Source organism: Gasterosteus aculeatus, chromosome 2 (genome assembly GCF_964276395.1).
Source record: "Gasterosteus aculeatus chromosome 2, fGasAcu3.hap1.1, whole genome shotgun sequence".
Lineage (NCBI taxonomy): Eukaryota > Metazoa > Chordata > Actinopteri > Perciformes > Gasterosteidae > Gasterosteus > Gasterosteus aculeatus.
Genome location: NC_135689.1, coordinates 9730215 through 10255342, shown reverse-complemented (window position 1 = coordinate 10255342; position 525128 = coordinate 9730215). Strand labels below are relative to the sequence as shown.

At 43.7% G+C, this 525128-nt stretch overlaps 31 protein-coding genes, 3 long non-coding RNA genes and 3 other non-coding genes across 72 annotated transcripts in view; 15 read left to right on the top strand and 22 right to left on the bottom strand.

Moving 5' to 3' along the window:
• Window positions 1-26710: 26710 nt before the first annotated feature.
• Window positions 26711-32509, bottom strand: cbx5 (chromobox homolog 5 (HP1 alpha homolog, Drosophila)). 3 transcript variants are annotated; one of them, XM_078091380.1, is made up of 5 exons: window positions 32377-32509; window positions 31333-31513; window positions 30659-30923; window positions 29831-29931; window positions 26711-28545 (listed from the first exon to the last, which is right to left on the bottom strand). In XM_078091380.1, exons 2-5 carry the CDS (start codon window positions 31461-31463, stop codon window positions 28404-28406), a joined length of 639 nt encoding a protein of 212 aa, XP_077947506.1. In that variant the 5' UTR covers window positions 31464-31513; window positions 32377-32509; the 3' UTR covers window positions 26711-28403. The 3 variants fall into 3 exon arrangements, with proteins under 3 accessions (XP_077947506.1, XP_077947507.1, XP_077947502.1); XM_078091381.1 differs by having other exon boundaries at window positions 32404-32508; XM_078091376.1 differs by lacking the exon at window positions 32377-32509 and adding an exon at window positions 31925-32219.
• Window positions 32495-36413, top strand: hnrnpa1b (heterogeneous nuclear ribonucleoprotein A1b). 3 transcript variants are annotated; one of them, XR_013453116.1, is made up of 12 exons: window positions 32495-32774; window positions 33212-33328; window positions 33445-33591; window positions 33676-33886; window positions 33972-34067; window positions 34147-34200; window positions 34283-34351; window positions 34429-34554; window positions 34634-34768; window positions 34848-34935; window positions 36170-36216; window positions 36289-36413. XR_013453116.1 is itself a non-coding variant. In XM_078091371.1 (11 exons), exons 1-10 carry the CDS (start codon window positions 32763-32765, stop codon window positions 34922-34924), a joined length of 1044 nt encoding a protein of 347 aa, XP_077947497.1. In that variant the 5' UTR covers window positions 32495-32762; the 3' UTR covers window positions 34925-34935; window positions 36170-36413. The 3 variants fall into 3 exon arrangements, 2 of the variants coding, with proteins under 2 accessions (XP_077947497.1, XP_040048616.2); XM_078091371.1 differs by having other exon boundaries at window positions 36170-36413; XM_040192682.2 differs by lacking the exons at window positions 36170-36216; window positions 36289-36413 and adding an exon at window positions 35114-35435.
• On the bottom strand, window positions 35990-41115 carry nfe2 (nuclear factor, erythroid 2). 5 transcript variants are annotated; one of them, XM_040192680.2, is made up of 4 exons: window positions 40375-41115; window positions 38656-38734; window positions 38427-38564; window positions 35990-37867 (listed from the first exon to the last, which is right to left on the bottom strand). In XM_040192680.2, exons 2-4 carry the CDS (start codon window positions 38701-38703, stop codon window positions 36605-36607), a joined length of 1449 nt encoding a protein of 482 aa, XP_040048614.2. In that variant the 5' UTR covers window positions 38704-38734; window positions 40375-41115; the 3' UTR covers window positions 35990-36604. The 5 variants fall into 5 exon arrangements, with proteins under 5 accessions (XP_040048614.2, XP_040048612.2, XP_040048613.2 ...); XM_040192678.2 differs by having other exon boundaries at window positions 38427-38567; window positions 40375-40597; XM_040192679.2 differs by lacking the exon at window positions 40375-41115 and adding an exon at window positions 38876-38894 and having other exon boundaries at window positions 38427-38567.
• Window positions 41116-44702: 3587 nt separating this feature from the next.
• Window positions 44703-49751, top strand: copz1 (COPI coat complex subunit zeta 1). Its single transcript, XM_040192683.2, has 9 exons — window positions 44703-44827; window positions 45282-45350; window positions 46016-46097; window positions 46183-46274; window positions 47232-47287; window positions 47383-47460; window positions 47590-47641; window positions 47724-47762; window positions 49139-49751. Exons 1-9 carry the CDS (start codon window positions 44810-44812, stop codon window positions 49184-49186), a joined length of 534 nt encoding a protein of 177 aa, XP_040048617.1. The 5' UTR covers window positions 44703-44809; the 3' UTR covers window positions 49187-49751.
• An 8971-nt stretch (window positions 49752-58722) lies between these two features.
• On the bottom strand, window positions 58723-65228 carry znf740b (zinc finger protein 740b). 2 transcript variants are annotated; one of them, XM_040193883.2, is made up of 7 exons: window positions 65056-65228; window positions 62896-63047; window positions 62456-62689; window positions 61817-61939; window positions 61607-61736; window positions 61033-61151; window positions 58723-60909 (listed from the first exon to the last, which is right to left on the bottom strand). In XM_040193883.2, exons 2-7 carry the CDS (start codon window positions 62938-62940, stop codon window positions 60760-60762), a joined length of 801 nt encoding a protein of 266 aa, XP_040049817.1. In that variant the 5' UTR covers window positions 62941-63047; window positions 65056-65228; the 3' UTR covers window positions 58723-60759. The 2 variants fall into 2 exon arrangements, with proteins under 2 accessions (XP_040049817.1, XP_040049819.1); XM_040193885.2 differs by lacking the exon at window positions 62896-63047.
• Window positions 65229-66747: 1519 nt separating this feature from the next.
• On the bottom strand, window positions 66748-73084 carry LOC120829444 (cysteine sulfinic acid decarboxylase). 2 transcript variants are annotated; one of them, XM_040193538.2, is made up of 15 exons: window positions 72971-73084; window positions 71771-71867; window positions 71534-71673; window positions 71323-71449; window positions 70179-70269; window positions 69535-69757; window positions 69209-69288; window positions 68636-68690; window positions 68383-68499; window positions 68238-68302; window positions 68060-68141; window positions 67768-67967; window positions 67459-67510; window positions 67281-67370; window positions 66748-67139 (listed from the first exon to the last, which is right to left on the bottom strand). In XM_040193538.2, exons 2-15 carry the CDS (start codon window positions 71793-71795, stop codon window positions 66966-66968), a joined length of 1521 nt encoding a protein of 506 aa, XP_040049472.2. In that variant the 5' UTR covers window positions 71796-71867; window positions 72971-73084; the 3' UTR covers window positions 66748-66965. The 2 variants fall into 2 exon arrangements, with proteins under 2 accessions (XP_040049472.2, XP_040049473.2); XM_040193539.2 differs by having other exon boundaries at window positions 72967-73042.
• Window positions 73085-78535: 5451 nt separating this feature from the next.
• Window positions 78536-84071, bottom strand: LOC120829724 (cysteine sulfinic acid decarboxylase). The gene is made up of 14 exons (XM_078091305.1): window positions 83937-84071; window positions 83706-83845; window positions 83495-83621; window positions 82379-82469; window positions 81813-82035; window positions 81619-81698; window positions 81112-81166; window positions 80859-80975; window positions 80709-80773; window positions 80531-80612; window positions 80241-80440; window positions 79332-79383; window positions 79154-79243; window positions 78536-78947 (listed from the first exon to the last, which is right to left on the bottom strand). The coding sequence occupies exons 1-14, from the start codon at window positions 83959-83961 to the stop codon at window positions 78774-78776; spliced, it is 1521 nt and encodes a 506-aa protein (XP_077947431.1). The 5' UTR covers window positions 83962-84071; the 3' UTR covers window positions 78536-78773.
• Window positions 84072-84099: 28 nt separating this feature from the next.
• Window positions 84100-87292, bottom strand: LOC120829445 (death domain-containing protein CRADD). Of its 2 annotated transcripts, XM_040193544.2 has the most exons (4): window positions 86861-87086; window positions 85324-85651; window positions 85177-85233; window positions 84100-85096 (listed from the first exon to the last, which is right to left on the bottom strand). In XM_040193544.2, the coding sequence occupies exons 2-4, from the start codon at window positions 85637-85639 to the stop codon at window positions 84816-84818; spliced, it is 654 nt and encodes a 217-aa protein (XP_040049478.2). In that variant the 5' UTR covers window positions 85640-85651; window positions 86861-87086; the 3' UTR covers window positions 84100-84815. The 2 variants fall into 2 exon arrangements, with proteins under 2 accessions (XP_040049478.2, XP_040049479.2); XM_040193545.2 differs by lacking the exon at window positions 85177-85233 and having other exon boundaries at window positions 86861-87292.
• Window positions 87293-181750: 94458 nt separating this feature from the next.
• Window positions 181751-235652, bottom strand: LOC120829789 (chemokine-like protein TAFA-2). The gene is made up of 5 exons (XM_040194230.2): window positions 235089-235652; window positions 209078-209178; window positions 189077-189226; window positions 185920-186044; window positions 181751-182691 (listed from the first exon to the last, which is right to left on the bottom strand). Exons 2-5 carry the CDS (start codon window positions 209175-209177, stop codon window positions 182680-182682), a joined length of 387 nt encoding a protein of 128 aa, XP_040050164.1. The 5' UTR covers window position 209178; window positions 235089-235652; the 3' UTR covers window positions 181751-182679.
• Window positions 235653-245509: 9857 nt separating this feature from the next.
• LOC120829263 (rho-related GTP-binding protein RhoA-D) lies at window positions 245510-257570 on the top strand. Its single transcript, XM_040193232.2, has 5 exons — window positions 245510-245674; window positions 253200-253355; window positions 254780-254900; window positions 255466-255596; window positions 255920-257570. Exons 2-5 carry the CDS (start codon window positions 253200-253202, stop codon window positions 256091-256093), a joined length of 582 nt encoding a protein of 193 aa, XP_040049166.1. The 5' UTR covers window positions 245510-245674; the 3' UTR covers window positions 256094-257570.
• A 122-nt stretch (window positions 257571-257692) lies between these two features.
• On the bottom strand, window positions 257693-267287 carry LOC120829262 (putative helicase mov-10-B.2). The gene is made up of 23 exons (XM_040193230.2): window positions 266985-267287; window positions 266791-266893; window positions 265617-265798; window positions 265354-265450; window positions 265088-265229; window positions 264140-264392; window positions 263955-264065; window positions 263045-263222; window positions 262712-262854; window positions 262233-262409; window positions 261785-261897; window positions 261507-261703; window positions 261203-261300; window positions 260935-261032; window positions 260344-260442; window positions 260090-260192; window positions 259900-260017; window positions 259111-259302; window positions 258896-258967; window positions 258656-258781; window positions 258500-258588; window positions 258293-258405; window positions 257693-258194 (listed from the first exon to the last, which is right to left on the bottom strand). The coding sequence occupies exons 1-23, from the start codon at window positions 267116-267118 to the stop codon at window positions 258133-258135; spliced, it is 3000 nt and encodes a 999-aa protein (XP_040049164.2). The 5' UTR covers window positions 267119-267287; the 3' UTR covers window positions 257693-258132.
• An 892-nt stretch (window positions 267288-268179) lies between these two features.
• Window positions 268180-271148, bottom strand: LOC144388842 (putative helicase mov-10-B.2). Its single transcript, XM_078091263.1, has 10 exons — window positions 271022-271148; window positions 270624-270722; window positions 270383-270485; window positions 270088-270205; window positions 269814-270005; window positions 269077-269145; window positions 268868-268993; window positions 268566-268654; window positions 268382-268461; window positions 268180-268296 (listed from the first exon to the last, which is right to left on the bottom strand). Exons 2-10 carry the CDS (start codon window positions 270646-270648, stop codon window positions 268235-268237), a joined length of 864 nt encoding a protein of 287 aa, XP_077947389.1. The 5' UTR covers window positions 270649-270722; window positions 271022-271148; the 3' UTR covers window positions 268180-268234.
• A 114-nt stretch (window positions 271149-271262) lies between these two features.
• Window positions 271263-277846, bottom strand: LOC120828698 (putative helicase mov-10-B.2). The gene is made up of 11 exons (XM_078091257.1): window positions 277657-277846; window positions 276747-276946; window positions 275103-275558; window positions 274586-274802; window positions 274210-274287; window positions 273715-273874; window positions 273423-273574; window positions 272612-272779; window positions 272162-272268; window positions 271855-272054; window positions 271263-271577 (listed from the first exon to the last, which is right to left on the bottom strand). Exons 3-11 carry the CDS (start codon window positions 275314-275316, stop codon window positions 271404-271406), a joined length of 1470 nt encoding a protein of 489 aa, XP_077947383.1. The 5' UTR covers window positions 275317-275558; window positions 276747-276946; window positions 277657-277846; the 3' UTR covers window positions 271263-271403.
• Window positions 277847-286633: 8787 nt separating this feature from the next.
• On the bottom strand, window positions 286634-296200 carry LOC120829842 (protein Wnt-2b-A). 2 transcript variants are annotated; one of them, XM_078091248.1, is made up of 5 exons: window positions 295555-296200; window positions 293198-293430; window positions 290668-290945; window positions 289752-290016; window positions 286634-287834 (listed from the first exon to the last, which is right to left on the bottom strand). In XM_078091248.1, exons 1-5 carry the CDS (start codon window positions 295734-295736, stop codon window positions 287605-287607), a joined length of 1188 nt encoding a protein of 395 aa, XP_077947374.1. In that variant the 5' UTR covers window positions 295737-296200; the 3' UTR covers window positions 286634-287604. The 2 variants fall into 2 exon arrangements, with proteins under 2 accessions (XP_077947374.1, XP_040050292.1); XM_040194358.2 differs by having other exon boundaries at window positions 293210-293430.
• A 14198-nt stretch (window positions 296201-310398) lies between these two features.
• On the top strand, window positions 310399-313042 carry fkbpl (FKBP prolyl isomerase like). Its single transcript, XM_040194168.2, has 4 exons — window positions 310399-310629; window positions 311255-311402; window positions 311509-311792; window positions 312279-313042. Exons 1-4 carry the CDS (start codon window positions 310621-310623, stop codon window positions 312945-312947), a joined length of 1110 nt encoding a protein of 369 aa, XP_040050102.2. The 5' UTR covers window positions 310399-310620; the 3' UTR covers window positions 312948-313042.
• A 541-nt stretch (window positions 313043-313583) lies between these two features.
• On the bottom strand, window positions 313584-313656 carry trnaf-gaa (transfer RNA phenylalanine (anticodon GAA)). Its single transcript has one exon. It is a non-coding gene; the product is annotated as a tRNA-Phe (tRNA).
• A 602-nt stretch (window positions 313657-314258) lies between these two features.
• Window positions 314259-316155, bottom strand: ebp (EBP cholestenol delta-isomerase). Its single transcript, XM_040194171.2, has 5 exons — window positions 315703-316155; window positions 315127-315430; window positions 315010-315046; window positions 314784-314914; window positions 314259-314674 (listed from the first exon to the last, which is right to left on the bottom strand). The coding sequence occupies exons 2-5, from the start codon at window positions 315428-315430 to the stop codon at window positions 314463-314465; spliced, it is 684 nt and encodes a 227-aa protein (XP_040050105.1). The 5' UTR covers window positions 315703-316155; the 3' UTR covers window positions 314259-314462.
• A 218-nt stretch (window positions 316156-316373) lies between these two features.
• On the bottom strand, window positions 316374-316445 carry trnah-gug (transfer RNA histidin (anticodon GUG)). The gene has a single exon. It is a non-coding gene; the product is annotated as a tRNA-His (tRNA).
• A 390-nt stretch (window positions 316446-316835) lies between these two features.
• Window positions 316836-316907, top strand: trnae-uuc (transfer RNA glutamic acid (anticodon UUC)). Its single transcript has one exon. It is a non-coding gene; the product is annotated as a tRNA-Glu (tRNA).
• A 44-nt stretch (window positions 316908-316951) lies between these two features.
• On the top strand, window positions 316952-319184 carry vma22 (vacuolar ATPase assembly factor VMA22). The gene is made up of 5 exons (XM_040192830.2): window positions 316952-317299; window positions 317455-317558; window positions 317664-317776; window positions 317863-318054; window positions 318744-319184. Exons 1-5 carry the CDS (start codon window positions 317180-317182, stop codon window positions 318872-318874), a joined length of 660 nt encoding a protein of 219 aa, XP_040048764.2. The 5' UTR covers window positions 316952-317179; the 3' UTR covers window positions 318875-319184.
• A 542-nt stretch (window positions 319185-319726) lies between these two features.
• Window positions 319727-323708, top strand: LOC120829054 (zinc finger BED domain-containing protein 4). Its single transcript, XM_040192828.2, has 5 exons — window positions 319727-320213; window positions 320461-320706; window positions 320840-321099; window positions 321189-321792; window positions 322104-323708. The coding sequence occupies exons 1-5, from the start codon at window positions 320064-320066 to the stop codon at window positions 322944-322946; spliced, it is 2103 nt and encodes a 700-aa protein (XP_040048762.2). The 5' UTR covers window positions 319727-320063; the 3' UTR covers window positions 322947-323708.
• Window position 323709: 1 nt separating this feature from the next.
• apobec2b (apolipoprotein B mRNA editing enzyme, catalytic polypeptide-like 2b) lies at window positions 323710-328495 on the top strand. The gene is made up of 4 exons (XM_040192829.2): window positions 323710-325887; window positions 326538-326718; window positions 326894-327237; window positions 327360-328495. Exons 1-3 carry the CDS (start codon window positions 325562-325564, stop codon window positions 327233-327235), a joined length of 849 nt encoding a protein of 282 aa, XP_040048763.2. The 5' UTR covers window positions 323710-325561; the 3' UTR covers window positions 327236-327237; window positions 327360-328495.
• LOC120829052 (hemicentin-1) lies at window positions 327489-337211 on the bottom strand. 4 transcript variants are annotated; one of them, XM_078091205.1, is made up of 20 exons: window positions 337050-337211; window positions 336925-336957; window positions 336243-336290; window positions 335405-335710; window positions 335038-335310; window positions 334588-334875; window positions 334047-334310; window positions 333020-333310; window positions 332576-332848; window positions 332153-332446; window positions 331707-331979; window positions 331284-331577; window positions 330114-330386; window positions 329927-330041; window positions 329681-329838; window positions 329500-329601; window positions 329065-329133; window positions 328798-328857; window positions 328615-328683; window positions 327489-328494 (listed from the first exon to the last, which is right to left on the bottom strand). In XM_078091205.1, exons 1-20 carry the CDS (start codon window positions 337078-337080, stop codon window positions 328433-328435), a joined length of 3576 nt encoding a protein of 1191 aa, XP_077947331.1. In that variant the 5' UTR covers window positions 337081-337211; the 3' UTR covers window positions 327489-328432. The 4 variants fall into 4 exon arrangements, with proteins under 4 accessions (XP_077947331.1, XP_077947326.1, XP_077947337.1 ...); XM_078091200.1 differs by having other exon boundaries at window positions 336925-336981; window positions 337050-337173; XM_078091211.1 differs by lacking the exons at window positions 331284-331577; window positions 331707-331979 and having other exon boundaries at window positions 336925-336981; window positions 337050-337173.
• A 1956-nt stretch (window positions 337212-339167) lies between these two features.
• mybpha (myosin binding protein Ha) lies at window positions 339168-351645 on the bottom strand. Its single transcript, XM_040194492.2, has 12 exons — window positions 351318-351645; window positions 350570-350635; window positions 350004-350138; window positions 349389-349556; window positions 345723-345811; window positions 345417-345609; window positions 344896-345035; window positions 344449-344608; window positions 343996-344132; window positions 341915-342101; window positions 341539-341596; window positions 339168-339445 (listed from the first exon to the last, which is right to left on the bottom strand). The coding sequence occupies exons 1-11, from the start codon at window positions 351595-351597 to the stop codon at window positions 341556-341558; spliced, it is 1596 nt and encodes a 531-aa protein (XP_040050426.2). The 5' UTR covers window positions 351598-351645; the 3' UTR covers window positions 339168-339445; window positions 341539-341555.
• A 334-nt stretch (window positions 351646-351979) lies between these two features.
• On the bottom strand, window positions 351980-425013 carry nav1a (neuron navigator 1a). 8 transcript variants are annotated; one of them, XM_040194482.2, is made up of 32 exons: window positions 422776-422805; window positions 421379-422271; window positions 420576-420667; window positions 402851-403675; window positions 392645-392747; window positions 391114-391452; window positions 368870-369008; window positions 366392-366695; window positions 363470-364241; window positions 362854-363375; window positions 362314-362355; window positions 361815-361963; window positions 361520-361690; window positions 361349-361428; window positions 361107-361130; window positions 360797-360874; window positions 359422-359505; window positions 358223-358331; window positions 358027-358148; window positions 357592-357773; window positions 357335-357497; window positions 357066-357243; window positions 356866-356954; window positions 356676-356774; window positions 356414-356585; window positions 355872-356137; window positions 355620-355771; window positions 355455-355526; window positions 355135-355340; window positions 354935-355053; window positions 354655-354843; window positions 351980-354294 (listed from the first exon to the last, which is right to left on the bottom strand). In XM_040194482.2, exons 1-32 carry the CDS (start codon window positions 422788-422790, stop codon window positions 354199-354201), a joined length of 6846 nt encoding a protein of 2281 aa, XP_040050416.2. In that variant the 5' UTR covers window positions 422791-422805; the 3' UTR covers window positions 351980-354198. The 8 variants fall into 8 exon arrangements, with proteins under 8 accessions (XP_040050416.2, XP_040050418.2, XP_040050420.2 ...); XM_040194484.2 differs by lacking the exon at window positions 361107-361130; XM_040194486.2 differs by lacking the exon at window positions 361107-361130 and having other exon boundaries at window positions 361376-361428.
• A 4106-nt stretch (window positions 425014-429119) lies between these two features.
• On the top strand, window positions 429120-432933 carry csrp1a (cysteine and glycine-rich protein 1a). Its single transcript, XM_040194489.2, has 6 exons — window positions 429120-429326; window positions 430801-430910; window positions 431403-431571; window positions 431653-431785; window positions 431872-431968; window positions 432416-432933. Exons 2-6 carry the CDS (start codon window positions 430802-430804, stop codon window positions 432490-432492), a joined length of 585 nt encoding a protein of 194 aa, XP_040050423.1. The 5' UTR covers window positions 429120-429326; window position 430801; the 3' UTR covers window positions 432493-432933.
• Window positions 432934-433763: 830 nt separating this feature from the next.
• phlda3 (pleckstrin homology-like domain, family A, member 3) lies at window positions 433764-436058 on the top strand. Its single transcript, XM_040194491.2, has 2 exons — window positions 433764-434502; window positions 435447-436058. Exon 1 carries the CDS (start codon window positions 434042-434044, stop codon window positions 434468-434470), a length of 429 nt encoding a protein of 142 aa, XP_040050425.2. The 5' UTR covers window positions 433764-434041; the 3' UTR covers window positions 434471-434502; window positions 435447-436058.
• A 4092-nt stretch (window positions 436059-440150) lies between these two features.
• tnni1a (troponin I type 1a (skeletal, slow)) lies at window positions 440151-442301 on the top strand. The gene is made up of 5 exons (XM_078091240.1): window positions 440151-440295; window positions 440503-440634; window positions 440826-440915; window positions 441007-441183; window positions 441736-442301. Exons 1-5 carry the CDS (start codon window positions 440239-440241, stop codon window positions 441838-441840), a joined length of 561 nt encoding a protein of 186 aa, XP_077947366.1. The 5' UTR covers window positions 440151-440238; the 3' UTR covers window positions 441841-442301.
• A 6728-nt stretch (window positions 442302-449029) lies between these two features.
• lad1 (ladinin) lies at window positions 449030-455062 on the top strand. The gene is made up of 14 exons (XM_040194478.2): window positions 449030-449204; window positions 449880-450065; window positions 450559-450850; window positions 451685-451758; window positions 452192-452354; window positions 452616-452708; window positions 453015-453058; window positions 453146-453188; window positions 453331-453374; window positions 453497-453563; window positions 453655-453789; window positions 453893-453982; window positions 454340-454448; window positions 454545-455062. Exons 1-13 carry the CDS (start codon window positions 449167-449169, stop codon window positions 454430-454432), a joined length of 1362 nt encoding a protein of 453 aa, XP_040050412.2. The 5' UTR covers window positions 449030-449166; the 3' UTR covers window positions 454433-454448; window positions 454545-455062.
• A 1166-nt stretch (window positions 455063-456228) lies between these two features.
• On the top strand, window positions 456229-462859 carry tnnt2a (troponin T type 2a (cardiac)). 4 transcript variants are annotated; one of them, XM_040193977.2, is made up of 13 exons: window positions 456229-456274; window positions 456918-456977; window positions 458216-458272; window positions 458828-458857; window positions 459154-459175; window positions 460260-460323; window positions 460430-460546; window positions 460635-460712; window positions 460811-460921; window positions 461013-461122; window positions 461245-461335; window positions 461431-461471; window positions 462273-462859. In XM_040193977.2, exons 1-13 carry the CDS (start codon window positions 456244-456246, stop codon window positions 462304-462306), a joined length of 846 nt encoding a protein of 281 aa, XP_040049911.2. In that variant the 5' UTR covers window positions 456229-456243; the 3' UTR covers window positions 462307-462859. The 4 variants fall into 4 exon arrangements, with proteins under 4 accessions (XP_040049911.2, XP_077947244.1, XP_077947241.1 ...); XM_078091118.1 differs by having other exon boundaries at window positions 456915-456977; XM_078091115.1 differs by having other exon boundaries at window positions 461245-461471.
• Window positions 462860-463643: 784 nt separating this feature from the next.
• Window positions 463644-475374, bottom strand: pkp1a (plakophilin 1a). Its single transcript, XM_040193976.2, has 15 exons — window positions 474962-475374; window positions 473072-473190; window positions 470426-470596; window positions 470083-470273; window positions 469692-469833; window positions 469385-469592; window positions 468939-469107; window positions 468391-468508; window positions 467532-467699; window positions 467243-467416; window positions 466732-466885; window positions 466429-466615; window positions 466051-466135; window positions 465374-465486; window positions 463644-465272 (listed from the first exon to the last, which is right to left on the bottom strand). The coding sequence occupies exons 1-14, from the start codon at window positions 475137-475139 to the stop codon at window positions 465412-465414; spliced, it is 2139 nt and encodes a 712-aa protein (XP_040049910.2). The 5' UTR covers window positions 475140-475374; the 3' UTR covers window positions 463644-465272; window positions 465374-465411.
• Window positions 475375-476498: 1124 nt separating this feature from the next.
• On the bottom strand, window positions 476499-477295 carry LOC144388813 (uncharacterized). 2 transcript variants are annotated; one of them, XR_013453081.1, is made up of 3 exons: window positions 477176-477295; window positions 476753-476824; window positions 476499-476670 (listed from the first exon to the last, which is right to left on the bottom strand). It is a non-coding gene; the product is annotated as an uncharacterized LOC144388813 (long non-coding RNA). The 2 variants fall into 2 exon arrangements; XR_013453082.1 differs by lacking the exon at window positions 476753-476824 and having other exon boundaries at window positions 476499-476694; window positions 477176-477227.
• A 520-nt stretch (window positions 477296-477815) lies between these two features.
• tead3a (TEA domain family member 3 a) lies at window positions 477816-489880 on the bottom strand. Of its 9 annotated transcripts, none has more exons than XM_040193828.2 (14): window positions 489551-489867; window positions 485946-486188; window positions 483448-483512; window positions 483163-483225; window positions 482991-483053; window positions 481920-481931; window positions 481386-481496; window positions 481233-481276; window positions 481057-481118; window positions 480834-480967; window positions 480572-480742; window positions 480080-480220; window positions 479826-479978; window positions 477816-479697 (listed from the first exon to the last, which is right to left on the bottom strand). In XM_040193828.2, the coding sequence occupies exons 2-14, from the start codon at window positions 485950-485952 to the stop codon at window positions 479584-479586; spliced, it is 1140 nt and encodes a 379-aa protein (XP_040049762.2). In that variant the 5' UTR covers window positions 485953-486188; window positions 489551-489867; the 3' UTR covers window positions 477816-479583. The 9 variants fall into 9 exon arrangements, with proteins under 9 accessions (XP_040049762.2, XP_077947212.1, XP_040049763.2 ...); XM_078091086.1 differs by having other exon boundaries at window positions 489392-489582; XM_040193829.2 differs by lacking the exon at window positions 481920-481931.
• A 1388-nt stretch (window positions 489881-491268) lies between these two features.
• On the bottom strand, window positions 491269-495929 carry LOC120829639 (uncharacterized). The gene is made up of 3 exons (XR_013453075.1): window positions 495835-495929; window positions 492221-492237; window positions 491269-491285 (listed from the first exon to the last, which is right to left on the bottom strand). It is a non-coding gene; the product is annotated as an uncharacterized LOC120829639 (long non-coding RNA).
• On the top strand, window positions 495505-503435 carry LOC144388810 (uncharacterized). The gene is made up of 4 exons (XR_013453073.1): window positions 495505-495697; window positions 500770-500830; window positions 500905-501025; window positions 501921-503435. It is a non-coding gene; the product is annotated as an uncharacterized LOC144388810 (long non-coding RNA).
• Window positions 503436-503502: 67 nt separating this feature from the next.
• LOC120829857 (transcription factor Spi-B) lies at window positions 503503-506137 on the bottom strand. Of its 2 annotated transcripts, XM_040194382.2 has the most exons (6): window positions 506013-506137; window positions 505829-505864; window positions 505038-505245; window positions 504841-504959; window positions 504566-504722; window positions 503503-504443 (listed from the first exon to the last, which is right to left on the bottom strand). In XM_040194382.2, exons 2-6 carry the CDS (start codon window positions 505835-505837, stop codon window positions 504136-504138), a joined length of 801 nt encoding a protein of 266 aa, XP_040050316.2. In that variant the 5' UTR covers window positions 505838-505864; window positions 506013-506137; the 3' UTR covers window positions 503503-504135. The 2 variants fall into 2 exon arrangements, with proteins under 2 accessions (XP_040050316.2, XP_077947188.1); XM_078091062.1 differs by lacking the exons at window positions 505829-505864; window positions 506013-506137 and adding an exon at window positions 505381-505523.
• Window positions 506138-517617: 11480 nt separating this feature from the next.
• Window positions 517618-525128, top strand: part of lgr6 (leucine-rich repeat containing G protein-coupled receptor 6) — a 32848-nt gene continuing 25337 nt past the window's right edge. Inside the window, exon 1 of the mRNA XM_040193860.2 lies at window positions 517618-518321. Coding sequence (XP_040049794.2) covers window positions 518098-518321 — 224 coding nt within the window. The 5' untranslated portion in view covers window positions 517618-518097. The remainder of the gene's footprint in view (window positions 518322-525128) is intronic.

Sequence of the window (525128 nt, the reverse complement as noted above, 5' to 3'; positions counted from 1 at the left end):
AACCAAAATAACGTGCAGGGGGGACCTTAGAGAAGCAGTTAACTGAAAATGTGTACTATTACGTTTATTTTTAAGTTTGTGCTTTGCAATCTCTGGCCAGTTTGCTGTTTAAACTAAAACCCCATCAACATTAACACTCAGATGTTTTTGGTCCGTCACTCTGACTGATTCAGATGATATAACCAACCTTTCAGCCAACACCTTGAGGACACCTTGGCAATGGACAAGAAGAAAATAAGAGATTGTAAGGAATAAAGAGTGAGAGGAGGGGGATGAAGGGGCCATCAGGGCTGTTCTTGCCGCTACAAATACAATTTCTTTCGTCAGCCTTTTTATACAAACGGGGACAACCAGGTGCTCAATCAAACCTCACACCGACAGTATTATTTTTCATCTTCGCCGGGGCTTTTCCGCGCAAACCTGTGTGCCTTCCCTTTTCCCTCGCCCCATTCTTCTCCTCTTCTTCCCATTCGTCTTCCCGCCTGCCGCTCCTCTTCCAACTGATATGAGAAAGTGACCCTTGGATCCCCGGGGGTCAAGTGATACAAGGTCATTTTCAGTTCATCTGTGCTGACTGGCTGACCTCTAAAAGGACTTCTGGAAGGAGCCAATCAGATCGTGTTCCTGCACCCCAAGGCAGATCCCCTCCCTTGCTCATCAGCAGCCTGTGTCACATGACCAGGGCAAAGCGTCAGAGGGAGGATGATTAATGATGCTTTTAGTACCTGTTTAGAATGAAGCTGTCCACACCGCGATGTAATTACCCACTCCCAGGCGGCAGCTGCCCAACATAATTGCTTTTTGTTTGTTGACCTGGTTTATTGAGGAGAAAGATGGTTTTGGCTCGGTAAGATGGTACCGTGTACAGTACAAAGAGGTGAGTATGGATGTTTGTTCAATATTAGCGATCCTGTATGAGATCCTTGTATGTTACAAAGGTGTGAGCAAGAAGCTTCAAGCCTGATGCTTCAAATGTATGTCAAACAAGATCAGGGTATGCATCTATACGGCAAATGTCCGTTAGGAAACACTAACACGAGCAACCTTCCTACTTAAGGTGAAAGAGCCACAGACCTCTCGTGCAAGGTTACGGCTCGTCACCGGAATAAACAAGGCACAGTTGAGGAGGAGCTTATTCTGTCATGCATAATTTATGACAACATCTCAAAGGCACAAGCACCGTATTGCTTTGAAAATTCAAAACTAAGTTCAGAAGGTCAATGGAATACCAAACCTGGAGACCCCCCCTCCCCCTCCCTCCCTCCTCCTATTCCCTCCCCTTCTTTGGATATAGGCCGCAGGCAAATATGAACATTTCAGTACCTCCAGCGTACGCCACGAGGACGCTGACAATGAAACCCAGATAAACAGCCCCTCGTTTGACCTATGGAGAGCATAAATTTACCACCCATAAATCCTTGAATGTTTCGGGTCCGTTAGGCGCGTTTGCCGTGCCTCTCTACCCAGACAGAGAGAGGCAAGTGTCGGGTATCAGTGCTGGTGTATGAGCAGCTTTCATCCTGCTCCTGGTTCTCACATAACTCAGTCCTGCAGCCTTTATCACCGCCTCATAAATAACTAGGCTATCGCCTGATAATGTCCACTTAATGCTTAGTCAATAAAGCCCACAGTGAGAGGGGCCTTTTTTAGCCTCTCTCCTGTACATAAATATAAACAGAGCAGTAGATTGATGTGATGGGCCGGCTCTTTCTACACTGGGACAAAAAGAGGCAGCGTGTGGGCACGGGAAGCTGAAGGTGGGCTGTGGGGCTGCAGGTGTTTAGAGGAGATAGTGGGCTGTAATGAGGGGGCTGCAAGAGAAGGACTGAGTGGATAGCCTTGACTGATCACCTGTGAAAGGCACATAGACACAAATGATAGCACGCAGACACTAACGCGCAAAGGCACATGCGCACGTAGGCACACTCATTCCCGCGCACACACACACTAATGCCATCATTAGTTAACCCATTGGTGTCAAGGCTTGCTGCACAAACGCTCACCCTTCCTATTTGAAGGGCATTAGAGCCGTATGATAAAGACACTCTCAAACTGCTTTTATATCTTGTTAGCATCTCTCCCTAATCTATTGACACATTTGCAAAGCAAACAATGCGGCGCTACGCAGCATCCAAAGATGCACGTGTCATTGTCTTGCGATGACACTTGCACATAGCAGGGACAGTTATCGACCATTCACACTAGTCGTCAGACCATCCAATTCCAGCGTGGCGCCAGGGGCAGCTGTAGTCAGTGTGATGGCTGGAATGGGATCAGACTGAGCCCTGGGGAGACAGAGGAGACTGACGGGGATGTTGCTGGGTTGAACGAGGGGGCTGATTGTGATCCATGACAGTCGGTGCAGCAGCACCTGGGCTTGGAGCAGCAGCTGGGAGAGATGGACAGGGTGACACGGAGTGGGTTCAAAATGAGAAGGATCAGCCAATCAGATCATATTGACATACTTGGTTGGGTGCAGTTGGTGGTGGTGTATGAATGTCTGCTCTACATGTATCTCGTCAGGCCAGATAAATCCCAGACGGCTAAATGCTGAAGTCTACTGATTCTGGATTTGTTTTGGGAAGCATCACTTATTTTCTTTGACTTGGGCTTTTTTAATCACAAAAAAAACATAGTGGAATCGAAGGAGACCTTTATTATGACTATGCTTGCCAAAACCACATTGGCTAATGATTAATGATCCAGTTATATTCCAAGATAGCGTGCAGGCTGTGTGTCGTCCATAAAGCAGTCAAGGATAAAAAATAGACCAAACAAATTGACCGTAGCTTTTATTATCTTTGACATTGTTCGGGTGTTTGTTAACGCTGCATATGTTTATTGCTGATGATCAAAATGACTTGAAAGAATAAGAAAAATGACATTGGCGAGCAATCATGATATTGAAGCTGTAACTCTAATATGTGAGAAAGTTTAGCTCAAAACAAAGCATATGCTGCATAATAATAGATCAAAGCGCACAACAAAGAGAAGTTGGTTGTTCAGACTCTCCTTTGGTATATATGGCAGATAATGAAGCGACTGCTCAGACTACAGAAAAAGGTTCATTCTCAGCAGTAACCATGTAAACTACCGGAGTTTATAAAAAGATATTTTACATAATACCGAAAAAGTATCTTTAATAACCAAATACACAACTAGGCCAAACAGCAAAAACAATTAGATCAAGCTGCACCCCGAATCACTCTTGAGGGAAAAATAATGAATTCATAATTAATGCATAACATGTAAGGCCATTTAATTCTAATTAATGGCTGACCACCCAACCTTGAAGTTGCTGGATTATTTCCTCACTTTAGAGTGGTTCTTGTGTAGCCCCTCTCCTGATATTCAGTTCAAAGTAACAGCAATTTTTCAACATAACGCAAATAGATGAGGTTTTTACAAATGGGATTGTCTGAGTATTGTAAGTAATACAATAAACATTTTTTGATAAAATGTTGGGTGTACTTAAAACTATTATACGCAGCGCGTCTGAAAAAGGATCACTGGTAACTACGGAACACTGTGGCTGCGAGGTGCCCTCAAACTTAGAGGCACTGGTCCGAAAACAGCGGCAAATGAATCTCCTGGGTAATGGAGACGGAACTATAGCAAAATTAGGTGAGACATTAACTAGAGTATCAATAAATAAACCTCTAATTAGGAAAAAAGAAGCAGAGCGGTGCAGGAGCAACAGCACAGGGGGAGAATATCAATGGCACCCTCACATCTGTATGCAGGCACAGCTCTCTGGTGAGGGGCCAGGCGTCACAGGGGCTTCGCCAATGGTATCAGCTCACCCATCCATTCACGACCCGCCCCGGCGGGGAGAGCATGCCTACTCTTTGACTGTGCATTGAACCCAGCACGCCCTTCCCCCTCTTCCAAGCCTATACGTCCAAGAGCATGCCCCCCACTTTCTCCACCTCTAGCCGCTTTGCTTCTCTTCTGTTCTCTCCTCCAACCAGCTTATCAGCGCGGTGCCCTGAGTGTGCCGCTGTGCTCTGTGACTCCTCCATGATTGATTGTGGTGTGGGTCCTCCACTCCCTCAGTGAGAGAGAAAATGGAGGACGGAAAACAGGAGAGAGGGAAATGGGCAAAGACGCCTGGAGAGAGAGAGAGAGAGAGAGACTTTGATGAGATGCCGTGTTTGTGTATGTATGTGTCTGCACACATGTGTGGGTCTCCGCCTATTGGTCATGAGCATTCTACGCCAAATGTGTGCATTTTGATAGGAATGACGAAAAACGGTAATCCGTGTATATGTACCCTGCTTTCATGTGCCAGGATTAGTTGGACATCTGGCCAGCACAGGGATGTTGAGGTGTTGGTGGAGGCATAGGGTGGAAAGTGGAGGGTGGAGGGGGGTGCATGGCGCTGACCGCTCCCTGTCCCGCCCCCCACCCCTCTGTTCCCTGGAGGGTAATAAAGACTGATGACAGTGATGCTGTGCCATCCGGCTCCACAGTCTCCACTGCACCACACCATTTGCACCATCATTTATTCCGCTCTCCCCTCCCCGCTCTAATTCTGCTTTAATAACCGCCAGCTCCATTCGTCAGTGTATTGACGGGCATGACAGGCGGTGCGGCACACACCAACTCCCTGCCCTTTACTCGCTCACAGTTGGGGTCAGCGCGAGGTCATACAGTCAATAATCACAACACACCTCACTGTCACCTTGGAGCGACTGCATGCCCTGCATATCTATCCTCACGCATGCCCAAGCTCCTCATTGACTTTACTGCTCAGTACCCAGCGCCGTGCACATTTGTAACGGTCACAGAGGCGATGGGCAGAGTTCAAATCGCACCACAGGAGACACGCAGAGCAGAGGAAGTGTGGATGTTGCTCCACTGGTGATCCAAATATTTGCACTATTTGAATATGCAGGACTCTGGTTTAGTTGGATCATCCCTCTCCTACAATGCCAAAGGATTTGATGCATTTATTATTTCAACACATAAATATAAGTTTATCATACCCAGAACATCACATTTATATCGTCTTTGCTTCCACACTTGTGTTTCGAAGGAGGCGGTTTTAGGGGGGGGCGACAGTCATCTGTTACAGGTGAAGCATCTCCCTCTCTCTCCTTGGGCATTCACCTCTTCGTATGCAAAACATGTCCTGCTGTCCTCAAACTCCAGAACAGTTTGCTGCCGTGACACATTTTTTCTTCATTTCAGCTTGACAGTGACATTTATGTTCATTTGCTCAGTGCAATTGTGAGGCATCTGGAGAGGCTGTTTCCTTTTTTCTCCTCCCTCACCTTTTTCCTTTTTTTTCTCCTGACAAAAATCTGAATGCAGATTGGCATGCCACAGTGACTAAGCCCTTGATGGACCATTGGATTTTTCGGAACACACAGGGGAGAAACACCTGTGCATTTGTACGTGGCAAGGAGACTGAGCGGTGCAATGGATTCTGCTGTTTGCAGAGGGATTACACTGTATGTGGTAGCTTAGAACATAGCCAGGCTCAGTGGCACTGGGAACCTGCACCAGTCCATGAATCTTGTAATGCTGCTGAGTGTGGTGGTACCGTGAGTTGTGGTGCACTGGGGAGCTAGACATGCTGCACACTGTGCCGGGGCAGGTGGTACCCACCCTTCTTCCTCCTCCATGGTCACATGATTTATCCCCGCACTCCATTTCCTGACCTCTTCCGCTCACACATGCACAAAAACATTACGGAGGAAAAACAAGAGTCCCCTTTGAGGAACACACGAATAAAAAAGAAGCAAGCAATTGCATTGCACATTGTACCTTCAAAGACACATATATGCACACAAACGCACACACACGCTCACACACACACACACACACACACACACACACACACACACACACACACACACACACACAACCCTCAACCCCCACAACAGTCCAGCTTTACCTATCCTGGGCGAGCAGCAGGAGCAACCAGGGTGCGGGTGCTAAGGGCTTTAATCCACGGTGCGGGTCCCATCGGCAAGGATCATTGAGCTAATTAATAACATGGCACAGAGAAGGATGGCAGTCATTAAGGAGCCAGGGCTGTGTGTGTTAAGATGCTGTGGGCCTCTGAACATGTGTGTGTGTGTGTGTGTGGGTGGGGTTGGGACGCGTAGGGAGGGGGCACTGCAGAGATTCATTCTGGCATGGAAGCCTAGGATTCACAACCCACATAGGACAAGCAAATTTGAAAGCACACTATCACACAGCCAGACGCACATGAACATATGAACACACACACAAACAGCATTGGTATGAGCGCATGCACGCAATACACACATGCACGCATCAAATAATTTACTGTAAAACATGAAATAGTCTCAGTTGAATTTGTGTAAGGGTCAGCCAGAGTGCAGCTGCAAAGGAGTTCATTTTTGCTTTGTATCAATAAAGCCAACTCTGTATGTTCCTCCAGTTATGTTACACACCAGCTCAGTGTCACAATGCCCCATGCATAAAACACTCCAGTCTACAGCACCAGCGAAGCCTATCATTTCCAGTCTGCAGCCATATGTTAGGAGGCGCTGTATACATCGCCAATATTTACTATAGGCTGGGGGGGACCAGAAGGCTAAGAGCACTTAGTTGTGTGAGGCAGTCCAATAGCTCAGCCTGGGCTAATGAAAGGAAACAACAGGAGCAATTAGCAGTGTAAACAAACAGCTCGCCGAGGCTCCAGTCTCTTGCCTCCCCTCTGACAGCAAAGGGACTGGCAGCCTGGAGTAGAAGGTAATTGGGGGACCTAGGAGCCGAGACAAAATCAATGACAACGCATGCACAGACACAGCACGATTACTCACCACCCTGCATTGCAGCCCCGGGGATTCAAACACGACAGAGTATTGTAGCAGGTTTGACCCTGGCGAGCTTACACTCACCTCAAGAAATGCTGCTTTACTATATCTCAGTGATGTTTAAGTGTGCACACACTCACCACACCATTAAGTTCAGCACATTGACACAAATACTCATGGACAGACACACGGGCTCTCACCCCGACACAGCGTACAAGCATCACACTCTGACCACTGGCCATACGGGGGCCTAACAACCTCTTCTGTCTAATTGATCTCATCTCGGTGCCATTTATGTGTCTGCTTGTGCGCTAATGTATCCTACTCACTCACTCATTGGGAAGCATCAGCGTCTGCAGTGCGACCATGTGGCTGCGGCCTGCAGGGCAGAAGGGCATCACTAATGCATGAGGCTGGCGAGGACTTGGACTCTGCAGGGCACATTCAGCTGGCCTTTGCTGTCTGAGTGCTGGCCAAGACAATAATCAGCGAGAGAGAAACTTTCCTGCCGAGTTTTACAAAGTCTCCCATGCATTGTTTACGGTGTGTTTTTACAAGAACAGGTTTCATCTGAATCAGGACAGAACAAGTTTCATCTGAATCAGGACAGAACAGGTTTCATTTGAATCAGGACTTGTTGGCTCTTGCCTCAGGCGGGACATTTACATAATGGCGGGACCTCGCTAGAGAAATACTGACTTTTTACATACAATTACACATACTTATGGAGGTAACCCCAATGTAAATGAAAGCTCCAAATGTCCTTGCAAAGCTACAAAACTACGTTCAGAGTCTTGGAACCTTGGTGAACCTTCACAGGAGTGGCCCATCTGCCAAAACCACTCCAAGAGCACATCAACGACTCACCCAGGAGGTCATAAAAGGCCGCAAAACTACATTTAAAGAATGCACTTGCCTCAGGATGTATGCAAAAGTTTTTTTTAAAAACAGGAGGGGGGCAAAAACTATTCGGGGTGGTGTCACAAAACAGGACATTTTTAAGTGTCACCTTGGGGTTAAGGAAATGTTTTACTCTGGTTTATGATTAAAAACTATTAGCTGACAGATCAAGGAAATAATCAGCAGATTAATCAATAACCCCAATTTACAGCCTTTACCGACAAAACCACAGAAGTGTGGGACTACGAGTTTGAGCTTCATGTCAATACTCTGCACTACAGCAGTGTCCCTAAGCAGGAACCGCCATCATGTCCAAGTATTGTTTGATCATGTGCTCTGCCAAGTTATACATATTTGTAATAAAAGTTCCTTATTTGTACTTGACTGTGGGTTTCAGAGTATCTTTGCACTTAGAAGTTACTCTATTCAACAGCATCAGCAAAACGCCAAAACTATGAGGAAAACTGAGTGACTCAAGGCGGTAATTCAAAAGAGATTCCACATGGACGTGGATTTTGAACTCACCGTGAAGCCTAATCTGGACCTAAAAGACTTATTCCAACAATTTAAAATTGTGGGGGAACACTACATTAATCACTTACCTCAGCAACATTTCTGATTTAGTGGTTAAATTGATGGATATTGCCACTATTAGTCCTCATTATTATTGTAAATTTTGCTATACTGCCGGGTCGGATTATGGACCATTATGAGCAGAGTGGAGACAGAGATACCTTCTCTATCAGATGCAGAGCAGGAAAAGTGGGGAGGAATGTGACCAGGCTCCTTTTATTGTTAATAGAGGAGACAGAGCACTGATTGGGGTGCATCACAATCCCATTCAGCTATAACAACATCCTCCATAACAGCATCACTCGGTCTGAAGAGCCAAACGTCTGGACGCTGGACGCTGGACGGTACACGTACACACACACACACACACACACACACACACACACACACACACACACACACACACACACACACACACACACACTCACAAACAGTTTGCCCTCTACATACCAGTGCATTATGCCTTGGCGCTCATTGACAGAGCTGCCACTCACCACTGAGATGGATGCTCCTCCGGGGTCGATTCCAAACTTCCTTCATTGACTCATTTGTTTTGCTGATCTAACTACCTTTGAACAGTCCCTCGGCATTGGTAAAACTAGCCCATGAAGCCTGTACAGAATAGGGGGCGCCTGCGAGCGGTCTCTTCTTTCTCTCTAACTTTAAACTACAATTGATCTTTTCCTTCATTAGAATCTTCACAAATAAGTCTTGTTCATCATTTATGCACATTTTCCTCCAGGTTTCTTGATTAAAAACATGTAAATGATTGGTCTCTAGTCCCCAGCCTCCCTGAGCATTATATTAACCCAAACAAGCCTTTAAAATTTGCATTTTCATTCAATTCGAGGAGACTGGGATCCTCCAGCCACGAGCCTCGGTTCCACTTCACACCTCCAGTTAACATCTTCATCTCCTATCAGTCTCCCATTGGAGTGTGTCACGACCACAAGCACCCTGGCAGACAGCCCTGCATTCATCACACGCTCCTGTTCATAGTCACCAGGCGCGGCAGGTTGATTATACATTTGAAGAGTTGCACACCTATAGCAAAGTCATTTTCTTTATCAGTCCGATAAAAGGAAGTGATATGATAGCGGCTCTGCACTGTAAGAGAATCAGCCTCACTCCGCTATTCATCTCACTAAGATCTAACAATGGCAAGGCTCATCCCTCAAGGCAGCCACACGCACGTGTTATCTATGGAATCTAAAGAAGGGTTAATATCTCATAAGACTGTGCTTATGCAAACCTTAATTTCCATAACATTATCAGGAATATCTGACTGCCGTCCTAAAATACGTATCTCTGGATCTGCTTTGTTTCTGGTTCAGGGACAACTAGAGAATAAAGGTGCAAATGTGGTTTGGGCCTATTCCTCTTATGAAGTTGAGCCTTTATAATTGACCCAGACACACTGGCAATTTGATTAGCTCTTCCTGCTGCTTGAGGGCATTTGTCCATAGCAACCTCATGGTGTGTTTCATGTACATAGCTCCACCTATTGGTGAAACGAGGGAACGGCATGCAGAACAGACTGAGCCTGAGTTCACTCACACTGGGATTGGAATTTATACACTAGTCCGAATCCAAGAATATCTAACGAGCCGAGCTAACGCTGTATCACAAACCTAAAAACAAATGAATGATATAATGTCATCTCTGCAGGAGCAAGGCTAAATAATAAATTGGCGACCGATCTAAACTTTTTGTTTTTGTCATTTGTTGCATTATAAAACAATTAACATGAGACACATGTGCACACAACGACTTGCATGCAGATTTGAGGGTGTGGGTGAGAAAATGTGTGTGTCCACAGCCGGTTTGTGTGTTAGTGAGTCTGTGCTAGTAAAAGCAGTTCATCTCGTTATTACAAAGAGAACTGATAAGAACCACTTGAAACACTTGAGATAAATCGCCGCCTTAAGTGCACTGACATAGTCACAAAACATGCAAGGCATGGGAATGAAAGTTGAGAAAGATGGGGGGGAAAACACACACGGTGAAATGTTAGTGTCATTCAAAGCACCGTGAAAAGAATGTGCGCAGAAGCAAAACAGTGTGTCACGAGGAGAAAAAATTACTGTACATCCATTCATCAAGATACATCATTAAAGCTGTCAAACAACAAAGGCTCTCTGATCCAAGCTCATTCTTGACAGGCACCAATAGCTTCATTTGTCATAGTTGCTTCAGCCACGACCAACTGAGGCAAGACAACAAAGAGAACCGAAGAGACCGACGAGTGCATGTAATTCAGATTAAGAAAAGGAACTTAATGCTTGTATAGAAAGTTTTAATTGGAATTAAAAAAACAACAGAAATGAGAAACTGAAACAACGGAAACAGGAAAGGGAAAAACAGATTGGCAGCAGAGTTTAGTAACACCTCTGTCTGTAGTGGGACGCCACCTGGACTGAGCCCCGACCCCTCGGGCTGAAGCATGCGGCTTCAGAGCTGCACACACCTGCAGCTACCAAAAGGTGCACAAAACATTATCTCTACGTCTGTCGTATTATTGGTATCATCTGCATTGCTCACCCTCACCTTTATTTGACCTCGGAAGGCATCCAGCACATCACTCACTTTAGTCCAGATGTATTATCATTCATCATTTTATTAACCTGGGACACATTTGGGGGGGGGGGGTTGTATTGATAATTTCTATCCAAATAATGCTTGTAAGAGGACATTTTTAAAGTTTATGTGGCTTGCGATCAAATGGGTTTTAGATATCCCCAGGCTCTTGTATTCTCCAAATTGCTTCAATAAATAACTTGTACGTCTAATTATGCAGCAATTAATTGCAGCCAACGTGGAATGCCCATCAATCTTGTAACTTGAAAAAGTATTTTCCAGCACAGCCTGACAGTCCAAATAAGAAATTTGATTGGATTTTGCGTGCACGTATGGGATTGTGTGCGTGTCTGCCAGGCTGTCATTATGCATGTATGTGAGCGTGACTGCGTGTGTAGACGTTTGCGAGTGCCCATGGAGGTTACAGCCAGATCACAGAACAGAGAGTTCCATCCCAGCGGCTCTCGGCAGTCTGCTCCCTCTGCCGTCTCGTCCAGTTGCCATGGCAGCGGCAGTGAAGGCTGTATCCATGGCCAGAGGAGGAAGCTGGCATCCCCCAATAACAGACCTTCCACCCCTCCTCTCTCCCCGTCTCCCCCGCCAGGCTCCTGACCCGCTGGTGAACCTGCCCGGGGTCGGGGGTCAATGGCTCGGAGCTGCCGAGTGACAGTGAGAGATGATTAGGGAGAGAATGAGAAAGAGAGGAGTTACACCACAAAGATGGGGAGGAGAGACGAGAAAATGAAAAGATGAGACAAAATTTGATTACTATCAAGGGGTGGGGGTGGCGATTCAACACTTTTAGAAAATGGCTGCTATTCTGCCCATTGTCTTTAAAATGGAGGTGGAAGGCAGATTGTGGTGACTTTTTGGTTGCGCAATTTGAAATTTTTTCCCTGCGTACTGTCTTTTGGCTGCATGCATGGATGCATGCGGAGCCGAGGAGTCTGAGGGGGGACCAGCAAGGAAAGGAGACATCTTCCCCCGTCTCAAGCAAGGGGAAAGATCTCACAATCACAATTTTTGTTTATTGATTGTGTGCATATGTGTTGGGCCCACAAGAGAAAGTGTTTCTATCCTTGACTGCAAAACCCATGGAGAGTAAAGGTATGTGTGAAGGCAGTTATTTGTGTGTTCAGTACAGGATTGATATGGTCAACGGGGGTTCAAGTGAGTTGACCCCTAGCCTCTTTTCCTCTGAGAGGTCAGACAGTCTTGGGTTAGCTCCAAACGAAACTCCCTCACCTTGAAGATTTCTGCGGTGTCATACCTTGGGGCCTTTAAATGTATTCACTGTTCATCAGCGTTTGTCGACGGAAATTTCACAATTCAAAGATTGGACGTCCTTCTACATTTTTCCACTCTAAGGTGAAATGTGGTTTTCATTTGGTGTGTGTTTAATTATTTTCCAACAGTGTTCCACTCCAACGTGCATTAAAGATTTGGTGAAACAATAAACAGAGAAAGAAAAAGGATCAATAGAGGAAAGAGTAAATGACCCCCACTAACAGACGCCCACCACCTGTAGTGTTAGAACCTGTGATAATACACTATCATCAACCCTTCTGCCGAATTGAGACACAAAATCCCCCTCTACTGTCTGAGATCAGCGCCACATTTTCATCGGAGAGCAAAGCAGCTCTATACTGTGAGGATAACAGTACCCCCTAGCGCCGAAAGTCTGCCACTGCACCCTGAAATTCAAGGGTATGAGTGACTGCCAAAATGCAAGCACGCTATCTATCTCCATCCTGAACACATTGCGGTCCGTACAGTAGCTATGGAAGACAGATTCTAACACTGCCTATTCCATCTGATACACAAAATCTGTCAGCACAATCAGATGCGTAATTTCCATCCATCTTTGTCATTGTCATCGGGTAGAGAAGAGTGCAGGAGCCAGTGCTGAAGACCTGAAGCCCACACGCTGCCCGAGAGGGCCTAGCAGAGGGTGTATGTTTGTTCACACATAAACACACACGCTCAGGGCGCTATGCAGACACCGTTACACATCCCTCTCTTTCTGCTGCATATCTCTCTTTTCCTGCCTGCTCTCCAAATGTCGTGTCCTCTTTGTCACCCCGTTCCTCTGCTGCGCTCCGCTCGGTTCCCCCGCCCGGAGACTTGTCACAGCCCCTAACCGCATCAAGAGCACTGCTAGATTGGATATACACGATCTGTCCATCCATCAATGAGGAGAGAGAAAGAGAGAGAATTGGGATGGAGTGCCACAAACAAAGAAAAGAAACAGAATTCAAAATGATGATATTATATTATATATATCATAGTAAAATGGATCTTAAACAACACATGCAAAGATTCACTTGGAAGAAAAATGAATACTCAGTAAGTGTGTTTCTGTAGTTGTCTTTGGTAAGTAATGTGATTACTGAAAATGTACTTCTGGGAGAAGTGGATTGCCCGTGTTGGCCCTGAAAAGCTTCTTCATCTGTGTCGCTGTCCCCCCCGTCATCTGTCTCACACTGAAGGTGAAGCGGATGATGCTGAATCACCTCTATAGTCTCTTTTTTTCCTCCTTGCGTCATCTGAGCTGAATGAGATCACGTGTGTGGTGATCCGTGTAATATTGGGTCTCAACGTGAGCACATATAGTTTAAACCTCTGAGAGCTGAGCTCACAGTTAGCTCAACAAATCTTCCCTGCAGGTGTTTCCAGTCCGGCGAGATGATTCCCTGTTGCAGAACCGTGCTAATCAAGCAAAGAAAAAGATCTGAAATGTGAGACATTTTGGGAAGTTTGTTTCAGAAGTCTGCCCGGAGGTTGCCTCTGCATTTTGCATCTGAGACAACTATTCATGTTTGTCATATCATATGTTGATGATTAAATTGTGACATTATATGCGATAATAGACTATTAAGGATGTCTACCATTAATGCCAAGCTGCATGAGAACAATAATTCTGGAGATACTACCCAGCCATCTGTAAGAGTGTGGTTGGAAATGACCAACATTCTTTTTATTCAGCTGTCAAATAAATGCATCTAAATGCAAAACACAACATCTGACGGCAATAAAAACAGCACTGCTCCACGTATTTCCACAATCTGTCATATATTTGTTTGATGTTGAATATACAGTACAAGGAGGGTTCAATCTGAGGTTGCCCCAGCACTCCATGGTTTTATCTGGTGATATTCATCTATGTCGGCTCCTCTATCTTTTCCATACATTTCCAGGTGATGCGATATCACAAGCACATCTGTACATCTCCTCCTTCTCTCCCCTCCGTTTCCATCTTGCTCTCCTTATTCTCTCCCCCCAATCTCGTCCCCTCTCTCCCCTCCCTCTGTTTTTCCTCCCACCTGCCTTCTTCTATCTTTCCTTCCATTTTCACACTGACGCCCCCACCTCTTCCCCCCACGCCTCTCTCTCCCTCCATCTCTCCCCCATTCCCTCTGTCCACTCTCGGCTCGCGCTCTCTCTCTCTCTCTCCGCCGTGCTCTGATGAATTGCCTTCCCCTCCCAGTGAACTCGACCGATAATCCTGGGGAAGCAGTAAAAGATCATCGATCAGCCCTGCAGACAGGCCCACAAGCCACAGCACATGAACAACACCCTAACAAAAAGCCTCTGCACTTGGCACTGGGTATAGATGTGTGCATGTATATGCACGTGTGTGTGCATGCGTGCTTGTGAGCATGATAGACTGCCTATTTGCACGTTTTATGCATGCATGTAGAAAGTTGGACACAACGCGTGAGTTGGAGAGCGTCTGTCACCGCTGGTCGTGTTTCATTTGCTATGTTTAACTGCATGTGTCACCGGCGTGCTAAGCATACATCCAAGACTTCCCTCGGCTCGTCCTGTTTCTTCACGTGATCCGCCCCCATCGCTGTGTGTCATCTACTTGGAATGTGTAACGTGCATGTTTGTATGAGTTTGTCTCTCGAGTGTGTAGGATTTTCAGCGTGTCTGTAAAGTATTTGTATATGTATGCAGCACACACAGAGGCCATAAATCACCTGGCATTCTCCAGGCTCATCCTGAAGCAGAGGGGTATAGAGAAAGCACACGATCTTGGGCAAAGCTTCATGGCTATGAAATTGACCAATTGATTGATTGAAACAATTAATTTTGCACCATGCTTTTACGGCTGTGAAGCCAAGCAATCATTAGTTTGCTACAACCAAGTGAGGACGGCCGTATTGTTTTATAATTTCCACTGAAACATAGCAAAGCATCAGCTACTGCTCCAGGCTCAGGATAATGATATGCTAATGGTTTAAGTTATATGACATGACATGATAGTTTGGCTGTACAGAGTCATGTATGAAGTACATTCATCTACATCCTCCATTTTGCACACACAAAAAAGGCAGCTTGAGCTGTTCAAGCACATGGCAGCCAATAGTCATTTTTCTATCCCCTTAAATATGACAAATGGACAACTGCTTCTATTGAATCCCATTCTTTACATGCCGTATTACAACGCACTGCTGTTCGCCAGTGTGGAGGGGTTTGACCATAAAAAGCCAGTTGCTTGGAAAATAAATCTCCCCTTGGACATCCAATGAAGTGTATTTCATTGAGGAGGCTCGCCGTTCATATTTATCTCCCGTTTTTATTTGGGAACTGTTTTTGAGTTGTCCTTCACTGCCTTTCTCTCTGCTGCCTTTGTCCCTAATGTACTGGCAAGGCTGACTTCATTAAGCCCTGTATGTGGCAAACGCATTTATGTCCTATTTAGATGTTCCCTATTTCATTTTGCCGTGATACACCACAGCACTGCCACCAAGGCGGAAAATAAAGCGCCCATCATGCTTGGAGCCATTTGCAATTTGTGAGCAAGGTGACACCTTGTGGTCAAAACGAAGGACTGCTGCCTCCTCTGAGATCCAGCAGACACCAAAGGAGGGCCGGCGGAAACACTGTCTCAACCATATCCTGCAATTATCGGATATTTCAAACTGGGACTAGGAACCCTGCGCGGAACAACATCATACGTCTCAAAAGACACCTGCAACCGGCATCTGAGGCATTTCCAGGCCGTGATTCTTCTAATACTTGGGTTAATGTGAGGGTGTGTGTGTGTGTGCAGGTACCTGTGTCACTGTGTGGGGTTGTTTTGTGTTTTTTTTTAGCATGAAACACCATCACGGACATTGACAGATCACAGGGGAATGTTCAATTGCAGGTTGCTGCGTCCTGCTGTCATAGGGTCCATCTGTCACGAGGCAAGGCTAGCTGGAAGGCAGGAGGGGGCAGGACTGAGGGGCGTCACTTCCCCCCATAGATGATGATCACACCGGGGCTACTGCCAAGCCGGTTGCTGGCCCTGTCTTGCTCCTGCGGTTCCTTGGAATTCTTGTCTTTCTCACTCAGTTTACAGCTTTGATCAAGTACGCTGCAGACACCAGTGGAGCAGGGATTTTCCCACTCGACTGCAGAACAGTGTCTATGTCTCGATCTTTTGGCCACGTTGTTGTGTTGGCTACGCCCAATCTTTGTTCAGATTTATTTAGCGGGTCAAGGGGTTATTTTGGTTGTGGAGACATGTCAAGCCCCAAATACCACAGACACAGATGAGTCAGTGCAGTGATCTCAACAGGTTTTGCCTTTCAATTGTTGACTTCCTCATGCTTCCTCTCTGCTTTGTGTCCCCCCCCCCACTGTGAAAATCTGCTGTTGTCACGATGACACAAGGCCGCACTTTCACAAGTGCGCCCTCTACAGTCGAGGCTGGGAAGTGCCCTTGTTGTTACATGAGAAAACAAACAGGAAAACAAACAGGAAGGCAGATTACAGCCCAGCAGTCATCTATCTGTCAAACATTTGACAGGAACATAGCACAGCCAAATATATGACTCCTCCATAAATCACAGCATCTCACTCTAACTAGCCTGTCTGGTGTGAGTAATTAGTAGTATCATGCAGAAGCATTTTCAGCATCCCGAAATACCATTAGATCATTTTACTCTTGATTTTCAGTCACTTTTCCCTAAAACCCACACACTCAAATAGCCAAATGTTCCTTAAAATTATCTGCATAAAACTGATTTAGGGGGCACTCAGGAAATCGATCATGCAACAGAATCGTTTAATGTTTCAGGAAGAGCATTATGATTTGTGGATGTTGAAACAGAGTTCATATTCCACATTTACAGCTTAGAAAGAGAACGTTGTATTTTCACGGTGAGCTCTAACTGCCTTCTACCCCCTTGCAGCAGTCCCACCCCGAGAGCTGCATTGCTATTGCAGATGCTTTATGACGGGCAATTTAGCTTCAGCTGCTATCTGAGCCATCTCAGGAATGGACGCGCTTAGAATCAAGTGCAATAAAGCAGAGAGGGAGTTGGCGAAAAAAGAAAGGGAGGGTGCGTGTGTGTGCGTGTGTGTGTGTGTGTGTGTGTGTGAGGGTGTTGGGGGGGGGTAAAGATAGACAACAAGCTTGTCTGGACAGCCCTTCTGGACAAAAGGTTTGGGGGCAGGGTCCCCTCCCACATACACAAATACAAACAGTGGTTTCCCAGGCACTCGGCTAGACAAGAAAGAAGAAGCATACCTGTTTATTTTCACAGGAACTTCCAAACAACGGCAGGCGGGCGAGTGAACGTGCGCGCATGCTGCCCTTTTATTTGTAAATGTATAATCTAAAAGTCTACATTTGCGTGTGAGTGAGAGAGAAACGCTCGGTCCTCCGCCGTGGCCGAGGCTTTGTTGAGTCTGCTGAGCTCCAGGAAATCTCCTGAGGCGGGGAGACAGATTTACACCCTTCCCCCTGAGAGGGCTTTACAGCCTGGGACCCAGCGGAGCAATGCAAGGGCCAAGAGCGCCGAGCGAAGAGCAGGGTGATGAGACAGAGAGGGAGAGAGGAGAGGAGAAGAGACCAGGGAAGGATAAAAGGAGAGGGGAGACGGCGGGTGAAATACGGCAGAGATTCAGATGGATGGTCGGGGGGGACGAGGATATCGATGGAATGCAAAATGGCCGCGTTTTCGTTTGACGCCTCTCGCCTCCACTCACATGCACTCTTCTCTTGTATCTCGTGTCTCTCGCTCTCAATTTATCCCTACTGCTCCGACACACACATGCGTACACACACATGCACAAAGAGAGGCCATAAATCTGTCACTGAGTGCTGCTGGGATAAAGACACCTAAGACAGGCCTTTGCTGTGTTTGGAGAGAATGCAGATGTACCTGCCTCCAGCACATCATCCTCTGTCCCTCTTCCTCTCTCTCATTCTCCTCTTCTCCGCCCCTTAGTTTTATCCTTCCGATCTCCCTCCAGAGTTTTCTGTCTCATGTTCTTAACCCCTTTCAACCTTAACTCGTCTCATCTCTCCTCCACTCCCTTATCCCTCGGTCTCACTTTAAGGATTGACACTGTTCCTCTTGGGGGTGGGGGGGTGGGGGGACAAATCGTCAGCCCATTCCCATGCCATTGTTTTGTGTCAAGGCCATGCTAGAGGATGCACAATGGTGCAAAACAGAAGCGGAGACGTGGTTAAACTAAGGCGGCACCTTGTAGGGGAATAATGGTAACCAATACAGGGTCTATTCAACCTGTTTGCTGCAGTTCTTATGTCTACAAGTCCGTATCTGTCATCCAGTGACAGCTCTAACTACCTGCTGAGTGGTATCTGATGTTCTCAGACGGGCCACATCGCAGCTATCCACTTCTACATGATATGTCTGAGATAAAGACAGAAAAGGGGGCATCACAAATGAAGCTGAAAAAGTCTTGAGTAGGTGTCATGTTTGCTCATAGTGTAGAACGGCGACGGCAGGTGTAGGTTTTGAGGGGGTCTATGAAAAAGGACTTTGTTTGTCAGAGAGCATAATAACTATAACTAGAGCTAATGTTTCAACCCATTATGGCCTCTGGCAAAAACCGACCTACGAACACACACGTTTACCCTCGCGTTTGTGGAAAAGACGCAGTAACACGTCAGGACATTATCACAACCTGGCCTTGTGTAGTCCCCCAGAAAAACAAGGCCTCAAACACAGGCACACACGCATAAACACACACCACCCAAACAGACGTGGCCTGCATGACCTGATTTACAGCGAAGTAAACGGCTTAAGCCGCACATCTCACTCCAACACCTAAACACCTGACAGGCCTCTCATAAATAAGGCTGGCCAGCGACTCCTACATAATTTACACCTTGGCTATCTCCTACGCTAACATGTAACAGGTCTCCACTCCATATTTCACTACTCGGAGCTCACCACTCACTGGGAAAGATAGAAGGGGGCCGGGGAACTTCAAAAGGCTGAGAGGACGGTTCGGATTTGGGTATGTGTTGGGATGGGATTGAAGTTTTCTGTGTGAGATGTGTGCGCGTTTATTATTGTGCGCGCACGTGCGAGCGTGCACGTGAGTGACCCTGGCCCGGGGCGTAGCCCGGCCCGGGCCAGCCACAGCCCAGCTCAGATCAAGGCCCGCAGCCAAGAGTTCCACTTCTACGTCTGCCATAAATTGTCCCGCCTTTGTCTGTTCTCTCTTTCACTGGCTGAAACTCATCCTCTTCCATTAAGAGTGATGGATCAGCGCCTCTCTGGGCGTAGGAGACTCTGAGGTTACAGGTCCTTGTGGAAGATTGTGCTTTACATTGCAAATGTGAAAGAAATATACACACAGACATACTTCCACATACACCCCTAAACCAAACACGCAACATGAGACATGAAATACATTTCAAGGCTGGGACGGGAGTTGTTGAGGTTGTTTGATGCTAAAAAGATTTCATGGTAACTGATATGTATCTGCAATGGTAATTGTTTGTAGAATTGGTACGTACGTTGATGTATCTCTCTAATGTTTATAGTTGCAGCTTTGTGGGTCTTAAGTGTTGGATTTAGTAGCATCTGTGCTCCCTCTTGTGGCTGCTCCCCACCATGACCAGTTAAACCTTTTAAGTGTGTTTCATTTGTTCTTAGAATAAACACTAATAATTCCAAATATCTTTCTGGAATAATTTTTTGTCAATCATTCATGTTTAATAATATTACAAATGTAAATATTCAAAGTAAGCAATCATTGGTGTAAATTATAATTGTTGAAAAATTGTTATTCTTTACTGTTAAATTGAAATATATTTTAGCCCCATTTAGATATTTAAGTTATGTGCTGAAAGGCGGCGGTTGAAAATAATTATGTTTTTTATTATTGGCCTTGCTGATTTAAAATATAAAAAAAGAAATGTAGGTTATAAACTCCCGAATTGCCGAACTAGAAAAGAGGGTTATACAAAATGCATTAAATCAAATTGATGGAAGATCCGGGGACTGCAATAGCCTTTCCCTTTAGCTCAATCTGCAATCAACGCAATGTTACATACATCGGGCATAAACTATATTCTAAGATGACGATATTGTTTGCGCACTGGGTGCTGTTGCTTGAGGCTGCAGCTGCAGGACATCTGCGTGATGTTGCCCCCCGGTGGTGAGACTGGAAACCAATGACAATGAATGTGAAGTACATGAACAAAATAAAGGATCCACGAGCGCTACTTTCATGTGGTCCCCTGAAAAAGCACCACGGTCATTTTTGACTGAACCGGTATTTTTGATTTAGAATGTAAGTGCCTGGTGCCTGGTGTGCTGTGGCGGTGCGCATGCGCAGTGCTTGGGGGAGCGATGGCCTTTGTCCAGGAATGCTGGCTACATGAGCTCGCGCATAAAGCCACATAAAGCCTGGTAAATAGCAGCGGGGCAATAAAATGGCACTAAAATGACAACAACAATGCATTAATCCATCACCAGGGTGCGCTGAAGGTACTGTAAAGGACTCGGGCTGAAGTCGGGAATGATTTCCAGGGTTTATCAGCTCAGTGGCTTCAGCTCCTTCCCAAAGATGCCAGGGGGCAGTAGTGAGCTGGGGAGGGCTGAGACTGTCCTCCCCCCTGTGGACAAGGTTTATATTAGCCTAATCTCACCCAGGTAGGAAATAGTAATAAAAAGATGCAAGTTTATATTGAATGCTCCACCTTCTTTTAATTAGAAGACAGAATTAATAAAACGACGGAGCTTTGAATTAGCAGGGGCCTGATGGAAATCTCCAGCTCCCTGAGCCCTTTTTGCTTGGCCTTATTTGGAGCAGTGTTTTCCATAACGTGGTCTCAGAAGGAGGCAGAGTCTCTTTTATAGCAGTACAGCCCCCTCTAGCTTGCAGCCTCCCCTCCGGCTCCCCGCTGCTCCTTAAGAAAGACGGCTTTATTCAGGAGCACCTGGGTTTATGTGGGGTAACCAGAAGCAGCAGGTGATGGAAACTGCTGGCCCAGTAGGCTGGCCGTGGCCGGGGGGTTCTGGCAAGAGGGTAAGTAGACCCAGTTGGTTGCACTGCCATTTCCTGTTTCTCTACCCTTTTATTCTCTTTTTACCGTCCTTCCATCCCAGCCTGCCTTCCTGCCAGAATCACTTCCTCCAATAAGAAACAGATGAGTAGCTCCAATCCGAGGTGGCCGGGCTTTGCCCTGCAAGTCATCAACGCAACACATCTGACATACATTTTCACATAGTTGGGCTTAAAATATTCCTTTAAAGATGTCATTTTGAAGTAATGCAGCCCGCTAACAAAAAAAATCAAAGGTTATTTTTCTTGGCCTGTTAACATCTACATGAAACTTTCCTTTTTAACAAGGTCGTCGCCTTCAGGGTTCCACTTGGATCCTGACTGGTTGCTTGACTCTGCAGTCTTCTGCCGGCGTTTCCGTGTAGCCACCTTCGCTACTGACAGGACAACACATCTCACAACACTCGCAGAACAACCTTTTCAGAAGATCTGCGGTGTTCACATGAAAACCTCCACGCAGATAAAACTGCTGCTTTGCCGTCAGCGACTTCACAGAAACATGGTTCTAAACTGAACCAGGTGTGTACATGCCGCAGAGGTCAAAAGTGGAAACACATGATCCGGCCTTCTTCTCCTTCATCCTGCTCTTCTTCCTCTAATAACCGATCTGCACTAAAAGCAGGGGAATAAAAGTAAGTCTATGTTTTGAAAAGACATCTGCTTTTGCCCGACCTGCCTTGCAGATTCTCTCACGTTTACTGGACCCCTGTCACATTGCTATTCCTGAGTTTATTTCTGGCCCACATTTGAGATGAAGGACTCCGTGTTTAGACGTGAGCTGTTTGGATGAATGGCTTTGTATGCCTTACTGATCCTTTAAGTAAAGCCCTGCATCACTCCCTCACCCTCAGAAGTATGACACATAAGACACTTTATATTTCCCCAAGATTCTGCAATGAATCAGCGCGCAGACCATCATCCTCTATTTCTCTAAGTTTTATTACAAATGTGTTTACTGCTAATCAGGGTAATGGACTCGACTGTGAGCACTTGAATGTGTGTTTAACGTATATATCCTGAAGGCCTCGAGAGATGACAGGGCCCTTACAAGCATAGTGGCTGTAATATTGAATTATAAAACCTATTCAAGAACCTGTCAAGAGCCCCTATATCCAGCGTTGATTAACATATAAGGCTGCTTTTATGTGTAAGATTTGTTGTGCAATGTAGCTTTATAAAGTATTTATTAAGGTTTTATAAGCCATTAAAATTATAACCAGTCCAGGAGCCACCTCCGGCAGTCTGCTGCCCGTGTTGTGAAAAGCTCTCTGTTCTAAGGGCCACGGCAAGCTGTGCAGCATGTTGCGTTCTGCCAGAGCTATTCCCTGTGCGATCACTTAGTGGGACCCGCAACATCTCCTGTGGAAATAGATTCCACCACAGAAAATCCTGTGGATTTCACGGCCTCTCTGAACGGTAATCCTTGACGGAAATGGGAACGACTGAAACTTGATGTTCATTCGACATAATACGATTTCAAATGCAAAACGGGTCAAGTTCTGTTGGCAGATGTGAGTCAATCCAAAAAAAAAGAGGCTGTGGCAGCTGGACCCTTTTCATTGTTGTACGCCTCGCATATTGGACCTCAAACGTATAGCGCTTCATGTCCATGTACAGTGTAACATTAGATATTTTATGGAGCTGTATTAGGTTGAGGCCGGCGACGGCTTGCAGGAGGGCAGGAGAGCGCTGTGGTCAGCGGCCGGTCAAAGACTCGGGGCTTAGGGCTGGCAGAAGGCCCGGCTCCGGACGTGTCTACTCTCGACTCTCAATGGATTATGGCTCACCACACATGCAGCCAGACCGCGTAACTCAAGATGCCTTTTAACGTGAAAGGGCCGACAATAAGTCGCCAGCGTGAATTGTCCGGGCGTGTTTGCTCCGGGACGCTCGGGCTGTGTGGTGGAGAAAGGTGGAGGGGAGGGGGGCAGGTGGTCTCTGCGTAGGCTGACCTTGCCTCCACGGCCGCACGAGATTTGATCAGAGTGCGCTGGCAGCTGCAGCCTCGCCTAAAAAACACCCGGAGTATCGAGTACATGAACGCCTTCCCCCGTCGACAGGCTACTGTTCTATTCTTACTGGAACGTCACGCTCCCTTTATACTGTAGTCTGTGTACGGTGCTTTAAACTCAGATCCTGCTGATTTAGCATATCCATTTAGCCCGCGTATTGTTTCTCTCAATTGCTTTAACGAGTAGCTTAGGCTTGTCTAATGTGAATTGCCACATGGCGAAGAGAGCAGCGGCGGCGGCGGCGGCGGTGGTGCTCAGCCACGGCGCAGCGACAGCCCCCATCGCTGTGTGTAATTTAGCAGCAGGGGACAAAGAGATGATCTCGCAGGAGAGCATATACTCCCAATTCAAAATCAATCAAGATGTTTCTTTAGGACCTCCACTTTGGCTGTGCTGTAAATAAGAGCTGGGTTTGAAGTGTACTATTGTTGTCTGCCTGCACGCGGGGTCATTTTAAACTCACTGATGGATTCACAGCACATATCACTGTAAAGTTTCACACATATTTTGACACTAATATGCCCCATTTTTCCTAATTATTTTGCTGCTGTGCTGCAAGTCATTAGGTATAATTATGTCAGCCGATGATTTCTAGCCATTTATTGAAGAACTGACTTACAAGCAATCATTCAGAGATGCACGGTTTTAAATACTTAAAAGAAAAACAAGTGACACATGCAGGGCCAGAAAGTTTATGGTTTTCGAATTTGTAATCCAATTATCTTATTCTAGTGAATAAGAAACTGCGCTCTGCTTGGGCTCCTATGATTTTCTGTCTCCAACCATCGAGGATTTACTTAATGCCTTCAATCTTTCCCGCTCACTCTCCTCTCTGCAAATTAATTTATGGTCTAATTACAGGACAAGCCTCCAGAGACGAAGGAACACAAATCACTGGTCCTTACCAGATGCCAGAAAAATGGCACCGGATAATTGAAAATCTAGAAGTGGATCAATATTTAGAAGCCTAAGGTTACAAGAAGTATGACAATACTATTAACATGTAAATATGATGCATTACGTCCACAGGAAAATTAGGGTTATTTTGCCGGCTTCTCAATAACAGAGTTACCATACCAGCGTGATTGCAGGTTAACCGCTCTCACACGGATTATCTGAAAATGTACATTACGTTCTGCCTTTGTGTCCACGCACTGGAGTGCACGCACACCGCCGGTCAGTGGTGTGTGGATCCGGTGTGGAGGTCTTCTTTCCATCCGAATGTACCGTGAAGGCTCAGAACCCCGCCCTCCGCCAGCATTTACCCCTGGCCTGTTAAAAATGATATCAGCTCATGGAGGGCAAGCATTAGCATTTGCATTTTATTGGAAGCACAGAGATTTAGAGCAGAGGATATATCAGCTCTGAGCAGACAGAATTAGTTAACAATGCATTACCTGCCTTTTATGGCAGCTATAACTCTTTCTCCTGGTGGGGAGAGGAGATGAAGGAAGGAGTGGGGGGTGGAGGGGGAAAACGCAGCCAGTGGAGGGTTGGGTGGTGCGGTGGGGGGCGGCATTTGGAAAGAAGAAACTTTGTCTTATGGGGCTTTACTGCACATGAAGTGCGATAGCCACCCAAATTAGAGCGTTGCATCGCGATCATCTTCGCACAGATCGCCGCACATTATGCAGCAGTCAACACTGCCGACTATTCATCTGCTTGCAACAAGAATTTGTAGGCACAGCTGCCCAACAGCTGTGCCTACATGATCCCAGCAGGGGGGAAAGGCCACGTCAAATTACATCGGCCTCTGTGATAATGACCTACGAGGCTTTTAAAGACATTTTTCACAGTTTCTCTGGGACACTAACTGAGGAATACAAATCTTTTTTCTCTCACATGTAGGGCGATACGCTGTGCTCTCGTGTCATCTGTGCGAGCGCCCGTGTATTTGTTTGGTGTTTTAGTGGCACCCTTGAACAAGCTGTGTAACACTGATGAGGCCCTCTGCAGCAGTCCTTTTCCCCTCCACAGCTCCCTCGACGCTCGTACGGTGTAATGTGCTGCAGGGCGACCCGCCTCTGCCGTGGGGAGGCCCCCGAGGAGCTCATTTGCACTAGGAGTTACTGGTTCAGGAGGGACCGGGTTCCAAGTGCGGCGAAGCAAATTAACGAATAAATGTACGCAAAAAAATATGTACTTATGTTTGTACTTATAATCCCTATTGGGCCACAGAACATGGTGAACAGCCACAACTCGCTAGAAAAGTGTTTCTAGTGTTTCTAATTAAGAAAAATGCCACGGTGTTAAGTATTTTTTCAAAATATCCATTAATTCTTGAGCGCACAAGCCTTTCGATGTGTACTTAAGAAAAACACTGGCATGGCTAAACAAAGAACAAAGGCAGCTCCTTATTGACTCTGCCAGACATAAAGTACACACACACGTACAGTACGAGGCTTCCACTTGATTTGACTCATTTTGATTTTCCGTTTCGGCGAGAGTGTCCCTCTGCACGCCAGCCGACCGCGCACCGGAACCTACTCCCCATCGGAGGTTGCCGCTCACATCACAGGCCGGGCTCCCACGGGTGCCACTGTGGCTTTCGCCGACCAAACCTACCGGCCTGGGTTTGTCAGCGCGCAGCTCCAGGCTCCATAAAACAGCCCGCTGCTCGCTCCCTTTGCCCAGCTTAATGGTCCCAGGGGCTGGGAATTTACTAGTGACCTTTGCATTCCATTTGGAGAGTAAAAGCCTTTTTGCTAGGAAATTCCATCACTTTAGTGAGCTGCACTTTGTGTGTGAAAGGCAGTGAGACAGAAAAAAAAAAGAGGGTGGCGAGAGAAGAACAAGGATTAGATTCAACCTTTACCGCAGTTTGTGGCTGATGTTGCAGATGACATTACTGCGACCCTATTCTGTTTATGAGACACAATTCATTTTCCGTTTCTACATGGTGGCCAGATTGGGACAAAATGGTGGCACTTCCTTACATTTCGAGGTCCAGCATTAGAGCTTTTTTTTTTTACCTCCTTGTTGTAATCAAATTTAAGTCACTAGTCACTTTTATTCCATAGTGGAGGAACCAACAACCAGGGAAAAAGAGGGGGACACTTGTTAGGAAATCCAACAGGAAGCCAAGTGAATGTTGTATAAACGCTGGTTAGAAAAGATTAATAAAAGAGTTGTTTGTGTTTTTATTTTAAACTGTAACAAACTCGACATTCAAATTATATTGCTGTGGTTGCAATTGAATTGCTGTTGTCCAATAGCGCCATCTACAGGATGAGAGCTTCTCATGCGCCTCAAACATTTTCTTCAACAAAGAAAACGGAAAAATGTCTAACTTTGACGGAGGCCATTGATCGGCTTTGGTGTCGTATTTGTTTTTATTTTCCACCCAGTGCATAAAAGGCCTCCTGATATTTGGAATGGTCCTGATGTGGCGCCACAGTTTGGACTTGTGTATTTCATTTTCCAAACAATTAACATTAATCAGCTATTTTGACCTTTGCTTTGGATTTGCCTGTCAATTTTTCTCCCTGCAGAAATTCCTTTCACATTTTAAAACAAGTCAACTGACAGCGATTTAAATAGTGGAAATGTTTATTAAAAGAGTGCTACTGTACACATTTGTAAAATTTAATTGGAGAAAAAAAATGGTTTAGTTTTAAAAACAATCTCATCCCGAAAGAAACTGAGGACAGAGCTCAGGGGGGGGTGAAAGGACAAAATACTTCAAATGAGAGAAAGTTACACCCAAATCATCATCAGTGATATTGAGGGTATCAATGTTTGTATGAAAGGATGGGTCAAAGCTTTTAACAACGTGGATTAAACACTAAAATGTTGTTCCAAAGACACTTTAGAGCCCAGAAAATCACCTTTCAACAATGATCTGGTCATGATCAGAAGTTTGGACCTCCGATATCCGACAGCCACAAAGTCCATCTACTTTGATGCTTACGGCAAAGAATAAATCAAATAACTCATCACAAGCAAAGGCAGAATATGCATTGACCAATTAGAAACTGGTTTTAATGTTTCAAATTAACAATACAAAAAGATAAACAACAAAATACTGTAATTGCATGAGATTTCTTTTTACCGTTTAACTGTTAAAAAAAAAACCCAACTTTAAATAAAAGTCAAAGTATCACTTACTAACAACATCCATTACATCATTTAAAACCGTGGGTTTGTCTTCAGACAGATCAGTCACTTGGTCAAAAAGATATTCACCATGTAGCCACAAGGTGGCAGCCCCCCGTCCCCCGTCTCCCCCGATGGCGGGGGACTGATGCTGGTCTCACTTCATGTGGAGACAGTGAGTCTGACCTGTGAAGATGAGACTGGTGCAAAGATAACAAAGGAGAAATATTAAACTAAACGAAAAACGTTTAGGAGTGAGCAAAAATTTAATTTTTCGTTTCTTGATCTAGTGATAGGGTAACGAAATATAAAAAACACCACACCACGTTTACATGTTAAAAATGTTGAAATAACAGATACAAATGACAATTTCTTTAAAAAAAAAATGAACACTGATATCCTTCAAAAATTATGACTTAATTGGCCGGTGGCTTCCGCAACTTTGCAAATTTTGTAGTTATGTACCAGTGTACCAAACTGAAAGTTCTAGGAGGTACGGTTTTTCAAAAAGGAAGTGATATGCAGTCAGGAGAGCGCCGCGGTGGCTTCTTCCTGAATCTTTAATACAGTTTTATCCTCAAAAAAAGGTGTTGGGAGGGTTCAAGCAAAAAGATGCACCGACTAAACAGACTAAATGATCCGGGCCGCGAAATACGCTCGGCTGACAAAGAATTCCCAGTTTCAACAGATGGCCACATGTGCTTGAGGACGCAACATTCCAACGCCGCATTCCTTCAGCACGAAAACATGACGTGTAAAAGACATTGAAGAAAAAAAAAGGACGAATGAAGGTGAAGAATACAAAAGACAGAACAGCAGAGCCCCAGTAGCACGTCACCCACAACCGCTGCAGCTTCCCCTCCTGTCCGATGGATCCTGCTCAGCAGTCTGGGGCCGTTGTGCTCCAATGAGAGGGTGCGGGTGGAGGGAGATGGGGGGGGGGGGGGGGCAGATAGATGGCGATAACGCGGCCGTGTTCACCGTCTTTGTTGTGACGCGGTGACGACGAGCAAAGACGGGAGGTTCGGTTGTGAAGAATGTCTGACTCAAGGCTGTCCCTGCGGTGGAGGGGGAGGGCGCGCGTTCTTCTTCCTCCCGGGGGGGGGGGGGGGGGGGGGGGGGGACGCACTCATGCTGTGACCGCGTCCTTCTCCTTCTTGTCGCTGTCTTCGTGCCAGGTGAGACGCTCCTCATAAAAGGCTATGACGATCTGCGGGCACTTATGATTGGCCTCCTTGGCGAGCACGAGATCGGCCTCATCGGAGTCTTTCCTGCAAGAGTTGGAGGACAGAAGGGCGACTTTAAAATATGTTCATCGTTGCACGTCTCTTTAGTTGTTCATGCATGTGGCATTTCTGTTTTTGAACTTTTCATTAGACGGCAAATTTGTTTGTAGACGGCATCGTGTTCGCATTGGGCCATTAAACTTACATGAAACAAACACTAACAAGTAAGTTAATTATCTTTTGGGAATAGTATTGTACGTGTAATTTAGTATTTGCATACCCATAATAATTTGAGTCGCATAATGTATCAAAACCTAAACGGTTACAAATCATTATAACAGGGAATGTAGGCAGATGGAGCTTGTGAATCCGTTTACGATTTACTTTCCCTTTTATATTCCTAGAGATTTTTTACACATTCATTAAAAAAAAAAAAAAAAAAGATAATGACCAAATGAGCTACGGTGCAACTTCTGCCTCGACACCGAGCACGCTGCCCTGTCGGGCGTGAGTGACGAGGTGCCGCACATGTATCCATCTAGCTAATATGTAATGACATTACAGTTTATGGAGTGGCTTTCTGTTTGTATACCAGTGGACAGAGAGGCTATTAGGGCTGCTAATGGGTAGTTTGTCAGTGGCAATCTGGCACATTCCGAGCTGCCGTTTAAACGGATCGTGCCACGACAGGTCACCGGCAGCAGTACAGATAGAAACATCAGCCGCCATGACACACCAGCCGCATGCCAGTTTATCAGAGCAAATATGAACATGACACGGACCGGATTAAGTGGAAAGACTAAGGCAAAGTACTTATGAGCTATCTATATAATACAATCAATCTTGAGGTGAAAACAACCACAGAGATTCTCACAAATTAAACCTTCCTCATCCAGAAAACTATACTAGCCACCTGAAGCAACTTGCTTTCATCTAATCATCGGTGTGGTTTTTCAAAAACATGCAGTAGCATGTTCAGAACCCCCCCACACGCATGTCACAAATATCTTGTACTTGACACGGTAATTGCTGCTGCAGAATACTATGAAAGTGCGTCTATATCGGTTACAACGCTGAAGGAAACGTCGTTGCTCATCTACTCGAACACAAACATTGAGAAAAGAGCAGCGTGTCCGAGTACAGATAAGCCTCAGAACCACAGATCTTTAATAATGCTCGCTTGAAAAATATGTCTTCTTTTTTTTGTGCCAACTGGAAAGCGTTGGAATCAGGTACCGCCCTTGATTTAATGTCAAATACCACGTCAACATCAGACTATGTTTCCAAAACACATGCAAATACTAGAGAGGAACATGTAAAGCACACCTACCACTTCATAAGAAACATTAGGTCTCCACATGAGTCAGTTGCTCCGATGATCTTCTCCGGCTCCAGTCCTCTCTCAAAGCCACGTGCAACTAGAATGTCGTCCTGCAGGACAATAAAAACAGGGTGTGTTTTCATAGGAAACAAACAAATACCTTAGTTTGTAACAGTCATTTCAGAGTCAAGTGCACAACGGCCTGGAACACAAACGGGGGCGAGCCGCTCTCCAAACGCCGCCGTGGACCTTTAGCTCGGCGTCGGTGCTGCTGGAGATCCGCGTGTGACCCGAGCGCTGCAGCGGACCCACGTGCATCCGCGCAAACGTGTTCAGGCAAAACATCCCCACTGTGAATGACTTCAGCGAGTAAAATGATGTCAAAATAGTGATCTGTATCTGCAATTAGGATCAATAATAACTGATCAGAGTTAGATTTGCTCTCCTTTTCCCTTTGTTGCCGATCCAATCTGGGAGTTTTATGATCCGTGGCAGCAGTAGTGGACGTATACTTCCCAAAACAAAAAGACAAACCCAGTATTTAGAGACTAAATGCCGACGGCGTTTTGGTTCAGTAACGATTGACGGTCATTTTTGCTTTTCTGGACTAAAACGAAACAATATTGAGAGCAAAAGGCGGTTAAAGCGGTCTGGCGACATCGAGTAAGATGTCGTTCTGTTGTCTCTGGTGAGACACTTTATTGACGGGCCGGGACTGTAGCGACAGCTCGGTATGAGGCAACTTTACATTTGCAATGGATCTATAAATAAAAAAAAAAGGAGGCAAAAAACGAGAAACCCCTTTTATTAAAGATACAACAGCAACACATCACATACCTCTTTCTTCTTTTTGGGCTTACTGCCACCCTCTTCCTCTTCCTCCTCGTCGTCGTCAGAGCTTCTCTTCTTCGAGCTACTGGAGTCTTTGGAGCGACCCGAGGAGGCTGTGACCGATTTGCTGCCCCCGCTGCTCGGCGTGGAGCTTCCGCCGCCGCCGCCGCCTCCGCTGCTGCTGCTGCTGCTCTTCTTGTAAGTCTTCATGAATTCGGAAATAAGCTCAGGACAGCCCAGATTCTTCTCTGGCTCCCAGGTGTTGTGTTTTCTGAAGAAGACCACATCATGACGTTTAGCAAACCTGATACATCATCTGCTTCATTGTGCAGTACGGCCGACCAGTCCAGGGTGCAGCCCGAGGGTCATTTAATCACACATCTGGATACACAGTTACGCCGCCGGCTAAATTGATAATGAAGAGCACACAACTGATCACATCCAACTCGCGTCTTGATCTGACAATTCTATATTTGGGCGCTTGCATGCACGTCTTATCACGTGTGAATGTCAGTAAGAAGGCAGTGAATGTCCCTCCAGGCTTGGCTGATGATGATGATGATGATGATATCCAAATTGCCTGATCTTTTGCCCAAACATCACAATAATTCACCCTATGAAAGAATCAGACCATTGTGATACAGTTTGATTAACGTCAGCAAGAAGGAAAGACAACTTACTCTGAATATCCTTTCCACTTCAGGAAGAACTCGACCCTGCCTTTCACAACTCTCCTGTCCAGCACCTTCTCCACAACATACTCTTCCTCATCCGATGATGAGGAGTCTTCTTCGCGAGACTTTTTGCCCATAGCAGAGTTTGTTGGTGAGCGCCTGGCTGTCCCGGCTCAATGGCACTTTCCTGCACAAAGGGAGAAGCTGATGTTTTTAAAAATCATCCTTTCCAGCATTCGGTCAAACAACGCGTAGCTACTTGGCTCGCGTTTGGTTCCGCGACCGGCTGAAAACCCCCCAAAAAGCATAATTTCATTGTCAATCCATTCTGCAACAGGGCGCGACGCATGCACGAAACGTTACGCTCAGCAGGCTGATGATACAACGCTAGTCAGAACACGCAAAGCGTGCACACGGAGGTTAAGACGCGACCACCAAAACCAAACCAATGGGCACGAAAGGCAAACTTCAACCTGCACCGCTAGCACGCGAGCTAACGCCTCAGCGGCGGCTACTAGCTAACACTGACACCCGAGTCGACATCACACACGCCGAGGCGTGATGCGGCGTGTTTTTCTGCGCGTGGGCCGATTCATACCCGTGGGACGCGTGGATAGTCGTCGGCGCCGGTTAACCTCGTCGGTAACGCGCGTCTTTTGTGGGCGCTGCGGGTCTCTGGAGCCGACGCCGGAGCTACGAGCTACGTTAGCAAACAGCCTGGATCACATAAAGGTGCTGCGCGCCGGCCTGTGCGTAAAAAGCGCGCGGTGAGGGCGCACAATAAAGATACCCGCCCCTCCTCCTCCTCCTCCTCCAGGTCAGCTGATGACCTACATCCGTAGCTAAGCGACAAATGCTAATGCTACAAAGACAATCACAAGCGGCTTTGCCGCGTCGCTCGCGACGCGTTTATTATGATGTGTACCGATGCAGAACGTGAGATATAAACATCTGTGTGTTTGAGGCGGCGAAGATGCAGATGTGTCTTCACCGAGAAAAAAAGGCGCAGCGCGCACCTGCGACCAGGTGTCAAAAGTCGGGTATAATTACGGATTTGGTGTTTTCTGGTGCCTTTACTCGGTAAATTCGTGGCCCAAGATCACATTTGGCTCGAGGTATATTACGCCATGAATCCTCTCATCAATTTAGGCTTTAAACAACATCCATTTTTTTTTATTATCGTCGTGATTTCGAAAGGCACCGCCCACCGCCACGCCATTGGTCACAGGCCGTGATTGACGGAATGTGGACCAATCGGAATTCAACCGAAGCGGACGACAGACCACAGCGGGAACAACGGGCCAATTGCTCAGAGAAAGAGGTGTTTCCTTTGCGGTTTATTCCACTGTGGGGAAGCAGGCGAGGACAGTCCGTCTGACGCAGGTCGCTTCTCTCCGCTCAGTCCGCAAGGAGTCTTCAACGTTTCGCCTGCAAACATGTCGAAAGATGTGAGTATCGCGTTGAGAAATCCCTCCCGACGAGTCTCGTGCAACATAAAAAAAAAACATGCATTCGATGCTTTGTGTTTGATATCAAGCGCCGCAAATCCGCCATTTTACAACAGCTGGGCCTCGTGGCCTTTTGTTCTTGCTTCAAACCACGCAAGCGATTACGCTTTTTTTTCTTCCTCGATATTCAATATTACTGCTCGAGACGCAAACGCGCGACATTTTAACGGGCAACAAAGTGTTTGTGTGTCCGTTCCGCTGCTACCGGGGACGCGTTTCATTTTAAACAAGGCCGGGCTGCTCGCGTTAATGGCGGCCGCCCCGACAGACCGAGTGCCTTCACCGTCACCTCCTCCGCGTTGTTCATTCTGACGCGGTTCTTAATCGCCCCTTTTTAAACGTTGTTTGTTTTATTTTGTCTTCATGTGCATCGTCAGGTCCCGCGTGAGCCGGAGCAGCTCCGCAAGCTGTTCATCGGAGGTCTGAGCTTCGAGACCACAGACGAAAGCCTGCGGGCTCATTTCGAGCAATGGGGCAGCCTCACAGACTGCGTGGTAAGCTCCCAAAATCAGCCCCACCTGGCGGGCTTTTTACATACCTGGATGGTGCGATGCGTTGACCCCCCCCCTGCAAAAACAATGCGTAATGGACATCTCCCTTTCTCTTTAAGGTGATGAGGGATCCCAACACGAAGAGATCCAGAGGCTTTGGCTTTGTGACGTACTCGTCGGTCGATGAAGTCGACGCCGCCATGTCCGCTCGCCCCCACAAGGTCGACGGAAGAGTTGTCGAGCCCAAGCGAGCCGTGTCCAGGGAGGTGCGTCGGATTCGACACGGTCCACCAGTCTTGCGTGAGCCTTGTGTGAAGGGCGCCGCGTAACCGCGTGCTAATGTCTCACAGGACTCGAACCGGCCGGGTGCCCACGTCACCGTGAAGAAGATCTTTGTTGGGGGCATCAAGGAAGACACGGAGGAGTCCCACCTGCGCGACTACTTCACGCAGTTTGGCAAGATCGAGGTCATCGACATCATGACCGACCGCGGCTCCGGGAAGAAGAGGGGCTTTGCCTTCGTGACCTTCGACGACCACGATTCGGTCGATAGGATCGTCAGTAAGTGCGATTGCCCGCCGTCCTTCTACCGCTCGGCCCTCCTGTCTCGCGTGTCCACTAACCGCACTTTCACCCCCACCCACAGTCCAGAAGTACCACACAATCAACTCTCACAACTGCGAGGTGAGGAAGGCGCTTTCCAGGCAGGAAATGCAGACTACAGGCATGGGGGGAATGTCGGGTAAGGTGCTTTTATTGTTGTTGATCCACAATGCAGTTAAGAGACGATCCCGGTGTTGATGGTCGTGTTTGTGGTTTAGGCCGCAGCAGTGGAGGTGGAAGGCCCTACGACTATGACCGAGGCTTCAACCAGGGTAAGACTACATATCATGACATTTAGTCGCACCGTTGGTACAGTGAATCGGAAGATTAACTTCGAGTGTTTTCCGCTTTCAGGCGGCAGGGGAAGATACGGAGACGGTCCGTACAATTGCAATGGAGGAGATGGCGGTAATGGCGGCGGCGGTAAGTAGGCAATTACGCCCAACATAGTGGATCTGTGTCAACAGTTGGTGTTTGGCACTAAAGTATTTATGTTGCAGGCTATGGAGGTGGTCCTGGTGGATACAACAACGGTGGCAACCGAGGATATAACCAAGGGTACAACCAGGGTGGTGGAGGCGGCGGCTATGGAGGTGGAGGAAATGGCTACGACAGCAATGGCTATGGTGAGTGATTTGGCACGGCTAACTGTTCTTTCTGAAAGGTGTGATTTACTCATGCTGTCCTGCTTGCAAATGGTCGCAGGTAACTGCGGTGGGGGAGGCAGCAGCGGTGGCGGAAATAACTACAACAACATGGGCCACTACGACTCCCAGGCCTCCAATTTTGGCCCGATGAAGAACAATTTTGGCGGCGGCGGCGGAGTTGGCAGGAACTTTGGTACGATGGGGCAGGCCAGCGCATGAACGTCCGCGGCGTGAGGAAGTTTCTGTAAGCTAAGTCTTCCATTTGCTCCCAGGTGGTGGAGGAGGAGGCGGCGGCGGCTATGGAGGTGGCTCAAACAATGGCGGATATGGCCGTTCAGGACGTTTTTAAAATGTGACGCGGTAAGTGCTCACTAACATGTCTGAACTCCCGTTTTTTATAATCTTTTTATAAACCAGAGTTTGTAGTTGCAGGGACTCGTTAAGTGTAGATAAACATTTTTAAAAAAAAATCACTCTGGATGTCAGGTCGTATGAAGTCAGTGCACAGTTAACAATGTTGTTCCGTATTGTTCAACAGGGCTGAGTACTTAGGAGAGGAGAGCGAGGAGAGCAAGCGAATTGACAGGGCAGCTGCAGGTTTACCTCCTAAATCTGCTCAGCCAAACAGTTGTGGCAGGTTACGGCTGCTGCAAGAAGAGATGTACAGTAGATAAATCATGGAGGGTCTTCATTTAAACGTTTTGTGCTTCTTGTTTTGTTTTTTTCATCAAATGTTTTTTTTGGGAAAGCAAGCATTCCAATGAGGTTTTGTGTAGATTGTTTTTCTGCAAAGTCTGGTTTTTATTTGTATCTGCATCGAATCAAGCTGAAATAAACACACTTTCAGTTTTTTTTACAAAGTCTTGTTAGCCTCTTGAGTGGTTTGGGAAAGGGAGGGTTCATTATTCGGTGCTACACACCTGTGGGGTGAGGGACATGTTCCACGTGACGCGAGCGAGCAGCCGAAAAATCCGTTGCTGAGAATGATGCGTGAGAAGCCCGTGTGCTGTTCACCATGTACATCATAAAGCAAGTGGAGTTGCAATACTGGTTGAGGAATGAAAAGTGGTGCACAAGTACTTCCACCACAAAGAGCCCACCACTTGGTACAGAATACCCTGAGTTCTGCAAAGGTCCAACTGGAGGATGCTAGCTTACATGCAAAGTCTTTGAGGCCAGTCATGGAAGCCAGCTGAGGGAGAGAAGTAGCAAAACCATCGCCAGGATCATTGAAGCAGGGAAGAGTGAGAACAGAAGCCTGAGGCTAGCAGGCAGCAGCTTCCAAAAGGCTTATGTGCTTTCTGTAGGTAAGACCAGACTTCTCAACTACTGATAGTATGTCTTGCTATTTTTTTTTTTTCTTCCCCCCAAATGTAGCTGGTAGTGAGTTGTGTAGCCCAGTAATGACATGACGTTTGTGCAAACAAGTTTTATTATGACGTACACCCATGTTGTCTGTTAGACTCGGCCTCCTAATTGTGCATAGAGGCGCTACAACATATTGCATGCAGTCAACAAAATGTGTGTGTGGGCGGGGGTTGTAAAAAAAAAAAGTTAAAAAGCACTTTACTTATTTGGTGTCTCTGCTTTCCAGGTAACTGCTCTTCAAACCTGGCATTTCTGTGACAATGGCTAAATCAGGTAAAATCATTAAACTATTACATTCTTTTCAACATTTTCCTCATTTAACACTTAATTTATTTATATATACAGGTTCCCGGAAAAGTGATGGTGGTACTTTTTCCCTCTTTTTTTATATAAATATTTTTGAATCAGGCTGCCGTGCAGTGTGTATTTTATATATATATTTTTAATAAAGTATTTTTTTTATAACTGGATTTGGTCAATTTTTAAAGTTTGTGTTGACTGATGCGTGTCGAGTTCTACACCAGGCTGAATTTCCCCACCGTGGTACTAATAAAGGATTGTCTCAGGTCACACCACGTGAAATTACTCAAGTTCATATACTTTAAATTGGCACAATTCAGCATGAAGCCTTTCGTACGGGTTTTGTATCACCATTCGATTATCAACATTGCTCTCTCTTTTGCATAGTTGCGTTAGGAACCAAATAAATTTTACCATCCGACGTCTGTTGAAGGGCATACTCATCGATTGAGAATGGTTGTCCTTCCTCATCTCTCAGGTGAGAGAATACTTGTGAATATAGATCTGTAAGGTGACATTTAATAAAGGTCAAGCTGCGCTGGAACTCGACTCTCTCCTTGGCCAGGTGCTCTCTTTGGGCCTGCAGCTGGTTCAGTTCTTTTTCCAGATGAATTATGCTCTCGAGCTTCCTTTTCCTGCAGTTCTGAGCAGCCACCTTGTTTTTCCCCCTCCGCCTGATGTCCCTGACTAGTGCCAATTGATGATCCGTCAGAGTATATTGTGTCAGGAGCTCATTGAAGTCATCCACCGGTAGATTAACAATCTTCTCCATCGGAAAGGGGATCTTCAAAGACATCGCTCGCCGCTCATCTCTGCTGAGAGGAGCCGGAGTGGAGATACTTCCTTGTGGCTTTGCGTACACGTTGTATTGGGAGCTCCCTCTGCTGGACGCCCCCATGTCAATGTTCAGGTGGCCCAGGGCACAGTTCTGACCCGGCGGTTTCACTGGCCGAGACAGAGCGATGGGTGCAGGATGAGATAAAGTTGGTTCTGTGGAATAAGATGGATGTCCACCTGGGTGTAAATATGAGTACGATTGACTCTGGTAGTCCATGGAGTAATGGGCGCTTGCTCTTCTAGCGTGTTCAGCCATGCTGTCCGGTTCTCCGTCGCTATATGTCACGCCTACGTCTACGCTCTGGTATCCTGGAGCACCACCAACGGGGTTGTCTGGGGAGGCCAAAGGGGGACTTGAACCCAGAGAGAGACCAGAGTCTGACTCGATCTCATCTGCTGGGAGGACGTGCGCGCCGTGTCCGTGTGTGGTCCAAAGCATGTGCCGACGTGGGTCCTGAGACAGACCGGCGTGGGCCCTCCGGTGCCCTTGGCCGGCGCCGGAGGCGTTCATCTGTTCCCTGAGAGCCATGTGCGAGGGCTGCGCGTGACCGCTGGTGGGGAGCATTCTTTGAAAGTGCTGAGAGTCGGCGTGTCCGTACATCGCCCCTGCGTTGTCGCCCAGACGGTGGAAACACCCGTCGTATGCGTCTGCAGTGCTGAGCGCGCAGGCAGCCGGCAGGGCCTCCGGGTGGGACTGAGCCAACTCGTATCCTCCCACGGGGACCATGGGCTCCATGGTTTGGTACTGCGCCGTCTCATAGGAGCCGGCGCTGGAGACTTCAAACTCCTGCAACGGAAACCAAAGTTATTAACGGCCGGTTCATCGGCATACATGTCGTGCTAAACGCATCAAAAAGATTGAAGGCAATGCAAATAACTTGCAAGAATTTCAAATTAATTAGTGGAACTCTTTTTTTTTTCTCTTCCTCATTTCATCTGGCTAACCATAGAACACAGTTTGCGCCCACTTCAGCATGCCACCCATAGCCTATGAAGGGGTCTCATAGAAGCGATCAGGTTTCCCCTGGAAACAGACGTCTTTTGTGCTGTGCAGGGGGCCGCTAGCAACATGCAGCACTTGCCCCCTCTAGCAATCTCTTCATCTCGCCATCGTTCAAACGGGCCATTGTTGCTTTCCTCAGCCGAGTATTAGTTTTTCAACAGTTAGCAAGACGTGAAAAGAGGAAGTATTTATTCGAGTAGAATGAAACGTAATAGATTTAGTAATTATTTTTAGTACAAAAATAAACCGCATGTCTATGATAATGCTGCTTGAGATATTGCGATAACATTTGCCTGTTTGGGGGGGAAAGACACAACCTGGGAAATCCGTAAGTAAGAGTTACCTGCAGCTCTGGGATGGCCATCAGCTCCTGCCAAGCCACATCCATCTCTGTGTCCTGAGGAGCTCCATGAGGCCTGGCTCCTGGGTAATTACTTGACATGGACACTCCGCCACACTGCCTGCCTGGAAAAGCTAATACCTTCTGAAAGTAAAGACAAATTATAACCGCCATAAGTATATATTTCAGGCCTGATTATCTTTGTTTTTGCCCCGTTCATGCAAAGACTTACCTCGCAGGTCCTCCTCAGAGGGAGAGCATAGTTGACCGTGGAACACATTCAGGACGAGCTTTTGTTGCACAAGATCAACCTGGCAAAGACACCCTGCAGAGTTAGTATTACCTACACGCCATCTGAACTCTTGATACACCAGAAAAAGAAAGAAAAACTCATAGTATCTGCAAGCCACAAAGTTACACAATGCGTCCCAACACCCATTTCTAATACATACAGCACAGATCGGTCGACCTGCCGCTGCTAAATAAATGACTGGGTGCTCTTTTGGAGAGCGTGAGGGGTTCAGTTCAGTTGATTTAACTCCTCCCAACAGATGTCCCGGGCGCAGCCATGCCGACTCCTGATAACACAATCTGCGGGAAAACAGCGCTAGCTTCGAGACACACCGGGGCCTGATGGCTGCGTGGAGAATTTGGTGTGAGGCTTGCATGTTGGCAGAACTCTCTCAAATGATTTGGTTGAGCTGTCAGTTATTTTTAAAGAAATCCCCCCGCTTGTATTGCATCTCTTAGAAATATTCCAATTGAGTTAAAAACACAATTTAAACAGCTGCCTAAAAACCAAAAGGGAATGAACACAATTTACAACACACACGATGCACAAAAACGTCCATCTGTTTGGTTGATGATTAAAACTTAATTGAGTTAATACACTTAAAAGAAACCATGAATGAGGCTGCGAATGATCTTCTGCTATGTACCTGTTGCACTGCTTCGCCCTATGACACTGTTCAAACTGAATAAACAGTAAGTGACTTATACATTTGAAAGGTGACTTTTCTAACTTGAATGTGACTTTTGTAGCAACAGGATAATTCAATAAATGTGTTTGATAAACGGGAGTGTTCCCTTCAATAAATGAGGTGTCCACAAGGTGCAGCTTTAAGCTTCTCCACTGACGGTGATGCAGTAACTGCTTCGTGCGTATGACACGCTGATGTGGGCAATAGTACCTTTGTAGTGGGAATTATCTGAAATTCAATAGGTTATTAAAAACAAGTAATCAAAGTCAGGCTAATTGGACCGCAGTGTCACACAGGTGTCACATTACAGTCCAAGTTCAATGAGTTGAACTGTACGAGTAATTGTTTCCACTTGTTAATTGTTTAATCCGCATAAAAATGTTTTTAATTTATGTATCTTAGATTTTAAATACTCTCTAATATACTCTTGACCTTCAAAATAAACCGAACAAAATGTGTAGTATCTAAATTGCACCGGCCTTTGAGGCTATTTGCTGTCCCCTGTCATGTGTGAATTATTTTGCCGTTTTGAAAAATAAGGTTGTAACTATCATATCCTGCTATAACCAGAGTGCCGCTTGTGGTCAGTTTCTTACGGCTGTTTCCTTCACTGTAAGAGATCGTAATTCACTCTCAACTCTTGAAGGCCATTGTTTTAGACAATGAAAAAGAAGTTCAAATTCTGAATAGTCAAATGACTCACCAAGATAAAACTTCTAATAAGTCATTTGTGGAGATGTATTCAACTGTGTTATTACTTAAAAAATATTACTATTATTTACAACATAAAAACCTTCAAGTGTTTGCAAAAGTCTAATTGCGTTGTTTAATAGATTACTTGGCTACGAAATTACGTGTATTACAAAAATTACAAGATTTCATTTGAATAGCGACACTATAATCGCTCAGTCTGCAGTAGCTTTGCAACAGATGAGATAAATTGAAAGAAAGGATCAGGTGAGTAAACATACCTGGACACCATTCTCTGCTCCTTCAAAATGTGTAAAAAAAAAAAGAAACAGATGTGAACCACAATCCTGGTGGTAAGAAAATAACAAAAAATGATCAAAAGAAGAATCCGTTCTTTGTCACAGATGATGTCAAGTCAAGTACACAAGGCCCTTTGCTCTCGCTCTTCTTAAACTGTCTGTCCCTCTGTCGGTTCAACTAGTCATACAGCCACCGGCGTAAAATGGGATGGCTCTGTGCGGACAAACACAATCTTCCTGTAAAGCACCCACACCACTTTTTTTTCTCTCTTCTATCCCCAATAGCACACTTGCACTCCAACCTCCAAATTTCCCTTTTGCCCACATGACAAACCACAAACCAACAGCCTGCCAAACAACACGGCAATCATTGTCCGTCCACACTGAGGTGGGCAGATGTTTACACAAAGAAATAAAAAAATACCTTGCGCAATTTTGATTTAAATTCTCATTGTGAGATTAAAAAAAAGAAGAAAAAAGTCATAGAAAAGTAGCCTGCTGGTTGTCTCTTTGCGGGCAAAAACCGTACAAGAGCGGCGTCCTTTCAAATCCTCCAGGAGGCGAGGTATGAGGCGTGTGATGCGGAGCACCTGGAGCTGGCATCGCAGGCAGGGCCCTGTGCAAGCGGGAGTGGGTCGCAGGTAAGATCGCGACTCAGCTTAGTAGAGATGGAATGTACGGCCTCCGACAGGTAAGAAAGGCCACATTGTTCCTCTATCTGGCAGAGCAACCGCCGAGGGAGCGAGAGGAGCAGGGGGAGAATGGAGGGGAGCGTGTCTTACATAGCAAGTAACCATTAAAATCCCTCACCCCCCCCCCAAAAAAAAAATCCCCCTGATCTGAAGCACTGTGAGCAGTGAACTCACAGAGGCCGCGTGTTGTGTGGAACTCTATTGTGCAACAGATTTCCAGACAATTACTGGAGGAGACGTAGCTATTGCTTAATAGAGCATTTCGTCGTTATGCACAGTGATAGATTGCTGCCTTTCAACAACCATTTTGGAACGTGAAATATAAGAGGTTCAATTCCTCGTAAAATCGCCTCTGCTGTGCGAAATGAATGGATTTCAAGTGTTTGATGATTAAATCACCTGATTGACATACAGATGTACGTCCTTTAACTTTGCTTCTGTGACTACAACAAATGCAAAAGCCTTTGAAAGAAATGTTACATTTTTGTAAAACAAGCAGAATTACTCGCAAACAAGGGAGCCACCGTCTGTTATTTGCTCATGAGACAACCTTGGTGTGCAACACAGGAAAGCAGTTTATGTACATAATCATTGCACTACTTTCAATTAATTTACTCATGAACTGATGGGGTACATGCATGTACAGGGGGATTCACAATTTATGCGATTCACAATAAGCATTCTTAACATTAAACATAAAGCAGATCTTTATGTCTTTACACTTTATAATTCAACTCAACTTTTTTAGTTGACAGAAACAGAACATGTTTGTTGACAAATACAATGAAGTCACTTAATGAGAATTTTCACTCTCAATACAAAGTGGACCATAAACATTTTTTTTGCGAAATAATGTGCCTTTCAGGGCTTTCAATGACAAAAGTTGAGTTATATGGCCCTGTATATTCCAAAACCATGAGGATATGTCGCGTTTGGTCTGATCCCACAAAGACAGAAATCTCAATGTTTCCTTTGTCATTGTTCTAAGATGGAAAGAGTAGGTGGCTGACAGAGTCAAGAAAGGTGAATGTCTACCAGGAATCAAAAAAAGGGACTTCCCAAGCCCAGTTCCTAGCACCAAGCCCCTGCCTCAACCACTGGCCCAGCATGCCAGAGAGCGCCCTGTTATTACTGCGACCACAATGGTTGAGAATCTGGACACAGTTCCCGCGTCTACGCCTACTTTCCCTGTTTGTGTTTGTTTGCTTCAATTAGTCGTTAACATCTCTGCTCTCCAGCTTGCGTGTTCCTCTTAAGACCGCCAGCCTTTTTTTTTTTTTTTTTGTGCTGACCACGTCGATGCTACGAACAGCTCTGCTTAAAACATACATGTTACATATTGGCTGGGAACTGCTCACATAATTTGGTCTCTTTGGTTGTTCCCCACCTATTGGTGTCCCGGTGTTTCTGTAGCATTTCATTTGTTTATTAAAGATGAAGAAATGGGGCATCGTTGGTTTTGTTTTAACTCTAGAAAAGCTGTAACAGACATTAACTGAAAAACCGCCTCCTGCTAAACAAAATGAATGTGAGCTTTGAGTTGTGGTATCATAAAGGAAATATTTTTGGAGTCAGCTTCTGGGAAAGGAAAAAAAAAAGAAAGGGCAGATAGAGTATTATTTCTTTACTTAATGATAAACTATATGACTAATAGTGACATTTTACTTTTGTATAATGTTATTTGACGTCTTTAATAAACACATAAAAATAATAATATAAAGTGGTAACATTTGCAAATGTTTATCAGGGAAGTCAACGAGACAGTTTTTTTTAAATTTGGGCCAGTATGAAGCTGCTTATACCCAATTAGGGTGTTTATTTCAATTTGTACATTTCTGATGTTTTGCAAATAAGCAGGATGCAAAATGCTTTAATGGACATGTTCCTCCGTGCAACTGAAGTGGATGGGATTTAGAGATAACCTTTCCATTCTTGTTCCTTCAGAGGCCGATCATGATAGTCATCTCTACCTGAAACCAAAAGAGGAACCTGAAGATGCTGCATCATTTTACCGAATGTCTCAATAAGACATGCGCTTATCTCAAGATGAATAGATTAAAATGTTTTGTAACATCAGTGGTGTATTTCAAAATTATTTTGTGATTATTTCGACCCTTCCTTTCTGAAATAGCCCATTTCTAGATTTTAATACTGGTGTTGGAAAGTCATGATAAGAACATGTAATTGTTTGCGTGGTGGTCATTGCATACATGCGTATTCAATGAATGTCAAGTCTGGTGTGTAGCGCGGACACAGAGAGGGAAGGTAAGGAAAGGAGGATGTTGGTTGGCGGAAGCTCTGCTAAATGCTGATAAAAGTAGCACTTGGTTCTTCGGAAGGGAACTGCTAACTGCTGTGGTTGCTGGCATAAAGCTGAGATGAGGGGAGCAACACATTACTTCATTCTCTATCTATTGCAGTTATTCATTTCCACTTTTTTAATCGTTGTGAGTATTAGACAGAACCAGTAATAAATGAACAAATGCTTCTCCCTTTATGCGTTTAAGATGTGTCTTCAAGGTCCTTCAACCATGACATGCACACATCTTATTTTGAATTCTTTAATTCCGTTACTAAGCAACCACCGTGTTCATTTATCATAAATGTTGATTCATCGTTCAACTTTCATTCATCCCCATCTCCAACCCTTCCAGCATGATCATAACAGATTTTCTAACACATATTTGTATGAACGGGAATTCATTTTAATTATTGTCATGAGAATATTTTTCTCGTGTAACATGTGAGCAAGTTCAAGGCAGCACACTTGTTTCCTTTCCTGTCGGGTACATTTTGAAATCTTAGTGGCTGAATTGTGTAAACATAGGGCAGTATTGCAACACTTTATGGTTGTCCGCAATGTTGGTGTTAAGAATGAATGGCAAACATCGTTTGTAGCATTTCCCCACACACCCATTTGCAGTTTAAAAAATAGCCGTGCACCACTTACTTTCTAAACTTTAGGCCCACATATTCCTGTGTCATTTCAAACTCAAGCCTAAAAATATCTTACAGTAAGGCCAAACAGCTGATGTAATTCATGGTGTGATACAGGGAAATCCCCATCAGCCCGGGTTTCCAAGTGCTTCCCAGAAGTGGCAGCTATGATGATTTGGGTCGGTTAGATGTAGGAGGATCCCGAAAAAAAGATGTTGATGGGTACAAGAAAGCCAGCCTTGTAAATTAACAGTTAGAAAAAAATGATGATTGATGTGGACCTTGGTAGAGATTGGAACTCTGACAACAACTTCAATGGCCTAACGTCGTTGATGAAAATATTTAGAAAGCGACTGACATTGGCACCGTTGGTCGGGATCTAGATCGTGGAAATACACAATACATTTTCATAAAACGAAAAAGAAAAGTAGTAAGTAAATGGGTGGGTGCACAGTTGTAAACTTAATCTACAATACGCCAGCAGAACACAGAATAACACACATATATAGTTTGTGGAGAAGAACCCACGACATTGGACTTTACTTGAAAGACGTGAGATTATCAAGTTTCAACTTTTCCATAATGCGTTGCAGGTACTGGTGAGTTTAACTGGAATACATTTAATGAGTGTTGTTTCCGGGTTGTGCTCTCGAGCAGCTCTTTGCCCCACTGAACAAAACGCAGGCTTTGTATCAGCCAATGAGAAGGAGCTTTATTCACCAAAGCCGTGACGTGGCCGCGGCGCAGCAGTTGTCTGCTAGCTAGCTAGTTTGCTAACGAGAGAGAAGATGCATTCTCCAATACTGGTAATGTTATCGCCTGAATTCATTTGGTACATTACATGTGTCATTCAAGCTTTTAATTATAACTTATTTGTATTACTACATGTGGTTGCTCCTCGACATTTAATGGAATATGATTATCTAGTTATTGAGTTAATTCGAGAGCTAACTAAAGTAAACGGGTCCACTGTGTTGGCTAACCAGCTAGCTTGCCCTCAGAGCGGTTAGCTTCGTGTGTTTGTCGATGATGTGGAAGTGTCATGTCTTCCTTATGACATCGCGATTGAGCAGTTGTTATGGCTATTTGTAATATATATTGAGGTTTTGCGTTTTCATCCACTTAATGTTGGTGCACCCAGCGCGGTCCTGACGAAGTTTGATGACATGCTAACTTTTCATTTACATTTGTTGTTGACATTTCTACGTTTGATCAGTAATGCTCTGGGGAATTGAGTCGGTGCTTACATTGTCTTAACAGGGACCGTCCTTGTACACCGTCAAAGCAGTTCTGATTCTGGACAACGATGGAGACAGGCTGTATGCCAAGGTAAGATATAACATTAGATAATAGTACAACCACATTACCATCATTAACTTGGTTAAACTTGTCTTCAGCATTTGCTCCTGAGCCAACTGCTTTAAAGGATCCGCCTGGGGAGAATTTATGTTTTTCTTTTCAACCAATTCACCTAAACGCAAAAACCAACACCTTTTTTTTTTTACATTAGCATTCCATTTACCCTTTTCCAACCCTCATTCCCACTAAAAGTCTCACAGGGTTCATATGTAACTAAAGTAACTATACTTATGTTTTATTTACTATACTTTTGTTCTACGCTCTTTTCATATTTGTACATGCATTATTCATGTGTGCAGTGCAATGTGGCTTATTTACTGGGGTAAAATACACATTAAAACAGTTGTTTATAATGTAGAATAGTAGAATGGGGGTTATCGGCACACGACGTGGTAAATGCGTGTTTGTTATAGCTTAATCTGCTCCGTGTCAAACACACCGATTGGGGAAGTTGGAAAGTATTTAACAATTGAGTCATGCGCTTATGGTATTTGTATTACATTTGTTGAAAATGTTTAATATTTCAAGACTTTTTCTTTTAATCCAAATGGAAACCTATTAATTTAAAGTTTGCCTTCAGTCATAAGTTAAGATGGCAACATGTAATAACGTCTTCACTTTGACTTCATCCACAGTATTATGGTGATGGATACCCATCGGTGAAAGAGCAGAAGGCGTTGGAGAAGAACATATTCAACAAAACCCACAGGACGGACAGTAAGACACATTTATTAAAGATGATCATTTTCCGGCCTCCGTACATCTTATGACATCCGTTGGTTTGATTTTTGTGTGTCCTTAGGTGAGATCGCTTTACTCGAAGGCCTCACTGTTGTCTACAAGAGCAACATTGACCTTTTCTTTTATGTAATCGGAAGTTCTCATGAAAATGAGGTAAGCCTAATTTTGGGATTTTATCATGATCTATTATCAAGCAAGACTTGTAAACCAATTCTTGTAAAATCCCACCATGTCTCTTGCAAATGCTGTTATGGTTTGAATCGTATCAGCTAAAACTGTAATTTGTGACGGTTGATAGTTTCCCCAATTCAATGATCTTTTAACACTTAAAACATTTAAAAATATTTACTGACTCGTGCAGTCTCTTTATAGGGTATATTTGTTTTGAGTAGCCCATTTTACATCTTAAAGTGATTATATTAATTCTACCTTACCAACTGTGGTTTATTGTCAAAATGAAATGTTATCAGCTGTGGTTTCTCATCTGGACTTGTTTCAAACTTCTATGTAATATGGCTGGTGGTGGATTTATTATGTTGTTTTCTCTAATTCAGCATGACATTGATTGCTGTAGTTATTAGATGATAAATAAATACAAATAAGTAATTGACCAATCAAACAGATTATTTTTGTGAAAATGTTCTCAATTGCATAATTACCCGATTAAGTTGATCAGAGATGCTTTGACCTAACTGGCAAATGTATTCACCTTTTTGGTGTTAAACAGTGTTTCTTCGAGGCTCAGCTTTTGGGATTATTTGGATAACCAGTATTGTGGAATACACGGATGTAGTTATATTTCTATGTTTTACAAGTAATAAAACGAACTTCATCCATTGTGAAATAGGGTGTCATTTAATCTGCTGATTAATCTCCTGATGTGACTTTTATTTAGAAAGATACTAATTAAGAGTCTGTACAGACGGAGAGCTTCGGCTTAGGTAGAGAACTCAATAAATGATGTGCCTTAAGGTCCAAATGCATATTGTGAAAACCATAACAAGCAATTACACATGTTATTTCCATAATGATTTTCTCCCACATGAAAGACAAACGATGTGGGCTCAACAGACCTGAACCGAGTCTAATATTTTCTTTTTTTCTCAACAGCTTATGCTCATGGCAGTTCTAAACTGCCTTTTTGATTCGCTCAGTCAGATGTTGAGGTAAGTTTTGACAGCTGTGTTTCTGTAAAACTTCAATAAAACAATATTTGATTTTTTTTGATAGTTTACATGTATGTTTTTTTCTTACTCTGTAGGAAGAACGTAGAGAGAAGGGCTTTGTTGGAGAATATGGAGGGGCTCTTCTTGGCTGTGGATGAAATTGTAGATGGAGGGTATGCACAAACTGCACATTCAGCACCATAAAGGTTTAATTGAATTAATGTGAAAAATAGCAAATCTAAGTACAGCATCTTACTGTGGGATTAATAATTGCTGCTCTGTCGCTTTGCTGCCTACTGCAGGGTGATTCTGGAGAGTGACCCACAGCAAGTTGTGCACCGCGTGGCTCTCAGAGTAAGCAGCTCTCTCTTTTCACATGCCTTTACATTTCATGTTGGTTATGTCTCATATAAACATAACATAATTGCTCCTGCAGGGGGATGATGTGCCTTTGACAGAGCAGACAGTCACCCAGGTGAGAAAATCCATCCTTGCATCTCTCTCTGCTATAAAGTTTGAAAGCTCCATTACATTATTGACTGTTAAAGCTCATTAATTCAGAACCTATGACTACAAGGGCATTGTTATAGCATCCTCCTCCTCTGCTCCTACTCTACTACTACTCCTACTCTCTCTGTCATGCAAGTCCAAGTTGTCATAGATTCGGGGGCGGGATTCTTGTACCGAGGGTGGGGGCAAAGTTATTACAGGCACAAAATCCTCGAAGGGCTTGAGTCCGATTACTCTACGTAAAGGAGAACTAAACACAATCACACTTTCCCTCAATTCTGACACAACATGACACGACGAGATGGATGGCCGAACTTAAACTATCAATTAAATAAAATATTGATTCTAAATACAAAGCTGTTCACGAGGCAGGTGGTGGCCTGACTATTCTATAAGACACTTCATTCTTTCCTACTTTTGGTACACTTTGTCTCCCTGAATGTATACTTCAACACTAAAGCACACATATATATATATATATATATATATATATATATATATATATTAAAGTTTCAGGAATAACTGAATCTGAATATCAGAATATGCAGATCTATGTGATTTAACACAGTTATTTTTATATAGATATATATAAATTTAATAAACTTTAATAAACTTACCCATGGTATGATACTGAACAAGAGCTTTTGACTTTTGTTTTTATAATCACCATGGCAAAATAAACATTGTAAAATAAAACATGTTGCCTTACAGAGTGTGAAATAGAGTGCATTTGATACGATTTTTAAAGGTGTCATCCATCTGCCTAAATTAATAATATGTGAATAACACAGCATTTAAACAATGTTTAAGATGTTTCCAAAGGGATATTGATTATCCAACAATAATACCCAAGACATATCTCTGAAGAGGTCCAATATTACTTTCTGAAAAAGTGCAGTAGACTAAAGTAGTAGATTAAAGTACGCCCTTCAATGTATTACAATACGTTCTATGACTAACTGTGCACACGATTAAAGGTTTTCCTTTAGAAATGAGTTGGAAGCCAACAGTGGATCTTTTACTTCTTACATGAGTCTTGTCAGAGCTCCTCGTGATTAATTTAGTCATTTAAGAGGCCTGAGACGGGCCACCTCCATCCTTCATCTAGCTGTGATTAATGCCTGTCCCAAGTCCCCATTCTTAATGGTTATGATTATCCTTTTCATTTAATGAGTTAAGATGATTAATTAGATGTTGCAGTGTGAGTTTCTCTATTTTTTATTGTTAGCTTTATTAGCAGCTAGCAGTCGTCTTAGCCTCTGTCGCAGTGAGAAATGCTTTGAATCTGGAGGTTTTGTCATTTGAGTGATCTGCTCGGTCAAACCTTGTTGCCATCCGCAGGTTCTTCAGTCTGCCAAAGAACAGATCAAGTGGTCGCTCCTGCGATAAAGTCCTGTCCGCACCAGTCTACCAGTGGGTCGCAGTTCAGCCCAGTCCTCGTGGCACTGATCCGCATACTCCATTTCCTCTGATTTCCACTCCTTCAATTAAAGCTGTGAGGAGTACGGCTGGCTGATACAGTCACCGCTTGACAACGTTTTTTTAATTTCCAATATTTGTTTTTTTTGTGTGTATGATGATGATGATGATGATGATGTCGTACATTCCATCACTGCCTTATTGGTTGGTTCTTTTCATTAAGGCCTCTGGGTGTTAATTAAGCCAGTGAATTGGTCTCACGTCTAAACGTCATCGAAGCCTGTTGCCACATTCCTTGTGTATCCTTGAGCAAAGTGTATCCCATTTGACAGCATCGTCATCTTACTTTACAAAGTATTGAAGCACTGTCTGTCTTTCAATTACATGATTGTTGTGATTTAAATAAGGAGAACAACTTGTACTGTAGTCATACCAATAATAACAAAGGTGTGTTGTCAATATATTTTGGATCTTTTACATTTATACTCGGATAAATGATAAAGATACTTATAATAAATATTTGTTGACACCAAAATGTGAACAGCTGTGATATGTGAAGCTCTACCTGCCGTGTGATGAACATCGAAGACTTCAGCATTCATTTTAGAATTGCGTTGTTGACGTGAAGCCTCGACCTTTTGGGTATTAGAAACATTGTGCTGTGATCTGTAAATGCGGCGGGTTTGTCAGAGCTGCCATGCCGTTCTTTGTTCTTCAGGATGTCCCCTACAACCAGAGACTCTTGAGCAAGTGCTCCATCTCCTGGCGTCTGCAGCAAACTGCGAGGCCGAGGCACATAAATACTGTCGACAAGAAGGAAAAGAGGGGGAGGAGACTCATTCACACCGCGGCGATCGGAAACTTACGCTCTACTGTGTTTCTACGACGTGCGGATGAGTTTTATGGAGTCTTACATGATGGATTTCTGCTCTGTACAGAGCCACATGAGTTGTGGGCTTCGTTGTGTGCACCTCCGCCATTGAGCACCAACCTCTCACTCATTGTGATGCAAATGAAGGGTACAGTGTTGAGAGAAATGGATGCGAGAGAGAGGCCACTACATCATGTTGGTACCTGATGCATATAACAGGACTAGAAATGTAGCTAGCTGTGCTCTCATGATGATCACTTGAAGGTACTTTTGATGGGAGAGCTTTATGTGTACTGTACAGACCCAACCACGCTTCATTTTAAGTAGGAATTAAAGATGTCTCCTCCCTTTTCTGGACAATGATGATGCTTTGGCGCGTCTATTGGCCTGAGTAAAAGATCAGTAAGCTACTGTAGATATCTTTACAAAATGGCATAAATAATACATTTCCCTTTATCCTTTTTCTTCCTCTTTATATCTGAATGAGTCACTTGGCATCAAAGTGAGAAGTGAACTTACTTGATTTATTTGTTTTTGGTAGCGTGTGGAAAAGATCACACAGTGGGATTTTGAGAATAAGGAATGTAAATCAAAGTATCGCACCCTCATGTTCGGCAGACCGGAGATTTCACACTTCTACTGTCAAATAATCAGTTACAGCCTCCAGTGAAAGTGGACGGGGCTCCTTATCTCAAACATGAAAAGATAAAGATAAAAAGTATTTCATAGGAAAACAGTCCAGCTATTCAAGGCATCCAATTTAATCTGCTACTTCTGTTGGGTTTGTGAAGCGTTTAAAAATAAATAAAAGTAAATTACATTGTAGTTACTCTTAGCCGGGTGAACAGCGCTTTACACGTTGTGTATCAATGCCAGTTAAATGACAACAGCTCATAACAAAAAGGCAACAAAATGTGTGTATTTGTGCTTGGATGCATGCGCGTGGGTTCATGTCTTTATGTAACAGAGAGGAAGCAATGTCACGTCAATGAAAAGCCAATGAAAGTGTTATTAACTCTGACCTGTGGACCTGTTGTCTTGGCTTTGCTTCTCGTTGATTCGGCCCCTGAATCTGTGGCCCTTTATTGCTGCAGAGACCGCGTGAATGGAGGCCATGTTGATACTTCCAAAGTGTTTTACTGGAGAGGGAGCAGAAAGAAAGGGAAAGGTAATCATTATAAATGGACTCAATTATTGCGCCGGTTTACTGTTATCGCACTAGTTTTGGCGGCGTAACGAGGAGCTTATGTCTCCGTGTGTGGTTACAGTGAGGCAGAGGGAAACATGAAGGTTAACAGGACGAGTTTAGCAGAAGTAGACGACAATAAACGTGATTAGGTGACATCCGGGCGACGGCCCTGTGGGAGCAGGGAGGCTGTTAAACCGGATCCCATCCAGGGTGCCTGTCCGGAGCCTCGCTTTTCGTCTAGAAGGTTCTGCACCGCCGTCGGGGGGCGCAGTGACTTCCTGTTCATCCGCTAATTACAGTTGCTCCATCCTAAAGAAAAAACAGCGAGGTAATTTATAATAATTATACAGGCATGAGTATAACAGCTTGGAACGCCGTGGCTCGACATGCTGTACATAACACGCAGTAAAATTGTCATAGACGTGTGTGCTGGAGCTTGTAATTGATGGATGCATACAGTGAAACGCTCGTTCTCTTGCGTGTATGTGTGTGAGTGGATTGTGTGAATTAGAGTCAATAAATCGTCATCATCAGTAAGCTTACAGAGTCTTTATGTCAAAGTCAATGGGCCTGAGCACCCGTCCAATGGCTTCCCCTGATAGAGAGTAACATTACCGGCGGGAACCAATGACAGAATGTTGGATGCGGCACAGTAAACATTTTAAAGGAAGCGTCATTATATTGTCCGAGCAGGTCAAAGGCCAAGACCAACATGATGTTTAATGACCTAGTGTATTAAAATTAACTAGGCCGTTTCACATGTACTGCTTTCTCACTCCCCGTCAAGTAGATTATGCTTAGATTTAACGCGATGATATTAACATAATGTTTGGAAAACAATGTGCGGCCATCCCGCCCATTGCTCTTCGCTGAGCTGCATTTACTAGATTTTTCAAAATTAAGTCGACCCCCCACCATTCACCACGGAGTCCTCCGTCTGTCTGTGAGGATGGAGTGCGTCTCAGATCTCATATGCGTGCGCGCAGGGAGGAGGTGTGGGCCCGGTCCTGCTCCTCTCGCCCCGGCAGCATCTTGGCGGTGTGACGTGCTTTATGGCTCCAGTTTGGCCTCTCTGGCTCGGTTTATGGGTCGCCATAGAGAATCATGACCACTACAGGAAGAGCCGGCCAAAAACAACACCTCCACCAATGCACCGTTGCCTGCCTTTGCAATAACTCAACGCAATGTTTATGTTTCTGAAGAGAAATAAAAAAAAAAAAGCATTCATAGTAATGACATAAGATGACTGTAAATTCTGATGTTAATGTTTAGGTTTTTTTGTGGTTGTTGTAGGATAAAAATGTCACCAGAAACGTGGCTGCTTTATTGTATGTCGTTAGCGGTTGGTGAAACAAGAGATCGTGGGCTTTGTTAAGGAAAATACTTTCTCTGCCCGCTTTGGACGAGCGTTGCCGTTCCTCCACCAGTTACTTCATGATACCCGTAAGATTTAGCACATGAAAATGTTCAACTTTGATAACGAAAGCGCACCACCAAGGGCATCGTTAATCGGGGGGGAGATATTCTACCTGATGTGTTTTCCCTCTGCTGTGCATTACTCTTTACCCTACGCGTGCTTTGGAAGAGGGATGGTGGATGGGGAAATATTCTGTGGTTAAAGGCGGTGCAGGTTAGGTGCAGCATGAACATGTTTTTTTTGCGCTCAGATTGCAAAACGGTGGCTGCTTCGGGGCTTTGCTTTGTGCCGAAGGGGCAGCTCCATCATCCTGCACAAGCTGCACAACTGGGGCACATCTGGTTTCCGGATGTGCTTGACTTGTCTCTTCCTGCAATCCAGAGGGCAGCGTGCAGATGCTGGCGGTGTGCTGTGTCGTAACAGCCCAAGGTTACTTGGGTTATCAAACGGTCAGCACGGGGGGTTTTGGTCTCAAAGTGATGCACTGCGTACAGTCAACGGCAAAAGCTTCATGAGTGTTTCTGCCTCTGTGTCCATTAGGAAAACACGTCTGTTTTTTTCCTTTTTTTAATGGTCACATTTGGTCTTGTTTTGCTGGGGGTAAAAAAAAATCCTCTGTAAATGCTTTACTGTTTTTTTTGCAAATGAACAGAAGAATGTAGATAAAAGCATTTTCTGCTGCGCAGCTCTGAACCCTTCGTTTGTTCTCTCCTTCCTCTCCCATCTACTCTTCCTCACTTTCTCCCCTCCCTCCCCGTGGATTCCCCAACCACACCACAACACCGTTAACAGACGCGCCCTTGACAGATTTACTGCCATCGTCTTTCCATTGGCCGCCAGCTTGACAGCGGAGATTTAATGCCTCCTTCTCATTGGCCAAGAGCAGACAGGTTAATTTATGGGTGCACTGTGATTTGATGCCTCCTGCCTTTGAAGTGAATTACAGCTTTGTCGCTTATAGGACACAGAAACGGTGTCAGGTTGCAATCGTAAAATCTCATCCCTGTAGGGAGGTGCGCTGTAGTATAGTGGTCCTGATGTCGTCAGAGGAGAAGAAACCTTCTTGTGTGAAGAGAGAAACGTGTGATAGTATAAAATGCTGGATGTCTATTGCCAACATGCTTTTAATAGCAACACAAACTATTCTGCTAATGCCAAAGAGATCAATTGCGTTGCAGAGAGAGAGAAATGGAAAATGCCTGTGACTGCGCAAGTCTGCACCCAGCTACTCCCATCGCTGCTCTTGCCACCGGAATGTGCATTTGTCTCATGCTCTTCTCTCATTCCGCGGGTTTTTGCTTGACGTTCGGGGTCAGAAGATCTTGAGCGACAGAGTAAATCACATATATACATCATGGCCGATCATCAGCGGCGGCACACCGCCCCGGAGTCACTTTGGCGTCTGACTACTGTATCTGATCACTGCGGCTCCAGCGTTCGTGCAGCGGCATCATCTGTCTGCAGCCTATCTCTCCATCGGCCTGACAGTTTGTGCTGACAAGATCAAGAGGAGCGGGGCCCTGTTATCAGCCTTAACCCATGGAAACCTCTGGAGGTGAAAAGCATTCGGCCTCGGTCCCATCACCCCTAGTGAATTCATGCCCCCTTTCGCTTGGATTTTAAATCCCTCTCTTTGCTCTTTCACTTCACACTTGAGGACGTCTGCTCGGATGGAAAATTGTCAGAAAATACAGCGGGAGAGAGGAAATCCCAGGACTTTCCCTGTCAAGTGAGATTGCATAATTTAGCCCGAGACCTTTGGCTGAACCTGATAACCTGGGGTTACACACATGCCATCTGACAATGTGCCATGTAAGATATGGAAAACAGGTTTTTCATCTCTAACAGACGCGATCCCTCTAAACCCAGAGGAATGACGGATAGTTCTGCGGTGTGTTTGAAGAGGTTGAGGCAGACGTACCTGTGTGGAGTTAACCATTTCGCTGAGGTCTATGTGGGCTCCGCGCTTTCCATTACAGCTTTTATGGGAACTCTTTTTTGGGCTGGCAGAATTACATTGTTAGTAAAAGCTTCTTGTAAATCTACACCTTTAAAGGAATGAATAGCTTCCCAGATAAAAATGTCGTTCCCCAGGAGAGTGAGCATTGAGCGCCTATAAAGCTCAAATATGGACTCTTGTTGTGGCTGGTTGGTTGTTCCCCAGCTCGGTGCGAAGGTGTCCCGAAGAGCTCCGGATTAATAGGGAGGCGTAAGGCCGGACCTGTCGAGGCTTACGACACCTCTGTTGAAAAGATACTTTTACTCAGTCTGCAATGTTCCAGGACGTCCATCCTGCTGAGGGAATGTGGATTACTGTTTATGTGGCCCAATAAATGTGCGCAACAAGGTCCCGCACCACTGAACGATATATTTCTAAATAAATCTGCCGATCATAAGTACAGTTTCACATGGTAGAGCAGGAGGCCGTCACACAGTATCCGGGGCTCCCGTCTGTGTATTAGGACAGTTTTTGAACGGATGCAGAGGTTTATGAACTGATGACTGGCAGTCCAGTGCCGTATTGCACATTGGACATCCACGACAAAGTGTGTCCAAACCAAACTGACTCTACTGTAAATTGAATTCATTTATTATTTATATATATGTATATATTCGGTTCCTCATCTTCCCCGTCCTCTCTAATCGCAAATCTCTCCGGCTTCATGCCATAAAGGCACGACTGAGCCAAATTGCAAATAGCTGATTCCGAAGATTCAGGTTCAAGTTCTGACTTTTATGGAGATTAGTTGTACATTAGAACCTATGAATATTCCTGATTTGAATATATTAAAACGCACAAGTAGGCCGAACTTGACTTTTCCCTTGTTAGCAGTCACTCGGGGGACGGCTCTCGCTTCTCTTCCTCTGTGTGATAAACATGAAGCGACATGCGGAGGCTAATTAATGTAGCTGAGCTACACTGATTAGAAAGGTAGGATCTGTGAATATGGGACAGTTAGAAGCGTGAGGCTGATGATGAAGATGTTTTTTGTGAGTCAGGTGTCTCAGTCCGTAATTTCCATACATTTATTAGACTTTGGCAACCAAAATACTGTAGTACACCAACTTTGTACACTTTGGAGGCCATTTATTCCATTTCAGATTTCATTTAGTGTGAAATGGTCGCCGTTAGCTAACACACCCCCCCCCTCAGTTGACCCGGCTAATCTTTAACTTAATATCGCTAGAGTTCTCTTAGTTAAAAGGCAGACCAAGATTCAGCCTCATCATTTATTTCTGAATAATCGCCCCCAGTATAAGAGAATATTACAATATTTGGAAATCATTAATAAGTAATGCTTTCACACATTAACTGCTCATTGTATGACGAGAACTTTAGATTTATGGCCAATTCTTTAATATAATATCAAATAGTTACGGAGCAAGTGCGATAAGTCAAATTGATGTTTTATATCAATGCGGACTCAGTTGGGTTAACGTTTAAACATACGTGTGTGTGTGTGTTTACAATTCTTTAACATCAATTGGATTCTACTCATTTGTCTCAATTGCCTCTTGCAGCAAACACCCGACCTGTTCCTCTCGCTGAACGTTTGGGGTCGTGTTCACTGAGGTGTCCAGGAAAATGGGAGTAACCCATACGGATGAATTTGAATTTTAATGATGAGGAGCTCCAGCACGCTGGCGGCCATGGAACACCTCAGACGGCTGAAATATAAACGCTAATTAACACAGAGCGGTGGGCTGTCGCAGGCCTGATGGATGTCGAGGCGGAGGTGGGTGGTGGGGGAGGTGTGTGTGGGTGGGGGGGGTGAAGATCACTGCTTTCAGCCAAACCGACGATCCTCTTATTAATCAAAGCGGTGAGATGAAAAGGCTCCCCCACACCTCGGGGAGAGGGAGATAGCGGCAGACATTGTCGGGAGGGTTTCAATCATTTGCCGGGAGCTCGGTGCTTTATTTGATCAGGGGGCGTCCAAACATTTGCAGGAGACGGAACGTTTCTGCTCCCGAGCGCTTGTTTTCGTGGACCTGTGAGCGACCCGCGTGCCTTCGAGCATGCGGCGTGCACAGTCCACTCAGATTTACTGCCCGTTGGGCCAAATGTCTGTTTGCAGGGCCTGTTTTTCTCTCTCTCATCCCTCCAACAGCAGAGGTGAGCCGGTGGACAGTCGGCGATCCCTCTTAAGCAGAGCTGTCGTCCTCCCTGATGGGGGGGTGAGACGAACGCTCCCACGCGTTGACTTCGGGGCCCCCGCGACCGGTCGGATTCTGATCCGAGATGATTTCTGCACTTTGTGTATGGAGATGGAGTGTTATCTCCCCCTCTCTGGTCGCCTCCCCATCTACCTCACTTAAAGAGGTCCATTGTTAAGTGCCAGGGGCCTGTGGGTGCTGTAAATCAGGCGGCAGAGGGAGGGGATGTCTCCCACGGGGGAAGGCGCACACTCCCAGCAGCCTGGATGCTGATCTCATCCCGCCTTATCTTAATGCTTTAATCACTAGTCAAAAGCAAGGAGGAAGGTGCTAATGGGTGTGACCCGCCCAGCGTACGACGGATGTACGCGCAGAAAGAGCGACGGCGCAATGTACAGCACACCAAGTCATTCTTCCCCTTTTTATTAAAGATTGTGATGTCGGCATGCGGGCACTTACAGCTGAGTGTGTAGGTGTAGACTGGGGAACCTGGCGGAGGACATCCTGAGAAAGGTCATGGGATGAGAGTTGTCCTGGACATGTGACAATTTGCTAACATTGTACAAACTGGGGACAGGAGGTCCCTAGAAAGGAGGGTGACCAAGGAAAAACAGGCTCAATATCAACCACGTTTGCTGTTTTTATCGCCTCTAATTGGGACAAAGTAAACATCTGGCAGGAGGCTGAGGTCCATCAGGACTAAGACCTCACGCCACACCAACAGTTTCTTCCCGTCGGCAGTCGGGCTCATCAACAGAGCCGGTCCCCCACTGACTGACTCTAACACTCCACCGGTCACTCCTCTTCACACTGCACATGCCACTTTAACTGTCATTTATCACTTTGTCGTCACTCGTCACTTTGTCACTTGTTCACTAGTGCACTTTATGCTTAATATTTTTTTACTTTTTTAATATTTAAAATTTTTAACGTTAACTTTATTCTCTTGTTTTATACTAACCCATAGCCTTATTCTACTAACCCATTGCATTAGCATTTCATTTTACTTTATTTTATTACTTGTGCACTGCTGTCTTGTTGTCTATTGTTACACTGTCTACTGTCACGCACCAACCGCCAAGACAAATTCCTTGTATGTCTGACATATTTTGGCAATAAATGTTTCCTGATTCCTGATCTGTTGAGTAGTTTAACATAAGATTGTTGGATTTGGTTGAATTGAAAACAAAAACAGTGGCTGAGTAACAAAGAAATGAACACAAGGCTTAAACTTGAAAGTTTAGAGACTGGAATGAAACTTACCAAACATGAACGAGGTGTGTTGGTCACCTCCATTTTAGCGGTGACAAAAGACCCACGTGTCTTTGCACAGTAACGGTTCTTTGTTACTGTCAAGGAAGGAAGGCGGTGAACATACAGTTTTTGGGGGGACAGCTCCCTCTTGTGGTCTGACCAACAACCAACACGATGCGACTGTACAGCAATCTTTAGTGGCGCTTTCATATCGATTGAGCCATTAAAAAGGGATTTCATCATCCTCAGTTTTAATGAGAAATGTATTATTTTAATACCAAAAAACAGTGTTAGCAATTAAAATGTGAGGATTAAGTTCACGAATACAAAAAGGGGTTGGTTTTGAATTATCAGGAAATAACATCCATACTTTTAAAGGAAGGAAATAAGAGCATGTCATGTAAAGTCCTTGTTAATAATTGGCAGCATTGGAGAACATTTTGTTGTCTTTTAACATCGTGCTACATAATATTCCCCCTCGTGTCGTCATTGCTGCCATCTTGTGACAAGAGTGGCGCATTACATATTTCTAGTTCAAAAGATTCTGTTATTTAATTTCTCATTTAATGTGTGTAGCAGAGGGCAGCTGGAACGTCTCACAATGATCTGAACAAACATTTGTTTAAAAAGTGTAACAGCTTTATTGAGACTTGGGGCCCTAAAACTCCACTCACTACAGAATGATTGACTGAGTCAAAATATAATTCACTTCACCCCAGAAATGACAAAACGGTGGGGCTCACATAAGAAAAAAAAAAAAAAAAAAGACTCCTTACCGAAACAAAATAGTATAGAAGATCCTCCAACAAATACATGCAAAATTAAAAAAATACACTAATCATGACTGCTATACTAACAAAAGCAAGGATGGAAGCTTTTATAATATTATATTCCTAATAGCAAGTTGAAAAATGACTTCCCATTTTCAGTTGTCACAAGAAATCATCAGACTAAGGAATATAACTTTGTAAATACTTTGATTTTCCTTTGAAGTGTAGGTCCCATACATACTATTTTCTAACCCTAATACAATTCAAATATATATATATATATATATTAACTTCATAAAAAGTCAATACAGTGGTAGGCCTCAAACTCCATTCACAAAATCTAAAAGTCTGATAGCAACAGAAGCACCAGTCTACAATACAACCCTCTACCATTGAGCTAACATCTCCAGTCCAGTGTTTAAAGTCGGATTTCCTCATATAGAGGCCTGAAAATGTGGGTTATCACTTTACGAAACACCACGTGGAGCTTATAGTCCTCTTATCCGTAGCTCATCATCTTCACTGAAGACTCTCAGGGTTAAACTGGAGATGAAATGACACTGAGGAGGATGTGGATGAACCCAATAATACTTTCAAACACCCACATCGATCTGGGACCTGAATCTGACTAATCTGCATCACGTCTCCCAAATTACTTTTAGGGCTGGCTTTACTTCAATTGTGTGTCAACGGACGTAAATCTATAAATGCTGAGCAGGAAAAAAAAAAAAAAAATTGATAGTGGTTTCTGGGAACAGAAAGACAGTAAACACAATTCATTTATATTGAAAGGGTTGTTACAGAGGCACCGTCATTTCTAATTTCTTCAACACACAGTCGGTTTCTACATCCAGTCATTAAAATGAATAAAGAAGCCCAGTAACGTTTTTTTTTTTTCAAGGGCATCAAAAAAAATTCCCGGCTCTTCCTACAAAAATTTGAACAGAGTAACATATAGACAGTCAGGACAAACCCCTTTAAAACAAGGTAGAACAGTGAGGAGGAAAGCCAACAGCCGCTACACAACATAACTAATGCCAACATTAGTTGAACATTTTACATTTCAGGAGCATCTAGTTAACTTTAGTGTGTTTGTACACATCAACAACAACAGGGTTGCATCTGTGATCCAGTTTTTACAGCCACCGAAAAGCATTTAACAAATAATTTGAAATCCATTTCTTAAAAAGGTGATCTTCTACATGAAGCAAAAATTAAATGCCGCTTGCATTTGACCCAACAATAAGCATGATTCATCTTTAAATTTCCTGTTGTAAAAAAATGACATTAAATTTGATTTCAGATGTGATCACACACACACACACCTTTAGTATTGAATAGGACCACGACTCTGCTGGGACCTTTCTCTCATTAGTAGCTGGTACAGAATTAGTAGCACAAAATGAGAAGAACTCGAATGCCGAAAAGCTACACAGTTCTGTATGCGTGTCCTTCAGTGAACTGTCCGTACGGAGTAGAGGCCAGCACTGCGCTTGTTTGCGGGTCAACGGGATTGACGGCCAACAGTCAAAAATATTTCCCTCTGCAGCAATACCCCAAAAAAAAAATACCTGCGACCTTTCAGATAAAAAGAGACGTGTGCATTTTTAATTCAGTTATTGCCATAGTACCAAGACCTGTTGTCCAAAATCGTGAATTAGTCCTTCCCCTTTTGTCTGGGTTCGTAAATGGTACAGTAGATTAAAAAAATATAAAAATCCATTATCGAGCTCTGGTGACGAGCTGGCGAGAGCAAAATAAAGTTTGGTTGTGATTAAGCAACGCTGTTTTCAGCCGACAGTACTGTTGAGCTCTAACGTGTGACATTACTGAGCTGCAGGCTGCTGTTTTCTCGTCCGTAGGGTCTCCGTGGGGAGCGCGGGGTCAGACGGTCAGGCGGTTGTTGGAAGGCTGTAGGGGGCTCCAGGAAGCCGGGTGGTTGGATGCGTCCTGGGAGAACTGGCTATCGTCTTTGCTCGTCCCCACCGTACATAGGCGGCGGTGTCTCAGCAGCCGGTCCGTCCGCGAGAAGTTCTGGAGGCAAACAAAAGACGCGCGTTTCAGTGACGGGAACGGACAGATCCGCTGATGCTGCAGGAAACCCGAAAGTACAAAATGGGGACGGAAAGCGCGGTGCGGAAACAGCGGCCCGCTCACCTGATGGCAGCGATCGCACTGGTACGGCTTCTCCCCGCTGTGCACCCGCTTGTGTCGGTCCAGGTGGTAGCGCTGAATAAAACGCATGTCGCACGCATCACAAGCAAATGGCTTCTCCCCTGTGAACAAGACCGGGAGACCGTTTAGCGCGTGATACATATATACAGTATATAAATATATACACACACACACATGGCCAAAAGCTGCACACACATGCAGAAAACCCAACATTGCTCCTCTGAAACTGTGACTACTGTGTGTGACTGGTTTGAATGATAGCTGATGATGGGCAGCTGTCTGTGGCTCCTGTCAGCGTTTTATATGAATAGGAGAACGACAACACGTAGTTTTAAAGCGCTTTGACAGGTCTGAAGACTAGAAAGAAGCTGTACAAGCACAGTCCATTTACTATATAACGAATTACAAACATGCATACTATATAGTACTTGAGTTCTTGATATCATTGAAGGAGGTTTAAGACTTTTTTTGTAGTTCAACCAAAGTAGATGGAAGTGGAGTGACTGGCTGACATGTGAACTCCCTACTCATGAAAACTACATAAGTCGATTCTCACCTGTATGAGTAAGAATGTGTCGCTTGAGGTGGTAACTACTCCGGAAAGCTCCGTAGCAGTGGTCACAGATGAAGTTCTTCTGGATTTTCAAAGAACTGTCATCGCTCATGTCGATTTGTGGAATTAAATGCTGAGGACAATAGAAAGAATTAGTTGAAAGAGCACGGATAAGGATCACTGCACTGTAAGCATGCTTACAACTATCTTTACCTCCACTTTCACTTTGCTGGATGATTTCTTGTGCTTCTTCTTGGGTTGCATATTCTGGTTTGCCTGCATGTCCTTCCCATCCATCATTCTTGATGAGTGATAATCGCCGTCTTTTCGTATCAGCTTTTGAAGATATAAATGATAGTAAGTTACGTATATTGCCCCTAGCTTGTAACTCAGCGGCAAACAAACGATTACATACAGCATAATACTTCAACTCCTTTTAGAAACTGAGACTAACCGGTTCCTAGCGCTCTATAGCGGAGTTGTGAGCAAATATGATAGTATTTGTCATTAACTGTAACTTGATGTAAAAACAGATCATTCAAGGGAGAAATGACAATTGTTAAAAAACATTATATATATATATATATATATATATATATATATATATACACACATTTAATATTGACATGTTAGTGTGTTATTACATATTCATTACGTGTTTTGAAAGTACTTATGAATGCTAAAAAAATTATGTAGGTTAAATTCATATAGTTGAGTCCAACCACAGAACTGAAGCTACTTTCCTTAAGTCTGAGTTTTAGGTTTATAACTTTTTTTGTTCATAAAAACAAAAGAATTAACAGAGTTAAAAATAACAGCATTAACAAGCGTATTGATCCTTCGCTGTCATACCAGGGGTGGACAGCTCCCGGCTGAAGGGTGGCCCATGTTGCTGTGGTGGGGTTGACCGTGGTGCACCTGGTGTCCGTGGTGGTTGTGGCTGTGCTGCGAGTGGGTTTGGTGGCTGTCGGGACTGGACCTGTGCCCTTGACCCAACTGTGACATCATCCTCTTCTGGCCTGGGATGTTGTTGGCTTGCATCAGGGCCATGCTGGACAGCACCGCCTCGCAGCCCAGCAACCCGGCCTGGCAACACAAACACCATGTCAGAGCAGAACGAGTGTGTGGGGGTGTTGGAGGGGGGCGCAGGACTCCTCACAGAGACAAGGAGTCACGGGAATGAGAGGCAGTCGAGTAATGGGAGTTTAGTAATGGAAGTAACAGGGAAATGCACTGGCATTAGGATTGGGAATACAAACTAAAAACATGATGGTGAAGAGACTTCCACTGACCCATTTCATATGGTCTCGAACAGAGTTGTTAGAATGGTGTGTCATCGTCGTGGTTTGAATGCGTGTGTGTTTGTGGGAACAGAAGGGGGCTTCACTTAGGATGAGGGGTAACAGAAGAGACCACACCCACCCAAATCATCTGGGGCCAAAGCCTGAAAGTAGAGGCATGACAAGATAAGCCTAACATTCTTACATGCTGCAATGAGGAGCTGGACATCCAGACTGCTTTAATAAATCTCACCCATCTCCAAATCTGGATGTATGAGCACAAATTTGGGTCCAGCGGTCATTTTTGCAGTTTTCAGGCAAGAAAGCCCAAATGGTTGGGTGCATGCATGTTTCCATGGTTGACAGAAAGCAAAAGAAACGGATTGAGGAAAGCTATGACATCCAATGGGAAGAGGGAAACAGTGAAAAAGGAAATGTAGAAATTAAGTCAAAACTGAAATATATAAAAGAAGCTGTAGTTTGAATGCGCAACACAATTTGATCTACCTTATTGGAAATTATCGCCATTTTAAAATGAAACACAGGCAATGATCTAATGTGTTTTCTGTATTGTCGGGGAATGAATGTGCATTTATTTTGACTGATATTGCAATTGCCCTATGACTCTGTAGCACGACCATTTCTGATTTGAAATGGTATTTAAACATACGGTCATGCTCAAACTAATCCTCCCGCAATAACAAAAACAGCCAAAAGTCCATACAACGATTGTGATGAATAGAAATAAATCACTCAATGACCTGTGGTGCAATTCAAAAGCATTGTCTATTAATGGTGAAATACCAGAAGTGGATATTATAACGTTAAAAAAAATAAGAGGAAGACATTGTGAGAATATTTGTAAAACACAATAAACATTCGTACGGATTTTTTTCTCATTATCCATATTTTACCTCTTATTCTGAAGTAAAAAAAGTTCCATGACATCCAGTAGGTTGCCATTTATGTTGGACTTTACTTATTTAAACAGCCAGAGGACTATATGAATAAAGTACCTTAGAAAGAGAGACTAAACGAGGGAATAAAACATATTCATTACTTGCTGCATACTTGAGTATGTGGGACAGCAATTGTAATGCTGCTTTAGCAAACTTTAGATGTGGAAAAATAACAGCTATAAACGTTTCTAGCCAAAATGTGGAACTTGTGGTTCGATGCGAGAAGAAAACTACAGTAGAAAACCATTAAAACATCAAGCACATAAAAGAACTAAAATGGCAAGAAGCGTTTTGGCCTTTAAAGTTAAAAGAGAATTGCCATTAACACGGCGGGGAATAGTAAAGTAATTTCCACTGGGGAGCTCTAGATTTTAAATATGAGTTCACAATTAACAGAAAACCAATGCTCATAGACTAATGTGCCATGAGGTGCTTTTTAATTGTTGTATTAAAATGTACGTCACGTGCGTTGCGAATGAAGATGTAGCAGATGAACATCTGCAGTCCATCCACAAAACCGTTAATAGTAAACAAACACCACCGGCCTGGTACGTACTGCGCGGCGACATTTTTTCTCTTTAACCGAGTTAAATCCGTAAGTAGAACACGTTTCGGTGGAGAGTAATTCTCGTTTGTAACAGTGTGGTTTACGGTCACGCTGGGGGGAAAAAAACAAAAACACACGATGGCCGTTTGTATAAAATGGTGCATTTGTGCTCAAGTGAGCTAACTTAGCTAGCGACTTAAGCCCTAAAAACGTTGGATCCTTCGAGTTTTTGTTGGGGGGGGGAGCGGTTCCTCTGAACAAACGAGCCGTAATAATGAAGCGGGACGACGCGGGGAGCACGCTGGGGAAGGCGGCGGTAAGACAATGGGCTGAAAACGGCGAAGCGTGCGAGGAGCCCCCGCTGAATGGAACGGGAAAGGGCTAACCTGCTAGCTAGCCGGGAGTTGGGTTTCGGTACAACTCTTGTGCGACTGAACCCCGCACCCGCGCACCGGGCAACACAACAACAGCCAGCCAGCCAGCCAGCCAGCCAGCCGGGCAGGCGGGCGGGCAGGCAGGGCGTGCGGTGCAGGCTCAACGCCGACCGCCAAATAACACCTCCGTCAACGGCCACGGCGGTTAGAAAACAAGACGCGTAGCCGATCATCAGATGTTGCGGCGAACCGGGGAGGTATGCTTTTTGGGGGGGGGGAAGCGAACACTTACCTTTGGATTTTTGGAGTTTTGTAGATTATTATTTTTTTGTCGCACTTCCAATTTTTCCTCAGTTTACAAACACTGACAGGAAACGCCACCGGAAGTGCTCCCCGGAGCGCGCGGGGATTGGCCACAGGCCCTGTCACGTGACCGAAGCTCTACGACACACATATGCGGCCATAGCTGTGAGGGAGCGAGCCCGTGGGTGAAATGAGTGATGGCGAAACGTCATGATTTATGGCTTTCCTTTGGGGCCGGGGACATAAACTCTTGTTGTAGCAAACAAAGGGTTTTCTTCTACAACGTTAGTGTTTGGAGTCTTATTAAAAATCAATAGTTGTGTTGCTATCCAAGTGAAATGACTATTTACCACATACTTCACTACATTTGTTGGTCCAGTCACATTATAAAGTCGTGTTAAAATCAGATGTTATACTACAGTATATTTGGTACTTTTGTTTTGTAAACTACCATACATATAACTTTAAATAGATGCTACAAGTTTGTATGAGGCTTAAAGCTCTATGTCCACAGTGGATCATCTCCTGATGAATTTACACCTTCAGTGAGGCGGGTGAGGGCTCTTAAACATTAAATCCCTGATGTTGTACCAATGCCACATTGAACCTGTAATGTTTTGAATGTGAAGAGAGGAGAGAATGGACTGGGATGAATTAAACCGTGGGCATAATGGGATAATGGGGGACTTAAGGAAGGCAGGTGTGTGTGTTTATATGGCTAATCTGGGTTATGCAACTATGCACAGACTACAGTATGCCATCTGTTGGTTTGGACAGAAGGGATCTGGTTGCTGAGGTTTCTATATAAATAATATTTAAACCTACCTTTCTGTTTATTTAACACAGCGGACATCTTTACACAAGTACTTTCACTTTCATTGTGGCTATCCAGTTCAAAACATTAGTGCTCACCTACCATGCTGTGAATGGATCGGGTCCTGTCTACATACAGGACATGGTCAAACCCTACATCCCGACCTGCACTCTCCGCTCTGCATCTGCCAAACTGATTGTTCCTCCCTCACTGAGAGCAAAACACTCGACTAGATCACGACTCTTTGCTGTCCCCGCTCCGAAATGGTGGAACAAGCTTTCTGATGACATCAGGACCGCAGAGAGTCCTCACATCTTCCGTCGCAAACTAAAGACACACCTCTTCAGATTGTACCTCGACTAAAAGACTAACAAATTGTAGCACATGAAATTGTTCTTGTAGTGGCTCTTATCTATAGCAATTGTTGTAAATAGGCTTATTTAATGAAATTGCACGTTGTTTCTTGTTCTTGAGTTTGTATCCTTATGGTTGAAATGCACTTATTGTAAGTCGCTTTGGATAAAAGAGTCAGCTAAATGACATGTAATGGTATTTTTATTCATGTAAAATACTCTATTCCTCTTTCCACCTCGCCGTACATTATTGTTAAGAGAATATCTTTGAGGAGTATAAGACTGTTGTTTAGACAAACTAAAACATTTCAAGACACCACACTAAGTGGAAAAACAATATTCTTGTTTTTTTTACTTATTTAGGACACAGAACATCCATAAAAATAATTGGCCGTTTCAGGCAAAGAGCTGTAGCAGCAAATAAGGTTTTTCCCAAAAAGTTTTAAAGTCTCAAAACACTTTTCCAACCAAGTACACAAATAAGTTGAATTCAGCTCAAATAAAGTCCCGAATGTTTGTTTCTTGATTGATTCTTGTTTATTCATACATTCTGTTTCATGAACAAGATTTCTGGATGTAGTACCTCTCCCTATATCATTATTACATTGATCAAATCCTACAAGTTGAATACAGTTTGGATGCTTAAAACAATTTTAGTAACTATTAAGATAAACTTTGTGCTTAACCTTGCGTTCTAGATAAGGATCCAGATCTTGTAGGTTAGGGTTTCGTTCACAGATCATTTCCCAGTCTTTCAATTTCATCAATGACGAAGTCCATGTCTTTCTGGGAAAGCACTGGAGAGAAAACAACCAGGCGGAAAAAGTTGACCTTGTTTCCCAAAGGTTGGTAGCCCACCATCATAGTGCCTTGCTTCATCATGCGCTCCTTGATGACTGGAGCTACCTTTTATCAAGAAAAACGCATACACACACTTAACAGCGTTTAACAAGTAGAAAGCATGCAGATTACAAATGCATACGAATATGAGTGTGTGCGGCTGCAAATCCAAATTGCTTAGGTCCACAGCTGTAAAACAATACTTACTTTAGCCAGCCTGTCCTGGTAATCTGCATTTCCTTCCTTCCCTCTCAAACTTGGTGGTATGTACCAGAAGCAGATATTCACAAAGTCCGGCTGTCAATGGAGACAAACAAACACAGGTGCTTGACATTTCAAGGACAAAACAACTTTCTCTTTCAGTATTGTTGAGATATTTGCGTACCTCTTGCAAAAGACAAAACCCCTCTCTTTTCTTGATTTGGTCCACCAGATATCTGCAGGAGATAAGTTATAATGCTTTTTCAGTTTCAAGATGAGGAAAATGGGTTATTAGATGTTTAAAAAAGTGTAGAAGTATCTTAACCTACACTGCAACATAAACCCAATTTATCCTTATTTGTAAGTGTTATATGAAGTAAATTACAACTCTTTGAAAAATCTTTTTTAAAAAGGTACATGCAAGCTTATGCCTCGTATGGGTGACATTGGTTTGAGTTTATGGGCTCGTGTTGTGCTACAGCTGCATGCCTACCCTGCATGGCTAAAAGCTTTGTCCACGCGATCAGCAAAGCCATTGGAGCCGACAGCTTTCCACATCAACCAGAATTTCAGGCAGTCAACCTTGCGGCTGCACTGCACCGACTTATCTCCAACATCAAACTTCACATCATAGAATTTATCTTGCTGGAAGAGGTATGTGGCGTTGGCACTGTGGCAATTCCTCAGCAAGTTCTGAGGACAAGCAGAATGATTGATTATCAGAGATTTTTTTTTTTAAACATAGACCTTTATTTTGAGTGTCAGATAATGCTGGCGCCTCGAACCATGGTATCCTGTAGTAGTAGGGCAGAACACTGGAGGCCGGTGGCCAGCATCTTGTGTGGATTCCAGGCTACTGAATTTGCTCTGATCACAGACACATACCCAACTGTCTAGGTCTTATCATGTACAGGCAAAATGTTGCCTTCCTCATTATGGAACAATCATTTGTCATGCATATACCTGTTAACCCCTTTCATCAGATGTGCGTGTTGCTTGGAAAAGAGCACGCTCCCTCCCCAGGCCGCCTGAAACAAACAACAAAACAGGACTCTGTGTGTTCATAAACACACATATGAACATATTCATCTTTGAGTGGATGACTCACGTCCACGTGCATCCAGAGCTTGTGCTTCTCACAGACATCCGCTATGAGGTCCAGTGGGTCAAACGCACCTCGCACCGTGGTTCCACATGTGCAGCTTACCAGGAATGGCACTGCACCCTGGGAGACAAGACGATCATGAACAAACCGTTCATGCACTGCTTTCTTTCTGAGTCTTATGCGACAACTGGATGATCACATCCAACACAAGTGGCCGTGAAACACGTCATTAGTTACTAAACTTCAGTGAATTTACCTGAGATTTTGCAAGTTTTATCTTTTCATCCAGGTCGACTGGATCCATACGGCCTCTGAAGTGAACATGGAGAAGTCAGTATTTTGACAGTAAATAATCACAAGATTCAGAATGAAGAGGGCTGCTAGTAACAATTATCATTGAGCATAGATTTATGAATAACCATCATGGATTAGGGAGCGTTTATATTGCTTACAGCTCAAAACATGTTGTTTCGCTGAGCCAGCGGCTTGCAGATTATGGTACAAGCAGTAAAAGAAACAGGCGCTAGCTGGTTGCCGTCAACATGGCTGTTAATAACGATGGGCTGAGAAATGTACATGCAGGTTGAAATTCAACTTTGTGGATAGGAGATGGAAATTGGAGGTGCAATATATATTATTATGCATCAATGGTTGGGCTTTCAAATTATGGACTTGTAAATATCAAGTGAAGATTCACAAATATATCGTCTGTATATTTAAAAATAGCTAAGAGTTTTTTGTTGCTATATTGCCGTTTAAAACACTTTATTATAGTAGATCAATGGATAGATTTTTATTTTTAAATGTATCTTTTAAAAAAACACATTACCCATCATCCACTTTGACGAAGATGACATTGTCCGTCCCAATTCCAAGAAAGGCAGCCGCTTTCTTCACAGAGTAATGGCTCTAAAAAAAAAAAGAAACATTTTTTGATGATGTTCCTCGCTCCTCACACTTGAGACCTGGAAATGCCTAAACTACATCTTGATGAGAGGAGGCTTGGTGGCAGGAGGTACAGTATGAAAGGAGTGGAAAATAATCAAGGCTGTACAAACTGAGGAATTAGAAAGTCCTATAAACTACAGTGCGGTCATCAATAAACATCCGACACGTCGGCAACCCCACAGACACGGTGTGATGACCGTTCCTCACCTCTGAAGATGTAAAGACATTTAATCTTGGGAGACCAAACAGCCCCTGGCGTTTGACGTCTGGTAACAGTTGGTAACGTGCGAGGTTCATGGCGTACATATTGGAGACAGAACCCCCTGGACAGAAAATACCGTCACCTTCTGTCCAGCCAACCAGCTGCCGCATTCCTCTCAGAACCTCATTCTCCATCAGCACAAACACTGGGGCCACCTCATAGGTGTAGCTGCCATTGACACAGAAATGGTATGTTTTATTATATACTACTGCATTATATATTCTGCATTATATAATCACAAGCAAACACACACACACACCTGAAGCAGGAAGTAATTTAGTACATTTCCTCAAGCATTACATTTATTCCTGTGAATCCAAGGAATCGGTGTCTGTCTGCAGGCCCTTTGGATGTCATGAGTACTATCTGAGGGTGCATATGTCGTTTTTATTTGGTCAGAGTTGTTGAGCTTGGGGGGGGGGGGGTTCTCCTGGTTCTGTGACAGGTTATTGTTGCATTTAATTGTTCCTTCAAAGTCTAGTACAGTGAATGTACTGTATGGCATAGTTTGTCTAACATTTAACAGACTTTTTCATCCACAACAATGATGAGCTTAAACACTTTAGTTGTACATCGCGTTGATTCTTACAGGTTAGTGTTGAGAGCCTCAGTGAGGAATCGGCCAGCAAGCGCATGATAGTCCACTCCTGCAAACAGCTGATTAAAGAAACGTGGGTGACCTGAAGAGAAACACAGCAATCTTATCATGAAGGTCATAATGCGATACATTGATAAGTGACTGTCGATCTGCAGTACAAAGTGTCTACGGCTACACCCACACACCTACGTTGAGTACCTATGTTTTCATAAGCGTCCACATTACGCCGGCGTTTGAGCACCGAAGACGGATCAGTTTGTAACGCAGGGATTAATCTTTTGAGGGGACGTCTCAGAAACGGGATACATTTAGAAATGATCACGTCGGCCCACTCCCAATCTCCACCCTAAACCCTGAACCCTCAGGGACTAAACGGAAGACACCTGGTAAGTGGTTGAGTGTGACAGTCTGTGAGGGCTTTTAGTTGTGTAAATGTCAATGGGACACTTTTGCAGCCACACGTCAGCTCACCCAGACGACATAAAAAAAATGATGATTTACATTTCAGGGTATTTATTCAATACTGTTTACTCTGTGTGATTTGAACATCTTTCACACTCTTTCCTCACAAAATGTTTGTCTAAATTAGGTTTTATGAATAGACGAATATTGTCTGATATCATGTGTTTTTTCCTTTCGTCATCTCCGGAAAGGGTTCATAAAGGGCTAAAAATGTCTGCCTGAAAAGCACTCAAACACTCAACTATTTGTCAATGGGACCTAAACTAATCCCTGTCGGAGTCAGCGGGAGCGTGCCTCAAAGTCCATGAGTTCATAAGGCTGCGGATCGGGAGTGGGCGGTCCACATCCACGTTCCCTACTTGATTGGTTCTTAGCGGTCATGACGTGTACGTCCCTGATTGGTCACAATCCTATCGCATGATTGCGTCGAGGAAGAAAAAAAGTAGCCAGGATTAGCTACTAGTGATTCATTTCAACATGGATAACGCATGTGAAGCGTTATTTGTTTTGCTGTCTACACTAGCGGCTGTTGTGTAGTTGAACTCAGCATTTTACTCATTATATAATCGACGAGTTTACCAATACACAGCACATACAAATACATATAGTACATCATCTTCTTCTGGTGTACACCGTAAAACACAACGGGGGGGTATTGTGGATGCAGCCTTACTTGTCTTGATGCTGTACTTAGCAACATCTTTAACCCTCTGCAGGAGCCGTTCTTGTGGCTCCCCCGTTGCCCTCAGCTCCAGATCCAGCAGCAGAGAGAGCTCCTCCGGCTCTTTCCACTCACACACCTGCCAGAAGAACCCAGGAGTTATGCATTCTGCTGAGTACTCCCTGTAAACCGCACACCGATGTGATTTTAGACACCACGAAACCTTTTGCTTGATGTCTGTTCCCTTGCAGAGCACCTCCTCCATAATAATTTTAAAGGCATCGTTCAAGAAGAGTTGGCCCTCTGCGTGGTCAACAAGAGGTTCATTCAGGTCCCGGAGAATGCGAGATTCCTGTCCTTCAACTGTTGTAGAGTTAGATAGTAGAGTTAAACGCATGAACAAACACTTATAATCAAAAGTTATAATCAAAAATAGACAACTGAAGCACACGGTACTTACATGAGTCTGGGAACATGTTTGCCATCTTGTCACCCGAAGTGCTGTGCAGAGAAAGCTTAGGATGGTTGAGTTTTTGTAGTAGGGGGAAGGAGTTGACCTTAGACCCCAATGAGGTGGAAAAAAAGAGGAGGAGGAATGTAATCGAGGAACAAAGTCACTGAGTTGCTATCCCAAGACAGACCTGAGTTTAAATCAATAATTTTAATTTGGGTGCATTTAAAAGGCCCATATTTTACATTTGGCACATGACACCTGAACTCTTTGTCTGACTTCTAAACATGTGCACCATTCACAGAAAGCTGCATATCCCATTACACACTTAGGCCTGTGAAACGCAATGACACCGGACACAACACTATCTTCAGCGGTCTTTATTTTTAGACTCTGCTGCGTCCATACCAAAAGCGAAGCGAATTAATTGCACGACTAGATTCCACGCAAAGTGCACGCTGCTGGTCCGCCTGAAGCAGCGCTGGAAGCGGCGGTCATCCGGGCGCACTTCCATGGAGTCGCCGCTGACATTGTGCGGCGACGGATGATGTCATGAACCCAAACACAAGGCCGTTTGCGGATCCGACGTGTTGTGTAATTCACACAACAAATAAAAAAGGGCCGAAATAGTGGTTATTTATTTCCAGCAGAAATGATTATAACGGCGGGGGACAAGTAACGGGGATAAGCCACGCCCCCTTCCAGGAGAGAATGAAGGCGAATTAACTACAACTTTTAGTGTGAACGCAGCGAGTATTAAAGTAATTTGCGTGTGTTCAATGTTCAATTTTATGATTTGATTGTGCATTCAAGAAAAGTACGTGCACATTCACTTACTTCACAAATACTTAAAATATTTCACAAAGTAACGGTTCGATAAGTTTAGAAAACTTATTAAGTGCATACTGTCAGTAAACAATCAACTTCAGTGGCAACTCTCCTGCCAATGCGAAAAAGAACAGAAAACAGTCAACTCTTGAATTAAAACCACGAAAGATGACCGAATGCATTCAGATAGGATCTCAAAATGTCGAACGTCATCAGCCCTGAACGCTCTGCACACGATACCATCTACAAACATCGGACCAACCAAACAACACCGGCACGTTCAGCGTCAAACTAATGACTTTTCGACTTTTCTACATACATTTAAATGTACATCTTTAAATATTATTGTATAGAATTGACATTCCTAATGTACATACTCACGGAAAACTACAGCTCCACAGGTCAGTCACGTGAAAAGAAGGAACGTCCCTTCCGGTTTCCATCTTCGCACTACGCGAGCTGTCTCAGGAGCACAGCGCCCTTCAGAGGCTTTAGTGGTAGACATTATTTATCCCACCAGCTACGCATACATCAAATGGTCCGTTAAAAAAAGAAAGGAATGGGATTCATCCTCCTCTTCGAATGCACTAGTGAATAATCTTAAAAAGAAGTGCACTGCTCAGTGGTTTCCTTGAAGGAGACGAATCAGCAGTGACACTAACAGAGAATAAAATAACTTATTTTCAAAACAAAGTGATAATACTAATAATGGAACTGTCAAGCTCTATCCTAGTCATTAACGTATGAACAATCAGGACGACGACCTACATACTCTATACATGAGGAACCTTGAGCTAACCTGTGAATTGAGACGGACACTCAAGGTGAAGTTCTGCACGGTGCTTTGAAGGGGAATAGTTTTGAATGTAGTGTGACCCACTTTTCTCGCAGATCTGTTCTTGAAATTTGTGTTCCAAAGACAACACATTATTTTTAACATGGGAAACTACCTGAATCACATAACAAGATTACTGAAACGACTGAACAGGCGTCGGCCAACTTGTAGACAGTGTGTTTATTTGCACACCTTTAAGAAAGCGAAGCATTGGGAAGGTTTCCTGCAGTGCCGGTCGCTTCAGCAGTTCCAGCAGATCCCGTGCTGCTCCAGGACCCCTCTGGATGATATGATCCAGCCGCTATCAGACCGCAAAAAGAAAGTGTGCATCTGCACTTAGAATACCAGCTTCGCCTTCTGGCTTCTAATGATAAATGATTTTAATGCAAGCGCAGATCAAATAGGAATTTACTGTCAAACCTAATCAATTGAACGTCAATCAATCTGTTCAACAGAACCGTTATCTTTAGTCCTCAAGTCAGTTAGGTATTTAGGTTCCCACAATGAGATCGTGGTGTACCACTTTAAGCAATGGAACCTTAACCTCAGTGATGTGAATGATGACAGGTCACCTTCATTGTATCTAGGGTAGCAAAGGGGCACAGGGTTTCCTGTAAATTTCCAGAAAGTTTCCATGGGAAGTTAAGCTGTGGAATATGGGAAATTTGGACCTTTTTATAGCAAAAGTTATAGTAGTTGGAAACTTTTTCTTTTATACATCATTTTGTATAATATTATTCAGATGCAAGATCCAATGCAAGACAAGAAGAGAGAAAGGAAATGGGGAGATCAAGCAACAATAAAAAACATAAATAAACAAGATACAGAGTTCACCCATTTATATATGTACATGTATTTGTGTTGCCCGGTAGAATAACTACATGTTAGAGATTCCCACACCTCCTCCTTCTTTGATTTTCTGTGGTTTATCTATTTTCACATTTTTTCCCCGCCAGATGAATTGTGTGAAGATTTTATCTAAGTCAATAAAGAAGCTGTTCGGAATTGAGTTTGGCAGCATCTGCCTTGGCAGTATATTCATTTTGAAATGAATTATTTTAATGCAAGGGCAGATTAAATAGGAATTTACTGTAAAACCAAATCAATTGAATCTATTCAACAGAAGCATTATCTTTATCCCTCAAGTCAGTTAGGTATTCAGGTTCCCACAATGTGAGCATGGTGTAATTCTTGGAAGCAATGGAACCTTGACCTCAGTGATGTGAATGATGACAGGTTATCTTTATTGTATCTACAGCATTTTGTTGCCCAATAATGAATATCAACCCTTGTTGTTGTTAAATATTACATATTGTTTGCAGTGGAAAATTTTCATAGGGCCATCAAATCGATTTCAGCAAAAATCCCAAGTTGATTTAATGTAAAACAATGCAAGGTATTTCAATATTGTTTTGCAGTTAAATATTTAATATTCAACCCAACATCTTTGTCACCCGCACAGGCAATTCAGTTTAATATAATACAGTATATATCCAATAATATTCTGTGTGATATAATATGTATTTTATATATGTCAGTTGTGTTGTCTGCCCGATTGGCAATATAATCCATGCTCTTTACTTTTTCCTAAATGTCCTTCGCCTGTCCATACCAGCCTTGAAGAGAACACGCAAATTACAGTGCGGTCACACAATAAACATCTGACACGTCACCAACTCCACAGACACTGTGTGATACCTGTTCCTCACCTCTGAAGATGTAAAGGCGTTTAATCTTCGGAGACCAAACATCCCCTAGCGTTTGACGTCTGGTAAAAGGTTCACGGCGTACATATTGGAGATATTAAAATACCGTCATCTTCTGACCAGCCAACCAGCTGCCGCATTGCTCTCAGAACCTCAGTCTCCATGAGCACAAACACTTGGGGCCACCTCATAGGTGAAGCTGCCATTGACACAGAAATAGAGTCAATAGTTTTATTTCACACGGCATTATTTGTTACTATTGCATTTATTTTGCATGTTACAACCACAAGCAAACAGACATCAGAAGCAGAGAGTAATTTAGTACATTTCCTCAAGCATTGTACTTAGTCCTATGAATCCAAGGAATCTGTGTCTGCAGGCCCTTTGAATATCTTGAGTACTGTGGATCCAACCTTTTTTTACTTACTGGCTCCTGTCAGAAAACTGTTTGGGTTGCACGAGTACTCTCATGTGGCCTTTCGAAGTGTATAATGGGGTAGCAACATTTCAGGGACTAATGCAGGTAACGATGAGTGACTTGGTTCTGAAAATCATGCTTGTATTTGGATGATATCTTGGTGTATTCACAATCTGTTGAAGACCATCACGGAAGGGGAAGGGGGGGTTCTACAGACGCTGAAGGAGACAGGGCTCAAAGTCAAGGTAGAGAAGTGTCACGTATGTTTCCTTGTCACCAGATATCAGCCGAGGGCATTAGGACCAACCCAGAGAAGATAGCTGAAGTGCAACTGTGGAAAGTTCCCAACATCGTAAAGGACTTAAGATCACTCTTGGGCTTCTGTAGTTTTTATGGCAGGGTCATAAAGGGGTTCTCTAATTTGACAGGCCCACTACACAACGTGGTTGATGCATGCCTCAGAAACAACAGTTCATCCAGGTCTAAACAGCTGTTTGGAAGTTTATGAAGTGCAGTGTCAGGAAGCTTTTGAGCTGTTGAAAGAGAATCTCACCAGTCCCCCTTTGTTAGGTTACACAGATTTCTCTCTTCCCTTCACTTGTTGAGACAGATCCCAGTAGTTTGGGATTAGGTACAATAACTACAGTAGTATGAAACTTGCAACTGTTTGCCCTTAAGTGGGCGATGATCGGTGTTCATGTGGGTGAATGTCACCAGCTCCTGTTACCCAACTGTTTGAGAGAACCAGTCCTTGAGAGTGTGCATGATCAGATGGGGCATCAAGGAGTGAAAAGAACACAAAGTCTTCTGAGAGGGAGGTGTTTCTGAGTGGGAATGTATGAAAAGGTCGAACAATGGGTCAAAAAATGTCAGGGATGTGTCCTTACCAAGATGCCTCAGCTCAGGAAACAACAACACACCTCATCATCGGCATGGATCGGCATTTTGAGACCATCGTGAATATTATGTATTCTGTTATCTTTCATTCATGGTTTGGCTTTCAGAGTTAACTGTGTGGTATTGTTTGTTTTCTTTACCAGTGAACCCATTTGTGTACTGACAATATGCACTTAGTTGATTTCTAATACTGCTCTCTCCTTGAAAGTATTCAAGAAATAAAGACCCCTCATTAAATAAAGCGTTGTGTCCGGTGTCATTAAATCTCCCCCGCCCGCATACAAGTGAATGCTCTAATAAAGTTTTTTTTCCACAAAAGCTCAAATTAAGTGTCCTCTTCCTCACATCCGAGGGTGCAGATATTTCTCTTATTTGTTTAGACCTGTTGATAGTTTCAGCACCCATATTTAAAATTAAGCCAAGTGGACCAATGATTATCCTGAGTATTCAAGTTAAGACTGAAAGAGAGACATTTGTTATTTAGATTCTAATGTGATCCTGGATAGTTTAATGAATTATTGTGCATTTTATTGTTATGATATATTTTGTGAGTACATTATGAATCTGCAATTTTACCAGTAACATTTTTCTGTCAGGTAAATGTAGCCCTTCCTCCAAAGCCTAGTTGCATTATCTTCTGTATGGCATTGTTTGTATAACAACAACTTTTCCATCCACAATAATGATGAGTTGATATTCTTTAGTTGTACATCGCGTTGTTTCTTACAGGTTAGTGTTGAGAGCCTCAGTGAGGAATCGGCCAGCAAGCGCATGATAGTCCACTCCTGCAAACTGATTAAAGAAACATGGGTGACTTAAAAGAAACCAGAGCAATCTTATCATGAAAGTCATAATGTGATATATTGATAAGTTACTGTCGCGCAAGGTCTAAGGGTACACTCGCACAACTACATTTTCTTTTAAAACGCATGTTTTTCTACATTTTAAGTTATCACACCATGCCGGCGTTTTTAGTAGTTAAGATGCGACGGGAGACGCATGTTAGTGACGTCTGTGTGCAGCGGTGAAACTACATTTTCTCAGAAGATGGACTAAAAAGAAGCTCTTCTCAGATGCCCTTGTCCATGTCTTGTTACATTGCTGTGTCACACAGACAACATAAAACAACAAAGTTCAAAGTATTACTTTATTTTCAAGGTTGCAACATAAATTAGTTGCTAACGGTTACTGACATGAGTTTCTTGGTCGTGACCCTTATGATCGAGCACCCAGAGCATGTCTTTGTTATGTGGGAGGAAGCCGGAGTACACAGAGGAAACCCAGGCAGGCACACGGACGACATGCAGACTCCTCACAGAAAGGCTGCTGGGTGGAATCGAGCACATGACCTTCTTGCTGTGAGGCGACAGTGCTCACAATGATAAGAACTTTGGCCTTCAGAACTGCTTTAATTCTTCGTGCCATGTGGTGACTGTGGAAGCCATTGGAGTACAGCGAACCCATTGTCATGTTCAAGAAACCAGTGTAAGATGATGTGAGCTTTGTGACATGGTGCATTATCCTGCTGGAAGTAGCTTTACAGAAGACGGTGGTCATAAAGGGATGGACATGGTCAGCAACAATACTCTGCAGCATTTGAACGACGCTCAATTGGTACTAAGTGGCCCAAAGTGTGCAGAGAAAATATCCCCCACGCCATCACACCACCACCACCATCCCGAGTCGTTGATACAGGGCAGGATGCCTCAAAGCTTTTATGTTATTTACACCAAATTCAGACCCTTACATTTGAATGTTGCAGCTGTTGTTATGTTATCAGACCGTTCTGATGCTCGGTTTGAACTTGAGCAAGTTGTCTTGACCACGTATATGTACCTAAATGCATTGAGTTGCGGCCATGTGATAACAAGCAATTGAACGGGTGTACCTAATCAAGTGGCTGGTCAGTGTTTAAATATCTATATATCTATATATTCTTTTATTAATATTTTTTACTGATCATCATCAAAACATAAATAATTGGTACTTGCAGGCAAAAAAAACTATAGAATAAAGGTTTTCCAAAAAAGTTTTAAAGTTTCAAAACACTTTTACAACAAAGTCCACAAATAAGTTGAATTCAGCTCAAATTAAGTCCTGATAATTTTATTCTTGACATTTATGAAGCTAAATGACCCTGTCTTTGTTTATTCATACATTCTTTGTTTCATGAACCAGATTTCTGGATAAAGTACCTCTCCTTATATCGTCACAGCTGTGTTACATCGATCAAATCCTACAAGTTGAATACAGTTTGAATGCTTTATACAATTTGAGTAACTATTGCATTCTAGATAAGGATCCAGATCTTGTAGGTTAGGGTTTCGTTCACAGATCATTTCCCAGTCTTTCAATTTCATCAATGACGAAGTCCATGTCTTTCTGGGAAAGCACCGGAGAGAAAACAACCAGGCGGAAAAAGTTGACCTTGTTTCCCAAAGGTTGGTAGCCCACCATCATAGTGCCTTGCTTCATCATGCGCTCCTTGATGACTGGAGCTACCTTTTATCAAGAAATAAAAAAAGGAGGACACACACTTAACAGCATTTAGTACCAAGCATGCAGATTATAAATGGATGCAAAGAATTTGAGTGTGTGCAGCTGAAAACAAAGAGGTCCATATATATACATATATATATATATATATATATATATATATATATATATATATATATATATATATAAATAAATAAATAAATAATACTTACTTTAGCCAGCCTGTCCTGGTAATCTGCGTTTCCTTCCTTCCCCCTCAAACTTGGTGGTATGAACCAGAAGCAGATATTCACAAACTCTGGCTGTCCATGGAGACAAACAAACACAGGCGCGTGACATTTTTCAAGGACAAAACAACTTACTCTCAGTATTGTTGAGATATTTGCTTACCTCCTGCAAAAGACAAAACCCCTCTCTTTTCTTCATTTGATCGACCAGATATCTGCAGGATATATGTTATGATGCTTTTTCATTTTCTGCTGGCTTGTATTGTAACTCAATGGTAAGTTATCCTTATTTGTATTTGTTATGCAAAGTGAAAAACATCTCGATTAATGGCGATTAATGAATGTCGTTGTTGTTTATAATGAATGAAGTAATCACTTCAGAAAGTGTGTATTTAAGACACGGTTCTTTCATTGTTAATGTCATTTTAAACACAAAAATACACACATTTGATCATTTTAGAGGCAGAATTCCAATGGGTCGAACATGTTGCACTAGCAACTCTTCCTGCTGTCCTTGTGCACTTTGCTCTCAACTTAACGGCTGTGTTTGAAGTGCCAACAATCTCCCCAAATTTAGCCAAAACTTTTTCAAACCACCGTCTTTTAGGGACACAGTGGTGGTCCTCTGCAGACTGTGTGCCGCGCAGGGTAACGTTAGATGTTGGGATGGAAGTAGCATAGCAGCTAGCCAAGCATAGCGGTGTTTAAGTGGTCCGTTTGACACTCATCCCCCTTCTGTTTGACAGGTGGAGTAATTCCTCTGCACAGTTCTCTGCTGTATGTCGCACCACTGTTTGTTTTACTAAAGCAAAAAGCTCTCCATCTTGATCTAACTTGACAGGCCGTTTCGTTTCTGCGGTCAACTTCCGGTTTACTTTGGAAGTAAACAAACGAACGTCAACTACGTTGAAATATTTTGTTGCATTAATCGAGGTCACATTAATCGCACAGATTAATGTGTTTACGTTGACAACCCGAAAAAAGGTATATGCTTTTAAACTAGCTTATGCCTCGTATGGGTGACATTGGTTTGAGTTTATGGGCTCGTGTTGTGCTACAGCTGCATGCCTACCCTGCATGGCTAAAAGCTTTGTCCACGCGATCAGCAAAGCCATTGGAGCCGACCGCTTTCCACATCAACCAGAATTTCAGGCAGTCAACCTTGCGGCTGCACTGCACCGACTTATCTCCAACATCAAACTTCACATCATAGAATTTATCTTGCTGGAAGAGGTATGTGGCGTTGGCACTGTGGCAATTCCTCAGCAAGTTCTGAGGACAAGCAGAATGATTGATTATCAGAGATTTTTTTTTAAACATAGACCTTTATTTTGAGTGTCAGATAATGCTGGCGCCTCGAACCATGGTATCCTGTAGTAGCAGGGCAGAACACTGGAGGCCGGTGGCCAGCATCTTGTGTGGATTCCAGGCTACTGAATTTGCTCTGATCACAGACACATACCCAACTGTCTAGGTCTTATCATGTACAGGCAAAATGTTGCCTTCCTCATTATGGAACAATCATTTGTCATGCATATACCTGTTAACCCCTTTCATCAGATGTGCGTGTTGCTTGGAAAAGAGCACGCTCCCTCCCCAGGCCGCCTGAAACAAACAACAAAACAGGACTGTGTGTGTTCTTAAATTCAACACACATATGAACATATTCATCTTTGAGTGGATGACTCACGTCCACGTGCATCCAGAGCTTGTGCTTCTCACAGACATCCGCTATGAGGTCCAGTGGGTCAAACGCACCTCGCACCGTGGTTCCACATGTGCAGCTTACCAGGAATGGCACTGCACCCTGGGAGACAAGACGATCATGAACAAACCGTTCATGCACTGCTTTCTTTCTGAGTCTTATGCGACAACTGGATGATCACATCCAACACAAGTGGCCGTGAAACACGTCATTAGTTACTTAACTTCAGTGAATTTACCTGAGATTTTGCAAGTTTTATCTTTTCATCCAGGTCGACTGGATCCATACGGCCTCTAAAGTGAACATGGAGAAGTCAGTATTTTGACAGTAAATAATCACAAGATTCAGAATGAAGAGGGCTGCTAGTAACAATTATCATTGAGCATAGATTTATGAATAACCATCATGGATTAGGGAGCATTTATATTGCTTACAGCTCAAAACATGTTGTTTCGCTGAGCCAGCGGTTTGCAGATTATGGTACAAGCAGTAATTGAAGCAAGCTAGCTGGTTTCCCTCAACATGGCTGTTAATAACGATGGGCTGAGAAATGTGCATGCAGGTTGAAATTCAACTTTGTGGATAGGAGATGGAAATTAGAGATACACACACATATCGTCCACTGTATAGTGAAATAGCCAATAGTTCTTTGATTACACCGTTTAAAACACTTCAGTATAGTAGATCAATGGATATATTTAAAAAATAGAAGAAAAAAAATTGGTCTTTTAAAAAAACACATTACCCATCATCCACTTTGACGAAGATGACATTGTCCGTCCCAATTCCAAGAAAGGCAGCCGCTTTCTTCACAGAGTAATGGCTCTAAAAACAAAATAATAATTTCTTGATTATCCTCCTATAAACTACAGTGCGGTCATCAATAAACATCCGACACGTCGGCAACCCCACAGACACGGTGTGATGACCGTTCCTCACCTCTGAAGATGTAAAGACGTTTAATCTTGGGAGACCAAACAGCCCCTGGCGTTTGACGTCTGGTAACAGTTGGTAACGTGCGAGGTTCATGGCGTACATATTGGAGACAGAACCCCCTGGACAGAAAATACCGTCACCTTCTGTCCAGCCAACCAGCTGCCGCATTCCTCTCAGAACCTCATTCTCCATCAGCACAAACACTGGGGCCACCTCATAGGTGAAGCTGCCATTGACACACAAATGGTATGTTTTATTATTTACTACTGCATTATATATTCTGCATTATATAATCACAAGCAAACACACACACCAGAAGCAGGAAGTAATTTAGTGCATCCAAGGAATCTGTTTCTGTCTGCAGGCCCTTTGGATGTCATGAGTACTTTAAATCCAATCTTTTTTTCTTACTCAAGTCTTTCTTACTGCAAGTGAATGTTCTGACAAAGATCCTTTGTCCCAAAATAAAAGTGTACTCTTTCTGCATATGTCTCTTTTATTTGATTAGACTCGTTGATAGTTTCAGCACCCACATTCAATATTAAGCCAAGTGATGCGTTGATTCTTACAGGTTAGTGTTGAGCGCCTCAGTGAGGAATCGGCCAGCAAGCGCATGATAGTCCACTCCTGCAAACAGCTGATTAAAGAAACGTGGGTGACCTGAAGAGAAACCACAGCCATCTTATCATGAAGGTCATAGTCACTTATCAATGTATCACATTGTCGATCTGCAGTACAAAGTGTCTACGGCTAAACCCACACACCTACGTTGAGTACCTATGTTTTCATAAGCGTCCACATTACGCCGGCGTTTGAGCACCGAAGACCGATCAGTTTGTAACGCAGGGATGAATGTTTGGAGTGGACGATTCGGAAACGGGAAACATTTAGAAATGATCACGTCGGCCCAATCCCAATCTCCACCGTAAACCCTGAACCCTCAGGGACTAAACGGAAGACACCTGGTAAGTGGTTGAGTGTGACAGTCTGTTTATTCTGTGTGAATTGAACATCTTTCCGGCTCTTTCCTAACAAAATGAGGCAATTTTAAAAGTGTTTTACGTTTTTTTGTCAAAATTATATTTCATGAAAAGATGAATGAATGAATGTATACATTTAAATGCATGTACACATCTTTGTTTACCCGTCTTTATGGTCACATCGCAATGACTTGTGGATAATTCCCTTAGGCTAAATCAGCATCCATTGCTTTTATCCATTGCTAACTTACGGGACCATAAAGGGCTCACAATGTCTGCCTGAAAGCCCCCAAACACCCAGCGAACTGACAATGGGACAGAACTAATCGGCGTCAGCGGGAGCGCGCCTCACAGTCCGTGAGTGCGTAAAGGTGCGGATCGGGAATGGGCGGTCCATGCCCACGTTCGCTACTTGATTGGTTCTTAGCAGTCATGACGTAAACGTCCCCGATTCGTCCAATCCGGTCACCTGATTGCTTACAGGGGAACTAGCCGGGGCTAGCTACCAGCGACTCATTTCAACATGGATAACGAATGTCAAGCGTTATTTGTTTTGCTGTCTACACTAACAGCTGTGGTGTAGTTAAAGTCAGCATTTTACTTCTTGTATATCGATGAGTTTACCAATACGCATCACATACGTATCATCTTCTTCCGGTGTACACAGTCACAAGCAAGCCCAGTGTACGGTGGATGCAGCCTTACTTGTCTTGATGCTGTACTTAGCAACATCTTTAACCCTCTGCAGGAGCCGTTCTCGTGGCTCCCCCGTTGCCCTCAGCTCCAGATCCAGCAGCAGAGAGAGCTCCTCCGGCTCTTTCCACTCACACACCTGCCAGAAGAACCCAGGAGTTATGCATTCTGCTGAGTACTCCCTGTAAACCGCACACCGATGTGATTTTAGACACCACGAAACCTTTTGCTTGATGTCTGTTCCCTTGCAGAGCACCTCCTCCATAATAATTTTAAAGGCATCGTTCAAGAAGAGTTGGCCCTCTGCGTGGTCAACAAGGGGTTCATTCAGGTCCCGGAGAATGCGAGATTCCTGTCCTTCAACTGTTGTCAGAAGAGTTAAACGCATGAACAAACTCTTCCAGACGTCAAGAGTTATAATCAAAAATAGACAACTGAAGCACACAGTACTTACATGAGTCTGGGAACATGTTTGCCATCTTGTCACCCCAAGTGCTGTGCAGAGAAAGCTTAGGATGGTTGAGTTTTTGTAGTAGGGGGAAGGAGTTGACCTTTGTCCCCAATGAGGTGGAAAAAAAAGAGGAGGAGGAATGTAGTCAAGGAACAAAGCCACCGAGTTGCTATCCCAAGACAGACCTGAGTTTAATCAAACAAGTTAATTTGGGTACATTTAAAGGCACATATTTAGATCAATATGGCACAAGGCAGAAACTTCTAAACATCTGCCCATTCACAGAAAGCTACATATCCCATCACAAACTCTACCTATACATCAAATGATCCGGTAAAAAAAGAAAACCTAAAAAAGAAAGCAATAGGATTCATCCTCCTCTTCAAAGGCACTAGTGTACCATCTTAAAAAATGTGCTTTGCTCAGTTGTTTCCTTGACTGGAAGGAGACTAATCAGCAGTGACGGAATAAAATAACTGTTCTCTCAGCAAAGAACTTTTGTTAAAACAAAACTCTGTATTATTGCAACATGAAAAAAAGCTAAATATAAAACTGTTTGAGAAAAGTAGAAAAGGAAGCTCATTGACCGGAACCGAATATCTGAGCGCAAAGGCGTCACAATTGGCCAGACAAGCTCTATTCTAGTCACATGATTTGGTCTAGTGAAATTACAGTTTAAACATCAGGCTGAAAACATTTTATACATATTCTATACACAAGGAACCTTGAGCTAAAGGCCTCAGTGGTACCAAATTACACTGGGTTTATTCCATTCCAGTACAAACGTCTTCAAGTGTTGTTTTTCCTGATATGAGACCAGAGATACACACTCATTCGCAGGTAAGATATGGTTGCATTCTCAAGTACTAGAAAGTGAAGCCGTCAGTCACCCTCCAACAGTGGGGTAATGCTTTCGGGTGGCAGTCCACAGTGTTCCTGACTGAGCAGCCTGTGCAGGTGAGCAGCGGTGGCGTTCATCTTCTGGCGCGTTCTCCAGAAGAGCAGCATTTGAAACACTCTGTCGATATGTTGCGTCTGGTCTATTTCAATCTGTTCCAGCTTCAAAGCGGGGATTTCCAGAGCGAGTATGCCGATCTTCTTCCAAGAGTTGCCGATGGCACAAGCAACCTCCATCAGCTGCCTCTCCTTAACTAAGCCAGGGCCTGTGAAATGAGACGGACACACGAGGTGAAGTTCTGCATGGTGCTTTAAAGGGAATAGTTTTGAATGTAATTGGACTCACTTTTCTCGCAGATCTGTTTGGATGGAACGGTATCTTCTGAGTTAGGAAGTCGTACACCTTCCAAAGACAACACATTATTTTCAACATGGGAAACTACCTGAATCACATAACAAGATTACTGAAAGTGCTGAACACGCGTCGGCCAACCTGTAGACGGTGTGTTTATCTTCCCATCCTTAAGAAAGCGAAGCATTGGGAAGGTTTCCTGCAGTGCCGGTCCCTTCAGCAGTTCCAGCAGACCCCGTGCTTCTTCAGGACCCCTCTGGATGATGTGATCCAGCAGGTCTGTCACTTTCTCACGAGGAACAGTGCGAGCTCTCACCTGCTGGTAGCCGCTATTGGACAGCAATGAGGAAGAGTCTGCATGCTGGAGGACGAAATCGGCATCTGCACTCAGAATTTCTATCAGCCTGGCCTTCAGGCTTCGGAGTAGTTGGATTTCGGCGGCTGGTTCCCCCGCCATGGCTGAATGTCACTTAAATAGAAAAATAAATTAATGATGAATTATTTTAATGCAAGTGCAGATCAAATAGGAATTTACTGTAAAACCAAAAGCAATTGAATCTATTCAACAGAACCGTTATCTTTAGTCCTCAGTTAGGTATTTGGGTTCCCACAATGAGATCATGGTGTACTTTAAGCAATGGAACCTTAACCTCAGTGGTGTGAATGATGACAGGTCATCTTTATTGTAAAGGGGAAAAGAGTTTCTGGTAAATTTCCAGAAAGTAAAGCTCTGGAACTTATTTTGCAAAAGCATATAACAGGTGACTTAAACGTTGAAAACAAGACTATGCAAACCTTGCTCAGCTGGACCCTGAATGCAGCAAGAAACGCGAACATAAAACGTTGTGTTGTTTTCGAGCGTCTTTGTCATTACTGAGCATATTGATAACTTGGTAGACTGAAGCAAAGTTCCTTTTAATACAAAGTTTACTTGTATACAATTACTTTTTACAGCAGTGAAAGTAGGATGTATACATGTCCACACAACAGTACACCATCACCTCCCTTAACATTCAACAGCGGTTTGAAAACGGGGCGATCATAGGGAATCCGCTATTTCATTCAACGTTCATGTTTTTGTTCTACTCACGAATGGATCAAGTCAAAAAGTCATTTTAAAATTGTGTATTAGAAATGTATGCATGCATGTCTGCTCATGACAAAATGTTATCTGGTTTGTCATATATGACAAGGTAAATGCAGCTAAATTACCCCGAAACCTGCAGTTAATTCCTGTATACTCCCATGGATAGTTGCCAACTCTGAATATTACCGGAATGTTGCAACCCTAATTCTATCTATTGCATTTTGTTGCCCAATAATGTGTATGTCCCCCCCCCCTGTACATAGTACAGATGGTTTGTAAAAGTAAGTAACCCTGGTGATGACAAAGTTAAAAAATAAAAAACGTTACCGTATTTCTCATTTAAGTTAATGTATGGATAATAAAACTAATAGCGCATATACACAATTCTGAGAAAGAAAAGAAAAAATGTTTTGTATGTCAACGCAGTATTACGCAGGTAGTGAAAGTACATTACAACCCCTTAACGCGGCATTATTCCCGCGTCTGGACTTCCTGGTTTGCCGCGAGCTCCGCGCGCGAAGCTTCTTCCGACACCAGATGCGCTTCACGCTGACTCACACAAACCACATCCAGTCACATTCAGACTCTTACCACGTAGCAACAGCCGGAGTAAGGCGCTTTTTTCGGGGGCAAACAGACGGGCGGGCAACCGTTTCTCTCCGCCTGCCTGACCGCTTCAAACGCGTTCTCTTCTTTGCCTGTTTCCTTCCTTCCTGTGCATCGCTTCGCGTTAATGTCACCGTGCTTCCATCCAGCGGATGAACGAGTTCACTGCTGTTACAATCTGCAGCGGCTCCGAGGGATTAGGGACATCTGGTGGAATTGATCGCGCTTTGCAAACGCTACCGAGAAAGGCCCTCACATATCTTAATCTTATTTTAATATATTTTCAGGACAAAATTCACACAATCTTTTGATAAAGATAATGAAGATGTATGTATGTATGTATGTATGTATGTATGTATGTATGTATGTATGTATGTATGTATGTATGTATGTATGTATGTATCTATCTATCTATCTATCTATCTATCTATCTATCTATCTATCTATCTATCTATCTATCTATCTATCTATCTAATCTAATCTATTCCATCTATGTGTAATGTTGTTGATTTGGAATTAAATCACATTCCTGAGACAAAAACTCCCTTTTGCTGTTAATACCGATTTAAATTCCACTAAACTAACTGGCTTCTCTCCCTTTCAGAAATTCATGTTCATTCCAAGAAATCTGTTGTTGATCATACTCTGTTAGCAGAATGCTGTCAAATAAAATTAAAAAAACATTTGATTAATTTGTTTGAGCAGAAAAGATTCACTGAATGACAATGAAACAGATGCGTGCGTGTTTACCGGAACGTGCACGTCCACGTGAATGATGAAGGACACACAGCACATGTGGGTTTATTGTAACATTTCCTCCCAAGGCCTCTGACTGTTACCGGTCAACAATTATCAGCCACCACCGGTCACACGTGGGCTTAGCGTGTTTATTCAGCTTCAGTTCTGGGAAATGAGAAATCAATATCTTATTCCTGGACAGATATTTGCTTTGCGTGAGAGGAAAAGCCTCTGAAGCCCATTTCATCCACACACTGTATGCACTCTGAGTCACCGTGTGTATTAGTTGTCTGAATAAATTCAGTTTTCTCTCTTTTCCTATAGAGGGTGGAAAGAGTAAAGAGAAGCATCATTTGTTCTTATTGTTTATTCTCACCAGGTGACACTGTTAAAGAGGAATGCACCATCCATCCTTTATGTACTTTATAACAACTTTATTATGTGATAAATTTGCCTTATTTTCATACGTGAACTTGAGAAGATACATCATAAAGACAACACTGAAAGCTCAGGTGATCTACTGATCGAAGAAAATATACATGTATATATACTCCAAATGATGTATAATGTGCCTGTGAAATGTGCATTTAGTCATTTGACATTCAATCACCGCAGCAACAGTGGAGCATATTCTGTCCGGGATGGGAAAATGAACTCACTCTGCCACTGATCGAGTGCAATACCACTCATACCCTTGAGCTTTTCAGGCCTCGTCTCACTCTATGTCAAGTGGTAAACTCTATTTGTATGTGCATGCTGGTGCTGGATGGTATAATAGCGTGGACACTCCACAGTGCTGATGGAGTGTAGTGCTGTTTCCTCATGAGTGGCTCTGGATCTATTCTGCAGACCTCTGCACCTGGAAAATTGTACACAAAACGGGTACATAACTGAGGAGCAAGCCAGCGCAGCAGCTTATCCCTCCGTGCCTCGAGCGAGAAATTGGATTTATATGTAAAGTAACAGGAAAGGGAAATCAAACCTATTTGGTTCCACGTTTCTCTCGATAGCATCAAGCATTACTTTAACAATACACGTGTATGTGTATACAAAGAAAAAAAAAGTGCACATGAATTGAACTCCTTTCCAACATAAGAGAGACTTTTCTCCTTTGAATAAGTATCCACTCTACAAATCGCTTCAGAAGCAGCTGCTTGGTTATACTTCCTTGCCAATTAGAGATTGTCCATAACTATGTGATTTTTACAAATATACTCTCTTACGTACAGTACGTGCACGTATATTTGCTGTAATATTTGATGTGAACCCCAACTCTCCGGGTCAATGGAGCAGCAGCGCAGGGACGATATGCATTTGAGTGACTCTGACATGGCTGTTTGTTTTACATGCATTATATATGAAGGACTAGAGTGAAAGGAGGGAAGAGCATGGCAGCAGAGCAGAGAGAGACCGGCACTGCAAGGAGACAGCCACTGGGAGGGCAAAGGGAAGCAGCTATTTACAGTGGAGTGGAAATGCACTGTGGATTGCTTCAGTTTCCTGCAGTGGAAGCTACATGTTGTACTATGAAGGAAGACAAAGATAAAAAAGAGATATCAGGAAGGCTCAACTCACAGCGCCTAAGTAATTCCATTGCCGAATATATTATCCTTACTTTTTGTGCAATTAAAGTTGTAACGTATAGTACGAAGGCATGATGGCCACCGATAACCACTCAGTATGTCATGTGCATTCGCTCAAATGAAATGTATAAGACGCTGTTGCTCATTATGGCAAAGGAAACAGTTTGCAGAGGACTTATAGATTGAGCCTGCAATATAATAGGACCGCTGGTAGATATAAATAATGTTAGTGTGTGTGAGTGAATGTGCTTTTTGTTGAAAAAACAGAGTCTGACTGAAAGACACATTCTCTGCATTAAAGAGCAGAGCAGCTGCAGGTGAAAATGGATGAGTGCAGGAGAAAAGGAAGACTTTACCTGTGTGTGTGTGTGTGTGTGTGTGTTTTGGTAGATAAGCAGGAGACTGTGTGAGATCATCACAGTTGGAGTGAAAAGAGAAAAGTTGTGGGTGTGTGAGATCATCATGTTGTACCTGCTGTAATTCAATAGCGTTGCCAGTCGGCGTTGTGTCGAGACCATTTTTAGAGGATGGAGGATCAAATCTCTGCAAAAGGGGGATTCGGGATGATCACATGGAATGCAAAAGAACAAAGAGAACGTTAGAGGGGATGGAGCAGACTGACGATGATCTACTGCAGCACGAGTCAACCCCTAGAGGGAGCTCCTATCATTCCAAACCATTCTTTAGTGCTTTCAGCTGGTTCCCTCTCTCAGCTCCTCATACGTTTCATAACTTCGGCCATAAAGTTTATACCTATGGAATCTCCGTTTTTGGTCGTGAGACAACTACGTCAAAACTCAGGTTTTGTGAGCTCCAGAAAGAAATCCCACGGCAGAGTTAACCCCACCTTTGCAGGCTTTGGCTTTGATTTTGGTCTGGACTCTTCTAAACTCTGTTGCCTCTATGTGAGAACTAAGGGGACTCTGCAAAAACACGGTTTTAGGTTTTCTGAGGACATCACACCTACTCGTCACACCTACTCGCTTCAACTGAGCGCTGTTACTCCGGCTGAACATGAACGGACAGGGACATTTATGGTCCTTGTGGATTTGCACCAATGTGAACAATAATGACAACACTGGCATGCTTGAAATTTATTTAAAATATATATATATATTTTAAAAATGTCTTCCCACAGCTGTTCTTTTCTAATGAGACATTTTGGTAAACAAGTGTTACACAAGTCGATGGTGAATCCATCTTTTTTAACAGTTAAACCAAATTACAACTAATCCCTCTATAATCCCTTCTTTCTCTCGGGTTGCCCGTCAGTTTACAGCTCATTGCATCAACAACATTATCCCACACATCTATATGGTGAATGGTGGTTATGCATGCACGGCGTTAGCTAAGGCTATAGAATAGAATGAAAACGTTCACAGAACTATTCATTTGATTTGTAGATGAAATGTTCTCATAAAAAACTGTTTGGAGGCAAAGTGCAGGAAATGGTTATATGTGATAAGAGCGATTATTGAATCAACTGCTTGCATTTCCTTCAGCTTCCTCCTGTTCCATCAAGCGAATATGCCAATAATACGTTTTTATAATAATTACCATAAAATGAAAGATAACTGTCAAGTTCATTGATCTAATCAATTCAAGGAAAAGCAGATGTTCACAGGCCTAAAAATGATATCATCAAACTAGTTGTCTTTCAATCTTTCCAGTTTGTTCCACCACAATTACCTTCAAACGCTCATTTCTGTACCACTCAAAATAACCTAATTTCTCCACCAGTGCTGGAAACAGCTAATTCCAAAAAGTACTGTATGTGGGATATATTTGGTGTCTTGCTTATGCTTATTTATCCAATATAATCAAAACACTAGAAGACACGGGAAATGACTTTGAGACTCAGTTGTGTGTGTGTGTGTGTGTGTTGTTGTGAAGTGTCTGTGCATAAATCCGAAGCTTCCAGGTGGTGTCTCCGCCGCTGCGATTGTAAGTGTTTGTAACAGCCGTCATTCTCCTGCTGTGTTTTCACAGCATATTGGTGTGAATATGTGTATGTGTGCCTTGGTCTATGTGTGTGCATAATAATTGGTGACATTCGGTTATGGCAGCGATTCACATTTGAGAGTTGCATCACATCCACTCACCGCAGCAGCAAGTCTCCCAATTCACAAACAAAAAAGGTTTGCTAGAAAGCGTAAAAGCGAGAAAAAAAGAGCTTTAACATATTATTTCTAATCATTATTGTTTCCATATTTGTTTTGAATGATGATTGATTGTTGACAGTGGATTCTGATGCAGATATTTTAGGATCAAGTTGCTGATTGCTGTTATTTAGATATAAGGTACTAGTTGGCAACGACAATGAATGGGTAACCAATTAAATGAAGAAATCCAAGTAAACAGCTGTTTGTCACAATGGTCACGAGGGGTCAATCTGAAAAACTTTAATAGAATTTCTCATTTTATGACAGTTGGATTTTCTTTGGCATTAGAGTTTTCCCATTACGTATTTTACTGTGAAACGGCATCCCGGCCATCCCAACAGATCTAAATGCTATAACCAGGCAGCACTTAGTGCCTGGCTGTGGCCTGCAACCCACAGATTGTACTATTCCTCCCTTGGCCACAGGAATGGGGTATTATGCAACGAGCGGCCTACCTCGGGTCATTAAGATGCCCTCACTCAGCAAAACTGGCACATCTGCGCATGCTGATCAACCCTGTGGTAGGTGGAGGGATGGTAACTGCACGCTAATTAAAAAGCCATTCATTGGAGTGAAAGGCCAATTAAAGGCCTAATATTTGATAAGGCTCTCAGTTCACTGAGCTGCGAGCCCACCTGGGAAGTATTTATTAAATGTTAATGGAGAATGTAATTAATATCCAGGGCGGATTAATGTGCAACTGAATATCATTCACATTCACAGAGGGGGGAGGAGGAGACAGGGACAGAGGGAACAAGTACAAATTAAAAGTGCAAGCATTTTCGCGACCCTCACAAGCTGCTCGCTTGCAAGGAGTGCAAGTTTAGACTGTATTTCCTGTGTGTACGAGCGCGATTGCAAACTGGAGTTTTCCAATTAGGCTCTCAAAACATCTTGCTTTATATTTATATTTTCAATTAAGTCTGTTTTTTTTTAACCTTTTCGATGAGTTCAGTTTTTGGAATGCAGTATTTGTAGAATCTTGCCGCCATGGTTGTCATTGGGTGGAGCCATGCATGTGATGATAGTTTTCTCGAGCCATCATCATGGTTTTTCTTCTCATTGGGATGATCTGTTTCAGTTTTCACTTTTGACCTTGTTCATATTCCTTCCACGAGCCATTAGAAACTATGTAGCACGTCGTCATTACAGACGGCTGCTCTATTGGCCAAGACTAATAGACGTGGTCGTAGAGGATGGATAGCAGTAAATATACTAAAAGTAACGACCCATTGGATTGGTAGCAGGACTAAGGTTGGGGTTAAAGGTTTAGGTTAGACAGCGACAATCTAATATTGATGAATAGCTGTGTACGTTTGAGGTGTTTGGTGACACCTATCCACAGAAACGTGTCAAAAGGCTAATGTCAGTTCTTTAACGGGGCCAAAAATGAGGTAATATAAATAAGCAGACAGACTGACACCCACCACTAGATTTATTTATAATCCAGTTGTTAATTGACTCCCAATCGGTGCATCCTTTTTACATCAACATGTGCATTTACTTGTTTGTGTGTGTGCAGCTCTCGACGACATTGGCAGGATACACATGCTTCAACCTGTTTCACCTAAATGCTCCATTAGTAATAGAGACACAAGTGCACCTTCATATCTGTTTACATATAAGTGTAATTATACTGTGTGTGTGTGTGTGTGAGCATACAAATGGTTTGTGGTTTGTGTTAGAAAGTCTGATTGGAGCCAGTCCTAGACATCGGACGTTGAGTGTGGGTAAAGGCCTACCATTGGTTTGAAGACATGCGGGTTACCAGGGTTACTTTTTATAACCCAACAGCTATTAATGAATCAAATGCTTTTGCAGGATCAAGCCCATTTTTCAGTGAATCTTGCATATTCTCAAGATTACCACATTGCTTTTAAAGGAATTCAAACATACCATGGAGCTTTTTGCCGCTCTACCTGAAGGATAGTGTGGATCCAGACCTTACTTTAGAGGTGTGCGCTGTGCAGGTCTGGCAATGGGGAACAAGATTAAAACTTCTTTTAATTAGAGGGCAATCCGCAGCTGTATTGCCTTTTACCTGCCAATCACTGAAAAGACGGTCTGTTTATTGTAAATCTGCAAACACCAGACTCTCCAGTCAAAGGATGCCAAAGGATGGTGAATTATGATTTTGTGTGTGTGTGTTGTTTAAAGGAAATGCATGGTGCGCCAACGGCAGGAATAAAGCAGATGAGTATTGGTCTTAAAATACTGCGGGCCTGGGCTTGAATGTCAATTTATTATTTTCTGTGGTCAGTTAATTGTATGTGCATGAGTGTCAGGCCACACTATCCAGTAACAGTCAGACACAGCAGACAAAGTGCTGTGTTAAACCTTCACTGTAGAGCAACTACATAGCTAAGAGGGATTGATGAGGGAGGGGGGCATATAAAGTAAGAAAGGGAGGGGTAGCAAACGAGAGGAAATCTGCAGGAAATGTCTGTTGAACGGCACTCAGATCAATACTAATAACCGCACACAGAGAATGACTTCCTCTCATCCCTAATAACTCACACAGACGAGGAGAGGAGGAGGAGAGATGGACGCACGCAATAAGAAAAGAGCAGTGAGAACATGGAGGCTGAGGCAAGTTGGAGGAAAAATTTCATATTTGTCTGTTTTGCAATCTCAATTGGTCCGTTTCCTTTCTCGTTATCTTTCTTTCTGCTTAATAAGAAGGCCGGGGAAACAGACGGCGATGTTTGAGGTGCCTCTTTATCAATGCGAAAACGCGGTGCCACCCATCTCCTCCTCCTGCAGCACTGAGCTCATAGAGCTACATTCATCTTGGGAGGATTAGAGGGACTGTGTGTGTGTGTGTGTGCGTGTGTGGAGTCTTGGAGTGCCACACAATTGGTGGTGAATTAGATTTTTCTAAAAGCATCTCTCAATAAGAGGCGGCTGAATGTGTTTGCCCTAATGGCCTGCCATTTTATATTTCTTTAATGAAGTTATAGAAGAAGAGGAAATGGTCGACCCGCAGTGCTCCTTCATGCACACACACCCTCCCTTTTTTTTAGGCTGGAGTGCAGACATTAACCTCGGCTAATTCTGTGTGCGGAGAGAAACTAAAGCTGCATTATGCTCACCTCCTCACACTTCAGTACGCAGGGAAACTCAGTTCTGTGTGCGTTTCTTTTCTGTGTGTGTGAACATATTTTTGCACACAGACGCTGTCAGCTGAACTTACGAACACTGTATCAAAGCATAATAATGTGATCCCAGCTTACTTTGGAATGACTCACCCATTTGAGACTTCACAGCTTTAATGAAATTTCGACACCTTGCTCACAACGCAAACATATTCACGCCAGACGAGGTGAGATTCCCCCATGAGAGTGTGAGTGAGAGATAGAGGGGCAACAATAAAGAAAGGGGTTTGTCTGTTGTTGGAGGAGAAAATCACACACACGCACACACACACATGCAGATACTTTAATATGCACATAACATTGTGAAAAAGGAACAAATTTTCTTCTTTTTGGGGCCAAATATTAAAAAAAGACAAAGGCAACATATCTGCCCTCGCCAGTATGTTGCACTAGTGTTTCAAGAACCTCTCCATATAATTTCCAGAGAAGTGATTTCCGGATGGCAGACGGCTCATTGTCTGGTGCTGCTTACACAGAGCTAAATTTTAGGACAGAGCTTTCATAAGCCGGTCATTATGGTGGAACTCAGCAGCAGATGGCTCTCCCTAAAGCCCTGCCTGGAATTTGCTTTCTACACCCACCACTAGCACATATTTTCAGTAATATTTCTATGCATTACTTTGGAAGGTAATGACCCTCGGGTATGGAAAAGGGATTACATTAATCTTCATTTAAAAAGCAATAGATTGCAATTAATTTAAGTAGTGTATATTATCTGCTGAGCCATACTAACAAAATTTGAAACAAAGATCCTGGGTCAAACTCTACACTAGACACTATAATTTGCAGCAAAAAGAGACGCGCTCAGGCAGAGCTTCCCAGGTGTACTATGAGCTATATGACTAGACAGCTTAAACACATACACCTCTTCCACGTAGGTGATTAAGTAATTCATCAAACTAAAGGGGGCATATGAGGATTCCGTATTGACTTAATGAACATTTTACTGACCGACATGTTGTTGTCATCACAGCTTCGGTAAGATATGTGCTAATCAATAGTCTACTCTTTCCTGCAGTAAAGATTTTTTCTCCAGGGCTATCTTCAGATGGTGCTATAGCTTATCATACAACAACGATGCATATCCCCATCGACCCATCCTAATCGATTATTCAACCACCAGATGTATTTTACTGCCCCTAATGGCCACACTATTCCTTCCGTGCGCTGCCGTCCGATGTTGACTGTTTTGCGACCTGTTTGCCCGGTGGGGGGGAGTTGCGTCGTGGAGTCCGGGGGGGGGGGGTAGGGCGGTGTTCTTCAAGTGGGTCAACACCAGTTTCCCCAAAGGATTTAATGGCTGCGGACGCTAGAGCGACGGGTTTGTAGCAATGACATTAACTGTCCCTCAGTTCCATCAATTGTTCCTGTCCAGGGTGCCGGTGAGGCGACGTCCACCACTCAGGGCCCTCCAGCAGGCTCACTGCATACAGTCACCGGGAATGTAATTCATTACTTGTGCTTTTCCTTCCGGGCAAATGAAAAGGTCTCCCTGGGGAAAAGGTTGATGTGGATGCAGACGTCTATTACAAAGGGATTGCATCAGCTTCAACGTTTGTGATGAACACTTTTGTTTCCCTTTTATCTTCATAAAATCTAATTATTACATTTTCAAGGGATTCTTTCACACAAAATAATGCGAAAAGTCACCGGGGGGGGTCGTTTTTTTACACTGTATTGTGTGTGTATACATGTAGGCAGACCAAATATACAATTTAGCTGTATAGTGTGGTTCGTTGCGTGCGTTTGTGTGTGTGTCACATGTGTGAAGTGGGTGTGGACAAGGGAACTAATGGTGACTTATTAACATCATAATTCAGCCGGGCAGGACAACTAATCACTGAGACCTCAGATAGACCAGCCACAGGGGGTGATGGATGAAGCCCGTGTGTGTGTATACGTGCTGTTGTGCATGCGTGTGTGTGTGCGCGGGACATTGCGTGTGTGCGTATGTGATAGATGGGTTGAGTGGGGGGCCTTTCACACTGAGATATCTCCCAATCAGTCTTAATGATTAGGCTCCATTAATGAGAGTGGGATTGTGGGTGTTGCAGGGAGCGGCAACAAAACTCTCCGAAAAGAGGAAATGCACCAATCTGATATTCTTTCTACTTCAGGATTTGAAGAAGGATTGTTTAACTCCGAGCAACGAGCCTCTGCGTCCCCCCCTGCTTGTGCGCGTGTGTCTGCATTCGTGCCACTCATTAGTGTGTCTGTGTTTTACTATGTGTTGGGTCTGCTGTCTGGCTTCAGCTGGTGGAGGGCTGACCATTTATCACATGCAACTCTATGAAGAGGAGCGCGTGGGAGTCCCTTCTTCCGTCTTCTCCGGCTCCGTTTGTGTCTCCATCCGTCTCGTGGCCCCCCCTCCCTCGACAGTGGCACTCATCTGTCTCTGCAGCCGTCAGTGCTGTTTACACTCATTTAGCTCCGACTGAGGTGCGGCGAGGGCAGCATTGAGCTATTTATAACAGCGGGGGGAATAAGAGAGTAAACAGGAAGCAGGGGAATAGCAGGTGCAGAAAATAGGGTTGATGTCATTTGCGCTCTTTTTAAAACGATTACTACGTCTATTAAGGAACACGTCTAAGGCAAAGACAACAACCTTTTCGAGTCCAAAGCCTCGGCAACGACCAAGAGCCGCAGATAGATGACAAAAAATTTCCCCGGCTTTTTCTCTCTTAAGCGTCCGGTTATTGTAACCCATACAAGCAATGAAATTACGCAGCAGAGATGATTTAGCACACGTCTGATAGGAGTAATTCTTAATAAGGACATTTCCCCTCCCTTCCTCTTTGTCTCTCTCTCTCCGTTCCTCAGCGAGCAGCGAGGGGCCAGCGGAACAGAGGAAGAGACAAACTGAATTAGTGTTCTTTTCATCATCCGTGACCAGCGAGCCGTCTGATAACCCTGATCTCATTGTGAACGCTAATTGTTAAGTTCCCCCTCCGCCCATCCGCTCCTCATCGTCGTATACACACATTTAGGACTAGAGGCCCATCTCAAAGCCTCTCTCTCTCTCTCTCTCTCTCTGTGTGTCTAAGTATTTACTTCCTGCCCGCTAATGGCACCAACTTGTGGGAGAGGTCCAATATCCTCTTTTAGCATAATCATTCTGATCATGGAAAGCCGCATGAGAGATTTATGCTCTGCTGAATACAGTTTGCCACATTTCATCTGTCCGCTTCGCCCAACCAGCATTCACTTTGGTTTGTTGGTACAGTATGTCATCCTCAAACAAGAGCAAAGTCAGATTTCCTCTAGTTGTCCCTTTCGATACTTTGTTGAGGACAAACAAGACATCTAATGTCCTTGGTTCGACTGGCTGAAGCCCTGAAGATGGGACAAGGGAGAATCACCCCTCTTTTGATTATTGGTTTCCTCTATGTTTCTGCTGTGAGTAATGAGCACAACTTTTAATGGAGGTCTTACCAGCGTCCTGCTATTAATTAAAGCTTGATTGGAAGAATAAATTAATCTAGCTGTGGTCTGGCCGATCAATAAGCCATATGAGGGCTCCATTAAGCACCAAGGGCTGAGCACTCAGCATGTGATGTGGTTGTGTGTGGAAAGAGTGAGTGGAGTCAAATGGGCCTCTGCAAGTTCTTCACCTGCATTAAACATACCAGCCTCATCAAGTCATAGGAGGTTTGTGATTGTCCATCCATGAAGTGGCATCTTTTCATTTTATGCTACGATTTTTTTTTTCATGAATTGATTTTGGAGTTCTTTGTGTGAAGAGTGAAGTTATTCCACACATACGTCGGGTATTTTACTTCAATTGGTGAAAATCTCTGCTTTAAACATTGAAAATGGCGTTTGGAGGTAAAGTTCACTCTAATGAAATGCTAATCCAGAATCCAGAGTCATTTTTAATATGCAGGCCCATTTTTGGCATAATTATTTTGCTGAGGAGCCTTATAAAGGTGACACACACCATGGACTCTCAAACCGGTGAGAGAGTTATGTTTGAAGTGATATCGTTTGCAGGCTTTGATGCTCTATAATTCTTTCGAATCGAAAAACACACAGATATGTGCCACACTTTTCCATGATAATGACAATAATAACCACAACAGGAATAACAATAATGAATGAATCCCTAAGAATACCCAATTTGACACATCAACTAACTTTAAGGGAAGCCCATGTGGTGGTCTAATCTAAAAAAGATGTAGTCCCATGAGAAAATACATTTGTTTTGAAAGGTTAGTCTGCTAAAATTACCATGAAATATATTACCCTCTACACATGTTGACATTTTGGCAGCGGATGGCAGTTAATGTCCAAAATGGAAAAAGCTTCACCCTCAGGAAACTTCATTTGGCATCCCCGCAAAATATATATTTTTTTACACAAATACCAGTAGTTTTCAAGAAAGCGTGTCACCTAAGACTCAGGTGTGCTGTTGGATGATGAGCAAATGTTAGCATGCTACGCTGAGATGGTGCACGTTACAGACACCACACCAGCAGCAGAATTTAATAAGCTACATCCTTCCATATATCACCAAACCTTTTAGAAAAGTGCATATCTGCAGGTGAAATATGATAATATATGTGTACGAAGGTGAGAACTGTTAATTGGTGTCCCTTTTCTCCATTTAATGAGCAATGTTTTTATTATCATATCAACAAACATTAATTCAATATCTCATCAAATCCACTGTCATTCATTTGCTGCTTGGACAGTTTTAACTCAAAAGATGCAAATACTTCCTCCGGAAACTTAATTTAGGTCAGTTGAGTGAACCCTTGGCAGTACTTTGATTAAGCTCATCATGTCATGTTTATTGGTTCTGAAATAGTCCCAAAACAACCATTTGTGATGAAACGAGGTTCAGTCCTCTGTGTTGCATCATGTACTTCTTATTCGGATATTCATCGGACTGTTGAAGCAGGAGAGCTCGTACACAGTCAGACAGGGAACTGCGTTATTGTAGTAAATTCCCTATTCACCGTTCTAGCTAATGATTCATTTGTTGTTGGAGATGTTTTCTTTGCAGCCCGAAAAGACCGATAATCAAAATGCCGACTCTAATTTCACTGCAGCTTCTTAAAAACGCCTCACACTGTTTCCTGATGCAAACAGAGATGGCCTCTATCTTGGTTTTTCTCTTTCGCTCTGAACTGAATTCCATTTCAGAATAAATAAACCAACTCCATGCATAAATAAATTTCTAACGTAAAGATGTCAAACAAAGTATTCCTCATCTGTACTTTCCCAATTTACTTTCCATCTTCCTCGGTGCCTTTTCTATTTTCTGGGAATGTGTGTGTATGTGCGTGTTTGAACAATCTTTGAGAACACCTACGCTATTGTGTGGCCTTCCGTTTTTAATGGGGAACCTTGCTCGGTTTCCTCTACCTCATTTTTTGATGGACCAGATGAGAAATAGATTCATGATTACGATTAATAACGTTAGCGAGGGTTCATTGTTTCCGCCACTCAGCCGAACAACTTCATATCAGTCCCCCTAATGCGTTTGAAACACCAGCGCTGTGTGCTTAATAATACCCCTCTTTGAAAAGCCATTCGTTCTCATTTGAGCAGCAAGTCTCATTTGGTTGGAGTCGCTCTCCGCCTCACCAATCCTGCAGGGGCTGTGGGGAATTCCAGGGAAATGAAGGGTAGAAATAGCATATTCGGCTCCTTTTCCGTAATATAAGACTGTAGTATGTTAAAAATAATATATTACAAACTTCATGGAAAACAGATAATACTAATATGAGTGTGCACGTTTTATGAGATTAGTTACTCGCTTGCAGGCCCAAAGTTTTTCTTGCTGAGGTCATGTTTTAGGAGACCATGGGCCTCCGATACATCTGTGAACACAGGCGCACTTTATCAATAAATGAATGTGGCAGCAAAGGAGCTAATCGGCCAAACAGTGCTGATCACAACGGGACACCAGCAGCCCTTGATCATCAAGCTGCAGCAAATTAATTACCACAATCATCTAGCTATGGCAAATTAATTATCACAATCAATCACCACAAATTAAACTGGGCCTTAAAATAGCACCCGTGGTCAACTGGCAATCAGCACCTCTGGCCCGCAGGACGGGACGTACACATGCAATCAAAACCACCTACACACCTCACGATTTGTGCACGCGTGCTCGCTCACACCCACATGTATATGCACATGCTGTACTAAATCACAAACACACACCTATGAATCCAATGGGGGAAAAAAGGACATGAGACCAATTTAACATTAAGTGTGTTGTAGACAGCCTACTTAATTAGAGCTGCAGAGCCGGGACAGGGAGAGCGACAGGGAAGTGAGCAGGGGTGGAAAACGTGTAATAAGAGAATAAGGGAGCACAGGATATAAGCATCAGGTCAACTTAACCCCCCCCAAAAAAAAGCAACTGCAGTGAGCAAAAATACAGTTTCTCATAATTAATTAACACAATCCATTAGCACCTTGGAGCAGAGGACACATGTTGAGTCTGTGCGGGGCATGTGAGCTGCAGGAGGTGTTTGTGTGGGAGTGAAACCTGAAGGCAAAGCGGGTTTGTGGGATTACCGGTGAATTATACGTGATAATGACAATATGCCTCCAACTTCCTCCGCACAAACACATAGCCAATGAGGCTCTTCACAGTTTCTTTGAAAAACGTTTGCCGAATGTAAATTTAACTTCAACATACCAAAAAAGCTTTTCCACTTTTTCAGCATTTCTTGTTAGTGGATGATTCAATTCGCCACATAAAGCAGTTAAACTGCAGCAAACAGCTATTTGCTTTGGAAAGATGCTACTCCATCAGTTGAAATGAAATTTCTCTCCCTCTGTGGGAGCTTTGATCAAAACGCATATGCCCACGCCGCTTCATACGACGGTTACCGTTGCAGAAGTGCAGCGGCCGCCTCTGGTTTCTCCCCAGTTAAACACTGGTCATCTCTGTCAGCCCTTTTGCCATAGTTTGCACTTTTAACGCTGTTAGCTGATCTCCGTGTTGAGAGAATGTTTATTCAGTACATAATCGTTAAAGCCGAGTGGGTCAGTCAGAGCTATTGACACAGTTAGTGCACTCATTTTATTAAGTTGATCATAGATTCAATTAAACTTGTGTGCAACTCTGCAGGTGACTGTCCATGTCGTGCTGGTATGATTGTATTTTACACTGAATGAAAAGTTTATTAAAATTCCTAATGTAGGATTGGTACAAGTTGATGTGTCTAATTGGTGTAATGTTTAAAGGAAATATTTAATCTCACCCAGGCTGTTTTTCTGCATTAACAAAGGATTTTTCATTATTACACACAGTACATAAAGCCAGATCTATTTTCTGTCCCTACTTGTATGTAAAAATCAGTTGCTTTTCAGGTAGGCTGGTTATAAATGCCCCATTGCGGTCTCTTACATCAATGCAGCCGTTTTCCAATGCACAGTATTAGAAGCCAGTGAACTGTGAAACAGCAAGTAAATAGCAGCAAGCAGGCTAAATGAATGGAATATACTCCGACAGCTCATGCTGGTGAGATGTGCGAGCATCGTTGCTCTGGGTGAAAAAAAACATATTTTCACCACTGCAGGTTGACAGCACCTCTAAAGCGCTGCTGCTGGTCCAACTTAACTTAGAATGAAATTCAGGGCCCTCTTCATGGCAGGTATGAAGAGAGGCCGTCCAAATTCTGTTCAAACCTTCCTGCCATAGAAATCTCATATTGACGGTTTTCTCTTTTATAACAGAAATCTACACATACAAAAATAAATAATTAAAGAATTACATGTCATTAAATCTGTAAAGTTTTATTAATACTGATCTATATGGATTTCTACTACCTTTAGAGGTGAAACTCTCCATCACGTCTAAATCTTCAGTGATATTAAAGACAGACAAGCTGCCGTTAAATGTTTGGTTTCGATGTGATGGATGGCATGTTTAATATGTCGTATAGGATCCTCTTGGATTTACTGCTCTGGTGCGTTGCACCATAATGAAAGATGAATCATTCTCTGACAGAGCTGAAGAAACCAAGACTCAATTATCCAGTAGACTCCTCCTCACGATCCCAAGAGATTCCCATGACTGCGTACAGGAGACCCCTCGCTTTTCCTCCTCTCTGTGTCCACTGAGCCTTCCTCTCCGTCTGTTTGGATAACTCTCTCTCCGTCTGTCCCTCTTTCTTCTCCCCGTCATTCTCTGTGTCCCTGTAACCGTCCTCTACCCTTCCTGCTCTCTGCCTGCCTCTGCCGATCTCTTGGACACACTGAGCAGACACTCTTCAGTTCCTGTGGGATCGGAGCTTAGCCATATTGTGTGACACACGGATGGCGCCTGAAGGCAACTGAGCACACACACACACACACACACACACACACACACACACACACACACACACACACACACACACACACACACACACACATACACACACATACACACACACACACACACACACACACACACACACATACATACACAAACACAGGTACACACTTGTCTGCGATCCACATACATACACAAGCAGTGTTAATGCATTTACATTTAAAACCACTGGTGGTCAATTTTAGTGATCGATGACTTTGCATGTTTCTGTGCTTTTTTGTGTGCATTATATGTAACTTTTGCCGTGAATGTACTCCTGTGTATGTGTGTGTCTGTGCATGTGTGGGTTTAGGATTAAAAGGAGCTCCTCACTGTGTGGGGGGGTCCCTTGATGGCCTTCAGCCCTCATCTGGACATGCTCCAATATCACAGTCTGATTGGTCTCAAACTGCCCTGACAGGAAATCCATCTGTGTGTGCGTGTGCCGAGTGGGATGCATCTGGATGACAGCTAAATTGAATGCCAGGACCAACAAGGCCACCGGATCACAATGAGAGAGATGAGGACAACGCTGCGCACACAGCAACTGGGAGAGACACGCTGGCATTAAGCCCAGGCATGACAGAGAGACGGTTGTTGGGAGGTTCGTGTTCGTGTGGGTTTGTAATTGATTGAGTTTTAATGTGGTCCCCGATGAAGAGTCACTGACATCAGGGGGGAGGAGAAAAAGAGGAAGGAAGGAGAGGATCAGATGGGAAAACAATGTCTTCTTCAAAGGTAAATTTAAAAAAAGGATCATGCCCACTGCTGGATCTATTTTTAGCTATTGACCTGAGGGTTGCTTTTACGATGCATCTGACCCTCAAAACTTTCCAGCAAAACTGTGTGTTTCCTATGTGTTTGTCTTCTTGCTAATGTGGATAGTGTATTTTCTTTTTTAATACGGGTCGATGAAATCCAGCATTCTGATTGGTTGAGAGGCCATGAGGGTACATTATTGGGCGATAACGTACAGTTGCTGTTCACATTAACCCGAGCGTTCCGTATTACTGCGCACTTAAAGTAGCAGGTTATTTTTCAGGTTAGTTGACATTTTACCTTTTAGCTCGGTGGCGATCGCCGAAAAAAGACCCGATTATCCTACACATGATCAGTTTCGGGTGATGCGAGCCTTTGCAACAGGACAATTAAGGTGGACGTCATCAGCGATGTGAATGAATGAGATGGAGCGGGACCCAATGCTGCTTACGTACACGTACGGGGACTATTTCTTCTCTAGACTACTGAAATGAGATACACAACGTTTGGAGAGACTCGGTCCGATTTATTACACATGTATAACATCGAAATAGTGCACAATCTTTGGCGATTGGACATCCTAATCCGGAATAATCAGGGGGCTGTGATCTGTTGGTCGTACCTCTGTTGGTCGTATACACCTGGCTCTGCCAATCTCCGCTGATTGGATCATTCTGGGAGACGAGCTGAGGCATATCTGAGTTACGCGTAGCATTGGAAGAGAGACTTCCATCCAGAACTACCGCTTGAGCTCCATTTTGTGCAGAAAGGCATCTACTCACTATTTATAATGTCGCTGGTAACCGTATTATAAAAGCAATAAGGTACTTGAGGCAGTACTTTATCTTGAATAACAGTTCGGGGGAGTTTACGCTAACACGTGTATTAACCATCTCATCGGCTGAAGCTCCACACAGAGTCCGACGTCGACCCTGCTGGTTGGTACAGTTCATCAGAACGCCTCTCAGCAAGCGAAGAGCCAACGATAATCTGATCTACGAAGCTCATGGTAATGTGTGTTATTAAATACAAAGTCTGGACATTGTCGCAATTTAGATTCTGAAGTCATTATTAAATAACCCAGAATATGATTATTGTTCCTCTTGAACACGGGTATTCATTCATTAAGCTCCATGTTTTGGGTGAAATTGGAATGAGATTTCTCATCAAACTCGACACTCAGGAATGATCAGCCTCACACCACTGAATAGAGATAATGATGATGTAAAAAGAGTTTTGACTGATAGACTCTGCAGCTCACTGTGACTATTTTTATAATTATAAAAGTTTTGGGAGGAAATAACCGATCAAGGAAAGACAATTCACTCCAAAAAAAATGATGATAGCGTGAAACTGGAGAATAATCTTGGATCTGTCTTCCCTCTGGTGTGCAACTTCAGGGATGTTGAGAAAAAACAGATCAGATGGCTCCTCAGACGTCCCACAGAGCTTTTGGATGCCCGTCAATATGATGGTGAGGAAGAACTAAGCAAGGACCAAGAAGTGAGGAATTGACAAAAAAAGAAACTTGGGATGTGGCGAGAGTGTGTGTGTGTGTTGGTGTTGCTCTCGGTAACGCACCGATGGGAAGAAGCAGCGTGCTAACCAATTAAGCCATAACATAGAGGCGTTGTTTTCCATATTCATTTTGCTCAAGCGCTTTGGAAAAAGTTCTGAATTGATGGTTGGGGGAGAACCAACTGCTCTCATATTTAGGCTAATTTCCCAGCATTCCGTATTTTATAGTTTTTATACTGTTATTTTATAGCTCTCCTAAAAATTTGCGGATACGTCCGAATTTTCTGATCTTGGAAGCCGTGCTTAGTATTCCTGCACACGAGTGATCTCTCTCCTTCACTTTTGCCTTTTCATCGTCTCTTTTTCTTCTTCCTCTCCCCCTTTCTCCTGTGTTCTGTGTCCAAGGTCAACCGCGCCGCTGTCGAGCTGAGCTTTGGTACCGACACAGCCCTCCGAGGCTATCAAAGAGAGAGAGAGAGAGAGAGAGAGAGAGAGAGAGAGAGGGGGGGGGGGGGGGGGGGGAAGAGGGAGGCAGAATCTGAAAAGGATGGATCTTGGGCAATGGGGGTTTGTAAGTATTTTCTGAAAAACTTTTTTTTCATTTAACAAAGGGAATCTTCAAACATACATTCATGGCTTTTGATACAACGGGCTTGTTTGGACTGACCAGTAGCTGATGACTTTAGATAGATGTCTCCATGGTGCCAACCTCGGTGATCTAATTCCTCTGTTATCCTGCAACTGCCACTCGTTGCCGTCTGCAGTCACAGAAGAATGCAAATGAGTGAAACACCCTTTCAAAGAGAACATCCACAAATCATCATAATTAGCAAATTCTGTGCACTGATAACCAGAGGAACGGTAATTGAGAGTAAAAGAGTAATTGGAGGTGAACTGAAGAGGTAGACATAACAAGAGAGCAGCCTGGACGGAGAACTGGAGAGCTGAAAACAAAAGTGGAAGAAAGATGTGAGGAACAAAGGCCTACAGAAAGTGAGAAAAATGCAAGCAGGAATGGCAAGTCATAAAAAAAAGAATGTAGCCACCGTGGGTGAGAGAGAGAGAGATGGGTCGTATGGTGAGGCTGTGGGTGAAGCTGCCGCCCATTAGGACGTATTACCCTGTGGCTGATGTATAGACTGTTGTCAGGGATATGAGGTTTAGATAGGCCGCAGTCTGGGTTAGATAGAGTTTGTGTAATGGAATCCGGTCCCATATCACTTGCTGTGGGCCAGAAAGGGTGGAGGTAATTCAATTGCCCCTTTCCACACCTCAGACAATGGTGTGAGGCCCGGGGATAAAGGATGGACTCTTTTACAGGTGACTGCACGGGGCAAATCTATCAGTCAATCCAAATGCTGTTTTCATTCTGATCAGTTGTGATTCGGTGCAGTGCAATCGCCGTCTTTAATGATACAGCAATCGATTTCCTACGTGCGAGACCTTCAGAGGACCCCATAATGACTCTATTCTAAAAAGATCTTTGCATTTCATACAGTATTCCATTCCTCTGCTGGTTATTTCTATTTTCTTGTACTCATTTTCATTTGCTGTACCAGCAGAACATTGCAGAGAGATAGTGGCTACGTTTGCTGTGACTGCAGTCTTCGGAATAATCAATAAGTATACATTTTGTTGATGTAAAAACAAGATCACAATCGTTCCGTAGCGGTGACATCAGGGCACCAGTAGAATTTAGAAGAGGAACCACATTTTGCGGTGGGAACTTTTCAGCCTTAGTGAACATGAGGGGATATTAAGTAGAGCTCACGGCGATGAACACTTCTAAAAATGTCTGATCAACTGCTTCTCTACAGGATAAACACACGCAGGATTATTTTTATACAGTAGTGCAGAGTTTCCCTTATTTTTTATTATTCTTTGAATTGGGACACGATTTGAAAGTTGGCGTAAATTATGCTTAGATCGTTGCTGCAAGCAGCATTAGTTGGAACATTCACATAATAATACATACAAGTTGTATGTGAGGATGCAGAAAACCATCAAATCTACTAAATGATGCTGGTTGTTGTGTGTGCCGATTTTGAAAGAGAGGATGATAGAAAGAAATGTCTTTTAGAATTGCTGCCACGTTAGCATCTTCTCTGCAATGTGTTTTGCCTCTGTTCTTACAGCCTATTGACTTGCGTAGACCCCAGCTGTCCCCTCCTTATCGTCATATTGATCGGCTCCCCTGCACTCCTCTCCCTCCTCTCCCCAGGACAAACCACCGTCGTTGACCTCCATCTTCATCTTGTCCTTCTACTCCGCTGCTCTTCGTCCTGCTCTCACACTACTTTGTAATATTCAGTGTCCCCTTCAAATCAGCTCAGCTTTCTGTCCTCATCAGCTCAGTGAAGGAGAAATCAGTTTATGACGAGGGCTGGGGGGACGGTCTGCTTTCACAATGAATAGACTTTATTGTAAGTCCAATAAAACTCTAAGAAAATTGGTTGTGGATAATATACAGTGCAGCACAATGCAGCTTTCTCTACATTTCCCCGCTGGCTTGTGCACGTGTACACGTGTGCTCTGCATGTGTGAATGAGGCTGCTACTGTGGATGCTAATAAAACAACTGAGGAAGAATGCAAAGGCAAAGATGCAACAGAGAGATGCAGTGCAGCTCGAGGGAGAAGGGGACCATCAAACATGAACCCACCCTGTCTCCCTCCCTTTTGCCCTCCAATCACTCTTTCCTCTCTCCAATCAATGGAAATTTGCTGGACCATTGGATCCTTAACGGAGCCGGTAGGACAAGCAGACTTACACACACTCACACACTCACACACACACACACACACACACACACACACACACACACACACACACACACACACACACACACACACACACACACACACACACACGCATGTACACAGATCCAACTCAATCCAACTAAATGCCATCTGACTTTGTAATGGCATATTGGCAGACAGCATAGTTACAGAGCTTTAAAGGTATATTCTTGCACATTTGAACTCCTTTCATGGTCGGTACATTGCTGAAATGCAGTGATCCCGTGATCCACTCAAACTCTGAGGGCCAGTCTCTGGTGGGCGCTTTCCGGTATATTTTATTTATATATATTCTTTTATTTTATCATTCAAGCAAAAGGGCAACCAGTCATCACAGAAACATCTAACAGTGGTTGGCGTATTTGTGTGTAGTATTTATGCATGTATTTATGTATGTGCGTGAGAGAGAGAGAGAGACAGACAGAGAGACAGAAAGAATGACAATGCACATGAGAGAGAGAGAGAGAGAGAGAGAGAGAGAGAAAGAGTGAGCGAGCGCCGCATTGCATCCTTGGCCTGTTTTCCAAAACATAATCTGACAGCGTGTCCTCTTGAGCTACGTTTCCCTGTGCAGGAGACAACCAAACAGACTCATGGAGGTGTACCGCGCGCAGACAGCAAGTCTCCCTGGATCAGATCCATCAGCTCGTTGACTTCAAAGAGGGAGGGAGACACACCTTGGCTACCGTCGGCTCATCTACCACCACGCACACTCTACGCCGGAAAAGAACAGGTCAAAGCTGCTGATGTTACCACAGGGAGCAGAGACACTAATCTGATTGGATGCAGAGCAGAGAGATGTTAATTTGAATAGACAACAAGACAGCGGGTTGGGAGAGAATATGGAGATTCAGTGTAAGCTTTGAGCATTTCACAGGCCCCTCAACAGAATGAATTCAGCACACCAGTGTGCGAGCATGACATGTGGATAATGAAATAACTCTGCAGGAAAGCTGGAGTGACTCTGAAGAAATGCTTTGAATACGACTATTATCACTAACAGTAAATGTCTTTAAACAGAAGAAAATGACTCATCAAACTCATCATAAACCCAAAATACAGATGATTACAATGATCAGTCAAGACGTTTGAATCCCATTTTATCAGCTGAATTACTGCACTTTATACGCGTAGTAATATAAACAAATAATGCAATAATATTGTCTCTAGAAAAATAACCACTTAAATAAGAAATAGCGAAGGGTTGCGTAATGCAGAAAAGTGCTGAATGTTATTGGGTGAATGGACAGGTAATGCCGCCTGTACTGTGCATCACTGAAAAGTTTCTTTTATAGTGAGTGCTGTGTGACTGATGGAACATACTGTGGTTGGTTAGTGTGTGTGTGTGTGTTTGTGCGTGTTTTGGCTGCATGTGTGTTTGTTATGATGGTACCGACACCCCTGGAAGACATTGACCAAGCAATTGACTTATAGGCCGTTTATACCCCTTTCATGTCTGAAGCCATTAGTGCTGGTGACACACAATCTGCAGGGGTGTGGGTGAGTCAAAAGAGTGTGTGCTTCTGAACTCTGGGACGGGGTTGGTATGGGTCACTGCGTGATAGCCGCTGGGGGGGGGGGGGGGGGGGGGGGGCGCAGGCATAGAGAGATGAACTGCTGTGAGGGACCTGAAATAACCTGACAGGGCTGCAACCAAGCACCGCGTTTATAACCGTGAGGCATTTGGGATTTACAGCAGTGCTTATTTTAAGAACCTTACACATACGTTAGCTCTAATACATCTATGTAGCCATTTCCTGGATTAAACATTTTATAAAGAGTTGTTTTGGCAAAATGACTACTGTTAGATTAGTCTAAAATGTTCAAATTCTGTTGGCTCTCATATACTGTATAATCACCGCTATTGTCGCCGTTGAACATCAGCTGTTCATCCACCTTTTATTTCAGTATGAGCAAATGAAGTAGGAGGGGCCGACGTTTACAAAACAAAGTGATAAACAAGTACAGGCAACTCAGGGTGAATTATAATTTGAGGCTAATAACAGGAAGCCATGCATGCAGATACGTACAGTAAGTCTGTGTCTGTTCCTATATGTGGTTCTCAGCAAAGATAAGTGGAATTAACTGCGCTATAACTCCCAATTACATACAAAAAGCACATGAGTTCATACAATGTTTCATTGGGTTAAGCAGGATGGATAACAAATTATAAGAAAGTACTTTCTAGTTTCCAAAGAATCCCCTATCCCCATTTTTATCATCATCTTTGATACTCTGCTTAAGTATGTACAAGGTTAGAAAAAGATTATGCAACCGATACAAATATTACGGTCATCATTGACTGTAATACGGCCTCATATTTAGGTCAGTGGTCAACAGTTTTTTAAGGCTGCTCCTGTGGTAAATAAAAAACGTATAAATGACAACTATTTTGCAGACGTGAACTGCCTGAATCCCCCAAAACCAAATATGTCCCCGTTTAGTGATGTGGTGTGGACGGGGAAACCATGCGGGACGCGTACGAGGGCGTCCTGTGGGAGTTGAAGAGGTTGAAGTGAGTCCTTGCATCCTCATGATTTTTCAAGAGGCATGCAAAGCAATTATTCATTTGAACCACATTTAAAGCTTGTGTAAGTTTAAAACACTGTGGCCTAAAGTAAAGATTTAGGAGCCTACTACTGCCAGCTTCCCTATCTTTGTTAGGCTGAGACAGACCAGGAGCGAAACGGAGATGGATGGGCTCCAGACAGCTCTCGACACATGCAGATGCAGCACGAACACGCAAGCGCACGCTGACACGCTAATCTGCCCTCTCCCAACCACTCGGTATTGTTGTAAAGCCCGAATGCCTTCCATACAGAGAGCGTGTGTGGGCAGAGGCAACATGCCAATTCTTTGTTTTTCCTCTTCCATGCAAATATGTCAATCCTTGGTTCTAAAGACAGATTCCCTATGTATGGTATGTGAGTGAATGTTAAAACGAGGGGGGTTAAATGTCAGATCCCAAGATTGCATCACACTGCCAAGTGTCTCCCAGAGCCCCGGGTAAAACGTGCACACAAAGTGCAAATTATCTCCCACATCCACTGTGTGCATCCCAACCAGTGCAGTGCATTGGCAACAAGGGGTTAACTATGACGAGACGACGAGATGGGCCACTGTTTCAGAAATTGTTTTCTGTAACCGGCATCAAAGCTCGATGAATCAGTAAGCTAACTAGTGGACGGCGGGCTACTTAGCTGGTTCCGGAAAATTATCCGAAAAAAGTAATTTATCTGGTGACTGCACTGTGCTCAGTGACAGGAACGTCTGCATGAAGCATTATGCTGTTTGATTTGATTTATTTTCCGGGGTTAACTAAAGTGTTTAGAGAATATAGTATAGTATTTTACTTTATAGTATCATTTGAAGTCGGTTCTAAATCTTATTTTAAACAAACTTAAATCCGTGCATACACTGCAACTTGAAAAGCAACAGTTGTCTTGTCGTATTAAGCCAGTTTAACAGGTATTTAGTCCGTCGGTTATCCTCAAGTGTGAGGATCACTGTTGTACACTGTTAAGGCCATCTGATCGATAGGAGTCTGAAGCAGACGCTTAAACATTCATTAATACGCTCACTGTAATATTGATTTTCTTTCCCTCGGAGCTGAAAATGTCCCTAAAGCCACGGACTTGTAGACTCTACACAGTACGTCAACCACAAAAAAGATGATAATTTAAGTATGAAATATCACAATTTGAACACAAATGCATTATGTGTAGTCCCCCTTGAAGTGAAACCGCTGTCAAAGTCTGTGCAAGATACACGATTTATTGCAAACCAAAAAAGCGCTCCAGACGATTACAGTGGAGGATATGATTTATGCCTCCTTCATTGAGGCAATCAGCATAATTCCCCTCAGTGTGACACAATCGCACAAATGAATATTCAAACCGGCGCATGCGCTTCAGCACTTCCACAGCAGGCACACAGAGCAGTCGCTGTAAAGGTGTTTCACTTTGAGACCGGGTCCAATCCCATCAGGCCATTACTCTCCTCTGTGCAGAGCTCCTTAAATATGTACCCAGCACCTGAGGCTCCAACAGGTAAACACCAAACACCAAACACCAAACACACACACACACACACACACACACACACACAGGCACTCCGTACAAATGCTGAATAGAAAATATTGTTTCAAATATTTTAAGAATCTGATTTTGTTGATTTAACGGTTCATCTAGTGATTTCATACTTGCTCGTTAATGCTGGACTCACAGGTTTACTTTCAACTGTTTGATTACAATTGGAACCGTTTTACAAGAAGTATTCTCTCGCCAGGAGACTTTATTTGTTTGTTGGTTTCCCAGAAGAATGAATCTTAACCCAGTTTCAACCTCAAACAAGATTTGCAGTTCCCTACGATCTTAAATAGCCACCACAGTGTTTTCTCTGCTTGATAAGTGCCCTCCTTCTTTTTTGAACCAGGCGTGACCTCTATTTCTAATATGTTTTCAGTATTAAGCAAACTTTTCATGCTTCCTGGAGAATTGGTGACCTAACAAAAGCTCTGCAACTTTGATCCTTGGTGTTTTATCTCCTGTCCTACTTACTATGTAGGAAACTTCTGGTTATTTAACTTTTCTTATTGTATTCTAATTTGAAAGTGTAAATTGGCATTTTCAATCATGTATATGGACTGGATTATTATTATTATTATGCATTTGTAGTTTGCTCAATGCTCAAACTGACTTTCCTGGGGTTTGGGTTATTTAACCACAGACAGACCACATCCCTCAATCACCTCCCGCAAAATTAGCTTGTTTTTTTCATTCGATGTTTGTTAATGTTTTCTTTTTCGATAGAGATTTAGAAAGGATTATATTCTTAATTTTCTGGCGGCGAGGCGGGATGTGGGATCCAGCCGTCCATCGCCTCCATGTGAGGATAGAGAAAATCCTGCAGTAGGAGAACATTGCTTTCCACATATGTCATCTTTGAAAGGGGGTTGTCACCAGCTTGACTACCGAAAAAACAAACAGACACACACACGCACGCACGCACACACACACACACACACACACACACACACACACACACACACACACACACACACACACACACACACACACACACACACACACACACACACACACATTCTTTTCGTCTTTCCAGCTCGGTTGTTTAGATTTATCGCCGTGGCCTTCAGATGTGGTTGAAGGGAATCTGCAGTTAAGTGCTTAGCGCAGCACTATCAGGAATGAAGATTTGACTGATGCTCTTAATGAGATACTCTGTTTTGGCTAAATGGTCAAAGCTTTTATTTCCCCGGAGTGCCATTGAACCTGTTTGTCCATGGCTGCAGTATTTCATGATTTTATAGGGGTAAAATTATACTGGTATTTCATTGAGGCGGCCCACCCTCAAGATCAATCATCCCATCATCCCGGTACAGTCGCACAGTGCAGACACACACACACACACACACACACACACACACACACACACACACACACACATGCGCAGAGACATACCACACCATACACCCGCCATAAGTCATCCCAACGTGTTTATGGAAACAGTTGGATCAATAGGCAGCCAGCCTGTGGCCATCAGGAATCAATACTGCAGCACACAGTGAGGACACGAGGTAAGAACAAAGCTACACCACAGTGCGCTCAGGCACACGCGCTGCATGCACAGCGGTGCGGTGCAATCACACACACGCACACAGACACACACTCTACTGCCATGACTAGTGAATGATTGCTGTTGTGCCGGGAACCGTGTGATAAGGGATCCATTTGGGGCTGAACTCAGTCTTTGCCCCCAGTGATGCCGGCACATGTGAAGGGGAGAGTAAACTGCAATGCATCGCCTCCGTTTATTGTTCATACAGAGAACACGTTCAAAGATGTAGTTTGCATTGATATGAAAGCATATCATTATTCCTGAAATAAAATTGAAAAATGGAGAAAATGGAGAAAATGGTATTAAAGCGTTCTGTCTTTCTGGACGCACTCGGCTCGAGGGTGTGTCGGTCAGGGATCAATGCCTTCACTGGCATTATCAGCCTCACTCTATCCACATTAAATACATTTGCACAACTTTTCATCCCTCCTCATTGTAATTGCAATTTGTTTGTAACCCCTCTTTGCTTTGATAATACAATCACATCCATTTGAGATTATATTCACCTTCATATATCAATAGCATATTTACTGATACATCTATTGTGTGTGCTTGTGCATGCTTCAATATGTAATGTTTTCCATCCTCATACGGATGTCATTATTTGTTAGGTAACAATTTGGCGTCAGAGCTGTGGAGTTTACTGTGAAGTCAGGTTGAGTTCGGTCTGAAGCGACTTCGTGCCACCGCTCTCTGTTGGCTTATAAATAGCACAACAAACCCCGGCAAAATATTTGCCTGACTCTAAATGAGAACCGATTCGTCTTCTGCAAACTAACTGCGCTGTTATGTAGAAGAGGGCAGGAGGTTTTGTTGGCAGCGAGGGAGGGGAGGTAAATATACTGGTAAAAAAAAAGCCATTCAGGAGATAGAGAGGCAAAAGAATAAAAAAAAATCTATTTTGGTCAATTTCAAACAAGCTTTTCACAACAGTGTCAGGGACTCTAGTTGTCTACACACACACACACACACACACACACACACACACACACACACACACACACACACACACACACACACACACACACACACACACACACACACACACACACACACACACACACACACACACACACACACACACACACACACACACGTCAGTCTGGGCCAGCTTCTGTGACAGTAGTATCAGTCTGCACCCCACAGGCTGTAACCCCTCGCAAACCTTCTCAAAACGCTTTAATTAAAACGTCTCCCACAATTACAGCAGATCCTGAAGCGTTGACCTTCACACCTTCCATGAATACTGTGTCATACTATGTATCTCTCTCTGTCTCTTTCACACACACACACACACACACACACACACACACACACACACACACACACACACACACACACACACACACACACACACACACACACACACACACACACACACACACTCCTCCACTGTCAAGTCAGAAGTGAGCAGTTTTGTTTATGAAAATGGATGTTGTTTTGATAATTATTTCACACTAGACCATTTTAAATTGCTTTTCAGCTCAACATGACTCCCAAACATTTTTGTTTGAATGTTTCCACTGCACAAACAATCAAGTGGGTCAATGTGATAAAGAATCCGAAATTCCATGAAGTAGGCTGAGAATATATTTAAAGGATAAGCGTAGAGAAGTTTGTTCACCACAATTCGGGTTTGTTATTTTCACAGACGTCAAGGGATGAGATTGCAGAACTTCATGCAAGTTTGTAAACGAAATCTCGCTACGACAATGAGGCAAAACGAGCAGTAAGATGATCCAACATGCTTTTAAACATGCAGACATTTGGCCAGATTCAGATTTTTGGGACAGATCGCTGCCCCTGACACTGAATTAATCCTTTAATTATTGTGTAGCGTTATTCATTTTACCATTTCGTAAAAAAGATGGAGTGTCAAAATGAAGAGATGAGAACAACGGGACGTCCTCTTTGACTACTAGGATTGTGGTTGCATTTTTCAAAAGTTTGCAAAAGTTAAGTTGAACAATGTGTTTTGCCTGCTCAGTGCAGTTTCACAACATCACCAGGACTATCACATAACACTAATACACATATATGAAGAGACACACGAAAAACGCACACACACAGAGGGAAGGCAGTTTATATCTTGCTGTGGGGGAAAATGGACCCGAGGTCCTTGGGACTTATCCAAAATGGGGAATGATGATGCCGACCAAGGCCCATGATTGGTTATCCCATTTAGACCAAAGCCTGTGATTGGTTGTTTTATCGGACCGGCTTCCATCATGCATCACACAGATTCATCTGTTCCTCCGGGTCTCCTCAAGTAGGATCAATCCATCTCCCCCTCCATCCGTCCCAGGATCTGTCCCTCTGCTTACACCGCTGCATCCATCTCATTGGCCTCACTGTACCACCCGTCCTTCCCCGGCTGCATGTATCTATCTCACCACCGCGCATTCGGCTGCTTGTGCTCATACCCCTCGATCTCTCGCCATTCTGCTGTTGGCCGTCCTCATTTACTTACTTTTCTGCCTGTCCATCCCGTGCTCAGTGCACCTTTACCGTGATCTTTCAACCATGTGCCTCGCCCCCCCATCTCTTCTTTTTCTTCTTCTTGGTCTTCGCTGCAACCGCACCATCCGTGCACAACTCATTTTCCCTCTGCATGCTGATAAAGGGAAGACTTGTGTGGTGCCATTTATCAGGGGGGTGTTCAACCAGCAGCAGACACCACAGCTGGGATAAAACGGGCAGATATATGATTAGAATAAATATAAGAAATATCGTGGTGATAAAGTGTTAAGAAACTGTAAAGTGCACTTATTTTATTTCACTTTTTCCCTGTGAGTGAAACCATCTCACTTTGCAGTCAGATTTCTTTCAGTCAACAAAACATCAGTCACTTATTCTTCTTTTCTCTTCTACTTCTGCTTTAAACAATAAATATTTACCTAATTTTATACAGTAGCTTTTTTTTCAACTTGAGAAGGATGCAGCAGGACACTTAGTTTGGATAAAGCTTTGTGTTTTGGTGAGTCCACAGCCTTCCTCTCTCCCTCCAGCTGTACGTTTTTGGGGCTGCCTGTGGTTGTGTGTATCGAGGGCCTATCAATCTTTTCCTTCCTTCCTTCCTTCCTTCCTCGCTCTCTTCTGTCTTCCTATCTGTTTCTTTCCCCATTCCTTCCTCAATATTGTTGCTTTCCCTGTATCTCCCATCCCAGCGTTGCTTCACAGATCCATCTCTCCGCAGCACGGCCGGTCTACGAAATTATCTTTTTTGCTGTTCTAGTTTTGCTATCTCCGTGAGCCAGAGGTGTTTTACACGCATGTTCCTCCCGCTCTTTCTGTGTCTTTCCTTGTTTCCATCACGCCACACCCCCTTGTCTTTCTCTTCCTCTCTTAGAAGTGTTGTTATCAAAAGCTACAGTTCACTTGCTGAAAATAATAAGCAGCTTCTTTTGGAAGTCTGCAATGGCTGTTTGACGTCTCTGTGGTGTTTAATGCAGATATGGCCTCCATTTGTGACGGGGATAAACAAAAGATTAGACTAAGTTTTAGGTCAGTGTGTGTGTGTGTCTGTCTGTGTGTGTGTGTGTGTGTGTGTGTGTGTTTGTGGTAAATAAACCCCTGAGGGGCCACAGTGTCCCCCTGTCACCATGCCAATCATATCAGTTAGGTGTGTTGTGATAACCTTATCTCTGCCTGAGTTCTGCATGGCCACAGGGTTGCCCCCACAACACACACACACACACACACACACACACACACACACACACACACAGACTTTTACACATAGCAAATGAAAGAGGCTAGAGAGCAGATAGGGATCGATGCCGCTAAATCAAGGACATGCCCTACGCAGCTTCTCTCTGTCTCACTGTGGCTCTTATCTATAATGGAAAAGCCATACATTCACAGCTCTCTGCCTACCTTGTGGTCACGCTCAATCACAACATGAAATACCGCCGCAAAGTGTTCCTGCCGGGAAAAAACTGAGCGTGCTGTGAGAATTTTTCCCACCTGACAGTGTCAGAGTAATTAAAAAGCATTATAGTTTAAATACAACATAGTTATTACCTGTGGTACCCAACCCAAATAGTCATTTAGTATTGGTCTGTTACCTATCCTATTGAGTAGCTGCAGTTGGCATGCTAAAAAGGCCTTTAAAACATGAAAAACATGGTTAAATGAAACACTGAATCAAAAAGTTTAGTTATTTTATGGTTTATTTGTTGGCTGTCCTGGTGTCCTCCCAGGACTGTGCCAGTGCTGTCCTAAGAAAACTATAGACAGCCTTACTGATTAGAAGTTGACTGAGTGATGTCCTGTGCAATATGACCTAAGGGTCATCCCAGTAGGATTTCTAGGGCCTGTCCTCAGTATCAGGTCTATTTGAAGCCTTTCATCATGCAGATTTATTTAAAGCAACTACACGTAACTTTCATTTTCTCTGGATTTTGATGTTGTGGGTGAAAGCTTCAGGGTTTCGAAACATAAAGGATCCCTCTCAGTCCTCGGTACTTCTCAGAAAACCTGCCAGTTGAGTGCTGCAGTAGTTTCGGCAGTCTGCTCTACTCTGTCCTGTCTCCCTCCTTCCCAACACGCCCTGGGTGTCAGCAGCACGGTGTCGGTGTTTTCTCTCTGCAAAATCTGACAGAGTGCCGACAGGAAAATAATTATTCTTAAATGGTTCTTTGGATACAGTGTGGTCCCACAAATGGCAATCACCTACCAAAGGGCCGTTGTGTCATTTGGATGGATATCAATAATGAACACATACTACACATTATTTCATCTATAAACAAGCCAGAGTGTAAAACAAGGTCTTACAAGGTTTAGCGTGCAGACATGAGCGCGGTATCAGTATTTGGGTGTAGCTTAACCCTCAGTAAAGAAGCTAAGGCCAACACTTAGTATTGCACACCAACAACACTCACAATGGACAATACAAAACGGTGTTGAAATCTATGTAGCAGAAACAGAGATTTTGAACATAGTTCTGACATTTTTACTTGCCATATCGCTGTGTAACTTTCACTGCTCGATCTGGAGAAGCTGCTGTTGCTTTAAAGCTTGTTCTTTAGCCGCTGCCAATGCATTTCACGAAACTGAAAAAGGGTCGAGAAAAATGACTCAACTGCCTTTTCTGGTGGTCATATGATATAATATCTTCTGTAGGTATTAATCAAGCAAATTTCAACCTAAATATCAGCTGTTATGCTCCTGACGTCAGCATGTTTGAAGCGCTCACTTTCATGTGGGCATGAAGAGAAAGAGGGACGAGGCACAGGAGGAGTGTGGGTGGAGAAAGAGTAGAGGTTAATGTGCATGGAGCATCTCAAAGCTTTCTTGGCTTGACTCCTGGATCGCTGAGATCAGACAGAATGGTAGATTGCAGGTTTTACCCTCAGCTATTAGGATCGCTCCCTCTCTTCTCCTGCACTCTTTCTTTCTCTCTCCACAGGTTCTCTCCCGCCATCATTACCTCTTTTTCAGTCTTTTCTTTTTCACATGCACACCGGGTTTCACTAACACTTTCTTGCTCTCAGTAACACCATGTCTAGTTTTCTCCCCCGCTTGCTGTTTGTCTGGCTCCCTCTCTCGTGCCCATTACTTCAGCTGTAGTGAAAAGTCTGCGCTTCAGCAGTCCTCCCTTGCTGCTGCACACCGTCTTTGTGTGGCCACGTCATATTTGGTGAGAAAGGTAGGGGGTGGAGAGACGCAGCTAATATCTCTCCTGAGGTCTCTCTCATAGCTCATTCTTTCTATCCTATTTATCGTCTGTGTGTGTGTGTGTGTGTGTGTGTGTGTGTGTGTGTGTGTATGTGTGTGTGGAAGAAGGAGAACGCATGTATATGTGTGCCTGAGGCCATGATGATCCATCAGACACGTACACACTCTCAGGGCATAACCATTTTCCACCCTCTCATTGCGGGAAACATATTTTAGAGACTATCTTGCAGGTGTGCCATTGCTTACTATTTATTGTTGGAATGTGCAATCAGGGGGGAAGAGGAAACTTTTGCCAGATTGCTGACACAAACAAATAACCGACCTACCATACTGCACATGTATTGGCCTTTTTTATCTAGAGGAATTGTTTTTTTTCTTCGACAAACTGTGAAACAGCATCAAATAAATTTCAACTTTCATCACTCTTTTTGTTGTTCACTTCTGTCTGTTCAAGTGAAAATAAATGGACACATTTTTTTGCTGCTCCACCGCAAAAAAAGCACTGAACCACAACTCTTAAACCAGGAACCAGGAACCAAATTGTGACTTCTGCACAATGCATTAATGCAATGCCACATGGTGTTGATGCTGCTGAACGAGATGCAGCAACACGTCAACCGTTCTGCTGGGATAAGTCGCCAAGCAATCCACAATAGGATCGGACTATGTACTAACCCTAACCCTTAGGGTGCCAGCGGGGGGGTTGAATAGGGGGGGCAAGAGAGCGCTGCTCCTTGGAGTGACGGCAGGATCAAACTCAAACTTTTACGGACAATAATAATAACGAGCAGTAGCGGCAACCAAACGGAACAACAACGCTGCATACCGTGAGCGCAAAACGAATCGATATGAAAAATAGAAAAGCTCACGTCACATCTGTCAGAAGCGAGGGAACCGTCACAACCATTCAACCCATTCTTGGTCGTCATTACTCTGATAACTCGCACTGATTGCAGTCAGCCTGGGTTGCTTTTGAATGAAGTAAGCCAGGAACCCTGATTAGCACCGCCAGGTTTCAGCTCCCGCAGTTTTTTTCTCCAATGGCAGGCGGTTTACTAGCAGACCTATCTGCACCGCATGCGCTCACTTGCTGAGTGCGACCCCCCAGTGTGGTTCTATAATTCTCACAATAGCAGACCCGCGGGCCTGAAGTCTAACACCCATGTTTTAGATGCTCATATTATTTCCATCCTTTTTGTGTGATTCTTTTTCTTTACTGTATGTTGTTTTCACTGTTCAGTTCGGTAAGTTGACTTGTTTATTCAGTCTTTATCTTTATGCAGCGTTTCACTTACTTATACAGAAAAAACAACCCAATATGCCTCACTAAAAATAACAAACTCTCAGTCATTATCTGAAAATTGCCCAGAGATAGTTGGTTGAAACAAAGGGAAAAATACATCCATCAGGCAATCAGCCAAACAATTCATGCAGGGATGAGGCAACAAAACGAGGCTGAGAGAATCCGGCAATCTAAGCAGTTGACATAAAAACAGAAACATTAACACAAGGAAATTGCTCCATTGGTTGACACAAGGGACAAAGATAATCCGGCACAGAGACAACCCTCAATGGTCTTTTGCATGTGATGAGAGAGGAAAGGAGGAAACACGTTATTTTCCCTTTGCAACTTCCCTTAAAGCGGCGTCTGTTTCCGATGAGGCCGGCCTCTGATCACAGCTGGATCTGTCGGTCGACTTTAACAGCTGGAGAGACCTTTGACAGAGTTAGTGTCCGGAAAGATGATCACTTTCAAAATACTAATAAAGAAACACGGCATTTGCACGGTCCAACTTGCTTCTCAAAGAGGGTTTTATTTGTGATATCAACTAAATTGTGACTTTTGTCATCGATGTAAGTTATGATGCACGATTGACAACCACTGACGCTGTTACTTCAACACATCACATTGTGGTTTCAGTCACTGAGTGTTGGGCCTGTAACGTCCTCCTGCTGTAACAGCTGAATGTGAAAGCAGGTGGATCCAGTGATTCCCTGAATATCCTCCTGAACTAATTAGCTGTCACCCAAGACAAAGAGATACGGACACTATAGAGTAATTATGTACACTCACACACACGTAGACACACACTTACTCCCAAACAGGTGTGTTTATGGTGAGACCTGAGAGGTCAATAAGCCAATGAGCTTATCTCCCATCATGCTTCTCTTCACTGCTCTGCTCTTTATTGATTGCTTCCATAATTATTCACTTTATTTGCTGGAATAAGCCACCATATACGTAGCTTCCAGCCAAAAACCCTGACTCAATTTATTTAAAAGCTCATACTATTATTACACGGCCAGACTCCAACCAAATGTTTTGCTGATCTAAAAGTGTTTAATACTTTTAATACACATTCTTAGCTAGAAAAGGTACGGACAAACACGCTTGAAAAATAAATTATTATGTGCTATTATATATTCCTTCCCCATGCACGTCTTTATTGTGGGTACCAATTGCTTTTAACTTCATGTATTCTGTGATACAAACATACACAATCATGTGGCCTGCACTCCGTGCCTCCTGTAATACATTCCATGGAATTCAACAGATGTAACTGGATTATCTAACAAAAATACACTTTTTAAATTCATTTTCCAATGGTATTATTCAACCTCAAGCCCCAGTGTGTCAATGTGTCTCAAGATGTATATATCCTGCTCACCTGTTAGAATTTGGTTCTTTGCAGACTATGTTTACTGTCTAGCTGTAATTAGCTATTATTCGTATTAGCCGTATTCACAAAACATGTTTGAGCACAACAGATACATTCAGCTACCAAGAACACTAATACCCCAAATTAAACAAGAGGTTGAAATATTGAAAACACCATCTGTATTCAAAAAAGTAATTATTTAAATACTTGAGTACATTTGCATGGCTCTAATTCATTATTACTATCCACTTGCAAAATGTTTAGAATGAAATGAAATGTCATGTCAATGTCATTTAATTTCTTTGGCCTTTCGCCCACAGACTCAGCCAACCCTTTCAGTCCCTCTGCTTAATTAGACACAAATTTAATAATTAAGGTGTCTCTCTACAACTCTGTGAAAGCATCACTTGAGGATCATGACAGTTTGCTAATTAGTTCTGGTGAAAACAAAAAGTGTGTTGCATGTGTTTTCTTTTTTGCTCTTCCCTCTGATGGAAACCGTGCTTAAACAGCCTAATCCATCAGGGCACTAGGTTATGTGCCAATAAACAAGCTCTTTCAGGCTGCCGTCAACATTATTGATCCACTTATCAATAGCTGACACAGTGGAGTTCGTATGCTCCCATTGGGTCCATCAATGGCCGATCAGTCAATTTGACACTCAAGCAAATAACCGCGGTAATGTGCTGTTAACACACATAGTTACGTATACATAAATACACGGAGAAAGGCACAAACAACACACACTTATGGCCACACTGAACGATGAATGGGACAGCTTGGTGTGTTGTTGTAGAGAGTAAACCTACCGACTCCAATCAATCAATATTAGCGTATTGCTAATACTTGCAACAATATTCTGTGTCAGAAATGCTTTTTAAAGTGGTAACAAGCTAAAGTGCATATTTACAGGGGGGCAACACACGTACCTGCCACTCAACATGCACTGTGTTGTGACTACCTAATATTAACTTATTATCTCTCCCTTTCCATTTTTCTGTCAGTTTTTCCAGTGTGTTCAATCAATTCCCTCCATTTCACATCAAGACGCACTCATTCCTCGCTCTCTGCGTTTTATCAACCATCTGTCTCTTTTGACGGCTCTCTGCTCTGCTGGAGGAAAAAACTGAAAATGTAGTCCTTTAATGGTTGCTTTATGGGCTTTCCACTTTTTCTCAACCTATCATATCAATGTTGTATCTTGAAAAATACGGGCTTAATAAAAAAGTACCGGCGGCACGTATGCACCCAGCGGGGCGCAAGTTCCTCCCGCCAGTTTTAGAGGATGCAGACTTTGAGTCTGATGACTGAGGGTGGTTCGTCTCGATGGCATTATTAATCACACCTACCTTAACGTGGACTATAATAAGCCTTTCATTGATCTGATCATGACGAAGTACAGCCCCTTTCATCATTGCACAGGGAAGATATGGAGATTTGGTAATCGGTGCCTCACAAGGAAGATGACCTGTGAGCCACGGGACTCGCAAGCTGCTGGAGGGATTTGATCATCTGGCTCACTTTTTCTAAAATGGAGAGAGGAAAGATGAAGAGGGGGACATCTTATATGTGCTGCGCAATAAGGGATTCACACTTATTTACAGGCCAAAACAAAACGTCACAAACTCACATGGGTTTGTGTCTGTTGAGATCTGAACAGAGAAATTAGACGTTGGTCCTTTTAACAGTTTTTGTCAGGCTGGACTGGAAGTGGGGTCATGCTATCTTCTAAAAGTATGCTGTCTAGTGAAGTAAGAGTGTGACGGGGCCGATTAAAGGCTTTTGCCAGACCCAGACCGGAATATAATAGCAGAAACCGCATATTTAACTTACTGTGTGAGCCACCTGCAGAGTGCTTAGAGGAAATGTTGTTTGTGTTCCCCTGAAGGCTTTGGTGGTACAGACACAAGCAACTAAAAGAAGACTGTAAATGATCCCACGTTCATTCAAAACTAAGTTTAAGAAGCAGGAGGAGGGGCAGGAGCCTAGTATTGAGATTGAGACGCTTTATTCTTTTTGATGGGCTGCACTTGATGGTATCGAGTTCAGGCTCAGTACGTGTGGATTACTTTTAAAAGCTTTAAGTTTTTCATAGAATCAGTTGCATTAACAACTGCCTTTTGAATTACTCTAATTCTAGGTACACTCCTTATATTGTTCTTATTGGTGCAGTGTGCTTGTCTACCGGTATAGCAGCCAGGGGGCGTGGCTATGCACTGGGCATGGCTATTAATTCTGCTTGATTGGCAGGCCGAGGCCCTCTGATGACGCTACGTGTAGCGCCGTCTGCTACTTGGTAAAGATATATATCTATATTATATATAGATATGTATATACAGCTAACCTCATGAAATGGGTGTTTATAAAGCGTCACCTTCTTTCTGGAATTTAACTTTCACTTTTGATGTTTCTTTTATTTCAGTGGTTGACATCAGAGAGACATCCTGGGTGGATGAGGGTGTCCGACAGATATGAAAGATCTAGTAAAGACAGAAGATATTGTGAGAAAATGGAGCTCCTCTGGGGACTCTACTGCCCCTCTGACATTGACAAAGATATGCTGATAGAGAATGAATGGATGGAATGAGAAATCCATTTACAGATGAATGGATAAGGCTGGATAAAAAAAGACAGGAACAAAAGATAATGTAAGTGGAGGAAAGGAATTAGGGAAGACGCGAGAGGAGCAGTTAAAAAAACATTCATTACATACATTTTTTTACTCTTCCCTTCTCTTCCCTTTTGAGGAGATGATGAAAAATACATGCAGTTGGCAGATGAGACGGGAGCAGAAGAGGGCAGAGAGGAAAAGAGCAGTATATGGTAAAAAAAAAAGAAGAGGTGCAAAGAAAACAGACAGATAGCGTCAGATAAGAAAGAGGTGGAAGAAGAACAGAGTAGCGGGCAGGGAGGGGTGTGGAGTAGAGTGGAAAGGTGACATTTGGGGACCAGGGGCTATTTGTGGTGACATTTTCACACCTCTGCTCCTCTCTAATGCCGGGACAATGTGCTCTTGGCCGTTTGTCACCCGCCTTCCTAACAAGCTTGTCACCGCTGCTGCTGCAGCGCCTAATGTGTTGCTTTGTGTGTCTGTGTGCGTGGAGCTTCGGATTTTCTGCATCTCGCATTCAAAATGTTGGACCTTTTTATTATTAAAAGTTAAGTTTAGTCCTCAATATTAGTTCAGGAAATATGACAAATATGACATTACCTGCCCAGACTTTTCTAAATGCCTATTCCTAATTGTTGAAACACAGACTGGAACAAAAAAAGAGCAAAGAAACCAAAATATGTGATATTAACTAAGGATTTGCCTTTATTCCTACGTCTATTCTGTATTATGTATTAAGTGTTATTTTCAGACTTGTTAAGCCCTACAAAAAGGTTGTACATCAACAGTGGAGTATGAACGCCCAGGACACACAGTACAAACACCGGGGGGTAAGCATGCATACGTTTACCCAGTGTGTGAGAGAGAGAGAGCATGTACAGTTTGCTGGGTAAAATACTGTGTTTGCTGAACAAGCCTGAATACAGGCACTAGCTAATCAACAGTTTTCTCCTTTCAACTTTTGATCAGTGACGATGATGAACTGTGAGAGCTGCGCGGCCACTTTGTAAAGTGATGAAATCTCGTATCATAGTGTTTCCTTTTAGGGCATGACACTGCTCATTAGTTTGAATTGCTCCTGTCTAAGTTGGTCCAGGAGTTTTTGTGAAGGGATGACTCTAGGGATGCTCTGAGAAGGAAATGCTGTCATTTCCAGTCTTACCTAAAGCGTCTGAATATCGATGGAAAGCTTTTAGGGCCAATTAGTCATTTCCTGAAATTACAAATAAGTATGGAGCTTTTCCTACAAATGGAAAATAAGCAAGTATCAAATGGTGTTATTTGGAAGGAGGCCTTTGCAGAAAGGTTACCGGTGCATTGGTTCCTATTTAATGACGTGCTATTATTATTGCACTTATTGTAAGCCGCTTTGGATAAAAGTGTCAGCTAAATGATAAAAGTAAATGCAGTCAATCTGAGAGTGACAGTAGGTCTTTCGGGAAGTTGCAGAAGTTGCATTCACAACACAGGCTGTGGCTTTATTGTTCTTGACATGTTTGTACAGGTGAAAGTAGTTGGAAGTGAAAGTAGGTTTGTGCGATATACAGAGGTGAGCCCAGCCTGGACTTTACTCTGCTGCAACTTAAGATATAAGGTACAATAGGGGCTGTGAAATGTACTGTTTATGCTTTTGAGTTATAGGTTGTGTTAAAACGGCACCTCGGTTGCCGTCAAGTAAGCGGCTTTTAAGTGTCAATTTTGATGTGAAATAAATACATTTGAGTTGAGAGCCAGATGAAGTCACACTGTGAACAGACTGATTTCAGTCCTGCATGAACTCCTTCACTTCAATGAGACCACTGCTCCGCATTCCCAGGTAAATTACTCTAAAATACAAAAGATGTGAGTCTACCTGGCGACTGTTGCAACAGAAGATGAAATGATTGTTGGATTTGTTACCCGCTAACTGCCAACATGCTCACGACCAACACAACATGCATCTGCATTTCTTTTTCAGCGCACGCCCGCTTTCAGAACGCCTGGTCAGGACTGTGCAGGGTTTCATAAAGGACACACATTCACACACACACACTGCATAGAACAAACTAATGAATGTCAGGGGGGATACTATGTTTTGCCTGATGCCTTATTAAAGCAGAAAGTGCCATTAATGCAGGCCCAGGCCCACATTAACCACTTCAGCAATTACGCTCCTCGCCAGCATTTGAACACGTGCTTTGAATTAGTTGGGTGAAGAACACTAGTTCATCTCTGCTGCATCCCTTTACAGCATATTCTCTATTTCAAATCAAACTTAAAATGCAAAAACTGCACATATTGACTAATGACGCGAGGCCTGTTTCTCTACCATGATCTCTCTCATTCCAGCCTTGAGCCTTGATTTTTCCCTCCCTCCTTTTCCTTTCGTCATTCCATCACAGCGTGTGCATCTGGTTATTTCAGTACCTACAATACCACCTGTGCCCCTCTAGTCCTCCCTCCTACTGAGAGAAACCTGAACCAACACAATGGCTTAACAGAGGCGGTCGTTGCCTGTACAACCTGAGGTTGTCTGTCGGTCTGCAAAATCTGCATATACCCTCATTTTGCACATCAAATTTCTCTCTGAGCCTTGAGCCACAGACGTCAACAGCTAAAGCTTATTTACATGTTTAGGGCGATTAAACAAATCTATCTAATCCACGGAGAGAACATCATTTACCATTCAGTATTTGGACATCGGTGCCAAAGCGATTTACTAATTCGTTGAAGTACAGAGGCGTTACGCAACCAAATTTACTTTTAAACCAAATGTAATTTGGTTCTATGTATTAACTTGTCAAGTGGAATAAAATGCATCAAAACTGAGAAAAGAGGAAGGAAACGCGCTGTTTCTACACAATATATTATGTAATGTGATGAGTTTACGTTGTGTCACTATCATCAGTCTGTATTTATAAAGCTTTAACAGGAAGAGGAGAAATCTTTATTTTGACAATTCTAATTTCACTTTACACTCTTGTGATGTATTTCAATTTGACCACATGAATAATAATCACTTCACTGGATCATTTACATTACAGGCCATTTAGCTGACGCTTTTATCCAAAGCGACTTACGCCATGGCTATCCCATGGCTTTTTACATTTTTGCCCTGGGAGCAAAAGGTTAGGCGTCTTGCTCAAGAAGACTTTGACATGGGACATGCTGTCCCAGTCATCGTACGTAACTTTTCACAGTAAGTGTCAACGCACTGGAACGTTTGTATGCTAGAAATCCGTCTGCGATGCCAGCGGTCACCAGCCTAACAAGAAAAGTTAATTGATGAATATGAATAAATAATCCTGGTCCGATGGAATGTGTACTGTGCAACAGCAGTTGACTACATGCAGTTGCATTTTTATTCATCCATGTACACAGTGATACTCATCAGTTCACCGTTTGATAATGTAGGTAATAATATATTTAAAATACGTTTTTAATCCCTTGATTCTACCATCAAATTAAAAATCAGATCTACCAAAACATTGTTCAAAATCAACATACCAATCAACAAGGCCAGTAATTAGTTCCAGTGCTAATTATAATACCGACATGAACATGGAAACATTAACCTAAAAAAAACATTGAGCTCATCCTCCTTTATTGTTTTTAAAGAATTGCTGGTCAATTTGTCTGACAGACAGACACACACACACACACACAAACAAACACACACACGACTGGGAGCTGTAATGAGTCCTGTCATAACAATGGGGGGAGGAGGGTGGATCTAATTTTCTCTCCTTTTCAAGAGGGGGAGAGAAAGGGGAGCATCGTACCACTCCAGTGAGAGGTAATTCATTTTCAATAAAGACATTAATTAAATTGATTCTCTCACTGAGCTCTTTTTTTTTTTTTGCACTCGTCTCTGCTGCAGGAACGTCAAACACAAAAACACGCGTAGCCCTCTATCTCAAGGTCTGTATGATATAAAACATACAAACATCATAGCAGCACTCACAAATAACTGAAATGGAGCAGGGAGCATGAGGTGACACCTGAAAAGAGCAGACAGATTGCATCGCCAGAGAAAAGCTGCACCACAATACAGTGAGCCGCTGCGATGCTGAACTTTAAATTGATATCACTGTCCTAGGGGCGAAATATCTGTCTCATGCTCCTCTCTGTATTCTCTCTCCATCGCTCCCTCGGTTTTCTCTCTTTCGCTCTCCCCACCTACAGCTGTCGCTCTGGTAAAAGCATTAGGAAAGTTGACCCAGCCATGCAGGAGGATTTCACAGAGAGGAGTGGTGCGGCTTTTGTACACTGCCCTGCTCCTTAGGGCTGATGAAGATAACAGCACACAACAACATGGAGACCTGGAATAGGCTGTGTGTGTGTGTGTGTGTGTGTGTGTGTGTGTGACTAGGGGAGAGATTCAGATGATCAAATGAAGTGACCTTGCCTAAAGAGCCGCATGTCCCTTTAGTGTGGCTTGATGGAGAGGTTGCGCGGGGTCCCGCTGTGTTTGTGTCGGTCTGTGAGCGGTTTGAGTGTTTGATGTGTGTTTTCACCCTCTGTTTGTGCACTTAACAGATACCCATTTTCTCGCGTCTGTGAGCATTCGTCATATGTATAGTCGGGAGTGAAAGCAAATTCATCCACCAGGGAGGGAAAGCACAAAACATGCAGCACATTGACTTTCTAAAAATACTCACTTCCTCTCCAAATGCTCTTCCAAAGCAGGAGGCGAGTTCAAGGAGACGTGAGACGAAAGCATTGGCTCATAGCCAGCGTAAGTTGGCTTTCTGCGTAGCATGTGGGATTTTGCTTGCGTTTCCGCACGTGCGCTCGCACCTTTGTGCCTGCTGCATAAGCGTAGCACATGCTCAGACCTGTGTGCTTATGATCAGTATTAACAACTGATCTGAGACGACTTGCCTCCCCACTGAGTGTGCAGATACCAGCTGGAGGAACAAGGCTTTATTGCTTCATCGAAATGTCAGCACTCAGCGTGTGGTAGAACTTAATAATATATCGTGTCATCGTCTCTCTCAGGTGGACCACCTTTTTAACATTTAAGTCATCAGAAAGCAAAACCCAGCACGTTCTGTTGATGGGTTTCCGCACACGGTGTGTGTTTCTGTATTTGCGGTTGCGGAGGGGCCTTCGCTTGTGCGTCAGTGCATTACAGCACTCTCGGGTTTGTTTCTCTGTTGTTCATCATTCTTTATCTCACAAATGTCGCAGTACGCTCCGCATCGGCCTCGTTGTTGCACTGCGATGGGCCACAGCAGGCCACTAGCGTGCATCACGATGAATCACAATGGAAAAGATGTCAACTGGCGAGCAGCTGTGAGTGTGACGGGAAGCCTCAACCAGTGGTGACATACGGACATATGCGGGTACATAGGCGGGTACATATGCAGGTACATAGGCAGGTACGTATGCGGGTACGTAGGCAGGTACATATGCAGGTACGTATGCAGGTACATAGGCAGGTACGTATGCGGGTACGTAGGCAGGTACATATGCAGGTACGTATGCAGGTACATAGGCAGGTACGTATGCGGGTACGTAGGCAGGTACATATGCAGGTACGTATGCAGGTACGTAAGCAGGTACATATGCAGGTACGTATGCAGGTACATAGGCAGGTACATATGGAGGTACGTAGGCAGGTACATATGCGGGTACATATGCGGGTACGTATGCAGGTACGTATGCAGGTACGTATAAGGTTCATATGCACACAGCAAACGTTTACAAGCCCACAAAGCAACCCTGTCTACCAAAGCATATTTCATTTACTGTCATTAGGAAATACACAACTCAATAGTTATATTGAACAAAATGTACTCAGCGTTCACTGTTGACATATTGGGATTCGTTTTCCCTGCAATATCGACTCCTGATAATTGAAGCTTAAAGAATGTTTCTCAAAGTAATTAGTTAAGGTTTGGGGAACATATGTAGATATTGAACAATACGGCTCTGTGAGGCTGTAATCAAAGCAGTGTTTTGAGATAAATGCTAATATTTGCTTTGTAATCATCAAAGTTGCAATTCTAACACATTTTTACATATTTGTTTTTAAGCAGATAATGTTTACCCTGTAGTCCATCTTAAGGAAAAACACAAGATGCAACTGAAATCTGTTATTTTATTCATGATGAAATGTTGTACATTCTCGCTACACAGACATAGTAAATATAGTAAAAATATATATATGACATATACATGTATATATATATATATACTACTCATCATGTTTAAAGCTCACGGCATGACAACGTAGTGGGTGACTCCAGCTGGCAATCCTGTTCCAAGGAAGCTGTACTCGGACAAGGAACTGGGCTTTTGTGAGAAGTCGATCGATAAATGTTGTACTAGTGTACGAGTAAATTGATGGGATGGCACTTTGGCTGTGATGTTGGTCTCGTAAGGCAGCTGACTGTCTGGAGTCATGTTGTAGGTTTCGCAAGGAGGAAGGTGGAGGAAGGGATTGTTAATAAAGAGGTCTTACACAGGAAGTAAACGCCACGAGGGAACAGCAAATGTTTACCAAAGACTCGAGGGGAACCAGCTGCCGAGTGTACGTCCTCCAGGGAAGAAGACATACACCATTTAACCCGAATGACAGGGCGGAAAAAAGATGGGAACGTTTGAACGGCACAAGGATGCATCCGCGCATGAAGCACGATGAGTGATGACAGATCTGAAGTGTTTTGGCATAAAGAACAAAACAAAAAAGCAGACGAAAGGCCGAGCCATTGGAGAGGTCCTGTGTTGTGGAAAAGGCAACGTCTCCCTCAGCTGCGAGCTACAGCCCTCTCAGCAGGGGGCCGACCGTAAGCAGCAGAGACCCCGAGACGTGCTTGTTGCAGTAAACGGGAGCGGGCCCTTTTGGCTCACGGCCTGCAGGGTGGGAAGACGAGGGGCGAGGAAGAAGTTGCTCTGGGCTCAGCTCAGCAGAGTCCCTGTGTGACGTCCAGGAGTGCAGTCTTCATGAAATGAGGCCGCCCGAAGCCAGACTACCCTGAAGCACTTGAAGCACAAGTCTTTATGCAAATAAGTCGTAGTCAATTAAAACCAATAGTAACTAAAAGCCAAAGATGGTGAATACAGTACATCCATCCTCTTTCTTTGTCTTCATACCTGTGCTCCTCCGAGCTTCGGATTTAATACCTCTGCTCTGTCTTAGTCAATTAGGCAACTGATCTGTCGTAAGGGAATTAGTTGGTCTGTTAACCTTTTTTACGGTCTTTTTGTCATGAATGAGCTATTAGTGGAAAATGAAAGTCACATTTAGGGTTTCTCAATAGTATAATAATGTGCTCTGGTCTTTATTAACGTTTTATTTTTACAGTAGGAATAACAGCATTCGGTCATGACTGGAGGAGCTATTTATTACATTTGTGAGAAAAATCACATGAATATTTTGTTGGCTGAAAATCTCTTTCACTGAGACGGCGTTGCATTTTACCACCTTACAAGAGCGTCATTTCTACTGTGATGCCTCATTACTTGAGTTTGGGTATCGCATGTTTTATATGGCTGCTAATGAAGAATGATAAAAAAAAAGGCCAAATCTGTGCTGTGCAGGCCGTTTGCGTGGCGTCAGCATGTGGGAAAGTTCCTACATGTATGGATTCCTGAGGGTATAATGAGGAATCACTGTCTATGTATGCCTGTCCATTTGTGTCTGTGTGTGTTTCAGACCTACTTAAGAAGCGTTTATGAACAGGGTCTGCTAGCTGAGGTCTGCCCTTATGGCTGCCAGCTGGAGATAAGCCATTAATAGGGATGTTATTGGAGGTCATTGGGGCTCTCCACACACCACATTACATGCTATAGGCTGCACATTACCAGCAGCTTACTGAGGTCCACAGGTTAATACCATGAAATAGAGACTCAAATTTAAAGGCAGTTCACTGGATGCACACTAATGTGTTAACCCCTACGAAGTGGGGGAATTACATAGCCTAATTACATAGCCCCATTATATACAGTTATCCTCATTTTGCCAAAGTCAAAGAATGGAGGAAAAACATGTATGTATGAGTAAGGCATCGGAGATCTGTATGGATCAATCAACCTTCACAAATGTTGTTCTATTAGCATAGTTTTGTGTTTTCACTCACACATAAACTGGAATTAACTGGTATAAAAATATCAGCAAGAAAGTGTATGAAGCCTTCTCATGTTTGTATTTGAGGTTTGATTCCACAATAAATGGCAGTAATGTAGTATTTAGCTCTATGCATGGCATTATGCCAGTTATATGCCACATACCACTAAACTGTTAGCATAAGATAACTCTTTCTCTTTTCTGTTTATTCAATCCAGGAAATCCTTTGAAAGGTTTTGATAATTGGTTCAACGGAAAATGATTGGCTTCAAATTACAATTTTGTGCGTCATATGGCAAGTATCAATTATTTCAATTATTACTATTATATAGCATTTAGTTATTCCTCTTTTTTTAATGCAAACTGCATGTAAACATTATTAAATAAAAATCTTAAAACTATTTTAAATATTCATTCTCTAGGTTTCTTGCAGATGGGTGCTGATGTTCACTTATGCTATTAATACACATAAACCACAGATAAAGGCTCTTCACCTTCTCTTTTTAACACAATATAATACTATACAATAAACGTTGTATATTGTTTGTTTGGCCTGTCTCTGTTCTTCCCGCCTTGCCTGACTCCCGGTAAACCCGCCACTCCTCCGATCCCGACTCTAATCCCGAGTAACTCTGCCTGCTGTTCTGAAGGTTTGCAAATAAAAGGCAAAGATCCTCTAAATCTCAATGTTGCATTTGAATTAAGATGGAGGAATTCCTCCAGTTTAATTGGAAAACTGACAATAAATTTGGCCATATTATTCATTTCAACTTTCTTTAGTTGATACACCGATTAGGCTACTTCTAAATATGTATGGTACTAAGTACTGCAGTAAATACTGCAAGTTGGATATTTTTTAGATGTTCTAAACTTTTTGTATGAACACATTTTAACTCTTAAGGTTTGTTTTATTCAAAAAACAATGGGGAAGGAGGGGGGGATCTAATCAAAATGATTAAATGTATTAAATATTTAAAAGGGACAGATTTGCCGCATACTGTATGCTCACTAATCAGCAATTTCTACCAATAGCCTCTGCAACAACAGAGACAAATTATTTATTGATTTTAGGTCCATTGCCACTTTTAAAACTCATGAGCAACAACCATTTTACGGCTCTGGAAACATTTCTCCTGGGAGAGCAGCACTCAGACCTTAGTAGAAGCTTAGCCACTTAAATCTATATCTTAGATGATGCCCTTGGTTGAAATTATTACCTGCCTACAGCAACAGCATGCTGCCAGTTGGTCCCTTGTATCAAATCAAGGAGTGTGTGTGTGTGTGTATTTGTGCATGTGTCAAGTAGCTACTGTATTCCCCCACAATCCTCCACCAGCAGCAGCACACGGGATAGATCGCTTGTTTTTAATTAACTTCAAGGTTGAACGTGTGAAATTTAATATGGAAAATTAAAAGATGTTAATTTCCTGATTTTGAGCCAGTGTGCTAGCGCGAATAAACTATATTAAATCAGATGTGCAGGTCTCAGAGCTTAACGCTCCTGAGATGCGGAGCTGTTGGAGCTCATGAAACAGCGGCGGTGGGAAGTAAAGCTGCTGATTTTAAGTAAAAGTTTAAAATCAGGAGCTGGGTTGGACTCCCGGTAAACATGTATTGTTATGTAGGCAGGGCAGCAAATCAGAATCAGAGGAAAATATGGTGAATCTTCTCAGAAACACCATATTTCATGTACAGTATAGTCTGTTTGATTATATGCTGTCTTCAGTATGTGCCGGTGCATTTTTTCCCTTAATTATCTATGCTTGAGAAATTACACTTCTTCCACCTATAGAACGTTGTTGCAGATACGGGAAGGTGAAATTTCCCTGTTACACTATCATTAGGGAAAGTCTCCATAGTTGCTATCTGATAAAACAGCCGCAGCGCTGTCCCAATTCCTCTAATTGGATGCCACTATAATAACAATCAAGAGTAATATACACTAGCACAGTGCATATTACAGACTGAACTCCCCTGAGACTTTATTAGGGATCCAATATGAGTTGTCACGGTGACAGTTGGCTTCTCACAGTAAAGAATGGTTTCTAATCAACTAACAGTCATCTGTAAGGTACTGGTCTGCCACAGATTCTACAATACCGTGTGATTACACCTCCTTCCCTGTCAAGGCGATGAACAAACTTCATCAGCCCCAGTAAATGATCTAAACAGCGGTAGATGGCCTGTTTATCGTGTGTAATCATGTCTTCATAGTACTGTTTAATACATGTGGTAGACGTTGGGGCCAGTGCTCGTGTGCACCTCCGACAGATCAACACGTCCTTCATTTTGAGGTTTATCTGTACCGTGAGGGCCTAACTGAGGCCATTGATACCGTATTGGTGTTTCCTTGTACGCCCACTGTGTGTGTAGCATGGCTAAACACACGATGGTGCAAAACAGCAGTAGGCGCAGTTATGCGGAAGGTTTAATATCATGTCATTCGCTGCTGTTCTACAAGATGGATGTAAGCTCTGCCTACACAGTCCTACATCATGGTGACAGGGTGTAGCTCGTAACCCTCCACCGCCTGAAGACTGTCCTACTTGACAGAAAAGGGGCAACCGATGAGTGAGAGCCGCGGACAAAGCATTATTCATGTGCGAATAACGCAGCTTTGCCGAGATAAATAGATGTAAACATAGTTGAGCAAGTTAATCAAATTTTGTATGCCCCTCATGTAGCCTGCAGTGTGGTCCTGTGTGAATTGATCTGTTCCGCTCGAGCATTTGTTTGAACGCACTAGTTCTCTGTTCACGGGAGATTCTACGTTGTGTGTTTGTGATTTCCCTATGGGGGACTTTGGCCTTTTTTTGCAACCGCTGTTGGAGGCCTTTCCCTTGAGACGTTGCATTCACAGCATTGTTCCGTCTTAGAGGATGCTAGTGAAAAAATGCCCACAATAGAGGAGTAGAAACACACATTTGTCTTTTTTTGTGCAGCTGATTCATCCCCTAGGAGAGCAAAATTGAGTTTAACATTGGAAAATGTCCTGCTTAGTAAATTTCCAGGTTTCAATTTTTGAATTTGAACAAATCCATACAGGATGTTTTATTAAAATGTTGAATTGCTATTTGACCATATGATTTTATCCGGCTTTATTAAACACCTGAATGACAATAAAATGTAAAATATTTGCCTATGGAGGAGTGGATCTGATCTCTGCTTCTTTTGTCGAGGCTAAAAGAAGTAATACAGTTTGCTGCGTTGGTGCAGAAGACATCGGTGGTGTTTAAGTTCAGATGCAACCTCTTCCACACAACGTGAAAAACAACAAAAACTCAAGAATAATGCTACATTTTTTGCTATATTTGCATTCTAGGTGTAAGTATTCATTTAACAGAGGCTTGAAAAACACACCCGGTGTGTAAATGCCTCAAGGTAGACTTTGTTTTATTAATGTCTTCATGCAAATGATTCCCAGCATGTACCTGTTTGAGTGCCCGTAGAGATAAACTCAATTTATACTTATGCATCTATGCATGTAAATGTAAACATATCTATAATGTGTAGAGGGTTCACATATGTGCTTCCCCAATTAATGTTGAGGTTGAGGTCAAGTCCCACTACTTGCATTTTTGAGAACCATTGCTGTGCCATTTCCCATTCATTAGGCATCCCCCTCCAGCTATTCCTGCTGAAGAAGATGGTACCACACATTCATGAATTTTCTGCAGGCGGACGTAATGATGTAAAGCATCTAATTCCTCCATTCCTCGCTCTGTGCATTTACCAGCCATAAGTCAGCTATGAAACATGCTTCAAGCCTTCTGTGAAATAGCTCAAGGTGTGATGCACTCAACTCGCTAGTGCCTTATTATTTCCCAAACCATCTGAAAACCCAATGCAACTACTTCTGCTGTTGCTCTTTTGTGAACAAACCCCATCCCACTACACCACTGTGCATTTTAATAAACTCTAATTACTGTATATTTATCTTTCTCCTTCATTCATGCTCTTTCAATTTTGATTGGACTGGAGTCTAACATGCACCCACAGGGCAGGCTGCCTCTGTGTTTTGTTGATTTTCAGCAGGCCAAACGTAGCATTTTTCACTCTGTAAACCTGGGAAGTTTGTCTACATCGAGCACTCATTACACCACTGACTGGAAGGCATAGCGGTTAGTGTGAAGATGTGCGTCTTTCTAAATGATTGAGCAGACACATTGTAGGCCGTGATGGTGTGATGGAAGTTAAAGCAGGAGTTCAGGTAGAACATCCGTTGTTATGCACGCTGATGCTGAAATGAAGAGGACATGGTTCGATATGGTTTTGTCTCGAGTGGTTTTTCCAAGGTTCAGTGTTTATTTGCAATTGCTACTAACCCTGCTCAATTTAACATGGAGAAGTACACAGAGTATAGATTTCTCAATTTTTCCGCTATCTCTGATCTTAAAAGTTTAATCAGATTGGAGGGTACGGACTGTGTGTCTTGATGAACATTTTTATGTGTGTGTTTTTTCAGTAAAATTTATTGAAAGCCTGCAATTCGCAAGGAATGGAAAGCAATACAGCATAGCAAACATATTTCATAGGAATGAGATTAGTGCTCCAACTACTGATATTTCATTGTTGATCATATTTTACTGTCTGTACTGACACATTTACAGACAGTCCTCCCACAGGTCCCTGGCTTTTTATTCAAAGAGCCAGCAAGAAAGATTTGGTTTGCATTAGTTAACTGCAGCTGATATCCATAATCCATCTTCACCACAAGGCTAATTCACAAGTCACGTTCCATAACTGTTATATCTGGGGAACCACTGGACTTTGGTCAATTATTTTCATGCGATTCAAACCTACTCTCTCTCTGCTGTCCGAAGGGCTTTTCACACCAGTTTCTTTTCTTGCGTGACTCATTTAAATGACTATTTATTTCCGAATGCAAACGAAACCTTGCAAAAAAGGGGATTCATTCCAGAGCAAAGCATATATCCTTTTCGGGTGGTTTTGCACCCTGTTGACACGTTCAAAGTGTAATTCATTGTGTACAACAACAGCAAGGCTGAAATGTGTTTTTGGGAGCTCAAACTAACAGGAGTAATACAGATTTTGCACAAAGAAAAAGTATGAAAGTATGTTACGTGAGCACAATCCGTTCCTGGTATTATGTCAAATAACACTGAAAACTCTTTGCCTAGAATAAGAAGCACATTCAGGTTCACTACTAGAAGCTGAAAGAAGCTCATTGGCTGCGTTAAACAGATCACTCCGCCCATCGGCAGGCGTGACCGCTGGAGACTCATCCACCCTGGTGGCTGTCAGTGAGGTTCTCAGCTGAATGGACATCCTGTCAAAGATGTTATTATGCAACTTCATTTATTTTTTGGTGCACAAGCATTTTTTTGGTATTAATCACTTAATGTATTAGTCAGCACAAAACAATATAGGACTCTTAGGAGCCTGTTAATTACGAGAGAAACACTGAGTATTGGATCTGTTTTGTATTCATCGAGATTGGACTTTTACCGCTATTGCTATTGTGCAATATTAAACAATTGTAATACCACATCTTGGAGCATCTCTTCTCCACATAACATATTTTTCTCACTGTGCCACTGCTTCCTGCTTTTAAAACATGCCTATTCACAACAGTGAAAATACAAAATGTCTTTGGTGATTGATTATTCGCTAATGAAAACATAGATGTGTTTTTTGTGGATGCGTGTTTGTGTTCATATGTTGAAGGGAAAAGTAAGATGTGAGCAGATGTGATCTTAAAAGATAGCGAGTTACAGATGGCAGGAGAACAAAGAAGATTGGGAACTAGAAAGGAGGAGGTTGCAGTGAGGAATAGAGAATGCTGGTTGAGTCAATATCCAGTCTCCCCCATGGCTAAAGACCTTCTCTAAGCATCTCACCCCGGTTTGGCCTCCCTCCGGTTTCCTTTGTAAATCTTCTCCTTCTCCCCCAAAGAACAAATAAAGCGATGATACTGCTGTGATAGACAGGAAAAGTCTTAGATGTTACAATTGTTTGTAAGTTATAACACACAAAATAATGTGTTAGTTGTCCCACATTCCCAGAGTCCATGGTGATGTTTTCAAATATCTTTTGCTTTTTGACCAAGCAGGTTTAGTCTGACTTTGACCAAATCAGACTAAACCTCAAGATTAAAGTCCGTTCAAAATGATTTTAAACGTATTATAGGAAATGTGTAGTCCGATGTAGTGTAGTGCATCTTCCACAGTCGGGCGCACTGATCTCTTACTATCTACTTCGCCTCACTGCAATGCAGTGTGTCCAACCTTTGACAAAGTCGACAACACATTGTTGATCCCCAAGCTTCCACCAACAGGAAGCACACAGGTAACAGGGTGGTGCCGCACCAAGACAGGTTTCCACCAACGCTTCTGTTTGCCACCGTATCTGCCTCTCACCTCGTCCCATATTTAGATTTAGGCAAACACAGAGACGTGGGCCTGCAGACGCGTACCGTCTCCCGGTGCTGTGAGGAGATCTAATTCGCAGAGGAGTTTAGAAAAGGTCAGTCTGCACTCCTGTGAGAGGCATTGGCCGACATGCGCAAACAAAATGTCTGCTGCAAGAAAGTCTTTGACTATTTTCTCTTCCTTTGGAAGGATGATGTCCCTCGTTGCCCTTTGCAAAAGCAAAGGATTTAGCATAAAGTTCTTAAAATCCAATCCAATATATGGAAAATGAATCATTTGGTTATTGAATATCCAACATTATATTAAACTGAAATGATTCAATAAAATACGTAACATGTATTTTATATGTACAATATTTGAACAAAACAACAACAACATGTACATGTTTTCTATATCGTTATAATTCAAATGCAATAGCTCTGTTTTTATTTCATGTACGGTAACAAAAAATGTACATCTAAAACAAATGGATTGAACAAACACAAATCTGAAGAAAGAACGAGATCTGCTCAAAACTCTCAGAATTGGAAGTTGCTCCGGTCTCACACAAATCTTTTCAGGGAATAATCTTCAAGATTTATGGTGTGCACTCTGTACTCAGGTGATGCTTCACCTTATAATCCCGTGAAGTGGCATTGAGATCAGGGGCTAACGTTTAGTTCTGCAGATTAGATCAGGATTGGCAATGGAATACCTCAAGAAATACCCCCACAGTTTAACCCTCTGTTGTACATGTATAACTCCCTATGAAGATTCATTTAACTGTTCTAGTCATGTGACAGCCTCCAAACCCTTTGAAAATAGGCACATTCTAGTATACAAGAAGTGGCCAGTGAACCATTTATATTGTCTTATTCGTTTTGCCTGTTGAACTACACTTTTTACGCCTTTTAAGATTAAATGACAATTTGATTGGTTGCAAGAGATGATTAAATGGACAGTGATTGGACAGAACAGGAGAAGCAAGGGCCAGCGATCTGTCAGTCCATTGTAATTAATAAGAATTTCTAAATTTAAAATCTAATGTATTTGGATTTACATTTTTATTATTTGAAGATTCGTGATGAATTTAATCATGACTACCATCCTAACACTGTGTGTGTTTTATAAAGGCAAGAATATTCATCTGGTCATTGAATACGAATGATTTGTGTTCAGTCTTCATGGGGAAAACTGTGTGTGTGCATATTGTGCTGCCAATTCCGTTTATTTAATTCAATGAAAAATTACAATTATTTTCCAATGTACTGCAAATGCTCCCATTAGCTCTAAATAGATACTTAATGCAAATAATATGAACCGCAAGTTGTTATTTAGGCTTAGCGAGATTACAGTAATTTACAGATATCTACTGTCTTTATATTGAGATGTTCACAAAAATGTAAAACATTTGACTAAATGACAGATCTGCTTTTCAATAGAAAATTATCAGGGTGTAATTTAAAAGGCATATTTGCCCTGCGAGGCCGCTGCTCATGTGCTGTGCGCGCCATTCTGTTGCACACACGGACGGACTCTGCACAATTAGAAAGACCAACACTCAGGAGATAAACGTTCACCACCACAGCAACCCTTTCACTGCGGTCCAACTGCAGAATGGAAGGGCGGTTTGTGCACAGCTGAACTGTCAGCAACACAAATGGAGGTCGGATTAATAGTAGATGCATCGGAGCTGCAGGGATGGGAAATTATTGAGCTCTGCCTCACTTTAAGGCATCCATTATGTTTGCCACCATTGACTTTTCGTTTCAGTTGATAATTGAGCTCTAAAGTATTAATTACTGTGAATAATTACAATAGTCAGTGATGTGTCCTAATCACAAAGGTTGATTGATTGTACTTTACTGAGAGTCCTAATCATAGTATGTTCCAAAAAAGTTTCACCTAAGATTACATCATTGCTTTTCTGGAACACTGGTCCGTACTTTAGTGCACACCAGATCCCTTTGTCTGTTGTTGTGAGACGGTTTCATTGTCGCTGTAAATATGAATATTGGCATTGCTGTTATAATGCCATTGTTTTTTTTAGATATTAACAAAATAGTTCTCTGGACTCAATGGGACTCAATAACAGGTTGTGTAATAACACATTATGTCATAGCGTTATGAAGAGAAGTTGCTTCGTCATTAAGATGTAATACTACTATTATGTTTCACTATCCAAAATATGTGTGGGTTGATCCAATAATTTATTGGCCTAAAATTACTAGATTGTAGTTGGTTATCAATTAAAGATGCCTGTATTATTACATTTTTATAAAAACTGTGACTTCCACATTTTTAAATCATTACAATATCTTATTTTCATTTTGAAAATTGGTGAAACATTAAATATTGCGTCAAACATTTGTTACATTTTGTCAATCTACTGTTCAACACAATCATTGCTGTGTTAGATACAATATATAACAGAGAAAAAAAGTCTGTCAAGTGATGGAGAAAATGTCTCAAATCAGTTCAATGTTGTTTCATTACATAAGTTGACTATTGTCTCTCAGAGGGAGCCAGTGTTCTCACTGCCCTCCGGAGAAAATTACACAACTCCTTTGTTGTGACTTGATTAAAGACGTTTCTTCCAGCAGCAGCCTTTTCTTGGTTCTTTGTTCAATTTCTCTCATGCATACAAATCACACACACACACACACACACACACACACATGCTGTTCTGCTGAACAGTTCAAGTAAAACTCAAGGCTCAACCACCGATCCAGCTTGCTGAACTCTCTGCTCTATCGACACTTCTGCTGAGATTAAATAAAGCCCGGCTCCTTCCCCCCCCCCCCCCCTCTTTATTTCCAGTCCCCTCCTCTCGACCCTCATACCTATTTTCCATACTACTGCTCGCGTGCCCTTTCATATGCATTCAGGATTATTACTAAAGTGGAAGTCTGTTTGTGTGTATGCATGACATCATGCGTGCGCGTGCGTGTGCTTATTCATGAGCGTGCAATGTGTGCGACTGCCCACTGAGAATACCATTTATCTCTCTACTGATCACATCCGTGCCGAGGAATCCAGCCTGAGAGAGGAGGTACAAAAGATGATGCCAGCAGTGGTTACATGAGCTTGCTCACCTCTCACTTTATTGCTTCTCCTTTCTCCATCACCAACCTCTCCTCAGCACTAGCTGGTCTTCCTCACAAGAAGAAGATTTAACGGAAGGATTGCTGACATCCCCTTTTGATTTTCGGTTGACTTTTTCTTCGGAAAACCAGGATATTGTGCTTGATTACTTGCAACGGAATATGTTCGTATGTATTAAATGGGATGATTGGATGTGAGGAAATCAAGCAATTCGCACCAGCAGTTGTGGGAAGTGCAAAACAAGAGTCGGGAACCCTTACTTAGAGACATTTTTCCCCTTTTTCCAAAATCTGTCTGGAGCCACAACAGCTATTTGATATGCCAGCTTCTAAAGTGTTTCCTATCGTTATATTATTTATATAAAAACTACAGTTTGTGCTTTTATGAAACTACAGAAAAAGAATAAACACAGTTATGTACACGTTGTGCATGTCAATTAAACACACAGCTATACAGGCTTTATACAGGCGTTATTTTTAGAAAATGAATTAACTCACTGAAATGAATGTAACCGCTGAACCATAATATCTTGAAAAGAGTAAACACAAAAAATAGGCCATTTTATATTTATGTAAAAATAAAGCACATTTCAATGCCAATTCCTTAACCGTTATTTGTTTCGATGTTGTTTTTTTGCCCAAGCCCTCAGAGAGCCACAACAAAGGCAAAAAAGAGCTGCATGTGGATCCAGAGCCGCGGTTGGCCGACCCCTGGTCTAGTGAATAAAAATTTAACACAAATAGGGTCGAATAAGTTTAATGTTAATGAAATACACGTGGCTCAACAATGGCCGATCAGTTTGTCATGATTGTCTGCAGGGACTAGTTTCCCTGAAACCAAGGCCACCTCCACCGCTATCTTAACTATCTTAACTTTGATTGATCATGTGACAAGATGCAGGATCAGGAGGCTGAAGCTAAACAGTTGCATGGGGGAAACCCTGATTGTGCTCTCTAAAGAATAAACATTGAATATCTGCCAATGTAATACGATTTTCTTTCCTTTGTTGCTTCTCCTGAGATAGTGATACAATAATGAATGCATTTTCAAAGATAGCAAAGTACAAATATGCATGACACTCTGTTTTCTGCTTAAATGACAAGCTCTCCGTAGCCTGAAGAGTGTGTAAGTGGTGGACGTTGTCAACGGGACATCAATCATTGGTTTGTAGATTGATATCCTAAGTGTTTCTGGCGTTTTGGATTTCAAGGGCCTAGCTACAAAAAGCCGCTTAATAAGAACATTTTAGTTGACAAAAATACTACATCAACATTGATGAATGGAAGAGCTAAAGTTCTGAGATAAAAACACAGACTAAACCCTGAGCGTTCTGTCAATCATAAGGCAGCCCCACCCCTTTTTACTCTATATGGGACCATGATATACTAAATGCACATCATGCTGTATTGAAGAAGTTTTGAACTTAATATGGTATCAAATTCACTGGAAAGTAGTGCAATTTTCACGTAAACGACCACAGGAGTCCCCCCCCCCCCCCGAGGGCATATAGAGGGAATGCGAGTTTTAGCTCTCTAACTAACTACGTGGTTTATTTAGAGTAATCCTGTTAAGTAACTTTAAGGCATGTAACATTTATTTGATCGCATGAAGGGGACAAATAGGGGACAGCGGTCCTCTGGACATGAACTTTATGATGACGTCGACACATTGCTACTTTTTTGCACACACAATTTTGGACATGAAATAATTCCTGTCTGCACTGCTTTTCCTTCCCTCTATTTCCAGTTTCTGAGAAGGACGTCCAAGAGTTGCAGACGGAATAAGTAAATATTCAATACACCTTCAAGTAAATTAATTTTGTAGAACACTACTGTAGGCGGCGCGGTGGCGTGGTGGTTAGCACTGTCGCCTCACAGCAAGAAGGTCCTGGGTTCGATTCCGCCCAGTGGCCTTTCTGTGTGGAGTCTGCATGTTCTCCCCGTGTCTGCGTGGGTTCTCTCCGGGTTCTCCGGCTTCCTCCCACAGTCCAAAGACATGCTCTGGGGATCAGGTTGATTGGGGACTTTAAATTGCCCGTAGTTGTGTGAATGTGAGTGTGAATGGTTGTATGTCTCTGTGTAGCCCTGCGATTGGCTGGCGACCAATCCAGGATGTACCCTGTCTATCGCCCGAAGTTGGCTGGGATGGACTCCAGCCCCCCCGCAACCCTGTGTGCAGGATAAGCGGTTTGACAATGGATGGATGGATGGATGGAACACTACTGTTTACCCCGTGGCTCTGGTCTTAAGAGTGGCCAGTGTTGACGAGGGTTGCCGGATATGAGATGAAGTGTGAAAACGAAAGCAAAAAATGCCGCTTTATCACAGCTGACACTCCACTTATGTCTCCTCACGCCTTATCGCAGTCACTTTGCAATGATTTACTGAAACTCCAAGCTGCCTCAGATGTGCAATAAAAATGAAAACACAAAGCCTCCATATGCACTATTGTGAAAATGCTCCTTATGAGGTGATCACATAAAAAATATAGCAACAGTTTTATTTTACTAGGTATTAGACTTGGCTATCAGCTTTGTATCTTGTTAATTGACACAAAACAGGTTCTTAAAACCCGTAACTGTATCAGCTGAGGTCAAAGAGGTGTCATCTCCACCTCTTTGTTCATTCTTTTCCTCTTTTCTGAGCCCACTCGTCTCTGCTGTAATAAAGACTTCTGTCTGAGCTGGTTTAGAGGAGGGTGAAAGTCTGTGGGCTCAAAGTAAGCACAGGGAGGATTTCCTGCTCTCTCTGTCAAGCTGCAGGGTTATGTAGGGTTATGGGAGTATTTGGGAGGGGAGAAAAGGACCTAGCAATGGAGGCTACCAATAGTTCTCTTCATAAAATATTGAAGTGGAGGAAAGACGAAATTAAGATGCGAATCAACAAATGAGGTCACGGGAAAAAAAAAACCGAGAGAAAGGAAAGCCCAGGGTGGTTTGTGATTTCCCCCCAGAATGGCTCTGACACCATTATTTGCAGTATATTGTAAAATGTTCTTTTAATTAATCATTTCCGCACGATTGGCTTTAATAAAGAAATTATATAGGTAATGTGATTAAAATAAACACGTCCATGTGACTCCAACATGCTACATATGTGCGTGGGTTCTGGTTTGTATGTTTTCTGTCTCTTCAAATTGCAATCCAATAGCCTACACTTGCACTACATATTTAGATTGTACATATTAATACATGTTTATGCTTAGATTTGTGTTCTATTTGGTTGTCTCCATGTGTTTTTATATATTTTTTTATATATGTCTGTTGTTCATTTGTATATTTATGTATGACTGAAGAGCAATGTGTAATTGTCTAATGTAGACAAATTCCATGTATGTGCTGTGCAAACATGCATGGCCAATAAAGCCGATTCTGATCATAGTTAACGCGAAGTCTCCCGGCACTAGGACTTTCTCAATCTGCCGAGTAACGTCTCTCGTCTCCGACAGCCTGATCAACAACGTTAGCCAACAAGGAATTCAACTAACGTTGGTAAGTAACTAATGTTAGTAAGTAAATTATGCACGGTGTAAGTGACTTGTAAGTACAGGTAGTTACACAATGTGGCTTTCTGTAGTTGTTAATGACTTGTTTTGCTTCACTTGAGGGAAATGAAAGAGAACATTGTAGTAGGCTACGCTAAGCTAGCTAGCTAACGTTAGCAATTTTGTTAAAAGCTTTCACCAGTGTGAACAAATTCGAAATACAATAAATAACTCTTAACATCTCTGTATTCTTTCTAATAATATCTCTTTAGTGTTTAGAAAACATCATTTTCATGCCCTATAAAATAGGCTGTGGTTTATAATCAGCTAATGCTAGTGAAAATAAAATGTCGTATAGTGTCCCTCATAATGCTTTTGTAACCGGTATATCATCCAATTCATTGACCAGATGGATATAAGGGGATTCTTTAGGAGAGTCAGATGAGAGAGAGAAGCAGGAGACGGACAGGGCCGAAAGAGCCGGTGTGATGGAGGTTAGTGGTCTAAAGGTCTAGAAGGAAACCAGTGGAGTTTTTTTTTTTTATTCTACCATAGTAGACATGTATAGGCCTTATAGGTTGTCACGCCTGGGCTACCCCAAGGGTCAGCTTAAACTATATTATTTCATCATATTTTTACATTGTCAAAGTTCATATCTCTGTACATCCGAAATTCTGTCCCTTACGTTATCATACGCTGAATGCAAGCAAAACTACTGAGCAAAATCTCAAAACTGAAACAATGGATACCAGCGGCCCCATACAGGCCCCCGAAAAAAATTGCATACGACTCCCAATGGGGCCAAGCTCGTGAGGTGCTCTTGGATTCCCCGGCCTGGTCCGCTCATTGTGCTCACCTCCAGCATGTGAAAAAAAGCGTGAAATGAAATCTTTCCCGTGTGCTTTGGAAACCTCTCATCGAGTGAATACCGCGCTTTTGCTGGGTAGCCGTGCGTCTTCAAGCAGACCGTTTGCAAAAGAGCAAAGCGGTGGAAGCCTTTCCAGCCTCCCTGAAAGGCTGAGCAATCGTGTGGAAAAAGAGCTGCGTCTGTTAGACTTCCGCTGCTTCGCTAAGTGGCCGCATAATAATCTGTGTGCGTGGCTTTGCCCTGGCATTAAATTCCACCTTGAAAACCTTGTTTAGACTAATGTTACCACACAAAGCGTTTTCTATTGCCACAAGCAGAAGTGATCTCTAGAAGCAAAGACCTGTATTTCCACAGCTTGAGAGAACGTTCCCAATGAGTGTCATGTTTACACCTAAAATACTCCATTGTAGTGTTTCCTTACATCTCTTTAGAGTTTAGTTCGGTTCCTTTAGATTGAGGAAATGTAAGCTCAGTATCCAGCTTGGTTTACCAAAGGACAGCGTGCGCACATTATAATTCACGCTGTTTTAAAAGCAGTTTAACTCTTCTTCAGACTTCAGACTTGTGTATATTCCCCTCAACTACTCTCCAAACTATCGGCCTCGGAAATACCTCTGCAGAGAGTATTTCCTTGCTACAGCTATTGTTAAGTAGCACCCTGTAGATAGCGTCTCCGTTTAATGGACCGAGTTAACATTTTCGCGGTCCCCTCACTGGGCCGCGGTGGCCTGTAAAGTTGACCAGTTGTACGATGCAGGAGAGGGAGGAATGCATTTCCACTGTGACTTGGCGGAGCGTGGTGAGCTACAGGGATGTGCGCAGGCTAACAGCTCTCCTGCTGCACAAGCAAATGCTTCCTCAGTTCACCCTCAGTTTAGATCAGGTCCCTGGCTCCCCATTAAGTCTGTTTACTTACTGTGTTTGTGTGCTCGCGCTTGTCTGTGTGTCTGGGACAGTGTATCTGTTTGCTAGCCCATTCGATGCATTGTACTTAACCATCAGATTCATGTGTGTCTCCGATTCTCAATTGACTTTTCACAAAGTTTTCCAGTCTGTTACTTTTTGGACGCTGGGCAATTCTGCTGCTCTTAGTTTTCTTTACACTGAAGTAAGAGCAGCAAATAATGCGATGAGGAAAACAGCTGATGGGAAGTCAAGACTGCTACATTTTAATTGCAGAGAAGTTAGCATGCAATGACGAGCTAACAAAGAAATTTGAGTCGGGCAGTATGTCAGTATCTCAGGCCAATATCCAGAAGGAGTTAAATGATTTTATTTAACTCTACTCACAGACTCCACCTGCATATCGTATACGTTTAGCCTCTATATCCGTGAGTGTGCGTGTGCACTGACAGATTAGAGTAAGCATATTTACAAAAAGATGACTGTACTGTCACAATCAGGATATTTTTGTCATAAAATAGGATCGAATAAAGCTTGGCCAGGATGTTGCTGGCATCAATATTTGCTTTTTTGGGGATTGAGGGGCATGCTTTTTATTTTGAATATCAAAGAACAGCAACTGATATTCAGGATATAGTGAAATATCTACCTGTGATGCCTGGAAGACAGGGATTCTTGATTCAGTCTATACTCGGACGGCTGCTTCCTCAATATCTCTGTTTTGATCTTTTTCTCGCTCTCTTTTTTTGTATGTGTGCCCCCCCACCTCATTTTAGTTGAAAATAATATATATATATATATATATATATATATATATATATTTAATAGTGTGTCATCACCCTTTTTGTTGTACGTCCTTGCAGGCCTGTGAAATGATACCGATCTTTAGTTAAATTGGCATTGGTTGAATGTTTTGTAGTTTGTACAAAGGATTAGGAGAGCAGCGTGCGGCAGTGACAGCCCTCGCTGTGCGCTGCATCGGATTACCTCAGAGGGACACATCTGACTTACTGAACAGATGTTGATCTAAACAGACATGTGCACGCAATGACTGATCATACCTTCAACTTAATCGGAAGTTCTAAATATAAACTAGTTGCATTTTGGGGCTTGTATTGTTCTATTCTGTTAACCACAGTCAGTCTCAGCCCGTATATGCAGGACTGAGATTTTGCCTTGGAGGGATGTCACTTATTTTCCATTTTGAATTTTGTTAAATCCAACACAAACGCACCAATCCCTCTTCTTTGTAGCCTGTATTAAACTGCTGTATCACGTTCCACTCCTATGGAACATCTGTAGACACACGGAGCCACACGGCCATAGCTTTGATATAAGTTCGACATGAGTTCTTGCCTATACATAACTCGAACATCTGCCAAGGCGTTACTTTGTTACAGCCTATTTGTAGACACACTATTGATTCAAACTGATTCCTAATATGCGCCGGGCGGGAGCCTGTGCTGGTCTTGCATAGTGGAAACATCTGCCTAATGTTTTTTGTGCTCATTCGTGACCGTTAAGTCAAGCACCTCTCGCGTTTTTTTTTATTGACTGCTTACTCTTCAACAGGCCAGTAGTGATCACCGACTGCCTCAGTGCCAAAAGACATTTCTTGCAATTTGCTCCGCTGAAAGCAGGGCTTACCAGAGAGGCCATAGAGGCCACATTATGAGCCGTGTCATTCCTCAAACTCCACACACCCATTAGAGTTAGAGCTCATTTTCAACAGAATGGCAGATTAAATCTATACAAGATGCATTATTGTCCATTACAATTCGGCACGATATCAGATGAATGAACTTCTTTTGTTTTTTTATATTTTTATCTTTGCGGCCATCTTGTCTATAAGGGAGCTTGAAGGGACAACTGAGTGATTCTGCTCTTTTGTTTGAAGCGAGAGAGGGAGACACATGCGGAAGAGATCTGCTCTCTACTGAGAGACCTTTTTTGTTGTAAATGTTTATCTTTTTCCTTCTTAAGTTTAACTTACCATTCACCTCAATATAAGTTTTAACCTTAGAAGCACCCACAGATTTAATAGTCAGCCTTTATAATATAAAAAGCATGCAGAGTTGGAGTTGTGAAACAAAATGGAGAGTCTGGAGTCTGCGTGGTGGTGGCATATTGGTTTAAAAGCGTTAACTAACGAGGAACAAGCACGGCTGATGAAAGAAGTAAAAAGCCTTTTGTTCAATTATGCCTACGCAGTTTTCCTGTGCACGTTTATCTCCTCCCTGCAACAAGCACATGAACACGCACACACACACACACAAATGAAAGGAGAGCGTGAATAATTTAGTCCTAATGGAGGATAAATAATCTCCTCATTTGCATCGGGGGTAATTGATTCACGGAAATAGTTGTCCCCCTCACCTCGGTCTTCCATACATTGACACCTCTCCCCCACCTTCATCCTCGCCATCCTTCTCATCATCATTCCCACATTCTGTCCATCCACAGACTGTTTTCTCCCCCGGGGGGTTTGTGTGTTCCATTACGGCTCACCCTGCCCATGACAGCTACTATTAACCTTGGACGTGTGCCTGCGTTTAAGAGTGTTTCTCAATGTGTGTGTGCGTGCGTGTGTGTGTACACGGGAGAGTGCGCTTGAGCAGGAGATAGTGTGTGTTTCTGTGTGCACGTGCATATGCATTGGTTTTTCAGTGCACGGTTCTGTGTGTTGACGCTTTTTTATTTTTTGTGTGTGAGGCATATTGTTTGGAGAAATGTCTTTGCGTGTGGTTTGCGTTTGCGCACTCTGTGTCTGTGTGTAAACAGGTGAGGCAAATGAAACCAGCCGTAGGCATTTGAATTGACTGTTGCTCTGCCAATAAGAAGAGCACGACGTGGACAACAACTTTCATTTCCCCCGGACCACACCCCCACCTTTAATGTCCCCCCCGTCCACCGCTCTGTTTTCCCTCTTGTTTCACAACGCACACAATTTCCAACTCGTTCACCCTTCTCACCTGGTTCCTTTAATACGTCACTCTCTTTCTGTATGCCCCCCCCCCGCCGACCCTCCCTCACTCTATTCCACCTTCCACTGGAGCCAACTCTCCATAATGAAACTCTAATGGTCTGCCATTCATTTCCGCTCGTTGCTTAGTGAGGTGATGCAGCAAGGGGTAATGGGCCTATTTGTGTGTGTGTGTGTGTGTGTGTGTGTGTGTGTGTGTGTGTACACAGATAGGGAGACAGTGGTATCATCTGCCTATGGGGCCTGTAACATTTTGCTGCTGTGGCCAGGTCCCCCCGTAACTCTAACTAATGCCTCGATACCATCCTATTTACTGCTGTGAGGTAAATGTAAGTGTTAGTGCGGTATTGAGTGTGTGCTTGTGTGTATAGGTGTGGGTGTTTGTGTTTGTGTTGCCAGGAGAGAGAGATAATCCTTCGGGAGAGCAGATAGATGGAAGCATGCATGTTTTGAATATTATTACTATGCAGAATGGGGATGGAATTTTGGGAGGTATTCAAGCAGCGATTGGACTGAAAATGTGGTAATGGCAAAAGTGTCTGGGACTGGACGAACAGACACACACACACGCACACACATACACACACGTACACACACACACACGCGCACACAAACGCATTCATAGTGTTGGGCCCACCAATAGAAACATGGACACACCCTTTTTATGAGCGCTAAAGAGGGCTCAGATTAATGATGTGTAATTTTCTTCAAAGTCTTGTTTGTGTTCTGTCATTTGATGATCAAGCATTGTACACCTTCCCATCCACATCTGCACTGATGTGTGCGTGCCTGCTCGAGTAAATGTGTAACCCATCACACTGGGTTTGATTATCAATGATAAGCATATGTAATGTAATGAGTTGCTATAACATCTGATTAATTTCAATCTGGGCAAGAAACTGTCGCCAGATGCTCTCTGCCGGCATATACATCCCTCTCCCACCCACATACTGACACACACAATGACACACACGTACAGAAACACACACATAGGGCCCTTATGCTGCCAGCAGAGGTAGGGAAGATGTATGCTCCTTTGTCTCAGTACATTTCCAGTGGATATTCATACCTGAGTCAGCCGTTGTGATCGTAAACTGCATTCCTATGACAGATCAATACTTTCCCTCGTTCTCCTCCTGCACACACACACACACACACACACACACACACACACACACACTTGTGTGAGGAAGATACTGGCTTACCAATATGTACATTCTTAAATTAAAAGCTGCTCAATGTACCATGTTGAAGTGTCCCTGAGCAGGACACCTAACCCCTAATTGCTCCCCGGACAAAAATGTAAAAAGCCGTGGGTTAAAAATGCAATGTAAATCGCTTTAGATAAAAGCGTCAGCTAACCTGTAATCTAAAAAAGCCTAATCCAGGCTAATCTAAAGTCGTCCTGTTCATTGTAATTCTAATTCGATCCCATTTTTTTTATCCGTCAATTGTCTATAGGTCCGGTCCGTCCGTCACTTCTTTATATTCAAAAGGCCTTGTTGGCAGGAATGAAATCAAGGAAGAAAAAATACAGTGAATAACAACAACAACAACAACAAAATATTGTGTTTCTGTCTGCTTGCTTGTGAGGTCCTCTCAGTATGCTGTGGTGTAGTATGGACTAAATGAAGCAAAAGGTCAATTGCTGTTGTCATGTAAACCCTTATCTGGATTTATGACAATTGTCTGGCAGAGAAGAGACAAGCAAAGAGGAGAGGGCCTCATTCTGACATATTACGTCCTTATATTATGTCCAATTTTAACTACACACATTAGCGTTCCCACATACAAACTTGCACACACATCCGTACATGCAGAGCTCACGTTCTCTTTCTCTGGGTCTCTTCAGGCCTTTTGTATCTCTCACATACACAACCCTGTCTAATTAATGCAGGAGGCTGCTGGCAACTGAGAGCTGACCTGAAAGGAGCTCTCCTCTTTTCCATTTTCTTTACCCTTTCTGTCGGCTCTTTCCCTGATCTGAACTTTTTTGGCATTGTTTAAAATATTGGTTGACAGAAAGTGCAACGACCTGCAACCTGAGCCATCAAATCTGGATATTGCATATACTGTGAGCCAAAAATTAGTTTTTGCAGCTGGTGTTCATCAAGCCGAAGGACCATCCATTAATTGTTTGCATGCTGTTTGTTTTGTGTGGACGTGTTCTTTTCTGCATGTTTGTATTTGAGTAAGTGTGTATTCCTACTCGTACTCCTGTACTGCACAAGCACTCCTCTGGCAGCCCCAGCAGTCTCCGTTCTGCAGAATACATTATTGAGCTAGAAATGCTTGTTATTATATGGGCAGACAACCCACCTTCATCTTCATCCTCTATTTATCACATTTCCAAGTCTGCATTAATGCCTGTTTGCGTGCTTGTTTAATTTGGGGGCACTTGATCGCGTACGCGTATTAGTCATGAAATAATTATTTCAAAAGTTAATTTCAGGATAATCATACCCCCGCATCCTAGTTTTGAATGCATGTATGTGTGTCGCTAATATGATAGAAAATATGGGGAAAATGAATTTATTTGAAATTATACACAGCTGTCGTATCATAATGCTTATGATAGGCTACATCATAACGCATTTGCTCATCATAAATATCAATTGAAAAGTAAATATTTATCAATAGAAAATGGATGTTGAATGTTGATGAAGTATAAAGTACAATATTTGCCTCTGGATTATGGTGGACGAGAACAAAACTAGAACAAATAATTAGCAGAAAATGCCAAAGTATAGTACAAGTATCCCAAATAGAACTTCAGTTCAGAACTGAAGTAAATGTTCTTAGTTACAGTGTACAACTGCTTGAAAAAGGTGTGTATGAAGTTGAAGTTGACTGCGCCTGTTTCAACGTCGGCAAAAATTATGTGATCCAATGGCCAGAAGATCTCCCTCACCACAAACGTGCACAGTAATTAAAAAACCTCAGATTATGAAAATACCCCCCCCCGCTCGCCCCCTCTCCGCCTTTTTCTCCCTCGCCCCCTCTGCCACCGACACATCAGGTTGAATGGGAAAAACTGGAGGGCCCCGATTTCTCCGCTCAGTTTCGTACAAGGGCCGCGGGAGTACCCTCCGGTTAAAGATAGCCGGCAAACACATCACAATTCAATCGGGACGAGTAGATGCTGCACTTGGACTTCCCGAAAGTTATTGAAGATCTCCTCTGACTGACGCTTTCACTCACTTCAGTTTGGCAAGATGAAGAAGGAAGTAAACGATTACTGAGCTGGAGTTCTCGGGAATAAAAAAGGGTGAACAGACAACTTTAGGAGCTCACTCACTGATGTCAGTTATGAGGGATAAACATTTCTAAATGCTTATTCCGTCTTCAGAATTCTGTTTTATTTTGCCCTGCAACTCAAAATTATTTTCACATGCTTTAGCAGAGCCATTCCACTGCGCATACAAGTAAATAGGTTCTGTTTGAATTGTAGAAATAGATGCATACTGATAAATGGCAGCTGATTTACATTTGATAGGGTTAGGGTTTTCTTAATTTTATTTTAAAAAGGTAAAATTATTGAAAACAACATTTAACAGATGAGCGATGTTGAAACGATGGAGGTTAAGGTTCCATCCTACTGAATTTGTCATGTCAACAGGTACAGTATACAGTATTTAACTTAATTGATAATATACCTTAGTTTATTTTTATCATATATATTGGTTTTATAGTTTACTGTACGGTTTTATCAGGGTTTAACTCTTATCTTGCCTTTCTTGCTTTGTTTGGACTCACTGTTCTTGATCTTCCGGCTGTCTGATTTCCTTGCTTTTGCTGCTTTGTCTTTCAGAGAGAGGAAAAGGTTTTATTCTTATTATTGAGAAAGTTTAGTGTTTTGAATAACTTGGAAATAGGTGAAATTAGGATTAAAAGCCTTTTAAATTCGTAACCTCAAGTAAATACCTCTTGCCAATAATAGCCAAAGATTCATCCAGATTGCCATTTATTAATAGCCTACTAAATGATAACTGTTAGCATAAAGGTAGTATTGTTGTTACAATAAATGGAAGTCATTTGTTTTCAACTGGAAACACCCATGGTAGGATGATTTTATATTTTATGTAAGTGAGGATTGCTTGAAGGGCTTGGGAGGTATGGCTAAAATATCGTATTTTGTACGATTCTGACGATATCACGGTATATTTTTTCCGTTGGCCAACTCGCTCGCAACTGGCCGGCACGTTAGCGTGTTAGCGTTTGTGACTGCTAGTGCTGCCACCAGAGGCAACACCGGCGACTCGACGAAATCGGCAATGTATCGTTTGCGTATCAAACTCATGTGGGATTTTTCAAAACCAAGAACCTCCAAACAGCACACAGCTCCTCTCCTGGGCACAAGGTGTGTTAGTGCATCTCTGGTCTCTCGTTGTTCCTCCCGCATCGCTCTTTGTGTCACAAACTGTTGTGGTTAATTGTTTGGAGTCCAGTCAGATGACCCACTCACACCATTATGTAAAGCTCAAAGCTGTTATTAGCGTTTTCCCCACTTAAATGTGTCTCAGAGCCACACGCGTGTTGCCGGTGGACTGTGCTCTGCACGCTGTTAACGCCCAGCTGATGATTACGGTAACTGGCTAATGGTGGAGAGAGCATTGCCTAATCAGTCTTTTCATTTCATGGGATTGGAAGCGGTACCGAGGTGACATTCAGCTACATCGTGTCCATCCGCTTCGTCAATTAGCCACCCAAGTGAAAGGGATGGGAACACAGGGTGCGTTACTAATGTCTGTAGAGCAATGGGAAACACATTTTGACCAACAAGAACATTGGTTCTTCATATTTGTACAGGTGTGAAATATGTTACGTTCTCACTCAATTTTTTTGTATTTTCTTCCTCTGTTGAAATACTGTAGTTTATTTGTCATTGCCAGTCTTTCCAGCAAACACAGGAGAAGCTCGGCAGCCTTCGGCAGCTAGAATAGTGAAAGCTTGCCTTCGTTATTTTTATGGATCCTTCTGGATACGGGGGGAGCATAGAGAGGAACTGAGCTTTATATTATAATAGCTTGTGGTTGTATATGTCTCTTTGATGTTGACCCAGGGGACATAGATTTATGACTCTTCTCTCCACATCTCCACAATCACTTTTTGTATCAAAACCCTGTTGAGCAGCAAACAAAAAAGACAGCATGTCCGTGGCAGAGCAGGCAGGAGGCTCTCGCTGTCCTCTCGTCTTAAGGATTATACATGCACATAACATATTGAGCTGTGCCTAATGCACCCAAATTGCGATAGCTTCAATGAATAATGTATGAAAACAAAGTGACGGTTATGCTAGCGACTACCTAGAGTGATTGGATGGCTTCCTCTGTGTAGTCTTTGCAGTATTTCACAATTAATAATTGCATTCTGCAATTCTGAGTATTTTTAGAGTATTGCTTATTTATTTTCCTTGGATCTCATGATTGAATTCCATCCCCGTCCCATTGAAATGCTTTTACAGACTTATTAATTTATTTGGTACTACAGGCTAAAACTAATGCTGTCTTATGTAACAGTTATAACTGCAATACATCCTGCTTTCATGAAGGATTACCATTCCCAACGTAATGAGTGCCTAAACATAACAATGGCTAGTAAGACAATAAGAACGGACATTTGTGTGGAAAGAAATTGATTCTAATCATAACAGGAGTCCGACATAAATGGCAGTGAAGCAGGCAGAGGCGATTGGTACGTAGTAACAGTTTTTAGTAAAACGACATACAGATACAAAAACGACAGATAATCAAACTTATTTCCACAGCGCGTTCAGAAAACTAAATCCAGAATCAGACCATGTCGCTAACCGACTTACTTCGCCCTGGCGCTCTAACGGCCCCCACACTGATCATGTCCCTCCCCTGCCATCGTCCCTGCTTGTCCGTAGCCACCCCTTGATGAGGAGATGAGGTCCAGGTGTGTCTCTTGGCACACCTGATGTCACTTCCCCTGATGGGCTGGAACTATATACTCCTTCCACTATTCTGCCCTTTAGCCCCTCACACAATTTAACATTTTAATGTTAGGTATAGTTTCAGCATCACATTGTAAAGTAAAAAATCATCTGTTACCATGAAAATGAGCTGCCCTTCCTTTGTTAGAGGAAGGGTTGAAAGCTGCTTGTACAGTCAGCTCCAGTAGTGTGATTTTTGTACGTTGCGAATGCGTTTTTAAAACACAGGCCTTGCAACTCAGTGGGCTGCACAGGCAGGGCATGCAGCTCGGTTCCACGTGCGCTTTCCCACCGACGCCAAACATAAATGAATGAATCAAGTTGAAAATGTCAAAGCAGGTCCCAGATCGCTCTGCTGTGTCTCAGCTGTGAAGTTCTGTCAGCACCGGGCGGCTCACTGATGGTAAGAGACCACATGCACATTACACACACACACACACACACACACACACACACACACACACACACACTCTCTCTCTCTGCCAACTATATCTCTTGTTATAAGAAAGGTCATTGTTGTCTCTTGTCCCCTGTCTTGCTTCAGTGGGTGGTCAAATCTCAACACCCAAGTATGTATCCAGGAGTGATTACTGCCTCTGTTGTTAGTGGTACAGAGTATGTGCCTACTATCTACTTCTATCTTCTCCCAAGATACCCCCGAGTCCTCCTCCCCCCTCGCCCTTCTATATATGTATATATGAAAATGTCCATCCTGCAAACAGGTTCTTTTAGATAACTATCAGTGTTTAGTTCCAACGCAGATCTATCAGAAACACTTTGTTCAGCGAGCCATTAATAGACAGCAGGTGTTTGATTCATGTACGTGTGTCCTGTCATCACACAGCCGCGTTGAGGGCAGGAGTGATAATTCTTCTCCTCTTCACACTCTTCTTCTTTTTATCCACCTCATCTGTATTTGCCTTTCATCGCTCTCTTCTCCTCTGCGGGTGCCCGCAGTAATATGTGATTGATAAGGAGAGTACAAACAGCACGACACTGAGAAGGGTTTATTGAGGACGTCATGTGCTAAGCCTTCTCTGCTGGCCTAAACACAAAGTTATAGCGGTTTTATAATTGAACTTTTTACATAGCCACTGTGTTGTTATTGAGTAAATCACATTTATTTGAATATATGCCTTGTCCGTTAACTTCGCAGCTTCCTGTCATGCGTATTCAGTTAGTGTATTTGTAGGTGTGGAGCCTCAAGAAACATTTTATTTCACTTTAAATGTTAGTGTTATGTAAATATGAGGTGTTAACAAAAAACGAATAACTTGCAACTGTGGCGTCAGAATACAATACTGCTGAAATCATTCAGAGGCACACGATCAAACCCACAAAGAACACTAAGACTGTAATTATAAGTTGGTTTAATAGCATATTATAGATCCCTGCTTTCCATTTGTTTGCATTGTATCATTTCTGATAATGTGTGGCATGAAGTGATTCATTATAAGCACCTAATCCCAAACCAACCACTGCCCAGTATTTGGCAGTAACTCAAAGAAAGCACAAGACACACTTCCCCACTCTAATACACACACACATACCAGAGGTTTAATTAAACATGCTTAGACGCAACGTAACCTCTTAACGCTCTCGCACACTGACTGCGGGTGGTTGAAGTGTCACTTAGATGTAACGACTCGGGCACATCTGTCCGTGGTGATGTCGCTAATGAAGCTTGCTGATATAAGTCATGCAGACAGACAAGCAGCACTCGATTATCTCCAAGACATCGTTTAGAGCTGAAACACAGTAAGCAGCTCTGTTTTACACATGTCTCCTTGTGTTTGTGTCCTATATCCGTTCTACCTTCACGAGTTTATGGATGCAACGCAAACACTTGAGAGTAAAAGACATTTCAAACACGTACAAAGCGGCGCGTCCATATTTGAACTTCAAAACTGTTTTAATGTGTTTCCTTACTCCAGTTTATGTATTGGGGCATTTTCATGATAAAAACTCGACTTACCCGACTTTGGGTAGATGAGAAAGTAAAGGTAAAAACATTAAACATCATTGTGATTGAACCCCCAGGGACGTCCCACAAAGCCGCAGTATTTACATCTGACTTGGGAGACATTTCACTTTTCGCTAGTGCTCATGAGGCACTATTCGGTTAATCAGTCTTGTATGTTACCTTTAAATACAGGCATTTGGGATACAGACCCTTTTCTCTAAAGAGATCCGTTGGAAGCAATCAGAGAGGACAAAAGGGTTTGTTATGTTATGTTATCTGCGTATGTACCCAAGATGGCTATGAGAGCTCTGCAGTAACATATTCCTGTCTGACTTGTTTTACATTTGTTCTCATGCAATTTGTTCTTTCCCCTCTCTTGATAACTGAGACCAATAGCTGCATTCCCAGTACCGAAGATTCTACCGAAGTGTCTTTCTAGTTGCAGGGAGCTGTACAGTATGTGCAGCGTCTGTCGCGGATTGGAAGGAACTGGCAAAAGTGTTAAGTCAACGTAAACTGCAGTTTGTTCCCCTTTTTTTTCCCCCTCGGCGTCAGGAACAGAAGCGCTTCAAATGCTTCCTATCGAATGTGGTCCGTCTGCCACAAACGACCCACACACTGTACATATTTTACCCTCTGCTTCACTTAATATGTCTCCCTGAGCTGTGACTCAGTGGTGACAACCTGGTCCCTGACTGTGGGGGAGCATGACTGTACCCAGTGCCAGAGGCGATGGTCATTTACCTCTGCTAGTCCCTTTTATAATAGACACTTTTTTTTTAACTACACAGAGTGCTTTTAAAATTTATGAAGTCAACGTACCGTTGTGGAGGCTTTGGTTACAGTTCAGCATCTGCTCCGCCTCTTCAAATGAAACCAACCAAGCATGCATCAAGATTGAACAAATAAAGGAAAATAAAGCAATCTAAATTCATTTAAATGTTAGCATTGCATGGCCTTTCGCTAGATCCACACATAATTTGCAAGCATCAAATCACATATGCAGTCCACACACCTCCACTCTGAGGCAAAGGACTACATGCTTTTCAAGTATGTTATGATCTCAGCTTTAAGTGAAAAATGACCTTCCTGTGTTATTTCTCTCCTTCTGTCTTGTTTTATAATATTGTATAGGGTGCCTAGATTCAACACCAGACAGACAGACCGGTTGAGAGCCATGACTAACGGTATTATGCAGCAGAGTACAAACACACTTAATTTCTACAGTGAATAAAAGATATTTGAGATATTGGGTTCCAGACAATTTGTAGGTTTGACTTTCTTTATACATATTATTACTATTGATAAAGCAAAACCTGCTATAGCTGAACAATTGTTTTATTATTTATAGAACTTCAAATCTGGAAATGTTTGTACATTTTTATTTTTTAAATCAAAAGACAACATACAGAAGTTTTTTTAATAGTTTTATTAATGAGATCTTTTCCCAAATAAATGACGACTCTTATCTGTGTTTTGTTTAGTCAACTACGCCTCCACATTGTTTTTATATTGATACAGAAATACTGCAGAGGCTTCGTTATGAATGGCCCCAAGGACCTGATAGTCCGCAATCACTCAGCTTTCATTTCGGCTTCGATTTTCAAAGTACCTTTCCCTAATTTTTATCTTACAAGCTACCAGCTTGTGCAAATTTCCATTGAGCTCAAAGACAATATGCAGAGGTGACCAGAATTCCATTCCTGTTCCTGTTTTCTTGTTTTTGCCTCTGGTGGAAGGAAGACTGACACATTTGTTCAAATAAATCTTTTTAATGGCGAAAGAGACCTTTTCAAATCCCCCCCAGAGTTGTGGCTGATAACAGGGTGCTAAAACGCCGGCCCAATAGAGAGTTGGTTATCTACGGCCAACAGATGACTTGCAGAAACAATGCTGATGGCTTGAAGAAATGCACACGCGTGCTCACAAACCGCTGGCTCGAGGTTTTGTGCTTTGCACACTAGGGGAAAACAATTCTTAACATTTTTTGCATTAAACCAGGGAGGCGACTGTCATGACTCACTAGAGACAAACACAGACTGAATGCTCTGTGATTGTTGCACTTGGGTAAAGCAGCTTTATTTAGCACCGTTGTGTTGAACCAAAATGTAGCATTCTGGACCTTTTGTGCTAAACCTTTAATGACCTCATAAGTCTTTGCGACACACGTTTACTGTGATGTCTCTGAGAACGTTTGCAAGTGTGTTCCTCTGTCCACCTGATGGTCACTGCTTTTATGAGGCTTTTGAGTTACAGGTTTAATAAGATGGCGTTGTGGGAATTTTGTTTGTCTTGACTCTTTTCTAGAATTATAAGCCCACCCTCAGAGGTCAAGCCATAAAGTTGAATATTACCCATCCAGAGACAATTTACTCCCTTATATATGTGTGTGTTTGTGTGGGTCTCTCTCTTGTTCAGCTATTTGCCGTACATTTACTTTGGGTATACAGTCATTCCGTAAACATTGTTTATTATTTTTTTAACCCTCTGGATCATAACATTTTAAAAGTGAATCTGCTTTTGCTTTCCTCACCTGCGAATGAAGCAGGAACAGATGCTCTACTGCAGCCTCCATCATCCACTTTGTTTCCCCACATTTGCACCATTCTGCCCAGAGACTTCTCCTCATGTTTCAGGTTCAACCCCGTCTCCTCCCTGGATGGCTGGACTGCCCGATAGTGGTGAAACACTGCCGGTGATGGACATTCACTGCCTTAAAGCAGAGTGTGTGTGCGTGTGGTCCCACAAACTAAATATTTTATGGGGAGCGCAGTGAGGTGGTCTAAAGAGTTAGTTAACCCCAAGCTGAGGAGTCTCTCCACTGCATTTAGATCAGAGTTTTGGTGAAAATAATTAGATGAATAATAATAATAATAATAAATAAATAATAATGCCCACAGTGTGATACAGCCAAGTCCACCCTGGCTTGTAGTGGTGACTTCTTACTAATGGGCCATCCAACACCTAATAGTGTTGACGTGTAGATGGAGTTTGACTAAAATTTGCCCCGACAGTGTGTATAAATGGAGTGTGGGGGGGGGGCGGTAGGGAGGGAGGGGAGGGGGCTTTTAACAAGAGAGGAAAGGTGGAAGATCAGACTGATCTTCGAGTGAGGTCCAGGTTTTGCTTATTGCACCGCTGTGTTATGTAATGTGTAATGCTTTTTCTATAAAACGGTCTGAGCTTCTCACCAACGCTTTGAAACTCAAATATTCCTCGTCAGCATCTATATTTTCTGAGACCCGTTTCTAAAAACAATTATTGGATGGCAGAAACTAATGATTAATTCCAAGACTGAAACGTTTAATCTTAACAAATTTCTCTATAAAGTCAATGAATTACAGCACATGGAAGGCCGATGTTCAACAACAACACTTGAACACGGCAACAGCTGGAAGACAACAAGAAAATCTGATTAGTAGGAAAACACAATCTGTTCTCTGCCTGGCGCTTCAGCACGTTATTAGATGTTGTTATGAATTAGTAGACGACTGAAGCAAAAAGAAATGCATCATTCATCGCACAGCAGGAGGTTTGAAGGATATTTTGAAAACAGAGAAATACAGGACGTACCCACCTATTTTAAGTAAACTGTAATCGTATTTAGGCGTATCAATTTAAATACCACTCTTGACTTCTGACATCAGATACCACAACCGCAATGCAGATCTACTTACTGTTAACATGTATCACCTGTCACATTAACTGGAATCCTTCTCTATACACTCCACCTAACCAGATGCTAATATATGTCAATCCCCTTTGAATTTAAACGCTGATTTTAGCCAGTAAGCTCAGCTAGAACAAAAGGATAGAGGTAACTTCTCATCACTCAGCCGGCGCAGCTCAGGATAAAAGTATTTTCAGAGGAGAAGATATGCACCGAGACACATCCAGCCTACAAAACCGCTCCCGCTGTGCACGTTTGATTATTCCAACACAGCTAAGAAATCTGTAAAAGTGAGTCAGTCCTCAGTGAGATTTCAAAGCAGGTTAAGAGTGAGTACATTCGTATATCTGTGTGCATTTCAATCGCACTTCAACTAACAAGAGAACCCTCTGAAAATCTCCCACGGACGTACTTTTCCTCCATCCACATTTCATTTGTTTGTAGCACGTGTTCCTGCACCACTCGAGTTCGTTGTTGCCCTTTTTTTCTTGAGTAGTGAGGCTGAGTGCGAAAAAGCTCGGTTAACCTCAGTCAGGCCCTTGGGGTTGTGCGGTGTGGGGAGGGGGGTACTCGTGCTGTATGCTGCATGTCAGAGGCTTAACGATGGCTCACAGTCAACTCCAGCTCAACTCCGCCTGCACAGCATGAATGTGCATGCGGTCTCACATGTGTGCGTGGGCATGTGTGTGGTGATACAGCCCAATGTGCCTCTGTGTGTGTTTTTGAGATCAAGGGTTAACTACATAGGGCTTGATGTCAAAGGCGGGGATTTGGTCAGTAAAATCCGGCTCCCCTCAGCTGTTACCATGGAGACAGCGCTGCTAATTCTCGACAGCTTTGCCACTGTTATCGATGTTATCTACATTGATTTGGTCTCTTTGTAGATTGGTGTTCAAGGAAAAGCCTTAAACAGCAATTTAAGTGTCAATATACTTGTTTTTTTGTACATTGTGGGCCAACCATGGAATTGCCACTTCTTGGTATCGTCACGTGCTGTCATTTGATAAAGTGGATAAAGTTTCAAATATAAGCTTCTCAGAGACATTGGCTGGTTTAAATCAAAAAGAAAGTCAGCTCAAATGTCTGATTATTTTTCTCTCTACCAAGAGTACTGCTATTCTTATAATCAAATTAAAATCTATCACTGGAAGTAGCACTCCATTAAAATGAGTTGACTAGAGAAGCTATCGAAATCACCCAAATATTTTCTTATCTAAATTGAGGCACTCAAAGCTTAGCATGACATGCTTTTACATATTATAGCTGTGAAATGACACTCAGATTTTTTTATTTGATTTGTAAGCAAGTTTTTTTTACTCCGATCTTTAATTCTATCAAAGGACTGAATACCCGCAATAGTTTAGATCCAAGGATTTGGTTATCTAAAACCAGTTTGAGTAAAACAATTGGATATTGGCAAATCAGTAAGACTGGAGAAGCTAATGCCGGTCCCAGGGGCCCCGCTGTCTATGGTGGTACGCCGCAAGCTGATTGGAGGCGGAGGCAACGTTTCCGTAAACCAATCGAGTCAGTGCTGTTTAACGTTAAAAGCTGTTCTCCTCTCTGTTGCTGTCAGTTGTCATTTCAGCACCTCCAAGGGGAATCTGGCGTATCACAATATTAGAGCAACTTATTCTCTCACCACCACCAGTATGTGGACTCCCAAAGGGGGGATATGCCTCATCTCATCTCGCCATCCCGGCCTCTGGCCGATCCTACGGCTGGATGGAATCCAAGCCCCAACAAACGTTGCACTTTTAATACTTATGCTTGTTTTAATAAATCATTGTTAAAGTCTCTCCTGATTGAATTGAGAGTTCAACCACTGAGGGAACAATAAGTTTACAACCTGTATTTGCTCAGATTGTGCCATTGGCACTTTGTTTTTTTATATGGATGTAAAGGAGCACTGGATTAACACAAAGCCAAAAGACGTGACTAATAACCTGCAAAAAAGTTTCCAAATGTTTAGGGGTGAGTTTGAGTGGTTGTGTACTGTAGGTTCGAATTACAGTGTTTTTCAACTTTCTGCAGGACCGAATATCTATTCCACTCTCCGAGGCCCCAACGTAGCATTCGCAAACTCACAAACGTGCCCAAACTATTGCACAAAAGCCAACAATTGTATTTGCCTTCCCCTAAAACACAGCTTCATTCGCAAAGGGGAAGAGATCATTCCCTCTATTTCCAGGGAAATGGATTTTATATCAGTTCTTTGTTTGTGAATCAGACCCCTTTCCAAGAAAGCAGGGCGTATTACTGTCATCTCCTTGACTTTATTTGTAAATGCTCAACATTATAGGTTACAACTTCTCAGATTTCCCATTTGCCTACCTTTGGGAACATGATTTTCCTGTTTAATCTTCAATGAAATAAATCATTTGAAGTGCAAAAAAAAGAGAAAAGATAATGGTGAACATGTTTCCTGCCACTTTGGAAAGTAATATTCATTACTAACCTGGTTTCCAGATTGTTGATGGTGCATGCGTTATCTTTCTTTGAACCCAATTCTCCAACACAAAGTGGGAAATACTTAAGAAATTCCATATCATTTACATTTAGATTGGCAAGAGATCAGATATTCCCATGCTGACTAAATTAAATATTCCAGATTTTTACTTGTTGTAAACTTGGATAGTTGATCCCATAAAATCAGATAAAATATCTTGGCTGGCTCGAATGTCGTTTATCCCAATTCCTGTGCACCCACTGGGCCCATCAACCATTTTTTTTGTCCATCATAGACATGCAATATATCCTACCGACAGGAGGGAAGAGAAATCTGCAGAGAGCGAGAGCAATCGCAGATGGAAATCGATGAAGATGACGAAGATTTAGATAGTCTGATTGAAATCTGCAGGGCTTAAGTCATTTATGAGATCTGCAAAACCAAATGTGATTACCCATACCTCCCTGGACCCCCCACCCCATCCCCCTATTCCTTCTCTCTTTCCATTCTCCACTGGATCTGTCACTCAGCCCTGAAATATTCATGGCCCGGCTCTGAAAAATGGATGCGTCTGCCGAAAGGAGCAGAACTTAAAGAGGGAAGTTAGTCATTTCGATAGATACTCTCCCATGATGAAAGTGACGGAGGGCTCTTAGTCAAGCAGGTGCTTCAGGAAACATGGCTGACGTGACGGCTGGCTGTGGCAGCGTGTCATCGCTTGTGTATGTTTTCTTGATGGAAGTGTATGTGCGTCATGTCTGCGTGAGATGCAAAAAAATCAATGCAAATGGCATTTTAAGTTGAGCAGACAAAAAAAAGTTGACAAGAGCCACTGTGACCTTCTAGGAGAGTGAATGAACAATTTAATTAAAAAGGGTTGATGGTTAAGCTAAAGGTTGGCGGTTTGATCCCCTTCTCCTCCTGTCCATAAGAGCAAGACACTGTACTCACAGCATCTCCCCTGGTGCCTCTCAGCACTGATTAATGAAAGATTACTTCTACTTTATTTGACCTCAGGATCCTAGTTTGGAAAATCCCAAACATTAATGACGGGGTGAAATTGGACGAATTTGGCTTGGTTCATTGTACGTAATGAAAATCTCTCTCTCTGTCTGGCTGTGTCTCTCTCTTTATCTGTTTCTCTCTCTCTCTCTCTCTCTCTGCTTCCTCCCCTGTGATCTTTCTATTTAATTGGCTGCAGAGTTTCTTGGCTCTCCGTCTCTACAAAGTACATTTCATATTGATCCTCACTTTCTGTGGCTTCACAGACCCTGCTTCCCATAGTTATCCCATCCACTGTTGGTGTCTCTATTAGCTGTTCTCTTACATTCATGCACGCGCACACACACACACACACACACACACACACACACACCCTGGAGAAGACAAACTGTTAAATAGTGCCTCTTTAAGAAGTCTTACGTGAAGCCTTAGGAAATCAAATTGGGCAGAGTTTGTCCATCTCTAAGACATGTTTTCTCCTAATCACTCCACTTTGCAATTATCTTTGTTGTGATATCTTTGTAAAGTAAAATACTGAAGCCAAAAGTATGTATGTATTTAGTTTAGTGGGCACATTAGTTGAGTGGCAAACCAATAATGTGGTCTACCAGCCAATAGCATGACTATGGAAGGTGCATGTTTGAAAATAAACTGAATTAAATAATCTTTTTTTGAGAAATAATCTAAATTGTTATACTTGGTGCAGTACACACATTTTCCTTGGAAACGCTTAATATCTGTCAAAAATCAGACCAGTGTGCTCCAAAACACTGGCTTTTAAAACTGGATGCTGAGAAGCTGATTAATGTCATTTTCTTCCATCATTTGTAACTGTGATTTATCCGGTGAGATTTCCAAAAGATTTTGACCTAAGAATAATACACAGCAATAAAGATTTGCCAGATTGTAATTATGGACGTGGCAAGGAATAAATCCGCTTGAGGCTGACGCGTGGGTTTGTGAGGTGTGAGGGCCGGCCTGAGCCAGAGGTCTTGTCAGGAAGGGCTCACCAGAGTGCCACGCCAATCTAAACCTCCCAGAGGCAATTAAAAGGGAGGAGAAGGAACAAATGCAATCCCAGGATTTAGGAAGAGGGACGAGGGAATTTGTCTACATAATAATATTATTTTTCGTTCTCTTTCCCATAATTTTAGGAATGATACATGGAGCTTTATTTATTCATTTTTCATGACACAACTGTCAGTGCATCTTGCTACTTCTACCCAGAATACAATGATCCGAGTGTCACACCACATACGTGTGCTTCAGTTACCAGCAACTCTTTGAGAATAAATGCTAATATTTTCACTGTAACTGTGTGCGGTTGTTAGCACTAATCTTTCTGAATTGGACTGTTTTTATGACGAGGTCAACAGCTGTTGAATCTTTCATTTTAAATGTGCCCTTCCTTGTAGAATTCCAGTGTGGCATTGGCAAATCTACATTTGATATTATATGGTGCCTTGCGAAAGCATTCATCTCTCTGTTGGTGTTGCATTACAACCTGGAATTAATGGGGATTTATGTTTGATAACTGTTTATTTATTCACCCCCTTTGCTGTGAAACCCTTAAATAATACTCAGGTCGCGCAGGGAGCTCATTAATCAGACAGGCAACACGCTGAAGGAGTCCACATTGGAGGTCCGAGTATCTTTCCCTTGTCTGCTGTTTTTTTTTGTTGTTACTTAGCCGGTGTTGGACCTGCTGTATTTTGGGGTTTTTAAGTCGACAAAATCGAACATAAATACTCTACGGATGTTTACTTTGTCCCAATTAGAAGCAATATTAACAGAAAATGTGGTTAATATTGGGGAGCTCAGGCCTGTTTTTCCTCATCGCTCCCACCATGGTCACCCTTCTCTCTAGGAGCTCCTGTCCCAGCTTGTACGATGTAAAGAAATTGTGACGTCGCGTCCACTGAGTCCCTGAGCCGTGTCCAGGACAACTCTCATCCCTCCTCCCATCCTCCATCAGGTCTCCCAGTGTAGACCCGTAAGACTGAAGGTACCATGTATGACATATAAATGTGAAGGGGGGGGTTACGGTGTGCGGTCGATAAAAACGTGGTCTGATTTATGTTCTTTGCAGAAAATGAGCCATGGCCAATAAGTCTGAGTTTGAAAAAAATGATTAATTGTATTATTTTTGTTTTGGACCATCGAGGGTGAAGCCGTTCATCCATCCCTCTTCACCAGCGTAGACTATTTCGGTGACTAAGTCCATTACCGAGAACTGCGATAAAAATCTATTTAAATTCCAGGTTTTAATGCAACAAAAAAGGAAAAACGCCACGTCTTGCTCCTGCAAGGCGCTGTAGTAAAGGAAATGTTAATTTAGGGAACTCAGCAGATCAAACAACTATATGTGCACAACACAGAGCAACACAGACACACAAACCACCTTTGCACAAACCTACTTGCAACCTCAATGCGATTGAAATGCACGCTGTTTCACACTCATACGCCGAAATACACAGGACGCTGTATGGGGGCATCCCACAGGTAGCTAATACAGAACAACATTGTTTCCAGCACGCTGGGCTATTAATCATGGATGAACTCCTGCATCACTGACAAATCAGCCTAATCTCACAAGGGAGGGTGTGAGTGTGTATACGCAGACACACACACACACACACACACACACAGACATTTGCATGCATGCACAGAGAAGAGTGTGTGGATTCACACATGCATTTTATCAGTCTAATCTCATAGGAAAGAGCATGCTCTGACTGGCAAACAGAGAATTAATGCAGAGCAGGGGGTTCTCCTTCCCTCTCCTTCCTCCTGTCTCAATTTTTACTTATCTGTCTCCCTCATGTCCTTTTGCGTCACCTCACGTCTTTTCTTTCTCCTTTCCTCTTGTTTCTTTTTGAGGCGAAACAACAGCGTCTACACGCTGTCTACAGACAGGCTGGTGAAACACAGCAAGCAGACTGATGGTTTCAACGATAATTCCGGGATGATTCCAGAATTGCTATCAAAGAGCAAATCTCTCCCGTGTAATAACTCACTAGACTATCAGGGAGGGGAACAGGTGCTTTTCCATTCAGCACACACACACACAGACACGTGAAGACACAGCCGCATTGATTGACGAAGCAGACTGATTGGTTGGAAGAACCCACTGGAAGGAGAAGCACACTGCAGCTCCACTGTGCACAAGGCGTGTGTGTGTGTGTGTGTGTTTTTACAAGGGTGTGCGTGGTGGAGGGAGAGAGAACAAATGAAAGATGTCTGAACTGAGAGCACATGTTTGGCTAAATAAATAAAATGGTGCAGGCTGAGCAAATCTGTTCATAAAATAGGGGGAGTGAGTGGGAATAAGGTTGGGCAGAAGAGGGTGATGCAACGCGCTGAAGAGGTAGACGTGTTTACATTCGAGTCGGCATGTGTGTACGCGTGTGCTGTGTGAGCGTATTGTACGTCGCCGATGATGGAAACGCAAATGCCTGCTTATACGAATCACAAACGGCGTTTGACTTGTAAAGCCTCCTTCAGCTGTGGGTTAAACACTTGCATATCTCGCAGCCCCGTTGGAACGCACAATGACATCCTGTCCCCTCAACGCCCACCTCTGTTCCATTCCCGTTGCCCACTGACTGGCTGCTTTGTACCCTGACAGATACACAGCTCCTGGCTGCCCTACAGGACTCTGGGGAAATGAGATACAAATGCCACAGTATCTGCGGTATCACTGCCCAGAAGCGAGGCTGTAGCCCGTGGCGATGAAACAGCAGCTAGGACACCCAACACCACAATGGTTGGGAGGAAACAACACAATACACCACAAGCCAGGATGTTTCTGGACGCGCAGCACAACTGGATGTCGCTCAGGCCCACCGTGTTTCTAACCCTCTCGTTTAGCCTGGTGAAATGTATTTAACTTTTTCTGGCCCCGAGGCTGATCTGCAAATCGACGTCTATGATGTAATTAAGGGGTTAAGCTTCAAAGTACGTAAGTCATTACGAATTCAGGACATGTCTTCTTTTTATTGCTCGTTGTGTAGCGTTAATACATAAAAAGCTTTTGATCTGTGATCCGAACATGGAAGGCACACAAATGTTCTTGCGTCCCTGTATATCTAACACAGTGTATCTATGTGTCCTTTAATTTGCCCGGCTAATGCAGCACTCTAGCATAGTGATAAGAGAGTGTAATCTCTTTAGGTGTGGCGAAAGCTTAATCAATATTAACATATTCCTCAGCTCCCTCTCCATTGAATAATTGATATCCCCACACAGTCTTGCTGAGAATGAAATAAGATGTAGGAGTATTAAAATAACTTCCCCGAGATAAAAGAAAATTGATTAAAAAAAGATGGCTGAAAATTAAAGAGAAGGAAAGGGAGCCTAAGGAATTGGACTTTGCATACAAATGAAGAAACGGGGTGAGGAGGGTTGGAGAAAAAAGGAAGGAACTTTTGGGAAGTTATGAGCCCATTTATCTAACACAAGTCATTGCACACTGGGCCGGCCGGGCTTTTTTTTCTTCTAAGCGGTTCATCTGAGTGATCCACTGTAGCCTCACCAATCTCTGACCTCCTTGTAAAACATGTAGTTATTAATCAGTAATTACTCATCTGTAATTTCCGCATGATTACCTCTTCATTAGAACTTACAGCGGCAGCATATCGGAGTTCACTTGACAGGCTCACCTCCCTGTTCCCCGGCTGTAACATCCTCTTTGGGGCCTAACAGGCCGCGCCTGCAGCCACAGCCAACCCGGCCAATAATGTACCAGCAGGAAGGATAATTCGAAATAATTGATGTTTTTAAAACTTATTTCCAAAAGGTCCTGCAGTTCAAACTGCATCATTTAAAGTTTAAAGTTATGCCGTCCCCGCACAAATGACTCAAAAGTAAAAACAAAAAAGGAAAGGAAATTCTAATGCATTTAAGCCCGTGGCCTGGAGACTAAATGGACAGAATGAAAGGACTGGACGGGGAAGGATTTTCAAGTCGGATGCAGCGAGAGGGTGAGGCTTAAGGGGAATCATTCATCTGGACCACCTCAGCTCCATCAGATCCCTGCTGACACCTCGCCTACCAGCCTCAGGGTTCCAGCACAGACTCCGGCGCTGAGAGGGAGACGGCAGGCAGGTGCTGGTGGGTTTGTGTTGGGTGAGCGCGTTGGCGGGAACAGTCGTTGTGCGTGTTTTGTGAGAGGGAGCAAGAAGGGCGTCAAGTTCTCTGGCTGTCAGTCGACGGGCACGCTTTCAGCCGCCGTCTCAAGGTTGCCGCGCTCACATTGGCAACGCGTGAAGGGACGAATGTTGGCGCGAAGCGCTGAGCGGCACGCCTGACAGCTGCGTTCAATCAGCGAGAGGAAACCTGAGGGCCGAGAATGAGACGTCAACAAGATGGGGACGAGGCCGCTAGGGAACAAAGATAAAGGCAACAGCCACATATTTTTTTGATGGTTTTACACAATATGAATTCACAGGCGGTGAACCGCAGTGTTTTTTTATGGAATATAATTACGTGTGAGAAATTACTTGGGAGTGAAATGATACAAATAGCTGCAAGAGGTGTGCATGAGCCGACGTCCGCCTGTCTCTCGAGGCTTGGTGTGTGTGTGTGTGTGTGTGTGTGTGTGTGTGTGTGTGTGTGTGTGTGTGTGTGTGGATTGGGCTGTGTGCGTTCAAATGGTCCCTCGTTCATTCAACACGACACGCTCCGTCTCCATTTGACAGGCAGCTGACGTGCACCGAGGTGAGATAGCTGCTCCGATCAATGTCTTCGATCTACACACACTGACACTTACTAACACACTCAAAGACCAATCCTTCATGGTTAACTGCTGTTTTTTTACACAAAGGAAGAAAAAAAATACAATTAAGCTCATACTGTCCTCCTCACTTTCCTAAACTGAATCAACCATCCGTCAAAATGAACGGCTTGATGATTCACTCTAAGCACATCCAGCAATTCTTAAAAAGCTATGGTACTCATTATGATAGCTTATGACAATGCAATTAAAAATGACTAAAACCTTTTTCATAGCTTGTTTTAGTGGGATTCTTCTAATAAATGGCATTAAAATGTCTCGTGCTTCCGACTAATCACACTCCAGCACCTTCACTGTCTGCTGTAATTACGCTGCATAAATACACAGAGCACGGTTGTGCTCGGTTAGAAGGAAAAAGCTATAACGGGGAAATTCCACATTGCTACTCACATTTGTGTCACATTTGTGTCACATTTGTCACATCCCGTTTGCACCAATAATGGGTTTCCTCCAAAGTGTGTACGTTGTGTGATGCGGGTGAAATCCTCCCATCCTTTTCTCACTTCCGCTCCGTCCTCTCTTTCCACTTTCTATCCTTTTTCTTTTTCTCATTTCTGTCCTTGCTGCCTGTGGCTCGTGTCAGGTGAATCAAATAGCCGTGTCTCCATCAGCCCGAGCACTGGGCATGTGTCCGTCCGGTTGCAGAGCGCAGATATTGGTCGAGGTCGTTTCCAGTCAATAACAACTAAAATTCCCTTTTTTTTTTACCTGCAATATTTAAAATTTAAATCCATGCAGCTCGGTCAGGATGTTGTGCTAGTAGCGGTTAATATACTGAGGAGATGAAGCTTAGTTACTGTGTTTTCAGTCTCACATTCACTTTGTGTTACGAACAAATTGGAAAGATTTGTCTTGTTTTTAATTTTATCAGACTATTCTGTGTTTTTGCCATTTTTCCATCGTTCCCTTCGCTATGATCGAGAGCAGGGGTCTTTGAAGCTAACAGTTCTGTAATCAGAGGTTCATTGACTCCTAAATCTGTCGAAGCAATTTCTGAGGTAGGTGTAAATTACGGCTGTGTTTTTGTAAACGTCTCACAATACAGTAAATGCATTGATACTATATAGGCGCAGAAATATCGCTACAGGCGATATAGCCCTGAAGTAAATTTGAAAGAAAAACTATTTCATTCTGCTGAACTGTGTGGCGTCTGTTCGGACAGTTATCAAACCTCCAGTATATCTGAGTTTCTTTTCAAACTTCAGAAAAATTCCACTTGTGAACAACAAGAATGTTCCTGTCAACGCGTGAGCCAGACCCCGTTTCCTGCCAAACCCGGACGTGGCTTGCTTTGCCTTCTGTCCTCACACGTGAAGCGACAGTGGGTCGGACATCTTTGTTCACAGTCCCAGTTTCTCACTATCTCGTAATATTCTTTGTTTTATGCTGCTTGACTGAAGCACCCAGCATTGATGACTGGATATGAGTGGATCAAGGGCCTCCAAGGTGTAATCGTTTTCAAGATTGACTGATACTTCAATTATCCAATTGATTGACTGTATAGTAGAAAAAAGTACTAATTTAGTCATGTGTAAAATGAGTCATTCAAATGACTTACAAATGTCAAACCCATGTTTGCTGATGTCACTGCTATTTTCTACTCCCTCTATTTGACGTGCATTGGAACTGACTATTTACATTCACGAAAACGTGAAAAGAGAACCTAGTCCACATCATCTGGTCCATCGGAGGGAGACATTTTTAAAAGCCCAGGAAACTTTTTTTCTCATTGTTAGACTACACATCATCATCTCCAACGTCACTCTGTGCCCTCCGAACGCTCACACTAAAACATTTATACTGCCCATGCTTCTGCCTGTGAATTATTTACCGGTGGAAATGCAGGAACAGTCTAATTGAAGTGAAGGGAACCACGTTGTTGATAACAGTAATTCATTTCTCTTATAAGATAAATGCTTCAGTTGATGCGGTCAAAATCTGTTTCTGTTGTCTTCGTCGTCATGTGTTTTCAAAACTTGCTTTCTGCAGCTGTCTGCAATTTACCACAACGCTAATGGCTTCCCCTCTGTGAGTAACACGCTGGAATGGTACCCTGGAAGTTGTACGGCGGTTGCAGTTTGCATCGCTAATGCAGTCTGAAACAGTTTGAGGCAAATGTTGTCTCAATTACCTTTTGTCCAATTAACACTTGGGCCTTCGAGAGGATGAAGTAAAAGATGTATTGATTTCTATTTTCACACCTTTCAAAGTCTTTTTTTTTTTTAAGTTGGAGAGCAAGCTGCCAAAAATATTTGAAACAAACCTGCTTTTTGAAGGAAAGTCTAGAAGTTAATACAAATCATATCTCTTTTAACATATTTAATTCAATCTCTACAATAGCAACTACATTTTTAACCATGAGAAAAAATGGCATAGAAATGTGTCCAAAAAGCCCCTTCATGTTGTGGTCGAGTCCATATGATGCAAAAAAGGCTGGTCCAAATAGTGTTTGAATGAACATGCCCAAAAGGCAACGAGAGCTTGTTTTTTCTATTTTATTTCTGGCATGGATGCTGGTTCACCGCTCTGCTGCCATTTATAGGAGAGCGCAACAATTAACAAGCACATCGTGCACATGGAACACAAACATGCGTTACATAAACACAAATGCTAAATCGTGGTAGAATGCAGCAGCGCGCTGTACAGGCCAACGGTTACCTCTGATACGTTGATTTCTAAAGGGCCCAAATATGCCTTTGGTCAAACATTCTTGCAGGAAATCCCACTTTTGAGCAAAGCCCTTGATGCTTCCAGCCCATTTCTAGATTAAGAAAAAAGAAAAGAAAGAAAGAACTGTTTGCACACAGTGCGGATGAACACGGGGTTGGGACATGTAGCTGTTGTGTGCCTGATGATGAGATTCCCTGCACCAAGCAAGAAAAAGTTCTCACTCACATTGTGTTGCACATGTACACACTCTCACAGCTACTCGCACAGGCAGCGCCCCCCCCACCCCTCGTGGAGGTGCTGCATCACTGGACTGTAATGGAATTCTCCAGCTAACTGCTGACTGGAGGCTTTGGAGGGGGATGGATGGAGGGAAGAAGGAGGTGGAAAGGTGGGAAAAAATGATTGACGGAAAAAGGGTTTACTAGTTTTATGTTCATCTATTTGAGGATTTGCGCCCCCTGCTTCCACAGGGTTTAGCGTGTGTGTGTGCGTGGGAATACTCCTGTGTGTGCTACTATCAATGTTAAGTGTGACACTGACGTTCAAAGGTTAATTTTCTTCTAATGTCAGTTTTAAGAAACTATCTTGCTCACAACTTCAAAAAGGCTCATCAGGACGTAAGTGTATTTAAAAGCTCCCACCCTCCTTCCCTTGTGTCTCTTCAGCTGTTGTAACAGGGGACAAGAGGGTACTGTAAATTAGCTTCAGATTCATCTTCTTTAATTATGCAATAGACTTCATTATTTGTGGAACGCAAACGTTAGTAGGTGTGTAGTGCTGTAATGGCGTTCATTGAGGCATAGTCACGTTTGTACAAATTTGGATTCTCCCTTTTTTATAGGTGCAAATGTACAACACACCTGTGTGTGTGTGTGTGTGTGTGTGTGTGTGTGTGTGTGTGTGTGTGTGTGTGTGTGTGTTAACCGTTCTTTCTTCTTCATGTCAATTAATTCTTTAACAAAAGTTTGTATTTTTAGGTTTCATCATCCATGAATTAATTGTGTGGAAGGGGTATGATTATTATCAGGATTAGATGATGATGAGATTATTATGATTTGATTGGATCTCTCAGAAGTGGAGGTAACTTACAACGCAACACAGAGAACATTTTAGCTGTGGAGGACGAGCCGTCCACACTCACATGAGGAATTGCATAAGGATCTGAAATGTAATAAATAATATTACATCTTTAGCACATTCTTTAGAAAGATGAACAGTTTTAACTAATACCCAATCCATTTGTTGAGGGGGGGGGGGGGTGGGGTTAAGCTTTGGTTAAACTCTGCTATGCGGCACATCAGCCCTGCAATGCTGCAACCAGCTAATGCTCACACATCTTTACTCATTTCCCATTAAACGTCTATCAGTGAGAAACACAGGCGAGCTATTTGATTGAGCCTAAAGTGATCACAGACTTTCTTCACTTTTGTACTCACAATAAGCTGTATGTAACTGTAATCAAGCAACAAAAAAAGGTAATTAACTTAATAAGCACAGCCTCTAAACAACAACACAGCGTCTTCTGTTTCTCTATCCATTTCCCTCCTCCCCCCTCCCCTCCTTTAGCCCATTCAAATTTAACACACGTGTTTTTCAGTCTTGGTGATGAGCGTCTCTTAGTTTGAGAGAAGCGTATGAAGTCGACAGAAGAAAGCATTCGCACTGTTTCGATAGCTGCATAAACAGCTGACGGTGCAGCGCGGGAGCTGAATGGGCTTAATGAGTGAAACTACGGCAGCGTGACCCTGATCTTCTTCAGAGGCTGTCACCAGACTGCCTGCAAAACCCAGACTGACAATACCAGTCAGCCACAACAAGTCCTGATATTACAGTTGCGACACTCATAGTGTCCATTCTCAACATTGACACAAACAAACTGTCTGTTTGTGTGCGTGTGTGTGTGTGTGTGTGTGTGTGTGTGTGTGTGTGTGCGTGACATCTCTCATTGTTGTCTCTGTAGCCTCTCTATCTTTCCCATGTTTTGTAAGGCTCTTATTTAACTTGGCATCCTCCCACCCTCACATCCTCTGTGCTCCACACTAAATGTCAACAACTGAATATTTATCACAGCGGTGACACCCCTCCCTCTGTTTCTCCAAATCTCTGCTAGACACACACATGCTCTCTCTCTCTCTCTCTCTCCACAGACTGATTAGCAGCCAGTTTGAATTACCAATATTAGAACAGTAATTTGAGCAATATTATTCTTCTCCACCCTCCTTATTATTCGAAAAGCTAATTTCTTGCTTTGCTTTTTTCTTATTAACCTAATTTAAGGAAGAAATGCTTATTTTCTGTCTGTACAGCTTTTTATAATTTCTTAGTTTCAATTCTTTGACTTACTATGTATAAAACTAGGCTGCCACATTGTGTACTGTATATTAAACGCATACATATGGACATGTGCTGAACCAGTCCACTAGTGGTAACATCATTAGGTATCACATACGCTGACGCAACAAAGCTCAGCAGGGAATTCAGTGGTGTACTGTTCACTACTATCAGCACAAGGGCCTTTTAGCCGGACTCCAGCAGGTCCCAAACTCTTTTGGTTACAATCCTTAAATTATTTTTAAATGCAAATAGATATATTTAAATCATGTACTGTCTAATAAATGTAGTTACGCGTCTAAATGGGGGTTGTCACCATCCTCAAATTATTCTTCTTTTTCTGGTTACCAAAGAGCCTTTATAATTCCTAAATAGGACATAGCAGCAGGGCTGCTGAGTTTATTGGAAAGTCTTTTCATTATTACTTGCAGTCACTCAGAGGGAAGGGTGGTTGATTGGACCGCTGGCACATAATGAACTGCTCCACGGTGGTAGTTCTGTGATTGATTTATTGATGGACAGTTGTCGCGATACCATTAGTTGAAATTGTTTGGCAATAGCTAATCGAGGCACACTTCATATTTTTTTCCTTTGCAGTAAGAAGATTTTATTTTATTTATACAATATCTTTGAAAAATATTTGGTTAAATTGGTGAACAATGGGTCTCCAAGCCCCTGTATGACGGATAAGTGGTTTGAAGATGGATGGATGGATGGTGGACAATGGGGACATGTGCTAAAACGGGTAAAGAGGAGAAATATGCATTAAAGACTAGATGTAATAAATGAATATTCACAAGGCTCCAGGGAGATGAGGGATGCAGTTTATATAGAATAATTAGCTCATTTTGTTCTGCTATAAAATCTGAAACGTGTTTACAGAGAATAGCTTGAACCTCAAAGCTGCGTTGCCTACTTCTCTCTGCTTTATCTTAGCATTAATAAAAAACTATTTGGTGGATAATTATGGAGGAATTTTGTTGTATACCAATCACACCCCAGTGGAAGGTGCATTATGCAAGTCGCGGTTGGGTTCGTCCTGACGTCTCAGTGAAAGAGAGGGCTTGCCCGTCATCAATTGTTGGCTGTGACAGCAATAGATGACACAAGGTGATGGTGGCCTGTCCCTCCTGAAGGCCTCCTGAGCCTTGCCTGACCACAATAAACAAAATGTGCTGGTCGGCTGTGTTTGTCTGTGGTGACAGAATGTGTCAACAGCCTAAAGTGAGTCTAGACGTCATGAGAGTGAATACTACAACACCCACGTTCACGCACATTACGCAGCGCCACGAGCGGGCATCTGATCTGTGTGAGTCATCAGTACGGCCTTAATCACCGTGACTCATATTTAATGCTCATTGAGGATCGACTCGGAGGGGAAGCGTACACCTCATTTCAGGCTTCCCTTGACATGACTGACACGCTCGGGGGGCCGGGGCTATCTGCCTTTGTGTGGCTGCATGCGTGGATAGCGTGAGGTGTTTGAGGAAAGTGACAGTTTGAGACGGCGATGGAAGGAACCCTTTGGGCCCGTGCTGCTTATCAGTCCCACACACATTCTTTCTTTACTTCTCGTGTGCTTTCCACCTTGCACACACAGACACACACACATATGCACGCACTCTCTCAGCTGAATTTCATGTCACAGCGATCCGTTGAGTTAATTTGTAACCTGCTCAGCTTCGCTGTGTTGTCCAAGTCTCACGACAGAAGCCGTATTATTTTTAGGCCGTCACTTCTCACTAACATCACAAGACTCCCCCAAACATTACTTGTCTTCCCACTTCCACTTTGCGCTTCCTCTGCATCCTCTCATGTCTTTATCTACGTGTCAGAATCAGACGATAGAAGGGTTATAGCTGTCTGCATGCGTACTACACTAACTGGATGGCGCCTTGAAAACATGTATGTGTGTATATATATATATATTTGTTTGTTTTTTAGGATACAAGGCATATACGCCTGTGGGGCACCTTCGCTGTCTGGTTCTAGGGGTGTAAGCGACTGTGGGTAATGTTGTGTGCATGGAATGAATATCAACCATGATATATTTCTCTAGTTCTCCTAAACTTTATAAAATTACTGTCAAGTGTGAGTGTTTTATGTTGTAGCGCAGCAGGATACAGGATGCCGTTTTTGTACTTAAATCCAATGTGCAGTTTCCAAGTATCGATACAATCGATTATGTACCATTTCAATCGATTTGTAATCGATATATGTCGTCCGGAATGCCGATTTGCGGCGCACAGATCGATTCAGTTGGATCGCAGGAATCTAAATCGATTAATCGATTCAGTGAATGAATCGTTACACACCTAGTAACAACCAATTCTGGTACCAGCCTCTAGACATGAATCCAAATCAAATGTTACTTTGGGTAGCTACGTTTTTCTCGTAGCCGTGAAAAGAATGATTTCTCCAAGAGAGTGATCAGTTGAGAAGGCTGGTACATTTTGTCTATTTGCACTCACCAATTCAGACATGACTATGCTGTTTATCTGACTAACTTGAGTGACTGCGTCAATCCCAGAAATCTCTCTGAACCACAACTAGCACTAAGATAAACAAACTATTGCTTGTACCTGCTCTGACATCTGTACTCTTCATTTCTTTCCATGTTGTCGTGGAGGTAACGAGGAGGCGGTTCTATTATTATATACATATTGGACAAGAATAATTACAGCTGTTCATGTGCTACTGGCGCTGTGTTGCATGCTGTGAATGGCAACTCTGCAGCACATGACGCATCCCACTTGTTCTAAACCATTGGTGTTAATATTCATGCATGTCAAACGATTCAAGTTATCACAACGAATCTTTATTAAATACGGACTTGCCTTTTCTTTTAATCATCAACAAATTAAGGAGTTTAGTGACTTCAGTATGACTGTAATGATAATTAAATATTGTATAATAACCTTCTTAATTATGACTTAATTTGCCAAGTGAAGTTTAATTAGCCACCGAACTGGAAAGGGAGCCACTGTTGATGAATCAAAATGTCCTCATTTGGGAAGATCAATGAAAGTTGTATAGATATAAATATAAAAAAATATATAAAATTTCAACAAAAGGATAATAGTTTTATGTTTGGTTTTGGTTTATTGAATTGAGTATAATAAAGTACACACTGTAAAATAAGTCCAGTGAGGTCAGAGAATAAAAAGGCCATGAGAAGCTTGGAGTGAGCACCGAGTGGGTTTGAGTGTTTCGATTGGGCCGGAGTGTTTGTGAAGGTGGATGAGGCAGCATAGGCGATGCAGGAGGCCTAGTTCCTCCAAACAAGCCGGAGGAGGAGAGCAGCATAAATATTTGAAAGCACAGAGAACCCAATCTAATCGTAGAAATACATGGTTAGTCCACTTTACCTCTGGATTAGGGCTAAGAAGATCCTGAAAGCTGGGTGCTAAACTAAATGAGTTGAGTTATTAATTAGCCTCACCTGCCTCCAAATTTGTTTACTTTAGAAAATGCAATTGTCAAAATAATGTCTTTATTGTGCAGTCTTTTTGCAGCTTTTACATTTTGATTCTGGCAGGTGAGCTCTCGCAGCTCCGGCAGCGATGAAAAAGAAAACGGTCTTGTGTTCTGTCGATTTCAGGTTTGCTCTTCGAAAAGGATTTCATCCTCACCAGGATTTAAGTGAATGTATTGTGGAGTACAAATTCTGCCTCACTTCAAAGAAAAAAAATTGCGTCTCAAAGAACGGCCTCTCATACCTCTGTTGTGAGCCCGCGTAATCACAACAAACTGGTTATCGTGGCAGTTGCACAGAGCCAAAGTCCTCACATACTCATGTCGTTGTATCTTGGTTTCTGTCTGAAAATCTTTCAATGAAAGAACAGGAAGGTTGTGTGAAACCCCGTCAGGGTAGTGAAAGGTGAATGGTTGAAGAATGTGGCAGCAGAGGGTCATCAGTAGAGCTCATCAGCAACTCACGGGCCCCGTGTGCCAATACACCCCTTAAGGAAATACTAAAAATACTTCACCTGATACCTAGTTTCTGTACCAGTGGTATATATCATTCCTGAATCTCATATGGTTTCATGATTGAGAAACGCTGTGCGAAAAGATAACAATTATACATTAAAAAAATTGAGGCTGTCATATTCTGACTCTTTCATACATTTTTTTCTGTGTAATCAAAGCGGTCTGTTCCATGCTCAGCTTTCAGCTTCTCGCCTCATGCGCGTGTAAATGTGAGAATCAGTATGAGGGTTTATTCTGTATAATCTTTTAATGACATGCACTAACGACGCGTTGAGGCTCAGAAAGAGCCCCGGCCATGAAACACACACAGAATGACTGAGGCTCAGTGGAAGCATCTACTGGGAGATTAGCCAAATCAGAAAAGCCTTTTAGAGAAAGGCAGCTTTAATGTCTCCGTGTGTCATGGAGAGAAAAGATAGATGCCCACACCGAACATCATGCGTGCAACTTTCTTAGTCTGAGCGCTCTTACATCTCCTTCATCAAGGTTGCAACCCGGGATCCTGCTACTCAGCATCAACATCTATGACTGGCAGCTACATGCTTAAAGTACAATTCGTCCTGCTGTTCTGGATACATTTTCCAATCTCTACTGACTGAATTGTTCTTTATTTAAACCTATTTAGACCTCATCTAATCTACAATACTTAAAGTTAGTTCTTATCTCCTGGGTGGGGACTGAGTAGAGCTTCACATCTATTTGTCAAAAGATAATGACTTGCAGAAACAGAATTGGGAAATGGCAAAACCCTTACCCTGTGATGGGAACTACAGTACTGGTACTAATTTTCTCTTGAGTCATCATACTTTTCCCAATGGTCTCAACCCGGTCCGGTTGAAGAGAATGTGAGGATTTCTTTTCTCACAAGCATCCATACAGCGTTGTGCTGTGTGTGTTGGTGATGTGATGCCTACAATTATTAACATTACCTCCAAGTAAGCTATGGGCTTGTTGTAGACATTTTACCTATTCATTATTTTAAAATATGCAATGAGACTGCAACGAGACAGAAATGAAAGGAAAATAAACACTCTCACCTTCTGCTGAGTAAAGTAATGGTAATAACAAAGTCTTAAACTTCAAAACCAAGAGCAGGTTCAGCACATCTTCTAGTGATTACTTTTCCACCTACGCCTACTTGGCTTGAAAGGCACCTCAGTGCAGCTCCCCAGAAGCCGGCTGCAGCACCACGGACAGAGATGGAGTCGATGGTAAACAACAGGACTGGAAAACCCTCCAGCTTCCCCGGATTCCCCCGCGAGGCAATATTTGACCTTCATGTGTAATATGTAAATAGCAAAGATGTTGGGACCAGAAATAGTAAAGCTTTTCATCTAGTGGCCTTTCTATTTTTGTTTTTAACTATTTCAAATTGACAGGGGGAAAAATGATTGATATTACGTTTTAAATAAATCACCTAAATTAGACCATTTGGGCAAAGTGTTATACAGTACACGCTTGCTCCCATGTGGCCTTTTAAAAGAAAAATAGAAAACTTAAATGACTGATTTTCTGTTTAACAACAACTAGTTCTGTCACAATTCTCCTAATTGACCAGTCGTTTTCAATTTAGATTTAGTTTTTTATTTATTTATTATTTATCCTTAACCTCTAAGCATCCATTTGTTAAACATACATTTTCAGGAATAAAAAAAGAGATTTATATTTTCTTTTGAAAGGTTTTATTCATTTCATATAATACTGACACATGTACTCAATAGCGGTTAACAGGCGTTTGAAAACACAAATATTAAAACCATTAGAGCGTCATTTTATTTTTAGCCCTGTTGATTCCATGGAGCATTTTTTACACGTTTACATGGTTCAATATTTCATAACATCTACTTGGTATTAGTCTAATCCCACCCGGAAAGGATTTTGTCCTTTGTCAAAAAAAAAAGAAGAAAGAAATAAAAAGAAGACTGACGAACTGTCTCCCCATTTTAAAAAATGGCATGTGGTAAGCCACAAATGATTCAAGGTAAAATATTATTTTGGAGATGAGATCTTAAAAAAGAAAAATTATTTAGTTTCAGATCTGACAGCATCAGGTGTGTCATATGTGGCACAGTTAAATTTAAAGTTGTCATCTCGACATCATGAAACAGCCATTCTGGATGCAACCCCCCCCCCACACACACATTTTTTGTAGTGACATTTATAATGTTGGATAGCTGTCAAAAGTCCTGATCCCATTTCTTCCCAGTATGCGTATGGAACACAACTAAGCCATAGAAGAGAGATGAAGAACACAGATCGTCGTAAAGAAAGTTAATTTTTTTTAATATAATCAAGTGCTGTTTAGATCATAGCTCACTTGGTAGAAGTTGCTGTTTGTAGAAGCAGTAAAGGATTGTGGGTGATGCGGTCCTGTGCGGTAAAGGACCAAGAAATCTCTGTTTTCTTTAAGTTGACCCAAGACGGTGTAAGAGTCCTGTCTCCTCCGCCTCCACCTCTTGAATATCCTCAGAAAATGCAATAATGACTGGCTCCTCGTAGCTGTCTGTCTGAGCGGGCTTCCTCACCACTGATGGGTCCATTGTGCTATTTAAGTAACTCCAACGCCACCTCTGCCCTGATCGAAACGGGCAGGACTATCGGGTCACCTGAAACAGGAAGAAAAAGACAGTGGGTCACTCAAAATAGTCCTTAAAAAACACATCATGAAGCCTAAAACAAGCAACCCATTTTGGTAGAACATATGAAAGTATGCAGCGCCGTGCTGCACGCTCTGAAGTTAATCATGGTTGAGCACCAACATCAGGGCAAGAGAACCAACTAGGCAGCTTGAATTATGCCCACAATGTTTCACTCTCAGCACCTGGACTACCGCCATGTCACTTTGTTTGTTGAGACGACTGCTCTAATCACATGCCCTATTTATCTCTTCTTATCCACCTTTCCATTTTCTTTGCTCATGGACTCACTTCTGGTTTATTTATCGAGCTATTAGGGGACATTCTCAACCGGCCAATGACCAAACGGACACCAATACTCCACTCCAAACTACAGGAGTGCTTGTGCATGTATTACACCAGTCTCCCCGAGTTTGATACTGTTCTCTCTGCATGTCCATTGTTCCTCCTCGTGTTTCTCCGTGACCTCCCCTCTCAGCTCCAACACCTGCTATCCCCTCTGTACATCCATGGTGAGGGACTGGGTCTTTTGTCCGAACCTGGCGCCAGCTAACAGAGTGTGAAGGCCAGCAATCACCGAGAGAGCTCAGAGGAGCGTTATCTCCAAGCCGGTGTGGCTGAAACTGTTCTCCTGTATCTGCCTCTGATGGCTCCCGGCCACCTTTCCTGGGCCCGATCCCATTGCCCTCAGGCATCCACCCCTGTCCCTCATCAAAGAGGCTGCAAGTGTGTGTAGTCACGCCAGTTTACGATGTGCACGCACCTCTCTGTGGCTTCCATGCTTTACGGTGTTTCCAAGTGCCTTTAGGTGTTCAGCCCCTTGCCTGTTCAATTATGCCTGTAGGTGGCGTTTCTGTACCCTATTGGAAAGCGGATGTAGGTAGTTGGATCTCAAATTTGCTCTATAGGTCCTTCCAGGCCCACGAGTGCCAGTTTCTCCAACCTATTTCACAACTTTTACATGCATGTCTACATGGCTACGGATGTCTATTCAGTGACCTGCTCAGATCCACTACAGTCCTACTGTGTCCTCTTTGTGACTCGCTTAGTCACAGAACGGTGGATTATTATCCGTTATTTAAAGTTGTGTGTTCATTAATAATCTAATAGCTGCATATAATTACTCTACACAGATATCGATTCAGTGTTAGTATTGTTTGCTATCGAAGGCGCTTGACGATTATGTTGCCTGAAGTTTTCTATATAGTAGGTGAAACATACAGCGTGTCATTTCTTTGTTGATGTGTCACTGCGTGTGCGTTTACTGCCCGCTAGTACACCCACACACACACCCACACACACACACACCCATATGCCTATGGCAGCTCAGTGGCTTGGCAGCACGACAGTGTCCGTCTGCATCCATATGACATTATTTGGCATTGATCGAGCTGTCTGCCATCCCCTCCCACTCTCCTCCCTCTGCCCTCCTCCACTCCTCCTTTGCTCTGCTCCCCGCCAGCAATGGATGGAGGAGGCCAAACCTTCTTTTGTGGTCTCGCCTGCTCTGTGTACACAAGCATAAGCTCCCTGTCAGCGGACCAAGTTCATTCATCTTCCCTTCACACCGCCCATGTGTTATTTTTTCTTTTCTAAAATATGTCTCTTGCCTCTTTCTTGCTCTCTGTCTCTCGTCCTGTTCTCCCTCACTGTATCGTCAATTTCAATTTACGAGCAAGTCTTAATGGGTCTATATCAGCGCGATCGATGTTATTGATCTGGATGCCTGCGTATCCTGATCTAAACGTACCACCACGGGAATAAAAAAAACCCTCTTTTCATCATCAGGCAAACACACCAAATCACACACACAGATTGTTGATCAAGGCCCTGAATGGAAGAGACAGCAAATATTTGTAGTCTTTCAAACCACGACAAAGTCGATGAAAAAGTAATGCTTGGCTCAATCTAGTTTGCTTTGATCTCGTTTAGGAAATTATGAATGTGCACTTTGGGTTTGATAAAACTGAGCGCTTCAGATCAGATATATAAATCGACTTCAAAACGGCACGGACATATTCAGAAATTACATCATCCTCATATCTGATAAACCCATGTGTGCCTCTTTCTTCAGTCGAGCCCGTTGCAAACTCTAAGACCACGCTGTCTTTCTCTATTTCCATCTCTCTGTCTCTTTATCTCCCTGTGATTTGAAAAGTGAATCTGGAAAGTTCGGAAACAACGAGCCTAACACAAATTTGAGCTTTGGGCCAGCACAGCAGAAAAGTATTTGAGAGTGTGGGGGGGGCTTTGCGAGGTGAGGAGGGAAAAAGCAGAGAAGGAATTCTTAATCGACCCGGTGTATAGGAAAGAAATCTCTGAGTGTTTTAGAAAATAAAAGAGAGAGGTGCCTGCTCGTGTCTTGTCCGTCGCTTTCTCCCAAGAGATGCACTCTCCCTCCACGGACCACGCCTTCAATCAATTATTTAGGCAGAAAACAAAGGTCTGTGCCCGCCATGAATAATGGAAGATTAGGACGCAGACAGAAGGATGGAGGTTAGAAACAGAAGCATACAGTGACACGAGGTGGGTCTGCAGAGGGGGCTCGGGTCAAGTCACTGAAGATAAGGCAACAGGTATATACGTTATCAGGTACATCCCCACCTAAACACACACACGCCTACAAACAGACACACATATAGAAGCCAACTGAAAATGGACACATTCATAAACTGCACATAATGTGTTATGAGCAAACAGGAGCGGAAAAAACATCCAAGGACAATTATCACTCTGGTGTATCTGCTTGTTGCGGTTTCTTTGCAGCGAGTCAGATGCCAGTCAGACACCGGTAAGCAGGGCAAGTTAGAATGAAGGGAATTGTGATGTTCTTTGCGTGTCTGTGTGCGTGTACATGCATGCATGGGGATGCACGTGTGCTATTTTTCTTGTTCCTGTTGGCCCTGTTTTTTGGGGCTTTTTTTGGAGACTCTGATGTTAGATCCAAGATGGGCAGGATGAGACGGTAAAGCGGGATGAATTGGGTCTGAAACCAAATGGAATGGAGGGAAGGAAAAGGGGATAGAACAGTAGGGAGTAGAGGCAAGATTCACATGAACATGTAGAAGTGGGTCACTTGGTGTTGGGTCTCACCTTGTAATGAATGCACGTGTGGGAGAGGGGTGAGAAGAGTGTTTTTGTGTGTGTGAGAGAGAGAACTTGCGATATTACAGACAGAAAGATTGTGTGAACACCAACCTTGGTGGTCTTGACTTTGTTGCCTGTGCTGCAGCTCCATCCTGTGAGGTCTGGGAGAACCTTACACTCCTCACCGTCCATGCACGGGTGCATCTGACACCACCACTTCTGAGCTACAATGGAGGCTGGGGGGAGAGAGAAGAGGGCAGAACATATTTAGTTAGGAACCGACGCGACTTGATGTTTCTGGTTTTCATTTAGTGCGTTTTGTATGTTTCAACATCTTGTATTTGAGAGTTTCAACACAATGTGAATTCATTTGTGGGTTGTAGGAGTTTGGCACATCAAGATAAGTAGTTGTTGTTAGAGCTCTAATCATCGAATATCTTGATTTACTTCAGTTTGATATAAACCATCTGGAGAGTGATACCTGGGCTGATTCAGAGTACCTATCGTATACCATTGTTTAATAAATTAGCCGCATGCTCCACTCCGTGGGTGAGACCAGCAGTATTCCTGTGTAAGGAAACATCAGGCTTGATTTAATTATGTTGTTAAAATATGCCTATGCAATACCAGATGTGCATACTGTCCCTGACACTCAATCCAGCTCTATACCATTATTATAAAGATATCAATGAGCATCAGTTATGCATGTCTTGTTTAGTTTGGTACAAAACAAGCAGGACATCTCCTATTTAAAAGGTTGGTTTTAAAACTACTTGGTAAAATGATTGGAAGTTACTTCTCTGTCAATCTACTAATCAATTAGACAAATAATTGTTGCATCTCTAGTTGGAAGTACTAATTCTCCAGTTTGGCACCAATACAAAAGGAATGGGCTGCAGCGGGATCAAGTGATTAAAAGGCCGCCATTAAAAACCCCAAAATATGAAAACGAGGTGAAGAACTTGATGGTGATATGACGTCTCTGTCTTCATCTGCAAACTTTTTTGTTTCTTCAGTAGAGCGGCCGCTTCAGTTAAAATCACACGCTCGATGAACGTCATGATTTATTTTGCCTCATACTGCGTAGTTATTACTGCATGCATGAGCACACAAGTTCTTGTGGGTTTGACTGGCACGGAAGGGACCTTTTATCAGCTGGGATATGATGTTATATTTCAGGGAGCTCATTTGTACACAAGGAATTCATATCAAAATACATATTTTCGTTTTCTTTATCATAGACGGGTGAGGGGAAAGTGGCCACAGTTAGTTACCAGCTAATACTGCTTATGAAATAATGTCATAATTGTCACTCCAACTAAGAAACTAAATATTGCAGCAAAAAACAGCCAGTGACGTTATTCCCAAGAAATTAGAGACACTCTGAGATACTTTTCTTAGTCCAACTTTGCGTTATGAGAATATTCAGGGGATTTCTTAGTAATGAGATTTTGCAGATAACTGCTTTGAGCAGAGATGTGCGAGTATACGAAGCCCAGGCCAACTTTAATCAAGTCATCATTATGTGGTCTGTCAGAATTTGAGTCAGCTCAACGTTGATGTAATATCCTCAGGCCAGCTTTACGGTTTGTAAACTCTTTTAAGTGGATAGGGTTGTGAGCACTTACAACGTATTCAAGTTCTATGTTGTAAGAAATGATTCCTCACACTCAATTTATCTAATCGTTACTTTTCAGATGAAGATTTTGCAAACAAAACACGAGTGTGTATAATATGACGCAGTGTAATAGATCAAAATATATAAAAAATTTTGCTGCTGGAAAAAATATAATGATAAACCACAGATGTAGCACCAATTTTAGACTTCGACAAAGTTAAGAGTTTTTGCATGAATGTAAAAGGCTGGCAGTCTGGTTTGTGAGGGCTACTCTTACAGCTGCGGAAACTGATTTTGTGGACAAAGAAACAGAAGCCATGTGTTCTTTTTACGCCCAGAATAATTGTCAGCACTACTGTGAAACAGCTCATTTCTGTGTAAAATCACAAGTACACATTTGGGTGTGCAGGATCAACCTTTTATTTATTGTCAGCTCCAGAAGGATAAGAGCTCGTAAAGATCCTAAGATTTCTTCGGCATTTTTTTGGGAGTCTATTCATTAAATAGCCGGATCACCTGAACTCCTCCTCATGGAGCATTTTCCTTACTCTGCCTCTCAGTTAAGAAGTCATTTTGTTTCATTAGAACTTGTTATATTTAATTTGGTGTCACTGGTCACTGGTGGTATTTGCTTTGTTCTAAAGTAGAGCTTACTTGAACTGTTCAGAATAGATTTCTTCAGTTGTGTGGCAGAAGCACGGCCCGCTCCCAGACTGATGGCGATCTGTCATTCCCGAGGTAGCTACGCCCTGCAGCATACCTCGCTTTATGGTCTATTTTACTCTAAATGGGGCCATAGTTCAATAAATGAACATCATGCTGAAGAGGAAATTAAACTAGCGATTGAGACCAGCAACCAATGTTTATAATACTACGGAGGTAATAAATCAACTCAGAATTAGGGTCATTTTCTCAGTAATTGTAGAAGACTCGGCCATTTGAAATAATACAAATTGGTTTCACTTTTTAGATGCAGCAGTTGCCATCTGGCTCCAATACTGCTAAGACAGCGCTGTGGATTCACTATCAAACCAAAATCTTCTCTATAAATGATAATTTATCAATTTTCATTTTAGGTTTCAGAGGGGAGCAGCACACACACACAGCAGATGTTTTTAAATGAAATGGTATGCAATATGACGTTATGAAATATTTCTAAGTCAAGTGACACTTTGAGTGCCACATTGGTGATGACTATTCGGCCCGAATCTGCCAGACAGTATAAGTGATATTACAGTCAGGGACTTGTATGACAGAATTGACCATATATAGCAAACTGTGTGATATTAGATTTGTCAGCAGGCCGAAATAATCAGATTATAATTGTCATGCTATACTCAAATGAATGAGATTTGCAGGTTTTTGCTGCTAATTTCTATACCTGGATTAAGGTCATCCTTATTGTGTGAGCCCATGTCCCTTCAAAACGGTCTATCACTGCTCAAGGGTTTGTCAGATAGGTAAAAACAGTTTGCATTGGATCTAGAATAACGGTTCACTGTTACAATCCTGAGCAGGCGCCGGTAAGTAATCCAACGGGAAAAGCTACAAACCAAGTGACAGTATCCATTCAAGAGGAATTTATCACACTACTAAAACCAGGTGTGTTTCTGATGCTGTAGTAGTTAGTAAGTAGTAAGTAGTACTTACCATCGACACAGGAGGGCATGGCCCGGGTGGTGCCAGCTACCTGTCCGGGGAAGCAGGAACATTTGACAGTTTGAGATCTCTCCTCGATCTTGTTCTTGTTGCAGCAGCGATGGGCAGCGATCACCTCACACGTCCCTGCCTTCACATGCACTGGAATTTAGAGAGAGAGAGAGCGAGAGTTCAAAAAAACAGGCTAATATACACTGGTGTTTAATCCAACAAATGAAACGTCATTAAGTGTGAAAAAGTTATTAACCGTGATGCAGCTGCACACGTTGTAATGATCACACCTTTTATAAATAATAACACTTCAGTAGGTTTGACATGACGGATGTGAAATTCAACGCCAACAGACTCCGACAGAACAACCAATTATTTTGTCAAACAAAGAACGGCAACATGAACATGATGTCAGACTGAATAATGAGACAGAATGAAAGAGCAGGTCATGATTCTGACTCTATTATTAGATATAAGCCACAAAAGACCAATTTATGATTAGAACTATCCAATTATCCAATTTAAATAGTTAAACAAAGCACCCATGAGAATACACATTTGGCTTACAGACACTCACACATTGCAACATACAAATAAAGCAATCTGGAAGCTCCAGTTTCTTAGCATGCATTTTTATACAGATCCTCCTGAGTCTCCTGTGGCCCTTCTGTAATAACACAAGGAATAAAATGGTATCTCTGTAATTGGATGAAAGAAAAACAACCAATGTTTGCATCGAATATGTTCATTTGATCGTACAACACAATAATTCCAGGAGAGTCATCATTAATATTATGAAGATATAGGAGGCCCATTCCCCTTCTCTATAGGTACATCCTTGTGTGCACGATTCATAAACACACACTTCAATCACACAGGCCTGTGCTTCATTAACTACAGTCCACCCCGGGCACAGAAGTCCCTTGAGTCGACTAAGAGAGAAGGAACAGAGAAATCACTTTTGAAGATGATGTCAACACGTGGCCCTTTCATACCAGCCTTTCATCAAATTCTTTAAAATGTCAAGAACAAACACAAAAATGTGTGCAAGAATCCTCCGTGTGTGCGTGTGTGTGTGGGGGGGGGGTGTGCCTACCCATTCATTTTGGATGTAGCTCCCATGTATACTGTAGTATATATGCATAATCTCGTTTGCATGTGTGCAACATTGGGTACGTTGTTCTATCCGTGTTCTCTGTGTTTGTGAGCATTTAGTCGTATGGTTGCGAGAGTCAAAGTCTGGTGTGTGTGTGTGTGTGTGTGTGTGTGTGTTGTTGTTTTTGCACAGAAGTTAGGGCTGTTTCCATTACGAAAGAGTCTGCCAATATTACAACAAAAGGTGCAGACTGCGTGGCGATGAAAACCGAGGCACAAAACGACGACTCTGCTCAGAGCAAAGAGTGTTTAAAAGTGAGGCAAGCCAGCCAAACATAAAGAGTATGAATACGTTAAGCAGGCTAACAGAGAGTCGTAAAGTTCCTAATTTCATCTTTAATGAGAAAAAGACAAAGCAGCAATTCTGCAAAGCCCAGTCCAGTTAAGATCTCAGGGAAAAGTACAGTCCAAAATCTCACCCACTGTGTGTCTGAATCATCGAGCTGTTAGCAGTGGATTAATGATGCTTGATAGATCTGAAATCTGAAACTGTGGTGATTTTGGTGCCTTAGCGATCGACCTGCTTAACCCAACCGACCTACCGAGCCCCTTTCTAGGCACAACACCTGCAATAGTAATTGGCTCAGCATTAGTAAGAGCAGCGGTGCGCTCAGCTGAGCAGAGAAGAATACATGTGTGAGGACTTAAAAGTTCATGTATGCTTTATTGAGTAAATTAATATTAATAGAAGGCAGTGGATCATGGACCACTCGGAGAACTTAATATGAGCTGGATCGATATGACGGAATGCTTGAATGATTATTTCAGCACAGCTTCATTTGTTAACGCTTTTAACTGCTGTGTTTTATTCAACACATGATCTAATTCATTTCTATAATTGATCTGATTGCTGCTATTCATGTTTTTTACAAAGTGCACAGCTGTACTGCAATCAACCTGTCTGAGGTCTGGTTGTGTTTTTTATTGGTCCAAATCAACCTTTTAAATATGAAAATCTTGAAAAACACATTCCGGAGACGATGGATTTATAAGAAAAACAATGCATTAGTTAACGTGTCAAAAAGGCATTTTTTAACAGTAGTGATTTGCTAAAATGCAAACTGGCAGCATTTGCTCTTGTGTGAGGTCATCAATCTGCCTCAACATCCATCTCAATACGTGCTATTTTACAACAATTCAGACAGTACTGTGGCGGATGTATATACATATTTATATATAAAATGTATATATAATGGAGGCAATAATGTAGACAGCACTTTCATATTAGAATGACATTTTACTTCTTGGATTGACATGTTCCCACTACATAGTCAAGTATAAGTGGGACATCGGGAGTTTAAAAGTTACCAGACAAAAGCAGAAAACATAGACTCGAGCAGCGTTGACGAGCACTTACGTACTTCATCATTCTCACTTTGAGAGAAGGCTGAAAAATGGGTATGAAATGTTTACCAGCATCACAGTTCAAAATGTGAGACACTCAGCCTCCTGCAGAGAGAGAGAGAGAGAATTGACTAAACTACACTTAAAAAAACATCCATTCTCAATAGGGGGCAACTGCAACCCTCTTTCTATTTCATTAATGGCGCTGATCTTATTCTGCAATCTCTCTTACACTTAATCTCAGCACTCGTTTTTTCTCCACCTTCTCATCTTCTCCGTCCATCTCACCAAATCATAAATTACTCCTCCTCTTTCCATCTCTCTTAGCCACTCCAGCCCCCCATTTTCCCCTCGACTCTCACCCACTAGCTCCGCACGGCAAAGTCATTAGCAAACAATTGTCCTCAGTCACAAACCCTAAATCAGAGAATTTGAACCCTGTCTATGTGTTGTCCCTCTCTCGTGTCTCATCCTCACACTGTTTGTGTCTTTCCGCCTCTCTAAGCTCCCTCCCATCTCCCTGCATGGCATGGGGACTTGTTATCTCTGCCTCTCCTTACACAGCCACTGCTGTGTTAGGAGAAGGACAGATTGCCTTGTGTGTGTTTGTGTGTGTGCGTGTGTGTCTGCAAAACCACTCACACACACACACACACACACACACACACACACACACACACACACACACACGCAGCTCAGAGATTTCTCTCTGGGTCCCAGCAGGGTATTTCTTTTAAGTGTCATTCCCACCACTGGGGGGCCTGTTTCTCTCTCACTCACACACACACACACACACACACACACACACACACACACACACACCTTTTTTGCTCCGTCCACTTTTACTATTTATAACCCTCATCAGCCAAATCAGAAGCATCACCACTAGAGCGTTACTCTTCATATGCTCTTCATAAGTGGCCACCAGCAATAAGCAAGAAGAGGCCTACGAATTCTGCTGTACTACTTTCTGCGGTTGCTGGTAGTTTAAATGTTCCTCATGTCGAGAGATGAGGTTTTTGCCACACAAATCTGTGCTGTCAAACTAAGAAGAACATCTCCCGAGCATCACAAGCATCTAGAAATCACTCTATAATCTCAGAATATGTTTTAAGACCACAAAGAGTCCAACTCGGATTACGCTCTCTTCCTTCGTTTTTGTGTGACTCATGTCAATGCGCCTGGGACGCATGTCCCCGTGTCAGAGGCGGGTGATCATCAGCATCATCAGCAGCTTTTATGACGATGAATGAGCCGTCATGTTTGGATTCCTCATCATTGGCATCCATTGTAGTCTGTCCATCCCGGGAGTGGGATCCCTCCTCTGACGTTCTCCCTGAGGTTTCGTCCCCTTTTTCCCTCTTGGGTTTTTTCATTTTTTGGGGAGTTTTTCCTGTGCCGATGTGTGGGTTTCGGGACAGAGGATGTCCTATGTGTGCAGACTGTAAAGCCCTCTGAGGCAAATTTGTAATTTGCGATTTTGGGCTATACAAAATAAAATGAATTGAATTGAATCATTCAATTCATTGCTTTATTATGTTGGGTTCACAAAGCAGCCGCCACCTCCTGTGGAAACACGAGCAGCTATTGTGGAGGTGACGGCGTGACGGAATTGCAGACAATGAAGGGATTTGGTTCTCATTGTACAAAGTCTTCACAGTTTAGTTTGGCTTTTATAAAATAAATAGAAGACAGTAAATAATTGTAGGTAAACACTCAACGCAAGGACTGTATATATTTATTGGGTCTGTGTATCACCATAAGGTCTGAATGGGCTTCTTGTCAGTGAGATAAATGCGTCCCATGTTTTGCATTAGATTGTACAAATATTTTAAAAATATGCTTGTGTTTTGGGCATTTGAGAAATGACCTAAACTTGTCCCAGCCCGTAGTAAACGAATAAGTAAAAAATGATGCTCTAAATTTCCCCAAAGCCTGTCATGTTCCTTTCACAAAGAGCATATTTTGAAATGAAAATTCACTTCAAACTGCAAAATGAATTACATTACAATGTAGAATTCTCAGTGCATGTGTGTGTGCGTGTGCTTATCAGTGCACATAGGCCCATGTATTTGTGTTAATAATCAGATCACATTGGCTTCTGCGTTGGCACCATTCGTTATGAATCGTAAACACAGAGCAAATTAAAATGCTGTTTCATGAGCCTGCCCAGAAAATGAGCGTTGAGAGAAAGTGACGCACACACACTCGTCCACTGCTCCCTTTTATTACTAAACCCTGTTTTTTATTCTCCCTGAAAGCTTTCTACATCTTTTACAGCAACATCCCACCTCTCTCCTACTGCTACACTATTTGTACATATGACTTCTTTCACGGTTATAGATGCATAACAAATAAAGTGGAAAAATATCTATTTCTTTAATGAGATCCAACCAATTATTAATGTTTTTATTTATTTACACCATCAATTACTTTAGGGTGTGGACTAATTTTGACACTATACGCCTGATGCCTTATATTGTGTGTGTGTGTGTGTGTGTGTGTGTGTGTTTGAACGACTGATCAAAATCAACCCGTGGAGAAGCTTGACTCCTCTCACACACTAATGTCCCTCTCTGTAATTATAACCCCTGAGACCAGCAGCACAAAAACACAAGAAGAAGTGGAAGTGGAAGAGTCCATGTGGTACTCGTCCAGAGCCACGACACACTTATTTAAGGCTTCAATCCAAGTCCAATGCAGCTAACAATCTGCTGCAATATGCCTTCATCTTTCAAGCTTATTTTTCTCGGCTTCACAAAAGAGTCTTGTAATTGGAACAATACTTTAACCAATCAGCATTTCTATTATTTAATTGTATCAATAGTATCAATTAGGAGAAACAAAACTACTGCAGATCTATAAATTCTCCATTTGTGTAGTGAACTGTTACAAATCACTGTTGAAACCATTAAAGCAGCATTTTTTCTTCTTTTCTTCTCAAACGTGTTCCTGTTATGCCATGCCAATGGGGGTGTAACGATTCATTTTGACAACGATTCGAATCGCGATTCATGGTTGTCGATTCGATTCATGGACGATCTGGGTTAATTTAGAACGATTCGATTCGATTCAGTGACTTGAAATCGATTCAGTAACTTTACTGGACAGTGCAGGCAAAGTTTCCGAGATCCCTGTTGTTTCTTGTAAGGAAAACAGGGAAATTAATTACAACAAATTAATTATGGATATTATAAACAAGCAAACAACAATTAATGGCAAATATATGTACCTTTTATTTCAATCAAGTGCCATTTTCAATGTGAACATTACACAATAATTACACAATGTTTGGATCAATTCACAGAACCCCGGATTTTCAACCACATTGTAGGGTCGCATGTCTTTACAGATAAACTTGGAAATTGTTACTGTGATGTTGGGTTTGGTGCTGGCGAGGCCTGAGGTGTCTGCAGAGCTGGAGTTACCTGCTGCTGCTGCTGCAGCGGTAACGCCGCTAGAGGTCCTGACTGTCGGCGTTGTTTAATCGCACGGCGTCTTAGTAGATGGCCGGAAAGATTTGTCGTGTTTCCGTGGTTTATATTTGGCTTCTACATATTCTACAAACAGCGGCCGACTTATTTAGAACACCTCCGTGTTTGCAAAAGCCAAAATGTTTCCACACGCTGGATCGATAAGTTGGTTTGTAAATGTCTTGCTCGCAGTCGTCTCCTCCACGCTGTGTTTTGTTGTTGTTCAGAGTTTCGCGCGGCTGCCGCTGCGTACTGATGACGTCGCAGACAGGCAGACTGAATCGAGTAACGTTTAATGTGTCTAAAGTGCTAAAAAACAAACAAACAAACACGCATCCGTGCCGTTTTTGTACTTAAATCCAATGTGCAGTTTCCAAGTATCGATACAATCGATTATGTACCATTTCAATCGATTTGTAATCGATATATGTCGCCCGGAATGCCGATTTGCGGAGCACAGATCGATTCAGTTGGATCGCAGGAATATAAATCGATTAATCGATTCAGTGAATGAACCGTTACACCCCTACATGCCAATGTAGCATATTTATTTGAATTGGGAATATTTAAAGGATTTATACAACCCAAAATAACAACAAAACTCAATGATAATCACTTTCAATGGCAGGCTGACTGACAACAAAACAATTAACTCAACACAGCTCGTCAAATGGCCTTTTCTCCATATTTCTTTTTTTTTATTTCTGAGAAAAATTCTTTATTATATTTTAATGATAAAGAATAACCTGTCCGATCTTGAACTCAAATAGTAAAGATGCGGCCAGAAATCAAAATCTCGTAAAGCCAACGGGAGCTGCAGCTTTTATTACTAATTCTCTTTCGCGTGTATAATGTGAGATCAGGTTTGGGTAGTCACGCTCAAAAGAGGAGGAAACTGGACGTGAACACTGGTCTCCAGTTCCAAAGTATGATGGAGGTCAATAAATTACCACAAAAAGAATTGGGACAATTGTGTTATCGATCAAAATTTCATAGATATGAGTGAAAGATGAAGTAGCTGAATAATGTAATATCCAGCATTTGTGCACCAAAAGAACCAAAACTAAAACATCAGCCACAGAAGATTCTCTGCTTAGAAATAGTTGCGGCAAGTAGAGGCCGCTGCACACAGCACATTCCAACACGCACATTATGCCCAGCGACCCACAATGCATGACCACAATGGAAAAGTGTTTCGTCGCTGTGCTGCTTCCTGACACAAATAGGGAGAGAAACAACTGGTATCTGGCTCATTGGAATTTAGCTGTAAAAATTAAATCCCTTGCCAGAAATGACCCAAACCCATTCAGACACACTGGTCTCTTTGCACAGAAAACAAAATCAGCCTCAAACACCTCATCTTTCTAATTAAATTTGCTCGCCTGTCACTGTTCCTGCCTTCCTTTCACCTCAGCAAAGGGACAATCGTGGCCAGCTGCCTGCCGAACCGCTCCGTGTGCAAAGCGCTCCATCCACCACCTCCCACCCGTCCCTGTGCTAATCGTCTTCACTGATACCACACCAGATTGTCTCCTGCTGCCCAAACCCACGTCACTGATTTCCATACCACCACCACCGTCCTCCTGCTACACCCTACCTATGACAGGTCAGGACATAGCAGAAGCCCCCCCACCAACACCGCTACCCCCTCACCGAGGACGGTTTGCACTAATCTGTGCTTCAGGCGAGATATTGCGGCGGTGAATTGGGTATGAATTTTTAATATGCTCAGATGTAATAACACAGCATTAACCTGTGTGTGTGTGTGTGTGTGTGTGTGTGTGTGTGTGTGTGTGTGTGTGAGAGAGAGATCGTGCACGAGGCCCTCGTGTTTTGATCCGTGTTGATTGTCAACTGCGGACTGGAGGTGACTTTTCACAAGCCAATGGGGGACGTCCAGGTCATTTCGGTCTCCCTTTTTCTCCCCTCCCACGCGCTCTCTGAATTCAAAAAAGCCCATTCAGCCGGGGGGAGTGTTTACATCTTCTATCCCCTCCTACAGTTTCTACAGTGAATAGTTGTGGGGGAGATGAGCCTCCCTGCGTTTCTCCGACTAAGGCTGCCGCCTCTCCTGCTTTTTCTTTCTCTGCCTTTCATTCCGGCAAACCAGTATAGACACAGAAACACAATGATTGAGTTCAGTCCAAACAACCCCCCCCCCCTCCTCCCTGCTTCCTCTTTGTCAGTCAGTGGAGGAGAGATCTATAGCACCGCAGCCATGTTGATGATGATTTCTGTCCTTCTGAATTCTTTGCCTGTCAAAGGAATGAGGACGGACACTTGTAAACGTCGAGTTCTGTGTATCTCCCTTTAGCAGGTTGCCGGGTGCTTGTGTGCTTGAGTGTGTCCTGTAGGTGTGCGTGCGTGTGCCAGAGTCCTGGTTCTCCATTATGCCGCTCGGTTGAAGAGGTGTTGTTTCACGGATGGAGATAAACGGCTCGCCTGTTTACTCTCTGTGAGACACTGCACAGTCCCACAAGACGGCTTTCTTACCGCTGTGTCCTTTTCTTATATAATATAACATTTATTTTAAGGTAAATTCTATGGCAAGCATGTCACCTAAAATAATATAACTCCCTCAATTACCTCTTTTAGGAGAATATTTAGTTATTTGCCTAAAGTAAAACGTGTTTTGTTCCTGGTTAGTTATATTTGCAGTATGACAGTAACGGGCATTTATTCAACGCCTTAACAATCAATTGCCCATTTCTGTCAATGTTTAATCAGACTAAAGATTGAGCATATTTAATGGCATTAGTAAACCTAACGTAAGCTTTCACTTTAGATACCAGACATAATTTATTATCCTCCTAAAAAACACAAGTTCAAACAACTGAATGCTTATTCTTAATATTGCTTGATTTTAATGAGTTTCTTTGATAAATATGCTTTGTTTATTATGAAAATAGCTTTACTGGCCATTGAACTTTGACAGGTTGATCTAATGAGCTCTGCGTGTGATTGTTGCATTAAGCCCATCCTTGCTAAAGGCCTCTCTTCCAGTGCGTCAGCACTTTCTCTATAACTGCATTCATCAGGACAGATCATTACATCCTTCCTCTCTCTCTCTCTCTCTCTCTCTCTCTCTCTCTCTCTCTCTCTCATCCTTCCTGACCAAACGAAAGGAACACCCTGGTGTGTGTGTGTGTGTGTGTGTGTGTGTGTGTGTGTGTGTGTGTGTGTGTGTGTGTGTGTGTGAGAGGCCGGCTGGCATCAGCGGAGTCGGAGGTGGGGAGACGCAAAGAGAAAGGGAGCGAAGATGAGGGCAAAGAGATGGAATGAGGAAAAAAGAGAGCAAGACGGGAAACAACATCGCCTGCTCAGACTGTAAATGGTGAGGAGAGTGCGTGTTGCAGGGATGATTCGGGTCTGATAGAGCTCAGTGGGAAGGAAACCGAATAACCACCATTGTGAAGCTAATAGGACGCGGCAGGATAAAACCTGAGCTCTAACTCTGTCTGCTGCCATATTCAAAACTACCCCCGAAACAGTGAGTCCAGAGAAGCACCTACTGAGCATCTGTACCGCTTTGCAAAATCCAGTTCAGCATCTGTGCTCTGCATGTTGCATGTACATATGTATTTATTTCCATAAAATCTGTTGTTTCAACACATTTCCGGGTCACAAATCTATGATTTATTAATATTTTAAGTAGGTCATTGCTAATGATAAATCTGGTCTCCTCTCAACAAATTCAGTGTTTGGATATTTTTGTTCCCCGCACAGCCCTTTTTGCGCATACATTTTAATTGTCATTGGTGGAAAGGTACAGGTGATCAAATTAAAAAGGCCACATTCCAGTTAGGTGAACCAGTTTAAGGGTCTTGGTGCTGTGTGTGTAATTGCTCGGTGGTCTGTGGACCCCGAGGGTTCCCCTGAGGGCTCTCCAGTAGGTCCCCAGCAAAAGAGGAACTCATTTGCCTTCATTATTACACCCAAAGGTTCAGTAATGTCAGAATCTATGGACATTTCGGTCATGGATTCAGAGCAAAAGGCTGAAGCACGCTTAAGTACAAAGATACACACAAAGAAGCCACACAGAAAATGTAAAAAGTCTAAGAGGAATCCCAGTTATTTACGGAACGTCCCTCTTGTAGATGAAAAATAGAAGAATTTCTATTAATCTGAACCAAAATAGGAATAAAACGCTCAGCGAGGGATTGAGTGATTTGTGCTTTATTGCAGCCCACAGAGTATTTACAGCGGTGTTCTGCAAGGATTAGTTGTGTGAGAGGATTAGTGAAGCTGCATTACTGCTCTTTTATTTAACTCACAACAGCAAAAGACTAAAAATAAAAGCTTCTTAACCACATTTAGGCAACATGAGAGGCCAAGTCGGACAGTTAGACAAACATGTTTGTGTCATTTAAAGACCTCTGCTGGAAAGGGATGTGAGCACTCACTAAACTGCCTGTGCTTAATCTTTAATAGTAATCTACTCAAAGTTGCCCTGTGCAGCGTATGCTACTCAAAGAAACACCGTACCATATCAGTTAAGGCGATGATGCTGGTGAGAATGCAGCATATGCAGATACTGCCGGGATCAACAGAGTGGGAAACTCACCGAGAGGATTAATAGAAAACGACTGGCAGAGAGGGAGACGGTCAAAGAGAGATTTGCAGAAGCAGCACATTACCTCTCTCTCTCGTTGGCTGCCTGTCTGTCCCACACTCTCTTCCCTTGCATTAGCATTGATCACAGTACATCAGTAAAGTAAAGAGCCCCCCCATCCATCAGTGCATGGCTCGGGTGCTGCTGTAAGGAATACTAAGGCTGCTCTCCCCCTGTACATGCACACAGAAGCACAATCCTATGCAGAGTAATGTGTGCTATATCAACATAAGCAGTAAACCCGCCACAATACTGCAAATCCAGTAAACTCCTCCTAGATTGGAGGCCACACTCGGACTGTTCACAATGCCTCGCTGAATGCCAACATCCCAAATCCTCATTTTATCACGACCGGTGCCAATTTTACATTAAACTTTATGTCCGTCCTTTGGCTCATATTTAGTATGTATTGTATTCTCTCGCTTTTATTTTTCACACATATTTTAGAAATAGACAAACCAGACAAATAAAATAGTGACGGTCCATTATCTCTTCATGAACCTAATGGAGACACTACTTAAGGGTCTGCTGCTAATGGATTGTTTTGAAAAATGAAGGTATGAGCATTTACGGATACAGTACATTCGTCCTGGCGGCATACTGTATATAGATGCAGTGCCTGTATAGGATGATATGTTGCATTATTCACACAGCGCCAAGTGTGCCAGCTCTCCTGGGAAAACCCTGAATCAGACAATTCTGCTTTAGATCGAGCAACAGGAGACACTTGGAATCTCTTGCTGGGTAATGATACACACTTTTATTGCACTAATCCGTCCAAATTATTGTTGTGAACAAATATAGTCTTGGCCAAGAAAGAAAACGCTTTGGATGGATTTCTGCCTCTCCTCAAAGCCTGTATAAAATATCTTAAATGGTTCAAAAGGTAACGTCCAGCCGTTTGTTTCCCTGCCAAACATCTGGTCATTTGCAGGATCTCCTGAGGCTGTGAAAAGGAAATAGGGAAGGAAATAGGAGGGAAACAGGGTCAAATGGCCCCGAAGGACTCGCAGCAAAAAGGCTTTGATGTCCCTCGAACTGTTTGCAAATTGTACAAGAACATTCAGGAAGTAATGTTTTTCTATGCACATTTCTGCTATATAAATACTAAACATTAACTGACTCAATGAAATATACACCGTTACAAATCCTCTTTTTAGAATTTATATTATTATAATTATTATTGCATTATTATAAAATTGCATGTGAGCATAAATCTGTGCTCAATATTGCAATGTACAGTTTCCTTCTGGTGCTGTACTGCAAATATGAAGCAATTTTAGATTCATATGAGGCTGTCTAAAACCTCCCACCACTTTAAACAAGCAAGACATCAGTAAACTGGCCTCGTCGGGCTCATCAACAGAGCCCGGTCCCCCACTGCCTGACTATAACACTCCACCGGTCACTCCCCCTCATACTGCACATGCCACTTTAACTGCAATTCATCACTTTGTCACTTGTCACTTTGTCTCTTGTCTGTTACTTGTTTGTTAGTGCACTTTATGCTTAATATTTTTCTTTTTAACTTTTTAATATTTAAATTTTTTTAACTTTATTCCCTTGTTTTATACTAACCCATAGGCTTAGCCTTATTCTACTAACCCATTGCATTAGCATTTCATCCCACTTTATTTTATTACTTGTGCACTGTTGTCTTGTCTGTCTACTGTCGCGCACTAACCGCCAAGACAAATTCCTTGTATGTTTGACATATTTTGGCTAATAAATGTTTCCTGATTCCTGATTCCTGAAAACTATGACGCAGTAACTTTACAAGGAAGCAAAATGGGTTCAAGTCAGAACAGCACAGAAGCATTTAAAGTTTAGGTGAAATACAGAATAAACTAAATCCACCTGTTGTCTACCCTGCAGCTAGGAACGTGTAGTCCGTGGAAGTTTGAGCTCAACAATGTAGTTTTCCGTCTGAGAGGTGGGATGAACCAACAACCTTCAAGTCCCAAAGTAAAGTCCTCTCGATTCACTCCTTGAATAAAAAGAAATGGTATGTATTGGTTATACATATTTCAGAGCATCTCCCCTTTCTTTACAAGAGCTTAGTTGAAAGAGCGATTCCAACCTCAATGTGACTTTCATGTAAAGTTTTTTTTTTTTAAAGCGCAGACAGCGAATTGAATATTCAAATGGGTGCATCCGTAAGACTGTGTTACTATGAATACCAAAGGCGATCATTGTACAAACAAAACTGCTGCGCCACCCACCAGGCAAATTCCTCTGGAGGACAAATTGAAAATTGAATCATCAACTATAAAGAGCCAAGGTTGAGTTCAGCTGCAGAAGAAAAGAGAGTTGAGATGGGGGAGAAAAGAAAAAAAGGCTGCATTAAGTAAAAGTTCACTCCTTCTCTCCTGCCCCTGCAGAAATTCATGCTGTGCTACCTGATGGAAATTTCCTGGTTTAATAGCTGTGAAATAAAGTACAAGTTGGGAAGCGGAGGAAACAGGAAATATGAAACAGAGGGCAAAAAGAACGGGGCGGTAGCGGAACGACAATGAATGGGGATACTTTGAAACTCAAAGACCATGGATTTGATGGAAAGTAAATTACTTTATGACTTATAAAAACTGCAATTAAAAGCTAATTAGTCATTACCGTTTTAGATGGGTCTCACACAGTTCGGCCAAAATGTGAATCCACACTACTGCTGTACTCTTTATAGTCATATGTAGAGGCTGAACTAAAGGCATTAGATGCAATAAAAGCTTACGCTTTACTTAAGAAAACACTGAGATACCAGTCCGTGTGTATTCTGGGTTTGCTGGTGGGCTAACGATTAGCACTAATGAATGCAATGAGAGGGCCCCATCGAGGTAATCTCACTGTGCAGGAAAGGAGGAGGAAACTCTCCATTTACAAAAGTCAATGCACGTAATCACAGTTGCCATAGCACCCACATACTGTAACTGGTTTATTGTCAACCCCAAAGGGTTTGGTGATGGAGCATAGCGCGAATCCCTTCCTCTGCACATTCCCCACGATCTTACTCAAGCTCTCCGTTGTTGTGTTTGTCATTCACACTAATTTATAATGGCGGGCTTCTGGCTGCGATCTGTTCTTTTATTGTTTGCTATAATTGTAGCTTTACCAAATCGCCTGTTCCTTAGCAACGCCATACGACCGTGCAGAAGGGCATGTTTGGGTTGAAGCGTGTCAACGGATTGCTTGTGAAGTTTGGTGCACAGATAAATGCACCTCACAGGAGCTGTTCCAACCTGCTGCCTAGTCAAAGTCAAGTCAAAGTTTTCCCTCTTCATACGGGAAATATCTAACATCCATGAGATGGATTGCCATGAAATGTGATTCACGAGAACCATTAATGTATCCTGCAAACGTTCCCTTGACTTTTCTTTCCGGTGCTTTTATCATCAGCTCAATAGATTTCTTTATTCATGGCTAAATAGTTAAAAAAAAACATTCCCAGCTCTTGTTATCAATGTATGAATGGGTGTGAATAGATGAATGATATCATGTAGTGTTAAAGCGCTTTGAGTGGTCGGAAGACTAGAAAAGCACTATACAAGTACAGTCCATTTAGCATTTAACCTCAACCATTTACTTTGTGGTTTGTGCTAATTAGCAAACATGAGCATACTAAAATCACACAGTAAGATTAGAAATGTAAAAATTGTTACAATCATTATACCAGCTAAACTTGTAGTGGATCATTGTCAATGGAAAAAATAAGTTATATCATCATGGATTTGTCATGTTTCCATTAGTTGATGTACTATTGTTATATTATTGATCCTTTATTCATGTATCATCTGCAATCACAGACCTAACCGTTGGGCACACTCGCTCCACACATCCGCTCTTCAATATATTCACAGCAGAAAGCTGGTCCTTAGTAACACAATCACACCCTCGCGGCCCGCTTTTGTTTATCTCTCGACATGGTTCTCAGGGCATTAGCCATGAATCCTACTGACTCCGAGCTAAGAGCCTCTCGCTGTCTGGCGTCACCGTTCCACTTTCATAGATATTCATTTTCTGCAATTGGTGGAAAATAACGGCTATGAACACCATCCCCCTCTGGTAGAGACACCAATTTGGCTGCTTTGTGATCCTCTCGTTCAATATTTTAGCAAACTTTGCAATCTGCTTGACAGACAGTAGAATAAATGTATTTTATATTACAGTCTTTTAATATGCGATACAGGCATGACTGACTGAATAAACACCAAATATTATGTTGTGATAGACTACAAGATGCCAAAGTTGTTGTAGTCTGTTATTAAATACACTCCAGGCACCTTGATAACTGAATACATGGTGGTTAAAACCGTTACCAAGGACACACTGATTGGAGAAGGTGAGTTTGTGAAAATTTAGTTCCTTGGAATTTGTCAACACCATTTGAAGTAGATCGATGGAGTAAAGAAGGAGGAGGGAGAGAGCCGGCTGCTGAGTACCAAACGTAATCAAGAACAAAAGGGCGGATCATAATTAACATGTTCCGTGGTTGCTGTAAAGCAATGACACAAAGATCACGACTATTTTGTTTAAACCAGTGATAAAATAATAAAATGTAACTTTTGATATCAAGCACAGATTTGCTTTTATTGACCTTTAATATTCATCCAGTCAGGTCAATTTTATTTATACAGCCTAATTGCGACGACTCAAAGAAACTGCAGCAAGTGTAAGTTCCAGTTTTATTCTGTTGACCACACGCTTATTTCTCAAGAATCACTTTACTTCCTGTCTCTGTTTAGCTTCCCGCCCCTTTTGCCCCCACACCTGAATTCAGTTAACCATCACCCGCCTCTACTCAAGCCCCAATCAGTCACTCCATCCATGTCAGGTTATGCACTGTCCGACCCTGATTTTCCAGCAGAGTTCAGTGTTTTTTTTGTGTTCCTGTTTTTGTTGCGTTCCTGTTTTTGTTTTCTCCTTCTCCAGCGTGTCGATTTTGCTTGTGCTGCTTTTGAGTTGCTTTGTAAAGTCGAGTTCTTTTATTTGTTGCCAGTAAAGATTGGAGTGAAGTATTTTTCTGTTGTTTTGTGCCTGAGTCTCGGCCCTGATCCCTCACACTAATACCACAATTCACAAATTTACCTCAATGGGCTCAACAATCTGAACAGCATACGGTGTCCTTAGAACCTCAATTTTAAAAAAGAAAAATCTTTTACCGCAGTCAAATATAACGATGTACATTTAAATGTTAAAGGAACATTGTGTAGTATTTAGGGATATAGCAGATGTTTAATATAATGTAAAAAACGTTGTTTGAATCAGAATATAATCATATTAAACTAATCTTAAACTTAAACTAATTTGTAATGTTTTCCTTTCATATATTTGTAGGGAGGCTCATCTCCCATTGAATGGATCGTCTTGTACTGCCATGTATCTACAGAAGCCCTTTACCGTTTAGTAATTTAGTAAGTAATCTGAAGGTAAGGATATGTTCCGATACCTGGTCTTAAACAGGTCCTCGTGCTAAATTACTAAAGATCTTAGTATGGTTGAGTCCATATTTTATCCTTGTTCATGGTCTTTTTTTATTTAGTACTGTTTGAGGTATTTTTATTATTCATCTTTACTTCTCTCATGGCTCAGAAAGCCGCCATAAACAGAGAATACATATATTCAAAATCTTCTTCAAATTTTAACTTTGATTTTATTTATTTTATTGACAACTATATTTGTTTCCAGTGAAATATTATGACTTAATATAGGACGACTTTGCTCTTATCAACATTACATTACTGAAATAATATTCAGTTATATTACAAAGTACAAATACATTCAAATCTCGATCTACATTAATTTGTTTTCGATATTTTATGTATGTTCTTTTTTAATTTAAAACATTGTTTTGCCCCAATTAAAATATTCTTGATTTCTATAATTTAGCTTCTCCTCTTTTACATACATGTAGCTAAACAAACTTTGTCTCCCGAGAAGGGAACTAGAAGTAGAAAAATTGCTGGATTATATGTCATTTCCATCTAGAATTTTTCACGTGCACATGTGGTGCTGTGTTGTAGACTGAGCATGCAGCTTTACTGTGCAGCAGCCTTTAAGGAGGGCAGACAGCCTGTCTCCACTCATCACATTACAGAGCCTCTTCGAGGGTGCATACATGTAAGCGGGTTTGCATGTGTCTGCATGTGTATTTTCCATGTGCATTAACCGCAGGCATGCACACATGCCTGCAGTTAATGCACATCTGAGTTTGTGTGGGAGTGGTTTAGCACATGCATCCTACACAATTTGTCCTTCCCTATTTCCCCTTCTTGGCAGTGAGAATATATTTCAGGGTAAGTTAAAATCTCATCACCCTCTAATGAGTGGCAACGGATGGAGATTGCAGCCTATAGAGTGAGAATCAATGACTTGACAGTGTTTGGGTGGAGTGATCAGCACTGTGTTCCACTTTACTTCAAAATCCAAGCCAAGCTGTTTCTCCAAACAAGCCACTGAGACGATTAACCAAGACCTACCAATAAGATACCTTCATTTCTGGGGATCTGTAGTCCTCTAAGAGTGCTAGAGCTATGTGGTTTGAGTTTAAAGCCTGTCATTTCCACACAGGTCTGCTATGATATGTTTAATAAAACATGTGAATATAAGAAAAGGACAGATGGATGGATGGATTAAAACCTGGAGAGGCACCAATGGCAAAAGGGAGGCATCTTTTTCTGTTCTGGCCTGGCTTAGTCTTCCACTTCTCAGCCCACTTGACTTTCCTCCTGAGGTTGCTGTAACTGTCTTCTCAGCACATGCCTCTTAGGATGGTGGCAAGTACACAAATATGCACCTGCTGGCAGGGCGATAAGGCAAAAATTAAATGTCGCAACGTGTTTTTTTTCCTAAGCTTGGTGGCAATTCACAATTTCTTTGTCATGTCATGTTTAAAACATGACGTGTTTTAACAAGCTCGTTTGAAAGGCAGTTTAACAAGAAGAAAGACTTGAGCCGCCTTCCAGATTGGTTGCAGCACAGTTATAGACTGAAAGTCATCACACTAATTTAATTGCCCTTTCCGTTTGCCTGATATCAGCAGACAACTGTCTGGCTAATGTTACATAAAGCTGACACGCGAACCCACGGCTTCACCCTTTGGTACCGAGACTTAATGCCTCGTAAACAAGCACAAACTGAGCTCGGATCTCTGAGGGAATGTTGTGAATCAGCGGTTTCCAACAATAACTTGTCAACTAAGTAAGTAAACGGATCTGAAAAATGTATTTTTCAACATAAGGACAGTTTACATCCTGTTTTTGGTGTAACATAAGACAGAAAATAGATGTTATATACGGTACATATAGGGGGATGTAATTACAGCTCTTCTTCCGCTTTACATGCCTGCATGTGCGTGTGGGAGAAGGAGAAAGAGTCCGTTTGCCCCGTAGGTGTGAGAGTGTCAACCTTGGAGTGACCTCCGGGTTTGTATTCAGTAATTATCTGATTACACGCCTGTTTCTCCCCACTCAGACAACCTGCAACTGGATAACACTGTAAGTCCCTGATTACAACTTACTCTACAATCAATCACCCATTAACGGCAGCACGCAGGCGGTACAAATGCCCACTCACAGACAAACACACACACACACACACACACACAAACCTGTCCAGCCGTGTAAGACTAAAATACCCACACTACCATTACTGCCACGCTATCAGAGGGTGGAATGATGAAACACCTACGACAGAATCTTCAAAGACGAAACTGATGAACCCTTTCTTATCTTGTGACTTTTGCGTTCATGTCTTTCATGGTGGTTTCTGTGTTTTTGCTGCTTTTTGCCGATCTCAGCAGTTCACTGAAAGCCCGGTGATGCACCACAATAACACAGCGTCTCCGTCCTCTAGCTCTTTTCACCATCCTTCCACTTATGAAAATGCTTTCCCTTGAAATGTCAAAAGATGAGGAGACTGAGGAGGATGATACCCAGCAGGGTCAATCTCAAAAAATACAGAAACAACAAACAAAGCCGTGGTTGTAGTCACTTGCGTTACAGCAAAGGGCACACAGGTACTGCATACACAGACATGCACACAACAAGACAACATTGAAATTTCCACAAAGGCGGCCAAAGGACTGTCTAAGACGCTGCACCCTTTTAAAAGAGACTCATAAATAAATCACAACCATTTTTTCCCTTTCTTTCATCTGCTAATGGAACATCCGTACAAGGCAGATGTTGAGACACACAATACACGGTGCAGTGCATGTCTTTGGCCTCAGTGACGTTAGACACGCGGTAACAGTGCAGCAAAGACAACCAGTTCAGATAGCGGGCATCTGATGCACGCCATCACGACAGGAAAGCCAAAGGCAGGCCTTAATATTTCAAGCCATCCCCACCTTCCATATGAAGTCAAGCCAGAGACAATATTCACTATCATCACTTCTTGCCGGTATTATTAGGTCTCTTTGTTATAGTTCATTGCTGAGATAGTCACATCCATGGGTCTGCCTTCCGTTGAAACTTGTCTTGGTGTCCCTGGTGCGACAGATCTGCGTCTTTGTTGACGTCACCAACATTCAGACTTTGGGAGGACTGCTTGGCTCCAGGTGCCAATGTGGGCCTACAGCATATACAATATGCTGGCTTTAGTTTTCATTGATTGATTGATCTTATCCAACCATTCTTGACATAACATGTAGTAACCACTATTTCCACTATAACCAATTTAATTAATAATCCTCTACATTTGCAACCACAATTAATGTTGAAATATCAAAATGGAGTTTCACCTGTTTCTCATATTTTCCACTGATTCTAAATCTTCAAAGCTACACAAAGAAGTCTATATTATATCATCATATTTCCACCCCCACATGAAAAGCCGTTATAAGCTCTCACTTATTGGTAGCAGCTATGTCATGCTCTCAATTGAAGGTGATCATTGGCAGAGAGGCCAAGATACCTTCAACATGAGAAATTCACTGGAAAGCATTGAGAGGCCTCTGTGCTGAATCATTCTATAGCGACTCAGCGACTTGGCTCGCATGTGAGGGGCATCGCGCAGCCAGGGATTTCTAACCCGAGCCTCATTGCTGACCACGTGTGCTGTAACCTACAGGCGTTTTGGACAGACACCTCGCTCTGATGGGGCCTTGAACTGAGAATACCTTTTTTGTCCAAATACCCGTGTTCCCCTTCCCTTCATTATAGAAGGTTTTTGAAGTCTTCCTGGCAACAATCCTCTTTGGCCTCGTATTTCACTGTAAATCAAACCTCTGCATCCCCTCGGGTGGCACACGGCCTATTCAATTCAACTTCTCCGTGAAAGAATAACTCTGCTGTAGAGGCTGCCTGCAGGGGCAAACCCCTGATACATCCAAATGTATGCTGCACACTGACGCTGACCAAGGGACAGGACTATGTTCTGTACAGCAACACACACACACACATGATTGGGCATACATGTACCTACCCGTGTGGCTCCTGTGTGCCTGTGTGAGGGAGGCCAGACAGAGGGACAGCAGCAGGCTCCACACGCCCACTCCGCAAATGCAAGGACCTCGTTCCCGCATTCTGCCATAGAGAACACATACACATGCTCCGTTAGACAACACATAAACAAATACAACACTGCGCATTGCGTATGTAACACTTCAACTTCAAGGATTGGGACAACATTTTGAGCAGACGTTCATGATTTCAAAAGATGTCTTATAATAATGTTGGCCGCCCTTAACTTTTTCGATAGGGCCCATTTCAGCTTGACATTTGTGGTCAATTTTAGGCATCCGCTAAATTTAGAGCGACATCATCCGGTCCAAATTTTCAATTTCAAAATGTCCACGGTTTGTTTAGTTTAAAATGTCTAACATGTAAACTGTATGTTAGCCACATTGTCACATGTGGGTATCTTGGCCTTTAGCTAATGTAGCTTTTTAAATAACAAGTGCTTAAAAATCATTTGGAGAATGTTCTAAGATAACTGTAAAACGCTCACAAACAATGTACAGTAACAAATATTGACACATTGGAACTGAATGGTTCCTCCAAATATTCAAGATTCAGACAGAAAGAGTGAAGGAGACGAGTAGAGAGAAATAAAGGAAGGAAGGACAGAAGTTGAAAAAAATATTTTCATGTGCAGATTTGCAAACAAGAGAACAACATCGATGACAGTCCTGTTCATGCTGTCCATATTGTTTCTGTCAACAACATCCAGTGATTAACTAATGAGATGGTTGCAAATAGATGCCATGTGTTGTGCTAAAAGTACTGTATCCCACAGCAAAGCAGTGCAAAGCTTCTTTCTCCTTTGACAAATCACGGTACGATGCACACGGAAACTCACAGACCCTAAAAAACATGAACATTCTCTTTTACAAAAAGAAACTGTTTTACTATGAGAAAGAGCTCGTAGACTGAATAGGAGAACTCTTAGGAGACATTTTTGTATAATAAAAATCTATCTTATCTAACACAACATACTGATACTTAGATGTTCTGACTGAAGTCACAGAAAACAATCACTGCTGCAAAACTTGAAATCCAACATTTACTCATATTCAAATATTTATTTTATATTAGTCAATTTTCCAAAGTGTGTGCATATTTGACACAAGTGAAAACATACAAGCGCAGATTTTTGTTCTACAAATTCCCACATTGTATTGTAACACTTTTAATGTTGAGTTTACGAGCTCTTGCATTTTAAAATATCTCATATCATCTTCACGCTTGCGAAACAAAAGCAAACACGATACAACGTTGGAGAAACTTTGAAACCCATCTAGGGGAAGATCGAGACAATGCAGGTTTAGCACCACTACTACTTTTGATATCTTTCGATGTTGATCTTTATTTGTATAGATAGGGAGCTTTTGACCAGACTAGAGTAAATCTCTTCTGTTTTCTTTGCATCATGGGCACATGACATTTTCTGGAAAAGAATCCAGTATCTCTGGCTGTGCAGGAACTCGTCCAATCCTTTCATTTGGCCCAAGATGAAGTGGTTGGCAACTTGAGTTAAGCAGAGATTTGGATGCACTGGACTTGGTTTTTCAGTTGGATCATTTTTGAAAATCGTTTCTCACCATTTTCAAACCTTGCTTCAAGTCACTCTCCAAATACTTAATGGTGGTTGATTTACCTTTCTAGGAAACAAATGTGTGGCCAAAAACAGAAAAAAAGAATGTAAAATACTGAGCAGATATGTAAAAACAAACCAAACTTTCCAGGTTTGTGTGACAGTCTGTGCAGATTACCTCAGCGACGGTCTGTTGATGTGCTTGTTTGTGCGCGTGTATTTGGGCATCTATCAGCCTGCATGTGTGTGTGAGCACTTTCGCCATGAGGAAGTGTGTGTGTGTGTGTGTGTGTGTGTGTGTGTGTGTGTGTGTGTGTGTGTGTGTGTGTGTGTGTGTGTGTTAAGCCCTGGCTTGTATTCTAAGCTGGGTGTGTGAGTCATCTGACTGTGCGGCCATGCATTTCTAGAGCTCGGAGAAGCTGCAAAGCCAGACAGGCTGAGCCAAGGCTTTCTCTGGTTAGAGGGCATCGCACACACACACACACACACACACACACACCCGGATATGCTTTATTTTCCCTTTTTGTCTTTTTTTTAATTTATTCGCCTTCCTATATCATATTCACTCTTGTACACACCTCAGTTCTGTAGTTAATAATTTACACAACAGAGACCCGGCGTGCTTCCTCTTCAGCTAATTTAGACACACAGCGGTGTTTGCGATGCAGTGCCACTTCATCTTGGCTGGTTGTTTGGTCTGTCTGCCTCAGACATGAGTGGGTGTGTGTGCTATAAAAATGGATTCAGAAAAGTTGCAGAGAGACGGTGGAGGAGAATGCCTGCGTCACACTGTGTGTCCCCAGGTAACCCTCTAACATTAGAATAGGAAGGGACTGGGGCACAGTGTCAATGCACTCTGTATACATTCATATTCCATTTTTAAAATAAGGGAACAAAACCACTTAGTTAGGGTTAGGAAAAGAAAACGGTGACAAAATGAGTTAACTTTGACTTTTAAATTCACACAGAACACGAACATCCTGGGTGAAAGTCTGTTTTTTTTAAATTATATACTAGTCCTATTCATGAGTCTGTGTTTGCCATGCATATATGTTAGGAAAATGTCCAGGTAGAGTAGACGTCAGGTAGATCATATCTGCCTGTGTAAATGTTGGCCGGAAAACCATATTTGGATCCTATAATCGTGGGTGCTGTAGCTTTCGGCAGTGGAACACAGTGGAGCAAGAGAGAAAGCAAAGCGAGGGGAGAAGGAGATGGTTGGAAAAGGGAGTGATGGTCCCAAATGAGTTGTGCGGTCTGTTCCATCCCTTTAATTAGTCCCATTGGAATGCCTTTCCAGCTCCATGTGGCTGATCAGCTCTTCCCCCCCATATCTCCAGTGTGTATTGCGTGTGCATTTGCACGTGGGCATGCGTGTGCTCGTATGCCTCCTAGCTAAAGCCGGACAGACATCTCACAGGCATCTAAGCTCCGGTTTTATCTCCCAACGGCCAATGAGAAAAATGTACTGCGACGGCATTAATATTCAAGGAGATTCTATTCCCTATGATAAGTGCCATTTGGAAAGTGGGGTGCCTGTTCTCTCCTAATCAGTTACTGTGGCAAGTGACATCAAGTGATTCTGCTTTTAAGATAAGATGAAGACATACGGTGTCAACACATCCTTGTCAAGAAAACTTGAATCTGTGGTTATTGATGTTGAAATAATTAAGTAAATTCATTAAAGGCAGCAGGTTGTGACGCTAAAGCATAAACCACCTCAAAAGTGCCGTTAATTTGGTCTGCGAGAAAACTGTCACTCAAAATCTACATCCAAGCAGAACCATAGCAGCGAACTCAAAGTGCTTTACGTTTACGGTCTGATTGGAAACAGACTAAATAAATAGTTGATTTTAGTATTACTTCAAAAGTTACTACTGTTTCAATCTGCATAAACAATATACAGTATATTTATACGGCTGGTAAACATGGTAAGACAGGCAGGATTCTTCCAGCAGTGTGTTGAGTGTTATCTTCATGTTTATATCTTATATTGTCCAGAGGGAGCAGAGATGATTGGAAGGACACACACGAAAGAAAAGGACATTTATGGAAACGTGCATACGGAGGAGGTGAGGAGCCGAAGAAGCCTGTGAAGGGATGGATGGATCCGAGGTGAAGGTAACACAGAGGGAACTCACGACATTTGGGAACAGTCTCTGTACCAAAGCAGATACTTGGTTTTAACTTATTTGATAAGATTTTCAAAACATTAAGTCTCCTTAGCAATTTGCACTCCTTTACCTGCTTGAATATGAAGCATACTTAACTCACAGGTTAAATGAATTGCTTTGTAATACATTTACATTAAATGTAAAATTGCAATGAAATGCTAATTTTAAGGGAAAAGTCTTTTCCTCGTCAATATTATACGATGTGGATGTAATTGAGCGAGTGACTCGTCAACTCGCTGGTAAGTTTGAACCAGGGTAAAATACTGTGGACAAACTGACTATTTCTAAGAGTTTAAATTTTCCCATCCATACTGCTATAACTGGACAAGGCAAACACACACATTGGAATGACATAACTAGCTGTGTCACACAAACAAAACATTATTGCTTTATTAAGGGAAATGCCATGAACGGTTGCAGGTGGGCTTGGTGCATGCTAGTGGTTAATGTGGGAAAGTTAGCACAAAGCAGTGGATGAATGTAAGGATTAGTCAGAGGAAACCTGTGTATTCTTGTGACTTAACTAATGGGTTTGTTTTCAAGCAAGACCCGGACTGTGGCTCTGCAATCCTAATTACAACCTCTGGAGGTTTAAGCTTGATTAGGCTTTCTTCATCCTGCCAGGAACTTATGTGTGTGTATGTGTGTGTGTGTGTGTGTGCGATTACAGTGTGTGTTTTATTAATGAAATCCAGTTTGGCCTTTGTGGATAAATTCACTCCATGTGACCTGTGGAGAAAACCAGAGTCTCCAAATTAAGCCTCCAATTTAACAAGCATTCTGGAAACTCAATACTGTGTGTGTGTGTGTGTGTGTGTGTGTGTGTGTGTGTGTGTGTGTGTGTGTGTGTGTGTGTGTGTGTGTGTGTGTGTGTGTGTGTGTGTGTGTGTGTGGTGGGTTTGTGTGTTGAAGGGGGGGTAGGACATGAGGAGCGGGAGGCTTTTGGTCCTCAGAGGTTGATAGTTAATCACTAGTTAACTGGATTCTATGAATCACAGACCTGACATACGCATCTTTCAAATGACGCTTTCCCCCTCTCACTCCATGTGTGTCCCCAACACATCCCTAAAGCTTTATTCAGCCCAAGATGGTCTCGCTCTAACTAGCTCCCCCCCTCCCTCCCTCCCTCCCTCCCTGCATGTGTCTGCTGCTCGCTGTGCAATCCCAAAGAACTCACTGCACCGCAAGGTAAAAATCCCGATGTCACTACAAATCCATCATCCACTCACGATACAGCCACCGCCGAAAGATCCTCCGGTCAAACACACTCACACAAGACACGCAAGCACACACACACACACAAGTACAGAAAACTACACACAGCTGCATAGTTAGTCTGCAATGCAGATCCAGGTGCGAATGTTGTCTGAGCTTTTTCATCACCCACAATTCCAAGAATATCACTGACACTGTAGCTAGAAACTGCAATAAATCACATCTCATCAACAGTCCCTTCTGCCGTAGAAAACACAGGGTGCCACTTTTAAATGTATCATCCACATATTGACTACACTTCAAAGGTTTTTCAGCAATACTAGAAAAAAAACCCAATTTGAACTAATTAAATAAATGCAAAGTAGGGAGCTTTTGTAGCTTTGGAGTTTAGGAAATACATGAAAGCAACATGCAAATGCACTCCACTGTGTGGCCCCTCATGTGGACTGGGATGGTACCGTCAGGCATGGGAGCGCATGCAGGACAAAATAATCCAGGGGGGGAAGAAACAGTTTCTTCAATTTGATTTCAATCCAGGTTTAGCCTCTTGGCTGGGATTATCTAACTGTTGGATGGATATACAGTGAGCCTTCGTTGGCGAATCTAACAGTTGTTCTGCAGAGGAAGCGCAATCATTAAAAAACACTTTTTTTTCCTTTTATTTTGCTGAAGAAGCAACATTAAGAATTGAGGCAGTTCAGCAAGAGTCTCATGAAAGAATCTGCTGCATGACAGATAAGGACCTACTGAGGATAACGATCTGGACTGTGAAGGGAAAAGGCTGCAGCTTTCCCCGTGTTTGTGAACTCAGATGAAGAATGTAGGTTGTACTTTCCTCTGCACTTTAACAAGATTCTGATTTCATCCGTCCGTCTGCCGGACAGACAGGTGAAAGCGACCGGCAGTAAAAGCATTTCACTCTCTCTCTCTCTCTCTCTCTCTCTCTCATATCAACTCCTCTCTCCTTCTTTCTCTAGTCTCCTCTTTTTCATCACATTGTTCTGAGGACCGCAGCTTTTTCTCCTCTCCACCGCCCTCAGCTGGTATATTTAGACCTCTCTCCTTCCTTCCATTTCTGTCTCTCCGTCTTCATCATTGACATGAATTATTTGCGGTTCACTTCAGACCCACTATGTCTGATTATATTAGCATTATGATTGGTTATTTGTTGATTGATTTCATTGATTATATAACTAACTATTTTCATAATCCACCTTTCAAGCAAAAACACCAAAACATTCAAGATCGTTCTGTTAGTCCTTGTTTTATTTTTTTATTTTGTTAATTAAATATCCTTAAATTCTTTTTAAATTCATGGTTGGACGTTGGGCTTTTGTAAATGTTGGTTGTCAGCTCAGCTGTGATTTACAGAATGTGAATTTCAAAAGCTAAAGAAACAAACCGGATAATATGCTGCTGAACCATTGACTCAGTATACGGGCTACTTTGTGAGCACTACTGTGCAAATGTTCCATTTGTTTTTCATCAGTAATGGGTATCTTTGGGGACTCAATAATTACTATTTGCATTTCAATTTCTGTTAATTAAGAAGCAATGTAATGTTTAATGAAATTACTGCAGTTGGTTGTGAAAAACGCGGCCCGCTTTGAAGAATTTGCTCATGTTGCTCACTGGAGATTATGGATTGAAACGGCCTATGAAGGCTACACACAGACACACACACACAGACACACACACACACACACACACATTGAGAGGTCGTCCCGGTAGGACAGCACTCTAAGACACTCTGAAACCAACACCTGCTGGAGGAAACACCCACACGCACACACTTAAAAGCACACAGTGAGCACTCAGTGTGGCGAACTCGCAGGCAATATTTTGCTCAAAATCAGTCGTGTCAGGTTATAAGAGGAGCCGCTGCCAGGAACCTCCAAAATGTTCAATTTAAGCGTGAAGAACTCCATCCAAAACTGTAATCATCCATGTGTGTCAGTGGAGGAGTGCCAACGCTGCCGGTTATAGTTTATGTATATAAATGTAGTGGAGACAGGGAAAGCAATGAAACAGGTTGAAAGTATACATTGGTGGAGTGTTGTTTTTTTCCATCTTAGTGAGAAGTAGATGATGATCAATGATGTTAGTAAATGAAGGCAGGTGGCAACGGTCAGTGTCCAAGCAGCTCTGCCCCAAAACCTCTGCCTCAGTTTAATGAACCCTGCGAGAGAGGAAAATAACTGAACAGTGAAATACCTTCAGTGAATCTGTCTCTCCTTCTCTGACGGATTAAAATACAGTGCAGGATTTTCAAAAAATGTGGCGATCACAACGGGCGTGTCGACCTCAGTCCTCTCTGGTCTCATTCTCGCCTAAACTCCCCGGTTCAGACCTATTTATCTGCCCTAAATGCATAATTTTGTAAATGAAGCATCTGCCTGTGTGGTCCCAGTAGGCCCATGTGTATCAGGCTGAAGCTGACACACACCATCACTCAGAAATAGATTTGCTAACAGTCCTTAGAAATATGTGGCATCCAGAAAGTATACTTGGAATGACGTCTATGTCTTCATACGTTAGTGTTTCAGTTTGCTAAATGTTACTGGAGCAACAAGAAGAAGCAGTGCAGTGTGTGCAAGACATATTACAACATGAATATGTGAACGCAGATACTGATCACCCCACAGGCAATGAATCATGACACTAAGAAGGTGGATTTTTATTTAGGTTTTTTGAAGTTAGAATAAACTTTTTATCAAGAGCATATTTATTCTGTGTTTAGTGCCGACGCCACACAGATGAAGCAATACACTGGAAGCTTCTAGACTAATGAAGTGCTGGGAATACTGCAAAGAAAAGCCCAAAATGAGCTGTCAATATGTCAGTCTTTGAAAATAAATCACTGAAACACTGATGTCAGTGTTTCTATGGCTCATTGTGGTGACTTTAGTTGTCGTACGACTTTTTTTCACCCAACTACTAAACTGTACTATTAACTATTATCAGCCAGCGAGCAGTTTATGGTTTGTGTTAAGCTAAGTCTAGCACTCATTTGGTGTAGCATGTTTGGCCGGGCAGCACATAGGGGGCTGGCGAGTGAGCACAACACAAATCCCCCCCCCCCTTTCTTTTGTTTGTCTCTGCTCTCCAGACTCATCGCCTTCCTATTTCACCTTGCAGCCTGGTGCACATAGTTATGCATGCTGTTTCATACAGGTTGCCGTGATCTGGCGTCTGCCTGCGAGTTTGTTCATATGTGTGTGTATTTGCGCATGTGTATGTGTGTTAAACTAGTAGCCGTAGACCGCAGCAAGGCAATAACGCTGTATAACTCATCCTAATGATGCACAGCGAAGCAGCGGGTAAGGTCAACACAAGAGACTGTGGTGGAAGGTGAACTGCCTGGACGCACGGACAGACGTATCAATCAATCCATCCGCAACAAACACCTCCAGGCCCATAAACATGTACCCTGCCAATCTCTACATCATTGGCTCTCCCATATTTGCCTGCAACCCATTTATTTGTTTTGCCTCCCCGTTTTCTTGTCTCCATTTCACCATCGCTGCACCTGCCTTCCCTCGGCCGCTCATCTCCCCTCTTCCAGCCTCTCCCTCCATCCTCTGTCTCGTGGTGATATTGTTGGAGGTCAGTCGACGCCACGAGGAAGAGGCCTGATGAATAGACCGTGATCACCGGCCGTAATTACAGTGTCAAATGAACTGTTTGCTGTCCAGCATGTGCAGGTCCAGCGTGTATTTGTGTGAGTGTGCGTGTGTGTGTGTGTGTGTGTGTGTGTGTGTGTGTGTGTGTGTGTGTTCTCTTCTAATGTGATAGTCAGCTTCCCACAGATGCAGCTGCTATATCAGCATACACAACAACAGATGGGCTCCAGTTACACACACACACACACACACACACACACACATACAAAACTACTTTCTTGCGTATTCATTCTCAGAGTCTGAAATATGAAACATTAAAGTAGCTGTTCAATTAGAATATGTATAGCAGTATGTGTGTTTGTGTTTGTGAAAAAGGAGCGCGGGGCCTTTGTCTCCATCCCGATTTACATTTCTGGACAGGCTCTTACAGGAGCAGACAGGTGTGAATCTAAATACCTCCTGTCCTTGCAGATTATACTCAGCAGGACCTTTAAGTGGCTGGCAGATGTAAAGTTTTGGCAGACACAATCACACACACACACACACACACTAAAACAACAACGTTATTACTCAGAGATCAGGGGCAGCTATTGACTACCACACACATCTTTCCACCAGACATGATAATGGAGAGCTGAAGCCACTGGGGCAGCAGACCAGCAGCTGGCCTGGCTAGATTCTTCAGTAGACAGACGGACAAACAGAGTTTTTCTGATTGTGCCTTTTTTCTTTTTCTCTCACTCATGGAATGATAGAAAATATGTTCTTACGGTTCTTGTTTATAATTTTAGTTGTAAAACTACTAGTAATACTTGTATCCATTAATGCATTCTTTCTTAAACATGCAGTAACTCATCACCATCTTTTAAAGGTTGTTTATCCAATGTTCTCTTTTGACTTTTTTATCTTTACCAATTCCTTTGGAAAATATCTGTGTCTTTAGCTTCTAAGCGCTCCACCTTGTTCACCGCCGACTATCTGCTGTTTGCCGCTGAGCAGGAAATATACCAAAGGATTTCACTTACAATGACGTTGTGCAAACAACAACGAGGGAATCAAACATTAAATATATGAACAATGTGCTGAAGCTTAATTTAAGCCTCAGGTTCATTACAGGGAGCAACTGCTTTCACATTAATACGGATATATTATTTCTATAAAAGTATAGTGATCATATTTGCTTTATTATCTGCTCTGAGCCAATGAGTGTGCATCAGAGTCACAAACAAGACGCCACAGAACGAGTGGGATTGTTTTCTGCATCCGAGTTTATGCATGATTTGGTTTTCGGCATCCTGTTAATCTGGGTGGACGTTTTCCTGTGCTGTCACTGTAATATGAGTGAATCCCTTATCCTGCCTGGCCTCGTGCATCAGTGTGCCCGCGAAACCCACACACTCGCATCCGCATGCCTGCCGATGTTTCCGAGGACGCGTTACATGCGCGGCAAGGAAATATTTACAACACCGAGGCAAGTCACCTAATCAAATTCAAGGTCTGCGTCTAGAGGAAGAGGAAACATGAATACGCATTCACCGCCACGTGTGTGTGTGTGTCTGCGCCTTTTGGTGTGTGTGTGTGTGTGTGTCCGTCTGTAGTTGTGTATGTCAGAGAGGAAGACAGAGAGAGCGCCTGTGTGTGTCTAGTTGGTATTCCGGGGTGGCTTGTTGTGAGTGTGGTTTCCCGCAACTCTTATCAGAATTGTGATCACAGAAAACTGGTCTCCTCAGATGGAACACATCCCTTCGTCAGGGATGTGTTCCATTTGCAGGGATGCACACACACAATCGCACACAAGGCAGACAAAAAGTTAAACCCCTATGTTTTCCTGTCAGTGACTGCATTCCTCGAGTGTGCTTCAATCTTCAGTTTGTAATCTGTGGCAGAAACACGCGCAGCCAGGAACATGGGTGCAATTTGGTGTGTAAGTCTTATGAATTTGTTTGCTTTTTTTTCTTTGGATGTCCTGCCCGGAAGCAGGTTGACAGATACAACTACTGCTGGCTTTAAAAATGTGAAGAAAAAAAAATGCTTTGCCATATTCCAGGGAACAGGACGAGGAAGCCATGTAATATTTAGTGGGGAAAGTGAAGAATTCGATATTTTGAGTACTGGTGGGGGGAAAAAAAGGCAAATGGCTGCCAGGTTGTACTACAGCTATTGCTTGCACCTTGCACTCCACTTATTGACATTAAAACACAATATATTGTCTAATTGGCAGCGCAATAAGTAGTCAAAGCAACGCGGCTCTTCAGTAGTGCGCCATCGAATTTATGATATACTGAGTAACGCATCACAGATTTCACGCAGAGGTAAAAAAATAGTGACAAAACCACTGAGATCCTGTTCAGAATCTGGCTTTGCTTCATTCTGGGAAACGTGTCCCAGTTCTGCTGCTTAGTGCGCACACACTCACATGCGCACACACCAACACGTTCCATTGCTGCTAACGAACAGGCTGCTCACTCAATTGGGATTTCTCTCCCTATACGTTGCTTTCAATCTACCTTCACTACACCCCCCCACCCGCCCCCTCTGCATTCCCATGACAGATTCTACTCCCCGGGGTCTAGACACCTGATGTGTGTAACTCAAACCAGCTCAGACTGGGAAGTCTGAACCCTCACAAACAGATGCATTAATAATATGCAAAATTACAGTGTTTTTTTCTTACCCATGACAATTCAATGGTAAGAGGATACACTTTGTGCTTGATCCTAAATAGGCACACACACACACACATACAGTTGTGTTAGGTAATCTTGAGTCACTGAATACATTAACACGTGTCAGTATCACACCTCTTGTAAGTGACTGAGCTGTCACCTCTGCATCTGCAAATTGGATGAACAGATAAATCTCTAATTCTCAAACATCCCAGGCTATTTGAAATGCGCTAATCCCCACATCCGAAATGTATTCATGTTATCCGTCTTCAGGCCTGACATACACAACCCCTCTTATTTAAATATTTGTTTTCAGATCCTTTTAATCAAATTTGCATGGATTGATATGCAGAATGTTTAAACCATTGAATCTCTCGCCTATAGATAGCTCAGCAGTTCGCTTGAAGACTGAAAGACTGAAAGATAGACTTGCTTCTTGGTTAACACATTGTTGTGACATGTGTGGTAATTCAAGCAACTAGTTATTTCTCAGCCCGTGTTGCAGGTTACAGTAGCGTTTCATCAGAGGCGTGCAGTGTAGGCAGTGCCCTACATTTAAAGCCCTACATTTTAAATCAGACTTCAAACATGATTTTTTTTTAAGTCAATCATATAAGCTGTTTTAGGCAGAGGGGAAAGAGGTCGAATTGTTCAACCCGCGTTAAAAAACCTTTGAAAGGGATCAGTGGCATACAGAAGTGTGTGACAGAAATGATCAGAAGTTATTTTTAGGACAGTGTTTCAACAACAAAAAAAGCTCCAACAGAAAGATATACACGTTGAATACAACATAGAAAATCAATCTCAAAATCTTTTTCCGAAAATTGTAATTTGGAGTGTGACACTGAAATGTCATGAATAGACGGATCCAAACACTGGAGAAAGATTTCAACATGAAAAGTCATGAGCGCGAGTCATGCACATGCAATGCGTATCAGCAATCGTGCAGTAACGGGCATTTCACATTCATGTGTGGCTGATACATGAAGCAACCAATGCATCAATGGACTATTTATAGAGCTCTAAAAGGTTCCTAAATATTATTGCAATCTGACAATCAAAAATAGTCCATTCATTCTGTACCAGGCAGCCACTTACCTAAAGGGGAGGCGGCTAATGGGTTAGAGAGAGAAGCCTTGTTTTTTTCTCCAACAACATACGTTATGTTGGTGCCTAAGGACCCACGTTGGACACCAGACTCCTAAAGGAATTCCCTGTGGTGCCAATAAATGATAATGTTGCTTTTGCCCCTCCACTGGTTTTACTATCCAGCAGCTGTAGTTAGCTGCAGGGTTCCATCTAACAGACAAGGCCGCTTCAAAAACAACGGCGGACAAATAACAAACAATTACGTCTTCATAGAAGCGCGTGTGTGTGTGCTTGTGTTGGTGTGAGTGTGTGTGTGTGAGTGGGTGACTGGATGGGTCCGTAAATAAACCTCAACTTTCTCCACATTTGCACATATAGTACCAGCACACATTCCCACATTCGCACCACCTGATTACGCCTGATTACAGACTGCTGTCTTCTGGGTGTGACAACAATTCAGATGTACGGCTCGGCACACACACACACACACACACACACACACAGCGTCCCATCGACCCTGGCAGCATATTTCCCAAATGAACAGCATCAGTCCTGTCAACACAGACATCTCTCACTGCGAGTGAAAGACATACACCTGGCGGTAGGACACACTTAAACAATGATAGATTTATGTACACACACACACACACACACACACACACACACACACACACACTTCATAAACACATCTGGCAATCAGAGATATGCAGAAACCCACAGCAGGGAGAAGGAGATCAGTGGGATATTGATTATTACAAACACACATTCACACACCTGCACTCTCCATCTCAATCCCTCTCAACCCCCCCCCCCCACCCCCCCACACACACACACACACACACACACACACACACACGCGCACACACTCCACCGCTGACAGAGAGACAGACTTACTGAGGGGCTGGAGGACAAATCATTTACTGGCAGCCATCGTCTCCTCGCCTGCTAATCCAGGCTGTGTGAGGCGGACGGTGTTGACATCTGAGACCAGTGTGTGGGCCCCTTTCATATCTGACCTTTAACACGGCCAGACCAGAGCAGGTAAAGGTCCCCAACTCCCCAGTGACTTCGCATAGATGTGATGCTGCACTCCAGAGCAAAAGCAAGCGAGAGGGCCAGATAGGGAAGAGAGAGAGAGCACTGGGATAGATTATTAAACCTTGAAAAAAAGGTATTAGTTATTTCCTTTCAAGATCACTCATTCAGATCGAGGGGTTTTTTTTGTGCTCAAGAGACAATATTATTCAGACCTTGAAATGGTGTAATACAAGATGAATATATTTATTTATGAGTATTGGGTGGATTTCTGGTTTTAATTTACAAACACGTAGTAGGACCCTCAGTGGGTTGAACAGGTGGCCTTACTTTAACACAGCATCACAGTATAAAATATCTCTATGAATTATGTTCAAAATGGACAATTAGCCAGTTTTTCCTTAATGATTTGTCATCGGGGCGCCAGCGAATGGTGGTCGGATTCCGTGCATTGAGCACACCGGCGTGCATCCGCCCCGGATCCTCGGTCCTGCAGTCGCCACCTCCGGGAGGAGAAAGAGAGCTTATTGCCAGACACACGCGTCTCTTCTCCCACCCAGAAGCACAGCTTTGTCTGCTGGAGTCAAACAGCAAACACTAACACTTTTGCCCAGAGTGACTTCCCAAATCAAATCAAAATGAAAGTTCCTTGAAGTAATATACTGTACAATAATGAACAAATTACATCTAATGCCAACGTTTAAAAACGTAAACATATTTCTTACTGAGGGGTTAGAATGCGATTGGATACCAGGAGAAGAAGCTTGATACCACTCTTGTATCCTTCCTTTAAGAACGATGCTTAGGCTGATGTAGAGTGTTTTTTTGTGAGTATTGTTGTTACTGTGACATCGTAGCCAAGAGTCCACAAAGTTACTGCGTCCAGCCAACAAACAGTCCGGGACAAAACCACCCCCATATACCACAAGTTGTCCTTTTTTACACCGGTGAATTAGTGACCTATAGAGATTTCATTATCCTTGGAGGGAGACGGGCTGTTTCCCCCGTTTTACAGTCTTTGTGCTAAACCGAGCTGACTGCTTACTGTGAAGACATTATAATAGCACCAATCTCTTTGTCTAACTCTGCAAACCTTCCCTCGGATTATACCTTAACCCTACTATGTTTGTAGATATTGTAGAAATTAAGTAATACTACATATTCATATGAAATAATAATTAAAAACAAAATCCAGTATTATGCCAAATGATCCAATATCCTTAAATCTTTAAATAGGACTGCGATGCAACTTTAGTTAAGGGAGGTTGCTCTAACGTGGTCATGGCATGATGGCAAGTGTTAATCCTCATTATCACCAAACGACCTCCAACATCCACAGCTCTGCCCGGCCGGGAGGAGGGAGATAAGTGCAGTTTTTCACTCGCCGACCCGTAGCCCACGAGACCTGCCACATGGGTCAATCGGCCAGGGGTGCCGCGTCTGTTAGGGCCAGGATGAGCCGGATAGCTGGTCACCAAAGCAGTTTAATCTTCAACAGATTCCCACCACCTGGCCCTGTTGGCGACCCACCAAGCCCTTCAGCCCTCCGATCTGGCAACTCCCAGTGTCGTGTTGCACAGGGGTTCACTGGCAAAATCAACTGGAAAGCAAAGCCAGGCACATAATATATTTGAACCTCCGTTTCTTAAAACGAGGTGGTGTTGAGCGCGTCATCCGCTGAACTCCCATGAACAGTCCCGCTGTGTGTTGGGTACTGTTGGAGCCACGGGTGGCCCGCAGGCTATTCTGCTTTATAAGTGTGTGTGACAACATGAATGTTTGCCTAAGGGGAGGATTTGCTCTGAGGTCTTTGATTACCAGTTTGCAGGCAGGCTTTTCAAAGTGACAAATTCTTATATTCCCCTTTCAGCAACGTAGCATGTGGCTTGTACTTAAATCTCTCGTTTGCTGGATGAGGATTTATTGCATTGGCTTGGCTGTCCACATCTTTGTTGGAAGTGTGCGCTGCTGAATTGTCTTACGCCTCTGAATGCAGTGCGAGGTTAACCGTGCGCGGCTTAACTCCAAAAGAAAGCTAAAGAAAATCCAAGAAAATGCCTTTTTTGTGGTTTTACAGAGTAATCAAGAGGGTCGTACAGTGTTTCGCATCGGAGGTATAACTGGCTGTACTAGATTGTATAACCAACGAGAATTTGTGACACAATTTGGACACAGCAGATTAATTTCCCTATCCTCCAAATCCGCCGCTCAGCACATTATCAGCCTTTCTGCACTCCAAAAAAACAACAAACACATGCACACAGACCCACACGTTGCCCCCATTAAACAACATCTCACTTTGCAAGAGATTTAACTAAATCTTGTTTTCGTCTCATTAACTTGTTTTTCTGTATGAATGTATGGATCCCACTTTATGCAACATTTGTTCGGTCGTAATACCGAATAAACTTTTACAATCTACCGTTAAGACCTCAATGGTATTAAATTCACAATGTTGTGAAGCTGAAAAGAGCCATAAACAGCAAACATTTAGTATTTTTTATTCAAAAGTTTAAAAAAATGGTTTAGTGTTCACAATTTAATTTTTCATACATCTGTAATTGCAATCTCATTTTAAAGCTTGGAAACACTCTAGAAATAACAGTCCAATCCAATTCAGCTAAACTAAAGTGCGTTGATTAAAATGAAGACATGTGCTGTGCAGGAAAAACAGGGGCAGGAATCTCTTTTAACACCCAGACACATTTGGATGACTAATAATAGTCCGGACTGTTCAATGAATCATGGTTATTAGGCACAGTAAGAGAAAAATATTTTCACTTCAGTCCCCTGGCTGTTTTTTTTCGTTTGGACACACAGACACTGCCTCACTCACAAGACCAAATAAAGAGTTATATATATTTGTGCTGCACTCAGCTTCCACTTGAAAACAGAGGGTCAGAGTCTAAGAAATGGAGCACCCGGATTGAAATAGATGAGTGTAAAGGCTGGAAAAGAGGCTGAGAGGCACCGGGAGATGGAGAGAGGAGCGCAGACTGAGAAAGAGAGAGGAATGGCTTGTAGGTGGGGACCTTGAAGAGCTTTTGTTCTCTGAACACACAGAGTTAGTGAGGCATCACTTGGCAGTTGGTTCAAAGCAACAAACTCTAAATCAATCTTTTACAGCTTGTCCAAACACACTCACACAGACACGCACACACTGAACACAAAGAAAAGGACGCACACACGTAGCAGCACCCGCAAACAAGCAGACACTTTGTAGAAGACCTGTGTTGAGGAATAAAACCGTTTTCACTTCAACTTCAGAAGCGTGATGGGCGATGAAATAGGAGAGTCTGGCTGTGTGTGTGTGTGTGTGTGGTGTGTGTAAGTGTGCCCATGCTTTGTTTCTTTAATGAGCTCGGTTTACACACTTCGTTAATTGGCTGGCACAGCAAAGGCCCGTCCAAGATCTACAGGCCAGTCTGCAACACACACACACACATATACAGATGCACATCTCCATTTCACTGTGCTTATTTATTCATGTATTAGTTAGTTTGTTCCACTAGGTTCACTTTCAGGCTGCTCTAGTAATTGCCACTATATTCCCTGCATTGATTTCCACTCCAACACTTTGTGCCATACACACGAGCGCACTCAAATGCATACACAGTCGCCGACTCCCTGTGCAAATCTGCCCTCGCAAGAAACAAAGCAACGGCAAATTGTATTCTCGCTCAATTTATCCATCCATTTATCCATTTAAGTGTAGCTATCTCCCTAACATGTACACATTTTGTGGAAACAAAGAGACAGGTGAGACAGCAAGAACTGCAGCTATTCTAATTAAAGTATCGGGGAAGCGAAGGGAGCCGAGCTTTTCTTTCAGCCCACACCTCATCACTCTGGCTGTAAAAATAGCATCAGCCCCACAATCCGAGGCAATGTTCTCTCTGCTTGCAGCTCAGGGATGCTTTCTGGTGAGCGACAGCAGGTACAGTGGAGAGATTTAGCGGTGGCTGTACAGCAAATACAGTGCAGCCAGACTTCGTCCACATAGGCGTTCTGTTCAAGCAGTGTGTGATTTGTGGCTATGTGTGTGAGAGAGGCATGCAAAGCATGATTACAGAGGGGAAGGGTGGATGTGTGTGTGTGTGTGTGGGGGGGGGGGCAGGCGGGACAGGAGGCCTGCTGGGAGAGATAACTTCTCAAATCTGTCCTCTTCTTCTCACTCACACCCTTCTGCCCAGACCTCTAAAAGCTTACCCCTCTTAGGCTTACCCCTGCACACACACACACACACACACACACACACACACACACACACCGGATCCTCGTATCAACCCTATCCCCAACTCCCATTTCAGTCGTCACAGTTCTCTGAAGTCCATTGGAGCTGTGGCTGATTTGGGTAAGATGGGCATGGAAAGAGACAAGACACAGGGATGTACAACAAGTGCATTAGCGCAGGTCTGTCCAGCTGGGGTTATTAACTATTAATGAGGACATGTGAATTTATGCACATATGCACTTACACTAGCAAACACGCATTCACAGAGGGAGAGAAAAAGTTGGAGAGGGGTCGTTTAATATTTGAACAGGATGTTTTAAAGTCTAAATTCAATTAGGGTGACACAAGGAGGCCCTGTGTTACCCCCCCCAAACAACTATTAAAATGTAATGTATTCATGTGTATATCATTCTGCCAGTCTTTTTGTTTATCATCCATGTGCTCGCTTGCTAGAACTGCTTTTGTGTTTTTAAGCAGCCATCTCCTCTTTGTCCCCATAAACAACTACACCTCCTTCATCGCTTTAACTCCTCTTCTCTAAACACCTCTGGGAGTGAGCGGACAGCCCAGGAGGATCCGGTTATGTCAAAGAGATTCCTTAGACCTCAGCTTTGAATAAATCTGTCCCCAAACCAGCAGAGTAACCCCACCTCAGACAGCACAGGCCGTCATCACGCGGAGGAGCCACCACGGACAGCTCCCTCATTGGATCCCTCTGCTCTGCTCCGCACCACAGAAAGCTCCACGCTGCAGCCTGGATGACACATGAGGTCCTTTAAAAGACTTGTTGGTGAAGTCAGGCGTATGCGGATTGTGCAGAATTTTGTGCAGACTGCTCAGTCTTCCACTAATTACGTGTACAACAGAGATGGGGACATTGTTACCTGGCGATGTTGCATGTTCGCGGTGGCATTGACATAATGAAAACTTGCACAGGATTTCAACTGCTTCCTCAGTTTTCTGTAAAGTGCATATCACTATCTGTCTATATTTGTCCTTGCTGCTCAGATGGAAAACAACAACATGCAGAGGCACAATCAAATTAATCTTTAAACAAAACAAAGCTCTAAACAAGTACTTAAGCGAGGTGGCACTTTGAGCTAAATCCTAATGCCACCATGCTGACAATAACAATGCTGATCTTTAGCTGGCGTAATGGTTGTTCAACAACTTAGTGTAGCTATTTGTCCTGTTCTCTCTGTGGTGGACTAACAGACCAACGTTGCCATCTGGAAACCCGCACTGCTATCATGGCTACAAATGGAACATGCTGCTGCCTGATTTTCAAATTATATTTAGAACATTCTCAACAAGCCAAAGCCAAATCATTTCTCGTTGAGATAAGAGCAACCAAACGTGTCAAATGACATATTGACTAAAAATAATGGACAATGTAATTCCTTGTGACCAAAAGCCCTAAAGCCATCGGCATCACAAATAAAGCTCCTATTTGTGCCCCTTTCTGCCACAGCTGCAGTCCGGGGGAGGACACAAGGCGGGCTTAGCCTCAGCAGATAAAGGCAGGCGGAATGCTAATAAAGTTGGATTCAATCAAATTGAAAGCAGTCTTTTGGCATTTCATGGCTTTAAAATTAGAATTTTCATTCTGCTCTCTACTATTCCCACAGAGTGATTCTTATTCTCACACACACACACACACACACACACACTGTGAGCCTAGCGAGCCTCGCCTGCTCTCCTCAATGGAAACACGTCACGCAGAGGAACACTGCCTGCTGTTTCTCATTCCCCGGCTCCGACGTGCGTTTTTTCATCTTTTCCATTGCAGTGTTGGTTTGAAACGTATCTCGTAGAAAAACTAAAATGCTGCAGCTCTGTTGGAAGGTTGATTTGTAAAGATTAGAAGAACGACTCTCGCGCTCCCTGACAAGGTGTTACTGACGCGACTTGAATGTAAGTGTCCTCGGGCAAGATGCTGAGCCCCAAACGGCTCCCAAAGGCTGTGCCATCGTTGTGTGCGTCATTGTGTATGAGTTTATGGAGCAGAGAGAAAAGTTACATCAGCCACTGGTTGATACGTGGACACAAACGTATACAAATGTGTACGTATGTATTTCTCCATCTCATTCTTCATCTCTGCCATTGGTTGGCTCCAAGCAATGGACCAGCTGAACCACGCTAACACACAAACGGCAACAGCAACTGCTGTGTGTTGTGCTGCAGCTTAAACATATCAATCCACGGCATACAAACTTCAGACTGAATTCATAATTGCGTAATTAGATATAATTGCATGTGCTGTGGGCTGGCCTAACAACCTAATGAGGCAGCCATAACGCTACTGATTCCACTTATAAGAGCATAATGCTACAAGATAAAGGGGCGCACACAGACAAACATAGGCAGCCAGCGGGTGCAGGGCCCCGAGCTGAAAACAGGTAACAACAAAGAAAATAAAAATACTAAAGTGACTGAATCGGTACACGACTCTCATTATTCCCTGTCAACAGCAGCGCAGTTCTTCCCTGACTGTGAGTGTCTGTGTGGTTCCCACGTCGCAGCCTCGCCGGGCGTCATTTGCTCCCAACCGAGGAAATGACCAAGACGAGACTCACACAGACTCATGTTTAGGAGAGCAGAGATCTCACACACACACACACACACACACTTTGCTCTCCTAATAACCACAGTGATCGCTGTGTCGTCGTTGTTGTTGTTGTTGATGTAGAAAGCTGCCGCAGCCAGAGGGTTGTGTGTGTGTGTGTGTGTGTGTGTGTGTGTGTATGTGTGGCGTCGTTCTGACTTCTGCTTAACAGCTCCTCAGCCGTAATGACTCAGCCGCGATGCCGCGAAGGCTGGAGCATCTGTGTCGGTCGGTTTATTACCGCTGCTGAAGGTGACACCACATCTACGCATCTACAGCCCACACACTGTCACTGCAGACTCATTACCAAAAGCTAGAGCAATAATCACAAATAATATGGATTTCTTAATAGGTTGCAACGTGTCACAGCAGATTTGGCTGCTGCGAAATAAACAATATTTGTTGCACACCAACATTTGAGCCACCGTGGTAACACAACATATACCGCAATATGCTCATAAATATTGTTAACTAAGCCTCAAGGAGCCTGCAAGTACTGCAAAATTGAAATGTGTAAATCAAACGTACTTAAAAAGCAATCGCCATTCTATATTAAGAAACTGCATATTACATTTTATAGAGATAAGCTTTTTCTTTTATTCATCTTGGGTTTTGTAATACTTGCACTATAATGCTCCTAAGCTGCTTTAGTAGAAATGTACTTTTTGATAACAGCCATATAAAGAAAAACTTACCACAGGGGTGTTCAGTACATACAAACAAATGTTTCGTACCCAATCGTTAGGGTGAATGATCATTTTGAGTGACTGAATTAGTGAACTAGTACCTTAACTCCTGGTGAAAATAAGGGATACATTAACTCACTGGTGCACACACTGAAGTGCAGTCGATTGCTTAGTTTAGGGAAAAAGTCAACAAACGTCGTAGTTAGTTGAACTGAACTAGTCGATCAGAATGTCCTCCTCTATTTTGAAATGAAAAGTTGAGTTTGAGAGTGGCAGAGAGGCAGCACGGCACAGAGTTTGGTCATTGGCCATTAACAGTGTAAATGGAGGACAACATTTAATGACAGGACCCTGGAGTCACTGATGAGGGTGATGAATGGCTTTCAACTCAAATATATGGCAGGTCATCACTCACCGCAGATTTAAGCACAAGCGTACTATGCATTTTTTTGCACAAAGAATCACACACTCACTCCCGCTCTCTCTCGTTCTCTCCCTTATTAACCTTCTGCTCATCCACTTATGCTGCCTCGCACGTGCTATTCAGCATTGTATTGTTGGCCCTGTAATTACATCAATAGCTGTGGAAAACACTCATGTATGCACCTGTAACAAGCACACACACACACACACTGTTATTAACAAATTAGTATGTTATGGCCGTAACTGGAAAAAATTACTTTTTGGTCGATGGATAATTATTAACTTAAAGTTACTTAACGTTTTTTTTTGTGAATTTTTTTTTTTTAGCTTTAGTTCAGTATAATGGGTTCAAATCTTTAAATTGGCTGTTAATTTACAACACATTTTCTAATACTATGAAAGAAAAAAAAACATTATATTTAAGATTCTATAAACAGATTTATTTTGGCAGCTTGTGTTGACAGGAACTCCAAATATTGTTAATTTGTCCAATCATGTCATTTAAATACACATTTAAACAATATGGCAGTAACGGGAAGAAGTTTATTTGTATTTGAAGGAAAAGAATTTATTCAAATTGTCCAAAACACAAAGGTATAAAATGTGTAGAAAAACGTAATTTCTTCACACTTGAGAAGAAAGAACCACAAATAAAGCATTAATGACCAATGATCCATTGTTTTAAACACGGACCCTTTGCCTTATTTTCTGCTCTGCTTTGTTTTGTCTTGGTGCCCTATTCAGCCCTTTGGCACCTCATGTTAACTTCCTTGTTTGCGCTGCTAAAACGTTAAATTTGGCACAATTGTTTCACTCCGTTATCCAAAGTACTAACAGTAATTTCTCTAATCATCAAGTAGCTAATTGTTTAATTAAGTTCCACTCATATGACTAATTTCAGACAGAATCAAACAACAAACTGTCTCTCAAACACCGAAAGAAAGACTCAATGTTTTTTCCACAGATGCAACTTCTCTCTTCCTTCTGGCCTTCACCACTTCCTTGCTCTGCAGTCAAGGGAGTCAGTGTGTGGGGCACAGAGGTGCTGGGTAAACAGTGGTTCTGCAAAGTGCTTTTTCCTAGCCTCTGTATACCAGGGTGGTAGAGGCAGTAATGGAGTTTGCTCAGGCTAAGGTAATCCTGAAGCTGTGACCACAGCATCTGCTGCTGTTTCCCTCTGACGCCGTCCTGTTCCACAGGAGGTACCGAAGCTGTTGTAGCTGTCACCGGTACTGTCCCACACGGGCCGCTTGAGAGCAAAGCAATGTGTTTGTGTGAAAAGGTATTTTCTGCAACAAAAAAAGTGTGTCAAAAAATATGTTTTTCTGTGTGTGTGCATCCTGAGTAAAAATTGCATGCAGATAAAGGGATGGCTTGCTCAAAGATGTGTGTCTGTGGGGGAGGGAAGCTGGGTGTGTGTGTTTGGTGGAAAACTCTGGATTTGTGTGAACTGTATATGCGTGCAAAGAGAAAGAATCTAAAAAATATATGTTCGGATGTGATAGCTCACCTTTGGGAGGCGGGATAAGAACAGGGCTGCCGGCTAGGAATGAATTTACAGGGCCTGATCTCCTAGAAACAATTTCTCCATGTGGGTTACACACATTTAGAGTGGCTGCTCGGCCCCCCTGGGCCTCGGCACACCACACACAGCTACTGGAGGTGGCCAATGAAATACAGGACACCTTTTATAGGACACATGCTTTTTATTTATTTGATTTATCCCCTGTAGATTTCTTCACTTCCCCTCTGCCTCTCCCCCTCTCTGTGTGGGTCTGTTTTGGTCTCTGCCTCACTTGCTCCGACTTCTCATTCTTTTTCTTTCGTTATGAATTATCCCCTATTCGTCACGCATCATGCACAGCTACGGGAGGTGGTTGGACAAGAACAAGATCACTTTTTACTAGGGCTGTCAATAGATTAAAAAAAAACTAATTAATCGCACATTTTGAAATTCATCTCGATTAATGGCGATTAATTAATGTTTTAAAATTTAGTTTTTCTTCTAAAGACTGAATCTTAAATGAGTAATCACTCTAGAAAGTGTGTATTTTAGACACTGTTGTTTAATTGTTAATGTTATTTTAAACACAAAACTACACGCGATTGATCATCTTGGAGGCAGAATTCCACCTGGTGGAACATGTTGAACTAGCGACTCTTCCTGCTGCTCTCGTGCACTTTGCTCTCAATTCTCCGTCATTCAACGGCTGTGTTTGAAGTGCCAACAATCTCCCCACATTTAGCCAGGACATTTTCAAACTACCGTCTTTTAGGGACACAGTGGTGGTCTTCTGCAGACTGTGTGCCCCGCAGTGTAACGTTAGATGTTGAGATGGAAGTAGCATAGCAGCAAGCTTAGCCTAGCAGCTATCATAGCAGTGCTTTAAGTGGTCTGTTTGCCACTCACCCCCCTTCTGTTTGACACATGGAGTAATTCCTCTGCACAGTTCTCTGCTGTTTGTCGCACCACTGTTTTAGTTTACTTCCAAGGCAAAGTTGCTTTCCGTGTCCTTGTCATTCTCTCCATCTATCTTGAGAGCAGCTTTGACAGTATTCCCGTTACCCATAGGGCTTATTGGTAGAAGAGAGAGACATGTAAGAAGAATATTTGCTCAAAGTGCAAGTGAGAGACATACTGTAAGGAAATTGTGGATTACGGAAACAGGAATACTTGCTGTATTTTAAGGATAGCTCATGTTAGCTTTTGATCATGTTGCCATGAGGAGGCGGGATAAAATGGTCCAATTTGAACAAGTCCTGCGGACTCTGCTGATTTGCAAATCAGTGTATCCTCTACATCACGCTTCAAACACAGCTTTTGGTTTTCCAGAAGTAAACATGCACCGGGGCGTCCCTGCGGCACAGCGATTAGGACGCCCACTCTGACCTTTGTTGGATCTCTCTCCCTTATTTCCTGTCACCTTTTCACTGACACCAATGTAGATCCAGCTGTCACAGAAAACAGGCTGTGATTACTTAATGTGTATTAAATGACATGGCTCAAAAGACGATACAGGTCGCATGAATGCATGTCAATTTGTTAAAACATGAAACTCTAATATATTATGTTCACTTGAAAGTAACTTCTTCTTCTTTCCTCTGTCCTCCTCCATCTTTTCATCCATTCTCTCTTTTTCATTTAATGAAACATGTAGCAGAACAAAGTCTACAGACTAGCCCCTTTTCCACCTGACAGTAAAGGAGGTGGGGCACGAAAACATTTTAACATTTCATGAAGGAATTCATCAGCCTGTTTAAAAGTATATTTGAGAACATTTTAGGAGCTTGTGACCCCTTGTGTGTTTCCTTTAGTGCATTCTTGTATTTTCCATACATACCTCAGCACCCTATCTTGGTACCCAAAATCTGACATCCCACTGCATTGCTGCTGTCCTGTCAATCAAGTCTCACGGTTAGTTCTGCTTTTTTTGTAACTCCCTCGCTCAATTTTCTCTTATTTTCTCCCTTGCTCCATTTTCTCTTCTATGTTCCTTGCAGGGGCTCGTGAGAGTGGGAGACAGAGACAGATGGAACTGAAAGATGTCAAAAATATGGCCACACGTGGGATGACCGCCTTTATTTCAATGAAATCACCTTTTAGCCACAAACACTGGGTTTATAAACATGTCACGGTCCTTAAAAGGCCAAGAAAAGCCAAAAAGCATGATTAGGAACGACACATGCTACATGCAGGCTGTTCTCACACTGATGGTGGAGTCACCAAACAGATCTCGTTTGGAACCAGAAGGAACCGTAACCTACAAACCTAAATAATGCCATTTTAACCCAAAACACATTATTTTTTTCTCAAGCACTTGTCTTGCCTAAATAAAGGGTTTGCACATGAGTTGCAATGATTGCTCGCGTTGATTCATGTTCGGTTGGAAAGCTCACAAAAAATAATTGGATAACTTGTGTAAGAGGACAGCTATTGCTCCTAAAGACATTACCTCTAACAGGAGATCACATCCAGAGCTAAAAGAAGTCAGTGTAACAACTTACAGCCTCCACCCGGCCACCAAACTGAAGCACTGTCGCCAATAATGGTCACCTTAAGAATTACCATCTACATGAGGTGAGCCATGGGGCTGCTGCACAAGAGCCCACCACTGCGTTCAGGCTGATGAGTTACATGTTCCTGTCATGCTGTTGATTGCAGCAATATAGCTTTTCACTTGAATGGACGGGAATTCACAAAGCAGTAGTCGAAACGAGGTGAGCTCTGCGTGACACAGACCGCGCTGGACCCGGTGCCACATGCCCGTTTACGCACAGCTCGGACCAACCCTGTGTTGTGCGCGTTAGAAAGAGGGGAGGTGCAACACCTGAAAGCCACAACAATTTGTTTTGCTATAAAATCCCTATATCGATAATAAATCTCATACCATGTCAGGGTACGCTGATGGGATATTTCCTCTTTTTTTCTAAATTCTAATGCCTTTATAAAATCTCCAAATTGGAACGGATGAACGAAGTGTTCTCTATTATGTCCATCAGTTATTCGGAGACAAAAAAAACGACCAGGTTGTCATCAAACATATTAATCTCGCCTGACAGGTGTTTCACTATTTCACTTTGTCTACAGCACGCTGCAAACAATCCACAGACCAGGCAGTTGTCTGCAGGCACCACGCCGGGGACCCGTACCTGTCGGTGAGGTGTGACCGTGTTCTGTTAGCCCAGCAGGTGATCCTCTCTCCTCATAGCGGCTCCGCGATCCGAGACGGGGGAGAGGCTGGCATCCCCTCTCCGGTACCATAAAACGGTTACTCCCTCACACCGGGCCGCGCGGGTTCGACTGGAGCCGCAAAAGTTACACCATAGCCTCCGACTCCACAGCCGGGCAAGAGAGCAAACGAAGCCCGTGGCGGATACGACCCTCCTGGGTTAAAAGCAGCGGTTACTCCGGTGCAAGAAAAAAAAAAAAAAAAAAGGTCCTCCTCAAAGTTCCGCTCCTTTGCCCCGCTTCTACCCAACGGTTCAGACGGGAAACTTAGTTATTAAGACAGAGCAACATGGTAGAAACATCCAACTTAGAACGTCCTCCAACAGCCTGTTGTTGTGTTGTGTTTTTTTGCACCGCGGGACCCCTTGTTTATCCTCCTGATGTGGGAGCGACGAGAACGTAGCGGAGTGTGACTGGACGGAGGTGCGATGCTGTCCGGTCGGGGGAGTCGGGCCGACTGTCGGCGCGCTGCCGCCTGCGCGCCTGCGAGACACCGGAGCGCGGCTGCGCCTGTGAAGCGGAGCAGCGCCCCCTAGCGGCCCGAAGAGGCGACCAGCTGAGGGGAGAAGGAGCATGCGATGCATGCAGATGACACGCGTGCAAGTGATGTGAAGGAGAATATGCGTGTTGCTGTTGGAGATGTGATAATTGTCATGGATTGGCAGACAAATAGAAAAAGGCATGGGCCATTGTAGGCCCCTTCAGCAACCACAAACACACACCAGCCAGCACCAGCCGTCATGTGTCAGCAATTGCTCTCTTGGGGATGGACATTGGGAAAGCCTGAAATGTTTGTGTCACTTCAAGAAGGACAAAACCATTTGGACCCCCCCCCTCCCTCGCCTCTCTCCCTCTCGCGGCTGTGTGAAGTTCAAATTAAATTGAACTCACGTCAGCTGAGCTATGGGCCTTTCCCCGTAGACTAGACCAACAGGCGCAGAGGGGTGATCGACACCGTGCCCGGCCAAATTGACCCGTGTGTTAGTGTTTGTGTGGGTGTGTGTATGTGTGGTCTTCCACTGCTTGGAACAACCTGAGCTGTTCAAGGAAGTTTACTCACAACAAATGACTTTGTCCAGACTCTGTGACTCTGCAGTCCATTTGAGGAAGCAGCCCCGCGGGCTCTAGGGTGTAACTGTGTGTGTGACTGTGCGTGTGTGTGTGTGTTTGTGTGTGTGTAGGTGGGTGCCCCCACCAATGTGTTTTTGTGTCTTGTCTGTGTGCTTGAGAAACAAGTAATAGATATTATCTGTTTCTCTAGCAGATGAACAAGGCCACAGAAACCAGGCAGTTCAGAGTCTGTGTGTCTGTGAGGCGTGATGGAGGTGACGGTGTGCGGTTGCACACGTGGGTGATTCATAGTGAGGGCGTGATTGTGCGCGTGTGCATGTGAGAAGGCTTGGTGCCAGTCATACATCATTTCACCCAGTGAGCTAATCTGTCACTCTGACAAAGAATTCGGATTACTGAATTCCCCTCTTCGTTTTGCCTCACTCTTTCTCACACTGTTTTATTTCTCATTCTTTGATTCCTTTGTATTATCTTCTTAATATAGCAAAACATTCTCCATCTCTGTCTGTCTCTCCACTGCTCTTTCTCTCTCCGCTCTAGTGAGATGGGGGAATTACGGATAGCCACGCCTTCGGATTCGTCTTCTATGCGGCTCTGGCAGCAAAGTTCAGGATGTGGATTCCAAGATGACAAACAGAAACGCACATGCAGGCCGGATCAATGGGCTACTAACTTGTAACACCTCAAAATCAACCTCATTCCTTTGGGATCTGTGACATTTGCACAAGTCCATCCTCACCCGCGCACATGAATACGCACACGCATGCACGCACGCCAGCTGGTGAACTCCCAATCACACAGGGCGGGATTTAACATGTACCAATCAGAGTGCCTGGTGGATTTCTGTCACAGAATAAATAGTTAATTCCCACTGAGAGAAGAGCTTTACGGATCACATGACAGCCCTTGGGAGTCGTGTTTTTGCGCACATAGAGAGGCACATGCTAACACACATTCACACAGCTACGTGGGCATGTTCATAAAGCAGCTCCAAATAATCTTATCACGTTTGCTTGTTCCCTTGAATCACTGAAGGGAAATCAGCTCAACCAAACAACTGAAATGGAGAAATATGCTGGCGGACGATGAGATAATCCTTAAAGGCAGGAGAAGATGCCACCTGGCCTTTCATATAGCATCTAATGAGTTCGGACAATCTACCACGGAGCAGAGGCCACACTCAAAACCTCCCAGAGAACATGTGAAAAAAACAATATTTCATCATTTCAAAGGTTGTTCCTCTCAGCCAGCCCATCAGTGTGTAAGAAAGTCGATTTTTATAGCTACTGTAGCCAAAGGATGAGCAGTACACCATAGTATGTCAGGCATTTGAAACATTTGATTGTCACCTGAAAACGTCAGAGTAAAGATGAAGGCTTTTTTACACGGTATTATGTGTACAATTGTGCTTTTGTTTAAAAGCCTCGCCAGAGGACTCTTATTAGAAAAACCACGTGGCTCTGAGTGCTGCGTGCATCTCTTCATTTGGAATACACACCCAGAAACGCACACCTTGTGTTCCGTGTTGCATTGGCAGGCAGTAATACCGCCATTAGCATATGAAAGACGGCAGCTGGAAGGTGTAGCCGTCACCGTTGTTGTTCCTTGTTGCTCGTTGTGTTACCCATTTGGAGGGCAGCTCCTCTGTTCTCGCTGGCCCTCGGGGCTGTTTCACTCCCCCCCGTCTTTCTGTGTGTCTCCTTCTGTCTGTCGGCCTCCACCGCCCCACTCCCTCCATGTAGAATATCCCCAGAAGAAAGGGACTAAACAGGCGTTGACATACGTTGACTCCATGGAAAACTTAAAGTAGCAAAAAAGGTATCCTGAAAGTATCCACTTGCAGAGAATTCTCTGAGAAATTCATTTATAAACTCGAAAGAGATGAATAAGCAATTTCTTTTTATGTAAATTGTGCTTTTTAGACGAATTTGATCTACGGCTTTAAAAGAAAGTTGCGGCAGATCACTCATCACAGACCGTTAGTGGAGTTGAAAGACCGAGCTGCCCTCGTCAAAGAACCCTTTTCCCGAAATAGCAGCAGGGCGCACCGTAGCATTTGAACTCTATCCCATGTTCTCTGTTTCTTTCCCTGAAAGATGTAAATGTTCAAACAGACTAATTCCTTCAAAGCCTCGATGAGCACGAGAGATCAGTCTCTGCCCTCATTGCTAATTGATGGTCTTGCATCGCAGCATGAAAGCTCCATGAGTCTTGCTTGAGACTCTCATTAGCATCAACTACGCTAGAGTTAGCCGCATTAAGATTACATGACAGACGTACCAGACACACCGTATGCGGATCTGCTTTCTGCCGCGTTAAATGTCATTTACGGTACACAGGGATGAGCTGAATGATCCCAGTGCCAAAAGCATGAGGCGGGATAGCCCGCTGTTATTCAGATGGTCGAACCAATGTTGCTCTCTTCCTCACCTGCCTTTGTGACGGGTCAAGCCACAAGGTACATGCTTCCTTCCCAGCGTGCGCTTTTCCCCTGAGGAGGCCGGCGTGGTGTGTGAACTTCAGACAGGAGAGCAACATGACAGATTGACTGGCATCATTTTCCAGCTGGCATGGCAGCACCTGTAAATCCTCCAGGGGGAGCTGGGAGGATGCTGACTTTAGAAAGATACTCTGCTTGGCCTGTTGCCACGGCACCATTCACATGGAAGAGCAAACAGAGGAACGAATGTAGCTTTGTAGCTTTTGTGAGGTTAATGGATCCTCTTTTAATGCGGTAATTATTATTTCAAGCTTTAACGCCACTGTTGTCGCATCTTGACTCCAATAGGCTGTATTGAAAAACATGTTAACAAAAACACATCAAATCATTTTACACATCAAGCAGACACTTGGAAAATTCCATTTACAATATTCACTCTTTTTTTGCTCTATTTTCTGTCTTTAGCTGCTAAAGTGTCCACTGCGTTCACCTGCTGATCGCTAACTGTGCCTGATAATTGGTGCTGTGCAGCAGGTGTTTTTTTGAAAAAGCAGCCCGATGTGGCTGAGAAAGAGGTCAGTGATTGAGGAGAATGTGGATGTAAGTGCAGGCAGCGCAAAGACAGCTGAGGGGAACTGTAAATGTGGGTTCTAATTCTCTAGTCGGATTGCCATGAAGAGCCGGCCCTCTCACACATTGTTACAGTAAGAATAGTGATATGAAGCTTTCAAGGAACAGTGTGTATCATTTAGAGTCATTGGTAGAAAGATAATATAATACCCATAAATATGTTTGAATCAGTGTATGACCACTTGCCTGTTTGAAAAGTTTCATTGTCATTGATCGTTAAGCTCCGCAGCACATCTCTCTAACTAAATTTTAAATGTGCTTCCTGATATTAATGATTTCATATGACAACATTACTTTTGCTGCACTAGAAACAAGATATATTTATATTTGAAATATAAATTAAAGTTCTATATTGTTTTGTAAAGCAATTATCTAGTCATAAAGAAGATTATAGTATTGATAAAAGTTGCTCCTAGTTTTAATACAATTGTATGATAATTATTTGTGCCAGGGTTGCAAAGGGAGGCGTGAGCGAAGGGGTAACTCGTTGGTTGCACCCTAACCCTAACATATGCCCCTACATTTTAAACATTGTTCCTTTAAACTTGCCTTGTACTGAACGTACAATAAGGTACACCATAATTCATACAATAATGTAATCAATTCCCTTATTTTCATGCCAAAAGTCATGAGTTGCAGGAACTCCACCGACCCTTTGCCAAAAGAACTCAATGGTCCAATGGTCAAACGCCTACGGGCCTGAGGACTCGCTGTACTGCAGCTTCCTCACATCCTGCTGAGTTTGATCAACACACGCACACACCTAACGCGTTCCTCAGGGCCTTTACAGTATGAACGAGTGTATGTGGATGTTTTCAAATCATTTATGCATTTATTTGGCAAGGACATAAGTAGCTCAGAAAGGCTCACGGGCTTTGTCACAGAAGAAGAGGGCAGATCTAGATTATCTCTTTTAACTCATCAGATGCCCATCTGTGGTGGGAGTCAGTTAACCCATACATGGAGAATGATATGCGCACCACCTTTTTTAAATATTCAGAGGTGAAGTGGTGAAGATGATGTCACAGCTTCGCAGTGCAAATACAAGCCGTATTTCCTTAAAGTGCAATAGAGATTAACAGGGAAAAAGGTCTTAGTACCTAAGAGACAAAAGAGGGATAGAAATGTTTTTGTTTTTCATTTTCAAACTCGATTCCTTTGCTAGTGTCTTGACCTCTGCGCTCCATTCATCTGAGCAGCAGGATTATGAGGTCCTGTTAGATAATCTCCAGGGCACCATCAGATAAAGGCGCTATAATGCCACTCATAATCCAAAATGTGAGATTATGTTGTTCTGCATTACCGGCTCAGGCCCAAGAATATTTATCGCTTCTTCCATCTTTCTTTTTTTAATCCTCTCTCTCTCTCTCTCTCTCTCTTGCTCTCCCTTTCTTTCCCTCTCTCAAGCTTGAGAACGGCTTTCGTGGGATGGAATCAGACAGACACGGGTCCATTTGGAGACTCGAGAGCAAAGATGCACGGTCAAATACATTTTTGGCTTTGTGTTGTACTTTATGAGAGAGGCAGAGGGTGTATTGATTTTTATTAGGCTTTAGAGACAGTTGTACGTCTTGCATTGGAAAGTATTAGTAGATATTGTTCCTTTAGCTCATCCCTGCTTCCACCAGCGTGCTACTCTGTGGCTCAATGTAAGCACACTGGTAAGCACACATAAGGTCCGTCACAAGTACTGATGCACGCTTTTAGCTGTACATACTAGAACAGCATTTGCATGTCTTTCCCATCCCCATAAAACCTGAGAAGAAGGAGGCAATTGTTAGTGAACTTGTTCTACTAAACAAAAGTCTGCACAGCGTGGATTCGTATCTACACAGGTTTAAAATGCCTGATTGTCAAACAACATCCCATCCATACAGATGTGTGTCCATAACCCCATAGAGGCGTCCCTGTGCAAAGCACAGCCACTGAAAGCAATTCAGTCTGTTTGTGAATGCTGCCAGGGGGACCACACTGCATTCATTCATCCGCCGCCCCCCACCCTCGCCACTTCTATCCCACCTGCTTCCCCTCTTCTCCCCTCGTTCTTCTTTCCTGACCTCCTCATTTTCGGCTGATGACAGCACCTACACTTGATTAACGGTAATCCATGCAGGCCAAGTGGGAGCGTTTTATATGAGGCAGCGGGGATGATTTCCACTCACTCTTTCTCTGCTCCCAGTTGCGTCTTTTACTCAACTGTCTCCAGCTTCCTGAGGAAAAAGACACCAGAGGGAGCCACGATGAAAGACGCAGCCCAAATTCCATGCTACTAATAGCGCTATTTTGAAGAAAAATCTGCTCCGAGCATAAGTAGGAGGCAGACAAGGTCGCTAGTTGTAAAATGTTGTTTTGTGGAGAAACATGTTGGGTTTGTTTTTATTTGGTTTTGGCCTTTGTTAAAACGTCAATGTTGCAGTTGAAGGGGGATCGAGCATGAACAGAAGGCAGCGATGGTTCATGAAATGTCAATACGAAAATTGTCTCTCAGAATAGCTCGTGTAAATAAAATGACTCATTTTTTAACCGTAAATATTGTCACTATTTATGTGATTTTAGGGCCCTCTAGTGGTCCAATCTGTCGTATGCTGATGGACCAGCAAGTAAAAATGTGCAGATATGGCTTGTTTTTCTTAAATGTCATTGACATGTTAAGACGCAGATACACTATGAGACTCAACATTTTCAGATCTTCCCAAAAATGCCCGTTCCAAAGTTTCTATCGCCCACATTCCCTGACACATAGTTTTTTGTCTTCGACAGTAACACTATCAACAGTACAAAATATTGTACGAAAATATTCCGTTTACGTTAAAGAGTAACTTCCTTTTCTTCTATTTTCATTGTTATAAAACCCATTTATACATATATTTTCTCTTTTGGGTCTTTTTTTTTTATTAAATGTGTTAATTCAGGTGTCCGGCATTTGTTTTCACAGCCTATAGCATTTTATCTTATATACATACAGCATGTTTTGTTTCCTGTGAATTTGATGGCTGAGGAAGGCCCATGGCTCAAACATTGTGTCGACATAAATTCTATGAGACGGAGTATGAAGGCCTCTCCTTCCGAAGCATGAAAGCAGAGTCCAGATCTCCAATCTATTAACCAAACAAGGTTAATGAGGGTGATGTCATGCGCCTTCCTCAGTGCAAACAGTGGTATGCATGCAGCTTGTACTGTGTGTGTTGCACCACTAAGGGCCACTGCATCCTCAGATTTTAACTGGGTAAATGCTGTAAGGGTGAAGTGAGGACATTTATTCCACCTAACCCTCCTGAGCAGACTTCCTGGGCGACTGTGGGTGAGTGGGGAGCACGGTTGTCCTCCAATCAGAGGGTTGTGGGTTCGATCCCAGGCCTGGTTAACCCGCATGTCGATGTGTCCTTGGGCAAGACACTTAACCCAACAGTGCTCCTGTAGCTGTGACTACAGCGTATGAATGGTAGTTATTGATGGGCAGGTGTCACTGTGTATGGTTCTCCTGTCATCAGTGTATGAATAGGTGTGAATGGGTGAATGATGTCATGTATTGTTAAAGCACTTTGAGCGGTTGGAAGACTAGAAAAGTGCCATACAAGTACAGGCCATTTACCATTATCATTTACTAGTTGTTCTCTTGTTTTCTGTGTTCACTGACCCTAAATGGCCAGTGTGAGAAAAAGATGAGGAAAGGGTTTCCACAGAGATGTCGTTGATATTTTGGGGTTGTGTCCATGCTGGATTTTATAAGCTCCAATAAATAAATAAAAGGCTAATAAATCAATAAAAGGTGCAACTTTAGACACACAAGCCAGCCTCTCTAAAGGTGTATGCCACTCTGGATACAATATCAGCATAGTCTGTGATACTATAATTCATTTTCTCACAACAAAGGCCCATGAAAGGGTTTATCTTCTCGATTGTTAAACTACCATCTGAATTGTAGTCGTCTAAGAATAAAAGTGCAGACTTTGAACCCAGCAGAACACTGTGTAATGGTGACCTGTTGACCTGTACTATACAACACAATAATTCATTTTTGGTTGATAACACATAATTGTAAGACACATTTCACCAGGCCTGTAAACATGTTGCCAGTGTGCATACAGTTTTCCGCAGCATTTTGGATTGGTCTATCTTTTGGATAGACTTATTTGGTTTATTTTACCGTGTGACTCTATACATTTGCACTTACAGAGTGTAAATAACCTAATAGATAGATACTCTGAATTAATGTGTAAAAATGTTGCTATGTTGTTACAATGTGAGAGTTTCCCCTCGGGGCAATATAAACGTATTTTACGGTCTCTTCCATCGACTTTAATAGCTGGATAGTGACGTACACGTCTGTACTTTGTTAAGCAGTTAGCAATGATGATAGATGCTAATGATGTGGCTATATTGACTAAAATAGTCCTTTTATTCTCCTAATCTTTCTAGAACTATGACAGGAAACGCAGAGGCGCCTCTAAATTTAGAAGGAATTATGCAATTTTAGGTGGAGCTGTAAACTTGAAGGTTGTGTAGTGGCTCTAGGTTGACGACTGTTAAACCACTTAATGCTTCAACTCTTTTAGATTGGATAATGCTAATAGCCATCTCTGCATATTGGACTAGGTCTCTGTGTTTACTCAAAAGCAGTGAGGTTACAAGGTTTTAATATAATTTATACTATACAAGATGACTCAAGAGTCTACTAAACCTACTATAGAAGTCCCCGACACAATAAATGTCTCCAAACAATTAAACAACATCAATATACATATATGCGTTCGATGAAAGTGGGCAGCATCAGGCCCGAACCTGAAATGAGTTTGACACCCCTGTTGCAAGCTTTCTGATTTGCAGCTGCATTGCAAAGGCTGATCCTCGTCTGCTCTGCACACATCAGCCAGCAGCTCCACAGAAATACCATCTGCATTCTATGGCACTGCGAGGTGCCACTGTGCACTGTTTTATTTTAAACTACAGTATGTGGGTATTACCATGGAAACGACAGAAAGATGTCCAAATTACTCTCAAAGAGCCACGATACAGAGAAGTAAGATATATTCAGTATGTTGTGGTTCAAGCCTCTCAACAACTAAGTCTTTGTTTTGTTGGTCCACGTGAGAGGCATTACCGACGTACGAGAACATTGCCACTGGTGTTTTTCTTTGGGTACAATACAACTTCCCAATGAACTTTAAAACAACTGATGCTGATAAGCACGTGAGAGGTTATAATAGGCTACTGTCTGTTAATAGTAGGCCTTTTGTATGCCATGCAATGTGTCTTGTTACCTCTGATCTGCTTTGTTTTTACAGTACACTGCACTCTAGGGCAAATTATCGCACAACCCCCCAAAAGCTCAAATCCCTGTATGTGATCTCCTGTGAACGATACAGTCAAAGTCCTTTTTCATACACAACAAGAAATTATAACACTGATAATGATTCAAAGAATTTGAGTGAGTGAAGCTGGAGTTGGATTCAAAGAAGCATTATACTAATAACATTCTAATTCTGATGTACTATAATCAATGGAGATAAAATAAGATGAATATTAAAATCAACAAGGACGAAAGTATTCCTCTCAGATTTCACAAAATGCTGAAAACGTTGAAAAAGTGCTACTGAGATAATTTAAAAAACAACTAATGGTGACAATTAAACGATATGCAAGGTCCTTCTTTAAAATGATGTTAAATCTAACCGTAAAGGGGAGGGGACCTTACGACGGTTAGATTCTTTCAGCCAATAGCGTGCAGACACTGGAATCTTAAACAGTGGAGACGTTATGCTGCATTCAGGTGCAGTTGTAAAGAACATGATATGTATCTCGCGCCCGACCTAAGTAGTCCAATTCTGTGTTTTTCAGTGTGGCTGTGTAAAATAATAATTCTTAAACTGCAGTAGTGATGGACTGTTTCGGTCAAAAACTGCGAAATAATTTATAAATATTCATTTAAAAAACACTCTTGGCTGAATACACACATAAAATCCCATTTGAAACTGGCAGGACATGAGCCAAAGGTAGTTAGGACACAAAGTAGAATGCATCTTTTTTCCCTCCGGAAAATTCAAGTCAATTTAAGAAAATAAGAAATATATAAGATAATGTAAAACATGTAAATGTACACCACAATCCACATAACTGTTGGTCTTAATCGTTTTCATTTGTACGTGCCAATGTCGCTCTATTTTTTCGAGCCTGACAATGAAAGCTATGAATTCCTGTTTCCGAGTTGGTCCCTGAACGCGTAGCTATGGGCGGGTCTTCATGGTGTCGCTTCGGTCGCTTCTTCCTCCGCCTGTTCTTCAACTCTGCAGCTGCTTCGCGGTCAGAAGACGCTCGGTGGGGGGGACACGGAGGTCTCTTAATATTTGAAAGCGCACTCTGGTAAAGGTAAGCAGACGTCCATGTTCACTTATTTCATCTCGCCCGCCCCGAAACGCGCTTTGAGTGAGTGACGCTGGAGTTGGAGGTGAAAAAGGAAAAGTGACTAAGGTTGTGAAAGACGCGTCAATTAGGCGAGAAACTACCAGCAGCTGCTCGGCGAGTTGAAACCTGTTACTTCTTTAAGAAGCCCCCCCACCACCTCGCGAAATCGCTTACGTGTCTCGACGGCTAGTTACTGTAAACCCAAATAAAAAGTACAGTCATTTGGGACACACCTGCTTTTTATGTTATCTCCAATCGGAGATCTGTATCATAACGCACAAAGCCCCGTATCTACTCGGGCTGTGTCTTGATTACGTCATTTAATGACATCGGTATCAGCTGTGGAAGAAGGCAGAGCTCAACTCGACTTGTTGTCGCGACGGAACGTATCGCCTCTGGGAACCCGTTTGGCCACTAAATGAAAGTTCGTGGTATCGGAGTCTCTCCCCTCCCTCCCCTTCCCTGCCCCCGCACAGGAATTATAAAGCAAGACAAAAAAAAACAATAATAATACTCATACGCGACCGAGTGATTGTGCTGTTTTTGTGTCCTCCAAAAAGTCTCGTTCTTTGCCATTTCTAACCAGCGTTAAAACATCGGTCCGTCCCGAGGACATTCCTGCTCGCAGTCACCACACCCTTGTTGTGCTGCTCGCCTCGCTGACCCTCGCGTCTCACACGGGCTGGTTCCCTCATGATAAAGAGGCTTTCCCCGGTGCTGCCGTTCACTGACTACTCACCTTTTCTGTGTGTTCTTATAGCGTCACGCAGCAGGTTAAGCGAAAGACACACAAAGAGGACAATGAGAGAATGGTGCTTAAGAATGATCTTCCTGGCATTAAATGTGTGCATGCCTTTATGTCAAATGTTTGTGCGGCTACTATAGGATAAAGTATGATGTCATTGTAGCTGACCAGGCTGTTTGCAGGTAGTGGTTCGAAGTGTTTCGAAGTGTTTCCCCGGTTTGTGTATTTTAAGGCTGTGGTGCTTATCTGTCGAGCTGCTCAAACACAATGTTCCACCCGGTCTTGTGTTGGATTTGTCAGGACGACTTTCCATCGGCAGTATTTTCTGAGGAGACTAGTATCACACTGCACGTCAATTTCAGGGCAGTTTCTCACCAGAACACAGGGAAAATGCTGAGTTTAAGCTTATCTGTGTCTGTTTTCCAGTCATCTGACTGAGACTCGCAAACATGTCCTCATGGATAATTGTCTGTAGGCTGCTGGTTGGGGTCTAGTTTGCAGGAAAGCCAAACATTTGTTTTGAGTAACATCAGCAGCAGAGCTCTGGGGGAGGCCAACTGGTTTAATTCATCCCTCCACACTTTTTCATTAACCAAGAGTAGTGAAAATCATATTGGCGGCAGGCCTCGTTTTTTAATATTAAACTGTTATTGTGATAAACATCCCGATCAGGTTTTGGTGTTTATTCTCTTCAACTACAGCGGAAAGAAAAGATTTGTCTGTTCTCTGGTGAGTCTGCGCTCTGCAGCTGGTGTCTGTGTGGAACCAAAGACTGTCTGTTAAACAACGCGTCACTGCTGGCCGTAGGTGGACTGAGTGTTGTTGACTAGAGATCAACAGAGCGCTCCACCAAAACAACGCATGCTGTCAATAATTTGAGTCACCAAAACAACGCATGCTGTCCATAATTTGACAGTAGTCTGGTGGACCCAGTAGTTCTGTGATGGGAGCATCGGTACTTGTGAAAAGTAGGCTCAAGCTACAGTGTCTGAATGTTGTTGGTGCAGGCTGTGAACACTTAACACTGTCGTGTTTCAGCCTTCTCAGCCAAGCAAAGGTGATCGAACTCCTCTGGGGTGCTGCTGTTTTAACATGTGTTGAACGGTTGACCTCCATAAGATCCACAATTTGAAATGATTGGCCAAACAACATTGAATTAGAATTGAAATGCTATTAAACATCAGCGTTGCGACACTACACATCGCTGTAAGGCACAGATGGGCTGGGCGGACGAGGCAAACTGTCGTGGTGTCGGGTGGGTGCGGTTCCATCCACCCTGCGTCTGTGTGTGGCTCCCATTTTCTGTGCATGTGAGAGTCGACTGGGAGGAATGCAGCACCCTAAGGATACGGAACATTAGCTCCCTGATGGTGACATCACACTGCAACACAGGAAGAGGGGGAGGGAGGGGGAACAGGAGAGTGGAGGGGGATGAGTCGGAGGGAGGAACAGGAAGACGGAGAGAGTAGGAAGCCGGGCTACGAACACGGAAACGGCCCTGATTCACTCTGACTGATTCCCCCATTTATTTACTTTACGAGTGGAATAAAACAAAGACGCTGGCGTGTCTTGCCGTTCTCCATATCTGTTGCTTGGTTACAATATGCTAATGTTTCCGACCACCACACCTCCTGTCCTCCATCTTTCTGACTTTTCTGCCTGGCTGCTGGCAAGCAAGACTGAGAGGCGGATAAAAGGATAATTCTGTGTTCCATTTCTCCCTCGCTCCTCCGCTCTGTGGTGAATTGGGTCGGGTTAGTCTCGATGGCTCTGTCCTATTTTGGGCTCCAGCCCGGTTCTGCCTGCTTCCCCCGACCTGGATCCCGAGCAGCCACTTCTGGTCTGATTCAACCTTCGGAATTGGAGCTCTGTTTCAGTGTATCTTCAAGGTTTTCTCTAATCCAACTGCAGACAAAGCTGTGGGTTTAAAGGGGGGAGGGGAGGACAACTTTGTTTGGAGGTACACAACAACTACAAAAAGCATTACTTCGTTTCTATGCATTTTATGGCAAAAGAGGTGCTGTAGTCTGATAAATTGCCCCAGTTTGATCACTGGATCAGATGATACATCCATTCTGAAAAGTTTGGGCGCCGACAGCTCCTCCGTCTCTGGCATGTTCACAACATGCAACAATAACATACGGTTTGTTATAGTGTTAAAAGTTGGAGTTTGGCGCCGTGTCTTCATGTACAGGAGTGGTATCAGCGGACGGGGGGGGGGGGTGTTGTGTGTTTAGAAGAAAGGGGTGAGTGGTGTTGAAAGTGGGTGAGACATTCCTCAAAGCTTATGTCCTCCCACCTTTCTACACATTGAGACAGAGTTTGATTGTGAGCTCTGTGATCCGTTATGGATCCTCATAACGGGAATGGTTTCTCCTGGTGTCGGTCGGCCAATACCTGAACCTAAACGCAGTGCGTTTATTTGTCTGTTAACTCAAACTCTAGGTTTAAACATCGTTTTTTGTGGTGTTTTGACTGGGGGTATCCTGGCACATTCCAAGGAGACTAAAAGCTTCCTGTAATTCTACTAGGGGTGGGAATCTCTTGGCACCTCACGATTGGATTCCGATTCAGAGGTCAACGATTCGATTCTAAACCGATTATTGATTCTAAACTGATAAAACGATTATCGATGCATCTCGATTTTCTCAAATCTGAGTTTGCTACTCAGAGGTTGCTAATCACTTCCTACTTTATTTGATAATTAAATAAAATCAACAGATTAATTACCTCCTCATTTTTTATAAGAGAAAAAATCTTTCACAAATATGAGTTTTTATCAACAATGCAAGAACCAATGCAGCTTGCATTTCAACACAATATGAAAGTAGCCTATGTAAAACAAATATTAACTTTTAAATGAAGAAAAAGCTGCTCTTAGTCTCAGACCGGTCCGTATTTGTAAAATACCGGAAAAAAAGTCCAAATCTGTGAATATCTTGCCAAATTTCAATACAGATAGACTTTTTGGGAAATCGAAATAATGAGGTAAGATATGCGCAGGCTCCTTCATAGTTCGGTAAAGTTATTGGATATTCACAGATTCAGACTGACCGGTCTGCGAGCTGGACGCATTGCTCTTAATGTGCCGGTAATGATGGTAAATGATGGTTGTAGCTGGTTGTCACCTACGGTCCACTACAATTACAGAAGGGGGGCGTTTGTTTTTTGACAACGTTTTATCATCATTTTTATCCCCTTACATTAGTGTGGAAATGGGCTTCTATAGTTGTGTGACTGCATGACTCCAGCCAATCCAAAGACGGGGTTTGTAACCAATCAGGTGTAGACCATGGTGACTGGCTCCGCCCCCTTACTGTCAAAAAGAAAAACAGCGAGCGCGTAGAAAACACCTTTGAGCGCGAGCAGAGACTAACCTCGCGAGCGAGCAAATATCTCACGCGAGATGGACTTTTTTTTTCTTTTTTAAATTCCGATTAACTTTTCTGAATCGAGAGAAATCGAAGAATCAAGTTTTTTTTTTTTCCTCCACCCCTAAATTCTACAAATGTATATTCTATAGGTCCGATATGGTGCATCTATTACGTTTCTGTGGCCAAAGCCTCCGTCAGTACAGAACAGAAGCCGCCACTTAAGTTCATTTCATTTGTCCTTCTCTGTCAAACTGGATCAGAAGGTGAAGCGACACCTTCAGGTCTCCACTTGGCCAAATGAGGGCCTGTTTGACTTCTATTCCTCGTGTCCTCTCGACGTCCATCACAAGACGTGAAATACGATCCAACGAGCGTCGCTAACTGGCCCCGAGTTTCAAGGCTTCTCAGAGGCCGAAATGCAGCACAAGCTTATTCTGCTCTCTGACAGGATTTTACATATTCATCACGAGGTGCAAAGTAGAAATATGCCGGTGTATAGTAATCCACCAGGAATTTGCGCCTGTATGTGTTTAATTGGTCACACAGAGCAGCCCTGTCAGACTGCATCAGGTTGTGCTGCAGCAAAGGTTGAGCCGGATTCTACTTTTCCTGTAGGTCGAGCCTGCTGTTTTACAGAAATGGTCTCGCTGAAAAGCACCAGAGGCTGTACTTGTTTTCCACGCAGAGCTTGTTTTTGTCCTGAATGTGGCCATGTACGGGTGAGGGGCGTTGTGTGATGACCCGATGTTTCATTCAGGTCAAACGTGCATTCACCACCATGTTTTGTATGGTGTCCTGATGCAGGGGATCCCCGTGAAGGGAGGAGTGTCTCTCGTCGTATGTGGCACATAGTTGGACAGCTTCAAGCGCGAGGACAAAATGCTGACGCGCAGATGTCAACAATTGGCAGAATTTGTAAGGAGTGGCTCTCATGCAACATTCCACCGAAACAGAGTTATCATTGTACACCAAGCAGCTCTGATTGTGTTGGTTTCTGGTCCAAGTACCTGCCCCCATTTCTATCGAGCAAGATGGGCTAATATGTTAGGTATGGCATTGGAGCCCCCCCACCTTCCCGCTAGAAATAAGCGTCTGTTCCGCATGTGTGAGGAACGAGAACTTTGTCCTTTGCCACCGCGCACAGGGACGAGCATTACGCAAGGCAGAAGAACTTCTAAAGCCAACGCGACCTTTCTCTGTGACGCCGGGGCGTGTTCGGGCAGGTAGTGTGTGTTTGTTTGTGTATTATGGCTCATGCTCGCAACCTGTGGGAATAATGCACCTGTATTATCACGAGGTGGGCCTGCTGTACTCCACTCACTGCCAGTTGTACATGCGATTTCAACACAACACAGATCTTTGTTTTGATTATTAAGTATATTTGAACGTTTTTGTTTTTTCATCCTAAAACATCTTTTCCTTGAGCTCTGAAGTCTACTTAAGGCCACCCTTAATTATTGATTGTTGAGTACATGAGCAACTCCATCATAAAGTTCTTTGTTAGGACTTACTTTGTTCTAATGAGTATATTTATCGCTGTAATATAATTTAAACATCCAGGGATCATGTTTAGATTTAATGAAACATCAGTTAGTTTTGACTTGCTATACATTATATTAACTGTCATATGTGTGTCTTGTCTCCATAAGACCTCATTGTGCTAATAAAGCTCATTTGAACTGAGGGGAGGAGTTTGACCAGAAAGAATGAGGGAAAAAGATTTCTTTGTCTTTCTTTTGGCTCATATTCTCTCCTCCCTCTACTGTTCGTCATCCCAGGAAATCACTTAAAGAAAGAAAGGAAGTAAGGAGGGAAAGTGAGGACACTAATGTCGTGGGAAAAATCCACAAAGCACATAATGCGCCTGCAGGTGTTTTCTGACAAACGGAAGGAATGTTCTTTCAAAACTGAGCTTCTGGCAGCAAGAGCATGAAGACGGATAGTTTATGAGTTACTAATACAGCACCACCATAACACTGAATAAGAAATAATGTCACTGGTTGCCAACTTAACAGCTGACTCTTCACTGCTATGCTGCAATGCAGAGGTTGACAAATATGTTATTGAATGTACATGATTCATTAAATTGACAATATCTGCTTTTTTCTACCATATATTTGCATTAGCATCCCCACTTAGTGCATTTTTCAATACTTTACGTGTTCTTAACGTTGGTTTGGTTATTTATGTTGTAGAAAAATAGTCCAGGTAATTTTCTAAGTCGCCTGAACATCTGCGCTCATTTATTCTTTGGAGTGTCTGCTCCCGTTATGTGCTGCCACTTTTTGCACACACACACTAGTGCAAAGGTACGGGGCCGTTACCCTCACTGAGCACCCTGCGTGGCCCTTGAACCGCCGGCAGCACGCTGGGAGAGCCACCGTCCGCAATAAGGTGTGTGCGTGTGTCCTCCTTTAGGTAGTGACAGTATGATGAATGGAGAAACCGCGGTCTGCTATCACTTGGAACAGGCGGCTCTCTCCAGAGACAAACTGGCCTGATTTAATGTGCGGGAGGGAAAGACATTCTAAAATCTCTTGATTCCTGTGGTAGTGGAGATGAAGCTAAATAAAATCAGTGGTGATGCGCTTTACACATTTTGGTCCCTCTATGTAGAGGAGCCGTCCTGTTCCCATTAATACACATAAAAACGGAGGTTTATTAAATTATTTGGTATCAAGCGGACCTTTCCTGCCCACCCACTGACAACCTTTTGAGGAAACAACTGTTGATACACTGAACTGTTTACCTTCCCCACCGCAGGGTTGCAGTTTGACATTACATTGGGGATCTGATGATGTAGACGTTTTGCTTTCCTGGGTTATGTCTTGTTTTCTTGAAGCCGCAAAAGATCATTTGTTGGCCACATGTGTTCACAAGCAGTAAACACCACACTGAATTAGCAGCTGTTAAGTTTATACGGCAAAGTTCTGCGCAAGGAGTTGCTTATTTACACACCCAGTAAATACTTAACATTCATTATGAGTCGTTTACAGCTAAATTATCTCCTTTTTTTAGGCCCGTCTCCCCTGACTGGCTCTCTACCTGCCAAATGCTCCACTTTGTCCTCCAGCTAAGCTAAAAACAGGGTCTTAAAAACACTAACCTGAAAAATGCTAAAAAGCTGAGGAGTCCACATAAAAGTGTGTGTGTGTGTGTGTGTGTGTGTGTACGTACGTACGTAGTTTACTCACAACAAATGGCTTTGTCCAGACTGTGACTCTAGTCCATTAGAGGAAGCAGCTTGTTTTCCTCCTATTTCCAGTTGGATTGTTTCACCTCCCTCCTGTCTTTGAAGACCTTTGCTTCTCCCCAGTTTACTGTCTGTTTTATTATGATAAATGCCGCCCACGCTGTGTTCTGTTTGTAGATGGCAGCCATCAGGAAGAAGTTGGTGATCGTTGGGGACGGTGCGTGCGGGAAGACCTGTCTGCTCATAGTCTTCAGCAAGGACCAGTTCCCGGAGGTCTACGTGCCCACCGTGTTCGAGAACTACATCGCCGACATCGAAGTTGATGGCAAACAGGTACTTAATATTTAAAGTTTACATATTCATTTATTTTGGGTAGATGAGTATGAATATTAAACGGTGGTTAAATACATTTATTAGTGTAATTAGACTTGTTGCTTAACCCCAACCCCCAAAAAACCCAACATGCTTATTTAATATAACTTAGTGAAAACTACGAACTGTAGTTTTGATTACTTGTCAGATGTCAGAGATGAAATAAATACCAACTCAAAATCACACAAATGGGATTCAGCAGTTTGAGGCCAAAAAAGGTCAAAAGAAGCAAAGATCTTTTATGAGGTGAAATACAGATTGATCTTCTGTCCAAAAAAATGGAGTATTTAACTTGTATTGGAGCACTTTTACATGAGTAAAGGATGAGTACTTCTTCCACCGTTGATGATCCAAGCCATTCCTGAGAACAGGCAGGTTTATGTGTCAGTAAAACTGCTGGCGCAGCGATAAAGATGTGGCCATGCTGCCTAAGAAGCATGTGCCGTGAAGGCCGATTGGGATACGTGCTTATTGTAAGCAAATCCTTGGGTCTTTGTTATAAAACCGCAAACCTCCTGCAACAACAGGAAATGGATCAGTGGCACCTTCCTGCCCAGAGCTGAGACCAGTCTCTTCATGACTAATCTCCCATTTCCTGTTGTTATTTGCTCTTACAAAGCTGACTGTAGTCAGATTTATAATAATGTTTTAAGTGGAATGAAATAGTTTTCTCAGTCTTTCGTGTCAAAGTTCAACGCACTGACCTCTACTTTTTCATTCTTTGACTAAGTTTATTGTGGTTAGAAAAACTAAAATGAGTGCTCAACGAGAAGTTCACACAGGAAGCCTCCTGGTAAAATACATGGATGAGTCAGACCCCTGGGAGACATCTAGTGGTAAAATAATCCCAGAGCAGCAGTAAACCGTGGTGGAGGCCAGATCGGTGCGGCCACTCAAGATTCGGCAGAACGTGACTGCAGAAGTGAAACGTCCAGAGCCGCTGATACCGCGCTGTAGTTGCCCCCTTGTTTTTCTCCCAGTCCTCTGGTTCATGCCGTGAACCGTGTCGTCTGCTGTGTAGAACACATTCTTACGTGGGGGCTTTGGGTGCCTTGGAGCATGTGCTACAGACCTTGATGATCAAGTGTTTTTTGCTGGCAATTTGTCTTATCTAGAGCAGGTTTGATTAACAGCCTAAGATCGTCCTGGGGGAACAATCTCAACCTTGGGAGAATTGCTTTTTAGGAACGAAATGCATTAATGGTTTTAATTGCTATTTTCCCTTCATCTTTCCATTTTATTCTGCCTCTATTTCCGTTCGCCATATTCTCCTCGCTCATAATCTGTTCCACCACACTCACCCTGCTGAAGCCGTAGTGGTGCCTAAACTGGGCTCTCTGCTAGAAGCCTCACTTTGTTTCTTCTCGTTCTCTCCTCTTCCGCAGGTGGAGTTGGCGTTGTGGGACACAGCAGGTCAGGAGGACTATGACCGACTGAGGCCTCTCTCTTACCCCGACACGGACGTCATCCTCATGTGCTTCTCCATAGACAGCCCGGACAGTTTAGGTGAGGCTGCACACAAATCGTTTACACACTTAGAAATATGAGTGTTGTCTCCGATTCAAGTAATGATAAAACTCTCATCGCTGTTTGCTTTTAGTGACCCAAGAGATTGACCTGATTTAAAATAATGTCATAATTTTATCTTTGTTAAGCTACCTCAGTGAGTCAAGGCCGCTGGTTACTTTTTTCAGTCATTAACACAGAATTTGATTAGCTTTTAAACAGGACAGAATCTAGAGAAAGTGAATGTATGTTAGTGCAGTAAAATCCAGTGGTTACAGCTGAGAACGCTGTCACAGCATCCACCCCCGCATTTTAATTCGTTTCCACATTAAAAGATGAGCAAGCACATTTTGTCCCACCGTGTTATTGTTGTTCTGGACGCCTCATCCCATCACAGTAGGGCATCTCCTTCTAGACAACGGCGACTTCTAGCTGGCATGCTCGAGCTGGTATCAGCGCAGTCAGGGACCCGTGATGGTTATATTTGTAACAAGTGCAAGAGGCCGACTGTCCTTGTATGGAAATGAGTTGGGAGTTTTTTTTAAAATGTATTTGGTCCTTGCAGAGAACATTCCCGAGAAATGGACGCCTGAAGTGAAGCACTTTTGTCCCAACGTCCCAATCATTCTGGTGGGGAACAAGAAGGACCTGAGGAACGACGAGCACACGCGCAGGGAGCTGGCCAAGATGAAACAGGTGTGTTTTTGACAGTGGAACAAAGGGATATCGCTGACGCGAAAGTACACAAGTATTATGAGTACATTTTCTTTAAAAAGTAAAAACATTGTGCAGTATAATATTTTGACTGTAGTGGCTGTAAAGTACACTATTTACCTCTGATGTAGTTGATAAGTATAAAGTTGCATGAGGGAAATACTCAAAGTAGTTGTACTTAGCCTTTGTAATCGGGTACAGTACTTATGTACTTAATGCATTCTAGTACTCTGCAAAATCACTCCTTGTTAAATGAGCAGAGTCAGCGTGATTTTTAACCCGCCGTCTTTACGTGAAACCTCCAGGAGCCCGTTAAGTCCGAGGAGGGCAGAGACATGGCCAACCGCATCAGTGCGTTCGGTTACCTGGAGTGTTCCGCCAAGACCAAGGACGGCGTGCGGGAGGTGTTTGAAATGGCCACCAGAGCGGCACTGCAGGTCCGCAAGCGCAAGAAGAGGGGCGGCTGCCAGCTTCTGTGACGAGTCTGTCGGCCAATCGGCACCCGAGGAAGGCTGCCCCCTCGCGCACAGGGCAAACCCAGAGAAATCTTAGACCAATGGCCTCTGTGGACTATACTTACTTCACAGATGCAGATATGCCACCGGGGAATATGAAAGACTGACACAGCTGTTGTAAAGCAAAACAAAATCAACCTCTTGTTTTGTTTTTTACTATTTTCTCTGCTACTCACACACCTTTCAGTTTGTTTTGTTCTTTTCCCCCACCAGCACACCAGTCTATTAGTGTGAAGGACCTGTCCTGCCCTTATATGAATGTATGTTTGTTTTTATATGTGCATATACTTTACAAACCTATCACATCTGTATGTTTACAGAGAAGAGAAAAGATCAAATGCTCCCTCAAGTTTTAAAATTTGCTTAAATATTAGGGAACCCCTGCTTCTCTTCAAAATGTACGTACCACTGTCTGCTTATACATCAGCTTAGGTCACGATCAACCTGTACGACGCACCACTATTCATTTTACTCGCGTTATGTGTGGCGTCATCAGAACTCCATTTTCCTCGTCTTTCTCTTGTTGCAGTAACGACTAAATTTCGAGCCTGTTGACTCTGCATGCATCCGCTGAACGCTACCTAAACAGACGCAGCCGTGAGTGTTTGTGTGGAGAGGTTTTGGACTTCACCGGGCTTTGTCTTTTCTTCCACGGCACTGGACGCACAGACACGATACTCGGACACAATACTCAGCCGCGCTCACGCCGGCTCCGAGTCGGACAGACTTCCCTCTCCGGCGACATCGACGCCTTCCCCAGACGAGCCCTCTGGTCTGAGCTCTGCGCCGTTACACGAGATCCAGTAAGCCGTCATTGCGCGTCGCTGTGCGCCGGATCTACAGGTGTCTGGTGTCTGCACGCAATGGACGAACATTGTATCATTCACAATTCAGACAGGTTATAGGTATGTTGCGTATAAGAGTTTCAATAAAATTTCCAGCTTAAATGTTGTCTTTAGCAATGTGAAAGTATTTGGCTTTGCTGTGTAATAGACGTTTTATTTGACATAACTTGAACTGTGATTGAAATAACGCGCGTGTCCGGTCTGAAACTGTCTCGAGTAGTCGTCATTGACCAAGGGCCAGCTGATAAATAGAATATCAGAAGACAACGGGGCTCAGAGCAGCTCCGCTTCATCAAAGTGCCGTTCACACCACAAAAATGTAGTTGAAAATTCTGACAACTAAGTAAAGCGCTTCATGCAGTGCGTCTTGCATAGTCATGAAGGAACGCTATTCTATACCGATGCCATAAGCTCCCCTTGTGATCTGTTCATCCGGTACGTTCAGATGCACGTAGATAAGAACGGGCTGATCTGTTATACTAAACCTACTTAGAGAATTGTTGCTTGTGATGACGCTTTACAAACAGGAGTGGGATGTGTTGAATGTCTGGATGAGACCAACATGCTATTAAAGTATTTTTAAAATGCTGCAAAAAGTTTGCAAATAAGGTTCAAGTCTTTTGTGACCATTTACATATTGCAGCATTGTCCAGCTTCACTGTGACAAGGTTTTGTTTTGAAATCGCTTTCATTTTGCATAAAATTAAAAACCGTACAATATGGTCATAAAAATTTTAATAGTCATTCATTCAAGGGTGGTTGAGTTCACACATAGACATTCATGCCACATAATTCTGAAAAGTAATAGAGCAGAATCACCAAAAAAAAAACCCCTGAGAATGACATTTCGGTCAAGATAAATTTAAAGTACATCAAAAAAGTAAGAATCCAGTCAAAATTTCCCGTGACTAAGCAGGTAAAGAGGAGCATTTGCAGCTGTTTTGACATCAAGGGCCGTTTGTGCCGTCCAATGAGGTAGCTGAAGACAAACCGCTCTAAAAATCGGCTGCCTCTCGTACTCTTTGGTCAAGTTCATATAATTAAACATTAAAACGATGATTGTAATATTTTCTTTGTTGGGAAAGTGCCATTCAGCATTATTCTGAAGAATTTCTGTAAACATCTTCAATGGAAAAGGGCAGAGGGTTCTCAATTCCCTCACAGGTCGCTCCTCCACTCGGGGTCCAGATGCTGCTGAACAGCGCTCTCTGCAGTCTCCACTGGCAACAAGATTCACAGAGCGAAAGCAAGGTCAACAGATCTCCCATTTATTCAGGGGCGATACTGATGAAAACAAACGTACGTGTGTGTGTGTTACCTTGAATCTCGATGTTGCTGAAGAGGACGGCGAGTCTCTGCACCACGTCCTTATCCTCCTCCACCTGCTCATAACCGTCGTAGCCTCCTTCATCTCGACAGTACTGGATGAATCTGCACGCCAGCGGGGGGGGGGGGGGGGCACGACATATTGAAGTTGGGACTTTCAAACTCCAGCTGAAATTAGAAGCAATCCTGTGGCACATACCGGGCCCAGGTATCGTCTGCCTTCAGCACTCTGGGGTTTCCCACCACGATTAGCAGGGCTTTGGCTCGAGTCACAGCCACGTTGAATCTCTGGTAGAGAAGAAAGCGTCAGAATAACGTTCTGTCCGTACACACACAGTGCGTTTGCTCTGCGTACCTTCTCGTTCTTGACAAAGCCCAGGTGGAACTTTTTGTCTATCTCCAAGTAATTGGGGCTGCTCCGAACTGTAGACACCAAGATCACTCTCCTCTCCTGACCTTGGAACTCCTCCACCGAACCAACCTGACACACACACACACACACACACACACACGCACACACACTCGTGTACTCAGACACTTCCTCTGCTGTGATTGTTTCCCACATTGCTTAAGTGTGAAATTTGAAATGAGTTACCTTTAGTTTGCTCATGTCCTTAAATTTGAAGTCTTTCTCTACTTTAGTCAGGGCCTTGCGGATTTTCTGCACCTAAGAGGGGGGGGGGGGATAAAACACCAGCTCCAGCTTGTAATCAACATATAATCACGTTGTCGCATTTTATCCTGTGTTCACCTGCATGTGGACCAAGGTGATCTGCAACACGAATACCGCTTTGTCGAATTACTTCCCACCTGCTTCCTGTAGGGAGCGATGATGCCTATGTCTCTGGGGGAGATGGTGGCCACTCCCTTCTTGCCATCTGTCTGCAGCAGTTTCCTGACGTAGTCCATGAGCACCTCCGCCTCCGCGATGTTAAAGAATGAAGGACTGCTCTTCTCCTGGTCGTCAATGCCGGTCACGCCGTGGAAGATCACCGGGAAGCCCTGCGATGTGTGTGTGACGTGTAAGTTACATTTCATTATATGAACAACAAAATGAAAAAAGTGGTACTGAGCAGAGAGTTGACCGGCTGCACAATCGCTGATGGAATGGAAATCGTTTGGAAATCTGAAGACAGTATTTTATTTGTATTAAATATTCTTTAAAATCATTAAATTATAATGAGATGAGGAATTGATTTTCCACCAATGATGATTACATTACATTACATGTCATTTAGCTGACGCTTTTATCCAAAGCGACGTACAGTAAGTGCATTCAACCATAGGGTACAAACTCAGGAGAACAAGAAGCAAGAAAGTGCAATTTCCTCAAATAATGATAATGATGATCCCCCCATCAAAAGGTAAAAAACAGCATCGTTTTGAACAGTTATTAAATATTAGTGTTTTGTCTGCTCATAACTTAATTGTTAATTTAAATAGTTTAGTCTTATAAATATACTATCAAAATAATATTTTATTAGAACCCAATTTCTCACCTTAAAACTGCTTGTTTTTTTCCAACTGTCAGTTAAATTAGTTTTAAACTTACAATGACAGTACGATATTAGTGTGCCACAATAAAAGAAGAAGTCCGACCTGCTTCTTGAGGTGTTCCCAGTGACAGTAGGAGCTGCGCAACATTTCATCAGCACAATACTGCAGCTCGTTATCATAGAAGAGCTCGTTGGGGATCTTCAGAATGGCCGGATGGGACCTGATCAGGAGAAACAAAATCAAAATCCAGCACTTTCTGTATGAGCGCCTTTAACGGACCGCTGGACCGAACCTGTAGTTGCGCAGCAGTTTGGTGACGAATCGATTGTCGACCGCGCCGTCCACCTTCCGGTACAGAGAGAAATCAGTCATCAGGCGCTCCAGCAGGGAGACCCCTGCACATGGAACAGTGTTTGGGTCAACATTACTGAATGTAAATATGCGTGTTAGTGGACAGAAACGGTGCTGCAGAAGTATCCTAATTGATTCAAGCTGCAGTTTTATTAATGAGGCGGTGTGTGTGCAGGTGTGTGTGTGTGTGCTTACCCATGCCGTATTTCAGTGCAAAGGGCGATCTGAGAATGGGTCCGAGCTGCTTGGGGTCTCCAGCCAGAACAACCTGACCCGACTCTGCATCCAGCAGCCCTTTGTGCAAAAAAAACAATGTTGGAAATTATGCTGCAACATAATTGGTCACAAACGGTGAACAAAGGAGGTATTATTCTACTTTTATTATACTGACACTTTTTTAATTGACAGTCATTTTAAGTGACTTAATGCGGTTGGCAAAATTATACATCGGTCCATATAAAATAAATGGGACAAAACTTCTTCAAAACAAAAAATATTTGTTTATATTTGTCCAATATAATTAATTATGTTGAATAAAGATTAACAATTGATATGCTTGCATAAAAGTTTTCAAAGTTAATGAATTTTGTGTTGATTCCAAACCAACAAGTTTAAGAACATTTAACAATGGTCAATGTTTTCAGCTTCTGTAGATGAAGGAGATGATAGATAAAAACAAAAGGAATGTCGCCTTAAAGTAATCACTTTGTTATCAGACAGATTATTGAGCAGCCCTTTGTTGTACGGATAACAAAACCAATCGAAACATTAAGCCAGTGTTTGTACCTGCCAATGGGACCAAACATTCAGTCTCCACAGCGTGTCCTGCCTCGTCCACAAACACGTGGGTGAAATGACCAGCAGGGATGGCTCCTGAGACCAGTCTGCAAGGATCAGAGAACGTATGTGGTAGAAATCTCTCCCCACAGAAGTTAATCTGTGGATTTGACCGTTATTTTGGATGACAGAGACTATAAACAGAATGTAAATATGGTGAAACGCAACCTGTTGTGTCATGCAATGTGAGCAGACTGCACTGTCAGTCATTAACTACCTTCCAGCGGTTAACAGGGTGGTGACCACGACCCTGTACGCCATCAGCATCTCTTTAGCAGGATACAGGTAACACTCCCCTACCAGGTTAGAGCACGCCTGTGAAGGTACCACAATGTCCGTGTACACAAAAGATTACGACAGTAATCAGTCCGGGTAGCAGTATTCTATGCAGCATAGAGTTCACTGGTAATTCCATCATCTTTCTGTGACCAATCGAATGACTGAGTGAATGTCAGCTACTTTCTGAATCCAAGAGATGCTTCGCATCAAAAACAACATGCTTGAAATTCTTTTACACTGACTTTTAGTTCCTCAGGGACGACATTTGGGTCGCGGCTGCTGGCGTACATGCGGAACACTTTATGCTCGTCCACGTGATCCAGGATCTTCCTGCAGAGCAGATCGGCAGCGCTGTTGGAGGGGGCGCAGGCCAGGATGTGGCAGGAGACCTGGGTCTTCTCTATCTGCTTGATGGCCTCCACCACAGTCACAGTTTTGCCTGAACAGACAGGACACCCTAAATTTGATAGAACAGTCAAGCTGGAACAAAGACCCGGTGTTACACTGGTACCCGCTGTACCTGTCCCAGGTGGGCCAAACACCAGGTAAGGGGCCGGTTTGGATGAGCCAGCTACAATGTGTTGTACAGCCTGATACTGCTCGGGGTTTTTTTCCAGGTTCCGGTCAAAAAGCCTTTTGAGAGAAAGAGAGATGATCAGAGCAGTGAAATGTGTTGAGTCAGCCATCATGTTTAAACAGCGAATCACATACTCCTATTAGGTAACAGAAGGACCAGCGCTGTTAGAATAACAGGGTTTATCTTGTGACAATGAGAAAACTGTTTAAAATGTCTTTATTAATATTATATTGAATGCAGTACTTTTGCTATAAACTCATTTTTTTCTACGGGGGTCTTAATTTCCCCCTCCATGTTTGAAGTTGTGGCATGATTATTTTGCAGCTTTGTCTCTTACAATATTTATTCATATGCAGAACGTCACCAATGTGCAACATGTATGGTGCCTAACCGGAGTTGTGGAAGCTCGGTGTGCTGGGAGGAGGGAGCGGGAGCAGCAGGGAACAAGACCGTCCCCATTCTGGATTTAGGCGCCAGCTCCGCTGCTCGTTGCTGAATGCGGACAGGCAGGGGGTTGACGGTGAACTCCACGTTGAACTTCATGCCATCTAAAAATAACTCCAACAATCTGCAAACAAATGTACAAAAAACGGTATTTAAATAGCATATCAACAATGTTTGAGTGGATGCTGCAACATAATTGGTCACAAACGGTAAACAAAAGGCCCCTTTTAAAAAGGCCCCGTTTAAAAGTAACATTTTTAGTGACTTAATGTAGACAAAACAACGGCAAAGTGCAGGACATACAATGACAGAAAGCCAAATAGTAAGTCGGAGGTAAATTGTAAGGAACGACAGATACAACTAGAAAAACAACAATGCCCAAAAGGGGTCAACCGATTATATGTAACCGAAGTGTCTTGACCTTACTTTGGCCCAAAGCCGAGTTTGACACTGTCCAGCTGCACGCTGTGGACGTAGCCGCGGTACTTCACCCCTCTTTCCCCGACCGGATACACCAGCAGCGAATCCCCTCGTAGAACGGACGGGCGGTTCTCAGACACACCGGGCACCTGAACAAAAACCAGGAAACACACCAGAATGAAGTTTTGTATTTGCACTGTGTTCATTAAAAACATACTTGTTTTATGTATTCCCACTCGACAGACACTACAGATACGATTTAGGTAGCTGGCTAAAGTTAGATTGCTAATCTTAAAAGAAATAATTAAAAGGGGACAGTGAAGCTGTGAACATCATCACCTCCAGAATGAGAAGTTTCTTGTTTTGCGGATCTCTAGTCATGACGACGTCTTCCTTGTCGCTGTTGGGGATGTTGTATCTCTTGATGTCCACCTCCATTTGCTGCTGCTCCAGATACAGCAGCAGCTGAAACTTCTCAGCGTACCTCTCCCAGCACAGGGGACTTTCCAGCAAGGCCCTTCCCAACAGACCAAATGGAAAGAAACCATCAACAACGTTCGCCAACCTCTATCAGGCTTCAGGCCGCTTTCCTGTGAGGCCGAAAAATTCACGGGCTTTTAAATGATAAATATGACATAATAAGATGATACAACTGGCATTAAAAGCAAATATTAAGTCCATAAAGAGATAGTTACATCTAATGAGGAGCGTGTTGCTCATATCCAGTCTAGATTAGGTCTAAGTTGTTGTCTCAAACCTATTTTTAAGATTATTGTTTTTTTTAGCTAGCTCGTGTGCTTTGTGGTCTAGCGTCATTATACGTGTCAAGAGGCACAATCTGATGTAATTGGTGGAGAATCCTGTAATAACAGAAGTAAAACATCTTTATACTCTATAACACCAATTTCCCTCTGCAGGGTCTAAATGACCACAAGGTTTCATAAAGTTGTAGTTAACTGCAAGTGGATATTGTATTGCAAGATTGAATATTTTAGTGGATGACAAAAGAAAAACAATTATCAATTAAAATTTCACTGATGAAATACGATCAACATTATTGCAACTGGCCTGAAACAGCAATAATCAATAATTCCTCATTATATTGATAGAAAACAAACTGGCCTGTTTTCTTTTTCTTAAAAAAGGTATTTGCTGTTGATAGTTTGCTATATGTGAACTTATTTGGGCTACACTTGTAAAAACGCATCAGACTAACACATCACTACATCAGCGTTTCTACTGAGTTTACCTTTTATCGGAGTACGTAGAATGCTTCAGTGCCTGGATGAGCGCGTTCACGTATGGTGGCATCGGATACCGTTTTAGCTCGATCACATACACCAGCTGCATCACTGACAGCCTGCTCGGAGGAGACAGAGGTTGGACACATCACAAGGAGACTCGCTGAGTGTTTATCGGTGTCAACGCTCATACCCTTCAGGTCGCTGTCCATCCACAATGGAGCAATCAGCCTCGGGGGTCCATGCGGGCAGGGAGCGGGGTCTGTAGGGGGCTTCAGGGGCCAGCTCCCGCCCCAAGGCCGTTATACACTGAGCCTCAATGTAGCGCAAGATGTGGAACGCAGCGGCGGAGGTCTGCAGGTCGGGTTTGAATTCGAATGCCAGTGTCGCTGGATAGAAGCCAACAGACCTGCAGCAGAGTTTGACCTGGACTTCGTATGAGTCACCTGAAATAAATACACAAGTGTTAATAATGTTTAGTGCCCTCATAACGCTTTATCGTGTTGTGGTGGAAGATTTGCACAGACAATCGTTAAGTAAGAAACAAAGGCTCTGAGTCAAGTATGTCCTTTCTCCGTTTATTTCCTTGCAAGGGAAAAAGGGTCACAACAGCTACGTGGTCAGTAGACTGTCAAGAACCTCCTTCTGCCCCCAACATGTCGAGGCAGTTTTTATACCTAAGTTTAGATATCGGTGCCGTCAACGGAAACCGTGACCATCTTGTTGAGTATCTACAGCCAGGGTACTGGGAACATCTTATCCATGTAAGACACGTCAGTTCTTTGACCGTGTCCTTGCTCTCCCAACATGCTAAAACAAATGTGGTCATACACATAACAAACACTTTGTTCCATCTCTACAGCTATGACGCTGGAAACATCTAATCCAAGTGGGAGACGTCAGTTTGTATGTCAGGGCCTTTGTCATCTAAGCACTTGCAATTAATAAACTGGTTATACAAATGAAGCATTTAAAAGGGTTACATATCATTTTTCCATTACAGTGTCAATAGATCCTCTTTCAGCGGGGCAAAATTCAAATGTATGGCTCAGTCTTCACTGAGGTGCTAGACGTACCAAAGAGGTCAAACTAATTAAAGAGAGATCTTCAATCCTTTAAAGTGAACTAAGTAATGCATTACCTGGTTGTAAACACAGAGGGTTTTTCCTGGTCACATTGTGCTCATCCTTCAGGTGGAAATCCCTGAGCCAGTGCAGCGGGGTGTAGTAGGTGAAATACACCGGTTTTGTTCCAGTGTTCTTCACCTTCAGACTGACCAAACACTGTTTAAAACAGAGCACATCTATGCAATGTAGCTTCACATTGGCACCGCCACCAGCAGCGCGCGGAAGCGTCCTGGCGGGTGATTATCAGAGAACGTGGCAGTCCTCGCGTTACACCACATACCTCATATGAGCATTCGACGCGCAGGCAAAGTTTCCCGTTCTCAAACTGGTGGTCCGAGTCAATGCAGACACCATTTTTGTCAGAGATGAACTGAACCCTGTGGAGGGAAAAATGCACTGTGTTAAAGGCGGAAGAGTTGGTGTGACAGTTTGAAGACGGCGGGGACGCATTTTAAATTGTCTTTAGCGTATATTATATTTACTGCTGCATGGAAAGAAGTGAAGGTAGTGAATGCAAAGGCGACTGGCTTCATCCCTGTTTACCTGTCCGTCTCCAGCCTGTTCATCAGAAGGCTCGCCAGCTTCCGTCGGGCTCGAACTCCCGTCTCTGCCACATCTGCGGAGGTGTACGTCTGCACGGTCCCGGGACCGGCTGCTTCACGCTGGACTGGTTCTGGCCGACATCTCGTTGCCGAATGCCACTGGTCTAGAAAAAGGGTCGTGACCTGTGCAGAGATTCACTTCGAGTCAATTTGGCCTTCAGATCAATTCCTAAAACCTCCTCTATCACGTAACTAAGTTTCCTCTGTTGGTTCTGTGAGATGCATGTAGTGGTAAAACATGTTGTAAACATTTGTCTGGTGCTAAAAGCCAGGTCTCAAGTGTTTGACCCTGATGTGCAGAGACAGAAGGATTTAGGGTTTGCAGCTGTGTCTGGAGAAGGGGGTTAACTTGCTCTCACAGACCCTCGATCAAATGAGCATTGTGTGTTACCCTCAGTTCTTATCTCAACTTGATTTGTGGCTTCTCGTAACTGGCACTGAGGACGGTCTTTATGTGTATAAAAACTAAGCGTCTTTACGCCATTACACGGAACGCTGGAATACGTGCTGGTGTGTTTGACCTCCTGCTTGCAAGCAATAGATAGAGACAGATATCTGCGGCGCATTGCTCATGAAATCTCTTTCTCTTCTAAATAAATGTTAACTTTTTGATCAACGTGCTTGATCCTTCTCATCAACCAACTCAGTTCATATGTTTCCGTCATATTAAATCATTAACACTAACTGTTAAAATCACGCTGTCCTAGAACCGGTAGTTAAATAGTACAAAATGAACAAATGTGTACTCTTTATAAATGTATGCATTATACTCTGCATAGAAGGACGCTCTGTGGCGCAAAGGGACGTCACGTGACCTACTAGTTACTACCGTTGGCTCACAGGTGCAGATATACTGTGACCGGTCAAGTGGAGAAATAAAACGTTAACCTATAATAAAAATATACATACTGTACTTAAAAGTGTGTAACAGTGTGTACTAACTAAGTTGATTCTAAACCCAATGAGGCAGAAAGTACAGATGAAGATGCCACTTGTATTTACACTCCTGTTTGAGATCGATCCTGATTAAACAGCTGATAAGAAAACAAACTATTAATTTGTTTGCTTTGAATAAGAACATCTCAGTGCCAAAAGCATAACGCGGAAGAACAAACCGTGGAGTTGAAGCGAATATTGTCCCTTCGTCTCGTTACTTTGTTGGACATCTTCAGGCCCCAGAGGACTGACCCGAAGTTCGGATCTTTGGTCCCCGCGTTCCTAAAGAGAACATAAACACATGGAGGCGTTCAGGGTCCAGTGGGGGTCAAACATCCGTCCAGGTCCTCCGACGTGCAGCACAACTACTCGCCTGCTCCTGAACTCCGCGTTGTAAATGTCCCTCAGCTCAATTCTGTCCGTGATGGACTCTCGGTTGCTCTCCTTCAGGAACTCAAAGAACTCGATTCCAATTTGGCAAAGAACGGAGCGTCCCATTTTAACCATGATCGAATACTGATACGAGGAGACGCTTGTTGAATTAAAACCGGAGCGCGGACCGCGTAACGCTCATCGACGTGCAGCTTCTATTCGCGTCTCAGGGGAAATACCGGGGCAGGGACTCCTTTTTTTAATTCCCCGCACAGGCCACGGGGGCGGTGTTCCTCTGGTTCTCGTGTTAAATCACGGGGATGGTACGGCGGCGTGCGGCGATAACTAAAACGGGTGCACCCTGAACGTCACAGTCAGCCCGGAGAAACGAAACTTAAGCGAATAAGCAAAACAAAACTGCTGACACATCGAATCAAATATATTCTATATAATATGTGCTCACATTGCTGCCGAGAACCAATACCAACAATGGAAATAATAAAGATCTTTGAATTATGAATGCTGGTCCACATGTTTTATACATAAATCATTGTTTCCTTACGGCACCATAAGTGATTTACACGAGAATGAAAAAAGCATTATTATTAGGAGGAAAATATAGCGATTATAAGTGATTGAAATGGAGTAAACATAGTCGGGTTGTTAAATCCACAGAGGGTTTCAGTCTGTTTTCCCTGTCCATTTATTCCTTGAGACAGATAAATAAATAATGCCAACAGCGGCAACTGTGTGTTTTTATTTAGTCTAAATTCCCCAAACAACGGCATTAAAACTGTTCAAACTGGTTTAAAAAGTGAAACTTGAAACCTAATTGTTCAGATTAAAATAGATTACAGCTTCCTCGAATCTATTGTTGGCATAAACCAGCACCACTTCTTGTTACACAACATTTCTTTCACAACCCATAAAGTGAGTCAATATTTAGTTTGTTTGCAGCAGGTGATAATTAGATTAGCTTGCCATTACATTTTTTACCTTAGTAAAAACTCAAGTATTATTTCAGAACGTTCAGATGTAGGCAGTGATTCAGGGTTAGGGTTAGGCAGTGATTCAGAAGTCTAAAAACAGACTATAGACTGAGTGGCAAAGCTGTTTGACATTGAATTGGCTTGAAACTTGTACACTAATCCTGTACACTAAACACTAATTTAAACACCATTAAAATACACACCTAGTTTCCGGCGTCTAAACCAGTTTTTTATTCTTAGTTTTTCGTGTAATGCTGGAGCCTCAGATGATCGTGTTGGGTCTGGTGGTGCAGCAGGTTTCACCTGTCGCTGCTCCACCCTCCACTGTTGGTTATAGAATTAAAGATCAACGCAAACGTCAAAGAAGAGATTATGAAGTGTGTGGGTTATGACTCATCCTGCATGTTACCGGAGGCTCGGTGATCTTCCTCTGCATCGGAGACTGTGATGCCACGGTAACACCCATTAGTGGCGCAGTAATGGATGAATCTGCAAAGAGGAGTCAGTCCATGAGGCATTAGTTATGTATTCGTCCAACCAGTCCTCCCTCACAGAAATCGATTTAGGCCGGTGAGCCCCCCCCGGAGACTTACGTGTTCCAGTTATGGTCAGTTTTCAAGACTCTCGGGTCTCCAACCACAATCAGCAAAGCTTGTGCGCGGGTCATTGCCACGTTGAACCTCTGGGAAGTGTAAGACAGTGTGCACGTCTCACTCAGTGTGAATGGAAATGCTGGTTCTACTACTGTGGACACTAATTAGTTTGATTAAGTTCATCAACATAGAAATGTGTCCCCAGCGAGCTGTCTGCAGGAGCATCTCATTTTTCACAGCGATCTCGCACACAAACATTGTACAGTGCTTGAATTATTGTGCGTTTGTGTAACGTTTCTCACCCTCTCATTATCAACAAAGCCTAGAGTGAACTTTTGATTTGCTGCCGTGAGTTTGGTCATGCTGCGCACTGTTGACACCAGAGTCACATTGAACTCTTTACCCTGGAACTGCTCCACTGAACCCACCTGTGAAGAATATATAGATGCAAGCTTTATTAAAGCAGTTCTCTCAAATGCGTTTTGCAACAAATTACATTCTGTCTCTTTACCAAAACGTTTTCCAAGTTTTCCTTCCTGAGATCTTTGTCCACCTGAAAGGCTTTGTTGATTTTCTCCACCTGTCAGGACACAAAAATAGGACAGATGTGGTGATCATTACAATGTTTGATCAAACTCAAATGTATATCTAATGCGACTATCGGTGTAACAATATTCTATTGCTAAAGTGGTGCCAAAGATTGCATGGGGAGATATTTTAGGGGGAACTATGGGAACCAGGATTGTTCCAAAATCGTTAACAAATGATGAACAAAAAAAGTCTTGTCCCTTGAGATCATGAAAATAAAACAGCTTTTTTAGTTTTTCACACATAAAGGTTTTATACACAAAAATAAGCAATCATCAATAATTTATTATAATTACTTGCCATTTTTGAACAGTTTCTTCCTTATGATGACAGTCAGTGGGGAAAATGTTCTTTTAAAAAAATCATATTTGTGTTACATAGTGATTGGTTCGAGGGAATAAAGACATGAAAGCTGGCTAACAGTCACTGCTGTTTTAGTGCATGGGCTTCCCGGAGTTTTAAGCATGTTGTTTTTTAAACTCCCAACACAACACTTTTAGGGTGAAAATGCCTTTTTGTTAGTGCTGCATAACTGACTGAAATTTGTTTCCCTTACTGACGGAGCGAGTGAAGGTGAGACATTGAAACTGGCTACATGGACTCTCTCTTCCTCCGTCATACACCCAGCGTGTCCACGGATGATTTTAATAACACACTCACTTGCTTTCTGTATGGGACAATGATGCCGATGTTGTTGGGCTCAATTTTGTTCACACCCTTTTTGTGAAAATGAGCCACGAGGGCTTTTAGGTATTCCTTCAACACGTCCACCTCAGCCATATTGTAAACAGAGGGATCGTTGCTGTCACGTTCATTAGTTCCTGCCACTCCATGGAAGATCAGAGGGAAACCCTGAGAAGACGAGCGAGAGATGGCAAAGCGGACAGAGGAACAGGCAAGACGTGGCAGATTTGTGTTTGTGTTTCTGCATTACCTTCCTGGGCAACTGTTCCCATCTGCAGAATGAACTTGTTGTCTTTGTATCAGCATACGATTGAAGTTCTCCATCATAAAAGAGCTCATTGGGAACTTTTAGAATAGCCGGATGGGACCTGAGAAACAGGAAAAGAAAACCATTCAAAAGTGTAAGCAAGAGATTTAATTATTTAAACCTTTATTTAAGCTTGGGCATGTGGACAGACGTGTCAAAGAGTGTATTCAAAGTAACATTGCAAGATGACAAATCAACAACTTTAATTTGATGTAGAGAAACCTCGTCCTTCTCACACCTGTAGTTCCTCAGTAATTTGGATATGAAGCGGTTGTTGTACCCATATGTCTCGTGTCGCTTGTAAAGGTCGATGTTCATCAGACGCTCCAACATGGATACACCTGCACAGAGAACACGTCCGTGAACTTCCTCACGCTCAGGCAACAATAAACAGTGAAAGTTCAAGATCTGTTCAGTTAGTTCCATCAAATGAACGTGGACCTAGAACCGAACCCGTGTGTTTGTAACAGAGTTCTCACCCAGGCCGTGTGTCTCCGCCAACATGGACGAGATGATGGGGCCCAACTGTTTCGGGTCTCCAGCCAGAACGACCTGGCATTTGTGTGGTTTCAGCAGACCTTTTGGAACAAACCCAGAAAGGGCACACCAATCAACAATCGCACGCAGCATTAATCGTCCAGCATCCAAACAGGAAGTCAGTGGAGAAGTTGTAAAGCGCGCCTGTTGCTTGTTTATGACTGGCTGCCTCGTTTAGACATCAAGGCTCCGGCTCCGAAACGTTGAAAATATATGAACCTTTATGTGCGTCTCGTAACCACGCGGTAAAAAACGGTTTCTCCGGGCAGCGCGTTTTTAACGACACGTCTCGGTTTGATCGTCCCCATACAGAGTATGTTAGAGCTTGCAGTCTCGTCACCTGCCAAAGGGATGAGACACTCGGTTTCTGCTGAATAGCTCGCTTCATCTACAAACAGATAACTGTAATGTGCTGAAGGAATCCCTTTCGAAACCAGCCTGAGGAAAGACAGGGAGAGAAAGACATGGCGGATCTGTAACCTTCTGTCAATTTGTTTGTATGTTAAAACATTTTCTTTTTTCCTCATTATGTTTTGCTTGAAAGTGGCTACGGCTCAGGGCTCAGCTTGTGTTATCCAGGAGATCAAAACAGGGAACACTGTAATCTGAACTGATCATAACTAATTATATGAACAGTGGATTTTCCCAGTAAGCCACTATAGTAAACCAGCATGCATGTAACCACAATACCTGTAACTTGCACACCTAAATTCAACCAATAATTATATTATTAATTGCACCTGCTGTGAAATGTCAAAATAGGCATTAGTTGTTGAAAAGAAAGTACTGTACCGTGATGCGGTTTGTAGGCTGGTGACCATGATCTTATGACTCATCAGCTCTGCTTTCAAAGGAATTTTAAATCTCTTGGTTTTTTGGTTCAAGTTGCAGCAAGACTAGAAAACCACAAAGCGAATACGTACACATAATATACATATATTTGCAGAGGTCACTAAAGTTTGTCAGGGATTATTTGAAACTTTCAAAAAAACGATCAAAGAGTGAGAAATATCTGATTGATATAATGTAACTCTTTATATGTGTTGTCTTTGTGGATTTTCCTCAACAATCCCCATATGAGATTGTGGTGTATGTGACTTCTAGCTGAAGTCTATTGTAGAGGTTTGTTTATTTTTGTGGGAATATGAGAAAAGAATATGATGAAATCCAGACCTTTATCATTTCGGGGATTTTTGTCACAGAGCAGCTCAGGGCGTACAAGCGGTACACACTTGGCTTGGCTATCTTGTCTTGCAGAATCTTCTCACACAGATTATCAGTTGCACTGTTAGAAGGAGCGCAAGCCAGGATGTTGCATGAGGGTCGCGTCTTTACTATCCGCTTGATGGCTTCCACCAAGGTCACTGTTTTGCCTAACCAATACATGTGAAAAAATACATTGTTCTGTATGTAAATACATACTCAAAGCAATGACATTCGGGCACCAGGAGGCCTTCACACACACATCCGTGCAGCATACCTGTGCCAGGTGGACCAAAAACCAGGTACGGAGCAGGCTTCGCCGAAGCAGCTACAATGTGTTCAACGGCCTTGCGCTGCTCCGGATTGTTCTCAAGCTCAAACGCCCTGATGACAGCGACACGGATATGCAAATAAATGATATCAGAGGTGAGGTTAGGAATCAGGAATCATTTATTGCCAAAATATGTCAAACATACAAGGAATTTGTCTTGGCGGTTGGTGCGTGGCAGTAGACAGTGTAACAATAGACAAGACAGCAGTGCACAAGTAATAAAATAAAATAAAATGAAATGCTAAAGTCAAAGGAGGCCATGCTCACATGCAGGCATGTTTACATGTAAGGGGAAAACTGCATTTTAGGGACAGATGGGATACAACAGTACTCATGTGTGACCTCGACTGTGTCACGTGTTCTGGATGTTTTGTCTGGAGCTTGAGGTTGTCTGACCTGTGCAGATGTACCCGGTGGGAAGACGACTGTCCAGTAGGAAACAGAACCTCCCGCAGTCTGCATTTGTACACCAGTTCTGCTGCTCGATGCTGGTTGCGCAGGGGCATGCGGTTGATGGCAAAGCTTATGTGGAACCTCATGCCCTCCTTGAAGCAGCTCAGGAACCTGCACTCAAAATTCACACGTGTGGTGCTATGGACCGAAAGACTTAACCAACTCAATTGGTGAGCACGGTGTAAGGAAAGAAAACGACAACTTAAAACAATGCAGGAAACAAGAAGCACTTTTAGTGTATAACAGGACTACTTTCTCCACTCTCCTCCAAGGCATTGATCATTGGTGTCATCGGCATTTGTATCAGCCTTCTCCCAACATTTCTCAGAGAAACAGAATCAAAACCAGAGGAAATTTGGAACTTATTTCAGTCCGGCCGTGTTCCAGAAAAGCTTCGAACTGTAATTTTCAGCCATCGCAGTAGTGAAAAGGGGTTTTCAGACAACTGATGGAAAACCGTGTCAATGTGTTTTTAATGCTGGTTTCTCTGTGCTTAATCATAGAACAGCGTAACCATTTAGATTGCTTGTTCCAGAAACAAATATCCCTTTGTTCAATTGGTGATTTTAAACAATCATAATTTTTATCACGCGGCCATTCAAGCACTTCAAGCAGCATGCAGTTATCTGTAGTTGATTCTATTTCGGAGCAATTCAAAAACAAGTGTCCGGATTTAATTGAAATAAACAAACACACCACCAAACAATTAAATAATCCATGTCCCATTTTCGTTTAGGAAATTGTCTGTTCTTACCCATCATTTAATTCCAGGTAGACTTTCTCTGCATCCACATGACGGACCCAGCTTATGTAGATTTTTCGAGGGAAAGCTTTCTGGTCTAAAGGAGTCAACCAAACCTGTAACCCGGACAGAAGCGATGGTGACATCCTAGAGATCCCTGCAACCTGGTGACACAGCATGTGAATACGTAACAAAGGATTTAAATCTGGAAAGCAATAGCAGTTGTGTCTATATATCTTGATGTGTGTGTGTGTGTGTGTGTATGAGTGTGTGTGTGTGTTTATATGCGTGTTAGGCACATCACCTGCAGAAATACTAGGTCTGTATGGCTTTTGTGACTGAACATGGACACATCCTGACTTAATTTCTCAATCTCTGTCCTCTTCTGGAGCTCCTCTATATGCAGCAGTAATTTGAACCTCTGCCAGTAGTTTATCCAGTTCAGAGGCATATTCTCCAGGTGCCTAAATAAGTAGCAAAGAAAAATGGTATCACTTGTACAGGCATGGCACACGCGTTTTTTGCATGAACATCCATGGCTCATTATATAAAAATGTGCTGTTGCATTACATTTAAAGACTGTCTACGTCAGAGAATATATTCTTAGATGTGTTCTACAAACCGGTATCTTATTACATAATCTCAAATATTATTGCCACATTTATCAAGGGGGGATGATATAATGAGTCGCTAGAGAAATATTGGTTCGTCCTAATCCAATAAACTAAATTTAACACAAAAAATGTGCACCTTCTCGTGTAGAGTCTGTGTGTGTGTTTGTGCCAGTCAAAATACATACATGTTGCATTGGTTGAGGTCTTTGACACAGTGGGGCATCGCATACAACTTCAAAGGCACCAGTATTTCATTTCTGCTTCTACAACAGGAGTGGGAAACCAAAGACGGGACAGAACAGGACAGGACCAACTCGTGTGACAATTACAAACAATCTGCTGTATTTAGATTCGTATGGGTGACAGAGGGAAACCAGAAAACAGTTCAAAAACAAAATCTGTTCACAGGCTTCCCTGTAAATTTGTATTTATTTAAAAGTCCACGTGATAAGATAATGAGGTATAATTAATCATTTTAATAAATATTGGGGAATTTGATGAATAATGTTCTACAGCATAATGATACAATATCAACGATAACATGACATTGAGTCGACATACCGTCCATCATCTTTTGGTACTGCAGTTTGGAGATCACACAGGTTTGTGGCTGTGGGGAGGGGCTCTTCACTGAAAAATGTTTGACGTATGACTTCCAAGAGGCGCATAATCATTTTATCTGAGGCCTGAGGGTGTGTTTTGAATTTAAAGACCAGTAAATGTTCGTAGAAGCCGGCATGCTCAGAGCAGAAATGGACCTTGAGTTTGTATTCTGCTCCTACAAAGAGCATCACAGAAAAAAAGGGTAGGATATTAGGATACATACATGCAATGACATGGACATAATGAAATGTGGATAAAAAGTAGAATATATGTAGAAGTATTTTTTTAAATGCTACTTTTATCATTTATTGTAAAATAATAAATATGTTGTAAACTACACAAAATCAAAATACATTGAAATTGTTTTTTGGCCTATTGGTAATTTATGTTCTATTCACAATATTGTTGTTGTTTTCCGTCACATCACTTCCAGCGCTGTTTTTGTTTCTAAATGGGACATTAGGAATTGTAATACCTGGTCCAAGAGGGAGATCCTTCAAAGTCTTGATATTGTTTCCATTACAGTCCGTGACAGTGAATATGTCCTTGACGAGCTCCGATTCACAAAAATTTAAATGAACTGTTGTGACACCACAATTTTTCACGGCAAGCGACACAACTTTCTGTTGGGCAGGAAATACATTTCTAAAATGGTCTATATTATCATTGCAATTACGATTAAAATACATATCCACAAGTCACACAAACACACACACAGCACACTTTTTTGCTTAAAATGTTGACTAAATGCCATGTTTTTAATTATGTAATCATCATTATAATATCTCTCAGCTTGATTATGAAAAAATATGACCTATTAGACCACCTCAGTCTCACCCTGTCGTTGCAAACAGTGAGGCAGATCTTCTCTTCCACCGAGAGAGGGTCTGATGTTACGGTCACACTGTGTTGATCGGGGATCAGCTGCGCTCTGTGTTGTTGGACAACAAGTGATACCGCGAGGCGTATTTTAAATTATACCCGCTGAAGATGAGCAGACGCACACAATGTCTAGAGTAATAAACCATTTGGGGCAGCCGCTGTCATCGCACGATTGAAAGAAGGTTTGAGGGCTTCGAAGAATTTTACTTTATGGGTGTGTTTATCAGGGCACTGGTTTTTCTATAGACACAAATGTCTATTTAGAAAATAACTCCTATTTGCTTAGCAACAAGAAATAGTTCCCACGTTGCAGCAGTCACGTTATAAATGGACCACAGAATTACTGCAGTTGTCTTCTTGGACAAAGCAGTTCTGTTAAAATGACGATACCAGTGGTATCAAGAGCGGCTCCCTGTCAACGTCTCCGGCTCGTTCTGTTATGTCTTGTTGTTGAATTGATTCCTCTCGTCTCTCGTCCTTGGTAGATGGAGCCGATTGGTGAGGCGGGTGAAGTGAAATTGTTTGGAAATGAACTGTTTTAATAGTTCTGATTTGTTGAGACTAATTCCAACCGGCCAAGAAAAGCTGCATGTAATCTCAACAAAACAATTGTCAATATTGAGGGTACGTGCAGTTGAAAGCCACAGTCTCCTGAATCATTCAACTGCTCTGCCCAACTGGTGGAGGGCCGCTGACAAACACCTCGGTTCCAGGAGCTGAGTTTTGTCAATAGCTCACTCGTTTCAGTACCTTATCTTAGCATTGTGTTATGTTGCTGTTTAAAGATCAGGATAACAAGGTATCTTTTGTCCCCTTGAAAAAGGTATGGTAGCCCTCTGTCTCCTTCATTATTTAAAGCCATACTGATATAATCCATCATCGGCTGTGAAAAGCCTTAAAAATATGGAATTTCAGTGTAATAATGTGACGAAAGCTGAGAGCAAGCGACTGCAGAGCTCATCTTCGTATTATTATATTATTTCATTATCCTTCATGAGGGCATTTGTTAAGTTTAGGACAAGGAATAGGAAAAGTTTTTAAAATCCATATCACACCATTCAGGTTTCAGCTTTGCAATGAGTCACATAAGTCAAATGCATTTAGAAAAGGATCATGTGAACAAAACCTAATTTATCTGTGACTTTTAACACCAGTCATGTAATGATTAAGTTAAGACACCAGCATTGTATGGCACATTTGGTCTAAGCTTTGTAATTACAATTGAAAGCTTTCTTACGTGTATTGCTGAAATAACTTTGCTATTTTCTGACGAGCTTCAATCTTTTGACAGGCCACCTCAGACGTCTGTACTTCACATTTGGGTGTGTATTGTGATGTTCCTGGTACTGCATTCTGGATGGACTCCACTGCAGGCGATGCTGCATGTAGCGGCTCCCCTTGGTGCTGGACGAATACACTCATAATGGTCCTGATGTACTAAAAAAAGACCCAGAAAATATCATTAACACACTGTCTGCAGTATAAGTTATAAGTTATCCCAGGAGTTGTGATTGCATTCAAATTGTAATAACCATGTGAACCTTTAGATTCTGGCTTGTGTTAAATCTTTCAAGTGTCATTATAACACCTGATCAGAGGCTAACATAGATCCCCGAAAATAAGGCCTACGCTCAATGATGCACCCTGACCTCGAGGTCAGTGACACTTGAAACAAAAACACAAAATACACAAATGTGTCTTATAACGTTAGTCAATTAAGTTAGCTAGGGAGCGTTAGCAGCTAATGCCAACTAGCTAGCTAAAGGTAATTAGCTAGTTGGCATTAGCTAATTAACAGCTAACTAAATAGCTATCGTTAGCTGCTAACTCACATGTATCAGTGGAACGCAGCCAACGTTAGCAAACGTAGAGCTAACGTTGCATTAAATGGTGCGACGTTTGAGCTTGTCACGGATTAAGGCAGCAAAGCAAAGAGTTGACGTTAATTACATTTAATGAACTCTGTGCATCGGTTAGTAACATGATAACTGACGGGTTTTCAACACGTTCATAGTCATACATAGATAGCATGTTACCTTTGACAAATAGCACTAAAGTTAACTAAACGGCTTCGATCACAAACAAAGCAAATCACAGGGATATAAATGTTACACATTTAACAAACAATGAAAGTTATAGTAACTTACTTTGTATGCAGACAACAAGTATTAACTTGCAGCACTGGCGACTGGGGGCGAATTAAATTGAAAGATCAGTTTTGATTTGAAAATAAATAAGTGCATCTTAGCAATTGCTGGTAATGCGCCTTTTAAAATGTAAACAGGTGTGCTGGAGTGTTTGATATCCAACTTCAGTCTGTTTTAGTTTGACTGACCACTAGGGGGCAACGCAGACTAATTCTTAGTGTTTGTGTTTAAACAGGCACTGTTCGATGTATTTCTTTGATATAAATGTCTTCAATTTTAGCAAGTTGCACAAATTGTAAGCCATCACTATCCATTTTGTGACTTCATTTTGTGGTTATTTGTTTACGCTCTTGAAAGTGCGATATAAATTAAGATGAATTTGAATTGTGTGTGGCCTTTTTTACGCTTCATTCACTTTAATAACAGAATTATAACCTTGTAAGTATTTCACTGATTTGGTGTAATTTATTATAATGATCACATTTTGTTTTATTGCCATTAAGCAAAGTAAGAGCACACTAACTGTTGCTGCACACAAATGAAATGAAATAATAATAAGTATGGACAGGGACTATATGTACGTATGTATGTAACACAAATGACTATATGTATGTATGTTATTTATATGTACAATAATTACCCGCAATAATAGAGGGTAATAATAGAGTCTCTTTGTTGTTGCGAGTTACAGGATTTAGATAAATCTCCCCCTTGATAGCAATGTGCATGTGTAACTGTTTATCTGACAAAATTGTCGATGCATTTGTGTGTCAATGACCCACAGAGACAGCGGAGCAAAGAAATTACTTAAACGGCCGCAGCTGCATATCCATGGCAACAGGGCGTTTCAATGGAGGGACATTATGGGCTAGAGAGCAGGGTAATGACTGCTCCGGCCGTCGGAATGCCTTGATCTTATCGCCACGGCAAGAGGGGATGCTCCTACTTTCTGATAGTCTAATAGCCCTTGCTCTAATAGACAGGCGGCCTGGGCCACCGGGGTCACTCAGAAACACAGGACCGCCCCTCCCACATACAGACTCACACACACACACACACACACACACACACACACACACACACACACACACACATTGGCACAAACTCAATGCCATAGGGCTGCATTGTCACAGACGCATAAGCACACAACTCTGTTCAGCTGTCTGACGATGTGCTGTTATAACTCTGACTTTGTGACTATTTAACCCAATACATTTGGGAGGGGAACGTAATCAAAGGACATTTTCTTTTAGGACGAAGAGAGAGCAGAAGATAAGAGTTTGTTGAAAACCTGTTGGCAGAAGAATCGCCTGTCACTTTTTTGGCACCCATTAGACACTTTAGTACTTGCATACCCTTGCAAATCTCACACAGCACGGCGCAGTGTATACATGACCAAATCCTATAAGTCCACTTGAATACTACAACAGACGTCTTCTAATCTGTTTGTTTGAAATTTGTGATGAATCTTCAGTTTTCAGCAGACCCAGTGCAAGCCTTATCCACACCTATTTGTCCATGTTAAGGGTAAAGTTATTTCTCAACACGATTTGGTGAATGCCAATGAAGGAGTGTGTGTGTGTGTGTGTGTGTGTGTGTGTGTGTGTGTAAATGTTCCTCTTTATCTCACTCAATGAGTGAGTGGAGGTTGGCTGTAAGGCTATCTGTCCCTCTCAGACACCCAATCTGTCTCTGTCACTGTGCCTGCAGCCTGTGAACACACACACACACACACACACACACACACACACACATACACACACACACACGCTCAAACAGACATATCATTGATTAATTGCCATTGGCAACATTACCTTTGTTGGATGCTAATATTGCATCAGTGTCCCCTTATTGTGTATTTGGCGTACAAAGCGACCAAAAATGTAATGCCTTTTGTAATGAATGACTGGAGTTGATTGTAATCAAATTAAGAATCTGAAAGTTTAACTGTATTAAACTCCCTCTCTGTCTCCGTTAAGGCAGGTGAGAGCTGCGCCTGCACTGAAGTGTCCCATCGAGTTTCCTGAAGTGGACTTATCTCCCACCATCCCTTCTCACGTCTCACTCCTGGGCTGAATCCCACACTCATGTCTCTCGTCTGTGCTCGTTCTTACACTAAGACCCCCCTCAACCACACAACCCCCTTACAGTTGGCAGAGTGCTGCAGGATACTCGAGGTAATGATCGGGTGTGTGAAAACCGGACGGTTAATGGAGACAGCGAGGATGTAGAGAAATATTGTTGGCTCTGACCAAAAAAATCCAGCTGATTCTCAGTGCACAGAAAAAAAGGAAGGAATCTCAGGAAGGAATCTTTAAGGTTTGCAGTTATGGCAACAAAAATCCTCATAATTATGTTTTTTCTATTGATTTAGGACACGATAGTAGCAAGTTGAAAAGCAATGAGGAATGCCACATTCTTTTGTGTAATCAGATATGTATTAGACCATGTGCACATGCTCAATGGTGAAGGATGGAGATGAGGAGGGAGTCATATTTAAATGAACCCCCTTGGTGTGAGGTCGGAATTGACCAAGACACACAAACAGTGTTGACATTGAAGACATAGGTGCAAGAGCCGTCCAATGTGGAATGCAAGAGTTTGTCATTCCACATTTGTTGATGCTTGCGGTTTTCTTCCTATGGGACACGTTGCAGTGTATCATCTATTTACACGGAGTGTAAATGGTTACCAAACAAACACGTTGCAGCGTATCATCTATACACACGGAGCTGCTTGAAGTTATGTTTATGTGGCGCCTGTAACGGATCCCTCGTTTTTATTTTACAATGGTTTTAGTAATTCATCCACAAAACGTCTCTTACTTGAATTATCTTTGGAAGGCGACAATGATTTGTAATAACTTTATTAACAGATCGTCTGTTACAATCTGGGGGTTGCGGCCTTTGCTGGATCTGTTGTGCTTGGTTGCGTATGACCCGTATGTACCTGTATAATCACGTTGACTTATCATTTCTTTAGGTCTTCCTGCATATCTGCATCCACTTTAACCTGGTGAGGTCCCTATTGTTGTGAAGCGGAACCTTATTTATTTTACTTTTTTTTAGGCTTTTCAAGCAGCTTTCATTCTTCCTCCTTCACTCTCCCTCTTCTACTCTGTACTCTGTATGGTGAAGCAGATGTTGCAACAGGTGGATTCACCACTTCCAGGGTGGCCATATTCACCAACTAACCCCAGACACTGGTGGCCTTCGACATCGCCTTCAGTGTGTTATGTTCCCTGTGCTCTTGTTGTTGTATGCGGCTTGGCTCTCCATGTGTTAAACAGCTGTTGGTGTGTGCTTCAGTGTCTGATAAACACATTAGACCGTTGTTTACTCCGCGCTAAACTATCGCAGCTCAAACCCTCGAATAGAGACGGAGCTCCAAGCCGATGAAGAGTATCGTTATAGTACTCAGGCTGCACGGGCACCCACACAAACACTTGACGACCTAGTATGAGTGTTTGTATACAGCGTGTCTATGTGCATATCAGAGTATAATTTCCATGCACAAGATGTAGACGCGGCATGGCGTTACCAGCACATGGTGTGGTGTGTCCCGGCAATTGTGGTCGACGAAATATCCCAATTCCTTTAGAAACCAACGTGACGCGTCTCTGCTCTGCTGAGCGTTGGTCTGAAAACAGTCCCGTGTTAAAAAAAGTCCAGATATGCACAGCAACAGTAAAACATCATCCATTGATTGGAAATATAATAAAATACTAGATATATGAGGTCAGACTCCAGCTCCGGGTGATGTAGCATTAGTATCAACGCTCGGTTTAATCCTGTGTGAAAGCTCGATTATACTTGATTGAATTATCTCCTTGCGGAGAGTGGGAGGCCGCGGCATAAACAAGTCACTCCGGACGGGGAGAGGGACGGATGAGTTTCCTCCTGTTGTTTTTGTTACACCAGCACTTTATTGTAAAACTGAAATGATATTGTTCCCGTGGCAGCTCTGTGTAAATGTTTTGTGCGCAGTATTCCTCCATTTCATGCCGAGCGCCTGCTCTGTTTACCACTGTTTACTGAGCGACTGAGGCTACTGTACTGTGTCCTTGGTCTCGGTGCTGGTGGAAGGTGAACCCCAGACGTTGGTAGGAGGGAGACTCTTTTTTTTTTTTTATTGCTGCTCTGGCTTTCAGACACCAACAGACAACCACATAAAGTTAAAGATCACTGGGCCAAATCTAACTGGAAAGGAAAGTTGAACATTGGCAGAAAACTGCAACTCAAAACACAAACAAACACATTCCACAAGGAGAGTGTTAGTTTGTGTAGTGTGAGTTTGAGATGCGTCGTACCACTGAATTTGTGTGTGGTTTGTGTTTCTAAAGGTGAGGAGTGTGGGAGACTGGGAGTGGGACGCTGGCTCCAGTTATTTGATAAACACATCGTCTTCGCTCTAAGCAACAATAAACACACAGTTGTGAACATGTTTGCGTACAGGTAGACACTCCAGTAGTTGTGTTAACATTTCCCCAATCTTCCACTTTAAGAAGCGTGGGCTTTGGCTATATTTTGACTCCTTCCCTTTGGCAGAGGTTTGAGGTGACGGAGCCTAGTAGAAGTCACAGGGATGAGATGGTTTGATAGTGTGTGTGTGTGTGTACGTGTGTGTGTGTACGTGTGTGTGTGTGTGTATGTGTGTGTGCGCATGCTTGGATGGCTTACCGCTATCTGTCAATGTCACTCAGGTAGCCATGGTATCACTGTTAGTGTCAGCATCGGTGTGTCAGCTGGTATCGCTCACTGGTATCTATGTCTGTGAGGCCTACATAATTTGACCCTGACCCTGTATCTCTCCTGTTTCCCACACCTCGGTCTCTCTTTGTATGTGTGTGTGTGTGTGTGTGTGTGTGCGTGTGAGAGAGAGATTCAGTGTGTTTTGTCGGCCCGGACCCCCAGATTCCTTGGTATGTTGGTGGAATTTCGACTATTTTACCAGGTCACTGTTGTTTGTGCCTTGCGAGGTGTGTCCGTAAATTCCCACACAGGGAGGTAGATAAACGCGCTCACGCTGTCACGCGTGTTTGCAAACCTCGTCACGTGGCCGCCCTCACCTTGTAGTTCAAGAATTCCCTGTGACCGACGGTCTTAAAATGTCAGGGTCAGCACCGGCGCAGTGTCGTTGTCCTTTAACCCTCATGGCGGCTGCCTGTACGGCAGACCTGCAGTCTGCTATCAAGCACTAAGCCCACCGGCAGGTCAGTTATATCAGAAATAAATTGGGGATGACAATTAGGCGCTGTGTGTGAGAAAATTCAGGTCAACATATGATATATGTGTTAACAGTTGGGGCAGTTGTAGAAGCATCAAAACTGTTTTACCTGCATTGTTGAGTGACTTCTGACATTCCTGTTTTACCAATGAAGGAGAACTGTTGGGAAAACTCCTGCTTACTAATTCTGGTTACCAAATAAACAATTGATGCAAGGTGGCACTAGTGTTTTTTACTTTGAAAATAAATCTATGATTGTTGCTGATATGTTATAGTGATGAAAATGAGTTGCTGTGAACCATTATGGGAAATGTTTGAGTAAACTGGCAGTTTTTATGTAGGTCTCTAGAGATAAGTGTTTTGTATCATAATGCTCTTTTCCCCTCATACCTATACTCTCCCTCTGTCCGTCTCTACACCACTCGGTACCTGGCAGGTCACGTAAATATTAGTCTGAGCTCCCTAATAAATCTGCTACTCCTGCTGCTCCCACAACCTCCCAACCCAAAGCTATTGGCTGCCACGATCCCTGTAAGATCCAGCAGAGTGAAAGCACGAGAGAGGGAAGAGTCGACACCGCGCTGCAATCCGCCGTGGGCTATTTTAATCCAGCCGAGCAGGTGCTCGTTTGAATGCATTCACTCCGGGGAAGAGCTTAGCCACACGAGCAAGCCGTTAATGTTTAGAAGGATGTCAACAGGCAATGGATCAGTGGCGGTCGTTCACAGTGCCGAAAGTTCTCTGTTGATACGCCTAAACTTGATGACCCCCCCCGACCTCAAACAGACTCTCCCTCCACCTCCGGGGAAAAAATGACCTGAGTTCCACTGCCCTGGAGGTCGACACACACACACACACACACACACACACACACACACACACACACACACACACACACACACGCACACACACACAGACACACTTGTAAGTTTGGAAGCACTTTCTGATCACACACATTAAGTGACTGAGTAGAAAGGCTCGCCAACATACCGAGGACTCTACCAGACAGGTGAGAGCTGAGCTCAGGGGGGCACTGAAGGGGTCTCATCCTGCCCTGCAGGTATGTACATGTGAATATGTGTGCAAAACAGATCGCATGGCCGACACCTAGACCACCCCGGGGGCAGTGTTATAGAGCAATTGTTTGTAGGGTCTCCGGCTATATTCCCACCAAGAGAGACCTGCATCAGTGGCAAGGAGCAGGAGAGAGGTGGATGGGGGGGGGGCGGGGTCCGAGGGATGTGGCAGGTGGGGCAAATAATGATGATGAATTGTTGGGAACGCGGAATCTTTTGGCTCAGATTAAAATCTGCTGATAAACATGCCCGCCAGGTCTCCAGGTAACCCTATACCCCCCCATCCTTTCTTCCCACTGTCTCACACCTCTTTCTTTTCTCCATCGCTCAGTCCAAGATGGATTTTAGAGGTTAAGTCTGGTCACTGTCTTGGTGGTGGGCTCTGTTCTGTCGTTGTACCTCCGGGCTCTCTGTTTGTTTGTTTGTTTGTGTGATGTGTGTGTCCGAGGTTGCATGCATGTTTGTGTACGTAATCGGAGTGTAGTTTATGCTCTATTGTCAGTGTAGTTGACGTGCATTACAGGCTGGACGTCAGCCTGAACTTTCACCACCGAGGCCCAAGGGGGCGTCGGGATTGAGAGAGAATGTGGAGGTGTTAAAAAAAGTTTGAGGACAACTGTGATGAGGTTAAGAAAAGGGTTGGAGCTGTATGCTCGACACTGCAGCGACGTGTGTGTGTCAGTGTCAGTGTAAAGGTACAGACGCATAACGTTTCCATTCTACCACATTTCCAAACAGAAAAAGCACACAACTTCACGGCTAGGATGCAGGTGATATATAAACATTGATCATAGAGACGGGACCTAGTAGTAACTTGTCCTTTGTCAAACATTGTGCTGGTTTCTGATCGAGCACATCCTGTGAAAATGCCGCAGCCAGCTGGAGGTCGCACTGAAACAGGAAACGTATGTTTAAATTTGACTGTCGTACCTGCTTCAATGCAACTGAGTGGGAGATGGAGCGTGTTGCAGGAGACCGTAACAAACGTTTAACACAATAACGGCAGCGTCCTACTACCTGGGAGGCAACCGTTACATTTCATTTCAACAAGACATATTTAAGTTCAGCTGGGCTACAGTCGGAACCGAATTGCTTGTGCCAGCGATTTGGTCCCGGTCATATTTCTTGGCTTAGTTGTGTTATTGGCTGAGAATTGCGGTTCATTACAACAAGGGCCTTGGGTCTTACTCAGAAAGTGAGTATTAGATCAATAACCAGGGATGACGTTGCTGCAATGGGGCAATAAATACAAGCAGTCAAGATCCATTATAAACAAACCAACACGTCCATAATAATCCCCCTCGACACAGGAAAACGGTGTACGCCCAACTGACACAACCAAAAAGTCATCTGTTCAACTGCAATGGATGGTCACAAAGGTTAGGTGATCATTTTAATGGTTGCCATCATTTTCTCTTCCAAATAACTTTGGCGCTCCAGGGGTTTGTTTTAAAAACTGTCGGATCATCTTTTTAGTGAAAACACTTGGGTTCCCAGATCTCTTTGAACTTGGCGAGTGCCATTTTTTCTCAGCCAATAACAACAATGCAATCCATTCTATTGACCTAAAAAACGTACGTGTCGATAACGTTAGGTTTGCTGCAACAGGAATGTCCTCTGGGACACAGATATACTTTGCCACAGGAAGCTGAATTGAATTGCTCGATAATATTACCGTCCATATTACCAATAAAGCTTATGTAATCTAACGACACGGGCGTCTTGTGTCTATTAAAATACAGAGGTTGACGGCTCTGTTTGGGGAAGATGGTAGATTTAAAGGTGAGTCGTAATCGAAAACTTTGATTACAAAGCAGCAACACGTGAGGATATTGTATTGATCGAAGAGACACAGAAGAGTAACTTGTGTAAAGTGTTTTCATCTCAGCCGATGTATGTGCGCAAGACAATTTGACGACAGAGGTCTTGCATTTCGTGTGTCATGGCTTTGGTGTGTGTAATCAGGCCCGAACATGGCTGCGTCCGGTCCCAAGTCCGGGGAGAGACAATCTTACCACTGTAACACATACATATACGGAAGAAAATATTGTTTACATGATACTTGTCTCTTAAATCTGTGGCTGTGTGCAATATCCCTTGGAATTCACGTTAACAAGAGTCTGTGGGCTCTTAACGTAACACACACTGAACTTTACTGAGAGTCTGGATAGCAGAGGGGGTTGAGACAGAGAAGATTGCAGGAAAGTATTCCCTTTGATAAGCCGGCCAAGAAGCCTTTGATTAAATGTGGTCCCAGCAGGAGACCACACTAGGTCCTCTGTGGCACGACCATGTCCAATCACCAGCTATCAACAGCCCCGGGTAATTATAGCCATCTAGTCATTAGCCTGTTACCCACCTGGAATTCCACAGAGCGAGGGGTGAGATGAGGCCAGCAGGGGTTGGGGTTTAGGTCGGGCTTCTAGTCCAACACTCCCACACCACACCCCGACTCACACAGAATCCACCTTTGTTACCGACATAGATTGTATTATGATTACTGCCCCAGTGCCTCCCGACGTAGGCTTGTGAGGAGTAGTGGTAAGTGTGTGTGTCTGCGTGTGTTTGCAGGTTATGACAGCGGTACAACGGGAACTTAACTCCGTCACACTGATTAGTTCGGCTCGGTCTGCATCTAGTTTGCCTGTGTGAAAAAAACAATCATTCCAGTGTCATAATAATGCACCATATATTTCATATGAACATCTGTTTTGATAAGGCAATATACACAATGTTATACAAGCAAGCTGGAGAGTAGAGAAGTGAAACTTGGCTGATGTTGTGGTGGCAGTCGTCTTACACGCTGAAAACTAGAGTACACTGTATAATCATAATAATTGTGCTCTTCTCTCTCCTCGTGTCAGCCAATGTAGTGCAGTCACATCCACGAATGAGAAATGAAACAACACTTTTTAAATAAATCACTTTAAACAGCTCGTCTTGTCTTTGTTTTTACTGTTGCATTTACTGTCCCAATGACGCACCCGTCCATTTATTCATCTAGTGTCCTTCTCCCTGTCCTCTGGTAGTCCTCTGCCCGGACTTGTGTTTGGCTACACAGCGCCAAACTCACACTTAGACGTCCACTTCTCAAAGTGCACTAGTCAAGCTACTTCCCGACCAAGTCCAACCTATAACCCCCCCCCCCAGAAAAGAACATTATGTGAGTATAGGATTTTGTTGTAATAATACTAGATATGTTTTAAGGCTCAGTTAATGTAAAACTGTGTTTTTAAGCATCGGGAAAGCAGCAATCCATCTTAGCCCAGTACCACACACAGGAAGAAAGGCCTACTGGACTGAGTCTTATAAAAGCAGGAGTCAATATAAAAGTCCAGTCCACCCAAACCCAAAAAGTGTTCACTGGTTTCACCGTTCCGCTGTGCTAGCAGTTGGGTCGCAGGGCCGTTCACAAACAGGGATTAATGGGTGTTAATTCATATTGATGGGTACTGAACTATAGTGCTTTCACAGAGACGGGTATAAAAGCCATGCAATGATGAACCAAGGAGGTGGCAGGGGCAGGGCAGAGACGCAGAGCACTTTCGGACAAACTTTCCCAGAATGCCATGTTCCACAGGCTGTCCCGTAACGGGGAAAGGGGTGGGGTTGCATTACAGGGGGCGGAGGGGGGGGCGGCGCGTCCTCAGGTCTGGTCCAACCATTCTGCACGCTTGGGCGCTTTGCACGTGTGTATGTCCACAGCTTCCTCGCAGTCCTTACACTCCACGGCGCAGCACCATTTGAACTTGCACTCGCACTTAGTGATTTGCTTGACTCTCGTGGTGTCATAGCCCCGCCCACAGCACATGACCTCACAGCCATCTGTGCCGCGTGATGTCTTATTGCAGACACGCCCGGCCGTGCCCAGGGAGCCTGCACGGAGCACAAAAGAGACATTTTAGCTTCAGGAAATGGTTATGGACACTTTAAAAAAAAAAAAAGACGTGACTTGTTTACGAGGCGCTAACCTACAAACTGGGGCGCCGAAATAATGCAGCAGCAGCCTGTATATAAACACGGTATGAACAACGTTCATCGCGTGCTGTATGTCGGTGAGCTAAAACCCAAACCCATTTGTAGGTTTATCGTGTTAGATTGTTTTGCAAGATCCAGGTAGTGGCCAAACGTGACATCAGGGATGTAACCGGTGTACTACCTAAACTTTGTTTGAAACCATGTGATTTTAAATTCAGCACAAAAAAAAGTAAAAGCCTGCCCAATAGAAACAAAAGAAATGACCTAATTGATTCTAATAGTGTTAATATTGGAATTACATTTGTTGACAGGGCTAGGGTTAAACAATTTTAGAAAATATAATCAAATTTTCATCATCATCACATGGAAAAGCCTTAAAGTGCTTGTGTTGTCATCCCATATTGCCATTTTGACACAATTTCTATTAATTGTTCAATCCTACTTTGCAGCCTTTTGTTCAACCTTCTGCAGTTCCTTTTACCAAACGAGAGATATCAGATATCTTCCCCTCAGAATTATAACTAGGCTACTCAATAGATGAAAGGATCCCATTTAGACAGCTTTAGATTTGTTGTTAAAGGCAACTAAAAACATAGATTCTTCACAAAACAACATACTGTTTTTAAAAAAAACCCACAAAACTAATCATCTCTATCTAGAAAAATTTTGTTACGCATACTAAAATAGCAGCCTGGAACATAAATTTGTTTACAGGAGGATTTATGTTCCAGGCTGCTCTTTTAGTAATTGCAATATTAAAAACATTTCCTTTAGCTCTGCAGTGGCGTTGCTGAGTGTATTTTATAGTGTTTAGGATTACCTAATATAGGGGCATATCGTCTGTCTTATGTGAATGTCATCCCCACAGAGATTAGTGCTGGTGTTTTGTGTGAGAAGCTCCCTGTTTGAACTGCTACCTATCACAACAAGCGACCCGTAGAACAACAGACCCACACACACAACTATGCCGTGTTGGTAGAGCGGCCTATAGTTACACTGCCTTTCCCAAGCCACTGCTCCCTTTGAAACCACTCTCTGCATGTGCATGTGTGTGTGTGTGTGTGCGCCCGCATGTGGGTGTGAGGGTTAAATGGACAGTGGAGCGTGACAGACAGACAGGCTCTCACACTCTGAGGCCCACTCTGCCCTCAAGCTACGCTTAGTTCAGACAGACGGAGAGGGAGAGACTGTGACAGACAGACAGAGGGGACTTTTTTTGGGGGGGGGAATTAGCTGCTTGTGTCCCTAGGCAGTAGATTCCGATGGGGAAGGTGAGAAAGAGGGGGAGGATGGACGGAGGGGACGAAGGGAGAGGGCAGACAAAGGCACAGAGGAAGAACTGGACAGAGCTTCTGAGTGATGGAGGTCTCCATGTAGACTATTGTAAAAGTTGGTTTGACGGTGTTTCATCAATCAGAAAGAGCCATAACTAATTGGACGTATTGTGCAACACTTCCTGTGACCACAGGGTTGTGTGGAATGTGTGCATATGTGCGTATGTATGTATGTGTGTATTTGTGTGCGTGTGTGTTGACAGAGACTGATAGAGGTCAGGTGGTCACAGAACATCCCCAGGGTACGAAGATATTAGCTTCCACTGACATCACACCGGAGTCCTGCTGTGTTATCTGAGTACCATTACACACACACACACACACACAAACACACTAGTCATGCATGAACATACACACAACATACACTTAACACCCCTAAAACATAACACAGTTGAGACAATCCATCAACGACTATGGGAAACGGCCTTTCTTCCTCTTTCAATCCAGTCAATCTTCTGTTTCCCTCTTTCTGCCGTCTTACCTGCTGTTTTGTCTTGCAGGCAGTAATCCGGAGAGTTCTCAAAGTAGACCAGGTCGTTCTTGGTGGCCTTCCTGAAGGCCTTGTTTGCCACGGCGAAGCCTGTCCCGTCCTGGTTCATCGTCACCTCAATGGCCCCGTTGTATTTTCTCCTCAGGTAGTCGCCGGTCTTCCTGAAGTCCGACATGGCCATCCAACATGTCCGCAGCGTGCACGAGCCGCTCACACCGTGACACTTACACTCCAGCTTCATGAACCGCTTCACTGCCTAAAAACAGAGCGCAGAGGGGATTGTGTGAATGCATTTGGCCATCTTAATGTTTGGTTTGACATGTTCTGTGAGTGCAGCATTAAGCATTCAGTGCAGAACTTCACCTAATTTCATGAAAACATATTTCTCACCTAATGCTCTAGTGGTATCTGGTCTTGTATACATTTTATTTGGTTTCATCTGCCACGGTTTCAAGATATCTATCCACCTCTGACATGTATGCCTCCACTGCAAGACAATGGCAAGCATTGCAAGAATTTACCTTGGACAATCCGCAAATCAGAATGAGGTTTTATCTCAACTAGTAATAATCCCTAAAGTCACTGGGTTATCTAGAGATATGGAGACTTTCTGGAAAGATACCCTTTCACCGACATTGGGCTGTTAGCAAAAAGCTCAGAGCCTATTTAAGCTTTGAGTTATGGTCTCTAACTGTAAATTCTATCCGTATACGGACACATCCAGTCAAAGGGTGTATGCAAGTTTTTCCCCTTCATCGAAAGAAATCTAGTTCTCAATTAAACAAATCTGAATGCAACCCTAGGAAGCTTATCTTATCCCCTGCCAATGTTTTGTAGGAACCCCTTGCAGATTTATCAAATCCCCTGCAAACAAAACAATTTTGTAAAGTTGTAATTGCGCACTTACAGTTCTGCCGCAGCGGTTGTTGTGCAGGTTCATGAGTGCTCGTGCATCTCGGACTGTCCTCTCTTTGGCATCGATGAAGGCTTTGGCAAACTTGATCCCATAGTTGATATTATCACTACAGCCGCCCCAGTCAAACTCTCCTCTCTTGTCGCTAGCCCGTCCCCGCTTGTGTGGGTCACAGTTACATGTTTTCAGCTCCCCCTGGCTGCAGGCGCGAGTAAGCGCGTACACCACTCCTGCTGAGGAGATGGCGTAGACAAATGCTGCTTCTCGACTGCCTGAGGAAGAGCGAGAAATCAACCTTGAGCATAGGCTTATTCAATAAAGAAATTGTTGTAACGGATATCATGCAATACAATGGATTTAAGTACGGCCTAAAGACAAGAGAAAAAAAAACAGAAAGAGAGTATTGGCTTATTAAACTGTGCAAGCCACATGCAGACACAGACAATGCCACGGGCAGGCCTGGGTGTGAGCCATCAGAACGTGGGGGTGCAGCTGACAGGGGGCATATCAGGCCTGATGTGGAGTATAGGACAGCTTTGTTTAAATATTATCATGGAAATAATTCCAGCTGCGGGGCTCTCCTCTGCTCACGTAAATTGTTTAAATACAGACACTGTGATACCCCATTAATCAGCACCAGGGTGATGTCATGGCAGCAGTTTCTACCATTACTGTGCTTTTCTGGTCTTCCAGTTATTTAGAATGTGAGTCATCTGTTGTGCGGCCAAAGACACGTTGAGAATTAGATCAAGTTGTTTAGCCGCAGTGGTCTTTTGTAATCGGCAGCTTGCTGTGAAGACATTCAGCTCACGAGAGGATTGACCTTTGTTGGACCGTGTCAACATTGAATGCCCTTCAGTCGGGATTTTCTGACATCCACCTCACGCGCATTCGACCGGCCCAAAGTTTCAATCAAAATATAGTTTTAAGGTCACAACTGTGATTTCTACCTCAATCAATTCAGGTGTCAATACAGGGCTCTTAACGGCTGCTTTTTTACTGGAGCTACACACACACACACACACACAAACACACACACACACACACACACACACACACACACACACACACACACACACACACACACACAGCATGATGCAAAGAGATGAGTGCTCCCAAAACATGCTTGACCATTTTAACCTCTTTAACACTTAACCTTTTACTCACAACTGTACAATCGCAACCACATGATTGCTGTTTCGCTCATTTGAATTTACAATGGACGGCAAAGTAAGACATTAATACATTAAGTGAGGAAATTGGGAATTATTGGAGTAACAGCACTTATAAAATCTGAAAAAAAGGCCGTTATAGTACTGCTAATAGTGTGAATGAATAACGGAGGGGAACCAGCTGAGGCTAGATGAGTTTGTGTGGTCCAAACTACTTGCTCTGTATTCCCTGGAATGTCCCGTTTCATCTCCAGGGTGTGGAGAAGGGGTCAGTGGGTACTGTTGAGGTGCCGTGTGTGGGGGAGGACGGAGGAAGGTATTGCTGGTCATCATTCAAATCTGTGCTGTTTGTCTGACAGTGAAATATCTCCCTAAATATTTACATCTACATTACTGTTTATTCCCGTCCTCCACACATGCAGCCTGTATCTCCACATCTCCTCTTTTTGTTCATGCACTTTTGAATCCTCAAACAAGCTTAGTCCGGCTGGCTAGAAGAGGAATAGTAGCCCGACTAGCACCTACAGTTTAAAAATCCCTACAATGAACTACAGCACATTAGGCGTTAACCTTTGTGCCAGCTACAAAGCTACAAACTCGAGAGAAAGTATAAACCGAACCATTACCACAAAGAAAGTAGCATCAGAGAGCCATTCATGCAACAGTGACTTACAGGTGCATCACTGCGTACACGCCCTGCATTCAGAATGCAGCTGTAATGACATTTAATGCAGAATGCACTATTGTTGCTAAATCATGTGTGATGGACAACTAACACAACTGTCACCATTTAATATTTCATGCAAAATAGCTGGCTGGTTAGGACACGAATGCTATCAGGTGTTTTCACTGAATAGCACCTGTTACTATTATTCACCATATTAATGGTTCAAAGAGTGTGCAGTTATAAAACCCTCCATAAGGAGGAAATATACATGCGCTGTCTACAAAGAGGGTTGGAAATGTATATTGTAACATGCATGTGTGCCGGCATGCATTTGTGCAAAGGCACAAATCTGTCGCACAGCTCAGAGGTTTGGCAGGAGTGGAAAAACAAAAGGACGACAAGCCTGCGTCTGGAAGCCTGTGTTTTTATTGACGAGGCGTACGGGCATTACAACAGTCCATTAGCATCTATAAACATGGAGCACCGGCATCCGCGAGAGGGGAAAGATCGGAGAAAGAACAGAGTGAGCGGAGATCGACGGAGAGGAGAAGGGACAGGCAGTAAAAATTGAGGAAGAAAGATGGGGAGTGCGATAGTGGCAGATGGTGTTCAGGTTTCAGACTCTGTGCGCATCTCTGTTATTTGGCCGCGATCAACTATTAGACAGGAAGATATGTAGACACACCCATTGACTTACTCCGTAGCAAGACACGTCCAAACACGGTGTGGTCGCGGTCCAGCGTGCTGCAGTTCCAGCGGTGGTGTCTGAATTGATGTTGGCACTCTCTGATCCACTCTTTGGTGCCCTCACCGATGGCCTGCATGATGTCTGGGTGGCGCTGACAGAGTTGCCGCTGCTTATTCACCAAGCCTGGGATGTTGTTGCAGATCACACGGGCCCCCAAGGCACCAATGTACCTGAAGACGCAATGGACACAAGATAAACTGCACCAACCTCCTTCAAAAGGATTCACGGGTATTGATGGTAAATTGGAATTAGTTAGCATAGGAGCCCTCGTGTGGTAGGGATTTACGCATGTGGACACACACACACACACACGCTTGAATGCGTTTAGTGGCGTGAACGAGAGCCGCGGTAACAGTCCTCTGTGAGTCAGAGTTCACTACACTTAACAGTTTAAGGTTTGCGAGCGGGAGGGGAGTGGAAACCATTTACTCTGCTCTTCAAATAAATAAGCACTTAACCTCTCCCCACAAGACCTGCGTGTGTATGTGTTTTCAAATGTTTCCCAAAGGAATTGTAGAAATCACGTCGTCACAAATCAGAGCTCGATGTCTAGGGGCCTCCAATAACCCTGTCAAACTAAGTCCCCGTTTATTCACCGCTCCTCTCTGCCTTCTGTCGGTTGGCTCTCATGCTCACACGCGCTTGTCTTTCATGCCTCGAGCCCCCTCCCCCCCCCGGCCAGATAAAAGTTGCTCCTGCGGTGCCCCATCGAGATAGATGCTGCATTGAGATTCCCCAGAAAATATGACCTGAAGTCAAGTTGTGTGTGCACCAGACGTTTTTTGCAGCTCGGTGGCTGCGGAGTTGTGACGGGCCAGCGAGTGGAGGTCAGGGAGCGTGTGGCTGTGTGGTCGTGTTTTACGAGGTCGGCCGATGGGAAGGAGACCGGAGGCTCTCTGCTCCCCAGAGTGGGATTAGAGAGGAGGAATAAGAACAGAGTGCTCATCAAAGGGACGAGCCAGAGCAGCAATTCACACTTCATTTTCTCTCTGTGAGTCAGGAGGACTTGCGGATTTTATAGGATAGTAAATCCTTATCCACAGGTCTAAAATAACATGCTGCAAAGCGCTGCGACTACACTGTGAATCGTGGAGGAGAGATAAGTGGGAACCGATTTCAAAATGTACTGACCGCTGGTATTACCGCCTTCTGCCGCGTCATATTCTCAAGCCCTTATTGAATCAGGAAACACGAATAATCTCTTCTCTCGAATATTATTAGTAACTTTTAACCCTTTAAAAAAATACTTTGAAGAGAATTTGTGTATAATGAAGTTGTTTTATTACACGCTCATATATCAAATATCTCCAACATCCCACCATCATTTCCCCGGATGTGTCCATGTCATCACTTATTCTACACCCACATGCATTTGATTAACACTTAGAGACTGCTTCCTGAGCACACGTGAAACCTATAGTCCAAACCCACACACACCGAAGTCCAACTACTCCCCATAACTAGTTTTAATCTACACAATATTAAGCATTCCATACCCGCCCACAGACACTTCTCTCATAAACACACTCACACATGGATGCATGATTGCGCAGGCAATGAGATATTTTGTTCACCCCTCACCATATATACTCTAGATGGCTGCTTTTGGGGTATTTTAGTGAAGTAATTTGTGCGCGTGCATTAATGCTCTGCCTTGTTTTGCTGAATACGCGCTCAGCCAATAGCGCCGACATCAATTACATTTATTGCTTTTTATTATTGCACAATGTGGCAGGACAACAGACTGACATGAAGACAAACCGCATTTCAGCAACTAAATCCTAAACATGATTGAATAATTCGAATAAATCGTAAAAAGCAGCTTATTTTAATTTCTTTTTTTTTTTTCAGGAGCAAATCATTTTGAATTAAATGAACTCTTTGCAGTTGTTTCCTCTTAAAAAACACCGAGGCGGCGTCATTCGGGGCTTTATGAACAATGCGTTTAGATTGTTTGCTCCAAATTTCAAATACGTTTAAAATATTACAACATTGATGAGAAAAACCCTGTTGGCACATCTTGCTACAACAAGAGATCAAACCCTGTAAGTCGTGGGTTTGAATTAATTGAGTGTTTTTCGATGCCAATTCGTTGGCAAAAATACAACAGGCTGAAATCTCAGCTTCATTTCAAACGATTTAGAAAAACGACGAATGTTCAAGCAGTGTTCTATTTGCTTCAGTAATTATCACCATCATTTAGGATAAGCGGTGTCTTCCCCAAAAAATCTAATTGTGATCCCCTGAATGTGGCGGTCCGGCAGGTCGGCCTGTAGGTGTGACATTGTACTCACCACCATGACGAGTCCACCCGAGGCGTCACCAGCAGCAGCAGCAGCAGACACGCACAGTAAATCCTCGAACTGGCACCGGGGTTTTGGCATGAAGAAGACCGGGTTGGGAGTTTGGCTCCCGGCGAACCACAGCTCCGAACCCGGGCAGCCCGGAGGCTCAGAATCCGGTTCACACCCAGCATGACTGCGCTTTTTTCTTTCTTTCTTTTTTAACCACGAAAAGTTCCCCACCCCAAAAATATAAAGCTTTACGTTGGGACGTAAACAATTAATACGTAAGGTTTGATGTGAAGTATGTCAAGCACCCATTCAAAAGACGGGCCTCGTTATCCAGTGTGTAGCTCCATATCAACAGCGCGACTGTCAGGAGTGCGAGGAGCGCGTTTTCTGTGCCATGTGCGCACCGGGCTCTCCACGGAGCGCCGCTGGCTTCCGACTGGAGGTTTACCTGACCAGGCGGAAAAACAAGTGCCGTATTCTTTTTTTTTTTTGTTCACCCCTCCAGTCAGGTCCCCGACACGTATCCTCCGGATCACGGCTGGAGCGAGAGGTCGCGGGAGTTGCGCGACTCGCAGCAGTTGTGTGGACTTGGTGACTCTGCGGTGGGTCGGATGCCTGCACCGGACCTCTGCTTTATCAGCGCGCTGCGGGCAGACTCGTGGCTGAGAGAGAGAGAGAGAGAGAGAGAGATGAGGAAGGGAGGGAGGGAGAGAGGGAGGAGGTGGGTGGGGGGGCTCATCGCTCCCATTGGGCAGACAGAAGGGTTACAGAGTTTGGCTATAGGAAGGAGATATTAAAGAGGGATGGCTGGAGAAAACTGTGTGGGGGGGGGGGGGGGGGGGGGGGGGGTGATGATGCTGTTGAGGTCGAGAAGGTCCAAATGTGCGAAGTCAATCTGTAACCAAATTGTTATAATTGAGGATGGCGCCTTCATTTTACAACCCAGTAAAACTGCGTAATTAAATCACACGGAAAATGTGTTCTTTCATATTTTAAATGGGTATTTTCCATTCTTGATTTATGATGCAATGATTGTTCGCCAAAGAATAACCAGAGACCAATATGCCCCTTTTACACCAATATTTTGGGAAAGACTTTGTTAATTCCAGTCACAGATTTATCTTAAATATGTATTCTCCCTGAAAGTCTTTTGTTATTGTCTATTCATTAGAATCAACATAATCATATTCAGTGGATATATATATATATATATATATATATATATATATATATATATATATATATATATATGATTGTATTACTTCTTACACAGTTCTACAGCTTTGACAATAGAAAGTTAATGCAAATATCAAACATGGGGTTGCAGGTAAGTCTTTAGGCTAAATGTGGCGTATTTCCATCGTATCCAAATCAAGTGCTGTCCCTGCAGTATGACACCTGTGACGTAGGTCATTATTCTGGGTGTTTTTTACAAATAATAATAATTTAACTATTTGTAATGCCTGCACCACCTAGCAGAAATAAGAATAGAAAAGCAAAGGGAATGTTGGACTCAGAGAGCAGAGCCAAATGATCCAGTGGAACGGCACTATGCTTAAATATGAACCACATGTGAGAGTGCTGAGACAGCGCTGAATAAAGCACACACACGCACAAACACACACACGCACACACGCGCACACTGGAGAGAAACCATCCTTACCTTTTCCCCCCATGCGTGTGTGTATCTTGAGGCTATCATCCATTATCAAATGTCCACAAATGTCTCTTTATTCTTGAATTACTCCTAAGAAGTGAAAATCCTAATTTTGGGAATCCAAAAATGATGAACTGAAAAACTGAAAAAAACCCCTAAAAATACACTTTTTCTCACCGTTCCTGTCTGTGTAGACTTGACCTTCTCCGGGGTGTTTGTGGTCTTGTATTAAAAATACCTCAGTTGATTCAGCTGACCCGGTAATGCTAACACACAAACAAATTAGGAAAATCCCTGCTGGAATTGAAACAAATTAGCTATAGCTGTCGCAAACTGCTATTTCATCGGAAGCTTGAGAGAACGGCTCAAGTGTTTACGCCAAAGCTGCTGTTAAAGCTAAGCTCCTTTTACAGACATTTGTATTTCTGCTTAGAGCTCGGCGAGCAGGCTGCTGGCCGAATGTGAAACACACACTTTTCAGAGACGGCCACATTCACAAACACTCAGGCTAGAGTGGGTACAAGTTTGTGCGCTGCAGCTTAGCTCACAATTTTCTGCTAAATCAAAAGGAATTAGGGAAGCACAAACATGACTGAGTTATGCTTTGTCTCCCATGGGGCCGGAGCTGGAACAGACTCTCTCTCTCTCTCTCTCTCTCTCTCTTGACCCCGGCTTTCTCCCCATAAACAATAACAGTGTCAAACGCCTTCCTCTCGGTTGGAGGAAAAGTTTGCCCTGATGTACGTGGTCTAATCTGGCAACCACCTCCTCAGAGGAAAAGTACCAAGTACTGATAAGGGACTTGCAGGGAGGAAAGACAACGGGCTGAGTGAACCGGGGGTGGACGAGCCAGCGGCGTGCACCACGGAGGACAAATAGCCCAGTGATGTGCCCCCTGTGGGGATTATGCTGCGGGCTCTCACTATTCAGGCCGTCCACAGATGAGCTCAGGGTGTATTCCCATCCCCTGGCAGGCTGCAGCGGGGAGCCCAGCCTGTCGTCACACCTGGCGGAGACATTTAGATGGTTTTGATGTGAGTGGTCTAATTGGGGAGATGTTAGCTGTGGAGGTACCCGCCTCATCTCTAACTCTTCTGTCCCCTGTGGGGATAGAAGTTCACTTACAACAGAAGGTGGAAGAATTGACACGTGTTGCTGAACACCCCAAAAAGGTTACGTTATTTCATTTCAACTTTTTGTCAGCAGTCGAACATTGTACAATCTAAATATTGAACTCCAAGGATGATTCCCCGTAGATGGATGTTAGACCGTCACAATGTCTGCATTACGTCGACGTGAGGTTTGAATAATCAGGCCTGAGTAGCTGTTTGGAGAATAATCAGCTGAGAATCTGGTAGCATTATCTATAAAGCGAACGAAAGGTCAGAATACAACGCAGACCCTAAAAATACACCGTCCTCCAGCGACAGAGTAACCGCTGTGCGTGTGAGTGTGCCGCAGAGACAGATCTGTGATAATTTATTGTCCTGTAAATTTAGATCTGCTGACAGAGATGAACTGCCCTGAACAAACGCAAGGGTCTGGAACTTGGATATTCTTCAAAGGCTTTGTACGTTTGTCCCTGCACAGATGCAAAACAAAATGCTCACACAGCCACATCCATAACCGCCGTCACGGTACGCGCCCATCGTGCTCGGCCTTTAAAGGGTTAAGCGCTGAATCTTTATGACCTGTTCTTACTTTATCCACAACGCGGTCTGGCATTAATAGATTTTATAGCTCCTGTGAACACAATAAGTGTATCTAGATGTGATGGTGATAACTCTGTAATAGAATGTTTATTAGGTTGCTGGAGGATGGCGTCATGCTGGACAAATTGGGAGCATGCATACTCATGAACACACACACGCACACACACACACACACACACACACTAGCTGTAGGGCAGGTGATACAGCTAAAATTAAAGGAATATTTTAAGACACTTCTTATGGAGGAAACAGGCACGCTCCTCTGACATCACATAGACCGGGACCGAATTGTATATATAAGGATTTAAATGTACCTTTCTAGATGCTGGTTAATCTGACAGCACATTGTCTCCCTGCTCTCTGGTCGTGGAACACTTTGTGCTGAGTGGTTTCCTGTTTTAAGAGGGAACTGTCCGTGTGACATCATGGGCAGCTGGTCACATGGCTTGCTGAGGCAACACGGTTGTAACACGACAAGAAATCAATCAATTACGTTGTGAAACAGTGTTTTTTATTATTTCACATGGGATAAGGAGTGAGTCACTATGTAAACAACCGGCTTAAATCATCGATAGAACACGTAGCCATCTTTTTATTGGTAGCAGGTCGGGATTTTAACTTGTTTGTGCCGGAGTTGAGCAACAAGTGCAATGAAAGCATTATAATGAATCAGGGCCATCGTTCTTGGTAAAAAAGCAGATCCCCACGAGGTCAAGATGTATTTCAGGATTATGACACAGGATGAGGATCTCGTGGATGCACTTTTGTGTTCATGAGTGTGTGCACATGCAAGCAGAAATGTGACTTATTTTGGTCAGGGTGACTCTTGATATTCCGGTCAGCAAAATACTGAGAAAAAATAGACAGTTCGCGTTTTTCGAGCCTTTTCTTATTCAAACTCAAAATAGTTAAATATTCCTTTATTGTTGTGCTGTGGCACAGAGGGAGCTCGTGGGGATGGACCTGCAAAGAATCACGATCCAACTGAAGTTTGCCTCTCAACATCATTTTTTTTCCACAGTTATGGTTTCACAGCCTGCGACTCTCATTTGTTTTGGTTTTGTGTCGCAGCTCGGAGAGAAAATAGACCCACCGAACACCTGCATGTGGGATGGACAAAGTTACAGATTATGTGGTGAACAAAGTGTGCTTTTACAGTGGCACCCAGAGAGACATATATGTCCCTCGGGGGTTGGTAGACATCGCGAAAAGGAGAGGCGGTTGGATTTCCGTTCAGCAGGTGACGAGAAATATGACTCAAAATGAATGTAAATGTTCCTCCGTTTCTGCGAACAACAACTACTGTGATGAAATCAGAGAGAACATTCATGGTGAAGGGTCAGTAATTGTATCGCGCTTATCTAGTCTTCAAACCACGGAAAACTTTAACACAACATGTCCGGAATTCACACTTACACTTACTGATCTCTGATTTGGGGTCAAGTGTCCAAGGAGACACGAACAAGCAGAGCGAAGAAGGACGCTGCTTCAACGCACAGTGGCCGAAATAAAGTTCGTCCACTTATTCAGTAGCTCTTCAGATTCGTAATGTTTCATTGACTGTCTCTGTTACCATTTATATTAGCAGCTGCGTGAAACCAGAGTTCAGATTGCGTTATGTTGGTCATGCGAGCCATTTGTGACCTTTGACGGAACTGTCAAAAAGCTTTTGTTGGGCGGCTGCAGGAACCGTGCTTTCGGTGCTGTGTGTGTTCATGTTATACAGAACTGGATGTGACTCACAATGTGCGATTGACATCCAGTTCTGTAGTAAAAGTTGTACGGGCTCGTGTTTTAGGTTGCACTTTTGAGTGCGGTCCACCTCTTTGGCAAAAAGGCTCCGTGATGAAGGCCCTAAATCGTAGAAAAGGTCCCTCCACGCCCTGAGTGATGAGAGCGGAGCTTAACCGACTGCAGGTGCGCTCAAGAGGCCGGGGAGGCCCTTTGAAGTGGAAGCCAACTGGGACCGGGGCCCATCTCTGACCAGCAGCCAGCGCGGACACATTCGCTTTCAATTAACACTCTCCCTTCTTTCCCGATCGGGGCTCTTTCACCTTTCAGCTCTCTCTTCCAAAACCATTTGTGTATTTTTCAGAAGTCTTGTTGTATTTTTTTCCGATTTAATAACCATTCATTTTGATTTAGTAATTGTCTGATATTTGTCCGGGGTTGCATGAGAGTGAGCTCAGATCTTACTTCACCTCTCACTTCTTGTTCTGGTTCATCCCGTATAGAAAACTCCATGTCCTCAGTGCTTTGCATCTTTATGTGATGAAATATGGAATCTCCTCGCTCTCACAATGTGTCTTTGACACTGCGTGTTTCGGCAGGTAAGACATACCAGCTTTATTACCTGAGAAATATACAAAATGCTGCCTGTGGCTTATTGGCTTGTATGTATGTATGTATGTATGTAAGCATGCACACGTCTCATTAAAGGGAGTGAAAAATAATAATATATGGCGTTTTCGGTAAGCTCCCTTGAGGCAGCTACATCTGTCTCCTGTTAGCCACAAGCGTATAAAAATCAATGCGGTTTAGTCACACACACACACACACACACACACACACACACACACACACACACACACACACACACACACACACACACACACGGGCGCGCTTGCACACTCTGGGCGGTTGGACTCCAGCATGGTGGTCACCCCCAGCAGTCCCAGTCTCTCCAGTACCGGCCCTCAGCAGACATCAAGGGGCTCAGACATGGACTGGTGCTCCCGGCACGTATCGTAACAACAACCCAAACACCGCCTCTATACAAAATATGAAACCCCTGAAACCCTGTTGATACCCGTCTGCCGGGCCTCCGCTAATATGTCTGTGGGAGTGAGGGTGGTGTCAACAAAAAGAAAACTTTAAACTCGTAGTTCTGTAGGTGGTGACATTCCTTCGTCGGACAAGCAGGAACAACAAGATCGTTTACAACAAAATATTTTGCATGCAAATGTGAAATTGAGCCTGATATTTTTTGTTCTTTCATTTTTATTTTGGGTACCTTAAAAGTTTGACCCTCGTAGAATGAAAATAATTCACTTAGGGTTATATGTTTGTGAATTCAGAAAATGGATTTAAATGAATGCATCCTAAATAGATGAATAGATGAAATAGTTATCTGATTTATTGTGTCACTTTGTAGACTGATAGCAAAATAACTAGAAACTATTTTGATGATCGTATATATTTATCTTTCCATCTCATCTCTCATATCAAAGGATAAATATATCCCTACCAAAGCTGATCTTCAGATACATCGTGATAACCCCCACTACTATTAATAGAGATGGAAAACATTCTCTGTTTCCACCTTCTTCACAGTGAGGATTTTATTTCTTTTTTTAACATGACAGCACAATCAATATGCTCAATCGGATAAAAACAGTCTTTGAAGCAATGTTAAAGCACTCTACAAAACAACGATGCTAAGATGTGTTCAACCACAGGATGTAAGATGGACTCATACAAGATGAAACATAAACAGATATTCATTGACAAAAGTAATCAAACTAGATCCACACCACAGACCTCTAAACAATATGTGCACACTCTGTGAACTATGACCCAAACCCTAATCAAACACTCATAATATTTATCGTTAACACGTATTGCTTGTGTTTTGGTGTCTGTGTGAATTATGAATATGTAACGGTGGTTGGCAACATCATTAGAAAGAAACTGTTTGCGATATTCAGGCCAGCAAACTGAGAAGTAAGTTCATTTCTAATCCACAATCACACTTCTGAACTCAACAGACACTGAAGTTCACTGTAATTTTCTGGTCTTCATGTCTTCATGCCACTGAGTTCATAGGCGCCTCATCCTGTGTGCTCCTCCAAGCCCAGCATGCAAAATCTGCCGACCTGCCCGTCTGTTTCTGGCCTTCGATTTCCTACCATGATAAATCTTGGACAGATGAGCAATCTTGATTTCAGCTTGGGAGGTATGTGCAGCTCTTCCAGAACTTCTGCGGGATCGCTATTCCCATGTAATGCCAGTGTTGTTGCTTTGGTCTTGAATGTTTGTGCACTGGCACAATCTAGAGCCTTTGTCGCACACACTGCCTCCGTGTAAAATAGTGACAGCGGTTCACAGACCAAATATGAAAGTCTTTGTGATCGCTAAGCTCTCGTTGAAGCCCGTGTCGACAGCTCTCAGATCCCACGGCATGTTTCAACCACAGTTGTGTTGCGGCGTACCGAAGCAGCCCAGTAGAAAGCTGGCATTCCACATGTCCTGGCCAGGGAAATGCTGTCAGCTCTCAGAAGAGTCCACTGCCTCTGTCTGTGATGGACAGGCCCTCTCCTGGCCTCTGGAGATCTAACTCATGCTGAGATCAGCCTCTGGACTGCTTTCCAAAGCCTGAAGGCATCTCCTGCTGTTGCTGCCAGGCTTCAGCATGGGGAGAGTGAGTGAGTGAGAGATGGTGAGAGTCAACAGGTTTTTGTCACGTTGCGATGGTGGAAGTACATAATTAAAAAAAAGAAGCGTGTTAATGTTTTTTTATGTAATCCAGTCCAGTTTTTCCTCATCGTCCTCATCTCCAGGGTCAGTCTACTTCAGGAGGGAAAATTTCAGTATTTCCCTCAAAAGTAAAAGAACCTCAAAATCGTAGGCCCCCCCGTGAGTCTCCTAAAGCACATTTGACCTTCCCCACCAGCCCTGCTCATCACACAGAAATGTTGCAATGTCCAGACCTCACCATATGCTTCTAATCCAACTCCAGGGTCCTCTTTGCTGGTGTGTCTCTATTCTCCTAGATCTCTCACACAAAGTCCTTCAGCATCCGACTCTTTTAATTTACCCCCCCCCCCCCCCCCCTATGATCCCAAAACTGTCTTGTTCATCCCACTGTAACCCGAAATAACAAAGCTAACGGAGGATCCAGTTGAATACTGGCTGTTATTATTTTTTCCCCATAATGACTGAAAAGAGGAAGGAAGGTGATCCAAAGGAACCCTTCTGAGAGTGCATGTCTGTATGTTGAGGATAAACCCTGGAAACAGCTGTAGCAAAGGCTGCAATTAAAACCTATTGCAATTATTGATTAATCAAAGTCACATAACGTGAAGACCCACAATTTTTCAAGGCAAAGATGGCAGTGATTTCACCCATCTACTGACATAATGTGCATGGCATTGCGTGAGCAACGAATGAATGGATCCAGCTGAACCTGCCTGCAGCCTGTGAGATTTGAAACAGACTTTTGCTTTCTTGTTTGGTGCGATTAAGCCCTTTAGCAAAATGTTAGCAGGGGAAACATATGTCCACATCAAGCAGTTTCACTGATCAAGCAGATACCGCGGAAGACGAAAGACAAGAGCGGGGGGCTCGTGCCCGCTGCACCACTTCCCAGTGTTGCTGCCTCAAGGCCGACAGCAACAAGTCTGCTCATGTCAGCATTGGAGCTATAGATGTGTCACTTCAACAGAATAAAATGCAAAGGAAAGAACTCCGGCGGAGGAGAAGTCCTTGATTTGAACATGGGATCTTTGTGCAGCACATGATAGGAATTCAGTTTTTAACGTGAGGAATTTGACCACAAGTTTTTGTAAATGTCTCCGGAATGAGAGCAATGAACAGGCAAGAAAAGGGAAGGAGGAGAGCAAGCTAGTGACTGATTACAGGGCGTCCGACCAAATGGGAACCAGAGACTGTGAGATGTCAGAAAGGTCGTAGATTTATACTTTACCTGCTCCCCTGAGACCTGCCACACATACGCCCCCTTCAAGCAGAACAAAAGAGCCGGGGGGGGGATATGAAACAGAATGGGCACCAAGTTATTGGTCAAACAGCGTGACAGGGTGAGTAAAAGAAGCCCACAAAGATGAGTTAGGGATGGAGGACCGGAGAGCGAGTTGGCGGGGTTTGAGGGGGAAAGCAGAACCATCAGGAGAAAACATCAGCTGGGTCTTATTTAGATCACCCGTTTGTAACCGTTGAAAGGAGCGTGCCCGTCTGTACATCTGCCCTCCGCATGTTGAACAGCAATGGGTGGGCTGCCCTTCTCTGCTTTAGCCTCTGCTTCCTATGTCTTTGGTCAGCCGAAAATGAAATTTTAGTTTCAAGGAATGCATTGATTCGGAAATGAGTAGACTTAGTTGCTTGGGGGTAACGCAGCCTATTTTGCCCATCCAGGGGAAAACATTGTGCTTTCTTGATAAATTTGATCGAGCATATATGGTCCTGTGACTGGCCCTGAACATCAGGAAGATGCAAATTGTCCTTTTCCCCTTCAAGCAATCCATGCCATACCATGGCAGAAACCTTCTCCTCCAGAAATGATATTGAGAAATACCACCTCACATCAGCGGTGCCAGTGGAATCTTTGGAGGAGAATCTTTTGAGAACCGGGAGTTACGCGTCGGGCCCTAACTATGTGTTTACAAGGCTACTTCACACTCTGCTCGAGCTGGGCCTCCTATAGTAGACACATCTATGCGCCGGAACACTACCACAAGAAATGGTGACTGTATGTTTGGGAAATGTAAATCAGGCTCCGCAAAAGAATTTACCGGCTTTCTAACTCAATAAGCACTAATTATATAAGCTTGCTCAATAGATCCTTCATCCGGTCATAGTGGACAGAATTTGTGGTCAATATCCACATTATATATTAATAAAAGACAGTATTGTGTCTGGCTGAGGTCTCTCAGCCAGACACAATACAATATCGAGGTCTCTCTCGCGCTTCAAGAAGAGACGCGAGTGTAACTCACCTGTGCAGAGTTAACTCATACATTGTTCAGGTATGCCTGCAGGCCTCGCAGACTCTCCTAAACACAGATGTAAAGTCTTTATGATCGACCAAACTTTAACATCAAAATGCTAAAAGGCTGTTTCAGCTGAGTGAAGCTGTAGAGAGATAGCGTGCTTAATATTTTTCTGATAATCTGCAGATTCCAGAAACGAGAGAGCACAGATGTATCATCTATGGGAAACATGCATGTAATGGCTGCAAGTAAGTTTGACATGACATGAGCAAGTGTGTGTGTGTGTGTGTGTGTGTGTGTGTGTTTGTACATGAAGCAGTCACTCATTGGTGGTGGTACGGCCCAGTCTCACTGGATTTATCTAAATGTGCTTGGGTAGTATCGAAAGGTCAGATGGGCTGCCAGGCCGTGTGTAGGTATGACTGCTCGACGGGAAGCATATCCAGATGTGAGCTAGTATGCGTGCGTGCGGAGGCTTAATGGTCCACTGTGACTTTCTCTGATCACGGAACACACACAGCACGGCAAAAGAAAAAGGCTCCGTCAAGAGAAACCCCTCAGGCTCCCTCACAGGAAGACCCCATTACAGCGCGTGCAGCGATAAAAGCGGTCCCCCCTCCTGCCCTGTGGCTCACGATAGCCATCTCCTCCCCTCAGCGGGTTCCTACTCAGGCTGCACCGGTCTCACTGTGTAAACGGCCCCCCAGAGAAACAACAGAATGGAGTTAAGGGCTGTGTTTATGGTCCAGATAATACAAATGTACCCTTACTTAATGCCAGATTCCTCATTATGCCAACAGGCACACACACATATACGCATGCGGCGTATTGAGAAAGTAGTGGCCATCTTTGTGTCCACCTGTGTGGATTTATTCACTTCATTTGGAAACACCGTGTATTTAGTGGAATTTTTTCTCGGTATTTGTGATGGAATGTTTTTCATGCAATTTCCAAAATATCTTTTCAAGATAAATGTGTGCTCTACACAGTACATACAAAGAAATAAATCCAGAATAAATGGAACTGGAAGATACACATGAGCAGGAATGAGACAATTGCATGACTAAAACTTTTTTATTAAAATAAAAGAACAATACAATAGTCTCCTTGACAGTGTCCAGCAGTGACACAACGGATTGGACAGACTCATGGCCACGTTGGGAGTTGGATGGAGAGCCTGTTTTTTCAATGACCGTTGAAGCAATCTCATCATGACATTATAATGTAGATGAATGGCCCCGTCCTGGCAGACTCTGCTGCATCGTAGCTAATGGAAGTAAAGTCATACTTCACTGCTTGTGCAACTCGGCTTGTAAATCAGCCTGAATTACACGGCTGTGAAGTAAGACAGGCTTTGTTTATGCTGCTGATCGGTCTAAAAGAAAATGCGGAGATCGATACCTTGTGCAATACTTCTTGGTGAAGCGAGGGGTAAACGAGGCCTCTATTAATGTTCCCCCTTAGATCTATCTCTCTTGACCCCTATCGTTTCAGTAGCTCTGATCAGCCTGTAGATCAGCCTTAATCCCCACTTGACCTGGAAACTCAATGAATGTAAACTCCTGTGGACTGCTGATTGGTACAGTAGTACAGCATTACACCAGAAAGTGGTGGGAAAATGTCAGTTAAAAGATGTCAGTCACCTCCTTTGAGGTTTTGGTTTGATTTTGACATTTAATTTGCTATGATAAATGTTTAGATTTTGCTACTTTATCTAATATACTGATCCTGAAAGTGAGACCAGCTTCGTATCACTGAGATTACATTGTGAGGTCTGTGTCAGTATCTCTCACTAAAAACAACAAACAGCCCAGAGGGAGTAAAACTAGCAGAGTTAAAGTGCTCGACAAACTCACACCTACATGCACGGACCATATTACGTGCGTCCGTCGCGCTCGCTGTGAGGGATAAACACCCGTCGTGTGGCCTGATCTGTTTATGAGTTAGCCTCTGGCCGGCCAGGGTCGTGGAGGTGGTGTGTGTTTATACATGCATGTGTGTGTGAGTGTATATACATATATATTTGTGTGTGCGTGTGTGTGTGCACGTGTGTGTTAGTGTGTCTAGGTGTGTGTGTGTGTGTGTGTGTGTGTGTGTGCGTCTCTACAAGTGTTTCGGAATGTGTGATGGAGGGATTACAGGCGAGCTGGCCTCTGCTTTCACAGGGAAAAACATAAAAACACAGGCAAAATGTTAGACAAGCTCCAGTGCTCAGTGCTTGTGCTGGAGTCACAGGTTTGTCTTCAAAGTAACCTGCTGTCTGTTCTCGGGTTACCATATCACTGATGAAAAGGGAAAGGCCGTCGGTTCATCCCCTTCTCCCTCGTTCTCTCTCTCAGCCAGTAAATTGTGTTGATAGTCTCCGCGGTGGGATTGACATTCTCGGTTAGTTCCGCTGTTGGATCCTACTGGTGGTCGGTCCATCTTTATCCACGTGGGAAAAGTCCCCACCCAATTCCACATCCATCCATCCATCCAAATGATCTATCCGTCCATCTATCTGCTCTGGTCTTTTATCTCCTCTTCTGCTATCTGGACCAATTCCCTGTTTTGTTCACCTGTCATGCTCCACCCTTTCCCTGAATGACGCATGTTGGACTACCGGCAGGGTGCGACGGCCTTCTGGCGAGCGTTGAGCCGCCCGTGAGCCGTGGGATACATGCTTCTGAACTCACCCACTGGGATGTTTCACAATAGGCCCGGCTGGGAGACTGGGAAGTGAGGAGGCACACAGATGCACACTTCATTTTGTATGTGTGCATCTGTGTGCCTGCATCCGTGTAAGTTGAATTTGGAAGTATTTAATGATCTATAGAACCTTGATTTAAAAATAAATTGAGGCTGAATTGAGGTACAATTAGAGAATATAAGCACTTTTAGAAATGTGAAAATTATGATTACTATTACTGTATGAAGCACCTGTAGCAGACAACATATATTTGACACTAAAACTATTCATCAGTACGGACCATTGAGTACATCTACATTAAATAAAGCTATTATAATTACTGCAATTAGAATATGAAAGCTTGACAAATTCTCCTCCATCAATCCAGATTTTTCCACATATTAACTTTGTCCTGAAACGTCCAAAAGTTGAAATGCAAAATCAAATTTTTAACATTGATTTTTTGCAGAGGCCGCTGAGGCCTTATACGCTCCCTTATTCACTTTTTGACGACATTTGGCTGCAGCCGAGCGTCCTCACAGGACATTTGAGAGTGTTTGCTGCAAAACGTTAGGATACGCATGCTGCAAATCAGTTAGAGTTTATGGACATTTCAAATTCCACTTGCTAAATAACTGAAATTGGGAACCCAGAGAACCCAAGCTCTGTTCTCGCATTTAATTCTAAATTCTAAATAAATATATATATATATATATATATATATATATATATATATATATATATATATATATATATATACAACAACATTTCTACTCACTCTGAACTATAGACACATCCAATATAATATTTTGGAGGTCAATGCTTATTAATTTAATAGAATTGAACAAATCTGATAACTACAGGGGATATACTGAAATACTGAACAGATTACACAGGAAAAAAGTTAACAATAAACTACTACGAAGAAGGAAAAATTGCACAGGGTACATACCTACGTACCTCAAAGTAATTTTTCAATGATCACACTAGGTTTTTTTTTTTTTTTTAGCACCGCTTTGCTTGATGAGTTAGAGCAACGACCTTAGATCAAGGCTAAATACTGCCACCTACTGAGATAAAGTGCCACAACACGATATGAAATGGAATGGTGATATCAATGTGGTCACAAATAGTTTTTTGTTCTATAAAACCAACAGAAAAACTTGAAATGAAAAATTAATAATTTCCTCACAAATTGTATAAAAACGATGGCAACATTTTTTAGCTCTATAAAAATGTAATATTTCTGAACCATCGTGGTGTCCTTAACTATTGATCTTCATTTGGCTTTTCTGACCTACAAAGCCATTAACCATATGCCATGTATTTTACAAACAAATTTTCTTATATCACGGTGGTTGTTATTGTAAGAATTATTAATTTACTCCATTGCTTCTTGATAAGTAATCACCACATGTGAAGCCTTCCATAAGATTTCCTTTTGTAAATAGAAGACATGGCAGTGGCCCGGTGTGGTATTCTTCTGATAGAACTAATGGTATCTAGTGTTTAAAAGAAAGATAGCCCTAACTCATAGTAAAAGGGCAGATTAAGACAACAGGTCAGAGGTCAATATACTGATAGAGGTGGAAACTGTGTGTGTTTTGGTTGTGAGTTTACATGTGGTTGAGTGTCAAAGCTCCCTAAACCATCTTCTAAATCTTGTGTTTCAATCTAAACGGATAAGATACGTACATATTTTAGTGAAAAATTGATTGAATGAGGCTGCACACCTTTTTTTGCCCATAACTCACCAAGTATTAAAAGAAAGACCTAAACATCATTTTAAGCATTATGTTTGAAGGTTGAGGATAAACTGTAGAATGTGTTGTTATGAGATGAGATCATTAAACACGCACACAAAATGTTAACATGTTCCTGCACTACCGCGGGCCAGAAATTAGAGGACAAAAATGTATCTGAGCAAGATCACAATAGTTTTGCGAAAGAAGTTTACTTAATTGATATAAGTTAATAACAGCAACAAAGCCTCTGGTTCAGGCTGTTTTCAAGTCATCCTGAAGTTTAAACACCTCTTTTGCTGACACGCACAATAAAGAGAAAGGGGTTAATTTCATGGATATTTAGGATTTGTCTTTACTCTCCAGGACGGTGGAGGGCGCCAATTCAAACAGACGTCGCGCCCGTCATTTCACACGAAGAAGAAAGCCTCCAAAGCAGAAGAAGAAGAAGAGAAAGGAGGATGCGAAAAGTCCATCTCGTTTGTATTATTAGTTATATTCTCACCATCTGACAGTTTATTAGTTTCGTATTGAGGGATTATTTTAACTTCGTATCCGCATTATGTGTGAGGTAATGTACACGTTTTTTTAATGTTGCACTTAACACAAGCTAACGTCATCCTGTCTGAGCTTCCTCTACTTGGTGAAACGTGCTGCTGTTTCCTACATTACGTTTTAGCAGTAATGATTAAATCACAGACCTCTACGCCCCAGTACATTTACTGGACTTGACTTTTCTTTGTGTCCGTGAATCATTTATTTAAAAAAATAGCCAACATTGCCGTTGAAATGTGTGAAGAACGCGGACTAAGCTAAAGGGTACATGTCTGTAACTTCGGGTGCTCGCTTGGTTTAATACGTTGCAATACTGATTGTAAATAATGTTTACAACGAACATGTAGCTTTCTTGACTAAAGTTAACTACAACACTAATTAACAGACATTCCTTTATGTTTAGATGTTGCCGTTGTAGCTGCGAGGTAGGTCGGTATTAAACCCGTCACGTGTCATTTCTTCAGCCCACTTCCTGTCCCAGCTTGTTCCCCAGTGTCTGTACCCCACAGGGGGGGGGGGGGGGGGGGGGTGAGATTTCATTTGATTCTATTCCAAACGCTGATTTCATGGAGCAATTTATTAAGATGTCTGAACAAAGGATATGATCATCATTTATCTTTTAATACTTTCATGAAATGCAGATGGATTCTGGTCGCCTTTGTGGAACCCTGCACGGCGATGACGTCACGTCTTGGGTGTCCGTCTGTCCCAGAGGCCTCTGGAAAGTCCAGCAAAAGCAGCCACATAAATGGAGTCAACAGACCGATTCAAATTCTGGAGATGGAGCATGTATGATGCTTTTCTATCAGTTTCTTCTTTTAAAAAAAACAACTTTTTAAATCCACTGTTATTGAGTAACTTGTATTCTAGCACTCAAACGTTCTCTTTGTCTCAGCATGTTCATCCAGTGACTTTCCACGGTTGGGTTCGCTGTGTGAAGTCCGAGTGCGGCTGAAAGCGATTTCCGATGAAGCACAGAGTTTAGTTTCGGAAAAGGGAAACGAGTGGCAGTCAGTCCAACCCGACCGATGTGTCACAGAGGCCACAGCCTTCCCAAGATGCCAGGACTCTGTGCTACAGGTCCCACTGGGTGACTGGACAACATTGAGGCTGGGAGAGGGTCAGTGTGACATCACAGAAGCATGTGTGGAAGGGATGCGAGCCGGAGAGAAGTGTGAGGTAAGAGTGTAATGAGAACTGGCATTATAATACAATGTCACTGTTTTTTTCGCTTTTAGTGACACAAATTCGATGCAAATTGAAAGAAAAAGCTGACAAAAATCCATCACATGATCCTAATGTTTTCATTCATATATATTACAGAAGTGTATACGTTTGTAATATATACTACTTCCTCTGAGTAGTACTTGCTTGGTGCATGTGATCTGGGTTGCACTTGGACTGGGCGTTATAATGACGCCATGATTGATGCCATCAGGTCACCCTGAAATGTCTGAAAATAAAAAAATGGAACCTAATATTTCAACGAGGTGTGACAAAAAAGCTATTTTGAATACTGTGAGACTCAACATGTACTCAACATTTTGAGTAAGCGATTTTGCTTTGATAAAACCGTTATAAATAATCCTCGTTGTGTTTTTTAATGTTAAATGCAAAAGATGTGGTGTAGACCAGCCACTCTAATCATTGGATTTCACTTTTCAGATAATTATTTCTCCATTGGAAAAAGGACCAGATGTCTCTGTCCCCGATCCCCCTTTATGGGCCACAGTTGAACTCAAAGCTTTTACACCAGGCAAGGAATCGTGGGCAATGTCTCCTGTCGAAAAGTGTCAGTGGCTGAAGGCCCACAAAGAGAGGGGCGGAGTGAGATTCCGGCGCAGTGATGTTTGGGGAGCAGCAGACAGCTACAGCCGGGCTCTCAAGATTCTCATCACTCTCCATGGCCTTGGCTATGCCTATGCCACAGAGGGTGGGAAGAAAGGACAAGAGCAAGGAGCAGAGGAGCAGAGAGACACAAACGCCAGTGACGAAACGCAGCAACTTCCTTCAGCTTATGAATTGAAAATCATTAAAGCAGAGCTCCACTCAAACATGTCGTTGTGCCAGCTGAAATTGAACCAACCCCAGCAGGCAAAGGCCAGTGCGACTAAAGCTACTCATCTGCAGCCGGGTGGGGCTAAAGCCTGGTATCGGCTGGGCCAAGCTTGCCAGATGTTGAATGAGCTGGAGGAGGCCAGGCAGGCCTTTATGAAACTGTTGGAGCTACAGCCAGAATCCCCCGCTGGTCTGAAGGCACTTAAAGGCGTAGCAAGTAGAGAGAAAGAGAAAAATGCTCAAATGGGGCTGAGACTGAGCAAAATGTTCAGCTGATATATTTTACATTTATTGTCAATGTTATCTGTATGTTATGGGTATTTTTCTTCTCATTAATTCACTGTTAAATGAAAGTATATGTACAACAACCACATCAGCTAAAAAGTCAAATGGAATGAATGGACCTTTTTCTCCCAATCCATTATATACCAAGGTTTTAAATTGTGTAAATATAAGTGGCCCATCACTTTGCTGCCACGTGTCACGTCACTCAGACAAAAAACATTTACAAATGAGTGTATTTATTTAATACTTTTTATACCACCAAAAACGTCACTAGGCTACGTTCATATGCTGGGACGCGAGGCGCATGTCAGTGACGTCAGTCTGGAGCTGCGAAATTAAAATACTGCCACCGCAAGGAATTATTTCGTAGAGTATGGCCGAGTGGTTCTTATGCTGAAGGAACTAAGCGGAGAAGCATTAAAGCTCCTTTCCTTCGCATTTAGAGAGATCGAGCAGCTCTTATCATGGCGGCCACTCCCACTACTTCCAGGCAATTCCACAGTTACAAATCTTCCTAAACACGATTGACTATTCGTCCACCATGATGGTTGATTGGTGGTATTTTGTGAGAGCAATAAATTATGTAACATCTATATTTGTTACGTTCAAAATGACAATTAGCCAAAATGCCGAAACCCGGGATCGAACCAGGGACCTTTAGATCTTCAGTCTAACGCTCTCCCAACTGAGCTATTTCGGCGCCGCACATGCGCTCAACGGTCTAATAAAACTTATCGAGAATGTGTAAAAACAACTTTTAACGTTCGTAATTTCTAAAAGTGTAACGTCTACATGGTTTGCCACCTGAATATATGAAAACTGTTTTCTTTGTCTCCGTTTTGTAAAACGAAACACACTTCAACTTATTTATGTATCCACTACCTTGTTTTTAAGTATGAATCGCATTAGCATTAAAAGTTCATTTTTCTTATTAAATCACTGCAGTAGATGAATTATCTCAAAGCCCGCCACTGAAATAGCCACCGTTATGACGTAAATTAAACAAAGGCATTGTGAATATTAAAGTATAAACATAAGGTATTGCGAATAGTTCGAATCCTTTCAAACATTATACTAGGTCAAACAAAACAAGAACAGAAGGTCAATCATTCATGTTACCAGTGCCATCTCTGTGCTATGGTGGACTTTAAATCCTGAGTGAAAGTCGTCAAATAAACTTATGTACAAAGTCACACAATAGATTAGTGACCGCTTTGTCAAGGGTCTTGGAAGGTTAGAAATTGACAGTCGTGGGTTTTTTAAGACATTTAATTATAACTAATTGAAGGACTTAGAACAGCATAAAATAACTACTTAGGCTTTATTGTTGTAGACACAAGGAATAAATTGCACTTTAAAAAATACGTTTACAGACACAACATGACACACCATAGGTTCAACGGTTTAATGTTCCATCTTTGAACGTAGTGCTTTTCAAAGTTGACTTTTGCCCAAGCGCTTCATGTAGTAATTGTCCTACAGTCCCACAGTCGGTTCTTTCTGCTGTCAGTGCCTCTTAGACTTCTTGTTGTCAGCGTGTGTCTGGGCTGCTGAAAGGTGTCTCCATGCATCCACAATGAGCGCAAGCGGTATGACGATCCACAGCACGTTCATGAACACAAAGTAGAACCAGAAATAGACCGGGTGTCCCAACTCACTGTGAGCGTAACCATCTCTGTGCTCTGTGTAGAAGTAAAGCACTGCTCCATACAGCTGACCTGGAATCAGATTATGTGATGAGACCCGTGCATAAAAAAACAAGTAATCTGATTCAAAGTTGCTTAAATGTCAAGTGATGAGTTTTATTTGTAATTTAAACCCTCTTACCTAATGAAATGATGAGTTGCAGAACAAACCTGTAGGACTTCTGAGTTAAGAAGGCATACACAGCCCAAAAGCTGAAAGGTCCCCATAACCATGCAGTCACCGTCTCCATACAGACAGTGAAGTTATCCGCTCTAGAAATATGCAAGGTATGCAGCCAATTAGCTAATGCTCTATTCCTTTTCTTTCAAAAACGTTCAACATAGTTCTGTGCAAAGGATGAACTCACATTACATAGCGACTGTCTCCTTTGGAGTACTCTTTCCCTGTGAGAGAAAATAGAAAAACACATATTGACTCATGCAGTTCATGCACTTTTCTTAACACCTTTCTTGTTTGCACTCACACAGCTGTGACAGGAAGCTCTGGTCTCCTGGAATGACATCATAATACAGCGAGAACCATCCCTCAATGACGCCGTGGATGAAACCACAAACGGCGAACCAGCACACGGCCAGACGCCTCCACGTCCCCAGCCTGCCGGTGGTCCCGTTCTGCCCGCTGATCAGCCAGGTCACAAGCAGAAACACCCCGGACACAGAAAACAGGAACACCAGAATCTCTGACATGGATCGGTCATTGGCCACATAGGTGGGAATCAAGAGGTCCCGTGGCCAGTAGGGATGAAGAACTCCAGTGGCGTCCATCATCTGTTTCAAGACAGGATAGCAAACAGCTGTTCATCCAAAGTATAGGCTTGAAATAGACTGATTTCAATATTTTGGTATTAAAGAGTATGCACATACATAAGGTAAGTTTAATGTAAAAATGGTGACTCTCTTCTTTGTAGCTCACTAAACTGCACTGAATCTATAAACGTCAGGTCTTCCCCACAAATGTACAAACTATACAATTAGAGTAAAATCTTTAGGGGAAAGAGACTGACAGAATAAATAAAGCATGTGCAACTCTTTCCTCTTACCTGTGATACTATTAAAATGGCTGTCCAGTTTTTCCACTGTATTAAAATAGTGTTCAGTGAAGAGATCAGTCAAAAAATGTAAATATCTCGGAGATCCAATAGACCAAATCTGTCTAACTACATGATGTATCAACGAATATACACTCAAACGCGGAAGTCTCGCGAGCCGGGGAGTGGACTTTGATTACAAAGACCAATCGCACGGCTGTATTCATAGAGCTACTAGCACATGCGATCTGCTCGTCATTTGATTGGCTTATCACCTCGGAACATGGACTTTGCCATTCACAACAGCCAATCAAGAACGATCGTTTACGCCAAAATGCCGCCCCCTCTCTTTACGACAAGAGGTTTGTACCATTTCACCACCGTAAAGAAAGTCTTGCATTTGAAAATAAAAACGTTTGCTGTTAACTTTCTCCAAGCAACGTTATTTCCCCGATGGTGCTGTTCGAGGCAACGGATGATTTCTGCTCAACTGAAATTGTCCAAACCGCCTGGAAATGGCAACTCTAGTCCCTGAATGAAATTACACAGGCACCTCACTCACAAAAGTTTTTACCTGTCGACATTAGCTCTATTTTGTGGCCTGCCTTGAATGATATTATATAAGAGATCTAGAATGAACATACAAAATGTAATCCTCCCAAGCCGTGTCAGGGTTTCATCCCTGCCGTGACCCGGATTCGAACCGGGGTTGCTGCGGCCACAACGCAGAGTACTAACCACTATACGATCACGGCGAGCTACGGGGAGTTGTGGTGGAGGCCCCTTCAATACGCTTTTTGAACACGGGAGAGATGCTGCGGTGTTGACTTTACGCTTCAAGCGATAAACAGAATTAAAAAACAGTAACAATGTAACTTATATAACATCAAATGGTAGAGTTCAGTACAATTAGCAAACATATTTAATATTATTACATCAAGTAAGATAATTGTGGCCCAACTACGCATTGCATCCTAATAACGTTACTATACGTCTTCTATGATGTTGCATAGTTTCCTCGCTGGATTATATGTCGTAGGACACTAGGTTGCTGCTGCTTTGTTCGATAATGACCCTCCGCACCATATACTGCAACACCGATTTCACCCACATTTTTATTTCTAACACACTGCTTCAATATAGTTTCCCATATGGTCTAGCGGTTAGGATTCCTGGTTTTCACCCAGGCGGCCCGGGTTCGACTCCCGGTATGGGAACAACATTTTTGTATCTTATGATTGTAAATATCAATAAATGACTCATACTATCACAATACAATACAATCAAAACTGTTGTGATTCTACGGCAACATAATTGTGTTGCACTGTGTGTAGACTTGAATGAGATTTGTATCACGTGAGGCTATGTGTCACATGACGCTACACGGAAGCAATTCGTCCTCGGTCTTTATAAACGACAAATTCTTAGAGGAAGCGACCGTGGTAAAGACAGTACGAGAAATACACTTGAAATACAACAAAATATCAACATGGGGGTTTCAGAATCTGAGGGATCTTCTACGTTATTGGACGAAAAACTGCTCCGTTTCATGGAGCAGCTTGAGTTACTGGAGGAGAAACGAGCCTCTCTCAACTCTCTCATCGAGCAGGTAACGTTACACACAGAGGACACCGCGTAGCAGGAGTCCACACTTGTGTGTCAATGAACGTAGAAAAAAACAATGTTTTACATTGAGCCCGTTGGAATGAGATGAATGCTTTGGTCTCCACACACGATTAACGTACCATCTCATATTGCCTACAGGGATGGTTTTCAATGTCCAAGGCTCGATATTCTATGGGAAACAAACACGTCTCTCCACTGCAGTATCCGATTGAGATGGAGCCACTGGTCCTTGTTCATGCCAAGTGAGGAATTAGTTTCACAAGTTTCACGGAAATGAATGATTCCAATCCGTTTTTGACTATCAATATATGTTTTATTTTTTAATTTTTTTCATTTATGTGTTACAGAACACTGGACAGTGGTGAGTTGGATTTTTCCACAGAACGGTTCGAACAAAAGTGTTGCAAGGAGGTCGGAGCAGATAACCGCTCAATAGAGGAAATTGGACCTCAAGAAGAAGGTGAGTCGGCCTTATGTCCTGTGGGTTCAAAAAGTGGATGTTTTTATACCAAAAAGATTGATTTCTTAAATGATTTGGTTGTGTAGGTGTCAGAAGAAGAATCAGACCAAAAGAGGATATTACAAAGAAAGCGGTGAATGAAGAGACGAGCAGTGAGAATGCTCCTGAAGTAACTCCAGTAACAAAAAGCGACCAGAATCTCCAGCAAGATCCACTCAAATGGTTTGGGATTCTAGTGCCCCAGTCCCTCAAACATGCACAGTTGTCATTTAAGCAAGGTATGTTTTTTTTTTTTTTTTTTCCAACAGATTATGTCCTCCTTTGGTTTTCTATATAAAGCTGTCAAGCATTTGATGTGCTAATGTAATTTCTTTAAAATACAGCAAACATTGAGTCATCATTTGGATTTGTGCGTGCTAGCTAAGTTAAGAAAAAAACTGCTTCACAAATTCAACATTTACATTTTACAAATATGCTGGTATGAAGAAAAACACCGGCAACTTCATACAGAAACCAAATAAAGAAACTCAATTCGGTTGATACCCGTATATTGTTAAATAGTGATGTAATGACGTCACTATTCATATGAGTTTTAAGAATCGCTGCAGTCTTATCAATACATTTCGGATAAAGGGTAGAGTAGTTGAAGATCTTACCCTTTTGCCATAGATTAAGTAATTTCAAAGTCTAAACTTCTTACTAAGACGTTTCATTAAAAAAAAAATCATTTTATTTCTGAATACAAAATTGTCAATGTATTGATAGAAATCACCCACCTTGCAAATTTATATGACTCCTAATTAGGTGCATAGAAAAATTATTGTAATTGTATCTGTGATAAGTATTTTTATGAATGTGTGCAAGATGAAACCTCTGAAACAGTTGCTCTACTGCAAACTATTTATTCATTTGATTTATTTTCATCATTCTTCATCTACTCTCCTCTTTTTTTTCTGTTACTCTACAGTTCTGGAGCTGTCTGCTGAAATTGCAACCCTTCAGACTGCAGTTCTAAGCACCAGACAGGAGCTGAAGCACAGCAAGAAGCACAAACACGAGGAAGCTTCAGCAACCCAGTTGGACAGCGTGGCAGACTGAACAACTCTGAGTCACATCTGGAGATGGTCTGAGACCGTGACAGTGGTCTGAGTCGCTAGATGATGCGCAAGGGCCAATTGAATTTGACAGCAATCTCCCACGGTGAATAACGAAGTGGAGATTGCAGAGGATTGTTCAGTTACTCCATGTCTAAATAGTAATCGGTTATGTTTTACCCTGTGCGTTCGTATTGTCTCACTCATCAGTGTGTGGCTCGCTTGAGATGGATCTGTTTGTGAATGCTGTCTTTTAGTGTTTTTAATAAATTGTATGTTGTAGACTGCAATATCTATTTATGAACATAAACAGACTTGTTTGATTCTTTTCAATTAATGGCATCCTTTTTAAAGGCGTTGTCAATTGCATTATCAGTCTTATTTATTGATGATTTGCTAATATTTACTAGATAAAATCTGAGAAATTAATACAAACTCATTGTTGATTGCTTGACAAAAAAAATCATTTAAATAGGGTTACAAATATTTTTAAATTTAGTAATAATGTAGTAATTTTTTTTTTTCGTAGAAAATGGTTAACGACTTAACCATTATTTTTAAAGAGTTGCACCAAATTGTCTTTAGTTTAATATTTGGGTTCCATATTCCCATAATCATTTTTTTTTAAAGTCTTCAATTCACTGGAATGTTTAATTCATTTTTTTAAATCTCATTGGCAATACAGAAATCCAAATCTTAATTTAAGATTTGAATTGCAATTATTCCATCGGAGAATAATGGCCCCCCTCTTCTCGGGGGATCACCCGAACATTACCGGAAACTACCGAAACGAGACTCTCGTTATCTCGCGTACTTCCTGGTCCTCTTCTACTGGCTGTGCGCCGCGCTGCGCCTCCTCCCCGCTCGCGTCCTAGCGGCGGATGGGAGCGCAGGAACCGCGCGCACCACTGTTCTGCGCATCGATGTCTCCAGACACCCGCCGCCGGCCCGTTTGGTGAGACCGTGGCCGATTTCGGACGCGCAAAGCCACGCAAGTCCTGCCCTGAATTCACATTTGTTTTCCTCTTATTTTGCCCAGCGCAACTCGCATGCGCATTTTCGATGTGCGAGCAGGAATTGGGAAGTAAACACGCCGGCCTGCGCTCATGATCCCTGGTAGAGGGGTGGGGGGAGATTGATACCTCGCACTGGGGATTTTTCTCCGATCGCAAGTTGAGTGGCCGTGTGCTCCAATGGCGTCAGTTTCGAAGGTGTCTATCCTGGATTACTTTAATATTGTGTTCGAAGGTGAAAATGGCAAAATCGAGTCCAACTGCAAGGCTTGCGGCACGAGGATCCAGGCGAAGCGCAGCGTCACGTCCAACTTCGTAACGCATCTCAAGGTAATCCTTTAGAATGAAATGTCTTTATTCTTCCCATCGTATTTCTGTGCAGGAAGGAGCAGCTGGCCTCACACGGTGGTTCAGCTGCATCCACCCGACTGCTCCTCTAGCCATGCTGCATCCTCTTGCACAGATGTTAGAACAAGGCAATGTGGGACTAGAGATATTGGCTACTCATCTACTGTTCTAACTGCTGACCAATAACAACCCCCCCCTCTTCCCTCCCTCTGTGTGTCTCCCTCTTCAGCGGAAGCACCAGGCCATGTATGATGACTTTGTGAAAAGGAAGGATATGAAGAGAGAGGGCTTCTCCTCCGGTTCTGCGCACAATTTCCCCACAAACGGGGGGAACACCCGCTACACCCTCCCCATCAGCACTCGCGTGGGAGTTGGAGGAGGAGGAGGTGCTGGAGGAGTGGGAACTCTAGAGGGTGCAGCAGGAGGCGGCTCTGGCGGAGGGGTGACCAAGTTTGACAGACACGACCCCCGTCAGGTGCTTATTATAATCCATCATGAGTTGATATTCAAAGGACCCTATAGCTGCTGTCCATGACATCCATCGGCTGCTGACAGCATCCTTATTAATTACCGTGTGATTGTTGCAACGTTTCTTTTTGTCCCCACAGGTCCTGATCTCCGAGGCCATAGCGAAGATGATTGTGCGTGATCTGCAGCCAGTGTCCATAGTGGAAAACCAAGGCTTCAGAGAGCTGCTTCAGCTCCTGGAGCCGCGTTACACCCCGGAGCCGCAGCACTACATCAACAGCCAGCTCCTCCCGGCCTACGTCTACCAGGCGCAGCTGGCAACCCGACAGGCTCTGGCCTCGGCGCACGCCCTCAGTCTCAGCCTGGATCTCTGGAGGGGCTTAGCTGGAGCCACTTCAGGGTAAGGAGGTAAAATCAGCCAAGAGACCACATGATTCCTTCTCCGTCTGATTCCCTAACTGATGAGTCTCTCTCTCTCTGCGTGCGCAGGTACGTCGGTGTCACCTGTCACTTTCTCACGTCCGATTGGCAGATGCACTCCGCTCTGCTGGCGTGCCTTCCCCTGACCGGAGGCAGCTCTGGGAATCGCGTGCTCTCCGATTTTGATGAAGTGTGTCACTCGCACGGCGTGTCGGGGAGAGCGTTCCGGGTGGTCGCGGACTATTTCCTGGCAGCGGCAACGACAACAGCGGCAAAGCCGTGTTGTTTACCCGGTTTCCTGGTTGAACCCTCTCTTGCTAACGGGCAAAACGAAGAGGGCGGGGAAGAAGTGGACAATGGTACCAACGTGGAGGGAGGGATCCGGAATGGTGATGGACGAGAGGAAGAAGAGTGGGAGGACCTTTGGGCCCAGGGCCTGGGTGTCTGTCGCGTGGACTGTTTCTCTCGATCTCTTGAACAGTGTGTCAGAGAGGGGTTACGCTCCTGTCCGCAGATTACCGCCACGCTGTCCAAGGCGGCCTGTTTCTACAACTACATCACCTCCGCCGTCCCACCTGAGAAACTCAGCCAAGTGTTTGATGGTCCTGGGTTGAGCACGAGGGCACCAGGAAACTCCCCTCCTGTAGCAAGAGACTGGGCTGCTCAGCTCAAGGTGTGTGCCGTACAGACGCAGGGCTTTACATTATCTACCACACAACACATGAGAACATGTGCACTAATAGGACACTGTTGGTTTTTAATGCATGTAAACTATTTTATTAAGTTTTTTGTACTCCTTATACAATATGCCAGAGAGAGGTTATTATCTAGTGTGACCAGTGTGCGTGTGTGTCCATAATAACATACATTTCATTGCATGGTTATGTAGCTGAGTCCGCTGGGCTCTTGATTTTGTCATCGTATTGTATGTTTTGGTAGTTTTAAACAGAAGAGGTGCATTTTTTGGTGTCATTGTCGATGCAGGTGCTGCGTCGGCTGCTGGACTCGGTGGAGTTCCTGGAGGAGGTGAGCGGTCCAGGAGAGGCGGCGCTGGGTGCTTCGGAGAGAGGCCTGCTGAGGGACCTCACCGACACGCTGGAACCCTTCACTGAGGCCTGGGACATGGTGCATGGGGACAGACAGGCAGAGACACACACGGACCGACACGTGTCCATCAGCCTGGCCCTGCCTTGTGTTCTCGGCCTTCGTAAGCACCTCTCTGAGACCTCGACCCCGCACTGCCCCTCTCTCCTGGTGGGCCTCAGCCAGGCCGTAGAGCGCCGCTTGGCGCCTGTCCTGGAGGACCCTCTCTACATTACCGCCACCACGCTGGACCCCCAGTTCAAGCTCACTTGGAGCAGCAACCCCGACTGGCACAGACAAGTTCTCGTAGAGGAGTTGTCCAAACATTCCGCAGGCTCCGGCCCCACAGAGCCCCACACAAACCTCCACCCTCAATCCCAGACCCCTCCTGCCGCAGCTCCCTCACCGGCCTCCTCGCTTTCCCGGCCCTGCAAGCTGTTCTCTTTCATCAAGCAGAGACCCACAACACAGGCCAAGAGCCTGGAGCAGGAGTTGGCCGTCTACCTACGAGAGGAACCCACGGACGAGGAGGCTCTGCACTACTGGCAGCGTAAAGCAATCGACTTTCCTTTGCTCGCCCACGTGGCCAAGAGGGCGTTCACCATACCTGCTTGCGGCACCGCGATCGAGAGCATTTTTACGGCCGCAGAGCGCTGCCTGCGGCCGGAGATAGGCCGCGTCTTGCCAAAAAACCTGGAGACGCTCATCTACCTCAAGGCAAACTACAGATTATTATGGACTTAAAGCTAGGGAGCGGAGCTTTTCTTTTACCTAAATAGCAACTGAAGACTTTATAAACACAGGAAATGTTACTTATTGGATACTAACCTCTTCAAGGTTTCCTCTCGAAGGAAACTGGGCCAGCAGCATAGCGTGGTACTCATGCTACACATCGTTCAATGTGAAATGGAATGATCTATCCATGTTATCCAGAATTTCAGTTGTCCTTCTAAAGAGACAGTGCGGATTTCTGTCTGTTAACCATGTAGCCTGAATACGGGCTTTACTACTACATTCTGCAGGCCAGGAGGACTGGGAGCAGATCAACACCATGTCGAAGTGTCCCTGAGCAAGACACCTAACCCCTAATTGCTCCCTGGGCAAAAAATATGAAAAAGCCATGGGTTAAAAGTGTAATGTACGTCGCTTTGGATAAAAGCGTCTGCTAAATGACCTGTAATGTAATGTAATGTAATGTAATTTACTTTGGCATTATTTCTCCTTATAAAGGTCTTAAGATAACCCCAAGACCACCAAGCCTCGGCTCTCTTTAAGTCTCAAACAGAGCTTGTGTTGTGTGCACAAGCATCGCGCCGAGAATAACCAAATAGTACGTCTTTGCATATTGTAGCAGCTGATATGTTCTAACTGATATATAATAACCCGAGATGTCTGAACCGTCGGCTGCAAAACAGTATATTGGTGCATCATCCACTTAATCTTTTCTCTTTCTGTATGTATGCCTCATCACCTCATCATAATAAACAACTTTCACTTGCTAACGCACAGGTGCACTCATGCATATATGTTGCATGTTTTTTTATATTGCGAATGGAGAAAATCAAAAAATCGGCATTGAGTATAATTACGTTATTTTACCGTAATTAATATTTTCTTTATAACTCTGCGTTTGCCCCGTTAGAGTGGAGGTCAATTTAATTTTATTCATTAGTATATTTTATTCAATGTCCATTTTCTACTTCTGAGCTTTCAGAAATTGAAACCTGAATTGGTTTGAGCCTTGGAACGGAGGCTGTGTGGACGTGGCAGAACGTTTGCTTTGTCAGACCTCAATGACATATTTTGAAATCTCTCTGCAGGGCTTCACTCGGAGGGAGAAACAGTGAACATTGGAGTGTGCGTTCGCCTTCATTCAGGCAGTCTTGGCCCTGACAGTGGGGAGGCAGCCCGGGTAATTGCATGTAATTCCATTTACAGTTAAATCTGAGTCAGCGGGCAGTCAGCAGTCACGTCCTACGCGGTCCTTCTCTCCAGTCCAAAACCATCTCGCTTAGAAATAGATGGCCACCAATTGGTGGCCATTCAGTTGTAATGCTGCATCAGGAGGCACACACGTGTTCAATTCATTGATGGTTTGTGAGGAAAATCAATGCGAAGATGAGTGGCTGTGGAGGAATTGTAATTGATCTCATCACGATGATTACGCATCTTTTGTCGCGCGCCGCAGAACAGCTTCATCTCAGTGTGGCTGTTTTGGACGTTGTTTGAAAACCGCTGCTGATGAAGTGTGTTAATCAGTGCAAAGAGCTTTCCGCCGTAGCTCATAATTGTCAAAGATCGCTGCAATTCGAAACATTATCGCTGCGGGATGTCCCTCGATATCAGCGTGTGTTAACTTTGAAAAGTGTTTTTGCTTGTGTTGTCACAAACAGTGAATGTGTGTGGAGCTGCTTGAAGTGTCCCCCCCGTCCCCCTCCCCGGCTGTGACAGCTCATCCATTGGAGTTAGCTGAGCAGGCTGCCCATGCGGTCCTATTCCTAATGGCCTCTGAAATGAATGACTTGACAGAGAGTGAGACTGAGGGAAGTAAGGAAATTGTAATTGAACTGCCCCCCTCCCCCCCCCCCCCCTTCTCCCTTAAAAGTTATTACATCTGCAGTCGCAAAGCCGCTCTCTATACGCACACATGCAAATCCACACAAAGCAATTTTCCTTACACAAAGGCCGCGGCACAGGATTGATTGTTTATAGCCACAGGCGCACACTGTGGCACTCGCGTGTCTCCGTCCTGTGAGTAGTGTATCTACACGTGTGGGGTTCGTGTGTACGGCTTCCTCCCCCACTCGCTGGCCTTTGTGTATTAGTTACGTCTAGCGGGCCGGCAGGACTTTTGAGTTGGCACAAACAAGTGTGCCGTTAAGTATCAAGAGACCCCTGGTTACCTTATACACAGAGACAAACGCAGCCAAGCGCCTTTATTAATAACCTGGGCTGCTGCTGGCCTGTTGACAGTAAAAGCCTTTTGGATTAAAGAGACGCCACTTGTTTTGTTTTGAGGTTGTACTTTTATACACAGAGTATCTTGGTTCTCTTTCTTTTTGTTACTGGCCATCTGTGTGAAATGCCCTAGAAATGTGTTCTGTCTGTCTCCTTTATTCCATCGTGCTAATCCTCACTCCTGTGTTGTTCTTTGGCCTTTACAGCCGGGTCATGGAAAGAGGGGGGGGTGTTAACCTACCGACTACCCCGACCAGACAGGCACACGCTGATACTCCAAACCCCCGACGCACAATAGGATCTATTTCTGTAAATGCACTCGGGTTATCACTCTACTTGCCCCGAGCTATTTCTCTCCCTCTCCCTCGTCCTCCTTCCCTCTCACTTGCTCCCTCACAGCCATGGCCGACAGAAACAGCAGGGTCACCGTTAAGAGGAAGGAGAAGAAGTCAGAGAACAAGACAAACGATGAGAAGGAAAAAGAAAAGACCAAGGGGAAGGAAAAAGAAAAAGTGAAGGAGAAAGGAAAGGATAAGGGGAAGGAAAAAAAAGTGAATAACTCCGACGCACCTTTGATGAAGGCGGAGAAACCCGCCGAGCAGCCCGAGACGGATGAAGAGAAGAGGAACGGGGAAGGCGGAGGCGCAACGGGAGCAGAGGCGACAAACAGCGAAGAAAATGGAGAGTTTGAGCCAATTGAACTGCCCCCGTTTGAGATTGTAACTGGGTGAGTAAGATTTAATACGTAGACCACAAGGGTCAGCTATTCCACTTACACATCTGTTTTGTTCTGTAACAATCCACTTTTGGGATTAGTTTCGGCTTTATTTTCTAAATGAAGTCGTTTTTTATGTCTAACTGATTCACATTTAGCACCGCTGAGTCACACTTCCCAAAGTTGATGTCCTTTACGTGGCTGTTTGATATGAGATCTGATTGCAAAATCCATCTGGCCTTTGATACACAGTATGACAATAGATAAAAAAAGAAAGCCACGACGGGTATGCGTCTTGTATAGTTGACTCATGTAGGTGCCTGACTCATCTACAGATCATCGGATGATGTGAAAGCCAAAAATATTTATAGAAACAACAGTTTACTCAGCGGGGGCCTCATTAATATTCTATTCACGCTGCCACTACAGACTATTTCACAGACCCACAATCATCACTCTTTTTTTTTTTTTTTTTTTTGTGTCTTCTGCCGTTGAGAAATACCTCACAAAATGTGCACCTTGTCAGACGAGCAAGTGAATGATTAAAGGTAACAAATCACGTTGAAAGCACTGCCGGTAGAGAAGTTGTGCTCTGTCTTGCTACGTCAACCTTCATGAAGCTTTACAGTTTTATGAGAACTTTTTCATTCAATCTCCACCAGGGAACAGATGAGCCCGTTCTACTTCAAGTTTCAGTTCAGGAATGTGGAGTACTCCTCGGGGAGGAACAAGACCCTGCTGTGTTTCAGGGTTGATACACCAGGAGGCAGTACAGAGCCTCTGAAGGGTTATATGGAGGATGAACATGCCACAGCTCACGCTGAAGAGGCCTTCTTTCAACAGGTAACAAATGGTCACATGTAACAAATATGTAAACCCCAATGGAGGTCTGATTTTCATTAGTTTACGATTCCGCTTTCCTATTTTTTTCCATATATATATATATATATATATATATATACATATATACATATACATATATTTGATCTCCTTTATGCCTCTACTGTGTTCTTTCCAGGTGCTCCCTAACACTTCCCAAGAGTATGAAGTCACATGGTATCTTTCATCCAGTCCCTGTGTGGCTTGTGCAGCCAAGCTGGCTCACATCCTCCAGCAGCGCAAGAAGGTCCGTCTCCGCATGTTCTGCTCCCGTCTCTTCGAGTGGGAGGAGCCGGAGATAGTGGAAGGGCTCCGGGCTTTGGTGAGCGCCGGTTGCAAACTGCGAATGATGAAGCCGTCTGACTTCGTTCATGTTTGGGAAACGTATGTCGAGAAGGAGGACCAGAACTTCGAAGCCTGGGAGGACTGTCAGGAGAACTACGACTACTATGTAGAGAAACTGACTGATATCCTCAAGTAGATGTGAGTTGGGAAGGTTCCCGTTTGTTCTATATGGGCTCTATACTTCTTTCTGAGCAAAAAAACCACCTACCTTTGATTTTGAATGTCTAATGACAATCTTTTCTGTCTGTCTTTGGCTGTAGTTACACATGATGGAGAGGATCTTCCCATTGACTGAACCACAAACTGGCCTATTTGTTAAATCCACATTGGTCGAACTTGTGTTTCCTGCAGTTGCATATCAGTGTCAGCTAGAATGAACACTCATTGCATCATTTTGTATTTTTTATTCCGATAACTTCATAGGGAGACACAAAATGCTTGAATATCATATTTGTAGAATCACTCACTTTAGATAAATGTAATGAAACATGTAATACGATTAATTGCTGAAACCTTTACTGTTAAATATGAGACTAACTTACATTTACTGACAACGGGGGCCAGATGAGTCAACAATATCCACTCATGCAACTAATTCACCACATGTACCTGTGAATCACAGTAATATCTGTCATCATTATCACCGGCGACACGGCCTTAACAAAAATAATCAATAAACCAATATTACTAAATTAATAGTTTAAAATTTAGCTGCTACATGTGTAAACTTCAAACATGTTTGATTGAAGTCTTACAGAAGGCTGTGCAGAACAACAAATGATAACACAATCTTTAATTGTGTGAGTGGGACAAACGACGTACACGTTTTTTTGGTGAGTCCACATCGTTTAAATATCTGGCCCCCGATATTCGATAAATGATCCTGCAGAGCAGCACATACTGTACGCACAGTGCTTTTGATAATTGAGAAACAAAATAAGCTAGAAAATGTATATGATTCGTTCTTATCACATAAATAACAATGCATATTTTAACTGCCTTTAACCATTTTAAATATGTACAACAATACAAACTAATATCATGCTATCAGGTAATACAGAGTGCATCAAAAAGCAATGCACATTTATATGGCATATGTCTGTTGGTAGAGGGTGCAATTTGTCATATTGAATGCCATTAATCCCATTAAATTTTACAGTCCCTAAAGGGCATATCTTGTCAAATTTCCGTTTATCGATCACCGCTGACAAGTCAACCTGCTGCCCTGCTAGTGGTAAGCATCGCACAATAGCAACATTCTCTCAACACTTGTCCATTAAATTCTGATAAATGCAGCTAAATCTGCTAAAATGGCAACAAGAAGAGCTGATCTTTATTTAAAGGAAATCAGCCCGCCGTTCTTTTCTGTCACATCTTCAGTCTCACTCGTCACAACTAGAAAGACATGAAGGGAACAAATTATAAATAAATTTAGTCACAGTTAAAAAGAGCTCGGTATTTTCATGACAGAGTATATGAAATTGGAAAAGTGCACATGTTTTATTTGACTATTACCGTGCTCATCTTGTGAGGTTATTGGTATCTCAGTTGTCTCACTGCAAATTGTTCCATTCTCGTCAGCTTCTGCAGGTCCGATTGTTTAAAGAAAAAAGCAATTTGTGTGGGTGAGGGAACGTTCAGAACACTTGCATAATAATACAGCTTTTGTATTGCTTTCCTTATCTGGTGGTCCATTACCTTTAGATGGAGCATTCAGTTCCGCATCTGTTATGTACTGAACCATTGGACAGGTTGCATCTGCAGGAGTGAGCAAGGAACTGTCACACAAAGGCACTTACAGCTACAGGCAAACTAAGGAAGTCAGACTGGCTGTAAAATGTCAGTCGATAGTTCAGTGGTAATTTCTAAAATGGCTCCGTGATGAATCACTATTTGGGCTCTGTTCGCAGCATATCCGGAAACTGTAACTAAAACCACAAGCAATGAGAGCTGGCGTCAACGTACCATCACGTTCCCTCAGCTGAGCCATGGTGAGAAACAGCTCATTCTCCGCCGGCTTGTCTTCACTATCATCTATGTTGAAAAAGAAGAAAAACAAAGTGTCACCTCATTGTGGTTTTTGTTTGTTAGTTTAAAACAACATGTTCATTTCTTAGGTGTCATATTAAACCCCCAGTAATAATGGCTTACGGAGCTTTTTCTTTTGCTTGAAACAACTCATTGCTGAAAAACGGAACTATGCGAGCTGTGTCAATCAAAACCGTAACGTACAAGAATCAGATCAACAACGAGCTGAACTCGCTTGAGAATCCTCCACAAAGCTGAGGGTGGCTCCAGATTTGGGTTTCAATTCTATTCTAACATATTGATTATGACTGATTTGAGGAAGATCTTTAAAATCCATGCACACAAGGAAGTCCAAAAAAAACAAAGCAAAACCTGATTTGCGAAAGACTCTGAGGAGGATGCATCCAAGGAAGACGGCAGCGATGCCAAAGACGATGCAGCCAGAGATCGAAAGAAGCACCCTCCTCTTCAGAACTGAAACAAAAAAAAGTTAAGGGAGACGGAACACTTGCCGGGTAAAAACTCATAGCTTGAAAACCTCAGTTATACTCACGAAGGTTCTTAGTTTGGAGAGAATCGCTCCTTCTTGAATAAGATGGTCTACCGGTACTAATACCGCGGCAGGTGTACTGGCTCTGCTCGGGGTCATTCTGGGGTGTGACTGTGTGCTTCTTAGAGGGCAGAAGATTGATGAGTTGATCTGCTTTGTACCTGCAAGAAGGTGAGTGTTCACACAGTGCAAATGCATTTTGAGAATGTTCCCCTGTACCTTAACCCGTTGTTTTTTTATGTGTATTACCATGTGTAGTTCCACATGTCCTGACTTCCGTGCACCTCGCAGTTGAGCACCAAGCTGTCCGTGGAGAAGACCTCGGACCAGCCAGTTAACAGGGTTATACCGGCCTGCGGGCGCTCTGTAAAAAAGGAATAGAAGCTGTGATGAAAACATTAAAACACACGGTGGTGGGAAGTTTACAAAATCTTACCCTTAACGTCAAGTCTCACAGCCGGACTCTGGTCCGAGCTGAAGACGGCACCTCTTCCTCTTTTAGCTTGGCATTGATATGAGCCAGTGTTTTTTGTCTCTACAGATTCGATGGTGTGATTTTTTCCAGATTCGGGGAGTAATGTTCTATCTTTGAGCCACAGGTACTCCCATCCAGAAGAGACATTAATGTGACAGCTAAAAGAGACTGACTCTTCAGTGTGCATCACATTGTGTATGGGGTTCTGCATCAGTGTGACTCTGGGTTTTGCATCTGTGGGAAAATATTGACACATAATATGAGTATGACAGTATTTAAATGCATATCACACTGCACAACATATATGAGCAGATGGCCTTTAACTATATGCTTTAAATTACTTTTTCCATATGCTAATAATGCTATGCCTTATCACAAGAAAGAAAAGAACGAAATGAAGCTGTCATGGTTATTGAAGCTTAGCATATAGACTGGAAGCAGGCGCAACCAGCTAGCGTGGCTTTGTCTAAACTGGGCACATGCAGACATCTTTACGTTAAATTGATACATTTAATACATTTTAAATGTCTGACACTGATCAGGGTTTTATAGTTGGTTGGTTCATTAAAAGTCATATTGACATTCATTTTACCAACTTAAATGTATTTATTACCTTTTGCAAGACTTACTGGTGTGTTACTTTTTAATTATAATTGTATGACATACTATGACATTTTTGCATCACGTTTTATGCAACAATTTATTATTTATTTATTATTAACAACTTTTAACCAATATGTATGACATAAATACTGACTTTGTTAAAAAATTATGTGAAGACTTCTTTTGAGATTTCTTTTGATGTGTAAGGTTTTTTTCTTGACGTACTAAATGATAAATGGCAGTATGTCAAAAATTCATAATATATCAAAAAAAGTAATAAAGAAGTCACAGTATAGTATTTTGCTAAATGTATTCATAAATTATCGGAAAAGAAAAGAATCATGAATAAGTCATAGTACTAGTCAAGTATTTTTTAAAAGGTCTTAGTAATAAAGGTTTATATTTTATGTTTATATTTTGTCATAAAAAAGTCAGACAGGACAGATAGAAGAGTAGAATTATCTAACTTTTGGTAAGAAAGTGAAAGGAGAATTTCACTCAACATATGAAGGAAAAATAAATCCTCACCATAAACACTGAGAGTTAGTTCAGGACTGGAGGTGCTGATGACAGAAGGCCGGCTCTTGAGTTTTCCTAAACAGCTGTATTGTCCACCATGTGAGGCTGAAGCAGACCTGATGGAGAGAGTAGCTGCACCTACATCAAAGGATGTAGTAGGATGTGGCCGGACCAGCTGTTTGTCTTTGAACCACGAAAATGTCCAGTCGGCGCCACCGGCCATCGCACAGCTCAACTTCACGCTCTCACCGGGGAACACGTCCAACCACGGTGTGACGGACTTCAACGACGGAACCGGGATTTCTGGAGGGAAACAGACATTTTTATGCTCCTCCTCACTGATTTTTTACTTTTAACAATTTTAAGCATGAAAGTTGTTGATGCAAGTTAAGGTGAGATTACTTCAACACAAAGTAATTACTTTGAGCTCACCAGATACATGTATGGTCCGTCGATCACCGTGGCTTGTATTGTACATTGTTTTGTCTCTCATGGCGCTACACTCATAAGTCCCATTATTCAAAGAATTGGCGTGACTGATGTTAAAACTGCTGCTGTTGTTGTTTGGGAGTTGTTTTCCATCTTTGGACCACTGATACCTCCAACCAGAGGAGAGTTGAACTTTACATTTGAAGGACACCGACTCTCCAGTGTACACCATTTTAACATCTGGCACTTGAGTCATTAAGGGCTTAGGCTGGTTTCCTAAGAAAAGACGGAATAGTAATAGGATTTTGAAAAAAAGGTTTTAGTGATAAATGTAGATGACTCATAAAAAAGTCAGTCAGGACAGATAGAAGAGTGGAATTATCTAACTTTTGGTAAGAAAGTGAAAATAGGATTTCACTCAACATATGAAGGAAAAAATAAATCCTCACCATAAACACTGAGAGTTAGTTCAGGACTGGAGGTGCTGATGACAGAAGGCCGGCTCTTGAGATTTCCAGAACAGCTGTATTGTCCACCATGTGAGGCTGAAGCAGAACTGATGGAGAGAGTAGCTGCACCTACATCAAAGGATGTAGTAGGATGTGGCCGGACCGGCTGTTTGTCTTTGAACCACAAAAGTGTCCAGTCGGCGCCACCGGCCATCGCACAGCACAACTTCACGCTCTCACCGGGGAACACGTCCAACCACGGTGTGACGGACTTCAACGACGGAACCGGGATTTCTGGAGGGAAACAGACATTTTTATGCTCCTCCTCACTGATTTTTTACTTTCAACAATTTTAAGCATGAAATTTGTTGATGCAAGTGAAGTTGAGATTACTTCAACACAAAGTAATTACTTTGAGCTCACCAGATACATGTATGGTCCGTCCATCACTGTGGCTTGTATTGTACATTGTTTTGTCTCTCATGGCGCTACACTCATAAGTCCCATTATTCAAAGAAGTGGCGTGACTGATGTTAAACCTGCTGCTGTTGTTGTTTGGGAGTTGTTTTCCATCTTTGGACCACTGATACCTCCAACCAGAGGAGAGTTGAACTTTACATTCGAAGGACACCGACTCTCCAGTGTACACCATTTTAACATCTGGCACTTGAGTCATTAAGGGCTTAGGCTGGTTTCCTAAGAAAAGACGGAATAGTAATAGGATTTTGAAAAAAGGTGTTAGTGATAAATGTAGATAACTCATTAAAAAGTCAGTCAGGACAGATAGAAGAGTGGAACTATCTAACTTTTGGTAAGAAAGTGAAAATAGGATTTCACTCAACATATGAAGGAAAAATAAATTCTCACCATAAACACTGAGAGTTAGTTCAGGACTGGAGGTGCTGGTGACAGAAGGCCGGCTCTTGAGTTTTCCTAAACAGCTGTATTGTCCACCATGTGAGGCTGAAGCAGACCTGATGGAGAGAGTAGCTGCACCTACATCAAAGGATGTAGTAGGATGTGGCCTGACCGGCTGTTTGTCTTTGAACCACGAAAATGTCCAGTCGGCGCCACCGGCCATCGCACAGCTCAACTTCACGCTCTCACCGGGGAACACGTCCAACGGCGTGGCTGACTTCGACGACGGAACGGGGATTTCTTAAGAGAAAGAGGAAAACACGTCAGAAAACGTTCATATCGTTAGAGATGACATTATTTAGATGATGATCAAACAGAGCCTCATTGAATTTGCCTCATGAATAATGCCTGATCAACCGTAATGACAGCAACAGGTAACATACGAGCAGGCCATGTGGATACTAAATAAAATTAGAATATTAAAACTTAGATGTGTGAAGACAGACCGGGCAAACTTAGCATCCAAGGTAGAATGATGTGGATGATGTTGACTGAAACCGCAATACTCACATGGTTAAGACTAGAAGTTACAAAAGGCAATGACTAAATCAAGTATAACATGAGTCTCTTAAAGAATTGCAAAACAAAAATGCCCTAAATTATAGAATTCTGGACTGAGTTTATAATCAGGTTAGTAAACAAAATGATGACAACTGTTAAAACAGGTTATTCATACAGGTGGTTCATTACTGCAGTAGCAGACAATGCACCCCTTAAATGGTCCTTTCTCACCAAAAGTGCTATTCTACCACTAATACACTTTATTTTTATATACAGTACATCTTTCTGAGTCGTTGACGAATGCCTCGTGCTACACCACAACATCCTGTTTCAACAGAGATGGCAAAAACAAAAAACGGAAACCGGATGCTCTTATTGTTTGAAATATTGTTTCACAAATAGCATCAAGGTATTGAGTCAAAGCTGTTTCTAACAAAAATGCTTTAAATAATATGATATTTCTGGCTTCACCTACCAAGTACATCTTGTTTGATTTCTTCACTGAACTCCGTTGATATTATTTCACCTCGGGCGGCACGGCACTGGTACTTTCCACGATCAGAAAGAGAAAGCTTGATGCTGTTGGTTTCCTTCGTCGTTTGCTGCTCAATTCCATTTTTGTACCACTGATACTTCCAGCCGGAAGACAAATTCACTTCGCATTTTAAGTTCACGGTTTCTCCAACATACATCGGGTTAAAATCAGGAACCCTTGTCAACGCTGGTATAGGAGTGTGATCTGAAACAGACAATTGACAACATATTTACAGTTTGGGTTTTGTGGGCAGGTTGTGTGAGCTTTGGGGAAGAGGAGGCTGCGCTCGGCTAAGCTAACTGCACGTTGGTGGTATCTTCATATTTATAAAGCATGCAGTTATGAGAAAGGTATCAATCTGCAAAAAAAGCTAATTTTCTTCGAAAGATAATAAAGATAAATATCTCAGTGTCCAAAACCTTTTCTTTTAGAAAGCTGAAATAATTTTAAGCTAATGCTAAACAGAGTCATGAAGGCTTACCATAAACTGTGATGTTGACTGTGTTGCTGAATCCAGAGCTGACTCCCCTTGATTTGAGGTGAGCTTTGCAGGTGTAGCCACCTTCATAGGCGTCATGTATCCCGGTGAGGTTGAGAAATGGGCCCTCTGCATTCTGGATCTCGTCTAGCTCGTACCCGGGCTCGTTTCCACCTTTGTTCCATGAGATCGTCCAGTCAGGGCTGTGGACTTCACAGCGGAACTCCACTGTCTCATTTTCAAACACATCTGGCCATGGACTCAGCAGTTTCAGTGATGGTTTAGGTGGGTCTGAAAAGTTGCGTACAAAGTTGTTGTTTTTTTTAAATCTCACAAAATATTTAGTGCATCATTAGTTATCTAAGCTTCCAAGTCCTGTGGCCATGTGCATAGAAAGTAATGAAGCGGTTTGATTGGTGGCAAACTGAAGACACACTTCTCAGGTAAACTTACCAGAGACATGCAGAGCCGTTGTGTCACTCTCTTCTGTGTGGAAGGGACCGTTGGCTCTTTTGGCTTGGCAGTGGTATTTTCCACTATGGGGGTGATCTATAGATGCTATGGTGTAAGTACCAATACTAGAAGCTTGAACTTGTGTTTCATAATGGTACCAAAGATAAACCCATCCATCGGACACATCGACCTTGCATGTGAAGGTGACCGACTCTCCGGGGAACATCTTGTCAAAGTTTGAACTTCTGGTCAAAGTGGGTTTGGGTTTGTTTGCTAATGAGAAGGGAGGAAGAAAAAAGTAACATTCAAATTTTTGTGTATTACACGCCGGCTCGCATTGTGCTTGGATAAGGGTGATTAAACTTACCATGAACTGTGATTTTGATGGAATTACTTATTTTAGTGGTAACAGCCGTTGTTGATGTAGAAGTGTGAGCTTTACAGGAATACATTCCAGAGTAGCTTTGAGTGGCTGCTGTGATGATAAGATTTGAGCCATCTGGCGACAAGGCCACATTTGGATCCGTATTTTGTACTTGTTGCGTGTCTCTGTACCAGCTGAAGGTCCAGGCAGCGCTGCTTGGGACACTACAGCTTAGCTCCACTTTCTCAGAAGGGAACACATCTGACCTCTCTGAACGTCGCTGCAGAGACGGTACAGGAGGCTCTGTAACTGTATTACAAACAATATTGATAACATTATTAAGAAATAGCATATTACTGAAACAGCCATGTGCATTTAGGTGTGGAATATGGAGCCTAACTATCAAGGATTTAGTTCACAATAAGTTCAAAATGATGAGATGATATTCTAAATAATTGCTACAGTTGATATACGTGGAATGCCATCTCTTACCAACTTGTTATCTAAAAATACACACTATAACAGATTGCAGGTAAATTATTTTAGAACATGTTTACAAATTACATTTGAATAGAATAATACTGAATAATATTATACATTCATTTATCAGATAAGCGGTTTAGTTTCCAACTTAAATTGACTTCTTCTAAAAGGTGGAGAGACCGATTGCGGTGATGATGTCATGAAGTTATAAACCATCCGAAACAGGAAGAGAAATGAATAAGTGCTTGAGCGACGGCCATGGTGGTTTCACGAGGCTTACTGACGATGAGAGACAAAAATTTGGACACACTTGGTTACTCTTAATAGATTTGCATTTCAATAGAGGTTAGAATCTCACCATAGACGGGTGTAGACAAAGGAAAACTGGATTCAGCCGTGGTGTGGTCTGGTGGATGAAAAGAGAGATGTGGAGAACAGAATTTAGATCAGAACAGTGAACTGAGAGCTGCAACAATTATTCAATCAATCAGCAGAAAATGATTCTACAACTACTTCAATAATTGATTAATAATTTCAGTCATTTTTCGAGCAGAAATGCCAGACATCCACTGGATTCAGCTTCTCAAGTGTACGTTGGTCGACAACAAAAGAAAAGGGACACAAAAGAACGGACAAAAACAGAACACAGTACCTCACAGTCAAACGGAGTTAAATGAAACACAACAGACATAATCGATTTCTCAGCGACACCACACATGTGCAGGTGATTCTAACAGTTTAATGGCAGTTGTTATACTATTGGATGACACAAGAACCGGAACATTAGATCGATGATAGAGTTTAAAAAACACAACGGTGTAAAAGCATAAAGTTGGAAACTACACAATACTAAAAACGTCAGCTTGCACCCACGGGTGTCCAATTGAAGGAAGTGCCAAGACCCGTGAGAACAAAGTACTTCATGTTCCATTTAGTAACTTCTCTGTTTTACTTCCCAAACATTGTTTTTCATTCTGCCTCAGAAAGGCAATCAAAAAAGCATAACAGACCATTTAGTTCATACTGTGTCGGTTTCTTACCATCAGAGTTCTGAGCTGCACAGGCAGTGAAATCTGTCAAAACCAATGACAATGAATCTTCAAAGGGAATCACATATTTATTTTATAACATAAATCACCAAAATCATTGCTTAAAAAAAACTTACATATGACACTGAGGACTTTGACAAGCATCATTTTCCATCCACCTGCAGATGTAGCCGAGTTGACTCATTTGTCTGCGCTGTAATCTTCACAAGGAAATAGACCAAACCCTAAATGGGCGTTCGCACAACAAATTCATTTCTAAACTCACCTCAGGACTGCAGGTTTCCTGTGTCTGACGCCCGCCCTTCTTTTTTGTTGAAGCAACAGGAAATGTGTTGGTTAACCACATTCAGATGTTTGTGTTCTCGAAACATACATTGAAATTGTGCATTTTTGCTGAAAAGTGACGGGGAAGGTTTTAGGGAAATAAAAATAAAGAGCGAGAATGCAACTGTGTTGAATGGCCTCCCAAAAGGACACTAATGTGTAAAGTTTTTTGTGTGTCTGTTGAGGAAGTGAAACGTCTGAATAATTTGTAACACTTTTTATAGAAACACTATATTGTCAGAACAACGCATTTGGGCCAGTGACCTTCATTGGGGTCGAAGAGTCAAGAAACAAGTCAAAATATTTTATCAAATTTAAACAAATTATTTTTATTTTGGACTAAAGACTAAAGCTGAACAGACACCGTGTGAAGAATGTGCAGAGAACACCTCCTGCAACCGGTGGGTGTGACGTGATTCATGGAAAATGTGGGGAAGTTATATGTATATTTTTTTAGACTTCCGTGAACCCGCCCTGCTGAACCTTCACAGCCACATGTTCCTCTCTGCAGCTCAAAGTCTAGCGAGTGCGACTTCCCGTAAAGATACAACGTCATATACATTCACCAAACGTGTAAATCACCACCGGTCGGGCCTAGTCGGGCGAACGAGTGGTGGCGGAAACACAGTCAGCGCAAAAACGAGTGGATATAAAAATAAAAGCAACCGTCAGAAGGAGGGAACCGTCCCATCCATTCCACGCCTTCTTGGTCTTTACCTTACTCCTTACTACACTGTCAGTCAGCCTGGGTTGCTTTTGAATTAAATTAAATGCGTCCAGTTTTCCGTTAACTCCTGCGGTCGACCGCGCATGCGTGACATGACATTATTGTTTTTTAATTAATGGCAGGCGATGTACTGGTGATGCCTTTGATCGACCTATTGGACTCCCCTGCATTAAACTATAACATTTTTTTTAACGTATAGATGTGCATATGTCTGTAACAAGCTCAGTAGCCGTACATCCACACATAAAACAAAACCGCAATTCCTTTTACCTTTTCAAAATAAAAGTCCTACAAAACGCCTCCCTGCTTTTCCGTCATTGTTGTGTCTTCACAGTACTCACCATTAGGTGTCAGTATAACAGAAGATGTGATTGTCTACAATCACAGCGCTCATCAAGTGCCCCCTGCCTACTTCATATCTGGCAAAAAACATATCAAATATTCTCATAAAATCTAAGAATGAAAAGAGTTAATAGACTGTCATCGATAGCAACATGGACAGATCTGTAATAAATCATAGATGATTGATTTTAGTGAAGAAGAAACTTTTTAAGCCTAAAAAGCCGAGGAGCATTGAAACTGTGGTTTCCAAACTGGGGGTCGGGTTGCTAACCCAAGGGGGTTGTGGTGGGCCAACAGGAAGGTTGCGGCTTCATCACTAAACGAAAGCAAAACTGACATAAGTTGCTTTATTTTTAAACACGCCCCACCCCCCTCCCCCCCCCCACCCAAGAGAGCCTAACCCAAACCCTAACCCCCAAGAGGCAGAGCGATAGCGGGGGAGAGAGAGAGAGAGAGAGAGAGAGAGAGAGAGAGAGAGAGAGAGAGAGAGAGAGAGAGACGCGCAGCATTAACAATCGAAACATCGAAAAAGACACAGTGCTGCACAGAAAGAATGGTTTGAAAAACCTCCTGTTAAATGTGATGATGTAACTTTTGCACTGTTTGCCACTTCAATTATAATATTTTAAGTAAATTTACTTAAAAATATGTTTACAAAATGACTGAAAACTTAAAAAATATATATAAAGTGATGTATATATATAAAAAACTATAACAGTTTTATAATGAAATTAATTGAAAACAACAGAAAAGTTTGGAAACCACAGCATTAAAGGGTCCGTTCACCCATACAGTAAAGTAAATACACATCATATGTAATAAAACACTATCCATACAGTCATTACCATGTCTCATGATTCACTGTTTTATTGTGAGGTACATATGTAAATATTTATATGGACAATGCCAGACTTTTTAATATATATCCTTACATACATGTCACCAAATTAAACAATATACAACATATGACAAACTGGGATGGGTAGGGCTGAATGGGTATTCTGTGCATTCTGAGTTGGAGTTGTGATGGAAATAGATATGGAGATGTTGGTTCGTTGCTCTTTTCCTTTTCTTCTTTATGTAAACCCCATTGCACAGACTCTCGCCTGTTCTAACACTCTGGAAAAGATAGGAGACACATATAGAAAGTGTTGGAAGGATGAATAATGTACACACACACACACACACACACACATTTGGGGACATTGTGTGGCTTTACATTCATTTCATTCAGATTCACACTTACCATAACTGCCTTAACCAGACCCTAACCTAAATCAATATGTAAATTAACCTTAAACCAATTCTTTGGCCTAATATAATGACTTAAGCTTTGGGGACTTACATTTTGTTGTCCATAAGGAAGGTGAGCCCCCCACAATGTTACAATGTTTCCCCACACACACAAATTTCCCTGAACATGAGACCTGGATTTCTCACGGATGGAAAAATAATTTAAATCAAAATAGAGAGAGAGAGAGAGTTTAATGGAGCCATGAGCAGTTGTGCTTTTAGAAGCTGTGGGTTGCTGCATCGACATCCCTGTGCCTTATGGGATAGCATCCTAAAACTCACATGCAAGATAACGTCATCTAAACGGCGCAATTTACACCTGGCATGAAAATGCCTCCGCTTTGGTAATGTGATCACAAGTGAACGGCTGTAAATACAGGCGTGAATGCAGTCAAGCACATTGAGGGTGCATTAAGATGGGATCACTTGAGCCACCCTGGGGGCGTTGGTCAGGCAGGCATGTGACCCAATTTGCTGTACGGTGTGAACACACACTTGTCCCTAATGCGTAGTGAAGGACAGTTTCGTTGCCTCCATGTAACATAACAAATGCCTCTTTTTGCGATTTGCTAAAGTCTACCAATTCACACGACACATTTTGGCACAATATTCAAGGATAAATTAAAGGAGTACTTCACTCACAAAATGACCATTTGTATTTGTATGTCCTTGAATTCTTGCTTTGGAGCTTTGGAGGTACATAAAACTGGATAAATGACTTTGATTATATAACGTGAATTGTGTGAGTTTGTAAACAAATGCTTTAATAAAGTTTTGGTTTTGTTATACACGGCCCACATTCATTTTTCTTCAACATAGAGGCATGTGAGAAAAACCTTTCGTCAATAGTTCAAGGTAACGGGGGGAGTAATTGGTTTCCTTGTTGTACAAAATGACAACACAAACTTAGGTCCATACTTGTATTTTGCTTTACTGCTAGAACATACTTGCATTCTGGTGCAAAATACAAGAATTGGGAGCATTTTAATAGCCTCTACACTGCTCTCCACAAGCTAACGGTCACGTTGCTAACAGCATTAGCGGTACAAACTGGAGCACATGTTCAGTTGCCATGCTTCTGCGACAGCACTGTGTTCCCTTTTAATGCAGTGTAGGCCAACACAGCTTCTAGTCAAGACCAATTTATGCTAAGAAGGTGGTTAGTAAGTAGAGAAAGGAGATTTGGAGGGTAAGAGAGTTCTAAATAGAATAGGCCCCTTGCTCCCGCTTTGAACGTAGCAGGATGAAAGGGATTGTGTTTCACAGTGCTGTAAAAAAAAGAAGTGGTAAGTCTTTTCACAAGATATCATTCTCTGTAACACTTTACAACCTTCAGCTATTCTACACATCTCATTACCAACAACATGTGAATTTGTCCCATCATTCTTCCTAGCTTAAATGGGTCCATCTGTTTGTCCCTTTTTTCAAAATCGCGCTACCTTCTCTTGTCGGTTCACTCATTTTTAAAAATGCTTTAATGCGGCTTATCTTGTCACCAGTTGGAATCCCACTGTGCATAAATCCTACTAGCTCTCCGTGAAAGAAAACACCACTCGAGCTTTTGAAAAGCTTATACGAAAGTAACAATGACTAAATGCGGCTGCCTAATTGTGAGGGTATAAATAGAAATGTTAATGTTGTAAAAAGGGCAAAGTTGGCATATCTTTTTGACTGACTGATTAGTTTTTGCTACGTTACCACATCCAAAAGTAGGAATGAGGATGGGAGCGGTAATGTGGGCTGCACAGATTAGTAGAAAACCGGCAAGAGGGAAGGAAAGATGAGCCATTATTGTTTTTTTGCTTTGAGTTTGAAAACACTGCAATGCAAAGCTGGTGAGCTGCCACATGAATATTCAATGTGTGCTCCCACTGGTGACACAATGAACATCTCAGGCTTCGACCGTGGGTGTTTCTTACCTTTGGAGGTGGGGGGGTTATTTTCCCTTCTCATTGTCAGCCACAGGAAGAATAACCTCTGTCAGGAGAGGAATCAACACTTTAAATGTTTTTTCACATGCACTTCTGGTACAAGTTAAAAAAGACTTTGAAGCCGTAATCATCAAACGGGACCAATAAACGGTTCAAATGTAAATTGTTAGTTTAGCATTTAGCAAAGGCCTTTATTTGTTTTCTTGATAAGAGGTCATCTAGAAATGGATACTCTCCTGTCTCTATGAGGTCAATCAACAGTCAACAGCTACTTAGCTTAGCATACAGACTGTAAAGAGTGGGAAACAATCCACATGTATCTGTCTTTTGACAACTTCACCCTCCGTTTGCTTCAGACACGTACGTTTGACTTGCAGCTTGCAGGAGACCGCGGCCTCTCCCTGCTCGTTCTTGGCTCTGCAGGTGTACACGCCGCCATCGAAGCAGCAGGGTTTACGGATCTCGAGGGAGCAGATACCCTGGGTGGAGTTCTGACGATACTTGGGGTCGTCTCCGATGATCACTTTATTCTTCAACCACTCGATCTTAGGCTAAGATGACAAAACATCAGCAGTGATGAGTGAGGTTTTGAGTTTTAAGTTCTCAGCTTCAAACTATTTATTTTTTAAAGAGTTTTAGGTTTGGTGTATTTCACTTCTTTCTATTTGTTTCTACCACAAGATTGAGTTTCAGTCTTTACTGTTTCACATTGGACATCAAAATGACTTGTCCTCCTGTGAGCTTTGACCGTCTTTGCAGAGCTTGACATTTGGGTCGAATGGGAGTAATACAAGTCTCTTCAGGTATGTGCCGCTCTGGGCTAAGATGACCATCTCCCTGCAGGGATTTCCTCATGCAAGATGATTCCAGTCGTTGGATTTCAGCTCCGCCGATACGTTTTAGAAGGGTTTGTATAACGCCTCCTCACTGACGTATGTTGTTGCTTTCAACAAGCTTTCTAAATTCAGTCATTCGACTGTAGACGGTAAAAAAGGTAAAAGAAGCTCAATGGACTTGCAAGGTCCAACAGCTAAACTTACTTGATTTCACTGTTTGACTTACATTTTGTTTTTAACTTTAGATGTGGGAAAACACTTTTAAGTGTAATCTAATGTCATCTGTTGAATCCATTCCTGTCCCATCACATTTCCGTCTTTGGTCGTCCATGTGTGGGGAAGTCACAGGGATACTTAGTCACACCGATAACTTTGCTGCCGCCTGGACAGAGCTGGCAAATATAGTACCTTCTGTGTTACAGCCTCGACTCCACTTGTCGCCATGACAGGACAGCAGACCTAGAGCTCTTATCATTTTCTCTCCTTTGTCTTGCCTGCTTATCTTGCCAGCCTCTCCAACGGCTCTTTATCAGAGACAGCAGGACAACTTATCACACTAAAGGCTTTTCTGCTGGACGTCACTCAGCAGTCCAGAGTGACTCTGAACACACGCCACGCACCAACACAAATGCCTAGCGTGACAGAATTTCAATGATAGAAGACGTGAGGAAGAGCATGCACAGCTGTGCAATGTAGACACAGGCAGTGTTGGAGAGAAAAAATGAAATAGTATTTTATGTAGTTTGACTGTTTGTAATGATTTAGAATTGTGTGGCCTATAGAGATATAGATATAGAGCTACATATAAGTGTATGCAAATGGTTATAGAGGGATTAACCAGTGGCAGCAGTTTCATATACGAGCACACATTCACAGAATATCTGTGGCCCTCTATGCATTATTAGTGGATGTGTTTTTACACACAGCTGTTACGACTTCAGTTGCCTGCCCGTCCGCCTCAAGACTCAATCAGACCGAGTGGGACTTCTTCACTCAGACGTCTGGGATGATCCAGGGTTTGTCGGTATGAACCATAAACATTCAGTTGCCACAGTTCCGGGAAAAGCCCCACATCTACTGGTACCGGAGCCCCACGTTAGTTTCTGTTTGATTTGACTCCAGCACACTGGCATGTGCGGACTGTGGACTCCACCGCTGCGGTCTTTGCAGAGTCGTCAAGGACAACGGGGACACATAATCAGTTCCATCGCGTGGCCTCCTAAGCCGCCTGCGACAGCCAGACAACCGTAAAGATATGTTTAACCAGAGCAGCAGCCGACCAGAACGGTGGAAGACATACTGAAACATCACATAGAAATTCCAGTGCAAACCCCGCCCCACTGCAACAGTGGATGCTTATAGCAGTGACATTAATACCTCATTTTGAAGCAATGTGTCACAAGCTCAAATGGTTTATTGTGGGTCCCTGGGCAAAACAAAAGTGAGCATATGAGCCTATTGCGATCTTGGACACAATACAGCGATAAAATGTACTATGGGTGGCGAGAACATGAGTACAAACTGCATATTAACATCAAAACATGAAACTATATAATGCTCTCTGAGCAAAGTGCTCTTGGGTTGGAGTGTATAGTGAGGAGTTTCTGACCGTGGGGCATCCACGGACAGAGCACAGCAGCTTGGTGGTGTATCCCACAGTGGCAGCGCGGTCAGCGAGGGGTGTTGTGAACCTCGGTGCCTCGCTGTAGTCCCGCTCCGGGTACTCTGGAGGCTTGTAGACAATGCCTGTTAACACATGGAACGAGATGCTGTAGTCATCTCTTTCATTCAGAATTGTGTCCTGAGCTTACTCTTTCACTGGTCAATTACAGTGGGGAGTGACTGAGTAAGTGGGAGGGTTCCAGAAATCATTCACACAGCCGCCCCGCTGTGCACCCAAGAGAGATACCCACTTAAGATGTTAGCACTTCCAAAAGCCACTTCCACCCCTCAAGTCTTCATGCAGCTCATTGAAATATAAGTAGTACACTTGTCGTGCAGCCCTTTTAATAAATCAACACATTGACCATAGAAGAGTTAAGAATGAATCAAGAATGTTCACCCGTCTTCTGGATGGTGGCCACCCCCTTGGTGACAGCGCTGGTCTCACTGACTCCCACTTGGTTCTCAGCGAAAACCCTGAAGGAGTACGAGTTGCCCATGATGAGGTCTGTGATGGTGGCAGTCAGCCGGTGGTAGTTCTCCAGCACCGAGAACCATACCTGCCAGGAGAGACACGATGGCTGAGATGCTTGGAATGCTCGTTTTAGGTTAATTCTCTCTACTCATTACACATATACATTACACAATATATATATATATATTGAAAAGAAGATAAATCAGACACTGAACTACATCAAAACCTACTCCATAGGTATCTACGGGTGAACTCCTGTTAATCATTTGTCGAGTGTGAACCTGGTATGTCTGCACAAAGTCTAATGTGATTTGTGATTATGACTATGTGACTATATGACTATGTGATAGGCCTGGTATATGTCTGCCGTACCCCGGTCTTTCTGTCGGCCTTCTGGATGGTGTATCCAGTGATCTCTGTGTTGCCGTTATCCTTGGGAGGGGTCCATTCAAGAGCAGCGTTGAAGCCCCAGGTGTCCACCAGCTTCACATCGGCAGGACTGCCGGGTCGGTCTGAGGAGACACATAAGTGTAAGTATTTATAAAGGATTAAAATCCTAACCAGAGTTCCCATGGCAGCATAAATGGGTGTCTGCTCCCATGTTCAGGACAGAACGTTGTATGGTAATGCCTCTAACACGAGGCCAAACATTTTAACAGCAGCAGCTGACGGCAGGGTCATAGGTCATCATTGTTAGAGGTGTGATGTACGTTAGCTCGTGCTTTGAATTTCTGCTGGATCAAGACAAGAGCCCCAAAACCAACAAGCCAACAGCAGAACCATGTAGAGCAGATTCGACCGAGGGGTCTGAAATAAGGACACGTTCGCACTACACGCACACATGTGCACCAAAGTGTGTTGCTGTCGTGTAGGCACAAGCATGTGGGCCTCACCCACAATTTGAAGGGCGATGGTGGCTTTGTCCTCAAAGCTGTCCACTTTAACTGTCATTTCATAAATACCAGAGTCCTCCCTTTGAGCACTGCGGATGAATATGATGCTGTCCTTGTGACTGTTCCTTATATTGACCCTCGTATCCACAGACTGACCGTCCTTCAGCCAGGACACCACAGGTTTGGGTTTTCCCTGAGGAGTCGCAAAGAGAGAGATTAGAGATTAGAGATTAGGAAGACGCAAGAAGAAGCGTGATGTCTGCTGTTATTCAAGGACTATACAGAGTATATCTTCGTGCAGTTTACCAGAAAAGGGATGACCAGATTGATCTGCTCTCCAACCTGCTTGATAAAGCAGGATTTGAGGTGGCGAGGAACGCGGATCTTTGGACGCTCTGAAAAAAATCCAGTAAAGTCAGCCATTTCTATTTTCTATCTTAACTATTTGTTTTTATGAACAAAACCTGGACAACTACCAAAATAAAATTCCCCTCTTGACAATTTGTGTCAGCATTACAAGCCAACAGTGTACAAATTGTGTCAAACTCCTCGTTTGTATCTTCAAAGTGGGGTTATGAATGCTCAATAGGGCAGGTCAACAAGACCAAAATAGACCTCCCGCTTGCAAAGCTGACAAGAGAACATGACTTCAGGAGCTATATTTAATATCCAAAAATATCCAGTGTCCATGAATATATATAATATATATATATATAAATAACAATATTTGACATTGTCATACAAGTATCAAATTTGGTAGAAATTCTCTTCAAGACCTATATTTTCGAAAAAACCTGATATCCACGATGGGAAAAAATATGGCCTTTTCTCTTAATGGTTTCAAGTGGTTTGTTGCAAAAGAATTGTTCCCCTTCGCAACATTTTCCAGACACAATTTTGTCAGCCGTACACTGAAAAAGTTCACTCCTGCATAAGACTTCTGTCCCTCTGCGTCTGCCTCCTCTGCCTCGTTTTGACCTTGTTTCAGCCTTCAGACCAGAATTCAATGTCTGTTCCTCCTAAATTAGCCTATATCTTTAGAACAACATTAGAAAGCATTTTCTTGAAATGTTTTTTATATCTTAGGGGACAAAGAACAAACAACAGAAACCTGTGGCTTCATATTTTGGTTTGTTTGGTAGTACAATTCATATCCCATTATATAGAAAGCTGATATTGTTCTAAAAATTCGGATATATATCATAGGAGTATGTAACATTTATTCAATGGCATAAGAGGTGAATTTATGAAGACATGTAAAAATCGAGAGAATGCCCACAGACTTCAGAGAGTTAATAAACAGAATGTTACCTCATGTTGATCATTAAAAACATTTTAATTTGGAACAAAAAGAAAACTTGGGATTTGGACTGATACTTCATCCATCAGAAACTTTATATCTGATCAAAGAACGCTAAAAAGTATGAGTATAAAATGGGCATTATCTTGAAAAATAGCAGCTATGTTGAATTTGTATCGGCACCATTGAATTTTCTCGTGCCAAAATACATACATTTTGATGTCTAGGTAGAGAAATATGTCAAGCCATTCAAGCTATTTTCGGTGACAGCCATCTTGAAAAATGGTCGCCTTTAGGCATTATTCATGCCAAATTTGGTGCTTGTATCACCAAGTGAACAATTATCGTGGAATAGATTGTGTGGTTATCAAAATAAATTAAAAAATCCACATTAGTCGTGTAAATGTTTATCAGTAGTGATACATAGGAAGCCTAGCTAAGAAAAGAGGAACAGTAGAGTATCTGAGAAGAGAGGCAAAACAGGAAGACCTTAAAAATAGCTTTGGTGATGAGATACTGCGATAAACGCCGGCATATGTTCTCTCTGTAATGCACAAAGATCCATCTGAAGTTGTCACCACTTTTTAACTAATTGGTCAAACATCACATGTAGAAACTATGACGTGCAACCGATTGGAAACTGAATACACCCAATTCAATAGTGATAACTGCTTGTATATTTAAGCTGTGGATAAAAAGATATGGATACACTGCATTTGTCTTTTAATTAACTACTATGTAGGAAGGCCGGGCGCTAAATGTCAGGAGCAGCATCCTTTGCATCTTTCTGCATGAGCATCAAATGTCTGAAAAGCTCATTGGGCTTACAAGAAACATCCAACCCGCTGCCCTTCATCACCTCTCTCCCCTTGCAGCTGCCTCTGTTTCTCCTTCTCCACTCCGAACGTCATATCATTTAACTCCTCACTGACCTTCTGTATATTACATTACATCACATGTCATTTAGCTGACGCTTTTATCCAAAGCGACTTACAATAAGTGCATTCAACCATAGGGATACGAACTCAGAGGAACAAGAAAGTGCAATTTCATTTTGCTCCGCTTCTAACCACGTTTCTTGCCCAGTCATCCTTACATTTGTCACTATATCATTGCCACAGAGGCTGTTACAATGAAAACCTGGAACCAACCCTCTCTGTGAGGATAAGGTCTGCCTCCAGATTTGGCTCAAACAGTAATCTCTGCTAAGCATCAGCACCGTTCCCGGCAACGCCCGGAAGTGTTGCGGGCATTTCAGCAGCCGGCAAGTCCACCTGCAAACCAGTTATAATGTGTCGCTGCCTCGGGATGAAGTGTCTTTGTGAGAAGCTCGAATGTAGCTGGGTGACTCAGAGTGTGACTGACACAGCTGAATTTACGCCTCAGCAAGCCGCCCAGAATCCACCAATTAGGCTCACGTGTCACTCCCCTCGTCAGCGCTTCTTGGGGGATCACTGCATTTCTCAACTTCCTTCCTTCCTGTTTGAGACATTAAGCTGGCCTCCTCAAAGGGGATAACAGGGGCATTTCAGCTCAGGTCTTCACCACGTCAATGTGACTCGCCGTGAGCACTGATGGAAACTCACAGCTTCAGTAACGAAGCCAACTCCAGTTTAACAGAGCAAATCAGGGGCACTTTTAAGCCATTTGCTGCACTTTTAAAAATAAATCAACAAAGAGGAATAGTGGCTATTATTTATACCCACATAAAAGGGACTGAAGTGAATTTGAAATGGGCATAATGAAGACATAATATAATATGGACTGTTTATTTATTGCAAGACGTTAAGCGTTACCGGACGGAAGACAGGAATGCTACAGAGCCACCGTAATAAATCGAAGTGAGAAAGTGGCAGCGAGGTCACACTGACATGGTTGAAGTCAGTAAAAAAAATATGGCAGCCAGATGGCTCATTAGCTAAATGTTTTCCTTTGCCTGATTCATTCCCCAATAAATCATCTCGAAGACGGATGCAGCAGAAGCCACTTTAGTGCCGCTGCAGTACATTTGAAAGTTTATGTTGCTGAATACTAAAACAGGAGAGTTTTATGGTCCAAGTATGTTTCTTAACTTCAAATGGTTCCGACACTTAAACATTTTAACTGTCAATAAATGGTCAACCGGTCAGGTCATGGTTCGGTACTAAAACAAAGTATGTAAATTAGTATATATATACCCTGGCTTGCATGCTTGTCTTTTCTTAGTGTCTGCGTTATGTTTATGTTGTTCATTTCATTAAAAATAACATTTTATTTAAAGTAAAACAATGTGTGTGTGCTTCACCTTTGTATTTGAAGGACTGAAGACATGTGGACAAGTGTAAGCATGATTTACAGCTAATGAAAGGTCTTGTCTGCACATGTAGGATTTATGTGCATACATCTGTGCAGTCCGTCTTACCCGCTTGGCAGTTAATACCTTCTCTTCACGACACAAGCATTTTTCAGATAGGTCACAAGTTACAGTACAACCACCAGCGGAGGGTGTTGCAATAACATCTTTGAAAAAATTCATTTGCAGGGACATTTTGTTTAGACTTTAGGAACACTGGCAAAGAAATGGACATGTTGCACACTTTTGAACATGTTACACTTGAGTGGATGGATCAAAGGTCACAATTGCTGCTTGGGATTTTTAGACTTTCACAAAAAAAAAAGTGGCTGCTACTCACCACCGATCTCCCGGATGAGCACCGGCTCAGCGAGGGAACCGGGTTCGCTGCGGCCGCCGCGGTTTACAGCCACCACGCGTACGTGCAGCACGTCACAGGAGGTGAGATTCTTGATGCAGTACAGGTTGTTTTGGCTCAGCTCCTCTTGAGCAACAACCCAGTCTGTTGCTGCAGGAAGTACCGTTTTGGGGTTATTAAAATATGTTAGTCTCAGGGCAGTTTTTAACTTTAAAGCATATGTGTCATAATAGCTTGTAAGGCTGCAAACATCTTTTTTTTTATACCTATACACATTCCTCCTGAAATCTTTTTTTCCATTTCCGAAAGTACGGAACATCCTTTAATGGGAGATGATAAATGGTTTATTGCCTGTCGCCAGCTTTACAAACATCCAAGCCGTTAAAAGTACGCTTTGGCCTCGATGAGGAAACCTCAGAAGGAATGATGTCATCTGAGCAAACGAGCACTTCTAAAAGTGTCGTGAGGAGATACAGCACAGGGACAGCCGGTGAAATGTTGCCTGTCGTACACGGCCTGGATACAGCTATGAGTCCATCTGCCCTGTGACACTCTGAGGACAGGTGCAGCCTCACATACGTACGCACACAGACTCACTTCCATCCTTGCGGTACTCAACGAGGTATCCGTCCAATCCGGAGTCTCCGATGGTCTCGGGCGTTTTCCATTTAACGGTGAGGCTGGAGTCGTTCACATCCTCCACGGAAACGTCCAGAGGAGCGCTGGTGGGGACTTCAAGCAGAGCGGATTAGTAAAGGATTGAAGTAAACATCAAGAGGGGCTGAAATGAAACGGAAAATGGCGATATAGCCTTGATAAACAAAATCCATTTCTAAGACACTCTACAATTGAAACAATTAACAAATTAACTTGGATATTTTTGCTTGCAAAATGACAGATGGAATTACGGATGTTGGATGGTTAATGTCTCATCTTTGGCAATCGACTAATCAGTAATTCAGAATTCTTATCAAATAAAATGATGTGGTACAATTCTGCACAACCATTTTCATAATAGCTTGTAAATAGCTTAAAATAGTTGATACTTTTAAAAAGGGGAGGATTTGATAGTAAAAGTTTTAATTTTCACTGTGTCCTTTTCATAACCTTAAACGTGGTTTAACAGGACCGAGCCAACAGCAGAGTGTAAATGTTGGTCTCACCTGCAGGAGGTGGAGGTGTGGGAGCCTTTGGCGGCTCTTCCATTAAAGCAGCTTCTGCCGGAACAGCTAAAACCAAAAAGGTTAATGTTTTAAAATCTCCAGAGCGTCTTTTCTATAAAGTTACATGTCAACCTTCCTCATCATTTAACTGGAAAGGAGATTTAACGTTGTAACGAAGTTAGAATGCCATTAGGAAAGCCAATTACCCCTCGGTGCAATCAGTTGGAGTTAAGGGTTAAATGTTGAGGTCAACATGCAAAACCTTAGCAGTCACTGCCTTCATCCAGTCTCATTCATTTTTGCCTCCTTTCACACAGAATAGTTCTGACAGAATAAAAATCACTGTAAACATTCTGGAAAGATGTACGTTAGATGTTTGAAAGACTCAAAAGATCTACAGTGGACTTATGGGTACTACAAATGTCAGTCTTCTAAATTGTCCTAATTTATAATCGCTGATTACCAGCATCAAGAACCTGAGAAGTTCAGGGTATGAAACTAATTGGTATCCCACTGACAGGGGTTTAACATTTAACCTATTGTTTAATTCATTTGTTCTAGCAATTACACTGGCAACAGAAAGTGCTTACTAAGCTCAAGTGTTGTTTAATTAAAAAGGTAGCAGTGCCTGAGATCAATACAGTTATACCTCCGAGGAGAACCTGTCCACGATGTAGCCCCGGTTAGTTCAACAGTTAGCACTGCAAGTCATGTCGGGCAGAGTATTTCGTGGTTAATCCCAGGATACCTGGGGTGACTCCTTCAGCAGTGAGGAGGTCCATTGCTGGGGCTGCTAGTCCCTCGGCAGCGGGGGCTGCTTCTCCCTCAGCCGGACCGGCTTCCACAGGGCCAGTTTCTGCAGGTGGTGCATCCGCAGGTGCAGCTTCCGCAGGTGGAGCATCTGCAGGTGGAGCGTCCACAGGTGCAGCTTCTACGGGGGGCGGCTCAGATTCCGGGGCCGGTTCGGGCTTCTTGTTGGCAGCCTTCTTGGCCGGGGACTTCTTGATGGGCGCAGGTTTGCCTGGCATTGTGCTGATAGACGTCCAGTCCTCTGGATGAACGAGCCAAGAGGGATCTTAGGGAATATATATATATATATATATGGCACGAGGGCGGCTGGACTGTCTCCACCCATCGGCCGTTATCAACCCCTCCCTGTTTCAGCTACATCCTTATCCATGTTAGGAGTACCTGTGAGAGGCAGGGAAACCCGGGCTTGTAATGGAAATGAACACAGTAATAACTTATACAACAAACCCAGTAATATTGAAGTAATTCCAAAGAACATTTCGGTCTGACAAAAACCACCACATTCAATAAAATGTTCACAGAGCCTACTGAATGATCTTAAACAGGAGCATTAGCGCCCCCTGATGGATAACTGAAGGTAAATACAGCCAAGACAGGGAGTGATGTAAAGAATGGCATGACTTTATTGTGTCCATTGCGCAATGTTAAGACATATGGGATTTGATGTATTAATAGATACATGCCATACAACCATTAGCCCCCCCCCCCCCCCCGTTCAAGCAAAGCCCTCTTTCCCGCTGGAGAAAGACAATAGAACCACCAAAGACGCCCGTCTTCTGCATACAGAAGACCTTTGATCCCTACACATTTTAGTGATTGTTGTCGCAGATGCACTAACTATTTACAGTGTATACAATAGTGATGTCATGTACAAAAGAGAGAGAAACCTTTACAAATATTTGCATAATAAAAACAAATGTCTGCTCTTGATAAAAACAACTTGAAAAGAGGAAGATACCCAGTTAATAAAAATCCCTCCCGTGGTAGGGTTAAGTGTGGTAGGTCCAATGAAACAAAACTTTGGGTACACAGCAGGGATACATGCATCTACATTACACCTCCAGGCTAACATCCGTTCTTACACTGTCTCTGACGCTCAGGCAACGCAACAAAAGATGTCAAGTCTTTCACACAATTAAAAGCGTGTCAAATCGCGCACAGATTTGATTCGGCCATTGATACGCATCATCGTCTGTTGCAGAGTCACATGGCAAACACACCATCTTATCTCACAGCGTATCACCGTGACCACCAGTCGCCCAACCCACTCTCCAACTAAATCTGGGCATCAAGGTGATAACATTAAAGTGACATCAGAGTAGGTGAGAGGAAGTGATGACGTTTCCTCCAATCGAGGCCTCTGCGTGGAAGATTAAAGCAGCTCAAAAGAAGCTCCAGGCCAATTGTTTTTCAGGCACAGGTAGACTTAGGCATCATGTCTCTACTTTACTTTACACCAGCACCCTGTTTTGGACAGTAGAGCAACATCTGGACAGAATTACGGCAGTCTGAGGTACTTTAGAATAAGAGTACCTCAGACTGCCGTCTCTTCTTGCTTCATTCTGTCATCATTAGGACAGTCAAGATGTGAGCAATAAATACATATATTATGTGCAAAGAAATAAAGGAAAGAAATAGGAGGAGGCCACTTATTTCAACCTACTTAGTCCCCAAAACCTCTTACAGTCACGTCAAGTGAGAAAGAGCAAATGCAATGAGGAGGAAAATGCTTTTATGTACTAATTATTATCACTTAATGGAAGTTTATTTAATAATGTTTTCCACTTGAGTGAACGCATAATGACTTAGACAGCAAAGAAAGAAGTGTTTCCTGCAGCTGTCGATAATGATATAGGCATACATAGGTGATAGCTGCTGTATACAGATGATCGCTGAAGATGACTCCGTATAAAATCCTACAAAATCAAGATTTTCCTCATCAATCACAGGAGAATTTTGTGTTTTGAAACTGATATCTAAATACAGAATACACGCACGCACAGTCTGAAAGGATGAGCCGTGTGGGCAGATTTCAAAAACAAGCAGTTCGTCCTCTGTTTTTACACTACAGTGTGTTGAATAGGTTCAATTTGAACGGAGAAAACCGGTGTCCACAGATTAAGACATTTTCTTTACAAACCAACCTGAACGATTTCCATTCATTTTTCACCCATGGGTGCTACTCTTACAGCTTTGTTGTTCTGATATTGAAGTCATGAATTACACAATTGCTGAACTGAAGAGAAGAAAAACATTCAAGGCCAATTTCCATGGCTCTGCTATAAAGTGTGTGTTACACTCTACAGAGCATCTCTGACAAGTGGATGCTGCCATCGTGGGGTATTACTAATGAACTGCATGATTCCACAAGTTACACAGTCACTGACACAGCCTCCTAAAATCCAATTACCACAAGTAGAAAATAAAGTGCATCTTTGGCTGTCGTCAAGTGATGGACCTACTTTTTAGGGAATTGGTGAATTCCATTATGAAATTTGTTGTGAAAGTTGTGGCAGCCAAGAAAACAAAACAAAACAATGGGCTTTGATGAATGGGATTATAGGTTATATTTTGCGTCATACTATTCCGGATACCATGCACTTGCAGATTTAAGAACAACCCATCTGGAACACATGTCTTTCCTTTACATGATCATCACAGCATCCTATGCGAGCAGTTGAATTGTCTTTCTGGTAGCAGGGCAGGGCAAACCTTTGAAGCTGCTCACTGAGCACACAGTCAAGTCATAGAGTCTTTGATGTCTCATTGGGACTGCACCCGCTGTGTCAGTATGAGTGAAGAGTTTCATAGATCCGTTCTCAAAGTGTGGTCTGCAGAGAGGGATCGAGACATCCTTCGCGCTCTGGAGACTCTATGTAGTTGGCCGACTCTTGGAGCTTCAGCAGCATGGCCATCTGGGTAGCAGGAAAAGACAGAGACAGAGATTAACAGTCTTGTGTTACAAGGTTAAATCTAGTGTGGCAAATATGGACAATTTCTTGAACCCATAGAGCCCCAAGTCAAAAGTAGTTTTGGCCTCCAAACAATGACAACAAGTAACATGGTAAATCATTACATTGGAGGGTCTGTTACCTGTCAATTAGTATTAATGACACCAAAACCTCTGTGGAGTATTTTTTTTTAAATATCCTCTTAGTCTATGATCAAAAGATCGTTAATTAATGATGTGATGATAGACAGATTTATCTGACAATGCCTGATACCTGCATGCCTCACTAGCCTGAACCAGTTCCCGATCTCAACAAAAACCTCACCAAGGGATCTGACTCCATTGCGCTGGGTGGCGGTGTATCTTTGGGGGGCTTCTTCTCCTCATTGAGTAGACATACGCTCGGGGGAGGTAGGTGAAAGAGCCTGGACTGGTCCTGCTGTGCGTTGGGCCACGGAAGAGTCCCCCTGACCCACTCCACTGGATCTTCCCATACTGCCTTCTGCCCGTGTACCTGAGAGAAAGAATAGACAAAGAGGTAATGGACTGAATGTCTTGCTGTTACCACCAACGTCCCACGATAGAGGACGTGTGTGTGTGCTCACCTTGATGCCGTCTTTGGCTCCCTCTTGGAGGTACGGGATTATGGAGTGGTTCCACAGGTCAATAAACCACTGGCTGAACTCTGCCAATGACACAGGGCACGACAGGAAGAAGCATGGACCTGAAAAGAGGCAAAATCTCATGTTAACCAATCCCAATTATCCCCCGTGTTCCGCTTCAAGCCCTGCCAACTATCACATACCTATGAGGAAGTCGGAAGTGCCGTGTTTCTCCAGGAACGTGTGCAGGTGGTACCAGAGCTGAGGGATCCAGTCCAACACTCTGAGAAGAGCCTGGTGTTGTGCGGAGTCCTGCTCCTTATCCTGGTAGGCTTCCACCTCTTTACGGTGCAGGTACCTCACCAGGAACCCGTTAGCCGGCTCCACGTTGTTGGAGAACATCACCATCCTGTCGTCATGAGCGAAAAAAACTTTAGTTTTACTCTATATGAAAGCTTCATTTTGTATTTAATTGTGTATCAAATTAAGAGGAGGCAAAGTAAATATTCTTATTTGTACTCACCTGAAGCTAAGATGTAGACCGTGGTTGGATGACATTTTCACAGGTTGATTGGTTGTGCCAATGATATAAGGGCTGAAACATCAACAGAGGATATTATGTACTTTCATGAAAGCTTATTCAAATTTTCAGTGAAATACTGTGCAGCAACTGTTCGAAGAGACTCACCATTTGTGATACTTGCAGGTTAATGCTCCATTAACAAGCTCTGTGATGGCTGCTGGATCACTGATGTCATCAATAATAACAACCAGTGGCAGTTCCCCCCCAGTCTCTCTGTCAATCTGATTCGCCAGATCCGAGAGATACAACTGCAACTCCTGTTGAAGAAAGGACACGGGTTGAATTCACATGTTCTGCGTGGAGAGATTCCCACATTCGTGTGGGAAAAGGACTGCAAGAAAAAAAACGTCTTGCTACCTTCTGGGTTTGACGATGCATGTTGAAGGTGACGGCAGCGCTGCGGCCGAGGACACAGGTCTCATGGTCGCCCTCGGGCGAGTCGGTCCGGCTGCGCTGGAGGAGAAAGTGGGCTAGGCGCTGAGCCAGGTAGGTCTTTCCGGTCCCGCTCGGCCCGGACAGAACCAAACGCCGGTGCTTCAGCAGCAAGCTGATGTAGTGCAGCATCATCGGCTTAGGAATCAGAGTCTCAAACACCAGTGAGTCAACACACTTTTCTCTGAGACCTGGAGAGAAGCAGGCAGAGGGGAGAGAGGGAGAGAGCTGAGAAGCGATTGGTTTTACGTAATATATATTAAATAGTTGTGAACACAGTACATAAAAAAAATGTAAATAGTATGTACACAAATTGAGCAATTGTTTTAGATTGGCAGTCAAAGTTCAGTAATCATTACAAGGCCGTACAGTGTTGAGCGGCAAAGGACTGATCTGAATGTCCATCTGTGATTATAGTTCTTCATCTTAAATAAACTGCACATTAAGTTAGTGGTTTGGACGCTAACCTTTTAAAGTGACGTGTATTTCAGCTGGACCGCCGCTGATACAACGATAAGGCGAAGCTAGAGGTTTGTCCCCTCCCATCACCCTCTGCACTCCCGAGGACAGCTGCAACGTGTGCAGCGAATCACAAGTCAGACCCAGGCTGGCAGTCGGGTCCACGTGAGTTAGATAGTCCTGGAGAAAAACAAAGAAAGACGAGGACAAGTAAGGACCAGCAGGTCACGATTCGTTAGAACCACCGATGTAGTGAGAGAGGAAACTCACCGTGAAGGTCTTTGATATCATGGAGTCCAGACAGGACCAGCCTGTTCCCGCACTGACCGATACTGAGCCGAGGTAGAACTCCTGCGGCTGTTTACTGTCCTACAAACGCAGAGAGAGGGAATGAGTGCGCGGCTCTCCAAGCCGCTGGGTTGAAAGCATCGCGTGTATGAAGAAGGTGTCCCGCGCTTACCTCTAGTTGATCTCCAATGCGGACGAGCACGCGTGCACATTCCTCGTCCCGCTGAGAACACACGCTCAACGTGTCAACTGAAGACACCTCTGAAAGGATTCAAGGTCAAAATGGGTGAAAAAAAAAGTATAGAAATATATTTGATGTACTGTGCGTGTGCGTGCACCAAAAATAGGTGGGATTCCAGGCGTGTCTCTTACCTGGATCTTTACAGTCACTCAGACTGAGACTGAAGGACTTGGTGAGGGACATGCTCATGGGCTGCCTCAGGGAGGGCCCCAGGAGAGAGGCCAGGCCGGCAGGGTGGGAAGTGGAGGAGGTGGGACTGGAGCCCGTTTTTAGATGGTCATTCTCTGCCTTCAGGTCCTCAACCGTAGACTAAGCCACGGGGCGGTACAACATTTAACGTTATCATGTATGCTCCTCGGGTATTGACTCAACTAAATACGCACATGCAGGCGAAACCAACCTGCATGCTGTTCATGGCTTCCCGGAGCTGCTCCAGCTGATGTGCAGAGCTTAAGGCCTCCAGTCGGATGTCGGTCAGTTCTCTCTCCTTCACCCAGAGTTCTGAGCGCAAGTCTGTCACCGCTGTTTCTTCATTGTCTCCCTCTTCTGTGGTTTCCATGATCCTGGAGGAGAACGATGCACTCATCAGGGCATGAAATATAAACGGGGTATCTCGCTATTGGCCTAAGAAGTGGAGATGGGCATTTGTGCACTTACATGGAAGAGGTAGCAGAGGCTGATGTTTTGAGGGACGAGGGCTGGTTTTCTAGTTCTGTCCCCTCATGGAGCATCTTTGGGGAGTTTGGGGCAGACGAGTCGGGGGTGGCAATTTCCTCAATGTCCGAGTATGTTTTGACGCCTTTTTTAATGCTGAATGCCTTGGTGAAGGAGCTCCTCAGCTACAGAGTTATAGAGGATGAGAGAGAGAGAGATTAAACCAATATTCAGCAGGTTACAGCATTAAGGCCCTGAGAGGCTTTACAGGGACAGAATGACTGCACTCATCTCAAAGACCTAAAACAGAAGAAAATAACACCACCCAGTGGAGGGAGAAGCTGGTCACACTTTTCCCTCTGGAGAGTGAACTAAATATAGACCAACACCACGTTGCAGGAGTAAAATATTGCCTCACATGCAAGTTTGCGTTCTTACCCAGTTCTTTTTCTTCTTCTTTTTGGCATCTTGGTCCTTAAAGCTTCCAACGCTGGACATACTGGTCAAGCTGTTGAGACTGGAGATGCTCTCACATGAATTCTGACGTCGAATCCGCATGTCTGACGAAGAAGAAAAAGTCAACGTCAAAAGAGCCAAATGTGTGCAGAGAAGATCAAGTGGTCCATCGGCAAACCTTTCATGTTATCCGGCGTGTTTAAGGCTCCATGTATGACGGCCTGGGCCTCGTCATTCCTGACCTTCAGAGCCTCGATGGTCTCCCTCAGATCCAAGAGCTCTGTATCCTACACAAACAAATTCAAACGATGTCAGCAAGGAGCGTTGGGATGAATTACTGCATTATTTCCAGTCTTTCAGGATGGAAAAGCTCAGGGAAAGCTTTTGGTAATAGACGGTGAAGAAACAGTAAATAATAATAATCAAACTATAAATAAGGTAATAGTACTTTACTCAGCATTACCTCATTCATACCCACATCAATTCAGTTCTTTTTATATTATTTTACCATTAATCACAATTTAAAATGTACATTTATATAACACTAAAATATTTATGCAGTATTAAACATTCATTAAATGATACAAAACAAATAACAATGTGAAATTCAAAAATAATTAAGGGTTTGGTACGTTTTCTAATGTCTAAAATAAAACATTTGCGGTAGTGGCATTCTCTGATGTTTTAGTTAAGAACTACGACTCCACAAACGCACAGCACCAGCTCCTTCACGACATCGTGGAGCGGGATGAAGCCAACAGTTCAAAAGTACAAAGAGTTCAGAACAGCGGAGCCTCTCTGTGCCGCTTACTCTGTGCGTCCATGTGAGTCGATCCCACTCTGCTCTGAATAGGAGTCGCCCGGTCGATCTACTCGAGGTTAAAGAGCCGGCGCTCCAGGGCGAGCTGCACAGGTCAATGCGCTGGCTCAAACAACAAAGGCTTTTCTGGAGTGGTCTAGACGGACCTTTCAGTGAGAGCAGCAAGGCATGAAGTGCGGGGAGAGACTCCTCACGTTAATGCCCAACACTGAGCGCTGAACGCTGCCTCCGGCAGAGCAAAAGCAGATCCAAAAGCCAGAGAATGCAGGAATGTTCGGTGCGAGTACGTGTGCATGCGGCTGCCGTGCACATTTCACTCAGCCTAAAGCGACGTTGTTTTCCATTGATCGTCTGTCCTCCTCCCACAGCAAGTCACCCTGTGGCTCTGCAGCTTTGCCCTCTAACCTACATTCAGCTCTTCACCGCAGGCTGGGATAAGAGACCACTCCATGTTAGCAGAATGCTGCCTGCTCTTTGCAGACTGCTCATCAGACTGCAAGGCAGCAGGAATTCAGGTCTGTGATTGTTTGTGTTTGAAAGTGTGGATGTCGCGTTACCTTCTGCTCCTGGGTTATTGACAGACTCTGCAGCCGGGTAGTCATCAGTTGCAAACTTTGCTCAAAGGCAGCCACCAGATTTGCCTGTTGTTTGGGGGAAAAAAAGAATACAGAAGCAATATTTCAGGTTTTCAAGTAGCAAACTAACAGGAAAGTATTATTCATGTATAATATTTATGTAAGTAATATTATGAAATCACAGGAACAGCTTCCATAGGTTTCCACTGCCCATTTATCACTCATTTGGGAGATGATAAGAGGATGAATAACACACAAAAGCTGACCAGAATGTCCTCTGTGGGACATTCTCTGCCTCCCTAATCTCTCACACACCTGAGCAGAAACGGAAAGCAGCTTTTTGCCCTTTTCATGCAACGTAAAATATAGTCTGATTCTTCATATTTCAGGATGATACTTTATGATACTATACTGTATTTTAGTCATTAATGGAGCACATAAACATGCTTCACATACATCGCATGCATAATAAAGTCAAAGAGTACACACACACACAAGCGAAACATCTCATTTACGTGTACTTCATGAAACCATGAATAATTGGTGAGCTGTACTGTTCACTTGGACTAATAGAAGCGCTGACACGGTGGTCGTATGGAAACAACCTTGTAGACTGGAGAGAAAAGGCACGATTTCTACTGTGTGTCTGTGTGTGTGAGTGTGTGTGTGTGTGTGTGTGTGTGTGTGTGTGTGAGAGAGAGTGCCAAAGCTAAGTGGCTCGGTAAGAGGTTCAGGAGAAGGTTATTATTATTCAGGCCCCACATGGATGAGAAATGTGCTGATACGGCACAGAATTGATCTATGGTTGATATTCCGTGGCTTAGATTTTAAATCTCTCTCCATGCGTCTACTATTTCATCTCAAGGTTACAAATCTTGGCTTGTGTGAGAAATAAAGCGTTTGTGAAGGACAGCTGAGTGAGGGGTGTATTGACTGGCACACAAACATAATATGAATATGTGTAATGTGTCAGGCAATTCAGTTTTTACATGTATTAGGATGAAATGAAATAATAAACAGTTTAGGGCTCTTATTCATTGGCACACATGATGTCTATACTAGGTTTGTCTTTTATAAGTATCAACTACAAATGTGCAGCCTGAAGGTGAAAGGCTGCACATTGTAGTTTTAATTATGGCAAAAGCATTCAAACCGATTCGATTTGGTTGGAAAAACCTTTCTCATTCAACTGTTTTTCAGATTTTTCTGAAATGTTCCTTTTTAAACGGTTGGAAGCCGTTTGATTTTGTTATTTAAAATATACTTATCGTGCGGAAAATATAAGACATTCAAAATGTTCTTAAAAAACTGCTTATGATGCTTAATAGACAAATAAAAACAGAAAACCACTACATACGTTTGCTGTCAGCTGCGTCGTCAGATTAGACACTTTCTCCTGCGACGATTCCAGCTCCCTCCTCAGTTTACGGATTTGCTGTGAGGAAAAACAAAAAAAAATGTTACACCCGAAATCAAACAAGTTACGTAAGTAAGTTAGCTTACTTAAGCTGACAATGGCTGACATGAAACAAATGACTTAGATCGGATGTTGCTCATGAAATAAATGACTTGGCTTTTCCTCCTACGGACAGCAGAGATGGTGGTGGTGGATGGAAGGTGGGAAACAGAGACAGGACGGAAGAAAGAGCAGGAAAGAATACACTTACCTCTCCCTGAATCCTCTCCTCAGCCTTTGGAAGCAGCAGGAATACAAGTGAAGATGTTAGATAAGACAAAGGGAGAGGAGTAGAGAGAAGAAGAGGCTCACACGATACCGTGTATCGGGAATACTTTGGGAGAAAGTCTTGTCTCTTTTTAGAGTTTGAAATGAGAGTAAAGCACAACTGTGCAGACACACATTTACATCCACTCAAACACAAATGCACCACATGACACACAGTGTAGCTACCTGAGTCTGCATGCTGCCCACACTCACCGAGGAGTAGCTTGATGACGCGTTAGACGCCAGAGAAAGAACAGACCCATGAACTGAAAAGAGAAAAGATGTTGCAACTAAGTTACACAACAGAACATCCATACGAATTATATTGAAATACTCCGGGGGGGCGGGGGGGCTCACCCTCGTCGGGCTCCCTGTCCCTGAACGACCCGGAGCGAATCATCCCCATGCTGCGAGGGCGCTCCGACAACGACAGCGTGCTGCCCACCGGAGACAACTCGAGAGAGGCATCGTGCGTTGGGATGCTGTTGGAGCGAGTCATCCGCGGAGGGCCGCCGATGGGGCTGCGTACTGGTGAGCGAGCAGAGAAGGAGAGGTTGGGGGTCACAGGAGGGAGGGAGAGAGATGTCATCCACGAAATACATCATTAGCTTAGTGCTGTGTCACAAGTGCGTGGCCGTGGGTTTGAGCTCACCCATACTGGCTTTAGAGGTGCGGGGTAAGGAGGTTGGTGAGGACAGCAGGGGAAGAGTGAGTGAATCTGTCATACTAAGAATAGTGTGAGAGTGTCTCCTGTCTCCTTTCTCCTTCCCTTCCTCCTCGACCGGGCAGGCCCCACTGAAGCTGCACAAACACACAGCAAAGCCAGGGCGGTTAATAGTAAACAAATACATTCACAGTCACTATAGATATGTTGTGTTAAAGGTCATGTACAGGGAAATGTTGTTGGTACATTTAACATCATGTGAAATGATATTCCACAAAAGTCGAATTAAACCATTATAAAAAGATTTTTTTTTGGTTTTGAAGAAGAATTTGTTTGTCACCTGAGGACATCTTAAACAGAAATTGTTATTGCAAGGTAGACTATTTTCAACAGATTATCTCATCCTCTCTAGTAATACATCTGTGTTTAGAACATGTAAAGTATAAGAACAAGAAGTGTGTGTGGAGCTGGACGTGTTTCCACTTACCTTAAACCTTTTCTTGGCAGTGTGTTTCTGTCTCTCTGAGAACTGTGGAGATTAAACAATTACATTTAGATTTAACCAGGGCTGCAAGGAGTTATTAAAGAACAGCCGGCACAGTATACCCTTTAAAACTCAGACATCTCCTTCGGACTGTGCTTTCATTTTTGGGAGAATATTATCTCGTCTTCTAAGTTCTGAATAGTTCATGTGCTATCAAAAAAAGTGTCTGTCTGCGCTAAACAAATGGTTCAATACCTTCTCCATACCAATCAAATCCCCTTTCCATGCCCCCACTCAATAATGGGAGGTAAAGGCATGATTGTAGCATAGAACAGAGTGAATTATATATCAAAGGATTTCCCTGATCACTCCTTCCTTCCCTGAACAACGAATAATGAGTTGCAGTCCATTAGCATACCAGTAGGTGGAGTCACATAGCAGTGTTACAAAACGTGAACGTGGAAACATCTGTTTTAGATGTGTAGATCAGGGTGATGTGATTGGGTTTAAATAAACAAAAAGTGGAGGGTTATTGAATCTCACCTGTCCGCGTGAGAAAAGGAGACTTTACTGCCAGAGCTCCAGCTGGTGGGAGGCCCTCTGTCTTCCTGTCTTTCTTTGTGGCGAGACTCTAAGGTGGTGTAGCCCCTCACCAAGGTCTCCCTCTCCCTCGCCTTCTCCCTCTCTTGGGGCTCCGGGGCGAGACTCATCTGGAGCGGCAGCGACTCCATGCTGCGATGCAGCCCGGACAGACGAGGGTAGAGGAGGGGAGAGCTGCTTCCGCGGCTTCCCTGCCCCTCCAGAGAAGAGACCTGCCCGGGTCCCAAACCGCTCCCTGAGCTGGAGAAGCAGGCCGAAGAGTTGACATTGAGCAAAGGCGCAGGGCTTGGGGTCAGGCCGGGGCCACTGGAGCTGCAGGCCGAGCTGGCCAGGTCCTGGAGCTTAGAGTAGGGAGGTATCTTGGGTGGCAGGGAGTTCTGAACTCCCACCTCTAGGCTGTTTGAGTTCAGCTTGTTGAGCTGGGCCATGGACGGAGGTTTTGCAAGGCTGCGCATTCCTGTTAACCTAAAGAGAAGAACAATGTTGGGTCAAATACATTTCAATGCATTGTTTTGTTTGTGAAAAGCACTGTAACGTATTTTCCTGGTGGTATTTGTACCTGGGTGTGTTGCTGGAGTGCAGATCCACGCCCTTGGCACTGCTGGGAGGTCTCAGCCCCTGCAGCTTCCCTCCGTTCTCTGAAGGGGTCTGAGCAGGGCTGCCCTTCAGGGGCCCACCTCCACACTCAGAGTCAGACACCACAGCTTTGGCTTTGGCCCTCTCCTTCTCTTTCTCTCTGTCTGTCTGATTGACCGGACTGGGACTTGGGATCCCACGACCGCCTGCCTTACTCAGCCCAGAACCGAGGCCTGAGGCGGGCTCTCGGAGTCTACCCTGCGGTGGTTTGGTATGCCCCAAGCCAGAGTCCATGGTACTGCTCACCGGGCGAGCTGAGCTCGGTCGGGTCAGAGTCAGGGTGCTCGTCTTTGCCGGGCGAGGCAGAGAGCGGTACTGAAGGGAGGTCCTGGCATTTGGAGACAGAAAACCACTCTGGTCGCTGGTTGAAACGTCAAGACTAGTCTTCCGTCCGCCGCCGCCAGCCGCTGGTTTGACAGGAATGCCGGAGGTTTTGGGAATCTTCCCTACAGTTGCAGAGCCGGGTACGGGCGTACCTGCATTGTTTGTGCCATTATTGGTGGCTGTGGCAGGCTTCTTGAAGCCAAAGTTTCCACCAGTCGAGGGCCTGACGAGGCCGGACGGAGGTTTGCGCTCACCAGCGCCGCCGTCATTTCTCAGCTCTTTACCGGCATCGGAGGAGGAGCGCTGGAGGCCAGAGGCCTTCACTGCTAACCGAGACTTATCCACTGGCTTGCCATCTGACTTTACGGTACCTAGAGAGGCACAGAGGAGGGGGGGGGGGGGGTGACTGATGAGTACCTTGAACAGTTTCTGTGGGACTAACCAAGCCCTATTAGGACACGATATCTTATCTGACCACCTACAAGGTCTGACTGTCTGCTGATAAAGACAAATCCCTGTCTGAGCAGACGGTGTGTAGACCAGACTCTCAGCTTCATCGTCATGCACACTGTTATCATGCGGTTGCTCCTCTTTTCCATCCGGATGAAGTAAAATCAGCCTTTCCAGTGAGTACCCAGTGCTTAGACTAACATGTGCGGAATGACTCGTGGAAAACTGGTGTATAAGTATAAGTGAGTTTATCCCCTCTTGAAACCTCTCAGGGCAAAGAGCGCAGAGTGAGAGATGAATGAGGATTGAAGGTAAACCAAGTTTGGTACCATCTGTGCATTTAACTGCAAATGAACCGGACTTGTTCGAAAGTTATTATGAGAACAAAAAACGGTTGGACACATGTGGACTGTATGCACCACCCACACAAGTGCGAGCCCACACTACCCACACTTTTAATTTTTATCTAATGGGAGTTGTTATGTGAGGTTTATATACGAGGCATTAACAGACTGAATGAACTGCTGTTGAATGGGACCCACCGGCGTGCTGCCTCGGGACATCTGGAGTCACTTAAGAGTATCGAAAAAGCCCGCAAAAGACACACACTTTGGGCCAGGCACATATATATATATATATACACATGTACCACACACTCAGTTCTCAGTGATTGGATCTTATTGGAATGTGACACTGACAACACATTATGCTCGTAGTTCTTTTGTAAATGTGAAAATTGGGTTTACTTGTCAAGTCATAAAGTCAGTCCATTGTAAAACCGCAACATTGCACATTTCAAGAACATTAAGCAGCAGACACACACACACACACACACTGACACAGCAATGAACGGGGAACACACATACATCGACAGGATCCAGACGTGCGGAGTCACTTTGACATACATAAAAAAAAGGCTGATTTACTGACACCGGCTGTTGAGACAGTAGAGCTCACAGCTTGACACGGTGGCAAGATGTCTGAAGAGATGGACGTCTGAAAACACACAGGAAGGCAGGGAAGGCCTTTCCGCGAAGGAGGGGCTCATTTGTATTCCCCTTCCACAAGTATTTTTCTATTTAAGGCCTTCTGTGGTATTGAGAATTATGGAATGATCCACATATATCTTCAGCAATCAACTGTTCTCCAGCGAGAACGACAGAGACCATCCAACTGCCCAAGAATGTCTGATTCTTGTGGTGAAATTCATGAGCTTCCTCCCCACTGCTGATCATTTCATTGGTCTCAAACACTGTGGCAAACTTTATAGACCTAATAGCAAATTCATACCGCTCGTATCAATAACAATAACTGCCCGGCACAGAGGTCACAGGCTTGTTCAACATGCTTGTTTGGCGTATCTGTCATTTCAACAGCTGTCCATGCAAACAGACACAGGGGTGTTTGCACAGACACAACCAATATGCTTTTGTTTTGGTTGTCCATATATGTCTGTATGCCCGTGTGTGTGTGAGTGCGTACGTAAATGGCACACTGATGGTGTGCTTATAAAGCAGCTGCACAATTGCCACTATTGTGGTCATTGTGTGGAAGTGTGTGTGTGTGCTTAAGTGTGATGGGTAACACTATGAAAGGCTGGCACAATCTCAAACGCGTCCGCACTCCATTGCAAACACAGTCTCTGCTCCAGTTGTTTTGGGTACAAGGCCTTTATTTAAGGGGCTATAAATTCTCTCTGTCCGGCACAAAAATAAAGCTTGCATAGGAAAGGCTGAACCAATAGGAAGAAAAAAAACAACACTGTTACTCAGTGTCTGTACGTGTGTGTGTGTGTGTGTGTGTGTGTGTGTGTGGTTGGCTGGCAGGAAGGGAGTGGGTGGCGATGGGCGTTTGATACATGGCACCACTTTCTAAAGGCGCAGAGGGTGGGCTGCAGCTGTGGATGAATGTGTGGGACAAAGACAGAGATTGTGTCTGTGGGTGGGTGTGAGGCCGTCCCAGAGAGAGAATATTAAGTTAATGTGTCAGTCTGCTCAGGTTATGAAACCAACTCAAGTGTGGATAAATATTACACCTCACTGTGTGTGTGTGTGTGTGTGTTTCCTCTCACCTGCCACTCTCAGCCCACTCTGAGAGGTGTGTGTTATCGGCGAGGTGACTCCAACAGGTGGGTTCCTTCCTTTTTTCAACACGTTCCCTTGACCCAGGGTCTGAGGCTTCTTCAGCTCGCCTTTCCCGCCCTCCAGCCTCCCCGCCTGCGTTCGCGTCTTTTTCCATTTATTGGCCGATTCGGACTTGAGACTTCCTGTATCGTAGACACCACCGCCCTGGCTCTTTCGGACGGGTTTGGTCTCCTCATTCTCCCATGACAGACCACTCTCCACCAGAGATCTCTTCTCGGCGTCCGTACGCATCTAAAAGGAGAAAGAACAACAAAAGCTTAGAAAGGCTGTTAGGAAAATGTAGGAAAAAGGGTGTGAGATCTGATTTCAAGAAACTATTTTCACGTCTATAGTACGTTGTTTGCTTTCTAGGCATGGTTTTACATGGTTATCTAAATCTGAGGACATGCATCTAAGTATGTTTTGGCTGCATAAAAGGCAAAGAACATTTTAAAAAACTAAAAGAGAAAGCATCATGTCAGTAAAGTACTGCTAATAGGTAATAAGAGAGAAACAAAGCTTTTGTGTGTTTTATGTTAATAAAAAAAGAAATAAAAAAACTCCAAAAAATAAAAGAAACTGCCGAATGCACAAATGTGAGGTTATCACCTAGACATGGTCTTCTATGTATTCTATGTCTCTCCCGTGGGACACTGACACTGACAGAACCAGGTGCTGTGTGAAGGTGTGTGTGTGTGCGTGCGTGTGTGTGTGTGGGACATTGCACCCAGCGATTCTCATGAGGACTCCAATGCTGAATTCCTCTTTTTATTAAAAAGAATAGACCCCATGTGCAGGTTCACATCCCATGAGGGGGAGGTACGGGTGAGTTTATGTGCGTGTGACCAGATAAAACATTGTAATATCCTCACAGATTCCCTGATTATTGAAATAGGCGGTGAAGAGATGCACATCTGTCCAGATAGCCGTGACAAAACATAATAACACGAAAATACAGGGACATACGTACACACACGCACCCACACACACAAACTTGCAAAACCAAGGTGGATTTTCTTAATTATTAGCTTCACCTCCATGTGGAAATGGAAATCTGGGGGTTTGTACCACCTACACACACACACACACACACACACACACACACACACACACACACACACACACACACACACACACACACACACACACACACACACACACACACACACACACACACACACACCTCATTCTTGCTTTGATTCTCTCTTTCTCTCAACCATGTCTTCTTTGTGCCCCCATCAGTCCTCCACCCTCACATCCATATTGAGTATATTATGCAATACGTGGGAGAGATAAGGAAGCATGTAAAATCAGAGCTGCCTTTGAGGGAATTAAAATCAACAGGAGTGAAGGGAGTCAGTGGAGTGGCTTCATGATACAAAAACAAAGACAAACCAATAAAGGAAAAGCATTGATTAAGAATGCTGGGAGGAGGGAGCCATGTGTATTAGGTGGTATGATGAAGTGATGGTTGGTTGCCATGGTAATGATGCCATGGGGGCGGCGGGGGGGTGGGGGGTAATGGTTGCTATGACTCCTGCAACTACAGGCGTGGAGGGAGGGGCCCCCGTTCTTTGCGGCTCGCTGGCCCGGATGCAGGACTGCAGATGGCTGTGTGTGTGTGTGTGTGTGTGTGTGTGTGTGTGTGTGTGCAGATGGCTGTTCTAGACCTGTCCTTCAATATACAGGCGAAGACAAAGACTAGCACTCTCAGCATCCCTGCTCTTTGGTTGCCATGGTTACGCTGATTCCCTCTTTCTCTCTCTCTCTCGCTAACTCCCTGCATCTCTCGTTGGCTCTCTTTCTCTGGTAGCCCACTACATTCGCCGCCTTAACCACATTACGGAGGTGTGACCTACATCACACTTTCTGGGAAAATACCAACATACACACACTGTCTATAGCCCATGCAGCTAAATATGGACCTCAAGCAGAACTGCAGACAAGATTTTGGGAGCACGGAGGTCATACGTTTCAAATGCTCCCATGCCCACAGAAAATGATAAAGACCACACATTCAGTGCACTCCAATCGGATCGGATATGTCGGGGAAGGGAAGTCCTGGTCCGGGAAGCGCTTCTGACTCAATCAGAGCCTGAACTGAAAAGTCCAATACCTTTGAAGCAGCAACAATAAAACTGTTGTTTGTATGGATTGGTGTAGATCATTGAAGAACAACGATTTCTATTATTTTTTTTAAAATAAACCCGATTACTATTAACAGTTCAGCTATTATTTTTAAAAAGCATGCAGCAGCATGCACTGTGTGTGTGTCTGAGAGTGAACGTGTGGGTGTGTGTTATATGGACCATCGACAGCTTTAGATGGAATACACATCATGGGTGTGCATAGAATACTTAATCAGGCTTTGTCTCTGAGGCCCACGTCCTGCTGCCTGTTGCGTGTAATTTGTGTGCGTTACTTACCACAATGGCTGAATTTCTGCGGGAGCCGATGGGTGTGGTCGGAAGGGAGTTGAGAGTGGGACTCGTGTTGAACTCTTCAGAGCTGAGGTTGTCTGAGCCGTCGCTCAAACCACTGCTGATGGAACTGCTCTCGTCCCAACTAAAAAGCAAAATGACAGAAATGGTTGTGTTGGTTATGTGCATTCAGCAGGCAGCTTCTGCATTTAAGGGGGACATACAGTGGAGTAGAATACATTTACCACAGAATGTAATGTCCTGACTAACAAATGTGCTATCATCTGTAATCAAAAGTGTAATTTCATAGCCTACATCAGTGTGTTGTGACTGTTTGTGTACAGCATTAATTAGGTTAAATCCAGACAGATGGTTGAGCTGTGGCCCGATTTGCGGGTTCAACAATTTCGGCCAGGTGGTCGAGGTTGCCAGTTGGTCCACTCGAGTTTAAGCCCCATTTGCCATTGAGCAACCACCTTTCTGAAAGTCTCCGTTATCCAGACACTGAATCCTTTCACTCCCCAAGGGTGGACAGAAGCTAATTCTCTTTCTCTGCAAATATGAACAAGTATCACATAACACCTCATGCTCGCTGACCCAAGAAAAATTTGACAAAAACGAAACAATCGGTGATAATTAAATGCATATCTCCTCGAGGATACACACCGCATGAGCTATGAAAGCTGCACCAGCTCAGTTCCATCAGCGGTTGTCTCACTTGGCGCCATGTCATTTGTCTTTTGATTAAATATTCATAGACATAGACCTCATTCTGAAACTCCCTGCTCTACATTAACTTTCACACTGCATGCGATGCTAACACTTGGCCAACCGAAATCTGGAGCGCTCTCGACATCACCTTAACCCACACATACACACAGAAATAGCACTGAAGAACACACACACTGATGCATACGCCCCCGCGTGCATGCAGTCTGTGCCAGGACTGCGAAGTCTTTCCACTTGGCACAATTCTCCTACTCGCCAATTCCCTTTTCCCCCCCCAAAGAGCAATTGTCATTAAAATCCTCATTTAATTAACCGGTTGGCAACGTTTCTACTGTGGTTACCTCTGAAAAACCGAAGAAAAGAGTGTCGATACACACGGTACTTAAAGCAAAATCCCGCTGAGACCGTCCGCAAACTATCGTGTTCCAAGCGTCTCAATAACTGCTTCATGTTACAGTGTTACAATGTTACCCATCATTGCTCCATCATCACCGCCGCCCTGTCATTTCACAGCCAGAGATCAAACAGCACATGGCATCGTGTTGGCTGGATCGGACCACGGTCATGTTCTCGTGTGGTCTACCCAGGAACTCACAGCTGGAATCAAACCCACGACCACAAGAGATCACATTACTCCAGTTCGGGGTCTTTCGAAGGGTATTGGTACACTTGAGGATTTTTTTTAATCAATCCAGTCTAATCTGGCTTTTCATTACGTTTCTGTTTTTGGGAGCGGTCCTGAGGAAGCTTTTACTTCCCGAGCTTGGCGCAGGACCTCTGCTGGGCCTTTTGCCTGCTGCTGTCGATGCTGAAGGCACTTTCAACAGTCAGTTGGATGGTTTTCCTGATTTCTGAGTGATTTTGACCTTTTGTCTTGTGGATAATTATCCATGTATCTGCTGTCTATTGTCAGTGGAGAATATGTTACTTTTGACTTTTTACCAATAGATGTATCTGTTATCTGTACATTTGTTGAATGGCACCATTCAAGAGATGCAATTGGAGATTTAAGTTGAACCAAATAACTGCAGTGTGCAACTGTTTGTGTATGTTGGGGAACATTTGAACGTTTGAACACGTTAAGTAGGTCATGCTTAGGATGTTGGGGGGGGGTTGTGCTTTTTATCTTATTAGGGTCAATAGGTTGGACGGATATCGTACTATACTGTAAATCAAGTTAGAGGGAGGGGCGGGTCTAATGAGGCCATGTGCACATTGGAGGACAGCGCCGAGCCTTCCGGTCGGGTGCCTGTATGGGTCACGCTGCACCCTGCGGGTATTGAGGGTGGGGATCAGGGGCGAAGGGGAAGACCTCCCTGTCTGGCTTTTGGATATGTGGACAAGAGCAGACAAGATACAGCGTCTGAAGTTGCTGTCACGCTGCCATGTCGGATTAAGGGTAAAGGGCAAATTTAAGAGTGGGTCAGACATCCAAAGACTTTCTTGAGCAAGGATGTTATACTTCCTCCCAAGCTGGTTTATTTTCATTTACTATGCTGTTATTTGTTATTCGGAAAACAATGACAACACAAAAAAAACCCTGTTTCCGTTGATTTTCAACTAATGCTTAAATAAAGCTCAATTCCGTAGGAAGGATGTTGGTCTTCCATTCAAGCAGATGTTGGATTCCTGTTTTGAACCAGATCTCTACTTACTCTTTGGGACAGAAAATGCACAAAGGAACTAAGGAACTTTGAACTGATCCAGAACGGATCCATTTGAGCACAATACTTATTGTTAATTTCTCATAGAAAGAAAAAAATAACTTATTTCTGGGAGAGAAACCTCTTCAAAACAGCTGTGGTTATATATCTGCGCCTCCCTGAAGCAACACCGTTATCTTCATATCCTAGCTTTGACTTCAAAGCTATCTGGAGCTTTGCGAATGATAACGCTCTGCCTGACGAATAATTCACACCTGATAGGAAACAGAACAAACGCAGTGCTGCTGAATCCTTTCACACCCCAAGGGTGGACAGAAGCTAAAGCTAAGATACACAAATGAAAAGGAAATGTGAGAAGTATCAGATTGAAAATGTTAAATCCACCAGACGAGAGGGAGACCATTAAAGGCTGATGTTTGATCAGACTTCCATTGCAGATGCTTCTCAGATCTGAGAGTAGGAAGTTTCATACTCTCTGATCTAAAACTTGAATTTCATACCGTCCGTCCAAGCGAGTCCAAAGGTTTGCTGGCTGAAAAGAAATAATGTTTTTCCAAGCTAAAACCTAATATCCTCAATCTGACATTATACAACTGCACCAAATCCACTGCCATAAAGGAAAGCTTGAAAAGAGGGAGAGGAAACACAAGGACTAAGAAGAAAAGTGGGCAAAGTGTTGTGTGGTGAGAGAAGAAAGAACTGAAATGTCAAGCATGAAAAAGAGAGAGCTGCCGATGGCACGTAGAAAACTAGATGAATTCTCTCAAGAGGATTCTCTCAACTCTTCAAAACTTCCAACCTCAATCAGCTTTTGAAATCTCATGTTATGATCTAACCACACTCTGCCTCGTCTCACTCGCCCCTAAGCAGCTTCTGCAGAGGCCGAGGGGAGATATTCGCACCCAATTCATCTACGTCCCCCTTTCATAGATTAGCAAGTGTCTCACTGCAAGCACCGCTTAAGTAAATCCACTTATCCGTCACATTCTTCTCATTTTAATCAGTCAAACCTGTATTATACTTTCTTCTGGAAGAAAAAAAACTGTAGCCTATTTGAACACTTTCCTCAGGACAGAGAGCAAATAAACCACATCTGTATTCCCTCTGGATGACAGATCTAAATGGTTATTTGTGACTTTAGACCTGGTCACAAGCTAAAGAACACAGCTGGAGGGAAAGGACGACGACACAGATAGATGGAAGATCGTAACTGTAACAATGTGAGCGAAATGAATATCAATGTTGATTCAATTCAGACTGCAATAAATGTCAATTAATCTGAGTGGTGCCTGATTAAACTCATTCTTCACCTCCACCTGACCGGTGATGTCTTTTTGTGCACGGCGTCGTTTACGCAGCCTGCCTGCTCAGTGGAGAACACGCCGCATGGACACACTGTATTCTGTATTAATCATCTCTAACCACGTTTCCAGCTAACAGAAGCCCCAAGTGTAAAATACGTCATCTTTCAGAAAAGGAGAATGTTTAATGCAGGCTGCAGAATTTTTAAAATGCTTTGAATGGTTAATATTTTATTTTGCAGATTAATAAAGGTCACGGTGGTCGACACAAACAATGCCCTCCTTTCACATGAGACATAATTTCTTTGTTCTCTGTAGATGGCAGAAAGTACACCCACACAAACACTGTGCCGCACAAACCATTCATTAACACTCTTCTGTGTTCCTCTACTTTTCAGACTATGGAGCTAATTGCTCTGATCTTAGCATGAATGGCCTTTTTTTTTGCTGCTCATTATGAGAGCTCTGCACTCCCGTCTCCCGCTTTCCCCCCACCGCTCTGAGAGGGAGAAAGAAAGTGAGAGGATCACACTCCAAAAAGGAGTCACACAAGCCACAGCAGAGACAAAGCAGCTTTGCCTGTGGTTTGTGGGAGCAGTGCTTGCTGGGAGTTGGAGTCTTGCCAGCCTCAGAAAGAGCAGACTTAAAAGTATTGGTTGATAAGCTGTTCCATCTAAATAAACATTCGTTTAAACTGCAGGGGGGCAGTTAGAGGAATGCGATGCTGCAGCTCTCGTGTGGGAAAAGTTTTGACTTTGCTGCATGATCAGACAATGGGTAGTTGAATTTGGACAGACTCAATGTCCTAAACCAACGTTATGAATAAAAAAACAATTAAGCTATTACCTGATCAATACTCACATTATAGATTTGGTAATGCACTTAAGTGAACAACAGATCAATAACACGGAGGAGCCAAACGCCATTATCAATCCTGATATCTGATTATTGCGCACTTTGCATGCAACAACGTCAGAATATTCCAGCGTACCAGCAAGGTGAAACGATGTGAGTACGGGTTCGACTCTCTTTACCCTCATGGGGTTAATCTAATCCTATACAGGGTGATATTTGGGCACGGCCACTCTAATTTGTGTAAAAGCATGGAAAGTGTTCCAGCGGTCCCACAATAGACAGGAACTTTCCATCCCTATTAAAATCCACAGTGTCACATGGCAGAACCCAAAATGGCTAAATCAGACGGGTTCCTGGTTAAAAGTGATGCCTTTTCAGGCAAATGGAAAGTAGGGGCCTGCCAGACTGGCACGGGGCAGTCGGCTCAGAAACCGCATGAAGGGGCTGCTGAAACCATTATATCGAATGACATTTAATGAAAATTTGTTGAGATGGATTGTCATGCTTATGTATCTGTAGAACAAGTCAGTATCTGCGGATAGATCTGAGATCCACTGGAAGACGATCGTTCTCATGTGAGAGACCCCGAGAGGACACCTCTGCCTATGCACTGGAAATCAACCAACTGAAATACACTCCTCAAACCTCACACCCAAAATAATACAGCAAGTGTATTAATAATGAGATGTTATTCAGACAGTCTTAAGGAAAAATAGGGGGGGAAAAGATGACCCATAAAATAACTTCAGTGTCTGGTTCAACAGACGGAATTCACAAGCACATGATGTTACAGCCATGACGGTTTTCTCCAAATACCCACAATGACACTAGTGTGAGCACACGTCCGCACTCACAAAACTAAATAAGTCATTTGTAGGGGGGAGAAGCATGACTGTCACACGCATCATCATGCACGGCTCCTTCTTTCCAACATTCATGGCTGCACTGACCATCTGGGAAACTGAGACTTAACAAGAATGCAGAAGAAGTGATTTAGAAGTGCAGAAATGCAATAATCCATAACCCATAAACCTGCATTAAAATATGAGTGGAGAGGCCTTCACCTGATCGAATGGAAAGAGAGGGTGAATGGGATTTATGTGCACAGATGGCTGACAATATGAGTCCCTGGACCAGTTCATCACCAGGAAAAAACACATAGCATATGGTCAAACAAAATAGACATCTTCCAATCAAACGGAGAGTAGAAACAGGAGTAGTTGAGATGTTATTGAAATATTTGTACTGGCTGCATGACCATCTTTGACGTTCGACGGGTTTGATTGGTTAAAATGCGTAGATTTGCTGCACCATATAGGGCCATAAAAACAATTCCCTCTGCACGCCAAGCCCTTATTATGTCTTGAAAGCCTCCAACTCTGACAACACAAGGTAAAGTTAAGACTGCAGACAGTGAAACTATGTCTGCGACGATCGTGTTTTAGCTATATGTGATTGTACTTCAGATGCAAGCCGATGGCTTAAGATGTCGGGTCAGCTGCTGGTTTCCATAAAGCATCAGCCCTCCGCTTGGCTGGAGTCACGGTATGTTGTTGTAAGAGAAACACTGCTGTACACGCTGTGCTGATTCTTGGCTTCACTCACAAATTACCCCTTTTTAATGATGACGTGTTGCTGCCCGGGCACTAGTATTTAGCAACAGAACAACTGTTAATAATGGGTTTTAATTAGCCACCCAATAGAGATTCTCTGCTGAGTTGCATTGTGGGACGCGCAGAGTAAATCATTGACAAGACCCAATTAAAAAATAGATTGTGCAAGCGGGCGAGCCATTTGGGTAAACACTGAACAGAGAAATGAACTTCCTCTCCAGTGTGTGTTTTAAAAAAAAAAAAAAAGTTTTTCCTCCCCGTCCCAAATCTACAACGTGGAATGGAACAATGTGTCATGGCTACTTGGACAGTCCTTTGTGCGCACGCATGTGCACACGCGCAGCAGTGTTTGGACATTATAAGGGGATTACAGAAAAGGGCTGGAATTAATGAGCTCGTAATTACTGCTAATTCCATCTGCCAATGGGATCAGAGCGGAGCAGGGGCACCTCAGCTCGCCGGCCCCGTAAGTGTGTATACGTTTTTGTGTGTGTGTGTGTGTTGTGCGTCTGAGTGTGAGTCCAAGGAGAGAAATACGAGGTCACATCCCTAAATGGCCATCACAAAGGAGAAACGCTCTGACAGGCATATATCCCTGACAGCTATGGCCGGGCCGGGTTCCAGTCAGGCTTCATATCACTGACTTTAGGGTGAGGTTCTGCGTGCAGGAGAATACTGAGGTGCGTTATTCTTCCTCTGTGTCCTTGCAAAGGCAGGGACACATTCTGCAAATGCTTGGGGCTTTCTGTTTGGAACGTTAAAGCACAGACGCATCAGGAATCCTGGTCAGTGAAACCTTTTTTGTGTGTGTGTGTGTGTGTGTGTGTGTGTGGGGGGGGGGGAGAAAGAAATTGCTCGAGCATTTATCTCCGAATCTCGACTCTCCTCCTGATCTCTCTCCAGGGTGGACGGACAAAGTTTGCTCAGAGTTCAACACGTCACGGCTCCGAGCTGACTTGGCTCCGCACTTCATCCACGTGAAATGAAACAGGACGGCTCCGAGCTTCATATAAGGACCCCGAAGTGTTGAAATACACTTGGAGCCAAAACAGAGTGACTGTTAAAGACGCCCTGTGGGTCATCGTGATCTTCTATTATAAACCCCCAAAAGGCAAACAGTAGTAGCTTGGAGAGGTGTGCAGAAGATTCGTCTTGGTGTTGTCTTCTTCTTACTCAGCTTAAATAAGGTCAAAGTTCAAATCGGATGCAGGGCTTTGAATGCTACGACAATACAAACAATGACTTTTAAACTGAATTTGGATACATGAAGGCACCAATAGATTCTCCCCACACGTCACTCTCCAAGTGATGAGAGCTCAGGTAAAAGCATCTGAGATCTCAGAAGACCATAAAATGTCTCCGCGTGTTAGTTGGTGACCAGCGGAGCTCTTATATGACCCAATAACCCGTGGCCCCCCAAAGTACCCTGAGCCAAGGTCCTTTTCTTCCCTTCAAGAGAGCAGGAAGCAAAAAGAGGGACAGCACTCCTGGGACGAGGTGGAACAGCCTTTTAAATCACATCCATAAGTAGTTCAGCCTGCGATGCCGTGTCAAGGACTTACAACTCAAGGGCCAAGAACCGAGGAGGCGCTAACGGGGGGGACCCCGGCAAGCAGAGGCCCAGGGCAGGGGCTTGATCCCGAGGTAGAATTTCCTCTGGGCTCCCTTCAGACAAGTCAACGACAACAACGCAGGGTGAAATACGACACAACTAACCTGTTGGGTTTTTGGGGGCGGGGGGGAGAATGTTGAAAAATTTGTATTATATTATATTAACTGAAAAATTATATTTTAAAATGGTTTTAATTTCATTTCTAGTAATAGAGATACTGTAAATGTTTGCAGCACTATCAAACTCATCACACTAGGGAACTATTTAAAGTCACGAATTTTCTTTAAAATCCTGCTATTGCTATTTATAAAGCGCTGAATGCTTTAGGGCTGAATAGTAGTTATCTACCCTTTTTTTAAATGTCCTTTGTTCCTTTGTCCTTTGCCTTATCTTGTTGATGCTTTTAATGGTTTTAGGTGAAGCATTCTGAATGACCTTGTTGAAATGTACTATAGCGTATAACTTGCCTTGCCTTTCTGTCACCAACACACCCTGATGCACACGTATGCATTCACATATAGCAGATCGGGGAACGGCGATGTCAGCTGCGTTCAACATGGTTCCCAAATGCTTCAATTACAACAACTGGTACAGCTTTGTGAATAACTGACATTTCATGGAGTCATCCTCTCCTGACAAATAATTATATTTCCCTCCTCGGCCTTCTATGGTCAGTGCTGTATCTTCTAATGACAACAGCTCCCCAACGCATGCTACCACCTCATTCCATTTCAATCTCACAGATTAGTACAGACGTCTGCAGCAATGTTTCACAAAAAACATGTGAATTAAATGTGATCGCATACCTTTAAAAAAAAAAAAATGCAATCAAATAAGCTAAAAATCGGAGTAGAATACCACTAACCACCTGCCAAAGGTTGTCCAAAAAAAAAAACACCTGAGAAAAATTATAGCATAGATACTCTTTCACTTCTTCTGGCTGAGATAAAGCAGACAACTATAAAAACACACACATTACTCCCATGCTGTGTAGTGGTGGTGGGGGGGGCTGGGATGTTTTGGTGGGCATTCATGAACACATGTGGTGGTGACCGACAAGCCCAGGGGGGGCGCACCCATCACCTGCTGTCACTCATAACACACGCACCCTGGTCATGCCACTTAAAGTGGTTACGCTGAGTTTGAGAGACATTCTTTGGCCTCGGGCCGCTCAAAACACACACACTCCACATTCCGGCGAGTGTATTCTGGGGTCCCACTCCCTAATCCTCCGGCATATGCAGACGCACGTGCATACCACCGCGTGAGTGCACAAACGCGCAGAAATAAAATGACTGATCCAGAGGTTCTAATAAAAACACAATCTACGGCCTCGAGCGCGTCGCTCGATACCTTCACTTTCAAATGAACTTTCAAAAGTTTCAATGGAGTCATTGTCTGGAGTGTTTTTTACTCACTCTACATTTCCTAACTACTTCACTCTCAGGTCCGAATAACATCCAGAGGTTTTCATTCACGTTCGGGGCCTCCAGCTCTCCCTTCTCTCCCGTCCCCAGCGAGCCTGTTAAGGTGCACTGTTGTCTGGCTGCGGGTCCTTTCGCCGGCTTTGATGTCGCAGAGAAACTCACTAAGCGACGGGGGCACCACCTCATGAAAACATGAGCGCTGTTTGTGAACACAGGCTCCTGTGTGTAAACAGGGTGCGTGTGTCTTACAAGCACAGGTCACAAGCATCTGTTGTTTCGCTTTCAGGTGTTTTTAATGACCTTGAAGGCAGCAGGCAAGTTAAACTTGTTCCCTTTATTGCAAAACGTCGAGAGTCAGTGCCGATACGAAACTACTTCAGCAATGTGTTTTTTGCTGTTTTGGCCTTCTGTCCACGTGCACCTGACCTTTAGGCCGCCAAAAATGAAGCCATTTTTTAATAAATCTTTTGTGAAGATTACAGACCAAAATGCCCAATGGAAGGGATTTCAATTGTCTTGATTACTCAACAGGATATATGGTTCTGTTGGTAAAAAGGCTTTCAACACCTAATTCAAATGTACCTGCATGTGTTTGTGTGCTTAGGTTTAACAAACCCGTTCATGAATCATGAGGGTGTGACAGAAATCTCAACCAGCCACTGACCCTTCCTACTTACCCAGTGTGTGAGATAGCAATGTGTGTTTCCAAAATAACTTCTATCTTATAAACGCAAGCCCTTTAGTTAAGCACACTTGTGTGTTTGTGTGTGTAAATCGCAAAAAACATGTATTTACTAAAATGCAAAAGGTTTAAGAGGCTGACAGGTGCCGACTGAAAAACCCAATAGACATTTCTCAATAGCGTGATGAATGTGCAGTTTCACCCCACTCCATCATACCGATGGGTATAATTATGATGTATTAATTAAAACCATTATGGATTTCAGCTTTAATTACCATGCTGGGTCTCCAGTGAAGCAGTTGACGGCAGGAAGCTTTTCCGAGGAATCAAAAAAAAAATCAGAGCTGCCGTGACCAACACTTCCCGGGGACAATGACATCAGCTACAACGCGAGCCTGGTCTGCATCACATTTACCAGTGCACCATTTGTATTTAATCTAAATAAACCGATAGGATAACGAGTGATGTCACCATATTCCAAATCAGCTATTTGGACGGAGGTTGTGTTGTTAATCAGGAGTGGATCAAGGTAGGGGTGGGCCGTGATGAGCAAGCTATTTGTGTATTCTGGAACTGGTTAGCTGATAATGGATGTTTAAGGGTTAGGGTTACACATGTTGCACACACTTACTAGTACCCACCATCATACAGTTTATCTGTTTTTTTAACGGGGGATCCAACTAAAACACACATAGATGTATACAGCCTGGTTCGTCCTCTGGGACTCAAACTGAAAATGTGTGTGTGCGTGTGTGTGTGTGTTTGTCAGTGGCTTAGCTGGTGAAAGTGTTTTTGACTGTTGGTCGTGCATCTCATGCCCGGATACCAAACCACTCTTGCCTAATGGGTTTAAAGAGTCAATGGATGCTAGAGGGGTTAGTCGACCAATGAGAACAAAGCTGACCCCAAAACCCTGAAAATCCCCCTAGACACACACACACACACACACACACACACACACACACACACACACACACACACACACACACACACAGAATATATGTATATATATATATGAACTGTCAACGATATAGATCATGTCTCAATATGTTTTCACGTCATATAAAGTATTGTATGTAGATCATTAGATAATTCTCCCACGGCGTGGGTACGTGCCACGGGGGCTTGCCTCCGTTCATCCAATCCAATCGCAATGCCAGCAGAAGGCGACGTTGAGGATGTAGGTCGGCCGTTCACGCTGCGGTTCTGGTTCTGCAGTGGATCAATGCGAACACACCCACTCGCATGCACGCATACCTGCCTCTGCCCTCCGAACGCCGCCAGCAAACCAAAAGTGTCATCGCAAGCAGCTGAACACAATGGGCACGTCAGCCGACTATGAATCACGGAAAGACTTAATGCGCGCAGACACACAATGCGCCTACACATCCTCATGCAGCATTCCAAAGATTATCAAGAACTCAGATGCTTTTTTGGGGCACGATCCTTCCGTATAGAAGCTGTTTAAATGGTCTGTACTAACCCGACGTAAAAAAAGACAGTGCTGATTCAACATATGGCTTTGCGCATTGAGCTCCGAGACCACAGCTCCATCTATATGCGAGCCAAAATGCCTCCTCCTTACTCCGTCCGTCTAGACTATAGATGCATTATCGCATAGGACCGCACGCCTGTCACAATAAGGAAACTTGCCCCCATGCAGCTGTTGGGAGTCGTATCAATGAGACGTGCTGCTGCTGCTGCTGCTGCTGCTTTTTACGCACTGGCTTTATACAACCCATTCACCCCCTTATCCGACACCGCGCGTTTCCACCGCGTCGAGACCCTCTAAAAGCGTTGTCACCTGTGTGTCAATTCGCTTTCCCACCCGGCGTGCCGGGTCACACGCGGGTTCTTGTGTGTCATCTATTACCTTGACAGAAAGTGCATTGTCCTCCCCGCGCGCTGCTGAGCCGGGAGCTGCAGCATTTTGCCGTTCAGTACGCGCCCGCTCATCCTACAACCGGCCAGCTGTCACGCCGCTTTGTTCCCGTTTGGGCATATCCCGGGCCCGGAAGCGAGAGGGTGCGCGGATTCGCCGGTGCTTTCCTCGGGCTGGTCACCGGGGAACCGCCTGTGAGAGTCGGCAGCGTTGACTGAGCGACCCAGCGCCTCTCCGCTCTGACGGACACGCACACTCGCTGACGGAGGGAGGGAGGGAGGGAGGCGATGAGCAAGGGAGGGAGGCACGGATAGAAAGGCAACACCCAGAATTCCTCCTCCTCCTCTTCCTCCGGCCCCCGTTTCACTGATCGCGACCAGCTGTGCCTTTTTCAAAAAAGGCGAGACTTTAGCGCGCATCCAACCGCAGGATGAGAAACGCAGTCATCGTTTTTCTAAAAGAAGGCAACACGACATTTTCACACTATTGAATCCGGAATCAACACTCAATCAAACCTCTGATAGCAAGAGGTGTCGTTCATTCATTCACTTTGTTTTACATGAATAATGGTGGGAGAAGTGAGTAGATGATTTACCTGAAATTACGAATAACATGAAACTGTTTAACTAGTACAGGCCTCAGCTTCTAAAGAGAAAAACATGGACGAATGAAGCTTAAGCTTCACACTCTGGAATCTGGAATCAAGAGCTTAATACGTTCATATCCTCAATATTCAGGGTGGCCCATTTCTGAATTGATTCTGATTGAGATGTTATGACATGTTATGCATTGGTGTATAATATGCCACCACTTTTCAATCAGGCACCTTATAGTGAATATTGCTTCACCGATGGTTAATAATCCCTTCATGAGTTGTATCCATGATAAGAAAACCGTTCAGGTTGCCAGGTTGGGAAAGATGCTTTTTGGCTGAGATACACATCCTCCTGATCTTGCTTTTCCTTTTTCTGCTCTTTAATCCATAACTTTTTAAAAGCCAAAGAGTATTATTACAACCTGATAATCAGAGGTGAGTAAATAGTAAATATTACTCTGTTTAATGCTGTATTGGAAGTATCTCTTATGGTTGGGCTGTGACATCATATGTTTGAATCTGGTCATCCGTTTCAGATATAAAACCATAAAAACCTTAAGTATAACAAAGGATTTCAGATGTGAGATACAGTCGAGTACAAAGTACAAGAAGTGCCCGTGGAAGCCAAAATATAAGGTCGCTGTAACGGATATATACTGTAAAATCTCACTAAAGTAACCGAGTAAATACAAACTTCCAACTTTTGTCATAACAAATGATAAATGGGCTTTATGGGGGAAATGCTGCTAAAAGCCCAATGGAATGAACAGGATCAGGATGTAATGAAGCAGGGGGGGTAGATGACCAGTGTTTCCATTGTATCACAGTGTGTATTGGAGACTTGCTGAGAAATGGAGAGGGTATCGTATGTCCACTCCCCCTTTGGTTCTTCCCCCTCACCACCAGTGGTCTCTAAACACTTTAACCACAGAGTGGACCCCGGTGAATAGATCTGTTCAATAAGCGAATGAAGGGTGAGAAAGACGGAGACAGACAGGGGAGGTGGGGGGGGGAGTAAGAGGGGGGTGATTAACACTGTCTTCCAGTAAGTAAAACGGTGTGAGTGGTCTAGGAAGATCTGGAGAAAGTAGTTAGGAGAAGAAAAAAAAAGAGATAATTAAAATGCGGAGACGGGGTTCTCCAGGCTACCGCTCACCCGCTGCACGCAGGACCAGGTGGGCACACGGTGTGTGTGTGTGTGTGTGTGTGTGTATGTTTGGAGGTCTGATTGGCTCTGTGGCTTGCTGGACTGCAGTTGTGCCGAGCTCCTGTCATCATTGTTGCCTAGCATCACTAATAAAGCGAAAGGAAAACAGTTTATGTGCATCTGCAAGCACATAAACTCTCACACGCACACTTTTTTAAAAAAAATGTCTACTCATCTTAGTTTTAGGAAAGGGTGTCCGGACAGCGCTGCGTCTGTCTGGCCAGCACTTACTTTGACCACTGACTCATGTCCAGACTTGCCCGCCGTCTCTTCATCAAAGAGCGTCTCTTTTTTCACGGCCACGGGCCTTTTTACTCAGTACCTTAAGACCACTGTCTTCAATGTCTGTTTTTTTTTTTTTTTTTTTTTGCGGTAGGCCAGTTTAATTAGGTGGTGATGTAACTTTGTAATGACAGTATACAGGCAGGGTCACCACACGACCCTGGGAACCTGTCACTGCTCTACTGATGAAAGAGACAAGTGACTGGGAAAGCTCATCCCCCTTATCAGACCAGGAACACACACACACACACACACACACACACACACACACACACACACACACACACACACACACAGAGGCACATTCAACACCTGCTATGCCACAAACTGGTTTCAAAACAAACATAATACACCCCCACACGCGTACCTAGTTATCAGACAGATACTCTTCATAAACAAACAAATAATTCAACTTAGAATTGTCTCTTCATTCGGCCCCATCATTCAGAAACCTTTACACTCCAATACTTGTTTTCCTGACTCTCTACCTGTCCATACGAGCGCACACACACACGCGCACACACATCCTGAAGAGATCTGTCAACACATACATTCTTTCGTCTGATTTCCTGGCAAATAGCCAGAGTCAAATCCTAGTTTGTATACCAGCCTGCATGTTCCGTCTAGTAGCTCACTAACATAACAACAGACGAAGGTTTCGGGAACCTGAATGCACGACCTCACAGTGACACAGTCGGGGTTTAACAGGAAAGTGTGCGTCCCTCGTCTGAAAAGGTGCTCTTGTGCTTAATGGACGGACCCTCCATGTCTGGCCCACCAAACGCATCTAATTAAGCTCCGGTTGGAGCGGTGTTCTCAAGGTTTGCCGCGGACGAAAGTCCAACTGCTCAGAAAACCTGACTTCAAGGTTGGAACCAGAAACGAACAAGAGGAACAAAAACCAAACCACTTGCAGAAAAATGCCAAACAGTTCAAATACACAGTAGCTCAACAGGTTCCTGCAACCAGTTTGGCACACACGTCCCGGCAATATAATGAGGATATGTTCACTGTTGGGTGCACCGGTGCATTCAGGGAGGGCTGAGGGTAAGAATCGGGTTAATGAGTAGAATAGGAAGGGACAATGATGGTGGAAGAAAGAAAGGTGTGTGACTAATGTCGAAACAACTCCAGAGAATAACACCCCGGGAGTCAATGGGAGGAAGGCAGAGTTCATTCTGATGCGCATTAGAAACCCCCATCACACCCCACTGTTAACCCTCTGAAAGGCTTAGCTATGGTGTGCATGTTCTGTGTGTGTGTGTGTGTGTGTGTGTGTGTGTGTGTGTGCGTGTGTGTGAGTGGGGAAAAGATTTGAGGCGGCTTCCATGCAAAAGCTTGTCCTCAACCATCCAGTTTAATTTACCCCCCACAGAGGAAGCAAGCATGTACTTTAAAGGCGCTATGGGTGTAGAGGGAGGGCATGAATGAGTGAGAGCAAGGTGAGGGGGAGTGTGTGTGTGTGTGTGTGTGTGTGTGTGTGTGGGGGGGGGGGGGAGGGAGTCTTACTGTGGGAACCAATCTTCAAGAATGAACCTATTCATTTCCTGGAATACCTTAAACAAGAAAGATACTTAAAAGTATTTATATACTATATACATTTAAGCAAGTTATACTGTGTATAGTATAGTTGAATATATACAAGGCAACAAAAACATGAGTAAAGATGGTAAAAGTAGTTGAAATGGTATAAGTAGTTCAGACCAGGCTTTGGTTCATACACCAGTAACGTATTAAATACAACGGCTTTATTACTAAAGTGATAAAAGCAGAAGTTGGTTGACTAAAGGATGTCAGTCTCTATGGTTTATATATATATGCCTGTTGTTTCAGCATCAAGTTCACCATCGGGTGCTTTCATGTCATTTCCTCCTTTTCATGTCTTTTATAGGTCAGGTGTGATTATATATGATAACAAGATGAAATGAAGGGAATTCAGTGAGGTCTCCAGGAAGAGAGCGACTGGTCTCTTTCCTGAAGGCAAACATGCTGAAATTCATTCATCAGGCACAAGTTGTGACATTTTAACCTCTGTAAATTAATAAAAGTCTATCCGCACACACTGTTTATTTCCTTTGCGCGCTCGTATTGTTGTCATTGTAACACATCGCTCTGAACTATGTGGGAGTCCATCACACACACACACACAAACCGTGGCCCCCACAGCCCTCCATACTCATGCCTCCTTGTCCTTGCAGTCTGCTGACCAAGTCCCTAAATTCTCCTATTCTTTTCCAACTCTGCCATAAGAGGAAGCCAGAGATTAGTGGGGATTATGCCATAGCGTCTCCACAGAGATTTACCAGCCCTAAGGACGGGACGGGACGGGGGGGTCGGGGCCTGGGGGGGTTGACAGTATCTTTGGCTAAGTTGAATGATACGGCCTTGAAATGAGACAGTATTGTCAAATTGGAGATATTAGATAGATGTTGTAGAAGTCCAAGGTAAAGACAGCGAGGAAATTGAGAAAAGATTTATTTCGTTCACTTTCCCAGACCTGTCTTTTGTTCCAAGGCAGAATGTGGGAAAACCGGTCTGAAGGATGTTAAGTTTAGTTCCCAAGCTCCATTCCAGCACACGTGTTGGTTGCTCAACACCAGTATGTTTCACAATGCTAAAATGGCCCGTAGTCAAACTAAACATCTCCATGTAGAGTTACAGGAAGCATTCCTTTAACAATTAACTGCAGTAAGCTCGGACCGTGACACGAGTGTTTGGGCAGACAGAGGAACACATGCACAGAAAAAGAGAGGGAGGAATATAAGTACACATTTTCTTCAGCAACAGTGCGATATCCCGCAGGTCTAACCGACAGTTAGGAAACAATATTACTTCCTGCTTTGGTGCCATGTGCGTTGGAAATGAAGCAAACTATGTACTGTAACAGAAGTGAATTATGAAACCGTTTTGCTCAAACAAACCCGTCACACACAAGAGAATGAAAAAGGAATAGAAGGATTTCGATGAAAAGGGAGGTGTCACAGGGTTTCTAGCACAGCAAATCCCCCGAACCCCATATGTTCGTCAATGTTAAATCTTTTAATGTGTTTGGGAATTAGTATTAGTGTATTTGTGCCACTTAAGCACACGGGCAGATTAATATCATAATTGTTTGTCAGCAGCATCCTGCTGTTACAGTTGAAGCCGACTGCATCCTCCTTAAGCAAAATGGCCCAGCACAAACGTATTATATTCAAACACAACCTCAGCTAAAAGATATAAAATAAACGTTTCCTATATGACTGATATTCTTTGCTAACTCAAAATTAAACTGATGCATATTGTCAAATAAGCTCCCTGCGACTGCTGGTGGTGATTGTCTCTCACTGGGAAATGCAGCGTGTGCGCGAGCTTCTCCCCGCTTTGCCCACACGTGCTGGAACAAAAGAGGGAGCGCACGCCTCCTCTCAGCCAACCTCCCCCCGTAATGACAGGAAATGTAATCGATTACACGCGGCACCGAGCAGAGAGGGGCAAAAGGAGCATCGCACTGAGGCGGAGAGGCCCCCGAGAGGAGCAGGTAGGGGATGACAAGAACAACACGCCCGTCTCCCTCCTCAGCGGCCCCCCGGTCTGCTTCCATTGACCGCTTCTGACAAACAAGGTCAATGGAGGAGAGAGAGAGCGGAAGACTTGAAGCAGAGATTTTAATCTACACGTTTGTGAAAATATTGAGCGAGAACATTTATCTTAAAAGGACCAGATCTGTGTTTTGGGGGCTTTTACTGGACGTTGTTAGAATACGGCTGAACATTTACAACCCATCCCCCATTTCGCTAAATTCAGCTGTGAGCCCGTCGGCCTTGCCGGCAGGGGCTGCGATGTGGAGGACCACTCGCAGCGTCGGCTCAATAGAGTTGTTTTTTTAATATGCCTTTTTTGTACTTTTTGGGTTACTAATAATTACTATAAAATGAATTGGGGCGATTGAGTTGTACAATCCTCCACGGCAAATTTTAAGTCCTCCTTAATGTCTTAATGTGCTTTTCAAGTCTATTCTGATGTCAGTTCACTTGGGACGGAGTTGAGGTCGGAGGGGCAACCGGTGTTTGGGAGGTGGTCTGTAACTGCTCCACCTAATGAGTCACAGTGTAAAGATCTGGTTCTTAGCAGGAGGGAAGCCCTTGGTGTGTCCTCTGAGGGTCACATCAGTGTGTTTTTACGTGTGTGCGTGTATGAGGGTGAAGGAAAGGGAACGTGAGAGTGAGCAAGTGAGTAAGTGAGAAAGCAGATCCATCACCTGCAACATAAATCAGATCCAGATGTGGGAAAAGGAATTCATTTTTCAGACGTGTCAGGCAGCATGACATTGTGCGTGTGTGTGTGTGAGACGTTCTACTTTTTGGCCAGTAGGTGGGGTCAGAGTACAGCAAGATTGAGCTATTACTGAGAACTAACACTACTCTCTACATCCAAACACACACACACACACACACACACACACACACACAAGCAGGGTTGTGTGTGTAGCTGCCCTGCCCCACTGGAGATGAGGTTTACAGGCAGTGAGAAGGTCCAGGAGTTGGACCTAAGAGCTCAGATAGGCATCACTCAGGGGACAGATAAGGACCTTCAGTGTTTGATTAACACAAACATTTAGTGGCAAGTGACCACTAGTGACATCAAATCTTATTCCAGGCATCTTGTGCGTTCCAAACAGGTCACTTCTCTACTAAGAGTTCCTCTTTCTGTTTCAGTTCCCTGTACTCTGTTGGATTGACACTAAGAGCAACCAGCTCACTTCTGCTTTTCTTGACAGCAGACAGCGCTAAACGAAAACACTTAAAGCCGCTGACTCTGAAAAAGCTTCAGGGAGCTTAGAGTGAGTGTGTGTGTGTGTGTGTGTGTGTGTGTGTGTGTGTGTGTGTGTGTCTGTGTGTGTGTACGTCCTGCTCCAAACTAATGTTTTCATAATTCAGACGCTTAGTGTAGTGAACCAGCTTGTCTCGCGGCGTAACCATGGAGATCTCATTGTCCGCACATTTGTGTGTGTGAATGTTGAGCTCATTACAACGACTCCAGCGACGACAACAGCAATCAACACCAACTCTCAAGCACACGCGTGTGAAACATTCACACACACACACACACACACACACACACACACACACACACACACACACACACACACACACACACACACACACACACACACACACACACACACACACACACACACACACACACACACATACACACACATACACGCGCGTATAGAGACATTATTCTCCTATTCTGAGATGACAAAACATTTTCCCTGCTTTGCTTTGTGGTGCTTCTCCATCATGAAAATGTGATATTCAGATTTGTTTCAGTTCACAGGCTGTGATGCAGACGAGGTGATGCGGGTTATTATTAGAGACGACAATGACAGCGAGAAAAGCACCACATTTGTGAAAACAATTTGTATTTGTTAACGTAACGGGGTAGAACAATGGTAAGTTGAATAATGGAACGTAAACCCCTCGAAGGAGACTTTTGGGTCAGTGTTCTTAGCTTACCGGTGTCAGCTAACAGCCCCGAACCCCCTGAAGCTGGACAGGTAGCATTATTGGCTTAGAGTTAGAGCTAGAGAGCTAGAATCAGGGTGCAGGAAAGACTGAATGACATCATCGCCATACTTGTTGGTTCATTACTGCCAGCAACGTCTTCAACACTAAACATCACTGTTGATAAATGAAAATGTATTTGTAATTAAAAAAGTGAAGCCGTTTAAGTCGTCCCACACCGGACCACACCTAATTTTTTCTTTACACGCAACTGAGCTTTACATTATACGTCCCCCCGTCTCGCTGTCTCGAGAATGACATGTGTGATGACGAGTGTAAAGGGGGGACTGGGAGGGGTCTGGTTCCAGATGTGAGTGGAACTCGACAGACAAGAAGGGGCCCGAGCTAGAAAAGGTCAGGAAATGGGGTTCTGACTCAGTGTGTGTGTGTGTGTGTCTGTGTGTGTGTGTGAGAGAGAGTGTACTGTACAGGGTCTGTGTGTCAGGCAGGTCGCCGTACAGTCATGGTAAACTTACCTATGTATAGTATGTGAGTCATGCGGACACAGTGAGTCATAGTAAGACCCCCGATGAGTCAAATTCCCCTCACCCCAAAAGTGTTTATGGCAAACTCTTCTTTTAGGACCCTGTTTCCTCCCGGTTTAACAGAACAAAGAGATGACTACAACATGACCCAAACAAAGAACGTGTGCGTTAGTGATACATCATTTATGAGGGGGAATCCTATGTATAATGTATGCTGGGATGAGATATGATAATGCGGCGTGACCCCTATACGACAGGGGAAGTGCCTCTATGTATAATGGATGAGTATACGTAATAAATCATGAGAAAAGGGAACCAGCAGGGTGCTGCCGCAGGTTGACTGGGTGGGGAAGAGCAAGGACTCAGGGGACAGCGGAGCATAAGCCTGCCCTCTGGTGTACAGAACCAGCCATTAGAAGCTGCCGAAGGTACCAGACTACAGCCTGCCGACCCCAAACAATCGAACAATTAATGAGGGCAACAATAAAATTGAAATCTCCTTAAAATGCGTTTTTCATGTTAATTGTTAATCATGATAATTGTTTTGATACGTGTCACACTGAAGTGCCAAACATTCCCTGGTTATAGTCACTATAGAGAGATATTTAGTCACAGCCATAAAATAAATGTCTACCCAACACAATCTCAACAGGAGTTGAACAGTACAAACTTTACAAGTCAAGGATGCATTAAATATCATTTGTTTGGGGTTACATTCATTTCTACAGATTATTCCACCCCTTGTCTGACTAACCGATTCCCAATTTTATCATAAAACTTCCCTACACAATATTCACATCATCATTATAGCAGTAAACAACAATTTGCAATGTAAAGGTATAGAGGAGTAATGTTGAGCTGAGCAGAGAGAAAGAAAGTTGTTCTCCTTTTGTGTGTAGTGTCCGACTTCTCTGTGCTTAGTTTACATGGCCGTCGTCATATTGAGAGCTTTGGAGAGGCCAGATATGCTCGGATTTTCTAGTTTAATTTTTGGGGGGGTTTGAAATGTTAAATCTCTTTTTCGCAATCTCTTAACTTTAGCTCTTTGTTTTGAATCCTGACACAAAACTTTAATAAATCTAGAACCACTAAGTGGAGGCCTTGACCAGATACAAACAACTCCAGAGGGAGCTGAATTGTGTTGTGATTGATTTCCTGGGGACTGGGGGTGCATTTTTGTGGGCACCATAGAGATGTCGAGAGGTGGCCAGTAAAGGAGTATTTTTTGGACCAGTTCTGCAGCGTTTGCACCCACACGCTGCCAGAATCCTGGTTTGCAGTGAGATAATGTGTTTTTCTTAGCTGTGTTGGGAGTTGGTCAGTGGAACGTGATGCTGTTTGTGTAACTGAATTAAACGGTTGCGTCATACCTCTTGATGAGAGTCCAAAACTAACACCAAATGTCAAGGAAAACAATTCAGTCTAATTCTGAAATCCTCCAAACAAATCCTCTAAACTGAATTCTATTGTGTGGACTTGAATTAATTAACGTCATTCTTCTCGATTGGTCATCAAGTCACAAGGCAACGTGTTTTCAGACTCAGGGAGCCGAGCAACAATATGAAAACAAACAGCATGCGCTCTCTTATGTTCGGTGAGTGAAGAGAAACACTGTTCACAAAGACACAACTCACAACAGTTTCAGACCGACACCCAAACGCATTCACATTTTCATTACTCGTTACAGCAGATTTTTAAAAAAAACGAAGGCCAGAGACATTTTTTCCGGTACCCCGCTCAGTGTGTGCTGACCGTGCAAGTGGAAAGCTGTGACATTTCGAAGGTATCACCTATGTGACAACTACTACACAACAGCAGGATTTTCCGAAGCATGCCGATGAACTTCTCTGACAAAGTAACCTGAGTTCACGTGCTGTTTGTTCGATGTGATCTGAACATTAACCCCTTCTTTCCAAAGACACACCTGCCTTCCAGCTCCTGCCGGGGGGGGGGGGGGGGGGGGGGGGGGCCCTATTGAGCCGACGCTGCGAGTGGTCCTCCACATCGCAGCCCCTGCCGGCAAGGCCGACGGGCTCACAGCTGAATTTAGCGAAATTATCTCTGCGAGGGGTGACGGTGACGTCGCCCCCCCCCGGCTGTGCCAGAGTGCAGCCTTCTGACCGGGGCAGAACCAGCTGCCGGTGTCAGGGGCAGACGCTGTAAGCTCAGCATGTGATGCATTACAGCAGGCGTTGATCAAGGCTCCGCTGTGCTGGTAAACCAATAACTACAGGCCAGACTGCAGCTGTAACAGGTGGCCGCAGTCACATCACACGGAACGCTCACTAATGACGCATGCAGCCGGCGTCATGAAGATGAATGAAGCAACTTCAAATGGAACAACAACAACAACAACAAAAAACGTACCCATTTCCAAGATCATTGATGTCATCCTCATCGTCGTCGTCGTCCTCCTCCTCCTCGTTTGGGCTCCTACAGCCGCGGTCGCTGTTGCCGAGGTAATCTCCCTTCAGAAGGGACGGGTTCGAGTCGTCCAGCGCTTCGATTAGTTGGATGCGAGCGGTGTGGCTGATGCGGAGGGGGACGTCCAACTGGCTGTTACCTGTGGACGGAGCTTCCCCGGCCTGCAGTCGGGGGCTGGCTTGGCCCTGGCGCCACGACAACGGCGAGGAGCGATTCGATAGACTGGAAATTGAGAAGGCGGCGGCTTCATCGCTTTCGTAGCACATGTTGCCCTCCGCACAGCTGTGGGAGGAAAAAGAGGGCACGTTTTAGGAATTGAATAAATAATGCATTGATAATGTGCATTGATGTTACATAGATGTCAGCAAACATGCCTTGTTCCTCTGTGCCAAATGCCAGCATCACTAACATTACAACATCAAGCATTCCCTGTGCTAAAGCAGCACCGCTCATTTTCAGCATTAACATGGCAGAACATGCATCGCCTGCGACGTTGACAGGAGGATTGTGTGAGGGATGCACAAATAAAATCAATGGAAACATTTTGCAATGAAATGCTGAAACACAAACACAAAACATCCAGGTCTAGAGAGAAGATGCTACTTCTCTTGTTAGAACTGATTTTTGTTATCCAAACGGTATATAGCAGCGAAAGAAAGAATTTGTTTGCTCAAAAATCCATTTGCAAATCTGACATTCTAAACACTCATTTTTCACCGGAAATATGACTTCTTGTTTGCAAAGGAAACTCCCACCGACAGGCCTTAAGCCTCAAAGCAGAATATGTCTTCAGGGACAGCGGGAAATGAGTCAAGGTTATTACACTGTGATAAAAGTATGAATGGCAAAGGAAATGTATTCCAGCAGGGAACCATCTGCTGATTTGATCTTCACGTAGGGAGCTCCCACCGAGGGACAGAGAGAGGGCACATGGCAGAAGACGCACGGACAGGCAGAGAGAGGGGAAGCTCTCAAGGACAAAACCCACGAAGACTCGCTGAATGCAATGACAGTCAGTCCGTCAATGAAAGACAGGAAACGGAGGGGGGGGGGGGGTGACACGCGAACGCTCGCTTACACTTAATCGCAGAATTACTGGATGCGCGGTTGTGTGTCTGAGTACGAGTCGTGAGCGTGCATCGGCGGGTTCGGCTTTGAAGTCAGCTTTGCAGCCTTCTCAGCTAATCCTGCTTCGTATTAAGCAACACGGAGGGAAAGCAGGCAGAGCACACAGAGAAAGGCCGACTAATGGCTACTGGTCCATCAGGAATACTGATATCGATCTGAAAGCCCCCAGGCAGTTAACCGCCACACCCCGACGCAACGTTTGCAATGTCAATAAGGATCTGCCGACTCCACTGATGTGCTCTTTCACTTGTTTTCTTAGTTGGCCCGTGTCTTTTTGTTCCTATTTTACAATGCCACGCACACCTGTTTGAGTGTGTGTGTGTGTGTGTGTGTGTGTGTGGCTGACCTGTGGCTGAGCTGAACGCCTCTCAAGCTGGTCATGGTTTCCTCCAGGTTCTGTCGAAGGTCCAGAACATTTTGCACGGTCCTTTTCCTCTGGGACTCCGGGTCTGCAGGAGAGTGTACACACACACACACAGGGATGGTGTTACATATGCCATGCTCCATGATTACTGGATGGAAATAAAAACACTGTCTACGCTTTTCATACAGCATGCACGTGGTGTTAACAATCATTACACTGTGAAATATGACCATATATGAGTTTATAATTGCAGACTGATCATTAGTCATATTAGTATCAGAGACCCAATCTCGGATAACAGCAAATCATCTAAATAAAAGAAAGAAACATAAATTTACAACAGGGGAGAATAATGACTGTAGAAAGCTAAACAAGGAAAAGACGAGACAGAGTAGATAGTGGCACGCACAGTTGTTTTTCCAGATGGCAGTGAAGCAAACTAAATTAAATACGATGGCTGTCAGACGGACAAAACAACAAGGAAGACCTTTAAGACCAGATGGGTCTCACAGTCCGGTCCGTCCAGGCAGTGCACAGTCACATCTGTCAGTATCCATCTTTCCCTCCTCTCCAAGCCCCCTCAGCCACAATGCCCTGGTGCCCCGTTCACTGGACCTTTTGCCCCTTTTGCCCTTTGCTATCAAAAAACAAAACAATTCTCATTTCAACCCACCGGGGAACATGTTGGCATTTGTCTCCCCTGCTGTTGTAATCTGCTCAAATTGAGCTATATGGATTCATGTTGGGCTGCAGACAGACTGCCGGTTCATACATGTGTGTGTGTTTGTATATGGGGATGAGTGTATCATTAAGTTGCTGAACCACTTAAATCAAACACACACTATGTTTCCATCTGCAGAAAAAAAGATTTACATTTTCTTTCTCCCAAACTGGTCAATCTGAGAGAGTGATAGAATACAATATTCTAACAATAGACTGACAATCAGGAGGAAACTGAATGTACTCAATCATATATATTCTCACATAGCCAGTTAACCAATCAGGACACCTAAGCTGCATCACGTGACCTTGACCCTTGCTCTCTCTGCCTCCGTCTCAGTGTATTTGTGTGTGATAGGGGGATGGTAATACAAGAGTTATAGCAGTAAGATATTGGAGAGCCTGTTTATCCCAGAGGTTCCGGTCAATAGACCATTAGAACTGGCCAGCTGACTCCCACATGAGCACAGCAAAATTGTTTACTAGAACTGAAGTACAAAAATGTCAATAACACACCAGTGTACTTTTTCTATCACAAAAAGGGTTACGAATTTGTTTTCAGTTCAATTCAGTCAATCATTTATTTTTATGACGAAACAAAGTGATTCGACTCAGTAAACAAGTGAACAGCAGCAACAAAATACATTTTCTCAGCAGATAATATCAAATTCAACATAAGCAAAATGTAGTCCATCAACTTTGACTATGTTCAATCCTCATGATGTAAACACGTCCTGCACGGCCGCTTAAATATAGGCTATACACCTTTTCAGATTAACACACAATGCTCATTAGCTAATTATACCTTTATAGAACATACGAATTGTAAAATGGTAAGCATAATTCCAGCAGTACATGTCGGCGTGTTATCATGCTGGTATTTGCATTTAACTCAATGCACAGTTGTACCTAAAACAGGCTGATAGAGAAGCTGGCTGTAGACTTTGTTCTATATTCTGAAGCATTTATCCTGACACACAACGCCCGATAGGACTGAAACTCCTCCCTCCATCAATTACTCCATTCACAACCACCCCTCCTATAAGTAGTCCAGCTGGCTAGAGGAGAGGTAAAGAGGGGAACGTCATTCTAATGAGGGAGGAGGGCAGATTCTGAGCTGCCAGAGGTGTCAATCTCAACAACAGCTGCAGACTAAACTGTTCTTGCATACACACATACATGGTGGGGCTCCTCACATGCACACACTTGCATCACACTCGATTTCCAAAAGCTAGATTGATTTCTCCTGAAGTGAATGGCCAAATAGACAATTGATTAGACACCCCTGGGGACAGGCCGCTCAGCGGAGAGACGGAGGAGCCATTGTGATTCAACCTTATGCTGTTCACACTCACATTGACTAGACACACATATTAACTCACAGAGCGAGTACTGCTTAACAAAAAATAATCTGCAGACTACTTTGTTCTGCTGGCACTGCTCACATGAAAGCCAGTCGAGCACAGAATGGAAATTCAAGATATGAAGAGCCACATATAGGCTTAAGATGTTAAAGTTTTGTAATTGGTTTAATGGAAACAAAGAAACTCATCAACATGCAAACGCAGACAGAACGCACACACATGCAGGCTCCAATTGGGCGATTTTAATTACCCTAAACGTGAGCTTTGTTTAACATCAGCGTCAAATTGATTAGATATGGTCTGCGAGATTGCACATACGCCCGTGTGTGCGTGTGTGTGTGTGTGTGTGTGCGGAAGACTCTGTCCTGACCCCGGTGGGCCCAGCTGGCATGCTGGGGTGGGGCGGTGCAGAGGTGGTGGTGATGGGTGAATTAGGGATGCAAATATCCCTGTCAGCTCCCGAGGGGTGGAGATGAATTACACTGATCTGTTTTAAACTGAGTGTGTGTGTGTGTGTGTGTGTGTGTGTGTGTGTGTGTGTGTGTGTGTGTGTGTGTGTGGCACACTACAGTCCAACGTCTTTTGTTCATTGTTTTTTTGCTTGTTTTGTCATCTCGCTATACTTGTGAACACACACTCGAACTCTGAAAAGGGTGTATAAGGAGCTGAGGAACCTGTCATAATTTCAGATTAATAAAATGATTTTTATTTTATCCAACATGATTAAATGTATTTTTTAGGACTATTTCCACCAGATTAATAGACATTTAGTGCAAGAAAAAGGACACGGGTTCAATAAAGAAGGAACAAGTAACAACGTGAGCTATGGATTTTTTACCTAATACCTTAATAACATATGAAAGGAAGTCTTCTTCTTAAAAGTAGAGGAAGATTCATGATGTGGATGCCTGACTGTTACTTGGCAGGCAGCAAATGAAAAAATAAGAGTGAAACTGTTGTCTCCTGGGTTACCGCTGTTGGGTCACTCTCCATTAGAAACAGAACAAAAACCTCCCCAAAGACACACTAATGGCTCTGTCCTTGCAGGACTACTTGGCCATTATGTGTTTGTGCAGCAACACGGCATCCTTTTGACAGTGCGTCTCTGTGCGGTGCGCCTTCATGCGTCTCTTCACACATGAGCGTGTGTCTTTACCAGTATGAGGTGCACTTATGCAGAATATCTACGAATATAGGTTTGAATAATGGCTCCTGATTCCTTCCTTCCTTTCCTCCTGAGTCCATTTGTCCCTGTCCCGTCCACACGCGTGCACATATGTTAGTGTCACCCTAACGCTCCCCGGGCCACGGTGCCCTTATCGCATGATAGATGCGTGTGCTTGTGCCTCGCTGCTAATGCACCATCGAAGGGCCGCGCATCCAGCGATGTGTTCAAGTCTTTACAATAGTTATAGGTTTAAGTGTTTTTACAGCATTCCTGACAAGAATCACACAAACAGGATGCCGGTAAAACCTTTGTGGTTCTGGTCATTGTTTTGTCATCTCTTTTGGAGTGTACATACAGATAGACACCTGTCACAATGTGAACATTAACCTGCTGAGCTACTAGAATGGTTCCTCATTTTGTATCTTGTTACCATTTAGTAAAACCCTCCCTGTCTCCTCGCTTTCTGTCCTCTGTTTCTACTCAGAGAAGCATCACAGCCATCTGCTGACCTAAGAAAATAAGCAAAACAGGAAACATTACAACATCCAGCCATTCCTGCACATCTGGACAAGGCGGACACACGCAAATGTGCATCCGCGCGTACACACACACACACACACACACACACAGACACACATGCACTAGAATTCATCTGCTTCCGCCTTGATGTCGCAACAGGATATTAGACCCTTGAAGATCATATTTGATATGTGGCATGAATGCCTAATGAGCCTATCGGAGCACAATACTGCATCTGTGCACACACAAACTCTGGAAAGTTGTTGGTTCAAGGGCAAAGATTGAACACATGATGAGCGCGTCGATGCAGAGAGAAGAGAGAAGACAGTCCGCGGTGGTTTGGAGCAGCTGACGGTGTTGTAATCCATTTAAAATTGGAAAACCTTATGATGGAGGAGATGAATAGATACTTTATTAATCCTGCAAGGGGGAGGAGATTTCTCTGCAGACACAGAGAGGCTGAGCAACACATGGAGTGTCTAAGAAACATTGATAAGTTAATAGACGGATTAAATTATAACTACTTTGATTCCTCTGCAGCAATCTCCTTCTCTTTCTTATGCTCTCAGTCTCTGAACATTGGCCTAAACACAAACACACACACACACACACACACACACACACAAACACTCTCCATAGCTCTTCAACCACAGCCCTATCTGCATAGAAGTCAGAGCGCTATGCTCTTAGAAGGTTTATTTCTCTGAAAAGGAAGTAGAGACTTCACCATGGTAACACCAAAAGGACATTTAGACTCTGACTAAGGTTCAAATCACACAGAGGATAAACTGTGTGTATTCCTTTGTGCAATGCTGCACTGCAGAAGATTAGACGTGCGCGAGGTGCCTTGAGAGTAAAAACAATAAAGCGAGGCACAATCTAAAAACACACAAACGTAAACACATGTGGTATGCAGATGTGGCTGTCAAATATCACCTGTAGGGGAAAAGAATGTGTGTGTGTGTGTGTTGTTTATTTGAGATGCATCGTGGAGTTTAAATATCTAGAGCTTCCAGCGGGATCTCTTGGGCTTCCTGTCTTTGCCTGAAAACTCTAAATACAAACATTTGCCGCACAAACATTCACACCCAGCCACACACTTACTACATAGCGGCGAAGGGCCAAAGCAGACCATAATGTGGGGCAACGTTTGGGTGTATTTTTGTTCAAGAGGGTTGTTTCCGGTGAAACTGTATTTTACGATGTGCTTAAATCCAGCTGCAGCTCCGCTCTCACATGTCAGACGCACAGTCTGCACTCCGTTAATAAGGTGGAGGGTAAGACGGTAGAACCGATGACAGCAAGGAAGCTTGGCAGCTACTTTCTTTAAGCCTTTTGGTCAAGAAAACGTCAGAGAAAAAAGCTCAGGGTTGACCGGGAAATCAAATACCTGTTTTTTAAAGACCTCATTACATTGATAGAAACATCTCGTTTGGAATTGAAGGTGGTCACATAAAAACAGAGCTGTTGAAAGGATAGCTGACTTGATATGCATGGTATGGCCAAATCTCCCATCAAACTGTATTTTTGCATAAAAATGCAATGCATAAAAGATGGCTGTTATGTGTATGCTACCGTTTTTGTTCACAAGTCACTTCTAACTCATTTTTCTGCTGCAACGTTGCAGCGATATTGTACACAGTCGTTGCAAAACTTCAAAATTTGTAAAAATATCCACTGTGTTCGTACATTTCTAGTTAGCAAATGAGGAGATGTTCATAGGTGATGTTTCTGATTGCTTCTTGTTGTCGGTTTTAGCTTTGGCCCAAAAACACTGACACTGCATTAACACAAATGTAATCCTCACATGCATGTGTGTGCGCGGCTACAACACGCACATAGCTACATCAATAACAAAAGGCACTTTTATCTGACGCCTTTCATAACAGGAAAACACAAATAGAACAGAAACAGATGAATACTGAACATTCCTCACCACAAAGCGGCCTAGATAACTTATTGAGTCCTCATCTCTCTCGCCCTCTCTCTCTCCCTCGCTCGCTTTTGCTGATCCAGCAGCCAATATTTTAGCATAAAATCTCTCCCCTCATGTCAGATCTGCAGTAACTAGAAAGGCACTTCCTTAGCAAACTGTTCTATGAAGTCTATACGTCTATTGGTTGATCTGCTTGGTAACGGTTTGCTGTATCCTTTTCCTGTTTTGAAGATGTTGTTTTTTTTGTGATTTGCTTGACTGGCATTACTGTAAAAAACGGTGTATCCTGTTTTAAAAAAGAGTCACTTACCAAATCTCCCCGTCCTCTCAACAAAACATTTGCATTTTGATTTAACTGTGAACAATATACCAGGCCAGTGGTATTGGTTTGAAACAGTAGTGAACACACACTCACATACATGTTGTTGTTTTTTTGTGGTAAGCAGCATGTGAGTATCGGCTTGTGTTTTACGTAAACGCTGATGAGACAAAAACACAGCGTGTTCTAATATGATTTAGGAAGAGGATGTCAGGAAGCAGACAGCACTAATGCAGCAGCTCCTGCATTAAGTCCTTAAGAGACTGACTGCGATGCATTGTGAACACACACGCACACTAAAAAAAAAAAAAACATGCAACTGACTCTCGACTCCTGGTGACAAAAAACCCCCGTTTGTCCAAAGATTGTCCTTCTGTCCTCCGGAAACACACCACCAGAAATATCCTTTCCACTGCTACCCGTCAACTCAAATCAGATATGAAAGAGAGGAAGAGAGAGAGAGAGAGAGAGAGAGAGAGAGAGAGAGGGAGAAGGAATCAGAGGGATGCTTCATTCCTCACTTTCCTTTGGTTGCATTCATTTGGCTTGTCACCACCTTCTCGATGGGAGTACGACTGCCCCGAATCCCTCAGTCAGCGAGGCCCCGGGTGGAACCGGCCGCCTGGGCCGCACCCGCACCCCATCAGCAGCACTGAGCGACTAAGAATGAAAAGTACCCCTCTCACTGCCAAAAAGATGAATGCAGAGAAGGAGACAGGAGAGGATGTCAGTGACTGAATGTAGCGCGCGTTGAATTTGTGTGTGTGAGCTTTGGAGGGTTTTTTTAAGCTGCAGCTGCTTTGTTATTTCCTGCAGCGCTGTTAAGTTCTCTTGAACAGGATTGTGTCTGCGTGTATGCGTGTGTGTGTGTGTGTGTGTGTGTGCGCGCGCCTGTGCTTTCCTCCGCGTGTGTCTTCTTTTTTTAGGCTTTGTCAATGTCTCCATTGTCCCGTAGACAGCCGACTAGGATGCATCGTCTCCCACGAGGAGCCATCAACCACACGAACAACACAAGGTCTCTTTAAAATAACCTGCCGGTTGGTAGTCGAGTCGGTTGATGTGTCACCAAGTGTTATTTACTTCTCCTCTGCCGAGCCTCAGTGGTCACATGTAAGTAACACAGACAGCTCCTACCAGCAACTCAGCAAAACACCAAAACCACGCAGCATCTCCAATCCGCTAAACTAAATCTATTTTCTCTATCTGATCCTTGATAAAAAGGAGAATTCCCTCCTAATACCTAAATCTCCATCCAAACAGATGTCCCTTCCTTTAATCTGTAATTTATTTCATCCTTGATAGCTGGTCTTTTCCAGGGTGATAGATGATGTGTGATTAGTGGAATCAAGGCTGAGTCTCCGGGTTATTTCTTTGCGAGGTCTAATCCGGAGGCTTGCTGGTGTCTTTAGACGGCACCTCTCTAAAACCAGCCCACCCCATGCTGGAAAAAGGCCACTGATTTAGGGAGCTTACCCCTCGTGCATACACGTCTTTGTGGGTGCCTCGTGGGATAGGGAGGTGTCATTAGTGGCACACATCTGAGGTTCACTGTTTCACACGGTGCCATCAACGTTGGTGCATTTCATCGGTAGAGTTTACAGAGTTCATCATTCGCTGAGTCCAGAGCTGCTGTCTGTTGACCAACAAGTAATTCCCTAAATCCAATTAATGAAAAGCTCTTCATCTCTCAGTAGTAAAACATGTATGTCCGATTAAAGAAAAACTCATTATACTGAAACTAATCCTAAATCACCCTGCGAGATAAACCTAAAAGGCCGAACTTTGAATTATCCTGGAGTCTTTTCTCTTCTCCATTTTGTGGTTTGTGTGAGGTCGGCTATCCCTTAAGTACGTAGCTAGTGGTCTTGGGCTATAGATCCCAATGATTAGACTTGAGAGGCATTCTCCATTATCTTTTCACTATCACAGGACAGCATTGTGGCGCATTCTGGTAGCTGTCACATTCAAGATACAAGAGGCCCATATTTCACTCCCTGCAGCTAACAGCTGACGTGAAGCTTCCATAACAACACGCTAGGACAGAGTTAAGGTCAATCTTTCATGATATTATACAGTACATTCCAAGGACACCTTGCTTTCCTCTATGAAGGAAGCGGACGGGAAGAAGGTGGGATCGCTCAGAGGAAGTGAAGGAGTGGATCACTAGGAATGATCCATTGAACATTCATAATCTATCTTACTATGACAGAGCACACAGAGCAGAAACCAATTAGCAGAGCGTCCCATCGGAAATGGAGAAGCCGATGCTATAAAAGATGAGCCCACAGCCGCAAGCTACAGGGCAAGTTACAATTAACCTCCTCGTAACACACACACACACACACACAACGTAGCTACTTATTCACACACACACACACCACTATGTACACACCAAATGTGTTATTAATGATACAACTCAGGCTGTGGTAGGCTGTCAGGACCCAAAGCCACGCTCGGTCTTCTTGGACGTCAGGTGGAAATTCAGATCATTAGCTACCATGAATAAATTCATTTTTATCCTCTACCTTCCCCTTCCTGCAACCACGTCTCCCTCCTCATACCTGGTGTAGGTGTGGCCAGCGACCGTTACAAACAAGGATGGGAAAAGAGTCCACGGACACAGATGCACGGCGCACGCACAGAGCATGTACAGAACAGAAACAGATGCACGCACACACACACACACACACACACACACACAGCGGAATGCGTGTGCAAGGTCATACAGGCTGTGATGTGGGGCAGTGCAGCAGGAGGCGAGCTGGTGAAGAGAAAAAGAGGAAATGAGGAGCGAGGAGGAAGACAAAGAGACGTTTGATGATGGACAGATATAACCGCTCTCCATATCTGCCCCACTCTCTGGTGTCGTCCTGACAAGGGGGGAGATGGAGAGAGAATGAGCAATAGATAGAAAAAAAGAAACCAGTGGGTGGGTGGAGGAATGAATTATGGATGTTAGTGCCGATGTAGAATTCTGCTTTGACCTGTTAGTCACAAACTCAGTCATCGTCCTAAACTTTGCGAAAACTTTGGATGACCCCCCCCAGTGTGTGACAGTGTGTACTCATGTGAGTATGTGTGGGTATGTGTGCGAGTTTATGTGAATGTTAGCACGCAAACTATACCTGCCCACGCCGCCACCCCCTCACCATTCCCCTCCCTGCCTCCACGCGTTGCCCCCGGTAACAAGAGGAAGAGAAGGGTGTGTGTGTGTGTGGGGGGGGGTGGATGGTGACCATCTGTCAGTGGCCGGGAGATCAATGGAACCGGAGGGGAGGTGGGAGGGAGGGGTGAAGGGGACGAGTGTTGCAAGGCTAAATATGAGGCCCGCTGTGTCCAGGGCCTGACTCAATATGCAGCCGTTTTATTCAGCGACTGACAGCACACTCCCCGCCAGTTCCCCTCGCACGGCCTTTATTAACGGGTGGCTGATTTCGTCGCGAGCCAAGAGATGCTGCGGCTGCGGCATCGACATGAAACATACATTTCTTTTCTCTTAATACCGCAGGGATAGATGAATGCAAGCATGGACTGCTCTCAAATTAAAAAAAAAAGGTTCCCCTGTCAAAAGGGTGGTAGGGTTAGAGGCATAAAACCTGTGAGAAGGAGATGTATTAAGATTGGGAGACGTGAGGCGTTTGATAGGTTAACGTACTGTACATCTGGCTCACTGTGGCAGTGGGTCAGATGAGACATGGACAAATCATTCCAGGGCTACGTAATAAATCAACAAGAAAAAACAATGTAAGCCCTCTAGAAGTGTTTACTTCAGCTGTTTCATGTGAGCACGCAGAGATATTATACACATTACAACAACAACATAAACACTTTTTACACATATAAAGAAAGACAATGGCGTCTACAGTGGTGAAAACATTAGGATTTCCCACACCCACAGAGGGATGGCTATCACGATTGTATAGGGGAAAGCACTTGACATTATGCTCTGCCGCAATGGAAGCCGGACTCGTTTAAAATTCACTGGTGATGCTGGAGTTGCAGCCGTGGCCGGAGGGAACAGTGTGGTGGGTTTAGGGAGGAGAGGAGTTGATGTTTACCTAGTATACACTGCAGGCTACCTACTGAATCCATAAGTAACCGTTTGTAGTACAGGAACCTGTGTGTTTTCATGCAGCATATAGGGATAAAACAGCAGACTCACCAAGCATCTGGCTGAAGAGCAGCTGCTCCAGGTCTCCCAGAACCGTCACCACTAACTCTGGGTCCACCTTCAGAAAGCTCTTATCCTCCTCTCCCTCCATCCCCTTCGTGTCTGTCGTTTCCTCTGTTGACAGAGACCCACATCTCTCCCTCTCCCCTATTTTCTTGCCATTGGTCCCAGCGTTCCCAGCGCCATTGGAGTTAGCCTTAGTTGGTTGGTCTTCAGGGTCCGTGTCTGCATTCTGGCCCGCTACAGGGGCCTTGCTAATGGGCTTGATCTCGGCATACGGTCCTCGCGGTTTACCGGGGGCAGGTATTCGGCTCGGCTTGTTCCCGTAAGGAGTAACCGATGGGGGGCAAAGAGCTTTTGGCTTACCCTGGAAGAGGGACTGTTCCGACTTGGAAAGGGTTCGACAAAGTGGCGTCCTGCCACCGCCGGCCTGAACTTTCTTAAGCTGGCTTGGCTTGTTGCCGTCTGTGCCGGGCCGGATCGCGTCGTCGTTCCAGCGGGGAGATTGATACAGGTGCAGCTTCTTCTCAGCATCCGTGAGCACACACAAGTTATTAAGCGACCTCTGCTTGCGGAGCCTGGACGGATTGGGAGCGGGCACGGGGATAGATCCAGAGGAGGGCCGGTAGACCTTGAGCTCTGACCCAGAGGCACGCGAGTGTCCCAGGGGAAGAGCGGAAGGCTTGGCCGGAGGCTTCTTAGAGGCCATGGCCTGGGCCGAGGTTTCCTGGCAAGAGACGGCAGCAGACCTCAAGTCCAGCTCGCTGGGCTTGGCCGTCATGCTAATGTTAGCCACATTAGCCTCCAGCATCCCTCCTGCAGAGAGCCAAGCAACAGCATCAGTGACACACTCTGAGCTACAAACAGGCAGACTGAAACAAATGGAGGGAGGAAAAGCAGGTAGCGCGGTTTGCCCTTCCTCTCTGCCTCCCTGTCTCCAGTGGGTCCAGACCCCCCCCCCGCCCAACACCCCCGTGTCAAGACTGTGGGTTCCCCTTCCGTTGAAAGCTGACGAGTGGATTAGTAGAGTGGCAGTAGCAGTCAACCTCACTCACTGCCGGTGATCCATGGATCTGAGGTTCTGTCACCCAGCGGCAGAATCCACTTCCTCAGAAGGCGTCCGCGGCACCCGGTGCCACAATAGGACGGAGCGCGGCAGCGAGCAGCCTCTTCCTCCGGGTCCCTCTCTGCTTCTCTCAAGCTCTGCACTCCCTCCGAGCAGCAGCCGACTGACAGGAGACACAGTCGCAACAGCAGCAGGCAACATCCCCCCCTCCTCCTCCTCTTTCTCTCCTCCCTCTACCTCCACCCTCACTCGCTGGTTTGCTCACTCTACCACCACCCCCCGCTGGCTCATTCACCCTCCCTCCACTATTTCTTACTCCTCTATCCTTCCCTCCTTCTTTCTTGTTGTCTCTCGCTCTCTCTCCACCCACTGGCTGATTCACCGACCAATCCGCTCTCTCTCTCTCTATCGCAAACACGCATCACAGATTCAGCGCTTGTGAAGCAAGGGAGGGGAGGGGAGGGGGGGGGGGGGGGGGGGGTAGAAGTAAGACGATTAGAAAGTACATCAAAGGAAGTGAAAAAATATATCCAAACAAATACATTTTATTCAGCTGTGCGTGACACAAACAATGCCTCCCAGCGCACACGCATGCATGTCCAATCAACTGTAATGATAATCACATTAATGGCTCCATTCATCCATTCATATTCAGATGTTTTTATGTGCCACAATCACGAGAGCCCCCCCCCCCCCCCCCCCCATAATTAGGCTGATTCCAAACCGTGGATGCAGCATCAGCTTAAAAGAGAGGAACCGGACACACATTTACCAGTCCCTAATCCACAAGCGCATAGGTTAGTCACTAATTATCCCTCAATTAGTAGCCAACAGACTTCCAATGAGCATCAGACCTGCACCACATTACCTCTCCATGCTCTTTTCTCATTTCCTCAACTTCCTTTCCTTCCTTCCTCCAGACCAATATTATGTCACCCATCCCCCTCTTCCAGTTACTATGCAAAGACCCTTAAGTTGTGCGAGGTGTATATTGATAACAATCTCCTCCATCAGCCGAACCATCACATACCTCAGAGGTAAAGAAGCACCATTTACACGTGTGGGGTGGATGGATGAGTATCGGTGTCACTATATATTTGTGCTTCCTCCCCTGCATGTGCATGTGCGTGTGCATGTGTGTGCATGTGTGTGTGTGTGTGTGTGAGGCTGTCTCTACGAGTGTGTCACATCGATAAGACAAGGCTCAGAGAGGCCAACTCTCCCATCCAGAGACTCATTTAGCTCTGGCTCGTTCAACTACGCCATCTCATTGCTCTGGACATCCCATCGCAATCAACACAGGACAGGAGGAACCCTTCCTCATCCTCTTTGCCATTCGCTTCTTTTACCCCATCATCATCTCCAATTCATCTCTTACTGTAACTCCTCATTACAGAGTTGGGTGGATAAGAGGGGGACATTAATATAGACAGAAAAATACTATAATAGTTTTATTTCGAGTACAGGTAACCATGATGACAGTGCATAAAACAAAATGTCTTTTTGTGCTTTAATGCATCTTGTCTGCGTACGGGTATTGTAGCTGGTGGCGTCTTAGTGCTCTGGATGCATTATCATTAATGCATTCCTCTTATATGCAGCAATGCCTGCAGCTCTGATGTTATCAGGTCTCAAACTGTAGTATTCAAACAAGCAGGCTGTTGGGCCTATATGCGCATTTACCATGGAATTTGCATAAATCGGTTGACACCCAACCAGAGAGAAAAACAAACATCGTCCTGTTCGCTGCTCACATTCTACACTCAATTTTAGATTACTTTAAAAACAGCTAATTTTCCAACAGCAGTCAAACTGGCGCCTATTGAGCCTAAAAATGAGTCCATCCACTGGGCCTTGAATGAGTGCGTGCAATACAGGAGCTCAGCAGCAGACGAGACGCAGACGTACATTGGCCGTTTTATCGTGTACATGTTAAAGCCATTCATTAGAAGCAGCTAGCGTTGATAAAGGGCCAATGTTGAGGTGGTTATGTCACACCAAGGCAGGAGCTGTGCGGTGACAGTTATGGGGGCTCTGGGGTCTGCTACCAGCGCAGTAGGGGGGGGTAAGGGACATAATTTAAGGCTAATCGGTGCTGCGCGTCAGTTCTTATACCTCCCTGATGAGGGATTACAGTTAGTCAAATGAGAGTGGCCGCGTACAAGGCCGGTCTGTGTGGCGCACAGATGCTCGCGGGGCCCGAGACGCGTGCTCTTGAAAGCTCGTAATACACACACGGGTAAAGTGTGTGTTGGCAGCAAACAGCTTCTTGTTTGTTCCAGTGCTCGTCTCTCTGGCTCCACACTCTAATCACTTTAATATATGGCTGATGTAAACATATATTCTCTCTCTCTCTAACACACCCACACAGAGCGCGCTGTCAGTGCAGAGTGTCTGACTGACCTGAGCAATCTGGCCTGACATCAGAGAAGCTGGCAAAGTGTGACGAGTGCCAGTGCTCACAGCACACTCACATATTCAGGACGAAACAGAAGAGTGTGTGTGTGTGCGTGTGTGTGTGTGTGTGTGTGTGTGAGGGAGCAAGTGAGAGTAGGTGTGTGTGTGTGTGTGTGTGTTTGCGTGAAGGTGTTTGTGGGTTGACCACATTGACGGGCAAACAGTTCTAGACACACATGAGACTTTTAAGCAAAGACGGGGGACACACACACGGGTATGAATGGGCGGATAAATTGCAGGGTGAACTGGAGAGAGTGAAAGCGACAGACGGACAGACACAGAGCGGCAGGGTGTTTCTGTGCTTTGCATGAGTAAATTTGCCCTCGCATCTTTAAACAGTTACATGAACAGTTTCGCCAGTATACTTCTACAGAGGGAAGCAGCCAGCAAGACACACAAACACAGACGCTGTGTGGCCCATTATAGGTCTCCAGCTTTGAAAGGAAAAGTACTGCGAGGAGCACAGTAATGCTGCTTTGGGTGTAATTCATTGTATCACACTGATGTAGCACCCGTATCACCACTCTGTGAGTCACTCACGTGAGAATGGGGGGTGCTTGGGTTCGATGTGTCGTAAAACCTTTTAGCAAGAAGCTATTTAAAAAATAAATGAGACCCAGAGATGGATGTTCTTTTAACAAAAGTAAAATAAATAGGGCAACGCCCTTGTTTATTTAAATACAATAATTAATTTTCCCCAAAACCCAATATTACCAAATAGAGAAAAATAAATAACCAAAACTTCCCCAAAACATAAATAATAAACTCCAAATTCAGTGATACAAACCCAATAGTATCAAGGACGTTACATCAAAATATATGTTCGAAATGTTCCCGTTCCTCAACTCGGAGAATACCAGAGTTCAACAATAACAACAAAAACTTTCCCCTCCAAGTGTCATGAAACAAGTATCAGCCGATGCGGTGTTGGGCCCAATCACCACACACAGCCACACATGTTCCAGTTACTCACGGCAACGATATGTACGGAAAGAAAACACGTTGCAGACCTGTTTGGTCTGGCAAAACATTGAGAGCGCCGAAATCACTTTCAAAACATTGAGAGCGTGGAAACTCGGATCCGCGATGCGAGTCACCGACACGTCCGCCCGGCCACGCCCACCGTGGCTAGCAAGCTCGGCTCCCTCGATGGCGACCTCCGCTGCTTCTTCCCCGCTCCGTCCGACGGGGTTTCAGCTTTGGTTTCTCCTCCGTTTCCAGGCTCACAAACACACCGAGTCCGCGGTCCACTCCTTCCAGCCTCCCGCGCCGGTTTATTCTGCCTTCTTGACTCCTGCCAGCGTCTTTTTCTCTTCCCCAAAAACGCCGGCGTCCCGTCTCTTCTCGACTTCTTCTCTCTTCCTCGAACCCCCAAAAAAACTTCCAGAACTTTCCAGTCACGTGTCTTCCCCGTTGTTTTCCCAACCAATCACCATTGGCTATACAGCGCGAATACACCACTGACCAATAATACGATAACAAACAGTAAGTACTAAAAGACTAACGGCCTAAAGCCTCTGGAGATAGTATTTAACTAAACATGAACTTAACATTAGTATTCATCACTATAACAAACATTACTCCATGCACAACAAATAAACATCTCCCCACTTAGAAATCAGGTTTCCCCTATTATGTATTTAATGTAAAATAAACATTTACTTTTTCTTTTTATAGGCAGGCACCTAGTTTTGAAAGTATGACTATAGTCCTAAGGTCACCAGGGGACTACACTCTCCCCCTTCTGGACAATTTTGATGCCCTCATCAAAATAAACCTTAGAGAACTCTAATAGTCTACCAGCCAACACTAGGGACCGGATTAAAACAAGTGTAACACAACGCCATGGGGTGGCACCAGAGAGTTTGACATACACCGCTCCTGGAGTCTCCATAGAGTCCACTTCCCACCAACACGCCATGGCTTAGGACTGTCACAGGGTGGTCACAAGGCTTGCCCAGTTCATCGTAGCTCAGCTTGACCACTGGACGAATTACTCGTTTTGAATGCTCAGCTTGTCCACTCTCAGCTTGAGTGTCCGGATAGGGATTGACGTCTGCTCCCCCCTCTAGAACGTCGACTTCTGGATCAGCGTTGGGAGGCTTGTTGGTCAGATTATTGACCGCTGGCTCTATTTCAACCGGGTCGTGAACTTGTCTTTCAGGTTCGGTGACAATTGGCTCGGATTGCTCCCGGGACAGTTCTGAACATGTCAGCAACTTGTCCCAGTCTAACTCAAGGGGGCTTGGCAGGTATACTTCGTCATACTCTAATTCTGAGGACACGTCGTCATCTTGGTTGGTTGTCGGTCCTCGTTCTTTTGTCTGTTGATGCAATGCTCGGGTCACAGGTCTGTGTTGTGCCCCCACTTCACCTTCGTCGACAGGGATTCTCACCAGGTAACCAATGGGTAACAGGTGGTTACGATGAATAGTTTTTTCGGCTCCCATGCCCCTCTCTGGCTTGATCTTGTAGACAGGTAAGTTGGGTAGCTTCTCCATAACAATATATGGTGAGGGTAACCACTTGCATTTCAATTTGTGCTTGCCTGTGACCCCAAGGTTTCTCAGCAACACCCGGTCGCCTTTGTCAAGGACTTGTTCTTTGACGTGCTTGTCGTGTGCTTTTTTATTTCTTTGGTGATTACTGTCCGACGCTTCAGTTGCAAGACGGTAGGCTCTTTGGAGATCTTTCTTTAGCTTAGCAACATACTGATGGTAGGACTTGGTCTTTTGATCGTCCTCGGCCACGCCAAAACAGATGTCTACCGGTAAGCGAGCTTCTCTGCCAAACATTAGCAGGTAGGGCGAATACCCAGTTGCGTCGTTTTGAGAACAGTTGTAGGCATGGACTAACTGACTGATCTTTTGACTCCATCTTTGTTTTTGCTTTGGATCAAGTGTGCCCAGCATTGACAAGAGCGTACGGTTAAATCGTTCTGGTTGCGGATCTCCTTGAGGGTGGTAAGGCGTTGTTCTTGACTTACGAATACCCAACATCCTCAGTAAATCTTGGATCAGGTTGCTCTCAAAATCGCGGCCTTGATCCGAATGTATGCGGGCAGGGAGTCCGTAGTGTACAAAGTAGCGCTCACACAGTATCTTGGCAACGGTGACCGCCTTCTGGTCTTTGGCTGGAAAAGCTTGGGCATATCGAGTAAAGTGGTCAGTCACTACAAGGATGTTGGTGAAACCTTGAGAGTCTGACTCAAGTGACAGAAAATCAATACAGACTAGGTCTAGAGGGCCTTGGCTGGTAATCTGTTTTAAGGGAGCAGCTCTCTGAGGAAGGGCTTTGCGAGTGATGCATCTGCCGCAGTTTTTGATGTACTGCTCCACTTCAACTCCCATTTTCGGCCAATAGAACCGGTTTCTGATGAACTCAATGGTCTTGTCCATTCCCAAGTGGCCTGACTCATCATGCAAAGATCTCAGGACCATCGGAACATACTCTCTTGGCAGTACCAGCTGCTTTACCTCCGTCCCATTTTTCTCAACCTTTCTGTAGAGCAGATGGTTTTGAATGAACAGCTTGCTTACTTCTTTGTTCAACAGGACAGAAATTGGATTATCGGGGCTGATGAATGATGAACCACCACAAAGCGACTGCTTGACTGGAGCGATAGTAGGATCAACATCTTGAGCGGTGACCAGGTCTTTGTAACTGAGCTGACTCAAAGAACCGAGATCCAACCAAACTGGGGAGGCAAAACACTCTGGTATACCATCAGGTGACACTCCAAGGGACTCGGCCATCGTTGTGGACTCTGTTGGAGTTTCACAGCACTTGATCTGCTTGCACAGGGCTTGAACACTTTCAGTCAATACAGTTTGCCAACCTTCTTCTGTGTTCGGACAAGGGTTGCGTGACAGGGCATCGGCGTCGATGTTGCTGCTGCCAGGCCTGTATTGCAGGGTGAAATTGTACGTGGCGAGTGCCGAGAGCCAGCGGTGACCTGTCGCATTGAGTTTGGCAGTCGTGAGAACATAAGTTAGGGGGTTGTTATCAGTCCTCACGGTAAACTGTGCTCCATACAAGTAGTCGTGGAACTTGTCCACCACTGCCCACTTAAGTGCCAAAAACTCAAGCTGGTGCACAGGATAGTTCTTCTCAGAGGCACTCAGCTTGCGGCTTGCAAAAGCAACAGGTCTCAAGCCCTCAGGGTACTCTTGGTTGAGGACAGCTCCAAGCCCTTGGAAACTGGCATCTATGTGAAGTATATAAGGCTTGAGAGGGTCGGCGAATGCCAGCACGGGTGCATTTGTGAGGCAGTGGATGATCTTTTTGAATGCCTCGGAACATGCCTGGTCCCACCGGTCCCCAAAAGGCTCATTGACTTTGTAGTAAGTCTTATCTGATGCTGAGGTAGACTTGTGTTTCTTTTGGGTGGGAGGATACCCTTTGCACAGCTCTGTTAGTGGTCGGACGATGATGGAAAAGTTTTTTATAAACCTGCGGTAGTAGCCGCAGAACCCCAAGAACGACTGCAGAGAAGGAAGGTCGGTTGGCGTCTTCCACCGCGTCACTGCGTCAACTTTGCTCGGGTCTGTGGCGATACCGTGCTCAGAGACTATATGCCCGACATATGTGACTCTTGAGCGACAGAACTGGCATTTATCGAGGGACAACTTTAGTCCAGCCTCTTCAAGACGAGCGAGAACTTTGAGGAGTCTTTGCTCATGCTCCTCCAGAGTTGTGCCGAAGACAATGAGGTCATCTAGATAGACAATGACTTCAAGCATGTGCATATCGCCGACTGCCTTTTCCATAAGCCGTTGAAATGTCGCAGGGGCCCCTGTAATTCCCTGCGGCATCCGCTCGAATTGGAAAAATCCTAGGGGACAGATGAAAGCGGTTTTGTCTTTGTCCTCCTCAGCCATTGGGATTTGGTAATAGCCACTGCGCAGATCCAACACCGAAAACCACTTACTGCCTGACAAACAATCGAGAGCGTCGTCGATTCGGGGTACAGTGTACTGGTCTGGGATAGTTCTCCGGTTTAGGGTGCGGTAGTCGATGCACATACGAAGTTGCCCATTCTTTTTACGTGCAAGAACAATTGGTGAAGCATATGGACTTCTTGATTCTTTTATGATCCCAGCCGCCAATAAACCTTGCAAGTGACGTCGAAGGTCATCCAAATCCGCTGGGGCAATACGTCGAGATCTCTCTCTGAAGGGAGTGTTATCATTCAGGCGGATGTGATGTTCTACCCCTTTAGCCAGACCGACATCCCACTCTTCAACAGAGAACACCGGGGAATGTCTGGAAATCTTTTGACTCAGCCTCTTTTTCCACTCTTTGCTTATGGGTGACTCACTGAAGTCAAACAAAGAAGGATCCATAGCTGGAACAGATTCCACATTAGGGTTCGATGCATCGGTCACAACGTCAGCGACGTGAAGGTGAGCGATCACAGTGCCCATTGGAATGGCAGTTTGCTTCAGAGACTCATTACGCAGTAGCACCAGGAAGTTGTTTGAATCGAGCATCTTGGAGAACAACACAGTTGGCTGGACAAGTACACTTGAAGGAAGGGTAGGTGAGCGGGCTCGCTCAATGATGAGTATGCTGTCTCTGATGACTTGTGTTTCTTTAACTTTGCAGATAGCAATGTATTCAGTGCCAGGGGGAATTCTGAGAGGACCAGGCCCAGCCCATTTAACTTCAGCCACAGGCAGGTCTTTGTTGCCTTTTATGGTCATCCCTGCAGGAATGGGTAAATGGTTTTTCTCTTGCACGTGGATGTTGAGTGACTTTATGTTCTCCAGGTCCTCTTTTGTTGTTCTGGACTCGAAAGGCTGAACTCCCCTAACGTTTGTGCCGATAAGGACAGGTATAGTCTCGGAGCAACGTGGATCAGGGCACACCAAGGCCAAGACAGAAACAGACTGGACCTTGTGGGACTTCGATTTTTTTGGCAACTCCAACTCGATCTGGATGTACCCTTTGTACGGGTAGCTGCTCTCTGACTCACTTAGGCCCCATATGGCTAGACCTGTCACAGAATTTAACTGAATGTGTGATAGGTGTTTAGTATACCAGCTGTCGAAAATGATGGTAACTTGCGACCCACTGTCCATCAACGCGGTGCAGGGGTTGCCATTGATCCTGACCTGAGCAGTGGAGGGCGGTCCCACGAGTCCCTCGGGCAAACTGTTGGTCTGTACATTTACCGCGCTTCTCCTGACACTGGCATTTGTCGTCTTGGTTCTTGTTTCGTTTTCAGATGTGCGGTTCTGTTTGGACTTTCTTTGCGCTTGCAACAACTTCTGAATAACTTTGGGATAGTTCTCAGGAGAGACACACTTGGTGGCAAAGTGCCCGTCTTCCCCGCAGCGATAGCAGAAAAAATCAGTGGGGTCTCTGGCTGTAGAAGGTCTTTGCTGCCAGGGTTTTGGCTGGGTCTCTTGTGGGCAGGGCTCCGTAGCAAGACCATACTTGGGCTTGACTGACATGACTGAGACTTGTTTTCGGAGCTTTACTACTTCTTTCTTTAAAGCTTGAACGCTCTTGTCGTCAGAGTTCTCTGCCGCCGGAGTGACTGAGAGCATTGTGCTCGTAGAAAGGTGACTTGGCATGGCGGCGGGGAAAGAGAGTTCACTTACTTGGTCTCTGAGTTGGTGTATTTCAGCTCTCAGATCTTTCAACTCTGTGTCGACGGTCACAGTAGCGCTTTTGGCGTAGACGGCTTTGGGATTATGGAGTCTGCGACGTGAAGCTTCATGCTCCTCCTCCTGTCGTACCTCATTCAACAGCTCAAGAAAAGTGGGAGGATTGTTTCTGCGCTCTCTCAATCCGAGATTTAGCATCATAATATCAGATCTGATAGCCCCTTTAATGAATTGGTCAAGACGTGCTTTGTCTGCCTCCGATGACTGGAGTCCACCCTTTTTGACAACTTTATTTAGGATTCTCTCAAGACGTCTCAGGAACTCCGAGAGCTTCTCATTGGGGTACTGACACAACATTCGGAAAGCAAAGTAAAGTTCCTCACCGCTCTCTGGGTTGCCAAAAGTAGTCTCTAGAATGTCAATGTACTCCATAGAGGTTGCAGATGGGTTGTTGAAACGGACAGCTTGGAGGATCTCCAGTGCGGGACCCTTTACACTTTCCATTATTCTCATTTTCTTTTCTCTTTCCGGGCGATCGTATTCTTCAATTAAAAGTCTAGCTTGCTCAACCCAGTTTTCCAACTGTTCCTCTCCTGGGGGTGTGGGCATGACCCCTGAGAAGATGCGCAGTCTTCTGTAAAGATTGTGGTCACTATGTGGGGGCTGGCTGGCCCTTTGCAGGACATCACCAACTGCTCGAATGATAGCTTCAGGAGTTGAGGCTTGCAGTGGGGAAAAAGGACTGGAATCTGGCAGCGGCACATTTTGAGCATCACCAGCTGCCTGAGCTTGGGTTTCTCCCTCCTGCTGAGAAGGTCCAACGATCATCCAGGCCTCAGCAGACCCCTCAGGAAAAATATCAAGAGGAATGGCGTCGGTGTCCACATTCTCCCTGCACTCACATAGCACAGTTAGACTTTCCGACGTTGGGTCATACATTCTTCCTCTCACCCTGACTCTCCCGAGTGCTTTGACAGTCTGCATCGTTTCCTCGATGAAACCAATTTCAGTGTCCGGAGGTACATCTTTAACCAGCAAGGCTTTCACCGGGTCTATTCCTTCTCCAACACACCAGTTCTTCAACTGAGCCATCCCCACGGGTTGTGCACTTACTGTGACCACTTGTCAGAACTAAATTTGGTAGGTTTTACTTGTAGGTTAAAAGCTAACCAGCTATTGGTTTTAAACTACTTTTTAAACAAACTGTTTAAATCTCTGGGTCATACTAAAGTTAGAGCTAATTTAAACTACTGTTATAAACTAAATTAACAATCCCAGCGGTGCCTCCATTTTATGTAGCACCCGTATCACCACTCTGTGAGTCACTCACGTGAGAATGGGGGGTGCTTGGGTTCGATGTGTCGTAAAACCTTTTAGCAAGAAGCTATTTAAAAAATAAATGAGACCCAGAGATGGATGTTCTTTTAACAAAAGTAAAATAAATAGGGCAACGCCCTTGTTTATTTAAATACAATAATTAATTTTCCCCAAAACCCAATATTACCAAATAGAGAAAAATAAATAACCAAAACTTCCCCAAAACATAAATAATAAACTCCAAATTCAGTGATACAAACCCAATAGTATCAAGGACGTTACATCAAAATATATGTTCGAAATGTTCCCGTTCCTCAACTCGGAGAATACCAGAGTTCAACAATAACAACAAAAACTTTCCCCTCCAAGTGTCATGAAACAAGTATCAGCCGATGCGGTGTTGGGCCCAATCACCACACACAGCCACACATGTTCCAGTTACTCACGGCAACGATATGTACGGAAAGAAAACACGTTGCAGACCTGTTTGGTCTGGCAAAACATTGAGAGCGCCGAAATCACTTTCAAAACATTGAGAGCGTGGAAACTCGGATCCGCGATGCGAGTCACCGACACGTCCGCCCGGCCACGCCCACCGTGGCTAGCAAGCTCGGCTCCCTCGATGGCGACCTCCGCTGCTTCTTCCCCGCTCCGTCCGACGGGGTTTCAGCTTTGGTTTCTCCTCCGTTTCCAGGCTCACAAACACACCGAGTCCGCGGTCCACTCCTTCCAGCCTCCCGCGCCGGTTTATTCTGCCTTCTTGACTCCTGCCAGCGTCTTTTTCTCTTCCCCAAAAACGCCGGCGTCCCGTCTCTTCTCGACTTCTTCTCTCTTCCTCGAACCCCCAAAAAAACTTCCAGAACTTTCCAGTCACGTGTCTTCCCCGTTGTTTTCCCAACCAATCACCATTGGCTATACAGCGCGAATACACCACTGACCAATAATACGATAACAAACAGTAAGTACTAAAAGACTAACGGCCTAAAGCCTCTGGAGATAGTATTTAACTAAACATGAACTTAACATTAGTATTCATCACTATAACAAACATTACTCCATGCACAACAAATAAACATCTCCCCACTTAGAAATCAGGTTTCCCCTATTATGTATTTAATGTAAAATAAACATTTACTTTTTCTTTTTATAGGCAGGCACCTAGTTTTGAAAGTATGACTATAGTCCTAAGGTCACCAGGGGACTACACTGACTTTGCTTTAAGAGTAACAATTCCCACTCAACTAAGCACATTTGTTCTCTCACTTTGTAGTAGTAAAATAAAAAAGGAGGTGTTCTAAAAATGAACAAAGCGTGAACAGGTTGGAATACTGAGAATAAAAGTGTGTGACTGAGAGTGGAAGTGGAGCAGGGCAGAACAGGAAGAAGCCAACTGACTGCCTTTGGTTGACGATGTGAAACTGTAATGTAGAAAACAACGCAAAGAGGAAAGTTAGAGGATGAGGAGGAGGATGGGGGGACGAGGAAGGATCTCTATATGTGTGCTAGAGGAGCAGAGGAAGCCTGCAAGACAGAGAGAGGATATCCTGCCTCGCCGCCTCGCCACTCCCGCTACGTTCGCTTATGTCCGCTAACACGCTAACGCACAAGGTCCTCGGGACGCGGGGACGAATACCAGGCCGTGACACAACAGCACCAACACAATAACATGTTTCTTAATGTCCTGTTTACAGACAAAATACTCCGGCGACAATGTGATGCACACAATGAGTGGTGAATCAGTATGAATGAGAGAGGGAGGTCCGACTCTCTGGCAGCCTCGCTTCATTGCCGATGATGCACAGCATGAGTCACTGGCTGAAGCATTCGGACAATTCAGCCACTTAAAGCTAGCCATGGTAATGGTGCGAGCGTATCATTCACACCAACTCCTCACTCCGGAGGCACAAACGTTAATCCAACAAAAACACCAGGCTCGCACGGAGCCCGTGTGACACACTGGCGGTGAGTCACACACAGCTGAGAGCAGGAACCACGTCAGCTGGCAATCTGGACAATGTTAAAGAGGAACATTTTCACTACTCTTTGTAGATGCTCCTTAAGAGTTGACAGCACGCCTCCCGGGGGAGGGTGTGGGGGGGGCTGCAGAGGCTGGTTGCCTGGTTACGGCGTGGTGCCGGTGCATCCGTGAGTATCATCAGCAACAGCACGTGTGACTGTCTGCACAAAAAAAACCTGCCGTTACTAGAGTAAGATTTAAAGTAGTATGCAAATTTAAACCTACATTGTGGGGGCATGAGTGTAGGATTCAATTCAAATCAGGAATGTTGATACTAGTAGTTATGTGCTCACATTGGAGTTTGCGTTTTAACCTCCATGGGTCATTCATTGAACAGATAAGATGTCTTCTCCTCTTGTGCGTGTGTGTGGTCCCGAAGAGACACAGAGAGGTTACACACATGAGTGACTCCAACTCGACTCCCTGGGTTGGGAGTCACCACACAGGGCAAAAAGGTTCTTGAGTGCGTGCACGCACCTCACCCATTTCTCCATTCATCCTCCTCCCTCCTTCATCTCTCGCTCTATCTAACGCGGACATAGGAAGGAAGGAAATGTCCCCGGGGGCAGAGAGGAGGAGGAGGAGGAGGTGATAGCTCTGTCTTAGCCCCCTTTTGCCATACAGTGGGTGGATGCCTAAGTGTGTCAGACGAATAGGAGAATGAGGAGCTTCTATGTGCGACTCCTTTCACTTCATACATATATTATTTGTGTGCCTTTCTGATCACTATGGATTATGTGCCTCCACATACACTCACAGTAATTATGTCTTTCCCATCAAACTCACCCCCCCTGACCCAAACATGAAAAAAATGGGACATCGCTCCAGCTTTACTACAAGTTAGAGTCAAATATAAAGTAATGAATGCAAACCCTATATAGTGATTACTACAGAGCCCGGTGATGAGCGAGGACATAATCTGGTCCATGCTTTTGTCTGATCATCTTCCCAAAGCCACTAAACCACTCATCACTATCCAACGGCAACTCGGCATATGCCTCTCTGATTAGATTGGCCAAAGAGGATTACACACGGTCTAAGAGTGGATGCAGGCGGGGTTATCAAAGCTCCATCCATTAGACTGTCCAAGGCCATTAAAGAGGTGGCAGGCGTAACATTTACACACTGCCAGCTGATTTCCTGCCTTCATTACTTAAGATTTGCTGACTTCTACTACCCTAAAAGTGATTGCTAAAAGCGGGTTTCTAACTGTACTTAGAGTATGTGAGGACTCTACACAGTGGAGTGCCTTGCAAGTGGATGATAGGAAAACAAAATGTATGTTCTTAATCAGTGTCTTGACTTTTTAGCTAAGCATTATGATGATGACCACCGGAATGAAGCCAACGGCCAAGCGGCACAAAGTGTAGTTCCTTATTGAGTGAATTGATCGCTGTAGCTCCCCATGCACATCACCAAAACATTTTGGTTGGCTGATGGCCATTTAGCCATTTTTGCGTCACCTTGGGAAAAATCATTGAAATCTCAGCTCAAGTTGTGTGCCGGTTTCAAGGTAATACATGCCCATTTGTTTCAAATAACATGTCAATCACAAACCTGTAAAATACAGTTATTTTGTTATACATTTGTCATAAGAGAGTGAGTGTGCGATGCAGTGTTATATGTATCCATATCCAGATGTACACATGAGCTTTGTCTGTACAGTGTCTCTGTGTGTGTGTGTGTGTGTGTGTGTGTGTGTGTGTGTGTGTGTGTGTGTGTGTGTGTGTGTGTAAGACAGACAGAGAGAGTGAGACAGCTGAGTGTGTCCATAGGGAACATCCGGCCATACCCTCACTGGGACATGAAAAATGATACACAGTCCACACATCACATTTATCTTCTAAACACCATCTGTGTACTGTCACACACGCACACATACACACACAGGCTCAGACACAAACGCATGCTCAAAAACACCTCTCCAGAGAGCCACAAGGTCAGTAGGTCGGCGGTCCAATTGAAACACCACATGATGCAACAGCCACATTAATAGTTCAGGTCTTCATTAGGGGCTCCAGAAGAAGATGTGAGAGCTGATTATGTTACAGATGATTCAATCCAACCCAATGTAAGCGTGTGGAAAAAAAAATGGAATCTGTGGGAAACTACTCTTTTAGCACAGTCCCGCGAGACATCCGTAACCAAATCACAAATCATGAGTACCCCTTGATGTGTTTGTGCAACCAGAGTCCTCAGCCTTGAAATATCCAACATTCAATGTGTCTTCTTTAACACTGTGCACACCTTTGTGCTTTGTTCTCCTCCATCAACCCGCTGCCCTTATCAGGTCTCCTCTTTACCTTCTGTAAGCCCTCTCACTCGTTCTCTTTTCCTTCCCGCCAAACTTTTCCTTCCTCGCTGTTCCCCTCCTTTGCCCTGCTCCCCAAATTACAGTCATTACGGTGTCAGCCCACCCTCAATGTAAATGCAGCTTCGCGGGAGCCTGAGACACTGGTTCTGTTTCTAACGCCTTCAAGGGACCAATTACAAGGCAGAAACCATAGTCCCAAGACAGCCAGAGGCCTTCAAAGCCAAGGGCTGGGCTGCCATGAGGTCCCACCCCCACTTTCCACAAACAGCTGGTGAGTAACCTTCAATAAGCTTTTAAAAGCTTTTTATTTGCTAATGGCTTTATTCTCCTGGCTGCAATTTTAACAGGCAAAATGAATAGCTATAGAGAGCTTTAAATTCTAGGCATGTTTTGGATATCATTTAACAAAACGCGATTTCTAAATATGCTTAATATATGTGCATTGTAGGACAATTGACACATTTGCATTGTGAAGGGCAGGGCTGTACACCGTGTAAATGTTTCCCTGGAGGTCCGCTGGCCATGTGGAATGTGCAGAGAAAGTGCTGTCAGGTTATCCCTTTAAGAGCAGTATATAGTCATATTTTAAAATGAGGCATTTATATGCTTCCGATCTCAGATGTAGCCCCACGTAGTTCTTTGAGACCTTAAATTACTATGTCATTGATTTAAATGCTATTTTATTATCCATTTATTTAATAATTTACAATCAGGAACAGGCGGGGATCCGCCAGATTCAGCACATTTTACAGGTGAGGCCGACTACATCTGAGCCTTAAAAGAAATGTCCATATCTTTGACAAGCATTGTAGTAGTGTGGCAAAAAAAATTGTTCCTACATCAGCAATAGATTAACGTAGTGGAAATTATATGCCTTTCTGCACTTATTAGTACACTCTTACATTCTTAAAACTGAAAATCTGCACTTTTAATCCATTGTGTCATTTCAAGTCCAACGTCAAGGCTTAATGCTGACAGACACACATTAACTCTGGACAGCACATTTCAAAGCAAGGCAGTGAATCCTATCCTCTCCAAGTGACCCTGCATCACAAAGAATGGTTCACTAAGCCACTGATTAAGTCCCATCTCCAAAGCACGTCCGAATCCCTCGACTCACCACTACAGAGCATGACCGTGGCTGTGGGTACAGAGCAAGCTATTACTTAATAGGACATGGAGAGGGTCATGCTGGGACGGTGGCTTTTTAGGTCAGTGATGCTGGCAAGGAGGAACTGCAAAGAGGGAGGGATGATTAAAAGAACGAGAGAGGAAGGGTACAACATCTCCAGCAGCTAAAGGATGTAGCAGAGAAGGATGTGCATTTAATAAGACTTTCTGGCAGCGGATCTAGAAGTGCCCCATTTCGTCCAATCAGTAACTTGCATCACCCATGTCATCTTCCGTCAGTTCTAACATCCCAAGTCCATCTTTCTTTTTAATATCTTCCTCTAGAGTAGGAACCGATGAAGTCAGCAGAGCTACAGGCTGAGACGCACACAAAATCACACGACCTGACATGGTTCCCCGGGCCTTCTGAGTGGGAGAGCGACAGAAAGAGACTCCTTTAATGAGTCTTTTTACGTTCCACAATGTAACCCAAAGGTCGGAAAAGTGATGCGAGTTAATCTATGGGATTAATATGGCCGAGATTATGCTAATTTTATCTCAACAACTACCCAACGCGGCACACGCGGCGCAGAGGACCATCACTGTGTTCCTAAAAGGCCGTGGTTTTAAAACATCCTGGCTAAATGTGGGGAGATTGTTGGCACTTCAAATTAATGGAGAATTGAGAGCGATTAATCGCAATTAAAAGTTGATGACTTTCAAAATGTGCAATTAATTAGTTCATTTTGTTTATCATCTATTGACAGCCCTATTTTTTATGCATACTTGTGTGTGTGTGTGTGTGTGTGTGTGCGTCTGACCTAGTGTTAGGTCGTCACAGCAGACTTCTATGGATCCAGATGAGCAGTCACTCAGTTCATCCACTGAAAAAACGTTGTCCTGTGAATGCAGCCTGTTAACACATAATTTAAACAATCGTAACACGTCTGTTACAGTACATGCAAATCACTGTTAATGTTGCTGATTATAATCAAACACGTACGCTAACGTGTATGGCAAATCGGTGTGTCACATTGATCCGTAATGCCAATTATAGACAGAAAATCTCATAAAATGCACTATGCACTGGACATAATTTCATCATTATCACAATGAAATAGCGTAACAATTAAAGATCTTGTCTTAATTTTTTTCTTCTTCGTTATTTTATAAAGTATTTTACAGAATGCAAATAATCAAAAATAGTTTTTTCCAAGACGGATTCATTAATCCTGTATTTAATCACTTAACCAGACCCCCCCCCCCCCCCCCCCCCACAAAACTACTCCAGCACACACGTAGGACACAGTGGCATTACTTTTTTTCAAATACCAAATTAGATTCAGTCGTTTTCTTTCCCTCTATTATTTCACATTACAAAAAGGAGTGTGTGAAAGAACAGTGAGTCAGCCCAGTGGCTGTCAAGGGGACACTTTGACAATCAACTATTCCCCAGAAAACAAGTGTGTGTGCAAATAACAGCCACAGGCAGACACACACGTATGAGAAGAGAGGGCGCTCATACCGTGCTATGGGCACATAGCGTGATCATGATAGTTTTAGCATGGGTATCAGTAATTGGGGACTTGTGATGTTGTATCATTTGTGTGCGAGTGTGCGTTACCGGTAGCTGAAGGGAGCCACAGTAGCCATGTTGACTCTGGGTGTGTGTGTCGCTGCGGACGCAGCCTCCTTATCCAGGCTTCGATCCAACGTATCGACAGCAATCTCGGACATCATTGGCATGTTGAATGTGATCGGTGGCGGAAGAAGGGGACAAGGAGAGGAGGCCGGACTGCTGTCTTCAGGAGAGCCCATCTCCTCGTCTGATTGGCTGGCGGAGTCCCCGCGAACTCTGATAGCATGCTCATTGCCCATCCGATCGAGAGAGGGACGGAGAAAAACGTTGTTTGACGTTGGGGACTGGGCCGGGGGGTAATCCGGAGGCTCTTTTTCTCTCTGTGCCATGAGCTCACTGGAGCAGGAGTTATCTCTTCTTCTGAACTGAAGCGGCGGACGCAGGTTGCTGGTACCGCACGTTTGGTTGTTGTTGGCGGGCGTGTTCCTGTTGTGATTGCCGTCATGTGGATGCTGGGAGGGGATGTGGGACGTGTTGGGTCTTCCCAGATCCAGTGTGTCTTTAGAGTAAGGCTGCGGTACCTTGCGTTGGGTTAGCGGGCTGCTGTAGGCGGAGCGCGACCCTGGTGGAACAGGTAGAGCCCCCATCCGCTGTAAGAGCGGACTCCTCAGGCCCGAGTCTCTCCTCGGGTCCGCGGAGGACCGCCCGGCCACGCTGGAGCTGCGTGGGCAAAGCGAAGGAGAGTGTCTGGGCGTGTGTGTGGGACTGCGTGTGGGTGTCTGTCTCGAGGCATGCGTTGACGGCCTGGGCAGGTCACCGGCCCGGCGGCGGGTGTCTGCTTTGGGGGAGGATGGCAACAGGCTGTGCGGAAGGGGGATTCCTGACGAGAGAGGGGCCCGGAGGGGCGATTTCACATTGACTCCCCCACTCATGCTGACCTTAAATGAGAAGAGCAGGGAGAGAGACACACCTATTATGAGCCGAGACGTTGGACACAGCAGTAATAGGTAGAACAATCATCACTAAAGACCGCCCAAAATGTTTGCTCATCCATTAACTGCGTTACAATCTGATCTAAATTTCAATCCAATAAAGAACCCAGAATTTGTTCTTGATACAGAGATGGTTAGAATTCCATGGCGTGTGAGCATGTGAATCAAGCACTTTTAGTCATGGTGAACCACGAGTTGAGCTTATTTTAAGCAAGGCACGGAGCGCCTGCACAATCTGGCCTGCTCGGAATTCCAAAAACAGCTTCACGCGGAGGCACATGCTCACAGCAACATCAACCAGCTGCTTTTAGAGTGTTACGTTCTCAAATAACTGATTTATTCCACATAATGAATTCAGAAACACACTCACACAGACTCCCACAGACACATATCATTTACCAAGCTTACAGCTGTCGTACATATGAAGATGAGGTTTGAGATCATTCTCACCTGATTTGCTTTCATTCCAGATATACAGAGTTTCTGCTCCGCTCTCAGGGAAATAACCGAGGGCTCTAAAAGTCAGCTTGGCATTCTTTGTGCCCTTCTGCTCTACACAAACCGCGATGACCGTCGGTCGAGTGAAACATTTCATGTGATGCCGTACAATTACCTCGTGCCGCTCTACTGGGAGGACGGGAGGCTGTGAGGTGGGAGGAAAGGCAGCGAGGGAGGGGATCACTGAGAAACAGATAAATGAATGTACTGTCCCTTCACAGATTCTCAGATTAGTCTTTGGTCTACTCTAACTAATTATAACATGTTGACAATATTTCAAATAAAGATTTTTTGTGTTTGTTCTGACTTTTTATTTGTCACATTTCATCTGATTAGCTCTTATTATCCGTATCATTAAGTGTAGTTGGATAATTCTGTTTTGAATATGACATAAGTCGGTGTAATAACAAATTACCATGTTGTACATGCAATGAACGGTATTGACTTATTGCTCAGTAAATAGGGGACTAAACATATAAATACATATACATATATAAATACATATTTTATATATGTATACATTATATATAATACATATTGGGGAGATTTAATCTCCCCAATAGTAAACAAATCAGCGCTATTGGTCAGCAGATGTACATACAGTAAATGCATGTTGTACATTTCAGGAAACAATGCAGCAGAAAGAAGTTGACAGCTACAGCTCAGAAGACCAAGCATCTCTGAGTCTACTTATAATGTGAGAAATACTGACACCGATAATGGATATTTGGGTATTTCGCAGAAGGACTGGTGCTCGATCATTGTTGACTCATAAAGCTTATGAAGACCTGCACAGCGGCATACAGAAGCAGCGATGGAGCAGTAGGTCTATAGAGACAGATGTGATCGTCCATCCTGGTTTCACCTCATTTCTCTTCATAAATTCCTCTTCCTCCCCTTTTGCCTCATCTCTTGTTTTCTCTTGCTGTGACTCCTGGGAGGTGAAGTCACTAGAAGCATCAGAATTTCTGTCTGTCTGGTACAATTCCTGCATGGGCACAGGTGCGGTCTGGCTCTGTGCCTATCTGTATGGAAATTGGCTCGTCTCTGGGGATACACAGCGGTCACAGCACTGCTACTGCAGCCCACGTATGGAGATACCGAGGCTTAGCTTTTGTCTGTGTGTATATCCACAGAAAGACACGTAAATACTTTCCTGCCAACTAAAAGATGCGGTAAAAGGGTAATTTCCTGACACTCAAACCAGTGTTTGACAGCGTGAGCTTGTTATATGAAGACTGTTTGCTCTCTGTTTCCTGTATAAATGTAACAACACTGGGTTACATTAGTGCATTTTCCAATGGTTAAATTGTTAGTTAGTTGACGCAGTGGGTCACAGAGGGTCAATGCAAATATAAAACAATATAAAATAAATTCTAAAACACTAGGAAGTGGATTGAAACTCATTTCTGTTCGAAAGAAATACTACAAAAATACACTGGATTTGAAAGAATACAGAGCTTTTTTATGTTCCTCAACTATTCTCCAAGGATGGCACTGACATCTGCTGGACACCGTGTGAAACAGAAAAAGGGACTTCTCCTTTATTGATCTTTTAATTCTCTAGCGATGTCCCAGATAAAAAGAGGAAGGATAGTGTGGCAGCTGTCAATGAATGTCATAGTCATATTACAGCATTCCTTGCTTCTCTGTCCCATGAAAAGCCTGAATCCAGTTAAGGTGCCTCTGATCAAAGAAACAAGCTTCTCTTATCTCTCACACACATACGCGCCCTTGTTATGAAAACCCTCTGACTCATCACCAAAATCAATGACCAAGGGGGTAACACAGGCCTCTCTGTCTGTGCACTGAAGGACATGAGCAGTCCCTGTGGTTCTGTCTGTGTCACCCAGTGTTAATAGAAAGGTACAACGACAATGACAACAACCAAAACAACAAGAATGTGCCGTGATTAATAAGCTCACAATATTCTAGTGACACACAATGGTGCAAAAATGCTCCGATGTGCCGTTAGGGTTCTTTGAAAGACATTTTGACAAGTTAATAAATGGCTTTTTGTGCCACATCTGCTGTCTCTGCAGTGTCTTACCTCTCAGCGGCGTACCGGCTCCGTAAGTGTGCAGACAGGCAGAGCAGCTAAAGCGAGCAGAAGAAGTGGTCACACTCCTCCAACGTCCCGGGAACAATGGGCTTTTTTTTTTTCCTGGATCACTGTTGCATCCTCACCACTTCCCTCCCATTGGTCCACAATGCGTCCCTATTCACAGAAACAGGAAGCTGTGACGAACAGGAATTACTTTCCTAGCCAATCAGAGGGCCCCCCACTGAGGTGACTCCTTTTCAAAGTCCCTTTCTTCGATGAGATCAGTGCTTCCATTTTTGTTTTTTTTGTAGAAAAACATAATTTCTTTAGTTTAGACTGTTTAGACTCGTTACCATGAGTCAGTAACCCAAAAGGAAATGTACTCGGCCTACAGTGACTTGTGACAATGACACATCGTCTGTCATCTTCAAAAAGGCCACAACCTAGGCAGCTGACCAATTTGTCAGCTGCCCAGGAAGATGTTGTTTTTTTAAGTTCATCCCAATATGATCATCATGATTTCAAGGTGTTTCTTTCCCAGAGGATATAAGCGCTTGACTGAAGTAAATCTTGATTTGTGACATGATTTTCAACACAGCCATGTACATCCAAGTGAAGAAGTCATCAGTTCAGGGGTTTCACAAGATAGCTACAAGTCTAACACACACACACACACACACACACACACACACACACACACGCACACACACACGTCGACTCCAGTCGCACTCAGTTTAGAAGCATAGGGAGACAAACACAAGCACCCACAAAAAATAAACAGAAGAGCCTAATCAGACTACTAACCGCATAAACATCACCATGTGTGCGCAGTTTCCCTCCATTCTGATTCAATACAACAAACTCCTCACAATATCCAACGCTCTCAACAGATATCGGACACGCATTGTAGTATGTGCAATGCACGCAGCCCAAACGCTGACTCAGGCAGATCACATCACGTCACCCCTGGTTACAGAATACCCCCCTATACCCCCCCACCCGCCTCTCTTCATCCCACATAAGCTCTGCTTTTCTTTCTTTTAACCTTTCTCTTCTACTCCATCGGCATTTCGCTGTTACGCTGCTGACTGTGAACATGGACGTCCTTTAAAACATTGTGTTTCTATACATTCACAGTGACGTTTAGACATACAAGATTTACCAAAACAATCAAGGAGAAATATATCGTATTGACCAACGCGACGAACATAAATCCTAAATATTAAACAAGGCTGCACTCACCCTTTGCGAGTATCAGGATAGAAAGCAGCATGTGACTTTGTCTCCAATCTGTATGCCGCCTTTTCCTGCGTCCACTTTTGCCTGAAAGGCCTCTGGGATGCGTGCATGTGCATATGTGTGTGTGTGTGTGTGTGTGTGTCTCTCTGTCTGTCATTTTACCCCTCTATCACGTCACGGCGCTCGGCCGCTGCCGCAGTACGCCTGCAGCCGTATCCCCGCCCCTCTCTTTACTTCCCCCTCCCCTCATCACAATCCAGAGCGCTGGCTCTCTGTGTAATGGACCTGTTGGCTGCGCTCCCTCCCTCTCTGAGGTGAAATATAAGCCCAGCAGAAGCAGATACAGGCTGGTCCATTAGCTGGATGAGTGTGGATAGTGTGTGTGTGTGTGTGTGTGTGTGTGTGTGGCGGGGGGGGTAGTAGTGAGAGAGTCTGTACAGAGTGAGTAACAATACATGGTATTTAAGCAGATGTAACCACGAATGTGAAAAGCTGCACCCAATCATCAGGCTTTTAAGTCTAATTGGTGGTTGTTGGAAGCCGGATGAAATAAGACGGTAAAAGAAATCTGGCATTGTAAAAACATCGAACGAGTCGTCTGCGTCTGCACTAAGCGCGCATGTCTGCATGAGGGAGCACTGCGAAGGAGGAACAGCCCATCCGTCACTCCTCTAAATTGGCCCGCACATCTAATGAGAGGCTGAATGAGAATGAGAGAGGAGACGTGACCAAAACGTTCCATTGCCGTCTTTTCCCAGGTGACAAAAGGAAATATACGATATAGGAAATACGTCCCAGACCCGACCTTGAATTAAGCTTCCGTCCATCCGTCCTCGTAAATCTTCATCACATGAAGCCGGTCCACTTGAAACATCTGATTTTGGTTTACAAGAAAAGTGTTTTTGAAGCTGAGACACACACGTCATGCCAGGGTGACAGGACGCTATCAGACTGCAACAATCATGGTAATCACATGGAAATTGTAATTGCTATTCCTGGATCACATTTTTCCCACGTGTGTTCACAATGTGTTTGTTTTGAGTTAACAGAAAATAACCCGTTTACTCTGAGACGTATTGCTTGCTTCCCAATCCTTGTTGTCTCTGCAGGCCTTTTTCTGTCTACCTCAGTATCTCAGTCTCTCACTCCCTCTGCATCCATTCTGCCCTCTCATATTTCCGCTGCGCTGGCTTACAGTTTGACACGGTGACACAAGGGACTGCGCTGAATATTTAATGAAACCTGTGATGCGCAAAAGGACCAGAACCCCCCCCAAAAATGTGTCTGTGATTCTCCTCGATTTTACAGCGTACATTCAGCAGTTTATTTCCGACATGTTGTTTGTCTCCAATCGATCATTCGCTCTGCGAGGGTCTTTGACGTCTTCGTTACGCCTGAGAGCTCTCTGGCTGATCACATATTGATCAGGGCATTGGCTGGCTGTGCTTACACTTGACATGATCTATGATGAAGAGATACATATAGTAAAATGTGTCAATAGGAAAACAAATACATCGACTGATGCGTTGAACAAACCCTATTCGCAGTCATTGCCCAACGAGCACAGCACCCCCCCCCCCTCTTCTCCACTGGACCCGTCATGCCGTAGGCCTCAATCACTTAAGTGCTCATCTCTAAAATACTCACATTAATGCCAACGCCGCCCTTCGGTTTTTCGCCTCCCTTGACGGAATCCAAACGTGCGAGAACTCAGTCCAAAGTCAGCCAGAAGCAGAGAAAACACACTCACATGATGTGTTGCTTTGTCTCGGTGGCTCATGAAACGGGAAGTGACTCGAAAACAGAAGGATTATGGGTTGGAGCGTGCGAGCGTCCGTGTGTGTGTGTGTGTGTGTGTGTTTTATGCAGCGGGGGGTTAATGTCGTAGCTAATCTACTGATGTCCTCCGAAGCATGTCCCCCCCCCCCGAGAGACGCTGTTGTGACAATAGGACACTTGTGTCACTGTCACCCCTAGGGGCATCTGGAGGGTGTAAGGGGGGGGGGGCTACTCTGACATGTCGACTGTCTGGAACATGAGGCCTCAGACATGTAGTTTCAATGAGATGAGGAGAGAAGCAAGAGGAGGAACACAGAAGTGAGTAAAGAAGCACCGAGAAAGAACAAACCCCAAAAACAGAACAGGTCAACGCAGCTTAGTTGTTGGTTCCCTGTGAAAGTTTGGTCACTGACACTTCACACTTAACACTAGGTGTCAGTAAAGGGCTCATACTCACACAGAACTGCTACTGTGTTGTTTTACAGTAGGGATTAAGCCAACAGAGGGCAGATCTACACCTATTATCCATCCACCCGTCAGTGTAGTATCTGGAGCGCTCATCTTATTGAAGGTTGCAGAGCGGTGGGGGGCCGGGGGACCCGGGGGATGACGATCCCAGCTAACAATGGAGGGATGCGGGGAGAGCACACTGTTGCGCAGACTGTTGGCATCATTATGTAAATCACATTCAATATAATTTAGCAGACTGGTTCTAACGCGTCATTCTCATGCAGGCTGTTCCGAGGAATTCTGATGATACACTTTCATCACTCAATTTGTTGATTTCTGATAAAATACTTACCACAAAAGTGAGGGACACATCACACACACGTTAGAGCGTTCTGCCATAACAATGTTGTAGGTTGCTTTTTTTTATCTGCATGGTCTCTTAGACTTACTGTGCAATGCCTTTCTTTCAATTCAGAGGGAACAGTTTAATCATCAGTGTAATCATGAGTGACAGCTTAACAAAGAAGGCTAAAAACAGTCCTCAGCCGCCTTGCCTTCAGGAAACACCACGACACTTTTGAATCACTTTCCAACTCATGTAGTTGTATAAAAGTCCAACGGCTTTCATGTTTCCAGAACACGACCCTTCAAGCAGAGACGTGCACAAAGAAAAAGGTATGAAATACCTCCATGGCGCAAATACTTCTACATACAGCTTTTCATTCAGGTTCCCTCCCAACTCACCTCCCTCTCCCTCCCCCTCTCTCTCTCCCCCTCCCTCTCTCTCTCACCCTCTCTCGCCTGCTCTGGCTCAGCCAGTCAGTCAGAAACTCCCCTGTTGCTCAACACGCCCAAACTTTTGCCGACTCGAGCAGCAGCAACAGGAACGCATCTGCAACACAAACCAACAACTCTGAATCTATTTGTATCGACGGGACAGAGTCCGCCTTCAACCTGTCCATCACTGACTGACAGCACAGACTACCTGCGGGTGAGCAATGTTAATATGTTACAGCCTGCTGGCTTCCTGCTTGCCTCTCACTGCGTCTAATTTCCTCCTTTTTGTGCCGATGCATGATGGGAAAAAATAACTGTCACAGTGCTTTTCTGTGTAAGTCGGGGGCAGACATCATAGTGTGCAAAGTGGTCTCAAAAGCGTGCACTTAAAACACATTGTGAAACACGCACGTACGAGAAACCCAAATACAGCGAGGTAAGCTTGTGTGTGTCTCTTTCACTGTACTTTATTTAAACATTCCAGCAAGAGTCGGTGTCCCCACATGTCCAGACCTGCGGAGCCCCAATTAGAAACACACATTACCAAGCAGAATTGATATTCAAGATAATACCAAATAATTTAGCAAATCCTAACAGAGTCATTAACTAATGGGACCATAATTTGACCTGTATGTAACCATTTCTTATTGGCTTAATATTAATTTAGTAATATATATTAATTGGTTTCCAGTCAAACAATTGTATGTGATAGAAATAAATTATTTTTATATTAGCGTGATTATTTATTGTTGCATTGTACTAAAGTACTATATCTGTAACATTTAATACATGAATATTGAATGTACATCCCCAGTTCTCCACTGTGGTTTCAGCAGTGAGAAACTTCTGTTTCATTTTCAGGGTTGGTTTTGTATTTTCCTAGAATAGAGTAGTAGAGAGTGAGGTAATCTGGTGTAAATGTGTGCATGGGGGATGGGAAAATACACTTGCATGTTTTGCTCTGTTTCTCTGGCCAAAATTAGATGAACTGTTACTTCAAAATATGTCCTGCCTAATAGAACAAACCTATAATTCAGATATAGAGGTTTGCAGAGGTGATGCAGAATGAGACAGACAGGCAGGGAGTGGATGGTGGGAGGCAGGGGGAAGGAACTGGGAGGGTTTGCATGGTTAGGAATGTGAATGCGGATACACAAGTCAGGAATGGGAGGTTCATGCTGGGAAAAAGATTGGCAGACAGGATGCCAAGATCCTTCACATTCCACCAGCTACAGCTGCTCGTGGAAGTTGCATTTCACATTACTTCCACACGGACAACATTGGTTTTCAAAAGAGAGCAAAATATGAGAAAAAATAATTATTCTGGTATTTTTTCTTCTGATTTGCTGTTGCTTTACAAAAGAATCAGAGAATGGCCCGAATGAAATGGCCTCTGGCCTTGAATTTACAAATCCAAAATTACAGAACCCAAAATCCGAATGTTTACAAGGTTTCTGGAAACAGAAACTTTGGTAGATTTGTTTGCTTGATGGTTGTTTAAAGATACTTACAACTTAAAGGCTTTTTATTTGTAATTTAGTATTTAGTATGTTCTTGGTCACGTCGATTTGAAAACTTGACAATGTTGATTTTATTCCCTCACTGCCGTCTCTTTGTTGAGGTTCTGTATCTTCATGTCCGATCAGAAAGCTGTGTGTTTATGTTCACGCTTCATGCAATCCCCAAAGGATGCCTTTAGGAGGAGGAAACAAGTGCGGCCGCTGTCAGAAGACAGTCTACTTTGCAGAAGAGGTGCTCTGTGATCGGCAGAGCTTCCACAAGTCCTGCTTCCTGTGCAGTGAGTAAACTCTTCAAGGTGGAAACTGCCAACTTCTGACTCTTGTCACTGCAGTCAGAAGTAATACTAACCTAATGTGAACTGTCGACCATCTACTCCCAAAGAAAAATATATAAAGCATAGGAGACATGAGTTACTAAACAAAATGCTGTTTTGCTATCATGCATAGTGGCTGAAAAGTGGCTAAAAAAAAGGCAGAATAATTCTGAATAATGTTACTACATAATAGCAGTGATGTGTCACTTAATCTTCTATGGCAGATATCCTCCTGTCACGGAAACACTGACAGTGTTTCTCTTACTCAACTTGACAAAAATGTAGGTTTGTGGGATTGTGAGAGGTATTTATGTTATTACGTCCTAACCAAACATTCCAGTGGTGGACTTCAGATGAAAATATGTTTATCCAGTAGAACTGTTCCTTAAAAGGAAACTTTAGGAGATGAATGCACTAAACGTAAGGGTATTTGTGTGCACGCCATTGTTTTTGCAGTGGTGTGCAGGAAGAACTTGGACAGCACAACGGTCGCCGTTCGTATGGATGAAGTCTACTGCAAGGCGTGCTACGGCAAGAAGTACGGGCCAAAAGGTTACGGTTATGGCCAGGGAGCCGGGACACTCAGCATGGACAAGGGAGAGTCCCTGGGTATCACACATGAAGAGTGAGTAACACACAAACACACTTGGCGATCGCTAAGTAAGAAGAGGCCTTTTCATTCACGGTGTGTCGCCGTCTCCATCAGACCGGCCCCCCATCGTCCCACCAGCAGCAACCCAAACCCACCCAGGATGGCTCAGAAGTTTGGAGGGTCAGACAAGTGCCCTCGATGTGGCAAGGCTGTCTACGCCGCTGAGAAAGTGATTGGAGCTGGGAGTGTAAGAAAAAACGCTTGTTCACTGTAAAAATACAACTATTCTGAAAATGGATCTGCTATTTACTTATTTACTGTTTGTCTCTGTAGGCATGGCACAAGATTGGATGTTTCACGTGTGCCACATGTAATAAGAGCCTTGAGTCAACCACACTCGCGGATAAGGATGGAGAAATCTACTGCAAAGGTAAAACATTAGGCCTAGGTTTGACCTGTATTCTGCTAACATGATAAAACATTGAACCAGATCTGATATGGTCTCTTCACTTAATAACAAACATTGTGTTGAAGTCCACTCTGAGATTGTTGTGTTGTATGTGATACACTACACAACACAACCGCACGATATGTGTGACTATTAAAGATGTCACATTTCGAAGTAGGTGGGAATGATTGTATGCAATAAACAAATGTCAATAAACAAAGCATCAATGGCTTAAATTCAAGAAATTAAACTGCTGTTATAATGGCGGTTGAATAAACAACAATGCAGTAGAGGGCCTGGTAATACACAAATACTGCTCAACCTCAAGTCTACATTGTTCCACAAAAACAACTTGCTGTAAACTGAAGGACATAATGTTTCTGGCATATTTTTTACATTCAATTTGTTTTTTTTTCCTCTTTCAAACAGGTTGTTATGGCAAACAGTTTGGTCCCAAGGGATTTGGGTATGGACTGGGAGCGGGGGCGCTGGTGAATACCCAGTAAACACCAGACCAATGACGTCTTGGTTTGCCATGTTTGCAGAAAGCTTGCGCCAGCTGTTTTCTGACTGCAGAGGGCAGACTGCAGCAAGTCGTCCTCCACCGAAAGGTTTCATATACACAGCATGTCATGTGGGTATGCGAGAAGAATCCACGGACGCGATTGATAAAGAGCTGCATTTTATGATTCAACAGCGAGAAATGTAACGCCATCTTTGACTGATGTAGGACAAAGACAATTACTTACAGAATATCATGATACATAAACCAAACTTAATATTAAACGTCTGTTTAATGTTGCATTGAGGATTTGCACCTTTTCGGTTTTTCGGTTTTTCCTTCTTTAAAAATGAGTTGCGAGTTTATCAATAATATTCAAGGAAATATTGCGTTTTTGTACTTTGCTTTCCAAACATGATGATAATAAATGCTGATTTTAGTGCATGTGTTTCTTCACAATTGGGTCAGAAAATGCACATGGATGAGTGTGTGTGTGTGTGTGTGTGTGTGGGTGTGTGTGTGTGTCTGTTTGGGAACATATGAGGGCAGGTGTGTGTACAGGTAAGGTCACACGCTCATTGAATCCATTCTTTGCATAACGCTGCACTGACACATCACGGTGTTGGGGAACTACAGCTTCACTCTCCCCATGAAGGCTCATCTGTCACATCACAGCGATGCAGCCATCAGGGACTTTTTCAGGTGCCATAATAAAGATTTACCTCCATTGAGATCAGAGACACTTCAGAAGAATCAGCAGGCTTTGAAGTGAGTTAACCAGTTCCCCCACCTAATTTACTCAACCGTTCAGTTGGTTGTCATTGGTTTCAAACATTCCTTGCCATTTCAGGAGGTGAAGTCAATAGCCAGTAAAACACAAATCTAAAATAATTTATCAGAACTACGATTGCTCAAGTGGAACCCGATGAACTGGAAATAGTTTCTAAAAAATGATTAATAGACTGACTAGTCATCTCCTCTTGAGTAAAGACATTTATTTCTTACATTTTTTCTTTCTCACGCTCACATATTGCAACATCTGACTTACTCCCTTCCACCCACTCGCATTCCAGCTCACAAAAACACGACATGCAGCTAAAGTGAGACTTAAATAAAGGTTTTTAATTTGACTTGAAACTCTTTTTTTACTGTACATATAATCTACAACGTGATAGTGGTAATACGTGGTAAAACTCAGTAGTGTATTTAAATGAAATAACACACAGTCTCCATGCGCTCACAGACAAAGGAACGCGCGCACACGCGCATGCACACTGAACAACCCGGATCTTCTCCTTCCCTCACCAGGAGGAGGCGTGGAAGGTCCTCAAGAGGAGCCGGGCATGTCCTAACACATCCAGGCGGACCAGCCTACCAAACCTCTTTAGGACGGAATAAATGAGACGCGTTGTCTCGGCTGTCGTTATTTATGACGCAGCCGGCGCGTCGTCCCGCACGCTAACTCACGAGACGCGTCTGCTTAATGCATCACATCGCGGCATCACCGCCGACATCCCGCGGCTCTGTCTGAGGACCTTGGGCTCAGTGTCGCCATGTCCTTCCCGGCCAAAGTGATGCGCGACGGGCAGCTGGAGAAGCGCAGCAGCGGACTCCTCCAGCTGTGGAAGAAGAAGCGCTGCGCGCTCACCGAGGACGGACTCCGCCTGCGCGACTGCAAAGGCGGCGGTGATGCTGCTGCTGCTTCGACCTTTGCTTGGAGCTCCAAAGCCAAGGAGCTCCGCTTCGAGCGCATGGCCACTGTGGATTGCGTGGAGTACAAGCGGGGGCTGGTGTATTTCACCGTGGTCATGGCTACGGGGAAGGAGATCGACTTTCGGTGTCCGCAGGAGGGCACGGCGTGGAACGCGGAGATCGCCTTGGCGCTGGTGCGCTATAAGAACCTGCAGGCCGTGCAGACGGGACGGAACAGGCGCCTGTCCGGCGCACACCTGGGCAGCACAGGAGAGGATGAGGAGCTCTGAGCTGCTGCTGCTGCTGCTGCTGCTGGATGGAGGTGAATTGAAAAAGGGCTGTCATAAACATTTCGATTCACAAATGTATTTTGAGTGGGGGGGCAGCGTGGCACCACAGACCCTCATATATCAGGTTCACAGGAGCAGCTTTGTGTCATTGAGCATCACTCAGAAACATCCAGGTTGAATGTATACCTTTTTATAAATTAACAAAACGCTTAGGTTCTTATAGTCTGCAATGAGTTCGGACAGTAATTCCACTCATGTGGTCAAAGTGGAGACAGGGTGCAGTGATTGCATGGAATGAAAACATAGAGGCTCTTGGGAAATGAGTTGTGCAGCACTCAGGCTAAAGTTGATCTACAAGCAGTTCCGGTGTTTGTGTGTAGATCAATGTCGGCTTTGGTGTGGAAGTCGTGTCAGCTTTCATCACGATGGTCGTCGACCTTAAATGCACCTCAGCGGTCTTAGGACACAAACACCATCTCGCTTGGGGACATAATTAAGACGCAATGTGAGCTTCCAAAATAACATCTGCCTGCCTCTCCCTTGCTAGTATTTTTAAAACACATACACACACACACACACACACACACACACACACACACACACACTGCTTTTTCTCTCTAGCCGCCATATTGACAATTGGAGATAGCCACCCCCGTTTACTTTTTCAGCCTTTCCACATTTAGACCACAATCAGTGGTGGCATCACATGACAAAACAACACGTGTTATTGACTGAAACTGGTCACCGACATGTCAAATGTGGAGTCTGAACTATGAGCTCATAGTCCAGGAATTCACAGCGAGGCTTCCTTAAGAGAGCAGCAGTAGTCAAGTGCCCAAATTAACTCAGTAGCTGTGGTAACAGTGTGACAACTCCCTACAAATGCCCTCTGTAGATCACTGTCAGCCGCCCCGCTGTCCAGTGGCCGAAGAAAGGATTGAATATTACAAGTCTGCTCTTTCTTTTTTCTCTCTAGGTTTTCTACTTTTGGGGAGGTGAACCAATCAATCAGAAAGGGGGAGGAGCTGGAGAACACCGGACCCATCGGCTCGATTCTGTCGCGCGCGGCCTGATGGGATTTACAGAACGGACTGAAGGGGCCGCGAACAAGGGTCCCGGACACTCGTCTAGTCTTCCTCCATGAGCCTACTCACGCTGTCTTACGAAGCCTTTCTGCATCTGACGTGCTGCATACGCAGCATGGATATATGCATTTCTCTGTGGTCATGGTGGAGAGCTCCTTTGTAATGGGGGGAAAAAAAGAAGGCGTTGTTTTGACAGAGACAATGGAGCTGGGACGTTGTTTAACCCTTGTGCCTTGAGGCTTGAAACATATCTTTCATTGATCTTCAACGTTTTATAACGTGCTGAAATAGGAGTCACTTTATATTCAGTCACTGTTTGACTGGCTTTAAAAAAAAAAAAAAAATAGTGAAAGACTGGACACATCTGCATGCTTTTGCTAAAGTTCAACATAAAGAAGTATTATTTTACTTATATTCAATGCACATTTTAATTCTATACGTTTGCTGAAAACATGTACAGTATTACACTCTTTAAACGATTAAATGCTTTTTTTTGTCTGTAATCCTTAAATGTTTCTATTTTAAAACAATGCTTCAGTTGTCTGGGACGTGTACGCTCTCTTAGTCAGCTGCAATTTATTTTAGGCTCCACCCATTAATTGCCGAGCTCATCTGTTTCTAGTTGTGGTGTAACCTTGTTGTTATAGCCTCTGGAAAATATACACATATCCGCAGACACACACACACACACACGCGTACACACTGTGGCACACACTCCGGCTCTTGCGTGTGTACTGAAGTCAGGACACCTTTTTGTTCTGCGCCATGTGGAGGACTAATGAGAGGCACAGTGAGGCCTGCGGCCCGCTAACACACACACACACACACACACACACACACACGCAGAGTCACTTACAGAAGCCTTCCGGACGTAGGCGGCATCAGCTGACCGTCGTTTGCTGGGGCCTATATATATATTGTTCATTCAACCATGTTGTGTGTGTGAGAGTGTATCAAGAACATAGCAGTGTGTGTGTGTGTGTGTGTGTGAACTCAGTACAGGTCAGGAATAAAGGGTTTATTGTGTAGCCACGTCTCCAAGTTATTGTGGAAAACCCCAAAGCCAAGCTACACCGCATGAGTCAGCGAGGGACCGGGAGCCCCACAAGGAGCGGTTACACCCAGCATCGGTCTAACAACTACTTGGTTACACTGACAAAATGTTCGAGAGGTACTTTGATAAGTTATATATCCATGCGAAAGGCATTTCCACCAGAGATCTGTGGAGAAGTCAAAGGCAGTGTTTGAGACACTCATAATGTTGTATAATAGTTTCACGCTTTCACCATTTGAGTGGTAACTTAGCCAAACACAATGTTTTTATTGGGTATTTTCAACTAGAAAAACTGAAATGAATCTGCAGGTTTCCAGCTTTCAGATGATGTGCACCACTCGTATGTGGCATCTCCTGCCAAAACGTGTCCATGGTGCGATGGGTGGAGTATAAGCTCCGGTCCTTGCCGGCGTGTATGTTCACACTACTCTGAGGAATGCCCTATCCAAACATCATAACCGGGTTTTCTCAGCAGATAAACACATATAAACAGTGACCTGCAGCACTTCATAAACCAACACGGGACAGGAGCTGATCTGCATAATATCTGTCCTGTCAAAACAGGACAGATATTATGCCCACATGGGATTAGTGTCAGTGCTTGTAGGTGAAGTATAAAAAGTAAATGCCTGTGTGTGCCCACTTCTTTGATACAGACTGTGAATGCGCTGCAGAAATGTTTTACGTCTGTTATTCTCCGGCCTCTGGAAATGGAGCGTCAGTCTGCTGTGTGGGTGGTGAACCACTAGAGGGCCCCCTCGCCCCCGTTAAGTGAAGAGAGGTTCTCGGTTCACTGTTGTTTGGTTATTTATGTGTAACATAGATTTGACTGTGTGTTTCCTATTTAGTTTTGTGTGTGAGCGCATAAAACTTTTGCTTTCTATTCCTTCCTCCGCCTTCGCCTGCTTTTTGCGACAGCATTCCAATTCCAGCACTGTTCATTGGTGGATGTTAAGATGTTATCAGCCATAATATGCTCATATGTTCGAATGTGCAAAAGCATTTACTTACGACAACACAGCTGTTATACCATCAGAAGACATGATAGCGGGAATAAGAGAAACTGACAAACAATTTGGAATTATTAGCAGGCGTCAATTGTGTGTTTCGCCGGTGGGGCTTCACTTTTGCTTTCCTTTGAGTTACAGACGATGCCGAGACGTATCAAAGTATCTGTCAATTGGAAGGCTTGTTAGGCCATGACAATCCCAGAGGCCTTTGTGCAAGCAATTTTTGGAATTTTGATCTGCCCTGCACCAGACACTCATGGGATCACCACTGACCTCACAATTAATCTAAAGGGGGACATCTGTGTACCATATAACATAGTGTGGCTGGATTACTGAATAACAACACAGACGACTCCTCATTGCATGGAACAGCTGTTCCTGTCCCTCTCTTCAAGTACCTCTTACTGATTTACTTAAAAGTGTCTTTTACAGGCAATCTTTGACCAGAATAAACAGGACATCTCCCGCCTATAGTTTCCTTCATCATCCAGCATCGCATAAAGGTCAAATCTCTAGGCTCCAACTGCTGGCCCCTTATGATGGCTCTGCGAGAGACAGATGGGCACGGTGGGATTAGTCAGTAAGAGAGATGGGGATGACTAATTATAGCCTCCACTAACAAAAGAGAAGGAGCCAGCGCAACAATAGGGTGGGGAAGGGGCTGCAGTTAAATAGAGGGGCATCAGTTCGTTGGCCTCATCTCTGATCTGCCTCTGCTGTTGTCACATCTTTCTCTCTCCTGCTTCTGACACAGGTAGGGTGCCTTTGTGGTCTGTAGAGTGGTTCCAGTTCAGTGTCATTTTCTTCCCATATGCATGTATGACAGACCAGATGGATTTGAATCTATAAATGTGTCTTGTTAAATCTTTTAGCTGCTGCAAACTTGTGGTATTTTTCCAAGTTCAAGAATTATTTTAAAAGGAGAATCACTGCAGTTTATTTGATGCCGATGCAGTAAACATGGATACAAGTAGACTGACTGTTAACTGTTGATTTGACAATAGCAGGGGTCGCGTTCATCCTCGGGGCTGTGGCCGTACACGACCCCTTACTGCATCCGCCAGAACAGGATTTGATCGTCTTGAATAATACAAGCTGCTTGGTTTACCACAGCATTTCTGTTCAAATCCGAGATTGACGTGAACTTTCCAAAGCACCGTGGGCTGTTTTTTTTCAGTGCCAAATTGGCGGCACCACAGAGGCCCATTGGGCATCATAAGCATCCATATGAGTTCCTGCTGGTAAACCCCTGATCCAGGCCGGGAACCCTAGCGCACAATCAACCTCCACAGCTGTCTATCAGATGTCCCCCTGGTCTATTTGGGGAGACAGGCCACTCTAAATTCCTCTTCCCCAGATAATCCCAAAGAAAAAGATGGGAATGAGAGATGGGAGGGATGGATTGAGGGATGGCTATCAGTCTGGAATTTTCCTAATCCGTTGGAGCTGCTTGAAACCCCATCGGGCTGCGAGGTCTTAGCCGCGTCATTCTTAACTGGTATCAACAAGAAAAATAAAAAGAGGGACATTAAAGGATAAAGGGGGAGAGGAGGTGGAGGCAGAGATGGGTTGAGTGCTGTCTATTGTCGATTTGACGAAGGCCAGAAGGCCACGAGGGTCTGGAGAGGAGGGGTTGGATCCTTTAAAAAATACAACACTATGAGCCGACAAGACCACCTAAAAGGCAGTCTCACCGCATGCCTTGTTGTAACGTCTTTTATGATGTTTTTCATTAGGTAAACAAGAGTTTCTCCAGTGAAGTCTGAGAATAAATATGAAAAACCGGGACATTCTTGATTCATGTTTGTGTTTCTGATGTACACAGAGAAAATGCTTTTCTCCTCAATTGCACTGGGGGAGGATCAAGCATCAGCAGCAGCCTAACCTTACTACTAGACTGAAGGTTTCCTTACAGTGGTTCCCTGTAGGGTCACATGAACCGCCACCTTTAATTTGAACCGTTCATTTGACCTCACAATTTCAATCATTTACTCATCCTTTTTGTTTAATATTTCAACCGTTTAAATTGTGTTACTTTAACTGCTTGAATTGTTTATATGTTAATTTAATCCCCACACCCCTTCCCTCGCTCCTCTCTAAATCGTATTGCTCATAGGATCTTTTGCTCTCACGAGCGATCCAAAAACGACTATTTGTTCTACAACATGCAGGAATTAGTGTTCAGGGACCTGATTGGCCTGCTGACAACTTACAATCATTGAAACACAGAAGGAGAGCGTGCTCACGGAGAAGAGTGGATAGATGATCTTCCCCTGCAGAGGCATCTTAAACAAACAAGGACAACTGTACTATGTGTGTTTGTGTGTGTGTGTGTGTGTGTGTTTCTAACCTCTTCCGTCTCTCCTCCAGTGAGATCTCATCAGCAGGATGCCCGAGCACATGTGAGTGATCAGGCTTTGTGGTCTTATTTTGGATAATTTACTCACTGACAAACAAAAACACTTGAAAATTGCTTCGGAATCCTTTCGGTGTTTCCTTTCCATTAAATATTTTCTCTTTCTTTTTTATAGGCCAGAGGTAAGGTCATTTTTATAACTTACTATAGTATTTCTAAATATAAAATTCAATGTGTATGTTTTAAATGCTCTGTCATGAATTATGTTCTCCATCCAGAGGAAGCCAAAGATCTCAGCTTCAAGGAAGCTGATGTTGAAGGTAAAAGAATCGTGGACCAAACTAAAAATGTAGTACATGTGTTTGACCACAGAGGGGCAGCAGTGCTTATCTTCTGGAGAAAATATATATATATATATATGCACCATAACCAAGAGAACTGTAATGATCTGATATGGCTTTTTGGTTAAGATTTTTGGTTAAGCTCAAGTGTTACGTTGCATTGTGTGGCGATTCATATTTGTGTAGAGTCTGATGGTAGCGAAAGCCAAGGAAGAATTGGAGCAGGAGGTTGTGGTTAAAGAGGAGGAGAAACACAACTACCTGTCAGAGAGAGCTCCTGCACTAAACATCAGCAGCCTGAGCCTTGCACAGCTACAGGTAACTTGTTCTCAAATTCTCAAAAGCAATACTCTGCTTTTTTTTTCTTTTTCTGCTGCAGCTCCTTTATATATAAGGATTTATAAGGGTGATGCTCTGCATATGAAAGTTTTCCAGATGCACACATTTGGGAATGCTTCCAAAATGATTGATAACATTTTTTTACTTTTGTGTTTTCTGTCTCCATGAAGGACCTCTGCAGAGAGCTCCACTCTAAGATCGACGTGGTAGACGAGGAGCGCTACGACATTGAAGCTAAAGTCATGCTCAACACACGTGAGGTATACACTTCCTCGAGCCATTTCCTTGTGGGAAATGTAAATATCAGATGACCAGTTGCAGTCTCACAACCACCCCCGCCCTTTTGTCCAGATTAAAGACCTGAACATTAAAGTGTTGGACCTCAGGGGGAAATTCAAGAGACCCAGTCTCCGTCGCGTCCGCGTGTCTGCCGACGCCATCCTCCGCTCGCTGCTGGGCTCCAAGCACAAAGTCTCAATGGACCTCAGGGCCAACCTCAAGTCTGTCAAGAAAGAGGACACTGAGAAGGTGTGTGTGCAGAGGGAAATAACAGGCCAGATACAGTCAGGCGTGCTCGTTCATGACGAAAGCATAAAAGCGCAAGCGAGATGTGTCCCTCGGGGCAAGAGAGCAATGCAGCCACCGTGACCCTTCAGATACACACATGGCGTCAGCACTTTGAGTGCCATGAAACACCTGAAAAGTGTGTGTGTGTGTGTGTGTTTGTTTGAGATTCCGAGCGGTAGGCCGGTGCAGGGTGCGACCTGCGAGCGTGTGTGTGTGTGTGTGTGAGAGAGAGGAAGTGCGGCAAGACAATGAGCCCATTGTACGGAGAAGACTAGCTTTTGTGAGCGGATCTGCTCCATGGTCGATGTGTGCCTGAATGCATATGTGTGTGTCTCAAAGTGTATTACTGTAAACCAGTTCTACTGGCACGCCCACAAAGCGCTATCACGGGGGATTCCCAGTTAACAACCGCGGGCCTCAGAGGCTGAGACACAACAAAATGACCTCTAGTCACTTTAAAAACAAAAAGCAAGGCTTTCACACCATCTCGTCCTCCACTGTGTGCGTCCGCAGAAGCGGCCGGTCGAAGACAGCGACTGGAGGAAGAATGTGGAGGCCATGTCAGGGATGGAGGGAAGGAAGAAGATGTTCGACGCTGCCAAGGGTCCCACCCAGTGAGAGCCCAGGAGGCGGCGCGTGAGCGGCGTCACGTGTCCTGCGGCTTCTGTGGCTTTTACCGTTTCGGGTTTAATGTCGTCATTCTTGTTTTATGCTCGGGACGCGTCCTCACGCTCCCTGGTGGTCTTCTCCACTTTCCCCAGGAAGTGGTCTGTTTGCAGTTGATATGAGTTTTTCTGTGTGGCATTTTCTAGTATTTGTATCATTCTCATAAGTGGGATTTAGGCTTATTTCTGTACGGCAATGTTATAAAACAAAGGCAGCTTGTATTGTCAGAAGGCAATTGTAGACAGTGTTGTGACTGGCCAAAGGATATTACATTAAATATGAATATGAATGAATCCCAGCCAATCTTGATGGGTTATAAACTGTAAACACAAGGTTTTGTGAACTGTAACAAAAAGTGTGCAGTTCATCAGCCGAACAACAACAATTAAACAAACCAAATGTATTATTCTTTATTACTTTTGTCAGGCAGGAAGGAGGAGGACTCGGACGCAGAGGGTTCAGCTGATATTGCTTTTTATTACTAACAAGAAAAAACTGAAAATCTCTTAACGAGGAAACAAAGGTCGCGATCAAAGTTCAAAAGGAAAAAACTCAAAATCTCTCTTAATGAGGAAAAAGGTTGAGATCAAAATTCAAAAGGCAAAAACTCAAAATCTCTCTTAAACGAGGAAATGTAACAGGGATCAAAAGGACGTGACAAACGTTATCGGACTTGACGTAACTCGTGACGTGAGGGCTGGTGTGCAGGGCAAAACAACAAGACACACTGGCACAGGACAAGGGGCGACGCAGACTATAAGTACCCATGAGGGAGTTGTGGGAACAGGTGGACACAATCAGGAATCAGGGGAGACAATCAGACTGGTGACACATGAGGAAGGGCAAGGGACCTGAAACGAGAGGGAGTTAGTTTCCAAAATAAAACAGGAAGTCAAAAAACAACTGGAGACAGGACAAAAACGCAACTTGACATACAGGTGTGACATTACCCCCCCCTCAAGGCCGAATACCAGGCGGCCTTGGAATGTCCGGGTGTGCTCTATAAAAATCTCGAATGAGATCCGGGTCCACTATGAAGCTAGACGAGACCCATTGTCGTTCCTCTGGGCCGTAGCCCTCCCAGTCCACGAGGAACTGCCTGCCCCGTCCCCGCTTACGTACCGCCAGCAGTTTCCTCACCGTGTAGACCGGCCCCCCCTCGACCATTCGAGGGGGTGGGGGTGGCTTGGGGTTTGGCACCATTGCGCTCTCCTTCGCTGGTTTGATTTTGCTGACATGAAAAGTTGGGTGTACCCTCAGGGACCGGGGCAGACGGAGGCGCACAGCTGCTGGATTGATAATCCTCGAGATGGGGAACGGGCCGACAAAGCGAGGGGCCAGCTTTCGTGATTCGACCTGCAAGGGTAGGTCCTTGGCTGAGAGCCATACTCGCTGGCCGGGCTGGTACACTGGGGCCGGTCTCCTCCTGCGGTCCGCTGCTTTCTTCACTCTGTCCCCTTGTCTGATCAGCGTCTGGCGTGCCGCTGCCCAGATGCGGCGGCAGCGGCGGACCAAGGCCTGGGCGGAGGGCACAGACACCTCTGGTTCGGACTCGGAAAACACAGGGGGTTGGTAACCAAAAACGCAATGGAAGGGAGACATGCCAGTGGCGGAGGTGGGAAGGGAGTTATGGGCGTACTCTACCCACGTCAGGTGTTCGCTCCATGACGCAGGGCTCTGGGCCACCAGGCACCGGAGGCTGGTTTCCAGTTGTTGATTGAGGCGCTCCGTCTGTCCGTTGGCCTCGGGATGGTACCCCGATGTGAGGCTAGCTGTGGCTCCGATGAGCTTACAGAACTCCTGCCAGAACCGCGAGACAAACTGGGGCCCCCTATCGGACACAATGTCTCTGGGGAACCCGTGGATCCTAAACACGTTGTTCATCATGCAGATAGCGGTCTCTTTAGCGGTGGGCAGCTTGGGTAGGGCTAGGAAGTGTGCCATCTTTGAAAATCTATCCACCACGGTCAACACCGTGGTGTTCCCCTTGGAGGTCGGTAGCCCCGTGACAAAATCCATCGAGATCTCTGCCCACGGCCGGGACGGGATGGGCAGCGGCTGTAGCAAGCCTGCGCGGGCTCTGGAGGAGTTCTTGTTCCTGGCGCAGACGGAGCATGCCTCAACGTACTCCCTGACCTCCGGCTCCATGGACGGCCACCAGAACCTCTGCGTGATGGCGAACATGGTCCGACGTACGCCCGGATGGCAGGTGAGCAAAGACGAGTGAGCCCAGTGGATCACCTGTGGGCGCAGATTAATAGGGACAAACAGACGATTATCTGGGCACCCACGAGGTGGGGGGGTCTCACCGTTGGCCTGCTTCACCTTGGTTTCTATAGGCCAGGTAACCGCTCCAACCACACAGTGTAGTGGGAGGATGGGCTCAGGTTCCCTGGCCACGGGCTCCGGGCTGAAAAGACGGGATAAGGCGTCAGGCTTGGTATTTCTTGATCCCGGTCTGTAGGAAAGGGAAAAATCAAAACGGTTAAAAAACAAGGACCAGCGGGCTTGACGGGAATTCAAACGCTTGGCCTTCTTGATGTACTGCAGGTTCTTGTGGTCTGTCCAAACCAAAAAAGGGTGCTGTGCCCCCTCGAGCCAGTGCCGCCACTCCTCCAGCGCCGCCTTCACTGCCAGCAGCTCACGATCTCCCACGTCGTAGTTCCGCTCCGCTGCAGTCAGTCGTCGCGACAGGAAGGCACAAGGATGAAGCTTGTTGTCAGACTCTGCTCGCTGGGAGAGAATGGCCCCGATCCCATTATTGGAGGCGTCCACCTCCACCACAAACTGGCGAGCCGGATCAGGGAGCGTGAGGATGGGTGCTGTAGTGAAGCGCCGCTTAAGCTCCTGGAAGGCTGCGTCTGCCTCGGCGGACCAGTGAAACGCCACCTGCGGGGAGGTAAGAGCATGGAGCGGGGCTGCTGTCGCGCTGAAGCCTCTGATAAACCGCCTGTAAAAGTTAGCAAAACCGAGAAATTGCTGTACCTTCTTGCGGCTATCAGGAGTTGGCCACTCTACTACCGCGCTTACTTTAGCCGGATCCATCTGAACCCTCCCAGGGGCTACGATAAAGCCCAGGAAGGAGACAGTATCGGCATGAAATTCACTCTTTTCCGCCTTCACATATAACCCGTTGTCTAAGAGACGTTGCAGGACGAGTTCAACATGGTTCCTATGGGTGTTTAGGTCGGGGGAATAAATCAGAATGTCATCTAAATACACATACACAAACTGGTCTAAAAAGTCTCTTAACACATCGTTTATCATCGCTTGAAAAACTGCTGGGGCGTTTGTGAGACCAAAGGGCATGACCAGGTATTCATAATGTCCAGACGGCGTGTTGAATGCCGTTTTCCACTCATCCCCTTCCCTAATGCGAACCAGGTGATAGGCGTTGCGTAAGTCCAGTTTGGTAAAAATCTGCGCCTGTTGAAGCTGGTCGAATACTGAGGTCATGAGAGGTAGAGGGTATCTGTTCTTAACGGTTATGTCGTTAAGCGGGCTGTAGTCAATGCAGGGGCGAAGGGTTCCATCCTTCTTTCCCACAAAGAAAAAACCTGCCCCTGCTGGGGACGAGGAAGGTCGGATCAACCCCGCCCTCAGGGAGGATTCGATGTAGTCCTTCATGGCCTGCCTCTCGGGCCCGGAAACAGAGTAAAGACGGCCCTTCGGGATGGTGGAGCCGGGCAGAAGGTCAATGGCGCAGTCGAACGGGCGATGAGGTGGTAGAGCTGTGGCCTTGCTCTTACTAAAAACCTCAGCGAGGTGGTGGTAGCAGCTTGGAACTTGGGTCAGATTGGTGATCTCCGAGTCTGTGACAGGGTGAGTGACGACACGGTTTAGCGTGGGGTTCTTCCCTTGGGGGCATGATTCCCGACATTGGGTCCTACAACCCTCCCCCCATACCATAATGTCCCCGGTGCGCCAGTTTATGTGTGGGTTGTGATGAATTAACCATGGGAACCCGAGGATGAGATGGTGCAGAGGTGAGTGTATTAAATACAGCTGTATGCGCTCCCAGTGATTGGTGATGCGAAGCTCCACCGGTTCTGTAACATGGGTTATAGTGAACAATGCACTTCCATTAAGTGCGCTCGCTTTAACCGGTTTACTCAATGGGTCAACCCGAAGCCCCAGTCTTTGTGCTAACCCCCAGTCGATTAGGCTCTCATCTGCCCCTGAGTCAATCAATACCCCCAGCTCTAGGTTCTTATCCCGGTGCTTAATCCTCACTGTGGTCAATCGGCGTGGAGTAGGAGTTACTTCGGCGACTTGACTCACCGACTGGTTGGCCTTTACTGGACAGGCGGTGATGAGGTGGCCACGCTCGCCGCAGTAAAAGCATCTGCCCTCCTGGTAGCGTCGCTGTCGTTCCTCTTGAGAGAGCCGGGCCCTCCCCATCTGCATGGGCTCCTCCTCGCCTCCGGCACGGGTTCTTGAGAGTCGCTCAGGGGAGGTTTGACGCGATGCGGCGCCCCAGAGCGTCGGGGAAGAGCCAGGTGCGGCGGGTGTCCCTCTGGGCCCACGCTGCCGCCTCCGTTCCTGTAGGCGGTTGTCGGTGCGGATGGCGAGGGCGATGAGGGAATCGAGGTCCAGAGGCAGGTCCAATGGGACCAAGAGGTCCTGGATCTGGTCGGAGAGCCCTCTCAGAAAAACATCGTAGAGGGACGTGGTGTTCCACCCACTCTCCATCGCCAGGGTGCGAAAACGTATGGCGTATTCACAAACGGACTGTCCACCTTGCTTTATCTGACTGAGCTCACGAGCCCTTTCTCGGTCTGTTGCCACAGGGTCAAAAACAAGTCTGAGAGCGTCGGCAAACTTCTTTGGTGAAGAGCAAACTGCCGAACTCCTAGCCCACTCAGCGGTGGCCCATGCCTTGGCCCTTCCCGTGAGATGGGACATCATGAAGGCAACCTTGGACCGTTCTGTGGGAAAGTGCATCGGAGAGTGCTCGAAGTGCATTTCACATTCAATGATGAAGGACCTACTTTGTCCGATGGTTCCGGAGTATCGTTCCGGAGGTGCCAGCCTCGTGCACGCATCTGCTGGTGTGGCTACGGGAGGGGGCTCAGACGGCGTGGGGGGTTGTTCGGGAGAAGCCGCGGGGTTCCTGGAGAGCAAGGTGAGAATTTGTTCTACCTGACTGTTTAGGAGTCCCACCTGCGTGGTCATGGCAGTCTTAAACCCCTCCTGGCTTTGAGCAAGTCCCCGAACCCCTCGATCGAGGTCAGCAACAAGGTCTTCATGCTGCGCCAGTCTTGATGCTTGAGCGCGCAGCGCCTCCGTCAGCTGGTCCTTCTCTGCCGAGTCCATTCTGGCCAGTGTGTACTGTCAGGCAGGAAGGAGGAGGACTCGGACGCAGAGGGTTCAGCTGATATTGCTTTTTATTACTAACAAGAAAAAACTGAAAATCTCTCTTAACGAGGAAACAAAGGTCGCGATCAAAGTTCAAAAGGAAAAAACTCAAAATCTCTCTTAATGAGGAAAAAGGTTGAGATCAAAATTCAAAAGGCAAAAACTCAAAATCTCTCTTAAACGAGGAAATGTAACAGGGATCAAAAGGACGTGACAAACGTTATCGGACTTGACGTAACTCGTGACGTGAGGGCTGGTGTGCAGGGCAAAACAACAAGACACACTGGCACAGGACAAGGGGCGACGCAGACTATAAGTACCCATGAGGGAGTTGTGGGAACAGGTGGACACAATCAGGAATCAGGGGAGACAATCAGACTGGTGACACATGAGGAAGGGCAAGGGACCTGAAACGAGAGGGAGTTAGTTTCCAAAATAAAACAGGAAGTCAAAAAACAACTGGAGACAGGACAAAAACGCAACTTGACATACAGGTGTGACGACTTTGTTGCTTTTCTCTATATGAATGTGTGTGAAATGAAGAATTGTGTTCTTTAAATAAATCCAAAAATGAGAACGATGGTAATCAATGTTTCTCGTCAGCGCTTTTCCCTCGTAAGTGGTGCAAACTTACCATCATACATTTATGGCAAAAAATATGCCGTCCTCATGAGCCTCAGATCAATCAATTCATTTGAATATATCCACATATAACATGCAAAACTACTATGGTGAACAAAGTGACGATTAAATGTGCTCGACGTCATCAGTAGAGTTTCACCATCGTGACACAAAGCCCAATGAGCAAGTGGCATTTTAAATTAGAAGCACAACGACAAATAGGAACTCATGACTGCAAGATATGCTACATGTACAAAGAGGCGTTCTGCTAGAGAGGACATTTGTGCTGATGCATTTACCTGCATTCTGGCTGCCATCTATTTTGCATGTTCATGAAGCCGACTCTGACAAGTACTTCCGTAATGGCGCTTTGCTCATTATTGACTTAATCCCGCGGAATGCACCTGCAGCAGTCAGAGTCACTAAAAAACAAAAAAGTTCAGTGCAGCAACACCAAACTCAAGACACACAAAACGCAGTCTTTGTGCGTCTAATCCCTGGTTTGCTTCTTTGGCTGGGGAGTGACGTGACAAGCCTTAAGCTCCAAATGCTTCCGCCCATTCACACAAAAAGACATGAGCTGCATGAGCATCAATGAGCTACAGCCGACCTTGTGACCGCAGCTCATCCTGTTTATTGTGGCCTAACTGGCCTCTCGTTCTGCACTCTGCACAGACCGAGAGGAACGGGTACGGGTTTGGTAGTAAAGCCAGGTGAGGTGAAGGTGTGTGTGCGCGTCTGGCTGAGCCCGGGTCAGAGTCCGAGGAAAGGACGGGCGCGGCCTCTCAGAGCACTGCAAACATTCTGAATCACACTGTAAAGACGCACTGCCCAAAGCAAGACAGCTACAGAGTGACCTTCCATCCAGATCAATTACAAATTACTAGCCAGGAGGAGAATATGGTGTCTTTATTTGTATTTAAAATAGTATATCTATATCTATTAGGGGTTTGATATTTTGTGCTTAATTGCTTTGCAACCTTTCCAAAAATGACATACAAGGAGTGATACACAACCCTTTTCTGCTTTGAACAATCAAACTGGCTGAGCCGCTGAACAGATCACTTCCCATATTCCTATTTTACAACACACTCTCTCTCTCTCTCTCTCTCTCTCGCTCTCTCTCGCTTGCTCTCGCTTGCTCTCTCTGGTCACGTGACACCTCGGTGAGCTGCATCAGGGTAAAGGTGGACTGCTTTGTGCCGCACTGACTATAATTTGACTGCCACAAAAGCGAGTAGACGGTTTTCTGTCTGAGAGCAAAGGGCTCCTGGGAACTATATATTTTTTGGTGCAACAATGTCCATCAGTCGGAAGAACTGGTCGGCTCTGTCCAGGTAAGGTGTCACATCTGGCGTTTTAAAAAAGGCAAATGAATTAAACGTGTGTGTTTCAGAGCAGCTGCTCCTGCTTTTAGACAGTAGATGTTAAAGAGTTTGACTTCATTCACAGAACTAGCATGAATTGGTTCTCCTTGACTGCAAGAGTGAACCAAAGTGAGTTTTTAATATCGATTTGACAATGGACATTATGGTATCTGTAGTCAGCAGCGTTGTTAAGTCCACAGTAGCATAAGGAGACGTCTGGGGTGATTAATCATACAGGTACTTCTGTTGCTGCTGGTATAAAGTCACAGATTTCCAGCTAAAGTCTAGAGATGACTGGTCTTAGCCTTGGATTGAAGTTTTCCTTAAGCGGGAACATCCGGTCGACTGCCACCGGCAGCACCTCTCCACTAATAAAGGACACATCCCTGCATAATAATAATAATAGACAATAGTGTTTGGTTTAATTGATGTTGTTTGGACAAGCAACCAACTGTTACTCTACCGATAACCAGTTGACGGACCAGTAAAGCAGGTTCTGTGCAACCGTTACAATTTCTGCCATCTCTCTTCCAACGCAATTTGATTAATGTCTGTAGATTCCGTGATAACTTCAATATAGAGTTTCTTCTTTTTTGTGTGTTTCTCTGTATCACTTTTCCCACGTTGCGACGCGTTGGTCCTCAGCCTCGCTCGCCAGTGGACGGTGGAGGATGAGGAGGAGGTGGAGAGAGAGAGGAGGAGGAAGGTGAAGAGTACGAGCTGCGGCGGCGACGGCGACGGCGACTTCAGCCCGACAACCGGAGACGTGTCTCCCAGGGACAGCGCCTTCGGGACGGACTCCACGAGTGAGACGTCCCAGGGCCTCGGCAGGTTACTACTAAAGAACTTCATACATACATTTGAACTTGTCAAAGCGTGATTTATAGATATCTGAACCCGACTCTGCTCGTTTCAGTGTTTTGTGTCGCTCCTCCTGTTTGCACATCGCTACTCTCGGCCTTCTTCTCTCTTTCTGTTTAATCCATCTCGCCCGTTGGGGAGGACCATAGAGTCCGATGCATTCATCCACTTTGATGTCATGCAGATGGATTTCAGAGGCAGGGGCAGATTCTTACACTTCTGCCCCATGGGAGTGTGTCATCATTATACTTTTCATGCATATGAATCCTGATACCCGGTGTGGGAAGTATGAAAAGCAATCAAAACACCACCAGAAGCAGTCTTCAAAGTAAAGAGACCCTGCGGCGGCTTTCATTAGAGAAACCTGATCGCACACACACTCCTTTCCATTATTAGAGACCATCCATCTTATATTATATATATATATCGACCATTTACATGTCTGCATCTACTATTTGTCCAGTATGGATCAGATCCAGCTGGACTTTGTGGAGATGCTGCGTGTCCGAGATGAGAGGCGGAGGATGAGGCACGTGGAGACGCTGAGGCAGCAGAAGGAAGAAGGGGAGGCTGAAGGGGAGGCCTGCACAGGAGGAGGCAGGGTGGAGCTGCTGGGGGACTTGGAGGAACATCAGGCCAGTGTGTTGCCCTCTGTGAAAGCCCCACCCAGACCACCCGCCCCCCAAAACACATCCTCCTACAGCCGCTCCAACAGCAGCGGCAGCAAAACCAGCACGCACACCACAAACAAACAAGTAAGATCCGAGACTTGTTGTTGCCTTTCAGCAGAATGAAAGAAATGTATTTGTTCCATCGTGGTTAATATATTACAACCTCAGCGGTTCTAAAGCTACGCCAGCTGTTCCGTAAGCGTTGGGCTTTATTTCACTTGGCCCGGAATCAGAATCAACATCAATATTGGGATTCATCAATGAATGTCTGAGCAAAGTTTAAGCGACCGACACAAATTCTCATCACTGAAAACACTTCCTTCACTGAGAAACCACTAATGCTTCTCAGAGTTACAGCACAGTGGTACTAATAGTGCCGCCCTGCAGTGTGGTGATCACAGTTAACTGTTACCCCACACGGAGAGAGACGTGTTAATCATTTTCTAGATTCAAGAAGAACAACCACTTTCTTTTCGCTCAAAGCAAACCGATGTCCTGTTAAGATGGAAAGACTCGGCGTGCATTACCAACAAAGCCAGACAGCCGCAGTGTGAGATGCTCACACATTCGCTATTTGCTAATTATCAACAACTTTGGTTTACTTTCTTTTAGCATAAAAGGCATCAGAAAATAAAAAGGTAAATAGTGAATACTTGTCTTGTCACTGGACTGGACTTGCACTCTTCCCGTGATTCAAATGACCATGCAAATCGTGTATAAAACTTTGATAAGGCGTGCTTAAGGTCATGATATGAGCTTTATCTTTTATTACACTTGCAGGCGGCTCCTATTCCATGCATCTCCAAATTAGGCCATAACCGCGTTGTGAAATGCGAGGCGTGTCTCAGATCTTTATGCTGTGAGCTCACGTTGATCATCTCTTCTGTTTCTTCTCTTTTTTTTTTCTTTTTTCGTTAGCCCGAAAACGGAGAGTCGACGAGCAAACACCCGGATCCCAAGCCGCCCTCCAACCCGGCTCGCAAGTTTGTCAGGTTAACGAGCGCAAATTCTCTGTCTATTCTTCCTTTAGGTTCGAGAGTCATCGACTCAAATCCAGAGCAAACATTTCTTTAAGATAAGACAAAGGTTATTGATTCCCGACGGCGATCATAAATAAGTGTTGTAAAAGAGCGAAAGAGTAACCAAAAGTAGATACATGTGTGTGTGGGTGTGTGTATACATGTACACGTTTATGCCTGGATGGAATACTAGATATTGACGCATTATTGCTCAACATGAACGCCTCAGGTATACTTTTCTGTTTGTATACAGACAACATGGCATCATTGTTTGGGTTTTTTGGGCTATAATGACCACAACGAGTACACACATCCTGCAGAAAACAACATTTCAAAAAGGTCACTGGTGAAAAGGTCGACGCAGCTCCACGGTGACTTGGATCATGTTTTTTTTGTGACGTTGCAGCTCGGTCTCCATCTCATTCGACAAAAGCCCCTCGGCCAGCGGGTGCACGAGTCCCATGAGCCCTCGCTCTCCCACGGCCCCGCGAGAACACAGGCTGTCGCCTTGCCAGACGCCCTCTCCCGGCAGGCCGCAGAGCCCCGATCACAGCGGACACATGGGGGAGGTATTGCAGCACTGGATCCTTTTTTACCACATGAGTATCTGTGCTTTGCTCGCCCTCGTGGAGTTTTGCTGCAAATAAAAGCAGCAGCTCCCTCTGGTGTTAAAAGAGTAAACGTGAGTGTAAAAAAAAAATACCTTCAAGAGTTTTACCAAAGTACAAACAGTTTTGACCGATAAGGGAGCTGCTCACTGGAGCTCATCCTCATCTGAAGATGAATCGTTATGTCTACGTAGCAGTAAATCATATTCTACTTTCACTCAGACCAGGATGAATGGCTCTTCCTCCGACGGCAGCTTCGAACAGACGGCCAAACCTGCGTTGGTCAGACAGAGCTCCAGGACTATATCCTTCAGGGTAAACACATCCAACACACACACACACACACACACACACACACACATTCTGAATTCTAAACGCCAACATTAACTTTCGCCTATTTGACTGTTAAAACGCCATTTAATCTCGCATCAGCTGTTAGACTATCAGTACAGGTTCATTTGCTTGTGCTTATGCTAATACCCGAAGCAATATTTACCGGCTCTAAGCGCTGACTAGTTGCTTTGTACACTCATCGCAAGAGGCAGGACGACTGTGTTGTAATCGGCAGCTGATGTTTGGACGACTGTCTGTTAACGTTCACATATGCCCGGTGTGACACAGATGATGAGGAAGAAAGAAGAGGAGAGTGCGCCGCTGCAGAGGAGGTAAGGAAACATTGTTGTCTCTATTTTTTGAGGCTCTTTACTTCCTTCTAACTGGGTTTGGCTGATGACGGTTTTATCCCGTCGTAGTGCGAGCGTGAGGACGGCCTACAAGATGTCTGAATCCAACACAGTAAGATTCTTGGCTTCATGGGTTCTAATATCGTTGTGAGATTTACCTCTGCAGCTTAGACAGAAAGATATCATTGAAACTAAAATGTATATTTGTGTCAAAGTATAGATGATTTACATTTAACGTAATGTTAATTATTCAGGACCAAAATGAAGATGATGACAAATCATCGTCTTTCCAGAGAAAGTGAGTTTTCAGACAAATAATTTGTTTGTACCTTCCTAAAGTTTGAATCGTCATTATTCTAGTTAAAGTGTAAACGGCTCAAACCAGGCAATTGTTTTAAATGTCCATTCGGTTTTGAATAGCTCCAAGCAGAGGATCTCATCCAGATCCATCAAGGAGAAGATGGAGCGACTGGCTCAGGCTGCACAGGTCAGACTCTCTTCACTCATCTATAGAAACAATCCTTTCCTTACTGTGTGCCAACGCTGATGTTTTTTTCCCCCTCCGACTCCTCGCTCAGAAGTCAGATGTAACGCGGTCTCCGGACGTGACCCAGAGGACCCTGTTCCTGCTGGACGAGGTGTCCAGGAAGAGAGGCCTCTTTGAGAAGGAGCAGCAGGCAGCGAGCCCCACCAGCCCGGGAGTCTCCAGACAGGTACACTAGACCCTGCTGGGATCTGCATGGGGCGTCCTGCATGGGGCATTTCATTAGCACGGGCGCGTCGTAATCATTTTGCGTCTCTGCTGGAAATTCACAGGAATTTAGGAGCTTCAGATCAGGAATGTCTGACCGGATCAACCGCTGGCTCAACAAGACCAACGAAACGGGGTCCACACACAATCCCACTGTGAGGCTTTTTGCATTGCGACATGTGTTAGGAGGTGCAGCATCTGGCAGTTAGAGGGCAGTACTACTCCACAAGCTCTCGGAGCAGGATTTATTCTTTCTTTCTTCCTGCTTACCTGGAATTGAGAGACTCTGACCAAACCAATTCAGATTATATTCGTTATGTTTAAAAAATAAATGATTAAATTTGTTGCAAACATCTGTAATCTTTTTGCTGTGTTCTTCTATAGACCTGTGTGGAGTTTTTGACTTGTGGTGAATAGAGTTTAGTTCAGTTTAACTGGATCAACGTACTGGATCAAAAGAGTGAAGAGAAAGAGAGAACAAGTCTGAAAATCCTTCTTTTTTCTATTTTTAGGACTTGAGACATGTGGACATCATCAGTAAGAGGAGCCTGTTTGAGAGCAAAGACGAGGGCAGTGTGCCAAATAACAGCCGTGGAAAAATCTAAAATTGATTCTCAACAGGTAGGATTAGGCATCATTGGCCCACACTGCACTTTAACATAACTTTATCATTTAAATATGAAATTAAAACATTTTTATTTTTATTTTCATTTGCAGGATTCAGTGGACTTGATGGGGCACAAAGGGAACTAGGAGATTACTGGATGCCGCGACTGATCCGTTCTTTTTTCACGCTTTTTCTTCACTGCCAAAGCACTCCAGAGCAACAGATTTGCCAAATTTGAGAAAACAGTGAGTTGTAGTTTTTAAAAAGGACTGAAATGGAGATTACTGCTTTTAAAGTTAAGACGCTTCAATCATACGCAATGCTTCTTGAAGTACAAATATGTCTCATTTCAAACATCCAAAAAGGTTTACCGGGAGAGGAGGAGTTACAGAAATGTAAGGAGAAAGATGTTGAAATATTTGTTTTAAAGCTCTCTTTTTATTTACTTAATTTGTGTATAATTTTCAAGCACTTTAAGTGGGTGAAGGTCTTTAGGCCAATAAAGCCTATTTTTAGTAGTGAGGCTTCTGCAGTTGCAATTTCATATTTTTGTTTAATTCGACGAAATATAGTTTTGGTTCTGTGTCGTTGTGGCCTGTCTAAGAAATAAAACGGTTTTATTACCTCACATGTTGGTCATGAATCTATCCTAATTGCTTGCTTACACAACACGGAAACTGTTTGAAATGCATACTTACCGGGCCACGCCGCTTATCGCAGAGAAAAGCGTTGGAGGCCTGTGTTTTGTCACTGACGGGTCGCCATACAAGGGGGGAGGAAATGTGTATGTGGCTTCATTTAAATGCCTTTGTCACTGCAGAGCACACTCGCGCACACAGCGGCCTTTTGGGGAATGGAGATAATGGAGAGTACATGCTATCTAGAAAGTTATTAATAGCACAACGAGGGGTCCTGAAGCCTCTTCCCCCACTAGGCAGTCTGCCCCTTTTACCCTCTGAGACCTTCCTCTGCTGCACAGCGAATCTCTCCATCAGCTCTCTTTCCTCATCACAGCAGCTCAGGTGGGTTTCCCGCATTGTGATGTTAGCAGGTGTGTGCAATTAAACTGTAAAAGAACCAGAGGGGGAACGTTGATGGAATCGTGTTTAACGTTCAGATTCCTCGCTGCTCGCCTCAACGCTTGGTGCCATGTCTGACAACGAGGAAGTGGTGGAGGAGTATGAGGAGTAGGTTAAAGCTTCTTTTTCCATCAATACTCAAGAGTCATATTCCAACATATACGACGTTGCGAAAACGTTTGTAATTTGTAATGGCTGTATGTCATGTGATGATATATTGCTGCATACTTATGTTTTCTTACCAGTTTAACAATGTTGGCGTGTGTTTGACTTTCACAGGGAGGTGGAAGGTAAGAACTCGTGTCATATCATCACTACCACACGCAGAGATGTGATATATACGGTAGACAGTGAAACGTTTTGACAGCTGTTTCTTTAAGTTTGAAATAGTGACCTAGTGACAGCAGTAATTCATACACAGTGTTACAGCAGTTAAAAACAAAGAGTGTAAGGACCGGTTATTCATGGGATTTACAAACTGATCCATGAAACAAGTGTAAATGTTTTTAAACTTGATGTCTGAGGCTCAGCAAACTGCAGCAAAAAGGGTGTTTGTACCCAAAAGAAACGTCTTTGTTAAGCGATAGATAGGAAAACACACAAAATCTAAATGAGTTATAATGTATTAAATCACTACAATAAAAGTGTTTTGGATGTGTACAGCATGCATTGTTTTCTTATTGTGACCATTTCTTTTTGCAAATTGCCTCCCATGTTTACTTTCCTCTGGATGCGTCACTCAGAAGAGGAGACTACTGAAGGTACGAGACCTGAAGTTCATAAAAGAAAATCCGGGTCATTAGTGATTGATTTGTGGTCCTGTCTCTTTAGAAATGACTAGATCAACCTGGGGAGTGAATAACTTTGACAGTCAGGGTGATTGTGGATAAAATAGAATTGCTATGACCAGCGAAGGAGGTATTGAGATCCTTAAGAAAAAGTAGAAATTCATTTGAAGGGAAAAGTTCTGTATTACAAAAGTACAAGTAAACAGTACAGCAATGGAAATGCCACAATGATTTATTATTTTTTTGATTATTATCAATCTTTGGATAATTATTGTTTGAGGTGGAGCTACGTTTTTAAAACTATTTTGTAAAGGAATAAATGAATAATAGGCATTTGTATTTGGCGTCATATCTTACAAGCATTTAAATGTTTTTATGCAAATCATTTATTTGTATCACAATAAGCGACAAATGTAACAAATCCTTGGAGCAAATGTACAACACGTCCTTCAAGTAAAGAAGGAAAATTTGAACCTAAGTAAGTAAATGTACTTACATTCCACCACCGGCTCTGACTGACCTTCCTTAATGATTCGAATGAAAGACTTTTTTTTTGTTTTTAATCTCTCTTTGAATGTTGCTGGCTTTACTAAACCGCTGTGCTTTTGTTCAGGAGGGGAGCAGGCGGTAGAGGAGGAGGAGGTGGAGGAGCCCGAGGAGGAGGCGGCAGATGACGGTATGTGTTTTGAGCCAAGAGCATATTTTCTTAATAAATCTGTAAATGCTGCCAGTTATTGAGGAGATGGTGCAAGTAGCAACAACTCAACCTCTCAATCAGCACAGCATCAAAGCCTCAACTAGGTCATGAAGTTTTATTTTAAATATTAAATAAAAATGCTTTAGATTACCATTTGTGGTATTATCAAAGTGCAAGAATTATTATGAACTAATTATGAAAATACCAATTTAACATTTGGCAAGGAAGGAATTTATGAAATATAATATAGTATTTAATAATAGACATATGGATTTACTTAATTCATTTCTGTTGGTGTATTATTGTGGCAGGTGGTACTGAATTAACTAAAGCAGTATTTTGGAGTGAAAATCAAGCTAAATCCATCAAACTCACATTAAAGTGAGGTCAGCGACAACAGCTGCATTAGCAGACAGATACAGAAATACCGTCACAAATCAAAGCCTGTGCAGACATAAAAATTACAGATTATATATATATATATATATATATATATATATATATATATATATATATATATATATATATATATATATATATATATATATATATATATATATATATATATATATATTATAGTGCATGTGTATTTATGTATATTGATTCAATATTTATTTAATTAATTTTGTTTATGTGTTACGTTTATTCCAGCATTTATATAGTGTGTGGCCCCTGATGAGCTCATGTACTTGGAACTCTCTTCTCTTGAAGTTCCCAGAACTGAACTGCTCGAGAACTTGTTGTGTTTAAGTGCGGGCCTTATCATACGACTTTAAAGATCTCATGTTAGTTAAGAAGAAAATGTCTGATCGCAACTGAAAATACACACACAGCACGCACACACACCAAGTGCACACACACCTCTTCAACAGCTCCGAGGGCTGTCTGCTTTAAATAGCAGAGGAGGGTAGCGAATTCAGAAAAGGATCCCTCCGTACCTCCTGCAAGGCTTTCCACTGCTCCCATCCAGCTGACATAAGGCGGACACATCTCCCAAGCATTAGCACCACTGACGGAAAAGAGAGAAAGGGACATTCAATTACATTTTGCAGCACTTGTCTGATTAATTCCTTTCACCGGGAACCTACGACAAATGACAGGTCAATGACAAGAAAGGAAGAGTGAAGGCTCAATAAGGCAACGAGTCAACCTCACACCCTGTGAGTGTCAAGAGTTCTCGCTGATACGCAACTATTTGTTGTCCGACTGTCTGCCAGAGGCCGTGCAGGAAGTCGACGATCCCGCGGCAGAGGACGACGCCAATGAAGAACAAGGTGAGGGGAGAGGGAAGTAATTATTATTATTAATGTACATTCTTCAAACGGGACGGACGTCAGATTTAAAGAAAGGCATCTTTCCGTGTCATCTATGCTTTCAAATTAGAAAACGCCCTGTGAGGCACCTGTAAGCTGTTACGCAGACAGACCACGACGTAGTCCAGGCTGAAACACCGCAACAACCTGTGGTTGCCCAAATGGTGAATCCTTCTGACTTTGGTGACCCTTTGACCTTGCCTCTGACCGCAACAGCAGGTCAAAGTTTTTGTTCATCCAGTAAAATATCTCTACATCCACAAGAAGGACCAGCACACAGAGCAACAATCAGCTCAGCTTTAGGCCAAAAAAAAATCTATTAAAAAACAATCCTTTCCACCTGTAAACTCTACGGCCTTCCCATATTTTCGTTTCAAATATTTGGGTGTTGTTCAGGGGTCACAGATGCCATACTTTCTTCAGTGAGTGATCTAACCGATTTTCTCATTGCTCTATTTTAGCGTCTCTCTTCTTTTCATTGTATTATATTTATTGTCCCCCACTCATACGTTGCAGATGGAGAGGAAGAAGCGGAGGATGAAGGAGGTAAGGCTGTTTTTGTTTTTTCCAATGGTGGCATTCCTTACTCATTGCAATTCTGTTTTCCTTGGATGTACTAGCAATGTATTACCAGATCATACTAGTTTGCATCAGAAGAACTCTATCTGACAAGGTAAATTCCAACGTCATTGCATACACAGGATCCATTGTCATAACTTGCCAGGGTTTCCTGGTTGGATTACGGCATGTTTAGGTGTGCTCTTGGTGTGTGTGTGTGCGTGTGTGTGTGTGTGTAGTCAGGACACGGTGCTGGAAACATAATCTCTTTTCTTTTTAAACAGAGGAGGCCAAACCGAAATTCAAGTGAGTAACACTCACAAACACGTTTCTGCACGGCCATGGAAACCAAATACTTATTCATGGTCTCTACTTTCTACTTCATGCAATGAATAACACCATTGAATTAAAGTTTAACATTTTAGGAAATAAATCACTGGCTTCCTTGCACAGAGTTAGATATGAGCCCCCTGCAGGAGAAAGAGAAATTAATCTAAACTAGATTAAACGCGAGCAGCAGGTTAGCTTTGCTTAGCACAAACACTGGATACAGGTGTAAACTGCTAGCATGGCTCAGTCCAAAGCTGATCCAAAGGTAACAAAGTCCTCCAAATATCTTAACCTAACTTATGATGGGTTACATTCTTCTTAAATGCATACAACGATGATATATTTAAGAGTTGGTGTGATTTACGCTTCATGTCCTGGAACTGTTGTAATCTGCTTGGGAAGCACAGAAAATGACGCACGTTCTCAGGCCGGTGATGCGTGTTTTTAATGGTTTCTCCAGAACGATTGACGTGAAACAGCGGGCGGATAATTCTACACACGTTAAATGATAATGTGCAATGTGAACAAACAGCGGGGTTTAAACTGTAGCAACATGACAACTTCTAATCCAAAGATTTCTGTTGACGTCCCCCAAAGCATTATGGGATACATGATGGTAGTTTCTTAATACGTAAATGTCTACCACATCTGACCTTAGACTTCCAAAAATAATTTGCATCTTTGACGATATAACTTTGTTGTATAGTTGTCACAATGTTTGCATAGAGGTACACAAAATAGGCACATCAAATGTATACAATAAATACATTGCACATGCCATTGGAATAACACTATATATAATTGTATAATCAATATGATACTTTAAATTGTTAGATATGTCAATAAATCCAAGGAAGAATGCTGAATAGGAATCATTTCAAAATGTAATATGCAAGTCTTCTTGTCTATATTGTCATTGATGGAGTTTATTATGTGACACTATGGAGAGATAAATAAAATATAGTCTATTCAAAATCAAAGACCAGTGTATGATCATTTGATATTTTCAAACTGTTTCCCTTCATCCTACGACTGAATGTTTTTCTGTGTTGATCTCCAGGCCATTTATCATGCCCAACCTCATCCCTCCTAAGATCCCAGATGGAGAGAAGGTGGATTTTGATGTGAGTGACGGACTTACGCACCACGCATTAGAAAGTATTTTTCTGCCTTTATGGGAAGTCAGTGACAGCATAAAGTAGCAGACATACTGAAGCCTTGTTCCTGTAGGATATACATCGTAAAAGGATGGAGAAAGACCTGATGGAGCTCCAGACTTTGATCGAGGTTCACTTTGAGAGCAGAAAGAAGGAAGAACATGACATTGTTCATCTCAAGGACCGGATTGTGAGAGCCTCCCACTACAGTGAATGTGATCGGTCATAAAATTAACCATCGGATTTAAGATCATCTATAATGAGGATCTGTTGCGCAGGACAAGCGTCGCGCCGAGCGAGCAGAGCAGCAACGAATCCGGAGTGAGAGAGATAAAGAGCGACAGAAGCGCCTTGAGGTACAGTCACAGCTGGAGCTCAATGCATGCCCTCTGTATCTACTGAAGCATCCACCTTACTGGTCCTCTCTCCCTCTGGATGTTTTGTTTTGTTTTAGGATGAGAGAACTCGCAAGGAGGACGAGGAGGCCAAGAGGAGAGCAGATGAGGATGCGAAGAAGAAGAAAACCCTCACCAGCCTCCACTTTGGAGGTTACATGCAGAAGTTGGTGAGCGGGTGTAGGCTTCAAAGTGGGAGGCTGAGAGAGTTCAAACCTAAAGGCGACGACCAGAGCTATGTTTTATTCCACTTTACTGCAGACCGAAAAACGCAGCGGTAAGAGGCAGACTGAGAGAGAGAAGAAGAAGAAAATCCTGAGTGACAGACGCAAATCTCTGGACATCGAAAACTTGAGCCTGGACCAACTCAAGTAAGTGCAGACATATTCTGTCATTCGACGGCAAGAAAGGGGGAGGTGGGACGATGATATGATACACATGAGAAAACCACCATGAGCATACTGTCCCATTGCTGTGCATCTGTGTCTCACAGGGAGAAAGCCAAAGAGCTGTGGGAGTGGATGCAGCAGCTGGAGGCCGAAAAGTTTGATCTGCAGTACCAGATCACCGGCCAGAAATATGAGGTGTTTGCTACAGCACACAACGGCCGTTCCTCAAATAAGGCACAGGGTGTAATGGACCTTGTTGAAAAAACGTTTGCGTGTTTTCTTTCTTGCAGATCAATGTGCTGAGGAACCGAGTCAGCGACCACCAGAAAACGTAACAATGAACTCCACATAAAATATTTTCTACGCATGCTTTTTGAACAGACGCTTAAGGCTCGCGGATCTGCCCACAGACTATGTTCAACTACAAAAGCACCTTGTTTGTTATGGGTATTATTTGCTTTTCCAGCTTTGAGAAGTCAACATGGCAAACGTCATCCTGAGGTAGTATTTCCCATAACGAATATGAAAACAAGTGTTTATTGCCATTACAAATGCACACACTCAATAGCAGAGTGAAAAACCGGCCACATAATTGTGTGAATATGCAGGCATGTTATTTTAGGTATTAAGAGAACTTGCTCAGCTCCTGAAATGGATAATCATGTTTTGGAACGCTTTGAATACAGACGGTTCCCTAAGGTCATGCTGCAGTATCGCTCGGAAAGGATCTGACAACAAGAATAATTCAACTACTTGTGACATGTAGTCACATCGACATGTATTAGTCACAGACACAACAGTTAAATCGTCAAAGTGAATCTGCAGGCTGACAAAATGGTATCAGCACGTAACCCCGCCCGGTCACAGCCAGACTCTCATTCGGCTTCACAGGCCCCTCCGGGCTCTGTTGCACACACAAACTGGGAGAGCGGGCTGTGTGACTGGGTGTAACGGGCAGGTCAGCAGAAACCACGGAATAGCACCTGTACGTCTCCATACTGATTGCCGTGTTACCTTTTCAGGCGGTTCGAAGGGCGTTCGGCACCTTCACCCCAGTAAAAGGGCATTCCTAATGTATTTGGTGACAGACATGTTGCCTTCAGCTGAAGTGTCCATTTCTTGTTTTCAACAGGTCCAAAAGGACCAAAAGAGGCCTGAGGAAATAACTGCAGACGTGCAGAGTGAGCGGTGCATCCATGAGGCCCCTCCTGCAGCCGACCGCCTCAAACCAAGCCGCGTGCTTCCCCCAGTTATTTATCCACACGTTCTGCTCCGTCTCACTCCTTTTTTTTATTACCATTAAATTAGATCATCTGGTGTTTGAGGGTATGAATGAATAAAACCTTGACGTAATTACATAAATACATTTGTTTCGCTCTTCTAGACTTCTAGAGTGTGGACGAATGAGTTCACTGGCACTCAAAAGTCCAAAGAGCAAAAATACATGAATGCAGAAAGCCTGGAGCAAGTACAGGAAGAGACGGGTGCTGACATGACTGTCAACGCCCAGACCTCCACCCGACAGACAGAAACACTAAAGAGAATGAATCATTTCAATTTTAACCAAAATCCAGGTGGGAAATAAACAGACGTTCTGCCTTTCAACCAGTGAATCTACAGTGAATCATAAAACTAAACTCAAAGCAAAGATCTTGGATTTGATCATTTGGCCAGAATTGACTATCTGAATTAATTAAAAACACACTTGGTGATATCTGAGGGTGGAGTTTCTGCGTCCTTATTATGCTCAATATTATTTTTTACTGAGTGGTGTAAAATTGTAAGAAAAAAAACAGATAAGTTGCAAATCTTTATCCTAAATTAATCAAAATCCAACTAAACATAGAATATTTCTAGTTCAAATTGGTACACAAATTATTTTCTTTTGTAAAATTATTTTGGTCTGATGTGTTTTTCCAATCGAGCAGCAGACCGTGGTGTCAACATGTCAGTGAACTGCACCTATTGTTTTCCGTCACTCATTTTCTTGACCCATCAGAACAAACAGGGTGGGAAAGTTTAATGGAAGGAATGCATCAGTTGAAAGTGATTCATGAGGGCCCAGGAGAAATGCCAGTCAGTGATTTACTCATTCTGAGGGATACATGTATCGTTTCGTGTAACTGGTTCAGTCAAAAGGAATGGTGGATTAAAGCTGCCGAGACACAAAATTAATTATTTTCCATATATTGTGAATACCAGAAATTAACAATGGATTTTTTTTTTTGTGAAAACAAGTGCACATTCATTAGCTACTCATGGGATTTAAATCTCACCAAACCGGCTTTGCTCAGACCCTCACACCCAATTTACTAAAAGGCTTTTTAGTTTTGTTTTGTTTTCCTACCCAAAGGGCGGCGTGCACAAACAGCGGAAAACACCAGCTGGAATGACAACTCTGAGCTCGATTACTTCAAGATGTACAAGAAAATGGTTATATACACTGCATATATGCACAGAGTATGAAACTTTGAGCAAAATCAATTAAAAAAAGACCACAATGTTGTCTTCAAAAGGTGTTATTTATTCTATTTACAGAGGGAAAGCTCCTTGTTATATGCCGCAAAAACTATTTCGCCAAAAATACATTCATAAGCAATACTGACATCCACCTCCCACGAGGTAAAGGAGCCTCAGCAGGAATATATGCATAGTAAGACTACATACGTTCCAACCATAGAAAGTCTGATGTAGTGTATTGTAGCCTTGGATAATCCCCCACAGATGCCAACCATCCCAGGTCTCTGCTTTAGCGATTGGTAATGCAGTCTTTCAAATGCATTGTGTGAGTTAAGGGGATTTAAAATGTGTTTCAGTACGTAAAACTTTAAAACGTTTTAGCTGAGGAACTGAATGTTTGTGTTAAACTTAAAATAAATGTTCTAACATATATTTGAATGTGCGGTTCATCTCACCTCAGCCGTTCACACGGATCATAATTTGTCACACCTATGAATAAGGGTGCAACCTTTTCATGATCTCCTAACTGCTGCAGAATGACATCAACAAACACTTCAAAGACGATCAGTGTGCAGCCAGCCGCTAAACCGGTCAACTGCAGATCCATTTAAAGTCAGACTTTAAACGGTTTCACTGTCTATACATAATCAAGGGGAATGGGACTGGCTGGCGTTACATGTACCTTAGTCAATTACTTCACTTTCTCCAATTCCTCAGTTTATGAAAGTGTATGAACAATATTGAAAAAAAGGAGATACAATACCATGCAATTTTTACATTTCAATAGGCAAGATTACCAAAAGGTTACGGCAAAGAATAAGCAACTGGTTCTTAGCTCAGAAAACAGGAAAAAAAAAAAAACAGCCCTGCCAAAGGGAACATTCTCAAAACATGACATTAGTTTTTATAAAGACACGCAGGACACATAGGTGTTACCTCTGGACAAGGCCTGACTCACTGTTCCGGTTAGTTTAACTGGTTGCTGGTTGAACCTTCACCTACAATGTACCGACATAACAGCGGTATCTTCTCATCAACTAGTAAACAGGTTTCCCAAAATGCGGAACAATTAATTTATCCATTTTTGCAATTGTTTAGAAAGCTTTGTTTTATAGAACAATAAACTCAATAAATCAAAGAATGAAACAAATAACAGGACAAGATAAAGAAATCCAAGTGAATGTAGAAGGTTATCGAATAAAAACGGTATCAGAAATACCTTTTGTTTTTCATATAATTTTTCTTATTACTTTGGTTTTGGCTGCTCAGACTTCAAAGCCACAATAGATATTTCAGATTTTACCCACTGCACATTTGAAAACAATGCCATTTATTTCAAAATCACTGCTGCAGCTCACTGGCCAGAAGAACTGAATTTCAGCACATGCACACTTTGTCTAACAGAAACACATCCACCTCTTTATATACACGGACAGAAACATATCCAAATTAAATACATAAACCGCTGCAGGATTATTCAGGAAACTAAACGCTGTCTTATGAATGTTTTACATACGTGGTGCATACTCTCAAAAGTATATATATCATGTATGAGTCACCCTAATTTATGTCATTATGTGAATAATATAATTCTACTCTTTCCTTTGCAAGGGTGTGGCCGCAGAAGTGTCTTAACATGCTGATTTCCGTCTGAAAGAACACACGCGAAAACCTGCAGGGGAGGAGAAACAAACAGACGGTTGGAATCCTCATGACACACATTCTGCAAAATGGGAATATGTCCAGATACAAGAATGCCAAAACAAAGCGTACCTTTCAGACTCTGAGGTTCTGTTCCACGTTGAGCACACTCACTCAATAACTTGCATTGACCTCTGCACAGCTGTAGTGATGTCGTTCACAAAAAGTGATTTAGCCATCCCCAGCTTAGGATCAGAAAGTAAACAAATATTAGTTAAAAGTGTCACAGACAAACAAACCCAACCACTAATTAAAAGCAAATGTACTGTGTCAGCAACTTAGTGGAGCCTTGTGCCAATCATGGCAGTGTGAGAAGAGGAGTGTTTTCCATCTCTTACCAGCCGCCACATTTCATTCTTTGTGGAATTTTAAGCGTCGCTGTTCATATCGTGCATGCAAGCTCATAATCACACACACACACACACACACACACACACACACGTCTCCCCTTTCACGACTCTTACTGTCTTGACCTCTTCTCCATCTCTCTTCAATAGGTTACTCCTCCGCCCATAATGGAAAGTGAGCATCGAAAACCAGCCAGCCAACATTCCAATGTGACTTTCTGTATTCACTTAACTTATGGGTGAGGCAGGAGGGAAGGGAAAGTGATTGTGTGCGCCCGAGGCGAAACCCTCGTTTGCTTGTACGCAAGTGTTAAGTTTAAACCCAAAACAAGGATACAATAGCTTTGTCTGGTGTCGGTCTTACAGAGTGAAACGCCAGCAATTCAGATCTTTCTGACTTACCTTTTTCACAGCGCCTTGAAGACTCTTCTCGTTCCATAAGCTGTAGAGCAGCTGGGAAGCTGCTTTGCTCGATTTGGGAAAAGACCTAGAGGCCGGAGAGAAGGACTGTAGTTATTAGACAAGAGCAGGAAAAAAAAAAAATACAGCTGAGGCAAACCCCACGCAATTGTAAGAAAAAGAAGCAGATTAGGCTGACTGAGGGCCAATTTCTATTTAAAAAAACATTTTGACCAAAGGCCGCAATAACAACTGCAACAAGTTAAAGTCAAAGGTTACTTGATACACCTTTGTTGGGAATGCCAGAAAATGTGAAAGACACAAAAGAAATCCACTTATCGATATTACAGTTTATCCCCGCTAACAGAAACATGAACTCACCCGTTCTCGCTGAGGTCAGCGAGGGACGTCACCAGTTTATTATTGATAACCTTCTTGCTGACCTCAGTGTCCGCCAACATTAGACTCCTGACTGTGTTGCAAGCGGTCATCATAGTGTCGTCCAAGTTTCCCATTTCTCGTGGGCCGGAGGAGAGGAGGTCGGTGAGCTCAGGCAGGATCTGCTTTGCTAAAGAGAAGACAAAAGGACACACACACTTCAGTTTCATGTGAACCAACTCCACATTCATGTTTCTGCTGGGTGGGAAACAAGAGTCAGCACCACATCTCCGTGCTTTTCCTTACCCATGGTGGGCTGCACACTGCTGGTCCGAGACATGTTACCCAGCAGGGATATGGCGGCCTTTTGCAAGCTGCGGTTGGGGGACTTTAGAAGACGGGGTATCTGCACCAGAGCCCCCATCTTTTGAACCAGAATCTGACTCATGGCACTGGACCCCTGGAAGGGACGCATAAACACGAAAGAGGGAAACACATTAGCTGGATCTCCCGCTATTCACATTGTGACAATAAATCGAGAGGACTTTGTAAGTGTTTAACATTTGCACGCATCTACTTATCCCTCGCACAGAGTGCTTTTTTTTTCCCACGTGTCTTCTAAATCCTCAGAAATAAAACTCCACCCTTTCTCACAAAACCAGTCAGTTATGAGTCGTGGCGGTGTGTGTCATTACTTCCCGCCCCATCTCAGTGTCTGCCGTTTCTCCACTTTAATAAATGAATCCAATGTAATCCCGAGTGCACGTTGACGCCACACACAAACGGTAAGCTGGGTAATCATCTTCTTTGTACTCACAATTCCCTTGCTGGCAGTGAGGTTCTGCAGGGCACCACAGCACGCTTCCAGGGTGGCATCTTTCTGGGACGAGCCCAGTAAAGACAAGTAGGTCTGCATGGATTTGGGATGGCACAACCCCTCCACACCTGATGGGGAGCTGACCTCCGGCATTTCCAGAACACCGTTGAATATCTGTGAAGAAAAGATTTTTAAAAAAGGAGTTTAGAAATGGGAAGGCAGCCTCAATTCAACAGACAACGTAAAAAAAAATAACTTGGTGGGTCAGGGTGTGGTGTTTGATGGCCACCTCTTTCTGAGCCTTGCTGCTCTTGGGGCTGAAGCATCCCATGGTGGGGCTTTTCCTCCCCCCAGCCTGGCTCTGTGGTGAAGGTCGGAACTTGTCGAAGCAGACAGGGGACTCTTCCTCCAGTTGGTAGGTCAAGTTATGGAGGATGCACGCACAGTTCTCCACAGACTGGAGGAAAAGTTAACCACACTGTTAATACACCTAAAAGCATAGCAGTTCTATCTTATAACTTACTTTTCATATCTATGTACATTTGCCAGTGTGTTTGATAAGAAATTTGTGCAAATACAATTAACATTTTTGCTGAAGATAAATGATACATTTAAAAAAAAATATGTACAAAAAAAAACCAGACTTCACCAAAAGCTTTACTGAGCTCAGCACTGCTTCTCACACACACATCTCATACTCTACTACTCCAAAGAAGCGTGTGTTACAGAGCACTAGCACAGACATAGAATTAAGCACACGCCCAACTCTTCCACAAATGAGCGGGTACACATACGAGCAGGCAGCCGGATATATAAACAGTGACTCCGCCTTCAAACTGCTTATACATGTGCGTTCACCGTATGTGTCAGTTTGTTTACTTTCGCTGTGTGTGTATGTGTACATGTGCCTGACATATTTAGAGCGCATTTCTCTGTGAGAAGCACATCAGACATGTTGTACAGGAACACGTCAACAGATCTTTATCGGATTCATATCTCTCTAAATATCTGGAAGTTAGGACTATGAAGTTCTTGCCAGTAGTCAGTTTACAAAGGAGAAGGAGAACAGAGAAAATGATGATGCAGTCTGTGGGCAAAGCTTTAGGTTTAAACAAATCTTTGTGGGAAAAGGGAAAAATGTACCTTACCTTGTCATCAGGGTTTTCCTCCGCCACACAGGACTGGACGTAGTTCATGAGGGAGTCGATGAGGCCGCGGCACTGTCTCATTGCCTGCCGCTCCTTCTTTTGGGAGCAGCTCAGGTTCCTACACACATTTACAATCATTCATTTAAATTCGAAAAGGAAACACTTATTACATTCTAGCCACAACATGTCTAGAATATAATAGCAGATACACAACTGTGAGGGCCGGCGCGTAACTTGCTCCAACACACCCTGTTAGCAAACTTGGTTAAGGAGATTAGGGACGACGTGCAGTGCAAAGTACCAATAGAAAGTGAGTTGCAAAGATAACCTTTTTTACAACAATGACATTTCTTAACTGACAACCTGTCAATAAGGATGCAAATCCGTGTGTCACATGCTCAAGTAAAAAACTAATAACAGAAATTAATTGAAAGGGAATTAGAGCTTTTCTGTTTATGAATGTCTGCCAAAATTGTCAAATTAATCAATGTAATTTTTTATTTGCTAAAATAACTTTGCAACAGCACTGATGATTTAAATGTTCCCACCGCAGGCACCCTGTGGCGCTGTGGAAGACATCGGGGTGTATGTTGTTGTTGGCACAGCTGTCTGACCAGCAGGTGAACGGCACCACCACATTCTCAGTCAGGGCAGGCAAAGCTGTAGCTATGAGTTCTTCCTTCAGCTCGTCGGCAGAGGACAGGTTCCATAGCAGGCCTTCATGGGGCAAGATAAGCAACAGTATGAGCATTAAAAAAAAAAGAATCCGCCCGAGTATTTCATCTATGAATCATGTTTTTGCTGTTTGAAGTTGAATTTGTTCTTGAAAAAACCCTTGTGTTTTTGAAGAAATGTATTGCCAAGAGTGGAGCAGATAAAGATTCTAAATAAAAAATGTATTTCTCTACGCGAATAGAACATAGTTTTAGTAAACTAAGCAACACTTTGTACCCAATATTTTGAGGGGCCTGGTCCATTAAAAAAATTACCATACCAGTAATTTGTTTCTGGGTCTCGGTAGAATCCGTCTCCTTTAGTAGCTGCAGGGCCTTCGCTATGCCGCCACAGTTCTGAACCTCCAGCTTGTTTTTCTGGTCTTTGAACACCAGGTTCCTCAGAGCTCCAGCCGCGGCCTGGCTCACCCCAGGGGCGGGGCTCCGCATCAGGCTCACAAGCCCAGGGATACCTCCCAAATGGAAAACCTGTAATGTGGAAACGTGGAGGGACTCTTTGTTGAAAACGTGGCCATTTATTTCCTTTATTGGAGAGTGCACGGTTTATTTGAGTGCAAGTGCTCAAACCTCCTGTTTGGTGCTGTCGTCTTTGAAGGTTTTGTGTTGGATGAAGGTGGCTCCACACTGCTGGTACTCTTCAGCGTAAGACAGGAACTCTACAGCCTGATCCAGTGTCATTTCTGACATGTTCACAACACTGTTCATCTTGCTGAAACAGGAAAATATAAAAGAAAGTTGGAAATTAGATACTAGGAGTTGGGTTTTTGATGGATCTGAAAGACATTGGCAATGTTCTTTTGTCACGTAATATTACAAAACGCAAACATATCCATGGCTCAGGGCAAATGTCTTATTTAGCACAAAACTGAAATGCTGATATGCAGATGTCACTCTTATCCTGAGCCTGTTTCAATGTCTCTATCTGCCCAAAAATGTCCGGGAAAGAAGGTGAACTCACGAGGATTCCTGCGCTATCTTGGAGTGTTTGATGGTGCCCATCTTGCCGTCGGTGTGAACCTGGGCAGAGGGTGTCTGGAAGATCGCATTCTGGCTGGTGGAAATCGGAAAGCTGGTCCTAGAATAGGTGCTGAGTCTGTTCTGTCGAGTCTGCAAGTTGTTCTGGCTTTGGACCCCCTGGCCTTTGGCTCGCTAAAGAAAATAAGAAAAAAAAAAAAAAAAAAAAGAGCGTAACACAGTGTTAGTATCTATGGTAAGTATGGCACTGTGGGGAACTTATGTTATTTGTTTAAGACTGGTATGTCAGTGAGTGACACTACAATGACATAGAAATAACTGATCACCATGACGGGTGCAGCAGAAAATGAAGGCGCCAAAACAGGGTCACTGCGAGCGGATTTCAACCCATTGGAAGCTGGGGGACAGTTGTAGACTTGTGGATCCCATATGCCAGAGTTGGTGACATGTCTTCCTCCCCAGGTTCTAGCGAACACACTGCGACTCTGAGAATTTACCTAGAAAGAAAAAATGAATGACAAGGTTTTTGAATGGACTATTTCATATGTGTGGCTTGGTGATATGGTAATAAAATAAAATCATTACAATATTTTTGACCAAATACCTCAAATATTGACCTGGGGACAATATGGTAGGTTTAGCCATTGGTGTGGTCATAAGAGAAATACACAATAATGTGTTTGATAAATACTCAGTAATAACTAGAAGGAAAATGACTAGGGCTGTCAACATTAACGCATTAATCTATGAGATTAATGTGGCCTCGATTAATGCAACAAAATATTTTAACGTAGTTAACGTTTTTTTACTTCCGTAAGTAAACCGGAATTTGAGTGCGGAAACGATGGAGATCTTTTTGCATTGGTAAAAGTAAAACAAACAGTGGTGCGACATACAGCAGAGAATGCAGAGGAATTACTCTGGAGGGTGAGTGGCAAACGTACCACACTTAAAGCACTTCTATGCTCAGCTAGCTGCTAAGCTACTTCCATCTCCACATCTAACGTTACCTTGCACACAGTCTGCAGGACCACCACTGTGTCCCTTTCGAACCGTGATTTGAAAACGTTCTGGCTAAATGTGGGGCGGTTGTTGGCACAGCCGTTAAATTATGGAGAGAGCAAAGTGCACGAGGCCCGCAGGAGTCGCCGCTAGTTCAACATGTTCCACCAGGTGGAATTCTGTCTCCAAGATGATCAAAAGTGTTTAAAATAACATTAACAATTAAACAAGTGTCTAAAAGACAGTGATTACTCATTACGTTTAAGATTTAGTCTTAGAACATTATAAAACAACATTGTTTTTTTAATTCATTAATCTATCTGACAGCCCTAACAATGAGACATTATAGGATATGTACACTTGCCAGTAGTAGAAGTCTTTGTTGGCAATGACAAACAGGAGTACCTTTCAATGCTAAATCACTGCATCACCTTAAAATTCTTCAGTAACAAAATCCAGGTCACAGAAAAAAAGAAGAAGTATGTAGTCACCTTTCCTCTACAAGAACTCTCAAAGAGGTTCCCTATACACCAAGACAAAGGAATTTGACCCGCGTCGAAGCCTACATACCTCGAGATGAGGTGAAAGCGATGGAATGCACCAAACAATCACACAAACCAAGGCAACGTAATATCAGTCATTAGAGACCAACTGAAGCGGTTTTGTTAACAGACTGCCGGCCGAGCGGTTTCTCACAGAGGTTCTTTGTGTGAGCAGGTCACAGCAGACTCTGCACCCGCTGAATCCCGACGCCACTACGGACCCAAATCTCATGTAATTGCGCAGTGTTTATGTATTTATTGTGACTTTGTTTTAGCTTGTTTTAGCCAATGAGAGCAGGAACGATACTTGGCATAGCCCGAGCAAAATAACCGAACATGTCAAGCGAATGCTTTAATGATGAGTCACTCTCCCCCCTCTCAACTTTTTAGAAAACCGACACTGGTTGTGGGAGTTTAACCTCTTTCAAAGCGGACTGGTTGCTTAGTTACCAGCCGTCCTCGCTAGGCAACAAAGTCATGAAGGAGGGAGGATTAACAACACGTTTGATAAGAAACGGAGCATGTTGACTCTCAGCTTCATGCTCCCTTTATAGGATAAAGCTCCTCACATCAGAGGAAGGACAGGTGGGACGGATGGAAAATAAGCAGTCCAAAAAGAAGTGATGCGTCGCATTTAGGAACAAAAACATTGTGGTTATAATTAGAAGGGTAATGGAGAAAAAAAAAATGCAGAATGTCCGCACTGCATCTGCGTGGGTACTTTAACTGGCAACCCTTCTGTTCCTAAAGTCAGACACGCATTAACTTAACTGGAACAGTACCCGGTCACCTTTTAACATGTTAGTAATATTGGGTTTCTGTTACATCTATAGTTAACATTCTAATTGAATGATACAATACTTGCTTTACTGATTGAAAGTGATATACGGAAGTCAAGACAGCTTCCAACTGGCAAGACATACCGTTACCGGGTCATTGAAGTACTCATTTTGTAGTTGGCGGTAGCTTAACAGAACCGGAGTAATACAATATAAACATGGGGTTGGCGTTCGCACACTCCCACGACATGCCGCAGCTCCCTGTCAGTATGTGAGGCCAGGCCGACCGAGGACGAACGCATGTTCACACACACAAGAACACATCGATGGAGTCAACATTACTCCTGTGTGCATGAGTCCAGTATTGCAAATGAGTAGAACTCAACCGGACTCTCAGTCCCAAGACTGGAAAAAAAAATAAAAAATTGTCAATTTCCAAATTAAATCCCCTTTAGTTGGTCAATGAGACGCTGACCATCAAACCATGTGACTAGTGGCAACACAATTTCAACCAGCTGAAGTTCAGTAAAAGGTCTCATTTAATAATGTCCTAAATCCCCTTTGACGGACAGGTGCGTCCTAATGAGAACATAGTTAGGAATATTATATTCCATCTGTGTCTACACCCCCCACGAGACAAAACAATTACCGTTTTGCTGTGGCCTGTTGACACAGCGGAGTTGGTGCGGCTGAAGGTGCCATTTGCTTTGGACGGGGAAAACTTGAATCCTCCGGACTCGTATGAGGTCCAGTTGTTGGGAGTCGGGCCTGTTGAGAGATGAGAAGTATGAGAACCGAAACAAATAAATGAGTCACACACGCAGAAGAAGAAGGCAGCAGGATTGGGAGTCCATGAACCACACGATGGAACTAAGCCAGCATGACAAGCAACAAAAACATCTGACACACCCCCAAACACTTTAATGTTGTCATGGTGATCAGACCCCCAATGACTGTCGAAAGGGCAGAACAGTGCGTTTTACTTGCTATTCATTAGGCCTACTTGTATTTTATAAATCGAAAAAATCTTTCACAAAAAACATTTAATTCAGTTGGAATATTAAAGATTGAATTAAGACTTCTATAAATATTATTTAAAAGTGATATCCATGTGCCTCTCACTTTGTTATTTTTATAACTTTGCCATATTCTGAATTAAATTGTTTTCCATTGGCCTAATTTTTGTAAATCCATCCAAAGTGCAGTTAATTGTTTTGTCAGTAGATTTTAAAATTATTCATTAGAGCTTTAGCGGAAATAACATTATTTAAATCGTGTCGTATCAATCACTCCCAGTTCATAATCAAGTAATTACATTACATTACAGGTCATTTAGCAGACGCTTTTATCCAAAGCGACTTACATTACACTTTAAACCCATGGCTTTTTCACATTTTTGCCCGGGGAGCAATTGGGGGTTAGGTGTCTTGCTCAGGGACACTTCGACATGGAACATGGGGCAGCATGGGACAAGTAATCAGTGGTAACTAATAATTTTACTGTTCGTGTTATCAGAAAGAGATTTACACAAACCCTTTACAGGTTAAAAATCCATATAAAAGTGTCTGGTTGGGTGATTCATGGGAACGAGAGCCTTCTTACAGATATTGTGGCAAAATGTCAGTCTGAGAGTTTCCATTAAGAGATTATGGTTTGCAAATCAATCAATGTTACCTGGTTTGGCTGAAGAGCCTCACAGATGTGTAATATTTCTCTTTCTGCACTATAGAAATGAATAGTTAATGGAGACCCCCCTTTGTAAACAGAGGTATGCTTATTCCTTAAACTTTACAATCCCCTGAAGCTAAACACAGTAAAATAGCATGGACATCATGCAACACATGTCCCAGCACTTCATTCTAACTCAACGGGAGCTGCACTAATTTCACAAGATAAACACATTTCGTAATGTTTGGTGGATCTTTGTGATGTCTGTTGCAGTAAAAGCAAAACAGTTGTTTTGAAAGACTTAAACGTTCTAAAAACTTGCGTGAAGGTTGCGCACTATGGGGACCGCAGTTTGTAAAATGTCGCACGTTCCTGCGCAGTTTTGGTACATTTAGCTTTATCACATGAATATTGTCCTGCTTTTTTTCATGATAATGCTAAATGTACCAAAACTGCGCAGGATTTTAGAACGTGCAACATTTTACAAACGGCGCAGGAGCCCGCGAGGGCTGCATTCCTGCATGGCAGAGTGAAACCGCCGTGCCATGCGCGCTAGGATGCGTGATAACGGGGCGCAAAAAGCAAAAATTACGCTCTTGTTAAATAGCAGCGAGCGATCCGGCCCATAGCAGTGGTATGACTATAGTCCCCCCAATGGCATTTTCTCTCCCAGCACTGGAAACCCGCAGTGGTGTGCGGGATGACACACCTCTTGGGAAAGCGGTATGACTCATAACTACCAGGAAAAACAAACTTTGCCAAGAAGTGCAAAAGCGCCAACAGCCTGTTTCGATGCACTGAAGTAAACATAAAAAAGTTGTCTATTGTACTTCTCCTAATACATGCAGCCGTTTAAAGACATTCTCCATACTTATTGGGGACGCGGAGTCTTTGCTGCCGGGTTTGGACTTGCTCCTCCTGATGGTGTGCACCTGATCCAGCACGCGCTGCGCTCCTGCGTGCAGCTTGCCGTCGGAGGGCAAGGCGAGCGACGTGTCGTCAAATCCCCGGTTTCTCATGGCAGAACGCAGCGGGTCCGGAGCCATCATCTTCCCAGCGCGGCGCCTTCTTTTTCTGAAGAATAGAAAAGCTTCCAAATCGAGTGCAGACTCTGCGGGAAGAGGAGTGCGGCAGACTGAGCCAGGTCAGGTGTCCAGGAGGGGCAAATGTGTCATTAGCAGAGGAGGTGAACACCCTCGGGACCGCGCCCCGTTGAGGCGGGGCGGGGCGTGGATGGGAGGGGCGGGGCGGGTCGGGGAGGGAAGGGGAGGGGCGGGGCGGGGCATAGGCGCCTGTCGTAGGGCGCTGTGTGATGTGTCAGCACCGCAGGACAGACTACACAATACACATAGAGTTTAGACATATGACAAATCACAATGTACAGTAGAGTAAAATTGTCCAAGTAAAGTATGGTTGAGATGCTTGTTACATTTTATTCTATTTTATCCAAAGAACGTTTCAAAGTCTAAAACTGTATATTTCATTCCACTGTTAAGACTTAACATATTAAGATTTTATAGAAAAAAACAATACATGATTCAGGACTTTTAATTGAAACTCGTTTTTGTATTGCTACTTGTAAATATGTAAATATAAAGTTATTTTGTGGCACTACTGCTCCACCATATGAACTTTCTGAACATTGTTGGTTCCTGTCACGAGAAAACCTGTGCGTATGTCAGAATAAGAATAGTCTCTTTCCACTGGCATATCTCCTATGAACAGGACGCACATTTAACAATTTAGATTACAATTGCTTGAAATGATTGGAATCATATGATTATAATTTGAATGTTTGTTGATCTTTACTTCTCTGCCACAGCTGATCGCACATCGCTGTATCACATACAAATACTACCATAAGGCACACTTTGTAAAGAGGTCACAATTCATATTAAATACTTTACTTAATAAAAGGTTAAGACAAAACTCTTCAACAGGGACACATTTTATGTTGTAATATATCATTGAGGCTTAAACTCTTTATTCTATTTTGATTGGTATTACTATTAAAGGCCTTTTGCTGATACTTGATGTTTATGACTTATTCATTTTGTGGTCATTTAAGAAGGGACGTAAAGATGGACAGCTGAGAAGGGAGAAAAAGATAATACAAGTTTGTTCTCTGTGTAACCGGATTATTGGCTCAGATTCTGCAGTTGACACTTTCCCACCACACCTTCAACCCCACCCGATGCCATGCAGGCAGTGCGCGCCGTGCGTAATGTACCCGAGCGTGTCTATGACACCGCAAGGCAGCCTGGGCGCACGTACACTGTATTCCTACCGAGTCTTTATCACAGAGAGAGAAGGAGGAACATGAGAACACTGGTTTGATCCACTTGAACGTAAATGGATGACTAAAAGCAGCATTGTTTGAAGGAAAAAAAAACACAAATCCCATGTAGTTCATCGTTTTCAAGACCGATTTTATCCGCGTCCACCTCACGAAACGAGTCCTGTGCCGGTGCTCCTCCGTGGCTCATTGTAGGGGAAGTACAGCCATGTTGGGAAGCTTAGACAGTACCACACCCAGCATGAGGACTTTGTTTGTGTGTGTCTGTCACGGTTTCACCCGTCCTGCAGACAGATAACACCACACGTCTGCCAAAAGAAGAACCACGAGCGTGAGGATTAATGGAGCTGAACAGCTGTATCTTACGTGTCCAGCGCTAGTCAGCGCTACGTCATCGTTTCACGAGGCCCGGCGGAACTAAACGTGCGTTGAGGACACCTGGAATCCCAAGCACAGAATTTGTTAATAAAAGTACTCAGAGTATCGGTCATCCTTCTGTCGGCAGAGGGGACTGAATACCAAATGGTGCAAGTCGCAGTATTCCAGTTTGTGATAGTAAAGGCCTGCCACTTAAACCTCCCTTGATTTTTCAAATTATTATGTTGTTCCCCAATGTTGCACATACGGCGTAAAACAGGCACACGGTCGTTTTCGTGCTGGCAAAATGTCAAGCAGACAATAGGAATCATTTATAGCAACAGGTGTACTTTTCTTCCCATCGACGCCTAGGAATTGTGATTAAAATGAGCCTTTAGTTGTTTTCACACACTAGCAATGAGAAGGTCTTACCTGAGAGAAGCCTCCCCAGTCGCTTTCATCTTGCATGAGCTCTTCCTTTGAGGCGACGGCACCATCTAGCCGGCCAAATGAGCATCGCAACCTTTGTGACGTGATCAGTGTCAGGAAGAGGAATTCATCTTAAGGCAAAAGTGTCAAACTGGCCAGGAAGCTAAAACTTGTGAAGACCGAAAGTGAGTAAATGCCCTGTAAAGGTGTGCGTACTGTCACAGCAGACACTTTGACTTATGGTAGACAAAGACACAGGTGAGGACTGGATGTCAGCAATCAGATGCTTTTTTTTTTTTGTTTTTTTTTTACACACAGGCCTTTTCTAGTACTACTACTATTATTTTTGTCTACAGAGACAAAAACAGAAATCCACTTTAAAAATAGTTACACAACCACAGTGGTAACTTGTACTGGAACTCAACCTGTGATCAAATCTTTACTTGGGGGGGAAAAAAAGAAGCTATAATCTTGTATTTTCTTCTTCCAATACTGAGAATATTACGTAACATGCAAGGCCAACTTTATTCACTTGACAGTTGATGGAATTGTGCCAAACCATAAATGAACAGTTTCAATACGTATGTAGATGTTTTTTGTGAGGATGATTTCCTCTCTCGTGCAGCGGTTTTACTCCAAAAACTTGCTTCTGCAAACACCATGTGGTTTTATTGGTACAGCATGAAGGCACTGAGCTAACCGGGCCACAAAAGAAAATGGGATACAGCCAACCAGAGCACACTGATGGGTAAAATATACAGATCAAAATTCTAGCAGACCACACGGTGAAAAGATTTTTTTTTTTTTAAAGCAGTTTCTTTTACTTTTTATAATAATAGTTCAAAGATAATCCTGCCAGAAGAGGGCGTAATACAGGCCATTAACATTTACTATATAAAAAAATGCTGGTAACAATTTTTACCAGAAACAAAGAGCATCACATCGACCGAAACAGAAAAAAAGGCAAGTGTAAGCTGGATAATTTGTTAGTGATATCAGACAAAAATATTTCCCAGTGCACTGTGGGTAACCGTAGTGTTGTCTGTACCATACATCACTTTGCATACACCAAAAAAGATAAAAACCTAAACACCCATCATTTCTCAGGTTTAGAGTAAAACGTCTAGCTGTGCCGGTAAAATACAAAGAAAACAAGTCTATTGAGCTCGTTTTGGCTTATAAACAACAGTACCATTACAAGTGTAGTGTACACGTCCTATACATCAGTGCTCCTCAGGTTAAGGCTTTATGAACCAAAGCACATTCTTATCCCAACTCACGCAGAGGTAGAAATACTGCAGCGAACCAACGCAGTTAGACTAAAACAGTATTGTGTAAGTGAACAGTAAAAAGCTAATTGTTTCATTCAAAATGCTGAACTTAAATCTGAAACTAGCAGGGAACCTTTCGGTTTTTCTTTCCAAAAATCAAGTACTCTTTGACATTTAAACAAACGATCTCCACCCCCTCTGCACACACTGTACCACTGGGAAGCGTGCTACAGCAAATAGGAGCACTCATTTTATACTCTGACGACCGGTTTCAAATAGAAATACGACTTTTACGTCGTCACCGAGTGGTGGAGTGCATTCTGGGAACAGGCGCACTCTTTCAAACTGCTTCTGCCACACGATGCGAACAGTTTGGATTAAACCAGCTTGAGTATAATGATCCTCCACGCCGAGCCGTGATGGATGATACGCCATTACAGGCTCAATCAATTGCTAGCGTGCAGCGTGTACAGACTGTAGAAGAAAGAGGCATTGTGGAAGGGTTATGTTAACACTGGTTAAATGGTTTGATTGACAACCTATATTCAAACTTGTCTCACATCAGTCACACCGATGATGTAAATGCATATACTTGGAGAAGAGGATTTTCAGTGCACCACAGCTAGATTGTCATTGTATATAAAAGTATATGACGAATATAACATAATAAACAGGTTTAAGTGTAATTTGGCTCTTTTGCTGGTTTCTTTTTTTAAAAACATGCTGGTCAGTTAATTCAATTTATTATTAAAATCTTCCACCGATAAGGATATCGAGAGGCGTGCACAATCAGTTTCCCCGGGTGATTATGAAATTATTCAGGAATTCACCGGAATAATTACATTGAATATAATTACAACACGTGCAGATGATTACGCCACATTTTGGTCAAAATCTATTAAAACGAATTTTAAATTTGCATTTCAGCCTCGGCATGTTAGGAAATGTGTGCATAGTTTGCAGCGATGATGAATGCATAAACATTAGAAAAGAGGTGTGACTACAGTGTGACTGTTGGTCTGTTAAAAATAGTGTGTTTAGAGTAGAGGAGTGTCGATTCTCTGTGTTGAAACTGGAAATAGTGTTTATGCTTTATGTATCAAAAAGTCTGGAGAGTCTCTGCATGCACCCAACGTGCTGCTAGTCATTAACTAGCCGATAGACATGGTACTGTGCACCGTGTTCACTGGTGGACACTTCGAACACAAAGGCGATGCACAGCAGAGTCTCCTGAGTTTCTCTGTTGGACACCACCTGGCGAGAGGAAGAGAGGAGAACGAGAAAACACAGTGTGATCAGGATTTGATAATGAAACATGCAAAAGAACAGCAGGCAAGAGGTACACGTGTCAGATGATGCACGCACAAGACGTGCACACACACCTGTAAGATGGTGAAGTTCTCCAGTACGCTGTTCATCATGTATTTCTCGGGCAGGTGTTTGAGCTTGTGGATGAAGTTGATCATATATTCGCACATGGGCGAACGGTTGATGCGGAACACATACTTTCCCCCTTCCATGTGTGCATATTCCGTCTGAAGGGGAGGAACACACACAGCGCGTTATTTATCCGCATTAATATGGCGGATGTGAGATTCCTCAGAAGAAAAAAGTAAAGACGGTTTCACACTCTCACCTCAACCTTCTCCACCACCTGTTTGCCGAAGGAGCAGACCTTGGTTGAGACGCTGATGGTGATGTTTTCTGTCCCGCTGTACTGGCTGCTCACGCCGTAGAACACACCAGAGCCCTCCTCGATGTCGCTGCTCAGGTCGGCCTTCATCGAGCACAAAAAGGATGGACAGAGAGTGAGCGACAACAGACACACCCGTCCTATGTGTGTCTATTCCAGCGCCTCGGGAAGGAAATATATCCGCCCTGTCTTTGTTGGTGAGGGAATTTTTTTTTGTTTACGAAAAACACTCTACAGGGTACCTTTAAATAAAATACTGCTGAACAAAGCCACTACCGAGGGAGAAGTCATTTCTTGTGTAAACACATTGGCTTGCCTCCCCGGTGTGTTGGAGCAGGCTGTAACCGGAGATTGTAAACCGAGTTGCGTAATTTATTATGCGTAGTTGTTACAAAATGATCTTATCGAAAAGACAAAAAGGTTTTCTGTACTGACCCAGAACTTGACGAGGAAGAATGCGTTGCGTGGCCCTTTCTCATACAGCTCCTTCAGGCCTCCTTTCTTCTCAGAGAACTTATCGTAAATCTGCCTGACATCTATGGACTCCAACACGGGGTCGCTGTAGCCCGGGTTTGATGGGCCAATGAGTACGAAGAGGTGTTTATACTGTAGGGAAGAAGGGATAATAGAACACACACATAAATGCGTGTATATATATATAGCTTGTTGCATTACATGAATGTCTGGGTGTCTTTACCATCTCCCGGTCTCTCTGGATCTCCATAAAAGCAGAGTATTCCAGGAGCCGGAGCTTTGCTGAGGCGATGGTTCTGTCTTGCCATACAGGAGCTGCTATAGCTGCAGGTCGCGGCGGAGGCAGGGGCTCGTAGCCTGCCAAACATTTAAACCAGACAAGGACAGTTAACTTACCCATAATCATCGCGAGTTACTCAAACCAGTGAGTTTGTGTTCACACTTACTGATAGCTGCTGGGACAGGGGCTGGTAGGGTAGTGTATGGTGACTGTGCAAAGGGCTTGATGCTGCGGAAAAAAGAAAAAAAAAAAAGGGGAAGAGAGGGAACCCCAAAAAATGAGCAACCGCGCAACACTCGCTCAAATTTTAAATGAAACCAAACCAACCGATGTTCAACTTACTCCTGAGACTGTCCAGGCTGTCCTGGCATGGGGCCGGGCCAAAACTGAAAGAAAGGGGACGGCTTGTATTACTCAAAGAGTTTTACAGTAGAGAATAACAGATGTGTGTCTGTATGTGTGCTGCGCTCGTGTGTGTGTGTGTCTCTCTCTCACTCTGACAGGTGGGGGGAACGGAGTCTGGGGTTTCATGACACTCGCGGACACAATCTGAGCTGATGAGAGGTTGGCTACTGTCTGTAACGCCTTGTCTTTGGAGACCTGGTCCTGGACAACAAAGGAAAAGTGACACGCAAATCAAAAAAATGGGCCACCGTAAAAGAAAAGAAGAAAAAAAAAATGACAGTAAAACATTCCAAAGTCAGCAGACCTGCAGGGCCGGTTTTAGACAGCAAGCCAGCCAACATATTACGGAGTACTTGAGCACAATGCAGTAACTATGAGGGAAGACAGGACAGGAGTGCAAAGCAGATACAGAGGGATGCCAAGGCAGAGGGCGCACCAAGCTAGAAGGCTAAGAGAGCTAACTGGACCGTCACCAGTATCCATCTAAAGCCACTAAAAAGGGTAATGAGCAGGTTGTTTGGGGTTCGGCAGTAGAACTGCATTGTGGACTAGCAGGTATGTGATGCCAACCACAAAGCACAAAAGCCTGAAGCAGAAGATTGTAGTTGTATGATCAAAACTTACCAAGTTCATGGCCTACGGCAAAAAAGACACGTTATTAATTAACTTCAGTACATTCAAAGTAACAGCAGGGTCACAGATTCACTACTAGGTGATTGAGGAAAAGCACCTTCCGCAGTACAGAACACTCTAGGAGACGACTACTCCGCTCACCTACCTGGACAAACACGCTTACGGAAAGCTCAAACAGATCATATTTGACATTGACAAAACAAGCTACGTCCTATAAATCGGTGGTCAGGAAATAGACTTCTGGGCCAGTTCTCCAAATGTGCATTGGAGTGCAGCAAGTTGAATGCATTATGTCACAAGAAACGTTTATTACAGTGAATAGTAAAACCACAAGAAAACCGCTTAAAAAAAAAACGGAAAAGATATAAAAGACTGAGGAAAACATCTTAAGAGTGAGAACGTGGAGATCAGAAATGATTTAAAAGAGAAATCTTAGAATTCCTATAATGTGCACATTGATGAGGGGCACAATATAAACTCCCTGTATGTCTGTGTGCATTTATGCTTATTACTAGAGCCATGCACATGTTTAGGTCAATAGAGACGGCCTCCTGGACTAAGCTAGGCTAAACATTAATGCCATGCATCATAATAACAGCCTCTTTTCCGCATATCGTGATACACTTGATGCCTTCACAAAATCTTTTTGCACTGAGCAACGCCAGATGACATCAAACGCTGACTGAAAGCAGTGTTTAGAAAGCCTGAGCGGGCCACATTCCCACAGCCGTCAACTAAACTCCGTGCCTAATGGTGGGGTTACTAATCATGCCTGAATTTTTAAGTGCATGTAGAAATCATCAATTGGTTCCCGTGGCCCTGCCTTAGATACCTACATAAGAATCCTGATATCGCCACTGCACAAAATGCATAAGTCATGCATCGTCATTTACATTTCCCTGCCCTCGTAGTGCAAACGGTGAGCAAGACCTCCGCATGCAACCAGAACTCTGCCGTAAGCTCTGACAAATACTTCTGTGGTGACTTAATGTCCGCGTGAAGCTGGATTTGGGCGGCATGCAGAGCGAAGCGGGCTGGCATACAGTCAGTGAGCATGTGTACCTTGAGCTTAGACTGAATCTCACGAGACTTTCTCTTGGCCAAGACTTGCAGGTGGCTAGAGACCTGACGAAAGACAGGACGAAGGACAGAGGATGGGAGGAAAAGGGAAAGGAAAAAGAAGAGGGGATGTGACTACGGCGGGAAGGGGAGAGTGGTTTCAGCGGGCACCCACCTTGATGCTGGTCTGGTATTCTCGTACCCGCTTACGCGCCAGAACCTGAATGTGACTAGACACCTATGAAAGCAGGGTTACCCCCATGAAAAAACACACAGGGTGATCGAACCATTTGAAATAGCCACAGTGCATTTATTAGCATTTGATAAAGGGGGGGGGGGGGGGTGGGGGGAGATAATTTGTTTACAACTAAATACAAAAACAAAGCAAAGGCGCAGACGGCAGATCCTCAATAAAAACCCACATGCACGTAGTGTGGTCGTAAACAGCAGCTGTGCATACCTGTTTGCGAGTGCGCGTCTTCCCCGTCCGTAGCTTGATATAACGAGCTATCAGCTCATTTCGACCTGAAATTGAGAAAGCAATGGAATGCAATAAATCAAGAGTGGAGCACTGACACGTTCTGTCGTCAGAACAGCCTGGTTACACCCAACACAACGTGTGCTTGGTGTCAGGAAGTAAGACACTGACGAAGCAAGGAAAGGGAACCCATCCTAACAGCGCTGCCTCTCAAATTTGACCAGACACCCGATCGTCTCTCCGTCACATTACGCGTGTCGGGCCCCATAACTGTTGACAACAAAGTCAAACTCTGTAGCAAATTGTTGGCTCCAACAATGTGCCATGAAGCTTTTTGTCTGCGGCGTGTCGGCAGATGTTTTTTTTTTTTTATCCTCTCAACCTTTACCACTCTAACATCTGGTGCAGCCAATCTCATTTGATCACTGAAACAAACAAAAAAAAAAAAGTGCTGCAAGAGCCAAGGCCGCCACGACGGAGCGCTCCGACGCTGCACTCCATCTCGCATCTTCGTAAGTAGAAGACTGTCAGACAACACCCCGTAAAACCATGAGCCCGCCACACGCGTCAGCCTGAGGGGTCACAGTGTAATCTGCGGTGGTCTGGGGATTGTGATTTGTACTGAAATCAATCCATGCATGAAGCAGACAAAGAGCGGCCTGCCATCCCATTTGAAATGAAGCCAGAATAACATGAAAGTTTAATGCAAACACACTTTGAGTGAGAGATTTTGAGGCTACTCGTGTAGGCTTCAAATGTGCGGTCGCCACAGAGTGCACGATCAGCTCTTTCTTTCTCTTCCTCCCCCGGCTCCCGCCCACACCAGATGATCGGCCCGTCTCTGAATGAGCAACTGCGTGTCTCCCTCCCCCTCCTGCTGCTGCAGATGTCACAGAGAGAGAGGGAGGGAGGCTAAGAGAGTAACCCAACGAAGCCTTACGCCACCGCTTCCAAAAGCTTTTATCTTTCCATCACACCCTCGACATCACAACGCCGGTTTCTGGGAAGCGGTGCGATGCTGTGGCCACATCAGCTCAGAATTCCTCAAGATCAACAGATGGGTCTGACTCATCTGACCGGGCAGCGCGCTCCCATTCCCAAAACAAGGACACGTGTTCCTTCCAGCAGCCTTCCTAGTCCCGATAAGCCCAAACTACTGGAGTCGGAATAAAGTTGTTTATCGTGCGTTATTGACACCGTGACAAGACGTTAGAGGATGGGTTAGGAAACGGATGGCGTTGGAACTATACTTCAAAAAGTTCTCCAATATGTTCAACGTGTAGATTGCAGCGTCCCCACTTGAGATACCAGGGTGGAGCACCAATCTGTTGCAGCGTTATTTAATTGGATTATTAAATAGAATGAATCACACACTAGCAACTTGGTTTGCAAAATAAACAGGAATTAAAATTCAAACCTAAACTCATTTTAATGCACCAATAAATTGTTGAAACGTGAAAAAGTATGTGTGCAAATATAAAAAGATAGAAGATAATTGAATATATCGGCACCACTGTCATAATAACTTTAAATCATTGGTGCCCAGATATCAGCGTATCACTACATGAATCGATCTTTTTAGTTTTTAAATAAAATTAGGAATGAGATTTTTATCAAAAAAGGGGCAAGAAAGATTTTTTTATTTGACCAAAACTGAATAAAATTGATTAAAGAAATTCAATCACATCACAAATCAGATTTGGGCTTTGTTCTTGATATGCATCAGGGACATGCAAGTATTTAAAGGACATTGCTTACTCAGCAATATGTTGCTAGATATAGGGGTTTCATTACTTATTACACGTTGAGCAGAACCAGTAAAAAAAGCTGTTCATGGTGAACAGACCCTCAGTAACATTGTAATATGTAACATTACAATAGTGGTCATGCGGCCCAATAGACCAAAACAAATTAGTCTTAAAGCAATTAGTGACTAGAAGAATGAGCGATCAAGCAACTTCTTTATATTCTTACCCTGTAATTTTAACCTGCTCTAACCTTTGATCCCGTCAGTAACGGATGTCCTTTGACCTCCAGCTAAACAGCCACCTCCCAAAATACCTGCAGGCAGATCACCTGAGTAAAAGCTAGGAGGACAAGAATGATCCACTAGCCTCTGAATTTCCAAATGTCCAAAGTGGCTTCAGAGGGACATCCATGGAAATCCCAAACCCTTCGGTCAAAGTTGATATTTTAGATCATCCTGTAAAAGGCTGATAGGGGGGGGGGGGGGGGGGGGTCATGATGTGTTAAAACGCAATCCCTCAAAATGTCACTGTTGGTGGTTAATTGACTGATTACAGTTGATTGAAGACCAACAGCAATTTAAGGCCTTCTTTCCACTACCGGTATACCAAGCATCACTCCCCAATAATACTGCTGAGAAAGTTAATATCTATTGCAGTTTTGAAGTCATCTGAACAAGATGGCAGGATGGATGTTAATCATGGTGTTGCGGTCAGAAATGTCGTCTTCCTCACCATACATCTTCCCCTCGTCAGAAAGTATGATCTTCCTCCTGCCGCAGGGAGGGTATATGGCCAGAGCCTCGTGGAAGCTCTGCTCAATGTCTGGGCTCCACACTCCTTCGGGGTCACCGTCCAATCCGCGGTCCGCCCCGTCTCCCGCTCCTTCCCCATCGCCGCCGTCCTCCTGCGCCCCATCGGGGCTGCCACGGCAACTCCACTCCGACGCAATGATGACGGCTTGTGACCACAACACACCTGCAACACAAAAGGAAAATACTTTATCTTAAATGTTTGCCACGACTGTTGAATTTCCGGCTGAGCAGCCTTTATATTTATAGATAGGTTCCTTTATTAATAAAGTCTCAAGTGCTGCTCTCCGATGACTGAATGAGCGGCCCAGCTGTTCCTCTTGGAAGCTGAGGGGCGATTGTCCATTGTGCTGCCAATTTGCACGGCTGAAATGACAACTGTGGCCGGCATATTTTAGCTGTAGCTAGCCGGCTAGTTGATCTAGCGTTAGCGCTGTGTTTTTATGTTTTGATTTGACACTTTTAATACAATATGAGACAGCTACATGAAACCGTTAAAGGCTATGGCTGTCAATTACGTTTGTAGTCCTATACAACGGGAAACAGGTTTATTGTGGATATCCTCGTTGAGATAGACGGGTTCAAATCCAGTGGACAGGTGATTTATTACGAAGAAAATATTCATGTTTGATCCCATAAGATCGTCAGTATTTTATTTTGTTCTTTTACAACCCTGTCTCACTGATACATTTGCTAAATGTAATAACCAAAAAATGTACCACAATGTGAGAGCAGTGTTTGTTTTTCTAGCTGCTGAATTAAGATTGAACGGCATTGCAATCAGCAAGGTTTAAAGGAATAAATGCAGCAATTACGGCAATCCACACCCCCTAAAGCTATGTAGTCTGTCAACAAGAAATAACGAACTACATTGTTATGGTTAAAATGATTTTTTAGCATCTTCAACCCACCAAAGATGCAGCTCTATAAAATAATAATTCCGTCATACAATGAAAAAAAAAACATTGATTTTAAATGCAACGAGTGTTTCTAGAATTTAAAATGTAAAAAAACATTAAAATACAGTTAAGTTTAAACTCCTGACTGGACATATTTTGATTCATGTTGGGGTTTTTTGGAGAGAGAGAAGTAGTGAATGGAGACACAGCATTGAACTGAACCACACAAGTGATGGTTATCAATTGAAGTTTGATTTATTAAAGAACAACCACAAGGTTAAGGAAATGATTTAGAGCCTTTAGAGCCCAACTCTTTGGTGTCTGGAAATAAGAGTTAATTCAACCCTGAGAGTTTTGAACGAGGCCCGGCGTCAGGCAGGTCAATAAATTCAAAAAAGAGTGGTCAAACGCGCTGTTCAATCAGACAAATGGCGACCGACAGACGGGACCAGGATTAATTTCGCAGCTGCCAAAAGCCACGGCAGATTTCCCGCACTCCACCAAGAGCGAGAGATCAGATTCATCGGACGACGTTTACAGCCTCCGTGTACACAGGGTGTATTCATAGCCCTGGCATCGGAGGGGGGGGGTTAAAGACGTCACACGCAAAATTGCAAAATGTTAAGCGCTTGTGTGCGAAGACAATAGCCACGGTCTACGAAGACACCACCAGTTCACCGAGCTAATGTGGTCACACCGATTAGTGATGGCGAGTGCAGATAGTCATTTTCATAAAAAATAAAAATAAAGTACCACATGAGGAAATTTAACATGCTTCTGTTTTTTTTTCTTTTTGTGGAGGATGCTCCAAGTCTCCTCCAACCTCGTGCACAACATATGCAACGTGAGTGCTGCCCAGTGTAATGTTTTCCAGAGTGTGGCGAGCATGGTCCCTGCCACACAGCAACCACAGAGGATCAGTGCGGTCTGCGAGAGCTTCCCCAGCTGGGGTGGGCTTCTTGGACACTCTGCTCGGGCCCTCCCAGTTTGAATCACTGCTGGTGGGGCTGCGCTGTTGCCATAGCGATCAGGGGGGCCCTTGTAAGATGGTCGGGAGATAGCAACGGCTGGGGGAAAAAACGCGGTTTTAAGCAGAAAAGAGGGCTTTAATCTGCACGATGTTTAGAGTAGAACTCACGTGGCAACAGAATCTCAGCGGTGCCAGGATTATTTTCAGACTTTCGACAAATCTTTGCTAGTTTAGTTATTGCGAAATCGTTTGTATTTTTCCCCAATCAAAGAACGTAAAGAAACTCAACGTTAGCAGTTAACTACTCAAAGTCCACACTTACCCAACGTTCCAGACAGCTAGGAACTCAAACCTCTGGCTAGAAGTACAACGGAAAGCCACTTTAAAAGCAACCAAGCAAAGTTTGTCCTTTCAGTGCCCGATTCCAGAATTACACCAACGTCAAGCAATCCTCTGTAGTCCAGCCTGCTTTATGTGGTTTAATAAGCTCAGAGCAAAAGTGTACACACATATTTAAATGAATAAGAAAGTGATTGAAGGTGATTTTATGGAAAAGTTGCTTTAGCCAACATTGGTCTCACGTTGCAATTTTGGCATCTCACGGCTCACCGGTGGTGGTGATGCGACGTTAGGACATTATGCACCGAGGGCATAACTTAAGCACTTTCAATATAGCTCCCGGTGGGCCTAAAGGTCAGATGATCAGCGCACAGCCGCCGAGGCATTGAGCTAAATAAAGCTATGAGCTCAGCTAACATTGACAAGAGACACGCACATCACGGCCTGCCTTTATGCTCCAATAGGAAGAGTGACATTATGAGCAACTCGTCACAGTACTTTCATATTAACACGGCCAGCTCAGCTGACTACTACTACTAAAGTTACTACTGCCTCACACGGCTGTAGGTTTAAGATAACACATCGATCCGACTTTGTCTTCGTTACGAGTCTAAAGATTAACGTCAGTTCTTAGTCATGATGTGTGTGCTGGAAACGAACAAAAGGTGTTTTTTTCCTTCCTTCCTCTGGTGTTTTCTGTTGAGCCCGTAAAACCAGTCTCACGTGTTTGGGGACACTTTTAAAAACACGAAAGGAATTTTATCAGCTAGCACGTAACGTTGAGGCTAGCTAGGAGAGAAGAAAAAACAAATCACACTCAACGGCTCGAAGCCGTCTGGCCAACTGTGAGTTGGCAGAAATCCGCATTTGATCCAAAAGTGTTTAAAAAAACTAGACACAGATGTTGTTAGAAAACAGTAAAACCCCACAAAGTGTAAGAAACGGCGAGGTTTTCGATACTTGAGCGGATATTTTAACAGACGAGCACTCTTCCCCCCCGACAACACACTCGAGCTGGCGTGCTAGCTAGTTAGCACGAAAGCTAATAATACCTCCAAAAGAAAAAAAACCTCCAAACTAAGTCCGAGAGACGGCTGAAAAAAAGTGCCCAGCGAACACGGCGACGAGCGGCCGGTTGAATGAGAAAAAGGGGGAACCCACCGCTAAACACGAGAGGCTGGGATTCGGCGAAGCGGCAGCGGGGAAAATGCGAAAAATGTCAAATATCCCAAAACTTCCCAGCACACACGGAGCGGAGCAGCTGCCGCGGCACCAAAGTTTGAGCACACAACAAAGAAGGATCCGCGAGCGCACTCTCACCTTACTACGGCTCCCTCGGCCCGCGGTGCCCGGCACGCGCTCTCCTCAGCACGGGTGGGGGGGGAGAGATTCGACAGCGGTTCGGCGGCTTTATGGATCGCGAGTATTCCCTCGTTACAAATAACAGTGTTTGACAGTACAACGAGGAAAAAAAAAAAAGGCGGAATGCCAAGTGTGAGTTTGGTATGAAATCAACGCGCGGGGAGGGAGGGAGAAAAAAAACACGCACAGAGGCGTGGCGTCGGAACACACGCGCACACGCAAAAGTTTTTTGGGTGTCCCAACGCAAACTCCTCCCATGACACCGGACTCCTGGTGGAGGAGGAAGAGGGACAGGCGAGGATGGTGGTGGGGTTTTGTTTTTTATTACTGCGCACATGAGAGTGTTCTTTTGCAAATGTTTACAACAACAACAACAACAACGCTGCTTCACGCAACAGGTCCGTGCTGATAACACGTTGCTTTATTAGCTTATATTGAGGCGTACTTCCTAGATTATTGAGTTTAATCAAATCAGCATGCAGTAAATCCTGCCCCTTGAAAATGATTCTCGGTAAAATTAGAAAGAGGGATTATCCTCCACAATGACTTATTTGGACAATAGGCATGGTAGATTCATTTAAAAGAGTTATGCCTTCTTTCTTTATACGACCAATATCAGTGAACCATGAACCATACATGTAGTAAATACATATTTACATTCTTTTCACCAGAAGAAACATCTATTTGGAATTCCTTCTTATGACACATTACATATTGTGAAACTACATACAGCACGATGACGTGCTGGGATACTCAGGTGGGGGCTGACAAAGCTGCTCAGGGATTTAGATAGGCTTGGCTAAGCCCTGGTTAATGATTTACAACACCTACAGTATTATTCTCCTATATTGACAAGAAGGAGAGTAAATAGGAAAAGGCCCTGTTCATGCAGCCGAGATGTAACAGTGACTCTATTGTAAAAGGACATGTTATGGGCTCTGGATGAAAGTCACGAGACGATCAAAGAGATTTAATAAACACCCTGATTCTCAACACGTCCCTCATAATGTTTAATGGTAGAGATTCCATTCTGATATCTGACATTCTGATATCTGAGCCGAGGTTACATTTATTTCCAACAGTTAGAGTTGGATCAGAGGTGATCAGCGAGGCGTGTTGCTGAAGTCCCAACATCAATCCAATATATTTAAGACTCGCTTTTGCTTTCCGCACCTTAATGAAAATGCCGTTTTCAACTTCACGTCCCATCTGAATGAGGTCATCCCTGCATTTGGCCACTAGAGGGCATTATTACCATTCATGTTTATACTACTGACAAATAAAACAGTAGATGACATTAACAACCAATGGGGAAGCTTTGGGGGGGGGGGGGGTAAATGTTTTGTTGGGTTTAATATCTGTGAATTTCGGAAAAACTGCATCATGTAGTCAACTACCAATACAAAATTTCATAATTGTAAATACAATTATTTTGGAACAAATGAAATGGATGAAGTGGCCTTCTTGAAGAAATTGTACTTGAATCTTGTTGTAGTTGAATGCACTTGCTGCTCTGGACAGCTGATGAACAATGTAAATGTAATGCACAGTAGCTGACAGATTGCCTAACATCAGGTGGATTTCCAACATGTACAAACATGCCTTTATGCACACCAGCCGTTACAAAGTTTCCTTCCTTCCCCACGCAGGTCTGCGGACAGAGAACTTTGGGTAGTTGCTTCTTTCCTTGTTTCTACGGAGGAAAAAAAAAAAAAGAATTTTCCAAATTCAAGAAAGGTCAGAAATAAAAGCTACAGTGGAGCTTGCCGTAGGCAGGAATTTTAAAGAGGTCACCTCAGTTCAAATATTGGAAGTAAAAGGGATGTAAGCCTCTCTGTCTTTCTCTCTTTTATCCTTCTACATTTTTCACATCTGTCTCACTGAGGGACTGGATGGAGGGCAAACTCTTTAAGGTTATTCATTTCTGTAATGGTCGTTCCAGCGTTCCTTTTTTTCACACATCTGGATTGTTTGCCCGACATGATAGTTAAACTTGCCACTTTGATCATTTAGGAGAACTAAAGTTTAAGACAATTGAATCACGATGAGTCCAAAACCCTTGACACACACACACACACACACACACACACACACACACACACACACACACACACACACACACACATGCATCTGCGGTTGTTTGGATTTCAAATATTATGACATGATCTTATCTAAACCCTGTACCTCCAGACAGTTGAATAAAATCTCAAAAGTTGTTTTCCTTTTCTCCCCAAATATTAGCCTGACTTGTCTTCCATATCCTTTTTATTTACTCCTATTATGTTACGTGAAGTAGTTGGACACATACAATTAACATACGGTACATTAGGAAAAATACATTCTGATTTCACAGTAGAGACATTCACACACGGGGAGTAATTAAAATAAATAATGAACAAGAATTCCTCTGCAAAAAAAGTTAAATTATTCCTCATTTACTTCACGGCTCAAAAAATGCACGTGCACACGTTTTCCCCTAGATGGAGCCCATTGTCTAACTAGAGCCAACCCTGTTTCTAATGCAAGTTTAAGATGAGAGTCGGTGACAGAAGAATAATATAATGTGTATTTTTTATGAGCAGACTTACGTAGGTAAACTGTTTAAGTATTAATCTTACTATTACTGACCTCTGTGAGTGAAAAAGCTGAAAAAGAAAAAGAAAAAAAAATTGTAACTATCAACTATCACTGAAGATACATTAATTGTGCTCATACCTACACGATAATTAATGCTAAAACTATCAATCTTCAAGTAGGGAGCCACTCAGGTGCCAGCAGATTTCACACCGTGATTACTGTTGGCTACAGAGTTGAATCATCAGATTGTTTAGGGTAAGTTACAATGAGCAACATTGTTTTGTCCTACGAGCTGCCAAAGCCTCGGTACCAGCTAGGTCAACTTATCTCTAATTTATTAATATCCTAAAGCTTATTTTTCTCAGGTTTTTATCTAACTAGTTGGATAAACTTGGTAAACTTAAAATTGGACAAGCTAGTAGCTTTTAGCTTAACGTTAGCTAGGAAGCCAAGACTGCCTTCTTATTATTTAACTCAAAGAAGACCTTTCCAAATAAATAATAATCAAATGATAAATAATACAAAGCATATTTATCTGACGTTACTCTAAGCCACACTAAATAAATAGTATTGGGCCTCATAAAACTTCACACTTGATGATTGCATTACGGTTACTTGATCTACAACAGAAAAAATAGCTAATTTTTAATTAAATTAACTTAAATGCTTCACACTAATTGCAGGCAGCAACAAAGTTCGTGCAAATCTTTATTTTCTCCAAATTAATTAGCCTATTTCAGTTTATTGTGGTTATATTTTTATTCAGTTACTCAATAACTTGATGCACACATGCTTCTATCGGCATATTTTAACTTGAATAAATATATATATAAATCTACTTTTTTTTTACCACTGAATTTAACAATTTGGCTCAGAACCTAATATGTGGGCATGTAGGTAAATAATTAAGGCAAACTATTTTTAGGAAATATGATGAGAGAATAGGTATACACTTCAATAATAATAATGTAATTAACTATTGCTTTTATCAGTCATGTCACTAAACAGAATTAAAGGAAAAATAAATCTATAGTCACGAGTAGAAAGATTTGACAATTAATTCGCCTTTTCTGAAACCCCCCCCTCATCGCAAAGTTGAGGTGAGTAAATCATTAACAATGTTCACGTGCGTATCAGTGTACTTATGCAATGAAACTGAGACTCCTTTCAGCTTTTTTTTTTTTTTTTTTTAAACGATGCAAACATTTATTTTCGAATACTCCGAGTGCACGTGTGCATCTGTCTGCACCGAGCTGAGACAGCAAGGCGAGCGCGTCCCCGCGTGAACCGACCGCTGTTACGGGACTGCGTCGCACCACGAGCTCTAATAAACACCTCAAAGACCTCAAGAACGTCACCGGCTTCTTCTCTCTTCCTGCGCGGAGCAATGATGGCCGCGGTGCGTTCACAGCACCGCTTTGGCCTGTGACTATATTTGTCCTCCCCTCCCTTTCTCTCTCTTTCTCTCTCTCTATCTTGCAAAGGGGGGGACAAGGAGAGTCAAGAGTTTGGACGATGGCCAAAAGAGGCTCGGCCCGCCGCGCAGCTGAAACTTCTACAAGCCAAGCAGGAAGAGAGACGAGGCGAGCGACCGAAGCGAGACAAGGAGGAAAACGTGAGCGACGCCCGAGCTCCTTTTCTCCCCCTTCTCCCCGTTTTTCTCCCCCTCTGTGTCTGTCTGTCTCCCTTTCTTTTAAATTCCTTGTTAAAGCCATACTGTATTTGTCCGCCTTCATTGGGGGGGGGGGGGGGCTGGATGACAGGACGGGGGTGAGGGGGGTGAGGAGGGTGAGGAGTGTGAGGAGGGGGGGGAGTTCAGAGAGTTCAGCTGAGGAGAGAAATAAATGCATAAACAACAAAGGAGACGTGACGTCAGGCCGAGGGGCCGTCCAACCTGCTGGCTCAATCTGAGGCTCCATAGAAGAACCGGATTGTGCGCACCATGTGTGTGTGTGCGTGCGTGCCTGTGTACAGTATGAATGTGTGTGTGTGTGTGTCCATTGTCCTATCTTTGAGAAAAGAGTTTAAGCAGAGAAGCCGGACTTTTGTGGTCTGTTTTATATCCGGGGTGAGTGTTTGAGGACGGACTGGAAGAAACCTGTGTGTGTGTGAGTTTGTTCAGTTTAAGAATAAAATACCTGAGTTATTACAGCAGCTGTGATAAGGAATCAACAGTTTAACGTATACCAGTAAGTTTAAAGGAAGAGCGGGTTGGTCGTATGTTCTGATTGGTTGGCTCGGGCCCGCCGTACCCGCTCAAACACCCGGGAATCGGGGCGCAACGAGGCCCGTAGATGGGGCTGGGCCATTTCTGAACAGATGGATTCATGTTTTCTCTCCTCCGTGATTGGGGTCATCAAGAGGCTCAACAGCTCGCTGATCCAAGATCTGCCGGTGTCCAACGTGACGGGCCGGCGTGCCAAAGCGGAGGGAGACGTGGGAAAGACGCCAACGGCCGTGGAAAAGAAAAAGTGACATTCTCCGAAATAGCCTCCCTCCTCTCCCATTGATCCATTTAGTTTAACCCCTTCAAACCCCTCCCACCGAGGAGGGCAGAAATGATCCCCGATGCAGGGAGAGGATGGGAGGGGGGGGCGACGCCGGTAGAATGAGGATATTTTTTTTTAGCAAAAAGACACGCAGAGACAACTCGACAGCAAATGTTGATCTATTGACTGTAAAAATGTGGCGAGGGGGACAGACAATAGGGCAGAGGTGCTTGCGTTTCTCGCCATCTGCCCGAGCCTGCCGGATGCAATAAGTACGGCGCGGGGGGGCGCGGGGGGCGGGTTTGGTTTTGGATGTTGGACGACTACCACACGGATGGTCAGGAGGCGCCCGGCTGCTTGTCCTGCTGCTTTGTGTGACGGCGTCTCCTCCTGTCTTTTTGTTGTCTGTTTGTGTCTCACTAACTCTTTTTCTCGGACTCCTCCTCTTTCTGTTCCTCTCTGTCTCTCTCTCTCTCTCTCGCTACAGCATGTCCCTCCCTTCCTCTTTCTGTCTCCACTACACCCCCCCTCCTCCCCCCTCCACCTCCCCTCCTTCTCTCCCCCTTCGCTCTTGGCAGCAGTGCCAAAGTGGGCAGGCGGACCGAGGCAAACACGGCACAGGGCAGAGCAGAGGGCGATCCGAAGGCTGGCGAATTGATTGTGCGCACGTTTGACTTTAAAAAGTGTCCTCCTGCCGTGCGCCCGTGTGCGCTTGTCTCCGGGGTTTTTTTCTTCTTCTTTTTTTTCGCTTCACACTTCGCTGCAACTACCGTGAGTCTATTTGGAAGTCTGCTTTTCTCTTTCCGCTGCGCTCAGTGTGTGTGTGTGTGTGTGTGTGCGTTCCAGGGCTGTGTGAGCGCAGACGTCCCTCTGTCACCCCGTGTGCGGACGGACGCACTCACGCCAGTAGGAGGGGATTGTGGGAAAGGGGTGTAGCTCTCAGAGGGTGTGCTCTACTCCTCTCTTTTCCCTTCTTCCCGCCATCACGGCCCTCTTCTCCTGCAGCCCTCCGGCCCGCCGCTCACGTACAGGCTCCCAGGTATTTGTCTTTTTTTTTTTTTTAAATCCCGCGACGCCGCTTCCCATCTCTCGCGCAGCCCTGCGATCTTCCACCTTCACTTCCCCTCGCCCTCATCCCCGTCCTTCGTCGCCGTCTTCCCTCCCGTTAGTACGTACCCGCCGTCGCCAGTTGCCACGCTGCAGTCCGCCCGCCGCCATTTTGGCTGTATGGACATGGCAGCAGAAACTTTTCGGGAGCTCGGTGGGACTCCCTGCTGACCATCTTCTCTCCCCCCTTTTTCGCCCCCTCCTTCCTTCCCTGTCCTCCTCTCCTCCTCTCCCCTCTGCGCCTCGAGGACAGCCGGCTCTGACAGGGTGGCAAACCGTCTCTCTGTCTCTCGTACCAAACAGGTGTCTCTTTGTAGGAGGGAGGACGGGCCTCGTGCCGAGGTTACTAATCTGACCTCAGAGGGTCGCAGAGCCGTGGGGACGAGGTTAGGACGGCTAGAACGAGGAGAAACGTTGACCCTGTTTGCCTTCGCGTGCCGTTTGCACGCTCTGAACTCGGGCATGTGTCAGCTGTGCTACGGGGACCAGGGCCGTTTGTCCCGCTGCGATCGAGGGAGGTGGGGCGGCTCGTGAAAAGGTGGCAACTGTAATGTTTGACTTGACACACTGCGGCGGCGGCACATGATACTTTGCACTTCAGACGAAACCGAGGCAGGAGTGAAACCGAGTTGGGTCAAACACCGACGACGCGGTAAAAAAATATATATAAAGTCGGCGTCGTTTCTTATTGTGTCGGTAAAGCCGTTGATCTCTTTTCACCAGCGCTTACCCGTCAAAAATAGAAACGTTAACAGCACAAATTTAGTCCGATTGACTTTAATCTCACTCAGATCGCACTGCATATCGCGGGTGCAGTCTCATGCCAGCGGCCAGAATGCCGTGAAACAGAATCATTTATTCATTTTGCACTCGAGGAAGTAGATAAGACAAGAATGTGTTGAAACCATCAACAACCGATATGATCTTTTAACCTATTTCTGGATTGGAAATTCAATGCAGACCGAATGGTCTAACATACATGCATATTGCATGTTCCGACTCTTGACTGCATATCGTTAATACTGTATCTCGATCTAAATAAGGGTTGGTGTTAAGATGGCGTCTTCTTGCCACGTGTTCATGAAACAGTGAACATGGGCAGACCTTCTACATGCCCCTCACCGTCACCACGTCTCGCGGACTATTCCTAATTCCCCTGCATCACACTCTGTTTTACCAGCGATGGCATCAGGCAGCAAAAAGAGTTCACGAAAAAACAAAAGCGGAACCTCTCCTAATGAATATTGACACGTGACAGAGACGAGAGGGAAATGTGCTAAAATAAAAAGAGAACAAGTGCTATAGAAACCAAATGAGAGGTAGGAGTAGGAGGGCTCTTTCCCCGCCCCTCGTTTATCCTCAGATGAACTTATCGAGTTGCCTCATAATGTTTCTGAGTTTTTCTCCTAGAGGCAGTCAGGCTAACTTCCTGCATTCAGCCTCAACGTAGCTGATTGGTTGATATCTCGGCTGACCAGCCGCGGTTTGCAGCGAAGGCAACAGGAAGTCTCTCTTCTCGTGCAGGAAGCAGCAGCTGTTTCATCCTGACCTGCACCACTTGCACTCTTGCACGCTTGCAGCGTCTACGGCTCGCTGTATGAGGCATTAGTGAACGCTATAACATGTAGGCGTGCAGCAACACGCCGGGCCAGGCATCCGAGCCATCGGAGACATTTGAAACCATGGTAACCGCAAATCTTATCAGAACATTAGCAAAAGTATAGATGTTAGATAGAGAAGATAAAACACACACTCAGATCTACATTTTCTTCACTCACAGTTTTTCCAAACACATCTCGTCCTGTGAGTAATTTGAGGGTATTCTTTGTTTAATTCAAAATGAGTATGTCATGATCAGGTCAGGCAACTGTCTCCTACAGACCGTTTGGGAGTGAATGCATATGGCTGCATACTTCTGTATACATGCACACATGAGCTTGTTGTATGGTTAATGAGGATGTACAGAAGATCAGAGCGAGCACCACGCCAAGTGAGCGTGGAGGAGGCTCGTCCATCGTCCTTTAATGTTATAAGGAATTCCTTCGGGAGAGGGGAAGATCAAAAGCAGGTACGATGCAATCAAACATAGAGGATCAGCCTCCTTTTTCGTATCTGCCACATGCCTAGAGGTTTTTTTTTTCTTCTCCTCCTGGGCACAAGTAAGACGAGACATCCGTTTGCGTCTTTTTGACTGTGGGAAATATTTGTCCTGCCATTTATTTTGTGGCATACTTCGTCTGCCAACTCCAGCTCCCCCACCGCTCCTCCTCCTCTTTGCCCACCATCACGACTCCTTCCTCCCTCATTGAAATTCTGCCTGGCACACAGACACTGCCCATTATTGGCACAAAGCTCAGCGAGAGAGAGAGAGAGAGAGAAGGAGAAACGCACAAGAACCTTTACCACTCGTGTGTTGCCCCCTAAGACTCTGTCTGCCAAGCATTCATCCCATCTCGCCGACCGAGGGACCAGGCAATCTAATAGGTATACGTACCGCGAGAATCCGCTCCGTTTCAGAGGAGTTTTGTTGCCAATCGAGTGCGTTGTGTGTGTTTGGGGATTCGCTGTGTGTTTACGCTGTTTGTATTAGGCGAGGAAGGACTCCCAACATAACGCAATGCTTACACGGCGTTGGGTAGAAAGCGACGGCCTTTTGCTTCTCTGACACTTTTCAGTTTTTTCAGCGCAGCAGATTTACGTTGCACGTTCTTAAAACCTGTATATTTGGATCTCTTAACTCAACCGACAAGAGTGGAATTGGTGGATAATCTGATCAGGCTGTCTTGTGTTTTCGTAGGTGGTGGCTTTAAAGGCTCTCATATTCTATGATTGTGGCAGTATTGTGAAAAGGAATTAATTTCAATCGAATGTTGTGTGTTGCTTGTGTCAACACAGTCGGGTATACGCTTTAGATGCAGTTGCTGTACATTTATATTTATAGAAAAAACTGCTTTCCCCTGTCTACGGCTTGCATGTGGTTTTTGGGAGAGTAACTGTCACCCGAAAAAAAGATTCAAATTCTGAAGCAGGAAATTCTCTCAAAAAAACCACTCCGGGTTGAATGGTGCAGAACAGGTTTATCAAAGGGCAAGCGAGGACACGGCTGGTGTTTCTTGGCTCACACAAAATACTGCGAATACAAATTCACTTTTGGTCGTAATTCTGCTGCAACAGATGCACCGACACACAACCTGATGAGGTTAAATTTGTGGGCCAAATTTCTTCCTTTCCTGAGATCCTCTCAGCTTCCCCACTGGCTGGAGGCTCATTTATTTAGGAGAAAATAATTTGCCCCAGCTGAGCCACGTGTGCCCCTTCCACGTGCCAAAGGCAAAGTCCACAATCACAGACGACAGCGCCAAAATAGAGCTGACATGACGGACCGCGTTTGGCCTCTCGTGTTTCCGCAACGCTCGAGAACTGCACAGCGAACGGTGTACGGCGTTTTTTTTTTGCGTTTAACCCCGAAGCGCAGAATTTCCCATAATAATTGAATGTTTTTCTTTCATTCAAGGCCGTGCTCAGATGTCCTGTTAAATCTTTTATAAATTTGACGCCCCCTCCCTCTCTCCCTCACCACCTCCCCCGTACGCTGCGTCACATCACTTTAGTCTGCCTTCCAGAAAACGGCTCCAGTCAGGGTGCGTTTCTCAGCTCGTGGATCCGTCACTGGCACGGTGGCAGCGTTGGGCGTTGGGCCAACACCCCCCTCCCCCCATCCCCTTTCTGTAGTCTTCTGCAATCAGACTAGCAGGGTCTACTGCATGCTAACTACGGGCTGGTCTGGACCAAGTCTGAAGGGTCCGGGCCGTATGTTAATTTATGCAAGCAATGTACCTCCTAACCCCTTCTCTGTCTGCCCGGGGCCCGGGCCTGGCATCAAGTCTGGCTCATTAACCCTTCAGTCGCTGCTTTATTAACCTGCTGGCACATGCATACCTTCATGCCACAAGAGGAGGAGCCAAGCCGTTCTTAGTGAACTGAATTAAAAGTGCTGAATCTGTTTACCGGACCGAAGCTGAGCTGTTAACGGCGCCAGCGAAACAATGCTGCGCGTAACGATGCTTTTCTCCGTGAACTCTCCCGCAGTCGGATAACTGTTGTTTGAGAGTTAGTCGCTCGCTTTGCACCCTTTGACTGTCGAGTGTTTCCGCTGGGTCGGCCGGCTTCGTCTCAGTGCTTGGCGAAAAAAAAAATAAAAAAAAATTGATTCTCCTTCACCGTTGGAAAGAATACAGCCCCTTTCTTCCCCCGCGAGACAGCGGGCTCCAACCCGAAAAGGTAGACCCTGCAGTGTTTTTTTAAGCAGACCTAAAATGGCGGACGTGCGAGCCGCCATTTTGTGTTTTCCTCGTTGTGTTTTAGGGGAGCAGAATCCCAGTCTTGCGTTCAATCAGAGCCAGCTGGTGGAAGCCATATTTGCAGGCATCTGTGTGTGTACCTCCATCTGAGAAGCAGCAGCCAGCCTACGCAGGGATAGCCCAGTGCAGTGAGCTCAGCTTTTGGCGAAAACGGACACAAATTTCTGGCACAGAGTCAAGCAGCTCTTTTTTTTTTCTTTCTTTTCTCTCTCTCTCTTCTCTTTTCTATCACATGCCAGTGGAAGCCAGTAAGTTTTTTCGTTGGGCTTTCACACATTACCGCTCTCAGTCTCCGATGTCTGCTTACCGTTAAGAGTATTTGTTTTTGATTCGTTTTAATGGTAGCGATTCATTGAAGAGATTCAGCACTGCACAAAAAAAGGAGTATTTGGACATGAGTCATGTTTTCGTAACCGTTTCCATGGAAAACATTTTTTTATATACATATAAGAACTTGATGCGCAATCACTCTACTTTCCGCTGCTACTGAATTTGGACACAACAGTCAAAAATGTAATGTAAATATTCAGTTTACAACTGAGAGTCCTTCCCACTGTTGCGATTTTAAATGTATTTTTGACAGAGGAAGAGTAATTTAACTAAAAATAACCCAATCTGTCTCTCTTTCTTTGTACCAATGCAGGAGAGTTCCCTTTGTGGATCTTTGATGTGGAATCGACGTTGATGCTGTCCTTGGGGCTGAGGTAGTAGATTGAATAGTTGTGGGGTTGTCTAACCTCTTTTTGAGATAACTATACAATCTACTGTCTTTCCCAAGGAGACAGCCGAGTCAGCGACTCGCCGACTGCCATCTCCTGACGTGTCAATCCAGCAACCCAATCGAAACATATGCGCGCAGCAACAGGACGTAATGCTCTATGTAAAGCGCTGCTTCTCAGGTGAAAATAGTCTTGTGTTTCCTCACAGGAAGAAAAGGTGTGTGTGTGTGTGAGTGTTTGATTTGGGCTCTGTCAGGGTGAGGTAGTAGGTTGTATAGTTTGGTGGGTGGGATTGCACCCTGCTCCGGTGATAACTATACAGTCTATTGCCTTCCCCGAGGAGCTCGCTGAACACGTGGGAAAGCTCAACACACTCTTATGGCGGCGACAAGAAAGGTGAAAGTAGATAGATATACTTCCAAAGGTTAGTGATAAATTGATTTAATGCTGATGAACAACAACAATATGTAGACATCAATAAAATCAGTTGAATGAATGAGGTCATTGTTTGTTTGTAGCTCGTGTGGTTTTATGGTTTGTGTACAACAGCAGCTGGAGAGTGTGTTGGTCCACAGCCCCCTCTGGTGGAAACACATGAGCTTTGACTTGTATAAAGCTTGCAGACAAACATTCGGCAAACAAACACCATGGTGTGTTCGGATGCCTGATGTTCTGCTTCAATACTTTCATGTTTCGTGCCGAGTGTTATTCAAACCTGTTGCGCTTTGTTTGATCCACGCATCTCTGCGGCATTGGCTTGGCTGCCTGATTATTGATTGGCAAACTTGCTTGTCCCCATGGCAACAGTTCAGCCTCGTGCTGGGTTGCCTCCATGTTTGACTGTAGGCCTGTTGGATCTTTGGGATGAGACGAGCGTAGAACACAGGGTGAACGGCAGAGATGACACGAGAGGAGAATACCTAAAAAAAAAATGTATTAGTTACCGTCAGATTTCACTGTAACGGCTCGTAACAACTGTTTTCTGTTAGTGCTGTAAGAAATTTAAAGCTTACACCCCTCCCCAAACTGCATACTATCTAAGTACTATAAAAGCTGATGTCACTCACCTGTGCAGAGAGTCCCCCGTGTGACAGCTTGAGGAGCATAAAACCACAGCATGCAGTTCATCAGGCGCAGAGGAATCCAGCAGCCCGCGATTAAAATGAGAAGCAGAGCCAGGGAGACCGGCCCGCCTCCTCTCCCCGAGCACACAGGCCTGGGCGACCCTGCAGGCTCCCAGGAGATTTGTGTGTAGAAGCAGAAAGGAGCCATGACACATCCCAAGAAGTTAAAATGAACCATGAGTGAGAGGGGAAACAACTGAGAGGAAGGTAGGGTAGGGTGAAGGAAGAGGAAGATGTGTTGGTGGATTCAGACGCTAGAGGACTGGTGAACCCCAGCAGACAAAGTGCCAGTACGTCTGCCTCTGTGTGGCCAAAGCTTTGTGTCTGAATAAGGAATAAAACAAAGAATAAAAAATGAACATTTCTATCAATCGTGCATGTTATTCATGACGTTTATGTAGTAAATCCTAGTGTCAGAGTTGGACCTCAGCTGAGCGGTGTGTGTGACCAGAGGTATCGGTCCATGGCGGTGACTAGAGCTGAGAAGGAGACACAGGTCAGGGGTCACACTTACCATCCAACAGTACAGACAGGGGCAAGGCAGCCACAGCCACTGCCAGGGACACAAGGAAGCAGAAGGTGGGCTGCCGGAGAGAATCCCGGATACCAATACAATACACCCGGCACGCACCACCAACACATTGCCACGGCAACAGGGCGAAGCAATCAACACTCCCAGTACTGTGGAAGCCACCCGGCTCCACTCAGCCTTCACCGAAGATGGAGGCCGGGGAGACAAAGAAGCTGTGAAGTTTTATACAGCAGGTTTCTTTCAAGGCTGTGGATAAGTAGAATCAATTCCACTGGAACATCAAGTCCATCATAATCCTGTGGTTGTTGTTCAGATAGTGTACTTCTCCCTGCTTTCAAATGTGCAAAATTACATGGAACAGATGTTTTATTTTTTCATACAAACGTACGTGCGCTTCTGTGTGCACACACACAACAGGGAGGGGGGGGGCAGCATCTGTATTTCATCAGTGTGTGAACTATTTTCTTTTCTCACTGACGAATGTACCTCTGGAGAGGAGAGAGGAGCTCTGAATGAGCCACGTCATATTTCTTTACACAACAGGTGTGTTTCAGATAACTTACTCCTTCACAACCATTAAGACTATAATGAAGATATATACAATGACAACTAAAGCTACATGTTTAAGGGTCTATATGCTGCTGTGTGGTTTGAGGGATCATAATGCATCATGTTTTATAAGTTGATCATGTTGATTTAGAAAATCCAAATCTGCAAAGCATCGAGTTACCAATGCTGTCCACGACATGGAGTGAATCTGAAAAATATATTGTGCTTAGAAATGTAGCCTAATGTAATAGCAAAGGCTTATCCTGCCCCCCCTGGTCAGCCCGCTGTGTGCATGTAACCTCTTGTTATCAGCGTGTCTGTGTGTGTCTAGCCCCACCATTTGACTATGGAAATTAAATTGCTTTACTTAGGCAACTTCAAACAACAAGTTTCCAGTGTGTGTGTGTGTCTGTGTCATACGTTTTACACTGCACCAAGTTCCACCAAGAGGATAGACAAAAGATCTTTATTCCATTTTAGCACAACTTGACACAAACACATAATGCTAACACAACCTAATTGTGTTATATGTGCTGAGTATCTGCAATACAGAATCACAAAATGAGAAAAACACATCTTTATTTTAAGAATGATTTAACTTCTACTTATAAAGTAGAGATTATGTGACAACCTTTTCGATTTACATAAGTTTTAATGCCAGTCTGACCTACAGTGTTTCTTCTTCTGGCTTTTGAAATACTCAGTACTCATTTGTTTCTACAAGCCATAGAATTAGAAACTGATCAGAATGGACATTAAAGACGTTTTTGAGCTAAAAACTAAAACAGATGAGTGTAGTGTGATTAAAAACGTTTATAAATACATTTAAGAAAATCGGAATTTGATGGATTGAAACTGGCGCATCTACACCGCATCTACTCTGTTATATCAGTAGACACAGAGTTAAAAGCCTGGCATTTTCTATGAAATTACATAATAAAAATGAAGCTAACGCCCTGTACCCTGAGCATCGGGCGGAGCTTGGCTCAGACCCGGGGGGGTGAAGCTGCACTTTAATGGAACAATTTCAATATCCATTGTGCTCATTCTATTTCTATGCTTACATGGACTCTCCAGCATGTTGTCTACACTGTATTTGGGTTTCCTTGCAGGCCTCGCAGCGTCTTCTCATCAAACCGGTAGGTGAGCTTCCGCTTCACCTTTTTTATCTCACCGGTGCGGGAGTAGTTCCTTAGCGCACGGGCCATCTTCTGGTAGGTCATGGTCTTGCGATTACCCTTCCGCCGCCCCCACAGTTGCGCCAGGCGCTCCTTGTTTTGGGAGGAGAACTGGAACGTGCCAGAAGAGGACTGGACCCACCAGATGCAGCTCCGCATCGACGGAGTCTGGAGCATCTCAAATAGGAACTGGAACAAGCGCTCCTTCCTCTTTCCTGCCAAGGAGGAAATGGATGCAGGCACAAAAAATGAGGTGACAGTGACTCGTACATTTGTCAATGTGTGAACAAGAAAGCCAACAGAGGGATTTACACTGGTTACAGATGTGTGTTTGTACCTGAAAGTGGGGCAAGAGGCAGGGAGTCTCTATCATTCCCTCCTCCCCTATCGGACACTGGTGATGGGGAATCTTGGTATTCCTGATACTGGGAGCTACTGGACAGCGAGTCAGAGTCAATGTATACAGGCGCCTCGTAGGAATAGGCAACGTGGCCCTGAAGCAAACGCATATAAAACATATTAGTACACACACAGGGAAGTGTGCCTTAAATGGCTACGAAAAAAAAGGTAATAAAGCTTTAATTTAGTAAGGGGCCGAGGCCCTGTACTCACCCATTGGTTGTCTTGGGGGCTAGGCCAGGTGGAAGGCAGGGCTTGCTCTTTATATTCCCCATTTGGAGTGTGAGAGCCACAGTGCCACTCATACGGATGCTGACCTGACCAACTGTTCTCTGCATAGAAACATACAGTCAAATAAACAAGGTAAAAATATACAGGCACCTGCACCATCCCGTTATCCTTTCACTGACCTATGATCCTGGTGCCGTGGTGAGAGTGCATTTGTTGCCACACTGCGGTTGGAGGTGAAGCAGGTGTGTGTGCCGGCTGGACCTCCAAGGAGTGTTCCTGCAAGAACTCCTCGATGACCTCCAGGTCAACTTCAGGGCAGGAGGAGGGAGCCACTCGGCTCCAGGCCCCCCGACCTCCGGTCAGTCTGATCTCAGTCACGTACGTCATCTGACCGGTACAGAGCAGGAGAGAATCGTTCTCAAATCTGTCTCAGCGTGAGCTGTTGCAATCATTAAAAATCCAGTGGTGCACGATGCAATGAATCATTTTTCTCAAAGATCTGAAGACCAGGGAAGCACTCACCATGAATTATCAATGCGCTGTGCATCTATTAAACAACTCTTTCGTACAGAGCACTATAGAGTGGTGATCCTTCTTGTATTGCACACGCTAATGGCATTCACACGAGGCAGCGAGCTGTATCCAAGGTGTGTGGCTTGTGTTTGTTGTCTTACGAATGAGCCAGGTAGCAACACTGTGACCATGTGTGTTTAAGTTTGACTGGCAAATATATGCAAGTGTTGGTGCTTTCACCAGCAGAGATAACATTCAGATAACAGTGATGTGTGACTTGGCTGCTACTCTTACAAACAACCTTTTATCCTCAGCCAACAACAAGAGATATTAGTAGAGACCACTTGTACCAAACATCCATTATTATCTAATATTAATAATTTAAAATTTTCTTTCATGGGTGCTGCTCAAAAGGCCAACAAACAACAACCACAATTATGAAAATAAAATGACTCACCGTCTCCATTTCAGCCAGCGTACCAAAAAGGACAATCTGGGAAGAGAAATTACACTTGTGAGACAACAAAGTCAAAACTCACAAGATGAAATGAGAAGTGAAAGAAGCTGTCAAGCGACTTCTCTAACTCAATCTGACAGGCTGTCAGAACCTGAGTTAATGGGCACAAGGAGGATATTTGTACCTTGTTAATTCAGAGGTGTGTGCTCCTCTGTCTGGTAAAGCCAAGTAGTATCCTCAGGCAGTAGAAGGTGGAGACACGAATGCCTCACCTGTGTGATGCACCACCTGGACGTCACGTCTCTTTATAGTCTTTACACACTTTTGGCCAAACCCCCTTGGCCAGAAGAGTTATTGGAGTGGGAGGGTTTTTACAAAATAACAGTTTAACAGTAAAATAACACGTAAGCCAAAGATAAAGCCGTATTCTAGTCATCATATTTATAGAAATATTGCACTGGAGAATGGTTTCACTTACGAAACATGTTACTGGGTAAAAGTCAGACATTCAATTACTGAATTCTGTGAACACAATTTTTTAATTTAAATATTTAATTAATTATTGATTAAATAATTAATTGTTGTCAGCTTTCTGAGGCTGCTACAAAAAAGGGACGTGGTTCTTGATGAACCATTGAAAGCCAGCCACAGGTATTGCATCACACCCACATTAACAGCAGACGGCATTCAACGTTTAAACAGAGTTCCTTTTTGGTTGTTGTTACGTGCGTAATTAGTTTACATGTAGATTCCAGTACACCAGTGACACCGCAACATGTGTCCCTTCGGCAGGATTTGAGAAGTTGGTGATTTCCCAAAAAGGTTGAGACACACTCACAGCAACACAACAAATGTCACCTTACTCAAAGAGCACGTAGGTACTATAGGACGAACCTGGTGTTTTAACAACAAACATGTGTCTGTGATTTGGAGTTAAATGAGATAGTGAACCGATTCTGATTCTGCTCGGTACTCACAGTAAGGGAGGGGGGGGGGGGATTCAACAATACAATTTGGACTGAATTGGAGTTGAATGCTGGAGGTGATGCTTTGTCAGTGGCACAATTCACTTTCCATTCAACCGACGGTCATATTTCTCCAGATCAGAGTGCGCATTACTTATTGTCAAATCTTGGGCAGAACGAAGCTCCGGGTGAAACAGAAGCACGGAGCATGTAAAAGAAATGTAACCTAAAAATCAAACATAACAACAATAGGTCTTTTTAAAAAGTTGCCTCTTGCCTGTCATTGGCTCCAACACAAGAAACTGTGACAATTATGATGATAAGCGTTAACGGTGTTTACCTGAGGGGGATCCGCTTCCACAACGACATTGTAGTGTCATGGCCACGAGCTAACCAGTGGGTGTGCTCACATGCAGTAAAATTCATATCCACGCGCAAATATGCATTAAAGGCATGCATGGGCAGCTCAGATATGTAAATAAGGCAGAGAGAAGCTTGGTCGACGACAGGGGGATAGAGAGAGCAACTCCATTCTCTGCAAAGTTAAACATACCTACACTTTATCGTTACAATGCTAATAGTTGCTTTATCTGAAAGACATATTTCCCGCTTAAAAATAAGCCTTAGACACAGATATGTTTTATCTCATAAGCAGTCATAATACATCTGAATGCAGCGCCCCCCGGATGATATATGACATGATTGCAATGGTGGAGGCAGCGGATATTATAGACGTAGGGTTTTACTCTCCTCAACATAATAAAAACTGGCTCACAGGGATGGCATCAGCAACTTAACAACATGTCAAGCTTTGTGTAGAAATTCATAACAATAAAATATCACCATAGGCCCACGGCACTGTAAACCTATCAAAGTACCCACATTAACAACTATGGGTCATGGTAGGTCAGGAAGTCAAAGTGTATCAGAAACCTGTTGGTTTCAAGTCTTTTATTGATTGAGACAAAGCAGCAGCTGAGCTAATAGTCCCTGTGATTTCCCACCGGTGTGACAGCCTGACCATCTGGAATATTACGGGCTTCATGATCCTCTCTCTCTCTCTCTCTCTCTCTCTCTCTCTCTCTCTCTCTCTCTCTCTCTCTCTCTCTCTCTCCCTATCCCTCCCTTTCTCCCAAATACACACACACACACACTCATGCATAAACGGCCGAGTACTCAACTCCCGCTCTTGTACGCACAGAGTGCCTTTAGTATCTTTCATTACCCGGTGCGTGTGACTCACGTGGGGTACAACAGTTTCCTGTGCACATTTGTTATGATCCCAGTTCGATTGATACATCTCATAATAAACGTATTGTTTGACAAAAGTTATTTGTTAATAATTCCACAGTGCTGAGGTAGTCAGGAAACCTTTTGGGCGAGGTTGAGAAATGCCCTCTGATGAATATCCGGTGCGTTTCCCGTAATTCTAACTCATGATGCCATGCTCCGTTTTTCCTCTCAGGATGATAACCGTAACTGTAAAACAGATGAGCGCGCATGAGTAAATAACAAATCAAACAACAGAGTAGTCCACATACATTATTATGCGGTGACATATCAGTTAATATGTAACATGTTTGCTTACACTGCAAAACTTAAAAACTTAAAAATATATCTCCTATTACAGTCTATATAATCCTCCTCCATCGCCCCCAAAATATGCACGGTATACTTTTTGATGAGCCCCCCGTCTGTGACGCAAACACATCCAAAATAGAAAATCAGGCCAATTGGCCATGTATTTAAATACATGTGGTTATAGCTGTAACTTCCCTTGACACTGATTTATGCAACAAATGAATATAAATATTAACTTTCTCTCCAAGAGTTAGAGGAGTACCTAGAAAAGTATTAAAAAACTATTACTAATCAATAACACTCGGATGGAGCATTGCATTTCTATCCATAACCACACTCAGAGAGGTAATACAACAGGGCCAGCGACGGCTGTAGAGGAATCAGAGCAGCCTTGAAAACCCTCTTCAGTAAAAGTGTTTTTGTAACGGTAATAGTAGTTACTTTAAACCGAGGTTGTTGGCGTTGGACACGACTGTTGCTGTAACAGTTGTAGTTGCCTCTTCTCAAGAACTCTATACGAAGACTTGCTAAACGTGTTCGGAAAAACCCTGCGTGCTCGCTGCAACGGGTGGCGGTTTGGATTCCTATAACTCACCTTGCACCTGGAGGCCTCACACAAGGTGATAAGACCAGAGAGACATTGGACCCGTGCAGGCAGAAGCGCACACAGTGAGCCAGGTGTAACCAGGAGTGTTGTCTTAGCAGGACGTGCAGGTTTTGGTGTTTTGGGAGCTGCTATTCATGTTGTCAAGGATAATTTTAAAGTAACCCCGGGCTAAAAAAAAACAAAAAACGTTTGCATCCTAAAAATAAAGTGTATCAAGCAAGTTAGAGAACCGCTATTAATCAAGTGACATAAGAGGCCACTGATTGCTTTCAATTGGAGTACCACTTGCACATTTCTTGTGTTGCTGAGCATGTGTGTTAGCTGCAGGTGTGTGCGTGTGAGAGAAATTTGATCCCGTCTGTATTGCATCTGAGTCACTCGCAATGTTTAACGGCCACAGGCAGGTGAATTGCAAAGCCAGCGGTGCGGAGAGAATGCACATATGCACACACGTAGACACACACACATACACACACACTCTGTTGACCATTAGTGTGTGAAGCTCTTGGGTGTTGTACTCGGCTTATCAACACGGTCATCAGCTGCTGATGAGTATGGGCTCCCGTGTGTGCGTGTGTTTGTGTGTGTTCAGCTGTAGTGGGTTTACAGTTGTAGCCAACCCTCCTAGATTAGTGAACGTACGCAAATCACCTGTATACATGCAAGTTGCTGGGAATTTCCCTAACATCAAAACAAAAAAATGCGTGTTCGTTAACGTGTGTTTGCGCATGTCTGTATTGCGTGTCTCATTATTATATATTTTTAATAAAAGGTTTTCCAGAAATATTTCCTCCTCGGAGGCAAGACAGCCAACACTTAAAGAACACTTAAAACCAACAACTCTTTCTAACAGATTGTTTCAGGAATCAGATTGTGTAATAGGGCATGACACACTTTTTTCATAAAGCAATCATTCTTATGCACTTACAGTTGAACAAGGTAGTGTGTATTTATCAGCGGGCGTTGCACATGTTGCTTATTTAACTACATCCAATTTAGTGGCACACAAACTCTCATTTCATTGTATTTTTTTTGAAAATCAGTTTGACATTCACACGCATGGGCATCGCCCCTGTGGAGGCCAGTTGAGTCAGGTGAATAATCCGGCAGGTGAGAAGGCAGTTGGACATGGCGAGGTGTTGGCATAGATGTTGTGTACCAGAGAGAGAGGCAAGTATGCAAAACCAGAGGTTGACCCTTCCCGCCCATCCTCATCAACGCCATCACCTCTATAATCCTCTCTCCCTCAATACTGTCTCTTCTTTTGTTATTCTCTGTTCTATTCTATTTCTATTCAATCTATTTAATATTTTGGGGGATTTTTAACCGTTACTATAGTGGTACATTTTTTTATGGTTTAACAAACAGTATTTATCATCATTTTTGTCCATTTATAAAAAAAAGTTTGCAAATGTTTGCACATAAATAGATGTCATTGACACAGAGTTGCTGGCAGCGCAGTGTTCAAGTGGTCCCGGCAAAAGAGGATAATATACATCCAACATATGGGAATTCTGGAGATAATGAATGGGATTGGGAACTGGTGGGAATTTGCATTCCCACGGATTGTTTGTGTCCCCCGGTAGGCTGTCCCACAATCTGTGGTCTCAATAAACAGTCATAAACCAGACATAGAAACACACACTAACCCAGCATCCTTATCAGAATTACGCAGAAACTTGAGTGCAAAGACCGTATATAAATCATATGTTTTCACAGCGAGATAAGCGCCGCACCAAGACAGGCAGAGCCAAAGAGCCAAATTCATCCCGTGTGCAATAAAAGGCCCGAGCGTCTTTCATTAGCTCATCTGTCCCTGTTGCACACAGTGAGCCCATGCATGTGTATCTATAAACACTGTTAGCTTTCCCTCCCGCTGAAGGCCCACACCTCCACTCCACAGCTGTTGTGTAGGGAGGGTAGATGAACACAATAGCTGCATTTCCATCCACCCTCCATCTCCCCCATCTGAACTATTTGCCTCCATGGCAACAATGGAAATCTGATTAACCTCGAATGTAACAGCTATTCAAGCAGCTCTGTGAGGTTTTGCTTCTGCATGGCATTTATATCGTAAACATGGGCCAAACAAGGGCCAAACATGGGCCAAAACATGGGTCAAGTGTCATTTGTTAAGCTGGTTTGTAATACATTTTTACTGTAGTAAACTATTCTGATGTCCACACTTGTGGTGTATGATGGTGTCAAGAGAAAAAACAACCACAATATTATAAAGAAATAGACATCAGAAAGGGATGCAATAAATTCCAATTGCCATTTGCCATCAACAACCTTTATGGTTTCATTTGATTGACATAAAATCCATGGAAACTACAGCGGCTGGGATTTCTGCACCTTTAGGAGTGTCCAGTTCACTGCGTCAGCATGCGTGTACCGCAGCTTCATGGTTACTCTGACGGCTCTCCAAAGAACTTCAAATGTTATGGTTAGGAGAAGGCTTCCGCTTTCCCCAGAATTCGAAATCATTGTCTGCGCAGCAATCGGATATTCATCACTTCTTCTTTGCTGAACTCTTCAAAGGCCGGTGTGGTCAGAAAAAAATAATGACCCGACAGTTTGTGTTGAGTTGTCACTGTTTGGGCAACATGATCAAAGCGTTAAAGTGAGAACCGAAAACAGTGCTACTGAAATGAATTCTCGCCTGTTGTTTTCTTATATTGTTGTATGACAGTGAATTGCTGCAAAGAGAACTAAGGTGAATAAAAGACGGCATGCTCTTTGTGAAGAGGGTGTGCACTCGGATGTATTGAACCAGGCAGTTGATAGAAAAGGTGGAAGTTATGTAGAGACTTCCTTAACAAAAGTATCTCTCCTCTATTGTCTCACTGTAGATGGTGGGAAATGTTAGCAGGGTTTAGTTTTGTTTGGAGTAATAAACACTGCACTGTGAACACCAGTAAACGTTTTATTGTCATGTTATAAAAAGTCATGTTTGATGGACACGCCTGAATTGTTTAACACAATTCTGGCCAAGGTATGTATATGCATGAGAGGTTTAAAAAATAAACCTCTTAGTGCTCTCAGTTGAGCTAACAATTAAAAGAAGACACAGTGTAAAAATGCCTTCAAAAATGTATTTGTTATTTTCTACTACAATGCTGTTTTAGGTCAATGCGCACATTTATTGTTCAGGCTCTTATACGTATACTAGGCTAACATGCCAAATCTGCTTTAGTGGGAGGCATTGTTGAGAGCCAACTGTTATTAGTCAAATTTAATGACTTGTGACTGAGACTACACTGAAAGCCAGTGAAACCGGCTCCTCGGCAGAAACGAATCAGTCAGTCGTTGTACTTATTACACTTCTATCCACTGCAGTGAACGATGGAACAATGGAGGTGTCACTTAACATATTGCGGTTACAAAAAATATGACATATTTTTTATTTTATACATTGTTGAATACATTGTTTTCAATAACATTACGGCACAAAGCATTTAGTATGTGTATCTCCTCTGCTCAAGGAGATGCTTTTTGACACATTTGATTGTGACGCCGGTGAATTCAACGTGGCGTTTATTTGGAAACATTCACAACGAATAGCCTCATTTTCCGCCGTTGAAAACCTTAAATGCTCCACTGGTGCTGTTCTTCGCTTAGGCTGAAGATGGCGCCATTTCATGGTCTAAATTACAGTCTCATCTGGAGCCCATACAGTGCAGCTCACCAAATATAATTGGTATGATTTAATAAGATTGTTGTAATCATGCTTTCATTGATGATCTGTTCCCTTCTTGCCAGGTGCTTAATTTCTGTTATTACAGCTGTGATCTTTCAATTGCTGGTCTGTGCATTTCAGACGACTGGAATTATCTTTCTCTAGTGTGACGCCTACAATAATGAGGCTCCTCTCTCCATCTCTCATTACATGGAGTCTCCAGCTAGTCCTATCTAGGTTCTGCATGGATGGGGCACTGTGGAGAGAGTCCTAGACTTTCAGTCACAGTTAACATTCCACATCAGTCTCCCTCCACACTCACACAGCTGATACCATCGGGCAGAACTGAGTACGACGACGCAAACATTTATCACTCACACACACACGCGTGCACAAGTGCACACAAACACACATGCACACTAACGACAGACAAGAGTTCACACACCCACACGTGGAGACATGACTGGGGAGTATTTGCCACAGTCATCACAGCAGTATTTCTAGATCAATCAACTTTTTATAAATACAATTTAAAGGTGTAACACTGGTAGAGGCAAACGCACACACACACACACACACACCTACAGACCCACTCCAAAACACCCGCCTTCCGATTGCAGCGCCACTGGCCCAGCTCACAACAGCATCAGACAGACAGCGTCGATCTCTTTGGCGGCGTACAGGTGCAGACCTGTCAGCTCTAGTCAACCTATTTCACCATTTAAACCCTCATGTCTCTCTGTGACAGCAGAGAAAACACGCAGAGTGGAGATCAAAACCCGAGAAGGCTTTTGACAGAGACAACCTAATGTAAGGGATGGTGTTTGTGTGCAGAGCATTTACAGCCATCGGCCCTTTAAACATTGTTAGGGGAGTGTTTGTTTTTAGCCGAGCACAGGTCAGTTTAAGAACATGTTCTCTGGATTTATTCAGTTATTCAGCTTAATACACAAGTATTTTGTCTCTTTTAAAGCAAAATGTCATGGAATGAAACTCCTTGAAATATACCAAAACCTTGAGCGTAGGCTGTGTTTTTTCCTTTGGTGCCTTTAGCATGGAAATATAATTCTATCTGTCCAGTGTGTAATGTAGGAGGGGCTCCCTCTAATGTCTACTCTTAGTCATCACACCAAGCACAAACTAATATTTAAGCACTACAACATATTGTATCATGATATTTTGTACAAACATCAATGGTCCTTGGAGGATAGATCCTGTCAAGCACCACCGGGAGGTTCAAATTTCTGTTTTTGAGTAAAATGTTGTGTCAACTACGTGTTCGTGTTTTTCAGCAACATCCACGTGTCAAAATATAAACAACAGTTTGGTTTGTGCCCAAATTCCTGCAACAGTAATGGACATCATTTCTCAGTACATGAATCCGTGCGAACACGCTTAACCAACGAGGTGGGAATGAACATTATACCTGATAAGCATCAACATGTTTGCAGTGTTGTTGCTTTGCGTGTGTGTGTATCCTTCCTTCTTATTTGTACTTACTGCAGAGCTTGTGTGTGCAATGTTCTGTTGTGTAGTTAATAATCCCTTTGGATTTTGTTGTTTTTAAATGTAAATTCAAAAACACATTTGTGTCCTGTCCGTTAAGATCAATGCTAATAGATAAGAGAAAATGTACAATTTTGCAAAAGGTTCGATTAGGATTAAAATCAATACATACTCGGAGGACATGTCACATATCTTGACTCATCAGTTTTATTGAGATGGCAGAAGCGGTTGCTCGCCGCTAACGGTGCGAACACCACAGACTGTTCAAACATCTGCAACAGTGTTGACGGAACTCACGGTGTTTACTTAGGGGGGAACTCGAGAGTGGGTGCTAAGCTTAACGATGACCCCGGGCTTTTGGAGTTACGTTATCAGCGACCACAATCGCCGTTTAATTAGAAATAATGCATCAAATTACAACACCTGGACCTGTGATACAGAACAGACACCAACCTCAGACCCTCCAGGTGAGGTAGAGCTCCTACCAGCTTGTGATGGATTGCTTTGCTTGACACCATGACAAACGACCTGCTTGGGCCCACTATTGTCCCACACAAACACACACAGGGGAACACCTCCATTTGTTTCGCCAACACCCCATCCTCTCCACCCAGCCAGCCCCACCTAGCTTTTGCCTCTCATCCCTTTACCTCATCCCCCATCGGCCGCTGCTCTTTCCTTTCTTCATTTCTTTGCTTTGTACTGTGAGATGCGGAGAGGAAGAGAGGGAAGGGGGGGGGCATGGAAGGAAGGAGAGGGACCTTTTGTTGTCGGCTTTCAGGTGGTTTTCACACGAAGAGCCAAAGTACACACCTTGGTTGCCGCCACTCGCGGGCCCACGGGTTCCCACTTGCTTCGGCTGAGTATACAAATACAGACAAGGGTACGTTTGCTAGCGCATGCCTCTGGAGACACGCAAGTGTGCAGAAATTAGCACGCACTCGATTGCTTGTTTTTTATCCGGCTGGGATCGGAAGGGTTGTGGTTTGATGTACAGAGCGGTACAGAGGTCATGTGAGGGGGATGGGGCAGGATGTGTGTGAGGAGGTGAGGTGGGGTGGGGTCCAGTGTGTGTGTGTGTGTTGGAGAGGTTGATTGCACGGATATTTTCTCGGCGCTCCTCCTGAATGGGCTCTTCTTGCTGCAAAGAGCTCAGGTAGCCTGGTGTGTGTGTGTGTGTGTGTGTTTTATTCCCAGGTAGACCGTGGTGAGTGCTCTGAAGTTAGTGTCAGGTGTCAGGTAGCTACTTGTCTTTGTGTCTTCAAGGCTGCCGTTGCTTGGATAGTGTTTACAGCCGTGAGAGGGAGAGGGAGGATGGGGTGAGAGAGGGGTGGGAGCTACGGCTTTGATCCGATGCCGACTGTTTGATAGTGTGTGTGAGCGAGGGAGTGAGTGTGAGAAAGAAGAAAAGAGAGGCGCACGCATACTTTTTCCAGTTGCATGAGCAGACGCTAATGACCGCTGGCGAGCCTTCCTGAAGTGTGCTGAAGAATTTGATTTTGACAGATTTCCTCCACAGTAGGCCACAGTAAAATAACAGTGGAGGTTTTTTGAAGCACCTATCCGGTTTACTGTCATTTAAACATTTTTTCACTTTACACAGATTACTGCTGTTGAGGGATCGGTTGCAGCTTCGCTCAAAAATACCAAGCAAGTGCAGCGGTTCAAACGTCTTTAGAGACGCTTTTTTTACAGGCAGCAGAACAGATACAATTTGCACGTTTTACAGTGCGTGTGTGTTTTAGGGCTTCCCCAGGGCCAGGCAATTAAAGAGCATTTAAAAAGATGACAGAGCTCTTTGCACAATAAGGTGTAAGGTGCTGAGCCCGGGGAGCGTTGGCGGGTGTGTGAAGAGCACTTTATGTGCGTAAGCTTGTTGTTACTCCGAAGGGTCTGCTTATCGGCCTTTTTGGATCCGAGGTGGTGAAGGGAAACACCATGAAACATCACTCGGAAATCAATTCACGCCACATTTTCAAACCAACAATGGACAGAGAGAGCATCAACGCACATTCCACTACAAAGAGGGAGAAAAGCGAGAGCCGAGGGAGAGAGCATGAGAGAGAGACTATGTGAGGAACGGCTCTGAAAGAGTTTTTGTGGGGCCATAACAAAGGCCCCTCAGAAAACACAGTGGCATAGGAATGTTAATTAATTAATGAGAAACTATTCAGCCTACAGAGGATGGTGAAGAAAGAAAGACAGAGGAGATAGATGGACAGACCAGCTTGAGCGGTAGACAAATTCAACTGTAGTATTTAATCATTCTGGACCCAGTTTTTATGCAACTTTCAAGACCTGTTTAGGACAACAAAGACAACCTTCATTTCCGCATTGACTATCATGCATTTTACTGTTAATCCAAAGAGGGGTTGAAAAGAATCCATCAACTCTTTGAAGACAATGTAATAACTCTCTTAAAACTTGGACATCAGCAAAACGGGATTCATGAGGTGTTAATTAATGTTAACCTGTACTTTTCTCAAACATATTGGAATCATCAATAATTGAGCATTGCTATATTGTAATAGTATCTCCCTGTTTCCAGTACTGAACTATTTTGCCAGTTTTACTTCCTTTGATCTGCTCGAATAATTGAATGCATCATTAGGTGGTTACGTAACATCCTGTTGTACAGCATGTAAAGCTTAGTTGTGTAACATATGAAGCCAAGAGTCTAATTTTACAGTATTCTTATCTGACATTATATAGTACATATGTCTTCACGCAATCAGGAAAAGAAAGCAGAGTCTGTACAGCCAAGAATTTGGTGTTTGAGTGAAAGAAAGCGAGGTCGGAAGAGATTATTTTCAGGCTACTCAGGAGAAGTTGCAGGAAAACACACTGACTATAAAGTACAGATCGGCTTTAGCTTTAGGCAGCAGACGCAAATCCACACTCTTCTCTCTGCAGACCAGCGTGTGTGTCGACGGGAAACTGATATGTGAACTTCCTTGCGGCGGTCACCCATAATCTTTTATTTTCTATGGGTGACCCATGTGCGTGTGTGTGGTTTTGCTCGTGTGCGATCACGACATTCCAGCAGCGGAAACCTGAGAAGGTGTGACTTACGAGACATTGGATTTGGCTCTTTCTGGGGACTGAGGGGTGCTGAAGTGTCAGAATTCCAATTTCCTCCAAACAGTTGGGAGTCACACACTCTCACCCTCTGCATCCCTCTCACGGAGCCAAACAGTCCGTCTTATCCTTACTTAGACTTACTTTTCATCCTTTCCCATCCAGCTATAAACACTCAATTCATTCACAATGTCCCACAAGAGGAAATCTCGCAGGCAAAGCCACCCTCCCCCCTTCATCGAACCAAACGCTCACTCTTTCTTATCACGTCGAGCTTTCAGGAAAAGTAAAACAAGGGGAAAGGAAGAGAGGGAGAAAGAGAGGGAAGAGTTTGAGGATGGCTGGTCCCTCCTACTTTACAGAGATGCTCCAGCCCATCCCTAAATTGCGAACCAATGAGGGTGGCTCATTCACAACTCATGCGCTCGTTCTACAATAGGTAAGGAGAGAGAGAGAGAGAGAGAGAGAGAGCAAAATATATATACAAGGAGTGAGAGACAGAGAGGGGGAGAGAGGTACTGTGTTTGGGGGCAAAAAGAGAGACAAGGCACAGTGAGAGGGAAGACCCGAGAACTTACAAGAACCCCAGGGGATGAAGTGGTGACTGAGACATTTAGAGAGAGATGCGGAGGTAGAAGCTGTGACAGGGACCGATTGGCAGACTGGACGACCTCCACAGGAGACCAGGAAAGCAACAGACTATTGCACAGAGCCGGGGGGGCCGAGGACTTTGAAGAGCAAAGAAACATTGAAACCTCCTCACTTGATCAAAGCTGCCTCTTTGAAACATCACAGTGCCACCAGGCGGACATCTCTACAGGGGTTGAAGTTGAAGACAGGTGGACAGCCAGACATGCTGCTTGTGCTGGTGTTTTTATGTGTGGCTGGTGGGGTTTGGGGGTCCGCCCCCGGAGTGTGGGGGTACGGGTGGATCCAGGACAGACAGGGGCCGGCGGCGGCGGCGTCGTGCCCGTCCCCGTGCCAGTGTGAAGAAGATGGGATCTTTGTCATGGTGGACTGCTCGGAGTTGGGACTATCATCTATACCGAGCAACCTCAGCCTTCTCACCACGTACCTGTGAGTACCACATGCTTCCAGTGTGGGACTTGTTATCTTGTCCCTTTTCCCTCCAACCCTTTCCAGCCGCCGGGCCGTTCTATCTGTCCTGGCCGTTGACTCGACCCTAATCATGCCATTCCTGGTGTTTACACTCTTTGTTCAACTGCAAACGTTCCGTAGGAATTCCAAAAACTGCTAGGTGGGAAGGCAGCAGAATCTGCATGTGTGTGTTGACTACTATATGGCGAAATGACTGGACCACTTCTTTCAGTATCAGGTTTCTCTGCGCCAACTGGAGACCCAGCGTGAGTGTCGGTATGCATTTGTGTACATTTTTACAAGTGCGTTTGTGTGTGCGAGACTCAGATGTCTAAATGTGTCCAAATGTTGGCCATTTCATGTCAATTTTGTTTATAGCTCCATATAATTTGATACAAAAACGTTGTTGAAAACGGCAAATACCGTAAATTACTGTAGATACAATTTTTCTATTTGAGTATAATTATAATTTTTACATAACAATAAATATGACCACAAGGAGTTGCGGGTATTAGGCCCACATCAACAGCTGGGCGTTTTTTTTTTACGAGCAACACAATCACTTTTACAATTAAATCATGTAAAAGCCGTTTTGGGAATGTTTTCTTACCCAGCAGTGGCTTGAAGCCAAATCTTTCAAATATCTTCCCTGCGTAATCCTCTGAGGACAGATTAGAAACATTTTGTGATACCTGATATTGAAATGATACAAGTCAAAGCCAGAATGCAGGGTGCCATAGAGGGATCGCTCACTAGGGGCTCTACAAGTATTACACCAGTGGAAGAATTGCATTCAGATGGAGGGAGGAAAGATCCACAGTCTCATATAAGACGACTTGCACAATGCCCGACTCTCTGCCTGTGGGAGCCCGCGATGGCCTCGTTTGTACCGTATTCTTCATGAGATAAAAAACACATGTCGGGTTTATAGAAGTGAAAAACCATCCAGGAATCCCTCTACCCATGAGAACATCGGTGAGCTTGGCCCAACAGATATACACACACGCACACTCATTCCCTACAAACACAAGAGTAATTGCTCATTTCCCCCTCGTTACCTAACAGTGGAACTGGACCAATTAGTGAGTTTGAGGGCTGACTTAGAGTAAGATAAATAAACTCAGAGACCAACTGCACATGCCCACACGCACAGTGGCACCAGACCACTGACACACACACGCTCACACAACTTCAGAGGGTAAAAAAAAAAAGGGAATGTGGGACAGCATGAGAGATGCCGCAACAAATTAAGATAAGGGAATCACAGATTTCTCTTGTGCCTTGCTGATAAAAATCATCAAACAAAAACATAGAAGCCTCCCATTCCTTACCCAGCCCACAAGCTCTCTCATCCACACACACACACACACACACACACACGCACACACCTACATGATCCGTCCTGGAGTATAAAAGGTCACAACAGCAGAGCGCCGGTCCAAACCCCTCCAGGGTCTGTCGTAGTGTCCAGCACGCCCTGCTGTGCTGTGGAGGCTGGATTAGCCCTTTAGCACATACTGTAGGCTGTCGAGGTCACAGGGATTTGCTTGGGAACAGTCCACATTATAAACCACATCCACACAATGCTGTGAAAGTGTATGACATCATTCACCCGTGTCACCCGAGATCTCTTCAAAGTGAGCTCAACTGCTCATAGTGGCCCGAGAGGGCAATCCAGGCTGTGCATGAATCACCCTACTCTGTAGCCGCTGTTTTCCTCTGCACATTTGGATGACCCCCACTTCATAAAGGAAGATGCTATTAATGTGAAACAAATGAAAGAAAAACAATTGCGTTTACCACACTGAGGCAAACACAGGTTGCCTCTGCAACGGTATGCAACTATTCAGAGGCTCAGAGCAGAGAGGGTAGAGATTTATGGCAACAATCGTTTCCGTGGGCCACTCGTGAAATGAGCTGTCATGTGAGACGCTTCGAGAGATCTCTTTGATATCAGATAAAAGAAGAAAGAAGGCGCCCAAGTGGGTGTGTCTGTGTCAACGTGTGTCAACGGGTGTCAACGCGTGTTGAGTTTGAGAACTCTCCATGTAGCGTGTACATCGGGGGCCGCTGCTGTTTTGTGCGTGGATACAGTGAGTAGCTGTCCGTCACAAATGTCAGCTGTCCCTTTGATAGACATTTAGGCTGCACATGCAGCAATATTCAATCATGTTGTAAATAATTCACATGTGGAGTATACTGTAAATAGACCTTGTCTAAGGTTGTCAGGTGTACATGTGGACACTTCTCACGTGTCCTTCAGCCGGCATCGGTGTGTGCGTGTTTTAAGAAAATAGAGTGTGTGTCTGACTGTTCTCCTTGTGCTTTGCGGCAGCGGCGAGCTTGGTGAACTTTTAACGGTGTTTTAGCAAAGGCCAAGAAACACATCTAGTTCATTACTAGTCAGAAGAACAGTAAGGCGTGTGTGCGTGCGTGCAAAGACCACCCAGACAGTTGAGGTTTGTTTTCTGGAAAGTGGAGGTAAAGCAAGTGTAACAGGATGGAGGAAGGGAAGATGAGGAAGAGGGGTGAAAATTGATGAGGAAAAAGGAGAGAATTACAAATTGATGACAAATGGGCATTTAAAGATTTTGACCGTAGGTTAAGCAAGTAGGCACATGCACAACTTACAGGCATGCACACACACACACACACACACACACACACACACACACACACACACACACACACACACACACACACACACACAGGGGACAACATCATGGTGGCTGTGACTATAACAGTTGTGTGCGTGTCGTTTAGCCATTATGTTGATGGAATGATTCCTATCACAAGCAACCGGGGTCACACTGTAAACATCGTGTCTGAGAGAGAGAGAGAGAGAGAGAGAGAGAGAGAGAGAGAGAGAGAGAGAGAGAGAGAGAGGGAGAATATGTAAGGAGAGAAAAGTTACCAAAATAAGAACATTTCTGGAAAAAAAGAGAACAGTGTGTGTGTGTGTGTGTGTGTGTGTGTGTGTACGGTCAGTGTAGGGTTCTCTATTTAGCAACTATCAGCTCCAGCATCAGTGTCCTGGCTCCAGACGTCTATGGCAGCATCCCCCCCCCCCCCCCTCCCCTGCCCCGCTTCAACTAAACTATACTGCCCTCCTTGTCCTTCTCTGTATCTGTCCTTTGTCCCCCCACCTATTCTCATTGGCTCACCTGTTCCTGCTGGGCCCTCTCCTTTAGATAGAACAATAATTTATACATTAAGTATGTGTGTGTGTGTGTGTGTTCCTCCAAAGCAGGTGTTGAAGCTGGTTATGCAGCCCGACATGTTCATGTTTAATTGAGGACGTGTGATGTCCTTTCATAAAATCTGAATGAATGCATACAGCTAATGGCAGCGGATACAAGTCAAGGGTGTGTGTACGCAAGCGTGGTAAATGTTTTCAAGGTGTGTGTGTGTGTGTGTGAGAGAGAGTGTAATGCGCGTGCATGTCGGTGAAGGGAGGAGGTGCTTTGGCTTCAAGCCAACTAACAGGCAGCTGTGATCGGCGTTCGGGAGGAGAGTCAAAGGAAATAATAAAAAGGAGGAGCGCATTAATATTAGCGATGGACAATGTAGATATTGTGTTATCGATATTGTATAAACGTCATGATTTGACACTGAATGTCGTCTTAGAATTTGGACAGTGAATTATAATGCATGACGAGTGTTCTGTTTTCCTGGTTTTAAGAATGCATCATAGTTGTGAGGTAATTTCTGGAATTAACTGTTCTAGACTTTCAATTCTGCCCTTAGCCATTGGTCATTAAATGTATTTATCAAAAATATGAATGGGTAAATAGTTTTGAAAGCACCACTGTACAAAAACTCTAAAATTATTGTAACAATAGTGATATTAAAGTACTTGGTAAAAAAAAGATTTTGATATTACATTTTCTACATCACCCATTCAGTAAGTGACATACTGTGTGACAAAGTTGATCTACTCAATCTATAAAATATTCCTTCCCTTACTACTTTGTTTCTTCCTTCCTTTCTGAAACTTGAAAAGTTTGCCTCAGGTGTCCGTTCCTCAGCTCTCTCTCAGGTTCCCTGGAGGCCCAGTGGTGAACAGAGAGGCAGAAAAAGCGATATTTACGGCAGCAGGGTGTCGGAGAGAAGGGACGGTCAGTTAGCGCTGGATAGTGCAGCGGTTTGTGGTTTCCTCAGAGCAAGTTGGGAGGGCTTTCAAATGTCGCCCAGGGACAGACGGCAGGTAGGCAGGTAGGCAGGTACGGGACAACAATGGAAACAATGGCGGATCCCTCAGGAGTGGCCGGCAGGGAAGACACAGGGGCCATAGTGTGCTCTGCCGCACCATATCCTGTCCTTTAGAAAAAAGAAGAAAGCAATCACGACACAAGATCTTAAAGGGAACTATGGAGGAGGCGGACATTGGGGAACTAAAGTGCGGAATGTGTTTGGAGAGCATACACAGAGTGCACGGCATGCATGTGGATTGACCACACTTGTGGGCTGGTATTGGTTGGGGACAGACTTGAGCCAACCAACTGCAAATGTAAATTTGTATTTTTTGCGCGACAGCAGCACGACACAAGTATGACACAGGACGTAGGAATGTGCTCGGTGTGATGGGTGGTTGAGGAGTGGAGGGCTGCTTCTGACTGAGAGGATTCAGAATGCCTGCAAAGCCCAGATTCCAACTCAGCCCCTTCCCAACCCTGGGGATCCATGGGAATGCTTGTGTGTGTGTGTGTGTGTGCAAGGGCACTGGCACAGAGAAGGCATTGTCCAATCCTGGGCCAGGCCCTGACAAATGTCCCTGACTGTTCAAGAGCGTGCACGTGCACATGTGCATCCATGACCTGTTACTTTTAAAGCTGTCATTGGTGTCAGTTTATGTGCCTGTGGTTGGATGGAAAAATAGACTTATTTTTTGTTTGTATATCAGTTTTCAGTGGTAAAATACCTTTTACTTCTCAAAAGAAGCAGATGAAACTAAATTGGGGAAGTGGGGGACATAGCTGTCTATGTCCACATTGCTTTTCAATATGGTTCTGTCTGTCTCTATGATCGCTGGCCGGTGAAGTAATTCATGTTGGGCTGGCCGTGAGCAGGTGATGAGTAGTAAGGATTGATACTGATGCCAACAGCGTACACACAAACACACAAGAACCCACGAGACCCCCATGCGCACATTGCACACATGGAAATATCTGGCACAAATACGGATTCATGCAGACTTACTGCTCGCACACACACGCAGCATCAAAGCGTCCCTCAGTGCAGTGCTGATACAGCGATGCTAGCAGGGGTTAAATTGGGAAAATCGACCAATGAAATGGGAGTTATGGGAGAAATTAACTCACATTTTGCACACATGCAAATAGATAGTAAAGTCATAGTTCAGAGTGAACAGGAATGTCCAGAAAGTGGAAGGATGGATGAAGGAAAAAGAAGGTAGATGAATAAAGCTGGGAGAGAAAGAAAGAATGACTCTCTAGGATTTATTGAGTTGAACTGATAAACAATAAAGAACAAGGCAATAGTACAATTCTTGCTAAGACTGGACTTCACAGGTGTATTTTCCATCTGCTGTAGGAGTGTAAGACTGGCTGGAGGGCAGCGAAAGAGGAAATCTGGAGATTTTACATGCATGGCAAGAGGCCAAACTAAATCTCTTTAAACCAACAGCAGCCATATGTCCTCATGGGGTAAGATTTCATCAAGTCCTGATTTAAGTTTACGTCTAGATATTATCCGTGGGCCCTGTTAACTATATGGTACAGACGAGCTGATCATCTGTGAGGGCAGCAGTAAAGGGGGAGTGAGCCAGGAGTGGATTTGAGCGCTCCTCCAACTAGATCCGGTGTCCTCCTGTTTCTGCCATTCAACCAAGGGAAGTCATAATAGAGCCTGACACTAATACTCATCGGGTTTCATGCACCGTTGTCTCCACTGCTGAGAATCTTCCTTGAATCAGTGTTCAGGAAAGGACATCTCTGTAAGAGATACCTTTTCAGGATGTGTGGAAAAGTGGTGAAATTTGTAATCCTTTTCCACACATCTTAACCATTATTTTTTAGGATATTTCTGTAGCAAAGTGGCTGTCAAACACTCTGGAATGATTTCCTTCCGGTGCCACAACCTGTTACATTCGATCTATGAGAAAACTAAACAAGCAGTTAGGTGCCAGTCATGTGACAAACGTATATAAGCCAGACCAAGCAATACAAGCCAAAGTAACTGATTAGTGGACGGTGCATAGGGCCATGGATGCCTTTTGCTCCCAAAGTTATGTCCTACACAACAACAGCTGCCTGTCAGTCCTGTCCGCATGTTGCAGGCAGTTGTATGTTGTGTAGAGCCGACTGTTCCAACACTTCCTGTTCCATTACTGAAGTGCTTGACCTTTCACCCCCACCACTCTCAGTCTCATGACGCCGTTTGTGTGGGAGGACGGGGAGCGGACACAGAGTGCGTATATGCACATATGTGTGTGTGTGCGGCGTGTATCAGGGTATGCACGAGTCCCACAGCGCATTAAAATGTTTCCCGTGCCTCAGACTAAACAGCCACCCAGACAATCACCATGTCACTTCCCAAATCCGCAACGAGACGACAAATAGCACGAAACACGGAATGACAGAAACACAGACGCATCCCCATTTTCTGTCTTCTTATCTCCTCTTTTCTCCTCCTCCCTCCCTCTCTGTTCTTTGGTGTGCGAGTCCTCCCCGTGGCCCTCCTCATCCAGGTGAAAGACTTCTCCTCGCCCTCGCTCTTTATGCCCCGTGAATGAGGAGAAAGAGAGAATAAGAGAGGGAAAGATAA

What these genes read in the sequence shown, in the direction of transcription:
- cbx5 (XM_078091380.1), bottom strand. Translation starts at nt 31,463, where the DNA reads ATGGGCAAAAAGTCTCGCGAAGAAGACTCCTCATCATCGGATGAGGAA. An exon ending in AGCCCAAAAAGAAGAAAGAG is followed by an intron (nt 29,932 to 30,658) that starts GTATGTGATGTG and finishes ATTGTCCTGCAG; the next exon opens with GACGACATTCTAGTTGCACG. An exon ending in CTAATGTTTCTTATGAAGTG is followed by an intron (nt 28,546 to 29,830) that starts GTAGGTGTGCTT and finishes CAACTCTTGCAG; the next exon opens with GAAAGACTCCGATGAGGCCG.
- hnrnpa1b (XM_078091371.1), top strand. An exon ending in GCAGCCTCACAGACTGCGTG is followed by an intron (nt 33,329 to 33,444) that starts GTAAGCTCCCAA and finishes TTTCTCTTTAAG; the next exon opens with GTGATGAGGGATCCCAACAC. An exon ending in AGCGAGCCGTGTCCAGGGAG is followed by an intron (nt 33,592 to 33,675) that starts GTGCGTCGGATT and finishes AATGTCTCACAG; the next exon opens with GACTCGAACCGGCCGGGTGC.
- nfe2 (XM_040192678.2), bottom strand. Translation starts at nt 38,703, where the DNA reads ATGTGTTCCACGGTCAACTATGCTCTCCCTCTGAGGAGGACCTGCGAG. An exon ending in CTCTGAGGAGGACCTGCGAG is followed by an intron (nt 38,568 to 38,655) that starts GTAAGTCTTTGC and finishes CTTTACTTTCAG; the next exon opens with AAGGTATTAGCTTTTCCAGG. An exon ending in TGGCCATCCCAGAGCTGCAG is followed by an intron (nt 37,868 to 38,426) that starts GTAACTCTTACT and finishes TTTCCGTTGCAG; the next exon opens with GAGTTTGAAGTCTCCAGCGC.
- copz1 (XM_040192683.2), top strand. An exon ending in TGCACCGCGTGGCTCTCAGA is followed by an intron (nt 47,642 to 47,723) that starts GTAAGCAGCTCT and finishes TTGCTCCTGCAG; the next exon opens with GGGGATGATGTGCCTTTGAC. An exon ending in CAGAGCAGACAGTCACCCAG is followed by an intron (nt 47,763 to 49,138) that starts GTGAGAAAATCC and finishes TGCCATCCGCAG; the next exon opens with GTTCTTCAGTCTGCCAAAGA.
- znf740b (XM_040193883.2), bottom strand. Translation starts at nt 62,940, where the DNA reads ATGACACACCATTCTAACAACTCTGTTCGAGACCATATGAAATGG. An exon ending in TTCGAGACCATATGAAATGG is followed by an intron (nt 62,690 to 62,895) that starts GTCAGTGGAAGT and finishes TTGTGTTGCCAG; the next exon opens with GCCGGGTTGCTGGGCTGCGA. An exon ending in AGTGCGATCGCTGCCATCAG is followed by an intron (nt 60,910 to 61,032) that starts GTGAGCGGGCCG and finishes GTTTGCCTCCAG; the next exon opens with AACTTCTCGCGGACGGACCG.
- LOC120829444 (XM_040193538.2), bottom strand. Translation starts at nt 71,795, where the DNA reads ATGGCAAACATGTTCCCAGACTCAT. An exon ending in ATGTCTTTACATCTTCAGAG is followed by an intron (nt 69,289 to 69,534) that starts GTGAGGAACGGT and finishes TTTTTTTTTTAG; the next exon opens with AGCCATTACTCTGTGAAGAA. An exon ending in AAAGCTTTTAGCCATGCAGG is followed by an intron (nt 67,511 to 67,767) that starts GTAGGCATGCAG and finishes TATCTCCTGCAG; the next exon opens with ATATCTGGTGGACCAAATCA.
- LOC120829724 (XM_078091305.1), bottom strand. Translation starts at nt 83,961, where the DNA reads ATGGCAAACATGTTCCCAGACTCAT. An exon ending in ACGTCTTTACATCTTCAGAG is followed by an intron (nt 81,699 to 81,812) that starts GTGAGGAACGGT and finishes TTTTGTTTTTAG; the next exon opens with AGCCATTACTCTGTGAAGAA. An exon ending in CTGATGAAAGGGGTTAACAG is followed by an intron (nt 80,613 to 80,708) that starts GTATATGCATGA and finishes GTCTGTGATCAG; the next exon opens with AGCAAATTCAGTAGCCTGGA.
- LOC120829445 (XM_040193544.2), bottom strand. Translation starts at nt 85,639, where the DNA reads ATGGCGGGGGAACCAGCCGCCGAAATCCAACTACTCCGAAGCCTGAAG. An exon ending in GATAAACACACCGTCTACAG is followed by an intron (nt 85,234 to 85,323) that starts GTTGGCCGACGC and finishes TGTCTTTGGAAG; the next exon opens with GTGTACGACTTCCTAACTCA. An exon ending in CAAACAGATCTGCGAGAAAA is followed by an intron (nt 85,097 to 85,176) that starts GTGAGTCCAATT and finishes CTCATTTCACAG; the next exon opens with GCCCTGGCTTAGTTAAGGAG.
- LOC120829789 (XM_040194230.2), bottom strand. Translation starts at nt 209,177, where the DNA reads ATGCGGGAACGAGGTCCTTGCATTTGCGGAGTGGGCGTGTGGAGCCTG. An exon ending in GGCACACAGGAGCCACACGG is followed by an intron (nt 189,227 to 209,077) that starts GTAGGTACATGT and finishes TCTAAATTCCAG; the next exon opens with TGCATGTGAAGGCAGGGACG. An exon ending in CATGCCCTCCTGTGTCGATG is followed by an intron (nt 186,045 to 189,076) that starts GTAAGTACTACT and finishes CTCTCCCCCCAG; the next exon opens with CCTCCATTGTAGCTCAGAAG.
- LOC120829263 (XM_040193232.2), top strand. Translation starts at nt 253,200, where the DNA reads ATGGCAGCCATCAGGAAGAAGTTGGTGATCGTTGGGGACGGTGCGTGC. An exon ending in AGACAGCCCGGACAGTTTAG is followed by an intron (nt 254,901 to 255,465) that starts GTGAGGCTGCAC and finishes TGGTCCTTGCAG; the next exon opens with AGAACATTCCCGAGAAATGG. An exon ending in AGCTGGCCAAGATGAAACAG is followed by an intron (nt 255,597 to 255,919) that starts GTGTGTTTTTGA and finishes TGAAACCTCCAG; the next exon opens with GAGCCCGTTAAGTCCGAGGA.
- LOC120829262 (XM_040193230.2), bottom strand. Translation starts at nt 267,118, where the DNA reads ATGGTTAAAATGGGACGCTCCGTTCTTTGCCAAATTGGAATCGAGTTC. An exon ending in AACGCGGAGTTCAGGAGCAG is followed by an intron (nt 266,894 to 266,984) that starts GCGAGTAGTTGT and finishes TGTTCTCTTTAG; the next exon opens with GAACGCGGGGACCAAAGATC. An exon ending in AGAAACTTCTCATTCTGGAG is followed by an intron (nt 262,855 to 263,044) that starts GTGATGATGTTC and finishes GTTTTTGTTCAG; the next exon opens with GTGCCCGGTGTGTCTGAGAA.
- LOC144388842 (XM_078091263.1), bottom strand. Translation starts at nt 270,648, where the DNA reads ATGTTGGCGGAGACACACGGCCTGG. An exon ending in AAAACTTGGAAAACGTTTTG is followed by an intron (nt 268,994 to 269,076) that starts GTAAAGAGACAG and finishes TATTCTTCACAG; the next exon opens with GTGGGTTCAGTGGAGCAGTT. An exon ending in GCTTTGTTGATAATGAGAGG is followed by an intron (nt 268,655 to 268,867) that starts GTGAGAAACGTT and finishes TACACTTCCCAG; the next exon opens with AGGTTCAACGTGGCAATGAC.
- LOC120828698 (XM_078091257.1), bottom strand. Translation starts at nt 275,316, where the DNA reads ATGTATTTTAATCGTAATTGCAATGATAATATAGACCATTTTAGAAAT. An exon ending in TACCTGGAATTAAATGATGG is followed by an intron (nt 272,780 to 273,422) that starts GTAAGAACAGAC and finishes TTTTGAGTGCAG; the next exon opens with GTTCCTGAGCTGCTTCAAGG. An exon ending in CACCGGGTACATCTGCACAG is followed by an intron (nt 272,269 to 272,611) that starts GTCAGACAACCT and finishes CGCTGTCATCAG; the next exon opens with GGCGTTTGAGCTTGAGAACA.
- LOC120829842 (XM_078091248.1), bottom strand. Translation starts at nt 295,736, where the DNA reads ATGCTGGGTGTGAACCGGATTCTGAGCCTCCGGGCTGCCCGGGTTCGG. An exon ending in CGGGTGGACTCGTCATGGTG is followed by an intron (nt 293,431 to 295,554) that starts GTGAGTACAATG and finishes TTGCGTCTTCAG; the next exon opens with GTACATTGGTGCCTTGGGGG. An exon ending in GCTACGGAGTAAGTCAATGG is followed by an intron (nt 290,946 to 293,197) that starts GTGTGTCTACAT and finishes GCTCTTCCTCAG; the next exon opens with GCAGTCGAGAAGCAGCATTT.
- fkbpl (XM_040194168.2), top strand. An exon ending in AAATTCTGGAGATGGAGCAT is followed by an intron (nt 311,403 to 311,508) that starts GTATGATGCTTT and finishes TCTTTGTCTCAG; the next exon opens with CATGTTCATCCAGTGACTTT. An exon ending in GAGCCGGAGAGAAGTGTGAG is followed by an intron (nt 311,793 to 312,278) that starts GTAAGAGTGTAA and finishes TTCACTTTTCAG; the next exon opens with ATAATTATTTCTCCATTGGA.
- ebp (XM_040194171.2), bottom strand. Translation starts at nt 315,430, where the DNA reads ATGATGGACGCCACTGGAGTTCTTCATCCCTACTGGCCACGGGACCTC. An exon ending in GAGCTTCCTGTCACAGCTGT is followed by an intron (nt 315,047 to 315,126) that starts GTGAGTGCAAAC and finishes TTTCTCTCACAG; the next exon opens with GGAAAGAGTACTCCAAAGGA. An exon ending in GCAACTCATCATTTCATTAG is followed by an intron (nt 314,675 to 314,783) that starts GTAAGAGGGTTT and finishes ATCTGATTCCAG; the next exon opens with GTCAGCTGTATGGAGCAGTG.
- vma22 (XM_040192830.2), top strand. Translation starts at nt 317,180, where the DNA reads ATGGGGGTTTCAGAATCTGAGGGATCTTCTACGTTATTGGACGAAAAA. An exon ending in TCAACTCTCTCATCGAGCAG is followed by an intron (nt 317,300 to 317,454) that starts GTAACGTTACAC and finishes TATTGCCTACAG; the next exon opens with GGATGGTTTTCAATGTCCAA. An exon ending in AATTGGACCTCAAGAAGAAG is followed by an intron (nt 317,777 to 317,862) that starts GTGAGTCGGCCT and finishes TTGGTTGTGTAG; the next exon opens with GTGTCAGAAGAAGAATCAGA.
- LOC120829054 (XM_040192828.2), top strand. Translation starts at nt 320,064, where the DNA reads ATGGCGTCAGTTTCGAAGGTGTCTATCCTGGATTACTTTAATATTGTG. An exon ending in ACAGACACGACCCCCGTCAG is followed by an intron (nt 320,707 to 320,839) that starts GTGCTTATTATA and finishes TTGTCCCCACAG; the next exon opens with GTCCTGATCTCCGAGGCCAT. An exon ending in TTAGCTGGAGCCACTTCAGG is followed by an intron (nt 321,100 to 321,188) that starts GTAAGGAGGTAA and finishes CTGCGTGCGCAG; the next exon opens with GTACGTCGGTGTCACCTGTC.
- apobec2b (XM_040192829.2), top strand. Translation starts at nt 325,562, where the DNA reads ATGGCCGACAGAAACAGCAGGGTCACCGTTAAGAGGAAGGAGAAGAAG. An exon ending in CCGTTTGAGATTGTAACTGG is followed by an intron (nt 325,888 to 326,537) that starts GTGAGTAAGATT and finishes AATCTCCACCAG; the next exon opens with GGAACAGATGAGCCCGTTCT. An exon ending in AAGAGGCCTTCTTTCAACAG is followed by an intron (nt 326,719 to 326,893) that starts GTAACAAATGGT and finishes TGTTCTTTCCAG; the next exon opens with GTGCTCCCTAACACTTCCCA.
- LOC120829052 (XM_078091200.1), bottom strand. Translation starts at nt 337,080, where the DNA reads ATGATGCTTGTCAAAGTCCTCAGTGTCATAT. An exon ending in ACTAACTCTCAGTGTTTATG is followed by an intron (nt 331,980 to 332,152) that starts GTGAGGATTTAT and finishes GTCTTTTCTTAG; the next exon opens with GAAACCAGCCTAAGCCCTTA. An exon ending in TCTCCAAACTAAGAACCTTC is followed by an intron (nt 329,602 to 329,680) that starts GTGAGTATAACT and finishes TTTTTGTTTCAG; the next exon opens with TTCTGAAGAGGAGGGTGCTT.
- mybpha (XM_040194492.2), bottom strand. Translation starts at nt 351,597, where the DNA reads ATGCCAGGCAAACCTGCGCCCATCAAGAAGTCCCCGGCCAAGAAGGCT. An exon ending in TGCTGAAGGAGTCACCCCAG is followed by an intron (nt 350,636 to 351,317) that starts GTATCCTGGGAT and finishes TTTTGGTTTTAG; the next exon opens with CTGTTCCGGCAGAAGCTGCT. An exon ending in CTGCAAGCTGCAAGTCAAAC is followed by an intron (nt 341,597 to 341,914) that starts GTACGTGTCTGA and finishes CTCTCCTGACAG; the next exon opens with AGGTTATTCTTCCTGTGGCT.
- nav1a (XM_040194482.2), bottom strand. An exon ending in GCTCTTCAGCCAGATGCTTG is followed by an intron (nt 392,748 to 402,850) that starts GTGAGTCTGCTG and finishes ACTCTCCTGCAG; the next exon opens with ACCCGGAGTCCCAGAGGAAA. An exon ending in CACGCCGGATAACATGAAAG is followed by an intron (nt 358,149 to 358,222) that starts GTTTGCCGATGG and finishes CTTCTTCGTCAG; the next exon opens with ACATGCGGATTCGACGTCAG.
- csrp1a (XM_040194489.2), top strand. Translation starts at nt 430,802, where the DNA reads ATGCCTTTAGGAGGAGGAAACAAGTGCGGCCGCTGTCAGAAGACAGTC. An exon ending in CAAGTCCTGCTTCCTGTGCA is followed by an intron (nt 430,911 to 431,402) that starts GTGAGTAAACTC and finishes TTGTTTTTGCAG; the next exon opens with TGGTGTGCAGGAAGAACTTG. An exon ending in AAGTGATTGGAGCTGGGAGT is followed by an intron (nt 431,786 to 431,871) that starts GTAAGAAAAAAC and finishes TTGTCTCTGTAG; the next exon opens with GCATGGCACAAGATTGGATG.
- phlda3 (XM_040194491.2), top strand. Translation starts at nt 434,042, where the DNA reads ATGTCCTTCCCGGCCAAAGTGATGCGCGACGGGCAGCTGGAGAAGCGC.
- tnni1a (XM_078091240.1), top strand. Translation starts at nt 440,239, where the DNA reads ATGTTCTCCATCCAGAGGAAGCCAAAGATCTCAGCTTCAAGGAAGCTG. An exon ending in TGAGCCTTGCACAGCTACAG is followed by an intron (nt 440,635 to 440,825) that starts GTAACTTGTTCT and finishes GTCTCCATGAAG; the next exon opens with GACCTCTGCAGAGAGCTCCA. An exon ending in TCATGCTCAACACACGTGAG is followed by an intron (nt 440,916 to 441,006) that starts GTATACACTTCC and finishes CCTTTTGTCCAG; the next exon opens with ATTAAAGACCTGAACATTAA.
- lad1 (XM_040194478.2), top strand. Translation starts at nt 449,167, where the DNA reads ATGTCCATCAGTCGGAAGAACTGGTCGGCTCTGTCCAG. An exon ending in TCATCGTCTTTCCAGAGAAA is followed by an intron (nt 453,375 to 453,496) that starts GTGAGTTTTCAG and finishes GGTTTTGAATAG; the next exon opens with CTCCAAGCAGAGGATCTCAT. An exon ending in GGTCCACACACAATCCCACT is followed by an intron (nt 453,983 to 454,339) that starts GTGAGGCTTTTT and finishes TTCTATTTTTAG; the next exon opens with GACTTGAGACATGTGGACAT.
- tnnt2a (XM_078091111.1), top strand. Translation starts at nt 456,244, where the DNA reads ATGCGTCACTCAGAAGAGGAGACTACTGAAG. An exon ending in GGAGGAGGCGGCAGATGACG is followed by an intron (nt 456,978 to 458,215) that starts GTATGTGTTTTG and finishes ACTGTCTGCCAG; the next exon opens with AGGCCGTGCAGGAAGTCGAC. An exon ending in GAGGTTACATGCAGAAGTTG is followed by an intron (nt 460,922 to 461,012) that starts GTGAGCGGGTGT and finishes ACTTTACTGCAG; the next exon opens with ACCGAAAAACGCAGCGGTAA.
- pkp1a (XM_040193976.2), bottom strand. Translation starts at nt 475,139, where the DNA reads ATGATGGCTCCGGACCCGCTGCGTTCTGCCATGAGAAACCGGGGATTT. An exon ending in AGGAAAACCCTGATGACAAG is followed by an intron (nt 467,700 to 468,390) that starts GTAAGGTACATT and finishes CTTTTCCTCCAG; the next exon opens with TCTGTGGAGAACTGTGCGTG. An exon ending in TCACTGCCAGCAAGGGAATT is followed by an intron (nt 466,886 to 467,242) that starts GTGAGTACAAAG and finishes CGTCCCTTCCAG; the next exon opens with GGGTCCAGTGCCATGAGTCA.
- tead3a (XM_040193828.2), bottom strand. An exon ending in CAGCCTGGACAGTCTCAGGA is followed by an intron (nt 481,119 to 481,232) that starts GTAAGTTGAACA and finishes TTTTTTCCGCAG; the next exon opens with CATCAAGCCCTTTGCACAGT. An exon ending in AGAACTTCACCATCTTACAG is followed by an intron (nt 479,698 to 479,825) that starts GTGTGTGTGCAC and finishes TCCTCTCGCCAG; the next exon opens with GTGGTGTCCAACAGAGAAAC.
- LOC120829857 (XM_040194382.2), bottom strand. An exon ending in GCCCCCAAGACAACCAATGG is followed by an intron (nt 504,723 to 504,840) that starts GTGAGTACAGGG and finishes CGTTTGCTTCAG; the next exon opens with GGCCACGTTGCCTATTCCTA. An exon ending in GCCTCTTGCCCCACTTTCAG is followed by an intron (nt 504,444 to 504,565) that starts GTACAAACACAC and finishes CCTCCTTGGCAG; the next exon opens with GAAAGAGGAAGGAGCGCTTG.